Source organism: Pan paniscus, chromosome 5 (assembly GCF_029289425.2).
Source record: "Pan paniscus chromosome 5, NHGRI_mPanPan1-v2.0_pri, whole genome shotgun sequence".
In the NCBI taxonomy this organism is placed as follows: domain Eukaryota; kingdom Metazoa; phylum Chordata; class Mammalia; order Primates; family Hominidae; genus Pan; species Pan paniscus.
Window position 1 is genome coordinate 56,176,522 of NC_073254.2, and position 492,509 is coordinate 56,669,030.

The 492,509-nt window shown below is 47.9% G+C and overlaps 12 protein-coding genes and 2 non-coding genes across 45 annotated transcripts; 6 read left to right on the forward strand and 8 right to left on the reverse strand.

Annotated features, from left to right (window-relative positions):
* Positions 1-404: 404 nt before the first annotated feature.
* Positions 405-52,122, reverse strand: TFEB (transcription factor EB). 6 transcript variants are annotated; one of them, XM_034962069.4, is made up of 9 exons: positions 51,864-52,122; positions 7,466-7,700; positions 7,128-7,382; positions 6,191-6,271; positions 4,365-4,485; positions 4,210-4,266; positions 3,551-3,626; positions 2,516-2,663; positions 405-1,504 (listed from the first exon to the last, which is right to left on the reverse strand). In XM_034962069.4, exons 2-9 carry the CDS (start codon positions 7,676-7,678, stop codon positions 1,025-1,027), a joined length of 1,431 nt encoding a protein of 476 aa, XP_034817960.1. In that variant the 5' UTR covers positions 7,679-7,700; positions 51,864-52,122; the 3' UTR covers positions 405-1,024. The 6 variants fall into 6 exon arrangements, with proteins under 6 accessions (XP_034817960.1, XP_034817965.1, XP_034817966.1 ...); XM_034962074.3 differs by lacking the exon at positions 51,864-52,122 and adding an exon at positions 51,414-51,548; XM_034962075.3 differs by lacking the exon at positions 51,864-52,122 and adding an exon at positions 50,172-50,797.
* Positions 52,123-53,271: 1,149 nt separating this feature from the next.
* Positions 53,272-63,776, reverse strand: PGC (progastricsin). The gene is made up of 9 exons (XM_057302662.2): positions 63,718-63,776; positions 61,105-61,255; positions 60,844-60,961; positions 59,718-59,836; positions 58,722-58,921; positions 56,917-57,036; positions 56,225-56,372; positions 54,245-54,343; positions 53,272-53,519 (listed from the first exon to the last, which is right to left on the reverse strand). The coding sequence occupies exons 1-9, from the start codon at positions 63,774-63,776 to the stop codon at positions 53,367-53,369; spliced, it is 1,167 nt and encodes a 388-aa protein (XP_057158645.2). The 3' UTR covers positions 53,272-53,366.
* Positions 63,777-86,663: 22,887 nt separating this feature from the next.
* Positions 86,664-102,990, reverse strand: FRS3 (fibroblast growth factor receptor substrate 3). 2 transcript variants are annotated; one of them, XM_034962082.3, is made up of 7 exons: positions 102,968-102,990; positions 94,533-94,676; positions 93,421-93,509; positions 91,919-92,105; positions 89,301-89,462; positions 88,304-88,452; positions 86,664-88,021 (listed from the first exon to the last, which is right to left on the reverse strand). In XM_034962082.3, the coding sequence occupies exons 3-7, from the start codon at positions 93,484-93,486 to the stop codon at positions 87,107-87,109; spliced, it is 1,479 nt and encodes a 492-aa protein (XP_034817973.1). In that variant the 5' UTR covers positions 93,487-93,509; positions 94,533-94,676; positions 102,968-102,990; the 3' UTR covers positions 86,664-87,106. The 2 variants fall into 2 exon arrangements, with proteins under 2 accessions (XP_034817973.1, XP_034817972.1); XM_034962081.2 differs by lacking the exon at positions 102,968-102,990 and adding an exon at positions 96,307-96,449.
* Positions 96,574-103,607, forward strand: PRICKLE4 (prickle planar cell polarity protein 4). 5 transcript variants are annotated; one of them, XM_063604892.1, is made up of 8 exons: positions 96,574-97,323; positions 97,847-98,017; positions 99,949-100,092; positions 100,618-100,725; positions 101,421-101,558; positions 101,818-102,021; positions 102,603-102,807; positions 103,187-103,318. In XM_063604892.1, the coding sequence occupies exons 1-8, from the start codon at positions 97,063-97,065 to the stop codon at positions 103,204-103,206; spliced, it is 1,251 nt and encodes a 416-aa protein (XP_063460962.1). In that variant the 5' UTR covers positions 96,574-97,062; the 3' UTR covers positions 103,207-103,318. The 5 variants fall into 5 exon arrangements, with proteins under 5 accessions (XP_063460962.1, XP_063460960.1, XP_034817978.3 ...); XM_063604890.1 differs by lacking the exon at positions 103,187-103,318 and adding an exon at positions 102,915-103,186; XM_034962087.3 differs by having other exon boundaries at positions 96,668-97,323; positions 103,237-103,607.
* Positions 103,378-187,497, forward strand: TOMM6 (translocase of outer mitochondrial membrane 6). 3 transcript variants are annotated; one of them, XM_034962088.3, is made up of 3 exons: positions 103,378-104,303; positions 105,721-105,825; positions 187,326-187,497. In XM_034962088.3, exons 1-2 carry the CDS (start codon positions 104,176-104,178, stop codon positions 105,815-105,817), a joined length of 225 nt encoding a protein of 74 aa, XP_034817979.2. In that variant the 5' UTR covers positions 103,378-104,175; the 3' UTR covers positions 105,818-105,825; positions 187,326-187,497. The 3 variants fall into 3 exon arrangements, with proteins under 3 accessions (XP_034817979.2, XP_008957058.3, XP_008957059.3); XM_008958810.4 differs by lacking the exon at positions 187,326-187,497 and adding an exon at positions 106,020-106,385; XM_008958811.3 differs by lacking the exon at positions 187,326-187,497 and adding an exon at positions 106,057-106,385.
* On the reverse strand, positions 106,386-213,172 carry USP49 (ubiquitin specific peptidase 49). Of its 8 annotated transcripts, none has more exons than XM_055113594.2 (8): positions 210,362-213,172; positions 206,828-206,909; positions 186,571-186,644; positions 122,084-123,467; positions 120,259-120,463; positions 116,312-116,420; positions 115,373-115,427; positions 106,386-113,222 (listed from the first exon to the last, which is right to left on the reverse strand). In XM_055113594.2, the coding sequence occupies exons 4-8, from the start codon at positions 123,437-123,439 to the stop codon at positions 113,190-113,192; spliced, it is 1,758 nt and encodes a 585-aa protein (XP_054969569.1). In that variant the 5' UTR covers positions 123,440-123,467; positions 186,571-186,644; positions 206,828-206,909; positions 210,362-213,172; the 3' UTR covers positions 106,386-113,189. The 8 variants fall into 8 exon arrangements, with proteins under 8 accessions (XP_054969569.1, XP_014200847.1, XP_008957053.1 ...); XM_014345361.4 differs by having other exon boundaries at positions 115,222-115,427; positions 210,362-210,456; XM_008958805.5 differs by lacking the exon at positions 210,362-213,172 and adding an exon at positions 208,970-210,019.
* On the forward strand, positions 149,347-149,486 carry LOC112440252 (small nucleolar RNA SNORA8). The gene has a single exon (XR_003028427.1). It is a non-coding gene; the product is annotated as a small nucleolar RNA SNORA8 (small nucleolar RNA).
* Positions 213,173-220,402: 7,230 nt separating the features above from the next.
* MED20 (mediator complex subunit 20) lies at positions 220,403-235,896 on the reverse strand. 2 transcript variants are annotated; one of them, XM_003833306.6, is made up of 4 exons: positions 235,766-235,896; positions 231,850-232,004; positions 224,328-224,581; positions 220,403-222,335 (listed from the first exon to the last, which is right to left on the reverse strand). In XM_003833306.6, exons 1-4 carry the CDS (start codon positions 235,777-235,779, stop codon positions 222,120-222,122), a joined length of 639 nt encoding a protein of 212 aa, XP_003833354.1. In that variant the 5' UTR covers positions 235,780-235,896; the 3' UTR covers positions 220,403-222,119. The 2 variants fall into 2 exon arrangements, with proteins under 2 accessions (XP_003833354.1, XP_034817980.1); XM_034962089.3 differs by lacking the exon at positions 231,850-232,004 and having other exon boundaries at positions 235,766-235,892.
* Positions 235,897-236,319: 423 nt separating this feature from the next.
* On the forward strand, positions 236,320-247,881 carry BYSL (bystin like). Its single transcript, XM_003833302.5, has 7 exons — positions 236,320-236,591; positions 242,170-242,332; positions 244,931-245,069; positions 245,434-245,567; positions 246,231-246,391; positions 246,563-246,665; positions 247,196-247,881. Exons 1-7 carry the CDS (start codon positions 236,324-236,326, stop codon positions 247,539-247,541), a joined length of 1,314 nt encoding a protein of 437 aa, XP_003833350.1. The 5' UTR covers positions 236,320-236,323; the 3' UTR covers positions 247,542-247,881.
* A 1,908-nt stretch (positions 247,882-249,789) lies between these two features.
* CCND3 (cyclin D3) lies at positions 249,790-361,462 on the reverse strand. 6 transcript variants are annotated; one of them, XM_063604894.1, is made up of 6 exons: positions 256,296-256,656; positions 255,796-256,005; positions 255,214-255,429; positions 252,078-252,237; positions 251,401-251,537; positions 249,790-250,949 (listed from the first exon to the last, which is right to left on the reverse strand). In XM_063604894.1, the coding sequence occupies exons 1-6, from the start codon at positions 256,491-256,493 to the stop codon at positions 250,782-250,784; spliced, it is 1,089 nt and encodes a 362-aa protein (XP_063460964.1). In that variant the 5' UTR covers positions 256,494-256,656; the 3' UTR covers positions 249,790-250,781. The 6 variants fall into 6 exon arrangements, with proteins under 6 accessions (XP_063460964.1, XP_008957044.1, XP_003833352.1 ...); XM_008958796.4 differs by lacking the exons at positions 255,796-256,005; positions 256,296-256,656 and adding an exon at positions 361,071-361,462; XM_003833304.5 differs by lacking the exon at positions 255,796-256,005 and having other exon boundaries at positions 256,296-257,014.
* Positions 330,997-331,103, reverse strand: LOC112438700 (U6 spliceosomal RNA). Its single transcript, XR_003027075.1, has one exon. It is a non-coding gene; the product is annotated as a U6 spliceosomal RNA (small nuclear RNA).
* A 1,086-nt stretch (positions 361,463-362,548) lies between the features above and the next one.
* Positions 362,549-404,323, forward strand: TAF8 (TATA-box binding protein associated factor 8). 6 transcript variants are annotated; one of them, XM_055113599.2, is made up of 10 exons: positions 362,549-363,158; positions 363,933-364,089; positions 368,104-368,202; positions 368,525-368,587; positions 369,972-370,096; positions 378,922-379,069; positions 380,725-380,867; positions 383,582-383,703; positions 389,329-389,468; positions 403,840-404,323. In XM_055113599.2, exons 1-9 carry the CDS (start codon positions 363,114-363,116, stop codon positions 389,441-389,443), a joined length of 1,017 nt encoding a protein of 338 aa, XP_054969574.2. In that variant the 5' UTR covers positions 362,549-363,113; the 3' UTR covers positions 389,444-389,468; positions 403,840-404,323. The 6 variants fall into 6 exon arrangements, 5 of the variants coding, with proteins under 5 accessions (XP_054969574.2, XP_054969573.2, XP_063460965.1 ...); XM_055113598.2 differs by lacking the exon at positions 403,840-404,323 and adding an exon at positions 389,762-396,428; XR_004671976.3 differs by lacking the exon at positions 383,582-383,703 and having other exon boundaries at positions 362,558-363,158; positions 389,329-389,579.
* An 18,930-nt stretch (positions 404,324-423,253) lies between these two features.
* C5H6orf132 (chromosome 5 C6orf132 homolog) lies at positions 423,254-464,910 on the reverse strand. Its single transcript, XM_034962092.3, has 5 exons — positions 463,257-464,910; positions 449,715-449,821; positions 431,266-431,341; positions 425,492-428,642; positions 423,254-424,907 (listed from the first exon to the last, which is right to left on the reverse strand). Exons 1-5 carry the CDS (start codon positions 463,903-463,905, stop codon positions 424,790-424,792), a joined length of 4,101 nt encoding a protein of 1,366 aa, XP_034817983.3. The 5' UTR covers positions 463,906-464,910; the 3' UTR covers positions 423,254-424,789.
* Positions 464,911-474,735: 9,825 nt separating this feature from the next.
* CIMIP3 (ciliary microtubule inner protein 3) lies at positions 474,736-485,797 on the forward strand. 2 transcript variants are annotated; one of them, XM_008958793.4, is made up of 2 exons: positions 474,736-474,967; positions 482,379-485,797. In XM_008958793.4, the coding sequence occupies exons 1-2, from the start codon at positions 474,959-474,961 to the stop codon at positions 482,706-482,708; spliced, it is 339 nt and encodes a 112-aa protein (XP_008957041.1). In that variant the 5' UTR covers positions 474,736-474,958; the 3' UTR covers positions 482,709-485,797. The 2 variants fall into 2 exon arrangements, with proteins under 2 accessions (XP_008957041.1, XP_034817986.1); XM_034962095.4 differs by having other exon boundaries at positions 474,888-475,075.
* The last annotated feature ends 6,712 nt before the right edge of the window (positions 485,798-492,509 follow it).

Genomic DNA, 492,509 nt, shown 5'->3' on the forward strand with positions numbered 1-492,509 from the left:
CACCCCCAGAACAGGGGTGGGACAGAAGAAGCATGCCCCCCACCCCGGGCCCAGGGTGCCCCAAATAAGCAGCTAAGGGCGGCGCACTTGGGTTTGTGAGCAACCCGCTCGCCACATCAACTAGTCTCGCTCCGGCCGCCGCTGGAGGTGTGGAACCGGCGTGGCCGCAGCGCCACCTCGTGGCCGTGAGGAGGGACCGTGCCCCCATCAGCACCCAAACCCCTCGTCTTCCCCGGGCAGGGCTGAGGCGTGGGGACACCAGGTGACAAGCGTGTTCCCTCTTCCCTGTACCCCCACCCCGACTCCCTTCAGGCAGCATCCGCACTCTGGAGGGGGCCCGCTGGGTTGAATCCTCCCGTTCGCTGTCAGCCCCAGACCCACTCCAAAGAGACAGGACCAGCAAGTACAAAGCACAGTGTTTACTAAAGGCACAAAGTGAGGGGTCGGAGGGCAGCTGCTCTTCCGGCAGTGACCCCTCCCGCTTCTGGCAGCCCCGCGCTCACACCACCTGGTGGAGAGCTGTTAGCACCAAAGTGGGGGGTGCCCACCTGTGGGAGAGCCGAGGACCAGGCTGCGGGGTGGACCTCCTGCCATCTGAGTCCCAAAAAGGCAGGCCTGAGCACCCCCAGGACCAGTTGCCTCAGATGAGGAGCTTCCCGAACCCCTCAAGCATGTCCTTCACTGGTAATGAGGGGCTCGGGCTCAGAAGACAGGGCATCTCCACCAGGCCCTCTTCTCACCGCTAGAACACCCTGCCCCTCCCTGCCCCGCGATTCCATCTCCAGGAGAGGGGCTGAAGGCCTCTTCCCACTGTGCCAGTCAAGAGGGCTGCCCTGGGGGTGCTTCTCCTGACCCCACAGGCTGCCAGACAGGCACTAAGTCCAAACAGGGGCCAACGGGGAGGAGGGAGGCAGGGCAGGTGGCTACTTCACACACAGTGCAGCCTGAAGGGTGGGAGGGAGGTGCCCCCGGCCCTCCCAGCCCCCAGGCCGGCCCCTGTTCCCTGGCACAGGGGCAGCCAGGGTCACAGCACATCGCCCTCCTCCATGCTGAAGCTGCTCCGGCGGCTGCTGGCCTTGGAGGCCTCGGGGGACATGGTGGACAGAAGTGGATCAGAGGCCAGCGGTAGCAGTGAGTTGTCCAGGAGCATGAGGTCCAGATCCTTCTTGGACAGGCTGGGGAATGGGGAGCCATGCCCCGGCGCCAGGGGTTCGGGGTAGCCCGGGGGACCCTCGTCCTCCCTGCCCCCAAAGCTCAGGCTGTGGCTGAAGTCCAGGTGATGGAATGGGGACGGTGGCTGGGTGGGCAGGGGCAGCGGGGCTTGCGGGGGCAGAGCTGGCAGTGGCTCAGGGTCAGGGACCTCAGCCCCCAGCATCAGGGCCTCCCCTGGGCCCTCTTCGCTAGGCAGCTCCTGCTTCACCACCTGCTGGGCCAGCTCAGCCATGTTCATGCCGGACGGGGAGGTGGTAGGGAGGCCGTGCACTCGAGCCTGCATCTCCAGCTCCTGCAGGGGAGCAGACAGAAGGCTGGGGAACACACCTATGGGCACCAGCCACCAGGACCCCTCCCCTGGGCCTCTATCACAGCACTTGCCCCTGCCCTACAGCACCCAAGACCCAAAGTGTTTCCGCTGGAAGAAAGCATAGGGTAGCTCTAGAGTCTAGACCAGTGTTTTTTCAGACTACAAGTCGTAACTCATTAGTGGGTTGTGAAGCCACTGTAGTGAGTCTTGACCAGCTTTCTATTTTTTTAATTGAAATTGACTTGTCTAGACTAGACTAGAATAGAAATTATTAGAATGCATTGCATCTGTTAAGGATGAGAGGAGCGTTACTTCATGAAACTGATTTTTCACTTTGTGCCTGTGTGTGCTAGATTTTAATGTAAATTGTATCATCTACCATAAGAAAGAGAAACAAGGTGCAGTCCAATCGCCCTTTGTGTAAAGGGCCAGCCGCAGGTCTAAAGAGGACAAGAGGCCCTCAACTCAGAGCCAGGACTAGAACTCTCAGTTCCAGCTGGTAGGGCTGACTCTGCCAAGCTCCTGGTTCCTTAGGTTGGCCCTGTGGAGATTCCTAGTGCCACCCACCAAATGATTCCAGCTCTCTACCTTCCAGGCACATGATAGGTTTGCATTTTCCTGCCTCTTGAGGTTAGAGTACTTGTAGAGTGTGCTTGCATTGGCCAAGCCCATTGAACAGAAGTGACATGTGGCACCTTAAGAGTGACAATGGCTTTAAGAGCCAGCTCTAGATGTGCCATCAGAGAGCTGGGTCCCAGCAGCGTGGGTGCCAGAATGAGGGTCTCACAGAACAGAACCTCCAGCTGATATGTGTTGCTTAAGGATGCTGAGGATTGTTTGTTACCAAAGCAAAACATCCTAACTGACACATCCTCCTTCCTAATGGGCATCATTCCTGTGTCTCCAACTTCAGAAGTACAAGTACTGCCCTGTGGGGCCAGGAGCCAGGTTAAGGGTCAGAGTTACCAAAGAAGCCCAAGTTCAGGACCAGACCTGGATACGGAGCCAGAGCTGCTTGTTGGTCATCTCCAGGCGGCGAGAGTGGTTCTCCAGCTCCCTGGACTTTTGCAGGTCCTTCTGCATCCTCCGGATGTAATCCACAGAGGCCTTGAGGATGGTGCCCTTGTTCCAGCGCACGTCCCTGCAGCAGCAGGCCAGGCAAATTAGAGGTGCATGCTCAGAAGAGTGGCCAAATCCTTGCTACTGCTCTGGTTGCAGAGCTTATGTGGCCTGTCCCAGTCTTACCCAGCAACCCCAGACCTGGAGGTGGAGGTGGCTGATCTCAGTTTGCACAGAATGGGCCCTCCCTGGTGACTTCTGTTGCCACTGCCCACCTCATTAATCTCATGAAACCAGGCAATTCAGAGCAGCCTCCTTCCCAAGACTACCAAGACTCCAGCCCAGCCTACCATGGATTCTCAATCCTCCTGCCCTTCAAACACCTGTCTTTTTTTTTTTTTTTTGAGATGGAGTCTCATTCTGTTGCCCAGGCTGGAATGCAGTGCAGTAGCAAGATCTCGGCTCACTGCTACCTCCACCTCTTGAGTTCAATCAATTCTCCTGTCTCAGCCTCCCGAGTAGCTGGCACTGTAGGCACACACCACTGTGCCCAGCTAATTTTTGTATTTTTAGTAGAGATGGGGTTTCGCCATGTTGGCCAGGCTGGTCTTGAACTCATGACCTCAAGTGATCTGCCTGCCTCAGCTTCCCAAAGTGCTGGGATTACAGGCGTGAGCCCGGCCTCTTGTCTGCCAGCCCAATGGCCTTAAGAAAACTTTCTCAGCATGACTGCTCCTCCAAGAAGCCTCCCTTGACCTCAGCCTTACTTCCAGGACAGAAACTCATCTGTCTTGAGCTTTCCTGATTCTTTCCTGATTTGGGAGAGGGAGAGATCTTTTCTCAAATAGATGACCTTCTAGAAGGAATTCTCCTCCCATCCTAGTAACTAGCATGGGGCTGAGGGCAGATAATACTTGTCAGCTGCTGCCCACCCAGACCCATCACCCTCCCCCTCAGAAACCTGCTCACAGGTCATTGGCCTTGGGGATCAGCATTCCCAACTCCTTGATGCGGTCATTGATGTTGAACCTTCGTCTCCTTTCAACTAAAGGTAACAGATTCCAGAAGGAACAATTAGAGGGATGGGGACCCCCCACCCCATGGGGAGAAGTACCCAGCCCAGGGAGGGGTGCTTCAGGGCAACCTGCAGCTTAGATTTAGTTCTTCCAGGAAGTAAGAGGTGACCAACAGATTGGGATTTCTACAGGGATTAGGGGGTCCAGGGCAAAGGCCAGACACAATTAAGAGCACTGAAAGGTAGAATCAGCCATGGTGATGCTGGCAGCACAGCAAAGCTGCCTGGGGTAGGACTCTTCCCTGCTACACAGAACTCTGATGCCCCAGGTTCCATGCCTTAACCCAGAAAACAACCTGATAAACTGGGGGTTTCATGAATATCCCTTACAGGAATCCTTCCTACCCACTCCTAAAGAGGCCTAGTGGAAAGACAGCACTAATAGTCCCAGGCACCACTGAGCGACAGCAATGGGAGGGCTTAAACCATCTGCAAGTGAATTGGCCTTGAGCAGGGAAGCCTTCCACCAGTGCAGGTCAGGGAGTGGCTTTTTAGCCAGCCCAGGTGAGAACAAGGAAGAGGGAGGCAGGGAGAGGGGCGGGGCAGGACTCACTTAAGTTGTGATTGTCTTTCTTCTGCCGCTCCTTGGCCAGGGCTCTGCTCTCAGCATCTGGAGGCCAAAAGAGAAGGAGAGAGGAGCTGGGAGGGAGGGAGAAAAGGAGGGAGGAGTCGGGTATTCAAAGGCACAGGGGTAGAGGGAGGCAGTACCTGTGAGCTCTCGCTTCTGGGTCAGGTCCGCAGGGCAGGAGCTGCTGGTGACACCCACCAGGGAGGCTGTGACCTGGGGGTCGCTGCTGTACACATTCAGGTGGCTGCTGGACAGGGGTAGCTGTGGGGTGGGAGGTGAGGGAGACCCATGAGTATCCCCCTCTCCATGGGGAGCCCCCTCTAGGGCCTATCATCCCAGGAGCAGTCCTTCCTGAGGACACCTGGAGTGTCAAAATTCACCTTGGACCCTTTCACCCAGCAATTCAACCTGAAGGTCTGCAGAGTCCAGATCTATTATAAGATGTAGTCCCTGCCCTCAAGGAGCCCCTGGCCTAGAGTGCCTGAGAGAGTGATCCAACCAATAATATGTGATAGGATTAGGCCCCAGGCATTATGGAAGCCCTGGAGCAGGTCATCTAATCAATTCTAGAGTTTCTGGACGGTTTCCTGGAGGGTGTGGAACTCTGAGTCTTGAGCAGAGATGTGAGGCAAGGCACTCCGGGCAGCCACCAGGGCACAAGCAGACAGGGCAGCTTGGCAGAGCACAATTCCAGCAGCTCAAGGGCAGAAGTGGTGGGGGTGGAGGTGCTGCAGGCAGGGCAGATGTATCTGGATCCCCAGTACAGTGTTTGACTTGCAAGATACTGGAATTTTGGAATGGGCAGCCAAGGGAAGTTTAAGCAGGAGTCTGACAGGGAGAGATCTGAGCTCTGGAAAGATCTGCCACAGAAACATGCAGAACAAATCACAGGACCAGACACCCCACAGTGTACACAGGAACTACTAAAGGGACCAATCACTTGCATCCTCCCTCCCTCCTCAGCCCTCGCTGCCCCTGCTAGCTGTAGGTTTGGACCCAACCAGTCCCGGCCAGCTCCTACTAAGCCACTCAGCGATGTCACCAGGGCAGTGGGGACAGAGGATTGACTCCCCACCACAGGAACTGGGGACTTTCCCTTGGTGGCATGGGCTGGGGCCAGGATCAGGGTGAAAGGCTCATGCCCAAAGGCAGGAGTAAGTAGCTCAGGTTCAGGAGCTCCAAAGAAAAGTGGGTGGGAGGGGCGCTGGCAATCCCACCTGCTCAGCGTACACACCTGCCACCTTTGTAGAGAGCTTGCCCTCAATTTCTTCCCTCATCTAATCTTCCCACAATCCTGTGGGTAGAGAGCATCACCCCCATTTTGCAGCTGAGAAAACTGGGGTTTAGTATGCTTGAGGGATTTCCTAAGGTCACAGCAAAAGCCAGAAGCCAGGCTTCTTGACTCCAAGCCCAGCACCTCCCCACCTGCTACCCCACCTCTGCCAGGAGACGCAGGAAGCTGCCAGAGGGAGTGTTCCTGTGGTTGGGGACAAGGCCAGCCCCAGATCACTTGCCCCATGGAGTAAGAGACACAGACAGGCTTTTGCCTGTTGGGCCCTGGGTTTGGTAAAGGAGGGGAGGCCCAGGTCCCCAAAGGAGCTCATTAGTTCCACACCTTCCTATAGACACACTGCCCCTCCACCCATGCAGTGCTCTCCCTGCCTCCCTCTGCCCCTTCGCCAACCTGGAAAGCTCCCCCCACAGGCCCGCTCTGTGTCCCCAGCCCCTTGTCCCCTCTGAAGCCCCATGGTGCACAGAGGCTGAGGCACATCCTTCTTGCTTCATAATTCCTCTTGGCCCCGGCCCTTGTCACATTATTTAGTGAAAATGACTCATCTCTACAGAAACATGCCAGCTCTGCCCAGTGAGAACCCTGTCTCCACTCTCTCCAGGCTCAGAGCCACGGTGGGTGCCCCCCTCCCTAGAACCCTTCCTTGCACACCCACCCCACCCTAGCCAGGAGTACCGTGTTGGGCATCTGCATTTCAGGATTGATGTAGCCAAGGACATCGTCCAGACGCATAATGTTGTCAATGACATCATCCAACTGGAAAAGAGAAAAGTCCATCTGGGGAGGGCCCACCACGAGGTGGGCAGGGGAAAGAGGCATTGGGACAACCACTGACCTGGAAGGACCTTGGAGCCCACCTCACCCAACCTACTTATCTGGGGAAAGAAGAAATAGGCCCAGAGAAGAGATGAGCTGTCCAGGTCCCACTGGCCCAACATGAAGCTACGGTTCTTGCCAAGGAGGCTACCTGCCCAGGGAGCTTCCTTGATCTCACTTCTGTCTCTGGCTTGGGGAGTGTGCTAGGCTTTCCTGGATAAGTCTTCTGTTTCTCCCTAGCAGAGCTTTCTTTTTTTCTTTTTTTTTCTTTTTTTTTTCCCAAGAAGGAGTCTCACTCTGTCGCCCAGGCTGAAGTGCAGTGGCTCGATCTCAGCTCACTGCAACTTCCGCCTTCCCGATTCAAGTGATTCTCCCGCCTCAGCCTCCCAAGTAGCTGGGATTACAGGCGTGCACCACCACGCCCAGCTAATTTTTGTATTTTAGTAGAGATAGGGTTTCACTATGTTGGCCAGGCTGTTCTCAAACTCCTGACCTCAAGTGATCTGCCTGCCTCAGCCTCCCAAAGTGCTGGGATTACAGGCGTGAGCCATGGCACCTGACTTCCTAGCAGAGCTTTTGAAAGTAAGGATGGCGTTTCCTCTGTGAGGCTCCGAGGGCAGGGCTGTGTCTTCCCCCCTGAGATTGGGGCTCCCTGAGAAGGGCTCTGTCCCCACCTCAGACTGAGTCTCCCTGAAGGTGGCACCCCTGCCTCTGCCATTAGACTGGGAGTCTCAGAAGCACAGCAGTGGGCACGAGCTCTGCAAGCAGCATGGCCACTGGCCAGCTCCTCACTCACCTCCCTCTCAGGGTTGGAGCCAATGTGCAGCATGGCCATGGGGCTATTGGGAGCACTGTTGCCAGCGGAGGAGGACAGCACGTGTCCAGCTCGCACCCCTGGGGAGGCAGCTGGTGGGGGTTTCGGAGAGCCCTGGGCCGGGCTGATGTGGGCAGCAAACTTGTTCCCATAGGTCTCGGACAGGTACTCCCGCACCTTCTGATGCTGCGACTGCTGCAGATGGTAGGATGTGGGATTCTCCAGGTAGGACTGCACCTGGGAGGGGGAAAAGGCAAGGGCTCTAGGGGAGGTTGGGACTAGTGGGGACAGGGTGGGGGGCAGGCCAGAACAGGCCCTACCTTCAACACCTCCCCAGGCACAGGTGGTGGCGACTGGAAGTGGACGGGGGTATTGATGGCCGGGGTGGGCGGCCCTCCGAGCTGCTGCTGTTGCTGCTGCTGCTGTTGCTGCATGTAATGCATGACAGCCTGTTGCTGCATGCGCTCCCGCTGCTCCTCCTGCTGCGCCTGCTCCCGCATGAGCTGCATGCGCAACCCTATGCGTGACGCCATGGTGGCTGCCGGCGCTGGCTCCCTGTGGATGAGAAGGGGCGGCAGGTATATGAGGCACGTGTCCTCCTCAAAGCACAGGGGCTGGCAGGGGGAGGCCAGAATGACTGGGACCGCATCCATTTTAGAGGAGAAGACACCGAGCCCTGAGAGGGGAAGAGATTTGCCCAAGGTCACTGAGCAAGCGGGTGACAGCTGAGACATGAATCCAAGTTTCCTGGTTCCTGGACCAAAACTGAAGGTTCTGTCTTCTTCACTCATTGCAGTTGGTAAATCCCAAACTCTAAGAGTCAACTTCCACTCCTCTCTGTGTCACGCCCACATCCTGATCCTGTTAGATCCGACCTCATATCCATCCTCCTTTGCTGCCACAAGGTGGGCCCAGCCTATCCTGGGTCTTACCTGGAATCCCACAGGAGCAGCCCAGTGTTCAGACTGCCTCATCTGGCTTGCCCTAGGACGTTCTACTGGCAACTCAGTAGAGCAACTCATTTAACTCCTGTTAAATCCTAAGTCAGATCCTGTCTTCCCCTCTGCTCACAACTCCCCATGGTTCCCACCTTCCTCAGGGGAAAAGCTAAAGTCCTTACCATGACTGGAAAGGCCCCCTAGGATCTGGCCCACCTCGTGTTCCCCTTTGACCCCATCTGCCAGCTCTCCCTCTTGTTTTATCTGCTCCGGCTACATCCTCCAGGCACTTTGAAATCCCTGAAACATCCCAGGCATGCCCCCACCTCAGGACCTTTGCACTTGCTGTTCCCTCTGCCTGGAATGCTCTCCCCTCAGATGACATCATGGCTCACTCCTTCACCTCCTCCAAGGCTCAAATGTTACCTTACAGAGACCTTCTAGGACCACCCTATTAAAATTACAAAGCCCTCCACCACCACTCCCTATGCCCCTTCCCTTTTATTTTTATTTTCCTCCATATCACTTATCACCATCTTAAATACGATGCATTTTTGCCTAGCTATTTCATTCATTGTCTGTCTCTTTCTTACTGGGAATGCAAACTTCCCTGAGGGCAGGCATTTTCTGTCTTTTTCACTGCTATACCATGGGACTCTGGCTCAGGACCTGGGACATGGCATATGCTGAATGCATGTGTGAAGAAATGTATCTTATCTGTGAGCCAGGCAATGGGGATACAACTGCAGTTCCTGAGCTCATGGAGCAGTGTAATAAAGAGAAGGGCAAGTCCACAGGCTTAGGAGGGCCTGTATGGGGAGGGCCACTTCCAGGCACCTGGCACTGCCAGGGCCCAGAGAGGACTTCCCACCAGCACATCAGCCCTAATCTTCTACAGGTCTCAGTGGGACAGGTGTGACTTAAGCCCCCCAGCCCAGTCTGGAAGGAAAGACAGGGAAGAATGAGTCCTACAGCTGGGCCCACTCTGTCCCTAGCTCATTGACTGACCCTAGGTAAGTGACCCTGGGTAAGTCCCCTCCCCCTCTGAGCCTCCATCTCTCCATGCACAAAATGAAAGGGTTGGACCCAGTAATTTCTAAGGTCCTCCCCAGCTGAGACAGGCTGAGACTCTGAGAGGTGCAGGGCTCCTGAGTGTGTCCAGACTCCATGAAGGTCCTGGTAGGGGCTGGAGGGTCCCATCTTGGGGATATTGCAAGAGGCAGTATGACTTTGTGGTTGAGCAAGGACTTTTGAACTGAGAAAATATGGGCTTGAATCCTAGTTCTGCCACTTCTTTGCTGTGTGACCTTGGGCAAGTCACTTAACCTCTCTGAGAGTCAATTTCTCATTAGTAAACAGTCTCTGCTTCAGAAGATTGGAGCACTATATGAAATTAATAGGTCTTGCACAGTATGTAGCACCTGGGAGGCTGAGTGCATGAGACATGGATGGGCACATGACTGGCAGGCAAACTGATCAGTGTGGACCAGAAGCCAGAGCTGTGTCTCAAGCTCCTAACAATGAGGCCCAGACCTCAGGGGGTGGCAAAGGGAAGCAGCAAAGGCTGACATGTTCTGGCTAATGCCAGACACTGGACTTAGTCCGCATTAGCAAAAAGAACTGGCAAATATTCAGTGAAAATCACCAGATAATAGAAATAAGAATAACTTGAATTTATTTGAGCATTTACTGTATGTCAGGCAATGTTCCAGACTCCTTCACCTGGAAGAGCCCTATGAAGTAGTTCTGCATATTACTCTCCTTTTATAGATAAGGAGAAACAGAAGCACAGGAGATTAAGTGTCTTTCAGCAGCGAAAGGGACAGAGCTGGAACCCAGCCCCAGGCAGCATGGCCTCTGAGCCCATGCTGGGGAGGAGAGGGTCTCCACACAGAGCGGGGAGGAAGCTTATTGCAGGCTGCCTGGCTGCCAGGCCCAGGAATGGAGCCCATGCCACCTGACTGCCAGCCAGGGCTCCTCCCACCACCACTGTGCCTTCCCAACAAGGTAGGAAGGCAGGCAGTGGCCCTCACCCCACCCTCCTTCCTTCTCTGCCCCTCTACACCATGAATCAGTAAAGGGGCTGTCTCAGCTCCTTGGGTCTCTCCACCCAGCTCCCAACGGGGCAGTCCCCAGAAAGAAAGGAGCAGATGCCCACCACTCCCTTCCCATCCTGCAGCAGGAACACAGCTGCAGCCTCCACCCATGCCTTTGCCCACCCCCTTCCTATGCTGTTACAGAGGGTTATCCCTGTCTTTGTACCCCCACTGCCCACCACACACACACTAGCCCTACAGACCTCATAGGCTCTGACCCCAGCCCAACCCACCCCCTCGCAGCTGTACCCCCTACACACCCACCCACACGGCACTGGCTCACCCCCCCACCCTTGGGGACAATCTGACTTCAGTTGGCCCTGGTGGGGGTGTGGGCACCGGGCCTGGCAGTGCCAGCCGGCACAGGGAGGGCTAGGGGAGAACGATCCCCTTGTTTCTCTGACAAAGAGCTGAGCATCTGGCCTGGCCTCGCGTGGTCTGGAGCTGGCTTTGCTATGAGGAGAGCCTGGGCTGGACCCTGCCTCTCACTGGCTGGTCCAGCCTCAGTTCCCTCATCCGCACAATGGACTTGGGAATCCCTGCCCCACCGCCCCCTGCCAGAATCTGGGTGAGCCTCCTGGGAGAGGACGGTGGAGAAGTGGACACAGCGAGGTGTCTGTGCATCAGTGGGTGTCAGTAGCCTTAGCTACTGTCCCCTGACAGAGGCTGGCAGGGTAGTGAGGCTCCCCAACCCCACCGCTGGAGCTGTCACACCCACAAAGCTTGTCCTCCAGTGAAGCTCCAGCCCTCTCCCCTGGCCCTGGTTGCCAGCCTGGGTTGCTGAGTGTGGTGTAGGTGGGATGGGTATGGGGTAAGGGAGGGACCTGAGGGGATCAGAGAGCGATGGGGGTGGTCCAGGACATGCTAATCTCCCCATCCTTAGCCTCCAAGCATGCCTACTCACTCTAAAATCCTGAGGGTCCACTCACAGCCTCCCCTGACACCCAGTCTAGCCAGGAAGAACTAAGAGGATGGACGTGGGAGAACCAAAATGTCCCTGGCCCCTCACACCATCTGGCCCTTCAGACCCACCATGCCTGGAAAGGGTCCACTGTGCGCAGGTTCAGTAACACTGGGGGCCTGGAGTGCCTACTGCATGTAGACACCAGGGATGGGGTATTTCCCTGGAGAGCCTTCTCCCCTGCCCCTCCCAGGTAACACCCTCCTCCTGAGAGGAAGGGTTTGATGCCCCCAGAGAATCCCTGCCTCTCCCCAATCACGTGGCTGCCCCCATCAACACCCCCAGGACCCTCCAGCTGCCTCCTGCTGCTGTCCACCCATAGCCTCTCAGCTGACTCTGCCTCAAAGCCCAGACTGGGTTCCAGCTTAGTCATGTCCAAAATGAGTTCTGTAATCCCACAGGCTCACTGCCCCTACTGGCTAGGCGACTTCAGAAAGCTATTTCACCTCTCTGTGCTTTGCTGTCTTCCTCTGTAAAACGCAGCACCTGCTAATCACAGCACCTGCCTTTTGGGGCCATTGGGAGGATTCAAGGTAAGTGTGTGGCAGTCGCTTCATAACCAGGGATCCCGGTCTCCTCTGGTCAGGCCAGAGCTGGTTTCATCCAGCCTGTGTGTGGGCCTTGCCTGTCAGTCATTTACACCTTAGTATGAACCAGTCTTCTCAGAGCCGTACCTGAGGGAAGATGTGGACACAGGGAGGAGAAAGACAGGGAGAAATCACTGGTCTCCATGACAGAGGCAATGAGAAAGAGGAGCCCAGAATAGGAAAGTCTCAGATGTAGGAAAGAAGATATCAAAGATACAGCATTGAGTGGAAAAGGTAACCTGCAGAATAAAATGCACAGCTTGAGCCCATGAAGCATGAAATGGTATACGTGTAGACAACAGGAAGATCAGAGTACCAACCGCTAAATGCTTCGTGAATGATTGCCATGGGTCAGGGCTGGTCAATGTGCTTTTCCTAATGTTAATTCTGTTTTTTCTTCCCAACAACCCAATGAGCTGAGTACTAGTATTATCCCCATTTTTCCTGGAGGAAACAGAGGCACAGAGAGGTGCAGGAACTCACTCAAGGTTACACAGCTGATTGAGTAGCAGAATGGAGATTTGATCCAGGCAGGCTGGCTCACAGCCCCCACTCTTTAACTACTATTCTGGGCTCTCCCAGCACCCCAAACTGTTCAGAGTTGTTACCGCTGGGGAGGGGAGTGGGAAGGGGCAATGGAGGGGGAGGGATAAAGAGGGATTTTTATAGTTCTTCGTTCCACTGGAGAAGCACTCAGCTCTTACAGTGGGAATATGTGCGACTTGTGTGATTCTGTTAACAGGAGAAAGGAAGCACAGCAGCTTCTGGGGGTTTATGGGGGGGCCCAACCTGCTTCCAGGGCTTCCAGTCATGTCCAAAGGTGGGTCGCCAAGGGGAAGGAATCCCCCCAGCTCCACCTGGGCTGGCCCAAGCCCTGCCCTGCTCGGTGCAATGGTCATTAGGCCAGCCGCGGTCCCTGGGTGAGGACACTGAGTGGCCAGCAGAGGCACAGAGCCAGGGCCAGCAGCCACCAAGCATTTGGAGCTGGAGGGCCAGGGCCCCACTCAGTTTCTACCACAGCCCCAGACAAGGGCTTCTGAGGGGAGTACCATCTTCATGCAGTGCCCTCAAACTATTGTCAGCTGACGCCAGTCCATTCAGCGGCTTGTGAGGCCTGAACTGCCTTGGGGATTTTTCTGCCCTCTAAATGATCCTTTAAAACTTGGAGCAGGAAGCTGAAAACACACTCCATGACCCATGGACCCCCTCCTATGCATGCCCAACAGAAAAGCATCCACGTGTTCACCAAAGCACATATACTAGAATGTTTGCGTGTATAGGAACCAAAACTGGAAACCACCCAAATGTCCATTAAAGAAAGATAGATAAAGAAGTGGTGGGCCAGGCATGGTGGTTCACACCTGTAATCCCAGCACTTTGGGAGGCTGAGGCGGGCAGATCACTTGAGGTCAGGAGTTCGAAGCCAGCCTGGCCAACGTGGTGAAACCCCATCTCTATTAAAAAATACAAAAATTAGCCAGGTGTGGTGGTGTGCACCTGTAGTCCCAGCTACTCGGGAGGCTGAGACAGAAGAATCGCTTGAACCTGGGAGGCAGAGGTTGCAGTGAGCTGAGATCATGCCACTGCACTCTAGCCTGGGTGACAGAGTGAGACTCCATCTCAAAATAAATAAATAAATAAAATAAATTGAAGTGGTGGTACATCCATACAATCAAATGCTACAAAGCAATGACAGCAAATGCACTGTTGTTACACATGACATAGATGACTCTCGCAGACATAATGTTAACGAAAGAAGCCAGGCACAAAAGTGTATACAGCATGCTCTGCGTATATGAGTTCAAAAAAACACAACATTAATCTACTATGTTAGAACTCAGGATCCTAATTACCCTTGGGGGAGTGCCTGGGAGGGGACACAAGATGGCTTGGTGGGTAAGAGGATTAGGAAAGTTCTGTAATTTGATATGGGTGTTGGTGCCATGAGAGTGTCATATTTACAATAATTTGTACAGCTGCTCCCTTACAATTTATAATTTTCTGTATGTGTGTTGTATTCTCATTTTAAAATCACATAAGAATGAGGGCAGACCAGCCTGGCACAGTGGCTCACGCCTGTAATCCCAGCACTTTGGCAGGCCGAGGCAGCCAGATCACTTGAGGTCAGGAGTTCAAGACCAGCCTGGGCAACACGGTGAAACCCTGTCTCTACTAAAAATACAAAAATTAGCCAGGTGTGGTGGCACATGCCTGTAGGCCCAGCTGCTTGGGAGGCTGAGGCAGGAGAATTGCTTGAACCCGGGAGGCAGAGGTTGCAGTGAGCTGAGATCACACCATTGCACTCCAGCCTGGGCAACAAGAGTGAAACTCCATCTCAAAAAAATAAAAAATAAAAAATAAAAGAATGAGGGCAGACGTTAAATAGTTTAAAAGAAGAGTTAGGGAAACTACCTTCACCAACACCACCCCTTCTCCAAACCCCCCCCCCCCCACTTCCCCAAGTGTGTCTATGACTTTAAAATGCCTTTGGTACAGGCACCTTCAACACAACTGCCAGAGCATACCTTGGTACAACCTCTTTGGAAAAGCAATTTGGCAATATATGTCAAAGCCTTGAAAAATATTCACCAGTCCAAGGAAGTAATCATAGATGCAGAAAAGGATGTTGTGCATAAAGATGCACTTCACATTATACAGAAAAAAGTCAAAACTAACCTCAATGTCCAGTTATAGGATAGTTAAATAAATTACGGTGTGTCCCTCCTGATGGACTGCTATACTTACAATAAATAACATGAGGATATGTCAGGTGACAAAATGTAGGATGTAGGGGGAAATTGTATATAAAATCTGATCATCACAATGTAAAAATATGTATAGAAAAACCTCTTGGGAGGAAATATACAAAATTATTACTGACTTCTTTGGATGATGTAACCATAAGTATTTTGTGTGGTTTTAAAAGCCTTTTGGAATGTTATTCTTTCTCTAGAATGAAGATGTATATCTTTCTAATTGAAAAAAAAATATTTTATGCTAACAGCTAATGCTCATAGAATGCTTACTGTGTGCTAGGTACTGTTCAAAGCACCTTATGTAATTATCATAATTATTTCATGATATGAGTGACGTGGGTACCATTATTGTCCCCATTCAAGGAATGAGGAAACACAGGCTCAGAGAGGTGGTCACTTGCTGAAGGTCACAGAGCTAATGAGTGGCAAGGCTGGACCCTGGCAGTCTGGCTGCACCGCCCCAACCCTGGGGCTGGGAGTTTGGCCTCAGTCCTGCGTTCAGGGTGAGGGCGGCCACGTTTTGTTTTAGGAATTCTCACTGAAGAAGCCTCCCTGCGATCAAAGAGTTTCAGCAGCTGATCTCGTTCATCCAGCCCAGGAGCCAGAGGGTGTCCGGGATGATGGAACAGTCTGGAATCCCCAAACACAGGCAGAAAAAAAATTCTACCCTTCCTCAAAGAGCAGAGATAATTTCCTGTATTCCCAGAAAAACATATGTCTGGCGGCTGAAACAACAAAGTGTGCAAGCCCAGAGGCTGGGAGGCCTGTTTAAGCCATTGATGACGCTCTGCACCTCTGTGGTCGGAAGAAGTTTTCTTCTGATTCAGTCTGTTACACTCTCAGTCGTGGGGGAGCTGCCCGGTCAGTCCTGGGGAAAGAAACTGACCGCTAAACAAAAGCTTCCTGAACAGGTGCGAGATTCCTGGAGGCAAAGGAAGGGCTTTGTGGCCTCCTAGGAACCTTTCAGCCTAGGGAAGGGAAGAGAGAAAAAAATACCAAACTTGGGATTTTTCTCAGCCCCCTCTGGCAGAGGAGGCAGCAGAGGAAGTCCTGATGAACTAGGAAACAGAACAAGGACATCACATAATCCTCATGGACAAAGCCATTCCAAATTACGGAGGTGGTCATGAGTCACTGTAGGGCCTGGGGAGGGGGCATCAGATGGCCCAGACCCAAACAGAGTGAGGGGTGGAAAGGTATCCTATGACTCCCAGGAGCCAGCAGTCCTGCCCATATGATGCTGTGGGAAAGGCCAAGTGCTTGGGTTCAAGTCTTAGCCTTGGGCTGGACTCAATTGTCTGGGCATGGCCTCAGTCTCCCCATCAGTCAAGCAGGGCTTGCCAGCTGGGGCCACGTCTACCTCATAGCAGTTGTGCTCTAAGTGAGGAGGCTGGGTGTGAAAGTTGTCTGCAGGTGTGAATTTGTGGGCAGAGGGGAGGTGTCACCATTCTGGTCACTGTTCAATGTTGCTCCGTCCAGGCCCACTGGGGGCATCCCTGCATAAGTTCCTTTGGGGAAAGTGTCCCATCCATTCATCCATTCATTCACACATACACACACACACACCATCTGAAAGCCCAGACTGGGGCAGAGCAGCCTAGTGGTAACCCCAGCCTCAGTTTCTCCTTACTAGATAGGGGCAGGAAGGCCTCAGGCCAGCTTTTCCTATTACCAGGAGCCCTCTGTTTCCTCTCCAAAAGCCTTGGGTCTTTTAAGATTTTCTTTTCCAGAGCTTGTATATCATGTCATTCACTGCAGGAGATGAGAGAGGCAGGTGAGCAATAACAATGTCCACTCCTTTGGGTTCTAAGGGATAAGTAGTCAGAGTGTTTACCACAGTTCCTGGCACACTGGAGATACTTCATAATATAGCCTTTTATTATATTAGCTGGCAACTTCCAATACAGAAACATAGCAAACCCAAGACACCTGGTAAGTGTGCACTGTTTGATTGAAAGGTCCTTGATATCAGAAGCAGAAATGAGGTCAATGGGACACGCACATGCTTTTAACAGTTTTAATGCCATGTTTTGGTCTTTTTCCCTTTTAGTGAAGTGTAACTTATCCTAGCAAAATGCATAGATTTGTAGTGTACAGCTCAATGAATTTTTACAGGTGTGTGGCCTTGTGTAATCACTGTTTAGATCAAGATGGAGAATGTCACCATCACCCTGGCAGGTTCCCTCCGGGACCCTGTCCTGCATCACCATGGCTGAGTGCTATGGTCTCCAACAGCACACAAAGGCTGTCATGCAGGATGTGGTCTTCAGTATATTTCATGAAATGGAACCGCTCTGCCAAGTGGGGACACTTACTGAGGACTGACCAACCCCTATTTGTGATGAATAAAGATCAAGAAACAAAGAGGCCGGGCGCGGTGGCTCACGCCTGTAATCCCAGCACTTTGGGAGGCTGAGGCGGGCAGATCACAAGGTCAGGAGATGGAGACCATGCTAGCTAACACGGTGAAACCCCGTCTCTACTAAAAATACAAAAAATTAGCCAGGCGTGGTGGCAGGCGCCTGTAGTCCCAGCTACTCAAGAGGCTGAGGTGGGAGAATGGCGTGAACCCGGGAGGCGGAGCTTGCAGTAAGCCGAGATCTCGCCACTGCACTCCAGCCTGGGCGACAGAGCGAGACTCCGTCGCAAAAAAAAAAAAGATCAAGAAACAAAGAATGAATTACATGAGGAAGCAGAGGCTCCAAAAGGGAGATCTGCACAATGCGCTTCAGTGGCAGCAGAGCAAGACCCCAGGTTGCGTTCTGCACCGCCTCTCCCAGACCCCCTGCAGGAATGCGCTGCGGGAGACTGCAGGGCTGGGGGCAGGGGGCAGTCAGGGGCTTGTTTTTAAATCTCTGAGCACCAGCAGGAGGTGGGGAGGAGGGAAAGGAAGGAGAGGAGAGAGGAAGGGCGGTCACACAAGCTCCTGGCCCACTTAATGGCCTCCTGTTCCCACAGCTCAGGCCCATCAGCCCCAAGTTTCAGCTCACATCCCACAGGAAAGGGTGGGAACTGGGGCCTCCTGGCTGGTCAGACTGTTGGCCCAGGACAACAGGGGGAGCAGCTTCAAAGGCCATTGCAGACCAGGGAGTCGCCCTGTCCTGTCCCACTGGGACCAGCTGGGCCCTGGCAAAGAAGACTGCCACTGGGCATGGCAGGACAGGGACGAGGGACATGTAGCTAATAGGAACATGAAAGGAGAAACTAGAAAAGGATTCCACCCCTGTGATATGCACGGACCGGCCCAGCCACCCATGTGGACCCTCTGTCTCTCCGTGTCTGCTTCTCTCTTTCTCTCTTCTCTCTCACACACATGCACGCACACATGCACACATGTCCATGTGCACACACGTATAGCCGCATCCCTCAGGTGCCACTTGCAGTCTAAGGATCCCCTTAGCAGGCAGCCACCTTTCTCCTGGGTTGGGGAGTGGTGGGACTGAACCCCCACCCCTTGTGCCCCTGCACCCGCCTCCTGGGCACTCCATCTACTCCAGCCTCCTGCCTGTGTCTGCCATGCTTTGTTCTCTAGTTGTTTCCTTGCCACCTACCAGTCTCCTCAGCTACAAGGAAGTTTCAGAGAAATCACTTTTCTTCTTCAGAACCTCCACACCATCCCACCCGTCAGACTTTCCAGAAAGAGATGCACGGCCCTCAAGGGCTGCTGGTCCAGTGACCCCCACACACTCAGTTATCACCCACTTGGCAAACGCTCCGAGTCCCTCCCACATTGCACTGCGCAAGGGGCCTCTGTTCAATCACATTCATCCCCACAAACACTTGATGGGATAAACAGCAACACCAGCAGGATAGGAAACCGAGACTCAGAAAGGTTAAGTAGGCCGGGCGCAGTGGCTCATGCCTGTAATCCCAGCACTTTGGGAGGCTGAGGCAGGTGGATCACTTGAGGTCAGGAGTTCGAGACCAGCCTGGCCAACATGGTGAAACCCTGTCTCTACTAAAAATACAAAAATTAGCCAGGCGTGGTGGCACATGCCTGTAGTCCCAGCTACTTGGGAGGCTGAGGCAGGAGAACGGCTTGAACTCAGGAGGCAGAGGTTGTAATGAGCTGAGATCGCACCACTGCACTCCAGCCTGGGCGACAGAGCAAGGCTCCGTCTCAAAAAAAAAAAAAAAAAAAAGAAAGATTAAGCAGCTTGTCAGAAGTCACACTGCAAGAACACAGTGAAGTGGGGGTTCAAGCCCAGGTCTCTCAGGTATGTGACCACCACCAGCTCCAGCCCAGGAGAGGAAACCTGGGGCCCATAGGAAAGGTCTCCCCATGTAGATGGCTTGTTGTCCCCTGCACTCCCAGTCCTGCGCCCCCCTCATCCCATGTCACCCTCAGCGAATCCTACAGAGGTTCCCCAGAGAGGCCTGCATGCTCCTCAGCCCTCCCAGACCCCACCCACAGATACTTTTTGCTAAATAGCCAAGACATCCATGCCCAGGAGGCTCAGAGGGTGACAAATCTGAATCTCACTGAGACAGTTAGCCCACCCGAGAGCCTGGGTCGCAGGGGGCGGAAGGGGAGGCTATATGAGTTGGTCAGACAGAAATGTGATTCCAGGGATCAGAGATCTGGCACCAGACCATAGTGAGGTGAGGGTGGTAAGGGTTGGGGGAGGAGTGGGACTCAGCCATAGATGGCTCCTAGGACAGGAAAGGGGCCTGAGGGCGATAGAGGGGTTTAGAGACTGAAACTCCACTTGCCCCAAGTACCCTCTGGCCCACCCCAGCGAACCTGCTCATTTTCCCTGCAGGAAAGATCAGCTAAAGTTTTCATGGATGCTACGTCAGCCTATGTGGTCAATGAGGTCCCTCCCCAGGGAAGGTGAGGCCTAAGACTCTATCTGATTGGTCAGTTCATGCCATTGTGGACTTGGGGCCCACAAGCTCTGACTCTCTGAGATGAGTCTGTTTTGCAAGGACTCTCTCAGCCTCCATGGGCCCAGCACAAAAGCCTACCTAAGGCCAGAGTGGGACTGGAAGACCTGCATCGGTATGCACCACCCAGCTGCGTGACCTTGGGCAAGTCCTGTCCCCCTCTCTGGGCCTCAAGACCCTCACAAATAACATGCAGAGGCTGTGTGGGACCTCTCATAGGCTCCCCGCCGCCTGCCTGGTGTGCTGATGGTTCTGGCAGCATGGATGTGTGGAGGGCTGGTCTGGTGGAATCGGCCTACAGGGCTGGGAGGGGAAGAGCCAGGCACCGGTTTCACTGTCCCATGTGCTGGCTGCCCCGGCACTGGGGAGCTCCCTCTCCAGAGCCATGGCAGCCTTAGGATCCAGCCTTTGCTTTTCCATCTCCTCAGGAGAAAAGAATCCACACTCCAGCATCTTCTGCTAGCTGCCAGCTGCTTAGGGCAGGGAAGGCTCGTTGACTCCAAGTGTGAGAAGAGGCAGGCACAACAAGCACAGCTGGGCACACAGCGGGCATGCAGAGCAGCTTCTGGCTCCTGGTCCCAAACCCAGCCGCAGGCCCAGGACCCCCTGCATCTGTCCTGAGTTCTAATAATGGCTCTCAGGGTCCCAGTGCCTAAGCCACCCCCGCCTCAGCCCTCCCTGCCCCAGGCCCAAAGTCCTCAGAGCACTCCAACCCCACCAGTGCCTGGCTCCTGCCCCTGCTCCTGGGGCTGCTCCTCCTCCGTCGTCTGCTGCCCCAGCCTCCCCAGCCTCCCCAGCCTCCCTGTGGCTGGTCTGCTGTAAAGAACGACTCCCTGGCTTTGTTTTTGAGAGTCGAACCTGCTTCTGAGTACTTTGGAAACAACCACTGTACAACTGAAGTAGCCAGGTCTTCCTAAACAAAAGAAGACAGTGGAGAGGGGAATGGAGGAAGAAAGGACAAAAACACCTATGAGCATGGACGATTGCATTAAATTCACAGAAGGTGGCCTGTTTTCTCTCAGGTGCAAACCAAGAGGCATTAGTACTATGCACACTGAGTGCGTACTCTGCACCAGGCACTGTTCTGCATTGATATGTGTTACTGATTTAATCCTCACCACAGCTCCATCCACCATGATGGAGGCGTTCACATATCCCCTGTTTTACAGAGGGGGCAACTGAGTCACAGAGAGGCTGAAAACTTGCCCGAGGTCACACAGTTGGTAGGTAGCAGAACTGGGGCACCTGGTCTCCCCACAGTGTGCTGGGTGCCCCTGTGGAGAGTCTGTCTGGAAAGTGCCAGAGGAGGCAGGTAGGGGGTCTTGAGCCCATTAGTGAAGGGGCTCTTGGCTAAGCAGGTGGGTGCAGGACACCAGCCTCCCCTCAGCTCTTGTTTCCTCTAGAACTACTCCCATTCAACCCTCCTTCCCCTCAAGATATCCTTTCCACCCAAAACCACCCAGGACTACCCTTGCAGTTCCCCAACAGAGCCTCTGACCCCGCCTCCGCCTCCTCCGCGTCATCTGTCCTGAGTCCGCCCTCTGGAAGACAGCCGGGCTTAGTGGATCACGAATATGCTCTGGACCCTGACAGACCAGAATTCAAATCTGGCTTTGCCATTTGTCAGCTTTGTGACTGGGGGCAGGTGCTTAACCGCTCAGAGCCTCAGTTTCCCCATCTGTACAACAGGATGGCGGTAATGCCACCTTCCTCAGAGTCAGTGAGGGGGTAAATGGAACTGAAATATGTGATGTGCCTAGCACCTTGGAGGTGGTCTGTGAGTACTAGCTCCCTGCCTGGGTGACCACCAGCCATCTGGCTGGACGGTGAGGGCCTTAGATGGGAGAGGGCCTCTTAAGGCATTGCACGCCCTGTTTGCTGGTTAGAAACAGGCTCTCAGGCCCTGCCCAGACCCACTGAGTCAGAATCTGCATTTTAACAAACTGCCCTGGGAGATGTGTGGGCACATTAAAGACACTTTACTTGTTGCCTTCTGGGGACTTAGTTCCCTGGTTCCAAGCATGAAAATTGGTGGCGGGTGGGAGAACACAGCAGGGAAGCACAGGCCCCTGGTGGAAGCACAGAGCTATTTTAAAGGACAGGCAGGGCCCTTCTGAGCCCCACAGGGAAATTAAGCAGCCTGATTCTCAGGCCCAAGAGCCAAGGTGGAGGCCAGAATGCAAGGCTGCAGGTGGGCTCTGGCTCGCTGGGTGCTGGGGCTCTGGCCCGTGCAGGAGGGGAAAACAATCCAGGTCTATGGGGAAACAGCTTCAAAGCCGAGATGGTTACCAGTGGAAAAGCAACCCAGACAGACCATATGAGACACACCCATTCATGCAAACACCACCTCTCACACATAAGCCACTGTCCACACATACACACTCACCAGCACACACACACTGCACCAGGACTTGCCTGCCTGCCCAAAGAGCGGCTCCAGAAGAGAGCAGACAACCTTTGGGACAGTGTGTGCCTGGGCCTGTGTGCTCCGCAGGAGGCCTGGGAGTGCAGAGGCTCCCACAGCAGGTCTAGGAGCCCACTCTCTCCTCCACACGGCTCTGCCTCTGCCTCCCACCTGCCTAAACCCCAGCTCCATCTGAACAATGAGAAACCTACGTCCTGCTCACCTGGGGTTGGCAAGGACCCAAATTTTAATTGGTCACCTGCCTGCTGACTCCCCTCTCCCCCAGTACACCACCATCCTCCTCACCAGGTTGCTGGGGGGTAATCAGCAGAGTGGAGCTCTGACTTCAGGGTTCCCTGAGAGGCAGCCATACCGCAAGGCCTGTGCCCACTCCCATGTACACTCACACGGGACAGCTGTAAAGTCCACCCTCTTCCCAACGACACAGCTTCTGAAGGGCCAGGGACCCTCATCCACCCTGTCCATGAAGAGGTGACAGCTCTCAACTCCACACCCATTTTCAGCTCAGAAACACACACCCACTGACCTTCTTCACCACCGCAGGCTGGACCTCTTCCACCACCACAGGGCCCCCCAGGCTCAGATGGGCTCCAAAGAAACCCTAAATCATGGGGCCAGAATCCCAAGCAGGCCTAGGATGTCCAAAAAAGAATCATCAACTAGGGAGGGTCAGTCTGGTCGCAGCAGGGTGTGTGATTTCATGGGTTCTGGAAAGGCCCTCGGCCCCAAAATATCTTCCCTCTGGGTCCGGAAATCCCTCCCAACCCTCAGATTCACTGCCGGGAGAGGCTCCCACCTGAAGCTCTCGTCAGCTCACACCCCTGGGAGAGGCAGCTGACAGCTGGCCTGAGAGCGGCCAAAGACGGGCGGGGGAGAGTGGGTGCCAGGCCTGGTGACCGTCATCTCGCCAGGGCCGCCCTGCCCACGAGTTCCCACCAGGAGAGGGCGCTCTTCCTCCCCAACACCAGAGCGCGGGTCCCCAGAATCCAGCACCTCTGGCCAGGGAGAGGGGCCTAGCAAGGACAGGGGCCTCAGCATGGCCTTCCACGTCCATGCCAGGGGAAACCAAGGCCTGCCCCAACTGTCCCCTTGAGGAAGCTGAAGTGCCAGACAGCTGGAGGGGATGGGAGCCCTGAGAGCAGGGAGGTGGGGGGCAGAAGGGGGAATTAACCAGGTTCCAAAATAGCACAGTTGGTTCTGCCTCACTTCACCCTGTGCAGTGTCTGGCAGCTTCTGCTTTCGATCTGAGTCACGCCTGGTGGGGGCAGGACGGGGCAGCCAGTGCTGGCAGAGGCCACTAGACAGCACAGGCAGTGGCCCAGGAACTCAGCGGGGGCTCTTCTCCCCTCACAACACACACCTACACCCACCCCCAACCACCCTTACACCCCCCCCACCCCCATTCTGCCCAAGAGTTGGGGTTCTGGGAAGAGCTAACAGGGGCCCACCCCAGGATTCCCAAATGCTGTCAGCTGCCCTAGACCCTGAATTCAGCTTTGCTCCTGCCCTGTCCATGTGCGCTCCAGCTGGCATTCCCACCCCATCTCTGTCAGGGAGCCACAGGAGGAGACCTGACCTGGAAGCCACCATCTCCCCCCGATAGAGGAGAAATGGCCTCCTATGGCAACATTCCAACAGCCCACCAAGTCACCCACCCACCGGATGGAGTGAGTGAGCTGTCCCCCAACCTGCCCCCATCTCCCCCCGCCCACACCCAGGTATGAAAGGAACAGGAAGCAAAATTCACACACACACACTTCCAGCCCTTTTCCTGTCCTTAAACACCATAAGAAGCACTCTGCCTTTACCAGGACAGAGCAAGGAGTGGGGTGTGTTGAACTCTGCATGTGATGGGGTCGGGGGAGGAGCATTGGGAAGTCTGCTCTCTCATCATCATTCTCTTCCACTCATCTGGGCTCCATGCCCTCCTGCCTGCCCAGCCCCAAGGCTCGGAGCTGCTCTGCTTTCCCCCATAGAGTTGAGACTCAGGCAGCAGCTGCCTTACACCTTCTCCCTGGACCCAAGATGCTTGAGCTCAAACCTGAGACATAAACCCCACCTTCCAATGCCTGAACCGATCCTCTCTGTTCTCCTCCCAACAACACACCTGCCTGGAGTGAGTGCAGCCACCTTGCTATCCAAGAGGCGGAGTGGGGAGATGATAGACTCCGGCTGCCATGGCTGGGCCTGCCCACAGGGTAGGGAATGGCACAGGCAGACACACTCCTACCCCTGCCACCCCAGCACACGCACCCAGAGCAGACCTGGTTTGGAAATGAAACATCAAGGGGAAAGGCTGGGGCTGGTGGCTGGAGGAAGAAGTCAGAGGGGCTGTGACTTGGCGTGCCTGCCTGTGGCCCAGGACCACGTCTCCAGGGGGAGCACACCACCAGGCCCAGCCCCTGCCCCATCCCCATCTCCTGCCCTTCCCCTAGCCCCCACCCCAGAAGGCCTTACCTACACGCCACTTCCCTCTTTTAATTCTTCCCATTCCCTCAGCCCTATAGGGTGCGAGACCTGTAGCCTGAAGCTGGGAGGGCTGGGGATGGGAACAGGTGGAGCCCAGGGGAAGAAGGCTCCTCTCCAAGAAGCAGACATGACAGAGCCTGTGCCAGGGCAAACAGGTATGCCACCGCATGAAATTACTCCCCCACAAAAATGTCCCTGAATTGTATCCTGTTCCTGACAGAGACACAGAGGGAGGCTACTAGGAGGCTCAGTTCCTGGCTGACTAAAAGGCAGCCACGTGGCGGCCATGGGGCTAGGGGAAGAGGCAGGGGCAGTGACAGAAAGGAAAAGGAAGTCAGAAAAACCACTACAATCACAGTCTCAGGATGCTAGAGTTGGGAGGGAAGTGGAAGACGGCTCTAGGCTCTGTGGCGCCCAGCACGTCTGTACCTCCCTCTAGGAGAGGATGCCATGCCACAGGGGCATTGCTGGCCTTGCACAAGGCCTGGGATGGGCGAGCCAGTGTCTGGCACATGGCAGGCGCCTCAGTCGCACAGGTCACTTTCCTCTGCTCTGAGTGCCTGGAGGCATCCTGACAGCTTCCTCTTTTTGTCCATGGCACCTTGTAGATGCTCCCTAAGTATCTGTGAAACACAGTGAGCGTGGAACTGGCGACTGGGGAAGGGTCTGCCTGGGGAAGCCTCTTGGACATAGAAAGGGAGATGTGGGAAGAGGGCTTGGCAGACCCCCAGGGCTGGGCTTGATGAGGTGGCAAAAGCTATCAGGGCCCTAGCCACATGCTCTGGGCCCTCACGATGTCAAAAGTGCCCACCTGAAGATTTCCAGGTGCCAGCACCTGAATTGGTGCCTGAACCAATGAAGTTAGCTCCCTCCCTTCCCCACCACCTCTTAGCCAAAGACACCTATCACTTGACTGGGGAACTCTAAAGCATATTCTGCAGAGGCCTCCAATGGCAGTGAGCCTCAGATGCCCACAGTCACCTTGCTCCTTCACACACATTTTATCAGCTTCCTTGCCTTCCTGTCTCATGAATCCTACTCTACCACTGGTGCTCCCTGGGGGAGCCTCCCAAATAAACTGTTTGCACTCATAACCTTGCCTCACCCAATGGGCCCTGAGGAGGCAGTTATGACCTGATACTGAATAGCTAACTCTAAAGCTTAGAAATAGGGGCCAATAAAAGGGTCAGAGTAATGCAAGCTAGCCCACCCTACAGGGAAGGAGAGAGGCAGGTGTGAGCTAGGGGAAGACCAGTCACTGGGGAGACTGGTCAAGCTGGATGCAATGGCCAAATGTGTACTTGGAACTTCCCCACTTGGCGGAAGGTTAAGACTGCCCTCAGAAGGAGAGCTGGGATGGTAGAGAGAAGAAAACAGGACTTGCCAGAGTTGCAAGTTGCATGGAGAAGAAACCTCCATACCGGGGGTAGTGATGGCAACATTAGGTTGCTGGTAGCAAATGCCAATAGGACTAGAAGCCCAGCATTGCCTTCTGCCCCCAGGCTGCTCCTAGGATAGAGCTATAGAGCTCCAGCATTCCAGAACCTTGGCATGCCCGTTCATTCAATAACACAGCTATTATGTTCCACACTTAGAACTAGGCACTGGTGACACCAACAGAGGCCATTTGATTAAACACTAAGAGTGTGGGTTTTGAACCTAGTCAAGCTGAATCCCAGATCTGTCACTTTCTAGCTGTGTGACCTTCATCAACTTACTTAAATTCCCAGGGTCTCAGTATCCTCATGTGTAAAATTAGGACAATATCCATCCTGGAGAATTTCTGTAAGGATTAAACATAAAGTATCTAATGCAGTACCTGGCACAGGATAGGTGCTCAATAAATATTAGATGGATGCATGTATATAATGGATGGATGGACATAATGGATGCATGCCTAAATGGACGGGTGCACAGATGAAAAGGTGGATATAATGGATAGATGTATGCATGGATAGATGGATGGATGTTTAAAAGGAGATGAAAAAGGCACTAGTTGTCTGCATTGTTCCCATCTGGTTCAATATCCCTTTCCATTAAATTTATTTTTTATTTTTATTTTTGAGACAGGGTCTCACTCTGTCATCCAGGCTGGAGTGCAGTGGCGCAACCACATCTCACTGCAGCTTCACCCTTCCAGGCTCAAACAATCCTCCCACCTCAGCCTCCCAAGTAGTTGAGACCACAAGTGTGTGCCACTATGCCCCCACTAATTTGTTTATTTTTTGTAGAGATGGGGGTCTCATTATGTTGCCCAGGCTAGTCTTGAACTCCTGGCCTCAAGCGATTCTCCTGCCTCGGCCTCCCAAAGTGCTGATCTTTCCACTAAATTTATAAACGAGAAAATAAGATTCCATCACTCCCTAATTTATCTATTTTGGAAATCTACATTTTCATTAAACAGGTTGATAAATATAAAGTAAGATCCTTCTAATGGGCCTTAGCCACATAACTGGGGCAGAGTCATTCCCTGAAGGATGTATAGAGTTACGTCAGAATACAGGATATCCTCCTGGCTCAGTTGCCTTCATACCAGCTCCCACCATGTGGTCATGCCATGCCAGTACCCATCTCTCAGCAAGTCCAACTCCACCCAACTCCTATTCCAGAGAAGGTGGGTCAGGGACCAGATAAAGGAAGGGGAAGCCAGGTAAAAGCACAGCAGGGACAACAGGCCAGGATGGCCAAGGAGAAGAAGCCAAGAACAGAACGCAGGGATTTGGGACAGGGGTGACTAGGGATCAGAAAGAAGAGGCTGAAGAGCAGAGAGGATTTATTGTCTTTGGAGAAATGAAGAAAGAAAATATTCCTCAGAGAACAAGGGAGCAAAAACAAAATGAAACAGATGGAGCAACATAGAAAGACCATTTTTTTCCTGCTCCATCACCCCCAATTGCTCTCCACTACCTACCAGATAAAGTCCAAGCGCTCTAGTTGGGCCTCCAAAGCATGCAGGATCCCTCTCCCTAAACAAACACTGGGTGCAGCCAAGGGGACCTCCTTGCTCTCTCACCCCAACCCAATCTGGGCCCCCAGACCCTCCCCCAGTTCCTCTCCCACAGATTATCCAACTTCTCCTCCTCTCTGGAAGCCCTGCTCCAGGGTCTCCTCCTCCTCCAGACAGCACACCCTGACTTCACCCACCTCTAATCACCATTTGGGCACAATTACTTACTCTGTTCCAAGCCTGGTTCTGTGTCTGAAACAGGAATACAAGGATGAATAAGACAGCCCTTGCCCTATGGTTCTTACAATCCAGCTTGGAAAAAACATCATTACCTGATAGCATATATTGTATTTCTTCTACCACTATGGATACTACTAAAACTTGTATTGAGTTGTAAAACCATCTATCAAGGATGGCTTCTAAAGCCATGATAGAGCCAGTGCCTGGCCCTTGGCTTTATCATGTATTAATTCATTTGGCCTTCCCAATGACACTAGGAAGTAGGAAATACTACTGTACTCATTTTACAAATGAGAAACAGGTACAAAGAAGTCACCTCTCTGGTTTTCTCAGCTGCAGTGTGAACTCCTTGAGGGCTGTCCCTTGGTTTCCTCCTCTCCCACACAGGCTCCAGGTAGAGGACACTCGGACATGGCCCTCTGGGCTCAACGTCCCCACCGCTGTGGCCTTAGGTGAAGGTGTGCTGACTGGTGGGTGGGAATAGTATACATGCAGGAAAATGAGCGCCAGCAGAATGGAGGAGACTGGCCTCCCAGGTGGGGTATGAAAGGACACAGTCTCGGTGTCCCCTTCCAGCATCTCTCTTCCCTGCCTGTCCCCAAGGTCCAGCCCTGGCATTTCACAATCCTGCAGTCACTGCAGAATTCCCTGTCCCTTTGCTAAGAGCGCTGAGGTGGTGTAGAAGGAGGGAGCCAGGCTTCATGCCCAAGACAGACAGGGGAACAAAAGGGTGGGCCGTTGGAGAAGGGAGGAGCCTTTCAGCTCCCCCAAGCCCCAGCGGGTCAAGCCTCTCTGAGTGAATAAGCCTAGCCTGGAAAGTAAAACACAGGGCAGGCCCCAAAAGGGTCATGTCTGGGCACCCTCACCTTGGCAGGGGGGTGGGGGAACATGGGCCTGCGGCAGAGGCAGGGCCCTCATGGCACCGCGCTGGGCTGCCCCCTTGGCAGGCTCACCCAGCTCAGAGGCCTCTTCAGGCTGGGAAAGCTGAGGAGGTGGATGGCTCAGACCCAACTTAGAATAGAACCATCATGGGGCATTGAGCGGGGTTCTGGGTTGGTGAAGGGGGCTTCGCACCAGCCTACAGAGCTCAGCAGTGGGGGTCCAGTCCCCAGCCCCGGCCATACCTCACCTCAATATTTCTATCCCCTCCTAGAAGGCACAGTGGATGTACAGTGCAGGTAGAGCAGGGAAACTGAGGCACAGAGCCTGTCCTCCAGCTCTGGAAACCTGCTCTGCCTGTCTGGCCACCAGCACCATCCTTGAAAATGAACCCCCATGTTTCTCACAAGCACACAGGACTCCAAATCCTACCATTCCAGGGTCCTACAGGACTCCAGATCCTACCGTCCCAGGGTCCTCTTCTACCCTGGGGACATATATTTTCGAGAAAGAGGCTCCCCAAAGTGGGGCTGTGGAAAGAGGGCACCGTGCCTTTTCCTGAGTCCTGGTCTGGGATTGGGTGACGAGACCAGTAAAGGGCTCAGCCACAGCTCTGGGCTCCAACCCTAGCTCTGCTTCTCACTAGCCATGAGGCCTTGGGCAAGTTACTGAAGCCTCTCAGGGCCTCAGTTTCCTCCTCGGGGAACAGGACTAAGTCTCCCTGCTCTTGTCTCTCATAGTTGATAGTATCCAAAAGGTCCTGGTACCCCACCCAGGACTCATACCCTTAATCACTAGTCCTCCCTCTTCCTCCTCACCAGGGGCCCAAGGGCTCAAGCACTGGCAGGGGCTGCTGAGGAGCTGACGGAGCCACTGCTGTTGATAGAGCCGGTGCCAGGCCCTGGGCAGGCACGGGGCCCAGGCACACAATGGGGCTGTGTGTGCACCCAGCGTTACTCTGGAGTGGAGCTGGGCAGGCAGGCTGGCATCTGGGGTCAGGCCAAGAATTCATGTCTCTGGAGAAAGCCTCCCCACCCCCTCCCAGGCAGCACAGCTCTTTCCAGGGGTGAGCAAGCACCACCCACTCCCCCACCCGGCCTAGGAAGGGAATGGGAACTTGCCCTGGTGGCAGGTACTGGGGAATGGGGACTCCTGAGTCTAGCCACTGGCTGGGCTGCTCGCTTGCGAGGCATTTTGGACCTATTACGTAATCTGGGGTTGCAGCCTCCTCTTTGGCCAGAGGGAGGGTGAAGTCTGCGGGGGCCAGGAGAAGGAGCAAGAGAAGTCTGGCTGCGACCCCCATCCCATACAGAGGGCCTCAGTCCTCCCTCCCCAGCTTACCAGGGCCCTGGGCTCAGCACAGGTTTTCTGAGGCACCCAGGACTCCTGGCCACCCAGGCTGCACCAGGGTGCTGGGGTACCCCAGGAGAGGAGCTGGCTCACTCCCCAGGAGAATGAGTCACCAGCTGGCTGCAGCCAGGATGGCGAGGCGGGTGGTGGGCAGGTGGAGCTTGTCCTCTCCTGTCCCTGGCAGGTCTTCTCAAGCTGGAAAGCCACTCAGCTGGTATCAGTGCTGACCACAGCATCCCAGCCCAGGCCTCATTGGGCCGCTTCTTCTGGTGCAGGGACCGTCTGGCCGCAGGATTCAGAGAGACTTGATCCCCTCCGGTCCCTACGCTGACTCACTCTTATAGCTGTAGGCATGGGCAGCCTACTCCTCTAATTGTCTCTGAGAGGGTGTCAGGCTGCAGGGAAGGGCAGCCACCTACCCCCAGGGAGAAACGCAGTCTGAGGCGAGGAAGGAGGGGAGAACTCAGGCACCTGGTGGGCAGCAGGGAAAGGCAGACAGCCAGGCCACCTTACTCCTCAGGCTGTGGCCAAAACAGGGAGGGCCCCTTTGCATGAATCATTTTCTATTCTCCCCAGAGCCAGGAGGCACCCAGGAACAGGAGCTAACTGGCCCTGCTCCCTGGCTGGCTAGACATGTGGCACCCTCCCTCACGCCCAGTCATAACGACACAGATAGGCGTCCTGATGCATGCCACCCACACTCCCTGAAGGTCATACACAAAGTCACAGTGGCGGCCCAGCCCAGTGGACACAGTTGGATGGCCACCCATCCCCTGACACCCACAGGAACCCCCCAGCCTGAGCTAGAGTGGGCCACACCACATCCTGTAGGCCCCAAACAGTGCTGAGTCTGGGAGCACCTCAGCTCCGAGGGCTCCTTCCTGGTCAGAGGGCAAGGACCTTTCCCAGCCAAGACCACTGCACTGAGTCCCGTGTGTGCGTGTGTGTGTGCACGTGTGTGTGTGCGTGTGCATGTGTGCGTGTGTGCGCATGTGCATGCATGTGCGTGCATGTGCGTGCGTGTCTGTGTGTGTGCGTGTGTGTATGCATGTGCTTCTACCACCCCTACCCTGAGAAATCACTCCCATCCCCTGAGAAAAGAGACGGTGAGAACCAAAGGGCCTTCGGAACCTGAGCCCATCGTGTTTGTTTTCCAGATGAACAAACTGTAACTTACATTGGGGAAGTGTCTTTGTTCTAGACTATGAATAAGGCTGAACCTGGAACCCAGGCTGGGGTAGCTTATGGCTAGTCAGACAAAGCAGAGGATGGGGAAGAGGGAGCAGGGGCGAGAAGGAAGAAAAGGGAGGCGAGGGAAAATTCACCACCACATCAGAGGTGCGGCCTTGATGGTATCATTCCATTCATTCATTTCAAATATTTCTTGAGCACTTACTACATGCCAGCACTCTGGCAGGGCCTTTCTGCCCATATCACCCCTCTCTCCTGTGAGACACTGCTTCTGAGACGGACTATTGTCTTCAGGGGACCCCCATCCCGAGGGTGCAGGGAGACTGGGGCAGCGCTGGAAGCTCTACCCTTGAGTGGCGGCCCGGCCCCAGAGAGGCCCTGGAGGCAGCCTCCTCTGCCCTCCACACCTCAAGGGACTCCAGCCCTCAGGGAATCCAGTGACCACAGCACTCCAGACCCTGATATACAGGTTGGCACTCCTCCGGGAGTCCATGCCAAGTCAGAGGGCACAAAATGTCAGACGACAAGGAGCCTGGGAGTCACCTACCAGAAAGTCCCAGGTTGATTTTAGCAGCAACACTCCCATTTTCAGACAAAGTCGGCCTGGACCCTTGATATGTAAAACATGAGGATGAAGCAGCTCCATGGAGCACCAGGAGTCAGTATGAGGAGCAGGAGAGCAGCATGGGGAGTGGGAGGACCACCCCACCTGGCCTCCAACCAGGGCCTCCCCCACGCTCCCAGACAGTACCCAAGGCACCTTCTGGGACTGTGACGAAGAATCTGAAAACCACAGTTTTCTCTGGCCTCTCCATGTTGCGGAAGTCTGGAGGAAGCAGGGAGTATGTGCGGACCACACAGCTTAGGGAGAGCTAGGACCACAGCCCTGGCCCTCCCAACTTCCAGGCCAAGCTGTTTCCCAAGACTCTCAAGACAACAGGACCCCATCCTCCACATGGGAAAGGGACACAGCAACACCCCCACTCCCAAAAAAGTCTCATGAGCCGGGCGCAGTGGCTGACACCTGTCATCCTAGCACTTTGGGAGGCTGAGGCGGGTGGATCACCTGAGGTCGGGAGTTCGAGACCAGCTTGACCAACATGGTGAAACCCCATCTCTACTAAAAATACAAAAATTAGCCGGGTGTGGTGGTGCATGCCTGTAATCCCAGCTACTCAGGAGACTGAGGCAGGAGAATCACTTGAACCCAGGAGGCGGAGCTTGCAGTGAGCTGAGATCACGCCACTGCACTCCAGCCTGGGCGACAGAGCGAGAATCTGTCTCAATTAAGAAAAAAAAAAAAAAAAGTCTCACGGATTCAGGTCCTCCCATGCTCTCAGTACAGGGCAAAAAGCTCCACGTACATCATGCCTATGACCCAGGTATTATCATTTCTTTCTTGTATATAAAGAAATGGGCGTTCAGGAAGATTAAGTGACTCATCCAAGGTCACCCAACCTGTGAGTGGCAAAGCCCAGATTCCAACCCAGCACATAGCTCTTGACCCCCGCTGCAGCCTTGCAGACATCACCACTGTCGTGGTGCCTGGCTATAACAACTTCATCTGAGCCCCACTGCAAGCCTCATCTCACTCAAAGAAAAGCTGAGAGGTCTCCTACCCAACTCACCCCAACAGGATGTCACATACGGAGCTTCTCAGTAATATAGCACTACCACTGCTACTAATACCACCACCTCTCTATTATACAGCACTTTCTATTTAGGCAGTTCATACAGTATTATCTTACTTAATCCTCACAACACTACACTCCCATCTCCATCTCACAGAGGAGGAAACTGAGGCATACAGAGGTTGATGAGTTGCCCAAGTTTACACAGCTAGGAAAGAGCCGAGCTAGGATTCAACCCCAGGCAGTCTCACCCCAGTGGTACACCCCCTCCCTGTAATGTCTGCTGGCTCCTCCTTCAGTGGTAGCTGTCACAGGCACCCTAGTTTGGGGCTTGCCTCCCTCCTCTGAGGCCTCTCTGCAGGGGTCTGAGGCCAACTGGACACCTGAGGGGTGGATGTGGGAAAGCCTATCTGATGAGCACCTTCAGCTCATCCTCTCCAGCCGTGGTAACACCATCCCCACCACCCACCCACTCACAGGAGCTAGAGCTGGAAGGATGAGATCCTGGGAGAGCAATCAACGCACAAGCATGAATAGGACACCTACTGCATGCCAAGCTTCAAGCTGTGGCAGGTGCAGGAAGTAGAAGATTCTGTCCTTGCTCTCCTGCCAGAGGCTCCAGTCCCCAGAAATGTCCAAAGGAGTAGCCCCTGCCACCCCCACCCCCTTTAGTGCTGGCTGCACCAGATGTTGGCAACACTTAGAAACAGGGCTAAAAATAGACTCTATAATGAGTCTGTGCTAAGAATAACTTGGGCAAACAGCCCTCCAGGAGAGGACACTCTCTGACAGGGAGCCACCACCTCCTCCCACCTCACAACCCAGCCTGGCCTACCCCCTGGCCCATCACTCAGAGTCCCCCACAGCTAGCAGAGGACCTGGAGCATTTCGACCCTAACTGCTGTGTTGATGGAGGCATCGGCATGCCCGCGTGCACCCTACATCACAAGCCAGGTGACCAGCCACCCTCCATGAAGGGTGGGGGCATCAAAGGACTGGGCAGAAGCTGGTGGGAACTCCCTGCTCCAGGCAGAGCTGTACTGAGGCACCAAGTCACTTGAGTTGTTTCCCCACTCTAACACCAACTCCCAGCAGGAAACTAGGAAAATAGGGCCCCCCAGCTCGAAAATCGTGCTTCATTTCATGTCTCACCTGTGACATGGGTCCCTCGAGTCAGCTAGACTGGCCCACTTCAGACATGTTCAGGGGAACTGAGAGCAGAGAGAGGCAGCAGTACACTGAAAAGCAGACACCAACTGTGGCCGGGGGAGGGGATCAGAACTTTAGGGCCCCAACCATGCTAGCTCCCACAGCCAGGGCCTCGTTTTCCCATGTCCTCACTGCCCCCAGAAATTATAAGAACTGTCCGACTCATGGATATCTGCATATGGATTGAAAATTAGTAGAGCACGTTCATGTATGATATCAGAGCTGAACTTCTCAAAAACTCCAGAAGACAGACAAGATGATGAGTTTCATTACACAGTTGAGGAGAATGAGGCTCAGGAAATGGAATTAACTTGCTAGGGGCCCTGCAGCTGGGATGAAGCCTTATTGCCATCTATTAGTCTGAGAAGGATCTCCCAGCAGCCATAAACTAGGCATAGCTCCATCTCATAGCAATGCCCAGAAGGAAACAGACACCCTCTAATGCTGGGAGCCAGCAGGAGGGGGCCAGAAAAAGGTAAGGAGCTCTCAGGAGGAAAGAGCAGCACACACAACACTTCTCTGAGGACAAAGGAAGAAGGAAGAGGAAGAGGTATCCTGGGCAGAGCACTGGCCGTGGAGTCAGGAGCAAGGAGTCTGGCCCTAGCTCTGTAACAGGTAACTGCATAACCTGGGAAAATCCCTTCCTAAGTTTCATTCCAGGTCTTAGTTTCTCTATCTGGAAAATGGGGCTTTAAACACCAGGCCTTTGAGATACCCTAGAGTATATATCATGACCACATATTGGAGATGTACAACAAAAATTAGCATATCACAGGCTCTGACAAGCCCTACAGCAAAGAAAACCATTTGCGGTTTTGTGTAGTTGTATATATTTATGGAGTACAAGGTGATGCTATGATTTATGAGCACCATGTGGAATAATTAAATCAAGTTAATTAACATATACATCACCTCAAATACTTGTCATTTTGGGTGGTAAGAACATTTGAATTTTGGGGGTGTTTTTTTTGTTGTTGTTTTATTTTGTTTGTTTGTTTGTTTGTTTGTTTTTGGAGACAGGGTCTCGCTCTGTCACCCAGGCTAGAGTGCAGTGGAATGATCACAGCTCACTGCAGCCTCAACCTCCCAGGTTCAATTGATCATCCCACCTCAGCCTCTCCCATAGCTGGGACTACAGGCATGCATCATCACACCCGGCTAATTTTTGTATTTTTTTGTTTGTAGTAACAGGTTTCACCATGTTGCCCAGGCTGGTCTTGAACTCCTAGGCTGAAGTCTCCCGCCTCAGTCTCCCAAAGTGTTGGTATTACAAGCATGAGCCACCACACCCAGCCTAGAACATTTAAAATTAACTCTTAAATGATTTTGAAATATACAATAATTACTATTTACTATATTCACCATGCCGTACAATATATCTCAAGGAAAAAACTTATTCCCCCTGTTTGAGGTTTTGTAACCTTTGACTATCATCTCCCCATTCCCCCAACCCCTATTTTTCTTTTTTTTTTTTTCTTTGACTTACAGTCTCCTGTGCCTGCTTGACCTCTAAACCTTTCCACAGAAAACATCTTGGGAAACCCTGGAATAGATTTGGAGCCACCAACTCAAATGCCTGCAGGGGCCAACAGGAAACATGAAAGCCTGAAGCAGGCCCAAACACAATCCGTTGGGACCTGCAGTTAGCTGCAAACCCTAAAGAATTCCTGACAGCTCTGGAGATTCAAGTAGTCTAGCACAGGGGTCCCCAATCCCCAGGCCATAGACCCATACTAATCCATGGCCGGTTAGGAACCAGACCACACAGCAGGAGGTGAGTGGTGGGCAGGCAGGCAGGTGAGCGAAGCTTCATCTATATTTGCAGCCACTCCCCATTGCTCACATTACCACCTGAGCTCCACCTCCTGTCAGATCAGCAGTGGCACTGGATTCTCATAGGAGTGCAAACCCTCTTGTGCATTGTGCATGTGAGGGATCTAGGTTGCATGCTCCTTAGGAGAATCTAGTGCCTGATGACGTGTCACTGTCTCCCATCACCCCCAGATGGGACCGTCTAGTGGCAGGAAAACAAGCTCAGGGCTCCCACCAATTGTACATTATGGTGAGTTGTATAATTATTTCATCATATATTACAATGTAATAATAATAGAAATAAAGTGCACAATAAATGTAATGCTCTTGAATGATCCTGAAACCCTCCCCTGCCATCCATCCATGGAAAAACTGTCTTCCACGAAACCAGTCCCTGGTGCCAAAAAGGTTGGGGACCGCTGGTCTACCACTTCTATTTCACTGAAGGTCTCCTTCAGGACCCATCCAACATCCTCAACAACCCTATTGAGAGGAGCAAGGAAGGGGTCAGTGCCCTGTGTCACACAACTGAGGAGACTGAGACCTAGGAGGCCAGACACCCGGCCCAGGGTCACACGGCAGTTACTGGCATGCAGGTCATGCAGCAGGTCCCATTTATTCGGCCCTTATTGTGTACTATGTACTTCTCAGTCTTCATCTCACATAGCTCTCACAACAACCCTTTGAGGAAGGCACAGAGGAAGAAACCAATGGTCAGAGAGATTCAGTCACTGTTTGAGGACCCACAGCTAGAAAGTGGCACTACCCAGATTTGAACTCTAGTATCCCGAATCCAGAACTCAGGCCCTCAGGCCAGCTCTCCCATTTACTAGCTAGGTAACCTTGGGTGAGAGATTTAACCTCTCTGGGCCTCAGCTTCCTGAGGCCCATTTTATTATCCCTGTAAAATGGGATAATAAAAAGACCTGCATTTGGTTGTTGTATAAAGTTTGCAAATATATAAAAGTGCTTAGCACAGCGCTGGCACACAGGAGTGCCAATATATGTGACCTGTCATTAAACACCACATTCTACTGTGGGAGCTCATGCCTGAGCCTCTGGGCTCTGTGCTCAGTGGGTTGGAAGCCACCCACAGCCTCCTGGAAACTGGCCCCTGCCAATCAGTCCTAGGTTACTGCCTCTCCACCTGCCACCACAGCCCCTCAAGCTGGGACTCCTGGGGTACTCAATGAAGAGTGGAGCTTTAGAGGTTGGGGGTTCCCAGATTTAGGCCAGATCTGGGTCTCATCATCTGAGACCCCTACTGGGCTGCCTGCACTCAAAGCTGGGGATATCCCCAGCCTGCCATGGGTCACAGGCTTCTCCTCCCACTGCCCTAGGTCACAGGGTAGGGAGGCCAGGGGCTCTCCAGACAGGCAGCTGATGTCCTCATGACCTTCCCCAATCCTCCCAGCCTTAAAGACGACAATCATAACCCACCCAGAGCTCTTCACACTTCCTGCAGCCGGTTCATCCACAATAGGTCACAAGATGGGCATCACCACCCAGGAGGCTGGCTGCTCAGGGGACAGTGTGCCTCCTTTACAGATGGAGAAACTGAGGTCCTGACTAGGCCAAGCACTTGCCAGGGCAGGGATCTAAATAGTGGGAAGTCTTCTGGCTTCTGGATAGGGCTCAAGCTGAGAGCCAGGTTGCAGGCCAGGCCCACGTGGGTCTCACCCATAGTGACTACAGATCCTGCAAGCTGGGGGAGGGGGCATCAGTAAGGCCGAGTCCTTCTCTACCCCACCCCACCCCAGCCAGGGAGACTGGCACAGCCCTCACCCATATATAATTATTCCATCATATATTACAATGTAATAATCATAGAAATAAAGTACACAATAAATGTAATGTTCTTGAATAATCCTGAGCCCCCAACCTCCACCCAACCCCCTGCTCCAGCGAGCATGGGCAGCTCCTGCCAGGCCTGACCCTGCAGCCTTCCACTGACGGCAGCCTCCCACCTTTTCAGGTAGCTCTCCAGCCCCCAGCCCCAGCCCCCAGGACCCAGGCCAACCATTCACCCCAGGCATCACCCCCTCTCATCGTCCCCACCTGACACAGGGTCATCACCCAGGAATCCCTCTCTGACCACTCTGCTCCCTCCCCTGCTGACCCACAGTCTTGGTAACCACCTTGCTAAGAACTGGGCCCTGATTCTCCAGTCAGACCATGAGGTTTGCTGAGGACAGGCACCCTGGCCATAGCACTGCTGCTGCGCCTTATATTCAGTAGGTGCTCTATAAACATGGCACAGGAGGGACAGAATCTCTAATGCAGTGGCGCCAAAGTTTTGGACCATGGCTCACAGAAAAATATACTTTATTTGACACTAGGCACACATACACACAAACACACACACACACAAAACATGTTCTACACAACAATGCTTACTGATACTGAGTAATACACTTGAATATTTTCTAGTCTCTTCTTTTTCATTAAAAAAAAATTCATGGAGACCCACCAAACTGATTTCATGGCTGAATTAGGGTCCAGTTAGTTGCCCTGATCCACAATTTGAAAAACCTCCCTCCAAAAATATCTGTGCAGCCCAACTATCTGCCTGGCGCGTGGCCCTCTCTACAACAGGTGCCTAATAATGGCATCCATCTGTCAGACACTTACTCCAGGCCAGACCTGTGCTAAGCATTTTACTATGGTGTCTTATTTCATCCTCACCATCACCCTAGGAGATAGGAACTGCTATCACCCCCATTTTAAATGTGGTGAAACTGAGGCCTGAGGCCAAACAGTAACTGGCTCAGACAGAGCTGAAAACCAGGCCTGTGTGAATCTGAAGCCAGATTCAGAACCACTGCACCCTCATGCCCACAGATGAGTGGCCTTCAACTGCTCTCTCAAGACTACACACTGGCAGGGAGCTCACTCTCCTAGGAAGTCTCTTCCAACTCCAACTACTAATAAACCGTTCCTTATATTATTATTATTATTATTATTATTATTATTATTAAGGCAGAGTCTCCCTCCGTCGTTCAGGCTGGAGTGCAGTGGTGCAATCTAGGCTCATTGAACCCCTCCGCCTCCTGGGTTCAAGCGATTCTCCTGCTTCAGCCACCCAAGTAGCTGGGATTACAGGCACATGCCACCACGTCCAGCTAATTTTTTGTATTTTAGTACGGACGGGGTTTCACCATGTTGGCCAGGCTGGTCTCAAACTCCTGACCTCAGGGGACCCGCCCACCTTGGCGTCCCAAAGTGCTGGGATTACAGGCGTGAGCCACCGCACCTGGCTCCATTCCCTATATTAATTTAACTCTTTATAGCTGTGGGTTACTTTGATTACTTAATTGGGGATGGCACAGAGAAAAGAAAGGGCTCCCTGGCCAGAGCCCACAGGCTGCAAGGCCAGCCCTCACACCCCTCCCAGCAGACCCTCCATCCTCCTCCTCTCCCATACTTCTATTGGAACCCAGAAAAGGGGCAGGGGTGTGGGTGAGGGGCCCACCTGTGGGCTGAGTGGACCATTCTGCCATTCTCCCTCACTGATGTAGCTGCCCTGGAGCAAGTCACTCTAGCCCCTGGGCCTACATGTCCCCATCTGCAAAATGGGAATGATAGCAGCATCCCCCTCATGGGGTGACTGAGGGTGAAGGGGCTGGTACAGGTGAATCACTGGGCACAGTACCTGACATGGAATAAGGCCAGGTAAACATGAGCTCTTACTATCAATCTCAGTTCCAGCTCAAACTTCCACCATCAAAAATGATCGTCAGGAGCCCTGGGCAGTTTTTTGCCATCTGCACACAAACATGCTATGTCCTGGTGAAGTGTTAACCTGTGCAGGCACTTAGTGGGAGGCTGGCTCTATTCTGAGCACTTTATGTGAGTAAAGTCTTTTACTCTTCAGAACTCACAAGGTGGGCACTATAACTGTCATCTCCATGTTACAGATGAGGAAGCAGAGGAGGGTAACTTGCCAGCATCATGAAACTGCAAAATGACAGGGCCAGGATTCAAGCAGGTGGATGTAGAGCATATGCTCCTAGCCCCTAATGTAAATGGGTATTCACTGTGGCCTGGCCGGTGACATGCTAAGCACATCCTGCCCATGACCTTCTCACTTGACCCTTGAAATAAGCCTGGAGAGATGAGGAAACTGAAGCACAACTCTGGCTGACTCCTGATTTCCCACGCTGTCCAACCTGCACTCCAGAGCTTGGCCACCTTCTTCCCCATTCTTTCCCTCACCCCAGCCTTGGCCATGCTCAGAGACCCCCACCCCTCCCCAAAGACATCCCAATGCCAGTGCAGCCTGAGGGGCCTCATCCCTACCCACCCACCTCCCCAAAGACACCACACGCATGCACATACACTCACACAGATGCACACAGGCTAACACACATGGACACACATTCACACACATGCTCACACACATGCACACACACACACACATGCACGCGTGTGCTCTCATACCTTCGAGAGGGCAGCCCCCTGGAAGGAGGCCCCTGGAATGCTCAGCTCCTCCAGGGGCCGGAGCCCAGGGCCGCACCCCAGCCCCAGGGCCGGGCTCAGTTTCCTCATTTCCCCGGCGGCTGCTGTTTCTCACCCAGCCCCCTGCACCTCAGCCGGAGAGGAAGTTGCACAATCCCCTGGGAGCTGCAAATGCAGCCGAGGATTACTCACAGCACAGAGGGAACTGCGCCCCGACGGCACAGTCACACACCGCAGCCTACCCAACACAGACTGCTTCAATCTCACCCGCCCGGCTCCAGGCGCCCACAGCGCTCCTCGGTCCTCCCACAGGAGGCCTCTCATGGCCGCCCTGACCCCAGCCTGACCTCAGAGGGCCCTAGGCAGATGGAGAGACACAGAGCAGCAAGAATTTCGCCAGAGTCCCAATCCCACCAGGTCCAGGGTGGGCCTAACCCTAACCCCAGCCCTGCTTCCTAGAGACATGTGTCCTTCTAGCCAGAAGCCCCACAGCTCACCATCTTCCTGACTGGCCATACACCTGCAGTCTTGGCCTTGGGCCTTCCCAGGGCCTCCAGACACCCAGGTCGAGGCCGTACTACAGCCCACCTTGAAATGGAGCCTGAGATCAAGCAGAGCCCTGGGCAGCTCTGGGAAGATCCACACCACCGCACACTTTTCACTTGTGCAGAAACTGTTCTTGATACACATGCAAGTTCAATGGTTCCTCAGCCCCCCAGCACTTTTTTAGCAGCCTGCCAAAGAGACCGGGAAGAGATTTCACTTAGTGCTTCTTTCTGGTGGCCAAGGGATTCCCATCTTTGATAAGCAAATACCCTGTATTAAGAAAGGTTAAGCTATTATCGGTCGTCTGCGTCTCAGGGTGGATGAGTTTACTCGGCCCTTTCGTGAGTGCAGGTTTCAGGAAGGAAGCGGGCAGCAGAGAGGAGATGAGGCAGGCCGTGGCTCCTGGAGAAGGCAGGAGATGCCAGCAATGTGAGGGAAGCCCAGAACAGTGAGGCCAGAGAAGCCCAGGGAGGATGGACCCAGACTCTGGTCCAACCCTGGTCCTCCCTGGGCTGGCAAATTCTGGAAGGACACAAAGGATGAGTAGGAGCCAGGCCTGGGTGTGCAGAGCCCCCAGGGAGGACCTCTGGCTCCCACCCCTTGCTGCCCGAGACCTGCAATGGGGCCTCAGATAAGGAACATGATAAATACCTCTTATCGCCCCCACAACCTTGGACTCCCATCCAGCTAAGGACAAAGTTGGAAATGTTTTTGTCCTGGGCCCCAAGGCTCCCAGAGAACCCCTCGTTTCTGCAGCCCTCATCAAAAGGCTGGGGCCCGCAGGGACTGTGGGGGAAGCGCCTCACAGCCCCTGCAGCAGCACGAACCAGGACTGAGGTTCACAGCGGTCACCTGATGCCTCCAGCTTGGTGGACAGGGAACACAGTCAAGGAAGAAGGGCCAGTGCTGAAAAAGCCTGGCTCTACTGGAACGCAACAGCCACAAGGCCCCTTTGCAGGGAAGCCTCCCCCAAAATGCCTGTACATTCACCATCTCCCCCATCCTGACAAGAGCCCCATGAAGGGGAAGGGCAGCAACGCTTGCTACCCATTTTTCAGATTCCAAGGAGGCTGAGGCTCAAATCACTTAAGTAACTTCCTCGAGGCCATGCAGCAAGTTTATGGCAAATCTGTTTCCTGGCTCTTTTCCTAGATCAGAGTTTCTCAACCTCAACACCAGACACTCAGGGCCAGGTAATTAGTTACAGGGGCTGTCCTGTGCATTTTAAGATGTTTAGTGGTATCCCTGGCCAATATCATCAGACATTGGCAAATGTCCCCTAGGGGGACAAAATCACCCCTAGTGGAGAACTACTGCCCTAGAAGCACCTAAAAGATGGGCACCTGCCAATTCCAAATTGAACGGTACACCTGCTGAGGGCTCTAGCCTGAGAGTCTCCCCCTCTCCCCCACCAGATGTGCTAGGCAAGAGGGCCTGAAGGGTGGTGGGTACTCTGTGGTTCAGTACCCTCTGGGAAGAGGCTTCTTAGCCCCAGCAGGCACTGCCACTTAGGGGGTCTCCCCACAAGACCAATATCACCTTCCAACTCCCAAGCTACATGCCAACCCCCTTCCTGGCATTCAATATTACCCTGATCTTTCAACCGTTTTGATCATATATTCCTATCAGTAAAAACTTTTGAGCACTCTCAATATATGCTTCTTTCCTTATAAACTGCTTATATATACCCCAATGCATGAATATATTATAGATGTCAGCAAACATACCCCAAAATTATATATTTTAAAAATGAGAATGAAAATGCAATACACCAGGATGAGACATGTTACACACTCACCATCATGGCAGAAATTAAACTGTCTAACAAGACCAAGTGTTGATAAGGCTAAGGAGTAACAGGAACTCTATGGGCCACTAGCAAGGAGTAAAGTAGTACAACCACTTAATAAAATATTTACTGAAGTTGAAATATACATTAAAGGCCAGGCCTGGTGGCTCACGCCTGCAATCCTGGCACTTTGGGAGGCCGAGGTAGGAGAATCGCTTGAGCTGGGGAGGTGGAGGTTGCAGTGAGCTGAGATTGCGCCACTGCACTCTAGCCTGGGCAACAGAGCAGACTCCATCTCAAAAATAAATAAATAATAAAAAGAAAAGAAAGAAAATTAACAGACTACGGCTATACACAACATAAGTGACTCACAGATACACTGTTGGGTGGGAAAAGCCTGACGTAAAAGAACATGTCCAGCGCCATTCCATCTGTATTAAATTCAGCGTCAGGCAAAACTAAACTCAGCTAAGGGATGCAGACATAGGTGGTTACATGATAAAAGAGGCAAGGAGCTGATTATCGTACAGTCAGGATAGTGATTACCTCTGGGGGTGGAGGGCACATGAGTTGATTTTGGCGTACAAGCTACATTCTGTTGTTTATTCACCTGGGTGATGGTTGCCTAGGGGTTCACTTTTTTTTTCTTTAGATGGAGTCTTGCTCTGTCGCCCAGGCTGGAGTGCATTGATACGATCTTGGCTCACTGCAACCTCCACCTCCCGGGTTCAAGCGATTCTCCTGCCTTAGCCTCCCAAGCTGGAATTACAGGTGCGTGCCACAACACCTGGCTAATTTTTGTATTTTTAGTAGAGACGGGGTTTCACCATGTTGGCCAGGCTGGTCTCAAACCCCTGACCTCGTGATCTGCCTGCCTTAGCCTCACAAAGTGCTGGGATTACAGGCGTGAGCCACCGCAAGCAGCCAGGGGTTCACTTTTATAATTATTTACTACATTATATGTGTATGTTTATGCTTTTTTAAGCAACTATGCTATATTTCACAATTTTAAAAGAAAGAAAAGAATGAGATATAAGTAAATAGATACAGTATTTTCTTCCCATACCTAGTTTTGCAAAACACTATAATTAGATCCAAAGAAGTGGATGACAACCTATAGTTAGGCACAGGTCTGGAGTAGTGATAATGCTTGGGGCTGTCTAGGGAGGGTCCCTTCCCCCAGTTGGCCCAGGCTGCTGGCTGCCCCTCAACCCACAGGAGCCGACTACCATAGCCTCTTTCACCCGCCACCCCGCCCAGGATGTCCCAGCCACCACACACCCCTTCCTGGCCATGGGTAGGGGGTTGCGTCAGGCTGGGCACCTTCGCAGCCACCTCACCCTACCGTGGACCATTCCTCTGGGCCCCTGACAGCAGGACTTGGAGGCTGACTGTGAGAAAGGTACTGGTGGGGCGGGCCCTGGTCATCCTTTGAACACATCAAAAGAAGGAAGGTGGCAGAAAAGGAAATAAAGAGGAAGGAGAGAAGGGGAGACAAAGAGCAGGAGAGAGAGAGATAGTCCAAGGCTGCAGATGCTGTGGAACTAGATGGAGGCTCAGAGGGTGGTGGAGGGTGGAGGGGAGAAAAAAGGCTTGTGGCCAGGCAAGGTGGCTCACGCCTGTAATCTTAACACTTTGGGAGGCCGAGGCGGGTGGATCACTTGAGCCCAGGAGTTTGAGACCAGCCTGGGCAACATGGTGAGACCCCATCTCTACAAAAAATTTTAAAAATTAGCCAGGTGTAGTGGCACGTGCCTGTGGGCCCAGCTACTTGGGAAGCTAAGGTAAGAGGATTGCTTGAGCCCAGAAGGTTGAGGCTATAGTGAGCCATGATTGTGCCACTGCACTCCAGCCTGGGCAACACAGAGAGACCCTGTCTGCAAACAAACAAAAAAGAAGGTTCTGGAGGTGGGAGGAACAGAGGCACTGCCCCCAGGTTCCAGGCCCAAGCATGGAGGCTCAGTCACAGGCAGGTCCAAGAAGGCCTGAGCTGTCGGCCCTGATCCAGCACCACATCTCCCCTTGGCCCCAGAGCTTCCAAGTGGCAGGTGGGTGGCTCAGAGCCTCCTTTCAAAGGCTCCAGCAGCCTCTAGTCCTCCTGGAAGGAAGGACTTGTCCAGAACGGAGCCTGCAGAGGTGACCCCCAGGTGAGAGGGCCCAGGGAGCAGTAGAGTTGCCCTTCCTGGGGCCCAGAGGGTGGAAAGGGCTGAGGGCCTAAACCACGCTGAGTCAAGGTCTCTGTGCCAGCAAGAGGCCCAAGGAGAATGCTCTTCAGGGCAAAGGGCAGGTATCACCGCGCTTATGTTGTTTAGTACATTAGTCTATACTAGCTTCTCGCATTCTGCTCCTCTCTGTCCTCTGTGGTTACTAAGATTCCCTGGCTAGGACATCGGCACCTTGCGGGAGAAGCTGTGATCTTGTTCCCACCCGCCCTGCTTGGCCAGCCCAGTGCCAGGTACCTCTGATGTGCTCAGTACATGCCTGTTGACACTGAAGGCCTTGTGCTGCTGAATCCCTGGGCCTCGATCCCCTCCTCTTGACAACATGGGGGCAGCGCCAGCTGCCCTCTGACACCCCCAGCTCTATGGCTCCAATTAGCCCCAAAGCAAGGCCAGCCAGCGCCGTCCTGGCAAGGCAGCAGAAAGTGCACCTGGCTAGAGCTGGGAGGGGACAAGAGGTGGCAGGGGGTGGACAGTATAGTGTGTCACCTCCTGGCCACTCTGCACCCCTCAGGGACTGTGGGGGGCCGCGGCAGGTGCTGTCCTCAAAGCAATTATAAACAAGGCAAAGGACAGGCTGTGACTTCCCTTGGCAAACAGGAGAAAACAAACCGGAGCCCCACCCCACAGACCCACTGGTAGAACTCGGGGAGGGGGGGTTGGGGGAGGTGCTGGCAGACTCTCTGTGGGGAGGAACAGACTGTGAGCCCCACACCAGAAGGAGGCTGGGCCTGGATCACTGTGCGGGGAGGGAGACAGGGCAGAGGTAGAGGGCTCAGCACCTTGTGGACCTGTGGGCGAGGCCCCTGGGTGTTAGCTGGTGAAGCACCTGCAGGGTAGAGACGGTAGACAGAGCATTTTTTTGGTGTCTGCATTTCTGGGCACACAATGGGGGCTCAATCCCATTCTCTCATCCATTCCACAAAGATTTATTGAGCAGCCACTATATATGAGGCTCTCTTCTAGGTGCTAGGGGTACGGCATGGACCAAAACACACCAAACCCCTGTGCCCAGTCACCTGAGGACTGGCGGGCTCAGACACCAATTTCGCCCCCACTCCCGGCCCCGCCTCGCCTCCCCTGCAGCAGGGCTGTGGGACCTGCCACCTCTTCTCACCTCCTACCAGGCTTCACCCCAACTCCCTCCAGTTTCCACAAACAACTCCACACCCCTGCCCCCAGGGGCCAGCCCCCAGGCTCTCCCAACCATCCACTCTCTCAAGGCCCAGGACCACCTAGAAGATGACAGAGACTCCACTACCTCCAGCAGGGACCCTCCCCCTACCCTCCCTACATCTCTGGTTGGGAGAGGAAAGGAAAAGGGAACAGCTTATTTCTGTGTGTGTCTGTATCATTTTTATTGTTAACAACAACTGCGATTCAAGCTGGAATCAAATACTTGCCCTCCATAGGGTGGGAAAGTGAAATAACAGGAAGTATTTTAAGAGCCTCCCTTCAACAAAGTGAGGGTCCTCTCTGAACACCTCCCCAATTATTGCAATAATGCTACTTTAGCTCCAAGCACCTTCACAGCAGCTTCAGACCCTGACGCATGTTCTGAGGCCCCTCAGCTAGTGCCATCCTTGTTTGTCCGCCTCACCCTGCCTTCATCAACCAGTGCACAGTTTTAAGCACTTGTCCCAGAGAGTGGGACCAAGAGCTGCAAGGCCGAACGGTGGACAGTTTCATGGGAGGTGGGGACAGGTGGAGAAATGGGAAGGACTGACTGTAGAGGGGACACCAAATTTTCTCAGAAGTGGTCCATGCCCCTGGCGACCTGCCTTCAAAAGGGGACAGGCCTACCAGGCCCAAAGTCAGAGACACAGAACCCAGGAGAAGGACGGCTCTCACCTGGGTAGCTGCAAAGTGGCAGGACCCGAAGGCAGTGGTTTTCCAGGTGTACTCTGGGGACCAGCAGCATTAGCATCAATAGAGGACTTGTCAGAAATTCAAATTCTAGACCACATGGAATTTGCAGAAATACCGGGAGGGGCCCAGCATCTGTGTTTAAACAATTCCTCCAGGGAGTTCTCATGCATGCCCAAATTTGAGAACCACTGCCCTAGAGAAAGGGCATCGGAATCATCCCAGAAAAAAAAATATTAAATAAAGATGCCTAGGCCCCTCCCCAAGAGATTCAGATGCAATGGTGTTGTCTAAGAGTTCCGCAGGTGATCATAATACCCAGGCTGCAGTAAGATGGAACAGTGCCCCAGTCTCTCTGAAATGTGTGCCCTGATGGAGGGAAAGATTTGCTTATAGGGAAGGAGCAGGGAAGGAGCAAGAAGGGCTATGAGGAGGGAATATGAGCCATGGGTTTCTGGATGGAGAGTCTGGTGGAATTCCTGGATTAATCCCTACAGCACCACATCTTACTCTGGGACCACCGCTGTATGCATAAGAGCCAACCAGGTGGCCTGCATGGCCTGGCAAGCAGGTGCTGGATCTTATGGGGCCAGGTGGCTCTCCCCATAAGAAAGCTGGACAAAAGATGGGTGGCCAGACCTCATTTTTCCTCCTTAAGCCCACACTTAAGAGCCAGGAAGGAAAGCTGGTGATGACCCTGCCTGTTGCCTCTGCTCCTCTTGGCTCTCACCCATGGCTTTGCCACTTCACAGCAAAGCATTTCCTGTGGGCATGATAAGTCCCAGATCCTACCCTATCACTGCGATTTTATCTCTGCCCCCAGTGACATCACAGCCAAGGGGATCTGTATCTCTGGTGCAGTGTGGAGGAGGGACAGATGATAGGAGAGCAGGGGACAGCCACAGCTAGGAGTGCATGGTCAGTGGCCAGGCCAGATGCTACCCAGGGAAACCCAAGTGGCAGGGCAGGGGTGGTAGAGATGCCTCAGGCATTGCCAAGCCCCCTGTACCGTCTTGTTCAACAAGGAGAGGAGGCTGGTGTGGTGGGACAGAGAGTGGTGGGAAGCCCCACGTAAAGCATTACATCAGAGAACGTTAGACACATGGGGAGGCCTGTTTGCAACCCATAGGTCTTTATTCCTTCCCTAGAGCTCTCCATGCCTCTATTTCCTCACTTAAGAATGAGAAATAAATAACTCACTGAGTCATAACAGTTCATTAGGCTATTCTAAGTACTACATGTGCATCAATATCGGCATACTCAGCCCTCACGACAGCACTAGTAGGTGGGTGCTGCAAGAACCCTCACTTTTTAGGTGTGGAAACTGAGGCACAGTGGGGTTAAGCAGCTTGCCGAGGCTCACACAGTGTTAAGTGGCAGAGCTGTGCAAGCCACATAGCCTGGCCCCAGAGCCCATGTTCTCAACAACCCCCTGACCAGGTGACACTGGTCCAGTGCTCAATATATAGTGGCTTATGGCTGTCCCAAGAAAAACTTCCTGGTTGCTTCACCAGGACCAGTCTTTAGCTAAAGCTCAATTCTGCGGACTGCAGCATCTTCCAAACACCCCTAACAACCCACCCCCACCACCCCTTGCTTTCTCTTCCTTTTTCTTCCTCCCCGGTGCCTTTGGCAAAGATTTGTAGAAGGTTCGCTTTGGAGGGAATCCCACAGATGATCCAGATTCACAGATATGGAAACTGAGGCTGAACAGAGCAGAGACCTGCCCAGCCACACAGCCAGTGAGAGGCACAGTGGGGACTCTCGACTCCTGGTCCAGTGCTCTTATGACTTTACTGCCGTCCCATTCTCACCCAATGATCCCCACAGCCTCTTCTGCACATCTGATTAAACAAGGGCCTGCTGAGGGCTGCACTGTACGTTAATGGACGTGGAGTGCATGGCACAAAGCCGGGCACCTAGAAGGCCATCAGTAAGGATGCCTCCTCCCTTTCTGGGTGTCTGGGGCTTCCAAAGAAGCCCAGGAAGTCTTGCCTGAACCAGTCTCCTTCCCTGGCCAGTCAAGACAGGTTCCAGCCGGAGGTCCTTTGGTCACCCATGCTGGCAGCTCAGAAGAAAGGCCAGGAAACAGGTATGGTGCTCAGACAGGGGCCTCAGCAAGTTCCCACCCTGCTTTTTTATTTTTATTTTTTTCATACAAATTCTTTTTTCAATTGAGTCCAGGTCTCACTATGTTGCCCAGGCTGGTCTCGAACTCCTGAGCTCCAGCAATCCTCCCACCTAGGCCTCCCAAAGATCTGCTTAGAGCAGGAAACCCTGGATAGAGAAAAGAAGGTCCCCAGACCACCACACCCCCACCTTTTAAGAGAGAACTCCTGGGAAACCCCTTGAAGAAGTGGTCTTCTTTAGGGACTGAGAACACAGACTTTGGAGTCAATTGGACCTAGGTTAAAATTCCAATCCTGTCACTTCCAGGCTGTGTGATTTTAAGTGACTTGCTTAACCTCTCTGAGTAAGTAAGTGTAATGCAAACAGTAATTCCCACCTCACTCTAAACACACAATAAATGTTGGCAACTATTGTATAATCAATCTTATTATAATATTGTTCTAGTATAGCATAAAAGAAGAGATGAATATTCTATTAATATAATCTTGTTTTATTGTTACACTCTCATAGACACACATGCACAGTTCATCTCTACCCACATTCCTAGACACTTTAACCACACACACAAACTCACAACCATTACACAAACCCCACACCAACCCAGAAAGCAACATCATGTACTCACCATGTACCAGGCACTGCCGCACCCTTAGTCCTCACAACAGCCTGTGAGGTGGGTGTGTTTTCATCTCCCTCCTCTCAGATGAGGATCCACACTGTACATGCATATATGTTCACTGCATCCTGGGATGTGAACATTTCTGGCAGCTCTGGGAACCCTGAACTCCCGCCCTCCGATCAGAGGAGGCCAACCCAATTTCCATGGTCATCTCCAGGGCAGCCCCAAGCCGGGCCCCAAGTGCTGACTGCCCTCCATCCCCAGGACAAAGGCCCAACCTGGTTTTCATGACAGCTGTGGTTGGGGAAACCCCTGTTGCCTGCAGAAACCGAGTTGACTTTGAAAAGGAAGAGACAGAACCCAGGGGGTGGCTGGGCTACTCCCTGTGGGGGCAGGTGCTAAGTAACTCTATTAACTCTGGCTAATGATGCAATTACAGCCATAAACAGAGCCCCAGGAGGGCTCAGGGCCAAGAGCTAGACCCTCAAAGGGCAGCCAGACTTGAGGGGTGGGAGTCCCCTTCCACCTACTTCTCTGCTTTCCAGAAACAGGCTGAGGAGGCCTGTGACAGCGCACGTGGGACCCTGGAAGGGCTCCTGCCTGCCCTGGCCCACTCCCTGCCCACCTCTGACTGTGAGTCACCAGGCCATTAGCCCGTAAAAGCCCAGTTGGCTCTCCCTAGATTCAGTGCCCACCTAGGGTGTCCCCTGCCCTATCCCCTGAACTCCTTCCAGGGCACCCGGAACCAAGATACCTGGGTCCCCATTTGGCTCCGCCTCCCAGAGCTGAGTTGAGGACAAAATAACCCTGCAGCTGTAACAAGCCTTGTAAATGGTAAGCACCATTGGCTTCCCTCGGGGAGAAGCAGAGCACGGAGTCACCCAAACAGCTCTGCCCTTCATTTACACCCTCTGGCTCCCAGCTCTCCGGGCCCCGCGGCCAGGAGGCAGACGGAAAGAAGGAAGCCAGGCGAGTTGCTCGTGGTCCTGGGGCTGGGGTCACCGGCATGGTGAAAGCATACCGTCAGGTTAGCAGGCAGGGACCTCAAGGCAGCTGACCCTTCCCCTTCCTCTGCCTCTGCCTCTCCTGGCCGGCCAGGAACTATTGCTGGCTGTCCCTCCCCGGACAGTGAGCTCCCTGAGGGGAGGGCCTGAGGACTGTCACCCAGTCGTGGCCCTGGGAACTGCGTTCTAACCGAGCGCATCCGCATCTGTCCACCCAGAAGGAAACCAGAGACCAGCCTCCAACCTCATCCCCAGCTGCCCAACAGTGCCAGGTCTGGGCCAATGGAATCTCGGCCAGGGCGGGTGCAGGGGCCTGAGGCCACACCCCAGAGGTGTCACTGGGGGCCTGCATCCGTCTTGTCCCTTTCCCTGAGGGATGAAGCAGCCCCTCACTCGGGATGGGGGGAGGGCAGGGGATGGGAGCTGGGCAGTAATTAACCTGCACTTCCCCAGCGAGCTCTAAGCCAAAAACTGCGCTCAAGTTGAGTGCAGAAGCTCCGCGCTGAACCCTCCCCAGAACAGACAGGCGAGAGAACGACGGCTGGAGCTGAGGGGGGTTCGGGGGAAGGCGCAGCGGCCAGGGGCTGGCGGAGAGCGGAGGGCGGGGGCCTGGGCCCAGCGGGGTTCGCGCAGACAAGCCCCGCCCCGGGCTCCCTCCCTTCCTCACCCGGGGCGCGGGGCTGGGGTGCGCCAGGCGGCTGCGGCGCGAACCTGCTCGCGCAGCCCGGAGCAGCTCGGGGCAGCCGTGCGTGAAGCCGGAACCCCGCGCGGGGAGGGGGCCGAGCTGGCATCTGCCCGCTCCCTTCCAGGAGGCGAGCGGACGCGCTGGGCCAGAGCTGGTCGGGACAGCCCAGGGGTGGGCGGCACTGACACGGACTCGGGGGATCGGGGTGAAGGGGGCGTGTTTTCCGGGATTCGGGACCGAGACGGGGGGAGGGGGAAACTCGGCGGGCGGGCAGGCAGCTGGGAACCCGGGGGGAGGCAGACAACGGGGCGCACGGAGGGAGCCCTCCGGGGTTGGTGTTCCCCAGGGTCATAGAATAACCCACGGGGAGAAAGAGACTGCCCAGGGACTCGAGGGGACGGGGCCAGGGGCGGCTTCTTCAAGAGACCGAGCTGGAGGAAGGGACGGGAAGGGAGGGAGAGATGGTACTTCCACCCGCCCCCCCATCAGCCCAGCCCCCGGGGCGTGGCGCCGCTCTGGCCCTCCCACTCCCCCGCTGGCCTGGCCAGACTCAGCCCCCGCACACCTCCCCTACCTCCGACCCCCTCTCCGGCATCGCCGGCCCCAGCCGTGTCCGGTGGAGGGGGAGTGGGCGCGGGGCCCGCGCGTCCCTCAAACTTCTTGCGAGTTCACCATCACGCCTCCCGCCCCTTCGACTCCCAGCTCCGGGCCGGGAAGGCCCATGCCCGCCTGGCCCCTCCCGCCCGGTTACATAAGGTCGCGGAGAAGCCGCCCCCGGCCCGCGCCTGAAGGGAGGGGCCGAGGGGGCTCCCGGCTCGGCGGGCAGCGCCGCTCGGGCCACGCGCTGGGCGCCCGGGGGCGGACGGACTGCGGGTGGGTGGCGGCGCGCACGGTCCTGCTTCCCTCTCCTGCCGGCATCCCCCACCCGCCCACCTGTCTCTGGGACCCACGGGATAGGGGCCAGGGAGCCTGGGTCGGGGGTCCCGGGCTCTCCTAGCGCCTCTCGCTCCCCGGTCCCGCTCACCTCGCTCTGAAGGTCAATCTGTCCGCCGCCCGCGCCCCGCGGCTCCGGCAACTTGTCCCAAGTTCGGGTGCCTGGCCCGCAAGCTGTGCCCGCCACCTGCTCCCGGCCTGCTCCGGCCCCGTGCCACCAGGGAGGCCCGCCCCGTCCGCCCTTCCCGCCGCCGTCGGCGCCGCGGCCGCTCCCTGCGTCCCGCCCGGGCCGCCGCCTCCGCTGTCACCGAGCCCCGCGCCCGGCGCCCGGGCTCCGGCTGTCACTCCACGCACACTTCCCTCCGCGCCCGGCAGAGGGCAGCACCCGCCCCGCCTCCCAGCCGCTCTGCCGCGGCGCCCACTGGGAAACGTAGTTCTCGCTGCAGTCCCGCTAGGCACGCCGGGATTTGTAGTCCCGCTCAGCGGACTAAGGCTTACAGGGAAAGAGGCTCTTGACTTGGAACCTCTGATCCACTTCTACCTCTTTGCAAGTTTTCTTTCTCCTCTCAGTAATGTCCCAAACCAGGGCTCACTACGATACATTCTGTAGCCTGTCCGACCCCCTAAAAGGAACCTGCAGCCTGCTGTCCTTCGGCAGTCTAAGAAAGAGAGGGTCCCAGATGGTGTGCTGTTGCCATAGAAACTCCACCTGTGGCAAATTCCAGCTTCTCTTCAGGAGTAGGGTGCAGGACCTGGATCTTGCACTTTTATCCCTGCCCCGATCATAAGGGGCAAGGCCAGGGTGAGCCTGGCGAAGGACAGGGTAAAATATGACGGTAGAAGGCTGCCTGCCCCCATTATGGGTTCTACATTCACGCCCCACTCACCAGCCTGAGCTTGCTGTCATGTTGCTGGACAGAAATTGTCTGAGCTCCTTTCATGTCACCTTCCCTTGTTGGAAGTTCACAGGGTGCGGAGGCATCATTCTCTACTTTCTCCTCTTCCCCGCCCCTTTTTCCCTGTCTCCTCCCCCCAGCCCCTCCCCTGCTTTTCTTCTCCTTCCCCTCCTCTTTTTCTTCCTCTCTCTCCTCCTTCCCCACATACCATGTTGCTCCTGGTTTCTGGATCTTTTGCTAAGAGGCTCCTGAGGAGGACAGGGATGAAGTCCAAAGGGACAAGATCCCTTGCTGAGTTGGTTCGAGCAAATAGGCTCGATTTCTCTGTGACTCAAGTAGGAACACTCTCCCCCGGCCCGCCACCCACCCACCCATGATGGCGCTACCACTGTCTTCCCTTTCCAGGGGAAAAGTATGAACTTTAAGCTCTGAGGGTTACAGAGCCCATCCCAAGCCATGCCTTAGGTCCCATTTCTCTTAAAATCACAGTGACCCACCAGGAAACCTTGTAGCCACTCAGGGAAAACTCCCTTCCAAAAACAACAGGATGACCAACATAAAGAAGAACTATTTATTATTAGAGAAAGTCCAGAGTCCAGAAAAAGAAGGCTGAATCCAGAGTGGAAAGACAGATACAATGCCCTGGGAGGGTGCAGGGTCAAGAGGAAGAGGGGAGCCCACGTGTCGAGGCAGCAAGTCTAGGCGGCAGTGGCAAAGCCTACTCTGTTGTTGCCCAAGTCGTAGACGGAATAGTAGGACCTGAGGAAGACATCCCCGAGGATCCACAGGGGCTGGCCGTTCTGGGAGGACAGGTAGGTGGGCTCGACTCCCACGGTGCAGTAGCCGTCGTTCTGCTCAACACAGAAAGGCAGCACTCATTCATTTGTTCACACATGAGCTGGGCCCTGCTCAGCTCTGAGCCCTGGGCTGGGAGCACAAGTGCAGAGCTGAGGGAGCCAGGGTCTCTGCCTTGAGGGCTCATAGGCCAACTGAGCCACCAGAGCAGAGCGGGTGGGAGGATTTCTGGAACAGGTACATTCAGGCTGCCGTGGTCCTCAGCAGGGTCTCCTCTCCCCATGATGGGAAACTTCTCTTCCCACAGACCTCCCTCCTGCTCCCAATTTGGAGCAGATCAGCCTGGTGGTTAAACCTTGGAGCCAAACCAACTTGGATTCAAACCTTAGCTGTGTCGCCTTGAGTCAGTTACTCAACCTCTCTGAACCTCCAAGTTTTCATTTGTAAAACAGAAATGAGTATCTCCCTCATTAAATACTGTGACAATTAAATGGGATCATGAAGCAAAGTGCTTTGCACAGTGGTCTGCCCTAGTAAGTGCTCAACAAAGAGCCCAGTGCCTCTCCCCACTAATTAATAATAATTGATCATAGATGACAATCTTCTATTTCATAGCCTTGTTCCAGAGAAGGGGGTTTAGAATCAATGAGTGGGGAAGGTAAATGAGTACAAGTGCGGAGTCGGAAAATGGCACAAGGCAGGAGACTCAGCATTTCTGGCTCCCCAGCCCTTCCTCCCAACCCCAATCATGGTGGCTCAGCCTGCAGGGACCAGGACTTACACTGAGGATGTAGGAGGAAGGTGGCAGAGGGAACTCCACACCATTGATGATGAAGGTCAAGGTGGGCAGATTCTGAATGCTGTTACAGTTCACGAGAAACTGCAAGAGGGATAGGTCCCTGGTTAACTCATCCTCCCCCTGATAGCACCCACCAGCCCCATCATCTCAGCCCCTGGATCCCAGGCCTGAGCTCCAGGCCCAAGCCCTAAGCCTGTTTTTGGACTAGAGAATGCAGCTCCAAGGGAAAGTCCTGTGTAGGTAATGCTGGCATTATACCCATGGACTCAGAATGGGTGTGATTTGGAGTGATCCCAGAGCCTCCTAACTCCTCTTGCCTCGATTTCCCATATTAAAGATTGAACCTCTGCTCTTTCTCTGCAAGTGCCTATATATATATATATATATATATATATATATATATATATATATGCACACACACACACACACACACATACATACACATACACAGGCATGAGCCATGATGCCCAGCTTGCAAGTGGCATTTTAAAACACGCAGATCTGGCCGGGCATGGTGGCTCGTGCCTGTAATCCCAATACTTTGGGAGGCCGAGGCAGGCAGATTGCTTGAGTCCAGAAGTTCGAGACCAGCCTGAGTGACATGATGAAACCCCGCCTCCACCAAAAATACAAAAATTATCTGGGCATGATGGCACACACCTGTAGTCCCAGCTACTCAGGAGGCTGAGGTGGGAGGATTGCTTGAGCTCAGGAGGCGGAGCTTGCAGTGAGCTGAGATTGTGTCACTGCACTCCAGCCTGGGTGACAGAGTGAGACTCTGTCTCAAAACAACAATAACAACAACAACAACAACGACAAAAACAACACAGATGGCTGGGCGCGGTGGCTCACACCTGTAATCCCAGCACTTTGGGAGGCCAAGGCAGGCAGATTACTTGAGGTCAGGAGTTCGAGACCAGCCTGGCCAATATGGTGAAACCTCATCTCTATTAAAAATACAAAAAAATTAGCCAGGCGTGGTGACATACACCTGTAGTCCCAGCTACTCAGGAAGCTGAAGCCGGAGAATTGCTTGAACCCAGGAAGTGGAGGTTGCAGTGAGCCAAGATCACGCCATTGCACTCCAGCCTGGGCGACAGAGAGAGACTCCGTCTCAAAAAAACAAAAACAAAAAACAAAAAAAAAAGAAAAACACAGATCTGCATAATGAGTACCCCACTGGTCTCCCAAAATTAAAATTAGTGGTAGTGGGCTTGGGTTAATTAAACAAACCCTTGGCTGGACTCAAGACAGACAAGCGCAGGGGAGCATGGCCCTGTGGAGGTGAGAGAGGTGGGGATAAAGGGTCAGCCCTGGTTGCTCACATACTCAGCCCCACATTCCAGTCATTTTGCTCTTATCCCAAAGTCCAGCAAGCGTTTCCTCTGTTTCTGCTGAGTGACTGCAGCTCAGAAGAAATTCCTGCCTAATAGTAACCTCCCTCTTCCCTTCAGCACAAGCAACTGGCCCCGCCTGAACAAGCCTCCAGGCCCCCATCCTGCACCCAGCCCCAGTCGTCCCAGGTCCCCCTGCCTCCAGTGCCTTGGGCAGATAGAAGCATGGAGGTCAAGAGTTAGGCTTTTTTTTTTTTTTTTTTTTTGAGACAGGGTCTTGCTTTGTCACCCAGGCTGGAGTGCAATAGTGAGATCATGGCTCACTGCAGCCTCCACCTCCTGGGCTCAAACAATCCTCTCACCTCAGCCTACCAAGTAGCTGGAACTACAGGCGCATGCCACCGCACCCAGCTAATTTTTGTATTTCTTGTAGAGACAGAGTCTCGCCATGTTGCCCAGGCTGGTCTCAAACTCCTGAGCTCAAAAGATCTGCCTGCCTTGGCCTCCCAAAGTGTTGGGATTACAGGCATGAGCCACGGCGCCCAGCTGGCTATTGTGTTCCCAGGAGAAATCATGAATGCCTCTGGAGTAGCCTCCTGGGGAAGAGAGACACCCTCACCAGTCACACCTGTCCATACTCATCCTCCTGGGCCCCTGTGGCCTCCAGAAGAGCACTCATGTACTGCTGGGGCACAGTGAGCAGAGAGGTGCCTGTGTCCACGATGGCCTGGCAACCCTCAGAACACCAGCCGGAGGCCTGGCCGCCGATGAGGAACCTGTATGGGGAGAAGACAGGCAGCCTCAGGACTCCCCCAGTTCAGGGCAGCTGGGGCGGGCTTTCCCCACCACTGTGGGACAAAGAGCTACAGCTACTTTCTTGAGGAAAGTGAGGACCCTGCAAAGATCAATCCGGCTATTCCCCTGCATCATGCCATGGGACCTAGTCCTTAAAAGTGTCAAGGAAGTTTCTAAAAACACTGAAAACCAGGTCCACTGATTCATTGTAAGGACTTTGAGCAAATTAGTTGCTAACACACCTTCGTTTCTAATCTGTGAGCCCATGATGGGGCTGGACTGCAGGGTCCCTAATGTTCGGGAGTCCAGGTCCTGCCCCTCCCTATGTTGTCCACATCCACTCTCTTCTCCAGGCTGAGCTGGGCTTTGTCACTCCTGCAGAGGACAGTTGTGGCTTTGTAGGAGTAAGCCTCAGGGGTCCTCTGCCCCATCCCAGAGCAGTGCCAGACTGTGTGTGTGTGTGACATGGCCTGGAAGCCCACTCCAAGGAAGTGCCACATCCCCAGGGCCCCACCGCAGACTCACTCTTCAATGCCAATCTGCCAGTAGAGTTCCTGGGTGACAGGCGCCCAGTAGATCTGCCCCGTGTACAGGCTGCTATCCACACCCCCAAAGACAACCGCTCCCCCGCTGGAGCCCTGCTGGCTGCAGGAGAGAAAGGGAAGGGGAAGTCAGGGAGTGCCATGGAAAAGGACTTCCCTCCTGAGCAGTCACCTCCACAGGGAAACAGAGCTCCTTCCCTGATCCAGACGGGGGCTCCCTGAGGAGAGGACTGAGTCTCCCTTCAGAGTGGGGCTCCCTGAGGACAGGGCTGTATCCCTTAGATTGGGGCTCCCTGAGGACGGGGCTGTGTCCCTTAGACTGGGCCTCCCTGAGGACGAGTCTGTGTCTCCCTCAGACTGGGGCTCCCTGAGGATGGGGCTGTATCCCTTAGATTGGGGCTCCCTGGGGACTGGGATGCGTCCCTTAGACTGGGGCTTTCTGGCCAGGCCTTGGAATTCCCAGCGCCTCAGGCTCCCGAATGATGCTGACCTCTGAGGGGTCCCCTAGTGGTTGGGACCCCCAGCCCACACTCTGCTCTCCTCTCCCCTCCGCTTCCTGCCTCTGGTAGACATGTCACCGGGAGCCCCACCCAGGCCCAGCTTGTTACTTTTCTGCTGAGATTGGAGACAGGTGGGGTCTTGGTGAAGGGGGGTAAGGATATTCCGTGTTTGTTCCAGAGGCTTCTCTGGTAGCTGGAGTGTGGAGCTGGGTGGAGCTGCTCTGTTTACACGCAGAGGAATCATAAACAGAGGTGGAGAGGAAGTTAGCAACATTAGTAACAGGGTGAGGTCCTTGAACTTCAGATTCCCCAGATTAGTCCAATGAAGCTAACTGTCTCTAGAAAGTGGCTGGCTAAGGCTGGGCGCAGTGGCTCACACCTGTAATCCCTACACTTTGGGAGGCCAAGGCGGGTGGATCACCTGAGGTCAGGAGTTTGAGACCAGCCTGGCCAACATGGTGAAACCCCGTCTCTACTAAAAACACAAAAATTAGCCGAACACAGTGGCGCATGCCTGTAATCCCAGCTACTTGGGAGGCTGAGGCTGGAAAATAGCTTGAATCCGGGAGGCAGAAGTTGCAGTGAGCCGAGATTGCGCCACTGCACTCCAGACCGGGTGACAGAGCGAGACCCCATCTCAAAAAAACAAAACAAAACAAAACAAAACAAAAGCAAGTTGCTGGTTAATTCTGAAGAAGAACAAAGAAAAGCAGGCCCCAGGCCGCTCACCCCCACCCACTGCCTGTCTCACTAAATGCCTGCACATGCTTGTGTTGACCGGCAAGGATAACAACCTGCTAGGGGTCAGCAGTGGACCTAGACCAGAAGACTCCAGGACCAGGCTAAAACAATAGATAAAAGGAGATGAAGCAATACATTACTATGCAAAAGAGGGATACAGGTAGAAAACATTCGGTCAGAAGGAAGTGAGCGAACTGCCCCACCCGCTTCTCCACCAGGAAGCCTGTCCAAGGGGTGCTGAGAATCAGAGCAGCAAAACTCAGGGCAAAGTTCAGCTGCTGTGGAAGAGATTCATTCCATCGTGGCCATGGAATGCAAAGACAAGTCGGAGGGGACTGGGGACAGGTGCAGGGATGGGGTGTGGTCGGGTGGCTGGGAGAGGATTCAAGAGGAAGCCCAGGAAGGAAGGCCCTGGAGCAAGACTGACTGGAGCCAGATGCCCGCTGGGATGCCTCCAAACCCCAAAGCATTGAGCACTGAGCCTCAGTCGTCCAGGGCGGCCGGGGGAGCACCCCGGGAGGTGGGGACTGGCCAGCTGGTTGCTCACTTGCTGAGGTAGACGCTGAAGACGGGGCTGGTGAGGGCGCCCTCCTGCACCATGCCCTGCATAGCTGTGGTGGCCTCATCCACGGACAGAGCAGGGTAGGCCAGGCCCATGATGCCATCAAACTGCGCATAGACGAAGTTGGTACCAGGCTCATTCTCACTCAAGCCGAACTCCTGGTTGGGGACCTGGATGCTCTGGACCTAATGGGGACACAAACGAGGGGAGGTGACCAGTCTGACTCCACTCACCTCCTCCAGGTTCCCCTAGAGACTCCTCAAGCCTCTGTTCATCCCTTCCTCACCTCTGCCCCTTCTTTTTTGTTTTGGTTTTCTTGTTTGTTTGTTTGTTTGTTTGCTTGTTTGAGACAGAGTCTCGCCCTGTCACCAGGCTGGAGTGCAGTGGCGCAATCTCAGCTCACAGCAACCTCTGCTCCCCTGGTTCTAGCGATTCTCCTGCCTCAGCCTCCCAAGTAGCTGGGACTGCAGGCACGTGCCACCACGCTCAGCTAATTTTTTGTACTTTTAATAGAGACAGGGTTTCACCATGTTGGCCAGGATGGTCTCGATCTCTTGACCTCATGATCTGCCCGCCTTGGCCTTCCAAAGTGCTGGGATTACAGGAGTGAGCCACCGTAGCCAGCCACCTCTGCCTCTTGACAGGTGTTGCAGGAGCCACCTCTCCTGTGTAGCCTTCCTTGACTGCCACAGCTCACCTCCTCACCCGTCTCCTTCTTCTCTGAGCTCCCCAGGCCTTATGCTTCTTAAGGAAAAGGACCAAAGGACCATGTCCCTCTTGTTCAGTATGGTGCCCCAGTGCCTAGCACATGGTGGCCACCAGTGAGTGTTGGGGGAGTGACTGAATGGGCCTGTCTTGTCCTGCCTTCCTGTCCTGCACACCAGAACACTAGCATTCCACCGTGTTTCAGGAGAGTCCATCTAACTGTCCCCTCCAGCTTATAGCTCACAGCCCCAGCCTCCACTCCCCATGCCCACTCACAGTCAGGGTGTCATAGCCAAAGAAGCCGGTGAGGCTGCCACTGCCATACTGCAGGGAGAAGGTCTGCCCATTGGTGGAGTAGGTGGACGACTCGCTGGGGTTGAAGCGGGAGTGACTGGCTGCAGGGGAGTCAGGGCATGAGGAGTCAGGCCGGCCGGGGCAGGGCTGCTCAGCTCTCAGGCCTGCCGGGTTCCCACCTCAGCCTCTCGCTCAGGCTGCGCTCACATCCTGGGACCCCAGCACCCCTGGTTGCCAAGTCAAGGGGTGGCATTGGAAGGCCCATGGGAGCTGGCCAGCCTTGTCCCCAAAGCCCCTTCTGACTTACAGAATCTTGGGATGCCTCAGGACTGTGGCCTCCTTGTGGACAGGGTTGCAGAGAACCCAGCCCTGAGTCCCTGGTCCCCAGCAAAGCACCTGGCTCACAGCAGTGCTGAGTAATTACTCATCAGATGAAGAAGTGAATGGGCCTGCACCACATCCCAGCATTCCCCCCAGCCCTCCAGGGCATCCCCAAGTGCTCCCCACCTTCACTCATCAAGAAGCCAGTCATAGCATAGGGTGGGGACATCAAGGGACCCCTTGGGCCAAAGGTATCAGGACCCAAACACCAAGGCTTCAGCAGGGACCAAGGCAACCTTAAGAAAGCAAACACTGCCTGTCTCCCAAAACCACTATAGTACGGAGCCAACATCCTATATTGTTCTGTTGTGTGTCTTGGAGACACTCAGTGAGAACTTAGTAAATACTGAGGTGGAGCAGAATAGAATGGAGTAGAATGGAGTAGAATGGAGTGGGATGGAATGGACTGGAAATTAGTCACATGGAATGGAATGGCACTGCCCAGAGTAAACAGAATGGGGAGAGTGGAATAAAAGGGAGTGGGGAGTTAGGGGCTGGCATAAGCAAAGGGATACATATTGGCAGGGAAGGCAAAGGGGCCATCCAGCTGCAGGACCAGCATCTTTCCTCTGGCTTGGGCATGCTGTGTGGCCCTGCACATGTCCCTGGTCCTCCCCAGGACTGAGCTCCCCTCAGTCCTGAGCTCCCTCTGGAAGTTTGGCCCTCCCCAGAGGGTATCAGTGCCTTGCCCTGCCAACCACCCCTCTCTGCCCAGCCCAGCACTCACTGCAGGCCTGGCTCTGGCAGTAGACAGAGGGCACCCACAAGTTGGAGGAGCCGGTGTCAAAAAGGACCAGGAAGTTCTGGGGTGGAGTCCCGATGCTGATCTCACCAAAGTAGGCAGCCTGGGGGCCATGGAGCAAGCTGTTAGTTCCAGAGGGATCCAGGGGCCCCAGGCTTCTCCATGGGCAGAGGAGTGAAGGGACCTGCCCCTTCCCTCCAGCCCACACCAGAGAGAAGGCTACCGCCAGAAAGGGTCAGGACTCACATCCATGTAGGCCATGGGCTCGTAGGTCACGCTGAGGTCACCAAAGCGGTACTTCCAAGCAGGATCATACTTGTGGGTCCTCAGGAACTCCCCCAGCAAGCCCTTCTCCTTCATGGTCTCACGGATAGACTTAAATTTCTTCAGGGGCACTCTACAGAAGGGTTGCATATGAGGCAAGGCCCTCCCTCCTTCCTCTCTTCCCAGTCCTCTCTTTCTCTCTCTCCTTCTCTTAACTGCATGCTTCAACCTCCCTGCCACTCTGTTTGTTCCCCTTGTCTGTGTGTGTCTTTTTCTCTCTCTCAGCCTTTTGCTCTCTGTCTCTGTCTGTCTGTCTCTGTCTCTGTGTGTGTGTGTGTGTGTGTGTGTGTGTGTTTCTTCCTCCCTTTGCCTCTTCCCCTCTTTCTTACAAAGCTCTTCTCAGCACTCGCTCTAAGATTCAGAAAACCATTCATTTCACCATGCATGCACTCCTCACCCCATCTCAAGGGTCCTCCTATCTCCCTGGCCCTTTGCTGTCAAATATCCCGTAGATTCCTCCCCAGGAAAGGAAGAGGGACTTTAGGCATTACCCTTTTCAGGATATGTACTATTTTTTTTTTGAGATGCAGTTTCACTTTTGTCACCCAGGCTAGAGTGCAATGGCACAACCTCCACTCACTGCAACCTCTACCTCCTGGGTTCAGAAGATTCTCCTGCCTCAGCCTCCCGAATAGCTGGAATTACAGGCACCTGTCACCATGCCCGGCTAATTTTTTGTATCTTTAGTAGAGACAGGGTTTCACTATGTTGGCCAGGCTGGTCTCGATCTCCTGACCTCGTGACCCGCCTGCCTAGGCCTCCCAAAGTGCTGGCATTATAGGCGTGAGCCACCGCACCTGGCCCAGGATATGTACTTTTTTTTTGAGACAGAGTTTCGCTCTTGTTGCCCAGGCTGGAGTGCAATGGCTTGATCTCGGCTCACCTCAACTTCCACCTCCCGAGTTCAAGCGATTCTTCTGCCTCAGCCTCCCGGGTAGCTGGGATTACAGGCAAGGGCAACCATGCCCAGCTAATTTTGTATTTTTAGTAGAGATAGGGTTTCTCTATGTTGGTCAGGCTGGTCTCAAACTCCCGACCTCAAATGATCCGCCCGCCTCGGCCTCCCAAAGTGCTAGGATTACAGGCGTGAGCCACTGCGCCCAGCCCAGGAAATGCACATTTTTAACAGAAGATTTCAGGCCAGGCACGGTAGCTCACGCCTGTAATCCCAGCACTTTGGGAGGCCGAGGCGGGTGGATCACTTGAGGTCAGGAGTTCGAGACCAGACTGGCCAAGATGGTGAAACCCCATCTCTACTAAAATTACAAAATTAGCCGGGCATGGTGGCGCACGCCTGTAATCCTAGCTACTCGGGAGGCTGAGGTGGGAGAATCGCTTGAATCTGGGAGGCAGAGGTTTCAGTGAGCTGAGATCGCGCCATTGCACTGCAGCCTGGGCAACAAGAGCGAAGTTCTGTTTCAAAAAAAAAAAAACAAAGAAGATTTCAGAGATGGCAAAGTTCACCCCAGAGTTCCTTTCTACGGCAGCCCTCAGGCACCTGGCACCAGCTGGATATGACAGAGCATGGAGCAAGGGCAACAGCACTAGCTGGGACTCAGGACACAGAGTCCTAGTTCTGTCCCAGCTGCTAATCGCATGGCCTAGGCCCCATCACTGCTCCTCTCAGGACACCAGGACCACGGGAAGTTGGCCTGGGTGGTCTGGAGCACAGATCAGCTCTGGAGTTGGAACTTATAAATCACGGTTTCTGTCCCTTCCTATGGGCTCAGTCACCTCCTCGGCACTCTCCTTCCCAGACTTGCTTGCTGCCATTGCTTGGGAGTCTCTAGGGGTCCACTCTGGCCTTGCTCTAGGCTCCAGAATTCTGCTTAATCCCCATTCCCTGGGGACTCTGCATTCTCCAGAAATTCTCTGCTAAACCCCTTCACCCTGAGCTATGAAGACTAATTAACCACCTCTACCAAATATGCATATTGATAGGAGTTTCTGAGAGGAGCCAGCTCTTGGCCTCAGGAAGTACTCTTGGATAGAGAAATAACAGGCAGGATGGCAGGCTGGGCGCCTTCCTGATGGCCTGTGAGCCATGCCATCTACTCCAGAGTTTTCTCCTGACCCCTCGGGTATAGAGATTTACATTTACTGGTGTTTCTGCTTAGATGATTTTGGCATCTGCCAGTAAATTTTCAGCCTTAAAGCAATTTTTAGAGAGGATAGTGGATAAGATATCCCTTATCCAAAAAGGATTGCTCCCTTCTGTGAGAAGAATCCACACCTGCCATTCAAGGGCTGCTTGGGCAGTAGTCACCCTTACCACCTCTGTTTCAGGTCCATCTTTCCTCATCAGATGGGGGAAGGGATCGTGCTTTTCCCTTTGATAGGAAGGTTCCTGAAGGCAGGGGCTGTGTCTCCTTCCACCCATGTGTCCTGTCTAACATCAGCAAAGGGAGACTCCCCTTCCCCTGGCAGAAGTCCCAGAGCAGAGACAGGCAGGGTGTCCCCTGGCCCAGTTGCCCTTTGCAGGGCTTTAGGCTCCCATCCAGGCTCCCTGCACCAGCAGCCAGGTCCCAGACTCACTTGACCACTGCTGCCTCCAAGAGCTGGAGGCAGACCAAGACCACCACCATCCACTTCATGATGCTGGTCCCCAACTGGCCACAGAGGAAGAGCAACTCTGAGTTCTGCAGTCGCAGTGGAGTGAAGACCTGGGCACTCTTTCCTCTTTTATACGCCCAAGATTAGTCTAGTTGCTGCCTCCCTGCCCTGGGCAGCCATGACCTCAACCCAGGGTGTACCCTGTGCTTCGTGTATCAATTGTTTCTGTGTATTTTTCCTTCTTGAGGGTGGCCGCAATAGACTTTCATCTTATTGACTTTTTAGTTCAAGCATCGGAGGCCAGGAGGTGCAAGCGATAAGAGAGAAAGTTGCCGTAAGATGGAGTGGTGAAGATTACGTCTTGTTCCCAAACCAGAGGCATAATGTGTGCATTTAGGGACGAGGGCCAGAAAAAGGTAGAGGCAGAGTGCTGGGATAGATAGGATCTATAGCCAGGGTTTCGCAACCTCAGTGCTGTCGACATTTTGGAACAAATAGTTCTTTGTTGTGGGCCCCATCCTGTGTACCATAGAATGTTTAGCAGCATCCCTGGCCTCTACCGACTCGATGCCAGGAGCAGTCCACCCATTGTGCCAACCAAATAAATCTCCAGGCACTGCTAAGTGTCTTCTGGATGGGCAAAATCATTGAGAACTGCTTGTCTCTAGGTTATGTACTTGAAGCTTTGACTCAACTCCTAACTCCTAGCACCCTCAAACCCTCAGGGGAGGAGATAGGGGTGTCAGGGGGTCAGGAGGTCAGTAGCTAGTAGCTAGGATGCTGGTTACGATGATGGTGATGGTGAGGGTGGTGCTGATGGCAGTGTTGGGAGTTCTGGTGCTGGTGGTGGGGCTGGGATGACAATGGCTGAAGTCACAGCTATTTGAGCAGCTTCAGAGGCTTTCAAGGTCAAACAGGACATTTGGAGAAATGCTTGTCATAATTCAGCAAATGCTCAGGACACACTCATAGAGTAAGCCACACCAGCTTCTGGTTGTGCCTCTTGTACCAGCCTAGATCAGAGGCCTGGAGCAGGGGCATATGAGGAGGGACAGGCCTGCGCCCTGCTGCTGTTCCTCGTTCTCTCTTCTGCCCCGCTGTGTCCCTGCCTCTGTCTTCAGTTCTCCTAAAGTGCCTATGTCTCCCATGACCCACTCCCAAGCCCTTGTGCAGTCCCCAAGTCTGATTTGTTAGTTCCTCTATCCCTCATCTTAGGCACCGCCTCCCCCACCTCCCCCAACTCCCACCCCACTTCCCAGCTACCAGCTTCCCATTGCCTGAGGTGACCCAGAGCTGGCCCAGTGCCTGCTCACCTGGCCCAGGACAGCTCTCCATTTTGGAGTGAGTGGGAAAAAAATCCCCATGCCAATAGCCTCTCTGCGACCTCGTACCCCACACTCAGGGCTCCAGGCAGATTTGTCAGGTCCTCAGGCCCCAGGCAGAAGGCCAGGACCAGATCTGTAAACACTGATATCATCCAGCTGGTGGGGGATTTTCCACTCTAGCCACTGCTACCCACTGCCCAGCCAGAGCCCTGGAGCTTCCCCCAGCCTTATAATGGGGGAGGGGAAGGAGGACTAGAAGTCAGCTGGGCCTGGCACAGAGAGGGAGGTCCCTACCTGATTGTGTCTCAAGCCAACTCAGCTTCCATTCCTCCCTGCAGTCCCCAGAGGTACATTGGACTATGAGGTGAAAGACAAGATAGGGAGTGCCTTCCCTGGGTTGAGGGGAGTCCCCATATTTGGGAAGCAGGTAAATAAAATTATAGGATCATTGGAATCTTTTTTTTTTTTTTGAGATGGAGTCTTGCTGTGTCACCAGGCTGGAGTGCAGTGGCGCGATCTTGGCTCAATGCAACCTCCACCTCCCGGCTTCAAGCAATTCTCCTGCCTCAGCCTCGCAAGTAGCTGGAACTACAGGTGCGTGCCACCACGCCCAGCTAATTTTCTTATATTTGTAGTAGAGACAGGTTTTCACCATATTGGCCAGGATGGTCTCAATCTCTTGACCTCGTTATCCGCCAGCCTCAGCCTCCCAAAGTGTTGGGATTACAGGCATGAGCCACGCGCCTGGCCCAGGTCATTGGAATCTTGCCAAATCCTTTAATATAGCAGAATTCATGGGATCCCCTAAGTCATGTGAGGCCTCCAGATTCCCCAACAAAAGCTTCAGGGACCCTTTTCTTATCTGGTAGGACTCCAGGAGTCTGGCTGCTGCCAGGCTAACCTTCCGCAAACACCCAAGAAGTCACAACAAATCCCTTCCGAGAGTCCCTGATCGACTGCATCAAGCTAGGGCATCCCTGCTTGGCTGCCAGACCCTGGGGCCTACAGCCCCTGCCTACTCAATTGATCTTCTGACAGCTCGGTCAGATCCCAAGTCCTCTCCTGCCTGTGGTCTGCCCTGTCTGCTGCCCCCCATATCTGAAAAAACCCACATGACTAGAAGCTCCCAGAGAGCAGAGCCCATGGCTTTTGCATCCCTGTGCCTGGCTCAGAGCTCAGGAAATCTCTGAACAATAGATAGAGCTCAGGAGATTGTCTTGCTGGGGCTTAGTTATAGCTCCCACACCCCGTTATCCCAGGGCTCTGATTGTTAGCCTACACCCCCAGGAGATTTTGTCAAATTCTGGGTCCTCAGGTCCCCTCATGGTGGTGGTGCCCAGGCTTTTTCTTATCGCCTTCTAGTCTCATTTCCTTTAAGCATCACTTGCATCAAAACTCATCAGAAGCCCACCGCTAACTAAATAAAACTCAAACTTGTTATCTTGGCATTCAGGACATTCTCCATTTCCTACGTTTCCAAAATCATCTTCTACAACTAACCTACACTTTCCTTTCTCCCCAGGAGGCCTCTTATTTCCTCACCTCCATGCCTTTATCCATGCTATGCCCTCCATGTGAAATACCCTTCCCGAGCATAGTCACCTGTAAAATCTCCTCATCCTTCAAGACCCAGCACGAATGCCACAAAGTCTTCTCTGTTGAGCCCACCTATTCTCAAACTGACTGTTATTGTGGAGAATTTTGCTTTTGTTCCCTTAAGGTATTTATTTCATACCATCTTATATCCCAGTGACTTGCCCAAAATCCTATAGCTTTTAACTGAAAGAGGTTTCTTCCTGCACATGGTACCTTCGGTATCACAAACTCATCTTTCAGAAGATCTACAAAAATGACAAAATGACAATAGGAATGGGAATGTCTTTGGAAGAGGTGGCAACTACATAGCATGCACACTACCACTGCTCGTTCGTCATCATTGGCAGACATCACTAATCAATCATGTCACTTTCCCACAGGGCTCAGACATGGCCTTAGAATCCCTCCCTAGCTAATGTTCCAGGAAGACATGCTCAATGAATCTTGACATGATAATCTCCAAGTCCCTTAATGGAGGATTCTTTTTTTAATTCTGCATACTAGGCTGGGCATGGTGGCTCACGCCTGTAATCCCAGGACTTTGGGAGGCCAAGGCGGGCGGATCATTTGAGTTCAGGAGTTTGAGACCAGCCTAGCCAATATGGTGAAACCCCGTCTCTATTAAAAATACAAAAATTATCCAGGCATGGCGGTGGGTGCCTATAATCCCAGCTACTCGGGAGACTGAGGCACGAGAATCACTTGAGCCCCCAGGAGGCAGAGGTTGCAGTGAGCCGAGATCATGCCACTGCACACCAGCTTGGGCAACAGAGTGAGACTCAGTCTCAAAAAATAAATAAATAAATAAATAAAATTCTGCCTACTAAATTTCATTTAAAATTCTATACATAGATCACTTTTTAAAAAATCAAGGCAACTCAAAATTACAACTATCTGTGGCCTTCTAAATTATCTTCCAGCTCTTATTGTGCACACTGAGATTTGAACATAGCTGTGATCGTTGTGTAAAGGCAACTTCTGTTTTGCCCTTGTCACTTTGGATTACTGCATATACACATTTCTGTGCATTAAGATAGGCCACATTTTTGTCACTTTCAGTGGCCACACAGTGCTCTATCATCTTGGTAGCTAAGATTACCTGGCCCTATTCATTTGGGTTATTTCCAATTTCTCACTGCTATCAATAGCACTTGGGCTCACAAGCTAAAAATCACCCAAAGGAGTACAATAGTGAGCCGTCCATTCTCAGAGTCACTCAAGCAGAGGTCAAAGGACCACCTTTTGAGGAATACTGGTAGTGGGGTCTCTTGCAGAGGGTGTGAGATTGGGCCTCATATCTGAGTTTTCCCTGTATACTCTAACCCCTGAGTTTGTTACCTTAGCTCAGGAGACAAGTGAACTAAAAACCTTAAGTCTTTGGCGGCTGTCTACATAAATTTTTAGGTATAATTTCAGCTATTGCCTTGGTTTTATAGTTTTTTTCCCTTAAATGTTGTATGTGTCTTTTATATTTATACCATTAGTTCAACTGAACCTATTGGGGACATATTGGACCTGAGGTTTGTTTTTCTCAAGTTCAAAAATTTATGCTTTTTAATTTTTATTTTGACAAAATTCTAGACTTAAAGTTATAAACATAGTACGGAGAGTTCCCACACACTTTCCATCCAACATCCCCAATGTCAACATCTTATGTAAATAACCATAACATAATTACCAAACCCAGGAAATTAACCCTGATAGATTACTTTTTTTTTCTGTTAACCAAATACATTCATGAACCCTGATATAATGCTATTAAGTATTCTGTAGGCCTTATTTAAATTTCCCCAGTTTCCCCACTCCTGCCCTCTTTCTGGTCCAGGATCTGGTCTAGGATTCCACATGGCATTTAGTTTTCTTTTTGCTTTCTTTCTTTTATTTATGTATTGCTTTTTGAGTCAGGGTCTTACTCTGTATTCCAGGTTGGAGTACAGTGGCGCAATCATGGTTCACTGCAGCCTTGATCCTGGGTTCAAGTGATCCTCCCATCTTAGTCTCCCAAGTAGCTGGCACAAACCATCATGCCTAGCCCATTAAAAAAAAAAAAAAAAAAAAGGCCCTGTGCAGTGGCTCACACCTGTAATCCCAGCACTTGGGGATGCCAAGGCGGGCGGATCACGAGGTCAGGAGATCGAGACCATCCTGGCTAACATGGTGAAATCCCCTCTCTACTAAAAATACAAAAAAATTAGCCGAGCGTGGTGGCGGGTGCCTGTAGTCCCAGCTGCTGTGGAGGCTGAGGCAGGAGAATGGCGTGAACCCGGGAAGCGGAGCTTGCAGTGAGCCGAGATCGCACTACTGCACTGCAGCCTGGGCAATAGAGCGAGACTCCATCTCAAAAAAAAAAAAAAAATTGCCTGGGCGCGTTGGTGCTCACCTGTAATCCCAGCACTTTGGGAGGCCAAGGCAGGTGGATCACCTGAGGTCAGGAACTCGAGACCAACCTAGCCAACATGGTGAAACCCCATCTCTACTAAAACTAGAAAAAATTAGCTGGGCATGGTGATGCACGCCTGTAATCCCAGCTACTTGGGAGGCTGAGGCAGGAGAATCGCTTGAACCCGGGAGGCAGAGGTTGCAGTGAGCCGAGATGGTGCCATTACACTCCGGCCTGGGCAACAAGAGTGAAACTCTGTCTCAGAAAAAAAAAAAAACAACTTTTTTTTGACTAGGCATGCTGTTTCATGCCTATAATCCCAGTACTTTGGGAGGCTGAGGTGGGAGGATCACTTGAGGCCAGGAGTTTAAGACCATCCTGGGCAACAGAGCAAGACCCTACATCTAAAATTAAATTAAATTAAAGTTTTTTTGTAGAGACGGGGTCTCACTGTGTTGCCCAGGCTAGTCTGAAACTCCTGGCCTCAAGTGATCCTACCACCTCATCCTCCCAAAGTTCTGGAATTACAGGCATGAGTTACATGCCTGTAACTCATAATTACAGAATTACTGTGCCTGGCCTCATCTTGCTACTTTTAAAGAGTATTGATCAGTTATTTTGTAGAATGCCTCTCAATTAGGTTACTCACACGTGTGCTCATATGAGATTAAGGGCATTCATTTTGGGAAGTATGCCACAGAGATGTACCCTTCTCAGTGCACCGTACCAGGACGTACATGATATTGATGTGTCTTATTACTGCTAATTTAACCTGGATCACGTGGTGAGGTGAGGTGAGGTCTACCAGATTTCTCTGCAGTAAAATTACCATTTTTCCATTGGTAATGATTAAGTATCTTCAGGAGAGATACTTTGAGGCTAAGCAAGTATACTGTTTGTCATCATTCTGCCCACTAATTGTAACATCCCTTCATGGTTCATGCCTGCAATAGTTATTACAGTGGTGTTGGTGATTTTTCTATTCCCATCATTCCTTCTATATTTGTTCATTGGGACTCTACTGTAAGGAAGAACTGAACCCAGGGTTTTAAAATGAGCTCTTACTCTCCTGCCAAAATATTCCATCACTGAGGATGTGCCAGGCAGGGTACTTTCTATGGGTTTAATCTTGCAATTCTCACAACGATCACACAACATAGGTTACCTTATCCCCATTCTACCCTGATAGAATACAGAAGAGTCCATTTTATCTGTCTGTATCTCAAACATCTGGAAATAGATCTCTGTATATCTAAATGCATGAATAGACAGATTAACTATTTTTTCTCTGGTCTTTGATTAACATACCTTTGCTTGCAGATGACTGCTTCCTTTCTGGGTTGGTGGAAAGGAGGTTGTATTGGATGGATGAAGGCACATTTCGCAGGGCAGCCCAGCTTCAGGAAGGGGAGGGATAGGGTGGAGCCTTAGGATCAGCTAGAATCTGAGATGCAAATACTACTAGGACCCTTTGTCCATTTCTCATTCCTGCTTCTCTTTGCTTTGCCCTCTCTTCTCTCTCTCTTTCCTCCTGTAGGTTGGCTTTTTCCATCTAACTGACCAACAGTAGCTGAGTCTTACATTTCCAGAGAAATAATTAACCCAAAATTCCCAGGAAAGTTCTCTGATTGGCCCATCCTAGGTCAGGTGTCCTCTCCTGAATCAATCAACTATGGCCAGCAGGTGATCATATAAGAATTTGGTGGCTCCCTCAGGAAGCATTTTGAAGAGTGTGGACAGGAGGAGTTCCCAGAAGAAGTAAGGGATGTTTCTGGGAAAATAATATTGGATATATCCACATAGATTTATTTCTGATGACTTGTGGACTCTATTCAAATTCTTCACTCACTCTTCTTTGCACATATTAAAGAATGTGATGTGTGACATGCAATTGACTTAAAAGGCCAATCTCCACCACCTGTGAATGCTTTGACCCTGACAATTCACTTACCCTTTCTGAGCCTGAGTTTCCTTGACTGTAGAGTGGAATAATACCTACCCTGCAGGCTTGCTATAATGATTCAATAAGGCCCTGGTTATGAATGTGCCAGCACAAAGCTGGCCCTCACTATCAGCTGAGTATGAGTCTTTTTCTTTAAATTGGGTGGGGGACTAGAGGAAGGGCATGAAAAGGAAAAAGGATCTTTGGGGAGCGCTGATAACATTCTGTTTCATGATCTGTGTACCGGTTTTGTGGGTATGTTCAGTTTGTGAGAAGTCAGTGAGCTGTAATCTTGATAGATGCTACTTTCTGTATATCCATTATACTTCAATACAAAAGTTTTATAAAGTCACTTTTTTTTTTTTTTTTTTTCAGGACAGAGTCTTGCTCTCTCACCCAAGCTGGAGTGCAGTGGCATGATCTGGGCTCACTGCAACTTCAGCCTCCCAGCTTCAAACAATTCTCATGCCTCAGCCTCCCGAGTAACTGGGACTACAGGCGCGCACAACCACGCCCAGCTAATTTTTGTATTTTTAGTAGAGATGGGGTTTCACCATGTTGGCCAGGATGGTCTTGAACTCCTGACCTCAAGTGATCTGCCCATCTCCGCCTCCCAAAGTGCTGGGATTACAGGCATGAGCCACCAGGCCCGGCCAAAATCACATTTTATTTTATTTTATATTATTTTATTTTATTTATTTTCTGAGATGGAGACTTGCTCTCTCATCCAGGCTGGAGTGCAGTGGCATGATCTTGGCTCACTGCAACCTCTGCCTCCCAGGTTCAAGCAATTCTCCTGCCTCAGCCTCCCAAGTAGCTGGGATTACAGGCACCCACCACCGCGCCCTGCTAATTTTTGTATTCTTAATAGAGACGGGGTTTCACCATGTTGGCCAGGCTTGTCTCGAACTCCTGACCTTGTGATACGCCCACCTCAGCCTCCCAAAGTGTTGGGATTACAGGCGTGAGCCACCGCATCCAGCCAATCACATTTTAAAAAGAAGATCAGAACGAAGGTCTCTGAGGATAGACAGATATAGATAGATAGATAGACAGACAGACAGACAGATAGAATAAGAAAGAGGAGGAGGAGAAGGGAGAGAAGAAAGGAGACAGAACACTAGTCCTCAGAGAACCCCAATGGCAACGAGGGGAGGCAGTCCTTGCTCTCAGGGAGTCCTGGGCTGCTGGGGAGACTACACATTCATCCATCATAACATAGCCCACAATGGCAAGGATGCAGAGGAGAGTTCAGGTGAAATAGGGATGAGTGACCTCCTTTGAACAGCCACACTTTTATTGTAATAAATTTTAGCAGACATATATAACAGGTGCATTCACCTGTGATTTTATGGACACAATGGGTTAAAACAAAGGGACCTGCCAATAACTCTGGCATTCACAGGGCTCCAGTCGGCCTTGCCTGTGCACAGCTGGCTATTCATGTTCCCAAAGGTGACTTCTCCTGAAGTAACTTCATCCTGTTGGCTATGAAACCAAAGACACAGACTCGGGAAGAGGCAGCTGCAGGGTGATCAGACCCCAGTTTCAGGAACCCATTCTGTGAATCAACCCAGCAGTCCTGGCCCACTTTGTCACCTTCCTGCTTCTCTTGTACCCACACAGTCCCTGGCTGTGGTACTGTGAACAGAAGCTTCTGTTCAGAGATAGATCAACATGGAGGAGAGGAGGAGGAGGCTCCTGGGCAGGGTTCTCTCACCTGCTGAGACAGAAACTGACCACGGCCCTGGAATCAGATTCCACTTAACAAGGCAGTCCATGACTGCAGTGGCCCCAAGTGCAGAGACAGATGGATAGGACAGCCCTATTATCACATCAAAGGGAATGCTTTCGAAGGTGGTGTCCAGCTCCCTCTGGCTTAGGCCGTACTCCTGGTTGGTGATGGCCAAACCCTGTCTGCTCCCCTGAGAGGAGGGGAATCCACTGGGGGTGGCCCTCAGGAGAACCAGGACGTCGGAGCCTCCCTCAGCAGGAAGGAAGCTAGCTGTACTCTCAGCTCACTCGGGCACCGGCTGGCTGCCTGCCCCCACCTATCGTCACAACATCAAAGCCCAGGCCTCTGCCGAGACGGCGGGCAGGGAGAACAGACGGCCCTCCAAGGAGTGCCTGTGCCTGGCTGTTAGGAGCGAAGCATGCACATCAGGACCACACTGCCCCTCCCCTCCCCTCACCCCCACATCAGCGCCATCTGGTCCCAGTGGTGACCTACACCCCACCCTGCACCCTGTGCTCTCCTAAATGGTGAGCCGAATGCCACACTGGCTCCTGTGGCTTCTCCTGCCTGGTGCCCTCACGTTTTTCCTCTGCCACTTCCAATTCTGGTGGCTCTTCCCACCTTGCCTCCTCCATGTAGCCCCTGCCTGAATCCCCAGCCCTCCAAGGGGGCCTCTTTTTTTTTTTTTTTTTTTTTTTTTAGACGGAGTCTTGCTCTGTCACCAGGCTGGAGTGCAGTGGCGCGATCTCGGCTCTCTGAAACCTCCACCTCCCATGTTCAAGCGATTCTCCTGCCTCAGCCTCCCGAGTGGCTGGGACTACAGGCATGAGCCATCAGGCCCAGCTAATTTTTGAATTTTTAGTAGAGATGGGGGTTTCACCATGCTGGCCAGGCTGGTCTCGAACTCCTGACCTCAGGCGATCCACACCCGCTTTGGCCTCCCAGAGTGCTGGGATTACAGGCGTGAGCCACCGTGCCCAGCCGAGGGGCCTCTTTTTGGACTCTATATTGGACATCATGAAACATACGGCCTATAATGTGCACTGCTCATCCCCGCCTGTGCTCCTGGCCTTTCTGGAGAGACTGGAAGCTTCAGGAGGACAAGAACGATGCCTTGTGCCACTCTGGGACTTAACTGCTGCAGCTCACAGGAGGGAGGGACTGTTTCTCCCACAAGCTCTAGGCACCTCCCTCCTGTGGGCTCTAGATGAGCACGCACGACAGCTGGGCATTCACAGAATGACGGCACTGCCAGGTTGGCTGAGTCCATGCCAAAGAGGATCATAAAGCTCTGAGGGTGTCCCCAGCTTGATCTCCCCAGAGTAATACATTTGGGGAGAGAGATTCAGCCACTGAAGGTGAGGTGGGCCCCAGGCCCACAGTGACCCCTAGTCCCACCCTTCAGCAGCTCCCACAGGGGATGACTCTGACCTTGACAGATGACTTCCCCACTGTCTTGAGTCTTTAAGATACCTCCCCTCAGACCGGGGCTCCCTGAGGACAGGGCTGTGTCTCCCCTCAGACTGGGGCTCCCCGAGGATGGGGCTGTGTCTCCCCTCAGAATGGGGCTCCCCGAGGATGGGGCTGTGTCTCCCCTCAGCTGGGGCTCCCCGAGGATGGGGCTGTGTCTCCCCTCAGACTGGGGCTCCCCGAGGATGGGGCTGTGTCTCCCCTCAGACTGGGGCTCCCCGAGGATGGGGCTGTCTCCCTCAGACTGGGGCTCCCCGAGGATGGGGCTGTGTCTCCCCACAGACTGGGGCTTCCTGAGGACAGGGTTGTGTCTCCCCTCAGACTGGGGCTCCCTGAGGATAGGGCTGTGTCCTCTCAGGACTCAGCTTCATTCAGCTTTGGTGACACAGTAAGAAGTGAGTCACCCCTGTGAGGAGGTGGGTGGTGACAGGTGGGTGGGCAGAGCCTGACCCACTCAGGTGTACAGGCAGTCATGTATTACTTAACGACAGGAATGTATTATGAGAGAGGGGTCATTAGGAGACTTCATTTTTGTGTGAACATGATGGAGTGCACTTACAGAAACCTAGGCTGTGTGGTAGGGCCTGTTGCTCCTACCCTGACCCGCACAGCATGTCATGGTCTTGAATACCTTAGGCAACTGTAACACAACGGTAAGCATTTGTGTGTCTAACCTTAGACAAGATACAGTAACAATACAGTATTATTATCTTATGGGACTGCAGTGTATAAGCCTCTGTCATTGATGCCTGACGTAGTTGAGATGTTTGTTGGCAGGGTCAGGCTGGTGTTTCTTCAGGAAGTCTGAGAGTGAGAGCCGCTCCTGCATTTCTTTAGCAGGACCCTGGCAGGTGGGAGTTCAGCTGATTTCACTCATAGCCCAGTTTCTCTTAAGTCCAGCCAACCACAAGTTAAGGCTCTCCAGCCAAGGTTAGCATGAGGCCTGGGGTTGAGATGGGCCACAGTCTCATTGCTTTATTTAATCATCTCTTGCTGCCATCAGTGATGGATTCAGTGGAGAGACAGGGTTGAACGTGACGTACGAGAGCAGGAAATCTAATCTGCTCCAAGAGAAATCTAATCTAATCCCTGGATCCAGGGAAGGAAGGAACTCCTGAACTTTGATGTCTTTCAAGACCCGGCAGGTTAGCCAGGTATGGTGGCATGCGCCCGTAGTCCAAGTTTCTCTGGATGCTGAAGCAGGAGGATTGCTTGAGGCCAGGAGGTTGAGGCTGCAGTGAGCTATGATTGAGCCACTGCACTCCAGCCCAGATGACAGAGCAAGACCCAGTCTCAGAAAAAAAAGACCAGGCCTGGAGGACACTCACACTTGACACCTCTGTCCCCACCCCTGATCACCCCCTGACTCTGTACCAGAGCAGCCCTTCAGAGAAATGGAAGCCAGTGACGGCAAGGAGCAGCCACTTGCTCATGGGCAGCTTCTACCTCTTCACCAAGGCTGGAGGGACAGACCCCACCGTAGCCCAGCCATGAGCTTAGGAAGCAGCAGATCAGGGTAGAGGGGCCTTTATTGAGGAGGAAATGGGAAGGCAGGAGCAGCCCTGAAGAAAGCGGGGGAAAGATCCAGGCAGGGGAGGAGTGTGGGCTGGCGGGGGTCTGGATAGGACTCTTCGTAGGGAGCTCCCAGACCTGTTCCAGAGGCGCCAGGAGGAACCCATGCTCCTATGCCTTGTTCTCCCAGTACCCTGTGGGAGTTGGAGGGGCGGCAGGAGGCAGTGCAGGTAGGAGAGGCCATGAAGGAGGGGTTGTTTGGACTGAGCTGGATGCGGTCCCAGACTAGGTCTCTCTGGGTGGGGTTGAGAATTGGGTGGCAGAAAGGGGAGAGTCCAGTGTCCAGGTTCCGGCACATCAAACGCCAAAGAACGTAATCACCAGGGCCTGGATAAGGAGCAGGAACCGAGCCTAATGCAAAAGTCCCAAACCAAACACTGATAATGGGCTCAGGAAGCTCTAGGCCTGGACCTCACGTCTTCCACCCCGTGGCCCCTAGTCAAGCCTCGTATGGATACGGTTACAGTCCCAGGTCCTTGGAGCCAGCTCAGATCCTGGCCAATCTAGTTTGGGTTCTGGAGAGGTGTGCCTGTGAGCAGCAGTGTGCCACTGGCCACAGCTCTCCCTGTGCTCAGGGACTCCTAGTGTGGGACACCAGGGGCCCATGACGGGGGCTGGGGCTGAGCAGCCTCCAGAGGGATGCCCCTTGGTAGGTATGTATAGCACATCAACTCTTCCCAACATCCCAACATCCAGAGGGACTGGCTCTGTGTGCCCATTGTACAGTGTGGAAAACTGAGAACTAGAGCAGATAGGGGGAACCCCAGCCTCAGGGGGTCTTCATGCACCCCACAGTGATGGGGAAGAGAAAGGATCCAGAGGCCTTAGATGAGCCTTAAAGCCACCTGCATTGACTTCCTGCCTGAAGATCCCCTTTTGCTGATTCTGAGGTTACCTGGGAGGTGTCTGTCTGACTGTGCCTGTTTCCTGCCAAGTCTGGGGACCCTCCCCCAGCCCCGCTCAGATTCCAGGGAGCTGAGTCTCTGATCCTAAAGTTCCAGGAGGATCTCTGAGAATCTCCACTTTTTCCCTTTGTAGGAGAATGTTTTACTGCTGCCTAGTGCTAGGACCGAGGCCCCAGGGGCTTGTCCTCCAGGGAGTCTGTCTCACTTCTGCTGTGCTCTCTCTGCTGACTCCCCAGACCTGCTCTGGACATGAATATGCCCTTCCACCCACAGCACTGCTGCTGCATGTCCCAAAGCCCTGGGTGTGTGGTGGGGCTTGGCATCCAGGTTACACTTGGTCACAGGTCCAGCAGACAGCAGAGACCAAATCACAGGGACAGGAGCAGTGAGGTGGGGCCTCCACAAGGCCTGGCCTTGCCCTCAGGAGTTCGGGGCTGGTGGAGTGCTTGGCGGTGCCTGAAGGACCCTGCTCTGCAATCTCTGGCTCCAGGGATGGGTCACAGTGTCAAGGGAACTGTCCCCCCAGGCTTCCAGCTCAAATCTGCCCCTCTTACCCCCAAATTCCTTTCCCATATTAGTAAAAGTTTTCTCTTCTTCCAGTTGTCAGACCCCAAACCTCAGAGTCCTCCTTAATCCTCTTTTTCCTTTTCCCATATGCTACTTATATTTCGATTGTCAATGCCCTATTGGGTCCACCTTCAGAATACATCCCAAATCTGTCCACCTCTCCCCTTTTCCACTGCCACCACCCAATTCCAAGCCACCATCATCTCCCTCTAGATTATAGCAGTAGCCTCCTATCCTAGTTTGGGCTGCTGTAGCAAATTACCAAGTACTGGAGTGCTTATACGATAAACATTTGGCTGGGCGCGGTGGGTCACACCTATAATCCCAGCACTTTGAGAGGCGGAGGTGGGCGGATCACCTGGGGTCAGGAATTCAGGACCAGCCTGACCAACGTGGAGAAACCCCGTCTCTACTATAAATACAAAATTAGCCAGGCATGGTGGCGCACGCCTGTAATCCCAGCTACTTGGGAGGCTGAGGCAGGAGAATCGCTTGAACCCAGGAGGCGGAGGTTGCGGAGAGCCAAGATCACGCCACTGTACTCCAGCCTGGGTAACAAGAGCAAGACTCTGTCTCAAAAACAAACAAACAAAAACCTAAGCCGGATCTCATCTGCTCAGAACCTTCCAATAGCTTCCTATTGATCTTAAAGTAAAATCTACATGCTTCCCCCAGGTCCTGGTCCTCATGAGGGCATGAATCCTCCTCATGCCCTCATCCCCTACTCACTCCATTTCTTCCCTCGGACAGCTACACTGGCCTCCTTTCACCCTTTTGCTTGTCCTTGAACCCATCCAGCACATTCTCCCTATCGTGCCTTTGCACTTGTCATCCTTCTGCTTGGAATTTCCTTCCCTCGGTTGTTCATTCAGCCTCTGTCTTGCACTCAAATCTCTGCTTCAATGTCACCTCCCCAGAGAAGTCTTCCTTGACATGCCCATTCCCGACACTCAACCACATTACTCCTTGTGCATTTTTCTTTTCTTTTTTCTTTTTATTTTTTGAGACAGGGTTTCCCTCTGTGCCTAGGCTGGAGTGCAGTGGTGTGAACACAGCTCACTGCAGCCTTAATCTCCTGTGCTCAAGCCATCCTCCTGCCTCAGTTTCCTGAGTAGCTGGAACCACAGGAGCATACCACTATGCCCAGCTAATATTTTTTAAAATTTTTAGTAGAGATGAGGTTTTGCTATGTTGCCCAGCCACATTTTGAACTCCTGAGCTCAAGTGATCCTCTTGCTTCAGCCTCCCAAAGTGTTGGGATTACAGGCGTTAGCCACCATGCCCAGCCTCTTTTTTTTTTTTTTTTTAAGATGGAGTCTCGCACTTTCGCCCATGCTGGAGTGCAGTGGCACGATCTTGGCTCACTGCAAGCTCCGCCTCCCGGGTTCACACCATTCTCCTGCCTCAGCCTCCCGAGTAGCTGGGACTACAGGTGCCCACCACCAAGCCTGGCTAATTTTTTGTATTTTTAGTAGAGACGGGGTTTCACCGTGTTAGCCAGGATGGTCTCGATCTCCTGACCTCCTGATCAACCCACCTTAGCCTCCCAAAGTGCTAGGATTAAAGGCATGAGCCACCGCGCCCGGCCCCCAGCCTCTTTTTAAAAAAACATTTTTAGATTTCGGGCATAGTGGCTCATACCTATAATCTCAGCACTTTGGGAGGCTGAGGCAGGTGGATCACTTGAGGTCAGGAGTTCAAGACCAGCCTGGTCAACATGGTGAAACCCCGTCTCTACAAAAAATACAAAAATTAGCCTGGCATCGTGGTGCACACCTGTAACCCCATCTGCTCTGGGGATGAGGCAGAAGAATCACTTGAACCCAGGAAGCAGAGATTGCAGTGAGCTGAGATCCTGCCACTGCTCTCTAGCCTGGGCAACAGAGCGAGACCCTTTCTCAAAAATATATATATATTTTTAGAGATGGGGGTCTCGCTCTGTTGCCCAGGCTGGTCTCGAACTGCTGGCTTCATGTGAGCCTCCCACCTTGGCCTCCCAAGTCACTGGGATCACAAGCAGGAGCCATCACATCTGGCTTCCTTTTAAATTTTCTTTAAAGTTATCTCTTCCCTAAACTTAACGTATGAATACTTGCCAGTTAATTGCCTCACCATCAGAAGAATGTAAGTTCACGTGGGCATGGGCTGTATTTGTCCTCCTTGCTGCTCTGTCCCCAGCACTCAGCACAGTGCCTGGCACATTAGCAGGCTCTCCATAAGTATGTGTTGGTTATGAATAGGAGACAGATTAAGATTTTAAAAAAAGAAAAAATTATGCCAGGTGCGGTGGCTCACGCTTGTAATCCCAGCACTTTGGGAGGCCAAGGTGGGCAGATCACCTGAGGTCAGGAGTTCAAGACCAGCCTGTCCAACATGATGAAACCCTGTCTCTACTAAAAATACAAAAATTAGCTGGGCGTGGTGGCACGTGCCTGTAATCCCAGCTGAAGCAGGAGACTCACTTGAACCTGGGAGGTGGAGGTTGCAGTGAGCTGAGATCGCGCCACTGAGCTCCAGACTGGGCAACAGAGTGAGACTCTGTCTCAAAAACAAAAACAAAAAATTAAACAAAACAAAAATATGTGTTGGATGAGTGGTGAGTGAATGTCCACACCTAGTCTGAGCCACGCTTCCTCATGATCCACAGCCTGGCCCATGCAATCTACATGCAGGCGCACAGCCCACCATTCCATAGCCTGGAAAGTGCAGTCGCCTCCACTTTCCCTGACCACCCTTAACCCAGCCCTCCCACCTCATGGCCCATCTGCTTCTCTCCTCCCAACAGCCCAGTCCTTCCCCTCCCAACTGCCCTCCCGCCAGGCTAATTGCTAAGCCCACACTCCCCTCTTGGTCCCCAAGTCCTCCTCATGCTCGTGGTCCACTTCCTTCAGGAAGCTTCTCCACATCACTCATTACTGTGACAACCATAACAAAGCTAAGCTTGGGCTCTGTGCCAAGTACCCACTGAAAGCTTTATGTGTGTTTTCCTATTGAACTCATAGCAACATTATGGGGTAAGTCATTAGTTCCCTTTAATAGATGAGGAAACAGGTTCAGAGAGGTTGAGTGATCTGCCTGAGGTCACACAGCTACCAAATGGCAGAGGCACGTGTCCCATAATCCTGTCTGGTGTGATCCTCATTCCCCCAACTAGACTGCAAGCTTTGAGGAGTCAGGGCTTTGTCTGGACTCAGCCCACACAACCCAGATTCTGTATCCTGGGCCCATTGTGTCCAGTGTTTGGGAAATCAAAGTCACTAACCTGTGTGACTGTACACTGTGTCTCCCCTCCCCCACCCCCATGAATTAAAAAATTGATATGTTCCTCAGGCTATTTAATCCCAGGGACAGGAGCTCACTGGGGAAAATGGCCAGCACCAGCCCACTGGACCAGAGAGACAAGGAGCCTCAAAGGATCGCTGGTAACTCTTCCCCACCCCACACACCCCTCAGCCTGATGTCCTGCACCCTGCCTGCCACTGCTGCTCCCACCTCCTCCCCAGCAGCTGCCCAGCTCTCTCCAACCCAGGCAGCACACAGTCAAGATGAACAATTTAATTACAATTTACATTTATTTTCCCCCAGAGAGCCAGAGCCCCCAGTTCTCCATCTTGTCACCTCACACACTTTTTCTGGGACGCTATTACCCAGAGGGCAACCAGGCCAGGCTGAAGGGGGGCAGGTGGAGGGAAGCAACAAGGAGGTTCCCCCAAGGGATCATGCCTCTCCAGCTATGGGGGTAAAGTGCAGGGAGAAGGAGACAGCTGTAGATACCCTCCTTCATCAGCAGGGCTAATGGTTCCCTGCCCCCACCCATTAACTCAGTCATTATACTAATGATCCCTTAAAAATGAGCCTAATGGCCAGGGTGAGGTGGCTCATGCCTGTGATCCCAGAACTTTGGGAGGCCGAGGCGGGTGGATCACAAGGTCAGGAGTTCAAGACCAGCCTGGCCAATATGGTGAAACCCTGTCTCTATTAAAAATACAAAAATTAGCCAGGTGTGGTGGTGGGAGCCTGTAATCCCATCTACCCAGGAGGCTGAGGCAGGAGAATTGCTTGAGCCTGGGAGACGGAGCCGAGGTCACACCACTGCACTCCAGCCTGGGCGACAGAGCGAGACTCCATCTCAAAAAAAAAAAAAAAAAAAAAAAAGTGAGCCTAATGACAACCTGCACCTGGAGCACAGGTGATGCTCTCACTTGCCTGTGTCACTCATCCAACTCCTCTCCACAGGCAACTCTGCAAGGAATGACCATCCCTGGAGAAACGGGAGCCCAGAGAGACCCAGAGAGTGACTCACCTGGTGAAGCAAGACAACTGGCGAGGCCGGGCATGGTGGCTCACGCCTTTAATCCCAGCACTTTGGGAGGCCAAGGCGGGTGGATCACCTGAGGTCAGTTCAAGACCAGCCTGGTCAACATGGTGAAACCCTGTCTCTACTAAAAATACAAAAATTAGCTGGGCGTGGTGGTGGGTGCCTATAATCCCAGCTGAAGCAGGAGAATCACTTGAACCCAGGAGGCGGAGGTTGCAGTGAGCCGGTATCATGCCATTGCACTCCAGCCTGGGCGACAGAGCGAGACCGTCTCAAACAAACAAATACACAAACAAACAAAAAACAAGTGGCGAGAAGACCTTCTAGTCGGGGGGCTCACAGAACCAAGTTCCCGGAAGCACTTGGCTGAGAGCTCCAGGTACTCCAGCCTCACCATCCACCCCCAGCGGAGACCCTCCTCCCAGACACTTCTCTCAGACACCCCCAGCCACCCCTCTCTACTCTTCACTTGTCTTAGAGACAATTTAGTACCTCTAAATTCCAGAACAGACTCCAATCATCTAGAAGAAATGTCACCTGAATGAACAGACAGTTAACAAGCCAAGGACTCCAATACAGAAGGGGTTGGGGGTGAGGAATACTGCAGTTGTTTAAGTGGAGACCTGGTGATTTCAGGTCAGGGTCAGCTTTAAGGGCCCGAGAGCCAACAGAGCCAGTAAAGTGCTAACTCAGACATTATACTTATGCTAACTTGGGTACTCAGTTCTGGGTCAAACTAGAACACAAAGCAGTAGACACCTAGCCATGCTGGAAAGAACCATGTTCAAGGCTGGGTGTGGTGGCTCACGCCTGTAATCTCAGCACTTTGGGAGGCCAAGGACAGCAGATCACTTGAGGTCAGGAGTTTGAGACCAGCCTGGCCAACATGGTGAAACCTCATCTCTACTAAAAATAGAAAAATTAGCCGGGTGTGGTGGTGGGCACCTGTAATCCCAGCTACTCAGGAGGCTGAGGCAGGAAAATCGCTTGAACTTGGGAGGCGGAGGTTGCAGTGAGCTGAGATCATGCCACTGCCCTCCAGCCTGGGCTACAGAGTGAGACTCCATCTCAAAAAAAGAAAGAAAGAAAGAGAGAGAAGAGAATAGAAGAAAGAAAGAAAGAAAGAGAGAGAGAGAAAGAAAGAAAGAAAGAAAGAGAAAGAAGGAAGGAAGGAAGGAAAAAAGGAAAGGAAGGAAGGAAGGAAAGAAAGAAAAAAGAAAGAAAGAAAGAAAGAGAAAGAAAGAAGAAAAGAAAGAAAGAGACCATGTTCAGGTAAAAATAACATCTGCCACTTACTGAGCACCTACTATGGGCCAGTCGCCATGCTTCATGCTGGGTAGACATTCTCTTGTTTGACCCTCACAACTGTTATTATCCCTGTGTGACAGATGAGGAAACTGGGGCATGAGTCAAGTTGTTAGTAAGTGGTGACGCCAACTTTCAAAGTTCAGCACCCTTGGCAGAGAGACTAGACTTAGCCATGCTGTGATCCAGGAGCAGAATTAGGACCCAGTGGGAAGAATTGTGGGGACTTCATAATACTTGAGTCAAGGGAGGGCTTGTTAGGTAGTGAGCTCCCTGTCCTGGAAATGTAAGTATCTTCAGGACTCCTGTTGCAGAAATCCCTGGATGGGTCCTAGCTTAGCTGCCCTACAAGCTCTGAGATTCTATCTTGGACCCTGTGAACTATACAGAGCCCTGAAGGGCTCACACAGGCCCTCCCCACCCTTGCCTCCGCCCTCCCTATACCTTTCTGAAAGCCCACGGGTGCCTCATTACAAGACCCCCCACCTGTGAGTAGGACACCCCTTGAAGATATTGGTCAGAGAGCGCCCCAGAGCTCAGGAAGCCTAAGCTCTGAGGGCCTCCCATGAGGCTGATTTGCTCTCTGGAGAGGCAGGCAGGGGCGAGTGAAGTCAAGCCTCTTCTTGCACACCTGCCCTGGCCTCTCCCGTCGACACAACCAGGAGCCATTTCTGAGGAAATGAGAGTAGAGGGGCAGAGTTGGTAGGTGGGCGTAGGGCAGGCCCCAGGGGAGAGCAGGTTCACCCTGTAGTTAACTGGGAAAGGCCTTGGCTTGGATTTCAGGATTCCTGAGTGGGAGCACTGGAATGTGATCCCCTGCTGGGACTCAACCCAGGGAGAAGCACCCAACACAGTCTCCCTGCAGCCCACCTGAGAGAATGAGGCTCCTTCAGGCCAGGCAGGGAGCAGGGGGTGGAGGAGACACACGACAGGCATCCAGCCCTAGCCCAAGCCACCAATTAACTTCACGGCCTGAGGCAAGTTACGTCACCTCTTGGCCTGTTTCCTCCTCTGTACAGTGATGATAACATCCCGCCAGTGAGGCCTGATAGAGATAAATATTCGACAAGGCCCTGTGGAAAGCTGACTGTGTTTATACCCTTGTAAAGTGCTATTATTACCTGGGGGGACCTTGGGAAGGGCCCCTCCTGGTCTGACCTGAAATGTCACTCCCAGACAGGATGCTGGATCCTGTCCTTTCCTGAGGGCAGCCCAGGGGTGGGTAGGGCCTGTTTCTAAAGAAGAGAACCCAGCACTCGGCAAACATGCACTGATGCTGGTGATGATCTTTGGATGATGATGGTGATGGAAACTGATTCCATCTGTGCACCACACCCTGACGGCAGGGCGGGCTCAAACACAGGGGCGGCAGTTACCCTCCTGGGCATCGCTCCCACCCACCCCTTCCCGCCAGGAAAGCTGTCCACTCACACCCTGTCCTTCCCTCGAGAGGAAAATTCCTGTAGTAGACCTCATGGGCCAGAGGCAGTGACCAGGGGAGGGGACAGGAAAGTTTGGGGGCCACACTGAGCTGGAAGTCGACTCCTTCGACACCCCCAAGCCCCACAAAATGATCATCGAAGCAATTATGACTTGCTCTAGGGAGACCCCAGGGGTCAGGCCAGGATCTGGCGACCCAGAGAATGAGAATAACTGCCCCTTCTTGATTTGTTCAGCAAAGCGACAGCCTGGGGGGACTTAAGAGTTGTGACTTCTAAGGGAACAGCTGAGTTAACACAGCTTGCAGGAGTCTTGTCTACTTCCAAAGTGGTGCCATGTTCATCGTTTCATTGGCTACTTCTCATACCAGCTCCATGTCTTCCAGGTACAAAAACCGAGCCCAATTGGGTAACCAAATGCTTAAGGTAGCAGAGATAATGACCCAGTCAGGACAGGTCTCTTAAGCCGGCCTCTGGCTACCCCATCATAGTATCTGTCCATTGATAAGGCGGAGCCTGCACTGACCCATGAGTCACAAACACGGCCAGGACCCCTAAGCCTGGTCCCAGCATAGCCATACCTGCCCCCACATATCCACCCTCCTGTTTGGAGACACCCACCACCCCGATTGTGGAGGTCATGAGTAGTAGCAGGGGTAGTGTATGTGGACATCCAAACAGAATTGAGCTGCTTGGTAAAGCTGCAGAGAGAAGACAGCATTTCCCTACTACAGTGTGGAAAACTGCAATGAATCCAGCCTGCAGCAGGTGACCCCTCTGGTCCAGAGATCAAAAGGATATAAGGGGGAGAAGGGTTTGGTGCCAGCTCTGGGGTTGTGGCAGCTGCCCTCTTGAGCTCTGCTGGGCCCCACTCGAAGGGCCTTTTCACATCCTGTTGTGGCCAGTCGTCACTGCCCATTTCACTGACAGAAAGTGACACCTGAGGTCGGGGGATCTGAAAGCTTCCAGTCCAACCCCCCCTCAGAGGAGGGAGGCTCCAGGAAATGAGGCCCAGGCAGCAGTGTCCTGGACAGTAGGAGGGGGAGGGAACTGGGTGGGGTGTCTCGCCTGGGCTTGTTTCCTTGGTGACGAAGAGGACAGGTCTGCTTGCTCCACAGGACAGGGAGCTGGAGCACAGTGACAAGGCTTTTCCCCAAGTTGCACAAACACAACTCTCATTCTTCACCTGGGCCCTGAGTGGCTTATTACAAAAGCAGCATTTCCTTTAGATGAACCGCACTGGGGTTTCAGACAGAAATGGAGTCTTGGAGGAAAGGAAGCCAGCAAGAGGAGGAGGAGGAGAGAGGCAGCCTCAGGACAGAGAAAGGAGCTCCTGGAACAGATCAGCACTAGGTTGTGTGTGCAGCACAGCCCCGCTGGACCCTGTGCTTCCAGGCAGGTGCTCCAATGTGGCGGCTCTGTTAGCGCCCAGCCTTGTGGCAGGGTAGAGGCATCCTAACAGTCCATTCCTGACGGGACGTTCTCTGGGAAAGACACTTAGCAAGCCAGATTATCTAGTTACACATTACACTGTATTTTTTCATTTTGCTATAATCCTAGGATTTTAGTAAAGTCCTGTTTAAAGGTTTGGTCTTGACTCAGCCATGCTGGGGGCAGCTAAGGAGGATCCAGGATCCATCTCTGGGCCAAGGTGGTAAAGGACAGCAGTGCCCTTCGGGGCCTGCCTATTGGCAGGGGCGTCAGTGAGGGCTCCCCAAGAAGGTGAAGGTGTCTCTTCTGTAGCTGTGCCTGCTCTGCTGCACTCCTCACCTGTTACCAGTCTCAGAGGGCTGGGCTCTACGTCATTAGGGCAGTCCTCACAGGCTCCCCTTTTGGCTTCTAGGACTCCAGCCATCCCACCCTTTTCCTTCAACAGAGCATCCATCCCTGGCAACTGTAGGTTCATGACCAGGGCTTCTTGGAGGAGAAAAATAAATGACTGGCCGGGCGCGGTGGCTCACGCCTGTAATCCCAGCACTTTGGGAGGCTGAGGTGGGTGGATCACCTGAGGTCAGGAGTTCGAGACCAGGCTGGCCAACATGGAGAAGCCCCCCCATCTCTACTAAAAATACAAAAATTAGCTAGGCATGGTGGCAGGCACCTGTAACTCTAGCTACTTGGGAGGCTGAGGCGGGAGAACTGCTTGAGCCCGGGAGGTGGAGACTGCAGTGAGCTGAAATCACGCCACTGCACTCCAGCCTGGGCCACAAGAGCGAAACTCTGTCTCAAAAAAAAAAAAATCATGGACTTGTCACAAAAACCATAACTGACCCAAATTCCCCAGAGTGAAGCCCTTACCTCGATTAGGCCTGCCCTGTGTCCAACCCAGGACCACACCAGAAAAGATTCCCTAAGAAGATGATATCCACTGGGCCAGAATTTAAAAATAATTATATTAATAATAAATATGTTAAATTACATTTAAAACAATAAATAGAAAAATAAACTGATAAATAAAATCAACAGGTACAAAATGTTTCAAAATTCCAACCAAAAAAAACACACACGGACAGTCGGCAGACAAGACAAATGGACAGAACGGGAGGGCGCTAAACGCAATCACAGGAACCCTTCACAGTTGACGTCTCGGCTCCCTCCTCGCCTGGTCACCCTTCTCTCCCCAGCCTGGAGACAGACCAGGAGACTCGGTGGCTGATATCTCTGGGGACTCCAGCCAGCACAGGGAAGCATCTGGTCCCACCTCCATGCCTTCTGCAAAGCAACCCTGAACCCTGGGGAGGGTGGGTTCAGAGGACAGGAGTGTGAGGCAGAGGCTGGATCATGGTGGGGCAGAGGGTGGTGAGGACCGGGACGTCCCTACAGAGGCAGGTCGGTGCTGTTGTGCCGGGTTTTCCTGGCGGTGCCATCGTCTCGGGGCAGAGCTCTCTGCAGGTTGGACATGGCCACGGTCTTTTTGAGGTCAATCACGGCGTAGGAGTCTGAGCTTCGGGCAGGGTGGGTGGTGGGCATGGGGGCTTGGGGGCTCAAGGGGTTCTGGGGCCCCTTAGGGCGGTCTCCACCCCAGCCCTTTAGCTCCACCTGGATGTAGTTAAGCTGCCTTGGGGGCTCGGGCCCCGGCCGGCGGAAATCAAAGTTGAAGACCCTTGGGGAGCCGCGGCGGCGGGTCAGTGGCACAGGAAAGCTGCCGTGGCTGCGGATGGCGGCCCGGGTGCTGGTGGGCTTCTGCAGTGGGGTCTCGTCCTCCTCACCATCAGGGAAGCCATTGGAAGAGGGTGTGAGCCCATCCCTCGAGTCCCCATCATCCCCAGCCTCCCCTCCCAGCTGTTGGGCTTGGCTTTCCCACACAGGGGGCAGTGGGGGCAGGTTCTCATAGTGCAGCAGGGCGGCCCGGCGGTGGGCAAGGCCATTCCAGCCCGGCTCCTCTGGGCTCAGTCTCCAGCCAGCCCCTCGCCGCAGCCCCCCGGTGACGTTCTCGTAGGTGCACTTGGGCTGGGCTGGGCACTCAGAAGGGGCCTCATTGTTATTATTGTGGTGTGGGGGGTCATGCAGGCTGGGACAGAGGCCCTGGCACTTCACCATGTGCCGCCGAGCAGGGGTCGGGCCCAACACAAACTTCACCTGGCCTGGCTGCAAGAACACCTGTGGGTCCCGTTGGTCAGGACCCCGGGCCTGCGGGAGGAAGGGTGCCTGACCCTCAGGCAGGGGCTGCAGGCAGTGGCGGCCCCTGCGGTGGTCATCTTCACTGGCCGGTGTGTTGACATAGGTGTGGGACTGGGGAAAGAGTCCAAGTGAGGCAGGAGTGTCCCAGGGCAGGGAGAAAAGAGAACAGAAGGGACAGGATGAGAGAAAAGAAGCACACAGAAAAAGACCTGGAGTTTCTTCTTCCTTGTCCTCCAACCCTTCTGAGGAAGCTGCTCCCTTTTGGGGACAGGAAGGGACCGTTACAACGTTCTTCCCCTTCCCGTGATCCTTACTGGGAGGAGGTGGCCTTATTTCCTATCCCTCGTCCCCACCCAGACCAACAGGGCAGGGGCTGGCCGGCTGCGTGCTCACCTGCTCATCAGGAGCAATGAGGGCATGGGTGGACTCCTCCCCAAGCGAGGGGTGCCGCAGGCTGCTTGTCGAGAGCCGCCGGGGAGCTGAGAATCGTGGGCCCTCTCCAGGGCAGCCATTGGAAAAGCTGGAGACAGTGTAGCCTAGAGCTGAGCACAGGGGAGACAAGCCCAGGAGAGGGGAACTTAAGCCACCTGACAACCACTTGCAGCTGTGTGTGTGGCATCCTGGGACTCCTCTAATGGAGGACAGATATTCTCAGGGCCTCACAGTGGTTAAACCCCACTGAGCCGCCAGCCCCCCATTATCCTTCATCTTTCCTCTGCTCTTCAAACCTGCCCTTTCCCTCAAGCTCAGCTTGAAGCACCTCACCACTGTCTCCATTATAGCCTCACCCGAAACGCATAAAGCACATCTTGCTGTCACTGGACCGTCCCTTTGCTTCATTCTAGGTCTGCCAGTAAGGTCCAGGGAAGCTCCTCAAAAAAAGGGACTGCGCTTCTATTTCTCCTGTCCCCCATGGGCCAGTCCAAGGAGTGCTGAATACCAAACAGGTGCCTGATCTGAATTCAATGACTGAATAAGCAGAAATTGTAGGACCCTCTCCAGAATACAGTCATGGCCAGAGATGCCTGCACCAGCAGCAAGGAAGGTATATGGGGATGACCCAATAGACAGAGGAAGAAAGCAAAAAAACTCCAGACTGCCAATTCTACGGAAACTCCAGACTGCCAATTCAAAGTCTTCCTGTCTGCTCCCCAACCATCAGTCAATACAAGGCCCAGAACTCAACAACCTCAGTTTGAGTCACCTAGCCCAGCCCAGGACTTACCGATCCTCAAGAATGGTTCTGATCATGGACAACTGTCCTGGAAGGCTGGCTCACCCAGCCTTCTCCCAACCTGCCAGCTTAACTAGTCCCTCAGATTTGTGCTTCCTGGGCCTCTGTGTGTGTGTGTGTGTGTGTGTGTGTGTGTGTACACTGGGGTCTCCTCACCATTGGGCGGCTGGGGGGCTCGAGGGAGGTCAAGCTCAGCAGGGTGGCTATTGCGGGTGATGATGACAGGCTCTTCCATCACATTGATGCTGTTGCACTGCATCAGATCCTGAAGGAGGTTGAAGATTTCCTCAGCCCGGGAACACTTAAATGCAAATATTCCTGGAGAAGGAGAGGAAGAAATGACCCTAGGCAATAGGGAAGGACCAGAGGAGCTCAACAGATGCACAATGTGCAGGAAATGTCCCTGAACTCCAGTCCCAGGCCTGTAGGGGCAGGAGAGCCTCTCCTCATCTTGAGCATTCTTTTTCTTTTCTTTTTTGAGATGGAGTTTTGCTCTTGTTGCCCAGGCTGGAGTGCAATGGTGCGATCTCAGCTCACTGCAACCTCTGTCTCCCAGGTTCAAGCAATTCTCCTGCCTCAGCCTCCCAAGTAGCTGGGATTACAGGCGCCCGCCACTACACCTGGCTAATTTTTTGTATTTTTAGTTGAGACGGGGTTTCACCATGTTGGTCAGGCTGGTCTCAAACTCCTGACCTCAGGTAATCGGCCTGCTGCGGCCTCCCAAAGTGCTGGGATTACAGGCGTGAGCCACCACGCCTGGCCCTGAGCATTCTTTCTAGGTCTGCTCTAGAATCCAAGAGCTACTAGAAAGGCTGGGTCCAAGGTACCCTGCCCCAGCATGCCCACACCACATTGAACACTCCAGCTATATTCCTCTGAAGCGAAATCATTTTCATAAGGATGTGTGTGTTCAGGGGTCACAAGAAGAGAATCAAAACCAAGGTGGAGGCCGGGCATGATGGCTCACGCCTGTAATCCCAGCACTTTGGGAGGCCGAGGAGGGTGGATCACCTGAAGTCAGGAGTTCAAGACCAGCCTGGCCAACATGGTGAAACCCTGTCTCTACTAAAAATACAAAAAATTAGCCAGGCGTGGTGGTGGGCACCTGTAATCCCAACTACTCAGGAGGCTGAGGCAGGAGAATCGCTTGAACCTCGGAGGTGGAGGGTGCAGTGAGCCGAGATTGTGCCACTGCATTTCAGCCTGGGTGACAGAGCGAGACTCTGTCTCAAAAAAAAAGAAAAAAGAAAAGAAAAAAAAACAAAACCAAAAGCCAAGGTGGAAAGGATAGTATTAGATGAGTGAACATTCTTTTTTTTTTTTTTCGGAGACGGAGTCTCACCCTGTTGCCCAGGCTGGAGTGCAGTGGTGCGATCTCAGCTCACTGCAAGCTCCGCCTCCCGGGTTCACACCATTCTCCTGCCTCAGCCTCCCGAGTAGCTGGGACTACAGGTGCCCGCTACCATGCCCAGCTAGTTTTTTGTATTTTTAGTAGAGACGGGGTTTCACCGTGTTAGCCAGGATGGTCTCGATCTCCTGACCTTGTGATCCGCCCACCTCGGCCTCCCAAAGTTCTGGGATTACAGGTGTGAGCCACTGCGCCCAGCCAGGTGAGCGAACACTCTACCTCACATGCTTCCCCCATCTTCCTCTGCCTAACACCCCCTGCTTCCTAGGAAAAAAAGCTCCATCCAGAGCACCAGCCCTCAGATCGCTGATGACAAGAGGGTCTACTCTGTTCCCTGCTTCTTCACTTATTAGCCCAGTGTGTGGCCAGAAAGCAAATGCCTACTGTATATAGGTCCCTGACCTCATAGATTAAACTCTGGCACAGGAAGGAAGAAATCATGGGCAGACTAGCTAAAGGCAAATATGGCAAGGCAATCACAAGGCTCCTCAATGCAGCCAGCCTTATAGCCCTTCAAATTGCAACACTGCAACTCAAGGTCCGAGGAACAGCAGGACTGGGCTGAGTGTCTGTCAATCAGGGGACTCAAAGATGCCCTTGGGGTACTGGGCCAGCATGGACTCCTTTGTAACAGGGGGACCTGGGACCTAGGGGAGGCTACGTGGGGTGTGCCTGTGCATATACCCACAACTAAGACACAATTAGCCTGGGGAATGGGACAACTATGGTTTGCACAAATAGGATGGGGAGGAAACAGGGAAGAAACATAACTACTCTGGCAAAATATGACGAGAAGTAGAAAAGACTGGGAAAGACTGGAGTTGTAGAGAACCCCGTGTTGGGGCCAGGGGTAGCCCCTCTGGGAATCCAAGTGTAGATCAAACATCACTAGGAGCAAGGATGCCTCTGCCCGCTCTGCCTGCTCACCCAGCGCCCCTGCCTCTGCCTCATGAATTCCAAGGGTAAGATGCATGGAGGGAAGTCTCCTCCAGCAAACATGACCTCGGAGGCTATTTTGTTGGCAGCCTCATCAGAGAACCTTGTTCATTCCACCTCTGCACAGTCATAATCCCAAACTGCACTGAACACAATCCCATGCAGGATTCCTTTCGCACAGCTTAAGTCTGGATCCTAAGAGATAAACTCAGACCATGCCACTCCTTCAGAGAGCTGTGGCTGGCTCTAGCCTTGACCTTATGGAATAACCTACCACCCCTGACCTCTGACTGCAGGGAGAATACATCACACTCTACTGCCCACAGGTGATGGGGATAACACTAACCTCTTGAGGGCTAATCTATACATCAGGAACCCTGGAGTCCTGCATAAGCCCCTATCCCAGGGTGGAGCAGGGCCTGGTACTCACCCTGGCCTGTCTGACATCGGCGGCCACTCTCAAAGGAGAAGAGGTTGGAGTCGTAGCCATAGCGCCGCAGGCAGAGGTAAGGCCAGCGGACGGCCTCACGCCGATGCAGGTGCAGCACCAGCTCACTCTGTGTCAGCTCCATCACCCCAGAGCCCAGCTCCACACCCTCATCATCCACATTTGTCACCTGGAGGGGAGAAGACAGAAGGGTCAATGAGTGAGTCCAACAAGTGTTTGCATGGGTCCCTGAGCCACTGGGAGACAATCTGATGCAGGACAAGAGGTGGGGAACCAAAGGTCACATCCGACTATCACAGACTCTACTGAATGCCACATAACTATATGAAGCAGTGCCATGGACCCACGGCAGTTCTCTGGGCAAATCCTACTTCTCTGGTGCTGAGTTTTGTCATATGGACAGTGAGGGAAGAGGTAGGTAGCTGACTTCCAAGGTCGGTTTGTTAGATAACAAATGTTAGACGACCCCAGACAGCCCATGCCTTAGTATCCAAGGGCCAGATGTTAATGGGGAAGGGGTTCAATTGTAAATTCAAAATCTTGAGACTGGGACACCCTGACCTAGGAAAGTCAAGCCCAAGGCAGAACCAATGCATATCTCCTCTACCACCTCCCCAACTGTGTGCCCTTACTGAGGGCTCCCTCTTCTGGTGGGCAGGAGAAACATGTGCTTCAACATGCCCCAGAATGAGGAAGGAGGAGGCTCCCTCTACAGAGAGGTGGGCAGGGGAGAGCACAGGTCGACTTGGGTCTGCCCTCAGCTTCCCACAGCAAACAGCAAACACTGATGTTGTGCTTACTGTGTGCTAAGCACTATTTTATTTATTTATTTATTTATATTTTGAGATGGCATCTCGCTCGGTCACCCAGGCTGAAGTGCGGCGGTGCAATCTCAGCCCACTGCAACCTCCACCTCCCGGGTTCAAGTGATTCTCCTGCCTCAGCCTCCCAAGTAGCTGGGATAACAGGCGTGTGCCACCATACCTGGCTAATTTTTGTATTTTTAGTAGAGACGGGGTTTCGCCATGTTGGCCAGGCTGGTCTCTAACTCCTGACCTCAGGTGATCCGCCTGCCTTGGCCTCCAAAAGTGCTGGTATTACAGGTGTGAGCCACCGTGCCTGGCCACTAAGCACTATTTTAAATACCTTACATATATTAACTCACAAATACAGAATTTTGTTTTCTCTAAAAAAAAGGGGGGGGGGATATATAAAGTTATAAAAATACACTGACAACAGTTCCAAAAGCACCATTATGGCATTTCTTCATTCTTGGTAGTATCAAGAGCCATGAAAATAGCAGTGGTCTGGGCCTCTTTTCCTCAGGCTACTTGAGAGGGTGTGAGCTCAAGAAGTCTCCATAAGCCCACAACCTCAGCCTGGCATTTGATTTGCTGTTAGAGAAGCTGAGGCAACTCCATTAAATTGTGTCTGAGCCCAAGAGGCCATGTTGGGAACACAGGAGAGGAGAGGGCTCTGGGTACCTTGAACTTGGTGGGGTGGTTGTCTGGAACGCTGTCTCTGTTCAGGCAGCTGCAGCAGCTCCCCATGGTGTCAGAGCAGCCAGCCTGCCCTAGGAAAAACATACAGGATATGCAGGTCACCAACTTCAGCTTCAAAAAACCCTGCTCTGGGGAACTTGGGCAGACGCACGTCATTGTGATCACCTACTCTGTCCAAGAGACTGTGTGATACAGACCCTCCCTCAAAGACTTCACATTCTCAATCCAGGGCCAGACACACATTGGATAAGCGTTAATTCAGGTTACAATGTGTTAAGGATGAATGCCGATGGGGGGCTGGAGAGAGCTTCTCAGAGGTAACGTTTGATCCGGGCCTTGAGAAGTATGTAGGATTCTGACCCATGTAATGACAAGGAAGGCAGGGACACAGGCAGGAAGAAAAGTAGGGGTCCAGGAGAAGTGATCTGCAGCAGATGGAGGTGGGTGCCAGCCCGAGCCCCTTATTTGGATTCAGCAAAGAAATTGTCACTTGGGGGTCTCAGACACTTTGGCCTGTACCTGTCTCTTTTTTCCTCCCTTTTTACCTCATCCATTCCACTTCATCCAAGTTCTCTCTTCTCCCTTACTACCATCCCAACATCCAGTGCAAATTTATCTTTCTGATGTCCTCTTCAAATGAGTTGTTACATTGTGATCATAAAGATATATTCAGAAGACTGAACATTTAAAACAGTGCACAGTTTTAATAACCTCAAGTGGATATTTCTTCATTTAAAAAAAATGCTGGGTTTCCTTCCCTTTTTCTGAAGGGGAGACCAGAGGCCTTACTATTTGGCTCTTCCCCCCAGGATTCCAGTACTTGGATTATATGTCACAATAGTCAGGACTGTGCCTAGAATGAAGAGGACACCACCCAGGCTTGAATGACCTAAGGGAACAAGAAATGCATGGACCAATACCAAGCAGAAGTTTTAAGGGGTTGCAACTTGTCACAAGAAATAAGTCTGTAGGATTGGCTATCCTTCTAGAACTCCTGCTGAATGGTAAAGCTTTGAACAACCAGGTGACCTGTACCCTCTATTCCTCCCAACTTGGGAAACGCCATAAAACTGACCCCTATACACAGCTCTTACCTCACCCAGGCCATCGGGGAGCTGACCGTGGGAGGGGCATGGGGAAGGGTTCCCACTTTATTCCCCCCGTCCTTGGTGGGCTGTCATGGCAAACAGTCTGCAGAGAAGTCACCCGGATCCCTCTGGAATACACCTGGGGCTCACCTAGCATAGGAAACAGAGACACTGATTAACAAAACCTTCTATCTTCACCCCCAACTGTTAATGAAAACTGACCTGACAGTCCATCCCACCTGGGTATCTGTTCCAGCCCTAATGGGACAAAAACACCAATGAAGAAAGTAAAATCAAGGGCAAAGGGAGCACAAATCCCAAGCCCCACGGGCCCTGAGAGGGACAGACTCCCAGAACATCAATGAGTTTGAAGTCTAAGACGACCCAAGACCTTTTAAGTCACTTTAGATCTCCCTCTGAGTTCTGTTACAACAAACACCAAAACCATCACCTTACCTTTGCAGAGAACTTTAACTCTACAAAGAGCTTTCTCAAAAGGACACTGTGATATAGTAGAAACAGCACTGGTTTAAGACTCAGGAAACCAATATTTCGGTCAGTTTTGTTGCTACTAAGTATCTGGGAGACTTAAGTCAACGCCCCCTCCAAACTCCCACCTAAGGCCTTAGTTTTTGGGGGGACCATCTATAAACTGGCGAGCTTCTAGCTTAAATAACTTGCAGAGGTAAAAACGTAAGACAAACTTCACTAAAATTGACATGTTCATCTTCCAAGACAGGCTGCTTCAATTTCGCATTTGGAAGCTTGATAGATTTTCTGCTCCCCAAGCTCTGAAAGGCCTAATTTTAACATAAATGTTAACAGTAAGCCAAAATTTCAGGGCATCTGAGCACAAGGTAGACAAGTCAACAAGCCAGGACTCTGCAGACCCTGGACATCCCACATTCCTGCTCTGGAGAAACACTTCCCAGGGCCCCTTGCACCCTGCATCCTTGGACAACTTCCAGGTAAAAGGACCCCATCCCCTTGGTCTGGCTTATTTTCTGGAAGGAAGAAGCAGGCTCAGGGAGGTGTGCACAGACTAAAGACAGGTTGCTGGGAAAATACTGGGGCTTGAGCCACCGACGGGGGCAGGGCGCGGGCACTGAAACGAAGAACTCTAGGGTGCAAGATGGGGGAGGGGTTGCTTTTTCCTATCACCATCTCTTCTCCTTAAGATATCAGGATGTATCAGATAGCCCACTGAGGAGGGACTGCATTGAGTGGAAATGGGGAGAGGCCTCTGGTCTGGGATAGGTATGGATCAGGGGCAGGAGTGAGAGGGGGGTGTGGGGGCTGAAAACGTATGAGGACGTTTGGGGAAACATGAGCAAGAATTTTGGATGTGGGCATTTTGGATACTGCAAGGAGAATGGGGATATGAGGGATCCTAGGAATTTCCGGGCAGTGGAAGCATTTGGGGGCATCCAAGAGAAATGGTGGGTCCGTGGGCATAGCAGGAGATTTGTTGAGTGAGTGAGGGGGTTCTGAGGGCTCCAGGAGATGCGATGATGTGTCCAGGGCGGAGAGGGTAGAGGTGGGTTGGGGGAGCCAGAGGCTGCAGGACAGGCTACAGGACTGTCAAGGGGAATTTCTAGATGCCCGTAAGGAATGAGGAGGTCTGGGTGCGCGCTGTCCCCGGATCCCCGCCCCCAGCCCCGGTGCTCCGCCGCCTGCCCGCCCGCCCGGGGCTTCCTAGGGAGGGAGTGGAGACTGCGGCGCGGCGCGGCGCGGCCTCGGTGAAGCCGCCTCGTCCCCGCCCCGCCGCGCCCCGACTCACATCGCCCCGCGGCCCGGGCGGCGCCGGGCCCCGCTCCCGGGTCCCGCTGCAGCAGCCGCCGCCCGCCCGGAGCTAAGGCCTCCCCGTCCCGCCCCGCGGCCGCGGGGTCGGAGGTCACCGGCAGCACCAACGAGACGCTGCGGGCGGGCGGACCCGAGCGGGGGCGACCGGCACGCAGCCTAGAAGGTCCCTTTGGAGGACTTTGCAGTCGGGAGCAGTGAGCATGCGCAGACGCCAGAGGGCGCTCCTGGCCAGGGGCTGAGCAAGCCCGGAGGGGACAGGGCGGAGCCTGCGGCGGAGGCGGGGCGCGGAGGCGGGGCTGAGGACCCCAAAGTTGGGGGTGCTCCGGGGAGCGGAAAGGGGACGGAGGGTTGGGCGAGAAACGAAGGGAAGGGGAGAGGGTCTGAAGGGACCTGAAAGGAGAAGGGCAAGACGATGGAACCCGGAAGAGGGTTGAGGGGAGGGGAAGGGGCCAGGGGGACCACTGGGGACAAGGGGGAGAGAACTGAAGGGAAACACGCGGAGGAGCGGGGCTGGGAGACCACAGGGAGAGTTTGGGGAGACCTGGGAACTGCGGAGAGACAGGGCTGCGGGCCCGGCGAGGCGTTTCCATTCAGCGAATGGTTGAAAACCCAGCGTAAACGCGGCTCCCGGCGTCTGCTGGATGCCTGCCGGGCGCAGTCCGAGCCAGAGAGCCCTTGCACCTGCATGGCAGAGGCCGTGGAGCCCGCACATTTCCACCCTGAGATCCCATAAATGTGGTTTTGTTTTCCTTTTTTTTTTTCCTCCCCCCAATCTGCAGCTCCAGGCCCCTCCCTGAGCCGCCCCTCTCCACCAGCCGGGGAGGGGCGGGCGGGGGCCGCTGGGGCGTGGGAGAGGCAGGGCCGCGCTATTAGGGCGGGCGAGGGCGGGCGGGGGCGGACGGGGGCGGGCGCTGAAGCCTTGGGGTGGGGACCGGGTGATGGGCCTGACGGCAGAGTCGGTCCAGAACTGCCCGGACAGCGACGCACAGCGAGGGTGAGACCCCAGCGGAGTCCTGGTCCCCTCCCCTAAAATCCCAGCAGCCAGACCGGGAACCCCAGCGGACTCGGGAAACACCGCGTCCCAGCCCCGGAGGCGGGCCCGCCAAGTTCCAGAAAAACTCTGGGGATCTATCGAGAGGGCAGTTGGCGGGACTGGGCACTCCCCTTCCTTCTCCCTCCCACTGTCCCCAGAAATCTTCCCATCCCTCCACCTCCCCAAGCCCTAAGTCCTCTCGGGCTCTGCCCTTCAGGGCAGCGGGTGTTGGGGATGTCCAGCTCCTGAGCCCTCTTGCACGGAGGCTCTGCACGGAGGCAAGACAAGGGGTTCAGCTCTGTCCCTTATCTGAGGTGGGAGGGGGAAGGGAATTATGGAAGGAATCCAGCTGGCCTGTTAGTAAGGGTGTTCCAGTGCTAGGTGGAGGTGGAGTTTGGCTGCCTTTGGGGAGATTGGAAGGGTGAGGAATAGAGGCCTGATTTCTGAGCGTTGTTTCTGTGTTGGACAATTCTATGCAAACTAGAGCCAAAATGGAAGAGGGTGCAAGTCCCCTCCTGGGGCCCCAGATGCCCCCTCCTTTCTTGCTGCCTGGAGCAGGGGCAGTGCTGTTAGTGGCTACTCCTGGTGTGAACAGCCCATCCTGGCCACCTTCCACAGGAAACCTGACCTGAAGGACAGAAGAGGAAGGAAGCAGGTGGGTGTGAAGCCAGGAAGGAGGGAAGGGTGGCACAGGACATTTGAAGTGGGAGTGGAGGGGCGGTGCTGAGGAGGGTTCAGTGCTGGGAAGCAATATTAACTGTTACAGTCCAAACCCTCACCTCAACCCCAGTACGAATCCCTGGTCCAGTCTTAGAGAGGCCAGGGATTTGATGATGACCCTCCTGTGCCCAGCTACTTTCAGAATCTATCCCAGCTCTCAGAAGCCAGGTCCCCCTAAGGCTTCCCTTAGCCTCTGGTATGATCTTGGGCAAGTTAATTAACTTGTTTCAACTGTCAAGTGGAATGAAAGAGATTACCTCATAAGATTATTGTGAGGATGGACTATATTATGTAATATTCTAGAAGAGTCCTTGGCACACAGTAAATATTATTAAAAAGTTTGCTCTGGTTTTTTCTCCAGGGTTTGTGTATGTCTGTCCCGAGCTCTGATCCCATTCTACCTGGTTTCATCTTTGTCTTACCCACTATGAGCTCCTTGAGGGCGGGGCTCATCTCTTCTCTACATTAATAGTCGCTTTTTTTTTTTTTTTTTTTTTTTGAGACGGAGTCTCACTCTGTTGCCCAGGCTGGAGTGCAGTGGCATGATCTCAGCTCACTGCCATCTCTGCCTCCCAGGTAGGTTGGAGCGATTCTCCTGCCTCAGCCTCTGGAGTAGCTGGGATTACAGGCACACATTACCACGCCCAGCTTATTTTTGTATTTGTAGTAGAGATGGGGTTTCCCCACGTTGGGCAGGATGGTCTCGAACCACTGACCTCAGGTGATCTGCCCGCCTCAGCCTCCCAAAGTGCTGGGATTACAGGCATAAGCCACTGTGCCCAGCCAATGGTCACTTCTTTTTTTTTTTTTTTGAGACAGAGTCTTGCTCTGTCGCCCAGGCTGGAGTGCAGTGGCGCGATCTTGGCTCACTGCAAGCTCCACCTCCCGGGTTCACACTATTCTCCTGCCTCAGCCTCTGGAGTAGCTGGGACTACAGGCGCCCGCCACCACGCCTGGCTAATTTTTAAAATATTTTTAGTAGAGACGAGGTTTACACCGTGTTAGCCAGGATGGTCTCGATCTCCTGACTTCGTGATCCGCTTGTCTCGGCCTCCCAGAGTGCTGGGATTACAGGCATGAGCCACCGTGCCCGGCCAATAGTCACTTCTTACCCCCAAGATATTATGGTCGTATCAGGAGCTGCCGAGAGGAAAGCTGAAGAGATGAACTTAGATTATCCAATGCAATTGCTGCTATATATAAAAGTGCAAGGTGTTCCTCTGTCTTTGAGGAACTTATAGACTAGATTAGGAGCCGAGAGAGATGCAGGGAGCAAAGAGAAAAACATTAGGTGCTAAATCTTGGGGCACTGCTTGCTTCAGGAGCTCAGGGAAGGGGGAGCTGGTGTGGTCACAGAGGCTGAGAAGGGCTTCCTGGTAAAGGGATCCTTTAACCAGAGGCCCAAGCCTATATAGCTGGAAAAACTGGGCTCATGTAGGAAGTTGTGAACAAGGAGGCTCACTGGGGCTGTGGGTGCATGGTGAGAAACGGTGGAAGTTAAGGCTGATGAGGTAAGGAGAGAGTGTCCAAAGTCCCACCAGAAAGGCAAAGTGCCCTCTCCTTCTACCATGGGCCTCCTCTTACCTCCATCCCGATCTTGGGAGACCCCAGAATTTGAACTTCAGAAATTCTGGACCAAAAGGCCTGACCTCAAGACCTGGCTCTGCCACTTACTAGCTGTTTGACCTTGGGCATGCTACTCAAGGTCTGATCCTCAGTTGGGCCATCTGTAAGATGGGGATAATGCTACCTAAGTCGTTTGGGTGTTGGGAGGACTAAGGGAAATAATATCTATAAAGCACTTAACACTTCCTAGCACATTGTAACGGCCTAATACATGGAGGTGTTCTTATTGTTTTGGGGTAGGCTTTGCCACAAATGTCAGTGCAGAACTCTGGCTGGCCCCACCAAGAAGACAGCCCCAAGCCCCAGGATCCAGGTCCACCAGCCAACTCAGACAGTGACTCAGGCCACCTGCCGGGGGAGGACCCTGAGGATACCCATGCTCAGGTAGTAGAGTCGTGCCCTTCCTCTGAGACCAACATATCCTCTATCCTGTGGAGTGGCCACCCTTTTCCACCAACCCGGAGGTAGTTTGACTTCGTGCCTAATCTCTTATTGCCTTTTTCTCTTTTCAGGAATTCCTGTCTCTGCACCTGCTTAGAACATGGGGTTTTGACTTTAAACTCATTCACATGAGTATTCATTATCTCTCCTAGGGGGTCTGTATTGTCAAACCAGACTCTAGGGGCTTTGGCCCCAAGGCGTGAAGGGGGTTAAGAAGGGAAAGCATAAGAAGGGAAGCTGTTTTGGGGTGTGGGGCCTCCCCAGCCTCCCTCAAGGAAGACCACACATGCAGGCATCAGTCAGCTATCCTTGCACTCAGTGAGGATCTGCAAGGAGGACCCTCCCAAATGGAGGGCATGCTTAGAAGCTGCTCTAGATTGGAGAAGAGGTGGCAATGATGAGGGGGAAAGGAGGAGAAAGGAAAGAAAAACCTAGTTTCACTCCTCCCCTTCTTCCATGTCTCCTCAGGGTCCTGCAGTTCTGAGCTTGGGTTCCCTTTGCCTGGACACCAACCGAGCCCCCAACTGGACTGGACTTCAGACCCTCCTGCAGCAACTCCCTCCGCAGGACATTGATGTGGGTCTCCTCTCCCCATCTTCCCTCTCTTGCCTTTCCCTCCCTCATCTCTTTTCTTACTGTGGGAAGAACCTCAGTCCAGAAGTTAGGGGATGTGGATTTAATGCCCAGCTATGGCACTGGTTGGGGCATCATTCTCCCCCTGCCTGAGTTTTCACATTGGCAATAACAATAGCAGGTGCAATAACATCTGCTCTGCCCACCACAATGCTTAGTTCAAGAGCAAATGAGAAAATGGACATGAACGACTTTTGAAACGGATAATGGAATGTACAAATGTAGAGAGTATGGTTGTTACGTATTTATTGAGGGTCTACATGTGCCCAGCCTAAAGGCTTACAATTCAATTGGGGAGGCAAGACAGGAGTATATGAAATAATTTGAGGAAATGCAAGAATGGGAAGTGATACTGAGCTCTTAGCTCATTGGGAACAAGGACCTAATGGTGACAGGGCTAAGTGCTGTGGGCCTGTCAGGACCTGATTGATGACATTCCTGGGGGGCAGGGTGAGACTCAGGTGGCTTTCTTGAGCTCCTTTCCTTTTCCATTTCCTCTTCTATGCCATTATCTCTGGCATCTCCCTGAGGTTCTACAACCTTTCTCTGACCCAGCAGCCAAGCCCTTTTTCCTCCAACCAATGCTCAATCTTTTCTGCTGGAGCTCTCCCAGTAATTGTAGAGGACTGTTTCTGCAGGAGCGCTACTGCCTGGCCCTTGGGGAGGAGGAGCGGGCCGAGCTGCGGCTCTTCTGTGCCAGGCGGAAGCAGGAAGCCCTGGGACAGGGGGTAGCCCGCCTGGTACTTCCCAAGCTTGAAGGACACACCTGTGAGAAGGTATGTAGCACCCCTCCCCCCAAATTCCCCTTCCTCTATTCTTTGCCCTCTCATTTCTGCAGAAGGGGCTAGCTTCTGGGATTCTGGTTGGGAAACAGGAAAAACAGAAACCAAGTTTGCGAGCTCTTAGTATAGGTTGCAGTGGATGTGGGCTTGCTAGGGTATGGCGAGAACAGGTTGGGATCGGATTGCAAGAGCAAGGAGGGAAGTTAGGATGGTAGTGCTTACTCCGACCACCTCAGCACCTCCCCTCTGACAGTGTAGGCAGCTGCTGAAGCCAGGGGAGTACGGAGTGTTTGCAGCCCGGGCAGGCGAACAGCGCTGCTGGCACCAGCCTTGCTTTGCCTGCCAGGCCTGTGGCCAGGCCCTGATAAACCTCATCTACTTCTACCATGATGGACAACTCTACTGTGGCCGTCATCATGCAGAGTTGCTGCGCCCGCGCTGCCCGGCTTGTGACCAGGTACAGCCTGGAGGGGAGGAACTGGGGGTCTGCCCAGAGTCCAGAGTGGCAGGATACAAAGGGACACTCTCCTGGGCCACAGTTTCTCCCAGTATCAGGGAGTGGGGAGAAGTTGGAACCAGCCTGGGACTACCAAGTTCCCTGTGTTCTGACTTGAGCTCTGGGCATGTAGGACCCAGTGCCCTTCTCTCTGGCCTCCCCCACTGCAGAGTCCCTCAAATGTTCCTGGACTCATAGAATTTCTCTAGAGCAGGGAGTCTTGGACACATGCTCATCTCAGTAGATGCCAAGTGCCCAGTGCTGTGCCTCATCATGCTAGAAATTCCCTTGATGTCAGCATAAAAGGAAGCCTGGGGCCCTGGGTTGGGAGTCCAGACCCCCAGGTCGCACTTGGGATTGTCCCACTTGCTAGCTGGGATCCTGGCTAAGCCAATCAGTCCTCCCTGCGTCCAAAAGTGGCTGAGTGAATTAAATGGGAATGTGTGCAGACGTGCTTTAGCGTTAACTGGGTAAAAGGCGTGGTTACTGGATGAATGAATGAGTGAATGAAAGAATGAAACGTTCCCCTCTCCCTCTCCCAGCTGATCTTCTCCTGGCGCTGCACCGAGGCAGAGGGACAGCGCTGGCATGAGAACCACTTCTGTTGCCAGGACTGCGCCGGGCCTCTGGGCGGGGGACGTTATGCCCTGCCTGGGGGAAGCCCCTGCTGCCCCAGCTGCTTCGAGAACCGCTACTCGGATGCAGGCTCGAGCTGGGCCGGGGCACTGGAAGGGCAGGCATTCCTTGGTAAGGGAGAGGATGCAGAGCAAAGCGGGAGGGAGCTTGGGCTGGGCTGTGGGGGTTCTCCCGGGCTGGGACCCTCGCCCCAGTCCCACGCCGTCCCGTCCCTCCAGGAGCGCCCCCACCGCACCCCCCAGACCCAAGCCTCGGGGCCCGCAGCTCTCACCGCGCATCCCTGGCCGGAGCGTTCCAAGGGCCGCCCGAACCCACCCCGCGCCGCGGTCGGGGTTGCGGCGCCAGACTCCCTCCCAGGCGCGGGAGGCGGACGCCCTCTGGTGGAGGCGGGGGACCCTGGCGAGGACTCTCGGCGGCGGCGGCGGCGCGCACGGCCCAGGGGCTGGGCGGGGCGGGAGGCTGGGCCTCACCCCCACTAGCTGCGGTGTAGGTCCAGCTCCGCGGCTCTGAGACCAGCGTTTCCGACCCGGCCCGGAACAGGGGAGACTGGACTCGACCGAACTGAAGGAAGGGACCAAGCCTCGGTGAACTCTGCAACCCTCTCCCGAACACTCCTTCTCGCTGCTGCCGGCGGTTCCAGCCTGCAGACTCAGAGGGGGCTGCCTGGATCCAGTCCCCAGCAGGAGAACCGACCTGGGGACAAAGCGGAGGCACCCAAAGGGCAGGAGCAATGCCGCCTGGAGACTATTCGTGATCCCAAGGACACCCCTTTCTCCACCTGCTCCTCCTCCTCTGACTCGGAACCTGAAGGATTTTTCTTAGGCGAGCGCCTTCCCCAGTCCTGGAAGACACCCGGAAGCCTCCAAGCAGAGGACAGCAACGCCTCTAAGACGCACTGCACCATGTGCTAGTGGCGCAGCTCAGAGAGGGGATGTGAGTGGGAGGAAAGGGGTCTGTAAAGCGGGAGAACAAGGCTAGCCTCCCCCTAACAATCCTAGACTGAGACGCAGTCAGGCGCACGCCCGCAAGAGGCGGCGAGGTGACAAGTTTGGAGTGCGCCCCCTTCAGTACTGCGCGTTCTAAGACTTTTGGTGGAGACTTTCTTGGCAAAACCCATTCCCCAAAGCTACGCTTTCCCTGCTGAGATAGCCCCTACCCCCACCTCCACAGGCTGAGACAGCCCCGTCCCCACCACCCTCCTCCCAAGCCAATTAAATGATCACAGCACGCGTGACGGTTACCGGCTGGAGAGCCGGAGGTGGGACCGGGAGCAGGGGACCGTAGAACCGGGCCACGCTCCTCCCCTCCTAGAGTTCGTGGACGCGCAGCAGAGGGCCGTCCCTCTTCCGGATGTCGGACTAAGCGAACAGCGCCCCCTCTGCCGGCCGGTAGCAGCCGGAAGTGCCAGACCGGAGGTGCGTCATTCACCGGCGACGCCGATACGGTTCCTCCACCGAGGCCCATGCGAAGCTTTCCACTATGGCTTCCAGCACTGTCCCGGTGAGCGCTGCTGGCTCGGCTAATGAAACTCCCGAAATACCGGACAACGTGGGAGATTGGCTTCGGGGCGTCTACCGCTTTGCCACTGATAGGAATGACTTCCGGAGGTAACCGAGCCCGAGGAACTTGGTCCTTTTCTGGCCCTTACATCCGTATTTCCCCTTTCTTGCGAGGCTGGCGCCTCAGGGTTTTTTGTTTTTGTTTTTTAACATTACCAGCATTGTGGCGTCTTCGTAGCTCTGGCTGTGCCTCACTGAGATCCCTGGCCAGGAGAGTTCCCGTGTGGCAAAAGCGATCTTTCTGTCATGTGGCTGTATCTGTAATGTCACCCTGATCAAGGGAAGAAGTGCTAGCACGTAAACAGGCTTTTTCGGCCCTGGACTAGTGCTTTAGCTGGGCTTTGCGTTTGATCTTACATTTCTTTTTTCTTTCTTTTTTTTTTTTTTTGAGACGGAGTCTCACTCTGTTGCCCAGGCTGGAGTGCAGTGGCGCGATCTCGGCTCACTGCAAGCTCCGCCTCCCGGGTTCACGCCATTCTCCTGCCTCAGCCTCCCGAGTAGCTGGGACTACGGGCGCCCGCCACCACGCCCGGCTAATTTTTTGTATTTTTAGTAGAGACGGGGTTTCACCGTGTTATCCAGGATGGTCTCGATCTCCTGACCTCGTGATCCGCCCACCTCGGCCTCCCAAAGTGCTGGGATTACAGGCGTGAGCCACCGCGCCCGGCCTTTTTTTTTTTTTTTTTTTTTTTTTTTTTTTATTTGAGACGGAGTCTCACTCTGTCGCCCAGGCTGGAGTGCAGAGGCGCGATCTCGGCTCACTGCCCCTTCTGCCTCCCGGGTTCAAGCGATTCTCCTGCCTCAGCCTCCCCGGTAGCTGGGATTACAAGCGCGCGCCACCACGCCCAGCTAATTTTTGTATTTTTAGTAGAGACGGGGTTTCACCATCTTGGGCAGGCTGGTCTCAAACTCCTGACTTCTCGATCCACCCGCCTCTGCCTCCCAAAGTGCTGGGATTACAGGCGTGAGCCACCGCGCCCGGCCACATTTATTTCTTTTTGAGACAGCCTCGCTCTGTCGCCCAGGCTGGAGTGTAGTGGCGGACCTCAGCTCACTGCAGCCTCCGCCTCCCGGGTTCAAGCGATTTTCCTGCCTCAGCCTCCCCAGTAGCTGGGATTACAGGCGCGCACCACCACGCCCAGCTAATTTTTGTATTTTTAGTAGAGACGGGGTTTCACCATGTTGGCCAGGCTGGTCTCGAGCTCCTGACTTCGTGATCCGCCTGCCTTGGCCTTCCAAAGTGCTGGGATTACAGGCGTGAACCACCGCGCCCAGCCTGACCTTACATTTATTAGGCACAAAAATGAACTCCAAATTCCCACGTGGGTCTTGAGCAACCTGCCGTCACAACCACGTATCAACGCCTCGGGAAGGTGGTGATGGAAGCCTTTCCCCCCAGTACATTTCGTTAACTGTACAACTGACTCAGTGACCACAGGGTTAATAAAACACATTGTTTTTCCAGGAACTTGATGCTAAATTTGGGACTCTTTGCTGCGGGAGTTTGGCTGGCCAGGAACTTGAGTGACATTGACCTCATGGCACCTCAGCCAGGGGTGTAGCCAAGTAGGTAAGCACGGAACCACACCCATGCGTGTCTTAGGAGACCTAGAGACTGGGTGAAGCAATGTTTTCTGTCAAGTATTCATGAAATGTACAAAAGAATGTGATGTAAAACCCTTAACTATTCCTAGTTAAATGTGTTTTCAGATGTTGCAAGGGATTTAAGTATCTCTTACCAGTTTCCCTCCCATACTTTTACAGTTCTAATGCCACCTGTCGTCTTATCATCTGATTGCAGACAAATGGAATCCTGTGCTGAACCCGAATCTTCCAAAAAAACAGCCTACAATCTGTGACCACCACAAGATGTGCCCTGATGGCAGCTGAAGTTTGATTCAGATGGGCACTTTTCTTCCCCTTCCCTGCCTAGTTTCCTTTTGTTCCCTGAGTCCACGCAGAATTCCATTCTCTGGTCAGCAGACAGGCTTAAGCTAAAGTATTGCCTCTATTCTGTAAAGTTCTGTACATAGTTCCCAAGCTTCTGCAGGGGGTGATCTTTGCTCTTGTCCTGAGAAATAACAGTGCTGTTTTAACAAACATTTGAAATAAATACCGCACACAAAGGCAGTCATTTTATTCTTTTAATAAGAAACTTTTGCTTACAAAAACAAGGTGTAAAAAGATTTACAAAAATCATAAAAACATGATTTATATTTCACACTTGAGAGACAAAAACAAGCCCCAAACATGGATTTTAATGGAGGTGGTTTGCTTCATTTTAAAAGGAAAAAAAAAAAAAAAAAAAGGAAGCTGTAACCATACATTGATGTTAACATAGCATGAAGTTTATTCTTGAAGAATTTACATTGTTGAGCAATATTAGGGGAAGAAGCCATTTGGTGTTGCATAGCATTTTAGTGCACCAGATGGGTTTTCCAGACACCAGGGAGGCATCGTTGCTGGAATATTGAGGTTTGGTGGCAGAAAGAGGGCAGTGATGTGTAGGGGAAGGCAAAGTGAAGTAAGCCTGGGCAGTGGTCACTAAAGTGACACTGCTGAGGCAGCTGCTTCCTTCAGAAGGAAATGTTTTGTGACCCTAAAATTCATGGTAGTGCTACTGTCCAGGGTTTGGGGGCTCTTTGGAAATGGAGTATGTACGGAACTGGCATGTATAGACTTATATAGCCATAGGAAGAGGTGGATAGAAACAGGTCCACCATGGCAATATTTTTTTCTGGTCAGTTTACTAGGCATTAAAAAAAATACTGCTTTTATGTGCCAAGTCTCTTATAGAACTAGTATGGGATTAAAGGACGTTAATTGGAAAGGAGGGTCAGTATATATGGACCACAGTGGCCTGTTAAGAATGACAGATGTCTCTAGCAGTTTGTTCACTACTAAAGATAAACAGGACAAAATAGTCTTTCCTGACCTTGCTGGCATAAATATTAAGAAAATTGTTTGAGAATTAGATTTTTTTAGTATGTATATAAAAACAGCACCATTCTTTGTATAAATCAGATAGATCTTATCTGATAGATGAAGCTAAGACCCTTTGAGTCTACACTGGGTTGACTCTGAGAGGTTTATATCTTATTGGGTATTAAGATAAAGAAGGGTCACATGAGAGCAAAGCTTAGCTTTGAAGCCATCACCTCCCAAATGGTGACCAAGGAGGAAACTTTTAAGCCATAGTATAGATGCTAACCCCCATTTAGACCTGCATCAGATCACTTGCTAAGACAAGAAATACCAGCACCTCCTGTTCTTTATAGGAATGAAACTTAGATCCTTAAAGGCTGCTACCTGATATACTCATGACTGGACAGTTTTATTTGATAAAAACTTCCAAAATTGAAAATCAAAATCCAGCAAGAATTAAGACATGGCAGCTTCCAAAAGCATAATTCAAATTTCATTCAAAATTTACTGTTTTGGCTTCAAGTAAGTGTTTACTGTTGGTTGGGTTTTAAAGCCATAATTATGGTTGAGTAAGGATTCATTTATTTATTTATTAAATTTTTATACATTTTTGAAAAGATTTCAAATCTATGTTTCCCAGGCTGGTCTTGAGCTCCTGGCCTCAAGCAATCCTCCCACCTTGGCCTCCCAAAGTGTTGGGATTACAGGTGCTAGCCACTGCATCCAGCCAATGTTTCATTTAAACTGGCTTAAATCTTCAAAGTGATTAAGAATTTAGTAAATAAAACTACTTAATCTACAACTTTCAAAAATTGATGAGTAATCACTAATTCTGTAAATGAAGGAGTTGGACTTCACTATTGCCAAAGCAACATTTTCCCCAAGGAAAGTCAATTTGATATCCTGTCACACTTTTCAGCCCTGGCTAGTTAACACAGTACTATGAAAATCTTTAGCTAGATTTTAAACGAAATATGCCAGCAGAAGTATGGAATGAGTCCACAAAAATGAGTGCCTGCCACAATGCTATAGTAGCTATGGTGTATTTAGTGCAGAGTGTGGGATGAATAAGTACATAGTAATTAAAGTCATAGTCCTGGCCCAACAGAACAGTTACTAAATGTAAGATATAAACTAAACTCACAGTCATATTTAGAAGGCGCTTTTCAGCTTTAGCGCTGACTTAAAAAGTCTGAACCACCAGGAAGATGCGTACTTAACTGGTTAAAAAATTAAGTGGCCCTGGAAAGTTTTACCCCAAAGATACAACCTCTTCACTTATTTAGTTCAGTAATGAGGCTGAGGGACCCAATTTTCAAGTGTGCATTTGAGTGGGAAACTTTTAAACACCATATGTTGAAGTTTCATGAGCTCAGTGGAAACCTTAAGGTCAGAGTAAAAGAAACTGGCTGTAAACAGCCCTGCAGTGAAGAGACTGGGTCTTTTAGCACCTTCCACATTCACTCAGCGCCATCTCAGTCAGCGCCTGCCAGGGAAAGGGCATGGAGAGCTGGGACGGGTGCCTTCTCTTTTGCACCACTCCCTTTGCATATTACACAGTGCACTGGCTTGCCTTACAATCTAAGGTTCACATACAGGGGGTTTTCTATACTGCTTCCGGACATTTTTTGCAAAAGAACATCAAAACCAATGAAGGTACCACTTCAGGAGGAATCATTTTTGTTTGACTTCTGCTATATGTTGCCCAGCATTAGTCATTGTTTTGATAAAGACTAAAAGGCCTTTTCTCAACATTTGTGCTCTCCCAACCACCTGGGAAAGCAACCCTTCCACTCACAAGAGGTAACCTCAGATAGGGATATAGTATACATTTAAGAAGGGGTAGCCCCCCCAGCCTGATTTAAAAAGGCCCAAGTTAATGTATGGAACATGACAAGGGAAGTGAAAAATAATGGAGTACACAGTCTGCCTTGAAAAGCAGCCATTTGATGAACAGTCACAAATACAAAGAATTTGGACATTGTAACATAATTTCAGAACTTGCTGGTAAGAATAATTTGCATTCACACACAAGAGACATGAAATGCTTTTTAAAAGTCTGTGATACCAGATGTCCTTTAAACACTACACAGACCCATTTGCCACTTGAAATGACAAGAAGAAATCCTTTCCCTTAATCTTTTCAATTCCATGCAAACCGTAATTGAGTACAAGGCACCAAATTTTATGAATTGTATAAAATTAGTTCACAAAGCTTTATCAGTAAGTAGAACAAACTCCATTTCTCCCTCCCAGCCAGCCCACCCTCCTCCCACCCACCACCCGCCATCCCCGACCAAGTTTTCATTCTGCACTACTGTCGACCTCTCCAGGGCTTATGCTGGGGCATGCCCCACTGTCAGCCAATCCACCTCATTGGTTCTTCCCTTGTACTTGGATGAAGCTGTAAGCACAGCCAGAGTAGCAAACTCATACAATCATTGACTCTAGAAGCCTTGCCATTAAAAACAAAAATAAACTCTGCTATTGAGTCCATAGGACACATTAACACTTCTACAGTTTCCAATTTTATTCATGACATTTTAAGAGACATCTGGAAATTCTTTTTTTTTTTGTTTTGTTTTTTTTTTTTTTTTGAGACAGAGTCTTGCTCTGTCGCCAGGCTGGAGTGCAGTGGCACGATCTCGGCTCACTGCCCCTTCTGCCTCCTGGGTTCAAGCGATTCTCCTGCCTCAGCCTCCCAAGTAGCTGGGACTACAGGCACGTGCCACCATGCCCAGCTAATTTTTGTATTTTTAGTAGAGACGGAGTTTCACCATGTTGGCCAGGATGATCTCAATCTCTTGACCTTGTGATCCGCCCTCCTCAGCCTCCCAAAGTGCTGGGATTACAGGCATGAGCCACCGCGCCCAGCCTGGAAATTCTTTACAGTGTAGCACTGCCCCCCAACCCTGCCCCATAACTCCGAGACTGAGGGGCTGGATCAAAGCTGGCAAGAGCTCTGTCCACCATTTAATAAGAGCTTCAGTTCTGCCAAGGGCATTCCTAACTATTTTTATACTAGCATGGATGTTCGTCTCAGAGGCAACCACAGATATGAGGGTCAGGCTAGATTGAGGTAAAAAAAAAAATCCTTTTTGAGGGCCTAGGTGCACTCACCTTGGCTGGCTACAGCAGCAAGTAAACATGCCAGCCAACTAACTACAAAGGGTTCCTGGAATGAGACTCTTAACTACTTGCCCTGGGAGAGAAGCAGGCCCATTAAGGTTCGGTTAGGAGACCTTGGGTTTGATTTGGCAGCATCTAGTCAGTTTTTACCTGGTTCTTATTTTCTTCTCTTTAGAATGATTCAATTTCAGATGCAACTGAGACATTCATCTATACCCAGTACGTAAATAAATTAAAGGCAAAGGGACATTTCCCTCACAATAGCCATTGGCTTATGCAGCAGGGAACTCTTCTTTAATAAAAATCTCCTTAAATACTAACGTCCTAAGTGTCTAGTGCTGCCGCCTCTGGGTACCTGAGGTGTCTGTAACTGCAGTGGGCACCTTTCACAAATGTGTAGCTCAGTGGAGACTCTGATGTTAGTTTCTTTTATTACGTTGATATATGCGTGCTCAGCTAAGTTAAGCACTTATTTCACAAGTCCTTAATCTGCTTAATAAATCCTTATAATATTTGGTATAAAACTATTTTTAAAAATTAAATTGGAAGATCTTTGAATTTTCCATTAAATGTTTATTAATAATTATCCCCACTGGACAGCCTGAGGGGTAAAGTAGATGCTCTATTAGTTCTTCTCTATCTTGTAAGTTCTCTTTTTCTAGAATAATAAATATAGGATTCAGTGAAAGATGAGGCACGATTCATAGTTTCCTTTCCTTTTTACTCTCCTTGTTTTTTTTGAGTTAATGGGCTTTTCTATTGCCACAAAAAGTCATTACTAATCATGCCGACTTAAAAACGTGGATCTTGAGAGTACAGCTTCACATCAGAGCCTCTGGCAGCATGGACAGCGGTGACACTTTAAAACAGTGTCCAGGAGAGGGTGAGCCCAGGCAAAGCTTATACAAAGAAGCCTGCAGTAGACAATATAAACCAAACAGCATAAAAAATGCCATACGCTATCGCTTCCAAATAAAAGCTAAATATTACAGAAACCTCACAGTGTTGGAAAAAGCAAGTTTAATTTAAAATATAGTCACTCCTTCCCTCTCAGGGTGAGCCATTTTTTGTCTGAATTTCCTCCATGTCTCAGTGCTGCCTGGCAGGGCCTATGGGAGAGTTCATCTCAAAAGAGGTCAACAGCAAATGCTACAGATCTGTGTGGGAAATGTGGCTCATCAACATTGCTAAAGCTATAACCCTCATTCTTTAGCCTGGCTTTCCCCACTTCCCACTCCTCCCCGAACGCCCTTCCACATCTACTCCCTTCAAGTGACAACTGTACTTCTACCTGAATTCAAACATTAATATGATATACTCAGTCAAAAGATGAGCATTCATAGTGACAGGTTGAGTGAGGCTCACTGCAGTGACCACAGCAACAAAAGTTAGGGTTTGCATTCACTTTCACCAGCAAATCTAAGTGAAGAACTAAGAATGAAGTGGTGCCTGATGGGGACAAGGGTTTTTATCTGGGCAATTTCATTCTGTTTAGAAACTGACCCAATTTAAAAAGGAAGATGTATTTTACTAGCACTGGGGGAAAGGACGGGGCACTCTTGTTTTTTTCTCTGATGGACTGAGTATGGGGGGTAAAGCAACAGTAGGGATTATCAGATTTGGGAGGAAACAGGTCAAGGCCATTGGTAATCAACTCTTCAGATATGTACGAGGTGGACTCCTAAGCAGTTAACATACCCTAGAGAACCAAAAGCTCCCAAACCCTGTGAACATGAATGTTCTAGCTCTCCAGGAGCAAGAAAGAAGCTGCAGGCTAAGAAGCTGCATGCTGCACTGAAGTGAGAACGGGTGACAGGCATTCAATAAGCCCTGGAGCATCAGCTATCTCTGCCCACCCTCAACGGAGTTCTGAGAAAACCTAAGAATCAATTTAAACCAAACCATGTGCTTGCCCTAGACCTGAACCAGGGATCTGCTACAGAACTGGGATAGCCAGGAGTGTCCTTTGGCTCAGCATGGAACATGTGCTAGTCTATTGCTTCTTTATATGACCTGCCCCTTCTTTAGAATGAAGGGGTATTCATGCCAGTCTCAGAAGTATGGAATGATTAAATGACAGCAGCAAGTAGGGAGGGTATGACATATGAAAACCATCCCACTTTGCATGGGGAAATTTGTTCCATGCATCTCACTCCACTCTTCAGCTGCTATCCCCAAAAAAGGAAGTTTGTTTTAAACCCTTGAAGGTTACTTCCTTTGTGGGAATAAACCCTTTAGACTTCATCTCCCATCTTGGAGCCAATCCCATCCAGCAAACTGCTAGCCCAGGGCCCCTCCTCACGTGCTCTGTCCAGGGCTGCTCACATCCGGAGGGTTCTTCTGGTGCTGCAAGGAGGTCCTGATTAGCAGGGGAATCACATCATGGAGAGAAAACATGGCTGCTCTCCTGTGTGGATATGATTGATTTACCCCCCCGCCCCGCTTTCCTCCACCCAGATCCCTCTATATTCAGAAGCAACTGATGAAAGGATCTTCATAGAAGTTACTTCTTTTGTTTTTAGGAAAGGAGGGAACTCCCAAACTCATTCAAAAGAAAGAGACTACAAAATTTATGACAGGACACGAATCACCTGGCACCTTCTACTCTAGACCCAGCAAGGCAAACCTAGTAATCTGTTCCTGCAGTAGCCTTATTTCCTATAAGAGGAAAGATGTATGGACACCAATACACAAAAGCCAGTCTTTGATACATGCCTCCCATTCAGGAAAATGTCTGTGGTCTGCCTTCATCATTGTTGCTGGACTGCACCTGAGCTTGGAGATGGGTTTCTGAGATTCTTGCATTGCCCTGCACTGTTCTTTGAGTGTAAAAAAGGATGTAGGCCTGGGTTTTGCACACTTCCTCGACACTGCATACATTCAGCTTTGAGTCATTGCAGTGGACCCAAAAACCTAGGAAACCAAAGGAGAAAAAGAGAGAAAATGACTACCCAATTCATATTTCCAGTCAGCAGGCAAAATCAGGAGATGAAGAAAGGGACAGAGAAGTTCTGAATAGAGCCAACCCTCGATTATTGGTGGGGAAGGGACAGGTAAATGAAACTGACAGACTTTTGTGTATCCACTGGCTTTAACCCCACCAAGCCCCACGGTACTGCTTATCGACTGACTGCAATTTTTTTTTTTTTTTTTTTTTGAGACAGAGTCTCGCTCTGTCACCCAGGCTGGAGTGCAGTGGTGGGTTCTCGGCTCACTGCAAGCTCCACCTCCCGGGTTCACGCCATTCTCCTGCCATTCTCCTGCCTCAGCCTCTCGAGTAGCTGGGACTACAGGTGCCCACCACCACGCCCGGCTAATTTTTTGTATTTTTAGTAGAGACGGGGCTTCACCATGTTAGCCAGGATGGTCTCGATCTCCTGACCTCGTGATCCGCCCGCCTCGGCCTCCCAGAGTGCTGGGATTACAGGCGTGAGCCACCGCACCCAGCCGACTGACTGCAATTTTTATCTTTGTTTTCTTCAGGCTTTTTCATTGTCCACTAGGGCCTTCTAGAAAGAGCTGCGATACTGCAGGCTAAGCAATGGGGAGATGAGGAGGAAGAGGAGGAGGAGAGGAGAAATGGAAATAGAGGGGAGTGATGAAGGAAAATTTAGAAGGAACAAAAAAGTATTTATTCACAAGCTCTGGCTGCCCCAAGGGCTGTGCAGTTCAAGAAGAGTGAACAGCTGAAAACACATCTGCAGCCCATCAGTCAGTGCAGTAGCTGGAAGACTCCACTCTGGAGGATGAGGACCTAAAGCTCCTCTGGAGGGGCCCTTGCATCCCCACACTTCCCATGGCAGGGGAAGTAGTAAGAACATAGTAAGCGCTCAGTAAATGTTCTCGGCTTTATTATAAGCTGCGGCTAGTGAGATTCATACAATATCTCCTTGAGATTACACAGGTTCTACTGTTTCTGCATAACCAAGAAGGAAACTGGGGTGTGCAGAAGTAGCATTACCACAAAACAGTAATATTATCAATAACCAATACTTTTGATAATACTACAATATCCTCCAACACTGACTGAATAAGCACTATGTGCTAGGCAACTGCTCTTTTTATTTATTTATTTGAGTCAGGATCTCACTCTGTTGCCCAGGCTAGAATGCAGTGGTGAAATCATAGCTCATTGCAACTTCAAACTCCTGGGCTCGAGCAATTCTCCCACCTCAGCCTCCCAAGTAGCTAGGATCACCGGTGCACACCATTACACCTGGATAATTTTTAAATTTTTTGTAGAGATGCAGTCTCGCTATGTTGCCCAGGCTAGTCTTGAACCCTCGGCCTCAAGCAATCCTCCCGCCTCTGCCTCCCAAAGTGTTGGAATTACAGGTGTGAGCCATTGCACAGGGCCTAGGTCCTGTTCTAAGCACTTTTACATGTCAGTTCCTTTTAATTCTTAGAACAACCATATGTTGTTACTTAGTGATATACCCAAAATTTGAATCCAACTTTCATAATTCTTTTTATTTTTTTTGAGATAAGAGTCTTGCTCTGTCACCCAGGCTGAAGTGCAGTGGCATAATCTTGGCTCACTGCAACCTCTGCCTCCCAGGTTCAAGCGATTCTCCTGCCTCAGCCTCTTGAGTACCTGGGATTACCAGTGCCCGCCACCACGCCCGGCTAATTTTTGTACTATTTTAGTAGAGACGGGGTTTAACCATGTTGGCCAGGCTGGTCTCGAACTCCTGACCTCAGGTGATCCACCCACCGCGGCCTCCCAAAGCGCTAGGATTACAGGTGTGAGCCACGGCGCCCAACCCAATTTTCACAATTCTTTCCACTGGATTTTGATGTATGTAATTTCCCTCTAGGTAATCCATGGGATGGAAATAAAAGGAAAACAATAAAATGTGGACAAATCAACCCCTTTCCGTGTCCCCCACCCCACAGAGTAAAGCGCACGCACCTCCCTCTGTGTTGTAGCAATAGGCTGTGTAGTGTCCTGAGCCAAACCCTTTCCCGTGATGCATGACCACTGCGGAGAGATCATAGGCAAAGGTCTCTTTGTCAAGAGAGGAGAGCATGTCCCTGCAGCAGTAAGGTTCCATGGTTAATACCTGGTCAAAGACGACATGGACCCCAATCTTCTCTCGATGATTACGGCCAGACCACCTAGAACATGGATATAAGCTTGTTACTAGTAAAAACTGGCATATATAATCGTAGGTAGAGGTAGGTATTAATAAAACAGGAAACTGAGAAAATTTAACCTTCTGGTTTTGGTTTTCCCATCAATAAAATGGTGGTAATCAATGTTCACACTTATTTATTTATTTATTTATTTTCAGACAGGGTCTCACTCTGTTGTCCAGGCTGCAGTGCAGTGGTGTGATTGATAAAGGCTCACTGCAGCTTCAACCTTCCCGAGCTCAGGTGATCGCCCCACCTCAGCCTCCCGAGTAGGTGGGACTATAGGTGCACACCACCATGCCTGGCTAATTTTTGCATTTTTTGTAGAGACAGGGTTTTAACCATGTTGCCGAGGCTGGTCTCAAACTCCTGAGCTCAAGCAATCTGCCTACCTTGGCCTCCCAAAGTTCTAGGGTTACAGTCATGAGCCACTGCGCCTGGCCCATTTATTTGCTGTTAATGTTCCATGAAGTACTCTAAACCTAGAGATCCCTAAACAAGCAATTCAAGCAACAGTCTTTTTGTAGTTTCCTGCCTGTGCTTCTTTTGCAGATTATTTTATACTTCATCCTGAAGATGAATCTACATAAGTCCAAGCCAGGCTAGAAAATCTTTAAGCACAGACACCCAGTGCAGGCTGGATAATTAATTACACAGGAGCATGAGAGCAAAAGCCCAGTCCTGCTGGGCTCCCACATCAATTTGCCTTAGTGGATGTGAACAGTTTAATCTCCATGGAAAACACGAGGTCTCAAGTGAACAGGCTTCCCCTCCCAACACCATAGAAGACATTTGCCCTCACCAAAGCCTTTGGAGCAGCTATTCCCACAGCTCTCACCCAGCTGGGACTCCCACAGCAAGCTCACCTGAATCTTTTAAGGTGCAGCCGGAGAACCTGAGGTAGTCTGTAGATCATTAACTGCTTTCTAGCTTCACTCAGAACAAGGGGTTTGGGATTGGATTTTCGTCGTTTGCCTATGTGGTTTGGGAAGGTATAAGACATAGGTTGTGAGGAGTTTTTTCTAGCTATGGCAGAGACAGTGACTTGCCATTCAATATGCATTCTCCATATTTCTCAGTATCTGAACCTCAATTTTTTGGGGGGCGCAATGTGACACTCTTTATGACTGCATTTCCCAGCTTCACATGCCTGCATGGTGTGGCCATGGAAGTTCTGGCTAAGATGAAAGGAATGACTGTGTGGGACTCTGCTTAGACAGGGCTGACTCAGTTGTAAGGTGCATCCCTTTGGCCTTCCCACTATCTGAAACCGCTGGAATTCCTCCTGGACCAAAAGGTAAACTTTGAAGACAGAAGTCTTGCAATAGGATAGTAAAACAGAAAACAGAAATAGCTTGGGTCACTGATGACCATGCAGCCACCATGCTGGCCCTGAATGTCCTTCAGACTTGTTTTATGTAACAGAACAATAAAATCTCTCATTTTAAGTCATTGTTATTTGGGTCGACTGTTACAAGCAACTCAAATCTTTCCAATTTTTGCCATCAGCAACTTTGCGTATAATGGAATATAATGGAACGTGCAGCAGCAAGCACATAGAGTAGAAGCATATGTTAAGGTTCCATGTCTTCACAATGGCTTATAACTTCAATTATGATACCCCACAATATGATTTTAAAAAGCTTTTTGTTTGCACTAGGTAAGCCTAATTCTACTTCCGGCTCACAACTAGTTGTGTGCTAATGGATAAGTTATTCAAAACTCTGAACCTCAGTTTCCTCACCAGTAAAATAGGAAATAATGCATATCTTTCAGGCTTAGAAAAAAAAGGATAAGATTACTAAATGATAGAGTATTTAAACACATTTTTTTCTTTAGCATGATTTGCTTATGGCATATTCAAACATTTAGAAAATAAACTTTTATATTTTTATGCTGTGCGTAGTTTTTGAAACATATTTCCTAGATAAAAGCACACTGCTGGACATGCAAGGACAAAGCTGACAGGTAGGCTAAATTCATCTACTCCAAAGCAGAACCAGTGATCAGTCTCTAATTTCGTTTCTAACTGTGGGGGAAATGCATTTCTCGAAGTCCTGGCTTCAAGCAGTCCTCCCACCTTGGCCTCCCAAAGTGTTGGGATTATGGGTGTGAGCCCACTGTGCCCAGCCTTGAGGAAATGCATTTCTAAATTTCAGCAAATAAATAATGGAAATAGAGTTCTCTTAGTTTCTATCAGAAGCCTTTCCTGTAACCATTTACTGATGACTGTTTTGTTATATTAAATTGGTAAATGGATGAGAGTAGAAAATTAGTGGTCTACTGCAGTCCCTGCTAATTGTCTTGGGCTGTTGATATCATGGGCTCAGTGTTTGAAGAGCAACTGGGCATCTGATTCCAAGTCCTGTCTGTACTACTCATGAAAGGTAGCAAATCACAGCCAGATGATGTATCACAGAGCTTTCTGTGACAATAGGATGTGGAGGTGTAACTTCTCATAATAGACTGCATCAGAATGAGTGTGCCATAGGAGAAGCTTTTACCAGGGTGTAGTCGTCACAATACGTGGGGGCATGAACAGAAATGGAATTCACAGAGGGGCTTGGCCTTATTTTATATTCCTATTCACCATTTTTTTGAAAATTACTGCAGCTCTGGCTAGGAATCCTGGCAGTGACTGCCACCTTCAGCAGAGGGAGTATGTGAGCTAAGATGAAGACAATATAGAGTCAGGCTTTGTTTCCCTAAAATGAAATTCACAAAGAAAAAGAAATTACTGATTCAACTGAGATTGATCAGTTCTGTCTCCATTTCATTAAGCTGGCCAGGAAGACAGGTGGAAGACCGACAGTTTTGAAACTTCACAGGCAACAGATCAATGCATCTCATCCCCTCACCATAGGTTTCCTTCTCTGCCATTATTTGTACTTGCCTAGAGAAATCCTGATAAATTGGCATATCTGACAACTAAAGAACAATCCTTTCTTGTAAAGATAAACAAAAGTTATTTCTTGCCTAATCTATCATATCCAAAAATGATGGAGTTAAAGCTGTTAATATTCTTTTGTTCCTTACAAGTAAAAGGTTTCAGGAATCACTGTTTTCTTTTTTTTTAAATATTACTCTAATGAAACAATTTGATTCACCTGACTCTGTATCTCAAAATGGAACAGGATAGGTGAGTCTATAGTTAACCAGGTATAAAATTTCAAATTTTGTTTTGAAATGGCAAAATGATATCGAGCATAACTTTGTGGTTTTTGTTTTTGTTTTTATTTTCCCTAAAAGAGGTCTTGCTATGCCACCAGGCTGGTCTCAAACTCCTGGCTTCAGGCAATCCTCCTGCCTTGGCCTCCCAAAGTGTTGGGATTACAGGTATGAGCCACTACACCTGGCCTCAAGCCTGACTTTTGATTTTTGTTCTGATTCTTCAAAGAGCGGAACAGGTTTCCCACAATTTATTTTATTTTATTTTATTTTATTTTATTTTATTTTATTTTATTTTTTTATTTTTATTTTTATTTTTTTTGAGACAGCATCTCGCTCTGTCACCCAGGCTGGAGTGCAGTGGCGCCCACCTTGGGGTCTCCCAAAGTCCTGGGATTACAGGCATGAGCCACTGCACCTGGCCTAAGATTTTTTTTTTCTTCAAAACTGGTAATCTAAACTATTATGTGACTGAAAATTGATTTCTAGGTCTCTGCACAGTCCATTAACTTTATACTTTTAGTTTCCAAATCTATATATGCCACAAACCCCAAACATAAGCATCCACATATTTGTTCTGCATTTCCTCTGTCCATACTGGATTAGCAGAAGCATTAAGTGTTAGTGTGGCAAGATGGAAGGGCCCTGATAACATGCCTCTGTAACCATATGTAAGAGTTCCATTTTAAAATTACAGACAACACAGAAATACTTCCGTATGACCCTCTCTGAAATGTGAACTTTTCAGGCATGTGAACAATAAAAACAAAATGCAGAAAATATTTCATGAAGCTGCCACTGAGCAACGCACCCTAAGACTTGCTTTCTTGGTTCCACTGTACCAATCTTTAGCATCACTTTTGACAGACATTAAGTCTACCAGTTCAGTACAAAAGCTTGCTTTTCTGATATCGCACCCTTCAGAAAGGCTATACCATCTGGGTTTAGATTAAGTAAGAACTGTCAGACTCTACATTCATGAATTTAAGCAGCAGCCCCACAGCACTAAGAAGCTAAGTACTAACATTCTCAGAGTCCCCATTTCAGGAGCCACAACTTTAAAATCCCTTCCAAGATGACAACTAATGTCAATCAGGAGGTCAATCAACTCCTAGGTCTTTGTTTCATTTTTTGTTGTTGTTGTTGTTGTTGTTGTTGTTTGAAACGGAGTCTCGCTCTGTTGCCCAGGCTGGAGTGCAATGGCGCGATCTTGGCTCACTGCACCCTCCGCTTCCTGGGTTCAACCGATTCTCCTGCCTCAGCCTCCCGAGTAGCTGGGATTACAGGCACCTGCCACTATGCCCAGCTAATTTTTGTATTTTTAGTAGAGACAGGGTTTCACCATGTTGGTCAGGCTGGTCTCAAACTCCTGACCTCAAGTGATCTGTCCGCCTTGGCCTCCCAAAGTGCTGGGATTACAGGCGTGAGCCACCACGCCCAGCCTTGTTTTGTTTTTTAATACATAATTAAAACAAGTCCATGTTTTTTGTTTTTAGAAAAATGGGAGAAAAAGATCTTTAAAAGATGCTTTAGAACCATTCAATATCATTAGTGTTACTTTTGACTAAAGAGGACAAAGCAGCACCTTAAACTGATATTCCAATTATTCTTCCCCACTACGCCCCCTCCTCCACACAGCACTCACTGTTACACTGGTCACAAGCGTAGATTCTCCCTTCCAGGGCCTCTGTCTCTGTGAATTTGGCCAGCATCTCAGTGAGCAAGCACTCTGTTTGATTCAAAGGGACAAACCCCTTTTCTATGCAGTGATAGCGTTCAGGGAATTCCAGGGATAGGTCCCAAAAGGGCTCAATGGTATTGGATTTGTAATTGCATGATATACATGTGACCTAGAATGAAAAGATTGATTTACAGATTATATAACTTCCATGCTTCCTGTGTACAGTTTTACTTGCTTCATAAGACACACTTTATCAAAACTAAGTGTATAATTTTCAAAAAATAGTAATATTAAAATAATAAACATAACTTTAAAAGAATTAGAGTATATTATTTCTGATGTACATTTCTAACTATGGGATGCTAGCTGGAATTTAAAAACCATACTGCATAGAGACTATACTAACCCCCCTTTTCACCTCTCCCAAAATATGCTCTACCATTCAATAGTACAGTAGTACAGACTGCAAGTTATCATGCAGTCACTCAAGGGATCAGTCTGACAGAGATTTGCAGGTCCCTGCCTGCTTCCCTCACCCTGGCATTCCTCCTCGTGACTTCAGACCTTCCATGGGGCCCAGCATGCCTCTCTTTTTGCCTTTGTTACTTGCAGAAGCCCTACACTGAACCCCTCTGTCTGCAGAGCCTCAAAGTGCTGTGATTAGACCTCCATTCCCACTATAACCTTCCCAGGTGCACCTTTCTTCCTAAGGGGAGGGGAGACAGAAGAAGTGCTGATAAATACTCCCCCTTTTACATGCTCAAAAACAAAAGCCTAATTAAACTTTCCCTTTCCATCCCATTCATCATTCTTTCAAAGCCCTAAAAACCAAGACACAAACATAGTGTAGAGGTTTTACCTGAAACTCTTAAGTTGCTCACCAACCCACCCCCCACCATGTTTTTTTGTTTGTTTTTTGGTTTTTTTTGAGACAGAGTCTCCATCTGTCACCCAGGCTGTAGTGCAATGGCACAATCTCGGCTCACCGCAACCTCCGCCTCCTGGGCTTAAGCAATTCTCCTGCCTCAGCCTCCCAAGTAGCTGGGATTACAGGCATGCGCCACCACGCCCGGCTAATTTTGTATTTTTAGTAGAGACAGGGTGTCACCATGTTGGCCAGGCTGGTCTCTAACTCCTGACCTCAGGTGATCCACCCACCTTGGCCTCCTGAAGTGCTGGGATTACAGGCATGAGCCACCGTGCCCGGCACACCTGCCTTTTTTTAACTATAGAAATACTCTTTCTGCATATTCTCGCAAGGCCCTGTCTAAGCATCTTTGCTTAGGTTACATGGCTAAAGATGCAGGAAATAAAAGGTAATGGGGAACAGGAAGGAGGCTTGCACTGGCCTTTAGCATGCTCCCAGCTACCTTCCTTCCCTGTATGTAAAGAAGGGAGATTGCTCTTTCAAACTATTATGGAACCAGGGTTACAAGCAAACTCTGTTCCCTCAAATTGATCAAAGGATGGCACACCAACAATGGGTACTTAATTATAACAATGAGAATATTATATTACCCCTATCTTCAATAACAATTAAAGATATTCACTGAAAATTAAGCGATGTGGCAAGTTAAACTAAAAATCTGGCCGGAAAGACACTAGGCAAGTTTCCCCAAAAGGCCATCATAATGTACAGCAGAATGAAAGGTACAATGGCCACCCTCCAAATTGCATAATCACAGCAAATGTGGGCTACTCTTATTAGCCCAATAACCCGGGGAAGGCACTCACAGGAAGCCCAAGCTAACATACAAGCCTCTCATTGTCATGGTAGGCACACACATACCTGACTGAGCAGCTGCCCATGAAATATGGTATTCACCACCTTTAAGACCTGTTTGGTGAGCTTCCTCTGGGAGAAGGGGATGAGGATCCGGCGTGTGGTGCCCTCAGACTCGAGTTCCTGCTGCACCTTGTGCAGCAGCTCGCAGAGAAATTCCTGCGCGTCCTGTTGGTCGTATCCGCGGAAGGCAGGGATCAGGCTCCACACTGAGTGGAGCATGGCGAAGGGCGACACTAGGGCCCACTTCCCGGACCACATGACTCGGAAGAGGGTGTGCAGTTCACGGCAGAGGGAAATGTGCTTTGAACTCGGCTCCTTGTTCTGGATGAGCTCCAGACTCCGACTAATGGAGGCCCTGCCGTTCCAGCAGAAGCCCTCCCGCTCGCATGCCTCGGCCCTGTCATTTCTCAAGGACAGCTCCGTGGCCGAGCTGTTGGTTGGCTTGCCAGAAAGCTGAGTCTTCCCGTTGGTGGCTTTGGGAAACAGATGTTCCGTTTTAGAAGGGTCAAGGTTGAGGAAACATTCTCGGAACTTCTGGAGGTGGCTGAGCACCTGGAGGATGGAGTTCATGTAGCAGGTGTTGCCCAGGTTGCGCAGGCCCGTGACGCCTGGGGCCATGGCCGGCTGGCGACGCAGCTTGAGTGTGGCGGCGGGCACTCTGCGTGAGGTAGGGAGGGCGGCGGGGCGCGAGGCAGCCGGGCCCGCGTCGCGGGGCGTGTGCAGGAGCAGCCGTGCACTCTTGCGCGGAGGGGTGCTGGCCAGCTCCTCCAGCAGCCGCCGTTTCACCTCGCGCCGCCGCCTCCGCGCCTCCTCCTTCTTGCGCTCCAGGGCCTCCTCCTGCCGCCGCTGCTCCAGCTTCGCCTGGCCCCGGGAGCTCTTCTCGAACCACAGCCGCAGCGTCCTGGCTAGCAGGCGCTGACGCCGGTACCACAGAGCCGTGAGCATCTGCGGCTGTCCCTGAGGAGCGCGCTGCGGCGGGACCACGTCCTCACCCGAAGCCATGGACCGCAGCGTCCGCCCACGTCTCACCGGCGTGTCCTGTTTCTGGCCCCGGACCGCCAGGAGGGAGCTTCTTAGCAGCTTCAGGTCCCCCTCTGGGTTATCATTGAGCACGTAGTCCTTGCACAGGTAACAGAACACGTAGAGATCCCGGACTTCCATGGCTAGCGGGTGTCCCGTCTCCTCAAAGTGTTTCAGGGCGTGGTCCTCAATATAGCGGCCGCAGGCCACGTGGGAGCACTTGAGGCAGGCCCACACGGACTCGGTGGTGGCACACTCTAAGCAGCACCACTTCTGAGGGTTCAGGATGGAGTGGTCCTGGGCGAGCCGTAACCGCCCTACATGTTTGCATCTATCCATGTCTTATAGAAGTCGCCACTTTCTCAACCTGGCACGACAGAGTCCCCAAAAAAGAAAAAGAAAAAGAAAACACTTTTAGAAAAATATTTTCCTTAAAAAAAAAAAAAAGTAAAAGGCTTGCAATTGATATTTCAACTCTAGATTCATTCATTTTCAACTCCAAATTGGTTCCTTTGAAAGTTAAAAAAAAGGCACATTTGGTATAAAGGCAGAGAGTTACAGGACAGTTAAATTACTTAAAAAGGAAGACTCTTACGGAAGGGTTAGCACAAATTTGAAACTTTATGGTGTTTCACATACCAGTGGGAGAGATGAAGAAACTCAAATAAAAAGTCAATTTTAGGTCGATTGCAATGTTTTTCAAAGCAGAGATAACATGATATAAGATAGAAATAAGAAAAAGAAAGTCCTCACCAGTACAAAGTATCATTTTTATGAGACGTAACTAAGGAACATTGTATATGTGTTTTTTTTGTTTTGAGACGGGGTCACTCTGTCGCCCAGACTGGAGTGCAGTGGCGGGATATCAGCTCATTGCAACCTCCACCTCCCGGGCTCAAGCGATTCTCCCACCTCAGCCTCCCGAGTATCTGGGATTACTGACGCCATGCCACCACACCCGGCTAATTTTTGTATTTTTAGTAGAGACGGGGTTTCAACATGTTGGCCAGGTTGGTCTCGAACTCCTGACCTCAGGTGATCTGCCCACCTCGGCATTCCAAAGTGCTGGGAATACAGGCATGAGCCACCGTGCACAGCCGTATATGTGTTTTTTAATTTATTTTTTATTTTTTATGTATTTTTTTTTTTTGAGGTCGAGACTCCCTCTGTCACCCAGGATGGAGTGTAGTGGTACAGTCTCAGCTCACTGAAACTTCTGCCTCCCTGGTTCAAGCGATTCTCCTGCCTCAGCCTCCCAGGAAGCTGGGATTACAGGTGTACGCACCACCACACCCGGCTAATTTTTTTGTATTTTTAGTAGAGACGAGATTTAACCATGTTGGCCAGGCTGGTCTCGAACTAATGACCTAAATGATCTGCCCGCCTCGGCCTCCTAAAGTGCTGGGAATACAGGCACGAGCCACTGCGCCCAGCCAACATCCGTCTTTTTGAAAAGAACATCTGCATCTTGCAGTAAGGGTGGGAAAACTTTTACCTTCTTTACTGAAAGGAAAGGTAAGTAAAGAACTGGACAAATCTGACTTAGGACAAGAGGTGAAGTGGCTACTGGTATAATATTTAACCAAACTACCGAAAGAAAAAAAAGCAGCGAATCTTCCAGCTGATATATATGAAAATGCTTTTTAAAACAGTAGAACATCCTAAGCATGTTTTTTTTCCCCCCTCCCAATAATGCTTCTTCAATTCAATAATCAGAGAAGCCTTGTGGGCAATTTCTCCAAGGGAAAGAAGCTATACAACTTTTTTTTTTTTTTTTTTTTTTTTTTTGAGATGGAGTCTCGCTCTGTCACCAGGCTGGAGTACAGTGGCGTGGTCTCAGCTCACTGCAACCTCCACCTCCCGGGTTCAAGCGATTCTCCTGCCTCAGCCTCCCGAGTAGCTGGGACTAAAGGCGTGCGCCACCACGCCCAGCTAATTTTTTTGTATTTTTAGTAGAGACAGGGTTTCACCATGTTGACCAGGATGGTCCCGATCTCTTGACCTCGTGATCCGCCCACCTCAGCCTCCCAAAGTGCTGCGATTATAGGTGTGAGCCAACACGCCAGGCTGCTATACAACTATTTTAAAAGAAAACTTTTATATCTTTGGAACTTTGAAAGGCGTTTTCCCCTCAACACCAGAACTTAAAATTCCTTAGGCTGGGCACCGGGGCTTGCACACTTCGGGAGGCTGAGGTGGAAGGATTGAGGTCAGGAGTTCAAGACCAGCCTAGCCAACATAGACCTGTCTCTATCTATCTATCTATTTACTTATATATTTATATATTCTGAGAGAGGGTCTCTCACTGTGTCACCCAGCCTGGAGTGCGGTGGTGTGATCTTGGCTCACTGCAGCCACCACTTCCTGGGTTCAAGTGATCCTCCCACCTCAGCCTCTAGAGTAGATGAGATCATAGGTGCATGCCACTATGCCCAGCTAATTTTATTTTTTGTAGAGATGGGGGTCTCACTATGTTGCCCAGGCTGGTCTTAAACTTCTGGGCACAGTGATCCTCCTGCCTTGGCCTCCCAAAGTGTTAGGATTATAGGTGTGAGCCACCACACCTGGCCTAGTCTCTTTAAAATCAAAAAAAAAAAAAAAAAAAAAAGGCCGGGTGCGGTGGCTCACGCCTGTAATCCCAATACTTTGGGAGGCCGAGGCAGGTGGATCACCTGAGGTCAGGAGCTCGAGACCAGACTGACCAACATGGTGAAACCCCATCTCTACTAAAAAAATAAAAAAATTAGCCAGACATGGTGGCAGGCGCCTGTAATCCCAGCTACTCAGGAGGCTGAGGCAGGCGAATCACTAGAACCTAGGAGGTGGAGGTTGCAGTGAGCCAAGATCGCGCCATTGCATTCCAGCCTGGAGGACAGAGTGAGACTCCGTCTCAAAAAGAAAATAATAAAATAGGCCGGGTACGGTGGCTCACACCTGTAATCCTAGCACTTTGGGAGTCCGAGGCGGGAGGATCACAAGGTCAGGAGATCGAGACCATCCTGCCTAACGCGGTGAAACCCCAACTCTACTAAAAATACAAAAAATTAGCCAGGCGTGGTGGTGGGCGCCTGTGGTCCCAACCTACTCAGGAGGCTGAGGCAGGAGAATGGCGTGAACCCGGGAGGTGGAACTTGCAGTGAGCCGAGATTGCGCCACTGCACTCCAGCCTGGGTGACAGAGCGAGACTCTGTCTCAAAAAATAAATAGATAAATAAAAATTAAAAAATAAAGAAAATAGGCCAGGCGCGGTGGCTCACGCCTGTAATCCCAGCATTTTGGGAGGCCGAGGCGGGCAGATCACGAGGTCAGAGGATCGAGACCATCCTGGCTAACACGGTGAAACCCTGTCTCTACTAAAAAATACAAAAAATTAGCTGGGCGCGGTGGCGGGTGCCTGTAGTCCCAGCTGCTCCGGAGGCTGAGGGAGGAGAATGGCACGAACCCGGGAGGTGGAGCTTGCAGTGAGCCGAGATCGCGCCACTGCACTTCAGCCTGGGCGACAGAGCAAGACTCCGTCTCAAAAAATAAATAAATAAAAATAAAAAATAAAGAAAATAATAAAATAGGCCGGGTGCAGTGGCTCACGCCTGTAATCCCAACATTTTGGGAGACCGAGGCAGGCGGATCACCTGAGGTCAGGAGTTCGAGACCAGCCTAGCCAACATGGTGAAACCCCGTCTCTACTAAAAAAAAAAAAAAAACACACACAAAAAATTAGCCAGGTGTGGTGGCAGGCGCCTGTAATCCCAGCTATTCGGGAGGCTGAGGCAGAAGAATTGCTTGAACCTGGAGGTGGAAGTTGCAGTGAGCCGAGATTGTGCCATCGCACTCCAGCCTGGGGGACAAGAGCGAGACTTCGTCTCCAAAAAATAAAAAATAAATAAAAAATAAATAAATAATTCAATTCCCTAAAGATAGTTCCTCTTTTTTTTTTTTTTTTTTTTTTTTTGAGACAGAGCCTCACTCTGTTGCCCAGGCTGGAGTGCACTGGCATGATCTTGGCTCAGTGCAACCTCCATCTCCCAGGTTCAAGCAATCCTCCTGCCTCAGCCTCCCTAGTAGCTGGGATTACAGGCAAGGGCCACCACACCCAGCTAATTTTTGTATTTTTAGTAGATATGGGGTTTCACCATGTTGGCCAGGCTGGTCTTGAACTCCTGACCTCAGGTGATCCTGAGGTCAGGTGACCCGCCTCAGCCTCCCAAAGTGCTGGGATTATAGGTGTGAGCCACCGTGCCCGGCCGGTAGTTCCTCTTTCAAGGTGAATTTCTTTCACCTCCATTTATTCTCTACTTTTCATTTCTGTGAGCAAATGCAGTTTCATGATTATGAGGTCAACCCAGAGAAGTTCTAAATCCAATGTACTGTGAGTAGCCCCTTTAATTTTCCAGATGCCGTTTTTGGCCTAGTCCTATTTATGTGTGCCAAAACCCACAAATAAATAAATATACTGCAGGACCAAATTAGAGATTCTTCCCTTTTTTATTGCCTGTTCCAGATGGCAGAGGCATGTCTTTATATAAGAAACCCTCAAATCATACAAAGGGAACCGACCTAGACTACTCTCAATCAAGCCAGATCATGATTTTCTTATTGCTAAGCACCCTTTACATCATTTTTCTGGATGTGTTTGCCCACTTTCTAACAAGATATACAGTAGCCTCCCTTTATACATGGTTTCACTTTCTGAGGTTTCGGTCACCTGTGGTGCAGTACAGTAAGATACTCCAAGAGACCACATTCACATAATTTTTATTACAGTATATTATTGTAATTGTTCTATTGTATTATGTTATTTATTACTGTGCCTCATTTAAAAACTAAACTTTATAGGTATGTATGTACAGGAAAAAAACATAGTATATATAGGGTTCGATACTATCTGTGGTTTCAGGCATCCACTGGGGGTCTTGAAACATATCCCCTAAGGATAAGGGGGGAATACTGTAATCTTCTTCAGAAAGGAGATTATGTATATTTCTGTTTTTACCCCCTTATAATGCCAAGACTTGTGGGTGCTCAACTTTTAGTGGTCAAAAGTATTCTGTCAGAATTACCCTCTCACACAGTCTGGAATAGTATTGAAATAACCATTTTTGTTGATTTTTCTTAGTGCACAGCCAAATCAAAACACACATACATTAAAAGATGGAATAGTAAATAAATGAATTTTCTTCTTGCTACTTAGTACCAACTAAGGGTACAAATTGGGTACACATTGATGCTTACAACTAATTCCTGGGACACAAAAGAAAGTAATGAAGGAATGAAGGGGAGGGGAAAATATCAAGATGCAGACAATTCCTGTTTCTCACTCTCACTAATTCAATATTCTTTGAAAATGTAGTCCCTGAACTACCTACCAACATCTGAATTCCCCAGGCTACTTGTTATATATACAGATTTCCTGGTTACTACTCCACTCCTGATGAATCTGAACCTGGAGAGGCTTCTAAAATCTCAATGATTCTTTTTTTTTTTTTCAGACGGAGTTTCGCTCTTGTTGCCCAGGCTAGAGTTCAGTGGTGCAATCTAAGCTCACCACAATCTCCGCCTCCCAAGTTCAAGCGATTCTCCTGCCTCAGCCTCCCAAGTAGCTGGGACTACAGGCGCCCGCCACCACACCCGGCTAATTTTGTATTTTTAGTAGAGACGGGGTTTCTCCATATTGGTCAGGCTGGTCTTGAACTCCCGACCTCAGGTGATCCGCCTACCTCGGCCTCCCAAAGTGCTGGGATTACAGGCATGAGCCACTGCGCCCGGCCAGATGATTTTTTTGCACATTAAAACTTTAGTACAGGCCGGGCGCAGTGGCTCACGCCTGCAATCGCAGCACTTTGGGAGGCCGAGACGGGCGGATCACGAGGTCAGGAGATCGAGACCATCCTGGATAACACGGTGAAACCCCGTCTCTACTAAAAATACAAAAAAATAGCCAGGCGTGGTGGCGGGCGCCTGTAGTCCCAGCTACTTGGGAGGCTGAGGCAGGAGAATGGCATGAACCTGGGAGGCGGAGCTTGCAGTGAGCTGAGATCACACCACTGCACTCCAGTCTCTGGGCAACAGAGTGAGACTCCGTCTCAAAAAAAACTTTAGTACATTAATCCAGTAAATTGTATAGGGATAAAAGACTCTTCATAGAAATCAAAGAAAGAATTTTATTTCTCAAATTCTTCCACTTAGACTAATACTGTCCAACAGAACTTTCTGCAATGATATATTCTCTATATATCAATGAGAGGGATATCAATATTTTCTATCTGTATATATTCTCTATGTATCATCAATCATATATATCATTGATATATTGAGACTATAGAGAATATATACAGATAGAGAATTCATTATTATTACACATTATTATTGATAATATTCTCTATCTGAATATATTACAGTGCTGTCCAGTACTATAGTAACTAGTCACACGTGACTACTGAGCACTTGAAATGTGCTAGTGAGACTAAGGGACTGCACTTTTAATTTTAATTAATTTTAAGTCACATGTGGCTAGTGGTTATGGTATTATATTAAGACAGCATAGACTTCAACACACCAGGACACTATCTTTAGCTTGCTCTGCTTTGCTTTTTGTGTCCTTTCCTTCGAAAGATTCGGTACTAGCTAAATCACATCTGAATAGCCTCCTCTTACAACTCAAAACCTGATGCCTGGCAAATCCCCATTTTAGCCTTGATGTGTCTTCAGGAATTTAATTGCTACCAAGATCTTATCATATGAAATACAGCAGAGCTTCAAATCCTACAAAGAGAGAATTATTTCTGTAAATGAATATAGCAACACCACACCCAGAACACTGATGCCTTGCAAAATCAACTCCTCTGCTAAAAAAAATATGCTGGAACAACCAAAAGCCAAAAGAGAAGAACACTAAAAAACCATTCCACATCCTCTCCATGGAGAGCTGTCAAATGAAAAGGGCACTCTGGAAATTCTTTCTTCTGATTTCATTTTCTGATCTATAAATCTGCTGATCACGCACATCCTCTCCTGCACAGCCCTTTTCCCATTACAAATCTGTCGTGGCGACTCACTAACCTGCCATATGGGCAGAGTAAATCCATTCAGGAAAAACACAGGGCTACTTTGCACCTCACCATACTGATTTAAGCTAGGCAGACCAGCTTCTCTAGAGGAAAAACATGTATGATCATGAAATGGAAATCTCCTAAGAGTGACACAAAAGATAAAAGTCACTTTAACCAACAAACAAAATAGAGAATAAAGAGAATACCACCTCAGGTATACTCGGGTCAAGAAAGAAGATGTGTTTAACTCACCTCTCACACATACTCTGACCACTTTATTTCAGAATAGGGCCTAGCACCCATTTGGCAAAAAGAGGAATTCTATTTTATATTTTTCTGATGTGTACAGGTTTCCCTTCATATTCTCAAAGGCCATCATTCTAACATTTCCACTTAAAATGTACATCATCCAGTGTGACAGGCACCTAGTACCCAAAACTGATAAACTTACAGTGTAATTGGGAAAGAACATGATGTGTCTGAATACTTCTACATCAGCAAGTTTTAAATAGATCAGCAGCTTTAAATAAATGTCCTGCACACCCTTGGTCGATCTGCATATGAGGAAAGTAAACCTGACAAAATATCAGCTTTTGCCTTTTTAATTACCATAGTAGTTTTATTTTAAAAATCTGAATCAACTGGAGCTAAGAACCATAATCAATATTTAAAAGCATTCTATAAATATCACTAAGTATTAAATGAAAAGAAAATTAAATCTTTTCAACATTTATCTTTTGTTCTGATGAAAAACTTCTAGATTTATCATATAATTTTTTTAAAAACTCTCCATATGAGAGATGACAACATTAGGATTCTAAATATTTCAAAAAATCTATAGCTTGAAAATATGATGCCTTTTAATTGGAGTATTTCAATTATTCTCAAATAGCAAATTTCTCAGCAGGTCTTAACTGTATAACTACATCACCAGAAATAAAATTTCTGGGGGTTGAAGGGGAATCAAGAAAAACAAAATAGGGGGAAAAAAAGAGGGTAAATCTACTTTAGAGAGAATTCCATTTCTTCTCGCTCTCTCATCATATTGATTTCTCCTCAGTTGTTAACTAAGGACCGTAGAATAGTCCTGCTTGGTCTTGGTGAGACCAAGTGGCATAAATTCCAGCTTCAGAGAGTAGACACTATGGTAACATGCTGACAGCCTTCATTTACATAAAAGAATACTAATTACGTGGTATCATCAACATCTGTGATTCTGCTCACTGCCATATGCGACAGCGCTGGGTATTTTAACCCTTTAACTTACTAAGTGTACCTAGAATTACATCTACCACAAAACCTGCACAGACTGCTTAAAGAGACACAGTGAATACACATTTACAAATAATAAATGTTAAAAATGAATTTCATTTTCTGCCAGCATTTCCAAGAAGTATGGGAAAACATAATCTAATATCAATATATAGTTAAGAAAAAGATTTAAAAATCAAGATAGAAATCAAAACAAAAACAAAAAGGGGGCCAGGCATGGTGGCTCACACCTGTAATCCCAGCACTTTGGGAGGCCGAGACGGGAGGATCATGAGGTCAGCAGATTGAGACCATCCTGGCTAAAACCCCATTTCTACTAAAAAATACAAAAAATTAGCCGGGCATGGTGGCGGGTGCCTGTAGTCCCAGCTACTAGGGAGGCTGAGGCAGGAGAATGGCGTGAACCTGGGAGGCGGAGCTTCCAGTGAGCCAAGACTGCGCCACTGCACTCCAGCCTGGGCGACAGAGCGAGACTCCGTCTCAAAAAAAAAAAAAAAAAAAGAGGTGGGGGCAGAGACTGAGAAGGGTAGGGTTAGAGAAACTGTTCAGAAGTCCTTTACTAAGGGACAGTGGGTGGGGGAAGAGATTGCTGAATGGGCAGTGTCCTCACAGGCTGCTGCATTTTCCCATTTTCCCTATCAGTGCCATTGTCTCTGAATAGGGGGTGGATGAGGGGTAACCTATAAGTCATAGTGCAGCTCAAAGACCCCCTGGAGAGGCTGAATTCTCTAAGAAGGGTTCGGAAGCTCTGACAAAATGTGTTCTTAGCTCTCTGACCCAAGAGCTGGAATGTCCACTTACGCAGCAGCTCTTGGCCACAGTCAACAAGACCTGACATGCTAGGTGTGCCAGAGCCCTTGTGAGGTGTGCTATCACTCATTTGTCACCAGTAATCAAGTGCTGATGTTCAAGAATGAGTGTCTAATCATAGGTTACAGCAGATGTAAGGTTATGCCAGCATGATAATAGCTCACTTGCATTAGGATCTGCTTTCTTCAATGAAAAAGGAGTAGAGTTCATCTAGGGAACTGGGCCTGGCATACAACACTGGTTTGCCCATGGAAAGGGGCTATCTCTGCGGCCATGCAGGGAAATGACAAAGGCAGAACACCTGACGTGGCACAAATGCTTTGTTCCATACCCTCCGTACCTTCATCCTCTGCTCTCTTTTGTTTGCTTCCTTCCTCTTGCTACAAATATTCTCAAGTGTCTTCTGTCTAAAAAGAGAGAGAGACACACAGACAGACAGACAAAAGTTTGCCCTGCCTCTAGACTATCCTTGACACTATTTTTAGATTCTTTCTCCTTCTGGCAAGAGTAATGTGCAGGTTCATCCTCCTCACAATTCACTCCTTAACACCTCCTTTTTGTAGAAACTGTTTTCTCAAAGGTCACTAGTAGTTTCCTTATAGCTAAATTCATTAACCTTTTCTCAGTCCCCATCCACATTTTTTCTACACTTAACACTGCACAAACATTCTCTTGAATTTTAGACAACTGTTCTTATCTGGTTTGCTTCCTGTGTCTGTAATTACATCTCTGTTTTCAGGTCTCCCTTCCTTGAAATTTAGGGTTTCCTTAAGGCTCCGTCCTCAGCTCTCTTCTCAATTTTATCTATTTCCTAAAACTTTAAGCATCATTTAAATACAGGATTATATATTTTGATACGTTTTAAAAACTAAAAATTATTGATAGTTTACATGCCATAAAATTCACTCATGTAAAGTAAAAACCTGATAATTTTTAGTGTACTCACACAGAGTTCCACACTCTATTATTATTATTATTATTATTATTTTATTTTTTAAATTGAGACAGGGTCTTAGTCACCCAGGCTGGAGTGCAATGGCATGATCTCAGCTCACCACAGCCTTTGCCTCCTGGGCTCAAGTGATCCTCCCAAGTAGCTGGAAGCACAGGCGCGCACCACCATGCCCAGCTAATTTTTTGTATTTTTGGTGGAGATGAGGTTTTGCCATGTTGCCCAGGCTGATCTCAAATTCCTGAGCTGAAGTGATCTGCCCACCTTGGCCTCCCAAAGTGTTGTGATTACAGGCATGAGCCACTGCACCTGGCTATTATTATTATTATTTTAGAGACAGAATCTCGCTATACTGCCTAGGCTGGACTCAAACTCCTGGGCTCAAGTGATCCTCCTGCCTCAGCTCCCCGAGTAGCTGGGATTATGGCACATGCCACCACGCCTGGCTCCCACGCATGCTTTTTTTTTTTTTTTTTTTTGAGACAGAGTCTCGCTCTGTTGCCAGGCTGGAGTGCAGTGGCGCGATCTCACTTACTGCAACCTCCGCCTCCCGGGTTCAAACGATTCTCCTGCCTCAGCCTCCCGAGTAGCTGGGACTACAGGCACACACCACCATGCCCAGCTAATTTTTGTATTTTGAGTAGTGACTGGGTTTCACCATGTTGGCCAGAATGGTCTCAATCTCTTGACCTCATGATCCACCCGACTCGGCCTCCCAAAGTGCTGGGATTACAGGCATGAGCCACCACGCTCGGCCTTTCTTTTTTTTTTTTTTTTTTGAGATGGAGTCTTGCTCTGTCGCCCAGGCTGCAATGAAGTGGCGCAATCTTGGCTAACTGCAACCTCCGCCCACTGGGTTCAAGTGATTCTCCTGCCTCAGCCTCCCGAGTAGCTGGGATTACAGGCGCCCACCACCATTTTTCTTTTTTCTTTTTTTTTTTTTTTGAGATGGAATCTCGCTGTGTCATCTAGGCTGGAGTGCAGTGGCGCTATCTCAGCTCACTGCAACCTCTGCCCCCCAGGTTCAAGCAATTCTCCTGCCTCAGCCTCCCGAGTAGCTGGGACTACAGGTGTGCACCACAATGCCCAACTAATTTTTGTATTTTTCGTAGAGACAGGGTTTCACTGTGTTAGCCAGACTGGTCTCGAACTCCTGACCTAAAGTGATCCACCCACCTAGGTCTCCCAAAGTACTGGGATTACAGGCATGAGCCACTTCACCGGGCCACTCCCACACATACTTTTGAATCTCAGGTTGAATTTCACATAATAATATCTGCTTTATGGTATACTACTATTAATGATATTTTCAGGATGAAACTACTGAACATGTTTTGTACTTTTTTGTTTGGTAGCAGTGATAATCCTATACTGAGCTATATATATAGTTTCATCCAGATCTCCTGGTGATCAAGATCTGTAAGATGACTGATGGGTGTTAAGGAGATGCCACCTGTGGTACAAAGCTAATAAGCAAGCTGGCCCTGAAGGGATCAGACTTTTTGATTAATTAACTTAACATTCTTGCTATAAGAGTTCTGTACCTAAAACCTAACCCCTTTTCCAGGAGGATAGCTGACTGGAGGCAAGATGGCAAAAGAAAACTGGTCATATTAAATTCAAGGATTCTGAATACACTGGGAGAACACGTGTACACACACACACGCGCGCACACACACATGCACAGTCTTAGAAATGTTATCCTCGACTCTCTGCAGAGGAGAAGTGGCAGCCAAAAGTGGATGAGAACCAGATTGGCTGGGTAAGGATTAAGCTTCAGAGCTTAGTAGTTTGTGCTGCCTCCAGATCAAAGGGGCCTACTTGCTACAACCTGGTGAGGCCATTCATACGGCTGATGTTAAACAAGCATGACATGCATTTTGAGCCACCCCAGGATCCTGTCCCCAGTTTGTCCCACTGCTTAGGCCCTGCTCAATAACAGTTCCCTCACTAACCTGGGGAATCAGCTCTGTCCGCACCTTGGTCAGCTAACCCAACTTCCCTATGAATCCCAACACATGAATGTTCCAACCAATGGAAGAAAGATGTCACTCACAGGCCAGAATTTTTCTTAAGCCAAGAAAGGATTATCCTGTGCAACAGAACCCCTGATCTCATTTGCTAACTCTTCCTTTTACTGAAGATAAGCATTATACTCTGTCTTTAGCCATACTGTATATGTGATCCAATGGCACATAGATCAGCTCCATTAAGTGCAGCACATGTACAATGAGACTTACACAATGCAAACTACTTCCTGTGTGTCATTCTGCTTGGGATTACCACATTAGTATTAAGAGTCTCCCTAAAGGAAAGTGGGGATAAAAGTCTGTACAGAAATGAAAAGATTTCTCTTTTTAAAATATTTGTTGAGATTTTGTGCTTTTGAAATGGAACAGGAAATCAGTTGGGGTGAAGAGCCAGATACAAGGTCGGGTTCGGATAAATAAACCCCCAAACAGCATGTGGATATCTGCAAGCAGGTATTTAGAATATCTATACAATAAAACCTGTAAGGGGAAACCCAAAAGCCACTCAAAGTCTTTTGTTTTGTTTTGTTTTGTTTTAGCATGATCTCCCTGACAAGCTAGTGATAAAACAAGGTCCGAACTAATGGCTCCCTGTTCTCTACTGCCACATGGGAAAATTTTATCCCGACCACTGAGAGAATCAGGATTTACCCTTCTAAAAGCTGACCAAAGGAATCATGGTTCATCCCTGTACTATGCCTCTCTAACGCCATGTTCTCTACAGCAGCTAGACAGGCAATCATTAAAAAAATACATATATATATACATATCAAAGTGTATATATGTATATATGTCAGACTTTCTTGAATTGTACCCTTGACATATGTGTGGTTTATGAAAATTATACCTCAGTACAGTTGTCAAGCATTATTCAAACACGTACACAGATCTGAGTAATTTACTCCTAATAAAATAGGGGATGTAGGCAGTGGCTTCTTAAAAGTATTAGGTGAAAACTGACAGGAAATGTTATAATAGATGGATAAGGCTGACAATACCTAACTCTACTGATCAATTTTGCATGAAACTAGGGCAACTAGACCTCCCTGATTCAATGCCATGAAAGGTTCATAGCAGCATTACCTATTATAAAATACTCTTGCTAAAAGAACTGAGCCTGAGTCCAAGGAAGCCTTTGGATCTAACTACCAGGTTATAGGAAACATAGGAGCCAAGAATATACTATCACAGGCTGCAATTAGCCAAATCACCAAATCGAAATGTGGCAAATGCTACAGGATCAGTCAGTCATATGGGTTCTTTAACAAATAAATGGCATGAAAAAAAGGCAAGTGGGAGTGGATTTGCTCCAGATTATCAGAAACCTAAAGACACAGCAATCAAATGCAATCTGTGGTTCTTATTTAGATCCATACTTGAACAAACCAACCATAAAAAGATATTTTTGAGATAACTGGGGAAAAATGTTTTAAAATACTGTCTGTATCTAGCTACATCATTAGTTTTTTTTTTTTAAAGTTTTATTGAGGTATAATTGACATACAGTGAGCTGCACATATTTAGTTTATAATTTGGTAAGTTTTAATATATGATATAGTTGTGAAACCACTGCAATTAAAACAATAAACACATCAGTCACCCCTAAAAGTTACCTTGTGCCCCTTTGTAACCCCTTCTTCCAGCTTCCCTCCCTACCACCACCCTTAGTCCACAACTAGAGAAACTGAACATGGACTAAGTATTAAATGACACCAAGTAATTATTAATTTGATGTGATAATGGTGCTGTGGTTCCATTTTTAATCTTTGTATGTAGAAATACCTCTGATATATTTATAGGTGAAATATTAATATTATGATTGATATATGGAATTTGCTTTGAAGTACTCCAGGAAAAAAAAAATAGTAGAAGGACAGAAAAAACAAGATTGTCAAAATGTCTATAATTGTTGAGGCTGGTTGACAGGTACATGGAATTCATTATACTATTCTCTTTATTTTGGGGTATGCTTGAAATATAACATAAAAATATTTTTAGGCCAGCATGGTAGCTCACACCTGTAATCACAGCACTTTGGGAAGCCAAGGCGGGCAGATCGCTTCAGCCCAGGAGTTCAAGACCAGCCTGGACAATATGGTGAGACCCCATCTCTACAAAAACTACAAAAAATTATCTGGGTGTAGTGGCATGTGCCTGTAGTCCTAGCTACTCGGGAGACTGACAATGGGAGGATTGATTGAGCCCGAGAGGTTGAGGCTGCAGTGAGCTGTGATTGTGCCACTGCACTCTAGGCCTGGGCAAGAGAACAAGACCCTGTCTCAAAATAAATAAATAAGTAAATAAATAAATAAAATACTTTCAAAGACAAAAAAAGCAAGCAATATATCAGTAGTGAGAGAAAACCTTGAGATACAAGCTATTCACAAATTAGATAGGTTATGAGATACTCTTCATTTTTACCATCATTTCTAGTTTTACTTTGAAATGTACCCTTTGAAAAACACCTCCCACCTGATCCCCCACACCAAATCAAAGTGGTGCAGTTTTTCTCAGTAGTGTTAGTCACAGAGATTGCCTGCATCAGCCTTTCTGTCTGGGCCTCAAGTTGCCCCCAACCCCACCACCCTACCAAATCTCTTTCAGTAACCTCATCAGATTTTTATCCACAATTTGTCCACAAAATTTCCTGATTATCTCTGTCTTTGGAGGGCATGAAGCCACTTTAGTCAGTCTGTTGAAATGCCCTTGCTTAGCCAAATGTTGTTCTCTCTTTCTGAAACTTCCCCTTTACTGGGAAAGAAAAGTCCAAGGCCGGGCATGGTAGCTCACACCTGTAATCCTAGTACTTTGGGAGGCTGAGGTGGGTAGATCATTTGAGGTCAGGAGTTCAGGATCAGCCTGGCTAACATGGTGAAACCCTATCTCTTTTAAAAAATACAAAACTTAGCTGGGTGTGGTGGTGGGCACCTGTAATCCCAGCTACTCTGGAGGCTGAGGCAGGAGAATTGCTTGAGCCTGGGAGGTGGAGGTTGCAGTGAGCCGAGATCGCACCACTGCACTCCTGATTTTTTAACAATTCTGCTCCTTCCTCATGGACTCCAATTATCCAGATGGAAAGAAGCTCATCCTATACATTTATAAGTCTCACTGTAGTCTCAGCAACAACAGCACAAAAATTATATATTTAAAAATCCAATATTTTTGTTTTTCTGACCCCAGTCACATAAAGGTTACCCCCAGTCTACATGACACTGGTTTTACGAAGCAAAATCTGGCCACACAGATCCAGCACAGTATTCACAAACACCAACCAACAGGTCGGTTTTCAATCATAGAAACAATGTGAAAAATAGCACTTGGTCTAGTTTAAAAAGCCTATTGAATCCATAATGTATGTATAGTAGAGTAATAGAATACTAGTGCTACCACTATAACAGTTAACTACCAAAAGTATTTTCTCTGAGAAAATTATTTCACACTTGCAACTTGAGACGCCAAGAATTGCTTTCCCAGCTGCAGCTCAAGCAGTGAAATTGGGAATCTCCCTCCTCCCACTTTCTCCACATGGCTGAAGAGGGCTTTCCACACATGGTCATTTGTATGGCAGACACATATACATTAGGAACTGTCTGCAGAGAAAAAAAGGAACAATTTCTGTGAATAGAAAATAAATCTGACTGGAATTTACAAATGGATCCTCAAGATTAGATGCTGGTGTCGGTTATTTTGGTGGTTGTTCTAAGAAATGGGAACCCGTCTTCCTGATGTCCTGCTGCTTAAACGACAGCAGTCCATTTAGTTCTGTGCCTCTCCTGCAACATACCAAAGCATATCTGTCAGGAAGGAGGCCTATCATATTTTGCATGAATGAAGACAACTTTTAGGCCAGGCACGGTGGCTCATGCCTGTAATCCCAGCACTTTGGGAGGCCGACGTGGGCGGATCACAAGGTCAAGAAATCAAGACCATCCTGTCCAACATGGTAAAACCCCATCTCTACTAAAAATACAAATTTAGCTGGGCGTAGTGGCGCGCGCCTGTCGTCTCAGCTACTCAGGAGGCTGAGGCAGGAGAATCGCTTGAGCCGAGATCACACCACTGCACTCAAGCCTGGCGACAGAGTGAGACTCCATCTCAAAAAAAAAAAAAAGACAACTTTTAAGTACTTGGTTTCAAGAGAAAAGATGACAAATATCCAAAGAAAAGGAGTCAAATACACAGGAGTATTTGTTAAATAAATACAGAAGGAGAACATTGGAAGCTACAAAGAGATCATTCATCATTCATGTACTTTAATAGGGGATAGGTTAAATGAATTATAAATCAGCCATACATGGAAACCACCAGTTATTTTTAAAAAACGAAAAAAGGGGCAGGGCTATATGTACAACCACTCAAAATATAGTATGTGAAAAAAGCAAAGAGGCAGAACAATGTGTATAATATATCATGAATATACATACAAGCATACATATACACACTCATGCAAATAAGAGGATAAACAAGCTGGTGACAGCACATGCTTTGTGGGATGGAGATGGAAAGGAGACTCAGTGGTCAATCTTTGTACCTTTTGGGGAAAAAAATCACATTACCTATTTTAAAAAAGGACATGGCACTGAGAAGATTCAGTGTTTCAGTAATCTTAAAAATTGAGGCATCAGCAAGATTACTGAAGATAAGCACAGAGCTAAAATGGTTTACTATGTTTTCCTTAGGAAGTAAGATTTAGAGATAGGCAATCTGGTATCTATGGTATATAGAGTACCTAAGGAATTCTAGTTAGTAGCACTAGCCATTACAAAAAGAGTCCCCTCCCCACATCTTTTCCATAAGCCGATGACTGCAAAATGCAGGCTATGAAGAGTCTGTACTCTGCAGAGTGGCAATATAGCAGAGCCTCAGTCAGTCAAATGTCAATCATTTGACATTTCTGATCAACCAAGGTACCAAGGTAATTTCTAGTCTTCTTCCCCAGGGGCCACCACCAAAAACTGTCCATAGAAGTGAATTTGTGGGCAGACTCTCTTTTCCCCAACTCTCAAGAGATCTTCCTTCCCCTCATGGAACAGCTCCTAACATTATTGCAGTGTACTGGTAATCTCTCTCAATATCCAACCAACCTCTCTGAAGTGGGCAGTGGAGGTGGTGGGGGGGTCGGGAGAGAGGGAGAGAGAGAGTGTGTGTGAGTGTGTGTGGGGGGTGGACAGTGAAGGGAATCGGCTGAATAGTGAAGCACTCCTCCTCCATACCATTCTAAATTTAAAAGGTGCACTATAAGCCTCAGTTTCTTAGTGCCTAAAGTTGGAGAGCACTAATACCTACACTTCAGAGAGCTGTTCCGAGGGAGGCTCAAATGAGATAGCCACGTACTCTGAAAGTAGTTAAACCTAATCAAAATACTGGCTGACTTGGCCAGCCTTGTTACTCATCCCCAGGCCAGTTATTTTTGCCTCCACAGAGCCTAAAGTCAGGCTGGTTTTCAGCATCTTACGGTAACTGAGTCTCTAGTTTTGATTTTATCCAGGAAATTTCATCTAATAAGGTGTTCATAATAAGTTATTCTTAAACAAGAAAATGGAGGACACTTTTATATTAAAAACAAGAAAAATCACTATCTTTTTAAAGCAAATTTGAGGGTTTTTCTAATATCCATTTCCTTAAATCTTGAAAAATTGTTTAATAGCAACACAGTGCAAGGATAATAAAAGTCCAATTTAGATGTTTAAAAAAAAAAAAAAAAAAACATAGCATCGCCGGGCACAGTGGCTCATGCCTGTAATCTCAGCACTTTGGGAGGCCGAGGCGGGCAGATCACCTGAGGTCGGGAGTTCAAGACCAGCCTGACCAACATGGAGAAACCCCGTCTCTATTAAAAAATACAAAATTAGCGTGGTGGTACATGCCTGTAATCCCAGCTACTCGGGAGACTAAGGAAGGAGAATCGCTTGAACCTGGGAAGCAGAGGTTGTGGTGAGCCGAGATCACGCCATTGCACTCCAGCCTGGGCAACAAGAGCAAAACTCTGTCTCCAAAACAAAAAACAAAAACAAGCCCATAGCATCACAAAATGCAGTCAAATTAAAGAAAGCAGAATCAGCCTTAGCTCACTCTCCCGTGGGGGTATGCCCATTGAATACTTACAGGTCCAAGAGAATGTGCTGCATGGCAAAAATATAAAGGGGGCCTTCTTTCAGATAAGGCATAGAAGGCATTTCAAAGACGTGAACTGTGCATGAACCCTCATCTCTTGTACAAGAATAAAGCAGACGTACTTCTGGGAACTCAACTATAGTGAGCAGGCACAAGAGGTGAGAGGACTGGGCCCTAATTGTACAAGAATCAAACAGGCTGACCACAAAAAGAGGGCCAGTGCATATCCAGGCAATGAACTTACTACAGTTTAAGTCCCACAAATCTTAGCTACCTCTGCCCTGTTTTAAAATATCAACCTCCTGGTGTGCCAGTAAGTCTCACCATTTGAATTAAGACATCAAAGTCCCTATTAAAGGCAAATATTTTAAGGGAAACACCCTAAGCCAATCAACTACCAATAACTAAGTGCAGGTTAATTTACTGTAGCAGGAGATGGAAAGCAGAGCTCAGGCGTATGATACTGCCTAAGTAAATGTTGACAGAAAGAAACTGAAGAGGAAGGGAAAAGCATGAATCATTGCCTGAGATCCCACAGAAGGAAGTTCCGAGCCTTAAGGTTGTAATGGACACCAACAAGAGAGGTCACTTAAAAGAAAAAAAAAAAAAGATATGAGAACACGAAAAATAAGTCTCACTGACCTCATAATTTTTTCCAGCATCTCTCCTATGTTGCCTGTGGTAAATGTGCTGAACACTGTACATACCCATGAAATTATTATATCAGTGAGGTATATCCTTAGCAAATATTCAATAATAAAACAAAGTATATATGTAATTTATTAAGTTTTTAAGAGATACAAATAACTAGAAAAGTAATTATTCTAAACTAACCTTTAGAATAATAACCTTTAGTTTATGAACAAGGTGTTGTGTGAGCCTGATTTCTCAGTAAATTTTAAAATTATTTTTGTCTTTTTTCCTTCAAGACAGCCTACCATTGAATGTTTATTATTTTTAAGTTAGTGATCACAGACAGCCTATAGCCAAGGGTAAATAAAGAATAGCCTTTTTGAAGACAGGACAACAGTCTCATCAAACCACCTAATTTAGCTACAATTAACTTATCAAAATATGTATCATCACTATACCTACCATTCACACAGAAACTTAACAGAACTAATAAGAACTAAACTGGGCCAGGTGCAGTGGCTCATGCCTATAATCCCGGCACTTTGGGAGACCGAGGCAGGTGGATCGCTTGAGTCCAGGAGTTCAAGACCAGCCTGGGCAAAATGGTGAAACCCCATCTCTACAAAAAATACAAAAAGTTATCTGGGCATGGTGGCATGCACCTGTAGTCCCAGCTACTCAGGAGGCTGAGGTGGGAAGATCAATTGAGCCCAGGAGGCATAGAGGCTGCAGTGAGCTGAGATCGCGCAACTGCACTCCAGCCTGGGTGACAGAGCAAGTGAGACCCCATCTCAAAAGAAAGAAAGAAAGAAAAGAACTAAACTGCTTTGAAGGAACTATGAATAAGAAACATCCTATCTAATACTGGCAGAAGCAAAATACAAAATAATACATATTACGCATTCCAAGAGACCAAACAATAGATCTCTAAGGGACCATTTAATGCATTACTAATTCTAAGAAGCCAACATATATAAGTCTGCTGACAAAGAAAATATGCCATAGAATTGTTCCAGACATGATTTGCTCCTTAATGGGAAGGTGGGAGCAGGACTGTTGAGGTGATGATGTCATTGAGCAGGTTCAAGAAATAAGGAATTGTCACATGACAATGATATAAAATGTCTCCAAAACAGCAATTAAGGTTTTATCTTCTGAGGTTGAAGTTAGAAAAAAAAAAAATACAGTGGACACAATAATCCATCTGCTAAAAATACTAAAACCCTGAGGTTTGAGTGACTGCAGAGTTCTGGGGCCCCCCAAACCCAATCAAAGTGACAGATACAACCTCACAGAGCCAAAGAGAGTATGACTGTGGAGGACTGTGGAGGACTGCCTGACCACAAATTGAAGGTCAGCAGTAAGAGGGGAGCATCCTCTGACCAATGGTTAGGCAGTGTTCTTCCTTCAGCTAAAGACAGCAAGTCCCCCAACTAAAAAATACAACTACTCAAGCCTGTTGATATCATATAAGGGCCTGATACCAACAGTCACTAAAACCATCCAGCAGACTCCCTCTGCACTGATTCCTTGCACAGAAAACCAAAATTGATTTTCCACATACCTCGGCTACAGGGAGAGAATGTAATAACAACCAAACTCAAATACTAGTTGGCTTAACAGTTCTATTTCTCACTGAAAATGAATCTTCACTCCAATGATGTTGATCATATAAGTCAGTTCCCAAGAAACTGGGCATCATACGTTATTCTCACAAACTTGAGGCTGAGAACCTTTAGAGATAAGGTCTAGACCCTAGTTATGACTTCACCAAGGTAATGCCACCTGGGAGGGCTCTGAGTAAGAAGCTAGCTAGCTGGCATTTTCAGAGGTAGGTTACTCCCCATTTATTTAAGATTTCTCCAAGTAGAATATAGTCAGGCCGGGCACAGTGGCTCACGCCTGTAATCCCAGGACTTTGGGAGGCCGAGGCGGATGGATCACTTGAGGTCAGGAGTTTGAGACCAGCCTGGACAACATGGTGAAACCCCGTCTCTACTAAAAATACAAAAATTAGCCAGGAGTGGTGGTGGGCACCTGTAGTCCCAGCTACTTGGGAGGCTGAGGTAGGAGAATTGCTTGAACCCAGAAGGCAGAAGTTGCAGTGAGCCAAGATTGCACCACTACCCTCCAGCCTGGGCAATAGAGCAAGGGGCAATAGAGCAAGACTCTGTCTCCAAAAAAAAAAAAAAAAAAAAAAAAAAAAAAAAAAAAAAAAATTTGCCTGGGTCCGGATACTTTTTGGTATTTTGATAATTAAGTTGCATTACAAATAATTAAATCAGCTATCATTTATTGAACACTTACTACATCCAGGCACTGTTCTGAAACTTAATATATGTCATTTATTTTTCTCAACAATCTAATGAGGCAATAATTTTAACCCCATTTTAAACAAAATAAACAGGCTCAGAGAAGTAAAGAAACTTCTCCAAGGTTGCACTGCTGGTACATGGCTGAGCTGTGAGATGAATTACAAAGCTGGCTTACTCAAATTTGATTGACCACTCTCAGAATTTAAAATTTTTTAAATTTACATTTTCTAAATTACTAAAGTAAAATTGAACATTCTTTCATATATCTATTGGCTATTTTTTCTCTACTGTCAGCTGACAAAACATATAATCACCACTAAAGCTACCACTCACATAAGAACTTACCAAAACTAATAAGAACTAAGCTGCGGCTGGGCGTGGTGGCTCACACCTGTAATCCCAGCACTTTGGGAGGCCGAGGCGGGCAGATCACAAGGTCAGGAGATCGAGACCAGCCTAGCCAACATGGGGAAACCCCATCTCTACTAAAAATACAAAAAAAAAAATTAGCCAGGCATGGTGGTATGTGCCTGTAGTCCCAGCTACTTGGGAGGCTGAGGCAGGAGAATTGCTTGAACCCGGGAGGCGGAGGTTGCAGTGAGCCAAGATGGCACCACTGCACTCCAGCCTGGGAGACAGAGCAAGACTCTGTCTCAAAAAACTAAGCTGCTTTGAAGGTGCTATCAATAGAAACATCATATTTAATACTGGCAGAAACAAAATAATAGGCATTACATATTCCAAGAGATCAAGCTTTGCCTATTTTTTGATTAGGCTGTTTTATATTTTTCATATTAAATGATTAGAGTTCTTTATATATTCTGAATACAAGGCCTCTGGCAGTCAGATGTGTTGTAAATATCCTCTGTCTGCAATTTGTCGTTTGTTTAAGGCATCTTTTGTCATACATAAGATTTATAGTTAATACAATCATATGACGCATCTTATAATTTCATCTTTTGTTTATGAAATCCTTTCTTATGCCAAGGTAATAAAGGTACTTGCCAACAGTTTCTTCTAAAAGTTTGAAGTTTACACTTAGGTTGTCAATACATCTGGATTTTTTCCTCCTAGCCTCACCCTTAATCATTTGAAATTTTGATTGGCATTTATTGAATTTATAAACTTATTTAGGGAAAAGTACCTCTTTATTATATGAAGTCCTCCCATCCATGAACATGCTATCTCTCTGTTTATCCAGGTCTTTTGATTATGTTTTCTCCCCAAGATATATATTTCTTATTTAGATATTTCCTGGATACTTTATAGTTTTTTTGTGGCTACTGTGAATAGAATCTTTAAAAAAGTATACATTTACTAAATGATTATTGCTGGTAGACAGGAATGTGATTGATTTCTGTATTAGGTTTAATCATATGAAACTGCAAATAAATATTTAACGACCATTTTGACCTACATAAATTATAATTTTGTATGGTTGAATCAAAAGGTTGCTGATCTGAAACTCAGCAACTTTGCAGAACTATTATTATTAGTTCTAATAATTTGTGGATTCTCTTGAATTTTTTTTTTTTTTTTTAAGATGGTGTTTCGCTCTTGTTGCCCAGGCTGGAGTGCAATGGCACGATCTTGGCTCACTGCAACCTCGCCTCCCGGGTTCAAGCGATTCTCCTGCTTCAGCCTCCCAAGTAGCTGGGATTACAGGCATGCAACACAATGCCCGGCTAATTTTGTATTTTTAGTAGAGATGGGGTTTCTCCATGTTGGTCAGGCTGGTCTCGAACTCCTGACCTCAGGTGATCTGCCCACCTCAGCCTTCCAAAGTGCTGAGATTACAGGCGTGAGCCACCGCGCCTGGCGGATTCTCTTGAATTTTCTATGGATGTCTACATAGTCTTCAAATATAGACAGCTTGGTCCTCTCTTTCTTGTCTTCTGGAATTAACCAGGAAGTTCAGTTGATTAGTAAATATTAAGGCTGATAGTGGGCACCATGTACTGTTCTTAACTTGAGAGGGAACAGGTCTGTAGTTTTACTGTTAAGTGTGATGTCTACCAAAGGAAGTTTTGGTTAACTTTAGGTTAAGAAAGTTTTTTATTTCTAGCTTTGTGAAAAAAATTTAATCAGACTAAATATTAAAGTTCATATAATGTTTTCTTCTGAACCTATTAAGAAAATAAGAAGAACTTCCCCTTTTAAAAATTAATATGTTGGATGATATCAGTGATGTATTTTCTGATATGAAACCATCCTTGCATATAATAATTTAAACAAACTATTTGGTCTTGATGTTTTGTTTTTTAATACAATAATACATTCAATTTGCTAGTACTGTTTAGATGTTTCAAATCCATTTTTAGAAGATTAGCCTTTCATTTTCTTATAATATACTGACCTTCCCTGTTTTGTACCAAGATTATACTAACCTCAAAACCTGAGATAGCAGCTTTCCCACTTTATCTCTTCTCTAAAACAGTTTAATTCTTCTATGGTTTATCTGTTCCATGAAGGTCTGATAAAACTTACCTGTAAACCTGTCTCATCTAGGCATTTTGTAGGATTGTTTCAATGTTTAATATAGCTAAGTTCAGATGAAGATCCAAAAATCCTCCCAGTGATCACAGGTCTCCAAGTCTTGGGAAATTATGCCTTGGTAACCTAGTGTCTACTTTAACCCCTACAGAAATTCCATATAAGTTTATACTTTTGAAAATAAATAAATAGTATGTTAATGACAGACAATGATGGAGCAAACGAAACAGATTTGCAACCAATTCAAATTTAGGAAAGCAGGCCAGGCGTGGTCGTGGTGGCTCACACCTGTAATCTCAGTATTTTGGAAGGCCAAGCCAGTGGATCACCTGAGGTTAACCAGTTCGAGACCAGCCTGGCCAACATGGTGAAACCCCATCTGTACTAAAAATACAAAAATTAGCTGGGCATGGTGGTGCGTACCTGTAATCCCAGCTACTCAGGAGGCTGAAGCAAGAGAATCACTTGAACCTGGGAGGTGGCGGTTGCAGTGAGCCAAGATAGCACCACTGCACTCCAGCCTGGGCAACAGAGCAAGACTCCGTCTCAAGAAAAAAAAAAAATTTAGGAAAGCAGCATGAAGCACCAGTGCTGACTGGCCAAGAGATTGTTATACACTGGTGCTACCTGTACAGGCTGATTGATAGGAACCTCCACACAAGATAACCTGCATTGTCACTATAAAAGGCAGAGCTATCGACTGGGATTGGTGACTCATGCCTGTAATCCCAGCACTTTGGGAGGCAGAGGTGGGCAGATCACCTGAGGTCAGGAGTTCAAGACCAGCCTGGCTAACATGGTGAAACCCCGTTTCTACTAAAAATACAAAAAATTGCCAGGCGCAGTGGCTCACGCCTGTAATCCCAGCACTTTGGGAGGCTGAGGCGGGCAGATCACGAAGTCAGGAGTTTAAGACCAGCCTAACCAACATAGTGAAACCCCGTCTCTACTAAAAATACAAAAATTAGCCGGGCGTGGTGGCATGCACCTGTAACCCCAGCTACTCAGGAGGCTGAGGCAGGAGAATCGCTTGAACCCAGGGGGTGGAGGTTGCAGTGAGCCGAGATTGTGCCGCTGCACTCCAGCCTGGGCAACAGAGCGAGACTCCGTCTCAAAACAGAAATAAAAATAAAAATAAATAAAAATACAAAAAATTAGCCAGGCGTGGTGGTGCGCACCTGTAATCCCAGCTACTCGGGAGTCTGAAGCAGGAGAATTGCTTGAACCCAGGAGGCAGAGGTTGCAGTGAGCCGAGACCGTAACATTGCACTCCAGCTTTTGGGCACCAAGAGCAAAACTCCATCTCAAAAAAAAAAAAAAAAAAGTAGAGCTACCATTTTTGAAATAAACTAATCATTTTTCTTCACCACTAACTCTCCTGAGCTTCTAAATCCATACTGCACATTAAACATTACTCCAAACTAAAATTAAAACCACCACCACAACAACCCATAACCTCCGCTTTTAATGGGCTGTCTGTATGATAAAGTCCAAGTTCCTCAGACAGACCTTCAAAAGTATCACATACAATCTGACCCCAAACAAGCTTCTCATATTATCTCCCACCCTTTCTTTGTGTCCAAACAACCAGATGGACTGGTCTACTCACTATTTCTTCAGACGTCCCAAGAACAGTCAATTCCTTGAGATGCTATCCTTCCTCTTCTGTACTAACCCTCAAAAGCCAGCTTAGGTCCTGTCCTTTTTTAAAGGCTTTTCCTGACCATTCTACTACCCAGTGAATCTCTCCCTCAAAGAACACCTCATTGTTCACAATCCTCAGTTGTTTTATCTGGTTTACTAACCATAGTCCAAACTCCTTAAGGCAAAGTCTGTACTGTTTTTTTTTTTTTACCATTCACCCCCTGCACAAGGCTCTTGATATAAAGAACTAAGAACTTGACCCCAAATCTTTCCTGGGCATCTTTTACTCATGTTACCTGATAGTCTTGATTTGTAATTCTAGGTGGAGCTGCTTCCCTTTGATAAATTAACTGAACAGAGACAATTATCTTCTGAAATTCTGTGATGATAGCTCATTTAACCTATTTTCTCCCAGTTGTAGCTCCTTTGCAGGGCACTATGTAAGACTATCATGCTTTCCTAGCTACATATGTATGTACTGGCAAATGCCTAAGTCCTAGTATAAACAAAATTGGGTATGTGCAGGCAAAAAAGTCAAATGTTTAAAAAGACTTGGCTTTCAATAAACAGCTCACACACATGGTGTGTTGCTTGCAAAGAGAAAAAACAAGCACGGTAAAGATGCCATTTTTAATGGCTCCCAAAAATATGACATACTTAAACGTGTTTTTTTCCAACTAGAAACCTGGTGTTATTATGAGGACTGGGTTGTTCAAGGATACCAGCTTCCATGAAAGGGTATTTTTGGCAAGCACTTTATCACTAGAAATTAGTCAAAAAAAAATTTTCTGAGCACTCGCCTACAATATACCAAACACTATGCTTTAGGTGTAGAAATCAGCCAAAACAAGATTAGGCAACATTACAAAAATATCAACTAACTAAAATGATTGACTAACTGGATGTCTTAAATCTTAAAACACTAGAATAATTTAATTGCATTGCCATGGTATCTGCACTCAGTAGTTTATTCCTGCTGGGTGTCCAAAGATCAGTGCCATAGAAATTCAGTATCTAGCATCACTGATTTTCTTGGCTTTGTGCTTGTTAAAACTTGGTATTTCTATTGACACAGTATTTCTTTTTTTCTTTCTTTCTTTTTTCTTTTTTTTTTTTTTGAGACAGAGTCTCGCATTGTTGCCCAGGCTGGAGTGCAGTGGTGCGTCCCCGGCTCACTGCAACCTCCACCTCCCGGGTTTACACCATTCTCCTGCCTCAGCCTCCCGAGTAGCTGGGACTACAGGTGCCCGCCACCATGCCCGGCGAATTTTTTGTATTTTTAGTAGAGACGGGGTTTCACCGTGTTAGCCAGGATGGTCTCGATCTCCTGACCTCATGATCCGCCCGCCTCGGCCTCTCAAAATGCTGGGATTACAGGTGTGAGCCACCATGCCCGGCCTTGACACAGTATTTCTGTAGTTCTATAGTTTCCTCATACTGTTCAGATTCATATAGTCTTCAATAGCAGCTAGAAAAAACTCACTAAGAATAAATATAATCAAATATTTCTTTTATTCTTTTGCTTCTCAGTAAATGTTTTCTCATTAATTCTCAGTAGAAATAATTTCAGAATTATAATAATAAAGTATTTAAGCACTGACGGGAAACACTACTCCAATAACTTCTTCCATACTCGAACAATTTTTGAAAGATTTTAGAAAAGTGATTCTAATTTGAAATTCAAATAGTGCAAATAAATCCATGTAAAATAACTATACCAAACCTTCTCTCTCAGTAGTTCTTATTGGTATGGGTAAAAATATAGGTTAAAATAAGGCAAAGGTGGACAAGATTATCACAGCATGTGTGTAAGATTTCTGAAATGTAAGAAGTAGTAGCAAGATTTCTGGACCCTAGAAAGGGCCAAATGATGAGGTTTGGGGTGATAGTACATTTGGAAAACCCTATTTATTAACCTAGTCCACACTATTCGGCATGTGATTTCAAATCTGTCTTGGCAGTTTATCTACGAAGCTGTTGCTGAATTCTGCCCTTATGGCAAAACACTGCCAATGTTGGTAAAGTGAGCACAAAACTAGAAAACATGTTGAGTATATTAAGTGGGTCCACTTTAAAACTTTAAACAAAGCTTTCACCTGTACACATATTTGAATAGCTAAGAACATTGAAACATGCACGCCCATTACTAGGAAGAAATCAAAGTAGGCAACTAAAGGAAATTTGTCCTATTTAAAGTTCTCATGAGTTCTTCTGCAGTATGGGGCATTCTTGGGTCTCTGATGTCCTTGAGATGTCTGACCTATGATTCTCTAGTTAATAACTACCAATTCCATTCCTATGATACCCATACTTTACCTCACTCTATCATAACATCGAGCACTGAGCACTATCTAAAAAGTCTCTCATGCTGTTGAGAAAATGGAAACAATGATTATACAATAATAACAGCAATAAAAATTAGTAAAGAACATCAAGTATCAGGTATTTTTCATATCTTCTCTAGTCCTAAAATGCCCAGACACTATTATCCCAATTTTATATATGAGGATCTTGAATATCAGAGAGGGTAAATGATATGGTTTGGATCTGTGTCCCCACCAAATCTCATGTTGAATTGTAATCCCCAGTGTTGGAGGTGGGGCCTGGTGGGAGGTGACTGGATCATGGGGGCAGTTTCTCATGAATGATTTGGCACCATCCTCTTGAAGCTGTTCCTGTGATAGCGTGTTCTCACGAGATCCAGTTGTTTAAAAGTGTGTAGCACCTCAACATTCTCTATTTTGCTCCTGCTCCACCCATGTAAGATGTGCCTGCTTCCCCTTCACCTTCCGCCATGATTGTAGTTTCCTGAGGCCTCCCCAGAAGCAGATGCCACTATGCTTCCTGCAGAATCATGAGCTGATTAAACCTCTTTTCTTTGTAAATTACCCAGTCTCAGGTATTTCTTTATAGCAATGTGAGAATGGACTAATACAGTAAGTATTCTCAAGAACACTCACATAGAAAATAGCTGAGTCAAGGTTCCAGCTCAGTACTGCCTATCTTCAGTTTTTATAATATATGATTGTATTCAAGAAATAGGAAAGAAAAAAATAATGTTAAGAGTAGAAGTGGAGAGATGGTAATAAGGAAAGAAGACTGATGATTCTTAAGGAGATGAATCACTCTAAGCCCAAACCACCACTAGTCTTCAATATGGGTCTCTACCCACCATCAAAGGGGCAATCATTAGGTTAGAGAACACAGCTTGCTTACCACTGGGTGCCGTGTCTTATATTTGCTTGGTATATCCCAGAGGGGAAAAGACTTAATAATGACTTTTGGATGGGTGGATGAGATGGAAGGATGACAAACGCACATTTAGCATGCAAAGGAGGCTTTAGCCAACTTAAACGAATGCTCATGCCATTAACATTTCCATTACAAGATTCTGAAATGCAGTCATGAAAGCCAATTTAATTGCAATTTAGATTTGCTAGGTTAGTCAAGTATGGAAAATGGAAGGAATTGGGAAGTAAACACAACTGTTATTTTAAGAACTGGAAAATCTGGCCGGGTGCAGTGGCTCACGCCTGTAATCCCAGCACTTTGGGAGGCCGAGGTGGGTGGATCACGAGGTCAAGAGATGAAGACCATCCTGGCCAACATGGTGAAACCCCGTCTCTACAAAAAATACAAAAAATTAGCCAGGCATGTTGGCAGGCACCTGTAGTCCCAGCTACTTGGGAGGCTGAGGCAGGAGAATCACTTGAACCCGGGAGGCGGAGGTTGCAGTGACCCGAGATTGCGCCACTGCACTCCAGCCTGGTGACAGAGCGAGACTCTAAAAACAAAAAACAAAAACAAAAAACACCAGAAAATCCAAGCTAACAAAAGGTAGGTAAAGTAAAATTTATGAAATGATATAAACTGGCTGGGCACAGTAGCTCATGCCTGTAATCCTAGCACTTTGGGAGGTCAAGGTGGGAGGATTGCTTGAGTCCAGAAGTTCAAGATCAGCCTGAGGAAGATGGTGAGACCATCTCTACAAAAATAAAAAATAAAAAAATTAGCTGGGCATGCTAATGTGTGCCTGTAGTCCTAGCTACTCAGGAGGCTGAGGTGAGAGGAGCACTTGAGCCCAGGAGTTCCAGGCTGTTGTGAGTTATGATCATACCACTGCACTCCAGCCTGGGTGACAGAGTGGCACTCTGTATACAAAATAAATAAATACAATACAAATTGAGTAAGAAAACAGTTAACAGACATAGGTAGAGTAAGCTGGAAGGGAGTTGAAAAAGAAGGGGGTTTTTTGGCTCATAGAGAACACTAGGTCTTTCTTCACAAAGCAGTACCCAAAGGCTCTGAAATAGGACACCCTGACCACATAAAGAAAACTAAAAATAAAAACCACATGATCATCTCCATAGATGCAGAAAAGACTTCTGATAAAATTCAACATTGCTTCATGTTGAAAATCCTCAACAAACTAGGCACTGAAAGAACGTATCTCAAAATAATAACAGCCATCTATGACAAACCCACAGCCAACATCATACGGTATGGGTAAAAGTTAGAAGCATTCTACCTGAGAACTGGAACAAGATAAGAATGCTCACTCTCACGGCTCCTACTCAGCGTAGTACTGGAATTCCTAACCAGAACAATCAGGCAAGAAAAAGAAGTAAAAGGCATCCAAATAGGAAGAGAAGAAGTCAAACTATATTTGCAGATGATATAATGTTATAACTAGATCTTGGACAAGGTAGCATAAGAAAAAGTAAATTGATAAATAAAAATACAAAATACAAAATAATTTTATACCTAGAAAACCCCATAGTATCTGGCCAAAAGATCCTAGATCTTATAAACAACTTCAGTAAAGTTTCAGGGTGCAAAATCAATGTACAAATATCAGTAGCATTTCTATACACCAACAGTATCCAAACTGAGTGCCAAATGAAGAGTATGATCTCATTCAGAACAGACACACACACGCGCACACACACACACACACACAAACAAAATACCTAGGAATACAGCTAATCAGGGAGGTGAAAGATCTCTACAGCGAGAATTACAACACTGCTCAAAGAAATCAGAGATAACACAAATGGAAAAATACTCTATGCTCATGGATAAGAAGAATCAATATTGTTTAAATGGTCATACTGCCCAAAGCAATCTACAGATTCAGTGCTATCCCTATCAAACTACCAATGACATTCTTCTCAGAATTAGAAAAAAACTATTCTAAAATTCATATGGAACCAAAAAAGAGCCTGAATAGCCAACGCAATCATAAGCAAAAGAACAAAGCTGGAGGCATCACTGTTACCCAACTTCAAACTATACTTTAAGGCTACAGTCACCAGAACAGCATGGTACTGATATAAAAACAGACACATAGTCCAATGGAACAGAATAGAGAGCTCAGAAATAAAAACGTACACCTACATCCATCTGATACTCAACAAAGTTGACAAAAGCAATGGGGAAAGGACTCCCTATTCAATAAATGGCACTGGAATAACTGGCAAGCCATATGCAGAAGATTGAAGCTGGACTTCTTCCTTACACCATCTACAAAAATCAACTCAACATGGGTTAAAGACTTAAAAGTAAAACCTAAAACTATAAAACCTCTAGAAAACCTAGGAAATACCATTCTGGACACAGGCCCTGGCAAAGATTTCACGACGAAGACCCCAAAAGCAATTGCAGCAAAAGCAAAAATTGACAAATGGCACCTAATTAAAGAGCATAGCAAAGAACAACAACAACAACAAAACCTATCAGCAGAGTGAACAGACAACCCACAGAATGGGAGAAAATATTTGCAAGCTATGCATCTGTCAAAGGTCTAATATCCAGAAGCTATAAGGAACTTAAATTAACAAGCAAAAAACAAACAGCCCCATTAGAAAGTGGGCAAAGGACATGAACATACATTTTTCAAAAGAAGACATATGGTGGCCAACAAGCATATGAAAAGAATGCTCAGCATCACTAATCATTAGAGCAATGCAAATAACCACAATGAGATACCGTCTCACAGCAGTTAGAATGCTATTATTTAAAAGTCAAAAACATCACAGATGATGGCAAAGATGTGGAGAAAAGGGACCACTTATACAATACTAGTGGGAATGTAAATTAGTTCAGCCACTGTGGAAAGCAGTTTGGTGATTTCTCAAAGAACTTAAAACAGAACTACTATTTAACCCAGCAATCCCATTATTGGTTATATACCCAAAGGAATATAAATCACTCTACCATAAAGACACATGCATGCATATGTTCACTGCAGCAGTAATCACAATAGTAAAGACATAGAACCAATCTAAATGCCCATCAATGGCAGACTGGGTAATTCCACTGCCTGCAACATCCTGGCTAACCAGAGGTCCTGCGTCTATCCACATGACAGTTTCGCTGCTAGCATAACCAGCATTTGAGAGAGCCAGCCCACCAAACATATCTGCAACCAAGGACTCTCACGGAGTGTACTTCACTCCCTTGTCACCTCCACCAGAGCAGGTGCTATTATCCATGGCTGGGAGACCTGAAGAGGAATCCATCACAGGACTCTTTGCAGATATTCCCCAGAACCAGCCCAGGGCCTGGTAGCTCCACTGGGTAGCTAGACCCAAAAGAGCAGTAATTATCACTGCAGTCCAGCTCTAAGGAAGCCCTATCCCTAGGGGAAGGGGGAGAGCACCACATCAAGGGATCACTCTGTGGTATAAATAAATCTGAACATCAGGCTTTGAGTTCCAGATTTTTCCACTGAAATAGTCTACCCAAATGAGAAGGAATCAGAAAAGTAATTTTGCTAATATGACAAAACTAGGTTCTATAACACCCTCAAAAGACCACACTAGCTCCCCAACAATGGATCCAAACCACTGCAGAATATACATTCTTTTATCAGCACATGGAACATTCTCCAAGATAGACCACATGATAGGTCACAAAACAAGTCTCAATAAATTTAGGAAAATGAAAATTATATCAAGTATCCTCTCAGACCACAGTGGAATAAAACTGGAAATTAACTCCAAAAGGAACGCTCGAAACTATGGACATTAAATAATCTGGTCTTGAATAATCTTTGGGTCAACAATGAAATCAAGATGGAAATTTAAAAAATTCTTGGAACTAAACGATAATAGTGACACAATTTATTAAACCCCTGGGACATAGCAAAAGTGGTGCTAAGAGAAAAGTTCATAGCATTTAATGTCTACATCAAAAAGTCTGAAAGAGTCCTGGTGTGGTGGTTCATGCCTATAATCCTAGCACTTTGGAAGGCTGAGACAGGTGGCTTGCTTGAGCTTAGGAGTGTGAGACCAGCCTGGGCAACATGGCAAACTCTGTCTCTACAAAAAATACAAAAATTAGCTGGGTGTGGTGGCATATGCCTGTAGTCCTAGCCACTTGGGAGGCTGAGGTGGGAAGATAGCTTGAGCCCAGGAGGCGGAGGTTGCAATGAGCCAAGATTGTGCCACTGCACTCCAGTCTGGACAATAGAGCCAGGCCTTGTCTCAAAAAAAAAAAAAAAAAAAGTCTGCAAGAGCATAAATAGACAATCTAAGGCCACACCTCAAGGAACTAGAGAAATAACAAACCAAACCCAAACACAGCAGAAGAAAAGAGTAACGAAGATCAGAACAGACCTAAAATAAATTGAAACAAAAAAAAAATACAAAAGATAAATGAAACAAAAATGCCTATCAACCAACGAGTGGATAAAGAAAATGTGGAATATATATACCATGGACTACTACTCAGTCATAAAAAGGAATGAAATAATGGCATTCGCAGCAACCTGGGTGGAGGTGGAGACCATTACTCTTAAGTGAAGTAACTCGGGAATGGAAAACCAAATATTGTATGTTCTCATAAGTGGGAGCTAAGCTATGAGGATGCAAAGACATAGGAATGATATAATGGATTTGGGGGGCTTGGGGGTTAGGGTGGGAGGGGGTAAGGGATAAAAGAATACACAGTAGGTACAGTGAATACTGCTTAGGTGATGGGTGCACCAAAATCTCAGAAATTGCCACTAAAGAACTTATCCATGTAACCAAAAATCATGTTCCTAAAAACTATTGAAATAAAAGAGAACTCTGCAATACCTTCTGTAGTTTGTCTCAGCAAATACCACAATGTAAATATCAGTATAATGAATTGATTATTAACATTTAAAAAAAAATAGGCCGGGCACGGTGGCTCATGCCTGTAATCCCAGCACTTTGGGAGGCCGAGGTGGGCGGATCGTGAGGTCAGGAGAACAAGACTATCCTGGCTAACACGGTGAAACCCTGTCTCTACTAAAAATACAAAAAATTAGCCATGCATGGTGGCGGGCGCCTGTAATCCCAGCTACTCGGGAGGCTGAGGCAGGAGAATGGCGTCAACCCGGGAGGCGGAGCTTGCAGTGAGCCGAGATTACGCCACTGCACTCCAGCCTGGGCGACAGAGCAAAACTCCGTCTCAAAAAAAAAAAAAAAAAAAAAAAAAAAAAAAAATTTTTAAATAAGAAGTGCTATAATAGAGATTTTGGAAGAACACAATAATGGTATTTATTGAGACCTTGGGTCAGTGAAGTTCTCTTAGAGAAGTTGGCACATAAAAGGAGTTTTGAAGAACCAACAGTAGTGGCTGACTCCACGGAAATGGGAAAGAGGAGGAAGTGAGCAACTGGATGAATCTCAAGGTTCTTTCTTTTATAATTTATAGGGTTAGGCTTGACTTAATCTGGTCTTTTTCTAAACTTGCTTTTTTAAAGACATGTATAAACTATTGCTATTTTTGTTCTTTTCATTTTGTAACACTGTGGATGGATTTATAATATAATTTGTCAAAGTCTTAGCCCAACCTCCTATTTTTCTTCAGTTAATTGAAATAGTGGGTTCTGAATTTGTAATGTCTAATTTTTAAAAAACATTTTTAATTAAATAAAATTCTGCTACTATGAAGTCTGGAAAAAAAATTAAATATTGGCCTGGCAGAGTGGTGCATACCTGTAGTCCTAGCTATGCAGGATGACTGTTTGAGCCAAGGAGGTCGAGGTTGGAGTGAGCTATGATTTTGCCACTGCGCTCCAGCCTGGGTGACAGAGCAAGATCCTTGTAGACCTTGTTTCAAAAAACAAACAAACAAACAAAAAAACCTTTTTACTATCTGGCCCCTGTCATCCTCTCCAACTATTTCTGAGTATTTCCCATAGGCCCCATAGGCTCCTTACAATGTAGACAAACTAAATTACTCATTGTCTGTCTCCCAAACTAACCACACTCTTGCCTTCTCACCTTTGTTCATACTATCCCCCCCAACCCAGAAGGGTCTCTTGTACTTCCCTTCTGCTTATCCATTTGTTCAGTAAATAATTTGGGTATCTATTAGGCATTCTGTGGGCCCTAGAAATATTATAGTTAAAAAAAAAGACACAGTCCCTGCCTTCAAGGAGCTTACCATCCAGAGAAGCTTATTCTTTCTTCGATTCTAGGTTGAAGGCCCATCTACTTGTGAAGTCCTACTCTGAGCTCTTATTGCATTATAGGTTGCTCACATACCAGTGCTAATCATAATCCCTAAAAACACAATCTCAAATGCCATAATCCTGAAAGATCAAAATCTCTAAAGTCTAAAAATCCCTAATATCTAAATCCTGAAAATCACAATCCTGGAAGATTAAAATTCAGCATGTTGAAATCCTGAAAGCTGAATTCTGGGGAAGTTCATTTTTTATTGTAAGCAGGGTAGCTGTAGCATGTTACTTGTATCATATTAGGTGGACCTATTCCCATCCTATTTTTATTTGCATTTGGCAGAAAATTCAGATGAGTAGATTAGTCACATGATACAACAACAACGCACAGTTCCGTTTAAAAATGCATCATTTGGCCGGGCGCAGTGGCTCACTCCTATAATCCCAGCACTTCAGGAGGCCAAAGGGGGTGGATTACCTGAGGTCAGGAGTTCAAGACCAGCCTGGCCAACATGGCAAAACCCTGTCTCTACCACAAATACAAAAATTAGCCGGGTGTGGTGGCACCCGCCTGTAATCCCAGCTACTCAGGAGGCTGAGGCAGGAAAATCACTTGAACCTGGGAGGCAGAGGTTGCCGTGAGCTGAGATTGTGTCACTGCACTCCAGCCTGGGTGACAGAGCAAGACCGTGTCTCTAATAAGAAAATAAAAATGCATCACTTGTCTGCACTGGCATTCCTTCCAGCTGATGAAATTCCAGGAGCTTTTAATGAATTAAAGCCACATTTGCCTTAAAAAACTAGCAAAATTACTGACTGGTTCAAAAATAATTATGTGCATGGTAGGATAAGAAGACACATACTTAGCTGGGTGTGGTGGCTCACACCTATAGTCCCAGCTACTTGGGAGGCTGAGGCAGGAGAATCACTTGAACCCAGGAGGTGGAGGTTGCAGTGAGCCGAGATCATGCCACTGCACTCCAGCCTGGGTGACAGAGTAAGACTGTCTCAAAAACAAAACAAAACAAAAAAACACATACACAATGGTGTTGCTGTTCAATCACCAGTATTATTTGTGCCAAACCTGTGGTCTGTATATGATTTCACGTGGAATGGATTTCTGTGTACCCAAAACAACATAGAAGTATGGCACAAAAGATGGGCAAATTTAATAGGAAATGCTCATGTCTGTGTATATCATGTCAGTATATGTCAAATGTGAATGTATTCTACAAGGAGAGCCATGCCCTAAAAGAAAAAAAAACCTATTTTTCATTTTAATCACAGCTATTAATTGTGAGGTAAGACTTCAAAATACAGTTAAATTACTGCAAAAGTCAGCCAGGTCTTATGGACAACCTCTGTGCAACTAACTGCCCAGAATTTATTCCTGTAATACATTTTTCATAAGTTAAATTTGATTTTTAGTTTTTGTGTTTTTTCTTAAGTTTTTTATTCCACTATTTAGTCAGCTTATTCACATATATAAATACTATATATATGAAAACTATATATTATATATAAATACTATATATACATGAATATGTTATATATATATGATGGAGTCTTGCTGTGTTGCCCAAGCCACAGTGCAGTGGCTATTCACAGACACAAGCATAGTGTATTACAGCCTCAAACTCCTGGGTTCAACTGATCCTTCTGCCTCTGTCTCAACCAGCTAGAACTACAGGTATGTGCCACTGCACCCAGCCATCTTGGCTCACTGCAACCTCCACCTCTTGGGTTCAAGTGATTCTCCTGCCTCAGCCTCCTGAGTAGCTGGGGCTACAGGCGTAGGCCACCACGCCTGGCTAAGTATGTGTCTTCTTATCCTACCATGCACAGTAATTACTTTCGAACCAGTCAGTAACTTTGCTAGCACTATTTTTTACAATTCACTGTGCTATATATTTCATCTTTGCATCATTTCCAGTATTAAAAGTATAAATTAAATTATATACTTTTACGGAGTTATAATTTGTTTTATGTATTTTGTAAATATGACTCCAAAAAAGTGCATCGTCACGTTGGCTTTGTGTATAAGCATTGCGTATGTCGGAAAAAAAGGTCGAAACTTCCTCAATAAATGAAGAGATGTCTTTTTTGTATACCTGCATTTGTGGAACATAGAATTTTTCAGCTGGGTGCAATGTCACGTGCCTGTAGTCTCAACCACTTGGGAGGCTGAGCTGGGAGGATCGTTTGAGCCCAGGAGTTCAGGCCCAACCTGGGTAACAAAGCAAAACAGTATCTTTAAAAGAAATAGGCTGAGTGCTGTGGCTCACACCTGTAATCCTAGCAGTATGGGAGGCCAAGGCGGGCGGAGTTCCTGAGCTCAGGAGTTCCAGACAAGCCTGGGCAACATGGCAAAACCCTGTCTCTAATAAAAATACAAAAAATCGGCCGGGTGTGGTGGCTCATGCCTGTAATCTCAGCACTTTGGGAAGCTGCGGCGGGCAGATCACCTGAGGTCACGAGTTCAAGACCAGCCTGGCCAACATAGTGAAACCCGGTCTCTACTAAAAATACAAAAATTAGCCATGCCTGGTGGCGGGTGCGTGTAATCCCAGTTACTCAGGAGGCTGAGGCAGGGGAATTGCTTGAACCCAGGAGGTGGAGGTGGCAGTGAGCCAAGATTGCACCATTGCCCTCCAGCCTGGGCAACAAGAGCAAAACTCCATCTCAAAAAAAAAAGGTAAATAAGCTGGGCATGGTGGTATGTGCCTGTAGTCCCAGCTACTTGGGAGGCAGAGTCAGGAGGCTCATTTGAGCCCAGGAGTTTGGGGCTGTAGTGCATTATGATCACACCTGAGAATAGCCACTGCATTCTAGCCTGGGCAACACAGTGAGACCCTGTCTCTAAAAATAAAATAAACAAAAAGTAAGTAAATGTCCTTTAAATAATTTTTTAAATATTTTTTTTTCCAGAACTACATTTTCAGGATTTTTATCTTTCAAGATTGTGATTTTGGGGATTTTAGACTTTAGGGGATTTTGATCTTTTGAGATTTTAACATGCAGGATTGTTTCTTTGGGGATTATGGCATAAACCCCTCACTTATTATAGTCTACCAAATATTGATAGTTTTAATTTATAAATCTTGTCTTCGCAGCCAAAAGGTAAGTTATTTCAGGGCAGCTACCATTTCCTCATATCTCCAATGCTTAATAAAATGCTTTAAAAATAAAAATCATGGCCAGGCATGGTGGCTCACACCTGTAATCCCAGCACTTTGGGAGGCCAAGGCAGGTGGATCACTTGAGGTCAGGAGGTCGAGAGCAGCCGGACCAACATGGTGAAACCCCTCCTTTACTAAAAATACAAAAATCATCCAGGCATGGTAGCCTGCGCCTGTTAATCCCAGCTACTTGGGAGGCTGAGGCAGGAGAAGCACTTGAACCTGGGAGGTGGAGGTTGCAGTGAGCCAAGATCGCACCACTGCACTCCAGCCTGGGTGACAGAGTGAGACTCTGTCTGAAAAAAATAATAAAAATAAAATGAAAATCATTAGAGGAGTGATATCAACAAGATGGTAGACTAGGAAGCAACAGATCCTTCCCCAACAGAGACACAGAGAAGTCAGGTACTGTGCATTTTTCACTATATTTCCAGAGCCAACAATATGGCCAAATAGATATTCAGATTATTTACTGAACAAATGAATGAGTGAGAGGCAGTGTGGAGGCCCTTCCTAGAGAGGAACAATATGAGCAAAGTCAAGAGAGCAAGAGTGTGTTTAGTGTGTTAACAACAATATATGGACCAGAATACCTTTGTGAGAGCTCTGAAGAAGAGCTGAGAAGCTACAGCACCAGGCCACTGTAAAACCAAAAGGAGATTACAGCAAAAGGGGTAGGAAATTTCAGTGTTTGGCATGTCCTTTCATGTCCTTCTTCCTATGTAGCATAGCACAGAGTAAGTTGGAGGAAACCCCCCCATACTGGGTCTACTCCTTCTGGACAGAAACAAAAGAGTTGACCGTGTGTCCAACATTCTGGCTTGTCTGGGGCTTCCTGAGAGACTGATTTCTATCTCATATGACTCAGAATACTGACTGGACAGGTTCCAGAGTACAGAAGACACTGAAAACAGAGGAGAGGCAGGATGTTAGCACTGAAGTTCCATAGGCAGACATCAGGGGGAGCAAGAGGTCAGAAAAAGGTTGAGAGATCCTGGAAACAACAGCCAGGATAATTGGTAAAGGTCTTCCTCTGCAAAGTCACTAGACAAAGACTTGGACAGATGGTTGTTTGTTTTAAGTGCTTAAAGCCCAGCAAGAGATTATAAGGCATACAAATAAACAGGGCAATATGGCTGAATTAAAGGAATAAAATATAACTCCAGAAACAGGCCCTAAAGAAATGCAGATCTGTGAGCTGCCTGACAAAGAATTTAAAATAACTGTTATAGATGCTCAATGAGCTAGAACACAGATACAAAACTAAATGAAATGAAGAAAACAATCCATGACCAAAAAGATAAACAATGAAAAAGATCCAAACAGAAATTCTGGACCTTGAAAAATTCAATAACTGAACTGAAAAATTTATTAGAGGGGTTCAATAGCAGGTTTAATCAGGCAAAAGAAAGTAGAGTCAGCCGGGTGCAGTGGCTCACACCTGTAATCTAGCACTTTAGGAGGCCGAGGCAGGTGGATCACGAGGTCAAGAGGTTGAGACCATCCTGGCCAAAATGGTGAAACCCCGTTTCTACTAAAAATACAAAAATTAGCTGGGCATGGTGGTGAGCACCTGTAGTCCCAGCTACTCAGGAGGCTGAGGCAGGAGGATCACTTGAACCCAGGAGGCGGAGGTTGCAGTGAGCCAAGATCGTGCCACTACACTCCAGCCTGGCAACAGAGCAAGACTCTGTCTCAAAAAAAAAAAAGTAGAGTCACAGGAGCAAAAAGGAAACAGATTGGCAAAGAGCACATAAAGAACTTATAGGGCACGATCAGCACAACACATTCTGAAATGCACATTATGAAAACTCAGAAGAAGAGGGAGAGACAAAGTGGCAGAGAGCTTCTTTGAAGAAATAACAGCTGCAAGCTTCCCAAATCTAAGGAGATAAATGGATATGCACATTAAAGAACCTCAAAGGACTTCAACAAGGATAAATCTAGAGAGGATCATAAAGACACATTATAATTAAATTATCTAAAGTCAAAGACAGAGAACATATTCAAAGCAGCAAAAGAAAATCGATTCATCACATACAAGGGAGTTTCCATTCCCAGATTTACCAGCAGAAACTCCAAAGAAGTAGTTTTCTGTATGTGAATGAAGTTTTTAACAATTTAAAACAGAATGCTGTAACTTTAAAGATGATTTATGCAATCACAACAATAAACACAAATAAAGTATCTATAGAATATATATAATAGGAAATGAGAAGAGAATCAACATACATAGCTACAAAAAAAATCAACAAAACACGAAAAAGGCAGTAAAAAAGAAGGGACAAAAAAGCTACAAAATATACCAAAAACAATTAACGAAATGGCAATAGTAAATCCTTCCCTCCCTATTGGTAGCCTATGTTTTGTTTTAGATAGGCTCGCACGCTGTTACCCAGGCTACAGTGCAGTGGCACTATCATGGTTCAGTGCAGCCTCGACCTCCTGGGCTCAAGCAATCCTCCTCCCTCAGCCTCCTGGGTAGCTGGGACTACGGGTGCATGCCGCAACATCTGGCTAATTAAAAAAATATATATATTTTTTGGAGAAATAGGGTCTTCCCTGGCCGGGTGCAGTGGCTCACACCTGTAATCCCCGCACTTTGGGAGGCCAAGGCACACGGATCATAAGGTCAGGAGATTGACACCATCCTGGCTAACATGAAACCCCATCTCTACTAAAAATACAAAAAATTAGCCAGGTGCAGTGGCAGGCACCTGTAGTCCCAGCTACTTGGGAGGCTGAGGCAGGAGAATGGCGTGAACCCGGGAGGCAGAGCTTGCATTGAGCCAAGATCGCGCCACTGCACTCCAGCCTGGACAACACCAGACGGTGTCTCACCGTCTAAAAAAAAAAAAAATGAGAGAGAGAGAAATGGGTTCTTCCCTATGTTGCCCAGGCTGGTTTCTAACTCCTGGCCTCAAGTGATCTTCTTGTCTTGGCCTGCCAAAGTGTTGGAATTACAGGCAGGAGCCACCATGCTGGGCCAGTAATTAACTTTAAATGTAAAGTCATATATTGACTGGAGTTAAAAAAGGATCCAACTATATGCTGTCTACAAGAGACTCACTTTAGCTCTAAGGACACATAGATTGAAAAGTCTGGAAAAAGATATTCCATGCAAATGGTAACCAGAAGAGAGCAGGAGTGGCTATATTAATGTCAGACAAAATAGATTTTAAATAAAAAACTCTCATAAAAGATAAAAAAATGACATGATAAAAGGGTAAACCAGGAAGATATACAATAATAAATATTTATGCTCCAAACATCAGAGCTTCTAAATATATGAAATAAACTTAGACAGAATTGAAGGGTAAAAGAGCAACACAATTACAGTAGAGAACTTCAAAACTCCACTTTCAATAATGGACAGAACAACCAGACAGAAGGTCAACATGAAAAGAGAGGACCTGAACAACATTATACACCAAATGGACCTAATAGACATATATAGAGAACTCTACCCAACAACAGCAGAATATACATTCTTCTCAAGTGCACATGGAACATCTCTAGGAAAGACCAATGTTAGGCCACGAAACAAATCTTAACAAATTCAAGAAGACTAAAATCACACAAAGTATCTTTCCTTTTTTTTTTTTTTTTTTTTGGAGACTGAGTGTTGCTCTGTTGCCAGGCTGGAGTGCAGTGGCATGATCTCAGCTCACTGCAACCTCTGCCTTCCGGGTTCAAGTGATTCCCCTGCCTCAGCCTCCCAAGTAGCTGGGATTACAGGCACGCGCCACCACGCCCAGCTAATTTTTTGTATTTTAGTAGAGACAAGGTTTTACCATGTTGGCCAATATGGTCTTGATCTCCTGACCTCATGATCCACCGCTTCGACCTCCCAAAGTGCTGGGATTACAGGCATGAGCCACTGTGCCCGGCACAAAGTATCTTTTCTAATGACAATGAAATGAAACTAGAAATCAATGGCACAAGGAAAACTGGAAAATCCACAAATATGTGGAAATTAAACAATCCACTCTTAAATAGCCACAGGATCAAACAAGTCACAAGAGAAGTTAGAAAATACCTTGAGACAAATAAAAATGAAAATGTATCAAAACATATGGGATACAAGAAAAGCAGTGTTAAGAGGTCAATTTATGGTTGTAAAAGCATACATTAAAAAAGAAGAAAGGTCCAGGTGCGGTGGCTCATGCCCGTAATCTCAGCACTTTGGGAGGCCAAGGTGGGCGGATCACCTGAGATCAGGAGTTCAAGACCAGCCTGGCCAACATGGTGAAACCCCATCTCTACTAAAAATACAAAAATTAGCCAGACAAGGTGGCGCACGCCTCTAGTCCCAACTATTCGGGAGGCTGAGGCAGGAGAATCGCTTGAACCTGGGAGGCAGAGGTTGCAGTGAGCTGAGATCGTGCCACTACACTCCAGCCTGGGCAACAGAGTGAGACTCAGCCTCTAAGGAAAGAAAAAAAAAATACATAAATAAATAAATAATATAAAATAAAATCAGAAATGAAAGGGGAAATTGTAACCGATGTCACAGAAATAAAAAGGATTATAAGAGACTACTATAAACAATTGCACACCAACAAACTGGATAACCTAGAATAAATGGATAAATTCTTTTTTTTTTTTTGAGACAGAGTCTCATTCTGTTGCCAGGCTGGAGTGCAGTGGCGCCATCTCGGTTCACTGCAACCTCCGCCTCCTGGGTTCCAGCAATTCTCATGTCTCAGCCTCCTGAGTAGCTGGGACTGCAGGTGCACCACCACGCCCAGCTAATTTTTGTATTTTTAGTAGAGATGGGGTTTCACCATGTTGGCCAGGCTGGTCTCAATCTCTTGACCTCCTGATCCGCCCACCTCGACCTCCCAAAGTGCTAGGATTACAGGCGTAAGCCACCGCGCCTGGCCATGGATAAATTCTTAGAAACACACAACTTACCAAGACTGAATCATGAAGAAATAGAAAAGCTGAAAAAAACCAATGAGTAAGGAGATTAAATCAGTAACCAAAAAACTGCCAACAAAGAAAAGCCCAGGACCAGATGGCTTCACTAGAGAATTCTACCAAACATTAAAAAATAATGAATGCCAAGTTTTCTCAAATTCTTCCAAAAACTGAGGAGGAGGGAACACTTCCAAGCTCATTCTATGATGCCAGCATTACCCTGACACTAAACCAGACACAGACATCAAGAAAAGATAACTACAGATGAATATTCTTTGTGAGTATTGAGGTAAAAACCCTCAACAAAATACTGGAAAATTCAGTAGCATGTTAAAAGAATTACATATTATCAATAAGTAGGACTCATTTCTGGAATGCAAGTATGATTCAACATATGAATATCAATCAATGTAACGCATCACTTTAACAGAATAAGGACAAAAAGATGACCGTCTCAATTGATGCAAAAAAGGCACTGGACAAGATTCAACAAAACACCCTTTTATGACAAAACATCAAACAAAGTATAAATAGAAGGAAACTGCCTCAAAATCATAAAGACCATGTATGAAACCCTCACAGATAATATCATACTCAGTGGTGAAAGAATAAAAGCCTTTTCTCTAAGACAAGGAACAAGCCAAGCATGCACACTCTCACTACTTCTATTCAACATAATGTTGAAAGTGCTAGTCAGTGCAATTAGGCAAATTGGAAAAGAAGTAAATTTAGCTGGGCTGGGCACGGTGGCTCACACCTGTAATCCCAGCACTTTGGGAGGCCAAGGCAGATGGATCACGAGATCAGGAGTTCAAGACCAGCCTGGCCAAGATGGTGAAACCCCATCTCTACTAAAAATACAAAAAAATTAGCCAGGCGTTGCGGCGGGCGCCTGTAATCCCAGCCACTCGGGAGGCTGAGGCAGACAATTGCTTGAACCTGGGAAGCAGAGGCTGCAGTGAGCTGAGATCGCGCCACTGCACTCCAGCCTGGGAGACAGAGCGAGACTCGTCTCAAAAAAAAAAAAAAAGAAAGAAAAGAAGTAAATTTATCTGTTCTCAGATAACATGATCTAATATATAGAAAATCCTGGGCCGGGCACGGTGGCTCACACCTGTGCTGTAATCCCAGCACTTTGGGTGGACGAGGAGGGCGGATCACCTGAAGTCAGGAGTTCAAGACTAGCCTGACCAACATGGTAAAACCCCATCTCTACTAAAAATACAAAATTAGTCGGGTGTGGTGGTACATGCCTGTAATCCAAGCTACTTGGGAGGCTGAGGCAGGAGAATTACTTGAACCCAGGAGGCGGAGGTTGCAGTGAGCTGAGATTGTGCCCCTGCACTCCAGCCTGGGCAACGAGAGTGAAACTCCATCTCAGAAAAGAAAGAAAAAGAAAATCCTAACGAGTTTGCAAAAAAATTGTTAGAATAGACAAATTCAGCAAAGCTGCAGGATTCAAAATCAATATGCAAAAATCTGCTGGATTTATATAAACTAACAATGAACAATTCAAAAGGAAATTTTTTAAAATCTCATTAAGAACAGCATAAAATACACTTAGGAATAAAACTGAGCAAGTGAAAGACTTGGACGATGAAGACTATAAAACATTGTGGAAAGAAATTAAAGACACAAATAAATGGAAAGACATCCACGTTCCTGGATTGGAAGACTTGGTATTGTTAAAATGTTAATCCTACCAAAAGCAATATACAGATTCGATGCAAGTCCTATCAAAATCCCAGCAGCAATTTTCTGAAATACAAAAATTAATTCTAAAACTCATATGAAATTTCAAGAGACCTTGAGATATTTAACACCAATGTTCATAGCAGCACTATTCATAACAGCCAAGAAGTGGAAGCAACCAAAATGTCCATCAATGGATAAACGGATAAACAAAATGTGGTATACACATGAGATGGAATATTATTCAGCCTTAAAAATGAAAGAATTCTGGCCAGGCGCAGTGGCTCACACCTGTAATCCCAGCACTTTGAGAGGCCTAGGCGGACGGATCACCTGAGGTCAGGAGTTCGAAACCAGCCTAACATGGAGAAACCCCATCTCTACTAAAAATACAAAAATTAGCTGGGCGTGGTGGCCTGCGCCTGTAATCCCTGTTACTCGGGAGGCTAAGGCAGGAGAATCGCTTGAACCCAGCAGGTGGAGGTTGCAATGAGCCGAGATGGCGCCATTGCACTCCAGCCTGGGCAACAAGAGCGAAACTCCATCTCAAAAAAAAAGAGCTGGCGGGGAGAATTTTGACACATGCTACAACATAAATGAGCCTTGTGGACTTTAGGCAAAATGAAATATGCCCATCGGAAAAAGACAAATACCGTATGATTCCATTTATATGAGGTATCTAAAGAAGTCAAATTCATAGAGACAAAGTAGAATGGTGGTTGCCAGGGACTGGGGAAGAGGATGGAGGGTTTTTTAATGCGTATAGAGTTTCAGATTTGCAAAATGAAAAACTGTTGCAAAATGAAAAACTTTAGAACTGTTTCACAGCAATGCAAATATACTAAATACTAGTGAACTGTACTCTTGAAAATGAAGGGTTTAAGATGTTAAATTTTATGTTTTTTTACCACACACACAAAAAGATAAGCACTAAAACATTTGTCCAATATAAGATCTCTGACCTCAGAGTTTACAATCTCATATAGAAGATGAGAAATAAGTACAAAGAACCTGGATAGGTAAGGCCATCTCAAGGTACCAAGGCAAACACTAAGAGTCTTACTAAGAAGCAGGGTAGGCCAGGCACAGTGGCTCACGCCTGTAATCCCAGCACTCTGGGAGGCCAAGGCGGGCAGATCACCTGAGGTTGGGAGTTCAAGACCAGCCTGACCAACATGGAGAAAGCCCGTCTCTACTAAAAAAAATACAAAATTAGCCAGGCAAGGTGGTACATGCCTGTAATCTCAGCTACTTGGGAGGCTGAGGCAGGAGAATTGCTTGAACCCGGGAGGCGGAGGTTGAGGTGAGCCAAGATTGCGCCATTGCACTCCAGCCTGGGCAACAACAGCGAGACTCTGTCTCAAAAAAAAAAAAAAAAAAGAAGCAGCGTAGGCCAGGAGGGGTGGCTCATGCCCATAATCCCAGCACTTTGGGAGGCTGAGGCAGGTGGATCACCTGAGGTCAGGAGTTCGAGACCAGCCTGGCCAACATGGTGAAACCCCACCTCTACTAAAAATACAAAAAATACCTGGGTGTGGTGGTGTGCACCTGTAGTCCCAGCTACCCAGGAGGCTGAGGCAGGAGAATCTCTTGAACCCAGGAGGCAGAGGTTGCAGTGAGCCAAGATCCTGCCACTGTACTCCGGGCTGTGCGACAGAGCGAGACTCTGTCTCAAAAAAAAAAAAAAAAAAAAAAAAAAGCAGCAGCATAAACTACAGTTCAACTAAGATTTCCCTGAACATACTTCCAACTAATATGATAAATCACCTGCGATTTCATTCTATCCCAAGGTAATTTATTCTAACCCAAAATAGGATCCTAATCTACCAGTCGAGATGAATGAGTTCCCCAACTACTAATCTTCAGACTAATAATTTCACTCACCAGGGTAAGATTCCTATCTATTTTGTTCTTGGGAAACACTGGTTTCTTTATTAAGAGATTATATGTCTCCAATGTTCTTGGTGTTAAAATATTCTTTCTTGCATGTTGATGATAGCAGATGTTAGTTTAGGTTGGTGTATATATGTGTGTGCATGTATGTGTACACACACGTGTGCATTTTAAAGATCCATTAAATCAAAAAGTCTGAGAAACAATGTTTTAGATAAAATCCTTAGAACAACGCCTTGGAGAGCCTTTTATTTATATTCTGAGACAGGGTCTCACTTTTTCCCCAAGCTGGAGTGCAGTGGTGCAATCTCCGCTCACTGGAACCTCCGCCTACCAGGTTCAAGTGATTCTCGTCCCTCAGCCTCCTAAGTAGCTGGGACTACAGGTGCATACTAACATGCCTGGCTAATTTTTATATTTTTTGGTAGAGATGGGGTTTCGCTACATTGGCCAGGCTGGTCTCGAACTTCTGACCTCAAGTGATCCGCCCACCTTGGCCTCCCAAAGTGCTGGGATTATGGGTGTGAGCCATTGTGCCTGGCAGGAGAGCCTTTTAATCTTATAATTCTATTATTTAAATGTCACAATTTTCTAGGGAAGAGCTTCTCAAGGAAATAACCAGTGCTGATGTTGAGCTCTTCTGCTATAGAGACTTTTTTTTGGCATAGTACTGTTTCTTCATTAAAAGTACTTTTATTGGCCAGGCACGGTGGCTCACGCCTGTAATCTCAGCACTTTGGGAGGCCAAGGCAGGCGGCTCAGCTGAGGTCAGGAGTTCAAGGCCTGCCTGACCAACATGGTGAAATCCCGTCTCTACTAAAAATACAAAAATTAGCCAGGAGCGGTGGTGCACACCTGTAATCCCAGCTACCTGAGAGGCTGAGGCACAAGAATCACTTGAACCCAGGAGGCAGAGGTTGCAATGAGCCGAGATCACACCACTGCACTCCAGCCTGGGCAACAGAGTGAGCCTCTCTCTCAAAAAAACCAAACAGACAAACAAAAGAAAAGTACTTTTATTATTTTCTGACCCTTAGCACCCTGCAAAATGGTTAAGGAATAAATTTTTAATCTGTCACTTATAAAACCTAACTGCTTACTGCCACACAATCTGATCCCGCCATTTTAATGCTATAGGTTTATTATTTAAAGCTACCTTTTTTCAGACCCTTTTTTCACTCACACCACTGGAAACTCGACACACTTAAGGCTTTAAAAACTTGTAATATTAGGCCAGGCACTGTGGCTTGTGCCTGTAATCCCAGCACCTTGGGAGGCTGAGGCAGGTGGATCACCTGAGGTCAGGAGTTTGAGACCAGAATGGCCAACATGGCGAAACCCCGTCTCTACTAAAAATACAAAAATTAGCTGAGCATGGTGGTGCATGCCTGTAATCCCAGCTACTAGGGGGGCTGAGGCAGGAGGATCGCTTGAACCCGGGAAGCAGAGGTTGCAGTGAGCTGAGATAGTGCCACTGCATTCCAGCCTAGGCGACAGAGTGAGACTCCATCTCAAAAAAAAAAAGTAAATTAATAAATAAAAGCATGTAATATTAAGGCCGGGCGCGGTGGCTTATGCCTGTAATCCCAGCACTTTGGGAGGCCTAGGTGGGTGGATCACAAGGTCAGCAGATCGAGACCATCCTGGCTAACATGGTGAAACCCTGTCTCTACTAAAAATACAAAAAAAATTAGCCGGGCGTGGTGGCGGGCGCCTGTAGTCCCAGCTACTCGGAAGGCTGAGTCAGGAGAATGGCGTGAACTCGGGAGGCGGAGCTTGCAGTGAGCTGAGATGGCGCCACTGGACTCCAGCCTGGGCAACAGAGCGAGACCCCGTCTCAAAACAAAAAAAAACAAAAAACTTGTAATATTAATAAGCTCCAACATTTCAGCGCTCTCTCAAACCTCAAACATACTTTTTTCCCTTTGCTTTGCATTCCCAAATAGCTGCTGTGTTGTAAGTTGAACAAAGATATGCAGAATTTGCAGAAGAAACACTCCGAAGACAAGCTAACATGCAACTTCAAATGATATAGCACTACTGGGGACTCAGAGAAATCACAGAGGCAGATAAGCCTAGGGGGCATGGACAAGCACCTGATATATTTATTTCTGAAGAGAGGATGCCAGGTGCAAACTGTGCCAAACTCAATGCAGACTCCTCCCTTATCCACAGTTTTGCTTTCTGAGTTTTCAGTTACCTGTGGTCCGAAAATACATGAGTACAAGTACAGTAAGATATTTTGAGAGAGACAGAGAAAGACCACATTCACAAAGCTTTTATCACAGCATATTGTTATAGTTGTTCTATTTTATTATTGTTGTTGTTAATCTCTTACTGTGCCTAATTTATAAATTAAGCTTTATAGGTATGTATATACAGGAAAAACATGGTATATATAGGGTTCACTACTGTCCCGTGGTGCTGGATACCATGGTACTGAAATAGCCATCCACTGGGAGTTTTGGAAATGTATCCCCTGAGGATAAGGGGAGACTATTGTTCATGGAGTTTCCAGCTACAAATCAAGGACCAGTGTGTGCAACTGGTAGGGATCTGCTGGCTATACGGCAACCGCTGGTCAGTGGCTGCCATCTTCAACTACAAAGGCTAAAGTGTGGCTATCAACATCTGCCTTCTTCAACCAGTTATTTATCTTAGTGCTAAAGTGACAGTGGCCTTGAGGCATATTTACTCATCTACCTAAAAAATAAAACTGGAAGTAAAGGGAAGACACACAAAAAGCTTAATAAAATTTGTATTAAGCATGTTATCTCCTTTCAGTGTATTATCTCCTTTTAACCCTCTTTGTATCTTACTATAGAAAGATCTCATCTGGGCGCGGTGGCTCATGCCTATAATCCCAGCACTTTGGGAGGCCGAGGCAGGTGCATCGCTTAAGCTCAGGAGTTCAAGACCAGCCTGGACAACATGGCAAAACCCTATCTCTACAAAAAAATACAAAAATTAGCCAGGCATAGTGGTGCATGCTTGTAGTCCCAGCTCCTTGGGAGGCTGAGGCAGGAGGATCACTTAAGCCTGGGTGGCGGAGGTTGCAGCCACTGCACTTTAGCCTGGGCAACAGAGTGAGACCCAGTCTCAAAAAAATAAAGTTTGTCTAACCTCATCTAGAGTATGAGGAACTCTTCCTTGGTATTCTAATACCTTCTTCACACCCAAGATTATAGCATGCCTAACTGTAATTCCTGTTTTCCTTTATCCACCTGATTAGACTTTGAAGTCCTTAAGACCTGGAATAATGAGCCTGTTATTGTTATCTCTGTAACACAGGCATTACATGCATACTTACATAGTTCATCAGTAAGTGAGGATTCAATGGTAAGTGAGGATTCAATGGATGGATGAATCTCCTGAAACCATGTTAAGTACAGACACAGTCAAAGTGACTTCTCTCTCAGTAGAAGCAGCTGCTATACTATTCAACTATGATAATGTCAACCAGGGATTTAGCAGACATCTTAAAGACTGAGGATACAGACAAAATGCAAATGGGGTGTGTGTGTGTGTAGCATGTGGCATTGTGTATCAGGGAGCACTTTTCAGTATCCTAAGGGCTCCATCCATATTTAGCCTAGCATTGCTGCCCCATCATTCAGGTATCTTCCTGGCTGCTGAACAAAGTCTGTCCCTAATTAGAGACCTACCAAAACCAAAGGAAAACCCATTCTATGGTGAGAGACTTCCCCCTCATCATAATGGGTGTAATAAATATTACCTCTTCCCCAAGGTTGTCATAAAAGAGAGATTTACACAATAATAGGTATCTATGCTTGCCTGCTCCAGCTGCTTTATTCTTTTAAATTAAGTCACAGCGTTCATGTTATGAGAGCACTGTGTTCCCTATCTTAGTGATAGTTCCCTATCTCAAGATTCCTTCCTCCTTCACCACTTCCCATATCCCATCAATTCCCAAATCCTATTAATTCTTCCTTATGAGCTTTGACTATTTCTCTCCATCATATCTTTATAATAACCAATCAGGCCCTAGATGCTAAGACCCCTTTTTCTCTCTGATCTCATTATTCTTCCTCTCACTTACTCCCCATGAGCCACATTGGCCTCCTCACTGTTCTTCCAACACACCAGGCAATCTCTCATCTCAGAACTGTGCAATTCTGTTTTTTATTTTTTCTGCCTAGAATGCTCTTCCCTCAGATATCTACATGGCTTGCCATCCTCACTTCATTCAGATGTGTGCTTAGATGTTTCCTTCTCAGTGAAGCCTTCCCTGGTCACTCTATTATAAAATCATTCCCCACTTAACACTCTCTTATTCCTTTTCCCAATTTGTTTTCCTCCCTAGCAATTATCACTATCTAAACATAGTATGTATTTACTTATGTATAGTCATTCTCCCCACTAGACGATAAGCTCCATGAGGGCAGAGAGTTCTATTTGGGTCACAGCTATATCTCAAGCACTTGGAACAGCACCTAGCAGAAAAAAGATACTAAGTACGTATTTTCTGAAAGAGTGAATAAAACTACCTCCACATCCATTGCCTCGATTCTAATTTAAACTATCATCAGTTCTAGCCCACATTACTGCAACTGCCTTTTAATGGGTCTTCCTGCATTCAGCCTAAAACCCAAATATGTCATTCTCACTGCCTTGGGGAGAAAGTCCAAACTGCTTAACATGGCTTGTCTTTCATAGTCTGATCCTGCATACCTCTCTAGTTCATCCCTCTTTCTCTACCCCATGACTATGCTCCAGCTGTTCTAAAGCATTTTAAGTTCCCCAAAGGAACTATTCTCTCTTACTTCTGGGTCTTCCCATAAGCTGCTCCCTCCCCTAGAACATTTTCATCATTCCCCTGGCTATCCATTCCTTCCTTAGCCTGACTCTTACTTATCCATCACATCTTGGTATAGTCACTCCTTCCTCCAAGAAATCTTCCACTACCCTCCAAGGCTGGGTTAAGCGTACCTTCTATGTGCTCTCCGAGCACATGTGTGTACTTTCCCTTATTCAGCATCTACCATGCTGTACTGTAATTGTCTGTCTGCTTGACTGTGTCCCAACTATAACAAACCTGAAGAAGACATCGTGCCGAGAACAGAGCAGGAACCTAATAAATTTTGTTGAATTAAAGACCGAATGAATAAACAAATAACGTTCTACTTCAGTGTCCTCTTTGGCAAATTATTAATTGCTATGTCTAAGATTCTTTTTACATACAGAGGTGAAAAAATATTCTGACAAAAACTGAGAAAGCTACAGTAATTTTTAAATTAGAGTTCAAAAAATAAGACAATCTTTCTGATCGAAAAGAGTACTTTAAACTACTATGAAAGGGTGCAGGAAGACCCATTAAAAGGCAGTTGCAGTAAAATAAACTAGAATACCAATGGAAATAGTTGCAGACAATATAAAAAGAAAGTGTGTAACCTGTGTCTAAATGTTGTACATCCTAGAATACTTAATATATTGGCAAGAGCTACTAGCTAATAGTCCCATTTACCGAAGACTGTCATGAATTAGCAGACCTAGGCAATGACCATCAATGGCTACTCAACAAAAAGAAAAAGGAGAGACATCTAGATATTAGGTATCTCCTGATGGAAATATACACACTTATTAAGTATTTCTTCCACCAGTGTATCCAATACCACTGGGATACAGTCACCAATATTCAGACTGAGGGGAACTCTACAAGACTTAGACTTAGTTTCTTTAGAGTCACTACAAGACTCTAATGACTTAGTTTCTTTAACATATAGCTTGCAAGGAGAGAGGGAGGGAGGGAGGGAGAGAGAAAGAGAGAGAGAGAAGAGGTGAGGCAGTTGAGAGACAGAGAGAAAAAAAATCAACTAATTGCAACATTTGAACTTTACTGGAATCCTAATTCAAATCAGCAAACAATTTTTTAAATGAGATAAATGAGGAAATTTGAACACTGACTACTATTCCATGATATTAAGAAATTACTATCAGTTTTTATATGCTTGAAAATTCTTGTAGTTTTTATTATTTGTTTATTTATTTATTTATTTATTTTGAGATGGAGTCTTGCTCTGTTGCCAGGCTGGAGTGCAGTGGCATGATCTCGGCTCACTGCAACCTCCACTTCCCGGGTTCAAGTGATTCCCCTGCCTCAGCCTCCTGAGTAGCTGGGACTACAGGCATGCACCATCACACCCAGCTAATTTTTTTTTTGTATTTTAGTAGAGACATAGTTTCACCATGGTGGCCAGGATGGTCTCAATCTCCTGACCTCGTGATCCACCTGCCTCAGCCTCCCAAAGTGCTAGGATTACAGGTGTGAGCCACCGCGCCCGGCAGATTATTATTATTATTTTTTAAAGAACTCATAGGCCGGGCACGGTGGCTGGTGGCCCATGCCTGTAATCCTAGCACTTTGGGAAGCCGAGACAGGCAGATTGTCTAGCTCAGGAGTTCGAGACCAGCCTGGACAAGATAGTGAAACCCCATCTCTACTAAAATATAAAAACTAGCTGGGCATGGTGGCACACGCCTGTAATCCCAGCTACTCGGGAGGCTGAGGCAGGAGAATTGCTTGAACCAGGAGGTGGAGGTTGCAGTGAGCTGAGATTGCACCACTGCACTCCAGGCTGGGCAACACTGAGTGATACTCTTGCCTCAAAACATAACAATAAAAATAAAATAAAACCAGGGCTGGGCACAGTGGCTCACGCCTGTAATCTCAGCACTTTGGGAGGCTGAGGCAGGTGGATCACGAGGTCAGGAGATCAAGACCATCCTGGTTAACATGGTGAAACCCTATCTCTACTAAAAATACAAAAAATTAGCTGGATATGGTGGCAGGCGCCTGTAGTCCCAGCTACTTGGGAGGCTGAGGCAGGAAAATGGCTTGAACCCAGGAGGCAGAGCTTGCAGTGAGCCGAGATCGCGCCACTGCACTCCAGCCTGGGCGACAGAGTGAGACTCAGTCTCAAAACAAATAAATAAATAAATCCAATATAAGTATAGAACATTAAAATTCTATAAGTATTCTCCCGCTGCTTTCTGTCTCCAGTAGCTTCCCTAGAGGTAACTACTGTTAACTGAGCATCCTTCTGGGGCACATTTCCAGGAATATTTTATGCATTTAGAAACATAATGCTTAATGTAAATTGTATCCTGTATGTTATTCTAAATTTTTCCTCTTTTAACTTAATATATCTTATACATTTTCCCATATATCTGGCTTTATGTCACTCTTTTTTTTTTTTTTTTGAGATGGAGTCTCACTCTGTTGCCTAGGCAGGAGTGCAGTGATCTCGGCTCACTGCAACCTCCACCTTCCTGGTTCAAGCAATTCCCCTACCTCAGCCTCCCAAGTAGCTGGGATTACAGGTGCACACCACCATGCCCGGCTAATTTTTTTGTATTTTTAGTAGAGACGGGGTTTCACCATATTGGCCAGACTGGTCTCGAACTCCTGTCCCTCAGGCAATCTGCCCACCTCGGCCTCCCAAAGTGCTGGGATTACAGGCATGAGCCACCGCACCCGGCCACATCACTCTTTTTAAAGACTGTAGCATATGCTATGATAGGAACTGCATAATGCATTTAACTAGCCCCCATGAGAGGAGAATTATGCCATTTTTGGTGTTTCATTATTATAAACAATACACCATAGATATGGTTGGGTATCTATCATGGGACACTTACACAAGTGCATCTATGACATAATTTACAGAAAATGAATTGCTGTGTCAAGGGATATACGCATTTAAATTTTGGATAGAGATCATCAAACTGGCCTCCAAAAGGTTACACTAATTTACGCTATCCCCTAATTACCCACCAGTAGTATTTGAGAATGCATTTCCCTAATACTGGAGACTGATACATCTTTAAATATGTTTCAATAGGACATTTGAAAAATAATATATACATATATTTTGTTTGTACATCTTTAGTTATAGTGAATATTGATCTATTTTTTCTTTTTATGTGAACTGTCAATTCATGTCTTTTCTATTGGGCTCTTAGCCTTGTAAAATTGATTTCTAAAAATATTTTGTGTTCTAATGAAATCAGAGTACATGGTTTCAAAAGGAAAAGATGGTCCTCAAACTACAGATTTAAAAATACTAAAAGATCAGCTTAAAAATAAGAGTACATTAAGGAAACAATGTGATTTAATGAACTCAATTTTTTTAATAGTGTATGATATGTTTACAGCACATTCAGACAAATATCAAAAAACAGAGGAATAGAGAAGACATGTTAGATGTTCATATCTTTAAACAACCATGAAATTCACACTTAATATTTATTTTGTTTGACTTTATTTTGAGACAGAGTCACTCTGTCGCCCAGATTGGAGTGCAATGGTGTGATCTCGGCTCACTGCAACCTCCACCTCCCAGGTTCCAGCAATTTTCATGCCTCAGCCTCCAGAGTAGCTGGGATTACAGGCGTGCACTACCACACCTGGCTAATTTTTTTTGTATTTTATTAGAGATGGGGTTTCGCCAGGTTGGCTGGGCTGGTCTCGAACTCTTAGCCTCAAGCAATCCGCCCATCTCAGCCTCCCAAAATGCTGGGATTACAGATGTGAGCCACCGCACCTGGCCTCTCACACTTAATATTTAAATATACTAACAGCACTTCTTCCTACTTCCTCCAGTTCTAGATATGGCACTCCTATTTACCTGACTTGAAAACCTGACTTTCTCTTTAACTCCTTATTCATGTCACAATCAAGTCAGTTACTAAAGCCTACTAATTTGTATTCAGAAATGGGAGTATTAGATCCTAGTCTAGGCTCTTCATTATGATAGCTCATTGAAGAGTATGAATTCAAATGCCCCCCTTGTTTCTTGACTTCTTGAACCTAGTCACCCTCCCCATTTCCACTGCTATACCCTTGCCCCAAATCTGTCCTTACACTGCATGCCTGCATTATTACTGTTTTAATTGCTAGTGGATCTTGACACCTCCGATCTTTCTGGATCTACTACAGTAAATCTTAAGTATTATCACGGGTATTAAACAAAAACAGCATTTTCATTCTATACTGATTCCCCTGCTTAAAAACCACATCAGCTATCTAATATCCAACAGCCAGGCACTGTATAAGTTAAATTTATTATTTAACTTTCCTGAATTTGTCTTAATGTTCTCACAGAGTTGATGTGATTATATAAAATAATGTATGTGATAGTGCCTAGCACGTGATAGTGCCTAGCATATAGAAGGTGCTCAAAAAATTAGATGAACAACATTAACGCAAATGAATTTTCTAAACCTCAGTATTTATTTATTTTTGATTCACCCTCACCCACTTTGAAGTGCAGTGGCATGATCATAGCTCACTGCAGCCTTGACCTCCTCGGGCTCAGGTGATCACCCCACCTCAGCCCTTGGAGCAGCTGGGATTATAGGCATGTGCCACCACACCTGGCTAATTTTTGTAATTTTTTTTTTTTTTTTTTGGTAGAGACAGTTTCACTGTGTCTCCCAGGCTGATCTCAAATTCCTGGGCTCAACCAATCCTACCACCTCAGCCTCTCAAACTGCTGGGATTTCCTGAGCCACCACACCTGGCCATAAACCTCAACAGAATTTGATGGGATTTTTAAATTAGAGAAAAGACCAAATGTCTAACACAATTCTTAGTATTTTGCATGCACTTGATAACATATGTTAAACCCTGGACTTCCAGTAAAACAAAGCAGAATGAATATATTTACCTCTTTTCCCTCTTAAAATCACAACAAAGGGGTTTTAAAAAGGGCATAAATTCATAAGGACAGAAAAAATAGGGCTGGGTGCAGTGGTTCATGCCTGTAATCCCAGCACTTTGGGAGGCTGAGGCGGGCGGATCACCTGAGGTCAGGAGTTCGAGACCGGCCTGGTCAACATGGTGAAACCCTGTCTCTACTAAAAATACAAAAATTAGCTGGGTGTGGTGGCACATGCCTGTAATTCCAGCTACTCAGGAGGCTGAGGCATGAGAATCACTTGAACCTGGGAGGCGGAGGTTGCCGTGAGCCGAGATTGCGCCACTACACTCCAGCCTCGGCGACAGAGTGAGACTCCGTCTCAAAACAAAACAAAACAAAAAATCTCCTTTCACACCTTCAATGAAGGGAAGGCCAAAATGCCACCCAATTAAAAAAAAAATTCTATTAAAGTATATTTTAAAATTAAAATAATCTTTGGAAAAAAATTTGGGTCATTCACGTTTTAAATGTCAGTTTCTTTTTCCATTAATATTCTAATGGCATTCCAGTTGTCAGTATTTAGAAACGGCTGAAGTTAGTGAGTGATAAGACAGACATCTAGCCAGTGAGCAAAGAGTCTGACAGCCATATTAGTTAACCTTCAAGTCAGTATTAAGTGACTCAATCTAATGAGCCAAGTCATATCTTTTTGTATAAAAGTCTATTAAATAAATTACAGGGTTTGGGGAACAACTCACCAGGCAAAGAAAATCTCACGGATTTAAGAATATTTTTCTTCAAATAATAAAAAACAATTAGAATAAATTTAACATCCTTTGGTATCTCATTTTCTTTTTTTATTTTTATTATTTATTTATTTATTTTTGAGATGGAGTCTTGCTCTGTCGCCCAGGCTGGAGTGCAGTGGTGCAGTCTCGGCTTGTTGCAACCTTTGCCTCCTGGGTTCAGGCAATTCTCCTGCCTCAGTCTCCCGAGTAGCTAGGATTACAGGCACCCGCCATCATGCCCGGCTAATTTTTGTATTTTTTGTAGAGACGGGGTTTCACCATGTTGGCCAGGCTGGTCTTGAATTCCTGACCTCAGGTGATCCACCCAACTTGGCCTCCCAAAGTGCAGGGATTACAGGCATGAGCCACAGCGCCCAGCCCTCATTTTCTTTATTTCTTGACAAAACTAGCACTAACTTTGAAAGCAAAACAAGGTAAAATCAACCAAAAGAACAGTGGGATAGGCCTATCTTTATTGTTACGCTGGGGTTCCACGTAAAATTTGAAAAATCCTAAACCATGTGGTGCCTTTGTTATGTTTTTATTCATTTTTATTTTTGGAGAGCGGGTCATAGTATATTGCCCAGGCTGGTCTCAAACTCCTGGACTCAAGCAATCCTCTGGCTTCTGCCTCCCTAAATACTGGGATTATAGGCATGAGCCACCATGCTCAGCTTGTTTTTTTGTTTTAAGAGACAGGGTCTTGCTCTGTTGCCCAGGCTTGAGTGCAGTGATGTGATTATAGCTCACTGTAACCTCGAACTCCTGAGCTCAAGCCATCCTCCTGCCTCAGCTTCCTGAGTAGCTAGGACTATAGGTGCATGCCACCATGCCTGGCCTTTTTTTTTTTTTTTTTTTTCCCAGAGACTGGGTCTAACTATGTTGCCCAGGCTGGTCTAGAACTCCTGACCTCAAGCAATCCTCCCACCTCAGCCTTCCAAAGCACGGTGCCTTTTTTTTTTTTTTTTTTTTAGACAGAGTCTCCCTCTGTCGCCAGGATGGAGTGCAGTGGCGCGATCTCGGCTCACTGCAACCTCTGCCTCCCGAGTTCAAGCGATTCTCCTCCCTCAGCCTCCCAAGTAGCTGGGACTACAGGCGACCACCACCACATCCCACTAATTTTTGTATTTTTAGTAGAGACAGGGTTTCACCGTGTTAGCCAGGATGGTCTCAACCTTCTGACATCGTGATCCGCCCACCTCGGCCTCCCAAAGTGCTGGTATACAGGCGTTAGCCACTGCACCCGGCCCTGCATGGTGCCTTTTTTAATAATCGAAATTGGCAAAATGTCAAGCCACTCTATCCTCAGCACTCAGCCACTGAGACACACCAGTGCTATCAACTCTGAGATTCGCCTAAAGAGGCAGCTGTGTCTAAGGCAAAGAACTCAAAGGCTAAAATGGAAGCTGTTAATAGCACATAAGCTCCATGATGGTAGAGTTTTTTTTGTTTTTATAGAACAGGGCTAGAACACAGTGGGTGTTCAGTTAATAATGTAAAACAAAAGGCTGAAAGAACATGAAAGGGCCTGTCCAAAGTTGGGAGCAACTCATACAAACAACATTCTGAGTTTGGGGGAGAGACATCATGACTTTCAACCCACACTGGGATCATTACAATGTTCTGAGATAGAAAGAAACCACAGTGCTCATCACAGCAAATCTAATGAGAAGAGTGGCCTTATTTTACATTTTTGTTAATCTTTTAAAGTCTGGATTAAGGAAAACAGCTGTATTCTCATATCTGCTTCTGCGTTCAGTCAACTGCACATTATGTAGCCTCTGGAAGACTTCATTGCACACTCGTAAGAGAACGAGGGTAGAAATTCTAGAATTGTTATGAAAATTGTTTTAACTTCATCAGCCCCTGAAAGGATCTCGAGGGGCCCCAGACCACCCTTTAAGACATTGTTTTAAAAGATATGTGCAATAAGGGCCATAACTTTGATCAATATTCAGAAGAGATTCTCAAACAAGGGAAAGGGGTAAAAAAAGATGGAAAGAAAAAGAGAAAAACATCACTGACTACCTGCAACCACACTTATAGGAGGGCCAAGACATTTTATTAGTGTACTTGTTGTTACTTTAACTGTCGCTTACTCTGTACTTTACCATATTTTAACAAGAAGTGAATTGCTTTTTGAAGAAAAGAAAAGCCAGACCCCAGAACAAAAACCACATACTACAATTCCTCCTAGTTCCTATATAAATGTCAATTGTTAATGCACATTTACTCTTTAGGCCATCACATTCTAATTACACGACCTGTAAGTCACCTTTCTCCTGGCTTTTCTTCTCCTCTACAACTTTCTGCTGACTGTCACTCAAATATTATTTAACAGGATGAAAGAGCAATTTCCAATTATCAATCAGTTCCAAACTGCTGCACAGTTCAATCTTTCTGTCTGCAAGTTTCTATGAATAGCAGCTAAATAGCAATCTACAAATCAACTCTAATCCCTTCTAAACATATGTTCTTCTGGCCGGGTGCGGTGGCTCAAGCCTGTAATCCCAGCACTCTGGGAGGCTGAGGCAGGTGGATCACGAGGTCAGGAGATTGAGACCATCCTGGCTAATATGGTGAAGCCCCGTCTCTACTAAAAATACAAAAAAAAAAAAAAAAAAAAAAAGATAGACGTGGTGGCGAGCGCCTGTAGTCCTAGCTACTCAGGAGGCAGAGGCAGGAGGATGGCATGAACCCAGGAGGCGGAGCTTGCAGTGAGCCAAGATCACGCCACTGCACTCCAGCCTGGGCGACAGAGCAAGACTCCATCTCAAAAAACAAACAAACAAAAACCAAACAAACACACAAACAAAATGTGTTGTTCGTTAGCTAGTTAGGTGATTTCTATCTACTATAAATGATTCATAATGAAGCAAAACAGCAATATTCATTTAAGCATGGTCAAGAAAAATAATTATTTATGAATAATCATCTCATATCATTTTTCCCATACTTAAGATGCATGATTTCAAATTTTCCTTCACACAGGCAAACAAAATCAAATAGTTACAGTGACTTTTTCAGGAGATATTTGGTTTTTATGTCTTATATAAATTCTCACTACCCTAGTAAACCTTTTAAGAGTTATTAACTAGGCCAACACTCCCCTGGTCAATAGCATAGGCCTAGGTTTAAATCCTGAAGCTGCCACTTGCAATGTGACTTTGGGCAAATTACTTAATCTGCACCTCACTTTTCTCAGCTTTAAGGTGAAGACAATAACAGTATCTACCTCATAAGTGACAGGATTAAATGAGATAATGAATAAATGAGTAAAGCACTTAAAACACTGCCTGACACACAATACATACTAGTAAATGTTAACTTCTGTATTTATTTATTTATTTATTTATTTAATTTATTTTTGAGATGGAGTCTCGCTCTGTTGCCAGGCTAGAGTGCAATGGTGCGATCTTGGCTCACTGCAACCTCCGCCTCCCGGGTTCAAGTGATTCTCCTGCTTCAGCCGCCTCAGTAGCTGGGATTACAGGCACACACCACCACACCCATCTAATTTTTGTATTTTTAGTAGAGATGGGGGTTTCACTATGTTGGTCAGGTTGGTCTCGAACTCCTGACCTTGTGATCAGCCCACCTTGGCCTCCCAAAGTGCTGGGAGTACAGGCGTGAGCCACCGCGCCCAGCCAACTTCTGTTTTTTATATTTTAGCCTTCTAAAATAGCCTCACTATCTATAGTCACAGAAGATAGAATAGTCCGTAATAATCTAATCTAATCCAGAGCAATTCAAGAGGGAAATACTAAAAAGAGATTACTGTTTCTCTTTTGTTGTTGTTGTTTTCAGACAGAGTCTTGCTCTGTCGCCCAGGCTGGAGTACAGTGGCGTGATCTCAGCTCACTGCAACCTCTGCCTCCCGGTTTCAAGCAATTCTCCCGTTTCAGCCTCCCGAATAGCTGGGATTACAGGCATGCGCCACCACGTCCGGCTAATTTTTGTATTTTTAGTAGAGATGGGGTTTCACCATATTGATCAGGCTGGTCTTGAACTCCTGACCTCAGGTGATCCACCTGCCTTAGCCTCCCAAAGTGCTGGGATTACAGGCGTTTAAGCCACCGCATCTGGCCTGTTTCTGTTCTTAGTCTTTTTTTTTTTTTTTAATTTTAACACTGAGATAACAGGAAACAATAAAAATAGATTACTGTTTCTAAGTGCTCTTCCTTCTTAAAATAGTTAATTGTCTACACCACCTAAGAAAGTGCTGACAAGCCATACAAACAGTATCAGAGATAATCTTCAAAACTGCTATGACTCTAGCCCAGGTACAGTGGTACCTATAGTCCCAGCTACTCAGGAGGCTCAGACAGGTGGATCACTTGAGTCTAGGAGTTAAAGGCCAGCTGGGTAGCACGGCAAGACTCTGTCTCTTTAAATAAAAAATAAAATAATTACTATGATCCTGTGTGCAAAAAGGAAAAAAAAATACTTCAAGCTGGGTGCAGTGGTTTATGCCTGTAATCCCAACACTTTGGGAGGCCGAGGTGGGTGGATCACTTGAGGCCAGGAGTTCAAGAGAGCCTGGACAACATAGCAAGATCCCATCTCTACTAAAAATACAAAAATTAGCTGAGCATGGTGGCACACGCCTGTAATCCCAGCTAGTCGGGAGGTTGAGGCATGAGAATTGCTTAAACCTGGGAGGTGGAAGTTGCAGTGAACCAAGACTGCACCACTGCACACCAATCTGGGCAACAGAGGAAGATTATCTCAAAAAAAAAAAAATAGAAAAGAAAAAAAACTCAAGAAGGCATGTCCTTCAAAATAGATTGACAGAAACACAAAACAGCATTTGACATAGCTATCTAGAAACAAAAGAATTGTGTATCCTGCTTTACAAGATACTTTTACAGGCAAGATGAACCTATGTTAGGCTGAAGATAGTTGTTTATTCATATATAACTATAAACATCATATACACCCTAAGATATACAGTAAAAGGTAAAGATATAGAACTTTATCCTCACACATAGTCTAGCAGCATACTCAGAGATGAAGTCAAAAGAAAACTTCTCATGAAAAAAACTAAAAAGCTTTTGCCACCATGGTTAACCTTATCTGAGATGGTTTAACTCTTGGAATGTATCAGAGAAAAATTTATGTGTGGATGGCTGGCACATAAAAAGGCTAACTGGGATACATATGAGAATTATAGTTAACATTTACTAAACACTTACTTCATTCCAGACATTATTTCAAGTTTTTTATATGGATTAACTAATCAATTGCTAAGAGATAGCATTTTATTGTCCTCACCTTATATCCAAGGAATTGAGGCACAGAGATAACATGTCCAAATGTCAAGTTAATAGTGACTGGTTAAAAACGGTCTGGCTCCAAATCCATGTTTTTAACCACTAGGCAAAGAAGGTTGCACAAATACATGCCATATACTTATAGACTCTGGGAGGAGGGTAAGATTCAGGTAGAGGATTGTAGTTATCTGTTATTTTTAAATTATTGACATGAATGTATAAACTTGCATAATTAAAAAAACTTTTATATCTCATCAACTTAAAGTCAAACCTTTTACTGAGCTTTCTGTAGAATTCTATTTTTTAAGAAGGTCTTGCTCTGTTGCCCAGGCTGGAGTGCAGTGGAATGATTATAGCTCACTACAGCCTCAATCCCCTGGGCTCAAGCAATCCTGTCACCTTAGCCTCCCGAGTAGCTAGCCACCACACCTGGCTAATTTTTTTTTTTTTTTTTTTTTGGTAGAGATGAGGTCTTGCTATATTGCCCAGGCTGGCTAGAATTCCTGGTCTCAGCCAGGCACAGTGGCTCACGCCTGTAATCCCAGCACTTTGGGAGGCATATCCCAGCACAAGGTGGGCAGATCACTTGAGGTCAGGAGTTTGAGAGCAGCCTGGCCAACATAATGAAACCCCGTTTCTACAAAAATACAAAAATTAGCCAGGTGTCGTGGCGGGTGCCTGTAGTTCCAGCTAGTTGGGAGGCTGAGGCAAGAGAATTGCTTGCATCCGGGAGGCAGAGGTTGCAGTGAGCCACGATCACACCACTGCACTCCAGCCTGGGCAACAGAGCAAGACTCCATCTCAAAACTAAATAAATAAATAAAAGAATTCCGGGCCTCAAGCCATCCTCCCACCTCAACCTCCCAAAGCAGAATTCTATTTGATTACCACCAGACACACATCTGCACTTGCTCAAATGAACGGGATCCTCGTGGTGGGACAAACATCATAGCAACTGACATATTTGGAGAAAAAGAAGGGGTAGATAATTACTCTTGACAGGTCATGACAGATATGATCTCTATCTTACCACCAAGTTTCAAGACCTACCCTAGACTTGTTTCAGTATGGTTGCTGGTCTTTAGGTCCCATTTTAACTTCAAATATGGCTGTGTCCCCTCTTAGCTTAAGTTAATTCGTGGTACTAAAAAATTCACGAGGTTAAGATGAAAGCAAGCGGTGAAAGTTCAGAATGGAGTTAGACAAACAGTAACTGATCAATTACCCTCATAGTATGCCAACCTCAGCCACACATAATACTATTATTATAAATAGCTTTCATTAATAATGTTTTATTACAGTTTTTATTTCTTACCCATTAAACAAGTTTTTTCCATCTTCTTCCATATTATTCCACAGTCATTGGTTAGGTTTCCTCTTCTCTATTACCTACAAGTGGGAAACAATCTGTAAGATTGGGCTAATACATGGCAATAAAGAAGCAATTTCATGAATTGTAATTACAAATTCAAAAAAGGACCAGTAAATTACAATGCATTAAACTCCCTACAAGTCCTTAAAACTGATGTAAGAGTAAAAAAAAAACTGTGATCTTTCTTTTCAGCTAAGAGTAACCAAAGAGTCAGTCACTTATGGGTAGACTGATCTACAAATGGAAGTATTAAAGGTTTACTTCCTGAAAAAAAGCACTTCTGCATTTGTTTTAGGTCTTAAAAATTACACATTATATTTGCATACAATCTGAAACTCAGGAAAAAACACACAAATTCATGGTAACAAAAATACTCGAATATCAAAAGCTAAAATTATTTTTGCGTAAGCAAAATATATAACAAGATGGCATGAGGTGGTGACTCTTTTGTGCTAAGTGGGTTTATGACCTATATGTAAGCGGCATGCTTCTTTAAAAGCGGTATATATTCTGTACACAAGGACAATATATTAGCCAAAGACATCTAGAGTTTATGATTTTGACAAATTATATGTATAAGCATGTTTAAGGTTTCTGACACTTTATCAGGAAGTAGGACTCAGTATTAAGCTTGAGATCAGCAAGCTGGGCCACCACTGTAAGAGGAAAGAAAATTCTCTATTGTGTCATCCTAACAGCTAACACAGAGTTCCTCTTCGAAGAAACTTTAAGAAAATATGTTCCCGGCCGGGCGTCCGCCGCCCCATCTGGGAAGTGAGGAGCCCCTCTGCCTGGCCGCCGCCCCGTCTGGGAAGTGAGGAGTGCCTCTGCGCGACTGCTGTGCAACCATCCAAGTGTGAAGTGACAGCCTTGTGTGTTATCTTTCTGTCCTCCCCAAGTTTGCATTTTCGACATTAAAGTTTACTTTTTAATTAAAAGTTTTAAATTGGAGTACATATATATAAAAAAAAGAAAGAAAGAAGAAAATATGTTCCCGGCCAGGCACGGTGGCTCACATCTGTAATCCCAGCACTTTGGGAGGCCGAGACGGGCGGATCATGAGGTCAGGAGATCGAGACAATCCAGGCTAACATGGTGAAACCCCATCTCTACTAAAAATACAAAAAAAAAAAAAAAAAAAAAAAAATAGCAGGGTGTGGTGGCAGGCGCCTGTAGTCCCAGCTACTCAGGAGGCTGAGGCAGGAGAATGGCGTGAACCCGGGAGACGGAGCTTGCAGTGAGCCGAGATCGCGCCACTGCACTTCAGCCTGGGCGACAGAGAGAGACTCCACCTCAAAAAAAAAAAAAAAGAAAATATGTTCCCATAATGTGGGCTCCCATCACTCATGTCCAGTCCCCTTGGAGTAGGTGGTTTGCTGCAGAATGTCTGGCTGTCAAGATCCTAGAACGGTTGTCAAGAAAGGGAAATTGCTCTGCATTAGACAGGGAGGAATTTGGTTTTATATCGCTGAAAGGAATGGGGAGAAGAATGAGGAGGAGAGGGAAAGAAAAAGAAGAAAAGAATTAGTATAATGGAGCAGAGCTGGGATTAGGTGGGGGTGAAGCTCTTGGGTCAAGGGAGGTCAGAAAACATTTTAAGAACAGGAATGTTTTAGTAGGGAAGTTGTTTGCATTAATGCAAAGGCTCACTCCACCTCTATTTTGCCCCTTTCTTCAGGTAGGTACACAAAATCTGCAAATGCCCTGTGTGAATAGGGCCTTTCTGAAAATCAGAGGGAGCCAAGTTTCACATGTGGGTGCACTATGGTGCAAATCAGTGGCACGAGGCCAGAAAGTAGGTCCCAGGAGGCAGAAGAGGTTACAAGATCATGAAACCTAGCAAAAACACAAATATTTTTAGGGAGAGCTTACAACTTCTAGTTCTAGGTTCGGGGATCTGAGGCAACCGTATCCATGAAAAGCTAAGCTGACACTTTATGGACAGGGGTTTCACATCCACAAAATGTCCCCCAAATGACCCTACTTCCAATATAAGAACACCAAAAAATTTAAAGTTAACTTAATTACATTTAAATCCAAGTTATTCTAATTAATTTGGGATGCTCCCCAAAAGCTGACTATAATAATCAGTTCTACACTAAGCAGCACCTAGGACACGTATGTAACCATATGGAGTTTAGGCTTAAAGCCCTAGGAAAGTTATATTAATAAATGTGAAGGGTAACAACTTCAATAATTACGATGGTGATCTTGAAAACTGGGAAATTATAATAAATCAGCTCAATGCTGAAAACTATTAATAAGATTCTATACATTCAAATATTTTCTATCCAGGTCCCACTTATATCATTTACACTACTGCAATATACTTTTAAATGGGTGGGAAGTGAAATTACAGATATATAAAACAAATCACTACAGTAGGAACTAACTAAAAATGTGGAAGACGTCCCTTTAAATGGTCATTAGAAAGGCAGTTCCCAAAGTCAGGAGGCCATATTCCAAGCTTACCTGTTACTGAAACATGCTAAACTCTCAGGGGCTGTCTGGCTCATGCAAGAAAAGAGCACATGATGTGGAGTAACAGAGACCAGTCATCATCATGGTGTCCATTTATTACAAGACCTTCCTTAACTTCTCCGAGCCTGTTTTCTAATCTACTTCACAGCACTGGTGTAGGGATTAAACGAGAACGCAAGTAAAACACCAGTGCACTGCCTGGCACATAGCTGATGATCAACAAAGGTTTAATTTCCTTCCTTTATCTACCTTTAGTTTAGAGCAATTTTCAGGGCTTGAAAAGGAGAAAATCCATTCTTGAAACCTTACCCAATTTACTCTTATTCTGCCAAACAATAACAATGATGATGATGATGGTGATTGATTATGCTGATAGCCAGCAACACTGATAACAGTGTTTAATGTGTGCCAGAAACGCAGTTAAATGCTGTTACATATATTAACAAATTCAATCCTCACAACAGCTGTGAGGTAGATATTTTTTATTCCAATTTGACAGATGAGGAAACTGTGACACACCTAAGTTCCACAGCTAGTTAAGTGGCAAGGCAAGGATTCAAACCCAGGTTTCTGCTCTTCGGAAATATACCAGGCTGGGAGCAGTAGCTTACGTCTGTAATCCCAGCACTTTGGGAGGCCAAGACAGGAGGATTACTTGAGCCCAGGAGTTTGAGACCAGCCTAGGCAACAAAGGGAGACCCTACCTCTACAAAAAATAATTTGCTGTGTGTTTTGGCACAAATCTGTAGTCCCAGCTACTTGGGAAGCTAAGACAGGAAGATCACTTGAGGCCACGAGGTCAAGGCTGCAGTGAGCTGTGCGTGATTGCACCACTGCACTCCAGCCTGAGTGACAGAGTGACACCTTGTCTAAAAAAAGAAAGAGAGAGAGAGAGAAAGAAAGAGAGAGAGAGAAAGAAAGACAAACACCAAAAACTAACTTCTGGGTGATGTCACAGCAGCAATGCCCATTCTTTGATAGCTCCCTAATATTAATGTAGTAAGGTAGGGAATGTTCAGATGACTTACAAAGTAGAATAGATCTGTTATCTTAAAAATACATATAAATATACTATCTATATATATTTTAAGATGTAGTTACATATTTTAAAATATATTTTATATCTCAAAATATTTTAATGTATATTTTATATGTTTTAAAGTTTAAAAAGTGGACCAAGAGAATATTAATACATTTAAGCCAGTAAATAACTTAACCAAGATTATATCTTTTTCAGCAAGCTCAATAAGGTGGCACATTCCAAACTACAAACATTTATTAACTTATGCTGTATCTCATCTGTAAGTGCCTTGCCCTGTAAGCTCCTGGAGGAGAGAAATAGCATCTTTGTCTTACTTATTGTGATAGTAAATAATATCTTTTATGTCTGAAAAAGTACCTCGTCCTTAGTAGGTGCTTCAATAAATACTGACCAAAGAATGGAGAGGCTGGATATGCAACACAGACAAAACTTTCTAGTCTGCCTATTATTTCCCTTTACATTCTAAGGCACTAGCACACTATCCTTATTTTCCACTACCCATCCACTCCATTATTTTACTATCAGCAAGGCCTTGATGGACTTAAGTGTTTTCCTTGACCCAGTCACATTTTTGGCCTATCCAAATCCATTTCATTTTTTTTTAATTTTTGAGACAGAGTCTCAGACAGCCTGTCGCCCAGGCTGGAGTGCAGTGGTGCCATCTTGGCTCACTGCAACCTCCGCCTCCCGGGTTCAAGTGATTCTCCTGCCTCAGCCTCCTGAGTAGCTGGGATTACAGGCACGCACCACCACACCCGGCTAATTTTTGTATTTTTAGTAGAGATGGGGTTTCACCATGTTGGTCAGGCTGGTCTCGAACTCCTGACCTTGTGATCCACCTGCCTCGGCCTCCCAAAGTGCTGGGATTACAGGTGTGAGCCACCATGCTCAGCCCTAAATCTATTTCAATCTATAAGCTCACATAGCAAAATGTCTTACGACAAAAAGTCTCAAATATACAATTAGAAGATTCATGAATGAAAGCAAAACATATTGTTATGTCACTTTATGTTTTTTCAAAGTGTTTCCACGCACATCCCCTCAGTGCCTCAAGATAGCTGTGAAAGCAGGCAAGGCAGTCATAATAATCTAGGAAGCTGCATCTAATCCTGTTTTGGAGTGGAAACATATCTTCATTGTCACTGCCAATGAATCAATGGCTCAAAACCTGAGTTAGATACTTTCTCTGCATTTTGGTACAAAGTCTATAAGAATGACATATTTTTAAGTCAATGTCATAAATGACTTTTTAAATCATAAATGATCAGCCATCTAATTAAACTTTTTTTTTTTTTTTAAATTAAGACAGAGCTTCACTCTGTTGCCCAGGCTAGAGTGCAGTGGCACAATCTCGGCTCACTGCAACCTGCGCCTCCTGGGTTCAAGTGATTCTGCCTCAGCCTTCCAAGTAGCTGGGACTACAGGTGCGTGCCACCACACCTGATTAATTTTTGTATTTTTAGTAAAGAGGGGGTTTCACCATGTTGGCCAGGATGGTCTCAAACTCCTAACCTCGTGATCCGCCAGCCTCGGCCTCCCAAAGTGTTGAGATTACAGGCGTGAGCCACCGCAACCGGCCGTAATCGAAGTTAAAACAGCCCAAATGCCTTGGAAGATACAAGGCAGAGGAAATTCACACAACTAAATAAAGAAAAAATTTACATGCATTTACAGCTAAATAAAGAAAACTTTAAAGTTTTAAGGAGACCACAATCAGCAATTACAATTAAATCTCCCTTGGCTGCTAAATTAGGAAGCCCAGCATAGGATAGCGGGAAGAGAACTAAATAAACTAGGTATCAGGAAGCCTGGGTTTCAGTCCACACTCTGCCACTGATTAATTATGTTATCTCCAGTCCCACTCAAATTTAAAATTCTAAAATTTTGTACATATCGCCCAGAGTAAATAAGAAACATATAACATTTCACATTTCAGTGCACCACATAGAAAGCATGAACAAAAGGCTCAAGGTCTGCTGACTTTACTAACATTCAAAAGTATTAGTTTGCCATGGGTTTTGTCCATTTATGACTCTCAATAATGGTTTAAGTTTAAATTCAAGGCCTCTGCACAGAAAACTGCAAAACAGAGATTTTTGAATTATTGTGAAATACAAAGGGTAGCAGGATTGCATTTACACATTTTGACTACGATTCAGAATAATCTAGGTGGTAAAAATGCTGTTCATTTGCCACATTAATTGACTTCTTAGAAGTTATTTATTAAAATGCTTCCTCACCATTAAACAGAAATGCAGTCCACAAAGCTGTATTTACAGTATACATGGAATGGCAATCTAGACTGTGAGCAGACTGGGAGAAAGGGTTATTTATCATCCATTATTGTGTCCTGTTGACACAGCATAGTACATGGTACAAAGAACATATTAATATATACTGCTGGTCTAATGAATCACTCATATGGGATCCCATTTTTTTTTTTTTTTTTTTGAGACAGTCTCGCTCTGTTGCCCAGGCTAGAGGGTAGTGGCATGATCTTAGCTCACTGCAACCTCTGCCTCCCAGGTAAGCAATTCTCATGCCTCAGCCTCCCAAGTAACTGGGATTACAGGTTTGCACCACCACATCCAGGTAATTTTTGTATTTTTAGTAGAAATGGGGTTTCACCATGTTGTCCAGGCTGGTCTTGAACTCCTGGCCTCAAGTGATCTGCCCACCTTGGCCTACAAAAGTGCTGGGATTATAGGCGTGGGCCACCACCACGCTGGGCTGAGGACCCCATTTTTTACATTTATCTTAAATTTTACTTCCTAGGCAATATGCTGCCTAACATTTATAAAATTCTTTTTTTAGAGACAGAGTCTCACTATGTTGCCCAGGCTGGCCTTGAACTCCAGGCTCCAGGGCTCAAGCGACCCTCCCACCTCAGCCTCCCAAGTAGCTGGGATGCTCATTTGTAAAGGATGTAACATCAGCTCTACTTTCTTCCAAAAGAGCTGCAAAGATCAAATAAGAAAATGTGTGTAAGTGCATTATAAACTGGCAAGAGCTGTATATATGTTAGGTATTCTTTCTTTGCTACCAAAGAAAGCAAAGACTTTAGGTCATTATTCTAGCAAAAAGAAACACTGATATTCAAACATCCCAGGTGTTCTGGGGCAGGCTGGGATAAAAGAGCTTCATCATTCAGGTAGAATTCAAGAATCCTAAAATGTGTTGGGTATCTGGGTCTTTATAATTTTAACTGACAGCTTAATAAGAACTAAAGGACATACGATCTTAGCCAGATTGGGAATTCCTTCTCACCAAAAAATGTGACCTGAGAGCAAAGGAATGTGCTTGCATTCTCCTCAGTCATCCAAGATAAATGCAAATAAAAACAATACCAAATCCCATTTAGTTTGTAGAGCAGCAGCAGCAGCCACAAAAATCACCTTCTATATAGCATATACCAGAGTTGCTACTTCATCACTCTGCTTAAATCTAATCCTGCTTCTTATATGTCCCACATGTAATAAATACTAATTGGTAAAGTTCAGTCTGCCAGCATACATTAAAATCATTAATTGTCATTATCAAGCACTTCTTATAAATACTATATAGCAATTTTGTCAGCAAAGCAATAATTTTAATGAGAAAACATTTATGAATATTTATTATACTTCCTCCTAGATACCATATTGTGTGAGGTGTTTTCATGTACACTTGCTCAGTTAATTCTCACAATGAGGTGGGTGTCAGCAGGATTTTACAGCATGAAGCACAGAGGGCCCAATTTCATTAGGAAATGACCCAGGATCACAAAGCAAGGAAGCAGCAACACATAGGCCCAAGATAATTGCTTTGAATTGCTGCAATTCTAGTAACCGTAAATCGGTGGCAAGGAACATAAAATTTATTTAAGTAGGTTTTTTGCCTGTGGTAAAACTTAGTTGGAAGTTAGCCTTGTTTGAGAAGTTACTCAACTATGAATCTGCACTCATTCTACAAAAATGCTTTCTAACTTTAAACATAGGTCAGAGAGGTATGGTGGCTTATGCCTATAATCCCAGCACTTTCAGAGGCCAGAGTGGGAGGACTGCTTGAGGCCAGCAGTTTGAGACCAGCCTGGCCAACATAACGAGACTCTGCCTCTATGTTTTGTTTGTTTTTGAAACAGGGTCTTCCTCTGTCGCCCAGGCTGGAGTGCAGTGGCGCAATCACGGCTCACTGCAGCCTCAAACTCCAGAGTGCAAGCTATCTTTTCACCTCAGCCTCCCAAGTAGCTGGGACCACAGGTGCATGCCACCACACCTGGTTAATTTTTTTTTTTTTTTAGTTTTATGTAGAGACGGAGGGTCTCTCTATATTAAGGGGAAGCCCAAATCAAACTGAATTGTGCTAAGACAAACCAGAAAAACTCAAAGTGCCTCTGAAAGTGGGGATAGCAGACAAAGCTAAAAAAAGGAGAATGGAGTAAAAGTTCTACCCCTAGATTGCTGCCCTGTCTCCAAGCAGCTGCTGGGCAGAGGATGGGAGGTTTGTTCTCTGGAAAGATTACTAGAGAGACTCTGGACTAGGCACAACTAGGGGCAGGCCCACCAGTCTAAAAAAGATGGTGATTAAGAGAAAGTTGATATCGTGAAAGGTGAAACATCCCTAGCCATTTTCCCCACTCAGCTTCCCAAATGATACAGCCAGGTTTGTAAGCCCTAAGCAGATAACAGGAACATTCTTTCTGGGGATGAACCTGGTCAAGAGAAAAGCACAAATACTGACTGCTAGAGGTGTCCTCTCCAAGAATAAACCACCAGTTAACTTTCAGAAGCTGACACTTGGGCAAATCCAGCTTTCAGTTTTTTTGTGGCTCACTCCTGAATATGAGTAAAACAGCCAAAGCTATACTTTTAAGGAAATTCCCTAAATGAAAGATCAAAATAAATGAAATGAACAAGTAATGTATTTTAAGGAAACACAGATTTTACAGAAAGCTGAGGAAAGAACATGTTCAGAGAAGAGCTAGTCCATCTGAAACAAAAATAGATAACTATTAAAAAGCAACATTCACAGAAAAAAAACTTAAAAATTAAAAATATGACAGCATAAATATAAAACTAATTAGAAAGGTCTTAAGATGAAGTTCAAGACACCCCCCAGAAAGTAGAATAAAGAGACAAAAAGATGGGAAATAGGAAAGGAAAATTAAAGGACTCATCAGTCTAGAAATTCCAACACAAGTATTGAGAGTTTGAGAGGAAGAACAGAGAAAACTAGGGGCAAGGCGGAAAAGGAAGAGATTGGTTAGAATTTAAAAATTCAAGAAAATTTCCCAGAACTGAAAAGTGTTACCAAATTGAAAAGGCCCTCCAAGCGTCCAGCATAACAGACAAAACAAGGCCTAGAATGAGGCTAATTATATTAAAATTTCAGAACATTTCCAGGGAGGAAAAAAATAACCAAGAATCAGAACATCATCAGACTTCTCGTCAGCAGCAACAGAAGCTAGAAGCCAATAGAGTGATGCCTGATAAACTCAGAGAAAATATTCTCTTATCTAGAATTCTATACCCAGGTAAACTATAAATCAAGTATAAAAGAAAATAAAGATATTTTCATATATGCAGATTCCCAAACAAATTTACATCTCATGCACCTTTTTCTCAGGAGCTTCTGGGGGACATGCTCCACACAAATTAAAATATAAACAATAAAGGAGAAAGATATCAAGTCCAGGAAAACAGGGGGTTCTCCGTAAGAAGGCAAAGGAAATACCCAGGATATGAGGGGAAGTAGATCCCAGGATAGAAGCTGGGCAGGTCTAGAAAAGAACCTACACAGATTTTTATTTATTTTATTTATTTTTTATTCTTTTATTTTGAGATGGAGCCTCGCTCTGTTGCCCAGGCTGGAGTGCAGTGGTGTGGTCTTGGCTCATTGCAACCTCTGTCTTCCGGATTCCACCAATTCTCCTGCCTCAGCCTCCCGAGTAGCTGGGATTACAGGCATATGCCACCACACCTGGATAATTTTTTGTATTTTTAGTAGAGATGGGGTTTCACCATGTTGGCCAGGCTGATTTCAAACTCCTGACCTCGTGATCCACCCACCTTGGCCTCCCAAAGTGCTGAGATTACAGGCATGAGCCACCCTGCCCGGCCCCTACGCAGATTTTTGTAAGCATAAGCCTACTGTTCAGAAATATGGCATTAAATACCAAAAAAAAAAAAAAAAAAAAAAGCCCAGCTAGAAGAATAGAAAACAGAGGTCCTTAGAGAGGCAAAATGTTGGGAAGGGGAAAGGCAGGTAATATTCTTTTTATGCTATATATAGTCTTAACATAAATAAAAACTAAATTCAAAAAGATTCTTGGGAAGGTTAAAATAAATGTTTTAAAATCACATCTAAAAATATGATTTTTCCAATCAAGATTTCTAAGGGGAAAAAGAAACTAAAGGAAAAAAAAGTCTAAGTTTCAAGGCAAAACAAAATCAAAGTATTTGGAAAACTCAAATAGTAGGCGTGGCTTTGTTTGAAAAACATTAAGGGCAGGAAATAATGTTTTTGCTCATAGATATTCAAAAGTCATAGTCATAAAACCAGCAAAGAGAAAAAGAAGAATGATTAACATATTATGATGTCATTGGAGAAGGTTCATTATACTTTATGCTTCTGCATAAAGTATAGTTTTCCTTCCTTTTCAAACTTTGAGAAAATACACTATTCTCTTACAAAACATAATACATACCCAATAGTTCCTCCAGTTAAATAATAATAAAATAAAATACTATGTTCATTCTTTCATACTCATGGATATACTGACTTAACTTTGTAAAAAGATGCCAAAGCTTGGTAAATTAATCTAAATCAAATTATAATCTCAATCTTAATCAAAATTATAACAGGACATTTTGGGGAGGGAGGAAACTAGATAAACTAAATCTAAATATTTAAAAAAAAGATCCACAGATAGTTATATCAATTTTGAAAAAAAAAGCAAACACAGGGAATCCATCCTGCCATATCTTAAGAAATACTAGAAAGGAACAGTAATAAACATGATATGGTACAGGATCTCATCAAGGGTGTGTCTGGAAATGCATGGGCCATCATGGATGTCACAATGACAGGGCAACACTACTGACATTGAGTGGACAGGCCCAGCAGTGCTAAACATACCTACTCTACTAACTGTGCCCCCTTTAAGAAACTTCGAGATAAATACACCAATGAGATAGAATAGAAAGGCGAGAAACTTGATTTACAATAAGGGTGTTACTACAAATCAACTGGAAAGTTCAGCTAGTTTAGTGGATGGTATTGGGAAATAAAAAAATAATAAGGCTGGATCCAACCTATACCACATCCAAAGATTGCTCCATATACATTAAAAACTTAAGGGGAAATGTAAAGCCATAAAGCTAAAAGAAATTTAGGGAGACAATCTGGATGATCTAAGTCCAAGAAGCAGTAATAAGGCAAATACAGTAGGCTAAAAAATGATGGATGTGACTACATCAAAATCAAGAATTTCCATTCGGTAAAGAACAACAAGGCAGCCACGCGCAGTGGCTCACGCCTGTAATCCCAGCACTTTGGGAGGCCGAGGCGGGCACATCATGAGGTCAGGAGATCAAAGCCATCCTGGCTAACACGGTGAAACCTCGTCTCTACTAAAAATACAAAAAATTAGCCAGGCATGGTGGCACGCGTCTGTAGTCCCAGCTACTCGGGAAGCTGACGCAGGAGAATTGCTTTAACCCAGGAGGCAGAGGTTGCAGTAAGCCGAGATCGCACCACTGTACTCCAGCCTGGGCAACAGAGCAAGATTCTGTCTCAAAAAAAAAAAAAACAAAAAACAAAAAACACCTAGGCAAAGTTAACAGATGACCCCAGAAGATGATATTTATATGGTCCAAAACCAACCAGGGATTTAAGAAATATTATATATATTAAGGAGTTCTATAAATCAACAAGAAAAATACAGGAAACAAAGGATATGAAGAGGCAAAGGAAAATGGCTAACTAGTATATGAAGAAATGATTAAACTCACTGGTAACTAGAAATAAAAATTAAACAGCCTAGCCAACATGGCAAAATCCTGCCTCTACTAAAAATACAAAAAAATTAGCTAGGTGTGGTGGCACACGCCTGTAATCCCAGCTACTCGGGAGGCTGAGGCAGGAGAATTGCTTGAACCCAGGAGATGGAGGTTGAAGTGAGCCAAGATTGTGCCACTGCACTCCAGCCTGGGAGACAGAGTGAGACTCTGTCTCAAAAAAAAAAAAAAAAAAAAAAAAAAGGCCAAGCACAGTGGCTCACGCTTGTAATCCCAGCACTTTGGGAGGCCGAGGCAGGTGGATCATTTGAGGTCAGGAGTTCGAAACCAGCCTGGCCAACATGGTGAAACCCCATCTCTACTAAAATTAGCCGGGTGTGGTGGTACATGCCTGTAATCCCAGCTACACGGGAGGCTGAGGCAGGAGAATAGCTGGAACCCAGGAGGCAGAGGTTGCAGTGAGCCAAGATCGTGCCACTGCATTCCAGCCTGAGCGACAGAGTGAGACTCCGTCTCAAAATAAATAAATAAATAAATAAAATAAAAATTAAAATGAGACATTACTAAAAGGCCAAAATTAGAAATGTGGATAATACCAAGTGTTGGGAGGGGTGGTTATAGGAACACAATGCTTATGGGTATAAGGTTATACAACCATTCAACAGCCTCATAGTACTTATGCTGCAATGCCACTCCTGGGTCTGTGCCCCTGAGAATTCTCAAACATGTCCACTCCTGGGTCTGTGTCCCTGAGAATTCTCAAACATGTCCATAATGGACATGTGCAAGACTGTTACTGGTATCATTGTTTATGGTAGCCTAGGTGCCCATCACTATGGGAATGGATGCACACCACAGAATACTATGCTGCAGCTCGAAGCAGTTAGCTAAATCTACACCCACATGAACAGATCTTTTTTTTTTTTTTTTTTAGATGGAGTCTCACCCTGTCACTCAGACTGGAGTGCAGTGGCGCAATCTTGGCTCATTGCAACCTCCACCTGCTGGGTTCAAGCAATTCTCCTGCCTCAGCCTCCCGAATAGCTGGGACCACAGGTGCGCACCACCACACCCAGCTAATTTTTTGTATTTTTGGTAGAGACAGGGTTTCACCATGCTGGCCAGGCTGGTTTCGAACTCCTGACCTCGTGATCTGCCCGCCTCGGCCTCCCAAAGTGCTGGGATTACAGGCGTGAGCCACCGCGCCCGGCCCATAACATAGATCTTAAAACATAGTGCTCACTGAAAAAAGTAAAAACCAGAGTAAGATCTACAGCATTTCTACAAGGAGAATTCTATAGCCAAATTCTACAACAGTGTGGTATAATGAGCAATTTTGTAATTAAAAATACATACACCAAAAGAATCAGTAAGTATTTTACAAAGATGCACATAGAATCAAGGACATATCAAACACATTAGAGAGTGTGCCTGTGAGGTGGGGAGGAAAATAGACATGGGAATGAGGGCTGAACAGAAGGCCTTTGTACACCAAAGCTATACTGTACCCAAATTATGGGAGTAGGAAGTCCAAATTCAGAATAATATTTTTCATTCATGCATACATTAATTTATTCCATAAAAACTTATTGAACACCTCTTAAGTGCCAAGAACTCTGCTTAAATAGAAACTTTTCTTATTTCTGCTGAAGGTATTTTTTTAAGTCAGATATGTTTTAATTGGAAGTGGAAGGGAAAAATAATTTACAGTAGCATATAATATATACTAAAAAATGAGAAACCATCCTTAAAATAAATGTTTTACAAAACTTTTTTCATCAAATGGAAATGTACCTTGAAGTTCTTTAAATGACAAAGTTAAATGAAAAATCAAAACACAAAAAGAACTCTGTAAGTCCTACATAAATTAGACAGCCACATCTCAATCCACAGATAAAACGTCTTAAAGTCTCATGGCTTTCAGTGGTGAAACAACTACTTTTTGGAGGATAAATTTTTTCTACTTTATTTGTTCTATGCAACGCCCTCCCTCTGCACCCAACAATACTTCAACTGCTCAGGAACACTTCTCACCAGATTTCTGTTTTCTAAAAGATTTCACAAGCACACTGCTGGCTGCCAACGTAGGTGTTGTAGTTAATATACTGATTATGCCATGCTGCTAACAAAAACTGATTAACGCATTCAGTGCAGAGTGACATGTCTATTCCATATTCCCTGGGCACAGAGAATAACATTTTCAAACAAACAAAAAAAATTACCCGTTCACCCCTTTTTAGATGTCTCCTAATGAAAGGCCACAAATTCCAAATGTTAACTAGTATACATGATAATACTGGTAAAGGAAAATAATAGCAACCTGTAGTAGGACAACAGCTGCCTATAAGGCTCTAAAATTGCAGTACTTCAGTATCTCAGATTTAGATTACTGAGTGTCAGCACACAATCATACCTCACTGTAACCCTGAACTCCTGGGCTCAAGCAATCCTCCCGCTCAAGTGGATCACTTGAGGTCAGGAGTTCGAGACCAGCCTGGCCAACATGTCGAAACCTTGTCTCTACTAAAAATAGAAAAATTAGCCAGACATGGTGGCACGCACCTGTAGTCCCAGCTACTCAGGAGGCTGAGGCAGAATGGCTTGAAGCCGGGAGGTGGATGCTGCAGTGAGCCGAGATCATGCTACTGCACTCCAGCCTGGGGGACAGAGTGAGACTCTGTCTCAGGAAAAAAAAAAAAAAAGAGAGAATCTCCCACCTTGGCCTCCCAATGTGCTGGGATAACAAGGTAAACTACACACTGGGCCCAATTTGGGATTTTCAGCATGGAGCAGACAATGAAGCCACTCACAGATGAGACTGACGTCTTCATTAAAGCACACTTACCTTTCACTTGAAATGCATTGTTATAAGCTCTTCAAGTTATGTCACACATTTCTAAAATATTTCTTTTAAGAGTATATTCAATTCCACGGTGATGTATTTGCTTTCTCATCTTTACTTATAAGACCCTTCTAATCAGTTGACCATATTTAACTTTTTTATATGCAATGTTTATTAACCTGACCTTTGACCTCTTTTAGATACAAGCATGCAATCAGTGTATAGCCGTAAGCATCCAATTGATATAGGTGGTTGTATTAGAACATAAAAAAGGAGAGTTAAAGATGTAAATGTTAGCAATGACCATCTATAGGGATATTCTTGGCATTCTGGTTTATAAAAACATAACATTAATATAGTCCCACATACTCTATGAATGCTTACATAAATGAGATGACCTCTGTTCATAAATGCTGATTCGCTGTCAAGGGCTAGATGTCTATGATCATAAAGCTATTAGCAATGATGGCCGAATTGAGCAATTCATACATTTTCTTACTTGATTTTCTTTGTTGCTACCTCCAATTTTTGTCAAGGAGAATCTAATTAGCTCTAACAGGGACTTTGACCTTATTGTCCTGATAGGTTAATATCCATAACTGCAAAAATAAGTACCATAAATTACCTGGCATTCTAGAAAGGTCTGGGCTCAAAACTGATATATCAAAGCCAGCCGTGGTGGCTCACGCCTGTAATCCCAACACTTTGGGAGGCCGAGGCGGGCAGATCACCTGAGGTCAGGAGTTTGAGACCAACCTGGCCAACATGGCGAAACCCCATCTCCACCTAACAATACAAAAAATTAGTCGGCGTGGTGGTGCATGCCTGTAGTCCTGGCTACTCTAGGGGCTGAGACAGGAGAATCACTTGAACCTGGGAGACAGAGGTTGCAGTGAGTCAAGATCGCACCACTGCACTCCAGCCTGGGCGACAGAGTGAGACTCTGTCTCAAAAAAAGTTGATAAATCAGTAAACCCCTATCTACTCTTCCTTTCATTTTCAACTACAATGTATATCTACAAAACAAATTGATCCTTAAAGACTTTATTTCAAAGTCAAAGTTCTTGCTATTTTAATGCACCCACATGGTCCATCCAAGTGAGCATATGACATATCCTACACATCTTCTTTCCCATGTCAGAGACTGAAAGAGAGAGCAGGAGGCAGGAAAGAGCAGGACACCAATGTGACAAAATGCTAAAGCCAAGCTATAAATTACCTTTTGGCCATTCTCTGCTGCATTTTGAAAAAGCTAACACAACAGTAGAGCCCATCCTTCCCTTGGATAGATACAAGCATCATACAAAAGTATCCTCCTAACTCACTAGCAACAGTGCTGCCCTCCCATCTTTCACACAATTTGCCCAGCAAAAGAAGCACTGCTGGGTTCTAAAGGCAATGACTGAAAGCTCTGTATTCTGATGATGGGAGGGAGCAGTGAAGACCAGCTTCCTGGGCTCTAAACTATGCCAGACTGCCGTGCTAATCCTCCCCAAATCCCACGACACAACGTTTCGGTGGGGGTGGGGAACAGGATAGAAAACAATCCAAAACTGAATCAAGAACAGTAGCTCTAGGTTACGGAGGTCATAACATTCCTATTTGAATGAGGGTAGGGAATAATGGAGTGGGGCAAAGACACAGACAAAAGCCTTTAAAACATATCTTTAAAAACACAAAAGAAAAATAAATTTTATCCCTGATCCTTCTGATGTGCTAACCAACATCTGCCCCCAATCATTTGCCAGCCCTGGCTGCATAGAAGGCACGGAGTAGCAGACATTTTCACACAGTAAAGCTGGAAGAGATGCTACTAGAGTGTAAATCACTAATTAGCTCAATAAAAGACAAAGAGAGAAAATACCTGTCACAGAATGCTGTTTACAACTTGACATATAATAAAAAACCCTGAAAATTTCAGGAGAATGCCTTACTTTCCAGACTTCTATTAACATGTGAATGGAAAAGGGATAGTATTATAGTCTTTAAAAATAGCCCATGTCTCCGAAACAACAACACATGACTAGAAAGAATGCTTTCCAAACAATTTGTAATTTTTTCATCCTTATGAAAGGGGAGTGTTTTTAATTATCACAATCAGCTTTTTTTTTTTTTTTTTTTTTTTTGAGATGCAGTGTCAGTCTGTCGTCCAGGCTGGAATGGAGTGGCACAATCTCAGCTCACTGCAACCTCTGCCTCCCAGGTTCAAGCAAATCTTGTTCCTCAACCACCCAAGTAGCTGGGGTTACGGGCATGCACCATCATGCCCAGCTAATTTTTGTATTTTTACTAGAGACAGGGTTTCACTATGTTGGCTAGCCTGGTCTCGAACTCCTGGCCTCAAGTGATCCACCTGCCTCGGCCTCCCAAAGTGCTGGGATTAACAGGTGTGAGCCACTGTGCCTGGCCTACAATCAGCTTTAACAAGGAGCTATATTTCACAGCTTTGATAATTGCTTAAAGAGTGGGGAAAAAAGGAAAAGAAGCCCACAAGTGCTGTTTTTTTGTTTGTTTTGTTTTGAGACAGAGTTTCACTCTTGTTGCCCAGGCTGGAGTACAACAGCACGATCTCAGCTCACTGCAACCTCTGCCTCCCGGATTCAAGAGATTCTCCAGCTTCAGCCTCCCGAGTAGCTGGGATTACAGGCATGCGCCACCACACCTGTCTAATTTTGTATTTTTAGTAGAGACGGGGTTTCTCCATGCTAGTCAGGCTGATCTCGAACTCCTGACCTCAAGTGATCCACCCGCCTCAGCCTCCCAAAGGGCTGGGATTACAGGTGTGAGCCACCGCACCCAGCCACAAGTGCCGTATTTTACATTTGTCAGAATACAGTTAATATTCCTTCCAGTTAAACTGAGAGGACCTCCTTCAGGTCACGAGTTTATCAAATGGACAGGCCATCATTTTAATGAAGATTAAATGATGGGAAGGGAGTCAGTTTAATTTCCATATGTCACAACAACAGAAAAGACCCCCAAAATTTAGGTTTATTTGAGGGGAAGGTAATATAATATTAAGATATTTCCATTCATCCCCCTCATAATATGGCAAACTTATTTGTATTAATCCCAATCAATTTTTTTTTTTTTTTTGAGACAGAGTCTCGCTCTGTTGACGAGGCTGGAGTGCAGTGGCTTGATCTCGGCTCACTGCAACCTCTGTCTCCCAGGTTCAAGCAATTTTCCTGCCTCAGTCTCCAGAGTAGCTGGGATTACCGGCACGTGCCACCATGTGTGGCTAATTTTTGTATTTTTAGTAGAGGTGGGGTTTTACCATGTTGGCCAGGCTGGTCTCAAACTCCTGGCACCAAGGGATCCACCTGCCTCAGCCTCCCAATGTGCTAGGATTACAGGTATGAGCCACCTCACGCAGCCAACCAATATTCTTAAAGCAATACATTTTGTACTTTGATCTTTTCCAGCTCCTTGAAGCTACGTAAGAGTCTTTAAAATATGTATTTCACCTAACTATTTCTTGGTTGTGGTTTTGAAAGGCCCCATGGCTCCTGTTTCTCACAATAATCACCCATACCTCCATAGCTAGCATGTCCTGAGGACACATCCATGCATGAGCACACCATGCCACATGCTAGGGAGGTTCCCAACACACGGGTACACTATGACACAGTTTTTTCTAATGGGAGAGACCTACAAACCCATCATTCACAAGTGAAAGAATCTCAGAATGTACTGGAGACAAGACCATAAAAACACAAAATCCACTCTAAACCCAATCTTGAGATTCCTTTGCTTCAAGTATTTGACTAAAATTAAACACAAACTAAACTTTTTGAAATACTCAAAACATTCTCCCCTTTTCTTCTTTAAAATTAAGGTCTTCATATGCATTTTCTTCAATTTGACTTGTTTAAAAATACTCAAGTGAGAGAAAATGATAAAGCAAATGGGGCAAAATGAAAAAAATTGGTGAAACTGAGTAAGGGTATACAGAATTTCTTATATCATTTTTGCAACTTTTCCATATGTTTAAAAAATTGCAATAAAATCAAGAGTCACCAAAAAATAGAGTATTAACAACAGAAGTTCTCTCATAGGGCTGTTTCAAGTTTCAAACAATTCACATACTCAGTTAATGCTGGACACCTAGTAAACACTCAGTAATTGTTAATTATTTTTTTTAAATGAGTGGATCAGCTGGGCACGGTGGCTCACGCCTGTAATCCTAACACTTTGGAGATCACTTGAGGTCAGGAGTTCGAGACCAGCCTGGCCAACAAGGTGAAATCCCGTCTCTACTAAAAATACAAAACCTTGGCTGGATGTGGTGGTGGGTGCCTGTAATCCCAGCTACTAGGGAGGCTGAGGCAGGAGAATCGCTTGAACCTGGGAGGCGGAGGTTGTAGTGAGCCAAGATCGTGCCACTGCACTCCAGCCTAAGCTACAGAGCAGTACTCCATCTCAAAAAAAAAAAAAAACGAGTGGATCAATTTACTTAACCAATTAAAGTATTAGGAGGCCAGGCGCGGTGGCTCACATCTGTAATACCAGCACTTCGGGAGGTTAAGGTGGGCAGATTTTTTGAGCCCAGGAGTTCGAGACAAGCCTGGGCAACATGGTGAAACCTTGTCTCTACAAAAAATACAAAAATTAACCAGGTGTGATGGCACACATCTGTAGTCCCAGAGAGGTCCAGGCTGCAGTGAGCTGACATGGCGCCACTGCATTCGCCTGGGCAAAAGAGCAAGATTCTGTCTCAATAATAATCATAATAATCATAATAATAATATATGGGGAAATTGGTATATCACTTAGGCACACATAAAGAGAAAATACTAAAAAATTAGTGAGGGTATAAACAGATTTTGCTTATGGATATTTGCACTGAAATCTGAAATCAGAAAAAATCCATTTTTCTTCAAACAGCAATAATCTTTCAACTATAAACGTGTCATAGTATATAACAAGTCCAGGGCAGTTTTCTAGCTAAAAAGGTGGATGGGTAATCTGCAATGCAATAAGGCATTTTTTACTGGTTTGGGTTTGTTTTGTAAATACAATTTTGGAATGAAAAAATAGAAGCATGCAACAACACTGATGTAATCTTTACATTATACATAATCGTTACGGTGTTTACCCCAGGTTCCTCATCTAGAAAGGAACTGGATAAAAGGTTAGTAACAGGACTACAGGGATAATTTTTAAAGATTGGCAAACAAGACTTGTTAAGTGTTGAATCTGAAGAACTTGGTGAGGGAGAACTTCACAACAGGCAAGCCAGAGGCAAAACCAGAGCACAGACTCTGCTGGCAAAATGCAAAGGCTGGAATCCCATCCCACCACTTGGTAGAATTCTAGCTTTTGAACTAAAATAAAGATCAAATGTATCACTGGGTTACAAAACATAGTATTATTTGTAATATAAGATAATTACCAAATAAATAGTTGTAGGAATGTCTGAGTATAACCTTGGGCAAATCATTTAATCTCAAGGACCCTCTATTTCATCACCTGTAAAATGAGAATAGTAATAGTACCTACCTCACAGGATTGCCATTGAGGAGTAAACAAGTTACAATTTGCAGTGCTTACAGAAGTATCTGGCACAAAAGCATTATATGTGTGTTGGCTACTATTATTAAGTTTATGAAGAACTAAGGTCTTATAAATACAAAAGTACACAGATATTTTTTACTCAAAAATTGAGAATGGGGCAAGAGGAAACAAACACATATATAGCATTAAGCATGTGCTGGTTGGTGAGAAGGCAGACTCTCCTGATAGAGAAATTATTAAATGCTTGCAAAGATTATCTACAGAGGTTACCACATTACTGCTGAAGATTTGTTTTAAAAAATAGGATAAATTTTTATCTACCTGGAATGATTTAAGTAGGATATTGACTGGAGTTGCAGGATAAACTAGAGGTCCTTTCAAGGTCTCTTCCCATCCAAAGAATCTACGGTTAACCAGGAAAACATTTAATTATGTACAGCCTAATAAATCTAAAAATATAAACTTAAAAGCTTTTGCTTAGCAAATAAGATTATAACCAAAATAAAGTTAAATTGGGTAGAACTGTACTTGATGAACAAATGAAAATAAAGCTTAAATTTATCATTGGAGTCCTTATTGATAAACAGTATTATCTCAATTTTTAAAAATCCATTTTCAGTTTTAGAAATAGCGACTGAGAAATAACCATTGACAATGAGACTCAGTGGTTTAGCGTACTAAGGCCGTTGCATACAGAAACAAAAGGCAGGACTCACTCTTTCCCTTGGCTGATCTTACAGTTTATATTTTCTTCTTTACCAATATCAAATAAGTCTATAATCACTTATATAAAGATATCGAGCATTAAACAATTACAATTACATTATAAACATGGCAATACCATACAGAGTACGTCCTACTACTAACACCAGCCCAAACACATCTATAAAAAGAATATGCACACACATCTCACTGAAACAAGTGCCTCATATCAAAGTTATTCTTCATCTTGAAAGTCAACATTATCAAACTAATCCTTTTAAAATGTAGTGGCAAAAATAGTAATTTTTACCAAGATCCTCTGTTAAATTGCTAAATACATCTAGTAACCTTGAACACTTGCTTAATACAATCCAGGAAACAAACCATAAACTAAATACTATGCCACTAACACAGTAGCTGAATGCAGAAAGAGTTTTCTAAATTATTCATATACATTAACCATTGTTGCTCAAATCCACAAATCAAAATCTAATCTTTGTTAACTATTACAAAAGTCATAAACCTAATCTTTGTTATTTATACAAACACCAGCAAAAGTGTCAATCCAAAATTTACCCAACTTTGAAAAAAAAAGTATCTTTGTGCATCTGAGTGTACACAATGAAATAACCCCAAACAAGATTCTCAACAATTGTTTGAATTTTTCCCTAAGTAAATCATATGCTATCCTTTGGCACCATCAAATGCAAAACAAATATTCATTCATATTCTTAGCTAAATGTAAAAGCTTCTGAAAAAAATCATTAAAACAAAATTCTAAGTAAGAATAACCAAATTTTGCCCCAAATTTATCTTCCTTTTCATTTCTAAAGGTGTCTTAAAAATCAAAAGCTTCTTGAAAATTAGTATTAATCTGGCCTTCTTTATTCACAACCATAAAACATGAAAGGCAGTGGAGCTGTCCAAAGACCAAGCTTGCTGCAGTATTATCTTACAGAGATGTTTTTCCATCAAAATTACTCATAAATTTATTTGCCCTAAAAAATAAGTCTGCTACTCTAAAATCCTCCACTACTCTACAATTCTCCCTTTCTTTATGCCATTTTGTTAAATGGGTGAGTTACCAACTACAGCATGAAACGTCCCGCACAAAGCTAAAGGCAGCTCAGGAACTCAAAGCCCTCAGCTCTGATTTAATCTCTCCCCCAGTAAACTTCCTTGGTTGGTTATCTGCCTTTCTCTGAAATGATTTCTTAACATTCTCCAGCAACTGAAAACAATAAGCAGAAACCTGGTTGATTAATCAAAAGAAACAGATTCTCATCTTTCTCTATCCCAACAACAGTGCGTTCTCCATTGAAAATGAAAATGCTGTCCATAAAACACAGCCCAGCACTTGTCAGGTGCAACACTCCTACAACACTAAAACTATCACATCACACGAGTACACCCTAAATAAGCACACCCTTTCCCCGAATTATCACAACACTAGTGAAATGCAGAGGTTTTCAACACCCAGAGTTTATGCTTTATCATCCATACAAGAAAAAAATCAAATCAAAATGAGTCTCATTTCTTCAAAGTGGACAGGAAAGTCAAATCAAAAGCAATGAAGGGTGGAAGCAGATTCAAGATTTCTTGAGAGAAAGAGGTTTCTGGAATTTCCTACTTTTAGGGACAAAAGGATTCACAGTTTCAACACACAGTTCTCTCCTCAACAAAGAATTCCTTTCCTGCACCCCCCACCTCTGCCCTTACTTTTTAGTCTTTACCCCTGTCTCTAGGTCCCCTTTCACTCACCATGGTTCCTCGTCTTCTGCACCAAAGGCTCTCTTAAACTTGATCTTTCACTACAGCATTTCTGCCCTGACCCTTGCAGACCTTCTGGAGCAACTCCCCATAACACGCACATTCGATTCCCACCCCCATGCAGTCTACCCCAGTTCTACATCCATCAGGACTCCCCCGGCTTCTCTTAGCCCCCTCTCTTCCCTTACTCCCCATCTCATCCTTTAAATTCTGGGGCCCATCTCTTCCTGCTCCTCTCACCATTTGCTTTTAGCCCTGTCTCTTTACCTCACTGTTTTCACCTTGGATCTTGCTGAACCTCTTCAATTAACGTAATTACCCAGTTATCCTTGTCCCAGATGGCCATCACTTCTTACACCCTAACTCTAGTCTCCTTTCAGCTCTTCTGGTCCCAGAATCGTCCTACAGACACCCATCTCTTATCTGTTTCCTTTCGCCCTTCCACCACACTCTTATTCCTGACTCCACCTGGTTCCAGTCCAGGTCTCATTTGCCCTCCCTCACTTTACAGAATTTACATCCATCGCCCACCCACTAACCCATTCCTTTCTCAGAACCTCGCCAGCAGTTCCCACCACACCGTTGGTCCCAGTCCTTCAGCTCATCTCGCTCCGCACTAGTTCACACCCTCGTCACGTCTGGCTCTTAATCACTCTCTCTTTCCTACTCCCAACTATTACCCCAGCTCTGCCCCTCCTTGTCTTCCACTTCCAACACTTACCCCGGTACCCCTCACCCCAACACCACCCGCTACGAAGATTTCCCCTTCAAACCCCTGCTCTTACACCTAACCCCAGGATCCCTTTCCCCCAGCCCTAACCTCATTCCCTGCCCGGCTTCCTTAACGCCCACCCTGGCTTTTGCCTCCTTCCTATCTCCTTGGTTGGCTTTTTCTCACTCCTCCTCTCCCTGGCTTCTAACCCTTTCTCCCCTTAATCCTCCTCATCTCATTCTCAACCCGGTTCCCCTCATCGCCTCCAAGCCTTCCTTTCCCTCTCCCTTCAACGCTTTTGCCCCAACCCAGCCGTCGCCCACCCCGCCAAAATAAGGCGCCCGCGCGCCCCGACTCCCGGCTCTCGCCTCCCGCCGCCCCCGCCCCGGGCGCCCCCAGCCCGCCGGCGCCGCGGTCCCGCCCCCTGCCGCCGCTCCTCCCGCCCGCGAGGCGCGCGCTGCCTTTGTCGCCCCTCACCCGGTGTGTGAGGATTTTGCTTCTTTAAAGGGGAGGGCTAGTGAGCCGGAGACTCCTATCCCCGCCTCCGAGTCTTAGAATGGGCTCCCTGGCCGTCGCGGCCTCCCCGGCCCCCGTTCCCCCTACCCCCTGGAGCTACCCACTTTGCTGCCTCCCCACCTCCTCCGTCCCCTCCCCCGGCCCCCTCTATTTACCGCCATCATCAGCACGCGCGAGCTGTCACCAGGGCGCGAGACAACCGAACACGGCCCCGCCCCCTGCCCGTCTATTGGCCCGCCCGCTGGAGCCCCGCCCCTCAGGCCCTGCATTGCGCCAACGGCGCAGCGCTGGGCCGCGACCCCGGCACCGGCACCCGTTTCGAGGGTTCGCGCCGCAGGCGCAAAGTTTAGGGTCAGCCACAAACGCGCGGCCGCTTTGAGCCTGGCGTAAGGGGCGGCGGCGTAGGGGGACGTTGTGAATAGCTGGTCGAAGTTTGGTTGAAGCACAGGAGGGTAAATAAGGTTTCCAGACAAAGAGACTCTTAAAGGTACAGACTCTTATGTCTGTCCCTCCTCCTTAAAGGGCCAGAGACGCTCCCGAGCCCATCTCCGCCCCCTTCTTCCCGGGGAACTGTAAAGGTATTTTACATGAGTTTCCCATACTCTTTTCGGTTCACCTTTAACACCTCTCCCCACTGCGAAGGACAAAGGCTTTCTCACTATCCCGTCCGTATGTTTTGTTTTATTCTGTTAAAAGACGTTATTTCTGTGTTGTTCCTAAAGCAGCAGCCCTCAAACCGTGGGGTTTCCGGAGGCAGCGTTTGCAAAAGTCACTATTGGCTCCCAGGCGGGCGAGCACGTGTCTGGCTTTTGCCACTGATGACCCAAGAGAGATTCAGCTGTTTTATGGAAATCCCCCGCAAGTTAGAGGATCGCTGCCGGAACTGAAGAAGTTCAGCAGATTGTAAGGCTTGGGAAATAAACCAGACTGACTTGGTAGTGGTCCATTGGGAAACAGAACAGCACCTAAGCTACAAAAGGCTTAGGTTAAGCAGTCTCCTAGTTGCACTGTCTTGAAACTACTTGCGGGGTGGTAGTGGGGGGAGGGGATGGGAGTCTCCCAAAATAAGATCAACAATTTCAACACCCAACACATAGCTAAGGCAGATAAAGACTTACATTTAAATATAAGGACAAGTAAAAGAAACAGACATTAGCTATAGTAGTGGCTCAAGTTACACACCTGTAAACAGAACTAGGTAAGCACAAAAAAAAAAAGAACACCACACACAATAGGAAGGGGGAAACTACAATGCCTGGACCAAGCGCTGTGTAGGCAATTTATTAACAACTTGCACTTTTAAAAGAGGTTTGATAGAAGGAGAGGAAGTGGAGTGTTTCAATTTGGTTTGGTCGGGATTTATTATGAGGTTCAAGACCTCAGATTTAGATTCAGAATTTAGCTCTCCCTTTGTCGTCCATCACAGTTAACATAATTCTTTTTAAGGAATTCTTAACATTATAACTCTAATTATATGCCTTATTCCCTTACTCAGCAATCCCCAAGAAAATTCTTGGAGAAGAAAGATTGTTACTTATTCAATGTTAGTTCCATAACAAGGTGCTTTTGCTGAGTGAAGAATTTGGGAGCCACTTAAAACTTCCAATGGAAGGGATGCTCCCAGAATAGCAATACAGGAGGAAAAGTTTCTCAGTGGTGTGAGCATGTATTAGATCAGTGTTCTCAAAAGTGTGGCCTGGAGGCCGGGCACAGTGGCTCACGCCTGTAATCCCAGCACTTTGGGAGGCCAAGGCAGGTGGATCATGAGGTCAGGAGATCAAGACCAGCCTGGCCAACATGGTGAAACTCCGTCTCTACTAAAAATACAAAAATTATCCAGACGTGGTGGCGTGTGCCTGTAATCCCAGCTACTCAGGAGGCTGAGGCAGGAGAATTGCTTGAACCAGGGAGTTGGAGGTTGCAGTGAGCTGAGATCGTGCCACAGCACTCCAGCCTGGCAACGGAGACTCCATCTCAAAAAAAAAAAAAAAAAAAAAAAAAAAGTGTCGCCTGGAAAGGCCTAGGGATCTCTGAGACCCTTTGGGCTGGGGGGATAGTGGGGTGCCTGAGATCAAAACGATTTTCCTAATAATACTGAGACATTATCTGCATTGTCACTGTGATGACATTTGCACAATGATACAAAAGTAGCAATGGGTAAAACTGCTGCCTTAGCACAAATCAAGGCAACTGCACCAAGTTGTGCTAGAGGTCAAGGTATTCTTCACTGCTACAGTAAAAAAACACCTGTTTCAGGCCGGATGGGTGCAGTGGCTCACACCTGTAATCCCAACACTTTGGGAGGCCAAGGCAGGTGGATCACTTGAGGTTAGGAATTCGAGACCAGCCTGGCCAACATGGTGAAACCCCCCTCTCTACTAAAAATACAGAAATTAGCTGGGCGTGGTGGCACGCACCTGTAATCCCAGCTACTCGGGAGGCTGAGGCAGGAGAATCACTTGAACCTGGGAGGCAGAGGTTTCAGTGAGCCGAGATCGCACCACTGCACTCCAGCCTAGGCAACAGAGTGCGACACTGTCTCAAAAAAAAAAAAAAAAAAAAAAACACCTGTTTCATTTAAGAGGTCTTTGATGAAGACAATAAAAATTGTTTTATTTAAGTACACGTTTATGTGATTAAATGCATGTATGTATGCATCAAGCACTTTTAAGTACAACATTTGTCTTGAGGAAAAGCACTCTTGCAGTTTGAGTTTGGAGCTGAATTAATAGCTTTCTTCATGGAACACCATTTTTATTTGAAAGAACAGCTAACAGACTAGTTGTTCACTGGATATTTGGCAGACATGTTCTTAAAAATAAAGTAGAGCCTGATAGCATTGTCGGTTATGATAAAACTCAAGCCTTTATTTTTATTTTTGGAGACGGAGTCTCACTCTGTTACCCAGGCTGGAGTGGAGTGGCGTGATCTCAGCTCACTGCAACCTCTGCCTCCCAGGTTCAAGCAATTCTCCTGCCTCAGCCTCCTGAGTAGCTGGGACCACAGGCACACGCCACTAACGCCCAGCTAATTTTTTGTATTTTAGTAGAGACAGGGTTTCGCCGTGTTGCCCAGGCTGGTCTTGAACTCCTGAGCTCAGGCAGTCTGCCCGCCTCAGCCTCCCAAAGTGCTAGGATTACAGGCGTGAGCCACCGCGCCCGGCCTGATAAAACTCAAGCATTTAAGTCAAACGGAATTTCTAACAACTGACTTGTATCTCCCAATGTAAGTTTGATAGCTTCCCATGACTTTTTCTAATAAGACTGGTAGTGGGCCAGGCACGGTGGCTCATGCCTGTAATCCCAACACTTCGGGAGGTCAAGGTGGGCAAATCATTTCAGGCCAGGAGTTCAAGACCAGTCTGGCCAACATGGCGAAACCCCATCTCTACTAAAAATAAAAAAATTAGCTGGGCATGGTGGCGCATGCCTGTAATACCAGCTACTCAGGAGGCTGAGACACAAGAATTGCTTGAACCAGGGAGGCAGAGGTTGCAGTGAGCCGAGATCATGGCACTGCCCTCCAGCCTGGGCAACAGAGCAAGACTCTGTCTCACAAAACTAAAATAAGTCCGGGCACGGTGGCTCATGCCTGTAATCCTGGCACTTTGGGAGGCCGAGGTGAGTGGATTGCCTGAGCTCAGGAGTTCAAGACCAGCCTGGGCAACACAGTGAAACCCCATCTCTACTCAAAATACAAAAAAAATTAGCTGGGTATGGTGGCGTGTGCCTTAGTCCCAGCTACTCGGGAGGCTGAGGCAGGAGAATTGCTTGAACCTGGGAGGCGGAGCTTGCAGTGAGCTGAGATGGTGCCACTGCACTCCAGCCTGGGCGACAGAACGAGACTCTATCTCAAAAAATAAAATAAAATAAAATAAAATAAAAAATAAAAATAAATAAATATGATTTTTTGATATTGTATAATGTGTCAACATTTAGGAGATGTGCAGTGTTTTCCAAATGACCAATGCATGACACTACAAAATCACACATTAGTAAAAGATCCATTCAAAGTGCAAAATAAGGCCAGGTGCAGTGGCTCACGCCTGTAATCCTGGCACTTTGAAAGGCTGAGGCAGGTGGATCACTTGAGCCCAGGAGTTTGAGACTAGCCTGGGCAATATAGCGAGACCCCCATCCCTAAAAAGAAAAAAAAAGTGCAAAATAAACCAATAAATATTAATGGAATATAAAAAGTTCACTAATATACTTTGAGGTTCCACATTGCAACTAACCTTTAGCAGAGTTTTGATAGCATCAAAGAATATCCACAATTATCTGAAAAAGTTATGAATATATTTCTCCCTTTTTCCAAATACACATCTGTGGGAGGTTGAATTTTCTTCATATTCTTCAACCAAAATAACATTGAAACAGACTGAATGCAAAAGCAGATATGAGTATTTCACAGTCTTCTGTTATGCCAGACATTCAAAAGATTTATGAAAATTAAAAACAATGCTACTCTTCTCAAGAAATTTTGTTTGGAAAAATAATTACTTTTCCTTAAAAATATTTTATCAGCCAGGCACAGTGGCTCATGCCTGTTATCCCAGCACTTTGGGAAGCCAAGGTGGGAAGATCGCTTGAGCTTAGGAAGTTTGAGACCAAGCCTGGACAACATAGCAACACCTCATCTCTACTAAAAATAAATTAGCCAGATATGGCAGTGGGCACAGGTAGTTCCAGCTACTCAGGAGGATGAGGTGGGAGGACTGCTTGAGCCTGGGAGATGGAGGCTGTAGTGAGCTATGATCATGCCACTGCATTCCAGCCTGGGCAACAGACCAAGACCCCATCTCAAAAAAAAAAAAAATTAAATAAATAAATAAATATATATATTTTGGCCAGGAGCAGTGGCTCACGCCTGTAATCCCTGCACTTTGGGAGGCCATGGTGGGTAGAACACCTGAGGTCATATGGTGGCGGGCACCTGTAATCCCAGCTACTTGGGAGGCTGAGGCACAAGAATTGCTTGAACCTGGGAGCCAGAGGTTGCAGTGAGCCGAGATTGTACCACTGTACTCCAGCCTAGGCCATAGAGTGAGACTCTGTCTCAAAAAAAAAAAAAAAAAAAAAAAAAAATTATTTATGTTAACATGTGATGGGCTTACTGTTACCTTTAAGCAAATTAATAAATATTTAGGCCACGCATGGTGGCTCACACCTATGATCCCAACACTGGGAGGCCGAGGATCACTTTAGCCCAGGAGTTTGAGACCAGCCTGGGAAACACAGTGTGACTCTGTCTTAAAGGATAAAAAATTATAGAAAATTAAAAGACATGAGAGCAGAGATGGCATCTTCTTGCCTACAAAACATTCTTCATATGTATTTTCCTTTGAGCCTCTCAACAACTCTATGAAATATGGAAAGCAGGCATCATTATTCCCACTGTACAGATGAGACTCAGAGACAACAGCTTGATTGAAGTTACGTGGCAAGTTAGGGCCAGTGCTATGGCTAGCACTCAGCCATCTGTCTCTTAAAGACGCATTCTCTTCCCTTGAGCAGGCCACCCCAGAATACCCGTCACCTTCACATTCACAGCCTTGCCTTTCCTACATGACAAAAGACTTCTACTCTTGAATTCTGACTTCAGGACAATCTAGGCTACATAAATGTGGTCCCTAAACTCTCTTTTTAAAAGTCTCCAAAGAAAATTCAGTTGAATTCATATTAATCTTAAAAATTAATCTGTGCTATCTGATGGTGGGGCAGGGGTCTATGTTGGGAAATGAAACAGAGAATGCAAGAGAATTAGGAAACTTTGCCCTAATCATTTCAATAATTTTTTAACTTGATAATTTCATCACAGAGGAAAGGAACTATTTCTCTGCCTCATCAATCACGTTTTTCTGAAAAATGAAGAAGTATATGCATTATGCCAAATTCCATTACAACAGAATACTTGTCAGACCCCATGGAGTGTCATAACAGAAGAGTAACTCTGAAGCCACAGAGGTAGCTATCAAGATTGCTTCATATATATTTACTCCTGCCTATTTTCAAAAGAAAAAGGGGAAACATAGGAAGATAGCAAAAACTCAGTCCATCTTCCCAGAAACTGTCTGAAAGGCCCAAAGGATTGGCTATAAAATGAAGAAGGAAAATCCTCTGGCTTGACACCCAGATGTAAGGTCCAGAAGGCAGGGAAAGATCCTGCTCACAAAAGCTGGCTGGACCAGTCTCAAACCTGCTTAACTTTGTCCTCATGCTGTTTCCATTTCAGGATTTGCTCTCCCTTTAGAGACTCTTTTTTGGATCACAGATTTTCTTTTTTTTTTTGAGACAGAGTCTCACTCTGTCACCCAGGCTGGAGTACAGTGGCAAGATCTCATCTCACTGCAACCTCCACCTCCCAGGTTCAAGTGATTCATTCTTCTGCCACAGCCTCCCAAGTAGCTGGGATTACAGGAATGCGCCACCACGCCCAGCTAATTTTGTATTTTTAGTAGAGATGGGGTTTCAGCATGTTAGTCAAGCTGGTTTTGAACTCCTGACCTCAGGTGATCTGTCCACCTCAGCTTCCCAAAGTGCTGGTATTACAGGTGTGAGCGACCACACCTGGCCGAGATGTGAGTATTGAATGATGGTCAAGCTAGGTGATTTAAAGAGTTGTTCTAACCAAAAAGACTGATTTGGGAATGCTCTACACAATCATAGTGACTCATCTTGGAGAGATCCCACCCCCAAGAAGTGAGTACTCACAAGCCAAAGACACCAAATTCTCAGGGGAGGCCCAAACTTGTAATGCAATTGGGTTCAGCCATTCCCCATGCAATAGTAAGTGGGGTCTGTGGCCTAAGACACCCAGGCAGTAACAGAAATGGAGAGGGAGGGTGTGGCAAGAGAAAGGCAATGTTGGGAGTTAAAGGTATGGGGTTGGAGACCACAAGGCCATATATCAGTCCTGCCTGTCAATTTTTGACACCTGGAGCACATGCTTAGGTGGGGAACTTCTAACCACAACCCTTACCTTCTAGGATTTGGAGAGAAAAATTTCACTAACTGCCTTACCCTGAAGCCTCAGAACACACTGGGTTGGGTAGATCTGGTGGAGGGGAGGAGTGGTCAGTCCCTAGGTGTTTTCTTCAGTGAAGAAGCGACACCAATGCATGGTAGGGGAAATGTGACTACTTGGTCCTTGATATCTGAGGAAAGCCAGCAGGAGGCAGTGTGGGAGCAGGGTACAGAGAATCCAGCATCAAAGAGAGACAACAGGAAAGCACAGCCAGGGCAGGAACCATCAATGGATGTAGGAAATAGACTAGACACAAAGTAGATTACAGTGGTTCCCAAGATCCAGTAGTTGCCTTCCCCTTCCACAGGTTTTGAGGTTTGCATGTATCCCCTGTACTGTAACTTAATAGATCATTTGAAAAGACTCTTCCAGGCTGGGCAACAGGATGAGACCTCCATCTCTACTGATAAATAAATAAATAAACAAACAAACTCTTAAAAACACCCCCATCCTAAGGAATAAAGTACTAGTTATATTTTTCTCTTAATATAAATTAGAATAAGACAGAAGTACTAGTATTAAAATGTTTCCACATTCCACCTAAAATCATTTGGCACCTCAGGGAGGTCCAGCTGCTGTACTTTGGCACATGCTGGTAGCCAGGAGTCCTGGGCCTGAAATTTGGTCCTGACTCCACCCTCATCTCTCTGCATGACTTCTCTGGGAGCTACAGCCTCTCCATTTTACACTGAGAGAACTAAATGAGCTCTAAAGCTGCCCTGACAGCTGACAGTCAAGGTTAGCATATTTCTGTGTGGCTCTGGCAAAAGTACCCCAAGATGACATTGGCAAGGCCCTAGAAGTTTCCCAGTTTCTGCTCTTTTGGGGTAGCTACAGATGGGAAAAGGGCTAAAGCATCTGGCAACAGAGGAAGGAGTGGTAGGAACATAGTCTAGAGGGGCAAGAAGAACATCAGATGTGAACCAAAAAAATATGGCATCTCCATTTACTGGCTGAGTGTAAGATTTATTTATAAAATGGGAATAATCACGTCCTTTTCCCCTTAATTTATAAAAATAGCCCTCAACTTTCACTTTCATACACAAACATTTATATCCTAAAGTACTCCTGAAAGCCCCACTCAGAAATGCACACAAGAGCTGGATAACATATGGGTCCTTCCCACAAGTCATCAATTTATTTTTGGCAACTTTGCTAGTGGAGCCGTATTTCTTAAATTATTTAAGAAATGTAGGCTGGGCACGGTGGCTCATGCCTGTAGTCCCAGCACTTTGGGAGGCTGAGGCAGGCAGATCATGAGGTCAAGAGATTGAGACCATCCTGGCCAACATGGTGAGACCCCATTTCTACTAAAAATACAAAAATTAGGCCGGGCGCGGTGGCTCATGCCTGTAATCCCAGCACTTTGGGAGGCTGAGGCGGGCAGATCACAAGCTCAGGAGATCGAGAACATCCTGGCTAACACGCTGAAACCGTCTTTACTAAAAACACAAAAAATTAGCCGGGCGTGGTGGCAGGCACCTGTAGTCCCAGCTACTCGGGAGGCTGAGACAGGAGAATGGCTAAACCCGGGAGGCAGAGCTTGCAGTGAGCCGAGATCATGCCACTGCACTCCAGCTTGGGCGACAGAGCGAGACTCCGTCTCAAAAAATAAAAAAATAAAAATACAAAAAATGCTAGGCGCGGTGGCTCACGCCTATAATCCCAGCACTTTGGGAGGCCGAGGCGGGCGGATCATGAGGTCAGGAGATCGAGACCATCCTGGCTAACACAGTGAAACCCCGTCTCTACTAAAAATACAAGAAAAAATTAGCCAGGCGTGATGGCACGCGCCTGTAGTCCCAGCTACTCAGGAGGCTGACGCAGGAGAATGGTGTGAACCCGGGAGGCCGAGCTTGCAGTAACCCGAGATCGCGCCACTGCACTCCAGCCTGGGTGACAGAGCGAGACTCTGTCTCAAAAAAAAAAAAGAAAATGGAAAAATACAAAAATTAGCTGGGTGTGGTGGCGTGCACCTGTAGTCCCGGCTACTCGGGAGGCCGAGGGAGAAGAATCACTTGAACCTGGGAGGAGGAGGCTGCAGTGAGCTGAGATCGAGCCACTGCACTCCAGCCTGGTGACAGAGCAAGACTGTCTCAAAAAAAAAAAAAAAAAAAAAAGAAATGTATTACATTACCTGCTTCTTTTAGTGACACATTTCCTTTAATTGACACAAAGGAAAAAGTACCCAAGTGGCAGTTCTTAAATCTGGTGTTCTCTAGACTGAAAGCTGGTCGAATGTGTGCTTAAATGTGAAGGAAAAGAACAAAAGTGAAAAACGCTGGAAATTTAGGCCAAGACTGTGCCTAAAAGGCAAAGTGGGCCGGGCACAGTGGCTCACGCTTGTAATCCCAGTACTTTGGGAGACTGAGGCAGGTGGATCACGTGAGGTCAGGAGTTTGAGACCAGCCTGGCCAACATGACGAAACCCCATCTCTACTGAAAATACAAAAAATTAGCCGGGTGTGGTGGTGGGCGCCTCTAATCCCAGCTATTCGGGAGGCTGAGGCATGAGAATTGCTTGAATCCGGGAAGCGGAGTTCGCAGTGAGCCGAGATTGCGCCGCTGCGCTCCAGCCTAGGTAACAAGAATGAAACTCCATCGCAAAAAAATAAAATAAAATAAGGGCCGGGCATGGTGGCTCACGCCTGTAATCCCAGCACTTTGGGAGGCTGAAGCGGGTGGATCACCTGAGGTCAGGAGTTCGAGACCAGCCTGACCAACATGGAGAAAGCCCATCTCTACTAAAAGTACAAAATTAACTGCGCATGCCTGTAATCCCAGCTACTCAGGAGGCTGAGGCAGGAGAATCGCTTGAACCCGGGAAGCGGAGGTTGTGGTGAGCCGAGATTGTACCATTGCACTCTAGCCTGGGCAACAAGAGCAAAACTCCATCTCAAAAAGTAATAATAATAAAAAAACAAAATAAAAGCCAAGTGTAGTTAGGGATTTTATACTGCTTTTTAGCTTTTAGGGAACAGAGTCCCTCCTTATGATGCACAAGTCTAGAGAGTCTCCATTTACCACAATCAACTTCTGGAGATTTTCAGGAAATGCATTGTGTTCAAAATGCTGCCTATGCATTGTTTCATTCCATAAAAGCTGCAGCCTACAGAAAAATACAAATAAATAAACCTGGACGAGAGCAAATGTAAATCAGGAGGCCAAAAAGGTAAGATCTGTGCATTTTATTTTTGTAAACAATATCTAAAACATACCTCAATATAAAAAACCAGAAACAAAATAACAAAAACAGGGGGTGAGAACAAAAAATACAGATGACAGGTTCTGTAGTTATGGTACTGAATTGAGCTTCCTGTCAGCCAAAACTAGAAGGGAAACATGACCACCACCTGACTTGTTGCAGAGGCTTTAGATCTGAGCACTTGGATCTGAAAACAGTTTCTCTTTAGATGCCTTCAAATAAGGGACAGTATCCTTGATGACAATACAGTACATACATTCACAATTCTCCAAGACCATCTCTGTGTATATCAAGGTTAACCTGGATGAATATTTCTGCAGCAGGCATGGGGTAGGCAGGCAATATGACCAAATATGTAGTTTGGAGGCTCAAATGAAACAGGAGAAAGAGCTCAGGCAACCATGAAGCATGGTGCAGGTATCAGGGTCAAGTATTCTAACCCTAAGATCAGGGTGCATGAGAACTGGAGAGGCCTCAATACTGAGACTTAGACGAAAGGTGTGGAATTAACTTCCTAGTGTGACTAATCCAACTTAGCTCAAAGTGGCTCTGAGATCAGCCCTTCTCTCAAGTCAACTCATAAACAAATGCTTTAGTTACAGGAGGTATTAACTGCAAAATAACAGCCAAAAGCATTCCTGGGCACGTCCATTGAGCTCCATGTAACAGAAGCCATTAACTGCGTCTCAGCAACCAAATTCTCTTTCATCTTGTAGTCACAGAATCCCTGAGTTTTAACTCAGCACATGACTGCCCAGATAAGAGGTTCTATGTCCCAGCATCTCTTTCAGCAAAGTGTGGCCACAGTGATTTGAGCAATGCTCAGTCATATCTTTTTTTTAAAAACTGCTCTTTTCTCTCTTTCCCCAGTGGAATGCAGATATGGAGCTGATGAGTCTGCTTTGATCTTATGGGTAAGAAAACATACTGGGAATGGCTGAATAAGACAGAAGGAAACAAAGTTCCTGATAACCTTGTAGAGTTAAATCTGCCCTAGACCATCTGATTACCTCTCTATTATTAGGTGAGAAAAAAACAAACTTCGATCTTATAGCAGTTTAGCCTGTGGCTTAACATATTTCACAACAGAAGGGAAAGATGTCAGAAGGAGATTTCAAAGGACTCAGGCAACACCCTAGGAAAGTCAATTCGCAAATCACTTCAGCAAACAGGTCAGAAAATAGTAACTATCAAACCAGTTGTGCCTTCTACTCCATCTCTAGGATAGAAGCCCAGCCACATCCTCTGAGGGAAGGAAGAGGCTCTTATTACAGCACAATCCAAACATAAAATGCAGCATGTTCACCATCGGCCTGGGACAAATCCTTAATAGTTGGGGATACGGACTATTTCCCCCACCAGTACCAGGCAGGGACATTCCTGTCCTACCTTTCCCCTAAAGGAGGCAGGGTCCAAACTTCTCCACTCTTCATAATTACCATTCTTGAGGACAGGCCAAATCCAGTAAGGCACGGAGTAAAACAGCTGATGGGGGGCTATGTGTGAGAGTCAGGGGGTTGGGGAGGGGACTCAGCCCCAGAACAAAAGCCACAGCTGGGAACCAGAGAAGGAGAGTAGAGTCCATGTCTACCCTGGGTTTCTGGGGTCCAGGGACCTGAAAGTCAGCACCTGCTCCTCCTGTGGAGTACCCCTGGTGACAGAGCTCAGCTGGCAGCTGCTCATCACTAACGAATCCCAGCCACCGGCACCTGCTGCTGCTTGCGGATCTTGTTGAAGAGTTCCATGTACTGGACCATGGTATCTGCTGGGCCGTAGACCGCATCATGTCTGTTCCCAAACACTGCGGGAGCCCCTGGTGTGTGGCTGCCTAGAAAACTCTGTAGGAACTCGAGCAGCAGACTCCAGCAGTCACTAGCTACCACACAGGGGCCATACTCCACCTGGGAACCAAAAGCACAGAGAATGAGGGTGAATGAAGGCTAAGACAAGGTCTGCTTCTCTTGTACCTCCTGCCTCCTGCTCCCATCTTCCCCAACCCCGAGCTAAAGACACACACCTCCTAGCACAGTATTGGTCCACAGGAAACATTCAACCTAAACACTGGGCTCAATACCCAGCATCTTTAGGCATCTTTGACCTTCTCATCCTGGAGCTGTGCCAACCCGCAGCCCTCCCAGAGGACCCAGAAGCAGATCTGGGCCCCTTTTGATGATCTCAGGACTGGGTTGTCCCTGCTATGCTGGGTAAAGATTCAAGGAGAGCTCAAGAAAATTCTAAGAGACACAACAAAGAGAAAGAGAAGGAAAATGTGTGTGGGGGTGGTAAGTAGAGAGTAGAGTGGACACATATGCTCATGAGTTTTTTTCAAGACCAAATTTTACTCCCTAGGTAGAACCAACCTGGGTTCTGACCCTAAGAAAGAATTTCCCAAATAGTGTGTCATGGGCCAAAAAATATACATCTTAGGTTTTCTCCTTCTGCTCTCTTAATTTTTTACTGGAGAGATGGCAGGGCAAAATTACTGGCAACCCTAAGGAGAAATAAGTAAAGAAACAGGTGGAGTGTGTTTCTACTACAAGATTAGAAATGTGGAGGATAAACAGCGGGTCCTCAGTGGGTCTCAGCAAATCCAAGGTCTATCACAAGCCGAAAGGGTTAGGAAGTCTTGGTCCTAGAGGTTGCTGAGCAGAAACTACCACTAATGCCCTTTTCTCCAACTGGGATTCTTCCTAGACTTATCTATCCCCATGTCTCTACATTTTAAATCCCTACATAAATGTTGATCCTCAGGAAGCATCACAACCAAAGTCAGCAGTGTTCACACTGGCCTGAATTCCCAGAGCCAACTGCCTCTTTTATAGCATTTTCAGACTAACTTCAAAAAGAGTTTGTGTGTTTCAGCCTCACTCTTAATAAATAAATCACAAATTTTCAAAGGGTAGACCTGCAAGCTTACTTGTTTTCTTATCTCAGTGCTGGGCACATTATAGGTTGTGAACTTTCCCTGGTCCCAAAGAAGCCAGCCACTGCTACACTGCCACTCTCACTCCTTGTCACTATATATGTGTATGTATACACAGACACACACACACACTCTGTGTCACAGATGAAGTGATCTCACACACAAACACTCTTTCTACCATGAAAGAAAGCAGACAGCATGTCAAAAGGAAAAGCACATTTTTGCTTCCCAACCTATCTTAAAGCATACTGAGGAAAGGTATATGGGCATATGTGATTTAGGGCCCACCGCCAGAAAATTGTTCTAAGAGTTGTCCTGGTCTGCTCCAGAATTTCTTGTCATGGGCGACCGTCCCTCCATATCATAACTCACCTGCCTTCCTTGACTATCTTTTCCCTTCTCCAGCAAGCCACCTTTCCTAATGAAGCTTTCTGCTTGCTTTGAACCCAGCTTCCCGCTTCCTACTTCCCAGCTGTGTTAGAGAGTCTCTGAATAATTAAAGAAAGGACAAAAGATTCACGAAGAGGAAGCATAGATGCCTTGGAGTCAGGGATCAGGTAGGCATAAATATCTGTTTAAATTGAGGACTGGAGGCCAGGTGTGTTGGCTCATACCTGTAACCCCAGCACTTTGGGGGGCTGAGATGGGAGGATCAATTGATCCCAGGAGTCTGAGATCAGCCTGGGCAACATAGGGCAACATAGTAAGACCTCATTTCTACTAAAAAAAAAAAAAATTTAATTCGGTGGGTGTAGTCCCAGGTACTTGGGAGACTGAGGCGGAAGGATCACTTGAGCCCTGGAGGTCGAGGCTACAGTGTGCCAAGATTGTGCCATTGCATTCCAGCCTGGGTGACAGAACAAGACTCTGTCTCAAAAAAAAAAAAAAGAGAAGAACTGGAAAATCTTCAGAGCCCTTTGCTAAGCAGCCCCCTCAGAACATCCTGCTCCTATTTTCACCAAGGTCTTACCTCCACAGAGATGCCCCGGGCACTGGGCCCCATTGTGACCGTGCCCACCTTCACCAGGAAGTCACAGTACTGGTACCGGGTGCCCCGGGTCTCAATCTTGCTGGCCTTAGCACTCTGGAAAAAGCCCTTGAGCTTCACCATAAGCACATCAAAGTTGGTGTCAGCAATAAGGCAAGGGCCATTCTCAAAGAGGGCGAAACAGCTCAATGGGTACTCTGAGTTGTGCATCACATACATCAGCTTCCCGGTCTGACCTGCAAGGGACAGAGATCCTATTCATCATCAAGACTTTCACTGGCAAACCCCAGAGTAGAGTCAAATGACTCCCCCCGGAATGAGGCCAGACAGCAATCTGGCACTACCTCAGCAGTTCTTGGTTGGGGGTGAGGGGAATCCTCTCACTGACAGCCTTTTCTAGAAAGGTAGGGGGAAATAGCAGGAGAGGCAGCATGTGGTAAAACCACCCTGCTCTACAGAAAACAGTGAGGGGCACACAGGGAACTTTAATAGTGTTGATCATGTTTTAATTCTTAAGTTGAGTGGTGGGCTCACAGATGGTCTATATGTAAAGTCTAACTCCCACAGACTTTACATATAATCTTTTGTATATTATCATATATTACATAAGTAAAATGAAAGTAACAGCATTTGGGCATGCCAAAGGAAGTAGCTGCTCCCTTCTTCTGCACACTCCTCCTCACCTTAGCCTCCTCCCTCTTTGAGATCTAGTAAATGGTCCTATGGAAGCAGCAAAGGGGAGTGTCTGAGCATAAGCAGGGAAAGGTAGATGGGATCCAAGCTGTGATAGGTCTTATCTACCATGCCTCAAGAAGTTTAGACTGTATCCTGAAACCAATGGCAAACCGTTGGAGAATTTTTAGAAGTCTAGCCAACTTGGGAAGCAAGCAGCACACTACAGCAGAGAGACCTCAGGATCTGGATTAGAAGATCAACTTTCAAGCCCCAGCTCACCCCTTCCAGTCTCTAAAATATGAGTTTTCTCATTTATTTCCATAGGCTATTTGCAATAAAAATGGAAAGCTATACACATTTAGTTAAGTAGAAAACAGAAGAAGGCAGGGCTGGGCACAGTGGCTCCCACCCATAATCCCAACACTTTGGGAGGCTGAGGCGGGTGGATCACTTGAGGTCAGGAGTTCCAGACCGGCCTGACCAACATGGTGAAAACATGTCTCTACTAAAAATACAAAAATTTTCTGGGTGTGGCGGTGCACGCCTGTAATCCCAGCTACTGGGGAGGCTGAGGCACGAGAATCACCTGAACCCAGGAGGCAGAGGTTGCAGTGAGTTGAGATCGTGTCACTGCACTCCAGCCTGGGCAACAGAGCAATACTCTATCTCCAAAAAAAAAAAAGAAAAAAAAAGGTAAAAACTGGAAAGCAAGATTCCTCTTTCATATGCTACAAGAATTAATGGATAGACTGCCACAATCCCACATGCTTATTACATACATAAGCCATTCCCAACACTTTTCGTAGGGCTTAAGAGATGTACAAGCAGAGGACTTAGCCCCTGACTTCAAGAAGCTGACAATCAGGCTGGGCGCAGTGGCTCACACCTGTAATCCCAGCACTTTGGGAGGCCAAGGTGGGTGGATCACTTGAGGTCAGGAGTTCGAGACCAGTCTGGCCAACATGGTAAAACCTCGTCTCTACTAAAAACACAGAAATTAGCCAGGCATGGTGGCATGCGCCTGTAATCCCAGCTACTCGAGAGGCTGAGGCAGAAGAAGCGCTTGAACCCAAGAGGCAGAGGTTGCAGTGAGCCGAGATCGTGCCACTGCACTCCAGCCTGGGTGACAGCGAGACTCCATCTCAAAAAAAAAAAAAAAAGCTGACAATCTCATGAGAGAGATAGGCTAAAAACTTTTTTTTTTTTTGAGACAGAGTCTCACTCTGTCGCCCAGGCTGTAGTGCAATGGCACAATCTTGGCTCACTGCAACCTCCACCTCTTAGGTTCAAGTGATTCTCTTGCCTCAGCCTCCTGAGTAGCTGGGATTATAGGTGTGCGCCACCACACCTGGCTAATTTTTGTATTTTTAGTAGAGACGGGGTTTCACCATGTTGGCCAGGCTGGTCTTGAACTCCTGACCTCAGGTGATCTGCCCGCCTCCGCCTCCGAAAGGGCTGGGATTCCAGGCATGAGCCGCCACGCCCAGCTGAGATAGGCTAAAAACTTTTTGAAAGACCACAAAATAAAACAAGTTATTACCGAGGAAAGACCACACGTCTTTCGGAAAAAGGAAAGACTTCAGGATAGGAAAAGATTAAAATGAACAAGTCAGCAGGAAAAAAAAGTAGGATTTGTACTGCAATATGAAGAGAAGGTAGGATCCAGCCACACAAAGGAAAGAAGACATTCTAGACAGGGGTAAGAGTGTGCGACTGAAAAGGGTGCAAGGGCGGCGAGAGCAGAGGTCATATGGCTTCCCTATACAGGCTGCTGTGCGTGAACACAGCAGGCTCTGCACAGATCCTCCAGGCCACATCCCTCCTCCTGACTGCTTGCTGACAATTCACACCTGTCACCTCATTCTAAATCCAGTTCCAAACTTCTCGACTCTGAAGAAAAAAATCCATCCAAAGCCGACCTCGTCATTCTGTTCTGTCTACTCACTGTAATTGCATACTTTATTCATACTATATGAGTCTACAAGTGTTACTGCCTTGGAAATATCTTAAAAGTCAACTAAGGGGTGTGTGTGTGCGCTTAATGAAGAAGGCACTTCTAGTTGTTATAGACAATAACATTTTCCTTTTCTTCTTTTTTTTTTTTGAGACACGGTGTTGCTCTGTCACCTAGGCTGGAGTGTAGTGGCATGAACACAGCTCACTGAAGCCTCAACCTCCTGAGCCCAAGCAATCCTTCTGCCTCAGCATCCCATGTAGCTGGGACCACCATGCCCACTTTTTTTTTTTTTTTTTTTTTTTTTTTGTAAAGATGAGGCCTTACCATCTTGCCTAGGCTGGTCTCAAACTCCTAGGCTCAAGCAATCCTCTCACCTCTACCTCCCAAAGTGCTGGGATTCACAGGTATGAGCCACTACACTCAGCTGACCATAGTACTTTTTTTTTTTTTTTTTTTTGGAGATGGAGTCTAGCTCTGTTGTCCGGGCTGGAGTGCAATGGCATGATCTGGGCTCACTGCAGCCTCTGCCTCCCAAGTTCAAACGATTCTCCTGCCTCAGACTCCTGAGTAGCTGGGATTACAGGTGCCTGCCACCATGCCTGGCTAATATTTGTATTTTTAGTAGAGACAGGGTTTCCCCATGTTGACCAGGCTGGTCTCAAGCTCCTGACCTCAGGTGATCTGCCCGCCTCGGCCTCCCAAAATGCTGGGATTCCAGGCATGAGCCACCGCGCCCAGCTGACAATCGTATTTTCTATCACAGCAAAATCCTTTCATGTCTGTACCACCTTGTGAAGCAAGCAGAACCAGGTTTATTATCCCCTTTCTAAAGATGAGGAAAATGAAGCTAATTGGATCCCAGAGCAGCAGCAGTAGCAGAACCACCTGGGAACTTATTAGAAATGCAAATTACAGCCAGGGCGCTCATGCCTGTAATCTCAACACTTCAGGAGGCCAAGGCGGGGAAGATCGCTTGAGCCCAGGAGTTTGAGACCAGCCTGGGCAACATAGGGAGACCTTGACTCTACAAAAAAAATCAAAAAGTTAGCCAGGTATAGTGGCACACACCTCTGGCCCCAGCTATTTAGGATGCTGGGGCTGAAGGATCACTTGAGCCCGGCAGGTCGAGGCAATAGTGAGCTATGATCATGCCATTTCACTCCAGCCTGGGTGACAGAAAGAGACCCTGTCTCAAAAAAAAAAAAAAAGGTGGGGGGAAATGCAAATTATTGTCTACTCTCCTCCAAACTACTAAGTCAGAAACTTTGGCGTGGGGTCTAGCAATCTGTGTGGTAACAAGCCTTTCAGATGATGCTAATGCTGGTCAAGTGTGAGAATCACTGATCTAAAGGCACAGAGCCAGTAACCAGCAAAACTGAAGCTCCAATCCAGGCATGCTCACCCCAAGTTTATTGCTCTTTCCTGCCTGCCATGAAGGTGTTCTGTCTCCCCAGCTAGACTGTGGCTTCTTGAAAGTGAGGGCCTGCTCAGCCCACACCAGGTAGTTTCACTAGAAGTCATATGCCATCTCATATCTATATCCAAATGTTTTATTACCCAAATGCTTTTGTAATTATCTCTTGATTCTTACTTCCTTCATATTGAAGGTAACACAAATGGTAACTTCAATTTTATCAACGATGATAAAAGAGCTCAGTACAACTCTTAGCTACTTAAATATTACTTTAAATATTACATGACAGGCTGGGTGCAGTGGCTCATGCCTGTAATCCCAGCACTTTGGGAGGCCAAGGTGGGTGGATCACAAGGTCAGGAGTTCAAGACCAGCCTGGCCAACATGGTGAAACCCCATCTCTACTAAAAATACAAAAATGAGCCAGGCGTGGTGGAGCGCACCTGTAGTCCCAGCTACTCGGGAGGCTGAGGCAGGAGAATTGCTTGAACTTGGGAGGTGGAGGTTGCAGTGAGATGAGACTGTGCCATTGCACTCCAGCCTGGGCAACAAGAACAAAACTCCGTCTCAAAAAAAAAATTACATGACAATCTCAGTTCTAAATGCTTTGCATGTATTAACTTACTTAGCACAACATGAGGAGAGAAGTACTATGATTATCTTCATTTTATAGATGAGAGAACTGTACTGGGAAGAGTCCAAAAAGAGCCCATGTCAGATAGTTTTGGTACAAGAAATGTATACGGGGAACAAATACACGGGTTGGAAGAAAGGCAAAACCAAACAGGATGGTGGGACAACCCAAAGATTAGCAACACAGGAAAATACTACCATCCCTAGGGCTAGAGGGAAAAGAAAATATGTGCTGTTGTCGGAGGCAGGAATGAGGGCTGCCTAGCAGAAGCTAGAACCAAGGAGGTGAAGACACAGCCATGGCTAGAGACACTGCCCAGAGCAGAGGGAGAGGAACACTGTGGGCTTCCTTTCTCCCATCCTCTAATCTTCTCCGGTGCCTCTCAATAACCAAAGCTAACTAGTAGAGAGCCTGGAAAATACAGCTTACAGGGCAACTGCAGGAAATGGATCTAAGGGAAACAGGTACATGAGTGGCATGGAAACAGCAACAGGTAGGTTGTGGGAGTTACCTACAGGTACACAGAATGTGGCAAAGCCAGGACTCAGGACTCTGGCTCCCCAGTGATAAACACTGTGCTATGGAACTGTTCAAGGTTAAGTTACTGCAGAGCCAAGACTAAGAGAAACAAGTTCCCTAACTCATATCCAAAGAGTCTCTCTCATTGCCTAAGGCCAGGAGTTAGAGTTTGCAGTGAGCTATGATCATGCTACTGTACAGCCGGGCAACGAAGTGAGACTCTCACTCTAAAAAGAAAAAAAAAAATCCTCTCTCCCTCTCAGCCATCATCCCCCATCATCCACACCCCATCTCATCACTCAATACACTAAAAAGAACAATTGATTTATGCTAATGAGGAGGTCAAGGCCAATGGTTAGGTGTAAGAAAACGGGAACTCTATAAACACAAACTTCTAGAAACCCTAAAGCTCTAAAAGAATCATAAACAAAGACTTCTGGGCCTAAAACAAGTCTTTCTCAAATTTCAGAGTGCATAAGGATTGTCTGGATTGTTAAATGTAGATTATGTGGCCTACAGCAGCAGTCAATCAGTAAACAGGGCCAGGAAATCTGCAACTCTAACAAGTATCCCAGGTGATTCTGACATGGTTAGTCAGTGATTAACCCTGAGAAACACTGCTTTTAGAAACTGCACAAAACAAAAAGCACTCAAAGAACACAAGGGCCAGGTATGGTGGCTCATGCCTGTCATCTCAGCACTTTGGGAGGCCTATGTTGGCAGATCCCTTGAGCTCAGGAGTTTGACACCAGCTACTTGAGAGGCTGAGGTGGGAGGATGGCTTGTGGCTAGGAGTTTGAGATCAATTTGGGCAGCATAGTAAGACACTCCCATGACCACACCCAAAAGTAAAAAAATCAGCCAGGCATGGTGGCACATGCCTGTAGTTTCATCTACTCAGGAGGCTAAGGTGGGAGGATCAACTGACCCCAGGAATTTGAGGCTGCAGTGAGCTATGAGACACCAAAGCACTTCAGCCTGGGCAACAGAGCAAGACTCTATCTCTTAAAAACACACACACACGCCGGGCGCAGTGGCTCACGCCTATAATCCCAGCACTTCGGGAGGCCGAGGCGGGTGGATCACAAGGTCAGGAGATCAAGACCATCCTGGCTAACACGGTGAAACCCCGTCTCTACTAAAAATACAAAAAATTAGCCCAGCGTAGTGGCGGGTGCCTGTAGTCCCAGCTACTTGGGAGACTGAGGCAGGAGAATGGCGTGAACCCTGGAGGCGGAGCTTGCAGTGAGCCGAGATTGCGCCACTGCACTCCAGCCTGGGCGACAGAGCCAGACTCCGTCTCAAAACACACACACACACACACACACACACACACATAAATACTCACAAAGAAATTTTGGGTTGTAATGGATATGTTTAGTACCTTGGTTTTGGTGATAGTATTATAGGTGTATGCATATATCCAAACTCATTAAGATGTGTGCATTAGATGTGTACAACTACTTGTGTATCAACTATACCTCAATAAAGCTTTAGCCAGGAGTGGTGGCTCATACCTATAATCCCAGTACTTTGGGAAGCTGAGGCCAGATAATCCCTTGAGGCCAGGAATTCAAAACCAGCCTGGTCAACATAGGGAGACCCTGTCTCTACAAAAAATTTAAAATATTAGCCAGGCGTGGTGGCTCATGCCTGTGGTCTCAGCTACTCAGGAGGCCAAGGTGGAAGGATCACTTGAGCCCAAGGGTCGAGGCTGCAGTCAGTGAGCTGTGATCATGCCACTGCACTCCAGCCTGGGAGACTGAGCAAAACCCTATCTCAAAAAAATAAATAAAATAAAATAAAATAAAGTGGCCGGGCACGGTGGCTCACGCCTGTAATCCCAGCACTTTGGGAGGCCGAGGTGGGCAGATCACCTGAGGTCGGGAGTTCGAGATCAGCCTGACCCACACAGAGAAACCCCATATCTACCAAAAATACAAAATTAGCTGGGCTTGGTGGCGCATACCTATAATCCCAGCTACCTGGGAAGGCTGAGGCAGGAGAATCACTTGAACCTGGGAGGTGGAGGTTGCAGTGAGCTGAGATTGCACCATTGCACTCCAGCCTGGGCAACAAGAGCAAAGCTCCATCTCAAAAAAATAAAATAAAATAAAATAAAATAAAGCTTTCAAAGGCCCTATTCTAAGAGATAAAGAACCAAGAATTAATGACGTCAAAAACACATCTCGCCACATGTTTAAGAATACCACCCTTAGCAGAAAAGCAGAAAGACTTCAATTAACTCAAATGTCTATTAACTCCAAGCCTGGTTCCAGCCATCCTACAGACCCATCTCACTGACCTTGGCTGCCAAGGGTAGAGGCGGCCGTATGGTAAGTCTCACAGTCCACACAAAATGTTCCTTGCTTCTCTGCCCCAAGCATCTCCAATTTCCGGGTAAGGAGCTCTACGGTTTGCTGAACACTCTTGCCCTCGGCCACAGGCATCTGGGACACACTGGAAAGGAGAGCACCAAATCATCAGTTATCCAGAGACACATGTGTGCTCACTGAGCCATTCACTCGCCCACAGCATCACAGCTCATCAGGGCCAAAAGTTATCTTGGAAATTACCTACTCTGACCGTCTCCCAATCCCTGCAACTTTATTATTTTTTTTAATTAAAAAAAAAATTTTTTGGCCAGGCGTGGTGGCTCATGCCTGTAATACCAGCACTTTGGGAGGTCAAGGCGGGTGGATCACGAAGTCAGGAGTTCAAGACAAGCCTGGCCAACATGATGAAACCCCGTCTCTACTAAAAATACAAAAATTAGCTGGGCGTGGTAGCGGACGCCTGTAATCCCAACTACGTGGGAGGCTCAGGCAGGAGAATCATTTGAACCCGGGAGGCCGAGACTGCAGTAAGCCGAGATTGCGCCCTTGCACTCCAGCCTGGGCGACAGGGCGAGACGCCATCTTAAAAAAAAAAAAAAATTTAAGACCAGTCAAGTGCAGTAGTTAGAGTGAGGAAGAGTAGAACAAGGAGTCCAATCTGTAACTGAACGTGAACAATCAATTAAGATAACTCATTACACTTGGACCAGTCCCCCATTGTAAAGACAAGGAATAGAGGACCACAGTCCCTGAGAGCCCCTCTAAGAACTGGAGCACAGTTCTCAGGATTCTCGCACCAGGGCAATGAACTTCCTATCACAGGGCGTTCTCAAGTGTGGCATGCCAAAGATTCTAGATGACACACAGACTGAGAATTCAATAATGCTGAGTCATATAATGAAAAAGGGATTCCTTTTGCAACTCTTTCAGTTCTGACTACATCAAGGGAAAAGTCTCCGTTTGGGTTAACATGTTTTTACCAACTCTGTGAACTTGAGCTGTTCAGCACAGTAGCCCAGAGCCACAGGTGGCTGGGACTAGTGTATTGGACACTGTTGTTAGAGAACATTTCCATCATCACAGAAAGTGCTATTCAACAGCCCTAGGAACAAAAAAAGAAAAGCAGTCTTCAAGTTTATAATCTTTGGGAATGAGAGGCAACAGTATTCACAAAAATTGAATCAAAAGAATGGAACAAAACAAAAAAAAAACGTTATTTCTAAGGTTTCCTCCTATGGTGAGTGAACCTCTTATGGTGGCTTCCCCTTTAGAGTGGTAGGTAACCAACTGCCAACCAACAACGTGCCAGACTGCATCCTAAGGCCTTTAGATGAATTAACTCTCCAAATCCTCACGATAGTCCTATGAAGGTGTGTTATTTATCAACTTATTACAAATGAGGAAACTGCCAGGCGTGGTGGCTCACGCCTGTAATCCCAGCACTTTGGGAGGCCGAGGTGGGCGGATCACTTGAGGTCAGGAGTTCGAGACCAGCCTAGCCAACATGGTGAAACCCTGTCTCTACCAAAAATACAAAACTTAGCCAGGCATGGTGGTGTGCACCTGTAATCCCAGCTACATGGGAGGCTGAGGCAGGAGAATCACTTGAAACCAGGAGGCGGAGGTTGCAGTGAGCCAAGATCGCACCACTGCCCTCCAGCCTGGACAACAAGAGCGAAACTCCATCTCAAAAAGAAAAAAAAAAAGAGGAAACTTGGCCAGGCACGGTGGCTCACGCCTGTAATCCCAGCACTTTGGGAGGCCAAGGTGGGCAGATCACGAGGTCAGGAGATCAAGACCATCCTGGCTAACACGGTGAAACCCCGTCTCTACCAAAAATACAAAAAAATTAGCCAGGCATGGTGGTGGGCGCCTGTAGTCCCAGCTACTCGGGAGGCTGAGGCAGGAGAATGGCATGAACCCGGGAGGCGGAGCTTGCAGTGAGCCGAGATCACGCCACTGCACTCCAGCCTGGGCAACAGAGTGAGACTCTGCCTCAAAAAAAAAAAAAAGAGGAAACTTAAGTACAGCACAAAGAGGTTAAATAACTTGCACTAGGTCACACAGTTAATGGGTGGTACACTCAAGACTCAAAGCCCAGCAACCTGGCTTGATGTCCATGCTCTTAACCACTAACTAGACTGCCTGTATAAGGATGTAGTGCCTGTTAAAACATTAAGGAAAAGATCAATTAAAAAATTAATAAACAATAGTACAAGCAGTACTTAGCTATATAGAAATCAAGAAACCAGTCATAGATGACATTGCTTTATGATCAACTAAATGAATCTATTAAGGTAGAGTCCTTCTGTTGCTAAAAATTGTCACTACTCTATCAGAAAAAACACTGATAAACGATGTTGCTAATGTGCCTTATTTTGAAATACAAAAGAATCCCTAAACTGACGCTACAAGTGACAGAAGTCCTAGGATTCTGAAAACGTTGATAAGGGGGCCAACAGAGAGCCCTTTTCCTGGAGCTGCCTTCTCCATTTAAAGAGCAGGGGTGGCTGGGCACGGTGGCTCATGTCTATAACGCCAATACTTTGGGAGACCAAAGCAGGAGGCTCGCTTGAGTTCAGGAATTCAAGACCTGCATGTACAAAACAGCAAGACCCCATTTCTATTTCTTTAAAAAAAAGAAAGAGCAAGGGTTCCAGGGTTCTACGCTGCATCCTTTCCATTTCCATTCCTCACATATCTTGCTTCCATTAAGGAACACAGGAGGATCGTGTCAATCGTAGGAAGCAAGAGTGTAATCACTGAGAAACCTGCAAGAACCTGGGCTACCAGGAGGAAAAGTATTTCCCCTACACATGCTTTTGTATGAGAAGCCTATATCCACTGGCTTCAAATATCCTGGCCTCCGGGTTTCTCCCACGGGAAAAATGCTCACATCTACTGAGATAAGAAAAAAATGTTCTGGGACCTGGCACCTTACAACTAACGCCTCCACGAGCACTGGACCCATACCTTTCCCTGCCACCTCATCTTCTTTCAACTGAGACTTAAAACATATGAAAGATAAAAACTCCATTGAAACTAGACCAACCATGGAATTAAACATAGTGGGAAACGGGTCCTAAAGAGATAAAGTGCCTGGAACCATGATCTCCTTATTATCAATACCCTCTTTTTTCCTCTAGACCCAAGATCTTAAAATGAGCAAATTAGAAACAGACACAAGCGGGTCTAACTGTATTTGATGGCTGAGGGAAGAGCAGGCGAAAATCTTAAAAAATACTATCTCCTGATTGCTTATGGCCCACTCCCTCCAACCCTGTCTGCAGGTGGGTCATAGTCCAAAGACCCTATTTCCAACCCTGAGGTCCCACTGCAGGCAGTACTGTGGCCTCACGGGAAGGAAGATGTATCCAGAAGAGAATGAGGTATACAACCATTGATAGGTTCCTGGGATAAAAAGTTTGCTTTGTCGACACCAGCGTGGCCAATATGGTGAAACCCCATTTCTACTAAAAATACAAAAAGTAACCGGGCGTGGTGGCGGGCGCCTGTAGTCCCAGCTACTCGGGACTACAGGAGAATCGCTTGAACCCAAGAGGCGGAGTGTTGCAGTGAGCCAAGATCGTTCCACTGCACTCCAGTCTGGCGACAGGGCGAGACTCCGTCTTAAAAAACAAAACAAAACAAAACAAAACAAAACAACAACAAAAAAAAACCTTTGCTTTCCCGCCTTCCAAGAGGAAGGGGCGCATCTCTGAGGAAACAAGCCCGGGGAACCCGCAGCCCGCACGGCATCCTCTCATCCACACAACCCGAGGATATCTCCCTCAGCTCCCAGAGGACGGCGGACCATGGTCAAGGTCCTCTTTCCGGCCTTTCACAACTCCAAGCCCCGCCCCACAAAACCCCCTGCAGTCCTACCAAGTCACTCCCATGGCGTCGGGCCAGGAAGGTGGCAGAATCACACAGTAGAAACGCAGGGTTCCCTGTCCGCCCACAGAAACTGCTTCAGTTCCCCAACACAACCTTCTGTCTCAGAAGGGACTCCGGAAATACGTAAAAACAGAGCGCCGGGTTCACGCCTTCCCCAAGGAATGGGGCGTGTCTCGGCACCCCTCGGTGACGCCTCCACTGACATCATCTGCGGATTCCCGCCCCGAGGTTTCTAAATCCAGACATTCCCGTTTGGCTGAGCACTCTAGGCCTACATCCATGAAGCTAGGAGAGCGACACTCAAAGACTGCACTATTGAGAGAAGCTAACGTTAAAGGCAGTGAATATATTCGGGAGTCCAGCTCCGGAAAACGGGAGCTCTTTTAGTGGGAGGGGCGGCGCTGATGGCGCTTCTGGCCTCCGAATGCTAGGGGGCACTGTGATCGCCGGGCGGCCTCTTGGGCGCTGGGAGTCCACCGCGCAAGCGCATCCTGGCCTTTCTTCAGTCCCCACGTGCGATCCTTCCCGGCAACTTTTTCGAGAAAAATGCCCAAATTCAAGGCGGCCCGTGGGGTCGGGGGTCAGGAAAAACATGCGCCCCTGGCCGATCAGATCCTGGCTGGGAATGCGGTGCGGGCGGGGGTCCGGGAGAAGCGGCGGGGTCGCGGGACCGGAGAAGCGGAGGAAGAGTATGTGGGGCCCCGGCTGAGCCGACGGATTTTGCAGCAAGCACGGCAGCAACAGGAGGAACTCGAGGCCGAGCATGGGACTGGGGACAAGCCCGCGGCGCCGCGGGAACGCACCACGCGGCTGGGTGAGTGTCTGGAATGAGGTCCGAGGAAGACAGTGGCCAGTAGTGGGGCGGGGTGGACAGCTAAAAAGTGTCTGGCAGGGGAATTGCTTCGAGTCAACAAAGGGTTCCGTATTACACTTGCAAAGGAGACTGAACCCTGTCTAGAGCCCTCCGCGCCCACTCCTAGTTTTAGGCACTCCCTTCTAGACACGCCCGAAGTTAGGCCAACAGTAATCGATCGCGCCACTAAGTGCTCCTAGCATGTATCCATTGGTTTTGTAAATATTTATGGGATACCCACTACGAGCTTTGCGCTATGCTCGGAATTCTATCGAATGTTTGGGTACAGAAGTAAACAACACAGGCACGTCTAACTTAAGGACCTTACAGTCAAGCCCAGCAGAGAGGCAATTAAATAGACTCTTAGAATAATATATTTCCATGATAAAGTATCGTTTCCCTGGTAACAATAGCATTGGTCTTGAGAAGCTTCTCCGATTGCAGCAGGACCTTTAAGCTGAGAACTGAAAAACGAATGGGAAGTGTTATGAGCAGAAAACACATTGTTTAGCAGCCAAAGAGCGAGAGAGATGAATTGAAAGACGTCTGATGTTTTCTCACTAGGGAGGGAGTGTTGACCTCTGAGGTGCTTCATCCGTTTCTCAGATCTCATCTAAAGCAATATTTGACACAATTGAATAGTGGCCTTCTGGCCACAGTATCCTTACTTGGGTTCTAAGACATCAACACTCCTGTTTTACTGCCACCTCACTTCTCAGTATCCTTGGCTGACTCTTATTGCAACCTCTTCTCCTCAGTCCTCTGACCTCTTCAAATATTCTCTGGTGCTGGCAAGTTTCATGGTTTAAATACCATCCTTGAGTGACTACTCCTAACTTTATAGTCTAGCCCTGATCTCTTCCATGAAATCCAGATTCTTATATTCAACTGCCTATTTGGCATCTCCAATTTGAAATCTAACAGACAGCTCAAATTTAACATGTACAAAACAGAAATCCTGACCTTCCCTCCAAACCTCCTTCTCTCACCATTGCCTTCCCTGTCTCAGTTAGTAGCATATTCTTTCATTTGCTCAAGATAAACTTTAGACTCCTCTCTCTCCCTGCCCCCACCATCTCCTCTCTCTGTCTCTCCCTCCCCACATCTGATCTGTAAGGAAATTCTGATGACTTTGCCTTCAAAGTGTATCCAAAATGAGACCACTTTTCACCGCTTTGGAACACCATCCTGTCGTAGCCACCACAATCTCTCACCTGGATTATCACAGTAGCCTCCTCTTTAGTATCTCATATTCTCCGTTTTTTCTTTTTTTCTTTTTTTTTGAGACAGAGTCTCTCGCTCTGTCACCCAGGATAGAGTGCGGTGGCACAATCATAGCTAACTGCAGCCTCAATCTCCTGGGCTCCAGCCGTCTTTCCACCTCAGCCTCCCACATAGCTGGGACCACAGGTGTGTGCCACCATGTCCAACTAATTCTTTTTTTTTTTTTTTTTTTTTTGAGACGGAGTCGTTCTGTCGCCCAGGCTGTAGTGCAGTGGTGCAATCTTGGCTCACTGCAACCTCTGCCACCTAGGTCCAAGCAATTCTTCTGCCTCAGCCTTCTGAGTAGCTGAGATTACAGGCGTGAGCCATCACATCCAGTTAATTTTTGTATTTTCAGTAGAGATGGGGTTTCACCATGTTGGCCAGGCTAGTCTTGAACTCCTGACTTCAGGTCATCGTCCACCTCTGCCTCCCAAAATGCTGGGATTACAGGCGTGAGCCACCGCACCCGGCCGCTAATTATTTAATTATTTGTAGAGATGAGGTCTCACAGTGGTGCCCAGTTTGGTCTCAAACTCCTGGGCTCAAACGACCCTCCCTGCCTTGGCCTCCCAAAGTGCTGGGATTACAGGTGTGAGCTACTGCACCCTGCCGTGTCTCGTACTCTCTACAAAGCACTCACAGGTGGGGGATTACAATGGTCTACAATGCACTATATGATCTGCCTCCTTTGCCAGTCTGACCTCTTCTACTGCTTTCCTCTTTGCCCATTTCACTCCACCTATTTAGGCTTCATTGTGCCTTAAACGTGGGAAATTAGGGGGTTTGGCCTGGTTGTTCCTTCTCTCTGGGATAGTTTGTTCTCATACACTTGTAGGGTTACTTTCTCAGAGAGGCCTGTCCACTCCATTTAACATTGCAGCACTCTACTCCATCTCCATACTCCCAGCATTTCTGCCCTATCTTTTTTTCATAGTACTTATCTTTTTTTTTTTTTGAGACAGAGTCTCGCTCCGTCACCCAGGCTGAGTGCAATACCACGATCTCGGCTCACTGCAACCTCCACCTCCCGGGTTCAAGCGATTCTCCTGCCTCAGCCTCCCAAGTAGCTGGGATTACAGGCGCCCGCCACCACACCCAGCTAATTTTTTTTTTTTTTTTTTTTTTTGTATTTTTAGTAGAGATGGGGATTTCGCTATGTTGGCCAGCCTGGTCTCAAACTCCTGACCTCAGGTGATCCACCCGCCTCAGCCTCCCGAAGTGCTGGGATTACAGGCATGAGCCACTGCACCCAGCCCATAGTACTTATCTTTTAACCCAATATATTTATATGTTTATTTATGTCGGTCTCTTCCATTTAGACAGGATTGGGTGCGTTCAGGGTGGTATGGTCGTAGACTGTCTCCTCCAATTAGAATGTAAGCTGTATAGAACAAAGTCTTTTGGTTTCTGTTGTTCGTGGATGTATTGCCAGCACCCCGAACAGTGCCTCACATATAGTAGGTGCTTGGTGTTTGCTGAATGACTGGGTTAATCGGTAATGAATGATGGTCAGGTAGGTGGGAGCCAAGCCTACAAAAGATTTTAAAACCATCCTAACAGCAGTGGGAAGAATGGGAAGCTACTGGAGAATTTTAAGGACAGGGCTGATCAAATCAAATATGTGTTTCTGGAAGGTGACCGTCTGCAGAGTGGAAGATGAGTTGGAGGGAAGCAAGGTCAGAAACATAGAGACCAGTGGGCGACTGTTGAATAAATCCAGGCAAGAGATGATGCTGATCTAGGCTTAGATGGGGCTGTGAAGCATGTGAGAGACAGTCTATGAGGTAAAATTGAATATGATTTAGTAATTGATTGGGTGTTGAGGGTGAGGGCAGGGAATGAGGCAAGAGTACCTCCCAGGCTTAGCATTGGGTGGACGATGGTGCCGTTTACTGAGCTGTGGGTGGTTAGCAGTGTAGACCTAGGAGGGAAAGAAAATTAGTTTAGTTGATAACTGGTGAGATTTGAGGTGCCTGTGAGTCATCCAAGAGCAGCTTACAGGAGACACCTGGAGTTAGGGTCTGGCGCTAAGGAGAACCACCTACAAAGTACAAATTTGGGGGACCTTTGGAACGTGGAGACAAAATGTCTGTTCCCCCTTATTTAGTGTTTATCACACACTGCCTTTGTTGTTAATGACCTATTGATACGTAGCATTATAGCTCCCCACTTGGATTATTAGACCCCTTTCCAGATGCCCAGACATGTAGCCTTCCAAAAACGGAAGTTATTTAAATGGACTAACTTCATTTTTTTTTTTTTTTTTTTTTTTTTAAGACGGAGTCTCGCTCTGTCGCCCAGGCTGGAGTGCAGTGGCGCAATCTTGGCTCACTGCAAGCTCCGCCTTCCGGGTTCACACCATTCTCCTGCCTCAGCCTCCCGAGTAGCTGGGACTACAGGCGCCCGCCACCACACCCGGCTAATTTTTTGTATTTTTAGTAGAGACGGGGTTTCACCGTGTTAGCCAGGATGGTCTCAGTCTCCTGACCTCGTGATCCGCCCGCCTTGGTCTCTCTAAGTGCTGGGATTACAGGCGTGAGCCACCGCGCCCGGCCTATTTATTTTTATTTATTTATTTATTTATTTTTTTGAGACAGAGTTTTGCTGTTGTTGCCCAGGCTGGAGTGCAGTGGCGCGATCTCAGCTCACCTCACCTCAACCTCCGCCTCCCGGGTTCAAGCGATTCTCATGCCTCAGCCTTCCCAAGTAGCTGGGATTATAGGCATGCGCCACCAAGCCCGGCTAATTTTGTATTTTTAGTAGAGACGGGGCTTATCCCTGTTAGTCAGGCTGGTCTCGAACTCCCAATCTCATGATCCACCCGCCTTGGTCTCCCAAAATGGTGGGATTACAGGCGTGAGCCACCACGCCCAGCCAACTTCATGTATTTAAATGGACTGGTGGATTGAAATCTGAACTCTACTGCCTGAATTTAAAGGCCCTCCAGTGTGGCTTCACCTTTCCCACATACCTAGCATTATTTATTGCTATTGCCTAGGAGACTCTTATATCCAAGCCTTATTTTCTCCACGTCTGGAACACACTCCTTCTGCTCCCAAACTGCCCATCCAGCGCCTAACTGTCCTCACCACTCATCCTTTAAGTGCATATGTTGTCTCTACTACTCATTGTGGCATATAATCAAACCCGAATATGTGTAGAATAGTGGTGAAGAATGCAGTCTAGACCCAGACTACCTGTCTTGGGCAAATTACCCAGCTTCTCAGTGCTTCAATGTCCTCGTTTGAAACTGGGTGTAGTAATAGTATCCACTTCTTGGGTTTATTCTTATTTATTTATTTATTTGCCATTGTTCCATAAGAAGGTTTATTTTATTTTTTTTAATTTTATATATATTTTTTGAGACGGAGTCTCGCTTTGTCGCCAGGCTGGAGTGCAGTGGCGTGACCTTGGCTCACTGCAACCTCCACCTCCTGGGTTCAAGTGATTCTCCTGCCTCAGCCTTCCAGATAGCTGGGACTACAGGCGCCCACCACCACGCCCAGCTAATTTTTGTATTTTTAGTAGAGATGGGGTTTCACCATGTTGACCAGGGTGGTTTCGATCTCTTGACCTCGTGATCTGCCTGCCTCGGCCTCCCAAAGTGCTGGGATTACAGGCGTGAGCCACCGTGCCCGGCCACTTCTTGGGTTTATAAGGATTAAACAGTTAACATGGGTATAGTGTTTAGAAGTTCCTTCTACAGGCCGGGAACAGTGGCTCACGCCCTGTAATCCCAGCATTTTGGGAGGCCAAGGCGGGCGGATCACGAGGTCAAGAGATCGAGACCATTCTGGTCAACATGGTGAAACCCCAACTCTACTAAAAATACAAAAAATTAGCCGGGCTGGTGGCTTATGCCTGTAGTCCCAGCTGCTTGGGAGGCTGAGGCAGGAGAATGGCATGAACCCGGGAGGCGGAGCTTGCAGTGAGCTGAGATCGAGCCACTGCACTCCAGTGTGGGTGACAGAGCAAGACTCCATTTCAAAAAAAAAAAAAAAAGTTCCTTCTACATAACTGAGTATGGTATGTTAACTATTATTTATGGCCATTGCTTTTCTTATTGTTTCCTGTGTATACATTTTGTTTCTCAAGCATGATTGCAAGCCCCTGGGGACAGGGAGCTAATGCATGCCTCATTTGTTTCACTGCACATACCTGCGTCTATCACAACCACATGTGAGGCCTGTACTACGTAATGGCTAAAGTTAAACTGACGAAATCCCTCAGCTACCTTTTGCTGTGCTCATCTATTTAGTCTCCCCTCTTCTAGGTCCAAGAATGCCTCAGGATGGATCAGATGACGAGGACGAGGAGTGGCCCACCCTGGAGAAGGCTGCCACAATGACAGCAGCGGGCCACCATGCAGAGGTGGTTGTGGACCCTGAGGATGAGCGTGCCATAGAGATGTTCATGAACAAGAACCCTCCTGCCAGGTAGGCCTGGGGATTTGGGATAATGAGTCCTTGTAGAAAGTTCCCACAGGAAAACAAGTTCCCTGGCAGACTTATGATTCCCTACCTTTGGAAAGGGCCCTGGAGTTGCTAGTTGTAGGGGACCACCTTGACAAAACTGGCCCATCCTCAAAGGACCACTGTGAGTAGGAATGACCCAGCCTCAAAAAACATTGTGTCCTTCTGTCCATTTGTTGTACAACTGCCCAATTGCCAGGGAAACAGTTCCAGGCCCCTTTTACACCTCTGGGGAGAGCCATCCTATTGCATTTGGTTTTGGTATTCTTAGTTTTTTTAGCGGTAAGCTCAACTTCCTTGGACAAGTCTTCATATCCTAAGCTTCATTTAAGCCAAGGTTTTTCAACCTCAGCATTATTGACATTTTGGGCTGGGTAATTTTGTGTGTGTGTGGAGGCTGTCCTGTGCAGTGTAGGAGGTTTAGTAGATATCTCTGATCTCTACTTCTAGACTCCAGTAGCAACCTTCCCCCAGTTGTGAAAACCAAAAATGACATCAGACATTGCCAAATGTCCTCTGGGAGACAAGACTGCCCCTAGTTAGGACCACTAATTTATTCCCATCTATAATAAATGCTAGCTCCAAAACATGCAGGCATTTAGACTGCCTGTGGTCAAACTCCTGAGCCCATAAATTTTGGCCCTTGGGAGTGGAGTCTAGGATAAGGGTCCTCAACCAGTTCATTCTGACCCTGTGATATTAACATAATGGTGTCCCTGATACTTTAGGCTGTTTTGGGCTAATGCATCTCATTGCTAATCATACTATAAAAGGACAGGGAGGCTGATAAATTCTGTGGCAGCTTATTTGAAAATGCAGAATGAAGAAATGAAAATGAGCCCCTCTCCCAGATTGATGCCTAACAGTTGAAATACATGTCATAAAGTATGTACTTGGGCTTGTCCCCCCAGAAAGCCTCTCAGGTTCTCACTCAGCACCTCATAACTCCTACTTCACTGATAATGCTGACCAATTTAGCAGAATGCTTTTCCAGCTTGTAGTAAATAGAGTAGACAAGCTCCTTGAAGTACTCAGAACTCCTGGCAGTCATAAAAAATGATAGCTGGCATCTTCAGAAAGCAAGCCTAGATCCACATGAATTCAACAATCAGAGGCCATTTAGTTTGGGGGCACATTATAAGGTACTATAAAGCACCTTAACTTAAGACTTTCAAAAACCTGAGTTTGACTCTTACCCCCCACCTGACAGCTGTGAGGCCTTGGGTGAGTTATTAACCTGAGGCCCAGTTCCCATGTCTGCATAAGTTTCCGTGTCCTATAAGTGTTGCGCTGACTCTAGGACTGAAAAGTCCCAAACTCAGTGCCTGGCATTGAGTAGGACCTCAGAAAAGAGGAGCAGTTTGTTTTTGGTTTTGTTTTGTGACAGGATCTCACTCTGTCACCCACGCTGGAGGGCAGTGGCATGATCTCAGCTCACTGCAACCTCAGCCTCTCGAGTAGCTGGGATTACAGGCACGTACCACCACGCCTGGCTAATTTTTGTTTTATTAGTAGAGACAGGGTTTCACCATGTTGGCCAGGCTGGTCTCAAACTCCTGACCTCACGTGATCCACCTCCCTCAGCCTCCCAAAGTACTGGGATTACAAGCATGAGCCACTGCGCCCAACTGAGAAGCAGCTTTAAATACATTTCAGTCTGGGCATGGTAGCCCAGACCTGTAATCTTAGCACTTTGGGACGCCAAGGCAGGAGCCCAGGAGTGTGAGACCAGCCTGGGCAACATGGGGAGACCCCATCTCTACAGAAGAATAAAAAACTAGCTGGGCCTTGTACTATGTTCCTGTGGTCCCAGCTACTCGAGAGACTGAGGCGGGAAGATCGCTTGAGCCAGAGAGATAGAGGCTGCAGTGAGCCATGATGGTGCCACTGCATGCCAACCTGGGCAACAGAGCTAGACTCTCTCTCAAAAAAAATAAATAAATACACTTCAGCAGCCTCTGAAGATGCTAGTATTATATGACAGCTCAAGGCGATGGTAATTCTGAATCATTAAGATAAGATTATGTTTGATACACCCAACAATACTCTGTTTAAGGAGGCTGAAAAGAATATAATCAGTCTTAGAAATATTTCCATAGATAACGCTTACTGTGTACTGACCATTCCAAGTAATGAACAGACATTAACTTATTTAATCCTTCCATTAATCTTTTAAGGTGGGTACCGTTATTATCCCTATTTTACAAATGAGGAAACAGAGGCATAGAGAGGTAAAGTAACATGCCCAAGATCATACCAGGGAGTGGGTGAGCCAGGATTTGAACCTGGGCAGACTGACTTCAGAGTTGAGGTTCATAATAACCTCCATACAACTGCTAGCTTTGTCCTAAATGGAATGACTTTCAATTCCTTTGCACCCTGCAGTGATTCTGTCTGTGGTGGATGAATGGGCACAGAGAGAGAACTCTAAGCTGCATATCCCAGCAGGATCGCAGTATGGCGGTGCTCACAGGGGACTGTGGGGAGTCTGGAGCTTCCTGGACAGTGACCACAGTGCTCCTTGCCTCCTCTCTCCCCTCCCCTTGGCACTTCCCCTCTTAGGCGCACCCTGGCTGACATCATCATGGAGAAGCTGACTGAGAAGCAGACAGAGGTTGAGACAGTCATGTCAGAGGTGTCGGGCTTCCCTATGCCCCAGCTGGACCCCCGGGTCCTAGAAGTGTACAGGGGGGTCCGGGAGGTAAGAGCTGAGAGGGGAGCCATGGTGGAAGACCCCTTTGGGGGCTGTGGGCTCCTGCCACAGGCTTTTTTGCCTTTTGCCTGCATCGCATACTAAAGAAGTCATGGGAGTAGAAAACAGACCTAAGAGGCAGAGTGTGTGGGTTCAGATTCCTGCTCTGCTTGTAAATGACTTGGCATCCTTGGGTCGGTTACTGGAACTCTCACTGGTCATCTGTAAAATGAGCATAATAATGGCACCTCCTTATAGGTTATTGTGGGGATGCAATGAGTTAATATATTAAAAGCACCCAGACAAGTTCCTAGCCCACAGCAAGCTTGCCATATGTGGATGACAATGATTGTTTTACCTCCCTCATCCCTAGGTATTATCTAAGTACCGCAGTGGAAAACTGCCCAAGGCATTTAAGATCATCCCTGCACTCTCCAACTGGGAGCAAATCCTCTACGTCACAGAGCCGGAGGCCTGGACTGCAGCCGCCATGTACCAGGCCACCAGGTAGAGTAGCTGGGGGTTCGGGGGCCTTGGGTTTATAGGTGCAGGCTGAGTTTGGGACGGACAGGCTTTCCTTGCCTCTGGCCCCAGGGCATTTGAGCTTTGCCCCAGGGCCCTCTCTGTGCTACTTTATAGCATCATTTTTCTAGCTTTTCCTGTGTCATTTTTTGGGGCCAAGACCCAGTGAGCCAGTTAGGAACCCTCCATGATGAATTTCTAGGGGAGAGGCTTTTATAGCTACTGGGATACAACTCTCTGTGATGAATTTCTACGGGAGAGGCTTTTATAGCCACTGGGATACAACCCTGTAGCAGGACCCTCAGAAGTCTGTGACTGCCCAGGCATGCTCAGGGCCCTAGTGATAGCAGAATCGAGAGGAGTCGTGATAGCAAGAGGAAGGAGAGTAGCTGAGTAGCCATCAGTTTGCACGAGCTCTGGCTCTCCCACAGACAAACGGCGCTCCCCATTTGGGTATATCTCATTGCCCCTCCTATTCTCTAAGCTGATGGGTGTTGCATGCACACAGCTCCCACACATCCCCCACTGAAAGAAAGGTCCCATATTTTACTTTAAAACCTCTTGTATGCACTATCCATGGTGATATTTAATGGGCCGGGTCCAGACTGTCGTGTGAGTTGGAAACTTCCCCCGCTTAACTCCCACTAGGATTTTTGCCTCTAACCTGAAGGAACGCATGGCCCAGCGCTTCTACAACCTTGTCCTGCTCCCTCGAGTACGAGATGACGTTGCTGAATACAAACGACTCAACTTCCATCTCTACATGGCTCTCAAGAAGGCCCTTTTCAAACCTGGAGCCTGGTTCAAAGGTGGGATCCCAGAGGCACGGAAGAAAGGGAAGGGCTGGAGCTTCTATGGGGAACACAGCAGGCCTGGTGTGGGAAATTGCTAGCTGTCCCTGGGCTGGGTGGGAATGCTTCCTGCTGTAACTCCTTTTTCTCATCCTGGGCTCACAGTGGCTGCCCTTTGACTCTCCCTAGGGATCCTGATTCCACTGTGCGAGTCTGGCACTTGTACCCTCCGGGAAGCCATCATTGTGGGTAGCATCATCACCAAGTGCTCCATCCCTGTGTTGCACTCCAGGTAGTATTGCTGGGGGTGGAAGGGGGCTGGTCAGTGGATATCCAGATAGTGGAACTGCCAGGACTTGGGAATGGGCAGAGTGGAGAAGGAGCTAAGGAAAGCCTTGGGTTTGTGCTTGTTTGAGCCAGTGAGTAGGTGTATCATTATCCCCCTAAATGTAAGTTGTGCAACAACAGGGCCCGAGTGCCTGGTATAAAGTAAGTTCTCAGTAAATAGATAAACAAATGAGTAGGAAACACAGGAAGAAAGTAGTTAGGGTGGAGACGTTGAGATATTTGGACCATACTCTAGTTGGGTACTGAAACAAGCAGTCTATGCTAGAGATAGAGATTTGGGTGGATCCCTGTAGAGATGGTGACTGAGGTCAAGGGAGTATAATATGATTGGGTAGGTGAGAAGGTCCCTGGGGAATACCATAGTGTAAGGGCCAGCAGAGGGGAAGAAAAAAAGGGGAAAGCATAGAGGGAGAAGTAGGATCCTTCTTCCAATGTTTTCCCTGCTAACTCTACCCCACCTCCCTTTCCCACTAGTGCGGCCATGCTGAAAATTGCTGAGATGGAATACAGCGGTGCCAACAGCATCTTCCTGCGACTGCTGCTGGATAAGAAGTATGCACTGCCTTACCGGGTGCTGGATGCCCTAGTCTTCCACTTCCTGGGGTTCCGGACAGAGAAGCGTGAACTGCCTGTGCTGTGGCACCAGTGCCTCCTGACTTTGGTCCAGCGCTACAAGGCCGACTTGGCCACAGACCAGAAAGAGGCCCTCTTAGAACTGCTCCGGCTGCAGCCCCATCCACAGCTATCGCCCGAAATCAGGCGTGAGCTTCAGAGTGCAGTCCCCCGCGATGTGGAAGATGTTCCCATCACCATGGAGTGAGGAAAACAGTCAGCTGTCCTGGCCAAAGGGGTTTGGAAGGACACCAAGACCCCCTTTGGTGACTGAAGATGACACTGAGCCTTAATGGCTGAAGACCCAGATCAGGGCAGTGACAGATCACAGGGACATCTGTGGCTCCCAGTCCAGGACAGGAAGGACTGAGGGTCTGGCTGGTTCCCTCTTCCATTCTAGGCCCTTATCCCTGTTTAGTTCTGAGAGCCAACTTGAGATACCATACGCTAGCATTCCCAGTCCCCAGCTGGGGCTTGGTGTGAGTACTTTTTCTATGGCTATTGTGTCAGGTCACTGTGGATAAAGGCAAAGGCAGATATTTATTGAACCTCTGTGTTTGGTGTAGTCAATGGAGGTAGGCATTACTCCTGTTAGTATCTGGAGGACGGAGGACATTCTTGTCCTGTTTATATAGGACCCACCTCCCTTGATCTCCAAGCTTGTTTCTCCAGGCTGCACTCACCTTGTTAGCCCCCAGGGGACACATCCTCTGCCTTCCCCCATCACAGGCTACAGCAGCCAGGAGCAGGTTGTCCAAAGATGGTCGTGTCTCAGCAGTGGATGAAAGGACTGCAAGAGAAAACTCCTTGGGGAAAGCAGAGATAGAGTCAAGAAAGGCCAGAGAGGCTGTGCTTGGTGGCTCACGCCTGTAATCCCAGCACTTTGGGAGGCTGAGGTGGGTGGATTACCTGAGTTCAGGAGTTCGAGACCAGCCTGGCCAACATGGTGAAACCCCTTCTCTACTAAAAATAACAAAAATTAGCTGGGTGTGGTGGCGTGTGCTTGTAATCCCAGCTACTTGGGAGGCTGAGGCAGGAGAATCGCTTCAACCTGGGAGGTGGAGGTTGCAGTGATCCAGGATTGGGGCCACTACACTCCAGCCTGGGCCACGGAGCAAGACTGTCTCAAAAAAAAAAAAAAAAAAAGGCCAGAGAATAAGGCTGGGCCCAAGAATGGTTAGATCAGAGCTAGCATCAAACAGGCTCCCTTTCTGGCTTTTCAGCCAATGAAAGCTTTAGACTAGTGACTAGTAAACTAGGGCCAAGTGCCCCTTTTTTTGTTGATTTGTTTTTTGAGACGGAGTCTCGCTCTGTCGCCCAGGCTGGAGTACAGTGGCATGATCTCGGCTCGCTGCAACCTCCGCCTCCATGGTTCAAGAGATTCTCCTGCCTCAGCCTCCTGAGTAGCTGGGACTACAGGTGCGTGCCACCACGCCTGGCTAATTTTTGTATTTTTAGTAGAGACAGGGTGGAGAAGGGGTTTCACCAGGTTGGCCAGGCTGGTCTCAAACTCCTGACCTCAGGCGATCCACCCGCCTCGGCCTCCCAAAGTGCTGGGATTACAGGCATGAGCCACTGCACCCAGCCCAAGTGCCCATTTTTGTGTGGCCCATGAGCTAAGAATGATTTTTCCATTTTTAAATGGGGAAAAAATTAAAACAGTATTTTGTGATAGGTAGGAATTACATGAAATTCCAGTTTCAGCATCCATAAATAGTTTTGTTGGAACAGCCATGCTCACCCATTTACATGTTTTCTGTGGCTGCTTTTGTGCTACAACAGCAGAGTTTAAGTATAATCCTGCTATAACCCTTGTTATTTGCTTTCGAAATTGCGCATTTGTTCCAACCCATTTAATATATTTGGGAACAGTTTGATCATAACGCAAACTTCATGTTTGCTTGTGTGTGATTTCATCCTCGAGAAATAGTAGGTGAATATGGGAAACTGTACCTAGCTGAACCAAGCCTAAGTAGTACACAAAACTCACACCTAAACATGTACCAGCTACCTCACTCATCTCCCCACCTGTGTTGAGCAACCCTTCCGACGTCCACTTCCAAAAGCAAAGTGCATGTCTTCAAGATAAAAGGCCGTATTTATTGTGATATAATTTCTCAACCATTTGACATATGTAAAAACCAAGCTATCCTTTTTTTTTAAATGTGTCACTCATTTGAGTGTTGTGCTTCAAGCCCCATTTTTCCCATGAGACCTGTGGTTTTTATTGTGCAATTTTGCATGGCATAGTGATTTTTAGGAACGCATAGGTCACATTATAAAGCAGAACTGACTATATTTGGGTCAGAGACCATGTACCCCACAAAGCCTAAATATCCAGCCCTTTACAGAAAAGGCTCAATGATCCCTGCTTTAGACCATTGACTTCCACCTCCTTACCTCATACAGTGCAGAAATAGACTTACCCACACACCAATCCAAGAAGCCAAAGCCAGTTTTATTTCACAATCATCTTTATTACAGTAGGATGATGGTCCTGGGCCACCAGCCTGAACCTTGCGGCCTTAGGAAAGACCTGTGTCAACAGGGCTTGCCTCCCTCTCTAGACAGGGGCTCAGCCACCTCCAGGGCATCCCTGCTGCATTTTCCCTGCTGGAGGATGGGGCAGAGGGACAATGGGAGAGGAGGGCATGACCCCACCCCAGGCTGTAGCAGCTCCTTGGCCACAAAGATCCTTTTGCCAGTAGCAGAAGGGAGGAAAACAGCAACCACCAGGGTTACCACCACTTGTGGGATGGCCAGGACCCCATTACGTCCTCTTAAAGTTGTGCTCAAAGCAATTAATAAATTAAAATGAGCCTTCAGCAGCAAAGCTGTCAATCACACAGGAGAAGCTGAGCAGAAAGCAAAGCAAAGAGGAATTTATAGCTTCTCTGACTGAGGCCTAGGCCCCTCCCTCTAGGAGCAGCTGTCAGCACGGATTATATAGGGGCCTCCAAAGTACTGAGAGGAGCCATCTAGACTATTCCCCCTCATAGGTGTCTATCATGCATTAAATTTTAGAGTGACCCCAATCCAAATGCAATAACCCTAGAAGGGACAACACCTTTAGAAGGCACTAGAGCATTTTGGCAGTTGAAAACATGAGAGCCCCCGGGGGGGGGGGGTGGGGGGCGTTCAAAAGGAATGCTGGTGTATGTATCCAATTCTGTCCCATCAGCCTGGCCCACCCCCAGCTAGAGTTGGGAAAGGCGCTGCTGGTCAGATGCAGGGAGGAGGAGCTTGACTAGCCACCGAAATGCAGACATGGCTGGCCAGGCCCCTTAGTGCACACTGCGGGGATGGGTAGGACCAGACCCCTTGGGCTTTGTGAAGGGGGAACAGACACCCCTTCAGGCTTAGATGTGGTGTGGTTCCTGGAGGCAGGGAGGTGGGTGGCAGCGGCCCCTCCTCTGCTTAGTGGCCACTCCAGAGGGCCTCTCCAGGGCTACAGGTGTATGGCTGTGACATCTGTAGGAGTGCTGGTCTGGCTGGGCCCTTGGCTGCTGGAGCCCCGGGGGGCTTTGGGCACTGGGCTGGAGCTGGTCTGAGCGGCTTCCCTGAGGCTCTCCCTGAGTGCAGCTTCGATCTGCTCCTGACAGGCCCGCAGGCAGTCCTGGGAACATGGGAGAAGAGTGAGGAGCAAACACTCCCCCCATAGCATCTGGCAGCAGGTGCAGGAGAAGGACAGCTCCCAACACATGGGGAAGTCTGGGGAGGTTAGGCCACAGCCCGGCCCCAGGAATCGCTCTTTAGTTCTCAGAAACTAGCAAGAGGATGTGGCAAGGGAGTGTGAGAGCAGCCCTGCATCTGACACCAAACCCCCCACCCCCACTCCAGCACACCACTTGGCAAGAAAAGAACCCCTAGGGCCAGTGCCCTTCACCCCACCCAAGATACTTGCTCTTCCCCAGACCAAGGCAGGAGATAAAAAGCCACAAAGCCCCAAGGTTGTGAAACCAGGACTTGGGACCAGGTTGGGGTTGGAGGTTTCCCTCTACTGGAGGCTCAGGGCATAGCACTACTTTATGAATGAAGAGGCTGCTGCCCAGCTGCCCAGCACTCACCACTTCAGTGCCAGTGATCCCTGCCAGCAGCTCTGTGAGCTCATCCCCGGACATGGAGCAGGCACCCAGGCCTTGCACTGCAGCCCCAATGCTGCCCGTGGCGATCATGGATGGCGGGTACATGGCAAAGGTATAATCTTGGAGAGGAGGAAAGGGAACCATGAGAGAAGGAAACCTGAAGGATAACGGCCAGCATGGACTTCCGACTCCTTGGAAAGTGCCAGGCAGCATGAGTAGAGCAGAGGACATGCTGGAAAACTCCAGCAGTGGGTGGGGCAAGATATCAGCAAGGGAGGAAGACAGGAAAGAGTATCTTTCCTAGAGATCAGGACCAACTGCCAGTTTCCATAGGTCCCGGGAATAGACAAGACACTCCCTAGTGTGGGAACACAACTAGGGCCAAGAGACTGGGGTTCTGTTCCCAACCTGTTCACTGTGAGACCTTGGGCAAGTCACTTCTCTCTATACCCTCAGTGTCCCCCCTACAAACTGGAGGGGTCTGAGATCCCATATAGCTGATTATAACCTGCTTTTCTGCATTGAGACTGGGGGCTCAGAGGGGGTGTAATTTTCACAAAGGAATTTTGACAGTATAAACCAGAATCTTCTAGTTACCTCTCACCCTTATAAGTCTTCTGATTTTTCCAATTTGGCAAAAATGTGCATAGGGCTCTTACCTGTAGCACAGAGGGCCAAAAAGGTCTGGGCATGCTTTTTGACCAAGGCCTGTCGGTCACGGGGCAGAGAGAGCCGGTGCAGAATGAGGGCCAGGAAATCATGTGCAATCACAGCAGCCAGGTCCCACTTGAGCTTCCCTAGGACCAGCACCTCCCAGTCCTGAAAAAGCGGGGAAAGGGTGGGGTCAGTGGCTGGAGAAGAGAAGAGGAGGGAGCAAAGCAGAAGTCTCAAAGTCTCAGGCAGGGAAGCCCATCAAACTTTTAAAGCCCAAGACCCCAGTTCTGTTTCTGATTTTAAGGCCGGGCACCATGGAGTTCAAGGCAGGGAAGAGGAGGAGGCATGTGCTTTGAGCACTTACTGATCATTTACTAGGTGCCAGGACAACATGCTTTACATGGATTATCCCTTTTAATCCTGTCTGGTTATGTTTAAGGGGCCAATAATCCAGGCCTTCTCCTGACTTCATTCAGGGCTCTGAGGATTTCTCCAGCCAGGGCTGAAAGACGGAAGCAGCAGATACCACAGCATCACCATGAACTGGGCTCTCTTCTGGGATGAAGCGGAAAGACTCTCTCAACCCCAAGGATTTGTGAAAGGGGAGATCACCACTAGCTTCCCCTGCAACTCTGCATCCCAGCCAAGTCCACACTTCTTGAATCAACAGAAGGGAGTATGACTCCTCCAATGACAGCCACAGAGCCTTTTCTCAGGTTCCTCAAAGGGGAGATTGCCCAACCCAAGCCACATCCCCTTGGTAGGATATCAGGGATGGGTCCTGAGGTATAGCACCCCACCCCACCCCCTTTAGCTGGAACCCGTAGTGCCCCATGCCACTTGACTTTCAGGAGGATAGGTAGAGGCCAAGCCAGACAGGATGGCTCCAAATGATTCCGGAGGGATCAAGCCCTATCCTCACCTACCCAAGCCTACCTGCCAGTACTAGGTCTCGGGAGAAGGCTGGGAGCTCCACCCCAGTCCACTCGTCATGGGTTCCCAGACCTGGCCCCATTTCTGAGTTGCACACATGAGGATTTCTTCATTGTTTTATCTCAGGAAGGAACTTGTGGGTTTGACTCCTTATTGAGGCAGAAATGGCAACCCCACCCAACCTCTTCCAGGCCCCAGCCACAGCTGTCTCTCTCTTGGCCCCAGCTTAGGTGTCAGCCTCTCAAATCAACCCCTACCCTCACAGAGCCCCAGAGAAAAGAGCCTGGCCTGGAGCCAGAAGTGAGACAGATAAATTACAACGCTACCCCTAGTGCACGTCCCAGGAGCCAACTCCTAACTCAGCAGTAAACAGAAGGGACCCAGCTTCTAAGGAAGCATCTGGAAGGCAACTGGGAGTGGGACTCTCCCTATGGGGAGGCAAGGGGTTGTGTTTGAGGGAAAGTGGCCACCCTTCCCCATATCCAGGCAACCAGAGAATCCCAGTGTTAACTGGTGGAGAACACACCCCTGGGAGTGCTTAGCTTCAGTAGGTGGCAGCGGCCATCACATTCCTGACTTTTAAGGCAACCTGGTCTAGCTAGAAGACCCAGGTTCTACACTCATCTGCTCAGTGCGATGCTGAGGCAGGACCTTTCCCTCCTTCCTTGGGCCTCAGCCTCCTCTGCTGCACACGGATTTGGACCAACTGGAGTTCTCAGAGGTCCCTTCCAACCTTGACCTTCTAGGAAGTCTTTTGGGCACTCCACCCCCAGCTCAGGCAGAGGAAAGAGTACTTTTTGCCTGTACTGAAAAACCCTCATACGTGGGCACACAAACCACCTCCATCTTTTCACAAAAAGGAAGTTCCCCTTCTACCTTCCAGCCCCAACCCCTCCAAAAACATCTTGCTCTCTGGCCCTGGAAACTAGCTCCACCTTCAGACTTGCCAAAAACTACCAGATTCATCACAAAGAGCTGTGGCGCCTCCTGGATTCCCAACTCTGGCCTCCTACTCCCATCTCTGAGCTACTTGGCAGGAAGAGGAATCCTGTTCCTCGACTCACAGCAGTCGGGGGCCCCAGTACCCTGGCTTCCCTGCCAGCCAATCACAGCAGCCTGCTTGCTGCCCTCCTCCCTGGGAGACGGGGCCCAGAGACTCCTCTCAGGGTCAGCAGAAGACTTGGCCCGCCACAGAGCAAGGTGGAGGAAGGTGCCAGCTCACCCACCCTCTCCCCCAGCCTCCCTAGGAGACAATCTGCATGTCCTAAATAACCTCTTCCAGATCCAGCAGCTCCCCCGCCTCCTCCCCAGGCTCCTTCTGAGGCGGGACAGAACCGGTGACTTTCCTGCCCGGCCTGAGCCCAGCCCAAGTTTCCAGCAAGAGGCCCAGGGAGCCACTTCCCAAACCACAGGAGTGACAGCAGCTCCCCACAGGGTTATGAAAGACCTTGGTCAGAGAGGGCGGGCCGGGGGAGGGGGCACCATTATCACATCGGAAGCAGATGCAGCTCACCTCCCTGTCTGTCCCTCAGCTTGGGCCTTGGGCTAAGGGGGGAAGAGGGAGCTGTTTCCACCAGGCCCAAAGCAGCTGCTCCAGTTCCTCAGAATGAGGACGAGGAAGGATTAGGAAGAAGCTGTTTCTTCCGGGATATAAGAGGAAGCAAAGAAGGTGGGATGAAATACATCAGCCCTTCCTTAAAGCAATCAGGGCCTGGCTTTAATTGGCTCTGGGAGGCTTTTCTATCACAAAGTCCACATGAGGATAAAGACTCAACCAAGGCAAAACCCCCTTCCCCCACATGAAGCGCATTCCACTCCCCTACTCCAGTGGGGGTGTGCAGGCATGCCCTTCTGCTGCCAATAAATAACTCATGGTGGCTGCGTAAACCCAGAGGCAAAGTACTAGTGAGTGTAGACATGCAGTTTGACTTGTTGCTATCTGGGGGAAAGACCAGGAAGGAGTGGCATCTCCTGGAGGTCAGGAGGAGGGGGTTTAATGCCTGCCTGCAGCTCAAGCCTGGGCGGGAGTGATACTAACCATCACACCACAATGCCCCATCGTTTGTTCCACCCCAATTCCTTTCCCAAAGGTCCTGATCGCCTTGCTTCCTCTCCAGGGGGCAGAAAGCCTCTGATAGCTCAAGCTTTCCTTTTCCTGGAAAGTGGGGAGACAATACGTGTCGGGGGTGGGGGGAGTTACACACGCACCCGCAACTGGCGGGGAGAGACAGCGTGGTCGGTGTAGATGCACAGTTTTTCGATGGTCAGGGGCGTGGTCTCGCGCAGCTTGGAGGCCAGCAGCATGCAGACCGCACCCAGGAGCTGCAACTGCGCCTTTCGGGTGGGGACGCAAGACAGGTAGCGATCCAGGTAGTTCATGGCCAGGGGGAAGACTTCCTCCTCACAGCGCTGCTCCTCACATACCTGGGGGAGGGCGCACAGTCACTGCTGGGGCTGGAGCGTGGGGAACACAGCAGCGGGGGGGTGGGAGCGCTGAAGTGAGGTGGGATAGGGAGCAAAAACGGCAGAGAGGGTAAGCTACTTAGAGAGACAAGGACCAATAGAGGAGGAGGATGCGCCCTCCCCAAGGTGACGCCCCCCACTTCCTCTGCGCGGCCTCCTCCCCTCTCCCCTTGACGGGGGGGTGGTAAAGCCAAGGAGCCCTTGCTCACGGAGGATTCCAAACGGAGACTCCCCTCCCCCACAGCGAGGGGAAGTGGGACGCAAGGGTCACCCATGGTAGCCAGAGAGCTGGGACCTCACCCCCATCACCGCCACCACTGCACACACCCGAGGGGAAGGGAGGAGGCTCCTGCCGCTGCCTCCCGCACTTTTCATTTCCCTGTCGGCCGGAACAGGGCGCGCGCCACCCCCATCGCCTTCCCCGCCAGAACCCCGCGAAAGACACAGGAACCGGCTCCCGGGCGGGGGCGGCCGAGCCCAGGGTTTTCCAGGCGCGCTCTCCGGAGAAGGCCGGGAGGCGGAGGGAAGCGGGAGACGCTGTGAGAAGCCGAAGGGGAGAGAGTGTCCTTGGTCCCGTTTTCTCGGCCCGAAGAGAGGCACAGTTAGGGTGCCAAGTGACTGGCAGTCACTGTCGGGAGGAGCCGATTAGGGCTCGGGAAAGCAAGGGAGGCAGCTGGCGTGGGCGCCCTAGTGAAAGGCCAGGCCCCGGGAGTCTTAGCCTCGGAGCATCCTGCAGATTGCTGTGGGGACCGGGATGTCCCGACAGGGCGGCCCCGGTGTGTCCAGACCCGGGAGCGGTGGGGGAGGGGGACGCGTCCGGGCGGTACCTCCAGCATCCAGTAAGCCAGCATCTTCCGCATGTGCGGCTTGATCTCCCGCTGCACGCACTGGAAGTAGGAGGCGCGGGGTACGTAGCGCTCCTCCAGGCGGAGCAGGCTCTGCAGGACACGCTGGTCCCCCAGCAGCCGCGGGTCCGGCCCGGCCCGGGGCGCGTGCCGGGTGCCTTCGCAACACAGCAGCTCCATACTCGGGCAGCGAACAGGCAGGGCGGGAGTGCGGGCTCGCGAGTCCCAAGGCAGGCGACGGGCCGGAGAGCGCGGGGCGCGGGTCTGGCGCTGGCGCTGGCACTGCGCGGCGGATCCCCAGCCCGCCCGCCGCCCGCGCGCGCGCCGCTTCCCTGACAGGCGCCCCGCCCCTCGCGACGATGTAGCAACCGTGGAATGCTCGGACGTCGCAACGCTCCGAGGGGCGGGGCTGCGGCGCCCCGGACGGAAAGGGTTGGCTGAGCGCTCTCCCCTCCCTCCCGCGGCCCCATTGGGCCGCTGAGCGCAAGCCGGCCGGCTTCCGGGCACTCCACGCACTCTGGACCACCGGGTGCAGAGAACTTTCTAGGAGGTGGGCCTCCTACCCATCCACGGGCCCTCCCATTTTGCTTCTCGGACTCTAGTCACCCAGGAAAGAATTTTTCTCCAAAGGTCATTCATTCACTTATTCATTCGTCAAACCCTACTTCACCGGCTGCTTGCTCTAAGGAATGCGATAAATAATGTCAGAGCTAGTTCTTAGTGAACGCTGCTCGAAAGCCTCACGATGTAATGACTCACTACATCTTCACGAAAACTCGGAAACCGAGGCAACTGTCATTCAGTTGGTCCGTGGCAGCGCTAGGATTGGGAAGCTGGCCTTCTTGCTGCAGATTCTGTGTTCTACACCATTGCTAGTTAAACTGTGATCCCAGACCTGTCCCGTGCGTGGTCATCGCCTGGGAGCTGGTTAGAAATGCAGACTCTCAGGTCCACCCCTAACCTGAATCAGAATCTGCATTTTAACTAGAATTCTGTGCACTTTAAAGTATGAGAGCTTTAGTCTAAGTCAGCATATAACAGAACGGAAAGGCCATGGAGTCATGGCCTCACCTTGTTAAGTTGCTTGCCTAGGTTTGGACAAGCCCCTAAAGTCGGCCTTAGTTTCTGTTTGGAGAAACTGTGGACAAAGAAACTAGATTCTCATTGAATCAGTTTCTTGCACAGACTCTGTGAGATCTACCGGTTGCATTTCTTCCACCTCCCAAACTTTTGGTTACTTTGTAGTTTTACCAGAAGCTGGATTCCACTTGACGAAGAGGCCGAAAAAGACCTCCAATAATGCTCCAAATGGGATGAGGCCATGAGGATCCCTGCCCTGCTGGGGTCCTCCTGACTTAGGAGACACTAAGGAAGTGTCTAACCATTTTCTGTTAATTATTCTTTTTTTTTTTTTTTTTTTTTTTTTTTGAGACGAAGTCTCACTCTGTTGCTCAAGCCGGAGTGCAGTGGTGCGATCTGGGCTCACTGCAACCTCCACCTCCCGGGTTCAAGCAATTCCCGAGTAGCTGGGACTACAGGCACGCACCACCATGCCTGACTAATTTTTGTATTTTTCGTAGAGATGGGTTTTCACTATGTTGGCCAGGCTAGTCTTGAACCCCTGACCTCGTGATCCGCCGGTCTCGGCCTCCAAAAGTGCTGGGATTACAGGCGTGAGCCACCGTTCCCGGCCGAATTATTCTTTCTTATATTATAAATTGTATTGTAGTTTTCATATCATAAAATATTCTTTTACATTGTAGAAAACTTCAAAAATACAAATAAGCCACAAAAAAAGGAAATAATCATTTGCAATTTGCCATGAAATAACCCTTTAATATATCAATGTTTATTTTTCTAATCTTTGTTCTATGAATAAACACACATTTTAAATGGAATCATCACAAACTGTTTTGTAAGCTTTTTTCATTAAAAAAATACTGTTAACACTTTTCCATGCTATTAAATATTCTAGGACATAATTTGTAATAGGGACATAGTATACCATTAGGTGAATGTACAAAATGTATTTTGGCAAACCTGTATTGGTGGAAATTTAAATTATTTCTAGTTCTTCTCTATTAGACATAATACTGTAAAATATTTTTGTGGTAATATCTTTGTGCACACTCATGATTATTTCTAGAAGTGAATTAATTTCTAGAAGTGGAATTTCCCAATCTAAGGTTATGAAACATTCTAAGGCTTTTGATACACTTCTAATTGCCAAATTTTCCTGCTGAATAGTTAAACCAATCTTCTCCACCATCATTACATATCTATTTTTCAAAACAACTCTGCCAACTAGAGAGTGAAAGTGGCTTATTAGTAATAATAAATCTATTTTGGCATATTACTAGACATTTACATTTCTTATATACATTACCCATTCATGTCCTTAGCTTATTCATTTATAGGGATGTTTGTTTTCTCTTATTGACTTATAAGTTCTCATCACCTCTCAAAGATATTAACCCTTTTCATATTTTTTGTTTGGTTTTTTAACTTTGGTTATAAAAATTCTTGACATAAATTAATTTTTAAAATCAGTATTTTTAAAACTTCTCATTTATAGTAACATGGCACTATGTATAAAAATGTCCCATCAGCCCAGCACTTTGGGAGGCTGAGGCAGGAGGATCACTGGAAGCCAGGAGTTGAAGACCAGCCTGGACAACAAAGCAAGACTCCTATCTCTACAAAAAAAAAAAAAAAAAGATAAGCTGGGTGCGGTGGCACAAGCCTGTAGTCCCAGCTACTAGGGAGACCGATGCAGGAGGATCGCTTGAGCCCAGGAGTTCAAGGCTGCAGTGAACCATAACGGCACATGACCTTCCTTAACATTTTGTTATCATACATTTTGCAAAAACAAAATTTTAGTTCATTGTTTTTACTAATTTTTGGTTCACGGATTTTTTTTTTTTTTTTTAACAAATAGAAGGGTTTTTTGTGTTTTTCTTTGTTTTTTGGTTTTGTTTCTTTGTTTTTTTGACACAAAGTTTTGCTCTTGTCACCAGGCTGGAGTGCAGCTTACTGCAACCTCTGCCTCCCGGTTTCAAGTGATTCTCCTGCCTCAGCTTCCTGAGTAGCTGGGATTACGGGTGCATACCACCATGCCCGGCTAATTCTTGTATTTTCAGTAGAGACGGGATTTCACCATGTTGGCCAGGCTGGTCTCGAACTCCTGACCTCAAGTGATCTGCCTGCCTCAGCCTCCTAAAGTGCTGGGATTACAGGCACAAACCACCGCACCTGGCCAATTAGTTGCTGATTTATTAATTGAGGGAGGGCCACATAGACTGACTAGTCCTGAAAGCTGGATGTGAACCTGCAGTATGGGGACGGGAGCTCCTGGTGAGCAGGACTTTAGGAGAGATACTTCTGCCTCACCCCTGGATGGAACAGCCATGCCTAGAGCTAGATCATCCCTGACTTTCAGGGCCAAGGACTGGCCACTGGGGAGGCAGGTGAGCTCAATGTAGGACCAGCACAAGTTCACCAGTTACCTCCACCTCAAAGAAATAGAGGCTCCTCTTGTTTTTCTTGTTTTTGTTTTTCTAAAAGGAAAACTAAAGACAAAGCAATGACCAGGGCCAATAGTATGAGGAGTTTCTACCCAGGTACATCCAGTTAGAAAAAGTCAATAAAATGGCAAATTGGAGGAGGGGTGGGAATGGAATGTCACAGGCCAAATAAGAAACCCCAAGGAGGAAAGATACATTTTCTTTCTCTTCCTCTTCATCATCAAAATACCCCCATCTGGGCCAGGCACGGTGGCTCACGCCTGTAATCCCAGCACTTTGGGATGCCAAGACGGGTGGATCACCTGAAGTCAGGAGTTCGAGACCAGCCTGGCCAACATGGTAAAACCTTGTCTCTACTAAAAATACAAAAAATTAGCCGGGTGTGGTGGTGGATGCCTGTAATTCCAGCTACTCTGGAGGCTGAGCAGGAGAATCACTTGAACCCTGGAGCCAGAGGCTGCAGTGAGCCGAGATCGTGCCATTGCACTCCAGCCAGGGCAACAAGAGCGAAACTCTGTCTCCAAAAAAAAAAGTCCGCATCTGAGAAGTGAGAGGCTGAACAAGGTGATGGGTGAGGCCCATCACCCCACAGTCCACATGCCATGGCTTAGTTACCTTCAGACCCATTGAGATGCTGGGGAGAGCCAAGCGAGCCATGGGGCTGAGAACAGGGGTGCTAAACAGGGTTCTGGAGTCAGAGACTGCTTTCAGTTCAATCCTGGCTCCACAGCTTATGACTTTGAGAGAATTACTGGAACCTCTCTGCTTCCTCTTTTATCCAGTGGGGATAATATAATAGCCCTATAATGATGTTCTGAAAACTAAACGAGCAGAAAATGTCTTACCTGTGCCTGGCACAAAGCAAGCATTCAGAGATAGTAGTTTCTGAAATGATTATTATTATTCCCTTTCTCAAGGAGTACCCTTTCTGTTATGAACATGCATCCATAACCCCTCTAAGAAAAGCAAAAGTTTGAGCAGCAAGAGCCCTACTCCTAGAATTGCATCTCTAGCAAATCCTGAAGACCTGGCTTCTAACGGTAAACGCATGGTCTAGCGTATGGAGAGGACCCTCCAGGGCCTGGAGCCACACCCCTCTGCCACTCCACTCCCTCACTGTGTGAATTTGGCTAAGTTAAACCACCTCTCTGTGCCTCAGTTTCCTTTTCTAAAAATGGTGATAACAGTAGTACCCCCCCACAGAGTGGTTGTGAGGAAGAAATGGGTTGATTTGTTTAAAATACATAGAAGAGTGGCTGGCACGTGGTGAACCCTTTTTTAAAAAGTTAGTTGTGATTGCGGGACTTAAAAGCACAAAGTTGGCCGGGCACGGTGGCTCACACCTGTAATCCTAGCACGTTGGGAGGCAGGGGCAGGCAGATCACTTGAGGCCAGGAGTTTGAGACCGCCTGGCCAACACAGTAAAACCCCATCTCTACCAAAAAAAAATATAAAAATTAGCCGAACGCAGTGGCGCACGCCTGTAGTCCCAGCTACTCAGGAGGCTGAGGCAGGAGAATTGTTTGAGCCTGGGAGATGGAGATTGCAGTGAGCCCAGATCGCACTACTGCACTCCACCCTGGGCAACAGAGATCTGTCTAAAAAAAAAAAAAAAAAAAAAAAGCATTAAACCAAACTGCATATAATTTAGTTTTTTTCTTTGAGAATCAAGGAGCTATCTCGGTGCTTACAGTATTCCAGGTCACTATTATGAGCATCTGTAATATTTGTACAATATTTCACATTAATCTTTAAAACTCTTTGCTTGTCCATTCCTATCAGTAAAAATTGAGCACTCTTCGGCTGGGCGCGGTGGCTCACACCTGTAATCCCAGCACTTTGGGAGGCCGAGGTGGGCGGATCACCTGAAGTCAGGAGTTCAAGACCAGCCTGGCCAACATGGCAAAACCCCATCTCTACTAAAAATACAAAAATTGGCTGGGTGCAGTGGCTCACACCTGTAATCCCAGCACTTTGGGAGGCCGAGGCGGGCAGATCACGAGGTCAGGAGATCAAGACCAGCCTAACCAACATGGTGAAACCCCATCTCTACTAAAAATACAAAAAAAATTAGCTGGGCATGGTGGCGCATGCCTGTAATCCCAGCTACTCAGGAGGCTGACGAAGGAGAATCGCTTGAACCCACGAGGTAGAGGTTGCAGTGAGCTGAGATCGCGCCACTGCACTCCAGCCTGGGCAACAGAGCAAGACTCCGTCTCAAAAAAAAAAAAAAAAAGAAAGAAAAGAAACAGCATGGATGGGCATTTAAAATCCCGACACAGCACTTTAGGCAGCACTACCAAATCAGAGCTGGTGTGAACTGACCTGTTCTTAGTTTCCATTTTATACTGGAGGCTGCCTTCTTGGCAACACCACAAGGATGTCCAATAGGCCAGTTAAACTCACCTTCTCCAAAACTGATATCCTAATCTTTCCCCAAAAAACCTGCTCTTCCTACAGGCTCATCTCAGAAAATGGCAACTCCATCCTTCCAATGGCTCAGGCCAAACACTTGGTGTCATTCCTGACTCCTCTTTCTCAAATCCCACACAATCCCCACACTCTGATCAGCAGATCACAGAGGAGCTATTAATAATTTCAAAATATTTCCAAAATCTACTCTTTTTTTCCTCCTCTGTTACTTCCTCTGTCCAAACTCAGTTCTTCCTTGACCTTACTGGTCCCCCACATCCAACCTGCGACCCACTTCTGGTTGATTCTACATCAAAAATACGTCTCCAATCCCCTTCTTTTCTCGATTTCCACTGCTACCCACCGGTCCGAGTTGCATCATCTCTTACCTGGATTACAGTAGTAGCCTCCTGCCGGGTCTCCCTGACCCACCCTTGGCCCTCCAGTCTAGTCTCAACCCATCACTCTCAGAGGCTCCCCATTTCATTTGGAGTGACTGCCAAAGACCCTGCAGCATCTATACTCCCACCCCATTTCCCACTACTCTCCCTCACTCTGCTCTGGCCACACGGTTCATGGAACACACCAGGCATACATGTTCTCTTTGCACGTGCTGTTCCATCTGCCTGGAATGTTCTGCCTCCGGATATCCACATGGCCCACTCCCTCACTTCCTTCAGGAAGTCCAAAAGTTGCATTCCTCTTACAGCCTTTCCTGGCCATCCTACCTAAATTTTTAATGCCAGCTCCCCAGCCCTGACACTTCTTATGCTCTTTCCCTGCTTTATTTTTCTGCTTACCACTGATCACTAGTATAGCATATACTTTGCTTGCATATTCTGTTTACAGCTTGTCTACTCCCACACCACACCACCAAAACAGGATGTATCCAGTTCATAGTAGATGTTCAGTAAGTTTTTTGTTTGTTTGTTTTTTTGAGACAGGGTCTCACTCTGTCACCCAGGCTGGAAGCAGTGGCATGATAACGACTCACTGCAGCCTCTATCTCCCAGGCTCAAGTGGTCTTCCCACCTCAGCTTCCCAAGTAGCTGGGACTATAGGCATGCACTACCACGTCTGGCTCAATAAATCTTTTTTGAGTTAATGAATAAAACAAACTGGATATAAGAAAAACACCAGGCCGGGCGCGGTGGCTCACGCCTGTAATCCCAGCACTTTGGGAGGCCGAGGTGGGTGGATCACGAAGTCAAGAGATCGAGACCAACCTGGCCAATATGGTGAAACCCCGTCTGTACTAAATATACAAAAAATTAGCCGGGCATGGTAGCAGGCGCCTGTAGTCCCAGCTACTCGGGAGGCTGAGGCAGGAGAATGGCGTGAACCCGGGAGGCAGAGCTTGCAGTGAGCTGAGATTGTGCCACTGCACTCCAGCCTGGGTGACAGACAAAAAAAAAAAAAAAAAAAAGATTAAGTGGGAGTAAGAAGAGAGAAGCAGGAAGAAGAGGGCATCCAAAGAAAGTTTAGGTGGGGGGTCAGGAGTAGTATGTCCCCAATGTGGCACAACACCCCTGATAGCACACCAGAGCAATAATAGTAATAATACTATTAGGTAGTAATAATAGATCCCACTTATTTTTTATTTTTTTTATTTTCTGAGACAGAGTCTCGCTCTGTTGCCCAGGCTGGAGTGCAGTGGTGTGATCTCAGCTTACTGCAACCTCTGCCTCCCGGGTTCTAGCAATTCTCCTGCCTCAGCCTCCTAAGTAGCGGGGATTACAGGTGCTCGCCACCACACTCAGCTAATTTTTTTTGTATTTTTAGTAGAGACGCGGTTTCACCATGTTGGCCAGGCTGGTCTTGAACTCCTGACCTCAGGTGATCCACCCGCCTCGGCCTCCCAACGTGCTGGGATTACAGGCATGAGCCACCACGCCCAGCCTAGATCCCACTTGTTAAGTGCTTTCTCCTAGCCAGGCACTGAGAGCTGTACCACACCTGTACTGTGAGGTAGAGGTGCTATTATCCTCCTTCCATTACAGACAGGAAAAAGAGAGATACAAAGGGGTTAGGCAACACCCAGTGCCAGCCATACAGCTAGCAAAAGTCTGTCTCAATTTGGGCTTCCCAGAAGCAGACCTTGAGACAAGGATTCAAGTGAAATAATTTACCTGAGAGGCGATTCCATGAAGCAGCTAAAGCGGGTGGAGAAATGAGCAGGGAAGGGACAGAGGCCAGTGAAGACTGCGTTATTGTTAACCATGGTGGACAAATGGAGCTCAGTCCTGCCTTGGAACTGGGAGACAATCAAAAGTGCGTGCTTGACAGCTATTGTACCTGAGGCGTGAGGGAGCAGGGAGATTTGTCTACCAATTCCCAACAGCCATTGTATGAGGGCTGCTTGGGGATGGAGGAGGAGTGGAATTAATTCCCCAGTACTTCCAGCCTTTTTGTGGGAGGGCGCGATGGACTCTGATAGTCAGAAGAAGCCCTCAAGCAAAGTGACAGTGCCAGCACTTGGAAGTGAGGCTGGTGCACTCTCGAATGGTAAGTGCCATGGACACCTGGGTGGAGACCAACTGCATGTGCTACAGTGGCAGAGCTGGGACTCCAACCAAGGCAATCAAATGCCAGAGCCCACGTTCTAAGCCCAAATAAATACACTGTGCTCATTTTAAAGTAGTGAGTGTGAGTGTGTGTGTGTGTGTGTGTGACATGAAACGTGGGATTTCATCAAGTTTCTTCTTAATGAATAATTGTTAATATAATATTACATAGACAATAGCAGAAGGGGCACAAGGATGTGGCAGTTGTCAGGGTGGCCAATGACAGGCATTGGGAATTGATGGAAGACAAATAAAACTGCAAAACAGGGGGTGCTGTGGCTTATGCCTGTAATCCCAGCACTTTGGGAGGCCGAGCCAGGCAGATCACCTGAGGTCGGGAGTTTAAGACCAGCCTGGCCAATATGGTGAAACCCCGTCTCTACTAAAAATACAAAAATTCGCCGGGTGTGATGGCTGTAATCCCAGCTACTTGGGAGGCTGAGGCAGGAGAATTGCTTGAACCCAGGAGGCGGAGGTTGCAGTGAGCCGAGATCGCGCCACTGCACTCCAGCCTGGGTGACAGAGTGAGACTCCCTCTCAAAAAAAAAAAAAAAGGTGCAAAACATTGAGTCTGAAGACTTCGACTTGAGTCCCAGGACCTGGCTCTGTCCCAACTATATATACACAACTGGGCAAGTGCCTTGACTCTGGGAGCTTTTCTCAGCCTGTCAAAGGGGGATAACAAGACTACTTAGAGGGTGGCTCTAGGACTGGATGAGATAATGCATGAGTTAAAAAGCACTAAGTAAACTGCAGTAGTAGGTAAATCCAAGGGGTAATTATTTCAGTGCCCAAGGAATCTCATGGAGAACCAGTAAGAATGGGGATTCCCATTTTGCCCTTCCTTGTGTGACCCAACAGACCCCTCCCATCTTCACCACTCCAGCCTCTCTGTTGTGAACAGAACCCAGGTTTTGTTGAGCTATCCGGTGGTCTTGTGTTTCAGGGGAGGTCAGGGACTCCCTGGTCTTGGAGGTTGAATCCAAGTTACTCCAAACCAAATCACGGTAATTCCACAAGTGGTTTAGGAATGGGCACTTGCTGTAATTCTGACCAATCAAATGTGGAGGTGAGTCAGCTAAAGGACTTCCATCAGTGAGGCACGGGAGGAAAACAGCTTCTTTCCTGCTTTGTGTGAGAATGGAGGAAGACATGCGCACATTATTGAATACTTACTATGTGCCAGGCACTATTTTAAGAGTTTGAAAAAAAAAAACTCATTTAAAAAAAATTTTTGTTGGCCGGGGGCAGTGGCTCACGCCTTTAATCCCAGCACTTTGGGAGGCCAAGGCTGGTGGATCACTTGAGGCCAGGAGTTTGAGACCAGCCTGGCCAACATGGCAAAACCCCATCTCCACTAAAAATACAAAAATTAGCCCAGTGTGGTGGTGTGCACCTATAGTCCCAGCTACTCCAGAGGCTGAGGCAGGAGAATCACTTGAACCTGGGAGGCGGAGGTTGTGGTAAGCTGAGATTGCACCGCTGCACTCCAACCTGGGGTACAGAGCAAGATTCTGCCTTAAAAAAAAAAAAAAAAAAAGGTGTGGTGGCTCATACCTGTAATCCCAGCACTTTGGGAGGCTGAGACAGGCGAATCATGAGGTCAGGAGTTCAGACCAGCCTGGCCAACATGGTGAAACCCCATCTCTACTAAAAATACAAAAATTTAGCCGGGTGTTGTGGCGTGCACCTGTAATCCCAGCCACTCGGGAGGCTGAGGCAGGAGAATTACTTGAACCCTGGAGGCGGAGGTTACGGTGAGCAGAGAATAGCGCCATGGCACTCCAGCCTGGGTGACAGAGCAAGACTCTGTCTCAAAAAAAAAAAAAAAAAAAAAATTTTTGTTTAGAGATGGAGGGGGCTTTACTGTGTTGCCCAGGCTGGTCTTGAACTCCTGGCCTCCAGTGATCCTTCTGCTTCCACCTCCCAAAGTGCTAGGATTACAGATGTGTGCCATCGTGCCTAGCCTCATTCATTTAATCCACATAATATCAAACTTCTGAATTAAAGTATTATTATCCCATTTTACAGAGAGGTTAAGCAATTTACTCAATTGTCCTACAGTGATGGGCTTTGGAGCCAGGTTTGGCATGTAGAATCAACATGCTTAACCACTGTGCTGTGATGCCTGGAGCAGCTGCAGCCATCTTGCAATAATGAAAGAAGGAGCTGGCACCTGAGAATGACTGGAATGAATTTTCCTCCCTGATGATGTTATTAAGCTGCTGAATTAACCAATCCTGAACCACCTACCTCTGGACTTTTTGTGATGTGTGAAATATATAAAATTTTCCTTATTGTTTAAGCTATGTTTACCCCTCAAGTTAAATATCTTTACTATCTCTACTTTCTCTACTAACACCCACCTGATGGGGCAACCTTCAATAGCAAACAGGCAGCATTCTCCTATTCAAGAAAGAAGTAAATTCAATCTTACACAAATGTTTTCAGAGAATATAAAGAGAGGTTCACTTCAAATCATTTTTAATATAATGATTCCAAAACCCAACAAGAACAATATGTGAAAAAAAATTACACTTATGAACATGGATGCAAAATCCTAAGCAAAATATTAGCAAACTGATTCCAGCCAATATGTAAAAAGGGTAATATGTTGTGATTAAGTTGACTGTATACCAAAGTGCATGGTTAGTTTATTATTTTGAAAAAAAACCAATATAATTGATCACACTAACAGATTAAAGAGGGAAAATCATATGACTACATCAACAGATACCAAAAAAGTGTTTGATAAAAGTCAACATCCATTGATAAGAAAAAACTCTTGGCAAAGCAGGGATAAGTGGGAACTTCCCTAGTCTTACATAGGATAGCTACTGAAACCCCACAGCAAACATCTTAGTGGTGACACATTAAAAGTAAACCAGGCAAGCCGGCGTGGTGACCCTATCTCTACCAAAAAAAAAAAAAGAAAAATTAGCCAAACTGTAATCCCAGCACTTTGGGAGACTAAGGAGGCAGGAGGATTGCTTGAGGCCAGGAGTTTGAAACCAGCCGGGGCAACAAAGTAAGACCCTGTTTCTACAAAAAAAATTAATTAATTAAAAATTAGCCAGGTATGGTGGTACATGCCTGCAGTCCCAGCTACATGGGGGGCTGAGGCAGGAAAATTGCTTATGCCTAGGAGGTCAAGGCTGCAGTGAGGTGTGATTGCATCTGGGCAGCAGAGCGAAACCGTATCTCAGAAGAAAATAAAAAATTCAACTTGAGAAAGCTGATCGAATAAAAATTTTAAATATGTATATATTTAAATGTAGGGCCGGGCGTGGTGGCTCACGCCTATAATCCCAGCACTTTGGAAGGCCGAGGTGGGTGGATCACAAAGTCAGGAGTTCAAGACCAGCCTGGCCAACATGGTGAAACCCTGTCTCTACTAAAAATACAAAAATTAGCCGGGTGTGGTGGTGGGCCCCTGTAATCCTAGCTACTTGGGAAGTTGAGGCAGGAGAATCACTTGAACCCGGGAGGCGGAGGTTGCAGTGAGCCAAGATTGTGCCACTGCACTCCAGCCTGGGCGACAGAGCGAGACTCCTTCTCAAAAATAAAATAAAATAAAATAAATAAATAAACATAAACCAGGAAAGTGCCAAACATGCCAGTTCAGTGGGCAGAACTAGGGCCTTTAGAAAGGGCTGGGAAAGACCATGAGGTGCTGGCTCCGCCTCCATTACCAACCTGGCCAGAATTTTCCTAGTACTAAGCAAGGCTGATCCTCAACATTCTAAAGGTAGGCCATCATATTCCCACCCTGTTTATGTATGGCACCATCTTTCTTTAGTCCTCAGATTTTAAACCCTTTACAGCAAAGAAGAATGGATTTCTCTGAGGAATCTGATAGCATGATCTAAATCTCATTGCCCTCTGCAAAACTGAAATTTATTTGAAGTCTAAATATTCTGCCTTAGAAACCTATATACATCTTGGATTCCGGCCCATAAGATAGCCCTAATTGTTGTAATATAAAACAATGGTGGCCAGGCGCGGTGGCTCAAGCCTGTAATCCCAGCACTTTGGGAGGCTGAGGCGGGCGGATCACGAGGTCGGGAGATCGAGACCATCCTGGCTAACACAGTGAAACCCCGCCTCTACTAAAAATACAAAAAAAAATTAGCCGGGTGTGGTGGCAGGCGCCTGTATTCCCAGCTGCTGGGGAGGCTGAGGCAGGAGAATGGCATGAACCCGGGAGGCGGAACTTGCAGTGAGCCAAGATCGTACCACTGCACTCCAGCCTGGGCAACAGAATGAGACTCCGTCTCAAAACAAACAAACAAACAAACAAAAAACAATGGTTTAAGTTACTAAAGGAAAAGTTAACTCCACACAAACAACTGGCAGAAGGAGTTTTCCTAGGGGTTTTCAAATCCTCCGTTGAAAGGCTGGGCCTATATTACTGTTGCAAAAGCCTCCCAGAGAGCCTCATCTTCACATTGCTTCCAGATAGATCCAAATCAATGGCCCAAGGCCATCTGATTAATCTCTCACAGACACTCCTTTCATCTTCAGTCCAAGGACCTGCTTATCAGGTTAAATTTAAAAGACAACCAGCCTGGTTTTCAAAATTGCCTTCAAGAAGAGGCCCCAGCAGCCCTAACCAATTTTATCTCAGCCCTAGCACTCCAGCCCACCTCTGGGCCTTATCACCCACCGCTGGCATCCTGCTCCTTTCTCCAAATCCAGCCTCTTCCCTTAAGGCCTAGCTCCTGGCCCATCTGTTCCATGAAGCTCGCAGGGTGTGGAATTGAAAGATCACAGAAATTTAGGGCCAGAAGGATCAATGACGCTTAAGGGCACACATCCACTTAATGGTTGTTGTAAAGTATTCTCCTTGTTTCCTGTGAATAAATCTTGTTTTCTCCCAAAAGAATGGAAATTCCTGAGGGTAGGCACCACATCTTTGTAGTTCCAAAGGTTAACCTGCTGGAAGAGGTACCCTGCATGAAGATGTGTGCTTTGATTCCTGCCTCTCTGCTCAGGCAATTCCCCTGTTTGGATAGTCTTTCCCAACCTGTTGTCAGCCATTCACAGTTCCAGATTCCTCTCATTGTAGGTTATTTGCTTTTTTCATTTCTATTTATTTTTGTTTTTTAAAATTTTTTGCAGAGATGGAGTGAGTATATGTTGTCCAAGCTGGTCTCGAACTCCTGGCCTCAAGCAATCCTCCTACCTCGGCTTCCCAAAGTGCTGGGATTACAGGTATGAGCCACCAAGCTTTACCTTACTTTATCTTTATCTTTTTTTTTTTTTTTTTTGAGACAGAATCTCTCTGTCACCCAGAAAGACAGACAGACCAGTGATGCAATCTCAGCTCACTGCAACCTCCACCTCCTGGGTTCAAGTGATTCCCTGCCTCAGCCTCCTGAGTAGCTAGGACTACAGTTGCACGCCACCATGCCCAGCTAATTTCTGTATTTTTAGTAGAGACGAGTTTTCACCATGTTGGCCAGGCTGGTCTTGAACTCCTGATTCCAAGTGATTCGCCCACCTTGGCCTCCCGAATTGCTGGGATTACAGGTGTGAGCCACCATGCCTGGCCTACTTTTTCATTTTTAAATTGTCGTTAGGGTTGTTACAGCATGGAGCAAAAAATATATATTTACATTTTTAGCAAAAAGCCATACTTCCCCCAAACTCGAAAACCCCTGCTAGGTGAGTCATTCTATTCTGTACAGTAGAATTTGTATTATTCATTCACTTGGTCCACAGAACTTTATTGAGACCCTATCAAACACAAGATATACCTGGGGCCACAAACAATACAAAGACAAATAAAACAGTTCTTTTCTCTTAAAGAGAATACAGTCTCCTGGGGGAATTTAGATGTGCTTTGCTTTCCTTCTTAATAATTTACCTTTACTTGATTATTTAATTGACTCAAGTATGTGGGTTTGGGGCTTTGACTCATCATGTGGCCAGAAAGTTCCCTGAAATCAGGAATTGAATCTTCTAATTTTTTGGTATGTAGGTAGGGTAAGAATATGTTCCAGTTAATGTCAGTCTTATTGGCATATTTCTTAATGGTGCACCCTTTCACTCTCAGAAGCGTCTCAGTTCGGAAACAAGTGTTAGTCACAATGTGGAGAAACTAGAACATTCACACACTGCTGGTAAAAATGTAAAATGGTATCACTACTTCAGAAAACAGTTCTGCAGTTCCTCAAAATGTTCAGTAGAGTTACCACCTAACCTAGCAATTCCACTTCTAGGTATACACCATGAAAAATAAAAACATACATCCACACAAAAACTTGTATACAAATGTCAGAGGATCGGCCGGGTGTGGTGGCTCACGCCTGTAATCCCAGCATTTTGGGAGGCCGAGGCTGGTGGATCACCTGAGGTCAGGAGTTCGAGACCAGCCTGACCAACATGGAGAAACCCCATCTCTACTAAAAATACGAAATTAGCTGGGAGTGATAGCGCATACCTGTAATCCCAGCTATTCAGGAGGCTGAGGCAGGAGAATGGCTTGAAATCAGGAGGCGGAGGTTGCGGTGAGCCGAGATTGCCTCATTGCACTCCAGCCTGGGCAACAAGAGCAAAACTCCATCTCAAAATAAACAAAAAGCAAAACAAAACCAAACAAACAAATGTCAGAGGGTCATTATTCATAATGGCCAAAAATGGAAACAACCCAGGCCAGGCGCAGTGGCTCACGCCTGTAATCCCGGCACTTTGGGAAGCCGAGGTGGGCAGATCACAAGGTCAGGAGATCGAGACCATCCTGGCCAACATGGTGAAACCCCGTCTCTACTAAAAATACAAAAAATTAGCTGGGCGTGGTGGTGTGTGCCTGTAATCCCAGCTACTCGGGAGGGGGGCTGAGGCAGGAGAATCACTTAAACCAGGGAGTCAGAGGTTGCAGTGAGCCGAGATTGCGCCACTGCACTCCAGCCTGGCAACACAGCAAGACTCCGTTTCAAAAAAAAAAAAAAAATCAGGCCAGGCGCGGTGGCTCACACCTGTAGTCCCAGCGCTTTGGGAGCCTGACCACGAGGTCAGGAGCTCGAGATCAGCCTGGTCAATATGGTGAAACCCCATCTCTACTAAAAATACAAAAATTAGCTGGGCATGGTGGCACGTGCCTGTAGTCCCAGCTGCTTGGGAGGCTGAGGCAGGAGAATCGCTTGAACCTAGGAGGCAGAGGTTGCAGGGAGCTGAGATCGCGACATTGCACTCCAACCTGGGCAACAGAGCAAGACTCCGTCTCAAAAAAAAAAAAAAATGGAAACAACCCAACATTTGTGGACATATGAATAAATGAAATAACATGGCATATGCATACAGTGGAATATCATTTAGCCATAAAAAGGAGTGCAGTATTGATGCATGCTACAACACAGATGAGTCCTGAAACCATCACGGTAAAAGTGAAAGAAGCCACGTACAAAAGACCACATATTAATATGATTCCACTTATTTGGAACATCCAGAACAGGCAAATCTATAGAGACAGAAAGCAGATTCATGGTTGCCAGTGACTGGGTGGTGGTGATAATGGAGAGTGACTGCTAATGGGTCCCAAGTGTCTATTTTGGGGAGGATGAAAGTGTTCTAAAATTAGATTATGGTAGTAGCTGCATAGCTCTGTAAGCATGCTAAAAACTAAAAAGATTGTACTTTCGATAGGTGAATGCTATGGTATGTAAATTATAACTCAATAAAACTTTTTTATAAAGGATTCCAGTTTGAATAATAAATTACATGGTCATCTTCTCTCCAGGGAGGCCTCTAACACGAGTGACTGAGAGCACGGGGGCTTTGAAGTTGACAAACCTGGGTGTGAATCCCACCTCTACCACTTGTGTGTGACCAGGGGAAATTATCTGATTCCTCATCTGCAAAATAGGGGAGTACTATCTACCTCAGAGGGCATGAAAAGTGCAAGGAGACCCCCAACCTCCATGTTGAAAGTGCTTAACTTTTAGTAGATATTTACATTGGCAAAAATCTGGTACATAGTGGATGGATGGACAGAGGGATGGATGGTGTAAGCTTGAAGCAACTCAAGATTCAGAGAGCAAATTATACCCATTCCTTCAAACAAGATGTTCTCCTTGAAAGGGTGGCCTCAACGTCCAAGCAAAGCAGGGGACCAAGATCACCACTGCCACCCATTCTGTTCAGTCATTCAATCCCCTTGCTAGTGTTCTGTGCCTCACAGGGCACAGCTCTAGGCTAAGCTTCCTGGAAAATAATGGGGGAGAACTCAGGATCTCCACTTTCAGGAGTTTTCCCCTCAGCAGAGGGAAGCTGGTCATGTGCAGGGGAAGAAGACAGTACACACAAAGGCCAAGGAAAGAAGCACAGGCTGAGCAGAAGCAACCCTCGTTTCTGAGCAAACAATCCAGGGGAGGTCAACTCTGCTGTCCCCATGAGATGTGGGGACATCGGATGCTGAGCCCTGTCAAACAATCCCAGCAATGCCTTCATCGAAACAATCCTTGTGGCCGAGCGTGGTGGCTCACGCCTGTAATCCCAGCACTTTGGGAGGCCGAGGTGGGTGGATCATCTGAGGTCAGGAGTTCAAGACCAGCATGGCCAACAAAGCGTGGTGTCTCACACCTGTAATCCCAGCACTTTGGGAGGGTGAGGCAGGCGGATCACAAGGTCAGCAGTTTGAGACCAGCCTGGCCATCATGGTGAAACCTTATCTCTACTAAAAATACAAAAATTAGCTGGGCATGGTGGCAGGCGCCTGTAATCCCAGCTACTCGTGAGGCTTAGATGGGAGAATCGCTTGAAGCCAGGAGGCAGAGGTTGCAGTGAGCCGAGATAGCACCACTGCACTCCAGCCTGGGTGACAGAGTGAGACTCTGTCTCAAAAAACAACAACAACAAAAACAACAACAACTAACAGTCCTCGCTTACGTTAGCCTTCCGAACTGCTCCTCCACAGCTCCTTCATTGCCTCCCTCTAGATAAGCCAAGTCCCTGTCTGCTCATACACCTCCTCTATTCCTTCAGCCTCAGCTTTGACATTGCTCCAGCTCTACCCTCCACCCCAAACTCCCAGCCCACATCCCCACCTGGATGTCACACCCGGTACCTCAAACTCAAGATGCTCAAATCCTGTCCCTGTCCCTTCTCTTGTGTATTGTGTGTCAGTTCACAGTGATCTGCTGAGTCACCCAAGCTGAAAATGCTGACATCATTCTTTCTCAGCTCCTCCTGCTCCTACAGTTTCCACATCAACCTGTAAGCAGGACCTGTCATCAATACTTCCAAAATGTCTCTGGAATCTGGTCCTTCCACTCAGTGCTCAGGTGCTCCCATCTAATACTTGGACTCCTGCAATAGCCTCTCTTCCACCAGTTACCATCTCTAACCTGCGCTCCCCACAACTGCCCAAGCAGTCTTTCTTTTTTTCTTTTGAGTTGGAGTTTCACTCTAGTCGCCCAGGCTGGAGTGTAGTGGCACGATATCGGCTCACTGCAACCTCCGCCTCCCAGGTTCAAGCGATTCTTCTGCCTCAGCCTCCCCAGTAGCTGGGATTACAGGCGCGTGCCACCACCCTGGCTAATTTTTGTATTTTTAGTAGAGACAGGGTTTCACCATGTTGACCAGGCTGGTCTTGAACTCCTGACCTCAGGTGATCCACCTGCCTCGGCCTCGCAAAGTGTTGGGATTACAGGCATGAGCCACTGCGCCTGGCTGCCCAAGCAGTCTTTCAAAGACTTCAGGAATGCACATGTGCTTCTTTTGCTCCCCAAAACCTTAAAACCAGACTAGGCACAGTGGCTTACACCTGTAATCCCAGCACTTTGCAAGGCCAAGACAGGAGGATCGCTTGAGGCCAGGAGTTTGAGATCAGACTGCACAACCTAGCAAGACCCCGTCTCTACAAAAAAATTAAAAATTACCTAAATGTGGTGTGCACCTGTAGTCCTATTTACTGAGGAGGCTTAGGTGGGAAGATTACTTGAGCCTGGGAGGCTGAGGTTGCAGTGAGCTGTGATCATGCTACTGCCCGCCAGCCTGCGTGACAAGAGTGAGAGCCTGTCTCAAAAAAATAATTTTTTTTTTGAGACGGAGTCTTACTCTGTTGTCCAGGCTGGAGCGCCATGGCGCAATCTTGGCTCACCACAACCTCCACCTCCCGGGTTCAAGCGATTCTCCTGTCTCAGCCTCCCAAGTAGCTGGGACTACAGGCGCGTGCCACCATATGCCCAGCTAATTTTTGTATTTTTAGTAGAGACGGGGTTTCACCATGTTGGCCAGGATGGTCTCAATCTCTTGACCTCGTGATCTGCCCGCCTCGGCCTCCCAAAGTGCTGGGATTACAGGCATGAGCCACCATGCCTGGCCAAAAATAATTTTTTTAAAGGCTGCCATGACATGACCTAAATTCTCCGTCCAGTCTTATCTTTGCTTCCCCAACACACAGGCATCTACTCTCCAGGTCCCTGAGTGGCCCAGCATTGATGCTTTTGCTCAGCTCACACACTTCTTTCTGCCTAAAATCCTTCCCCAATCTCCACCTCTTGAAATGCTCCATGTCCTTCAAGGCCAACTCAAATATCACCTCTGCAAAGAGCCCCAGAGGTGGCTTGAAGGAAGCTCTTGAAGGAGCTTGAAGGAAGGTGTGATGTGAGACACACAGGTTGCCCACAGAGGCTACCCTAATTGCTGACTAGTAAAGGGGAATTTGCCTTGGCCAAGTCACACTATTTCAGGGTCTGGGTCTCAGCTTTACATAAGGAAAAGTGTGCTTTATTGAAGCTGCCTGAAGAGTACACACAATCTCACTGTCTCTAATACAGACCACAGAAATGAATACACAAAGCAGAAAAGCAGAGGCAACAAGTGAAGCTGGATACCAAGGCAGGCAATCAGCCATGCTGTCCTTGACACAGGAGGCCAAACTCCAATCAGAGGGGGAGGTGGTGAACGTGGAACCACCTGCTAAGGCAGCTACTGTGTCCCACAAAACATGGTAAAGAGGCATGGTTCAAGAGGTATGAGTCAAGAGTTACAGAACCTGGGTTTGAAACCTAGCTCTGCCACTTAGTCTGTGACTCTGGATAACTTACCTGGACTCCATCAAATGGAGGAAGAAACCATCAAATAGTCCCCTTTGAGCTGGCTGTTCCCTCTGCTTGGACCACTCTTTCCCTAGATCTCCACATAGCTCCTTTCCTCACTTCCCTCAAGTCTCTGCTCCATTTTCACCTTTCCTGATCTTCTGAGATAAAACAGGGACTCTTCCCCCCACCTCTAGCACTGTCCATCATCTTTACCCTGCCATATCCCCAGAGCCTGGACCAGGGCCTAGCCAGAGGGAAGTAATCAATAAATATTAGTAGAATGGATGAATAAAGTATACCCACCCCACAGAGTTGTGAAGATGTTTTGAACTGAGCTTGACCCACAGTAAAGCTCCGTAAATGTTAAACCTTATTAGAAGAGCCTCCTGCTGAGAGCATGCCACATACCAGGCACCCAGAGATGCCCAAGAGGTATTGGGGGGTTAAGGGTTTCCCAGTCTTGTTGGAAAGACAGAAGCTTCAGGAGAGGAGCACTTGCTCCAGTGTGTGTATGTGTGAGTGTGTGTGTGAGTATGTGTGAATGTGTGTGAGTCTGTGTGTGTGAATGTGTGTGTGAATGTGTGTGTCTGTGTGCGTATGTGTGAATGTGTGTGTGTGTGTGAGTCTGTGTGCATGTGTGAATGTGTCTGTGTGTGTGTGTGAATGTGTGTCTGTGTGTATGTGTGAATGTGTGAGTCTGTGTGTGAATGTGTGTGTGAGTGTGTGTGTGAATGTGTGTGAGTGTGTGTGTGAGTGTGTATGTGTGTGCGTGCACATGCACACAGTCTTCTTCCAGGGAAGACAGCGATGCTGCTTACTGCTGCTTGAGCTGCATCCTGAGTGGGAACTAACTAGGTGAGGAGAGAGCATCTGGCCTATGTGGTTCAGCACTGCCAGCAGACCCAGCAGGTTGGGTGCATGACAGCAGGGTGGCAGGAGTCTGCAAGAGACCTGGACTTGTCCCCTAAAGGGAGCAGAGGGCTGTTACAGGGTTTCATCTGAACCACACCCTGAGTGCTAAGCAATTAAGGTTTGGGAACCAGTAAGTAGAGAGCAGTTAAGAGGTTCTTGCAAGAACCTAGTGAGAAGTTCCAAGGGCAGCTTGTGAGAATAAAAGAAATGCAGGAGACAGAAATCACTGGAACTCAGTGCCCCCTTTGTTGGTAGTGGAGGGATAGTCCAGGATGACTCTAGGATTTCTGGTTCTGGCAATTTCATGGAAGGTGTTTCTATTTCCTCTGATAGGAATCCAAGTGGAAGAACAGATTTGGGGAAAATGTTCTCTATTTCACGTTGCTTTTTTTTTTTTTGACAGAGTTTCGCTCTTAGTTGCCCAGGCTGGCGTGCAGTGGCACAATCTCAGCTCACTGCAACTTCCGCCTCCTGGGTTCAAGCAATTCTCCTGTCTCAGCCTCCCGAGTAGCTGGGATTACAAGCACCCACCATCACGCCTGGCTAATTTTTGTATTTTTAGTAGAGACGGGGTTTCACCATGTTGGTCAGGCTGGTCTCGAACTCCTGACCTCGTGATCCGCCTGCCCCGGCCTCCCAAAGTGCTGGGATTACAAGCGTGAGCCACCACGCCCAGCAATAATAGGTAGCTTCTAAGACCCATAGCCAGTAAGACGCCCAGCTAGGATGTGAACTCCAGTCCTGTCTGAGAACACCTCTCCCACTCCCCTGGATTGCCTTGATGCCTTGAGTCAGGACCTCAGGAGTGCACGCCTCTGGAAGTCCTTAGCACAGGCAGCTGTGCCCCGAAGTGGATGCAGTCATCCTGGGAATACGGGGAGAGTGGAATGCAAGGAACATCCACATTTAAGGGGTAGGTGGAGAAACGGAAGGAAACAGAACAGCCAGGAAGGTCAGGAGAAACCAGAAGCCACGGGAAAGAGTTAATACCAGATCACAATGCTGCCAGGGCCAGGAACCCTCTCTCAGCTCACAAAGTATCAGACTAACTGGCCCAAGCGCCCTCCCACCCCAAAGGACACATTCTTCCTTTTGATATGTTAATCGATGCCGTAGGGTTAAGGTCGAACTTTCACTAGCTCGGAGCCTTTGTGTCTCTTTAAATCCGCTTGCATATCTTTGTCTGACCCATTATGTACAGATTTTACAGTTTACATCTGAGTTAATTATCTTAATTTAAATTTCTGGGAAGATTCTTCCAGGCTGACCTCCTGCTGTATGGGATATGGCAAAATAACTTAGGCCTTTAGACTGAGAGCTTAATTAAAATATGGGCTGTGCTGTGTGACCTTGGCCAAATTACTTAAACCTCAGTGTTCCTGCCTGTAAAATGGGGATAATATAAATTGCATTTAGGGATGGTTATGAGAATAAGAGAAAATACCTAAGATGTCCAGTTTATAGTATGTGCTGTTATTATTATGTTTAGTGCTTGGCTTCAGGTCCTGATCACCTGGTAAGCTTGTTAATTCTGATGGCCACCTTCTGGGCAACACAGAGATATCCGAGCTCCACAAAAACTAAAAAATCAGCCAGATATGGTGATGCATGCCTGTAGTCCCAGTTATAGGCTGAGGTGGGAGGATCCCTGGAGCCCAGGAGGTCGAGGCTGCAATGAGCCATAATTGCCACCACTACACTCTAGCCTGGGCGACAGTGAAACCCTGTCTCAAAAAAAAGAGAATTCTGATGGCCCTGTTATACTCCCAGAACTGAAAATCAGAATCTTAGGCATGGAGCCCAGGTTCTATATGTTTATCTCCAGGTGATTCCGAAACACATACAGGGCTGAGAACCACAAGCACACCCTCCCCTCCCCACCCAACCAGGAATTATGTTCTCCTTCTGTTGTCTGTATATCTCCATACAGAATTTACCACAGTCTATCAGTTAGGCAGGTCTGTCTATCCCATAGCTGGAAATTCTGAGTGTCAGCTCCCTTCTAGACTGGATGTGGTTATTCCCAAATCAACCATCTACTGAGTCATGCCTCTTCATCCATTACAATAATCTCATTTTAGAGGGGAACCCAAGCTTTTTGATTTATTAATTTATTCACTCATTTGCAGTTGACCCCTTAAGCCCTCTACAGCATGAATAATTGAGAATTCACACAAATTCTGGGGTGAGACTAGAACAAATGGAAAGAGAAGTTTAACACAAGTTGACCCAAGTCTCTAGGTATTAATAACTGCTCCATAATTAATAATAATATAACAATAGTTATATAGCATGCTTTGTGTCAGGCCTTGTTTTAAGTGCCGGCTAACCATAGGTCGAAGGCTTCCTGGATTCCCTAGCAGAGGAATGAATGACATGAAAGGAAATTCCTCTAGGAAAAAAACAAAACAAAACATTTTTGAGGTTTTCTTTGTCTCATCTCTGGTTTCAGACCCATGGTTCCTTTGCTGAGTCATGGAGAACGGCATTTTGAAAGGGGGAAGGCGGAGGAGTAAGTGTCACCTTCCTATTCCCAGGGCAGCAGAGTCACCAAGGCTAGACAGCCACATTTTCATCCTACCCTAAGTCTCTTCAATGAATACATAATAATATTAATGAATGCTTGAATGAAAAATTAATAAGTAATTCAACAAGCACTTACTGATTCCCTCTGAAAGCTTTGGAATCAAATATCCCTGGATTTGATTCCTACCTCTGTCACTTATGACACTGGGCAAGTGACTAAGCCTCGATTTCTTCATCTATAAAATGAGCTGGGCCAGGACATATCAGCAAGTTCCTTCTCAAGTCGCTAGTCCAGGCTTCTTAGACAATAACCTGCACATGAATCATTTGGAACTTTGGTAAATGCAGATGCTAATTCAACGCTTCCGGGTAGAGCCCAGGAATCTGCATTTCTATCCATCTCCCGCAGCAGCTGCTGGGACACACCTTGAGTAGTGAAGATCACACTTGGAGTCCACACTGAGGCAATTTTTAGCTGTTCTCACTCACAGACTTTCTTATCCATTGTATCAATTTTAGTGCGTCAAAGTGACTTGCAGAACCTGTTAACTATGCAGCTGCATGATTCTTTCCCCAGTCCCCAGAATCAAAGTCTCAGACACACCCTGGTGGTTCTAACCGCCACTAATGTCCACATCCTTCAAGGTGGTTATTTATTTGCCTTCTCCAGCCTTCCCTTGAGTAGGCCAAATCATTCTAAATGCTTCAAATGTTTTTGCACCCAGGATTTTGTAATGAATTCCCTTTAAAAGGTCAGACATTTATGAGAAGGGAGTTTAATTATTAGTCTTTTCTGAATGTAAACCATCTTCATTCCAACTAAAGTGGTAGGAGAGGAGAAGCAGTATGGGGAAAGAGTAGAATTTCCTGCTGATTTGACACAAAATGCTGATATCAATGAAGATAACATTTAGCTGACAGCAAATGGGGTATAAAGTGTCATCAATTCAATGAATCACTGTGCACTGGAAAAAAATGCCCTAAAATCTCACAGCTCATATATGGAAGAAACTTTGATGTCCCAAATTTGACACTAATCCTAATATCTTTATGACATTACCAGTAATGACTTCTGAAGCTGAAATAAGCTTTTCTGGACTATCAATAATAGAAAAAGTTTATAATCAATCATGCTAGAGGAATACTGGTTTTTTTAATTCTATGGAAAATATTACAAAATTATTATGATATGAAGATGCAGCCAAGAAGGATGCAGCCAAAAAACCTAGGAAAATCGGGCCTGTAATCCCAGTTACTTGGGATGCTAAGGCAGGAGGATTGTTGAGCCCAGAAGTCCAAGCTATGATTACACCATGGTACTACAGCCTGGGTGACAAAGCAAGACTCCATCTCTAAAAAACAAACAACAACAACAAAGACATAGGAAAAAAAGGTATTATAGAGGAGTGTCAAAGAGTTAACACAAGGCCGGGCGCGGTGGCTCACGCCTGTAATCCCAGCACTCTGGGAGGCTGAGGCGGGTGGATCACGAGGTCAGGAGATCGAGACCATCTTGGCTAACACGGTGAAACCCCATCTCTACTAAAAATACAAAAAATTAGCCGGGTGCAGTGGCAGGCGCCTGTAGTCCCAGCTACTCGGGAGGCTGAGGCAGGAGAATGGCATGAACCCGGGAGGTGGAGCTCGCAGTGAGCTGAGATCGCGCCACTGCACTCCAGCCTGGGCGACAGAGCAAGACTCTGTCTCAAAAAAAAAAAAAAGAAAAAAAAAAAAGAGTTAACACAAATAGTATGTTACCTTTCTGGATTTTGAGATGTTTGTGATCTTGATGTTTCAGCTCTTTTTTCTAATACGTTGTGATTTCATTTCAAAATCTAAATATTCACTTTTGTATCTTTTATATCTGTGATTTTGTAATGTTTCTGTATTGGTTTGTGTTTGTTTGTTTGTTTGTTTTGACATGGAGTCTCACTCTGTCACCCAGGCTGGAGTGCAGTGGTGCGATCTCTGCTCACTGCAACCTCCACCTCCTGGGTTCAAGCGATTCTCCTGCCTCAGCCTCCTGAGTAGCTGGGATCACAAGGGTGCCCAGCTAATTTTTGTATTTTTAGTAGAAACGGGGTTTTGCCCTGTTGGCCAGGCTGGTCTCAAACTCCTGACCTAAAGTGATCTGCCCGCCTCGGCCCCTCAAAGTGCTGGGATTACAGGTGTGAGCCACCATGCCCGGCCTCTGTATTGTTGTTTAAAGATGGCTCCCCAGATTACATAAGCTTTAGACCCCATAAAACTAGAATCTTCACGCCTGTAATCCCAGCACTTTGGGAGGCTGAGGTGAGTGGATCACGAGGTCAAGAGATCAAGACTGGGCCAGGCACAGTGGCTTACGCCTGCAATCCCAGCACTTTGGGAGGCCCAGGCAGGCAGATCACGAGGTCAAGAGATCGAGACCATCCTGGCCAACCAACATGGTGCAACCCCATCTCTACTAAAAATACAAAAATTAGCTGGGCATAGTGGCGCACGCCTGTAATCCCAGCTACTCGGGAGGCTGAGGTGGGAGAATGGCTTGAACCTGGGAGATAGAGGTTGAATTGAGCCAAGATTGTGCCACTGCACTCCAGCCCGGGTGACAGAGTGAGACTCGGTCTCAAAAAAAAACAAAAAACAAAAAACAAAAAAAAGCAAGAGATCAAGACCATCCTGGCCAACACGGTGAAACCCCGTCTCCACTAAAAATACAAAAATTAGCTGGGCGTGGTGGCATGCACCTGTAGTCCCAGTTACTAGGGAGGCTGAGGCAGGAGAATCGCTTGAACCTGGGAGGTGGAGGTTGCAGTGAGCCGAGATGGCACCACTGCACTCCTGCCTAGTGACTGAGTGAGACTCCATCTCAAAAAACAAACAAACAAACAAAAAAAGCAAAACAGAATTTACCCTGGGTATACTTGAAAGCATATGAACTTTGGTGTCACATCTGGGCTTAAATCACAGATCTACCACTTGCTTCTTGTGTGCTGTGTGGCCTGAGAAAAGTTACTTAATCTCCCTGAACCTCAGTTGTTTGCTCTAAAATGGAATGGTGAGCTGGGCATGGTGGTGAACGCCTGTAGTCCTAGCTACTTGGGCGGCTTAGCTGGAACTGCTTAAGCCCAGGAGTTCAAGTCCAGCCTAAGCAACATAGCAGGACCTCGTATCTAAGAAAAATAAAATAAAATAGGCCAGGCGCGGTGGCTCACTCCTGTAATCTCAGCATTTTGGGAGACCAAGGCGGGTGGATCACGAGGTCAAGAGATTGAGACCATCTTGGCCAACATGGTGAAACCCCATCTCTACAAAAAATACAAAATTTAGCTGGGCGTGGTGGCACGTGCCTGTAGTCCCAGCTGCTTGGGAGGCTGAGGCAGGAGAATCGCTTGAACCCAGGAGGCGGAGGTTGGAGTGAGCCAAGATCGCGCCACTGCACTCCAGCCTGGTGACAGAGCGAGACTCCGTCTCAAAAATAAAAATAAAATAAAATAAATAAAATAAAAATAAAAAACAAAATGGGATGGTAATATCTATCTTGCAGGCTTGTCTTGAGAATTAAATAAGATGCTGAATGCAAAGTGCCAATTTTGTGGCCATCTTAATAAGCCTGTGGTAAGAAGACAATTGAGACAGTGAGAGGTTCATTTGAGGTCACATAGCAGAGTGAATGTCCTTTAGAAAGAATCTGGATTTGAAGTTTATATTAACAACCTCACTTCCTCTCAATCTCCCATCCCTTTCAAAACAGGAAGTAAAAAGCAAGCCTGTATTATGGAAGTAAATCTAACCCATCCTTCCCTCTTCACCAAAGACAAGTCATAGAGACGTCCCCACACACTACACCCATGTGCTTCCACGTGGGGAAAGTCGAATGGGTGCCCAACTGACAGTGCCTGTGAGAAATAATGAATCAGATGAAATTGAGAAATACTTGGCCTTTTGGTTTTCTTTTGAAATCATCTATTTGGTTACCAGTTTTGTGTTCTGTTTTTTTTTCCACCAACTCAACCCCAAAATTCTCTTTTTTCCACAAACTTGCTCCAGTTTCTTTTTTTTTTTTTCCCCCTTGAGACAGAGTCTTGCTCTGTCACCAAGGCTGGAGTGCAGTGGCGCGATCTTGGCTTACTGCAACCACCACCTCACAGGTTCAAACGATTCTCCTGCCACAGCCTCCCGAGTAGCTGGGATTACAGGTGCACGCCACCATGCCCAGCTAATTTTCGTATTTTTAGTAAAGACAGGGTTTCACCATGTTGGCCAGGCTGGTCTCGAACTCCTGACCTCAGGTGATCCACCAGCCTCGGCGTCCCAAAGTGTTGGGATTACAGGCATGAGCCATCGCGCCCAGCCTCCAGTTTCTTTAGAAGCATTATTTCATTTCATTCTCACAGTGGCTCTAGATGATAAGTATTTAGTTTTTCAGTTTTGTTTTGCTTTTAGAGACAGGGTGTAACTACGTTGCCTAGACTGGACTTGAACTCCTGGGCTCAAGTGATCCTCCCATCCTCCCGCCTCAGCCTCTGAGTAGCTGGGACTACAGGTACCTGCCACTGAGCCTGGCTCCAAGATGATAATTATGTATTTATAATCCCCATTTTGTGGATAAGGAAACAGAGGCTGAGAGAGGTGGAGTACCTTACCTGGATATGAATCCAGGTCTGCCTGGTGTCAGAACCCAGGTTCTTTTTTTTTTTGAGATAGAGTCTCGTTCTGTCGCCAGGCTGGAGTTCAGTGGCATGATCTTGGCTCACTGCAACCTCCACCTCCCAGGTTCAAGCAATTCTCCTGCCTCAGCCTCTCGAGTAGCTGCAACTATAGGCGCTCCACCACGCCCAGCTAATTTTTGTATTTCTAATAGAGACGGGGTTTCGCCGTGTTGGCCAAGATGGTCTCGATCTCTTGACCTCATGATCCGCCCGCCTCGGCCTCCCAAAGTGCTGGGATTACAGGTGTGAGCCACCGCACCCGGCCTTCCTTTTTCTTTATTTTTGGTGTGATCACACATTGCATTTACTTGTCGTATCTCCTTAGTCTCATTTGCCCCAATTTTAAAATAAGGTAGAAAAGAGATACTTCTGGCCGGGCGCAGTGGCTCACGCCTGTAATCCCAGCACTTTGGGAGGCCAAGACGGGCGGATCACGAGGTCAGGAGATCGAGACCATCCTGGCTAACATGGTGAAACCCCGTCTCTACTAAAAAAATACAAAAAAATTAGCTGGGCGTGGTGGCGGGCGCCTATACTCCCAGCCATGCGGGAGGCTGAGGCAGGAGAATGGCGTGAACCTGGGAGGTGGAGCTTGCAGTGAGCCAAGATCGCGCCACTGCACTCCAGCCTGGGCAACAGAGCGAGACTCCATCTCAAAAAAAAAAAAAAAAAAGAAAAGAAAAGAGATACTTCCAGAATCCTTTGCAGTTCTGACATTCTGTAAGTGAGCCCATTCTGTATACACATAATTCAGCTAACTGAATGTGTTCTTGCTGATTTTTCTGAAGATTTTCCCCTAGAGCTACAACGTCCTCTGCTTATACTACATCATGAAGGCTGCAAAGAATATGTGGTGGTAAACATGATGTGGCCATGGAGTTTAGATAGCCTTGGCTCTGAATCCCAGCTCCATCAAGCCCCGGTTATGTGACCTTGGACACATAACCAGGCTTCACCTCTTAAAGCCTCCTTTTCCTCCTTTATAAAATGGTGGTTGCATAAAGGTTCCCATCACCTAAAGCTGTTGTGACAGAGATGGCACCTGGAAAGTGCACAGTACTGTGCTGAGGACTCAGCATTACTACGTTTGATAGCCTCACGCCTCCTTGTCTGTTTTGGGTCTGAATGTAGAATTTGAGGGGGTAACATCAAAGGGAGACTGAGGTGCAGTGGCTCATGGCTGTAATCCTAGCCCTTTGGAAGGCTGAGATGGGAGGCTCGCTTGATCTCAGAAGTTCAAGACCAGCCTGGGCAACAGAGTGAAACCCCATCTCTACAAAAAATTTACATATATATATATTTAAAAATCAAAAATATATATATATATGACTGAGTTGGAGAGGGGCAGAAGGGGCAAGGGACATGGGATGGCCAGATGGTGTGATTCCAGATGAATGCACATGGCTAAGCTGGGGAAGAGAACAGCTTTCCTCTCTGCCCAACCCCACCCATGTGTTTCTGGGTAATGTCAATGAGATGTTGGGCTGGAAAATGGTAGAGAACACTAAAATATCCAAAGGGGGAATTACAGTTATTTCTGAAATGCATCCCCAAATTTTCTGTCTCAGCAGGCAATGACAAATCCCTGGGGTAAAACACAGTCTGTTCTTCCCTTCTCTCTAACACCGGCACAATTCCTAATCAGAATTTCATTCTCCACTTAAGCAGTCAATCCAAAGCCTCCAATTCTTCCAGCTTCTGAAAGTTCAGCTCATCTGCCCTAAATCCTTTAAAATAAACAAACTGATAAGCCAAACAACATTCCTGCCATTTCTCTTTTTTAAAATCTTAGCATTTTATAATAGTTTAAAAATGGAAACAATCAAAATATCCAACCATAGAGGATTCATTAAATAATTATAACCCTATAATAGAATATTGCTCTATAATAGAAAATTGTACTATGTTATATAGACTACTGTACTATAATGTTCCATATTATGATTGAATATTAAAAGCAACCGTGGATGTAGAATGGAGTAGTGGTTATCACTGTAAATCCTGGAGTTGGACTGACCTGGGTTTGATTCCCAGATCCACCACGTACCAGCTGCATGACCTTGACAAGTCTTGCTCCGCCTTAGTTGTGCATTGGAAAAATGACAATAATAATAAAAAGCCCTGATTTCACTGTCAGATTTTCTGTCTGGTTTAAATCCTGGTTCGGTCACTTTCTAATAGCTGTACAATCATGGACAGTTAATTAGGCTTTCTGTTGCTCAGTCTTCTCATGTATAAACAGGATATACCACACAGGGTTTTCTCCTGGGTGAGAATTAAAAGAGATAACACAAGTAAAACCCTTAAAACAGTGCCTAGTGGGCGGGCGCAGTGGCTCACGCCTGTAATCCCAACACTTTGGGAGGCTGAGGTGGGTGGATCACCTGAGGTCAAGACTTCGAGACCATCCTGGCCAACATGGCAAAAACCCATCTCTACTAAAAATTCCAAAATTAGCCGGGTGTGGTGGTGTGCACCTGTAGTCCCAGCTACTCGGGAGGCTGAGGCAGGGGAATCGCTTGAACCCGGGAGGTGGAGGTTGCAGTGAGCTGAGACTGTGCCATTGCACTCTAGCCTGGGTAACAGAGCAAGACTCTGTCTCGAAAAAACAAAACAAAACAAAACAAGAACAGTGCCTAGCACAACTCATGTGATACTATCATTCGTGCACCCACACCCCACTTCCAACTCCACAAGTGATTTCTAAATATAAACACACATCCAAGTCACTTAGAGTGCACCATCTTGAAAAGGAACACCTGTGCTACACCAGATGTATAACATCAGCATGCATCCATCTCAGGTGGGCTTTCTGGCAGGGGGTATCATCATCATCATTAAGAACTGGGTAACCAGGTGCCAGCCCTCTCCCCTCTGATAGGAGTAGCTGGGGGTTGCTAGGGCTCACTCAGTGTACAGTGAGCCCCGTGATGGTGCATTCTGCCTTTGAACTTGACTGGAAACCCACAGCTGTCTGCAGAGGGCTCCTGATGGAGGGTCCCAAGTGCCCACGCTATTACTCAACAACAGCTCAACTTAGCCGGGTCACAGAGAGGCAGCCACCTGTTGAACCCACAGCACCGTTCAGTTCCCATCTTAGTTCTTCCTCTGGGTAAACTCTGACACTATTATCAATTTAACCCCAAAAGGGGGATGGGGCGGGTGGCCAATCTGGTATTTCTCTTAAGCCTAACTGTCAATTCCCCACAGTTGTTGTTTTTTTTTTTTTTTTTTTTGAGACGGAGTCTAGCCCTGTTGCCCAGGCTGGAGTACAATGGTGAGATCTCAGCTCGCTGCAACCTCCACCTCCCAGGTTCAAGCGATTCTCCTGCCTCAGCCTCCCGAGTAGCTGGGATTACAGGTGCCTGCCACCACGCCCAGCTAATTTTTGTATTTTTTAGTAGAGACAGGGTTTCACTGTGTTGGCCAGGCTCGTCTCAAACTCCTGACCTCGTGATCCACCTGCCTCGGCCTCCCAAAGTGCTGGGATTACAAGCGTGAGCCACCGTGCCTGGCCCCCACAGTTCTTGGCTTCCAACAGAATTAGGGTAATTCATATGGTACATTATACTTTTCAAAGAGTTTATACATACATGAATGTCATAATTTACATGTATATAATGCTTAACTATTTTAGAAAGCACTTTCTCTTCCACTAACTGATTCATCTTCACAAGAACACTGTGAGCTTCGAGTTGGAGAAACTCAAGCAAGGGAGAGGTGAAACCGTGGAGATGGGTGTTGCCTATGGAGGTTGGCTCTGTGGCCACATGGGTGGTGCGACCCAAGCGCGGGTATCTCATTCCTAGGCCCACCTCCTCAGCCTCACAGGCTCCAAAATATAAGCTGGCAATACATCCAGAGTGGCCCCTACTCCCAGGCTGGACTCATGGTAACCAGCACCCTAAGACAGTGGCACACCCCCACGGCCACATCTAAACAGATGGTGGTAAACAGAGGTGCTGGGGGCCTCGGCTGGCACATTATCTTACTGTAGGATCTTCCCCAGGGGTAGTCAGTGGGGAATCCCAAGGGGACTTACTTGGTGGGTGATGGAGAATTAAGGGAGGCAGCCAAAGGGTTCCAGGGACTCACTGGGAGTAGTGAAAATTTCCAGGCCACGCCAGGCTACCTCTCCACTCACTGACTTCTTGCTTGCTCGACTTTTTTTTTTTTTTTAAGTATCGAGGGCTAATGAACCTTTCTTCCTAGATATGTGAATTTTGTGGGCTAGTGACAACCAAGCCTTGATTGGAAGCCATTCTGTTTTTGTCTGTTTTTTTTGAGACAGGGTTTTGCTTTATCACTGAGGCTGGAGTGTGGTGGCCCGATCACGGCTCACTGCAGCCTCAAACTCTCAGGCTCAAGCAGTCCTCCCAGATCCTCAGAGGGTTGAGGCAGGAGGATCACTTGAGCCCAAAAGTTCAAGACCAAGCCTGGGCAACATACCAAGACTCTGTTTCTATTTAAAAAAATTTTAAATTAGCTGGGTCTGGCCGGGCGCTGTGGCTCACACCTGTAATCCCAGCACTTCGGGAGGCTGAGGTGGGCAGATCACCTGAGGTCAGGAGTTAAAGACCAGCCTGGCCAACATGGTGAAACCATGTCTCCACTAAAAATACAAAAATTAGCTGGGCATGGTGGCACACGCCTGTAGTCCCAGCTACTCAGGAGGCTGAGGCAGAAGAATCGCTTGAACCTGGGAGGTGGAGGTTGCAGCGAGCTGAGATCTCACCACTGCACTCCAGCCTGGGCGACAGAGCAAGACTCTGTCAAAAAAAGAAAAAAAAAATTAGCTGGGTGTGATAACACACACCTGTTATTCCAGATACTCTGGGGCTTGAGATAGGAGGATGGCTTGAGCCCAGGAGTGTGTTGCAAGCCTGTGCAACACAGCGAGACCACCATCTCCATGAAAACTTCAAAAATTAGCCAGGTGTGGTGGCACACACCTGTAGTCTCAGAAACTTGGGGACTTGAAGCGGGAGGATTGCTTGAGCTGAGGAGGTCAAGGCTACCGTGAGCCGTGATTGAGCCAGTCTGGGTGACAGAGGGAGACCCCCATCTCTAAAAATAAAAACGGTCTCAGTCACTCACCCATGCTGGACTCAAACTCCTGAGCTTAAGCCTCTCTAGTAGCCAGGACTACAGGCATGCGCCACTGCGCCCAGCTCATCCATTCTGTTTTGATTACATTGTCTACCTCTCAGAGTCTGGTTCTTTCCAGCTCAGGTAGAAGTAAGGGAGGGAGGGAGAGATGCATCTCTGTGGCTTTTAGATGCATTATTCTTATTCCCATTTTATATATGAAGAAATTGAGGCTTTGATAAGTTGTGATAACAAAACTGTCTTTGATATATGAAGGATATCAGACTATAAGCTCCTGGGGGCTAGATACCCCCAGACTCACCTCAATGATGCCTCCTGGCCCACAGCACACAGCACAGAGCTTTCCCATCAGCGTACACTTGCTAATTTGAATGGAAGGATGCTTGAGGCTGCTGTTTGTTCAGGGTCATAGGGCAGCAGTCCCTAAACCAGACTGACTCACTGCCAGGAGTGTATATGCAAAGAACTGTACAACAGTTGTAGCAGCAGAGCTGTGCTGATCCGCCTACATCTTTTACCCACTCTCCTATCCAAAAGCTTGCGTTTGTTGAATGACTCATTGGCATAAGGAATCCAGCCTGCAGCCCTGAGAGAATCTCAGGGTCAGAAAGGGGTCTCAGAGGCACCTAATTCAACCTAACCAAAATATTCATTTTCCCCACAACCATACTTCCCAGAAATTTACATTTCAAAGACCAATAAAATTTCCCCCAAAATTTTGAGACCAAAAAGTAAGGTTGTTGCCAAGTAAGGTTATGAGAGAAAAAACCCATAGTCTATATATACTGCATTTCATAAAATAAAGAATGCCTGAACACCAAACCCTTGAGGAAGGCTCAGAACAAATAACTGTACTTTATTTTTTTCTTTTTTGAGACAGAGTCTGGCTCTGTTGCCCAGGCTAGAATGCAATGGTGCTATCTCGTCTCACTACAACCTCCACCTCCCAGGTTCAGGCGATTCTCCTGCCTCAGCCTCCAAAGTAGCTGGGATTACAGGCACCTGCCACGACGCCCAGCTAATTTTTGTATTTTTAGTAGAGACAGGGTTTCACCAGGTTGGCCAGGCTGGTCTCAAACTCCTGACCTCAGGTGGTCCACCCACCTCGGCCTCCCAAAGTGTTAGGATTACAGGCGCGAACCACCATGCCCAGCCAACTGTACTTTAAATGGAATGCATTTTCTTATATGAAAAATTCAGTGCATTATCTGGTGGACACTAATTTGGAACCACAGTCCTTTACCAGCCTCCCGAATCGACCATGAAGCCCTTGTTTGAACTTCTTCAATGATGGAGAGCTGAAGGTTTTTGAAACAGCCCAATTATTTTCAAAAACTCTAACCTCCCAGCCTGGCCAACATTGTGAAACCACATCTTTACTAAAAGTACAAAGATTAGCTGGGCATGGCGGCACCAGCCTGTAGTCCCAGCTACTTGGGAGGCTGAGGTGGGAGGATCACTTGAGCTCAGGAGGCAGAGGTTGCAGCAAGCCGAGCTTATGCCACTGCACTCTAGCCTGGGTGACAAAGTGAGACCCTGTCTCAAAAAAAGAAAAAAACTCTAACCATTCAGATTTTTTTTGACCGGGCGTGGTGGCTCATGCCTGTAATCCCAGCACTTTGGGAGGCCGAGACGGGTGGATCACAAGGTCAGGAGATCGAGACCATCCTGGCTACCATGGTGAAACCCCATCTCTACCAAAAATATAAAAAATTAGCCAGGCACGGTGGCGGGCACCTGTAGTCCCAGCTACTCGGGAGGCTGAGGCAGGAGGATGGCATGAACCCGGGAGGTGGAGCTTGCAGTGAACTGAGATGGCCACTGCATTCCAGCCTGGGCAACAGAGCGAGACTCCATCTCAAAAAAAAAAAAAAAAAAATTAGCCAGGCGTGGTGGCGCATCCCCGTAATCCCAGCTACTTGGGAAGCTGAGGCAGGAGAATCGCTTCAACCCAGGAGGTGGAGGTTGCAGTGAGCCGAGAGTGTGCCACTGCACTCCAGCCTGGGTGACAAGAGCGAAACTTAGTCTCAACAATAACAACAACAACAAACCCCTCAAAACTACCTGAGTTGAAAAGAGGATTCCTACCACATTAAAATACAAAACATGGGTGGGGAGGTGTTGGGGGAAGTGTGGTGCTGATGTGTTCTATCTACTGATCTGGCGTCCTGTGCGTCTTTCATGAAAGCTATGACTTGTGCCCCTGTTTTACACCCAGAGAGAAATACTCTAAATATTACTATTGGTCATTTCTATATAGGTGGTTAGGGGTGATTTAAAATCCTTTCTTTAAAAATGTTATTTATTTTCTACAATGACATGTTGCATTTCTATACTTAGGAAAAAAGTGAAAAAAATTTAAATCTCACTCCTACTACATATGATCCTGGCTGGGCGAGGTGGCTCACGCCTTTAATCCCAGCACTTTGGGAGGTAGGCGGATTACCTGAGGTCAGGAGTTCAAGACCAATTTGACCAACATGGAGAAACCCTGTCTCTATTAAAAACACAAAATTAGCTGGGTGTGGTAGTGCATGCCTGTAATCCAAGCTACTTGGGAGGCTGAGGCAGGAGAATCGCTTGAACCCAGGAGTTGGAGGTTTCAGTGAGCCGAGATCACACCATTGCACTTCAGCCTGGGCAGTAAGAGCAAAACTCTGTCTCAAAAAAAAAAAAAAAAAAAAAAAATCCTGACTTGTTCTTTTGGAAAGTAACTTATCAAGGCTTTTAAAAATATTCAAAATAACGGCCGGGCACAGTGGCTCACGCCTGTAATCCCAGCACTTTGGGAGGCCAAGGCGGGTGGATCACGAGGTCAGGAGATCGAGACCATCCTGGCTAACACGGTGAAACCCCATCTCTATTAAAAAATACAAAACATTAGTCTGGTGTGGTGGCAGGCACCTGTAGTCCCAGCTACTCGGGAGGCTGAGGCAGGAGAATGGCATGAACCTGGGAGGCGGAGCTTGCAGTGAGCTGAGATTGTGCCACTGCACTCCAGCCTGGGTGACAGAGTGAGACTCCATCTCAAAAAAAAAAAAAAAGAAAAAATATATATATATTCAATATATTCAAAATACCTTCCATTGTCAGACAAGGAAAAAATCTCTCTCTCTCTCTCTCTCTCTCTCTCTCTCTATATATATATATATATATATGGATCTATTTATCTATCTCTCTTCAAACCAGGCATAGGAAATGTTTGAAAAAAATTCCTTAGCAAATCCTTAACAGTGATCACTCCTGTGGAGTCTGTCTGGGGAAGGTGGGTGTTGAGAAACTTTTATTTTTTTTTTGTTTTTTAATAGAGACTGGGTCTTGCCATGTTACCCAGCCTGGCCACCAACTCCTGGTCTCAAGTGATCCCCCTGCCTCGGCCCCCTAGAGTGCTGGCATTACAGGTGTGAGCCACTGTGCCCAGCCAACTTTCACTTCTTTACTTGGTATATTTCTACATGGTTTGTTTATTTAACAATGAACATATGCTGCTTTCAAAATCACACACACACACACACACACACACACACACACACAATCAAACCTTTGACCAGAATCCTCTAATCCTCTATCTATCTTAAAAAACAAATCTTAAAAACAGGAAGTATCAGGCTCAGATAGGTTTACTGGAATTTTTTTTTTTTTTTTTTTTTTTTTTTTTTTGAGACAGAGTCTTGTTCTGTTGCTCAGACTGGAGTGCAGTGGCACAATCTTGGCTCGCTGCAACCTCTGCCTTCCAGGTTCAAGTGATCCTCCTGCCTCAGCCTCCTGAATAGCTGGGACTACAGGCACCTGCCACCACTCCTGGCTAATTTTTGTATTTTTAGTTGAGACGGGGTTTTACCATGTTGGCCAGGCTGGTCTCGAACTACTGACCTCAGGCGATTGTCCAACCTCAGCCTCCCGAAGTACTGGGATTACAGGAGTAAGCCACTGCACCTGGCCTTACTGGAAAATTCTAGCAAACATTTAAGGAAGAAATTATACAAATTCTCTACAAACTCTTTCAGAAGACAGAGGCAGAGGAAATCCTTCTTAACTCATTTTATAAGGCCAGCATTATCCTAATATCAACAGCAGACACAAATGTTAGAAGAAAACTATAGACCAATATCTCCTATAAACACAGATACAAGAATCCTCAACAAAATATAAGCAAATTTAATCTTACTATGTATAAAAAGAATTATACATTATGAGCAAGTGGAATATAGCTCAGGTATGCAAAACTGGTTCAACATTTGAAAATCAATTAATGTAATCCACCACATCAATAGGCTAAAAAAAGAAAAATCACATGATCTCGTCAAGAGATGCAGAAAAAACACTGATGAAATCGAACATCCATTCATGATAAAAACTCACCAAATTAGGAATAGAGGGGAACTTTCTCAACTTGATAAAGAACATCTGCAAAAAACCCTACAACTAACATCACACTCAATGGTGGGAAACTAGAAGCTTTCCCACAAAGACCAGGAACAAGGGAAGGATGTTTTCTCTCACCACTTTCTTTCAACATTGTACTGGAAGTCCTAGCTAATGCAATAAGAAAAGAAAATAAAAAGCATAAGATGGGGAGGGAAGAAATAAAATTATCTTTGTTTGAAGATAAAATTATTATTTATGTAGAAAATCCAAAAGAATTGACCAAAAAAAATCCTTCTGGGACTAATAAGCAATTATAGCAAGTTGCAGGATATAAAAATATTTATTTATTTATTTTTATTTACTTTTTTGAGATGGAGTCTCCCTCTGTCACTGAGGCTGGAGTGCATCGGTGTGATCTCTGCTCACTGCAACCTCCGCCTCCCCAGTTCAAGCAATTCTCTCCCTCAGCCTCCTGAGTAGCTGGGATTATAGGCACCCACCACCATCCCTGGCTAATTTTTGTACTTTTAGTAGAGACAGGGTTTCACTATGTTGGCCAGGCTGGTCTGGAGCTCCTGACCTCGTGATCCACCTGCCTCGGCCTCTGGAAGTGCTGGGATTATAGGCTTGAGCCACCACACCCGGCCATGAGCCACCACGCCCAGCCTATTTATTTATTTATTTATTGAGACAGGGTCTGCTCTTTCACCCAGGCTGGCGTGCAGTGGCGTGTTCTCGGCTTACTGCAACCTCTGCCTCTGGAGTTCATGAGATTCTTGTGCCCCAGCCTCCTGAGTAGCTGAGATTACAGGCATGTGCCACCACACCTAGCCAATTTTTGTATTTTTAGTAGAGATGGGGTATCACCATGTTGCCCAGGCTGGTCTCAAACTCCTGAGCTCAGGCAATCCGCCCACCTCAGCCTCCCAAAGTGCTGGGATTACAGGCCTGAGCCACTGTGCCCAGCCAAGGATATAAAGTTAATATACAAAAGTCAAAGCCAGGCACAGTAGCACACACCTGTAGTCCCAGCTACCCAAAAGGCTGAGGCAGGAGGATTGCTTCAGCCCAGAAGGTTGAGGTCAGCCTGGACAGCATAGTGAGACCCTATCTCTTTAAAAAAGTCAATCATGGCCGGGCACGGTGGCTTATGCCTGCAATCCCAGCACTTTGGGAGGCTGAGGCGGGCGGATCACCTGAGGTCAGGAGTTCGAGACCAACCTGACCAACACTGAGAAACCCTGTCTCTACTAAAAATACAAAAATTAGCTGGGGGTGGTGGTGGGTGCCTGTAGTCCCAGCTGCTTGGGATGCTGAGGCAGGAGAATCGCTTGAGCCCGGGAGGCTGAGGTTGCAGTGAGCAGAGATTGTGCCATTATACTTACTCCAGCCTGGGCAACAGAGTGAGACTCCATCTCAAAAAAAAAAAAAAAAAGTTCATCATTTCCTATATACTAGCAATGAACAAGTGGAATTTGAAATGAAAAACACATTACCATGTACATTAGAACCCCTAAAATGAAATAAGTTTAAAACTAACAAAATATGTACAAGGTCTATATGTGGAAAACTAGAAAACTCTGATGAAAGATATCAAAGCAGAACTCAATCAATAGAGAAGACTCAATGGTGTCAAAATGTCCATTCTTCCCAACCTGATTTAGAGATTCAATGCAATCTCACTTAAAACCTCAGCAATTGATTTTGCAGGTAGTGACAAACTGATTGTAAAGTTTATATTGAGAGGCAAAAGACCCAGAGTAGCCAACATAATATTAAAGGAAAAGAACAAAGACAGAGGGCTGACACTACCTGACTTCAAGACTTAATATAAAGCAACAGTAATCACGACAGTGTGGTATTGGCAAAAGACTCGACAAATAGATCAATGGAACCGAACTGAGCACCCAGGAATAGACCCATAGAAATACAGTCAACTGATCTTTGACAAAGGAGCAAAGGCAATACAATGAAGTGAAGATAGCCTTTTCAACAAATGGCACTGGAACAACTGGACATCCACATGCAAAAAAAAAAAAAAAAAAAAGAATCTAGATACAGATCTTACGCTCTACACTAAGGTCAACTAAAAATGGATCATAGACCTAAATGTAAAATACAAAACCATAAAACTCCTAAAAGATAGCACAGATAAAAATCTAGATGACCTTGGGTAGAGTGATGACTTTTCATCACTCAGCTTTACTGAGGTATAATTGACAAATAAAAAGTTATATGTTGGCCAGGTGCAGTGGCTTACCCCAGTAATGCTAGCACTTTGGGAGGCCAAGGCAGTCTGATCACCTGAGGTCAGGAGTTCAAGACCAGCCTGGCCAACATGGCGAAACCCTGTCTGTACTAAAAATACAAAAATTAGCCGGGCATGCTGGCGGGCGCCTGTAATCCCAGCTACTCGGGAGGCTGAGGTAGGAGAATCGCTTGAGCCCAGGAGGTTGCACTGAGTCGAGATCGTGCCATTGCACTCCAACCTGGGCAACAGTGAGACTCTGTCTCAAAAAAAAAAAAAAAGGTGTATGTTAGTGGTATATATATAATGAAATTATTACTACTATCATGCTAATTAACATATCCATAACATATAGTTATAATTTTTTGTGGTAAAACCATTCCTGAGTTATACTCTTAGCAATTTTCAAGTATACAAATATCATCATTATTAACTATAATCACCATGTGGCCAGGTGAGGTGGCTCAAACCTGTAATCCCAGAACTTTGGGAGGCCAAGGCAGACAGATTAGATTGCTTGAGCCTAGGAATTCAAGACCCGCCTGGGCAACATGGTGAAACCTCATTTCTACAAAAAATACAAAAATTAGCTGGGTATGGTGGTGCCTGCCTGTGGTCCCAGCTAGGAAGCTGCGGGAAGCTCAGGTAGGAGGATCGCTTGAGCCTGGGAGGTTAAGGCTACATGAGCTGAGATCACACCACTGTACTCCAGCCTGGGTAACAAAGTGAGACTCCGTCTCAAAAAATAAAAATTAAAAATAAGCAAACCACCATGCTGTACAATAGATCTCTGAATCTATTTATCCTATCAAACTGAAACTGTACCCTTCGACCAACATTCCCCATTCTCCCCTCCCACCAATCCCCTGGCAACCACCATTCCACTCTCTACTCCCAAGAGTTTGACTTTTTAAAATTTCACATATAAGTGAATTATGAAATATTGATTTTTCTGTGCCTGACATTTCATTTAGCATAATGTCCTCAATATTCATCCATATTATCACAAATGGCAGGATTTCTTTCTTTTTTAAGGCTGAATATTATTCCATTGCATATATAAATCACATTTTCTTTATTGATCATTCAATGGATATTTAGGTTGATTGTATATCTTGGCAATTGGGAATAACACTGCTATGAACATAGAAGTACAAATATCTCTTGGACATACGGATTTGATTTCCTCTGGATATACACCCAGAAGTTGGAGTGCTGGATCATATGGTAGTTCTGTTTGTTTGTTTGTTTGTTTGAGACGCAGTTTCGCTCTTGTTGCCCAGGCTGGAGTGCAATGGCACAATCTCTGCTCACTGCAACCTCCGCCCCCCAGGTTCAAGTGATTCTCCTGTCTCAGCCTCCTGAGTAGCTGGGATTACAGGCGCCTGCCACTACACCCGGCTAATTTTTTGTATTTTTAGTAGAGATGGGGTTTCACCATGTTGGCCAGGCTGGTCTCGAACTCCTGACCTCAAGTGATCCGCTGGCCTCAAGTGATACACCTGCCTCGGCCTCCCAAAGTGTTGGGATTACAGGCATGAGCCACCACTCTCGGCGGGTAGTTGCTGTTTTTAAGTTTTCAAGGAATCACCATACTTTCCTTTATAGTAGCTATACTAATTTACATTCCCACCAACGGGAATGTGTGCAAGCATTCCCTTTTCTCCACACCCTTGTCAATGTTTATCTTTTGTCTGTTTGATAGTAGTCATTCTAACAGGTGTGAGGCGATACCTCATTGTGATGTTAATTTGCATTTCTCTGATGATTAATGATGTTAAGTACCTTTTCATGCACAGATCAGCCATGCACATACCTTCTTTTGAGAAAGGTCTATTAAAGTCTTTTACTCATATTGTTTTTCTCTTCCTCTCTCAACTGACCTTTGCTCATTTTTAAATCAGGTTATTTGTTTTCTTGCTATTGAGTTATATAAGTTCCTTATATATTTTGAATATTAATTTCTTATGAAATGTGTGGTTTGCAAATATTTTCTCACATTCTGTAGGTTGTCTCTTCACTCTGTTGATTATTTTCTTTGCTATACAGAGTTTTAGTTTGATGCAATCCCATTTATCCATTTTTGCTTTTGTTGCCTGTCCTATGTCATTATGGGGCCATATCCAAAAAAATCTTTGCCCAGGCCAATGTCAAGAAGCTTTCTCCCTAAGTTTTCTTCCAGTAGTTTTACAGTTTCAGGTCTCAGTTCAAGTCTTTTTTTTTTTTTTTTTTTTGAGATGGAGTTTCGTTCTTGTTGCCCAGGCTGGAGTGCAATGGCTTGATCTCGGCTCACTGCAACCTCCGCCTCCCGGGTTCAAGAGATTCTCCTACCTCAGCCTTCCGAGCAGCTGGAATTACAGGCGTCCACCACCACGCCTGGCTAATTTTGTGTATTTTTAATAGAGACGGGGTTTCACCATGTTGGCCAGGCTGATCTCGGACTCCTGACCTTAGGTAATCCACCCGCCTCGGCCTCCCAGAGTGCTGGGATTACAGGCGTGAGCCACCATGCCTGGCCAGTTTAAGTCTTTAATCTATTTTGAGGTGGTCTAAGATAAAGGTCCGATTTCATTCTTCTGCATGTGGATATGCAGTTTTCCCAAAATCATTTATTGAAGAGATTGTCCTATCCCCAGTGTGCATACATGCCACCTCTGTTTAAGATTAATTGACCATAAACGTGTGGACTTATTTCTGGGTTCCCTATTCTGTTCCGTTGGTCTATATGTCTATTGTTATGCCAGTGCCATGCTATTTTGATTGCCATAGCTTTACAGTATATTTGGAATTTAGGTAGTGAGATGCCTCCAGCTTTGTTCTTTTTCCTCAAGATTGTTTTGGCTATTCATGATCTTTTGTGGTTTCATATGAATTTCAGGATTGTTTTTTCTATTTCTGTAAAAAATGTCATTAGAATTTTGATGGAGATTGCATTGCTCTGTAGGTAACGTCAGGTAATAATTAAACATATTAATTCTTCCAATTCATGAACACAGAATATCATTCCATTTATTTGTGTCTTCTTTAATTTATTTCATCAATATTTTATAGTTTTCTATGTACAAGTGCTTTACCTCCTTGATTAAATTTATTCCTAAGTATGTTATTTTTGTCGATGCTATTATAAATGGGATTATTGTTTTGATTTCTTTGGGGGATAGTTTGTTGTTAGTGTATAGAAATGTTACTACTTTTGGTATGATGATTTTGTATTCCATAATTTAACTAAATTTATTAGTTCTAACAGCTTTTTGGTGGAGTCTTTGGGGTTTCTTTTAATATATGATCATGTCATCTGCAGAGACGATGTTACTTCTTCTTTTCCAATTTGGATGCCATTTATTTGTCTTACCCAATTGCTCTAGCAAGGACCTCCAATACTATATTGAATAAAAGTGGTGAGAATGGGCATCCTTGTCTTGTTCCTTGTCACGGATCTATTTCTGAGGATTTTCACTTTGGAAATGTTCTCCATAAGAATCAGGCCCATACTTGCATGATTAATGCAATCCTGATAGCCACTGCATTGTAGAGATTCATCTTCATAGTATAATATGCTACCTTCACAATTAGTTGATAAAGTCGTCTGCCTAAATAACTACCCCGTTTTTGAATAGTCATTACTATTCTGTGTAAATTCCTAATGTATGCCAGAACATGTCAATATCCTGTAAACCAGCTCTGGATATTAATTAACTCTGGATTAATGGGATGGACTTTCTATTTTTACGGTAGGAAGAAAATGGCAAAAACATATTGTCAATTACATTTCGCACTCATTCCTCTCTTTTGAGCTCCTCACTTTAACTTTAACTCACTGATTGGTTCTGGTGCCTGTAACATTGGCTCCAAAGGCTTGTGGCATTGTCCTAATACTTCAGTGATACCTTGGAAGGACCCCAATATTGCTTCCTATTGAGAGGTAGCAGCACTTCAGAAAAGACTGGGTGCTTATACAAGCTAGCCAATTGGTAAGGCTTATGGAGTACTTCTGCTTAACTTTAGATCTTTGGTATATTAAAAGCTTTGCCTTCTGTAACCACAACTCCCATGGACCAGGCTTTTCTCTCTCTCTCTCTCTCTCTCTCTCTCTCTCTCTCTCTGTGGTGTGTGTGTGTGTGTGTGTGTGTGTTTTAGAGACAGAGTCTTGTTCTGTCGTTCAGGCTGCCAGTGGCTCAAGTGATCCTCCAGCCTCAGTCTCCCAAGTAGCTGGGACTACAGGTGTGTACCACCATACTCAGCTAATTTTTTTTTTTTTTAATAGAGAGGGGGTCTTGCTATGTTGCCCAGACTGGTCTCGAACTCTTGGGCTCAAGTGATCTTCCTGCCTTGGCCTCCCAAAGTGCTGGGATTACAGGTGTGAGCTAGCATGCCTGGCCACGGAATTGTTTTCTGAATGGTGAATTATATACACCTGGAATCTGCTTTGTGCTGAGGAGAAAATGCATCTTTTACACTTAGTGATCTCTTTTCTTCACTTCCTTTTTGAGCTTAGCTTTGTTCTTTTCTCTCTTTTTTATCTCTGCAAACTCCTCTAGTGCCTCCCTAAATTGCATCACTGGTTCCTCAAACCATTCTCAGGTACTCCTTCAGATAAAAATAATTAAAACAGACCAGGCACGGTGGCTTATGCCTGTAATCCCAGCACTTTGAGAGGCCAAGGCAGGCGGATCACCTGAGGTCAGGAGTTCGAGACCAACCTGACCAACATGGAGAAACCCTGTCTCTACTAAAATAGCCAGGCATGGTGGTGCATGCCTGTAATCCCAGCTACTCGGGAGGCTGAGGCAGGAGAATTGCTTGAACCCGGGAGGCAGAGGTTGTGGTGAGCTGAGATCGTGCCATTGCACTCCAGCCTGGGTGGGCAACAAGAGTGAAACTCTGTCTCAAAACATAATAATAATAAAAATGAAAACAGTATTTCTCATTCTTACAGCCCCTCGCCATCTTCTCTCAATCCTGATAGCCACTGCATTACAGAGATTCATCTTCACAGTATAATATGCTACCTTCACAATTAGTTGATAATGTTGCCTGCCTAAATAACTACCCCATTTTTGAATAGTTATTACAATTCTTTTAAATGCCTAATGTATGCCTGAACATGTCAATATCCTGTAAACCAGCTCTGAATTTTAACTGCTGGATCATTTTCCTTTTTTTCTAAATGTATTCACAATACTGTTCCTAAAGGAGTACGGATTTCCTACAACTGATGGCCAGCCTTGCAGCTGGGCTAACATGGCCATGGCCTCTTGGCCTCATGGGGGATGGCTTTTTAGATATAATGCCAAAGGCATGATTTATGAAAAAATAATTGATAAGCTGAATTTCTTTTTTTTTTTTTTTTTTTTTTGAGACGGAGTCTGGCTCTGTCGCCCAGGCTGGAGTGCAGTGGCGCGATGTCGGCTCACTGCAAGCTCCGCCTCCCGGGTTCACGCCATTCTCCTGCCTGAGCCTCCCGAATAGCTGGGACTACAGGCGCCTGCCACCGCGCCCAGCTAATTTTTTTTGTATTTTTAGCAGAGACGGGGTTTCACTGTGTTAGCCAGGATGGTCTCGATCTCCTGACCTCGTGATCCGCCCGCCTCAGCCTCCCAAAGTGCTGGGATTACAGGCGTGAGCCACCTCGCCCGGCCGATAAGCTGAACTTCATTAAAATTTAAAACCTCCGCTCCACAAAAGGCAATGTCAAAAGAATGAGAAGACAAGCCACAGACTAGGGGGAAATAATTGCAAAGAACACATTTGATAAAGGATTGTTATTTGCAATATGCAAAAAAAAACTCTTAAAATCTCAACAATAAGAAAACAAACAACCTGGGCACTGTGGCTCATGCCTGTAATCCCAAGACTTTGGGAGGCTAAGGCGGGTGGATCACCTGAGGTGAGGAGTTCGAGATCGGCCTGGCCAATATGGTGAAACCCCATCTCTACTAAAAATACAAAAATTAGCTGGGTGTGGTCTTTGGTATATTAAAAGCTACTCGGGAGACTGAGGCAGGAGAATCGCTTGAACCTGGGAGATGGAGGTTGCAGTGAGCAAGATTGCGCCATTGTACTCTAGCCTGGGTGACGAGTGAAACTCTGTCTCAAAAAAAAAAAAAAAAAACAGAAAAGAAAACAACAATCTGATTACAAAGTGGGCAGAAGAACCAAGCTGATATCTTACCAAACATCTACAGATAGCAAATAAGCATATGTAAAGGTGTTCTAAATCATATGTCATTAGAAAATTGCAAATTAAAACAATAATGATGTACCACTATGCACCTATTAGAATGACTGAGATACCAAACATTGGCATATCAAGTGCTGGTGAGAATGTGAAGCAACAAAAACTCTCATTCATTGCTGGTGGGAATGCAAAATGGTATATTCACTTTGGAAGACAATTTAACAGTTTCTTATATGACTAAAAGTACTATTATATAACCCGGCAGTTATACTCCTTGGTATCTGCCCAAATGAACTGAAAACTTACATGCACACAAAAACCTGCACACAGATGTTGATAGTGGCTTTATTCATAATTGTCAAAACTCTGAGGCCCAAGTTGTCCTTCAGTAAGTGAATGGATACCAAAGCCAGAGCAATTAGGCAAGAGAAAAAAAATAAAGGACTTATAAATTGGAAAAGAAGGAAGTCAAATTGTTCCAGTTTGCAGATGACATAATCCTATACATAGAAAAAGCTAAAGACTACCAAAAAACTGATAAACAAATTCAGTAAAGTTGCAGGATACAAAATCAACATACAAAAATCAGTAGTGTTTCTATACATGAACAATGAACTAATCGAAAAAGAAATCAAGAATGCAATTCCATTATAATAGCTCTAAAAAAAAAAACCTACAAATAAATTTTACCAAGGAGGTGAAAGACTTCTACAAGGAAAACTACAAAACACTGATGAAAGAAATTGAAGTTGAAGATGATACAAATGGAAAGACAGCCCATGTTCATGGATTGGAAGAATTAATATTGTTAAAATGATCGTATTACCAAAAGCAATCTACAGATTCACTGTACTATCTATCAACATGTCAGTATATTCTTCATAGAAATAGAAAAAAAAATCCTAAAATTCATAAGAAATCACAAAAGACCCCAAATAGGCAAAGCAATCCTGAGCAAAAAGAACAAAGCTGAAGGCACTACACTACCAGTCTTCAAAATATACCACAAAGCTGTAGTAACTAAAATAGCATGGTAGTGACATAAAAATAGACACATAAACCAATGGAAAATAATAGAAAACCCAGAAATTAGTCCATGAATCTATAACCAACCGATTTTTTTTGAGATGGAGTCTTGCTCTGTCACCCAGGCTGGAGTGCAGTGGCAAAGTGGCAAGATCTCAGCTCCCTGCACATCTGCCTCCGGAGTTCAAGCGATTATCCTGCCTCAGCCTCCAGGGTAGCTGGGACTACAGGCACCTGCCACCATGTCTGGCTAATTTTTGCATTTTTAGTAGAGTCGGAGTTTCACCATGTTGGCCAGACTGGTTTTGAACCCCTGACCTAAGGTGATCTGCCCACCTCAGCCGCCCAAAGTGCTGGGATTACAGGTGTGCGCCACTGCCCCTGGCTTAGCCAACTGATTTTTGACAAAGGTGCCAAGAACACTCACTGGGGAAAGGATAGTCTCTTCAAGAAATGGTGCTGGGAAAACTTTTTTTTTTTTTTTGAAGACGGAGTTTCGCTCTTGTTGCCCAGACTGGAGTGCAATGGCGTGATCTCAGCTCACTGCAACCTCTGCCTCCCGGGTTCAAGCGATTCTTCTGCCTCAGCCTCCCAAGTAGCTGGGGCTACAGGCATGTGGCACCACACCCAGCTAATTTTTGTATTTTTAGTAGAGACAAGGTTTCACATGTTGGCCAGGCTGGTCTCAAACTCCTGACCTCAGGTGATCCACCCGCCTCGGTCTCCCAAAGTGCTGGGATTATAGGCGTGAGCCACTATGCCCAGCCCTGCTCAGGTACATAGCTCAGCTGATAGCTCATTTCTTTTTACCACAGAATAATACTCCATTGTCTGGATGCACCAGTTTGTTTCTTTTTAATTTAGTATAACTGTATTTTTTAATTGATACATAATAATTGTACATATTTATGGGGTACATAGTGACGTTTCAATACATATAATGTACAGTGATCAGAGTAATTAGCATATCCATCATCTCAAACATTTGTCATTTTGTTTGTTTTGGGAGTATTCAGTATCCTCCACCTAGCTGTTTGAAACTATTATTATTATTCTTAACTGTAGTCATCCAACAGTGGCATAGAACACTGGAACTTATTCCTCCTATGTAGCTGTAATTTTGTAACCTTTAACAAATCTCTCCCTATGCTTCCTTTCCCCTCCCCTTTCCATCCTCTAGTATTTTCTGTGCTACTTTTTCCTTCTATGACATCAGCTTTTTAAAGCTTCCACGTGTGAGTGAGAACATGCGGTGTTTAACTTTCTATTCCTGGTTTATCTGACTTCACATAATGTCCTCAGTTTCATCCACGGTGACATAAATGACAGGATTTCATTCTTTTTTATGGCTGAAAAGAATTCCATTGTGTATGTGCCACATTTTCTTCATCCATTCATCAGCTGTTGGACACCAAGGTTGATTCGATATCTTGATTGTTGTCAATAGCGCTGCAGTAAATATGGAGGTGTGGATGTCTCATCAATATACTGATTTCCTTTCCTTTGGATAAATGCTCAGTCGTGGGATTGCTGGGTCATAGGGTAGTTTGATTTGTAGTTTTTTTGTTTTATTTATTTTTTATTTTTTGAGAAGAAGTCTCACGCTGTCGCCCAGGCTGGAGTGCAGTGGCACGATCTCAGCTCATTGCAACCTCCACCTCCTGGGTTCAAGAGATTCTCCTGCCTCAGCCTCCCAAGTAGCTGGGATTACAGGTGCCTGCCACCATGCCCGGCTAATTTTTGCATTTTTAGTAGAGACGTGGTTTTACCATGTTGGGCAGGCTGGTCTCAAACCCCTGACCTCAAGTAATCCGCCTGCCTCAGCCCCCAAAGTGCTGGGATTACAGGCATGAGCCACCACACCCAGCCGGTTTTTTTTTTTTTTTTTTTTTTAGATGGAGTCTTGCTCTGTGCCAGCCTGGAGTGCAGTGGCTCACTGCAACCTCCACCTCCCGGGTTCAAACAATTCTCCTGCCTCAGCCTCCTGAGTAGCTGGGATTACAGGCATGTGCCACCACGCCCAGCTAATTTTTGTATTTTTAGTACAGACGGGGTTTCACCATGTTGGCCAGGCTGGTCTCGAACTCCTGACCTTGTGATACACTGGTCTCGGCCTCCCAAAGTGCTGGGATTACAGGTGTGAGCCACAACGCCCAGCAATATTTTATCTATCTTGGGACAGGGTCTCGCTCTGTCACCTAAGCTAGAGTACGGTTCCACTCTCATGGCTCACTGCAATCTCGTCCTCCCAGGCTCAAGCAATCCTCCTGTCTCAGCCTCCCAAAGTGCTGAGGTTACAAGCATGAGCCTCTGTGCCTGACCTTGTTTTTATTTTTGTTTTTAAAGATGGGGTCTCACTCTTTCATCCAGGCTGGAGTGCAGTTGTACAATCATAGCTCTCTGTAGCCTTGAACTCCTGGGCTCAGGCAATCCTCATACCTAAGCCCCTAAGTAACAAGACTATAGGCACACTATATCATGCCTGGCTTAAAAATGTTTTGTAGAGACAGGGTCTTGATGTGTTGCTTAAAATGGTCTTGCACTCCTGGCTCCAAGTGATCTCCCCACCTTGGCCTCCCAAAGCTCTGGGATTATAGGTGGAAACCACCATACCTGGTCCGATTTACAGTTTTTTGAGGAAACTCCATAATGTTTGCTATAGTGGCTGCAATAGTTTATATTCCCACCAACAGTCTATGAGATCCCTTTTCTCCTCATCCTCACAGCATAGATGATACTTCATTGTGGTTTTACTTGGATTTCCCTGATGATTAATGATGTTGAACATTTTTCCATATATCCATATATTTGTTAAGCTCATGTCTTCTTTTTTTTTTTTTTTTTTTTTTTTGAGATGGAGTCTTGCTCTGTCGCCCAGGCTGGAGTGCAGTGGTACCATCTCAACTCACTGCAGGCTCTGCCTCCTGGGTTCAAGGAGTTCTCCTGCCTCAGCCTCTGGAGTGACTGGATTACAGGCATGCGCCACCACCCCCAGCTAATTTTTGTATTTTCAATACAGATGGGGTTTCACGATTTGGCCAGGCTGGTCTTGAACTTCTGACCTCAGATGATCCGCCCACCTAGGCCTCCAAAAAAAAAGCTGGCTGGGCGCAGTGGTTCACTATCACGAGATCAGGAGTTTGAGACCAGCCTGGCCAACATACTGAAACCTGTCTCTACTAAAAATACAAAAAATTAGCTGGGCATGGTGGTGGGTACCCATAATCCCAGCTACTTGGGAGGCTGAGGCAGGAGAATAGCTTGAACCCGGGAGGTGGAGGTTGTAGTCAACCAAGATCACACCACTGCACTCCAGCCTGGGTGACAGAGAGAGAGAGACTCTTGTCTTAAAAAAAAAAAAAAAAAAAAGAAAGAGCTATCAAGCCATGAAAAGACATAGAGAAAACCTAAGTGGATATTGCTTAGTGAAGAATGCCAATCTGAAAAAGCTTCATACTAGATGACTCCAAATACAGTCATATGCCACACAGTTTTCGGTCAACAATGGACTGCATATATGACGGTGGTCCCATGAGGTTATAATATCTTATTGTTACTCTACCTTTTCCACCTCTAGATAGACAAAATACTTGCCATTGTGTTACAGGTGCCTACAGAATTCAGTACAGTAACCTGCTATACAGGTTTGTAGCTTAGGAGCAATAGGCTATCCCATATAGTCAAGGGGTATAGGAGGCTATTCCATCTAGGTTTGTGTAAGTACACTCGATGATGTTCACACAATGACAACATCACCTGACAACTCGTTTATCAGAACATACCCCCCTCATTAAGTGATGCATGATTGTAGATGACATTCTGGAAAAGGCCAAACTATGGAGGGAGCAAAAAGACCAGTGCTTCCCAGGAATTGGGGGAAAGCATGAGACAAACAAACAGAGCACAGAGGATTTTTAGGGTAGTGAAAGTATTCTGTATATTACTACAATGGTGGATACATGTCATATGTTTGTCAAAAACCAAAGAATGGACACCAAAAGTGAACCCTAAGGTAAATGCTGGTCTTTCGGTGATAATATATCAACGTAGGTTCATCACCTGTAACAAATACATCACTAGGGTGCAGGGTGTCAGTAGTGAGGGAGGCTGTGCATGTATGGGGTAGGAATTATATGGGAACTCTGTACTTTTGCAGCTCAATTTTGCTGTGAACCCAAATCTACTCTAAAAAATAAAGTATAGGCCGGGCGCGGTGGCTTATGCTTGTAATCTCAGCACTTTGGGAGTCCGAGGTGGGCAGATCACGAGGTCAGGAGTTCCAGACCAGGCTGGCCAACATGGTGAAACCCCGTCTCTACTAAAAATACAAAAATTAGCCAGGCGTGGTGGCAGCTGCCTGTAATCCCAGCTACTGGGGAGGCTGAGGCCGGAGAATCACTTGAACCCAGGAGGCGGAGGTTGCAGTCAGCCGAGATCGTGCCATTGCATTCCAGCCTGGGCGACAGAGTGAGACTCCGTCTCAAAAATAGATAAACAAAAATAAATAAATAAATAAAGTATATTAGTTAAAATTTTTATTTATGCATAAGAACATACAAATGGTTATTTATTATAGCAAAAAATTTGTAAACAACCTTACAGTCCAATGGGAGGGAAATGGCTATATAAACTACATCCCACAACCACTCAGTTATATGTATGAGGTTTTTCTTTTTTGTGGGGGGTGGGGTGCAGTCTTGCTCTGTCGCCCAGGCTGGAGTGCAGTGGTGCGATCTCAGCGCACTGCCACCTCCACCTCCAGGGTTCAAGCAATTCTCCTGCCTCAGCCTCCCAAGTAGCTTGGACTACAGGCACCCACCACCACACCCGGCTAATTTTAGTACTTTTAGTAGAGACGGGGTTTCACTATATTCGCCAGCCTGGTCTCAAACTCCTGATCTTGTGATCTGCCTGCCTTGGCCTCCCAAAGTGCTGGGATTACAGGTGTGAGCCACTGCACATGCCCGAAGTATTTCTAATCAACAGGACAAATGCTGAGAAATTGAAAAAAGCAGTATAAACAATTGTATAAATGGAATGATAAAATTGTGTATTGCAAAAAGACTAGGAAGACAATATGCTAAAATGTTAGCACTGAGTTGTCTTTGGGCATTAAATTTTGTTTTTATAAATGTGTGCTCTTTTTATTCTAAAACACATGAGAGATAAAAATACATAAATGATCTGGGCACAGTGGCTCATGCCTGCAATCCTAACACTTTGGGAGGCCGAGGCAGGAGGATTGTTTGAGGCCAGGAGTTCAAGACCAACCTGGCCAACACAGAGAGACCCTGTCTCTATTTCTTTTTAATAATACTAAAAATTTTAAGTTATAAATTTTAAAATGTTAATAAAATTTTTTTTAAATACATAAATGTACAGAGAACAGAAATCACCCCAAATCCTATCATCTGGAGATAATACAAGTTGCCCTGAATAGGAAGACGGTAGAGGATTTTCTTTTCTTTCTGTATTCTATTATTTGTAGTTTCTAGTATTAGTAGAGAATCTGCTCTCATATATATATATATATATATATATATTTTTTTTTTTTTTTTTTTTTTTTTCTGACATGGACTTTCACTCTTGTCACCCAGGCTAGAGTGCACTGGCATGATCTTGGCTCACTGGAACCTCCGCCTCCAGGGTTCAAGTGATTCTCCAGCCTCAGCCTCCTGAGTAGCTGGGATTACAGGCACACGCCACCATGTCCGGCTAATTTTCGTATTTTCAGTAGAGATGGGGTTTCACCATGTTGGCCAGGCTGGTCTTGAACTCCTGACCTCAAGTGATCCGCTCTCCTCGGCCTCCCAAAGTGCTGGGATTACAGGTGTAAGCCACCGCGCCCAGCCTGATATATTTATATTTTGTAAAAATCTTCCTCATATGTGGATCTAAGGCCACCATCAGCCTTTCTATGAAGCCTTTCAAAACTTCCAGTTTGAATAGACTGCTCACCTTTATCTACAGTCTCACTTATGTCTCTTCTAGCATTTATCATAGTTTATAGTGTATTTATTACCAGTGTAGTTAACATTTCCCTCAATCCTTGAAGGTAGGGAAAAATCTTACCTTTTTTTTTTTTTTTGAGACGGAGTCTTGCCCTGTTGCCAGGCTGGAGTGCAGCGGCACGATCTCAGCTCACTGCAACCTCCACCTCCCAGGTTCAAGCGACTCTCCTGCCTCAGCCTCCCAAGTAGCTGGGACTGCAGGTGTGTGCCACCATGTCCAGCTAATTTTTGTATTTTTAGTAGAGACAGGATTTCACCATGTTGGCCAGGCTGGTCTCTATTTCTTGACCTCGTGATCCTCCCGCCTTGGCCTCCCAAAGTGCTGGGATTACAGGCGTGAGCCACAGCACCTGGCCATCTTACCCATTTTTATATCCTGCTGCCCACCCCCTCCAGCAACTAGGCCTGCACCTAGAAAGATATTATCAAATGTCCCTGCCACATCCCTGCCAGTATCCCTGTCTGTCCCCAGCCAGCCCACACAACGGATGCACAGAAAGGACCTGTCTTCTTTGACAAAGGAGGCTGATGATCTAATACTCTCTTCTGACTTCCTAGCTTGAATGCTGTTCCATCTCTTCCTCCCACAGACCAGGACTCAAAGGGCAGGGCATTTTCTCTGGAAGGACCCATGTCATAATGCACCTTTGTATGAAGCAGCAACCTTTGCACTGTCTCCAGTTAGTACTTTCAGAGGAATTAGCTTATCAGAGTAACTAGGTGGCACCTTAACAGGCATGCAGAATCTGACTCAGGAACAGAGACTCAAGAGAACTAAGGTGCAGTAGGAAGCAGGTGGCAGAGTGAAGATGTGAGTAGTGGGAAATAGTGTGAGTTCTCTGGGGTAGAAAAGGTAGATTGGGAGCAAAACCGGCAAGGGGACAAGGGCTGGGTAATGGGTAAATTACAATGGCCTCTTCCTCATTTAAGAGGCCATTACAATAAATTTTACCTACTTTACCAAACAGCTTAAAGCCAAAGTGGGAGCTCAAAACCAGGAAGGAGCCAGGCACAGTGGCATATGCCTGTGGTCTCAGCTACTCAGGAGGCCAAGATAAGAGGATCACTTGAGCCCAGGAGTTTGAGACCAGCCCCGGCAACACAGTGAGACCTCAAAAACAACCCAGTTATGGCATGAGAATCTGGCTGGATGTGCTTCACCACCATCCAGAAGAGCCCCATGGGGATGTAGAGATTAAATCCAATCATCTCTAAGGTCCATTCCCAACGGGAATTTTAGAATTTCAGGTAACAGCCAGGCACAATGGCTCATGTCTGTAATCCCAGCACTTTGGGAGGCTGAGGCGGGTGGATCACCTGAGGTCAGGAGTTCAAGATCAGCTGGCCAACATGGCAAAACCCAGTATCTACTAAAAAAAAAAAAAAAAAAAAAAATTACAAAAATTATCTGGGCGTGGTGGCGCTCCTATAATCCCAGCATTTTGGGAGGCCAAGGCAAGCAGATCACTTGAGGTCAGGAGTTCAAGACCAGCCTGGCCAACATGGTGAAACCCCATCTCTACTAAAAATACAAAATAAACTGGATGTGGTGGCATATGGCTGTAATCCCAGGTATTCGGGAAGCTGAGGCATGAGAATCACTTGAACCTGGGAGGCGGAGGTTGCAGAAAGCTGAGATCGCACCACTGTACTCCAGCTTGGGCAGCAGAGCGAGACTCCACCTCAAAAAAAAAAAAAAAAAAGAATTTCAGGTGACCATTTTCTTTTCCTTAATGTGACAATATCCAATTTTTTTTTTTTTTTTTGAGACGAAGTCTTGCTTTTGTCCCCCAGGCTGGAGTGCGATGGTGCAATCTCAGCTCACTGCAACCTCCACCTCCCGGGTTCAAGTGATTCTCTTGCCTCAGCCTCCTGAGTAGCTGGGATTACAGGTGCCAACCACCATGCCTGGCCAACGGGGTTTCACCATGTTGGCCAGGCTGGTCTCGAACTCCTGACCTCAGGTGATCCGCCTGCCTTGGTCTCCTAAAGTGCTGGGATTACAGGCGTGAGCCACCGTGCCCAGCTGATACCCAAAATTTTATAGCACTTACATCATGCCAGTCCCTGGTCTATGCATTTTTTTTTTTTTTTTTTTGAGACAGAGTTTCGCTCTTGTTGTCCAGGCTGGGGTGCAATGGTGCGATCTTGCCTCACCGCAACCTCTGTCTCCGGAGTTCAAGTGATTCTCCTGCTTCAGCCTCCCGAGTAGCTGGGATTATAGGCATGTGCCACCACACCTGGTTAATTTTGTATTTTTAGTAGAGACGGAGTTTCTCCATGTTGGTCAGGCTGGTCTCAAACTCCCAACCTCAGGTGATCCGCCCACCTCGGCCTCCCCAAGTGCCGGGATTACAGGTGTGAGCCACCGCGCCTGGCTGGTCTATGCTTTTTATTATATTAACTTCCTTAATCTAAAACCCAGAGAGGTATTACTATCCTTATATTACTGATGAGAAAACTGACATGAAAAGATTAAGTAACTTGCCCAAGGTCCCACAGCTAGAAGTGGCCAACATAGGATGTAAACCCATCAGAATTTGTGCTGTGGCTGGGCATGGTGGCTGAGATAGCGCCATTGCGCTTCAGCCTAGGCAACAAGAGCAAAACTCTGTCTCGAAAAAAAAAAATTATAGAACTATAGACTTAAGATCTGTGTATTTTGCCAGATGGAGTTTCACTCTTGCTGCCCAGGCTGGAGTGCAATGGCGCAATCTCGGCTCACTGCAACCTCCGCCTCCTGGGTTCAAGTGATTCTCCTGCCTCAGCCTCCCAAGTAGCTGGGATAACAGGCACCCACCACCACGCCCGGCTAATTTTTGTATTTTCAGTAGAGATGGGTGATCCACCTGCCTCGGCCTCCCAAAGTGCTGGGATTACAGGCATGAGACACCGTGCCTGGCCGATAATTATTCTAAATTTTGATACAATAATAATTTGTTTCCTATAATAATATAATAATTATAAATTTCCATCTCGCAAATAACAAAGGTACAAAATACATAAAGCTAAACTTGGTGGCTCATGGCTCACACCTATAATCCCAGCACTTAGGGAAGCCAAGGCTGGAGGATCACTTGAGCCCAGGAGTTTGAGATCAGCCTGGCAACATAGTGAGACGTCATCTCTACAAAAAATTTAAAAGGCCGGACATGGTGGTGTGCACCTACAGTCCCAGCTTCTTTGGAGGCTGAGGCAGGAGGATTCTTCGAGCCTAGAAGTTTGAGTTTGCAGTGAGCTATGATCGTGCCACTGCACTCCAGCCTGGGAGACAGAATGAGACCCTGTCACTAAAATAAAATAAAATAAATCCACCATCGGAGTAGGATATTTTAATACATCTTTTGCAGTAATTGATAGAGAGGGCACACAAAATTCGGTAGGGATTTAGATGATTTCACCATAAGCTTGATCAAAGTGATGTAGATATATTTATATAGGCCTGTGTATGTGTGTGTGCATATGTGTATTGGAGAATACACATTCTTTTCAGGGTACAAATTTACTACATACTAGGTCATAAAGCAGGTCTCAAAAACATTTCAAAAAAAATCAGTATTATAGAGATTATATTAAAGGACCCAAATCCAAGAAAGTTAGAAATCATCAAGTCTCGTGGAAATTTGAAAACATACTTTTTTTTTTTTTTTTTTTTTTTTGAGACAGAGTCTCTGTCGCCCAGGTTGGAGTTCAGTGGCGCGATCTCGGCTCACTGCAAGCTCCGCCTCTCGGGTTCACGCCATTCTCCTGCCTCAGCCTCTCCGAGTAGCTGGGACTACAGGCGCCCGACACCACACCCGGCTAATTTTTTGTATTTTTAGTAGAGACAGGGTTTCATCGTGGTCTCGATCTCCTGACCTCGTGATCCGCCTGCCTCGGCCTCCCAAAGTGCTGGGATTATAAGCGTGAGCCACCGCGCTCGGCCTGAAAACATACTTTCTAATAACTGGGTGAAACGAATCTTTTTTTTTTTTTTTTTTTTTTCTTCTGAGACGGAGTTTCACTCTTGTTGCCCAGGCTGGAGCGCAATGGCGCAATCTCGGCTCACCACAACCTCTGCCTCCCAGGTTCAAGCGATTCCCCTGCCTCAGCCTCCCTAGTAGCTGGGATTACAGGCATGTGCCACCATGCCCAGCTAATTTTGTATTTTTAGTAGAGACGGGGTTTCTCCATGTTGGTCAGGCTGGTCTCGAACTCCCGACCTCAGGTGATCCGCCTGCCTCGGCCTCCCAAAGTGCTGGGATTACAGGCATGCCACCACGCCTGGCCATGAAACAAATCTTTAATGGAAACTTTTCAAGAACTAAAACTTAAATGATAATGAAAATATCACATATTAAAACTTATAGGACATCTATAGGTCGGGCACGGTGGCTCATGCCTGTATCCCAGCACTTTGGGAGGCCGAGGCGGGCGGATCGCCTGGGGTCAGAAGTTCAAGACCAGCCTGGCCAACATGGTGAAACCCCATCTCTACTAAAAATACAAAAATTTAGCCAGGCATGGTGGTGCATCTGTAGTCCCAGCTACTGGGGAGGCTGAGGCACAAGAATTGCTTGAACCTAGGAGGTGGAGGTTGCAGTGAGCCCAGATCATGCCACTGCACTCCAGCCTGGGCGACAGAGCAAGACCCCATCTCAAAAAAAAAAAAAAAAAAAAAAAAGCTTATAGGTACCTCCCCAGAAGAAATGAAAACGTATGTCTACAAAAGACTTGCTCAAGGATATACATAGGTGCTAATAGTCAAAAGCTAGAAACATCCCAAATGTCTATCAACAAGAGAATGGATAAACAAATAGTGCATATACATCCATACAATGCAATACAAGTTAGCAATAAAAAGGAACAGGTTGCTAACACATACCACATATACTAAGTGAAAGAAGCCAGGCACAAAGAGAACTGATACTGCATGATTCTTTTTAGATGAGGTTCTATACATGTATAGTCTTAACAGGGGTAAACTCTGGTGATAAAAAGGAGACTGAACCAAAATGGGCCCCATGGGCAGGGAGCAGTGATGTACATCTGTAATCGCAGCTACTGGGTGGCTGAGGTAGAAGGATCACTTGAGCTCAGGAATTCAAGGATAGCCTGAGCAGCACAGCAAGACTCCATCTCAAAAAAAGCGGGGTGGGGGACGGAGTGTGCCTGAAACTTTCTAGGATAATAGAACTGTCCCATATTTTGATTCAGATGATGGCAACATGGATGTGGATGTTTACATTTGTCAAAATTCATAGGGCCGGGCACGGTAGCTCATGCCTATAATCCCAGAACTTTGGGAGGCCGAGGTGGGTGGATCACCTGAGGTCAGGAGTTCAAGACCAGCCTGGCTAACATGGTGAAACCCCTTCCTTATGAAAAATACAAAAATTAACCAGTCGTGGTGGTGCATGCTTGTAATTCCAGCTAGTTGGGAGGCTGAGGCAGGGGAATCGCTTGAATCTGGGAGACAGAGGTTGCAGTGAGCTGAGAAAGCGCCATTGTACTCCAGCCTGGGTGAGAAGAGCAAAACTTTCTTTAAAAAAAAAAAAAATTCATAGAACTGTAGACTTAAGATCTGTATATTTTGGCCAGGCATGGTGGCTCACACCTGTAATCACAGCACTTTGGGAGGCTGAGGTGGGCGGATCACTTGAGGTCAGAAGTTCGAGACCAGCCTGGCCAACATAGTAAAATCCTGTCTCTACTGAAAATACAAAAATTAGCTGGGTGTGGTGGTGCATGCCTGTAGTTCAAGCTGCTCAGGAGGCTGAGGCAGGAGAATCGCTTGAACTTGGGAGGCTACAGTGAGCCAAGATTGTGCCACTGCACTCCAGCCTGGGCAACAGAACAAGACTCCATCTCAAAAAAAAAAAAAAAAAAAAATCTATGTATTTATTTTATGATATGTACATTCAATAAAGAAAGCAAACTTATACAATGCAGCTAAAACAACACTTACAGGGAAATATATAGCCTTAAGTGCATGTATTAGAAAAGAGAGGGCTGGGCACGGTGGCTCACGCCTGTAATCCCAGCATTTTGGGAGGCCGAGGCGGGTGGATCACAAGATCAGGAGATTGAGACCATCCTGGCTAACGTGGTGAAATACCATGTCTACTAAAAAAACACAAAAATTAGCCTGGTGTGGTGGCGGGCACCTGTGGTCCCAGCTACTCGGGAGGCTGAGGCAGGACAATGGCATGAACCCGGGAGGCGGAGCTTGCAGTGAGCCAAGGTCATGATACTGCACTCCAGCCTGGGCAACAGAGCTAGACTCCATCTCAAAAAAACAAAAAAGAAAGAAAAGAGAGGCCGGGCGGGGTGGCTCATGCCTGTAAACCCAGCACTTTGGGAGGCCAAGCCAGGCAGATCACCTGAGGTTGGGAGTTTGAGACCGGCCTGACCAACATGGAGAAACCCTGTGTCTACTAAAAATACAATATTAGCTGGGTGTGGTGGCACATGCCTGTAATCCCAGCTACTTGGGAAGCTGAGGCAGGAGAATCACTTGAACCTGGGAGGCAGAGGTTGAGGTGAGCCAAGATCGCGCCACTGCACTCCAGCCTGGACAACAAGAGTGAAACAACGTGTCAAAAAAAAAAAAAAAAAAGAGAAATATTCAAAATTGATAAACCAAGCACAGAACTTAAGAAGTTAAAAAAAAAAGAACAGCAGAGGCCAGGAGCGGTGGCTCACACCTGTAATCCCAGCACTTTGGGAAGCCAAGACAGGTGGATTACCTGAGGTCAGGAGTTTGAGACAAGCCTGACCAACATGGAGAAACCTTATCTCTACTAAAAATACAAAATTAGCCGAGCGTGGTGGAGCATACCTGTAATCCTAGCTACTCGGGAGGCTGAGGCAGGAGAATCACTTGAACCCCGGAGGTGGAGGCTGCAGTGAGCTGATATCCAGCCATTGCACTCCAGCCTGGGCAACCAGAGTGAGACTCTGTCTCAAAAAAAAACAAAAAAACAAAAAAAAAGAACAGCAGAATAAGTCTTAAGGAGAAGAAAACAATAAAAGCAGAAGAATAATGAGACAGAAAATAAACAGTAGAAAAGGTCAGTAAAGTTAAAAGTTTAACATTGTGGTTCAGGCCTGTAATCTCAGCACTTTGGGAAGCTGAGGCAGGCAGATCACTTGAGATCAGGAGTTTGAGACCAGCCTGGGCAACATGGTGAAACTCCATCTCTACAAAAAACACAAAAATTAGCTGGGCTTGGTGGTGGCATGTGACTGTAGTCCCAGTTACTAAGGAGGCTGAGGTGGGATGATCACTTGAGCCTGGGAGGTTGAGGCTGTAGTAAACCATCATGCCACTGCATTCCAGCCTGGGCGACAGAGTGAGACCCTATCTCAAAAAAAAAAAAAAAAGTTTAACATCAAAAAGACTAACAAAACAAACAAAACTTAGGTAATATGATCAATAAAAAGAAGATTCAGATCAATGACATTAGAGACCTTAAAAGTTATATATATATGTATGTGTGTGTGTGTGTGTGTGTGTGTGTGTGTGTATATGTATTTTTTTTTTTTTTTTTCCTGAGACAGAGTCTCACTATGTAGCCCAGGCTGGAGTGCAATGGTGGGATCTTGGCTCACTGCAACCTCCACCTCCCAGGTTCAAGCGCTTCTCATCCCTCACTCAGCCTCTCCAGTAGCTGGGATTACAGGCGTGAGCCACAGTTCCTGGTCCAAAGTGATATGTTTAAATCTATGGCAGAGGGTTAAAAGATGAGAAAACTATAAGCAACTTAGTGCCAATAAATTTGATACAGACAAATTAGATGATATTATAGAAAAACATAATTTACCAAAAACTACCTCAAGAAGAAAGAAAAAACCTCAATAGTCCTATATATATAGAATAACTCTATTTATGGCCGGGCATGGTGGCTCATGCCTGTAATCCCAGCACTTTGGGAGGCCCAGGCGGGTGGATTACGAGGTCAGGAGTTCAAGACCAGCCTGGCCAAGATGGTGAAACGCTGTCTTTACTAAAAATACAAAAAAATAGCCAGGTGTGGTGGTGGGCACCTGTAATCCCAGCTACTCGGAGGCTGAGGCAGAGAACTGCTTGAACCCGGGAGGCAGAAGTTGCAGTGACCTGAGACTGCACCACTGCACTCCTTCTTGGGCAACAGAGTGAGACTCCATTTCAGGAAAAAAAAAAGAAAAAGAAAGAATAACTATTTATTATTATCCAAACCAGTATATCTTTTAAAGTGAAAGGGAGTACCATTTATAAATATGCCAGGATAACAGCTATAACCTGGCACTAGCCCAAGCAAACAAGGACATATGGTCTATTTATCTATAGTCATAAACACAAATTAAATCAGTAATTTAAAATCTTCTTACAAAGAAAACAGACTCAGAATGTTTTACAGGAATATTCTATCAAACATTAAAGAAAGCATCAATTCCAATTTTATGTTGACTTTCACAGGTATTAAAAAAGAAATACTGCCAACTCAGTCAGTGAGGTTAGTAAAATCTTAATTCCAAACCAGCCAAACATAGTATGAGAAAGAAAAATTAAAGGTTAATGTCACTAATGAGCATATATGCTGACACCTTGCTCAAAATATAAGCAAACCAAACCCAGCAGTATATAAACAAGATAATGTATCATGTCCTAATTGGATTTATCCCAGAAATGCCAAGAAAATTTAACATAAAAAATTACTGGGGCGAGGTGTGGTGGCTCAGGCCTGCAATCCCAGAATTTTGGGAAGCCAGGGCAGGTGGATAATTTGAGGTCTGGAGTTCGAAACCAGCCTGAGCAGCATGGTGAAACCCTGCCTCTACTAAAAATACAAAAATTAGTTGGGTGTGGTGGTGCACGCCTGTAGTCCTAGCCACTTGGAGGCCGAGGCATGAGAATCGCTTAAACCTGGGAGGCGGAGGTTGCTATGAGCTGAGATCGTGCCACTGCCCTCCAGCCTGGGAGACAGAGTGAACCCTGTCTCAAAAAAAAAAAAAAAAGAATTAATGTAGGCCAATTGCATTGGCTCATTCCTGTAATCTCAGAACTTCAGGAGGACAAGGTAGGAGAATCACTTGAGCCAGGAATTTTGATAATCCTCGGCAACATGGTGAGGCCCCATTTCTTATTTTTTTGAGATAGAGTTTTGCTCGTTGCCCAGGCTGGAGTGCAAAGGCGCAATCTCAGCTCACTGCAACGTCCACCTCCCAGATTCAGGCGATTCTCATGCCTCAGCCTCGCAAGCAGCCGGGATTACAGGCACCTGCCACCATGCCTGGCAAATTTTTTGTATTTTTAGTAGAGACGGGGTTTCACCATGTTGGCCAGGCTAGTCGAACTCCTGACCTCAGGTGACCACCCGCCTCAGCCTCCCAAAGTGTTGGGATTACAGGTATGAGCAACCGCGCCCAGCCTGAGACCGCATTTCTACACACAAAATTTTTTTTAATTAGCAGGGTGTGGTGTTGTGTGCCTGTGGTCCCAGCTACTTGGGAGGCTGAGGGGGTAGGATTCCTTGTGCACCAGAGCTCAAGGCTACAGTGAGCTATGATTGCACCGTGGCACTACAGCCTGAGTGCAGACCAAGACCCTGTCTTAAAATAATAATAATAATTATTATTAATGTAATTTATAACACTCATAGATGAAAAACAAAAACTCACATCATCTCATCTCAATAGATGTAGAAAAAGCATGTGATAAGATTTAACAACATTAAGGTAGATTTAGAGGTTTAAAAAAAAAAGATTTAACAACAAACTAGAAATAAAGGAAACTTCCTTTATCTATTAAAGAGCACCTACCCTAAACCTACAGCAATCATTATTATGAGTGGGAAGCCATTAGAAGCATTATCCTTTAAGTTCAGGAGTAGGACAAGGATGCCTGCTGTCCTTGCTTCTAGCTGGCATTAAATTGGAGGCTCTAGCAAAACACAAAACAAAGGAAAATAAATGAAAGGTATAGAATTGAAAAAAAACAACTTCATTATTAATAGATGATATGACTGTCTACATGGAATCTCTTCAAGTCCACAAATTATTAAAATTAATTAGGCGGCCAGGCGCGGTGGCTCATGCCTGTAATCCCAGCACTTTGGGAGGCTGAGTCCGGTGGGTCACGAGGTCAGGAGATCAAGACCATCCTGGCTAACACGGTGAAACCCCATCTCTACTAAAAATACAAAAAATTAGCTGGGCGTGGTGGCGGGCGCCTGTAGTCCCAGCTACTCGGGAGGCTGAGGCAGGAGAATGGTGTGAACCCGGGGGGCAGAGCTTGCAGTGAGCCGAGATCGCTCCACTGCACTGCAGCCTAGGCGACAGAGCAAGACTCTGTCTCAAAAAAAAGAAAAAAGAAAAATTAATTAGGCGAATGATAAAATGAACACAATTCATAGTATCTCAATGAGATTTGTTAGAGGGATGGCACAGAAAAGGGAACACAGGAAGCTCCTATATAACTGGTGACATATTTCTCAAGTTGCAGGGTATGTTTAGTTTTATTATACTACTTCATAATATACATACACACATGTATATATACACCTACATACATATATACGCACTTATATTCTTTTGTGTATATATGCTTCATAAGTCAATTTTAACATTTGAAACAACGTGTTTTTACTTTCTATATTGTACACTTATTGGTTGTTTCATTGTTTTACAACAAAAATGTAAAAAGGTCTGTGTTTTTAAAAATGGTTAAAGAAAGAAAAAGAACAAAAGGAAATGAAGGGAGGCTGGAATTTCACCAACAGCTTGATAGATGGGCGGGTGGATGGCCATGAGGGTGGCTAGTAAGGCCAAGTCCAATTGAAGTCAGGACAAGGGCTTAGTCAAGGACTGAGCAGAGGCTGGTAGAATTGGAGGGAAGTCTGATAGCACTGACCTTTAAATGGGCAATTTTTAAAGACTGGCAGAAGGCGGAGCCCAAATGCAGGGGGTTAAATGGTGAATGAATAAATAGCAAAAAATTGGAAACTACCCAAGGGCCTAACAATCAGGGCCTGGCTAAGCAACCATAGTACCATTCATAGAAAAAATGATGCTGTGTCCATACATAGGCGGGCTTATAAAATTAGGTGACGTAAAAAATTTCAGGACACAAAATAGCATTTGTGCAGATTACAATTATGAAAGGACATGCGTGTGCTGCGAGAGCCAGAAAGGGCTGGACAGGATCGAGAGCAGCTCACGGATGCTGCTTTAAAGTCTATGGGATTTTCTTTTTTTTTTGGAATGCTGGCGATCCACAAACAAAAGCACATAATGTTGCTTTAAAATAAAAAGAGTGGCTGTTGAAGAAATGGAGACAGCAGGTGAAGGCCACTCAGTGAAGAAACCTGACGGTGACAGGAAGAAATGAGCCGGCAGAGCAGCTGGCGGGGTGTGAAGGCTGGGGACAGCAGCTGGCGGGGGAGCCGGGGGCTGGGGGAAGTGGGGAGAGGAAGAAAGGAGGCTGTTCTGTTTCCTTTATTGCCTATAGCTCTACCTTATTTTTTAATATAAAAAATAGTAGTATCTCTTGGCTAGGCGCGGTGGCTCACACCTGTAATCTCAGCACTTTGGGAGGTCGAGGTGGGCAGATCACCTCAGGTCAGGGGTTCGAGATCAGCCTGGCCAACATGGCAAAACCCCATCCCTACTAAAAATACAAAAATTAGCTGGGTGTGGCGGGCACCTGTAATCCCAGCTACTCGGGAGGCTGAGGTAAGAGAATCACTTAAACCCAGGAGGCAGAGGTTGCAGTGAGCTGAGATCATGCTACTGCACTCCAGCCTGGGCAACAAGAGCGAAACTCTGTCTCAAAAAAAAGAAAAAGAAAAGTACCTCTTGAGACAAATTCAAACAGTCCAGAGTGTGTATGTATAAAGTGACAGAACCCTCAGCCTCACCCCCTAGTCCCCACTGTCAACAGCTTAGTGTGCAGCTTTCCAGAGCTGCACCATTTTCTTTTACTTGCAGTGCATTCATTTTTAATTACAAAGTAAGATAGGCTGGTTTTTAATTACAAAGTAAGATGGGCTTGTTAAAATGTAGGATTAGAGAAAATAAAGAGTGAAATATTCTATCCTGCTGAAATCTCCCAACAGAGCTGACTGCTGTTGATTGGTCTGGAAAGGGTCTATGTGCATGTAAATACTTATGTATATATTCGTTTATGGTTTTATGGTTGGTTGTTTTTACAGAAGCAGGAACATTTCCTACCTATAGTTGAGCAGTTTCATGCTACATCATGGTGGATCCCTCCCAAGTCACCACTGCCTAACATTCCACAGAATATAGTTGAAAGGTAAACTTCAGGGAACACAGGGGCATCTCTTTCCCTATAATTGGCAGGAAAGGAGCTCTAGAAACAAAAGGTTCAAGATGGAAGGAGGTATTGCTTGGAGGGGGGCTGCCCGTGGGGATAGGGAACATGCAGACAGAGAGGGTCTTCTTTCCGCCTTCTTCTCTTAAGCCAGAGTCCCATCCAAATGTAGCTAAGGTATACAGAAGTGTATGGGGGAAGGGTTGTGATTAGAGCCTGAGTGATAAGGGTCACTACTGGGGGCTCAACTTCCTTCAGTGGACTGCTCTTCCCTCAACTGTGCCTAGGTCAGGCCTACTTATCAGAAACCTTAAGGGGAGGCTGGGTGTGGTGGCTCATGCCTATAACCCCAGCACTTTGGGAGGCCGAGGCAGTTGGATTGCCTGAGCCCAGGAGTTCAAGACCAGCCTGGGCAACATGGTGAAACCCCGTCTTTACAAAAAATACAAAAATTGGGCCAGAAGCGGTGGCTCACGCCTGTAATCCCAGGGCTTTGGGAGGCCGAGGCGGGCGGGTCACCTGAGGTCAGGAGTTCAAGACCAGCCTGGCCAACATGGTGAAACCCTGTCTCTACTAAAAATACAAAAATTAGCCAGGTGTGGTGGCAGATGCCTGTAATCCCAGCTACTCAGGAGGCTGAGGCAAGAGAATCACTTGAATCTGGGAGGCGGAGGTTGCAGTGAGCCAAGATTGCGCCATTCCACTCCAGTCTGGGCAACAAGACCGAAACTCCGTTTCAAAACAAAAAAACAAAACAAAACAAAACAAAAATACAAAAAACAAAAATTAGCTGGGGGTGGTGGCGCACGCCCATAGTCCCAGCTACTCGGGAGGCTAAGGTGGGCAGGTCGCTTGAACCCAGGAGGTGGAGGTTGCAGTGGGCCAAGATTGTGCCACTGAACTCCAGCCTAGGTGATAGAGCGAGACCCTGTCTCAAAACAAACAAACAAACAAAAACCTTAAGGGGAGCCCTAGAATAGTGATTCTCAAAGTGTGGTCCCTATACCAGGAGAAGCAGCATCAACAACTTAGAAATGCAGATTACTGGGCCCCACTCAGTCCTACTGAATCAGAATCTCTCAGCAATCAGTGTTTAACAGGCCCTCCAAGGAATGCAGGCTAAGCGTGGAGAACCTTTGTTCTAGAATGTGGATTTGGGTGTGATTTCTTCATCCCTCAGGCACCCCCATGTTCATTCTCCTAGAGGACAAGCAGGAGTCAGCCCTGAAGGGGATGGGTTATCAACTTCATAAGTGGTTTCTTCTGTGAGCTTAGAGGTTGCAGGCAAAGTCAGTGACCTAGGTAGTACCTGGGAGAGCTCTCCCTCTCTTCTCATGACAACACTTCCATCTCTTCACACGACCCCCAAATAAAACAGAAAGGGAGAGGGGCAGTGGAAACCTACTGCCTTCCACTTTCCTGTAACTGTGTCCCCTGCCCTGGGGCACTGCCCTCTGCAGCATGGAGGACAGAGTAGGGAGTGAAGCTTTTGAATGAGGGGGAGGAAATGGGATGTGGCTTCATGTAGCTGGGTTGGGGGAGGGAGTTGGAAGGAGAGGAGGGAAGGAGAGGAAGAATGTCCTCATTTCACCCAGCTGCCTGGGGCTGCACCTGTTCAGATGAGGCCCAAGGAAAGACACCAAGCCCGATAGTAAATGAAACACGGCCCCACCCCATCTAGCGGGGCCCCTTCCCACACTGCAGCAGGGCTGGGTTAACTGACAGGAAAACTGAATGATTTCAGGTGGCTGAATGAGGGGCTGGGGAAACAGCTGTGCTCCTCTGCGGGGTGGAGCAACTGTCTTCTGTCACCCCCAGGCTCTCAGAGCCTCGGCAAGGTCAGCAGGAGTCAGATAGGTTGGGACCTGCTCAGACACCTTCTCCTACTGAAAGTGACATCACTGCCATCAGCACTGAGGAGGTTCCGGGTGGTTAAGCCCTATAACATTCCACAACATTCTTTAGTTCCTCTATAGGCAACTATCTTCTTCTTTTTTTCTAAATAGACTGTTTTTTAGCGCAGTTTTAGTTTCACAGGAAAATTGAGAGGAAATATTAAGTTTCCTCTTGGTCTGTCCTCCATAGAAACACTTCAGGAGTTCGTCCAAGCAGTCAATCGGTCATTTCACAAGGATCCAATTAAGGCTTTCAAAAGTGATTCTCGAATCTGTAAGAATAACTGGTAGTGAATGAATGAATGAATGAATGAATGGATTTTTCATTGACTGATTGATTGACTGAGACAGAATCTCACTCTGTCACCCAGGCTGGAGTATGTTGGTGCAATCACAGCTCACTGCAGCCTCAAACTCCTGGGCTCAAGCAATTCTCCTGCCTCAGCCTGCCAAGTAGCTAGGACCACAGCAAGTACCTAGGCCACCATGCCTGGCTAATTTAAAAAATTTATTTGTAGAGACGGGATCTAACTTTGTTGCCCAGGCTGGTCTCAAACTCCTGGCCTCCAGCAATCCTCCTGCCCCAGCCTCCCAAAATGCTGAGATTATAGGCACGAGCCACCAAGGCTGACTAACTGGGAATTTATTAAAGAGGCAAGCCCTGGTCACTCCACCAGAGATTTTGATTCAGGAGGTCTGGAGTGGGGTCCGGGATTATGTATTTTTGACACAGTCTTTAGGAGATGATACATTTGACATAATGGGCCCTAACTGGAGAAACTCAGGCATGGTGTGAGATACAAAGGGTTAGTAAATTGCTCTGGTGGGAAGGAAGGAAGCAGTGAACATTAAGGACCAAAATCCTCCTACCTCCACCACCCCAGAATTGAAGATGCAGAGTACTGAGCCCTCCACCTGCAAATGCAGACAGCCATGAACAGATGGGTGTAAACTGAGGCAGTGGAGGGAGAGGGGTACTCCCAAGCCCTGAAAATCTCAGAGTAAGAGGCCACCGACGACAGCGCTCGCCGGCGCTGAGCTCCCTTCTACAGAAACCTGCAAAGACTCAGCGAGGAGGAAATACACCAGGAAAATGTCACAGGATCATCTCGAGGTAAGGTCCTGAGCAAGGTAGCCTTTCCATGCCTGCATTTCCTCATCTGTCAAATTCGGAGCATGATGGGCTCTGTCAAACAGGGTTACAGGCATTGAGCCACCATGCCCAGCTGCATTAGCTCATTTTTTGACTTTGCTTAAGAGTTCCTTGCCCACTCTTCAAAAATGTTGATGTCATGGAAGACAAAAACTAAGGAATCATTTCAGGTTAAACAAAACTTGGGGAGACAGGACAACTGAATATAATCCATGATCTGGGACTTTGTTTTCATTTCTGTAAAGCATAACATTGGAGACCAGGCTGGCCAATATGGCAAAACCCCATCTCTACTAAAAATAGAAACATTAGCTGGGCGTGGTGGCAGGCGCCTCTAATCCCAGCTACTTGGGAGGCTGAAGCAGGAGAATCACTTGAACCTGGGGTGGGATGGGGGCGGGGAGTGGAGGTTGCAGTGAGCCAAGATCACACCACTTCACTCCAGCCTGGGCGAAAGAAACTCTATCTCAACAATAAAATAAAAATAAAAAACAAAAACAAAAAAATTAGCCGGGCGTGATGGTACGTGCCTGTAATCCCAGCTCTCGGGAGGCTGAGGCAGGAGAATCACTTGAACCTGGGAGGTGGAGGTTGTAGTGAGCAGAGATGGTGCCACTGTACTCCAGCCTGGGAGACAGAGTGAGACTCCTCTCAAATAAATAAATAAATAAAATAAAATGATGAGTGAAGGAGTTCTGAGAACTTGTGATTTCTACATGCTGGAATTCTGCTTATGCCCTTGGTGGTTGTTGGCTATTAAAATGTGGGTAGTGTGGAATTATGTACATTACAAGATCTTTGCAGAAAATCCTTTTTTCTTCTCATGCATAGTATGACCTGGAACTAAAAGGAGCTGCACATATAAATTGATCCAAGCTTCTACCAGATCCATTATATGCTATCCTGACACAGATGAATCCAGGCTCTTCTTATATACTTCTGGAGATGGGAAAGTCACCCCCTCTCACAGCCTGTTCTATTACTGGTCAGTTCTGACCACTAGAACATTCCTTGACCTACTGAGCTGAAACCTTCCTTCCTGGAGCCTCTACCCACTGGTCCGGTCCTGTTTTCTGGGTAGTGGGGCCTCTACCCGCTGATCCTGGTCCTATTGCCTGTTTAGGGGCAATACAGGACCCCTAATGATCTTAGTCATCCTTTCCTAAATAAGTTCCAGTTCATCAGTGTCTCTCTAGAGTGTAAATGCAGTGCCCCAGGATCCAACTTGATAATCAGATAGCAGAGGGAACATGATCTCCCAAGTGCTGGACATTCCATTCACACAGCCTAAGGTAGAGTTGGGCTGTTTTCAAAATTGAATCACACAGTTGATTCATGAGTTTAGAGCCAACTTAAACCACGGTTTTCTCTTGTGAACCATGGTTAACTGCCGTTGGTCTCAGCAGTTTTCACTATGAGACATCCCATTGTATGTTCGTTTGCTTATTGTCTGTCTCTAGATATTGCTAGAATGTAAGCTATAGGAGGGCAGGGTTGTTGGCTTGTTCTGAATCCCCAACACCTAGAACAAACAAGTCTTGGCACATAGTAGACATTCAATAAATACATGTTGAGCAAATAAATAACTGTTAAGCCACATCTCACTTATCCTGTATTTCTATAATTTATTTGTAATTCACACCCAGTCGTCTAACAAGAGAGGTTTGAGGTGATTGCTTTGCAGAATCCTTTTGTTAACTTCAGAATAAACTTTGTTCTTGTTGAATTTTATATTGTTAAATTTTCATCATTAGTTCAGCCTATTGAGATCTAATTTCTGGCTCTCTCAATCTACATTTCAGCAGTCCCTTCCAGCTCCAAGCCATTCATTCAAGAATGACTCAGGGCCGGGCGTGGTGGCTCACGCCTGTAATCCCAGCACTTTGGGAGGCCGAGGCAGGCGGATCACGAGGTCAAGAGACTGAGATCATCCTGGCTAACATGGTAAAACTCCATTTCCACGAAAAATACAAAAATTAGCTGGGCATGGTGGTGTGCACCTGTAGTCCCAGCTACCAGGGAGGCTGAGGCAGGAGAATGGCGTGAACCCGGGAGGCGGAGGTTGCAGTGAGCCGAGATCGTGCCACTGCACTCCAGCCTGACAACAGAGGGAGACTCCATCTCAAAAAACAAACAAGGCCGGGCGCAGTGGCTCACGCCTGTAATCCCAGCACTTTGGGAGGCCGAGGCGGGCGGATTACGAGGTCAGGAGATCGAGACCATCCTGGCTAACACGGTGAAACCCCGTCTCTACTAAAAATAAAAAAAAATTAGCTGGGCGAGGTGGTGGGCGCCTTAGTCCCAGCTACTGGGAGGGCTGAGGCAGGAGAATGGCGTGAACCCCGGGGGGCGGAGCCTGCAGTGAGCCGAGATGGCGCCACTGCACTCCAGCCTGGGCAACAGCGAGACTCTGTCTCAAACAAAACAAAACAAAATGCCTCCCTATCTCCAGAATGGCAACAATATATTAACTCCCTTAGTGTATAGTCTTTCAATCAGTAAACAAAACAAAATGCCATTAACAACTCTATTTCAAAGAATATATTAATGGCATTGGAAAATGCTCATCCTATATACATACCAGGTCATTGGGGGATACAAAACTGTAACACAGCACATGATCCCAGTTACAGGAAAATAGTTGTCTACATAGAAATAAGATGGGAAGGAGCTGGGCATGGTGGCTCATGCCTGTAATCCCAGCACTGGGAGGCTGAGGTTGGGGGATGGCTTGAGCCCCGGAGTTCGAGGCTTCATTGAGCTATGATCAAGCCACTGCACTTCAGCTTGGGTGACAGACTAGAAGGAAATATACCAAAATGTTAACAGTGATTATTTCTGAGTAGTGGTTCATTTTCATTTTATTCATTATATTTTTCAAAATCTCTTTTTATAATAAGCAAGTATTTCCAACATATATACTTGTTATCCTTGTTATTATACCATCATCTGGATCACTCAGCCATACATATCTTCACTAAGGCAGTGAGAACCCAGGTGACACCTTCCTGAAATTGATCCTGCCCTCAAAAAGTTTCTAGTCAATATCAATAGCAAATATACATGTACATGCACAAACACACACGTATTCATTTTAATCCTACAACAATCCTTCCATTTTTATCTTCATATTCTAGATGAAGAAACTGAGGCTCAAAGAGGTTAAAAGAACTTGCTCAAGGTCATACATCTAGCATGAATCTGGGCCAGGATTTTAAACCCAGGCAGTCCAGCTCCAGAATGGACACCCTTAACCACTCTGCCATGCATGTCAACTCAAAGTAGCGCCACCCAAGGATTGATGATTCTGAGTGAGTGGTGGGGGCTGTAACAGGAGGCAGGGGAGTCGACATTAGCTGAATGAGGACTATGTGACAAGTGCTTGATATACATTACCTCATTCAGGTCCTGCAACTACCCTTGCAAAAAAATATTTTATTTTTAAAAAAAGTTACGGCCAGGCACAGTGGCTCATGCCTGTAATCCCTGCACTTTGGGAGGCCGAGGTAGGAGGATCATAGAGACCAGCCTGGCCAATATGGTGAAACCCCGTCTCTACTAAAAAATACAAAAATTAGTGGGGCATGGTTACACGTGTCCTGTAGTCCCAGCTACTCGGGAGGCTGAGGCAGGAGAATCACTTGAACTCTGGAGTTGGAGGTTGCAGTGAGCCTAAATCGCGCCACTGCACTCCCACCTGGGCGACAGAGGAAGACTCCATCTCAAAAAAAAAAAAGTTGGGTGGGCGCAGTGGTTCATGCCTGTAATCCCAGCACTTTGGGAAGCTGAGGCGGGCAGATCACAAGGTCAGGAGATGGAGGTCATCCTGGCTAACACGGTGAAATCTCGTCTCTACTAAAAATTTAAAAAATTAGCCAGGCATGGTGGCATGCACCTGTAGTCCCAGCTATTCCGGAGGCTGAGGCAGGAGAATGGCATGAACCCGGGAGGCGGAGCTTGCAGTGAGCGGAGATCACGCCACTGCACTCCGGCCTGGGCAACAGAGCAAGTCTCCATCTCAAAAAATAAAAAAAAAAGTTGTGTCTTTTTAAATTGACAAATAAAAATTGTACATATTTATTGTGTACAATGTGATATTTTGAAATATATATATATTGTGGAATGGCTAAATCAAGCTAATTAACATATGCATTGCCTCACATTTTTTTGTGTGCGTGGTGAGAACATAAGCACTGCTCTCTTAGCAGTTTTCACGTATACAATACGTTTTTATTTTATTTATTTTTTATTATTATTTTTTTTTGAGATGGAGTCTCACTCTGTTGCCCAGGCTGGAGTGCAGTGGTGTGATTTCAGCTCACTGCAGCCTCTGCCTCCCAGGTTCAAGCAATTCTGCCTCAGCCTCCTGAGTAGCTGGGATTACAGCTGTGTGCCACCACCCCCAGCCAATTTTTGTATTTTAGTAGAGAAGAGGTTTCACCATGTTGACCTGGCTGGTCTTGAACTCCTGACCTCAGGTGATCCACCTGCCTCGGCCTCCCAAAGTGCCAGGATTACAGGCGCGAGCCACTGCGCCCAGCCACAGTATGTTTTTTACTAACCATAGTCACCATGTTGTACGATACGTCTCTTGAACTTATTCTTCCCATCTAGCTGAATTTTTGTATCTTTTGGCCAACATAAAAAGATATCATTTTCATCTTTGTGTTATAAATGAGGAAATTGAGATTCAGACAGAGGTTTGAATCTCTGCTGTGATAATTCAAGTTTACTAATATCTCTGTCCTTCAGTTTCCTCCTCTACAACGTGGGATAATAATAACTCCTACCTCACTGACAGTTGGGAAGTATTAAGTGAGAAAGTAGACTCACAACACTCAACACGGTGCCTAGCATATGGTAAATGCTTGATAAATGTTAGCTGCTATTACTATCTATTACTTTTTTTTTTTTTTTTTTTTGAGACGGAGTTATTGCCCAGGCTGGAGTGCACTGGCGCCATCTCGGCTCACCGCAACCTCCAGCTCCCAGGTTCAAGCAATCTCCCACCTCAGCCTCCCGAGTAGCTGGGATTACAGGCACCCGCCATCATGCCCGGCTAATTTTTGTATTTTTAGTAGAGACAGGGTTTTACCATGTTGGCTAGGCTGGTCTTGAACTCCTGACCTCAAGTTATCCAACCACCATGGCCTTCCAAAGTGCTGGGATTACAGGTGTGAGCCACCACACCCAGTCTATTACTATTCTTGATTCCAAAGTTCACACTCTCAACTACAACATAATGACCTGCTAAGTGGGCAAAGGAGAAAAATTAATTCTGAATGATGCCATGGGGAAACGTTAGATAAATGAGTGGAGTCACAGAGGAGTGACGTCTGAAGGGGCCTTGATAGAGCAGCATCTCACCCGGCAGAGGAGGGCAGGGGCATGTCCTGGAAGTACAGAGGGACAAGGTCTGTTTCTGTCCCTTGCCCTGGCCCTCCCCCACACAGCATCCTGCAGGTCTCCACCTCTGTCCCTCACTGTGCCCTGCCAGTACTCCCGCCTGCAGTGCCCATGGTCCCCTGCCTCAGCTGTCTCCCTAATCAGGGGCCCACAGCCTCTCCAGCAGGGAGTGGGAGCCCCTGGCACTTGGGGCCTGGGAGGGCCCCTGATAAACAGCTGGAGCTCTTGTTCACAGAATCTGTCATCTCTAAAGGAAAAGCAGAAACAAACCACAGAACCAGGGGAGCTGGCTGATAATGAGTCACATTGCTGCTGGCAGTTCTCCACTCAGTCCTCTGGCCTCTGCATCTGGGACTTCTTGCTTGTCCTTCAAGATCCACTGCAAAAATGTCTTGTCTCCACAAAGGCTTCCTTGACTGCATCCCCAGCCACCCCACACCCTGCAAGCTTCCATTGCATCCAGCACAAGATCCACTACTGCCATGTATTGCACTAAGTGGAAACTGGTCAGGTTGTGGGGTACCAATCAGCCTGTGAGCTTCAGAAGGCAGGCATTGTGTCTCATGGACCTAGCCCAAAACAGAAGCGTCTATGGAAATAGTGCGATGACCTGAGTAAAATATGGGTGGAATGTGACATAGGCATTTAAGAAATCTATATATTGACATACAAAAAACAGTTTATTAAAAGGTTGTGTAGGTAGAAGGCAAAGGCTGGAAATTTTAACTTTTTCCAAAATAATAATTAACATTTTATATTTTAGCAACAAAATGTGGCCGGGTGTGGTGGCTCACGCCTGTAATCCCGGCACTTTGGGAGGCCGAGGCAGGCAGATCACAAGGTCAGGAGATCAACACCATCCTGGCCACCCTGGTGAAACCCCATCTCTACTAAAAATACAAAAATTAGCCGGGCATGGTGGCACATGCCTGTAGTCCCAGCTACTCAGGAGGCTGAGGCAGGAGAATCCCTTGAACCTGGGAGGTGGAGGTTGCAGTGAGCCGAGATCGCACCACTGCACTCCAGCCTGGGTGATAGAATGAGACTCCGTCTCAAAATAAATAATAAATAAAAGTAAAATGTCCACCTGAGAAGCCTTTATTTATTTGTTTGTTTGTTTGAGACAGAGTCTTGCTCTGTCACCCAGGCTGGAGTGCAGTGGCACAATCTCGGCTCACTGCAAGCTCCGCCTCCCGGGTTCACACCATTCTCCTGCCTCAGCCTCCCCAGTAGCTGGGACTACAGGCGCCTGCCACCATGCCCGGCTAATTTTTTTGTATTTTTAGTGGAGACGGGATTTCACCGTGTTAGCCAGGAAAAAATACGGAACGCTTCACGAATTTGCATGTCATCCCTGCGCAGGGGCCATGCTAATCTTCTCTGTATCGTTCCAATTTTAGTATATGTGCTGCGAAAGTGAGCACCTGAGAGGCCATTTTTATTTCACTTGAGAGATCTCAGAAAAATGCCTTTTCCTTTAGTTTTATATACCTGACACAAAATTGAAAAAGCTATCTCCAGTCGGGCCTGGTGGCTCACTCCTGTAATCCCAGCACTTTGGGAGGCTGAGGCAGGCAGATCACCTGAGGTCGGGAGTTCGAGACCAGCCTGACCAACATGGAGAAACCCCATCTCTACTAAAAATACAAAATTAACCAGGTGTGGTGGTGCATGCCTGTAATCCCAGCTACTCAGGAGGCTGAGGCAGGAGAATCACTTGAACCCAGGAGGCAGAGGTTGTGGTGAGCCGAGATCGTGCCATTGCACTCCAGCCTGGGCAGCAAGAGCGAAACTCCATGTTAAAAAAAAAAAAAGAAGAAAAAGAAAAAGATATCTCCCACTACTTTTTAAATACTGTAACTAAATATTAAATGTTAAGGTTTTCAACTCATTTTGATTAATCAATGGAACATTTCAGTCATGTTCTAAAATACACAAATTAGATATTCTTGTGTTTTGGGGCAAACTACTCCATATTTTCTATCAGTTGTTATAAAATTGCAATCTATAAATAAGTATATCATCAATGGTATGGATTCAGTTTGTATAATGTCAGATACTTAAGTAAATTCACATAGCATAAAAAATGTAAAACAAAAAGGAAATGTAGGCCTGGAGCAGTGGCTCCCACCTGTAATCCCAGCACTTTGGGAAGCCAAGGCAGGCAGATCACTTGAGGTGAGGAGTTCGAGGCCAGCCTGACCAACAAGGTGAAACCCTGTCTCTACTAAAAATACAAAAAATTAGCCGGGTGTGGTGGTGTGCACCTGTAGTCCCAGCTACTTGGGAGGCTGAGGCAGGAGAATTGCTTGAACCCGGGAGATGGAGGTTGCAGTGAGCCGAGATCGCACCACTGCACTCCAGCCTGGGTGACAGAGCGAGACTCTGTCTCAAAAAAAAAAAAAAAAAAAAAAAAGGAAAGGAAATATAACACCAGGCATGCAAAATGGTCCTAACTTTGTAAAAAGAGAAATGATTGCATGTGAGCAGTATTCTATGATCCTATTTTAAAAGAATGAAACTATCAGTGAGTTTGTAGGCACAGAAAAAAAGGTTCAGAAGGACATCTAGTAACCCTTAACACTGATTTTCCCTGAGGGATAGGACTTAATGATTGGGGTGGAATTTAAACTTTTATTTTCTTCCTATTTGTAATGTGTTTTTACAATAAGGAAGTTTGTTTTATATTTATAATTACAATTTTTACTATTTAGTTTAAAAGTTAAATCTAAAAATTAATAATTTTTAAATTAATAAAGATGTAAGACTAGAAGGAAATCACAAAATGTAAACCAGGGCTGTCTTTGGGTGATAAGAACTATGGGTGATTTTTCTAACTTTTTCCTATTTTCCATATTGTCCAAATTCCTAAAAATAATCATCTTATAATTTTTTTAAAAACCTTGCCGGGAGCGGTGGCTCACGCCTGTAATCCCAGCACTTTGGGAGGCCGAGGCGGGCGGATCACAAGGTCAGGAGATCGAGACCATCCTGGCTAACAAGGTGAAATCCCGTCTCTACAAAAAATGCAAAAAAATTAGCCGAGCATGGTGGCCGGCGCCCGTAGTCCCAGCTACTCAGGAGGCTGAGGCAGGAGAATGGCACGAACCCAGGAGGTGGAGCTTGCAGTGAGCAGAGATCGTGCCACTGCACTCCAGCCTGGGCGGCAGAGCGAGACTCTGTCTCAAAAAAAAAGAAAAGAAAAAAGAAAAACCTTAAGAACAAAGTCTTAATAAATGAATGCACGTTTCCCTAGCCCTTCTTGGCGCCTGCAACTGACCCAACATGCAGAAGGTTCTTGGCTCTCTCTCTGTCCTCCCTTGCTCCACTGTGTTGATCAGGTCCCCGGAAGGACTCTGTATGGTTCCAGCCTTCATCCACATGCCCTCCCCAGATCTAGACACTTGGGATGATGGTGAGGGGCTGAAGCAAGAATCCCTGGCCTTGCCAGGATGGTCATGGCTCCCACCCTGCCCTTGCCTTGCATCCCAGCCCTCCAAACTCTACCAGTTAACCTCTAAAGACCACTCGGCTCTCCGGGAAGCCTTCCCCTCACCCGTAGCCTCCCCTACTCCCCTTCTCTCAGAATTCCCACAGCACAGAGAGCCTGCACTCCAAGACTTCATGAGCAGCCACTCCCTTTATCCAGTTTCACTTTATTTATTTATTTATTGAGACGGAGTTTCGCTCTTATTGCCCAGGCTGGAGCGCAATGGCATGATCTCAGCTCACCGCAACCTCTGCCTTCCGGGTTCAAGTGATTCTCCCGACTCAGCCTCCCGAGTAGCTGGGATTACAGGCACGTGCCACCATGCCCGGCTAATTTTTGTGTTTTTAGTAGAGACAGGGTTTCTCCATGTTGGCCAGGCTGGCCTCAAACTCTTGACCTCAGGTGATCCGCATGCCTCGGCCTCCCAAAGTGCTGGGATTATAGGCGTGAGCCACCGTGCCCAGCCTCAGTTTCACTATCTTTGGTTTTAGTTACCCATCGTGCAGTACAAAAAGATATTTTGAGAGAGAGAAACAGACCACATTCACACAACTTTTATTACAATATATAACTGTTCTGTTTTATTATTAGTCATTGTGGTTAATCTCTTACTGTACGTAATTTATACATTAAACTTTATCATTGGTATGTACGTATAGGAAGAAACATAATATACAGAGAGTCTGGTACTATCCGCTGTTCCAGGCATCCACTAGGGATCTGTGAATAAGGGGGACTAGTATTTGCCACCTTCTGTTCTGTTTCCCCTCACTCATTTGTTGGACCAACTTTTCCTAAGAGAATATCCTACAGAGTGATGGGCACTGTTGGAGAAACATGGACGGGCCCAAAGGCACAGAGCAGTCATCCTTCACATGTGCTGAATGAATGAGAGAAGGGTGGAAACCAATGAGACACAGAGCCTGTCCTCAAAGAGCTCCTAGTCTAGTAAGGACAATAATAGGTGTTGTTATCCACACATAATACACACTAGGAAACACCACCCAGGAGGCAGGGTATGTGGGAGGAGGAACTGGGTGGATTTAAACTGGGCTTTGAAAACTGGTCAAGTTTGGATGGAGAGAGGAGGATAAAGGGCATTCCAGGAAGGGGGACAGTGTGCACAAAGCAATGGAAGCAGGAACACCGCAGGATCTATCAGATCTAGCTAGCAGGGAGAGGGTTATAAAGATTCACTGTGGGTAAAGGCCTGGAAAGGTGAGTTGAGCCCAGATCCTAGGAGAACAGAACACCAACAGAAGGTGAATTTGATTTTGCAGGCCCTGGGAAGCCTCTAACAGTCTCTGAGCTTTAGAAATGTACAGTAATCCAGGTGGGTGCCCATAAAGGGCTGAAGGAGGCTGGCAGCCACAGGGAAGAGAGACGGAGGGGAAATTCCAAGCTTTGTTACCACCTTGCTAGCTTAAAGGAAGCAAGCATCACATATTAAGTGCTGACCATGGGGAAATCACTGCTCTGTCTTTAATCCTTGAAACAGTCGTGTGAGATGAGACAGTATGATCTCAATTTGCAGATTGAGTTCCACAAGGCTGAAGTTTGCCCATGATTCTGCTGGGAGAGATCCATGATCATCTTGCCAGGAAACAGTTCCAAGGATCCGAATCCAAGTTGGCCTGAATCCACAGGCCAAAGCACCCTCACTTTCTCCTATAATGTCTTTCATGTTTACCAGTATCTAGCACTATGATGGTTCAGTACACACTGGAATGAGTGAATGAAGAAATGAATGAACAAATGATTGGATCCCAGGTTGGTAAAGAAAACCTCTCAGCACACACAAAAAGGGTGGAGGATGGAGGCGGGGAGGAGATGTAAGAATAAATGGAAAATAAAACAAACAATCGTTGTATTACCACTTCCTCTGGGGCTGGGTCATGGTTTTTAACGGTGTGCAGCGGGCACATCCAGTGTGGTACAGGCACATCCACAAAGAGAAACAAAGAGCTATTTATTTACTTCCTTTGAGGGGTAAATAAAGATCAGGTCAAAACAGGCTCCCCCCAACCGCCAGGGGGTCTTCCCCAGGTGTTGATGCAGCACTTGGCCTGGAGCACTCACAGGTGGCCTTTGCTTGTGTGTCATCCCACCTTCCTTTACACATGCGTGGGTCTGGCTCGCAAGGGAGGCCCCATGTGCAGTGGGGAAGTAGCGTAAGGGGAAAGGTGGCAGGGCAGGGCTTCCTCACCCCTCTGCCAGTGCAGCCAGGGCAGCAACATTTATACCACCAGGAGAGAGATGGGAGAGTCAACAAGTGGGATGGCGCTGGCCTAAGAGCTGGCTCGGGGTGCTGGAGGCCCCATGCTGGGCCAAGCAGTAGATATGCAGATGGCTGCATCTTGTGGGGATAGGACTAAGAGGGGGACCATGTACGGGTACAGCCAATCCCCATTATTCATGGAGTCTGTATTTGTGAATTTGCCTCCTTGCTAAAATTTGTGACCCCGAAATCAATACTTGAGGTGCTTTGTCATCTTTCACAGACATGCGCAAAGCCATGAAAAATTTGAGTCACCCAACATGCATGTTCCTGGCTGAGGTGGGACAGGGCAGTGCTCTGCCTGTTTCAGCTCTCGTAATGTAAACAAGTGTCCTTGTCACAGTCTACTTAGTGCCACCTTTTCTGCATTGCTGGGTTTTTTGTTGATTTCGCTGTTTGAAATGGCCCCCGAGCCTAGGGCTGACGTGCTGGCGAATGTTTCCAAGTACAAGATGACTGTATGCGCCTTACAGAGAAAATACATTAGATCAGGTTTGTTTGGGCATGAATTATCGTGCTGTGGGGCAAGAGTTCAATGTTAATGAGTTAACTATATATTCAATAAGGTGTCTTCAAACAGAAACACACAGAAAACAAAGTTATGTATTGATTAGTTGATGAAAGTCTTGTGACCAGTGGCTCACAGAAACCTAACCCTGTATTTCCCCTAGGAGCAATGGGCCAGTGTTCACCAGTTTGGTGTTCGTGGTGACTGTACAGAATATAACTGGTGAGAATAGCGAGAACTGGTAGTATTTAAATATTATAATAACTAGGGTAGCCGTATCCTTTGGGTACCTGTGAATGCCAGTCTGTATCTACTCATCCATCCGCCATCTATCATCTATTAAACACCCACTAAGTACAAAATCCAACACTAAAAGCAAAAAATACAGGATGCAAGCAGGGTCCTGACCCTGTCACTGACCATCTTAACTGTACAATAGGGGAATCTGTACGTTAAGACTGACTCTGAAGGTTTTATTATTTTATTTGGCTTAGATCCCTAGGTTGATATACTAGCATTGGGGCCTAAAAGTTTTGCCAGTGTTTACATCAGGCAAACACCTGTGTCACAATAACAGCCTAATACATACACTTATTAGGGCCAGGCACTGTTCTGAGTGCTGTACGTGCATAAAGCCTCCTAACAACTCATGTAATCCTCCTAATAGCCCTGTAAGGTGGATACTATTATTATCTCCAACTTACAGATAAGGGCACTGAGGCACAGAGAGGTTAAGAATGCACCCCATGGCTGGGTGCGGTGGCTCACACCTGTAATCCCAGCACTTTGGGAGGCCGAGGCGGGTGGATCACGAGGTCAGGAGATCGAGACCATCCTGGCTAACATGGTGAAATCCCATCCCTACTAAATATACAAAAAATTAGCCAGGCATGTTGGCGGGCACCTGTAGTCCCAGCTACTTGGGAGGCTAAGGCAGGAGAATGGCATGAACCCAGGAGGCGGAGCTTGTAGTGAGCGGAGATCGCGCCACTGCATTGCAGCCTGGGTGACAGAGCAAGACTCAGTCTCAAAAAAAAAAAAAAAAAAAAAGAATTCACCCTGATAACACAGCTGGTGTGTGGAAGAGGCAGAGGGGTTTATGCGCCTCCAGTGACATGGAAGGAGAACCTGCATCTTGTGAGGATCTCAGTCCACCCTCAATGATGAGGAGGGTCCCTCTCCTTAGCCATGCCACTGGCACTGTTCAGTAGCAGGAAAGCATGAAGTGACATTGCGAGGCTGGGGCCACTCAGAAGTCCAGGCAAGCAGGGCAGGCATGGTGGCTCACGCTTGTAATTCCACCATTTTGGGAGGCTGAGACAGGTGAATCACCTGAGGGTAGGAGTTTGACACCAGCCTGGCCAACATGGTGAAACCCTGTCTCTACTAAAAATACAAAATTAAGGGGCTGGGCGCAGTGGCTCATGCCTGTAATCCTAGCACTTTGGGAGGCTGAGGAGGGCAGATCACCTGAGGTCAGGAGTTCAAGACCAGCCTGACTAATAGGGAGAAACCCCGTCTCTCCTAAAAATACAAAATTAGCCCAGTGTGGTGGTGCACACCTGTAATCCTAGCTACGTGGGAGGCTGAGGCAGGAGAATCGCTCGAACCCAGGAGGTGGAGGTTGCAGTGAGACGAGATCACACCACTGCACTCCAGCTTGGGTGACAAAGTGAGACTCCATCTCAAAGAATAAAGTCAAATAAAATAAAATAAAAAAGAAATCCAGGGAGGAAAGCAGAGCCTGCATGAGGCCATGCCTTGGGGAATAAAGTGAGAGTGACCCATGCATGCAGGCAGACAGAAGGTCTGGGATCTAACTGTGAGAGGAAACAGGGAGCCTGACAGCTCTCCGAGCAGGCCAGGGCAGGGGGGCCTCTCTTCCAGCAAGGCCAAGAGGGGCCCAGGAAGCCAAGCCCCAGGGAGAAGTCTGAGAGACCAAGGCCTCACAGAGGAAGTGTCTCCACAGAGATTTCCAATTGCCACACCACCTTCTTTCCTGGAGCAAAGAGGTGCAGTTGGTGAACTAGGGCCACGGGTAATGGGAAGAATGGGAAGGAGAGATCCCATCCAACCTGGAACACTGGAGGGACAGCTAGAGTTGGAGGAGGGGTGAGTGAGGACATCTCCCCTCAGCTCAAAGAAGAAGTCACACACCTCACCAACTGAGAAAAATCAGATTCCACGCCTGGTGTGAGAGGGAAGTGAAACCGCACCTCCAATGCTCCACTGCCCTCCCCTCCGGCACTCTGGCCCATCCTGCACCCCGGCCGCCCCACGATGGCGGGCTCAGAGGTGAGGGCCTATCAGATGCATTCATGGGCTCCCTTAGGGCCTTTTGGGCTCTGAGTCACAAGGGTGGCTCTCTCAGAGCTGTGATGGCCTGGACTCTCCTCCCCAGGGAGGCAGAAAGGGAACCAGGGAAAACAAGGCTTATAAGCTACAGAGGTAAGGGACTGTGCCCATCTTGTTCTTTCCTTTTTCACACACACGGAACATGGTACCCGGTGTATCCATGGTAAGCACTTAATAAACAGACACTGAGCGGATGAGTGAATTAATGAGTGAGTGAATGAATGAGTTAGCACTGGACCCACAAGGCTGCCTGTCAGCCTCTAGCCACATGGAGATTCCCACCTCCAGAGAAGAGCTCTACTACGTATGTTCCCCAAACTCCCTGTCAGCTAAATGTGACCTGTGACCAACTGGTGATCAAAGGGATAAGCTATCTGTCAATTGTTAGGTCTTGTTCGAAAATAAACCTCTTTTTCCCCTATTTTTGACAAACCTTGACCTCCCTGCCTCGACCCTGCTCACATTACATTTGACCTTCTCAACGACCTCTCTAAGGGATGGAGACATGACCCTCCTCTACCTCATCAGAGAACAGCGCAGACCCTCTCCCCCCGCCGCCCCCCTGCCAAGGGGAAAATATGGGGCTCCTCAATGAACCTCACCCTGATCCTACAGGGTGCTCCTGGAAGAAGGGCTCCATGATGACCTCCAAGGGCCCTCTGGTCAAGGCGAGGGAGAATCAGACCTTCCACCTTTGACCAGAGGGGAGGGAGTCCAGTGTGAGGGCATTAGCCAAGGGGGTTCTGGTCCCTCTGCTCTAGGCCCCTCACAAAAAGAAGTCCAGCTGGGAACATTTTTCTCCCAGCAGGTCCCCATAGGAAAGCCATCCTCACCCACATGACACAGGCTCCCCATACCCTTCTCATCTAGATCTCATGGCAAAGACTGCCAACTGTCCCCTAAAATCCACTTTCCCGTCTTGTACCTTTGGTACTAGAAGCTCCACTATGTATGTTCCCCAAACTCCCTGTCAGCTAAGTGTGGCATGTGATCAGCTGGTGACCAAAGGGATGTCATCTGGCAACTTTGAGGTCATGCTCTGAAAAGGAAGGGCAGTGCCTTTTCTTTCTCATCACTTTCCTCCCTCCCCACTGGCTGGCTGACGGACCCAGCAGCCATGGTGGGATGCCATTTCCCACACACAAGGGCACAGGAGGGGGGCTTGGGCCCTCAACACCACCAAGGGGTCAGATCACCCACCCAGATCTGTATGGGAGAAATTTCCATTTTGCTAAGCCACTCTTGTTGGAGTCTGTGTTACAGCAGCCTAACCTCCCCTAGTGCCTATCCCAGCCCATTCTTTGGTGCCAAGATGCTGATGGGTAAAGGCGTGAAAAAGGGGCCTTGTCCTCATCCATGTCTCCAGCCCTTCACCTCCATCAGGCCAGCTTCCCAAGTGTCTGAGTGCCTTCCAGGTGGTTAAGACACCACTAGGCCGGGCGCGATGGCTCATGCCTGTAATCCCAGCACTTTGGGAGGCCGAGACGGGCAGATCACGAGGTCAGGGGATCGAGACCATCCTGGCTAACACGGTGAAACCCCGTCTCTACTAAAAATACAAAAAAATTAGGCAGGCTTGGTGGCAGGCGCCTATAGTCCCAGCTACTCGGGAGGCTGAGGCAGGAGAATGGCGTGAACGCGGGAGGCAGAGCTTGCAGTGAGCCGAGATCGCGCCACTGCACTCCAGCCTGGGTGAGAGAGCGAGGCTCCATCTCAAAAAAAAAAAAAAAAAAGACACCCCTGACTCCACCCCCACCTAATGCCAAATGAGGTTGGAGGTGAATGTCTCTCTCACCATACCCAATTTATTCCTCCCTCGAACTGACCATTTCTCAATTGCGTATCTCCTTCCCTGCTCAGGAAACCACTGTACTCAGGCCAACCCATCCTATGGGGAAGGTGGTAAGGAGGGCAGAAAGTGTGTGGGCTTAACACCAGAGCCCAAATCTCCTCCTCACTGCTCACCAGTTGTGTAACCCTGGACAGATCTCTTAGCCTCTCTAAGCCTCAGTGTTTTGTTTTGTTTTGTTTTGTTTTTTGAGACAGAGTTTTGCTCTTGTTGTCCAGGCTGGAGGGCAATGGCGCAATCTCAGCTCACGGCAACCTCCGCCTCCTGGGTTCAAGCAATTCTCCTGCCTCAGCCTCCCAAGTAGCTGGGATTACAGGCTCCTGCCACCACACCCGGCTAATTTTGTACTTTTAGTAGAGACGGGGTTTCTCCATGTTGGTCAGGCTGGTCTCAAACTCCCGACCTCAGGTGATCTGCCCGCCTTGGCCTCCCAAAGTGCTGGGATTACAGGCGTGAGACACCACGCCCGGCCGCCCGTTATGAAATGGGGGTAAAAATTGCTTACAGGTTTGTGGAGAGAAGATTACAAACTTGTAAAGTCCCTAGCACTGTGCCTAGCATGTGGTAGGTGCTCACTAAATCGTGGCTGCTCTTACTATGATGCTAAGTATGGGAATACTGAGGACACAGCTGGAGAGGAGACCTGATGACCTCCCTGGTGGAGGGTGGCCAGGGAAGGAGTGGAAGACAGAGCTGGGGAGAGGAAACTGTGGCCATAAAGAGGAAGAGAGAGGCAGAGCTGGAGGTGACATCAGGGGAGAGAGAGGAGTGGGTTCGGCGATGGCCATGCTGGGCGAGGTGTGGAGAGCACAGCTGTGCTATCTATCAGCTGCCTCCAGCTCAGACAATTCCTGTGCCCATCTCATTTTTGTCTGCCCATCGCCTCTGCCGGGTTGGACACCCTTACCACCACGGTCACCGTTGCCACACTGTCGGCTGCTATTTCTTGCCTCATCTTCCTTCCTGCTCATGATATGGCAGAAGGTGGCAAGGGAAGCAGCTGCCCTCCGCCAGCAGCCTCCCTGCCACTGAAGGCTGAAGCTGTCCACAGGCATGGGTAAAGAGCTCAGGCTCCAAAGACAGATGAGCTGGGTTCCGTTCCCAGCTCTAGCACTTAGGAGCAGGATGACCTCAGCAAGGGAGATGACTCAGCTAAAGCTTCAGTTTCCTTATCTGCACAGTAGGGATAACAGGGCTGTTGAGAAGAAGGAATGAGATTATGCGTGGTAAGCATCCAGCCCAGCACAATATCTGGCACACAGCAAGTGTTCAATACATGTTCGTGTTCGCTGTTATCAAGGCCAAATAGGTATGTGACCTGTGCAGCCACACAGGGTCCCATGCTCAGGAGGGGTCCCAAACTTGGTTAATGCTCTGTCACCACCATCTTGAAACTGTTTTTTTTTTTTTTTTCTAAGAGACAGGGTCTCACTCTGTTGCCAAGACTGTAGGATTGCAGTGGCATGATCATAGCTCACTGCAGCCTTGAACTCCTGAGTTCAAGTGATTGTCTCACCTCAGCCTGCTGAGTAGCTAGGAATACAAGCAGGCACCACCAGCTATTTTGTTTTTTAATTTAATTTTATTTTATTTTTTATTTTTTAGAGACAGGGTCTCACTATGTTGCCCAGGCTGGTCTCGAGCTCCTGGCCTGAAGAGATCCTCCCGCCTTTGCCTCCTAAAATGTTGGGATTACAGACATGAGCCACTGCATGCAGCCTTGAAATTCTTAATAGTTTTTGAACAAGGGCTCTGCAAACTATGTAGCTAGTCCTGGCTATTATTAACATATATTTATTGAGTCTGCTGGCTGGCAGTGGCTATAGAAGGGGATACCTGTCCAGTAGTTTGTTAAAGATGTGGGACATTAGAGGGCCTTGGGAGCCTCAAAGGAGGGATTTAAATACAGTGATGTGGCACCATGCCAGGTTGCCAGCAATTAGAGACTAAGAGGGCAGTGAGACCCCCACACATACTCTCATTGGGGCCTGGCACAGTGGCTCATGCCTGTAATCCCAGCACTTTGGGAGGCCGAGATGAGCAGATCACCTGAGGTCAGGAGTTTGAGACCAGCCTGACCAACTTGGTGAAACCCCGTCTCTATTAAAAATACAAAATTAGCCAGGCATGATGGTGCATGCCTGTAATCCCAGCTACTTGGGAGGCTGAGGCAAGAAAATCACTTGAACCTCGGAGGTGGAGGTTGCAGTGAGTCAAGATCACAACATTGCACTCCAGCCTGGGCGACAAGAGTGAAACTCTGTCTCAAAAAAAAAAAAAAAAAAAAAATTCCTCTCACTGGGCACTGGGGATGGATGGGGGTGCCCTCCCTGCAGACAGCCAGGACAATGGGCAGCCTCTGGAATGCACCATGCCTCCCTATTTCAACCATTCTCCCACCAAGGGCAAAGATGTCCAATGTACCTGAGGCAAACACTCACCCATCTGCCCTGTGGGTCCAATCCTCTGTGCACCCAGGACAGAGGCCATGCAAAGCTCAGGAATACAGGTGTGTCCACGGAGGCCTACATCTTCAGGATATGGAGGGACACGTGGTAAACCAGTGCTGCCCCAAAGCCCCTAGGTGCCCATGTCCATCTGGGTCTTGCCGCTCAGGTTGGAGCTGGTATGGGGGTAGCACAGAAGAAGGGGTGCTCATTATACTTGTGGTGGCCTGAGGAATTGGTCCAGCTCCAGGAGACAGAAATATCTGCTCCTTCTCTTAAATTTTAAATCCCAGGGTAGTATGTCTAGAAAGTAATATGGGGTGTTTGGGGCAGTGACTTGAACCCTCAGGAAATATGGAGCCTTCTGGTGGTTCTCTGGAGCTGGGGATACCCCTAGACACTATGATGAGGCTATGATGAGGCATGACCTCCCAGAGCTGTGCAGAGACCACCTCAGGAGGCACATCTGGTACCTGCTGTCTGTCTCCCCTACTGGACTGTGGGCTCCTGGAGGGCAAGGCCCACCCACAGTGAGGCTGACCAGATGTGCACAGACTCGGCCTCCAGGACCACTCCACTGTCTCCTCTCTATGCCCCAGGTCCTGCCTCGCCTTCCCCAGACTCACTACCACAGTCTGGCCCTCTTGTGTTCCCAGGCCTTCCTGGAGTGGCCCAGGGGAGAGTCTGAGGGTGGCCCAGCCCGGCAGGTGGAGTCCAGCCTGGAAGAGGCCCCTTTCCATCTGCCTCCGGCCACCTGTCCTGAGTACTCACTCCTTCCAGACAGCTGGAGAGCGGCCCCAGAGCCTCTGGTTCAGGGGACTGGGGGAAGGAAGGCAGCTCTAAGGGAGCTGAGCCAAGGCTGGAGGGGAGGCCCCTGGAGCGGGTAGGAACACTGAGTGTGCGTGGATGGGGGTGGGGTGCAGGAAGGCACTTGGGAGAAGTGGGAATTGGGGGTGGGGTCAAAGAGTGGAATGTGGAGCTCATTCTCCTGGGGGCACAGCTGTTTATTCTGATCTCCCTCTTCAGCTGCTGCATGTTCCTTATCTTGGGGCTCAATCCAGACTCCACCTCCTCCTCTGTTGCTGAGCTGGGGAGGCAGACTCTATGGGAGACTTCCTGCTCTGGCCACCTTAGTTCCCCGCTACAGCCTGCTAAAAGGGACAAGGGGGAAAAGCAGGCCTCAAAAAGAAATGTGTGCTCCACTTCAGACCCACTCTGTGCCCATCCGTAGGTTATTGGGGCTTGAAGCTGAGTCATCTGCCCCTCACCTGACTTCACCCACCCCTAACTGCCATGACAACGGGAGCCAGTCACCCCAGAGTCACCTGGATACTTCACAACTTTACTGGTGGCCCAGGACTTGCAGGGCTGGCAGATAGTGCAGGCTTATTGGAAACGTGGGGCGGAGGCGGCTGTGACCTCACAGGGTACTTCTCTGGGCCTTCACACTGTACTCCTTCCTGCCAACTTTACTCTCGGCACCTACTGTCCCCTGTGAGATGCTATTAAAGTAAGAAGACTAATTTTCCAAATACTTATGGAAACACAACTCATGACATGTTTTTGATTTTTCATGAACATTTCAAAAAGTGAAAAAAGCACTAGAAAAACAAAACTCTTTTAGTTCTGCTCCCCCAAGAAATAACCACTGTTAACACTGTGGTATATTTCCTTCAAGTCTTTGTGTGTGTGTGTCTAAAATACAGAGTTGTAAATATATGTACAATTTTGCATCCTGATTTTTCTCTTAACGTTACCATATAATTTTCATGTTACCACATATATTTTGCAACTGACTCTTTTTTTTTTTTTTTTTTTTGAGACAGAGTGCAACGGCGCGATCTCAGCTCACTGCAACTTCCACCTCCTGGGTTCAAGCGATTCTCCTGCCCCAGCCTCCCAAATAGCTAGGATTACAGGCACGCATCATCACACCCGTCTAATTTTTTGTATTTTTAATAGAGACGGGGTTTCACCATGTTGGTCAGGCTGGTCTCAAACTCCTGACCTCAGGTGATCCACCTGCCTTGGCCTCCCAAAGTGCTGGGATTACAGGCGTGAGTCGCTGCACCTGGCCGACTCTTTTTTAAGAGACGAGGTCTTGCCCTGTCACACAGGCTGCAATGCAGTGGTGCCATCACAGTTCACTGAAGCCTCAAACTCCTGGGCTCAAGCGATTCTTTTGCCTCAGCCTCCTGGGTAGCTAGGACTGCAGACACATGCCACCACACCTGACTACTCTTTTTTATTTCTTGTACAGATGGGGCCTTGCTATGTTGTCCAGGCTGGCCTTGAACTCCTGGCCTGAAGCGATTATCCTGCCTTGGCCTCCCAAACTTCTAGGGGTTACACACGTGAGCCACCACACCCAGCTGACAAGGTTTTTTCTGCATTTAGAATTATTTAATTAGGACAGAGGCTGGAAAGTGGAATTACCAAGGCAGAGGCCTGGGATCTTTTGCAGGCATTTGATTTCAATACCTATGGCCAATTGGTTTCTGAAGGTAGAATTTAGCACATGAGAAGGCCACAAGCCGGGCACGGGCACGCCCGCCTAGACTGCCATGTTAAGTATACCACTCACAGTGAGGTATCTTTTTAATGTGCCCATGTCCTGTTACCTTTGGTAGACTTTATTCTTCTCTGGCTGCTGGGTGTCCAGCCCCCTCCCCAACAGCACAGCCACTTCCCTCTGGGAGTTCCATTTCCCCTATTGTAAATCCAGGAGCCAGGCTGCCTGATGTGCACCACAGAAACCTACCCATTTCCACCATGTGCAGACTGGCAGAGGTAACAGCCAGCTGCCCTCATCTTCCTGTAGTTCTCTCTTTCGAGCCCCTGACACTTTGTCCATTTCCAAGCCTGGTTCTGCAGCTTTCCTAGTGAGTCTATGAGTTTCTGACCTTCTTCCAATACATTCCCTTTGCCTTATATTAGTCAGTCCACTTCTGCTGATAATAGAACTTTGAGAGTGATGCCTCCCCAACTTAGTGCTTTTTAAATGGCAAGTCATTTTACTGTTCATGAAGTCATGAAGCTAATCATGACCAGCATGTTTTAAAAATGAAACAGCAAAATAGAATTTTAAAACATCAAAAGTATATCAACTGTGGCCAGGGTAAGTATTGTTCAGTGAGTCTTGTTTTATAATATATTGGCCAGGCATGGTGGCTCACGCCTGTAATTCCAGCACTTTGGGAGGCCGAGGCAAGTGGATCACCTGAGGTCAGGAGTTCAAGACCAGCCTTGTCAATGTGGTGAAACCTCCTCTCTAAAAAAACACAAAGTTAGCCAGGTGTGATGGTGCACACCTGTAATCCCAGCTACTCGGAAGGCTAAGGCGGGAGAATCACTTGAACCCGGGAGGCAGAGTTTGCATTGAGCTGAGATCACACCATTGCACTCCAGCCTGTGTGACAAAGCGAGACTCCATCTAAAAAAAAATATATATATATATGTGTGTATATATATGCACACATACACACACACACACACGCACACATAGATGTGTGTTTGTATGCATGTGTATAAAATGGGTTAAAATTAAAACATTTCAGCTGGGTGCAGTGGCTAACACCTGTAATCCCAGCACTTTGGGAGGCTGAGGCGGGCAGATCACCTGAGATCGGGAGGTCGAGACCAGCCTGACCAACATGGAGAAACCCCGTCTCTACTAAAAATACAAAATAATTAGCTGGCCATGGTGGTGCATACTGTAATCCCAGCTACTTGGGAGGCTGAGGCAGGTGAATCACTTGAAAACAGGAGGTGCAGGTTTGGAGGTGAGCTGAGATTGCGCCATTGCACTCCAGTCTGGGCAACAAGAGCGAAACTCCGTCTCAAAAAAAAAAAAAATTAAAAAATTAAAATTAAAATTTAAATTTAATTTTAATGCCTATAATCCCAGCACTTTGGGAGGCCAAGGCTAGAGGATCACTTGAGGTCAGGATTTTGAGACCAGCCTGGGCAACATAGCAGAAACGCTGTTGCTACCAAAAGAATTTTTAAGTTATCCAAGTATGGTGGCATGCACTTGTAGTCTTAGTTACTGGGGAGGCTAAGGTGGGAGGATCATTTGAGCCCAAGGCTGTGGTGAGCTACGATTGCACTACTGCACCCCAGCCTGGACTACAGAGCAAGACCCTGTCTTTTTTTTTTTTTTTTTTTTTGAGATGGAGGCTCGCTCTTGTTGCCCAGGCTGGAGTGCAGTGGTGCGATCTCGGCTCACTGCAACCTCTGCCTCCTGGGTTCAAGCAATTCTCCTGTCTCAGCCTCCCTAGTAGCTGGGATTACAGGTGCCCGCCACCACACCTGGCTAATTTTTGTATTTTTAGTAGAGACAGGGTTTTGCCATGTTGGCCAGGCTGGTCTCGAACTCCTCACCTCAGGTGATCCACCCGCTCCGGCCTCCCAAAGTGCTGGGATTATGGGATTACAGGCGTGAGCCACCGTGCCTGGCCTACCCTGTCACTCTCTTTTTTTTTTTTTTTTTTTTGAGATGGAGTCTTGCTCTGTTGCCAGGCTGGAGTGCAGTGGTGCGATCTCGGCTCACTGTAACCTCCGCCTCCCGGGTTCAAGCAATTCCCCTGCCTCAGCCTCCCGAGTAGCTGGGACTACAGGCTCGTGCCACCATGCCCGGCTATTTGTGTGTGTATTTCAGTAGAGATGGGGTTTCACCGTCTTGGCCAGGATGGTCTCAATCTCCTGACCTAGTGATCCGGCCGCCTCGGCCTCCCAAAGTGCTGGAATTACTGGCTTGAGCCATTGCGCCTGGCCGACTCTGTCTCTTAAACAAATTTTTTTTCTAGTTTTGAAAAACATTGCCCTAACTGAACTTAAGTTACTTGAGAATAAAGAACAGAGCAATCCTTCCTAGATGTTTTTTATATTTCTCCTCAAATCTTTAGTACCTAGAAAAATACACTTCCTTGCCAAGAGTGCTATATTTCAAGGTCCACCCATTATTTTCCCCCATTCATAGCCTGACACCTTTCCCTATTCTTCAGTTAATGATGGTAAATGGTAATGGCCATCTTTTCCTCCTGGTTTAAAACTTGTTAATGCAACCAATATTCTGCCAGTCATCCAGGCTGAAAGTTCAAGGGTAGTCCCTGATTCTTCTCATTCATGCTCTTCCTGGAGCACAGGGCCTATTAGGAGAGAAGGAATGCCAGCAGCAAACTACAGCGCAGGGCAACCTACTCCCTTGCGGAAGCATGCATGGTGCCTCACGGGGAAGGGCAGAGGACTCTTCAGATCTTCCTACCAAATAATTACTAATTTCCATTGCTTCTACTTTCAAAATAGTTTCCCAGATCACCCCCTTGTTTTCATTTCTACTGGCGTCACCCTAGTTTCTTTTCTTTTTCTTTTTTCTTTTTTTGAGACGGAGTCTCACACTGTCGCCCAGGCTGGAGTGCAGTGGCTTGATCTCGGCTCACTGCAAGCTCTGCCTCCTGGGTTCATGCCATTCTCCTGCCTCAGCCTCTCGAGTAGCTGGGACTATAGGTGCCCACTACCACGTCTGGCTAATTTTTTGTATTTTCAGTAGAGACGGGGTTTCACTGTGTTAGCCAGGATGGTCTCGATCTCCTGACCTCGTGATCCGCCCACCTCAGCCTCCCAAAGTGCTAGGATTACAGGTGTTAGCCACCGCGCCCAGCTAGTTTCTTTTCTTTTTTTTTTTTGAGCCGGAGTCTCACTCTGTCTCCCAGGCCAGAGTACAGTAGCGCGATCTCGGCTCACTGCAACCTCCACCTCCAGGGTTCAAGCAATTCTCCTGCCTCAGCCTCCCAAGTAGCTGGGATTACAGACACCCGCCACAACACCCGGCTAATTTTTGTATTTTTAGTAGAGACGGGGTTTCACCATGTTGGCCAGGCTGGTCTTGAACTCCTGACTTTGTGATCCCCCCACCTCGGCCTCCCAAAGTGCTGGGATTATAGGCGTGAGCCATCACGCCCGGCCTAAAAATTATTATTATTATTTTGTTTTTTTTTTGAGACAGAGTCTTGCTCTGTCACCCAGGCTGGAGTGCATTGGCCCAATGTTAGCTCACTGCGCAACCTCTGCCTCTCGGGTTCAAGCGATTCTGCTGCCTCCACCTCCCAAGTAGTTGGGATTATAGGCATGTGCCACCATGCCCAGCTAATTCTTGTATTTTCAGTAGACATGTGGTTTCACCATGTTGGCCAGGCTAGTCCTGAACTCCTGACCTCAAGTGATCCATCTGCCTTGGCCTCCCAAAGTGCTGGGATTACAGGTGTGAGCCACCATGCCTGGCCTAAAAATTATTATTTATATATATATATAAAATATATATATGGAGCCTTGCTCTTGTTGCCCAGGCTGGAGTGCATATATATATATATATATATTTTTTTTTTTTTTTTTTTTTTTTGACACAGGGTCTCCCTCTGTCACCCAGGCTGGAGTGCAGTGGCACAATCACTACTCACTGCAGCCTCTACCTCCCAGGTTCAAGCAATCCTCCCACCTCAGCCTCCTCCTGGTCTACAGGCGCACACCACCAAGCCCGGCTAAGTTTTGGGTCTTTTGTAGAGACAAAATTTTGCAATGTTTTCCAGGCTGGTCTCCAACTCCTGGGCTCAAGTTATCTGCCCGCCTTGGCCTCCCAAAGTGCTGAGATTACAGGCATGAGCCACTGTGCCTGGCCAGTCCTCTCTTTTCTAATGAGATACCTGCCTGAGGCCAAATTTTCTTCATATACATCAATGAAAACATACTGCAACAGATTAAATCAGAAACTGATGAAAATCCAGCTGTCTTCTATGAAGTCAGGCATTAACGAGATTTGCAAAAATGTAAAACAAGGCTATACTTCTCATTATTTTTGTTTTGGAAAATAGTTTTCATTTAAAAAAAATACAATGCTTATGGGTTTTTTGTTTTGTTTTGTTTTTTTGAGACAGAGTCTTGCTCTGTCGCCCAGGCTGGAATGCAGTGGCGTGATCTCAGCTCACTGCAAGCTCTGCCTCTCGGGTTCACGCCATTCTCCTGCCTCAGCCTCCCAAGTAGCTGGGACTAAAGGCGCCCGCCACCACACCTGGCTAATTTTTCTGTATTTTTCAGTAGAGACAGGGTTTCACCGTGTTAGCTAGGATGGTCTCGATCTCCTGACCTCATGATCCACCCACCTTGGCCTCCCAAAGTGCTGGGATTACAGGCGTGAGCCACTGCGCCCGGCCATTTTGTTTTTTTTTTAAGACAGAGTCTCGCTTTGCCACCAGGCTGGAGTGCAGTGGCACGATCTCGGCTCACTGCAACCTCCGACTCCCTGGTTCAAGCGATTCTCCTGCCTCAGCCTCCCAAGTAGCTGGGACTACAGGCATGCACCACCATGCCCAGCTAATTTTTGTATTTTTAGTAGAGACGGTTTTCAACATATAGGCCAGGATGGTCTCAATCTCCCGACCTTGTGATCCGCCCGCCTCGGCCTCCCAAAGTGCTGGGATTACAGGCATGAGCCACCGTGCCTGGCCAAAAATAAATTACAATGCTTATGTTAACATGCAATGAGTTTCTTATTGTTACTTTAAATAAATTAATATTTAAAATTTCTCATATCAAATTTTTTATCAGAAACAAAATATCAACAGGTATAGGGAGGGACAAGTCAAAAGCTTATAGTATTTATTCCAGGGAATGCCATATCGGGTGCACCGATTATTAGGTATAGCCTAAAAAACAAAAGTTCTGGCCAGGCATAGTGGCATGCGCCTGTAATCACAGCACTTTGGGAGGCCGAGGCAGACGGATCATGGGGTCAGGAGTTCAAGACTAGTCTGACCAAAATGGTGAAACCCTGTCTCTAATAAAAATACAAAAATTAGCCGGGTGTGGTCGCACATGCCTGTAATCCCAGCTACTCAGGAGGCTGAGGCACGAGAATCGCTTGAACCCGGGAGGCGGAGGTTGCAGTGAGCCGAGATTGCGCCATTGCACTCCACCCTGGGCGACAGAGTGAGATTCGGTCTCAAAAAAAAAAAAAAAAAAGTTCTTTGGGATCCTCAATAATTTTTCAGAATGTAAAGTGGTCCTGAGATCAGAAGGCTTAAAAATTGCTGCAGTAGACCTAATATGTCAGTCTATAAAATGCCCAATTCCAAGCCTGGTTATCTAGTTCTTGGTATTCTTTACCCTTATTCACATTTTTACCTCTTGGCCCCATTGTGCTGCTGGATTTTTTTTAACTATATTAGGGCAGGGTGCAGTGGCTCACATCTGTAATACCAGCACTTTGGGTGGCCAAGGTGGGCAGATCGCTTGAGCCCAGGAGTTCAAGACCAGCCTGTGCAACATGGCAAAACCCTGTCTCCACCAAAAATACAAAAAATTAACTGGGCGTGGTGGCTTGTGCCTGTGGTCCCAGTTACTTGGGAGGTTGAGGCAGGAGAACTGCTTGATCCCAGGAGGCAGGAGCTGCAGTGAGCTGAGACTGTGCCACTACACTCTAGCCTGGGTGACAGAGTGAGACCCCATCTCAACTTAAAAAAAAAAAAAAAAAAAAAAAAAGCAAGAAGTGGGCATATCAAAAATAATTATTGTTCTACAAATAATAGTGATTATAGAAATAACCACCAGTTCTTTTAGAAATAAGAAATAATCAGTAATACTATAGAAAAAGAATAAGAAATAAGCCTAATAATTGCCATAGAAATAACATAAAAATTATTTCTATAATATGGCCTTCAGTAAAAAACTCAGAACATTCGGAAGAGTAAAAAGACCCAAAAGCAACCACCATTTAAAACTGCTCCGGAATAATTTCTCATCTAATCCATTCTTCTTTTATCTCCTCAAATGGCACCTTTGAGAAGAAATTCCTGGTTAACTCATGCAAAAGCAACCACTCCTTCCTCCAGATTCCCACAGCACTGTAGTTGAAACCTTTCTTGAGGCCCAGCTAGACCATAAAAGTATGCATACTGAATTCCTAAATGTGCATATTTAACGGTCATAAATTCAGTTATATCTACTGGAAGAGACACCAACCAACCACAGAAACCTATGTACTATTTATATGATGTGATCCCTTCACCCAGGCTTAACATAATGCTTAACCAAAGACCAGAGCCTGTGTTCCAACAAAAACTGGCCATGCTGAGGAATCTTAGAAATGGAAGAGAATGTCCAAATCATGTATCCTGTGTTTTATGAGCAGTCTCTTTAAAATAGAGACTTTAATAGTAACTTTGATGTGTGTCTTGTTTTTACACTGACTTTGAACCCAACACTGCGTCAAATGTGGCTCCACTACATGAAGAATGGACAAGTGAATGGTTCCAAGACCTCTGAGACTTACAGATGTTGGATGAATATACTAGGTGACTGAGCCCAGGAGTCCTCGACCCATGTAGTCCTGTCCTCTGGACAGGGTATGTGGCATCCCCTCTAGGCCAGGGCTGCCACCCATTGCTGGGTGAAGGTCTCAGGTGTCACTTGAAGGCCAAGGTGAGAGGTCCTGCACTAGGACCCAGCTGAACCACCCCCTCCAGACTTACGCTCTCAGCTGCTGGCCTAATCGCACACTCCTCCCAAAGCCTGAGTCTCATACAAGAGCGAGGAAAGGAAAATGAGCATTGGAGGGGCAGCTGGAGGAAAAGCTTGTTTGCACCATTGCCGCAGTTGGGGTGGCTGTGGTTGGGCTGATTCAACCAGAGCTCCCCAGATAGGTTAGGGCCCAGCCCCACCTAGCAGAGCTCACATTCACCACCACCCACTCCTGCTTCCGGGGCTGTGTGTGACACCTGACCTTCCTGCTGTGGCAGGGCTGGGGCACCCTTGCTCCTTCCCTTCCACCTTCTTGGCTTAGTGGACAATCCTAAAGCACTGGCCAGAAGGCACTGGGGGATCCAGGATGCTCTGGGCTTGCCCGGGGGGATTCGTGTCAACACCATCACATCTCCATGCATCCCTGCATGTCACGCACACAGGCAGTCAGGGGCCTACCAGCCTGCTCTACTAGTCCTGAGACTGTGTACGTGACAATGTCTCAACAGGGAACCCAGTGTAATCTCACACTTGCCCTGGTAGGTGGATACACATGTGCACACACACGTGTGTGGTGCACACAGTATGCATGAAAAGTCTGAACCGGGCACAGTGGCTCACGCCTGTAATCCCAGCACTTTGGGAGGCTGAGGCGGGTGGATCACCTGAAGTCAGGAGTTCAAGACCAGCCTGGACAACATGACGAAACCCTGTATCTACTAAAAATACAAAAATTAGCTGGGCATGGTGGTGGGAGCCTGTAATCCCAGCTACTTACGAGACTGAGGTAGGAGAATCACTTGAACCTAGGAGGTGGAGGTTGCAGTGAGCTGAGATCGTGCCATTGCACTCCAGCCTGGGCAACAGAGCGAGACTCTGTCTCAAAACAAAAACAAAAACAACAAAAAAGAAAAGTCTGACTGAGGTCAGAGTTATTTCAGCCACCAGGCTCTCAATACAACCAGCTATATGACTTTGGACTAGATACTTAACCTCTGTGCCTCAGGGGCTTTATCTGCGAAATAAAAAACCTCGGCCAGGCACAGTGTCTCATGCCTGTAATTCCAGCACTTTGGGAGGCTGAGGTGGGTGGATCACAAGGTCAGGAGTTCCAGACCAGACTGGCCAACATGGTGAAACCCAGTCTCTACTGAAAATACAAAATTTAGCTGGGTGTGGTGGTGGGTGCCTGTAATCCCAGCTACTAGGGAGGCTGAGGCAGAGAACTGCTTGAACCCAGGAGGCAGAGGTTGCAGTGAGCCGAGATCGTGCCACTGCACTCCAGCCTGGGTGACAGAGCAAGACTCCATCTCAAAAACAAACAAACAAACAAACAAAAACCTCATAGGATATGTTTGTGAGGAATAGCTGAGAAATGGGTTAATAAATATCCATACTTATTATAAACTGACTTATGTACAAATGGCATACAGGATATGGCAGCACTTACAACAGCCCCTGGCACATGGAAGTGTTGTATGAAGATGCACTATTATTATCACCAACATCTTGAGTGCCATGTGTCTGGGAACACATGAGGATTCAGAGAAAAGCCACACAACAGATTCCCACAAGAAGCACCAAAAATGACTTCTAGAACCTGTGTCAGAGGAAAGGCAGAGAAGAAACAGGTGGGAGGAAAAACTTTCTGAGGACCACCCAGGAGGCACCCAGCTCAAGTCCAGTGACAGTAAAAAGTTTTAAGAACCCAAAAGGCTGGGCCCAGGCCGGAAAAGGCTGTACCCTCGGAGATCAAGGGATATGAGAGAAAAACTCAGTTGGGTCCTAGAGGTAGAATTCAAAGAAAAGATGGGAGTTCCCCCAGGACCAGCAGGTACCAGCTGACTGGAAAGAAGGAAGAGAAGGCCTGGAGAAAACTAGCATGTTCTATGCCCTGGCCTACGCTCAGTCACTCAGTACATCTGAGGGCTTGTAACCCCAGGATGAAAATAGATGCCACATTTGAAGAGTCTCCAAGTTTGTGGTTCTATAGCAGACACCGCTTACAGAAAAGACAATGGAGCTGGGAGGAAAGGAAAAGGCAGCCTTGCATCCTAGGGGCCCGCTGCTGGGAGGAAACAGCACTCCTCCCCTCTATAACCCAAAGACAGCTTTGTGATAGCCATTTGCCAGAGTAGAATAAACCTCCCCTGGGCCTTATTCCCAGTGGATTCCACAGCACCCAGCATGGCAAAGCTTAACAAACCAGAGCTTAAGACTTTGCGAATAATAAACAGACGTCTTCCCAGGGACAGGCGGACTGGGGGCCCTCTGCGCCTCATGCTCCTGCCCCTGGCTGGTCCTCCCTCCTCCATCTGGAGCCCAAATTGGAGCTCAAGGTCTGCCTCTGTCTGAGGCCCCTGCTCCGGCTTCCTTTCCCAGAACTCAGGGACCTCAGGGGAGGTGGCAGGGAGGAACAGCAGAGAAGGAAGAGAACAGAGAACAAGAGGGAGGGTGAGTTGGAGCAGCAAAAGCTGGGGCCAGAACTGGGAGTTTCTGGGACAGCCCCAGCTTCAAATATTCTGTCCAACTGTCTGACCACAGGCCAGAACTTGTGGACCGATTTTTATTTTAGAAAAGAGGGTAACATGAAGCCATAGGTGGGATGGTGAGGAAAGAAACCAGGGCTGTCTCTTTGGATCTAGATGGCCCCATATCCACCCCGAGGACCTCTGTCTGGGAGACGATGATGCCCATGATATGGTGATAATGACAGCAGCTATCACTCAAAGGACGTATGGCCTGCCCACCACTCAGCAGGGCTTTGTGTGTACTGCCTCATAATCCTAGGGAAGTGTAGGCTCGGAAGTGGGTTTTTTTTTTTTGAGACAGAGTTCCGTTCTTCTTGCCCAGACTGGAGTGCAATGGCGCGATCTCGGCTCACCGCAACCTCTGCCTCCTGGGTTCAAGCGATTCTTCTGCCTCAGCCTCCCGAGTAGCCAGGATTACAGGCATGCACCACCACACCCAGCTAATTTTGTATTTTTAGTAGAGACGGGGTTTCTCCATGTCGGTCAGGGTGGTCTCGAACTCCTGGCCTCAGGTGATCCACCCGCCTCAGCCTTCCAAAGTGCTGGGATTACATGAATGAGCAACTGCGCCCGGCCGGAAGTCTTAATCCTGCAGTCTCTCTGCCTCCCCTGTGCCTCAGTTTCCTTATGTATAAAAAGCAGAATAATAATGCCTCCCTCATGGTCTGCTGTGAGGATGCAAAAAAGATACCTGACATATAGTAGGCATTCAACTAATATTGGTTATTATTAATTCTCGCCATTACCCAGAGAGGTGGGGTCTATAGTTATGCCCATTTTACAGACAAAGAAACTTTCACACAGCCAGAAAGGAGCTGAGCTAGGACTCGAAGTGGGGTCGTTTGTCTATAGAGGCTCTCTCGACCACTCCATGAGAGATGGCACAGATTAGTGGTTACATGCACAAATGTTACAGCCAAATGGCTGAGTCAGACTTCCAGCTCAGCCACAGATGGGCTGTGTGTACGGAAGCAAGCTGCTAGACCTCTCAGTACCTTGGTTTGCTCACCTGCAAAATGGGTGTCTCTGGCCAGGCACAGTGGCCCATGCCTGTAATTTCAGCACTTTGGGAGGCCGAGGCAGGAGGACTGCTTGGGTCCAGGAGCTCAAGACCAGCCTGGGCAACAGGGTGAAACTGCAACACTATCTCTACAAAAAACTGGCTGAGTATGCTGGGCGCGGTGGCTTACACCTGTAATCCCAGCACTTCGGGAGGCCGAGGCGGATGGATCATGAGGTCAGGAATTCGAGACCATCCTGGCCAACATGATGAAACCCCGTCAAAGATACAAAAAGTTAGCTGGGTGTGGTGGCAGGTGCCTGTAATCCTAGCTACTTGGGAGGCTGAAGCAGGAGAATCACTTGAATCTGGGAGGCGGAGGTTGCAGTGGGCCAAGATCGTGCCAATGCACTCCAGCCGGGGCGACAGAGTGAGACTCCATTTCAAAAAAATAATAAAAAATTAGCTGAGCATGGTGGCGCCACACCTGTGGTCCCAGCTACTCAGGAGGCTGAGATGGGGAGATCAACTCTGCCTGGGAAGTCGAGGCTGCAGTGAGCCGAGATCACGCCACTGCACTCTAGCCTGGGCGACAGAGTGAGACCCTGTCTCAAAAAAATCAGGGTGTCCTTGCTCATTCTGGGCTCTGCCTCTGTGTCCCTGGAGGCCCAGTGGCTCTGTGCCTCTCTAAAGGTCTGAGCGGGCAGCAAGCAGATCTGGGCCAACGATGGAGGTACCAGCAACCCTCTCCTTCCAGAGATAACCCCTCAGCCCTCACCTCAGGAACGACTGTCCTGGGGAATTTCACCCAGGGTGGGAGAACTGGTCAGGCCACTGAGTGCAAATAGTTTCAGAGAGGTGGGGCTCCTGAGGCCCCTTCCGGGAGATGACACAGGTGTCATGCCCTTTGAAGGGCATAAAAGGCCATGCCACATTAGCTACCCTGCTGGCTCGCAGGGCCGTTGGTCCTGCCCTCTGCTCTGGACACACAGGTCCCTCTCTCTCAAAGGGAAAGGACAGTCAGGAAGGGGAAAGAGAAGATGTGGAAGAAATCCCTGACCTGGGGACGGGTGTATGCCGCAGAGGCGGAGGCCTGCACATTCTGGCCAGAGCCTGGACAAGACAGAAGAGCACCTTTTATGGGGGCTTTGCTGGATCAAAAGCAGTTCTCTGGGCCCCGGTGTGTAAACAGCTGGTGATGGGCTGGGAGCAGAGGCCCCTTGAAACCAGTCAGCGCCTGAAGAACCCGGCAACACTCTTCACCCAATCCAGTCACCCCAGGGTGACACACTGGGCAACAGCTCCACCTGGTGGACGATCAGGGACTACCATGGGCCAGGGAGTATGGGAGAGCAAAGAATGACATAGAAGAGGAAAGCAGGGGGAAAATCACATCAGGGGTTTACAGGCGAAGGGGCTTTGAGGTCGTCTTGCTGGCAGAGGCCCCTCTTACAGCAAGAGCTCTAAGCCCCATTTGTTAGAAAGTTCTACGTTTTTTGAAAATCTGCCTCCACTAGTCCCACTAACCCCCTGCTTCAAGGTTTGCCAGGGCAAACTTTTAAATATTTGCATACAGCTATAGTATTCCTCCTAAATCTTCCCCTTTGCTGCAATCTTCCAGAATTTGACCTGACCTCTCACCTCCTGCATCTTTTTTTAACTTGGCTATCTTTTCTTTCTTTCCTTTTAATTATTTATTTATTTATTTATTTGAGACGGAGTCTCACTCTGTTGCCCAGGCTGGAGTGCGATGGCGTGATCTTGGCTCACTGCAACCTCTGCCTCCCGGGTTCAAGTGATTCTCCCGCCTCAGCCTCCTGAGTAGCTGGGATTACAGGCCCGTGCCACCACGCCCGGCTAACTTTTTTTTTTTTTTTTTTGTATTTTTAGTAGAGATGAGATTTCACCATGTTGGTCAGGCTGGTCTCGAACTGCTGACCTCGTGATCCACCCACCTTGGCCTCCCAAAGTGCTGAGATTACAGGCGTGAGCCACCGTGCCCAGTGGCTATCCTTTCTTAAATACATTAACTTCCAAGGAATCCCTTCCAATTCTATCCCTCTCCCATACTAGCAGCAGCATTTTTAAAAATCCCTTTATATTTCAGCCTCCCTGTCTCAGTGTTTGATATATTAGGAAAGTCAATGCTCAGACTGAGAGTTAATTCACGAGTAAAGAGCCTAGACTTTGAAATCAGATAGATCCTTGTTCAACTCCAAGCTCTGCCACTTACTAGCTAAATTACTTTGAGCAAGTTTGCCTTTCTGAGCCTGTTTCCTATCTGTAAATTGGAGATAGAGGTGTTTACTACCTAGAGTTGTGGTGAATAAATATTAAATGAGACAGTACAGGTAAAAACTTAGGGACAGCTCCCACAACACCATTCAGCTCCTAAGTGGCAATTACAGCCACATTCCTCTGAGTTTAAAGGTTGTAGGAAATGCTTTGGGGAAGAGAAAAGTGAAGGGGCCAAAGAAGAGACTTTCTGGAATTAGCCTTTCTCAACCTGCACGAATCCCAGGTGAATTCCAACAGATGGGTAACTTGTTCCAATGCCATTTCTAGCAGTGTCTGTTGCCACCCCTAGAAAGGGGCAGGCCTTGACAGCTCTTTGAAACTTGAGGATTTAAAATTTAAATGTCTTTGAGGGCAAGATAAACACATCTACTGCTCAGCAGGGAAAGGGAAACTTGGCAGGGGCCCCAGAACTTTCCCCACCCCCAGCCCTCCCTAAACTTCCTCTTGTGGTTTTTCAAGAGTACAACCTGTTCTCCACAGCCAAGCCAGTGCCTGGGGCAGGGGGCCAGGGCGTGCCAAGGGCTCCGCTGCACCCCACCCTACCAGCGAGTGAGGGAGGAAGGTGCGTGCGTGGGAGAAGAGCAGCTTGGAGGTTTATAGTTCTTAAGGTTCACATCCTGCTTACCCGTTTTCTCAGTGCAGCCACCCTCCACCCAGTTCCCACCCTCGACTCCCAGCATCAATACCCATGCCCCCAACACACATCCCTTTCTCAAAGACAGATGCACGAAGTGCTTTGACTGCAGGCAGAGAGGGACCGCCTCAAGGCCTCCCCAAACCTGTGGGGAGGGCCCTTGTAAGAAATTTAAAAGCGTTTCAGAAAGGAGGTGGAAAAGGGGCTGGAATCCATGGAAACTGTCCTGTGCTCTCGCTTGCTTCACCAGCATTATCCCAGCCTGTCTGGAGGGACTGGGTAGGATATACAGATGCAGCTTTGGAAGCAGGAGCTGTGGGAAAGAGAGGTGTGAGCATCTTAAGCCTGGACCCACTCCTTGGCCATCTTCCTTACTCATCTACCAAGCTGGAATGCACATCTAGAATGTGAGCATCTCTGCTATTCTTAATTCCCAACAAAAGAGGTGTCTTGGTTTCCCAAATCCCCAGATTCTGGCACATCACGTCCAAGTTGAGAAGTTCTTTCTTGGATATAATCTTAGTTCATTCCTCCCGGTTTATTCATATTCCCCCTTTCCCTTTGAGTGAGGCTTACACAGGGGAAAACATTCATACGTTTGTGTGCACGCACACACGCGCACGCACGCACACACGCGCACGCACGCACACACACACACAGCCATCAGGAAAGGATACCAGCTCTGTGCAGTTCCCACAACCCTATTCCAGGCCTGCTGGGCTCACTGTAAACAGTACCAGCCTATGGCTCAGCTAACAGATGGCTGTATCATCCAAGATACAGGACCACAGACTCCCTTTAGGAAACTCCTAAGTTCCTGGCTCAAGTGCACATTTTTTGTGGTCAGCGAAGGAGGCAGGCTAGCCTAACGGTTAAGAATAAAGCCTCCCAAATCAAGTGACCTAGGTTTAAATCCCAGCTCTGCCATTTGTTTCTTGTGTCTGAAGGAAGATTACTTATCTCCAGTGCCTGCGTTTCCTCGTCTATAAAATGGAGAGAATCCTAATGCCTACCTCATAGGACTATATTAGGAGGTTTAAATGAGATATGATCTCTAAGCCACTTAGAAGAGTACCTGACAGTGTTATGTAACTGTTAGCTAGTATTCTAAGCCCTTGAGGGAAGGGGAAGCCGGAAGGAGAAGATGTTTGGGACCATGGAGGTCATGATCTCAATAACTGGCATAGACTAGGACTCTGCTACAATTATCAGAGGCTTTCAGTGTTAAGTTCCAGGGGAAGAAACTCTGATTTGATTACCATGACATCCCCAACAGCTGTGGGAATAGCCTGTGCAGATGGAGTATGGCCATAGCAAATAGGTGCTGAATGAATTCATAAATTGCTGTGTCAGTCATTTCCCGAAGGAGCCCCAGAATTGAACGGCCAGAAGAATCTGTGAGGAAGCAAAGGGAGATCCACTTCTCTATCCACGTCTGGTCCCAAAGAGAAATGAGGTGGTAGGCAGAGGGCAAGGACTCATCAGAGGAAACAGTCTCAGAGTCCAGGGATGAGGAGGGGGTGCCCAGGATTGTGTGGACCGTCACATCACCCCCAGGTGGACCCTCCCAGCTGTACCCAGCTGGGAATTCCTGGGTTCTTGGGACCCAGCCCAGAAAACTGCCTTTTCTGGGATTCATCCTGTTCATTCCCTTGATGGTTAGACAGTGGATTAAAGGGAGCAGGAATTGTTTCTGGGTCACCCCTATATTCCAGTGTCCAACACCACAGCTGGGGTTCAATCCAGTTCTGTGGAATAAGTGCCCCCAAAGACTTCCATGCTTTTCATCCTTCTGAACCCAACTCAAATGTCCTTTTCTCTCTGAAGCCTTCCCAGCCACCCCAGCCAGTGTACTTGGCGTCTATGTCTATTGTTTTGTGATCCATATTAGCTGTGGATGAATAACATCATTGCACCCTCAGCATTCCATATAATGCCAGGCACATAGTAGGTGTTCAATCAATGCAAATGAGTAACTTAATGCTCCCTTAGTAACAGCAACCAATTTATTCAGTTATTCCTCTTGTTGGCACTTCAAGAGACACAGAAGAAGCTAAGATCATCATCTATGTATCAATCAGACACCACTGAGGGGTCCCTCCCTCCAGTTTCATCCCGGTGCACTTGCCAGAGCACTCACAGACTCCCCATCCACACTGGTCTGCCCTCCTACTGGCCTTCCACCCCATCTTTGAGGCATGAGAAGACCAACAGCCCGGTAAAGCCACGGGGCTTCCAGATCAGCTGGAGGGGGTTGTGCCGATGTGTGTACATACAGAGGGCTCAGGGCCTTTGGGGGTTTCTCTGCCCTTCAATTCTGTGCAGAACACCTCACTCAGTGGGAAAGTGAGCCAAGCTTTCGGTGCCAACTGGGAAGTGATGAGGATGCGGCGACCCCATTGACCCACCCAGCGCCGATCCCCAACGCATGGTCTCCAGCCTGAGCTGACATCCCATCTACCCCGGTTTCTCCAGCACCCAAGCCTACCTCCTCGCCAGGTGACCTCCCCGGAGCACCGACTGGGGTCGCAGGCGCTCTGTCCCGCCGCCTCCGGAGCCTGCCTTTGGGGAGTGGGGGTGGTCGCAACCACCAGCCGCGAGGAGAGGATTGCACCTCTCCCCCCCGGCCGGCATCCGAACAGAGCCAGTCTCCACCCCTGCAGTGGCGAAGTGTTTACAAAGTCCGCGCCGCGCCGCCGATCCAGAGCTGGGCAGGAAGTGGGGAAGAGGGGGCGGAGGAGACAAAGGGGCTGGTGCTCTGCTCAGCCAAGTTTCGGTCCCCGGCCTGACTCTCCCACCCCCTGTACACCCTCGGCGAGGCCAGGAGGCTCATCCGGCGCCGCGCACCCCCGCTCGCAGCCCCCGCCCCCCGCGGCATAGGTGCGGGGACGGGGCACCACGGAGGCTCAGGTGTGGGCGGCGGGGCCGGGGCAGCACGGGTTCCCGGACCGCTGCCTCCCGGCGTTGGCAACTCCTCCACGTGCTATCCAGGAAGTAAACAACATCATGAGGAGCGACTTCTTTTTCTTTTTTTTTGAGACGGAGTCTCCCTCTGTCGCCCAGGCTGGAGTGCAGTGGCGCGATCTCGGCTCACTGCAACCTCCGCCTCCCGGATTCAAGCTATTCTCCTGCCTCAGCCTCCCGAGTAGCTAGGACTACAGGCGCACGCCGCCACGCCCGGCTAATTTTGTGTATTTTTAGTAGACACGGGGTTTCACCATGTTGGTCAGGCTGGTCTCGAACTCCTGACCTGAGGTGATCCACCCGCCTCGGCCTCTCAAAGTGCTGGGATTACAGGCGAGTGCCACCGCGCCCGGCCGATTTCTTGAGTTTTACTACACGTCAGGCACTGTGACAGACTCTTTCTGTGTATCATCTCATCTTTCCCCCAGTTTTACAGAAGAGGAAACTGAGACACACTGAGGATTAAGGTCAAGTGCCCGCAGTACCATAGCTGGCTAGTGTTAGGATCCAAGCCCAGAATCTGCGTCCTGCCAGGCACCTGCAAATGGGGACGAACACGGCGCAGCCAGAGGGGCTGACAGGCTAGGGAGAAAACCACTGGCAGCCGCGGGCACCCCACGCCCTGGGAGTGAGGCGACAAGGGACAAGTCTCCCGCCCCCTAGACTTGCCTCGCAAATATTTGCGGGTCGAGGGCGCGAAGGCAGCAGGATGCAGCGATAGACTTGGACTAGGTGGTCCAGGCTCTACTTCCAAGTGGGCCATTGACAGGTGGGGCGGCCCTCAGCACAAAATCACCAGGCTGGATGCTCCAGGGTTTCCCAACATTACTCGCTCAGAAGAATCATCTGGGGAGCTCCTTAATGAGAAAGATTCCCAAGCCCCTCTTCCAGAGAGTGAAGTCACTGGGATTGGGCTGGGCCCAGCCAGGTGTTACTAATAATAAGACAAGTTTGGAAAACCCTGCGAGTGTAGATGACCTCCTGGTATGCTCTTTATAAGAACCGATTTTCATATTAAAATAGGTTTCTTTTAACTCAGTGAAACCGGGCGCGTTTTCCTGGCCCACAACCAAGCCACTGAAGGCCCCAGAACACTTCACTCTCAAAAGGTCACGTGAGGCTGGCGCGGTAGCTCACGCCTGTAATCCCAGCACGTTGTGAGGCCGAGGCCGCGGATTGCTTGAGCTCAGGTGTTCGAGACCAGCCTGGCCAACATGGCGAAACTCGGTCTCTACTAAAAATACAAAAACTAGCGGGGCGTGGTGGTGCCCGCCTGTAATCCCAGCTACTCCGGAGGCTGAGGTGGGAGGATCGCTTTAGCCTGGGAGGTGGAGGTTGCAGTGAACCGAGATCGCGCCATTGCACTCTAGCCTGGGAAACGGAGCAAGACTCTATCCAAAAAAAAAAAAAAAAGTCACGTGAGCCGGGGTCACCGGAGGCGTCCCCCAACCGACTGGGCTTCGGAAAACCAAGGGGCGCACGCCGCCCCGCCCCGCCCCGCCCCGCCCCGCCCCGCGACTACAAGTCCCATCGCGCCCCGCGCTCGCGCACACTACGCCAGAGCAAGATGGCCGACGCGGCGGCCACAGCTGGGGCCGGTGGCTCCGGAACGGTAAGGGCAGGAAGCGCGGGCTCGGAGCCGAGAGAGTTTGGCTATCCTGCAACTTTCCCCTCGACTGAGCAACAAGATAATGCCCAGAAATTCAGCCGCATCATGAGCTCCGACTGGCGGAGGGTGTTTTCAGGCCGTAGGCGCCCCCTCCTTGGGACTTGGCTGCGGCCTCCGGAGTTGGCGGACCTGTGTCTTGATTGGCTCGTTCGCTGTTGGGGGTTGGGAGCCCGGAACACCCCCTGATTGGTCTGAAGATGCCGTTTTCGCCTTCTTATTGGCCGGCCAAAGTTGAAAGGCATTCCCGTTTCAAAATATTTAGCTTTCTTACTTTTTTGTGCTTTTATCTTTTTGCCCTCGTCTCCTCGCGGTCACCTCTTGTTACTGTTTTCATTTTCCCTTTCAATGAAATGGTGTGAAGATGGGAGGCACAAGAGAGGGATCCTGTTTTTTTCTGGGGGACACGTCTTAATCCCATCATGCGTGTTTCTTCAGCTATGTATTCTAATAATCTGCTAAAGTAGAAAGTAAAAGACCTGCTATTTTATCTCATTGGGACCGTACGTTTTAGGTAAGCGGAAAAGTGGTCTCTGTATTTAAAGCACCTTGGGTGCTCAATTTTTACTCAGTTGGCCAAGATCCGTAAATCGTAAACATTAAGCACTGATTTTTAAAATAAAATTATTTAGTAAAATAACTTTGCTTGCCGTTGACCACGTATGAACTATGTGATTGCATCCTTCTCCTGTGGGTGAAAATCTCTCTGCTGATTCACAGAGATCGGGAAGTAAACAGTCCACTAACCCTGCCGATAACTATCATCTGGCCCGGAGGAGAACTCTGCAGGTGGTTGTGAGCTCCTTGCTGACAGAGGCAGGGTTTGAGAGTGCCGAGAAAGCATCCGTGGAAACGCTGACAGAGATGCTGCAGAGCTGTGAGTACATGGAAACACTTGGCCTTGGAGTCAACCCCAACATCAGTTCTGTGCCCTGCTTTGTGATAGTGTTTGAGAGGGTTTAAGAAACAAACTTTTTTCTTAAGAGGGGAGAAAAAAATTTTTTTTTAATGTAAAAAGTTGAGAAAAGAAAACAGCACAATGGGCCGAGCGTGGTGGCTCACGCCTGTAATCCCAGTACTTTAGGAGGCCGAGGCGGGTGGATCACCTGAAGTCAGGAGTTCAAGACCAGCCTGGCCAACGTGGCGAAACCCCGTCTCTACTAAAAAACACACAAAAAAAATTAGCTGGGCGTGGTGGCAGGTGTCTATAATCCCAGCCACTCGGGAGACTGAGGCAGGAGAATCGCTTGAATCTGGGAGGCAGAGGTTACAGTGAACTGAGATCGCACCACTGCACTCCAGCCTGTGAGGCTCCATCTCCAACAACAACAACAACAACAAAAACAGAAAAGAGCATAATGAAGTGACTTACAGGCTTTAGAATCAGATAGACTTGGTGTACATCATCACTCTGTCACTTAATAGCTTGGGCAAGCCACTGAATCTCCTGAACCTCAATTTCCTCATTTCTGAAATGGGATAACAGTTTCTACCTCATGGAGTTGTGAGTGTAAGTGAGATGTATATATAAAACATTCAGTGCTGGGGAGATTTTAAGCTCTTGGTGAGTTATGGGTGCCCTTAAGGACTTTTGTTGGGGAGTCAGGACTAATTCCCCATGCAATAGATATCATCACATTATGTAATGAAATGCTAGATTGTGTGATACAAAGAATGAAGGGGAAAAGCCCCCCCCCCTTTTTTTTTTGAGACAGAGTCTCACTGTGTTGCCCAGGCTGGGGTGCAGTGGCACAATCTCAGCTCACTGCAGCCTCCGCCTCCCAGGTTCAAGCAATTCTCCTGCCACAGCCTCCCAAGTAGCTGGGATCATAGGTGTGCACCACCACGCCTGGCTAATTTTTGTATTTTTAGTAGAGACAGGGTTTCACCATGTTGGCCAGGCTGGTCTTGAACTCCTGACCTCAGGTGATCCACCCACCTTGGCCTCTCAAAGTGCTGGGATTACAGGCATGAGCCACTACACCCAGCTGAAAAGCTACTTTTAAAAGGAAATGTGTTGAGATTTAGAAGCCCGGGTGTGGTCTTACAGAGGCTTTTCTGCATGTACAACATATTTCCCTGTTTTGAACTTTTGGGGGATGGGATGGGATGAGGGATGGAAGTATTTACGGTGTTTCTTAGGGATCAACAACTATGAAAGGAAGTAGGAGAAAGGTTTGGGCAGAGGGAAATGTGGAGTGCAATGCAGGCCCAATAAAGAAGTGGACAACTTAGCCAGGACCCCTGGAGCATTATTGCCCATCAAGCTGAAAAGGCCCTGCCTTTATACTCAGGTCTTGATCAAACAGTAGATGTGGGCTACCCCAGGAAGGGTGATCTTGGGCAAGGTGGCTCTCTGCAGCTGATGTTTGGCACTTTTAAATACCAAATGTTTTCCTAAAGCAGTGATCTCAATCATTGTGGCTTCAGAACTCCTATATTTATTTATTCTTATTAATTAGAGATGGGGTCTTGCTGTGTTGCCCAGGCTGGCCTCAAACTTCTGGACCCAAGCCTCCCACATAGCTGGGACTACAGGCATGTGCCACCACACCCAGCTCTTAGAATACCTTTATATTAATAAACATTGAGGACCCCAAGTAGCTTTTGTATATGTGTATTTGCCACGTTAGAAAAAACAAATTTTGGGGCTAGGTATGGTGGCTCACGCCTGTAATCCCAGCACTTTGGGAGGCCGAGGTGGGTATATCGCCTGAGGTCAGGAGTTTCAAGACCAACCTTGCCAACATACTGAAACCCTGTCTCTACTAAAAATACAAAAAATTAGCTGGGTGTGGTGGCGGGCGCCTGTAATTACAGCTACTCAGGAGGCTGAGGCAGGAGAATCGCTTGAACCCAGGTGGCGGAGATTGCATTGAGCCAAGATCACACCATTGTACTCCAGCCTGGGCAACAAGAGCGAAACTCCGTCTCAAAAAAAAAAAAAGAAAAAGGAAAAAAAAGAAATTTTGAAAATAAGAATGTACACTCACATATTCTGTTATTCATCAGACCCATGATGTCATCAAAAGTCACATAGACTCAGGAAAACTACCTGAGAGAATGAGAGTGAAAAAGTCAAATAATGACTTAATTTTATTATGAAAATAGTTTTGACCTGTGGACTTTAGAAAAGATTTTGGGGCCTGCCACAGGTTCCCAGGCTACTACTTTTTGAACTTTGTCCTAAAGGAATGAATTAATAGTTCCCAAGAGATAAGAATGCAGTTCTTGAAACAATCTTGGAATTTAGAGTTTAAAAGTCATGTCTAGAGGCTGGTATTAGTGACTTGCTCAGTGTAGCAGGGGAGTTGGTGGTAGGTGGTAGGTCTCTTGTTAGACACCCTTCCCTGTCAAGTACCACTTGCTTTTATTTTCTGAGCCACTGGGCCCCTAAAGTAGGAGTTCTTTACCTTTTGAGACCCCTTTGTACATTTGATAAAATCTGTGGACCCATTCCCCAAAAAATGCTTTTTTTGTGTTTAAAATTCAGCACAGCTTCAGAGTATTCATGAAACCTCCCGTCCACCTTGGAAGCTCATTCACAGAGCCGAGCTTCAAAAACTCCATCTTAGAAACCTTCCCCCTTTCCCCAAAAGACTTTAATGTGACTCTTAAATAGAGGTTCAGCTTCAGGCAGAAGAAAGAAAAATTGCCCATCAGAGAATAAGACCTTTTTGTGTGTGTGGTAGTGAGATATACATAAAAAAATTTATCATTTTAACCATTTTTAAGTGTACAATTCAGTGGTATTAAGTACATTCACAATGTTGTGCAGCCATTTACATTATTTCCAGAACTTTTTCATCATTCTAAACAGAAACTCTGTACCCATAAACAATAACTCCCCATTCTCCCTCCCCCTCCATCCCCTGGTAACTTCTAATCTACTTTCCATCTCTAGATACCTCATATAAGTAGAATCTTTATTTGTCTTTTTATGTCTACCTTATTTCACTTAGCATAATGTTTTCTTTTTTCTTTTCTTTTTTTTTGAGATGGAGTCTCGCTGTGTCTCCCAGGCTGGAGTGCAGTGGTGCCATCTCGGCTCACTGCAACCACCTCCACCTCCCAGGTTCAAGCGATTTTCAGCCTCCTGAGTAGCTGGGATTACAGGTGTGTGCCACCTCACCTGGCTAATTTTTTATATTTGTGGTAGAGTTGGGGTTTTGCCATGTTGGCCAGGCTAGTCTCGAACTCCTGACCTCAAGTGATCCACCTGCCTCAGCCTCCCAAGTGCTGGGATTACAGGCATGAGCCGCCACACCTGGCCTTAGCATAATGTTTTCTTTTTCTTTTCTTTTTTTGAGAAGGAGTTCTCACTCTGTCGCCCAGGCTGGAGTGCAATGGCACAATCTCTGCTCACTGCAACCTCCTCCTTCCAGGTTCAAGCTATTTCTCAGCCTCCCAAGTGGCTAGGATTACAGGCGCCTACCACCAGGCCTGGCTAATTTTTGTATTTTTAGTAGAGAAGGGGTTTCGCCATGTTGGTCAGGTTGGTCTCAAACTCCTGACCTCAGGTGATCCACTGGCCTTGGCCTCCCAAAGTGCTGGGATTACAGGCCTGCGCCACCACACCTGGTCTAGCATAATGTTTTCAAAGTTCATCTATGCTATGACATTACCAGAATTTCCTTCCTTTTAAAGGCTGAATAATATTCCATTGTATGTATACAGCACATTTTGTTTGTTCATTCACCTGTTGTTTCTACCTTTTGGCTACTGTGAATCATGCTGCTGTGAACATTGGTGTACTAGTAGCTTTTCGAATCCCTGCTTTCAGTTCATTTATGTATATACCTAGGAGTGGAGTTGTTGGCTCATCTGGTAATTCTATGTTTAACTTTCTGAGGAACTGAGAATAAGTTTTATGCCTTTAATCCCCTCTTAGACATTTCAGAAATTGGGAGAAGTGCCAAGTCTTACTGTGAGCACACAGCCAGGACCCAGCCCACACTGTCAGATATCGTGGTCACACTTGTTGAGATGGGTGAGTATACCTTCAGTTTCCAGTTCTTCGATGCAACTGGGAGAGGAGTCCTTAGGAATCAGGCATGTCTGCTAAGTGTTCTTGGTTTCCCTCATGGTTCTCTTGATTTGCTTTGAGCTTGAGAGAGTTATCAAGAGAGATTCCTCTGAACACATCTAAGAGGCCTCATAATTCCCTGTTAGGGAATTCTGCCAGAGCTTCTTTTGCGTGGCTGCAAGGTCACTGAGTTCAGAGTTTAAGCCATTTGTCCATACTACTACTATTCTTTCTGTATTCAATATCCAGTGGTCTGGGCAGTGATTTTTGTTTTCCTGTCTCTTAGGTTTCAATGTGGACACTCTCCCTGCTTATGCAAAACGGTCTCAGAGGATGGTCATCACTGCTCGTAAGTGACTTTGAACTGAGGTACTTAGCAATTTTTCAATTAATGCTTGTGGAATGAAGTAATTGAATATGGTAGGGATTGGATTAGTAGCTACTTCCTTGTTATGGGCTCTCTTCCAATGTTTGGGGCTACCTACAATATAATCTTTATTTGGGCTAGTCTGATTAGCATGTGAAATTCAGTCACCAAAAGGTAAACCATCTTTGAGATATTGCTGTGTTTCTTGTGTTCTAGCCCCAGAAGGGCAAATGATGCTGCTTGGAAAAATGAAAGTTCTTATTCTTCTTAGATTAAGGGTTGGTAAATTGTGGCCTATGGGCCAAATGCAGCCTGCCTCCTGTTTTTGTAAATAAAGTCTTATCGGAATGCAGCCATATTTACTTATTATCTGTGGTGGTTTTCATGCTATAATGGCATAGTTTAGTTGTGGTAGAGACTGTACCACATGCAAAACCTAAAGTATTTATTATATGGCCCTTTACACAAACTTTGATGACCTCTACTTTAAGTAAACCTGGGTGCCATAAGCTGAGTAGAGAGTAACCAGTTTGGGCTTGTAGGACCTGGAGAGAGTTAACTGGATTTTTTTCTTTTCTTTCTTTTTTTTTTTTTTTTTGAGATGGAGTCTTGCTCTGTTGCCCAGGCTGGAGTGCAGTGGCACAATCTTGGCTGACTACTGCAACCTCTGCCTCCGAGGTTCAAGCTATTCTCCTGCCTCAGCCTCCCAAGTATCTGGGATTACAGGCACCCGCCACCACACCCGGCTAACTTTTATATTTTTAGTAGAGACAGGGTTTTACCATGTTGGCCAAGCTGGTCTCGAACTCCTGACCTCGAGTGATCCGCCTGCCTCGGCCTCTCAAAGTGCTGGGATTACAGGCGTGAGCCACTGCACTCGGCCTGGATTTCTTCTTTAAAGTCACTTTTTTCTTGTTGGCATTTTTTTAAAAACTCCCTCTCAACATAGCAGTGGAAGGTGCCATTTTCAATCCCCTCTTGTAATGATTAAGCTCACACTTAATTTCCCCAGTTCGTTGTTCCTTTTTGTTATCCAAGGTCTCTGAAAAGAGAACCAGCAGCCCATGTAACCTGCGTAGCTCCTCAGCATGCTGTTTTACGTAGTTACTGTGGCCACAGCCACCCACCTCTACCTAAGAGGCTTGTGGGCAGATTGTTGTGAAAGGGAACGTCAACCAAGATTAGCCAGCAGGGCTGGGCATTGTAAGCCATCAAAGACCTTTTATCGATTGAAATACAAAATGCAACTTGTTTAGAAAATTGAGGTCTGGCATTTTTTTGAGAAAAGGAGGCTTTGGGGAGAGACCATAATCTGTAGAAATCAGGGTCTTGGGTGGAGGGGTAATCAGTTGTGACTCTGTTGCAGCTCCGGTGACCAATCAGCCAGTGACCCCCAAGGCCCTCACTGCAGGGCAGAACCGACCCCACCCGCCGCACATCCCCAGCCATTTTCCTGAGTTCCCTGATCCCCACACCTACATCAAAACTCCGGTGAGTGATGAAGCACTGGGACTGTGCGTGGTGTAAAGCACGGAGTCAGTTCCTACTGACTGTCACGTGGCAGAGTCCAGTCCAAAAGCTTGTTGATGAAAGAGTGGTTCAAAACTCAGAATGTGGCCGGGCACATTGGCTCACACCTGTAATCCCAGCATTTTAGGAGGCCGAGGCAGGAGGATCACTTGAGCCCGGGAGTTCAAGACCAGCCTGGGCAGCAGAGCAAGACCCTGTCTCATTTGAAAAATAAAGAAAGAAAGAAAAAAAAAAATAATTCAGATTATCTTTCCTCATTGAGAAACAATTTGGCAAATGAGAATTATGTTCTCAAGTTTGCCAGCTAAAGTATAATTAACAAAGAAATTGAAGCTGGCCCCAGTATTGCCTGTCCTACTAAAACACAAAAGTACATAGCCACATAGGAACAAGACTGAAAAGGTATTCCACTAAATGTTCATAGTAATTTTGGGTTGAGATTATAGGTCATTTTGTTTTGTGTTTACTTTTCTGAGTTTTCCAAATTTTCCATAATAGGAAAATTATTTTTTCAATTGGGGGAAAAGTTACTTTAAAAATATTTAGTAATGGCCGGGAGCGGTGGCTCATACCTTTAATCCCAACACTTTGGAAGGCTGCGGCAGATGGATCACCTGAGGTCAGGAATTCAAGACCAGCCTGGCCAACACAGTGAAACCCCATCTCTACTAAAATTACAAAAATTAGCTGTGCGTGGTGGCACATACCTGTAGTTCCAGCTACTCAGGAGGCTGAGGCAGGAGAATCTAACATGGGAGACAGAGGTTGCAGTGAGCTGAGATTGCACCACTGCACTCCAGCCTAGGCGACAGAGCAAGACTCTGTCTCAAAAAGAAAGAAAGAAAAATTAGTAATGATAATGAAATGGAACTTATCACTCTGAGCTCTAGGTCTGAATGAGGAGAAGATGAATTATCCTCTGTGGTTTGAATGTGTTCTAATTTGCCTGAATGGCAGTTTTACCTTCCGTTGGGAAGGTGCCCTCCCACGCTTCCTTTGCTTCTGCCTGCATACCATATAGTGATGGCCATATAGTGCATCACTGCATACCATATAGTGATGGCAAGCCCTCACGTCCTCTGGGCATTTTTCCATACCTTAGGGTGGGGGAGAGGGAATAGTAGCTGCCCAGCTAATGCAACATAGCCCTTGCCCTTGCCCTTGGTCAGATCTCTCTATTAGTTTCCTGGGCTGCTGTAACAAAATGCCACAAACCAGGTGACTTAGAACAACAGAAATTTATTGTCTCACAGTTCTGGAGGCTAGAAGTCTAAAATCAAGGTGTCATGCTCCCTCTGAAACCTGTAGGGGAGTCCCTCCTTGCCTCTTCCTAGCTTCTGGTGGTTGGCCAGCATTCTTTGGCATTTCTTGGCTCATAGATGCATCACTCCAGCTTTCTGTCTTCACATGGCATTCTTTTTTGTGTGTGGTCGGGGGGCAGAGGGGGAGACTGGAGTTTTATTATTACTCAAATCAGTCTTCCCCAGCATTCGGGGAGCAGAGTTTTTAAGGATAATGTGGTAGGTCAGGGGAAGCCAGTGAGCCAGGAGTGCTGATTGGTCAGAGATGAAACCATAGGGACTCAGGGCTGGGCAAGGTGGCTCACGCCTGTAATCCCAGCACTTTGGGAGGCCGAGGTGGGGGGATCATGAGGTCAGGAGATTGAGACCATCCTGGCCAACATGGTGAAACCCCGTCTTTACTAAAAATACAAAAAATCAGCCGGGCATGGTGGCGGGCACCTGTAGTCCTAGCTACTCGGGAGGCTGAGGCAGGAGAATAGTGTGAACCCGGGAGGCACAGCTTGCAGTGAGCTGTGATTGCACCATTGCACTCCAGCCTGGGCGACAGAGCGAGACTTTGTCTCAAGAAAAAAAAAAAAGAAAAAGAAATAATAGGGACTCAGAGCTGTCTTCTTGCACTGAGTCAGTTCCTGGGTGGGGGCCACAAGATCAGATGAGCCAGTTTATTGATCTGGGTGGTGCCAGCTGATCCATCAGGTGCAAGGTGTCTGAACACTGATCTCAGGAACAGTATAGGGAGGGTCAGAATCTTGTAGCCTCCAGCTGCATGACTTCTAAACCATAATTTCCAATCTTGTGGCTAATGTTAGTCCTACAAAGGCAATCTAGTCTCCAGGCAAGATGGAGGTCTTCTTTGGGAAAAGGAGTGTCACTGTCTTTGTTTAAACTCTAAACTAAGTTTCTCCCAAAGTTAGTTTAGCCTACGCCCAGGAATGAACAAGGACAGCTTAGAGGTTAGAAGCAAGATGGAGTCAGTTAAGTTAGATCTCTTTCACCGTCTCAGTCATAATTTTGCAAACGTGGTTTCAGTCCTTCCCTTTGGGTTTTATAACACCTTAATCTTAAGGTGTAGGCTGTGAAGATGGGAAAAGGCCATCAATTGCTCTGGCTTCTTCCTGCTGACAGGGCACATTATGGGAATGGGAGTGAACCCCAAGGTGAGAAGAGTGGAACTGGTTTGCAGCTGTCTGAGTGTACTCATGCAGGCCTGGCTGGGCGTTCATGGCTTGCATGGCACAAACATTAGTACTCTGTAGTTTTACTACAGTGTTTAAGTGAAACAGCCCGCTATAAGGTAAATAACGAGTCCTAGGATGAGGAGTACAATTCCCAATTTTAAAAGCAAAGATTTGGAAACACTAGTTTGGGGACTTCTAACCCACAAAGACTTTAGAATTTAGTCTAAACTGCAGAAAAAACCTCAAGAACAGCTAACAACAGTGTACTATAGTTTTTCTTTTGAAGCATAATTTTTCTGTCTCCAGTCCCCATTTTTATTAAAAACAAATCATGATACAACTGATTTGTTTACAAAATAAACTTTAGTCTTACTGTGCTTGGCCCGATTATTTGCATAAAGTGCAGCAAGAATAATTATTTTTCACTTAGACTTTTTAAATTGGCTTTGATAGAACTCTGTTCCATGAAGAATCTCAGATAAGACTTTTTAAAAGCCGAGCCCAGCCATGGGTTTGTACCCTCAAATACCTATGAGTTGGGCAAATTTGTCTCCTCTTGAGGTCCCAAGATAGCTTGGGGTTCCTGAGCCTGTTTGAAAGTGACATTCTTTACTTACCACAGGTCAGGAACCTTGTACAGAGACTCTGTGTATAAGGACGGGGTATAAGGCCAGATTCCCCAGCGGGCTTTAATTGGCTATATAAGTCAACTTTGATTCTTTAAAAAAAAGCATGCCATTCCAGTCAAAGCCTTGGTAAAATAACCAATTTCTCCAACTGTGGCCTGTTACAAAAGAAAACAGATTCTTGTTGCACTTATGCAATTAGCTATACTGCCATAAATTGAGAATATTCACAAATAGTTTCCAAATTCTGGGGAAATCAGGTAGAGAGGAACAATATGCTGTAAATTTTGTTCACAGGAGTTTATTTTACTCACATGATAAAAGTTGCAAATAGTTCTAAAGAAATAATTTCTCTTGACTCTGAAAACAAAAGGTTTAGCAATGTTTAACACATTAGCTCTCCGTGAGAGTCCTAGAAGTTTGTTTTTTTCCTCTATTCCAATAGCACAGTTCTTAAAGTTATCTGAGACCTGCACTTAGAGTCCTATATTTGATTATAAACTGCATTTTGAAAAGGACCAAAGCAAGATAAAATGTCTGTGGATGACAAAAGTCTATAGCCACTATTAAAGCTACAATTGACTAGGAATTTTGGTTACTTCTGTGGCATACAACAATTTTACATAACAATTATAATTATTGATGTACACTAAATTATATCAACATTATAGAAGTTTCCCATAATTTTGGACACATACTAATAATATATTTATACAAATACAGTCTAAAGTAAACCAAACACAATTCACTCTTCTATTTGAAAGTTTTTCCTCTATTCTAATGTCACAATCTCCAGAGTTATTAATCAGAAACCTGCATTTATTAGCACCTGTTAAATTTTATAGCTGATTATAAAACCATCTTTTAAAGAGGACCAAAATGAGACAAGTGTATGACAAAAACATTTTAGGGCAGCCACAGTTAAAGGCACAATTGGCAAGGAAATTTGTTACCTCTGTGGCACACAGTCTGTTAACATAATCATTATAATTATTACTGATAACATACACTAAGTCATATTAGAATTATACAAGTTTTATGTAATTTTGGAACATATACCAATAACATTTATACAAATATAGACCAAAGAAAGCCAAACACCATTTCATATTTGACAATGCCTCCTGTATGATTTTGTATCAGATAAGCCAAATGTCATTTTTGGGCTTTAGAGGACCTAATATCTAAAATGTTAGGTTAGAAAGAGACATAATTTTTAATTGGATTTTGGAAAGTTTGTCAAATATCAAAGGTTTAAAACACTGGATATCACAAAATAGAATCCCAGGTCACCATAAGTCATTCGTTTAGCCAAAATGATAACTCCAATACATTTTTTTATAAAGAAAAACTTTTACTCTGTTAGAGGAGACTTAGCTTTCCAAACAAGACTCGATGAAGATAGCACGAGGCCAACTGAATCTGTCTCTTCTCTCCCTCTCCTCTTTTTTTTCCCTGCCATTCACCCAAAGGAGAAAAGAAAACCCTTTCATTATCTTTTAACATTACATAAAAATCATCTTCAGAAGAGAAAAACAAATTTCATATTTGCACTAGCGCATCTTTAATGTTAAAGCTAGTTTTTTAAATAAAATTTTACCAGTTTTAATTAGTTTGACCATATGGTAAGATTTTCATAAACTTTTTAGAACCCTTTACAATTTTCCACCAAACAGTAGGTCAATTTTCTAAGAAAACCCTGTTATTCAGACACATGGGTCCAGATTCTGGCCCCACATCAGTATGATTTTAATGTTTTAGCCTACAGAAAAAGCTAAATAATTTCTTTTAAATCTTAGCCAACTTGTTGATACCCACAGAATTTTTACACGATCAACCCTTTACAAACCTTTTTCACTTTGCTTAAATCTTCAGTTTCGATTCTGTTACTCTTTTAGGTTAAGACAATCTTTTTTTTTTTTTTTTTTTTTTTGAGACAGAGTCTTGCTCTGTTGCCAGGCTGGAGTGCAGTGGCGCGATCTCAGCTCACTGCAACCTCCACCACCTCCCGGGTTCAAGTGATTCTCCTGCCTCAGCCTCCCAAGTGGCTGGGACTACAAGCGCCTGCCACCAAGCCTGGCTAATTTTTTTTTTTTTCTTAAGTAGAGACGGGGTTTCACCATATTGACCAGGCTGGTCTCGAACTCCTGACCTTGTGATCCACCTACCTTGGCCTCCCAAAGTTTTGGGATTACAGGCATGAGCCACCGTGTCTGGCCAAGACAATCTTTAAAACCCTCTGAACTAGACAAAATTACATTCCCTTTAACAAAAGCTATGGCTAAAGCTATGCCAAGTTCACATGGCATTCTCTATCTCTGTCTTCCTGTGGCCAGCTTCTTAGGAGGACACTAGTCATATTGCACTAGGGACCTACCTTACCTTAGTAAGACCTCATCTTCACTGTGCTTACATCTGCAGTGACCCTATTTCCAAATAAGGTCATATTGTGAGGTACTAGGACATATCAAAAATGTTTTTTGTGGGGACACAGTTCAACCCATAACATTCTTTAACTCTTTTATATAGTGTATCCCTATCTGTAACATTTTTTTTTGAAACAGGGTCTCACTTCGTTACCCAGGCTGGTGGAGTGCAATGGGGCGATCTCAGCTCACCACAGCCTCGACCTCCTAGGCTCAAGTGATCCTCCCACCTCAACCTCCCGAGTAGCTGGGACTACAGGGGTGCACCACCATGCCCAGCTAATTTTTGTATCTTCTGTAGAGACAGGATATCACCATGTTGCCCAGGCTGGTCTCAAACTCCTGGGCGCAAGCAGTTCACCCAGGCATGGGTACATACTCCAGTATGTGTTTGCTTATTTATGTGAATATTATAATGTAACATTGTACAAAATAATGTACATTAAAAGATAATCTTACCCTTTTAAAATGTTCAGGAAACCTATAACCTTTTCTAGCGGGAGCAATTGCCTCTGCTTTTTATTTTTTGAAATCATAGGGTTTTTGTTTGTTTTGTTGTTCTTGTTTGTTTTGTTGTTGTTGTTATTTTATAGAGATGGGGACAGGTTTTTTGTCTTTCTGTGGTGCTCAAGCTGGTCTTGAACTCCTAGCCTTAAGTAGTCTTTGCACCTTGGCCTCCCAGAGTGCTGGGATTACAGGCATGCACCACTGTGCTCAGTCTTTTTTTAGAGGTGGAGTTCTCGCTCTGTTGCCCAGGCTGGAGTGCAGTGGTGTAATCATGGCACTACAGCTTTGAACTCCCGGGCTCAAGCAGTCCTCCCACCTCAGCCTGCAGAGTAGCTAGGACCACAAGCACACGCTACCATGCCAGCCTAGAAATCTTGGTTTAATACTTGATGGAATAGTAAGTTGGAGGTCAGAATCTAAGATTAGTTTATTTTGATACTTTAATGGCTCTCATAGTTGAAAATGGTACATCACAAACATATGTAACATCATTGGCTGCTCTTAATAAATCATAAAACTAATTTTTTTCATCCTCATTTACTCATTATCCAAAGAATTTGGTTGAAAATTTTCTATTAAGTTTCTAATTTATTGAGCGCCAAAAGTTGTCTTAGGAATCATTACAAGATTTTGCATTTTAATGTTTTTAACAAGTACAATATGTTCAAAATCCACTCATTTTATTATTGGGAAGTTTTGGGGTTTTTTTGTGGGGGGTGGACAGAGTCTCGCTCAGTCCCCCAGGCTGGAGTGCAGTGGTGTGATCTCGGCTCACTTCAACCTCTGTCTCCCAGGTTCAAGCGATTCTCATGTCTCAGCCTCCCCCAAGTAGCTGGGATTACAGGTGCCCACCACCACGCCTGGCTAATTTTTGTATTTTTAGTAGAGACCGGGTGTTACCATGTTGACCAGGCTAGTCTCAAACTCCTGACCTCAGGTAATCTATCCGCCTCGGCCTCCCAAAGTGCTGGGATTACAGGTGTGAGCCACCACACCCAGCCTTTTGGGAAGATTTTTAACATGTCAGAAAATTCTGTTCCTTTGTTTAAGTACAGATGTGAGAACTGTATAGGTGACACACTTGAACTGATGGTGACAACAAAGAAACATTTCCAGGTGCCTTCTTTAAAAATGCTATCTCAGCCTGTAATCTCAGCACTTTGGGAGGCTGAGGCGGGCGGATCACAAGGTCAGGAGATCGAGACCATCCTGGCAAACACAGTGAAACCCGTCTCTGCTAAAAATACAAAAAAATTAGCCAGGAGTGGTGGCAGGCGTCTGTAGTCCCAGCTACTCGGGAGGCTGAGGCAGGAGAATGGCATGAACCCGGGGGGCGGAGCTTGCAGTGAGCAGAGATCCCGCCACTGCACTCCAGCCTGGGTGACAGAGCAAGACTCTGTCTCAAAAAAAAATGGTATCTCAATATCATGAAGAGTAGTTACTTTATTGGTCGTTGTTAAAATGTCACTGTTGTCATTACCAATTAAAATGTTTTCCGGCTGGGCGCGGTGACTCACACCTGTAATCCCAGCACTTTGGGAGGCCAAGGTGGGTGGATCGTCTGAGGTCAGGAGTTCAAGACCAGCCTGGCCAACATGATGAAACCCCATCTCTACTAAAAATACAAAAATTAGCTGGGCATGGTGGCACGTGCCTGTAGTCCCAGCTACTCAGGAGTCTGAGGCAGGAGAATCGCTTGAACCCAGGAGGTGGAGGTTGCAGTGAGCTGAGATGGCGCCACTGCACTCCAGCCTGGGTGACAGAGCAAGACTCTGTCTCCAAAAAATAAAAATAATAAAATAAACAGTTTTGGCTCATTTCTCATTCTGATCTCAATCATTTTCACTCCATAACTTGATTGCCAGCAAGCTCATAATTAGGAGGAAGAGTAGCAGCCTGCCGTTTTCTTGGTCACTTGCACGTATAATAAGATCTTCAGCCTCTCTTTCTTTGAGGGAATCTTTTTGGAACAATGTATCCATATTGTGAGGATTGATTTAATAAGATGGGATGGTATAATCCACAAGTCCACATAGGCAGCCACTCCCATACTGCAGGAGGTCACATTGCGCTGATGGAACCTGTGGTCCCCGTCAGGGCTTCCCTTGGGGCACTCCCACTCTTTCTTCAGGATGCGTCTCTTAGACCCGAGACCATCTGTCATGGGAGCTGAATGAAGGCTCCAAGACAATCTCTACAGTAAATATTTGTACATTTCTTAATTTTTAATTAGAAATGAATATTAATGTAGTTACATTGTTTTTCCACCTTTCTACTGTGCTTTGGTGATCTTGGCTCTAACTAATAGTATTGGGTCATTTAATTTAATTTAATTAATTTATTTATTTTTTGAGACAGAGTCTCACTCCTGCTGCACAGGCTGGAGTGCAATGATGCAGTCTCGGCTCACTGCAACCTCCGCCTCCTGGGTTCAAGCGATTCTCCTGCCTCAGCCTCCCAAGTAGCTGGGATTACTGGTGCCCACCACCACACCCAGCTAATTTTTGTATTTTTGGTAGAGACGGGGTTTCGTTATGTTGGCCAGGCTGGTCTCAAACTCCTGATCTCAGGTGATCCACCAGCCTTGGCCTCCCAAAGTGCTGGGATTACAGGCGTGAGCCACTGTGCCTGGCCTGGTATTGGGTCATTTTAGAGAATAGGGCATAGCAACAGCAAGCCAGGGAGCTGATGAAAGCAGAATGATACTTCGGCATCACCCCAGTGTCTTTGCTGTTCTCTTCGTAGACGTACCGTGAGCCCGTGTCAGACTACCAGGTCCTGCGGGAGAAGGCTGCATCCCAGAGGCGCGATGTGGAGCGGGCACTTACCCGTTTCATGGCCAAGACAGGCGAGACTCAGAGTCTTTTCAAAGATGACGTCAGCACATTTCCATGTGAGAGTTGCCCCACTGTGTGGACCCTGTCTTATTTGAAACACTCACATTATCTTTTCTTTCTCTCAGCATGGTAGGAAGAAACAAATAAGCTTTTGTCCTTCCCTTGGGTACAGCTTGCCTCTCAGATTTCTGGCTCCCTTCCCCAAGTCTTAAGAGTCTGTCCTTAACTGACGACTCCAAAACAGTAATGGTCTCTGTTAGGACTGGCCGCTTGAGGTCCATAGAGTTACCTTGAGGGTAGCCTAGGCCTAGGCATCAGAGACACTTGGTGGCAGCCCAGGTAGTAGAAGAACACTGGCATCAGGGGCCAGTTGCCCATCGTGATGTTCCCTCGTAGGTCCCACCTCATTTAACTTGGCATCTCAGCACTATTTGGCCATGTTGACCAAGCTACTTCATTTCCAAAGACCTCAGTTTTTACAAATGTGAGTGAGGGAGGTTGGTTTGGGTGATTCATTCATTCAGCAAGCTCCTGTGGAACGCCTGCTGTGTGCCTGGCTCTGGAATAACAGCAGCTGCCGGTTGTTAAGTGCCAGATACTGTGCTCATCACTTCCCATACATTATCTCATTAAATCCTCTTGTGAGCCTCTGAGTTGGGAACTGATATATCACTACCTTCATAGGAACCCTTCAATGAGGCACAAGAGAAGAGAAATGAAGTCACTTCCTCAAGGAACATGGCTAGTAGACATCATTCAAACCTAGCTCTTACTGCAGGACCCCACATCTGACCCACAGCAAAAATAATTCTGGAGTTTTTGTGGGTTTTTTTGAGACAGAGTCTTGCTTTGTCATCCAGCCTGGAATACAGTGGCGCAATCTCTGCTCACTGCAACCTTCGCCTCCCGGGTTCCAGCGATTCTTCTGCTTCAGCAAGTAGCTGGGACTACAGGCAGGAGCCACCACACCCAGCTAATTTTTTGTATTTTTAGTAGAGACGGGGTTTCACCCAGTTGGCCAGGTTGGTCTTGAACGCCTGAGCTCAAGTGATCTGCCTGCCTCAGCCTCCCAAAGTGCTGGGATTATAGGCATGAGCCACCACACCCGGCCTTCTTTCTTTTAATGTTATTTTTTAATCAATTTCTTCCTCTCATCCTCATTGCTTTTTGGAAGAGCTAGAACTCTCGTTGACCAGAGTGTCTTACAGCTCAGTGGACATGCATATATGCAGAGTGCTCAAATCCAGCCTTTGGACTTGAGTCCTTCAGGGTAAAAGAATCAATATTCCTGCTCTGGAAGTGAAGCTTAGAGGGGTTTAACTGACCTTGGGTGCAAGATCTCAAAACTTATGTGTTGCTAGGATTCTATCTATAGCCTCATTTCCATCTTATCTCAGTTGTACTTGGCAAAAAGTAGATTCTGAAGTCATGCTGCCTGAGTTAGAATCCCATTCTGCCATTTTTAGCATGCTTGGGAAAGTCATTTCACCTCTCTGTGCCTAATCGTACTTAATAGGATGGGAGCAAGGATGAAAGATAACATGAGTAAAGCCCGTAGAACATTGCCTGGCCTGTTGCATAAGTACTTGGAGCGAGTTAGCTAGTATTATCTTCTGGTGCTGCTCACTGATTTGTTGTGAGGCTCTAGGACTCTAAGCCAGCTGCGAGGTCTCTGTGACAGTGGACTCATGCCTCTCTTCCAATTCACCAGTGATTGCTGCCAGACCTTTCACCATCCCCTACCTGACAGCTCTTCTTCCGTCTGAACTGGAGATGCAACAAATGGAAGAGACAGATTCCTCGGAGCAGGATGAACAGACAGACACAGAGAACCTTGCTCTTCATATCAGCATGGTGGGTTCCACCTTCTGCCTACCTCAGAGTATCCCCCAAACTGTCACACCCTGCCCTCAGTCTGTCACCCTGGGACCTGGACATGATCGACCTCAGGTCTCTTTGGCTTTCTGTTAGGGGCCTGCATAAGGGCTTGCGTGATGATCCAGATGTGACCCAATCTCCTGCTTAGAGACACACCTGTGTCCTGGGGATTCACTCGTTCATTCAACAAATACAGTTCCAGGTGCTGGGGTATTAGTAGGAAGCCAAATAAACAAAATTCCCTGTCCTCATGGGGCTAATGAAAAATAATAAATGAGGAGATAGGAAGTGGGGATGGGAATGGGAGGGATGCAGTATTAGGTAGAGTGACCAAGAAGGGGGCATTTGAGTAAAGACCGGAAGGGAACAAGGCATGGACATGTCTGGGGGTGGAGCCGTTCTAGGCAGCAGGGGCAGCAGATGCAAAGGCCCTGAGGCAGGAGCTCCCCTGTTGTATTGAAGAACAGCAAGGACATCAGGGTGGTCAGAGTGGAGTGAACAAGGAGGAGAACAGTAGGGGATGAGGTCCGAGAGGGCCCACGGGGAGTCAGATCTTATAGGGTCTTAAAGGTTAGATTAGACACTTTGCCATTTACTCAGTAAGGTGGACCCACTGGAGATGTTGAGCAGAGGAGGGTCAGGATCCTAGGTAGGTTTGCTAACAGGGTCAGTCAGGTTGCTGTGCTGAGGATGGGCTATAGAGGGCAGGCAGAAGCAGGGAGACCAATTAGGATGCTGTCACAGTAAACTGAGAGATGGTAGGAGGAGCAAAAATAAGGAGATGTGGTCACCTAGATTATTTGGTCAGATTCTAGATCACTTTCAGAGCAGAGCCAGTTGATAGAGTAGACATGAGAGTTAAAGAAAACGGTAAGGTTTTTTGCCTGAACAATAGGAAAGATGGAATTGCCTTCAGCCAAGATAGGAACAACCACCGGGTAGAACAGGTGTGTGGGGGAAGTCAGGAGTTGATGTTCGTGTCTTAAACATAGATGTGTTAAGTTTGAGATGCTTGTTAGACATCAGGCGGTGATGTCAGGTGAAGAATTGGATATATAATTGGAGTTTGAGGAGCAGTTAGGGCAGGAGATGCATATTTGGGAGCCAGCAGCCTGTAGGTCGTGTCTAAAAACATGAGCGTGGATGAGCTCTTCCAGGGATGAGTGAGGATAAGAAGAGGAGGCACATTGAGTCCTGGAGCTGTTGCTATGTGTAGAGCTTGAAGAGATGAGGAAGAACCAGCATGGAGGTGGGAGAACTGGAAGAGGGCTGTGTCCTGGAGGCCAAGGGAAGTAAGTGTTTCAGGGAGAAAAGAGCAATTAGCTGTGTCCAAAGCTGTGGGTGGCTCCAATGGTAGGCGGACTGAGAATTCAACCATTAGATCTGGCAGTGTGGATGTCATTTGTGACCTTGATGAGAGCCATTTCAGTAAGAATGAGAGCGAAGACCTGGAGTAAATTCAGAGAGAATGGGAGGAGAGAAGAGGAGTCAGTGAGTATAGACTTGTGCTGTCCATTACAGCAGCCACTAGCCACATGTAGGTATTTAAATTTAAATTAATGAAATAAAACTAAAGGCCGGGCGCGGTGGCTCACGTCTGTAATCCCAGCACTTTGGGAGGCTGAGGCGGGCAGATCACAAGGTCAGGAGATCGAGACCATCCTGGCTAACACGGTGAAACCCGATCTCTACTAAAAATACAAAAAAAAATTAGCCAGGCATGGTGGCAGGCACCTGTAGTCCCAGCTATTTGGGAGCCCGGGGCAGGAGAATGGCGTGAACCTGGGAGATGGAGCTTGCAGTGAGCCGAGATCGCGCCACTGCACTCCAGCCTAGGCGACGCAGCAAGACTCTGTCTCAAAAAAAAGAACTAAAAATCAGTTTCTTAATCTCACTAGCCACATTCATTTCAAGTGTCTGATAGCCACATATAGCCAGTGGCTGCTCTACTAGGCAGTGCAAATATTGAACATTTCCATTGGCACAGAAAGTCGTGTGGTGTTCCTGCAGTACAGGGAGGGAGAGTGATGCAGTGGTAACTAAAAGGGGGAAAATGAAGGAATTAAGAGAGGTGTTTTGTGTTTTTATTTTTTAAGATAAAAGAAATAACGTGTTTGTATGCTGTTGGGAATGATCTGGTCAAAAGGGAAAATGGATACAGGAGAGAAAGAAAAGTCTGGGAATGATGTCATTTGGTAGACGAGAGGGGATGGGCCCGTGACCAAATGGAGGGACTAGCCTTCTTCTGGACATTTCATACCCAGGATAGGAGACAACATGTGGGTTCAGAGACAAAGGTGGGCAAGGAGGTGTTCTAGTCCTAGTTTGTTTTAGGGTATACTTTCTTTTCTGCTCACCGGTGTGTCATACTCAGCGAGTGAAAGGATAAGAGCCCCCTCTCGTTCCTGCACCCTTGGAGAAAGTGCCAAGTACAATCACAGAACCGCCAGAAGCTGGAATGCCCTCAAGGCTAATAGGGTTATATAGTCAGGTTACCATATTCAACCATCCTTTAAAATCAGCACTAGTTTGGATGCCTTAGTGGCTGTAGTTAGACTGAGCATCCCTTATTGTTCTCTAAGATGTGATACACCAAATGGCAGCCAGCCACTCTGGTTTGCTAGTGGAATATGCCTGTGCCATCTCTATTTGCTGAAGGTCTTATTTGCCTGGACATATTTTTTTTTTAGATGGAGTCTCGCTCTGTCACCCAGGCTGGAGTGCAGTGGCAAGATCTTGGCTCAGTGCAACCTCCGCCTCCCGGGTTCAAGCGATTCTCCAGCCTCAGCCTCCTGAGTAGCTGGAATTACAGGTACGCACCACCATGCCCGGCTAATTTTTGTATTTTTAGTAGAGACGGGGTTTCACCATGTTGGTCACGCTGGTCTTGAACTCCTGAGCTCATGATCCACCCTCCTTGGCCTCCCAAAGTGCTGGGATTACAGGCGTGAGCCACCACACCCGGCCTGGATATACTTTTTTTTTTTTTTAATATTGAATTATTCCTTTCAGAATTAGGGCTGGGAGACCATGGCTTTAAATAAAGCAGAGGAAATTGTTATTGTACGCTTCTGTTAATTTGGGCTGAGATATGGTGATTGGGTCATGGACTAAGTTGAGGTTCACCTTATGAGAAAGAGGAATCATGTAAACAAACGTCATCATACCTTTGTAAGTACAATATAGTTAAAGGGCTTGGACATGCATTCACTGACGGTCCCGTAGTGATGTGAGGTCATGGTGGTAATTGAACCTAAAGAGTGTCAGCAACTGCCTGAGGACTCTTGAATACCATGAGGCCAAGCCAGGGTTGCAGACAGCAGGAGTGTAGGAAGGCCTGAGTCTTAGAGTCACACTTGCCTAGCTTCAAATCCAGGCTGTGCTGCTTGCCACATGTGTGACCGTGATTGTGTTACTTTACGCCTTAGTCTATTTTCTTGTAAGGAGAAATGGAAACACCTACCTCAAGGGACGGGGGGAGCCTGAGATAGAGCTGGTATCTATCAGGTGCCTGGCATGTGGCAGCTCCTAGCACACACTGCTCCCTCCCCTGCTGTTTTAGGCTATCTAACCATATGCCCTTCTGTGAAAAATAAAATAAAATGACTCCAAGACAAAGATTCTAGTGACAATTTACTGCAGTCAGTTGGACCTAATGTTATTTTGTTAGACTAGGAAATACAATCATATGTTTCAAAATGCAGAGTGTGCAAAAAGATGTATGATGACAATGCCTCCCATCCTGTTCCCTGTTACCCACTTTCCCTCCCACAGAGCAACTGTCTCACCAGCCTCTTATGTAGCCTTCTAGAGACATTTTTTTTAATTGTTATTTTGAACTGAAACAGCCGATCACAAACTGTTCTCTTCTTGCTTTTTTCCTGGCTGTATCTTGGCGGTCATTCCACATCTGTAAGGGAGGAGCCGCATCGTTCCTCACAGCTACTTTATCTTCCATTGTATGGATGTAACCATTTAATTTATCTAGTCCCCCATGAACACTTAGGTTGTTTTCTGTCTTTACCATTTACAGACATTGTTATAGCAAAGTAAATAACTGGTTTTTTTTTTTTTTGAGACTGAGTCTCGCTCTGTCACCCAGGCTGGAGTGCAGTGGCGCGATCTCGGCTCACTGCAAGCTCCGCCTCCCGGGTTCACGCCATTCTCCTGCCTCAGCCTCCCCAGCAGCTGGGACTACAGGCGCCCGCCACCACGCCCGACCAATTTTTTTGTATTTTTAGTAGAGACAGGGTTTCACCGTGTTAGCCAGGATGGTCTCGATCTCCTGACCTCGTCATCTGCCTGCCTCAGCCTCCCAAAGTGCTGGGATTACAGGCGTGAGCCACCACGCCCAGCCAATAACTGGTATTTTAAATTATTATTTTATCTCTTGATGACAGTGCACCTCTCAAGGTCTGTTGTTAGGCAGTACATTATTTAACCTGGTTCTAGTTTCTCCATGTACTTGAACATAAAGGAGCTATTCATTTTAAATTCATGTATAATTTAAATTCATGTATAATAGATTCTTTTCTCACACATTTGAACCAGCTGCTTTCTGCAGCCAACCCAGATATCTAAGCTTTTACTCTTTTATGAAAAATATACCAGTCACTCACTCAACCAGTGTTTATTTAGCACCTAGTATGTGCCAGATATTGTTCTGGCTGCTTGGGATAAAGCAGTGAGAAAAACAAAGAAAACCTCTGCCTTTTAGGAGCCTATGTTTGGCTGTGGGAGAATGATACTAAACATAATATATTAATAAATCGTTGCATAGTATATCAGAAATGAAAGTGCCATGCAGGGGAAAAACAGTAGGGGAAGATCCGGGGTGAGGAGGAGTCTTCAGTTTTTAAGTGGGGTGCTCGGAGTAGGCATTACTGAGAAGGGGATATCTGAGCAGGGGCTTGAAATGGGTGAGGGAGTGAGCCATGTGGATATCTGGGGAAGAGTGTTCTGGCAGAGGGAATGGGCAGTGCAAAGGCCCTGTGGAATAGTGAGTGGCTTGTGGGAGGGAGGGTCAGATTGGGTAGGGCCTTGTAGGCTGTTTTAAGAGCTGGCTTTTAACTAAGTGAGATGGGAGTTGTGGGAGGGCGTGGAGCAGAGGAGGGACGTTTCTGAGCTTCTTAAAGCATCACTCTGATGGCTCGGTAAGAATGGACTAGAGAGATCAGTCAGGAAGCTGTCGCTATAGCCTAGGCGAGAGGCAGTGGTAGGCCCAAGTAGAGTGGTTGCCACAGAGGTGGTGGAAGTGGTCAGTGCCTGCCTGAATTTTGAAGGTAAGTCCAAGAGGCTGTGCTAACAGATTGGGTGTGGGATGTCAGTGAAGGAAAAGGAGTGTGCCAGGTGTGGTGGTGCATGCCCATAGTTGCAGTCACTTGGGAAGCTGAGGCAGGAAGATTGAGCCCAGGAATTTGAGTCCAGTTTTGGGCAACATAGTGAGACCCTGTTTAAAAATAAAAGAAAGAAAACAAGCAAGAATGACCACAGAGTTTGTGACTTGAGCCATTAGAAGGATGGAGTTGCCATCACTTGTGATGGGAGGGACTGAGAAGCGCCGTTTACACCACAGGGGAAGGTCCCCAATTCAGACTTAGGTGCCTGAAGTCTGAACTGCCTACCTGATACCCCAGTGGAAATGCTGAGTGAGCAGCTGGCTGCATGAGCCTGGAAGTCGGGAGAGGTTAGGGCTGGCATTTTACTCCAGGGAGCTGTTGGCGTGGAGATGGCACTGAGAGCTGGGAGACTGGATGCAGTCACCACAGAGGGTGTAGGCCTTGCTAGAGCTCACAGGCAATTCAGGGAGCTCCTGACAGACCATTCTGCTCCCACTTTTTTTTACAAATCTCTGGGTCAGTTTGACACTTTACTTTTTTGTTTTTTTGAGACGGAGTCCCGCTCTGTCGTCTAGGCTGGAGTGCAGTGGCACAATCTCGGCTCACTGCAACCTCCAACCTCTGGGTTCAAGCGACTGTCTTGCCTCAGCCTCCCAAGTAGCTGGGATTATAGGCGCCTACCACCATGCCCGGCTAATTTTTTTGTATTTTTAGTAGAGGCAGGGTTTCACCATGTTGGCCAGGCTGATCTCGAACTCTTCACCTCAGGTGATCCACCTGCCTTGGCCTCCCAAAGTGCTAGATTACAGGCGTGAGCCACCACGCCTGGCCTACTTTTTTTTTTTTTTTTTTAACTGACTGACTTCCCCACCCCTAACCATCGCAATGCTGCCTGTCCCTGAAGGGGACATTTCTATGAGGCCTGCTTGGGAGAAGGAAGCCTGTCGTCCAGCTCTCGTGAGCCATGGTGGGCCGAATAGAGGGAGCCTTTTTACCCTCCAGCAGTGTCTTGAGGCTGGCGTTTTCAGCACCTCTAACAGTGTTACCTCCATGTGTATCTCAGAAAACATTGAAGGCACGGTTGAAGTGAGCTTCCAGTAACTTTGAAGATAGGCTGTCTACTGTAGAGAAATGATAGGATGGACGGAGCGAGGAGATACTACTCATTTGTACCATTAGGAACTTCAGAAAGGTTGGATGCCAGATACCCAAGGGAGGTCTGGTTGTGGGCAGACCTTTTTTCCAGCACCTGGTCTGGCCTGAACTAGGTTGGTCCTGCAGCACTTGCTTTCAAGAGTCTCTGGAAGGCCCCAGTGGCTCTGGGTCACCTTGTGGTCCCACTGGATTGGGTGCTGGAGAGAGAAAACACACAGGCCCTGATACTGGGCCAATGGAGCTGAGTCTTTGAAGAGAACAATTGATAGGACAGAGAGAGGGCACGCAGGGGAACCTAGATGTGATCTGGTTTCTTCCGGCTCATTAAACCTGAGACTGGTGTCCATGCCCTAGGCCAGCTGTCCTGTCAGGGGAACCTGCTATTCATTTCATGCCATCCGGTCATGGCGTCCTCTGTCTGTTTTGACAGCAGCCTCTCCTGCTTGAGGTCAGTGAGGGCCTCTTTAGCCTCAAGTTGCAGAACAGGAATCTCAATGACTTCTTCCCCGTGGAAGGACTTCTTCCCCTTGGCCCATCACCAGGGGGCGCAGCCCGACCAAACGTGGAAAATAAAGGAGGCTGTGAATAACGACAGGATAACTGACTGCTCATACTTCCAGAACAGTTTTTAAAATGTCAGCATATTACCTTTTTTTCTGTGTCTATACACAACTGTGACTTTTTAAGAATTTTGATCATACTGATTACATGTGAACTTACAAACTTTTCTGAAAAAACACATTTTTCTCAAAAAATGAACAGTAAAGCGGCCGGGCGCGGTGGCTCACGCCTGTAATCCCAGCACTTTGGGAAGCCAAGGCTGGCAGATCATGAGGTCAGGAGATCGAGACCATCCTGGCTAACATGGTGAAACCCCGTCTCTACTAAAAATAAAAAACTTAGCGGGATGTGGTGGCAGGCACCTGTACTCCCAGCTACTTGGGAGGCTGAGGCAGGAGAATCTCTTGAACCCAGAGGCGGAGCTTGCAGTGAGCTGAGATCACACCACTGCACTCCAGCCTGGGTAACAGAAGAAGACTGCATCTCAAAAAAAAAAAAAAATGAACAGTAAAAACCCCTGCCTCGGAGTTCGAGACTAGCCTGGCCAACTGGTAAAACCCTGTCTCTACTAAAAATACAAAAATTAGCCGGGCGTCATGGCACATGCCTGCAATCCCAGCTACTTGGGAGGCTGAAGCAGGAGAATTGCTTGAACCCGGGAGACGGAGGCTGCAGTGAGCCGACATCACGCCACTGCACTCCAGCCTGGGTGACACAGGGAGACTCCATCTCAAACAGGCAAACAAACAAACCCTGCCTCATAGGTTGCAGATAGGCATTACCAATGATGTGCATGTGCTGGTACCTGCTGGCTCTGTGTCCCTTAGTGGAACCCTCAAGGCTCAAGAAGTTTCTAGCCTATGCTGGGATGTGATTGTTGGTACCATGTTGCAAGTACCAGAAATGTGAGGATTTGAGGGAGAAATCTGTTCTGACTTAGTCTATCTAGCTTGGCCAGGAGATGCGCTATGCAGATGATGTGTTCTGATCCTGTATCTCCCAGTCGTGCAGGGCACCCAGGATCACTTTTCTTCTTCATCTCCCCACCTGGCCGGGCATCCTCCCTGAGGCATCTGAATTTGATTCCTGTCCCTCCCAGGTGTCTGTTCTTTCTAACCCCTGTCCCTGCCTTCTCCAGAGGTTCAAAACTCTGGACTCTGTTGTGTGCTCTCTTGGGTCAAGGCTGTTAGTCTTGCCTTCCCTTCATAGCCAGCCCCTGCCTGGTCCTCGCTTCATCGGGGCAGAGATAGGAATGTTGGAAAGAAGGTGCTTCCCAGGTTCTAATTTCTCAATTAGAGGATGCTAATGGTCATTCCAATTATGGGCATGATCTCTTTCCTTATGCTGTTGATGTTGTGCTTTATTTTGGCTTTTGCTCAAAGGAGGATTCTGGAGCCGAGAAGGAGAACACCTCTGTCCTGCAGCAGAACCCCTCCTTGTCGGGTAGCCGGAATGGGGAGGAGAACATCATCGATAACCCTTATCTGCGGCCGGTGAAGAAGCCCAAGATCCGCAGGAAGAAGTGAGTCGGAGGCTGGGGTCCAGAGAGCCTTCACTGTCCTACCGAGGTGGTCTTCTCTGCTTCTTGGAAGAGTCTCCTCAGTGGGGCTGAGCCTTGGGGAAAGCCGCTCTGGTGAGAGGGAATAGTCTCCCTTTTCCTGTCCTTACTTGGCTCCCGTACATAGCTCTTGTTCCTTAGTGGTTGAGTGTCCTGCAGTCTAGGGACCAACCCTCACAGCACTGGAGCTGTTTTCCCCTAGAAGGAGAGCAGACAGGGCCCACACCAGGAGGCTCCATGGTTCCTCTTCTTTCTAGGTCCCTCTCCTGAGCTGAGAAGGAAACCTGGCTTGTACAGGGGCGCAGATTCCACCCTCCCGGGGAGTTAAAGCCACTCAAGGGAAGAAGAGGGTGACCTCCTCATGGCCAAGCCGAGGCTGCAGGGTGTGATCGGACATGATTTTCATGGCAAACCGTCTATTAAGATGACCTATTTTCACTGGATGTTTGGGTTGAGGAAGATATGAACAGAATAATGGGAATTTTTTTTTTTATTTTGAGATGGAGTCTTACTCTATCACCCAGGCTGGAATGCAGTGGTGTGATCTCAGCTCACTGCAGTCTTAGCAACCCTGAGTCCAAGTGATTCTCCTGCCTTGGCCTCCCGAGTAGCTGGGACTAGAGGCAAGCGCCACCATGCTGGCTAATTTTTGTATTTTGAGTAGAGATAGGGTTTCGCCATGTTGGCCAGGCTGGTCTTGAACTCCTGACCTCAAGTGATCCACCAGCATTGGCCTCCCAAAGCATTGAGATTACAGGTGTGAGCCACCACGCCCAGCTAATTTTTGTATTTTTAATAGAGATAAGGTTTCGCCATGTTGGCCAGGCTGGTCTTGAACTCCTGACCTCAAGTGATAACCCGCCTCGGCCTCCCAAAGTGCTGAGATTACAGGCGTGAGCCACCGCACCTCGCCAGAGACTTTCTTAATCAATCAGGCTATGTGGTGGGGCATAGCAGCAGCCAGTGACTTCGTTCATTATCACAGGATTTGATTCCTTTGAAACTCAAGAGACCAGGGAAAGTGACAGGAAGGAAAGGGCTCTTTGCTGCTGCGCTTATTACAAAGAAGACTGTCCAGCATGTATTTCAGGATATCTGGATCCCTTTTATTGACTCACAATTTGTGGCACCACTTTCTCATCCCAGAACTTCATTCTTATTTCTCTCCTCATCTGGGCTCCCAAGTGCTCTGTTGAGCTGATGAAAAGTTCTTTGTACTCCCTCAACGTGTTGGAAACGGGAGGCCACACAGCACAGCTTTGTTTGGGGTGGGCAGGAGTCAGGAGTCTTGAGCAGATGCATCACTGTGAAGAAGAACGACATGTCGGGGCTGCACCTCTCCTCCCGTCGGCATTTGACGAAAGCTCCCTGAAGCGGGGCAGCACTCTCCTTCTGAGAGATTTACCATTTATTGCCCCTCTGAGGAACGTGTGCTTGGGAACTGCCAAGTCTTACCCCTTCTGGAAGAAGAGGTTTTCTCTGACAAGAGCCTAGAGCGTCGGCTCCATTATGCTGGGACTTGATAGAGGAGCCATGGGGTTTAAACAGTAGGAAAGAGGGGCCACGCGCAATGGCTTACGCCTGTAATCCCAGCACTTTGGGAGGTGAAGGCAGGTGGATCACTTGAGGTCAGGAGTTTGAGACCAGCCTGGCCAACATAGTGAAGCCCTGTCTCTACTAAAAATACAAAAATTAGCCAGGTGTGGTTACTCAAGCCTGTAATCCCAGCTACTCAGGAGGCTGAGGCAGGAGAATCACTTGAACCTGGGAGGCGGAGGTTGCAGTGAGCCGAGATCGTGCCACTGCACTCCATCCTGGGTGACAGAGCGAGACTCCGTTTCAAAAAAATAAAAAAAGGATAAAGTAAACAATAGGAAAGGATTTGGTGGGGTGAGGGTGGGGTGTTGAGGGCTTGGCCTCATCTTGTATTCTGAAAGCTGAGAAACGGCTGGTCAGCTGGAAGGCTGGTGGATGGGCAGGAGTGAGCCAAGCTGAGGCATTCTCCAAGAAGCAGGTCTGAGTCTGTCCAACCACTTTGTATCCTGTGGGGAGAACAACTTCATTCTTAACATACCCTACAAACCAGAAAACAAGTTTTTAAGGAAGATGCTGGGCATGCTGATATCTTTTCTGGTCTCCTAAGGAAGAGTTTTTAAAACTAAATCCAAGGAAGAAAAATGCAACAACACGTGGAAGTGAACACTGGATGAATAAGCTGTTTCCCAAGTTAGAATCCTAACGTCCATATTTAGCTTCATGTATTCCCCTTTGGCTTCCACAGTTCAACTCCTTTTATTTTGAGACAGGGTCTCACTGTGTCGCCCCAGCTGGAGTATAGTGGCACTACCTCGGCTCACTGCAACCTCCACTCCCCGGGTTCAAGCAATTCTCAGAGTAGCTGGGATTACAGATGCCTGCCACCACACCTGGCTAATTTTTTTTTTTTTTTGTATTTTTAGTAGACATGGGATTTTGCTATGTTGCCCAGGCTGGTCTTGAACTCCTGGCCTCAAGTGATCCACCCGCCTCGGCCTTCCAAAATGTCGAGATTACAGGCGTGAGCCACGGTGCCCAGCCCATCTCTTAGTCTTCCATTCCCTTGGTGAATTTGGAAACTTGAAAAACTTGGGGACTTGACAGCAGGCTCCATGTTCTTCTGGCCTCACTGTACTGTGTAAGGAAAGAGCTGCTTGTCAGGAACGGAAGAGGGGACGCTAGTAAAAAAAAAATTGGATTCCCCAACTGGACTAAATAGGAGTTTTTCAGGTTTGTAGTAACGTGAAACTCTCCTAGATCGAAGCAGTTAGACTGGCCTATGTGGCCTTCTCAGGGTTTGTGATTCAGTCCTTAGCGATTCTTGGCCTGATAAGTTTATGAACACAGCCCCACATTCAAGCCGTGGCCAATCCCAGCTGTTCTCACTGCTCTTGGGAGGTGTTGTCCCAGTCAGTGTCTCTGCAGCTCCCATTTGTTGTTGTTATCCAGTGTAAGCACCTGTTGAATGCAGATGTGCTGAGTTATAGGTGGGATTTGGAAAAGGGCTGCTATTTCTGCTGTTGAGATTTCAGAGGCTATACTCTTTTTTTTTTCTTTTCTTTTCTTTTTTTTTTTTGAGACGGCATCTCACTCTTATTGCCCAGGCTGGAGTGCAATGGCGTGATCTCGGCTCACTGCAACCTCCACCTCCTGGGTTCAAGGGATTCTCCTGCCTCAGCCTCCCGAGTAGCTGGGATTACAGGCACCTACCACAATTCTCGGCTAATTTTTTTTGTATTTTTGGTAGAGACGGGGTTTCACCAGGTTGGCCAGGGTGGTCTCGAACACCTGACCTCAGATGATCCACCCACCTCGGCCTCCCAGTGTGGGTGGGATTACAGGCATGAGCCACCGCGCCTGGCCTCAGAGGCTATACTCATAATTTTGTTCTGAGGGGAGACAGGGAAAGGGTTAGACAACTTGAAACATTGACCCTGTATAAAAATGCATAATTCTCAATGTGTATTTATAAATTTCTATTTTTTATAACTTTATGGGACTTCTTAGAGGCAAAAAGTAGTAAACATGCAGATTAAAAATGTTTATGAAAATCTCAATAAAAATTCATAATAAAAACTTTGTAAATAAATAGAACTGTAAGCTTTGAACTTAATTTGTGTTCAAAAGTTAACAGCAATGTGGACAAATAAGTCAGGCTTAGCCCTTGTGTTGGCCTAAGCACACCTGGGAACTTAGTAAAACTTTTATTTTGGAAATTTTCAAATACAAAATTAGAGAGCAAAATATATGAACCCCTGTATATGCCTCATCAAGCTTCCACACTTGTCAATAGCTTGTTGATTCTGTTTCATCTGTTTCTCCCACTTTTTGTCCTTTATTTTCTTTCCTCCTGGAGTGTGTGTGTGTGTGTGTGTGCGCGCGTGTGAGAGAGTTTCGCGCTGGAGTGCAATGGTGCAATCTTGGCTCACTGCAACTTCTGCCTCCCGGGTTCAAATGATTCTACTGCCTCAGCTTCCTGAGTAGCTGGGATTATAGGTATCTACCACCACCACGCCTGGCTAATTTTTTTTTTTTTTTGGAGACGGAGTCTCACTCTGTCGCCCAGGCTACATTGCAGTGGATTGTCAAGATTGCAGTGGTGCAATCTCAGCTCACTGCAAGCTCCGCCACCTGGGTTCACGCCATTCTCCTGCCTCAGCCTCCCAAGTAGCTGGGACTACAGGCGCCTGCTACCACGCCCAGCTAATTTTTTGTATTTTTCAGTAGAGACAGAGTTTCACTGCGTTAGCCAGGATGGTCTCGATCTCCTGACCTCATGATCCGTCCGCCTCGGCCTCCCAAAATGCTGGGATTACAGGCATGAGCCACCGCACCTGGCCTAATTTTTTGTAGGTTTAGTAGAGATGGGGTTTCACCATGTTGGCCAGACTGGTCTCCAACTCCTGACCTCAGGTGATCACCTGCCTCAGCCTCCTAAAGTGCTGAGGTTACAGGCGTTAGCCACCGCGCCTGGCTCTTATGGAGTATTTTTAAATGCAAACCCCAGACCTGTGTCATTTAATCTAAATGTGTCTATATGTATCTCTGATTGATCTTTCTTTAAATTTTAATTTTGGAATAATTATAGATTCACAAGATGTTGCAAAAAATGTTGAGAGAGATCCTATGTACCCATCACCCACTTTCTCCCAGTGGTAGCCTCTTGCATAACTGTAGTGCAATATCAAAACCCTTGCATTCAGTTTCAGTGTGCAATGTAGATTTTATATTAGTACAATCCATAGAGCTTAGTTTTCACCATGTGCACGTGTGTGTTATGTGTGTGTTGTTCCGTGCAGTTTCATCGTGTAGATTTGTGTAACCACCACCACACAAATGGTGAAGACACAGAACCATTGCATCAGTACAGTTCTCCCTCATGCTGTCTCTTTGCAATCACATCCACCTCTCTGCTCTTCCACTTCTTTCCTGGCAGCCACTACTCTGTTCTCTATCTCTAATGTTACTGAAAGAATGTTATAAATTGAATCATAAAGTATGTGACTTTTTTCTTTTTGAGACAGAGTCTTGCTCTATCGCCTAGGCTGGATGGAGTGCAGTGGAGCGATCCCAGCTCACTGCAACTCCTCCACCTCCCAGGTTCAAGAGATTCTCCTGCCTCAGCCTCCCAAGTAGCTGGGATTACAGGCATGTGCCACCACACCCAGCTAACTTTTGTATTTTTAGTAGAGATGGGGTTTCACCATGTTGGCCAGGTTGGTCTCCAACTCCTGACCTCAAGTGATCCGCCCACCTCAGCCTCCCACAGTGCTAGGATTACAGGTATGACCCACCGCACCTGACCGAGTATGGGACTTTTTGACGTTGGCTTTTTCAGTTCTGCATAATTCTCTTGAGGTCCATCTAGGTGGTTGTGTGTGTCAGTAGTTCCTTTCTTTTTATTGCTGAGTAGCATGGAGGCACCATAGTTTAACACAGCTTCTTTAACCATTCACGCATTGAGAGACATCTGGCCTGTTTCCAATTTGGGGCTACTGTGAACAAAGCTGCTATAACACTTGTGTACAGGTTTTTTGTGTAAACAAGTTTTAGTTTCTCTGCAATAAATACCTAAGAATGCAATTGCTGGGTCCTATGGTAACTGCGTATTTAATTTTGTAAGAAACTGACAAAACTATTTCCCAGAGCCGGTGTACTATATGTGTGTATATATATGTGTGTGTGTGTATGTGTATATATATATAATGTGTGTGTGTGTGTATATATATGTATGTGTGTATATATATATATGTGTGTGTGTGTGTGTGTGTATATATATATATATTTTTTTTAGACAGCCTCAGTCTGTTGCCAGGCTGGAGTGCAGTGATGCAATCTTGGCTCACTGCAACCACCACCTCCCAGTTCAAGTGATTCTCCTGCCTCAACCTCCCAAATAGCTGGGACTACAGGTGCATGCCACCATGCCCGGCTAATTTTTGTATTTTTAGTAGAGGTGGGGTTTCACCATGTTGTCCAGGGTGGTCTTGAACTCCTGACCAGGCAGGAGCCACTATGCCCAGCCAGCTGTACCATTTTTTTTATTCTCCCTAGCGATGTTGAGTGATCCAGTGTCTCTACATCCTCACAAGTATTCAGTATTATTTTTTATTTTAGCCATTCTGATGGGTGTGTTGTAATAGCTTATATTAATTTGCATTTCCTTAACGTCTAACCTCCCCCTCTGCATCACAGCCCCAGTTCTGGCTTTGGAGTGAGGATTCTCAGCAAGCCCCTTTCCTCTGTTTCTGACCAGGAGGCAGTTAAGTGGTGACTGGCAGGTTATTCTGAGAGACCAGTAGCAACACTGGCTGGCTTTCAGGGAAACAAGTGTGAAAGATGTACCTGAGTGGGGCCGGGCGCGGTGGCTCACGCCTGTAATCCCAGCACTTTGGGAGGCTGAGGCGGGTACATCATGAGGTCAGGAGTTCAAGAGCAGCTTGGCCAACATGGTGAAACCCTGTCTCTACTAAAATTACAAAAATTAGCTGGGCATGGTGGTGGGCACCTGTAATCCCAGCTACTCAGGAGGCTGAGGCAGAGAATTGCTTGAACTCAGTAGGCAGAGGTTGCAGTGAGCCAAGATCGCACCACTGCACTCCAGCCTGGGCTACAGAGCGAGACTCCGTCTCAAAAAAAAAAAAAAAAAGATGAACCTGAGCTTTGTTTTTCTGGCATCTTGAAGTCACTCTACTTCGATTCATGTGGCTCAGTAAAATAAGGCTTGGTGACATTTGTATGCATTGTCCACCACTTAACCATCTGTGGATCTGGGGCAAATCACTAAACTTCCAAATCAGTTTCTACAGAACGGGATCATTAGGATACCTTGTTGAAGGGATTTCATGGAATGTCTTTATCATTAAAATAAAGTATGGCCATGCTTTATACATGAGTGTTATTCCATTACCAGACCCTTCTTTTCTTTCCATTGCTTTTAAAATTATAAAAGCGGCTGGGCACAGTGGCTCACGCCTGTAATCCCAGCACTTTGGGAGGCCGAGGTGGGCGGATCACCTAAGGTTGTGAGTTCAAGACCAGCCTGACCAACAGGAAGAACCCCATCTCTACTGAAAATACAAAATTAGCAGGGTGTGGTGGCGCATGCCTGTAATCCCAGCTACTTGGGAGGCTGAGGCAGGAGAATTGCTTGAACCCTGGCGGTGGAGGTTGCAGTGAGCCGAGATTGTGCCATTGTACTCCAGCCTGGGCAACAAGAGTGAAACTCCGCCTCAAAAAATAAATAAAATTATAAAAGCTTGCTTGCCTCATGACAATATGAAAAAAAATATATAAAAGCTAATACTAATGGAGAACTGAACTCTTGTCAGTCACTGTTCTAAGCGTTTTACACATACGGACTCATTTGATCCTCACAATTACCCTGAAAGCTAATGTTTTGACCGTTCCTGTTTGCAGTCGAGGACATGGAGGCCTGGAGAGATCGGTGACAAGTCAGCCCACCTGGCTGCTGAGTAGTTCAGCTGCCGTCTGCACCCAGGCATTCTGCTCCAGAGCTGATTGACGCTGTTGCCTCACAACTGTTCCTGTTTTGAGGCTTAGTGACACTGAGCACTGCTGTGTGCACCACCCACCCATGCATTCAACTGGCCTGTAGGTGGGAGGAGAAAGGAAGCTAGAAATGGGACCAGTTAAGAGAGGTGATGTGGCTGGGCACGGTGGCTCACCCCTGTAATCCTAGCACTTTGGGAGGCCGAGGAGGGCAGATCATGAGGTCAGGAGTTGGAGACCAGCCTGGCCAACATGGTAAAACCCCGTCTCTACTAAAAATACAAAAATTAGCCAGGCATGGTGGTGCGCGCCTGTAGTCCCAGCTACTTGGGAGACTGAGGCAGGAGAATCGCTTGAACCCGGGAGGTGGAGGTTGCAGTGAGCCAAGGTTGCGCCACTGCACTCCAGCCTGGGCGACAGAGCGGGACCCCGTCTCAAAAAAAAAAAAAATAAAGAGGGGTGATGTGAGGCAGGCTGAGGGCACTGATCACAGCTCATGTTCATTCCTTGATTAAGTAGATAGGGAGAAAAAAAGCTTTCATTAAGGATTTTTTATTTATTTATTTATTTATTTGTTTTAGAGACAGGGTCCTGCTCTCAGGCTGGAGTATACAGGCACTATCATAACTCACTGTAACCTAGAATTCCTGGGCTCAAGTGATCCTCCCACCTCAGCCTTCCCAGTAGCTGGGATTACAGGTACACGGCACCATGCCCAGCTAATTTTAAATTTTTTGTAGGGATGGGGTCTCCCTATGTGGCCAGGCTGGTCTTTAACTCCTGGCCTCAAGGGATCATACCGCCTCAGCCTGCTGAAGTGCTGGGATCACAGTTGTGAGCCACTTTGCCCAGTCTTATGAAAGGTTTTGATCTGTTTATGAATGACGGCTTTGTAACAGTGTTAAGGAGACTAAGGATTTCCTGGTAGGTGAAGAGTGAGGATCTTGTCAAGGGAGATGCCGGTGACCTCCCTCACTACCCCTGGGGCTCCTAGCAGAGATGAGCTGAGCAACTTTTGGTCTGATCTAAGGTGGCATTTCTGCTGGATTAAAGCTTGTGTTCCCATGTGAGTTAGGCTGCCCTAACAAAAAGTCCCCAAAATCAAGTGGCTTAAGTCAGAGGCATATGGCTTCTGTGAAAGCTGGGTGAGTGGTCCAGGCCGTCTGGGTGACTTGGTGGTGTCAAGGTCCCTTCTGCCTCTTGACTCCTCTGTCACTTTGGGTGCTGCTTGCAGGACGGAGTATGGTGGCCACCCCATCTGCTGGGCCCAGATTCCAGCGTTGGGGGAGAAGGGAGGTGTATGAGGGCAAACTTTCACCTTGCTCCTAAGCAGGACCTGGAAGCTGCACCCTCCTAGTAATACGAACCCACCTGGCTGCAAGGGAAGCAAGGAAATGTGGTCTTTACCTGGGTGGCTCTGTCTAGGTAAAATTTGGGAGCTTTGTCACCATGGGAAGAAGGAAAAAGTGGATTTGTGGGAGAGTTGGCAGTCTCTGTCATAAATGAGGTTTGAGTGTGTATGCCCAGGAATGTCTTGTTGGGACAGGCAGCAAGCCCTCTACTAACAATGCACCCTCTGCCTTGCACCATTAGCTCTCCCAGCCCATCCCAGAGGCCAGCAGGTAGGTGCTCCTCCAGGATGGGGGCCCCTCAGTGGGGTCCAGCCCGCTTCTTTTGCTTCTGGCATGTGACTGTGCTGGCTGCCCCTTCCTTCTTCCACATTGTTCCTTTGACTTCCATGACACTGCCCCACTTTCCTTGTTATTCTTGGCCTTCCTTTTCTTTCCTGGCTCTTCCCTCCAGTCCTCTTAGCCGTGGATGGTCACAAACACTCAACCGCTGTGTATGCATGGAGATGGCTCGTCTGCTTCTCCACCTCCAGCCATCATCTCTCCAGGATGCCTCGGCATCCAGCTGTCTGATGATACTTTGATTTCAACATGGCCAGAGTTGATCTCCCCTTTCCCAAAAACCACTTCCAATCCAAAGCTTTCCCACTTCAGACAGAGGTTAGAAACAGTGAGGATAACGGCAGCTAACCGTCGAGTGCTTACCTTGGCCTGGGACCTCAGGCTGGATGGCACGATCTCATTTTCCCAGCCCCCCGCTTGGTCCCCTGGACCAAGACACTGAAATCAGTGACAAGACAGTCACTGAATTTTGCCCCTTCTTCCTTCCTGGCCTGTCTGATGCTGCCTCCCCACATGGCTGAGCAGGTACCCTGCTCTTCCCCAGCCTCCATCCCTGCCAGGGCCGTCTTCCCATAAGCCCTCACCTTGTCTTCTCTCCCCTGCAGTAGGACTTGCAGTTCCTCCCTCCTGCTTTTCACTCCAAGTCCAAATGGCCCAACCAGGCTTCTGAGGTCCTCTGCCAATTCATTGTTTCTTTTGGATAATTCATTTTTCTTTTCATTTATTAAATATCAGTCTATCAATCTGGGCATGCCAGGCGCTGTGCCAGTTCTGAAGATAGCATGACAAACAAGACAGACATGGGTCCTGCCTGCAGGGAATTCATTCCAGTGGGAAGACATACAAAGAAAACAAACCCAAAATTATGACAGACAGTGGAGGGGTGCTAAGAAGGACATAAGCGAGGGTCTTCACGCCCTGAGAGGAGGCCATTTTCATCACTGCTGTATCCCCTGCCTTTGTTAGAGCTCTTCCTCCCCATCACCTCCTAAAATCTTGCCTGACTTTCCAGCCTCTGTAGCCTTTCCAGATTACGTTGATCCTCCCCTTGTTCAGTCACTCATTAAACAATTTTTTTTTGAGACAGTGTCTCTGTCGCCCAGGCTGCAGTGCAGTGGTATAATCTCATCTCATTGCAACCTCCGCCTCTGAGGTTCAAGTGATTCTTCTGCCTCATCCTCCTGAGTAGCTGGGATTACACATATGCACTGCCACGCCCAGCTAATGTTTGTATTTTTAATAGAGTTGGGGGGGGTTCCCCCATGTTGGCCAGGCTGGCCTCGAACTCCTAACCTCAAGTGATCTGCCCATCTCAGCCTCCCAAAGTGCTGGGATTACAGGCATGAGCCATGGCTTCCAGCTCTAACATTCAACAAACACTTATCGAGCTTCTGCTACACACAGTGTTGATACAGATGTTGGGATACAGCAGCGACTAAAACAAGGTTTCCCCTCCTGTGAGCTTGTGGGCTAGCTGGGGGACAGACAGCTCACCAACAGCATGTAGCAGGATGAGCCGCAGACAAAACTCCTCAGACACCGAGTTAAAGAAGGAAGAGGTTTATTCGGCCGGGAGCATCGGCAAGACTCCTGTCTCAAGAGCTGATCTCCTTGAATGAGCAATTCCTGTCCCTTTTAAGGGCTCACAACTCTAAGGGGGTCCACGTGAGAGGGTCGTGATCGATTGAGCGAGCAGGGGTACGTGACTGGGGGCTGCATGCACCGGTAATCAGAACAAAACAGAACAGGACAGGGATTTTTACAATGCTCTTCCATACAATGTCTGGAATCTATAGATAACATAACCAGTTAGGTCAGGGGTCGATCTTTAACTACCAGGCTTAGGTCAGGCAGGCCCAGGCCTGGTTTCGGGTCTGGTTCCTAGGCACCGGGCTACCTGCATTTAGTTTCACTTATTTTTCCTTTTCTGAGTATAAAACAATATAAGAGGGTCTGTCTCTCTTCTCTCAAACAGACCTGTCGTGTCAGATGGTGAATTTAGGGTCCTGGAAGGAAGGTGACAGTGTGCCTGGGTTGGATGTTTGAGGAAGGTTTAATGAAGGGATTGCTTCCAAAGGTGCAGACAAGGTCCAGGGGAAGCACAAGGGTTGATGTAGCACGCGGGCTGGGAACAGGGAAGGGGAGGGACAGCTAGAACCTGGGGAGAAGCCCATGGGAGAGGCTTCTGCAAGAGCCCAGGCCTCAGGTCCAGGAGCCCTGCCAGCACACAGAGCCCTGCAGGGAAAGAGCCAACCCGGCTTCTGTGAAAGCTCACCTCACTCTCCTTCCCTCCTCCCACACTGTCCTGCTGGCTCTCTGCTGAATGGAAGCCAGGGGGGACGGGGTCTGCTGATGTGGGCCATACCAGCGCCAGCCTGCCAGGGCCTAGGAGGGTGCATCCGGAGGGGCGGATGAAAGAAATGATTGCCACACAATAGGGCAGCAGGGGAAGGAGCACTTGCTGCAGGGGTTGCTGTTTTGGGAGGGGTGGGAAGGAAATTTCTCTTTGAACAGAGCCCTGAATGCTTTGAGGGGCTGGCCACATGGAGAAGCATTCCAGGGAAAGGGGACAGCAGGCATACTGCTCTGAGGCAGGAGTGTGTGTGACTTCACCACAGGAGGCCGGGTGTCTGGAGCAGAAGGAGCAGGAGAGGAGTGGGGCAGGGGTCGGGGAGGAGCTGGGCCGCACCTGCAAAGCCTCATGGGCTTGATGTTATTCAGATGGAGACAGATAGAAAGGGAGTGACAGGAGCTGACTTAGGATCATTCTGGCTGGAGCAGGTATGGGGGATAGTATTTCTCTTACAGTCAGGTCCACATAGTTTGGCATTTGCCAAACACGATTCAGTAAGGGGACAGCTAGCCACCCTAAGACCCGGGGGAGGTTAGTCCTGGCCCCAAGAGAGCCGGCCAGCCTGTCAGCAAGGCCAAGTGTGACTCCTCACCATAGCCTGAGCCTGTACCAAGGGAGAGGGAGGAAATATAAACCCGCAGATGACTCCCCTCCCCCAGGGAGTTAGCAGTGTAGTCAGGGAGACAGGCAAACACACAGGAACCTGTTTTAACTCCATTCACCAAGACAGAGGAGAACAACTGTCATTGGAAGTTTGGACTTTAGGACTTAAGTACTGAGGCCGGGCACAGTGGCTCATGCCTGTAATCCCAGCACTTTGGGAGGCCTAGGCGGGCGGATCACGAGGTCAGGAGTTCGAGACCAGCCTGGCCAACATACTGAAACCTGGTCTCTACTAAAAATACAAAAAAATTAGCTGGGCGTGGTAGCAGGCGCCTGTAATCCCAGCTACTCCGGAGGTTGAGGGAGGAGAATTGCTTGAACCCAGAAGGTGGAGGTTGTAGCGAGCTGAGATCGCACCACTGTACTCCAGCCCAAGCAACAATGTGAGACTCCGTCTAAAAAAAAAAAAAAAAAAAGGACTTAAGGGCTGAAGCCTGTGCCAAGTTCCGAATGGGGTGGGGTTAGCAAGTGAAGCTTCAGGAAGAGGTGAGTAAGGAGCGGGAGGGCGGAGATGGCATGGGGGAAGGTGGGAGGGCAGGTGAGGGGGGTATTGTCTCACCCAGCCTGCGGGGACTCAGCCACTGAACTGGGGTGTCTGGGGTGCCCCAGCACAGCTCCTGAGGCTTCCGAGTCCCTCTTGTAATATCTGTTTTGAGAGTGTCAGCTGAAACCAGCCTTCTCCCTTGTAAAGCCAGCAGAGGCTCCCTCAGCAGCATTGGCCCTCAGATTGTCCCTCCCCCAGGCAGGTTCAGTTTGGGAATGCCAGCTCCGAATCAGGGTTGCCCCCCGGAAGGAGTCACTGGAACTGGTGGGTCCTCCTGTAGGTTTCTCTGGAGGGTCTTTCCCATCATGGTCGTCTGGGGTCCAGGGTTGGAAAGGGCCCCGCGCCAGCTCCTTTACCCAGTGAGTTCTTGATGATCTTCAGAGGCTCTTAAATAGACGGTCAGTGCAAAGCCATAAAAAAGATTAGAATCATGTCCTTTACAGCCACATGGATGGAACTAGAGGCCATAATCCTAAGCGAATTAACACAGGAACCCAGAAAACCAAATACTGCATGTTCTGTCACTTGTAAGTGGGAGCTAAACATTGAGCACCCATGGACATAAACATGGGAACAGTAAACGCTGCGGACCACGAGAGGAGGGAGGGAGGGAGGGAGGGAGGAAAGGGCCTCGGTAGGAAACCTCCCTGTTGGGTACTATGCTTACTACCTGGGTGCAATATGACCGTGTAGCCAACCTGTACATGTATCCCCCATATCTAAAATAAAAGTTGAAAAAAGCAAGATTTATAAACAGAGATGTGCATCATAGCTTTATTTATAAGAGCAAAAGACTGGAAATTAGCTAAATGTCCCGCAATAGAGAATTATTTTGTTTGTTTGTTTTTTGAGACAGTCTCGCTCTGCTACCCAGGCCGGAATGCAGTGGGACAATCTCAGCTCACTGCAACCTCCGTCTCCTGGATTCAAGCGATTCTCCTGCCTTAGCCTCCCGAGTAGCTGGGATTACAGACACCTGCCACCAACCCGGTGAATTTTTGTATTTTTAGTAGAGATGGGGTTTTGCCATGTTGGCCAGGCTGGTCTCGAACTCCTGACCTCAAGTGATCCGCTGGCCTTGACCTCCCAAAGTGCTGGGATTACAAGCGTGTGCCACCATGCCCAGCCCCCAACAATGGATATTTATTAATAAACCATTACATATCCGTAAGTTTCAATAATGTGGAACCATTAAAAATTATGTTTTGGAAGAGTACTTAATGAAATGGAAAAATGTCAATTGTATATTAAATGAAAATATCAGGATGTAAAAATAATGTGTATACTATGATTAAAATATATTGTACATAAATTCATATACTAAATAAATAATAAATAGACGGTCAGGGGCTTCAGAGGCTCTTACAAGTAGCTTTGTGGGTACAAGAAGAACACCCTGAGCCTTGTCAGTTTTTGCCACAATATGAAAGACTCCTGGGGCCACACATTCTATTTCTTTTGAACTTTGTGATGCATTCATTTATGAGTTTTCCTCAGCTACTGATAGTGGGTTTCTCATCCTTCTGTTTTACTTAGGCGCATACTGAAAAAAGTTCTTAATTCTGCGAACATCAACTTCCCGTGCCCAGGTGCAAGTGCGGGGGCAGCTGGCCCAGGGTAGAGCTTTGCCATGGACCCTGGCGCTCCTGGAAAAAAATTCAAGGTATTTTTCCTCCTCTTGGAGCTTGTGGCCTACCTCATCTCCATTTGATTACTAGCTTTTCTTTTTCTCCTTTGTTAAACAGTTATTTAATTTTGAAGAGATAATATATGTATACAGTATAAAATTTAAAAGACAGAAAAAGATATAAGTGATAACAAAATATCTTCCTCCTCCCCTGTTTCCCAGAGGCTCAGACCTCATCCCTGGCAGCTGCTATTATGTTACTGTCAATATGACCTTATGTATTCTTCCAGAAGTATTCTGTGCATCAAATGCAAATACTTATATTTTCTACTTCTCAGTGTATTTTTTGGTGATGTTCCATGTCAGTAATAAACAGCTTCTCTGTTTCGTGGCTGTATGTTTGTTGTATAGTTCTACCATAACTTATTTCCCAGCCCCCAGCTGATGGGCATTTAGGTGGTTTCCAGCCCTCTGTTCTTTCAAGCATTGATGCAACAAGCAGCTTTCTGCCTGTGGCGTTTTGTTATGGGTGTCCATTGAACGTGGACAGATGTCGCCCAGCCCTCAGAATGTGTACCAGTTGGCTATCCTGCATGAGTGCCTGCCTCCTTGCCACCTCAGTGTAGAACTCCTTAAACTTTGCTACTCTGATAGATAGAACGCTGTGTCTTATTGCGGTTTTATTTGAGTTGGAGTTGAATTTTTTTCCCCCTGGATTCCTTCTATTTTAACAAACAAGTGTGTGTGTATCAGCTGGAACCAGGAACATAGTCACCGTTCTGTGTGATGATGCCCCACAGAGGGGCACCCGGGGACTCTGCCATCACAGAGGAGGGAACACAATCTCTTTCTGGGCTGGGACTTCAGGAAGAGCGTCCCAGGACTGGTGACATTTAAGCTGGACTTTTACCAAGACAAGCAAAGGAAGGAAGGACATTCTAGGCAGAGTGAACAGAGGACATAGGATACAAGGGAGTGGCAAGGGCTGAGTGTGGCAGTGAAGGTTAAAGATGGACCTGCCGGGCACGGTGGCTCACGCCTGTAATCCCAGCACTTTGGGAGGCAGAGGCGGGCGGATCACGAGGTCAGGAGATTGAGACCATCCTGGCTAACACAGTGAAACCCCGTCTCTACTAAAAATACAAAAAATTAGCCGGGCATGGTGGCGGGTGCCTGTAGTCCCAGCTACTCGGGAGGCTGAGGCAGGAGAATGGCCTGAACCCGGGAGGCGGAGCTTGCAGTGAGCCGAGATTGTGCCACTGCACTCCAGCCTGGGCGACAGAGCGAGATTCTGTCTCAAAAAAAAAAAAAAAAAAAAAGATGGACCCTAAGGGCCTCATTAGCCTGGTAGAGGAGTTTCCATTTTGATCCCATAGGGGTCAGAAGTGCAGAGGAGAAAACACGGTGTATTTGGAACAAATTCATTTGCTGAGCACCTCCTATATGCCAGGCACGGTGCTAAGCACTTCACATAAATTAACTGTTCATCCTCATGATATCCTAATGAGGTTGGGAAAATTATTATCCCCACTTACACATGTATCAACTTATTTATTTATTTATTTTTATTTTTTTGAGACGGAATCTCACCCTGTCCCCAGGCTGGAGTCTCGCTCAGTCACCAGGCTGGAGGGCAGTGGTGCGATCTCGGCTCACTGCAACCTCCGCCTCCTGGGTTCAAGCGATTCTCCTGCCTCAGCCTCCCGAGTAGCTGGGATTACAGGCACATGCCACCGCACCTGGCTGATTTTTGTATTTTTAGTAGAGATGGGGTTTCACCATGTCGACCAGGCTGGTCTTGAACTCCTGACCTCAGGTGATCCACCTGCCTCAGCCTCCCAAAGTGCTGGGATTACAGGCATGAGCTACTGCACCTGGCCTCATTTATTAATAGTAGTATTATTTTTGCTGTTTAAAAGAAGAGGAAACAGAGACTTAGAGGCTAAGTACGTTGTGTGAGGTCACCAAGCCACTACATGGCATGACCCTGCCCTGCTCTCTCCTAACCATGTGGCTACCCATCGCATCTGGAGAGCAGCAGAGTGGGCTCCTTTCTTGGATGAGTTGGGGGGTATTGCCTCTCTCCAGACTAAAGGAGATGGAGACTTCCATAAGAGCAAAAGCTGTTCTGAGATTCCACGTCCCCTTGAAATATGCAACCAGTGATACCAGTTTCTGAAGCATCCTCTAGAGGCAGTCTGTGCATATCCAGCAAATACGGACACATTTTTCCCTTTTTTTATACATGAATGGTAGCATACTGCATAAGCTCTTCTGCACTTGCTTCTTTCCCCACTTACTATCTCTTGGAGGTCACTCCTGATATGTAAAGAACTTCCTCATTTGTTTTCATGGCTGCAGAGTGTTCCATTGTATGTCTTATCCTAACTTATGACCGGTTTTCTATTTAGAGAAATTGAGACTATTTCCAGCAAACAATGCTGCGCTGACATGATGCTCGTTCGTTGGGGTATCTGCAGGCCAACTTCCTAGAAGCAGAATTCCCAGCCTGTGTTGGTAGCTGCTATGGTCTGAATGTTTGTGTCCCCCCAACATTTATGTTAAAATCCCCGAGGTGATAATGTTAGGAGGTGGGGCCTTTGAGGAGGTAATTAAGTCATGAGAGTAGAGCCTTTGTGAATGGGATTGGTGCCTCTAGGCCAGGCGCGGTGGCTTATGCCTGCAATCCCAGTGCTTTGGGAGGCTGAGGCAGGAGGATCACTTGAGCTTAGGAGTTTGAGATCAGCCTGAGCAACATGGCAAGACCCCTATCTCCATAAAAATTAAAAATCAATTAATTAGTTTAAAAGCCCCCAGAGAGGCCAGGCACGGTGGCTCACGCCTGTAATCCCAGCACTTTGGGAGGCTGAGGTGGGTGGATCACTTGAGGTCAGGAGTTCAAGACCAGCCTGGCCAACATGGTGAGACCCCTTCTCTACTAAAAATACAAAAATTAGCCGGGCATGGTGGCGGATGCCTGTAATCCCAGCTACTCGGGAGGCTGAGGCAGGAGAATTGCTCGAACCTGGGAGGCGGAGGTTGCAGTGAGCCAAGATCGCACCATGGCCCTCCAGCCTGGTGACAGAGCGAGACTCCATCACAAAAAGAAAAGAGAGAGCTGCCTCTCCCCTTCCACCATGTGAGGACACAGTGAGGAGACACTATCTGAGAGCCAGACGCCGAATCAGCCTTGATCTTGGGCTTCCTAGTGTCCAGCACTGTGAGAAATACATTTCTGTTGTTCATAAGCCACCCGGTTTCTAGTACTTTGTTGGAGCAGCCTGAGCAGACTAGGACAGCAGCTATTGCCAAATGCTCTCCATAGAGGCCATGCCAATGTCACCTTCCTCCGGAAAAACAGCCCATTTCCCTACACCCTAGCCAACGCCATGTGTTTTACACTTTTGCCAATCTGATAAGTGAAAAATGCTTTTTCGGAATAGCCTTCGCTTGAATTTCTGTTATTATGATTGAGGTGAGCTTTTCCATATTGTGCTTTTGAAATACGGTGTCCTCATCGGTAAGTGTGGCTGAGGAGAGAGCCAAGAAGTTCTGAACAGAATGTGGTTTTCTCTCCTGTGCTGGGAGCACCGTGGCCACCACGTGTTTTCAGTTCAGGGATTGTCCTCCAGTGGTGCACATGTGTGAGGTTAGCAACTGCTTCAGGAACTCTGAGTTCTCCTGGGGAGAAACAAACCTTTTAAATCATCACAAGCAGCTCCCCTGATCTGCGGCACCCCCTCTCCAGTGCCAGAAGCTGCCCCCTCTTCCACCACCCTCTCCTGACAATCCAAATAGAATGAGCAAAGCGGTTTTTTTCACCCTACGTTCCTCAGGCCGGATACATTCTAGAGAATTGTGAGACTTTGCCCTAAGCTGCCAAGTGCTCCCCAAGGAGATCGGTCACCAGGAGAGCAGCCACAAAGGTCAAGAAAGACACACACGGAAGCAAACCCAGGCTCTGTGCTCCTTCCAGCCCTTGCTGGTGCAGGTGCTACCCCACAAGCTTGTCAGATCGCCCAGCTGACGGGCCAGGCGCAGCCATCGGGAAGGTCATTCAGCCAACCCAGAGGATGTAGACCCTGTCCTCAAGAAGTGCAGGGCGAGTTCTGCCGTGCCCTCTGAAATACTCTCCCTCCTCTCAGAGCCCTCCCTCGAGAGCCTGAGTGCACCATGTCTTGTGGCCTCGCCTGAAGCCTTCCTCTGGCTTCACAGAATGCTCTGGAACTCTGGGGTCTGGTCAGGGAGTGTGTCCTCAGCTTGTCTGGAGGAGGCCTGCATCCCTCCTGAGCTCTTGGAGGTGCCCAGGAACCCTGCTTCTCCTCACAGGGCCTGGCCATATAGCCAGCTCCAACCCAAAGCCCTGCACAGTGCCTCACCCACTCCCTTCTCCGGTCTCTCCTCAAAAGAATTTTACATGATTTTAAAATAATAATAGCTTGCATTTACATAGTGCTTACATTTATATAGCACTTACTATGTGCGATGTACTAATTTAAGTACTTTATATTAACTCATATAATAAATGGACACAACACAAAACTCAAAAGGTACAAAAGAATAAAACAGTTAAAAACTACGCCTTCTTCCTTCTCATTCCATTTCTTCAGTCACCCCATTCCCCACTCCAGAAACAGCTACTATCACTGGTCTTACGTGCTCCTTCAAAGCCATTCTAGGAATATATAAGCACACAGGTATCTATTCTTTCGTTATTACACAAGGGGTGGCTTATGAAATGCATGTTCCGTGTCCTTGTTTAAGTTTTCCTGGTTTTCTTTTTCACTCCCCTGAAATTCTTACCCCCTTTCCCACCCCTAAACTCTGAGCACGGTGACAGGGAGGAAAGATGCCTGGCAGGTCTGTGGCCAGTCCCTACCTGACAGCTCAGTTAGCTGCAAGTGACCAAATTGCTCTGAGTCTCACCTTCCTCATCGATAAAGCAGGCTCATAATGCCTCAAAGGTGTCATGGAGAGATGTGGTATTAGAGATGACAAGTGTGGGCTGGGCGCAGTGGCTCAAGCCTGTAATCCCAGCACTTTGGGAGGCAGAGGCAGGTGGATCACAAGGTCAAGAGATAGAGATCATCCTGGCCAACATGGTGAAACCCCATCTCTACTAAAAATACAAAAATTAGCTGGGATTGGTGGCTTGTGCCTGTAGTCCCAGTTACTCAGGAGGCTGAGGCAGGAGAATCGCTTGAACTCAGGAGGCAGAAGTTGCAGTGAACCAAGATCGCGCCACTGCATTCCAATCTGGCGACAGAGCAAGACTCCATCTCAAAAAAAAAAAAAGAAGAAGAGATGACAAGCGTGATCCTTGTGGAAGAATTAATTGACATTCTTCCCAGGCGAGCTTCCTCCCTCCCCAGAGATGTGGTCACCTGATGGGTGGGCAGGGGCTGGGCTATGGACCAAGCACACCCTCCTGAGAGTGCAAGTGACATGCAGGAATGGGAAGTGTTGCACTGTGGTTCATAGGTGCCTCAGCGGGGAGGGAGAGAAGGTGACCTAGGAGGGCTGCATTCTTGGCCTGTGATTCAGATGTTGGCACTGATGAGTTGGTAGCTCTGCCCTCTTTTGGAAGATTGGATGGGCACCCTCCCCACCTCCAGGAAAGCCCTGCCCCAGAAATAGCCTGGGCCCTCCAGCCCCCTTCACTGCAGAGCTTTCTACGGCACAGAAGAGATCCAAGCCTGAGCAGGCCCCAGCTCTGGGTCCTCCCAGGAGCACCAACCCCCTGAGGCCTCCTTGCCTCAGCCCATGCCCTGCCAGGGCATCCGCCAGCCACCCAATGCAATTGCCAGCTGTCCAGCCCCAGTCCCACTCTCACCACCATCTTCTTTCTTTTTCTTTTCTTTTTTTCTTTTTTTGAGACGGAGTTTTGCTCTTGCTGCCCAGGCTGGAGTGCAGTGGCACGATCTCGGCTCACTGCAACCTCCGCCTCCTGGGTTCAAGCGATTCTCCTGCCTCAGCTGCCCGAGTAGCTGGGATTATAGGCATGTGCCACCATGAACAGCTAGTTTTGTATTTTTAGTAGAGACAGGGTTTCTCCATGTTTGTCAGGCTGGTCTCGAACTCCCAACCTCAGGTGATCTGCCCGCCTCGGCCTCCCAAAGTACTGGGATTACAGACGTGAGCCACCGTGCCCGGACACCATCTTCTTTCTTCTTCCATCTGATTGTGTTCAGAAGTGTAAGGCCCATGGTTACATTCAGCCTGGTGGGAACTAAGCTTAAAAACCCAAACCCAGCCAGGCACGGTGGCTCACGCCTGTAATCCCAGCATTTTGGAAGGCCGAGGTGCATGGATCACCTGAAGTCAGGAGTTCAAGACCAGCCTGGCCAACATGGTGAAACCCCATCTCTACTAAAAATACAAAAGTTAGCCAGAGGTGGTGGCGGGTGCCTGTAATCCCGTCTGCTCGGGAGGCTGAGGCAGGAGAACCACCTGAACCCAGGAGGCAGAAGTTGCAGTGAGCTGAGATGGCACCACTGCATTCCAGCCTGGGAGACAGAGTGAGACTCCGTCTCAACAAACAAACGAACAAAACCCCAAACCTTTTAGGAAACTCAGGCCAAACTACAATGGAGGGACCTGCCCAAGGTCACTGAGCTACTGTAATAGGTGCCAGAGCTGGGACTAGAACTCAAGACTCCGGCGAGGCCCTACACAGATCCAGCCAATTCACTTGCCCAAAGGAAAGGATGTTTCCAGTCCCTCCTGGCCAACTCCCAACCGTGGGTGAAGGTCCCTGAGGCGCGGGTGGACAGGGAGCCCCGGGACTCCACATCAGTAGCATTTTACATGGAACACATTATTGGTGGGGTTATTTTTACTGGAAAATTTTGAGGAGAAGTTTTATAATTGAATACATGTAAATATATTAGGAAATATAGTGTAGAATGCCCATGAAAAGTAAAGTCTCAAGGACATTTTGCTTTTTTAGTGGCAGCTTCAGGCTTCTCTCCTAAAGCTCGAGGGGGTGGGAGGGCATGTCTATTTGCTCCTTTTTTTGTTTGTTTTGGCAATCTGGGAGGAAAAATATTAGAAGCACTGGTCTAATTAATGGTTCTGCCTTAAGCCGGGTGATAATGATCTGGTTCCTTTGTTACGTATCTTTTTATTCCATAATGGATTAGAAACAGCTTATAACAAAAACAATAAATAACAACAATCTATGAAATTAAAAAGCAGGCCGGGCGCAGTGGCTTACGCCTGTAATCCCAGCACTTTGGGAGGCTGAGGCGGGCGGATCACGAAGTCAGGAGTTTGAGACCAGCCTGGCCAACATAGTGATACCCCGTCTCTACTAAAAATACAGAAAAATTAGCCAGGCATGGTGGCACGTGCCTGTAGTCCCAGCTACTCGGGAGGCTGAGGCAGTAGAATCGTGTGAACCCAGGAAGTGGAGGTTGCAGTGAGCCGAGATCGCGCCACTGCACTCCAGCTTGGGCAACAGAGTGAGACTTCATCTGGGGAAAAAAGAAAAAGAAAGAAATTAAAAAGCAGAACCAGTGGAAAATGGACTTTAGATAAGTCAATTTGGGCGTGAGGAGGAAGAGGGCCAGGAATAAACAAATAAATATACATAAGATGGCAATAAATGCTGAGGGAAAAAATTAAGCAGGGTAACGAGAATAGAGGGTGTGGAGGAGGAAGGGCATTGCCATTTATTTATTTATTTAATTAGAGACAGGGTCTCGCTGTGTCACCCAGGCTGGAGTGCAGTGGCGTGATCTCAGCTCACTCAGTTGCCCTGGCTCAATCAGTCTTCCCACCTCAGCCCCCCAAGTAGCTGCGACTACAGGCGCACGCCACCATGCCCTGCTAATTTTTTTATTTTTAGTAGCGACGAGGTTTCACCATGTTGCCCAGGCTGGTCTCAAACTCCTGGTCTCAAGCCATTCACCCACCTCAGCCTCCCAAAGTGCTGGGATTACAGGCATGAGCCACCGTGCCCAGCCTGGGGTATGGCCCTTTAATGGAGTGATTACGGAAGTCCTCTCCTCTCCAAGAGGGTGACATTTGAATTGAGACCAATGGAAAAGAGCATTGGGTGACACAGGAATAGCCAGTGCAAAGGCCCTGAGGCAAGAGTGGGCTTAGCGTATTTAAGGAGTTCAGTGTGGCCAGCATGGAGTGGTAAGGGGCAGGAGTAAGAGAGCGTTGGAGCATGTGGGGTCTTGTGGGCATCCTAATGATAACAGTGTTTACCATGAAGGGATGGGCCAAACAGAGGAGTGAGATCACCTGACTTAGGTTTAACAAGCTCATCCTGGACGCTGTGTTAAGAATTGACTTCCATCATAAATGTAGCAGCAGGAAGACCAGGCAGAAGGCAAAAAAATGATAGTGGCTTGGACTAAGTGTGTGACAGTTGAGGAGGTAAGAGATAATCAGGGGCCAGGTGTGGTGGTTCACGCCTGTAATCCCAGCAGTTTGGGAGACCAAAGTGGGAGGATCGCTTGAGCCCAGGAGTTCAAGACCAGCTCGGGCAACATAGGGAGACCCCCATCTCTACAAAAAATTAACAATAAAAAAAATTAGCCAGGCATGGTGGTGTGTGCCTCTGGTACCAGCTACTTGGGAGGCTAAGGTAGGAGGATCACTTGTGCCCAGGAGGTCAAGGCTGCAGTGAGCTATTATTGCATCACGGAACTCCAGTGAGACCCTGTCTCAAAAAAACACAAAAAACAAAAAACAAAACAAAACAAAAAAAAGAAAAGAAAAAAAAATCAGAAATGGTGGGTGTATCTTAAAGTTAAACTGACAAGATTTGCCAAGGGATTGGAAGTGGTGTGTGAAGAGTGGTCAGGGAAGAATGCGGCTCCGTGCCCTGAGGTGGAGAAGGCTCTGGGTGTGGGAGGCCAGGCGGGACTCAGGTGCTCACTCAGCTGTGCACCTGTTAAGTGCGAGATGCCATTAGGCAGCCAAGTGGAAACACTGAGTTGGTAGCTGGCTCCATGAGTGGCATTCGGGGGAGGGCTGGAAGTCTTCAGGGTGGGTGAGAGTTGAGGACGTCATGTCTGTTATCCCAGGCTTACCTCTCGATAGATCCAAGGAAAGAACCCATCTAGAATACTTGGAAGGATTGTTGGGCTGCAGTTCCCTGCCTTCCCGAACAGCTTGATCCCATCTGGTGGTTGTGTTCTCTTTGTTTTTGTCATATTGTTTTATTTTGTTTTGTTCCGCAGTGGGCCAGTATTCCCTGCCCCCTCTTAGCTTCCCTAGACAAATGTACCATGTGGTAGGGAAGTAGTGAACTGACTGTTTAAGGTGGTATTCCTTGGTAAGGCCTGGGCATGCAGGGGCTCAGAACACTCACCTCTAGCCATGCTGTGTAGACATAGAATAAGATTTATTAGAGAAACTTGTGGGCAGAAAAACAGCAAAGTGACTGGGTTCTCTGAACCCTCCTTATCTCATAGAGGTGGAATTGGCCAGACTGAGCTGGAAGCACCAAGATAAGCGCTTAGGGAGAAGGATCCCCCACAACCCCCTGCCCATTCTAGATATTTAATTTTTTTTTCTTTTTTTTTTTTAGAGACAGTATCTCGCTCTGTCACCCAGGCTGGAGTGCAGTGGTGTGATCTCGGCTGCAACCTCCACCTCCCGAGTTCAAACGATTCTCCTGCCTCAGCCTCCCCAGTAGCTGGGATTACAGGCGTGCACAACCACAGCTGGCTAATTTTTGTATTTTTAGTAGAGACAGGGTTTTGCCATGTTGGTGAGGCCGGTCTCCAACTCCTGGCCTCAAGTGATTCGCCTGCCTCAGCCTCCCACAGTGCTGGGATTACAGGTGTGAGCTACTGTGCCCGGCCATCAGTGTACACGTTTACAGGGGAGTTGGGAGGAGGGTAGGAAATGCCTGGTCCACTACATTACCCTAGGAGCTTCCTGGTCGAGGAAAAGGGGTGCCTTCAGAGCTCAGCCACTGCTATTAACCAGAAGCTCTGTGTGATCTTCCCTTGAACTAACTTGGGATAATATTTGTCCTTCAAGGATCATGAAATCCTTGGAGGTTTGCCCTCCAAACCTCTCCACTCCCATGCTCAAGTATCTGTCACCACCTTCACCAAAGTCCACTCCCAAGCAGTCATCACACTGGGACTCCTTCAGGGTAAAACCAGCCAGGAGACCAGGCTTCCAGCTAGAGCACAGGGTTTCTCAACCTCAGTACTACCAACATTTAGCTAGATTTGTTGTGGGAGGCTGCCCTGTACATTGTAGGACACTTAGTAGCACCCTTGGCCTCTACCTGCTGAATGCCCTTACTATCCCCCTAGGATGTCAATGAAAAAATGTCTCCAGATCTTCCAGATATTACCAAATATCCTCTGGGAAGCAAAATTGGCCCTGGATAAGAACCATTAAAGTAAACTAAGACACCAGGGGGCTGCATATTCAGAAACTAAAGCGAGACTGGTAGAAAACTGGGGCAACAGAGATTTTTTTTTTTTTTTTGAGACGGAGTCTTGTTCTGTCCCCTAGGCTGGAGTGCAGTGTCGCGATCTCGACTCACTGCAACCTCTGTGTCCTGGGTTCAAGCGATTCTCCTGCCTCAGCCTCCTGAGTAGCTGGGATTACAGGCACCCACCACCACACGCGGCTAATTTTTTTTTTTTTTTTTTTTTTTGTATTTTTAGTAGAAATGGGGCTGGTTTCTACTCCTGACTTCAAATGATCCACCTGCCTCAACTTCCCAAAGTGCTGGGATTATAGGCATGAGCCACCGTGCCCGGCTGAGATTTATTCCCCCCTCAAATCAGAATACATCTTCACTGTTTCTTCTGTCTAATTTCCTCAAGCTAGACTATAGGAATTAAGACAGTGTTGTAACATTTCAGAGCCCCGGAGCCCAACTCCCTGCATAACAACCCTGGCTCTCTGGCTTGCTAGCTCTGTGACCTTGGACAAGTTACATAGCCTTTGATAATAAAAGTGCCTGCCTCTTGGGGTTGTTGGGAGGATAGTATGAAATAATATGCATAAAGTGCCTAGGATCGTGCCTGGTACCTAATAAGCTGTTGCAGGACAGGCTCCCCAGGAGACTGAGGTTTGTGTGCAGCAAGTTTGCTGGGAGTGCCCTCAAGACGCACACCGGCATGGGAGAGGGAGAAGTGAGCACAGGGAAAAGCTGGGCTGCCTGCACTTGCAATGGAGGGGCGCCCTGGTCTGCAAGGACCTTCAGAGTTGTCCTGCATTGAGGGGAGGGACTTAGTGAATGTGAGCTGCCTCTAGGGTGTGGGCGTGACCTTGGGTGAGGTGGCTCTCCCGGGAAGGACAGTTCCTGGGGAGGGACTGCCAGCTGCTGGCTGGGGGTGTGAAAGCTTCAGTCCTGGAAAGGGAGAGAGTCAGGGAGACAGTGTAGCACCCATTGTGAGTGCTTGCTGACCAGTATCATGAGGCTTGATTGAAACAGAAGCAAGCCTGAGCAACACAGCGACACCCCATCTTTTTTTTTTTTTTTTTTTTGAGATGGAGTCTCACTCTGTCGCCAGGCTGGAGTGCAGTGGCGCAATCTCGGCTTACTGAAACCTCCGCCTCCTGGGTTCAAGTGATTCTCCTGCCTCAGCCTCCCGAGTAGCTGAGACTACAGGTGCGCGTGACCACGCCCAGCTAATTTTTGTATTTTCAGTAGAGATGGGGTTTCACCATGTTGGCCAGGCTGGTCTCGATCTCTTGACCTCGTAATCTGCCCACCTCAACCTCTCAAAGTGCTGGGATTACAGGCGTGAGCCACCGTGCCCGGCCTACACCCCATCTTTAAAAAAAAACATGTTTTTAATTAGTGAGGCATGGTGGTGTGCACCTGTAGTCCCAGCTACTCAGGAGGCTGAGGTGGGAGGATCACTTGAGTCCAGGAGTTCAAGGATTCAGTGAGCCATGGTCATGCCACTGCACACCAGCCTGGGCAACACAGTAAGACCCGGTCTCTAAGATAGATAGATAGATAGATAGATAGATAGATAGATAGATAGATAGAAGCAAAAGTATCTTATTTTTATTTTTAAATATTTTTTGAGATGAGGTCTCACTATGTTGCCTAGGCCAGTCTCAAACTCCTGGGCTCAAGCAAGCCTCTCAAGTAGCTGGGGCTACAGGCATGCACCACTGTGCCTTGCTGAAAGTGTCTTTAAAACATTATGGCCACCCAAGGAATGACTGTTAGCCTAACAGTGACTCTATGACCACCTCCCAGTACTGCTTACCCCAAGCCTGCCCTCTCTACTTACTGCCCTCTCTGGAACAAAAATTTGGAGAGATGCTGTCACACCCACCCCAGCCACATTGCCCTGGGGGCAAAAGGCAGTGCAGCAGGTGCAGTTTGGCTCCCTAGCACCCTCCAGCTGTGTGGCCTTGGCAAGGTCACTTGGCCTGTGGAGGCTGTAGTTTCTTCTTTGGTAAGCTGGGAGTGGCACTATCTGCCCTAAGGGAGATGAGGTGATGACACATGACACTGCACAGCAGGGGTTCTCAAAGTGCCATCCCTGTACCATCAGGACTTGCAGCCTCATCTGGAAACTTGTTAGAAATGTGAATTCCCAGCCAGGTGTGGTGGCTCACGCTGTAACCCCAGCACTTTGGGAGGCTGAGGTGGGTGGATCACCTGAGGTCAGGAGTTCGAGACCATCCTCACCAACATGATGAAACCCCATTTCTATTAAAAATACAAAAATTAGCCAGGCATGTTGGTGGGTGCTTGTAATCCCAGCTACTCGGGAGGCTGAGGCAGGAGAATTGCTTGAACCCAGGAGACAGAGGTTGCAGTGAACCGAGATTGCACCACTGCACTCCAGCCTGGGAAAGAGAGTGAGACTCCATCTCAAAAAACAACAAAAAAAGAAAGACATGTGAATTCCCCAGCCCCATCCCAAACCCACTGAATCAGGAGCTTTGGAACAAGTCCCACACACCTGTGTTTTGACAAGTGCTTCTGATGCACTTCTGAGTTTTGAGAATGACTGGTGTGCCGGACAGCACTTAGCTTTGTGCCTGGATACTAGGAGAAGCCATGTCAACCTCAGATGGATCTCAGTCTGAACCTGAAGCCCACCAGTCACACAAACTTCAGGCACTTGTGAGCAAAGTGCCACCTGTTGGCTAATGCCCACTCCACATGCACACACGGGGATGCCAGGCTAAGACTGCAGTGCTGGACACCAGGGTAAATTACACAGGTGCCTTCTGGCACTCCCCTCTCCTCTCCCTGGAGAATCCAGTTAAAGTGAATGTCAAGGGCAGCTTTAAATGGCCAAGAGAGGTCACTGAAAGACAACAACTCACTCTGTAGGAAAAATAAGCACACAAAGGGCATCCCTCATTCCTCTGCCCAGCTCATGCACGTGCTCCCACAAGGGTCACAGGCCAGCAAGAGAGGACACCCACAAGGACAACCCAACAGTGCCCCATGTGGTCCCGTGCTCTCTTGGGCCACCGGGCTCTCCTGGGTGGAAGAGCTTTGCATTCTCCTGCTCCATAGTCCAGTTATTTGTGTGTATGTCTGTCTTCCACACTCAACTGTGAGCCTCTTGCGAGGTTCCTTGGCTTGTACTGAGTGGCGCCCCCTCGCAGTGTTGAATTGCATTGGTGGAATTCTGTGCTGCCCTTAGCTATTAGAACAAATGCTGGAAAGTTGTGAACCAAAAGGCAGGAAGATGACAGATGGGGTAGCCCAGAGAGAGACAGAGAAAGTAGGAGCCTACCAAACCCTCTTGAATGGCTCAGAAAATAAACTAAGGCAACAATGAAAAGCGGCAGGAGATGCTTCTCTGCAGTGAGGAAAGCTGAAAGGAGTCAGAAGGCTGAGTCTGTAGAAGACAAGACTGAAAACATTCCATTTTCAAGAATGAGAAGGGAGTATAAGTGCGGTGGCTCTTGCCCGTAATCCCAGCACTTTGGGAGGCTGAGGCAGAAGGATTGCTTGAGCCCAAGAGTTCAAGACCAGCCTGGGCAACCTAACGAGACCGTGTCTCTACAAAAAATAAAGACAAAAATTAGGAAGAGCACGGTGGCTCACGCCTGTAATCCCAGCACTTTGGGAGGCCGAGGCGGGTGGATCACAAGGTCAGGAGTTCAAGACCAGCCTGGCCAAGATGGTGAAATCCTGTTTCTACTAAAAATGCAAAAATTAGCCAGGTGTGGTGGCGGGCGCCTGTAATCCTAGCTACTCAGGAGGCTGAGGCAGAGAATTGCTTGAACATGGGGGGTGGAGGTTGCAGTGAGCCGATCTCACACCACTGCACTCCAGCCTGGGCGACAAGGCAAGACTCCATCTCAAAAAAAAAAAAAAAAATTAGCCAGGCCTGGTGGTGAATGCCTGTAGTCCCAGCTACCAGGAAGGCTGAGGTGGATCACTTGAGCTCTGGAGGCTGTGACCTATGATGGCACTATTGCACTCCAGCCTGGGCGACAGAGCAAGACCCTGCCTCAGGAAAAAAAAAAAAAAAAGAAAGAAAAGAAAATGAGAAGCCAGTGTCCCACTTCTGAGAGTAGCATTAGGGCTAATGATCCTATGCTGAGATGGAAGAGATTCAAAACAGCAAGTCTACTGGGTCCCCACTCTGTGCTTAGACCCCTGCTAGGCCCTGAAAACCTTGTGCAGGGAGCTCACTCCTTAATAAAAACCAAACCTAGAACTGTAAGGCTTTCCTCTTGAAGGTGGGCTCTGCAGGTGGGGAGGGCTGGTGAACAGGTCGGACCTGGCTGGCTTCTGCCACCCTGGCCCCCAGAGGTGCTTTCCTTCTCAATTCTCCGGCCCACATGTAATGGAAACTTTACCCTTGGTCCACAGCTGAGATAGGCTGTGGCACCAAGTAAGTTTGCTGAAGACCAAAGGAGCTCAAAAGGGAAAAAGCAACAGAGTGCAAGTCACTTGGATTGTTGGAGCTGGCCGGCCCTGTGGCTGGCTCACTGGTGGGGTGTAGAGGGCTGCCTGAGATCCTTTGAGGACCAGGACTCCCTCACCTGGTGCCATAACATCCTAGCTCATGTCTCTACTTAGAGGATGCAGTATCTCAGCCCACCAGGCAGGAGCCACTCCAAGGCATCTGGACACCTTTATGATGAGACCTTAGAGACTCATCCCTAAAACTAAACCTTCCCGCAGCCTGATAACCTCAGCATTAGATTAAGTTCCACACTGCAACTTCCACCTCCCAGATTCAAGCGATTCTCCTGCCTCAGCCTCCTGAGTAGCTGGGATTACAGGCGTGTACCACCACGCCTGGCTAATTTTTTTGTATTTTTAGTAGAGACAGGGTTTCACCATGTTGGTCAGGCTGGTCTTGAACTCCTGACCTCGTGATCCATCCCTCTCGACCTTCCCAAAGTGCTGGGATTACAGGTGTCAGCCACCGCGCCCAGCCAAGAAACTTACACAGTGCTTGATGATATTTGATTAAGTACTAACTTGTATTCATCAATAAACTCAATATACTGAGCACCTGCTGGTGCCAGGAGCAGCACCAGATGCTGGGGATACTGTGATGAGTGAGGCGTCCTTACGTTGTGGAGCTTACAAGTTGCTGGGAGAGAGATGTAGACCAAGTAACACTAGGTGGGGGGAGGGAGAGCAGCAGGGACTGTGGGAAGCTTTGCAGGAGCTGCTGTGGCCTAGCAGGTGAGGGATGTCTGAGCTGAAGCCTGAGGATAAAGAAGAGCCTGCCACAGAAGTGGGAGAGGTAGGTATGGAGGAGGAAGAGGTCTCCGAGCAGAGCAGGGCTGGGGAAGGCTTCCTGTAGGAGCTCCGATCCAAGCTGGGCCTTGAGTGTGAGCTGGCCTAGGGGAAGCCAAGGGGGCCCAAGCAGTGAGGCGGGGATGAGTATTTGGGGGTAGTTTGGAGCCATTGGTCCGGCTACTGTGGCCACACAATTGTGTGAGAAGGAAGTAGGGGAGAATCATTCCTTTTGGAGAGGCTGGATTTGAGTGGATGGCCAGGCAACCACATGGACATGTCCAGGAGGCACTTCCAAAGTTAGAAATATGGACCCCTGGTACAGGTGAGCATGAGGGGCGACACTGTCTTCTGAGGAAGAAACTACAGAAGGAGGACAGGAGAGCCGACGACAGGGTGGACAGGGAGACAGTTGGGGGGAGGAAAGGAGCCAGTGTGCAAGATAGAGGATCGGAGCACCTTGTTCTGCACAGGCTCAGAGAACGATTCTCAAGGGGAAGGAGGGAGGAGTGGCTCATCTGTGCCAAATGTGAATGAAGTTTCCAGAGGTGCGGGAACTGGGCAGAGGAGCACAGGATTATCCATGCAACGGGGAGCATTCATAATAAATTGCCTGGGTCTCTTCCTCTCTCCCAGAAGAGCACCTTTTCTCACATTGCTGGCAAAAAGCATCCCAGAGGCCCCAACAGCAGGGCTCAGACTCTGGCCATCCCTGGGGCTTCGGAGGGAGGGGGCCCAGGCTCTCTGATGGGTGCCAGTGTCCACCCTTCCCGTACAGCTGACTGATGATGGGGCATGAGCATGGCCTTTGAGCTGCTGAAAGGGAAGTGGCCACAGTCTGCCTGGGTAGGCAGGTGGGTGAGCAGGTGGGGGCAGGCCTGCCTGACAGCTCAGCAGCGAGGTGGCCTCTGCCTCACCCCTCCAGGTTCTGGAGTCACCTCTGTCCTACAGCTGTGCATAGAAGGGCTCACCTGGAGTGAGGGGAAGCCTCTCTCCTTGAACAAGCCTGGCCGTGACAAAAGCTGAGCTTGACCTTTTTCACGACAGGCCCCTTTATATATTGCTGGCGCCAGGCCCCAGGCTTCCAGCTCAGCTTTTCCCGGGACCTGTCCTAGCTGTTGCTTTCGGCCAGGCTGGGCTTCACAAGAGAGGTGGGGTGGAGTTCTGGCCCAGGGAACAGTGAAACGGCTTCAGAAACCAAGGTGTGGCTAATCTGATCCAGGAACATCTGCCCCACCCATGCCCATTAACCTTTTTTGGCGCCAGGGTAGCTTTAGCCTACTCAGCCTCTTCTCCACCACTCTAATAGAGGTAAAGTTTGGGGAGTACAACCGGGAGAGGATAAGTGGGTGGGGAGAGTGGTTACAGCTATAAGGGAGGCAGCTGTGATGATTCACGCAGAAAGAACAGGGTTTCCAGTCAGAGGGGCCATTCTGAGCAACTCACGTCTCTTCCCGGGGCCTTCATTTCCTCAACAACAAAATCCAATTAGGAGTATTACACGGCTGGCACGTTTTAGAGGACTGTCACAGGTAAACGAGAGAGAGAAGGAACTTTGCAAACTGTCAAGGTTAAATAAGTGTTGGTGGGTACCTTGACCACTGTCACTTAAGGAGTTTTCAACATGAAGCCTGTGGAGCCTGAATCTGGGGGATCGGTGGGGTGCCTGAAATAGTGTGTAAAATGCACTTGCGGCCTCTTGAGAAGCACACATCAGTTTCTCAAAGAGGTCAGGGACCCAACAAAGTTTAATATCCAGACACGGCCCAAGTCCGTCCTCCTCACTTCTCCGATGAGTCAGCTGATACCCAAGGTCACACAGCTTGTCAGAGGCAGAGCCAGGATGTGGGGCCCTTGTTCTCTGCCCTCCCTCCTGGGTTAACCATTGCCCCTTCCATGTCAGATGAGGGAGAAAATGTTAGAAGGGAGCAAGTGTGGGGAGAAAAGCCAGACGAAGGGCCCAAGCCACTGTCCCCGCTCGGGGTTTCCAGAATGAGGACATCATGGTAGAGGTGGGGGGACAGTGAGAGACAGGAGAATGAGGAGGCTCCAACGATGGGAGAGGCCCTTCCTGGAAGCCCAGATTTCAGAGTAAGTGAGTCATCCTCCCTTTCCCATAAAGCCCCCACAAAAGACTCAGAGGAGGAAACACAACGCTTTCTCTAACACTGTCTTGAGATGACTTTTCTGGTTGTTTACTTTTTTGGAAAAAAAAAAATGGGGGCCGGGTGCGGTGGCTCACGCCCACCCAGCACTTTGGGAGGCCGAAGCGGGTGGATCATGAGGTCAGGAGTTCAAGAACAGCCTGGCCAACACAGTAAAACCCCATCGCTACTAAAAAATACAAAAATTAGCTGGGTGTGGTGGCACGTGCCTGTAGTCCCAGCTACTCAGGAGGCTGAGGCAGGGAATCGCTTGAACCTGGGAGGCAGAGGTTGCAGTGAGCCAAGATCATGCCACTCCACTCCAGCTTGGTGAAAGAGCAAGATTCCATCTAAAATAAAAATAATAATAAAATATTCTAAAAGTATGACGTCAAGATGGCCTTAAAAAAAAAAGCTTTATGGAAAACTGTGACAGGCCATATACAAATGTGAGGTATTCATCACCCAAAGATGCCATTTGCTGAGCAACTACTAAGCGCTAGGCATGTGCTGGATGCTTTGCCTAAATCAGTATGTCACCACCACAAGAGGCCTTCCCTGACTACCCTGTTAAAGTAAATCCACTCCTCTCCCCACTGGCTAGTTATTCTCTCACGTTCCCTGTTTTTTCCTTCTTACTACTCCTTGTAATTGATGTTTTTGTGTGCTTTTTCAATCCTCTTCCACCAGACAGACTATTAGCTTGCCATGAACAGGAGTCATGTGGGTGAGCTGATGGCAGTCTATCCATACTAAGCACAGTGGCTTGTATCCAGTAGTTACCCAAATCCTTGTTAGACAAACACAGCCACGGAGCTGGAGGCCAGTCCAAACTGGCCTGTTTATCTTCCAAGTCAAGTGAGACTCAGCCTTCCCTGCCCACCCCAGAGCAATATACAGCTGAGAGTCTACGCCCCACCCCTCAAGCCTTAACATAGCAGATAAATTAATGATCTCTTTTATAAAACATTGTACAGGGAAAATACATACATAGAGAGAGAGCTAGTGCTGGGGCTGGGGTGGGATTTGCTTCTTGAACACAGATAACCAGACCCTACCCCATCAGGGTGGCTGGCCTTGGTAATCTGGGCATCCACCCACCCCTGCACTTTCTTCCCTAAAGTGGCTCACCTGCTGTCCTGACAACCAGCCTCGGCTGGTTACCACAAATAATAAAGGTCCAACATCTTCCCCCCAGAGGGAACTACTTTCTGGCTGGCCCCCACCAGCCTGCTCCTCTGAAATGGGCACTCTCCAGTCCTTCCTTCTTACTGAGGCAGCCCACCTTGACCTGGTCCCAGGAATTTGGCCCACCAGTACCTGAAGATAGGGAAGCAAGACCAAGGAATATTGTTTCCTGATATGTTTGGTGATCACAGCATCTAAACCAGGACTTTTTTGAAAAGTGGAAGGGGGTCTAATTCACTGGAAAACAAGCATAAACCTGGACTGCCCAGGCAAAGGACACATGGTCACCCTACTGATAGGTCTCCCCTGCTATTTTGTTTTTTTTTTTTTTGAGACGAGTCTCGCTCTGTCGCCAGGCTGGAGTACAATTGTGCAATCTCGGCTCACTGCAACCTCCACCTCCCGGGTTCGAGCGATTCTCCTGCCTCAGCGCCCCGAGTAGCTGGGACTACAGGCGCCCACGACCATGCCCAGGTCATTTTTTTATTTTTAGTAGAGACAGGGTTTCGCCATGTAGGCCAGGATGGTCTTAATCTCTTGACCTCATGATCCACCCGCCTCAGCCTCCCAAAGTGCTAGAATTACAGGTGTGAGCCACCATGCCCAGCCAGGTCTCCCCTGCTCTTAACTGGCCCAATCCTAGCACTCTTTTTTTTTTTTTTTCCCCGTATTTTTAGTAGAGATGGGGTTTCACCATTTGGGCAGGCTGGTCTCGAACTTCTGACCTCAAGTGATCCACCGGCCTCGGCCTCCCAAAGTGCTGGGATTACAGGTGTGAGCCACCGCGCCCAGCCAACCAATCCTACCACTCTTGACTTTCCCAAACACATTCCCCAACAGCAGCAAGCTTCTTCAGACCTCCATTCCCATCTCTGCTGCCTCCACTCTCCAAGGCTTTCTAGCATCTTAAGGCATCAAGAGTATTGGTGACTTGTAGTATCAGTGTTAGGAAAAATGCCTTCTCCAAATCCCATATGAGACCTGGCCATGTAAGGCCCCTAGTGTCAAGCCTGAGACTCATGGCTCCTTGGGCCCAGTCCCCAAAATCAGGGCTGCACGGGTCTGAATAGCAAAGCCAGGCTTAACCCTGTTTCCCATCCTAAACTTGCCAAGTGTCCTCTCTCTAGGCCTCCCTGTAGCTAAGGGCTAGGGCCAAGGAAAAATGAACCATCAATCTCCCACCTCTGCCCTTGGCCAATGCAAAGGGCTTCCATTCCACATGTGGGAGCTTCACTCCCCACCCCACACATGGTCCTTCTCCACATGTTATACATACACATTCCTGGTCCCACCTCAATGCGGCTAGGAACCCCAGGTGTCCACTCTTGCTTGGGATGGCAGGTGATGGAGGCTACAGATCTCCCTTCGGTGCCCTGCACACCCACCAGGACAGAGCTGGGCCTCAGCCCTTTGCAAGGGCCAGACAGGCAATCACAGCTATCTCGATGGGTTCCAGTTCAGTCAGTGCCCCACCCCTTGCTTTCAGAACCTGCTCAGTAGGCCGTGCTTGTAAAACTGTTTTAAATAACTCTTGCTAAAGCAGATAGTACCAGAGAGCGGAAACTCAGCGCCCAGGTCCTTAATGGTTCCTTCTCTCTACCCTCCTTCCCCTCCCACCCCCCACGTGTAAACAGTCCACAGTCACACCAGCGCTTTGGGAAACAGAAGCCCACTCTTGGTCTTCCTGGGCCACTGCTTCTCATCGTTGGTCTTTGGGGATCAAAGACTCCTCTTTGTCTGAGTCAGGTCGCCCAACACCTGCTGTGTACCTCCCACCCCCAACAAGAAACAAGTGCCCAGATCCTTAAAGACACAGTTTGTTGGAGTAGAGCTAAGAGAACCCCTGGCTCAGGAGGTGGCTTTCCGATGGGCCCCTGAGCAGGCATAGGAGATGGGATGGCGGGTCCCAGGCCTCACGGTGAACGTGTTGATGGGGCTTCCATAGCGGGTGGTGGTGTGGGGAGACCTGGGGGAGAGCAAGAGATGTGAGGTGAATATCTGCAGCTGGTTAGCCAACACGTCTCTCATCTCCCCCAGGGACCGAGAGGAAAAGATGCTGCTCATACTTCTGTATTTGCCCCCACAAGCCCTGGGCTTATCGACCCCAGGGAGGGACCGCAGACCATCACAAACAGGGCTCCCATTCTGGTCTGGGCCCTGCTGGCCGGAGAACATGCCTAACAGCCTTTCACTCAGAACTCTTTCACTCCTGGCCTGTGTCGGGATCCAACTCTGTGTTGGGAAATCCCTCCACCCAAGGAGCACTCAGATCTCTCCCCGCCCCACACTTAGCCTGACCTCTGGGATCTAGCGGGCGGGAGAGAGACGAGAGGAGCTGGTGGGGAAAGAGAACAAGGGAGGTCAGCAAGCAGGTCAGGAAGGCGCCAACAGCGCCCTCTCCCGGTAAGTGGGCCTCCCTCCCCCGTTCTACCTGCAAGGCCGAAGGGAGAAAACCAAATGTTTTCTCTTGACGGATGGCCAGGCCTCCTTGGCCCTCGCCTGGCTTTCCACCCCTCCTGGCTTCCCGCACCAGCCGGGCCCGCAGCTCACCTGCCGGCAGCTGGGGCGAAGCCGTAGTCGGCGCTGCCGGGCGCTTTGTGCTTGGCCTCCGCGGCGCCCCGGGCGACGCCCTCCAGGGACAGCCTCGGCGCGTGCAGGCCTCCGGGGGGCGCGCGACCCGCCGAGTTCACGCGCCGCATCTCGGGGCCTCCGGGCTGCGGCCCGAAGCAGTTGGGAGAGCTCAGGCTGCGGCCGGTGCCACCGTGGGGTAGCCCTGGGCCTCGGTGCGGCTCCCCGACGTACAGGCGCTTCTTTATGAGCGAGCGGCCCCCTCCCGAGAAGCGCTCCAGGCCCCCAGCCCCGGCGTAGCGCGCGCCCGCGGGAAAGCGCGAGAAGCCGAGAGCCGGGGGCGCCCCGGGGCCAGCGTTCGGGAGCTGCCTCAAGTCTGAGTAGTTGTTCCGGGGAGGGGAGCTCTGGCGGCCCAGATACTGGAGGGTCGGGGCCGGGGGCTCAGGGTCATTGCTGAACTCTGGCGGCGGTGGGATGACCTCGAAGTTGAACTCCTCCTCCTCCTCCTCCCTCTTGTTCGAAGGAGAAGGTGGGGAGGAGAAGGACTTGGGCAGCGGGTGGCCCTGGGGGAGGTTGGAGGGAGCTGCTCTTTCCCAGGCCACAGGGGCCTGGGGCTCTGGCTTTGTCCAGTTGTGCCTGCGGCTCAGCTCTGTGCCCTCTGCGTCTCTTCCCAGCCGCGGCCCCCACTTATTGGGCATTTCGGTCGTCAGCGGGGAGTCCTTCTCAGCCTCCTTGGGTAACTTGGGCACCACAGTGAAAGAGTTGGGCGTGCCCTGGCTGTGGAAGATGCTGTCAGAGCTGGCCTCGGCTTGGTGGCTGTGGTCACGGAGACTTCCTGGCAGAGAGGACCGACCCAGGGCAGCCCCTCCAGACCTCCCGTTCTGTGCCCTCTGCCTGGCCGCCAGGAGCAGGGCCATCGGCGAGCCCCGCTCCACCACCTCCCCAGTCACCGGGTGCCTGAGGAGTTCATCAGTGGGCTGGGCCGAGGCAGGAGGCTTGGCTGGCAGCCCTGGGGGCTCCTTTACCTCCACGGGCTCCCCTGGCCCTGCAGCCCCTCCTCTGGCCAGGGTGGGCATCACCACAGCAACCTCACGGCTGAGGCTGCTCTGGTGGCAGTGGGGCTTGTAGAGACATGGCACCTCTCCTCCACCAGGAGATGTCTTTGGTGGGAGGGCTGCAGATGAGCGGGCTCCCTGTGTGGGCAGCCTAGTCACCTCTGAGGGGGACCCCTCTCCCCTTGCCTGGGAGGGAGTGGAAACTTCTTGAGATGCTGGCTTCTCTGAATGGCCAGCTGGGCCTGAGTCCTTCTCTGCCATCAGTTGGGATGTGGTGGTGGGCAGAGTTGTGGCTGTAGATGCTATGGCAGGGCCAGATGTGGCCTTGAGTGGTGTGGCTGGCCCAGATGTGGCCTTGAGTGGTGTGGCTGGCCCAGATGTGGCCTTGAGTGGTGTGGCTGGCCCAAGTGTGGCCTTGGGTGGTGTGGCTGGCCAAAGTGTAGCCTTGGGTGGTATGGCTGGCTCAGGTGTGGCCTTGGGTGGTATGGCTGGTCCCAACATAGCCTTGGGCTGGAGTGATGTAGTTGGCAGCAGGGTGGTGGATTGAGGTGGCAGATTCTTGGCCACAGGCTTGGAGAGTTTGTCATTATCAGCCCCGTTTTCACAAATTCTTCCCCCTTCTAGCCGAGGCTTAGGGGGCAGAGATCCTATGCTGGGCTTAGCCTCCTTCTGTGCTGATGAGGAGAGCCGGGCCTCCAGCTCATTCCGGATCTGCCGCACACTGGGAGTTGGAGAGTCTTGGGGAATGTAGTCCACAGGGGGCAGGGTCAGGCTGGGGGCAGCCTCTGTCTCTGTCAGGCTGCTGCCGCCAAGACTCTTCTCAGGAACACCTGGGGGAGTGTCCTTTGCTGGCAGGCTCAGGGGAGTCTCCTTCTCAGGCAGGCGGGGGCCCTTCTTGCCCTCCTTGCTCTGAGGGGCCACTGTTGGGCCTGGCCTGTGACTGAGGAATCGGTCCTCTCTCCTGGAGCCACAGAGATAGGCTGCCAGCTCGTTCCGCAGCTTTTCCATCTGGCTGGGGTCCCTCCAGTCCACAGGTGCTGAAGAGGCTGTGTTCTCTGGGCTGTGGGGGTTGGGTTTGGGTTTGAGAGCAGGAGAGCCGGATTTAGGGGTTTTTGTAAACCCAGCAGGTGGATGGGCTGCCTTCTGAGCACAGGGCAAAGGAGGTGCAGCTGGGGGAAGTGGGGGTGCTGGGGGAGGGAGGGGGGGTGCAGGAGGGGGCAGGGGAGGGGCTGGAGGCGGAGTCCCAGCTCGTTCATCTGCTTGGGACTGGGACTGGCCAAGCCTTGGGCTGGCTGGTGCTGCGGCCTTGAGCTCCCCAGGGCAGTCTGGCTCGGGGGCCCTGTCTGGGTAGACCTGGGAGGCGGGGCGGATGTGGAAGCTGGGAGGCAGTGGGAGTCGGCTGGGAGCCTTCTTGGTGGCCCCCTCTTCCTTTCGGGGAGCCTCTTGTGCTTCCTGAACTGGGATGGACGAAGTCCTGACTGGGGTTGGGGGAGGCACTTTGAAAGAACGGGGGAAGGTGAGATGGGGCTCTGGGTTAGGTCCCAGGGCGCTCCCCTTTGGCTCAGCAGGGCTTCTCGGGGGGCTGGCTCTGGTGGCCTCTGCCCGCCTGCCATTCAGTGCTACATCTGATTTCCACTTGGTGACACCCCCAGGGGGAAAGAGACGAGTCCCCACTGTGTGAGGAGATGCTGGAGCTGGGGGTGCTGGGGCTGGCACAGGAGGCGGTGGGGGGGCTAGAAAGGCCAAGGGTGGGGCAGGGGGAATGAAGTCAGGAGGGGTGGGTATGGATGGGGAGGAAAGAGTGTGTGGTGGGGATAGGGCCTCCAATACTGGGGGTGGAGGTGGGGCCATGCTGGGCGGGGGTGGGGGTTCCAGCAGCAGGGGAGGTGGTGGGGGTGCTGTGGAAGGTGGAGATGGCAGTGGCGACCCCCCTGGAGGTTCTGAAATGTCCTGAGGGGGCCCTGGGGCTGGGCCTGGGGGAGGTGGGGGGATGAGTAGATCCTGGCCATATTGTCCAGGCCTCAGGTCACCCACAGAGCTGTACAGTCGGAGGTTGCCATTGACTAGTGAGCTGGTACCTGAAAGAAGGAGAGGCAAAGATGGGGGGCAGGAACAAGGCAGACTAGCCCTGCCAATTTCTGTTTACCCAGGGCAGGGGCAGGGGTGGGCACCCAAGAGAATGACTGGATCATTTTCTCCTGAACACCAAGAGAGGGAGCAGCCCTGTGTCCAGTCTCCTGAGCTGTCCTGGGGGTGTCCCCCCTTCTTTCTAGGGAGTGTCTCCTGCCTGTCCCTGGCACAGCCTTTGAAGCCTGTATGGAATTACCTCCATTTGCCTCCCCAGAGTCACCCTCTAACCTGTGCCGGGACTCTATTGGCCCCTGAGATGGGGGGTGGGGACAAGAGGGCCAGGGCACTGATTCCTCTGGCTGCCTCCTGGCTGCGTCACAGGTTGGCAGCAGCTGTCTTTCCTGCCCCGCAGACACAGGTCCTGTCGGGGTGTCCCTCTCCCACTATGTTCAGTCCCTGGGTGTCACTGTCCCCAGGAGACAAGAGTCGCCTAACCAAGCTCACACTCTGGTATACCGTCCCTTTACTCAACTCTCTTCAGTTATCCCCTTTGAGTGCGCCATCTGTTTCTTGCTGGGACCTTGACCTTGGCCAAGCCAGAAAGTCCAGGGTTCAAATCCCAGCTCTACCACTTATTAGATGAGTGACCTTGAACACACTAATTAACCTTGCTGAGCCTCAGTTTCCTCATCTGTCAAAGGGGCATGATGTCAGTGCTCGCTTCTTACAGCTGTTGTGAGGATTAAATGAGAGAATCCATGCAAATACACAGAAAGGGCTTGTCATGGTGCCAGGCCTCCAGTAGGCAGTTAATAAAATGGAACCACTTTGATTCCTACCATCTGTGCTTAACTTTTCAGACTGTGTGAGACAGGGAAGGTGGGAAAGAGATAGGAAGTCATGGGGCAGGGGCGAGAGACCTCCTCAGTGAGGAAGGCTGGGTGAGAGACCCGCAGGAGGGAGCAATTTGCACAAACTACTCCTGCTTTCTAAAGACCCTGAAACTATTAAGAACCCAGCTGTCCACTTCATAGAGAATGGAGGCAGATTCTGGACTGCAGAATAGAACAGGGGTGTGCAGAAGGAAGGTGGCCTGGACAATCTGGGTGCTAAAGAGATGCTGAGAGCCCCTGGCCCCAGCAGCACACATCCCTCTCTTGTCCTCGGACCAGGTCCCCAGCCCCTCTCCCAGAGTCTACTTCCTTCTTAGGGGCACCCATCCTTTGCTCCCCTCCTCTCAGTCCCTAACAGTGTGGCGAACCTGGGGAGTGTGCGGCTCTGAAGGGCTCCTCCCAGCTGCCTGACTTCAAACTGAAGAAACCAAGAGTGGGGAAGGGGAAAACTAACATTCACTGAGCACCCAACTGTCAGGCAGGAGTTAGCAGCTGGGGTACAGCAGCAAAAAAACCAACAAAACAAAAAACAGACAAACACTGGTCCTCCTAGGGAGCTTACGCTTGAACGGGACAATGAACATAATGTGTGAGTACATTATTATCACATTAGAGGATGAGTGCGATGGGAAAAAACACCAGCAGGGGAGGGGTGCAGCAGGTGCAATTTAAATAGGGCAGTCCGGCCGGGTGCGGTGGCTCACACCTGTAATCCGAGCACTTTAGGAGGCTGAGGCAGGTGGATCACGAGGTCAAGAGATAGAGACCATCCTGGCCAACATGGTGAAACCCTGTCTCTACTAAAAATACAAAAATTAGCTGGGCATGGTGGTGTGCACCTATAGTCCCAGCTACTCAGGAGACTGAGGTGGGAGAACTGCTTGAACCCGGGAGGCAGAGGTTGCAGTGAGCTGAGATCACGCCACTGCCCTCCAGCCTGGCAACAGAGCGAGACTCCATCTCAAATAAATAAATAAATAAAGCAGTCTGAGAAGGCCTCGCAGAGATGGTGACATTTGAGCAAAGAAGGGAGGAGTGAGGGAGACGGCCACACAGATGCCTCACAGAAGAGCATTCTAACCTGAGAGGTCTGCAGTGCAAAGACCCCAAGGCGGAAATGTGCCTGGGGTATTTCAGGAGCAACAGGAGATGCTGTGGCCGGGGCAGTGTGGGAGGGGAAAGCAAGCAAGCAAAGTGGCCAGACTCCGGTCAGACTCCAGCAGTCCTTGCAAGAACCTTTTCTCTGAGTGACACGGGAAGCCATTAGCGAGTTTGAAGCACCTCTGAGAGGTGTGACAGACGTGACATACATCCCATCCACCACTTCATTTACTCCTCCAAACTGAACTGTTGTTCCCATCGTTCGTTGGAAGATACAGAGGTAGGAGGGGTGAAGTGTCTTGCCCAAGGGAGCAAAGTGAATATGTGGGGAGCTGGGATTCAAAGCCAGGCCCTTCTCCCACTTTATGCTGCACTTGTTCCTGCTCTGGCCTTGTCCCCTTGCCATCCTTCCCCCGCCAGAAAGGGGCCTTCGCTGACCCTGGCTCTCCTCAACTCCCAGCCCCACTGCCCCAGCCCACTGCAGCCAGTTCAAGATGACTGAGGATGGCGAGAGTGGCTGTGCCTGAGGACTCTGGCTTTGTCACCAGCTGTGAAGATGAGCAGATGCTTAGCTTTTGAACTCAGGGCCCTAGGAGGAAAGAAAGATGGACAAGCCCCAAGCCCAGGGTTCACTTACCTGTCACTTCTTTGTCTGCAAAATCTTCTGGAACCGAGGGGGTGGGCACAGCCAGCCCATGGTTTTCCTGGGCATTCTGAAAGAGACCAGAAAGAAATCAGGGGACAGGGAAAGATGGACAGATAATTCTCAAACTGCTGCTCTTTGAGGCCATTTTACTGCTTGAAAATCTGCAGTGACGGTCATGGTTGCATAACCTTGTGCATATACCAAAATATAAAAGGCTGATTTTAAAAAGTGAATCTTGTGGTACAGTCAACCAATCATCACTATTTGTCATAGTTATGTTCTATAAAGTTGCAATGAACATAGTATTAGTAAATACTGACCCGTTGCTCCTAGGGGAAATACAGGGTTAGGTTCCTATGAGCCTCTGGTCACAAGATTTTTGTCAACTGATCAATACATAACCATAACCTTGTTTTAGCTGTGTTTCTGCTTAAAGACATTTTAATATATTTTGTTGGTTGGTTAAGATTGAACTCATGGCCGATAGCACTATAACACATGACACTAAACAGAAAAAGACACTTGTTTTTGTATGACAGCTAAAACAAGAAGGCATAGAATCCTCTTGTTCAGCTGGGAACATGTGCATTGAGCAACTCAAAATTTTCACTGCTCTGTGCATGTCTGTAAATGACCACAGAAGCAACACAAGCATTGATTCTGGGGTTACAAATACGTTTTAGCCACTAAGCAAATTTGCAAATACAGAATCCACAAATAGGGAGGATTGACTGTATATGAATTCCATCTCAATGAAAAAGACAAAGCAAAACAAACAAATAGAATCTGCATTGACTCTCCATGGAGGTCCACAGGTGAAAAGCCAAACTCCTCAGCCTGGCCTCCTGTGTGTTCTTAGTTTTCATTAGGTGTTTACAGAAAAATAAAAAGTGATGAACTTGAATTTTTTTTTTTTTTAATTGAGACAGGGTTTTATTCTGTCACCTAAGCTGGAGTGCAGTGGTGCAATCATGGCTCACTGCAGCCTCCATCTCGTGGCTCAAGCAATCTTCCCATCTGTAGCTGGGACTACAGATGTGTGCCACCATTCCTGGCTAATTTTTTTTTTTTTTTTTTTTTTTTTGAGATGGAGTCTTGCTCTGTCACCCAGGCTGGAGTGCAATGGCATGATCTCTGCTCACCACAACCTCTGCCTCCTGGGTTCAAGCAATTCTCCTGCCTCAGCCTTCCGAGTAGCTGGGATTACAGGGGCGTGCGCCACCATGCCCAGCTAATTTTTTGTATTTTTAGTAGAGACGGGGTTTCACCATGTTGGCCAGGCTGGTCTTGAACTCCTGACCTCGTGATCTGCCCACCTCTGCCTCCCAAAGTGCTGGGATTACAGGTGTGAGCCACCACGCCCAGCCCTGGCTAATTTTTTGTATATGTTTTAGAGAATGTGGTTTCGTCATGTCTCCCAGGCTGGTCTTGAACTCCTGGGCTCAAGTAATCCGCCCACCTTGGCCTCCCAAAGTGTGGGGATTACAGGTATGAGCCACTGTTCCCAGCCTGAACTTGAATATTTATAGCTCTACAGATGCCCTTCTGATCGCTAAGCTTAAGAGGCTATAATATGTTTACACAGCTGTCAGTTTGTACATACTATTTTGCATTCTATTTTTTTTTCCAAACACACATTTCCATATGTCAACAAAGTCCACACACCTGCTGTTTTGAAGAGCTGTAGAGCATTTTAGGATAGTTTTCAAGGTCCTCAATGACCTGGCCTCATGCTTCCCAGCCAACTGTTATTTCCCACTCACCTATTACACCCATCCCACATTGTAGCTTCACCGACTCCCTCCCTGCCACCTTTTCAACCACCCCATATAGTCCGTGTTCATCCATGATGCTGGGCATTGGTCAGCTGTACCTGTCATTCCCACTCTCCATTTATAACAATAATCATAATCATAATACTCCTTGCACTGTGCTCTAACTAAACACATTATCTCAGTCACACCACTCTGTATAGAAGAGGATGTCATCATTTACCAGATGAAGAAACTGAGGCTCAAAGACCTTTGGTAAGTTGTCTAAAGTCACACAACCAGTACTACCAAACCCAGGTCTGTGGAGCTCCCACTCCTTAGTATTTTGCCTCCCTAAAATCCCTTATCCTTCAAGGATTAGCTGAGCCCCTCTAGGATGATGGAACAGGGGTAGGGGATAAGAGCATTGGCTCTGGCTTTCCAGCCTGTCTGGATTTGAATCTCAGCTCTGCTACCTATTAGGTGTATGACTGTGCAAGTTACTTAATCTCCCTGTGCTTCAGTTTCCCCATCTGGGAAATGGTGATAACAATAGAATTACCCATTGTAGGGAAGCTGTGAGGACTAAATGATGCAATGCACAAAAAGCACTTGGGAGCCATCCCCTGTCCGCACCACACTGACCCACTGCTACCCAGAGCAACCCACAGCCAAGCTCCCAAAAGAGGGGAGACACTTGTTTGCACTCCAGATTGTCCTCTAGTTCCTTCAGTGAGATCTGGGAGCTCCTTGGAGCCCAGGGACCATGTCTTATGGTATCCCCCAAAGCTGGATGCATAGTGAGCCCAGTTGTTAGTGATGGGCTGATGGTACTAACCCTCTGGACTTAATATACAAGAAGGGCACTCAAGGTCGATGTTACAGAAATATCTATGAGACCCTGGGTTACCAAGGGCCATCTCAGAATTACTCTGGTCACTTGGGATCAGCAAAACACTCATCTTGTTCTTGAAGAATTCTGAAGCTGGAATGGCCTTGAGCCATCAACTTGTCTTTTTTTTTTTTCCTGCCTTTACTTGATTTGCATGGCCAACAACATACCTGTTCTCAACTTTTCTCAAACCCAGTGATTGGGAACCAGGGGCAGGTACAGGGACCCAGCCCATCAGAAGTGTGTCTCCCGTGACATCCTGAGATGTGCCACACACACATGCAAATCACTGACGGTCTAATAACCTCCATCAAGTACACACACTCTGATTTTGATGAGATGGAGGCCAGGCCTTCAAAAGCCAGGGTTGAGATCTCTGATTAATTTCAACATAATTGAAAAGCGGAAAGGCTGGGGACTTAGCATCAAAAGTCTTGGGTTCCATTCATGCTCAGGCTTGCCAGCAGTGTAGCCTTGGATGAGCAGTGGAGATGTGGGATGGGGACAGTGACGTTGAGCCATTGTCCAGGCTCCTCCTGTGCAATAGCCCTATACTAAGAGTGTGACCGGTGTCACCTCAAATCCCTTCACAGAGCCAGGGTGCAAACCTAGGCTTTCCACCTTACCTTTTCTACAGATCACTGAGACCCATTTTCTTCACTTAGAAAACCAAGGCAGCCGGGCATGGTGGCTCACGCCTGTAATCCCAGCACTTTGGGAGGCCAAGGCAGGAGGATCACCTGAGGTCAGGAGTTCAAGACCAGCCTGGCCAACATGGCGAAACCCCATCTCTACTAAAAATACAAAAATTAGCCAGGCATGGTGGCAGGTGCCTGTAATCCCAGCTATTCAGGAGGCTAAGGCAGGGAGAATTGCTTGAACCAGGGAGGCAGAGGTTGCAGTGACCTGAGATCATGCCACTGCACTCCAGCCTGGGCGATAGAGCAAGACTGTCTCAAAAAAAGAAAAGAAAAAAAAGAAAGAAAAAAAAAGAAGAAAATTGAGCCAATAGTTCCTACTTTGCAGGGCTATTATGAGAATCAAATGAGATAATATCCCTAACCCAGGAAACCAATGCTAGTTGAAGGATTATATCTTGTAATCCTCTCTTCCAGAAAAGTGAAAAAATCGTGAACAATCAAAGCTAAGCTCCCTGTAAGTCTAGTAGCACCTTCTGGGTTACCCTGAATGCTTAATGGTGTGTGTGGGAGGAAGACGGATAGACTTTATAGGCCTAAGGTAATATTACTCACTATGCCCTTTGATCTAAAAGCACTTAGAAAACACATTAGACTCCCAAGACCACACGGCAAAAATCCATCTCTGGAGCGGCTTGTAACAACAGCTCAGTCCAAGCCCTGGCTTCTTAGGTCCCTCTTCTGACACAAGGGGATCCCACAGCACCCCCACCACCTCACCACCATGCTTGCGGTGCTGTGACACACCATGGTCTGCCCTTGGAGCAAGTCCCAAAGGCCAGCCTCATCCCTTCAGAAGCTTCCAGTATTGAACTGAACATAGTCTCTCTGGCTCTCCAAGCCCCTGTCTGGCCCTTTTCTTTCCCACTTGGGCCCACATGGGCCCACATGGGCTCCTGTGGCTTACTTAGCTGTCCCTTTCACTGATGTTTTTTCAGGGAAGGCAAATGCAAACTCATTTTAATCTTAGTCCCATAAAAACAGACTCAGAAGGTAAATTGCTTCCCACCCAGGCAGCTGGCATCAAGTGCACTGGCGTGGATGGTGACATATTTCAGTGTGCAAATGCACAGGTGTGGACAGCATCCATCTCCATGGGTGCTGAATTTCCTAACCTGCCTCTCTTCACCTCAGAGAACAAAGGAAAAGCCTCCTTAAGAAGAGGGCTTGAGGCAGGGCACAGTGGCTCACACTTGTAATCCCAGCACTTTGGGAGGCTGAGACAGGCGGGTCACTGGAGGTCAGGAGTTTGAGACCAGCCTGCCCAATGTGTTGAAACATTGTCTCTACTGAAAATACAAAAATTAGCCAGGCGTGGTGGCAAGCGACTGTAATCCCAGCTACTCGGGAGGCTAAGACAGGGAGAATTGCTTGAACCCAGGAGACAGAGGTTGCAGTGAGCCAAGATTGTGCCACTGCACTCCAGCCTGGGTGACAGAGAGAGACTCTGTCTCAAAAAAAAAAAAAAAAAGAGCCGGGCATGGTGGCTCACACCTGTAATCCCAGAACTTTGGGAGGCTGAGGTGGGCAGATCACGAGGTCAGGAGTTGGAGACCAGCCTGACCAACATGGTGAAACCCCATCTGTACTAAAAATACAAAAATTAGCCGGGCATGGTGGCAGGCGCCTGTAATCCCAGCTACTCAGGAGGCTGAGGCAGGGGAATCACTTGAACCCGGGAGGCAGAGGTTGCAGTGAGCCAAGATCGCACCATTGCACTCCAGTCTGGGCGACAGAGTGAGACTCCATCTCAAAAAAAAAAAAAAAAAAAAAAAAGAAAAGAAAAAGTTATGTACTTAATGCCACTGAATTGTACATTTTAAAGCGGTTAAAAGGCCGGACGCAGTGGCTCATGCCTGTAATCCCAGCACTTTGGGAGGCCGAGGCGGGCGGATCATGAGGTCAGGAGATTGAGACCATCCTGGCTAACACGGCGAAACCCCGCCTCTACTAAAAACACAAAATATTAGCCGGGCATGGTGGCAGGCGCCTGTAGTCCCAGCTACTCGGGAGGCTGAGGCAGGAGAATGGCGTGAACCCGGGAGGCGGAGCTTGCAGTGAGCCGAGATGGAGGCACTGCGCTCCAGCCTGGGCGACAGAGCGAGACTCCGTCTCAAAAAAATAAAATAAAATAAATAAATAAATAAATAAATAAATAAATAAAACGGTAAATTTTATCTTATGTATATCATAATAAAAAAGTTAAACAAAACAGAAGACAAGAAATCAAAAGAAAAAGTGTTGGGGGCAACTTAGAATGTGTGTAACCTCTAGACATCACCTCTTTCTCCCATCCCCTAAACTCCCAATCTTAACAGTAGGAACAACAGCTGCTACTTGGCCAGCACTTATTCTGTATCAGGTACTCTTTCAGCACTTTCTTTTTTTTTTTTTTCTTTTTCTTTTTTTCTTTTTTTTTTGAGATGGTCTCGCTGTGTCGCCCAGGCTGGAGTGCAGTGGCAAGATCTCGGCTCACTGCAACCTTTGACTCCCGGGTTCCAGTGATTCTCCTGACTCAGCCTCCCAAGTAGCTGGGAGTACAGGGACCTGCCACCACACCCGGCTAATTTTTGTATTTTTGGTGGAGATGGGGTTTCACTATGTTGGCCAGGCTGGTCTTGAACTCCTGAGCTTGTGATCCGCCCGCCTTGGCCTCCCAAAGTGCTGGGATTACAGGCATGAGCCACTGTGCCCAGCCTCTTTCAGCACTTTCTATCACTTAACTCATTTGCTTTTCACAACAGCCCAATGAGACAGGTGCTGTCATTGCTACCGCCATTTTCCAGATGAGGAAATGGAGGCTCAGAGAGATTCAGTGACATGCCCAAGGTCCCACAGCAAGTTATGGATCACTGTCTTTTCGGGCACCTTGCAAACCCAGCTGGTCATCCAGTTCTGCCCATCACTTCCTGAATCCTTCCTTCCTGCTGCCCCTCCACCTCAGCCCTTCCTCAGTCCTCACCATCCCTCACCCAGATGAACAGACTCCCTTTGATGCCAGATACTTTCCCAGTCTCTGCCTCACTCCATTCTCCAAAGCTGCCACAGGGATATTCTTTCTCAAAAGTATCTCAGAGCAGGTTACTTTCTGGCTCAGAATCCTTCCATTGGTCCAGAGGAAGAAATTCAAACACCTTCACATGGCCTGTGAGAACTTTCATAAGTTGGACCTCTGCAGCTCCTACCATCTTCTCCCCACCTACTCCACAAACCCTGGGCTCCCACTGGTGGTTCTTGTCTTTTTCCTACCCCACTGTAGCTGGGGGAACCTGACCGACTCATGAACAAGTGTGCTCCCTGCAGCAGGGGTCTTCAGTGGGGCACAAAAACCACCCGTTGGAGGAATTGTGCAGAGGTTTCAGAGGTCCCAGGGGCGGATGGGTAGCTTGAAAAGCCCTCTAGATGATCCAGCTACATCTGCCTCTCCCAACCCCCGAAAGTCACTGCTCCCGCTTGCAACCCATTTCCACATCTCAAGCTTCCACAGCCTTGTTCTTGTTCTTACTCTGCCTAGGATTCTCTTCTTTTCCTGGCAAACTCCTAGGTATCCTTTAAGCCCCAGATTAAATGCCCTTCCTCTGTGAAGTCCTTCTTGGCAACCCCAGCCAGAGTTAATTCTCCTCCCTGTGTGATCCTCAGGCTCTGTGTGCATTATTATTGCAGCTGACATTTATTAGGCATCTACTAGGTGCAAGGCACTGTTCTGAGTACTTCACATATAGCAACCCAGTCTTACTGTTAGTTTTCACAGTAACCCTAAGAGACAAGTTATTATTTTTATTTTATAGATGAGAAAACTGAAGCACAGAGAGGCTAAGTACATTGCCCAAGGTCACACAGCTAGTAAGTGCCAGGGCCAATATTGGGACCTGACAGCCTGCTTCCTTTGCCAGTACAGTGTTTGCTCTCATACTTTCCCTCTAACACAACTCTATGTCCATAGACATAGAGTTGATGATTGTAGTCACTGCTGCCCAGCCCAGTCTACTTGAGGGCTCGGTGATGGCTGCTTCTTTGTATGTGCCTGACACAGACCGGGCAGTTAAACAAATGTTTGTTGAATGAATACGTTCCTGGATGAGTGAATGAGTGGCAGAAAGAATATGGGACAAGTGCCGGGCATGGTGGCTCACGCCTGTAATCCCAGCACTTTGGGAGCCCAAGGTAGGTGGATCATCTGAGGTCAAGAGTTCGAGACCAGCCTGACCAACATGGTGAAACCCCATCTCTACTAACAATACAAAAAAATTAGCCGGGTGTGGTGGTGGGCACCTGTAATCCCAGCTACTTGGGAGGCTGAGGCAGGAGAATCACTTGAACCCAGGAGGTGGAGATTGCAGTGAGCCAAGATTGTGCCACTGCACTCCAGCCTGAGTGACAGAGCAAAACCCTGTCTCAAAAAAAAAAAAAAAGAATATGGGACAAAAAGGCAGAAAACCTGTGTTATGGCTCTAGCTCTGCTACCAATTAACTTGGAGCAAAGTAACTTCTCACTCTGGTCTCAGTTTTCTGCCCCTTCTGTAAATACTCTCCAAGGATCACTTTGACTACAGCGTTCTGTCAGTCCATAAAGTGTCCCTTCTGTGAGTCACCTCACCTGCGTCGTGTGGGCAGTGACCTGGACACTCAGGGTCACCCCTCGATGGCAGGGTGTTGGGACAGACAACTGTATTGCCTCAAGGTTGTCCTCTGACTCCAGAGATGCCAAAGGGGCAGCAGGGTAGAGGCAGGAGTAGCTGGGAGGGAGAGTTCTCAAAGTTCTTTTCCAGGAGCCCCAGACGAGGCAGGCAGGGCTGGGCTTGAGGTCACTGCTGGCCTCAGACACGGGGCTCTGACTGCTGCAGTCAGCTGGGGAGCCTGCTGTGTCCCAACCTTACACTGCTCCACCCTTTGCATCAGGAAAATGACAGACTTAGGAGCCCAGGGTGCTGCCAGCAGGGGTTGCCATGTGTCTCAAACATTCTCAGGGGAGTGGAGTGCATGGCCCTCCGAGTGTGGCAGCCCACATCGAAAGGGGCAGACCAACCTGTGTACAGTGAAGCAAAGAACATGCAAAAGAGCATCTGAGCGTGCTCCTGGTGGGCCTGGCTGCAGCACCTCCCTCTTTGGGCCAGCCTGGGCAGCTGGCCACAGCCACTCCCTGCACTGTGGCTGCCTGGGGCAGAGTCCAGCCCTGGCTCTACCAGCTTGGGAACTCCACGAAACTGGGCCTCAGCACTTCCTCGTCCTCACACCCAGACAACACCCAGAAGCTAAGACCATCGGTCACTTCACTTACTTCACAGAGGTGTACAAGCCAGCAACTCAGTTCAGTTGAAACAGCACTTTAATTTTTTTTTTTTTTTTTTTTTTAGAGATAGGATCTCACTGTCACCCAAGCTGCAATGCAGTGGCAAGATCATAGCTCACCGCAGCCTCGAATTCCTGAGCTCCTGTAATCCCAGCACTTTGGGAGGCCAAGGCAGGTGGATCTTAGGTCAGGAGTTTGAGACCAGCCTGGCCAACATGGTGAAACCCTGTCTCTACAAAAAAAAAAAAAAAAAAAAAAAGGGCAGGTGTGGGGCAGGCGCCTGTAATCCCAGCTACTCGGGAGGCTGAGGCAGGAGAATCGCTATCACTTGAACCCAGGGGGCAGAAGTTGCAGTGAGCTGAGATTGCGCCACGTCACTCCAGCCTGGGCACAAGAGTGAGACTCTGTCTCAAAAAAAAAAAAAGGGAGAATTCCTGGCCTCCCAAAGTTTGGGACTACAGGTGCAAGCCACCATGCCCAGCTTTCCAGCTTTTTTTTTTTTTTTTTTTTTTGAGACAGAGTCTCACTCTGTTGCCCCGGCTGGAGTTCAGTGGTGCAATTTCGGCTCACTGCAAACTCTGCCTCCCGGGTTCAAGCAATTCTTCTGCCTCAGCCTCCCAAGTAGCTGGGACCACAGGCGCGCATCACCACACCTGGCTAATTTTTTTGTATTTTAAATACAGATGGGTTTTTGCTATGTTGGCTAGGCTGCTCTCGAACTCCTGGCCTCCAGTGATCCACCCACCTCGGCCTCCCAAAGTGCTGAGATTACAGGCGTGAGCCACTGCACCCAGCCTGTCCAGCTTGTTTTTATATTTTTTGTGGGACAGGGTCTTGCTATGTTGGCCAGGCTGGTCTCGAACTCCAAGGCTCAAGTGATCCTCCTCAGCTTCCCAAAGTGCTGGGATTACAGATGTGAGCCACCTCACCTGGCCAAAGCAGCCCTTTAAAAACCATCACAGTGGCCAGGGGCGGTGGCTCATGCCTGTAATCCCAGCACTTTGGGAGGCCAAGGTAGGCGGATCACCTGAGGTTAGGAGTTCAAGACCAACCTGACCAACATGGAGAAACTTGGCTCTACTAAAAATACAAAATTAGCCGGGCGTGGTGGCACATGCCTGTAATCCCAGCTACTCAGGAGGCTGAGGCAGGAGAATCGCTTGAACCTGGGAGGCAGAGGTTGCGGTGAGCCAAGATCATGCTATTGCACCCCAGCCTGGGCAACAAGAGCGAAACTCCACCTCGAAAAAAAAAACAAAACAAAAAAACCCCATCATCACAGCCTAGTATATTGGAAAGTTCCCAGCAATGATTAGGGAGGAAGCATGGGTGGAGGGAACTACCATTCCAAGAATATTTATATGTATTTCCTTCCTTGTCTTTATTGCAAGATTCTTTTTTTTTTTTTTCTTGAGACGGAGTCTTGCTCTGTTGCCCAGGCTGGAGTGCAGTGGCGCGATCTCAGCTCACTGCAAGCTCCGCCTCCCGGGGGTTCATGCCATTCTCCTGTCTCAGCCTCCCGAGTAGCTGGGACTACAGGCACCCACCACCACGCCCAATTAATTTTTTGTATTTTTAGTAGAGACGGGGTTTCACCGTGTTAGCCAGGATGGTCTCGATCTCCTGACCTTGTGACCCGCCCGCCTAGGCCTCCCAAAGTGCTGGGATTACAGGCTTGAGCCACGGTGCCCAGCCTGAGGTTCTTAACAATGAACTTTTGTTTCCTTTATAATTAAAAAAAAAATACCCAATACAATAATAGTGTGTTTTTTTGGGTTTTTTTGTTTTTGTTTTTGTTTTTGTTTTTTGAGGCGGAGTCTCGCTCTGTCACCCAGGCTGGAGTGCACGATCTTGGCTCACTGCAACCTCCACCTCCCGGGTTCAAGCGATTCTGCGGCCTCAGACACCTGAATACTTAGGACTACAGGTGCATGCCACCATGCCCGGCTAATTTTTTGTATGTTTAGTAGAGACGGGGTTTCATCATATTGGCCAGGCTGATCTCAAACTCCTGACCTTGTGATCCTCCCGCCTCGGGCTCCCAAAGTGCTGGGATTACAGGCATGAGCCACCGCGCCTGGCCTAGTTTTCTTTTTAATTATTGTGATTGAGTGGAAAAAACATCAACTTAGGAGTCAGGCAGACCAGATTTGCAATCTTAACTGACTTATCTAAAAGGAGTCAGAGATAGCAGCTGACATATAGATGGTGCTCAAGAAGTGTGTCCCTTTCTTGCCTTCTGAGGCTCAGCTTTCTCATCTGTAAAATGGGAATAATCCCACCTCCCTTAGGTTTGCTGTGATACCAGAGGCCACTGCACACCTTAAGAGGTCCTGCAGAGTAGTGCTGAAGAAAGTTTATTTCCCCTGGATTCTAATCAAGGACTTGGGCCACTGCTCCGGGCACAGCCTTCAGGGTGTGTCTCTCTGGTTGCATCTGAGGAAATGGGTTCTTCCCCATGGTCAGGGACAGGTCACCAGGAATCCCCTATTGCCCTCTTGACTGCTAACATTTCAGAGTTGAGAAGGAGGAAGAAAGGGAGGGAAGAAGGCAGGGAAGAAAACACTCGCTATTCAAGGATGAGGCTAGTTTCCCTTTGAAGTTTTGTGGGGGCTGGGGCCCACTGCTCACCTGTTGCACCCCTGAGAGTTCAGGAGGGCAGGACTCACCCACTGATGGCCCCAGTCCACCCCACTGGCCTCCTCATGCCTGGGACACACACATCCTCATGCCTGGGATTCCTCAGAGCTCAGCCAAGTCTCAAGGGTGGGTCACCAGGGGCTGGGCCAGTGGGCAATGCATGGTTGACCCTGGGTAGCAGCCAGCTCGGAGTCTTAGCTACGCATTGTGGAATGCAGACTTCCTCACCAGACTCCTCCTGGAGCCTGGTCTGGGGCACTGGCCCTGTGGGGCGGGGTGTGGAGTTGCAGAGTGGGAGGGAGATGACCCTGAACCTGAGTTAGAGGCAGGCATGGTTGGGGGCACCACTGCAGGCTGTGAGAGAGGGAAGCTGGGAGCCCCCACCCCTGCCCTAGAGCAAGAGCTACACAGAAACCCCTCCAGGCACCCAACATACCCAACTAGATGAAGCCCAGCCAGTTGTTTTCCTGGCTTAGGGGTGCAGTATGGGGGTGCTGGCCTGGTGGACGTGGTAGAGGATCAAGGATGGAGAAAGGCTGTGTGTATCCTGCAGAGCAGCTGTGAAGTTGGGAGCCAGTGAACAGTTTATAAAGGAGATGGATGGTTTCCCCAACACAGCCCCACACTGTGCCACAGCTCAGACCCCTCCTGGGGGCCAGAAAAGAGTGTCCACCCATGAACCATCTTCCTCTGGACCTATCTACCATCTGAGAACCACCCTTAGACCCAGGTTACCACAGCTTCTGCCCTCCACCAGGTATTATGGAGGGCCCAGGTCTGCTCTCTCTCTGGGGCAAGAAGTCAGTAGGATCAAGGGGACATGCCCTCAGAGGGCGCACCATGTCCCTGGAGACCCTGCCTAAATGGCCCTGAGCCCACTTCAAGGGCTTCTTCTCTGGCCAGTCTTCCTGAGGGGGCACACATCTGTGAGTCCATGGGGACAAAGGGGGGGCTGTTTATGGGCCAGGATGAAGGATGGAGGTTTATGGGCCTAGATGGAGCTTTGGAGGTTCAGGCTGAGGTCCTTACTGAGAGGGAAGGAGCCAGGTGGGTAAAGAAGGGGGTGTGGAGCTCCAGTTGCACTCTCGTGGCAGGCCTAACACCCCACACCCCACAACCCTTTGGCCTAACATCATCCACACAAACCAGCTAAAAGCCAATCATGGCTGCCTTGCCTGGCTCACCCTACAGAGCTCAGATTCCAGCCCCAAAAGGTGCCTAGGCCTTGAGTTCAGACAAAAGCTCCTGCAGCAGCGGGGTGGGTGGAAAGGAGAGATGGGGCTGACTCCAGCTGCCTCTTCAGCAGCAAGGACTAAGGGAGGGGTGCAGGGCAGGCGAGGCCTCCTGCCTGAGCCTAGGGATGCCTCCTCTGGCAGAGCCAGGCCTGTCTGACTCAGAGGGTGGGGTGACCCAGGCAGCTCTCACCGCCCAGGGCACCCCTGGGGACCTGTTGGGCCAGTTTTCCCATACTTGCCACACTGGCATTTAATTTTTAATTCCTCATATGCATCACCCTGGCGATGGCTTGATTCAGACTGGGGAGGGCAAGAGAGAACCCCAGAAAATACAACCTTGCTGCCACCCACTGTTCTATGGACCCAGCTCTCAGACGCAGAGGGACAGGCCGGGCGCGGTGGCTCACGCCCGTAATCCCAGAACTTTGGCAGGCCACGGTGGGCAGATCATGAGGTCAGGAGATCGAGAGACCATCCTGGCTAACACAGTGAAAACCTGTCTCTACTAAAAATACAAAAAATTAGCCGGGCATGGTGGCAGATGCCTGTAGTCTCAGCTACTCGGGAGGCTGAGGCAGGAGAATGGCTTGAACCCAGGAGGCGGAGCTTGCAGTGAGCCGAGATCGCACCACTGCACTCCAGCCTGGGTGACAGAGACAGACTCCATCTCAAAAAAAAAAACAAAACAACGAAGAAGAAGAAGAAAGAAGAAAGGAGAAGGAGGAGAAGAAGGAGAAGGAGAAGAAGAAGAAGAAGAAGAAGAAAGAAGAAGGAGGAGAAGGAGGAGGAGGAGGAGGAGGAGGAGGAGAAGGAGAAGGAGAGGAAGAGGAAGAGAAGAAGAAGAAGAAGAAAGAAGGAAGAAGAAGAAGAAACAGAGGGACAGGCTCCGGCTTGCTCTCTGGGCCCAGTCTTCCCTGAGAAGGAGGGAGAAAGGATCACCCCTCACTCAGCGAGGCCTCCGATGTTGTACCCGGGACCAGCCTGGGGAGAAGGCCTGGCTCCTATCCCTGCTTCTATCGAGCCCAGTGGCCTGGACAGGGCCCTCCCCTCCCCAGGCCTCAGTATTCTCATCTTGACAACTGCTGTAGTCCTACCCCCTCTGAAGTTTGGTGGCTCAAATCCAGCTCCTCACAGCTCCCCAAGCTGGAAGGTGGGGTTGCGCCAGTAGCTGGAAAACCTCCCTTTCCAGAGGCAGAAGCAGAGCTCAAGGAGGGGTCCATGTGTCATTAGGGCCTGGCTTCTCCGGTGGCCCTCCAGGGAGCTGACCACACCATCTACCCTTCCGTTAGGAAGTCATTTTAACACAGAAAGTCGTGGCTGGGGAGACCCTTGAGGACTATGCAGTGTGACCCCCACTGTTGGGTGAGGAGCCAGAGGCCCAGGGAGAGGAAGGGACTGGCCTGCAGCCACCCCGCATCCCAGCAGCAGAGCTGGGACTGGTGTCAGCTGCTGGAGTATTAGCCCCTGGTCCCATCCCAGCCACTGAGGATCCCGAGGTCCTTTTCCTAGCTGGCCTTTGGCTGCTGGATGCCTGATAAACACTTCGTAATTCCCAGCACCCACAGCACACAGAATGAGGGAGCTCTGGGGAAGGGGGCAGAAGCGCCTGTTGCTGCCTTGTCTCCTTCTCTCTAGCTCTGTCCCCTGGCAGGCTCCTGTAGGGCACTGACAGGGAGGGTAGGCTCAGAAGATGGCCCAGGCCTGGAGAGAGCTCACAGGCCCTCGAGGGGCCTGTCACCTGACTTCTTGGGCACTGCTACCTCGTACCTCCCCTACCCACTGGGCAGCCTGGCCTGGGAGGTGCCTCTGAATGTGGGAAGGGAGGAGAGGGAGGGGTGGAGGCCTGGCCGGCTGGGACAGTGTCAGGCAGGGCTAGGCACCGGCCCAGCTCCCCACCCACCCTGACTTGGTGGGGCTGGGGGACGCGGTGTGTGCGTGTGCATGTGTGTGTGAGCCCACACCCACACAGAGCTTGTCCTCCCTCTTCTCCCCATCCTCCTGGCCTTCTGTCCCTGCTGAAAGAAAGCAAAGGACCTGGCTAGAGCCTACAGGAGAGGAGTCAGAAGCTCAGACAGGAGAGAATCAAGCCGCCAGCCAGATTCCCCTCCACCCGGGAGCAAGCGACGAACGACATGGAAGCTGCCCTATCTTGTGACCTGAGTGAGGAGCACAGAAGAGTCCCTGTGATGTGGGCCACTGGGCCAAGGGTTCCTAATCTAAAGGCATATCATGGGTGGGCTTCAGGCCCCTGCTGAAATTGTAAGCAAAACTAGATGTATGTGGCTCACAGCCTCATCATGGCGTCAAAAGCATCTATGAGCCAAAAGTGGCAAGAGGCCTGGTGCCCAGCAGGCCCAGGCTGCTGGACAGGGATTCAGAGAGGCAGGCAAGGGAGGTGGAAGTGGTTTTGCCGCCTGGTCCTGGAAGGAGAAGGAAAAAGCTTCTATGTAGCAGGTGGAGGGAGACTAGAACGGTCTGAATAGAACTTGGACCCTGGAGCCTGGCTTCAGGGATTCCAGTCGCGGCTCTGCCACTTAGCCGCAATACCTTAAGCAAGTTACTCCACCCTGTGCCTCAGTTTCCCTGCCTGTAACATGGGGATTAATGACAGCACCTTGATCGGAGGGTGGCTTTGTTAACACACATGGTCCACGTGGAATGGTGCCTGGCACACAGTGAGTGCTCAGCATACGGTGGCCACAATCACAGGCCGTGCCACTGGATGGGGTTGGCAAGTGGCTCCATCTGCCTTTCCCCGGTTAGCCAGCACCGAGGGAACGAGTGAACTTCCCCTTCCTGGTTCAGTTCCTGCCTCTGTAAAATGAGGCCCCTTTCAGCCGTCAGTTCACCATGTGTCCATTCTTTTACCCTCACCAGTGAGGGGGTGTGAGTTTTTAGGGAGAAGCCCCCATTTCCTGGGACTGGTTCTGAGGCTTGCCCAAAAGAACTGCTCCCAGGAAGCATTTCCCCAGGACAGCCTGGAACTCAGGCCTGACCAGCCAGCCCAGCCCACTCCAGGGGCCCCAGAGCCTTTGGCCAGGTCTGCCTGGGGTCTATGCAGCCCCTGAGTCATGTTCTGCCCAGACCAGATCCAAACCAGAGCCAGAGAGGGCTGGAAAGTGAGGATTTGCTCTGGTCTTTGAGGGGCCCATAGCAGATAGCTGGGGGGAGATAAGGATGCCCACCAATCAGAACGAACTCAGCTGGGCCCACATTAACTTTTTAGTTGCTGCTTTTGGGGGTGGTCCAGATCTAGGCGAGGGGCAGGACAGCAGGAGCCACTCCAGGGGCAACATCCGTTTCTACTGTGTAGAGAAGTATTTCTGTTTTTTTTTTGTTTTTTGTTTTTTTTTGAGATGGAGTCTCGCTCTGTCGTCCAGGCTGGAGTGCAGTGGTGCGATCTTGGCTCACTGCAACCTCCGCCTCCAGGTTCAAGCAATTCTCCTGCCTCAGCCTCCTGAGTAGCTGGGATTACAGGTGTGTGCCACCACACTCGGCTAATTTTTGTATTTTTAGTAGAGACGGGGTTTCACCATGTTGGCCAGGCTGGTCTTGAACTCCTGACCTCGTGATCCACCCACCTTGGCCCCCAAAGTGCTGGGATTACAGGCATGAGCCACCACACCTGGCTGTATTTCAGTATTTTATTTGTTTTTTTTTTTTTAATTCCCATTTTACAGATGAATGTTTTAGTATTTTACCGACTGGTAGAGGTGTGTCAACTCTGGGCCCACAGTGCTATGAATCTGGGTATGTGTGTTGAGGGTAAGTGATAGGAGAGAATCTAATTAACCTCCCAATATAGAGTATTTCAGGCTGGGCGCGGTAGCTCACGCCTGTAATCCCAGCACTTTGGGAGGCTGAGGTTTGTGGATCACCTGAGGTCAGGAGTTCGAGACCAGCCTGGCCAAAATGGTGAAACCCTGTCTCTACTAAAAATACAAAAAATTTGCCGGGCGTGGTGGTGGGCGCCTGTAATCCCAGCTACTTGGGAGGCTGAGGCAGGAGAATCGCTTGAACCCAGGAGGTGGAGGTTGCAGGGAGCCGAGATCACGCCATTGTACCACTCCAGCCTGGGCAACAAGAATGAAACTCAGTCTGCAAAAAAAAAAAAAAAAGAATATTTCAAACGATTTTATCTGCATTTATGGGTGCAATCACTTCTATCAGAGTTTTATGCATTCTCTGGAAACCAAGTTAGGGGCTGACTCATTTGTTTTTTTTCTTTAAGACAGGGTCTCACTCTGTCACCCAGGCTGAAGTGCAGTAGTGCAATCATAGCTAACTGCAGCCTCAACCTCCTGAGCTCAAGCAATCCTCCTGCCTCAGCCTCCCAAGTAGCTGGGACTATAGGCACACACCACCACACCTCACTAATTTTTAAATTTTTTGTAGAGATGGGGTTGGGCTATATTGCCCAGGCTAGTCTTGAACTCCTGGCCTCAAGTGATCCTCCCACCTTGGCCTCCCAAAGTGCTAGGATTCCAAGCTGACTTATTTGATTTATACCTTGTTGGTGGTGGTGTTGCACTTTCTATATTTATCTATAATATCCACAAATTGCTTTTATAAGCAGAAAATTAATTATTTAAAGTTGTATTCCCAGAGAGCTGTGTGCTCAGCCCTCCACAGAGAGGACTTAGAGATGCACCAAGGAGAATGTAAGACTGCCTCTGTCCCATCTAGAATCTTAGGTCTGATTGTTGAAGTTGGACATAGCAGAAAAAAACCAGTGATGGGGAGAGGAAGGTGGTTGTGCCAGGCAGGCAGAGCTAGGCAGCAGGTATGGGGACCCAGGACCAATGTGTGGGGTGCCATGAAGTCTAACAGGCCCCTGAGAGCTCAGACCAGGGCAAGGGGCCTTTCAGTCCAGGCAATACTAAACCCTCATGGAGGCAAGAGGATGCCGTGACCCCAGTGACAGCATTGTGCCACCCATGACCCAGCTCCGACAGACAGGAGTGAGCCTTAAATCTAGGAGCCTGGCTGTTTAGGCCTGGGCTGTCTAGTACAGCAGCCACTGGCCACAAGCAGCCATTGAGCACTTAAAATGTCTCAGTCTGTCAGAAGCGGGATGTGCTATATAAGTAGTACACCAGATTTTTAAGACTTAGCATGAAAAAAAAGAATGTAAAATAGCCCATTAGTATTTTTTATATTGATTAAATGTTGCAATGACACTCTTTTTTTTTTTTTTTTTTTTGAGACGGAGTCTTGCTCTGTCACCCAGGCTGGAGGGCAGTGGCGCCATCTTGGTTCACTGCAAGCTCCGCCTCCTGGGTTCACGCCATTCTCCTGCCTCAGCCTCCCGAGTAGCTGGGACTACAGGTGCTTGCCACCACACCGGCTATTTTTTTTTTTTATATTTAGTAGAGACAGGGTTTCACCGTGTTAGCCAGGATGGTCTTGATCTCCTGACCTCGTGATCTGCCCCCCCTTGGCCTCCCAAAATGCTGGGATTACAGGCGTGAGCCACCGCACTGGCCACAATGACACTCTTTTGAATATACCGGGTTAAGCAAAATATATTTGTCTCCTGCAGTGGGCAGGGAGCTCCTTGAGAACAGCAAGGCTGGCCCAGTCATCTCTGTATACAGCACCTAATGCAGGGCCTGGCACAAAGCAGACAGTCATCTGTGACTGTGGAAAATGAACCCTGCTTGGCTGAGGGTACCCACTGCTGTATCACTCCTGTACACAAGTTCTCCATAACTTCTCCTTGGGCTTGGCCCTGAACAAGCTGGCATTCCTAATCCTAGACTTCCTACCGTGAGCCTCGGCCATGCCTCCTTCCAGTAGCCCCCCTTCCCGCTGGGTCAGCATCAGGAAGGAAGGGGTGGACAGAGGGTGCAGCTGATGTCCACTCGGGCTAGGGCAGCCTTGGTGTCCCCAGCCAGAGCAGACTCTCCAACCTCAGAGCAGAACCGTACTCACCAGCGGAAGGAAGGTCAGCAGGGGCCGGACTCTTGGCCGAGCTTTCAGCGTGGCTGTTCCTGACTCGCTCACTGTGTTAAACCGATTGTCTCCATAATAGATGCCATCTAGAGAACACAAGTGAGGGGACACCATAAGCTGGAGATCCAAGGCATCCGGCCACCCAAGTTTAATCTGCCCTTCAGCTCCCAGTGAGGAAAGCCAGGGCCTGCGTGTCTCCCAGTGTTGGACTCAGCTAAGCGCCTCTAACATAATCAGATCTTATGGATGAGATGTGCACTAATGGGGCCAGCTGAGGTGGTGCTGGGTGAGGGACTCGGTGTTCCTGGGGCTTTCAGCCCCCTGCAGCCATCTCTCTCCCAATCCATAACCACCACCCTGTACCGTCCTGAGCCTTCTCTCCCACAGCAATGGTCCCTTGTTTTTGGAGCCCAGGAAGCCCGGCTAAGGGCCCAGCTGAAGCTTATCTCAGAGACGGAGGAAAACAAGCTGGCTTTTCCCTCGAGTGTTTGAATTTCTAATCTGAAACATGCAGAGCAGATGAGGCCACCTGCCGTCCGCAGTGGCCAATATCCCATCATCTGGACTCCCTAACTCAAGATTTCCCTGACCACCAAACCACAGATGGTTATGTACGTGGCTTGCTTTAATGCACCCTTGAGGGCAGAGCAGAAAAAACGGGACAGTAGGGTCAGTATGACCTGGTTAAAAAATCCCAGCTCTGCCACTGAGTGCCCATGTGGCTTAACCTCTCTGGGCCTCAGTTTTTCCCATCCGTACAGTGGGAGTGATGATAGTGCCATATAGCACTATTGTGAGGAGTGAGTGTGGCCAGGGCATAGTAAGTGCTCAGCAAACATGGTTGCTTCCCCTGTAGGAAGATGATATGAAGGACCTTCCTCTTCCTCCAGTTACTGAGTCTGTGCTCCATGCTGCTCTATGGCAGTGGGAGGATGTGAGGGGCCACTCACATCACATCACATCCCTTTCTCAACTCCCTCATGACCCTTGATACACACTGACAAGAAATTCACACTCCCTTGGCAGGGATCGCTGTGGCCCTCCTGCTATGTGGCTCATGAGCAAAGAGGGCTTTCTTCCATTTAACGAAGTGTGGAGGACTTTCCTCGATAGCCAAAGAGGAGAGAAGAAAGGTTAGAATCCCAGTTAGCCAGAAGTCTACTAACTGGGACATTGAGCTAATCATGATTACCCTTCTCCTTGTACATGACTTTAGGAGAAAATTGCAAGAAAGCCAAATGATTTATTCAAGAGACTGGGCTTGTCAGGAAGATCCTGGGATCAGACTACATCCATCCCAAATCCCCACACCGATAGCCGCAGCACCCCATGTGAGCATCTGGGCTTTGGATGTGACAGGGAGGCTCCTGGGAGCGCCCCAGCAGCTGGAGGTGGTGTCCTCCGTGTGCTGCCCTCCCAAGGCAGGAAGCTGGCTGGGACACTCAAGCTTCTCCACGTCTCAAAAGGGGCCCGAACGTCGGGTTCTCCGTGTGCTCCGCACGTCCCTGGAAACTCCAGTTCCCAGCACTGCCCTGCCCCATGCACTCTGGGCAAATATGATTTTCCAGTCCCAGTTGCCAGGCTCCATGCCTGAGGCTGCAGACCAAGATCAGACAGGGCATGGGGGAGGGGAGCTGTAAGATCTGACCCAATGGGAAACAACAAAAGTAGCTCACACCCAACAGCCACCACGAAAGCCCCCAATTCCCTCACTTCCGAGAGTCTGCGTGTTGACACTAGGATCTCCTGGGGCATTCTCTAGAGAGTGCTGTGTGGATGCCAAGGCCCTAGACCTGACGTGATGTGGCTACCTGGACCCTTAACAGGACTGGGGTGGGGCGGGGATTGCCACAGGGACTGCATGAGAGCCACGCTCCTAGGCAAGGCCCTAATCATTTCATCTCTGCACCGATGTTGGGATCTAGGGAGCCTCCTTCCTACAGTTGTTATTGTCATATTAATGGCTACTCTTATTGGGTGCCTAGGAGCTTTAGAAGTGTTATACCTGAGCAACTTGGCAAGCATGATAACTGTAATAGTAATAATAATAAAAGGTAAAAACTTACTGAGCATCTTTTTTTATCTTTTTTTTTTTGAGATGGAGTCTTTTTTTTTGGTTATATAGATGAGAGGTTTCTATGTTGCCCAGGCTGTCCTCAAAAGCCTTGTCTCGTCTCTTTATGTGCCAGGACAACAGGCCTGAGCCATTGTGGATCCCTGTGCTCTGTCGCTGAGGCTGGAGTACAGTGGCATGATCTCGGCTCAGTGCAACCTGTGCTTCCCAGGTTCAAGCAATTCTCCTGCCTCAGCCTCCGAAGTGGTTAGGATTACAGGTGTGCACCACCACGCCCAGCTAATTTTTGTATTTTTAGTAGAGACGGGGTTTCACCATGTTGGCCAGGCCTGTCTCAAATTCCTGAACTCAGGTGATCTACCCACCTTGGCCTCCCAAAGTGCTGGGATTACAGGTGTGGGCCACCACACCCAGCTAATTTTTGTATTTTTAGTAGAGATGGTGTTTCACCATGTTGGCCAGGCTGATCTCAAACTGCTGAACTCAGGTGATCTACACACCTCAGCATCCCAAAGTGCTGGGATTACAGGTGTGCACCACGCGCCCAGCCTACTGAGCACCTTTAATGGTCTGGGCACTGTTCCGAGCATCTTACACATTATTAATTCATTTAATTCTCAAAACAGCCCCATGCAAATTGGTAGTCATTATCCCTGTTTTACAGATGAGGAAACTGAGGCACAAGGAGGTCAAATAACTTGCCCAAAGCCTCACAGTAAGTGTTGAAGCCAGGGTCTCCCTAAAGGGCCTGACTTCTAAACCACCATACATACACCCCTAAAGGGAAGAGCCATAATCCCACCATGTACGGGGGTGAGGAAGGCTCGGCTCGGCTCTGGCCAAGGAGCAGCTCTGGGAAGCAACAGGAGGTTAGGCAGCTTGTTCGAAGCCTGCTGGTCAGGATGGAGTCGGATCTGAACTGTGGCCGTCTGACCCCCAAGCAGGCGCTCTAACTGCCTCACAGATCCCATGACTCAGCCCTGACTCTGAGCCATTGTTGTTTTGCTTGCTTTGTGGTTGTTTTAAGCAGTGAAATCCTTTCTAAGAACATAATTGTTCTCTGTAAAACATATAGAAGGGTAGTGGCTGTAGTTGAGGCCGGGTTGGAAGGCCCAGGTGGCTCCTCTCGCTACCAGGCACCTCTGGAAAATCGGATTTGATTTCCCAGTCTGAAGAGGAGTGGGTAGGGGTCAGAGAGGGAAACGTGATACGGGAGCAGAGGTGGGGTGATGCGCTGTGAGAGGGGCTCGGCTGCCATGGCTGGCTTTGAAGATGGAAGGAGGCTACTGGCCAAGGACTGTGGGCTGCCTCTAGCAGCCAGAACAGGCAAGGAAACAGACTCTCCTGGAGCCTCCAGAGGAACAAAGTCTTGCCAACAACTTAATTGAGCCCACAGAGACCTGTGTCAGAGTTCTGACATGCAGAATTGTAAGATAGTAAATTTGTTATCAAAATAAAAAAAGGGGCTGGGTGCGGGGGCTCACGCCTGTAATCCCAGCACTTTGGGAGGCCGAGGCGGGCGGATCACAAGGTCAGGAGATCGAGACCATCCTGGCTAACATGGTGAAACCCCGTCTCTACTAAAAATACAAAAAATTTGCTGGGTGTGGTAGCACACACCTGTAGTCCCAGCTACTCAGGAGGCTGAGGCAGGAGAATCACTTGAACCAGGGAGGCGGAGGTTGCAGTGAGCCGAGATTGCGCCACTGCACTTCAGCCTGGGGGACAGAGTAAGACTTTGTCTCAAAAAAAAAAAAAAAATAATAATAAGAAAATAAGAAAAGGAGGTGTGGGGCCGGGCGCGGTGGCTCACACCTATAATCCCAGCACTTTGGGAGGCCGAGGTGGGTGGATCATGAAGTCAGGAGTTCAAGACCAGCCTGGCCAATATGGTGAAACCCTGTCTCTACTAAAAATACAAAAATTAGCCGGATGTGGTGGTGGGCACCTGTAATCCCAGCTACTCAGGATACTCAGGAGGCTGAGGCAGGAGAACCGCTTAAACCCGGGAAGCAGAGGTTGTAGTGAGCTGAGATTGTGCCAGTACACTCCAGCCTGGGTGACAGAGAGAGACTCTGTCTCAAAAAAAAAAAAAAAAAGAAAAGAAAAGGAGGTGTGGCTGCAATCAGGCCAACTCTCTGGGTCCCTCAGACCTGGCCCAGCTCCTGCTGGGTGGAGGCACAGCATGAGGTGAGGCGCGTGTGTCTATCTCCATCAGCTAGATCCTCAAAGCATTCAAGGTCAGAACTGGGGTCTTCCCAGCCTCAAGGTCAAGGCCCAAAACTAAACAAAGACAACAGAGCTCAACCTTGGGGAATTTCCTATTGTAAGTGATGAACTTTGCTCAGATCACAGGTCAGGGATGCTGAGGCCTTCCTGAGAAGCAGCTCACTCCTCAGTCGAGGAGCTAAAGGAGGGCTAGGAACATCCTGGTGTCCCTTGAGGAAGGAGGGGCGAGGAGGAGGTGAAGGGGGTGCCTGGAGAGGAGGCTGGATGATTTGCTCTCGGAACAAGACTGCAATGAGAAAGAGGGGCACAGCCCCGTGTCTCATCCACTCTGAAACTTGCAAACTCCCTTGGTGTCTGGCTTTTTCTGGAAAGGTCCTTCGGGATCTCAGAGGTTTTATGCTTGCCACATGCACGGACCACAGAGGCAGCATTGGAACATCCAGGTGGGATTCAGAAAGGTGGAAAAGGAAGGGAGATGCCCCTGGAACCAGGAGCTTCCAGAGAAAGAGAGTCCTGGGGCAATTCCAGCAGCCAGGAAGCCTTGTGAGACCCCAGCAGCAGGTTCTGAGCAAGGCCTGAGCCCCAGATGGACCACAGTCCTGTCAAGATACAAACTTCTGACAAACTCACATGCAAATAATGCAGTGATAAAATAGGGGTAAATCCAGGTCTGCCTCCATTGACCCAAACCTGATCTTTAAATGAACCAAATTTCCCCCCAAATGGAATCCTATTTATGACAAGATTATGCATAGGATTACTTTAGAGTTTCTCCCTAACAATTTCTCCCTCATAGAAGGATGGGAAATGAAGGTAGGGCTTTGCTTTCATTTACACTCCCTCTAGGATTTGAGTTGACATAAATATTAATACCATCTAACATCCAAAAACCTGTTCCAAAAACAATTCCTGGTGCCAAGCAGGAGACTTCACCCCAGATTTCAACCTGGGTACAGGCAGCTCCCCTCCTGCCCTTCTCCCTCCGGAGAACCTGGCTCTGCCATGGGCCAGAGGGCAGCAGAGTTGTGGCTGAGGCTGCCTGGGCTGTGAGGAGACCATGGCTGAGGTTCTGCCCTGGCCGGAAACACCCAGTAGTCGAACAGCTCCTGGCTGGGACGGGAGGCAGGACCTTATGGGGTCAAGGCTATGGGTTTAGAGCCCAGCTGAACTTGGGTTCCAGTTCCGGCTCCAACACTTAACTGTGGGATCCTGGGAGCCGCATTGGTCTCTCTGAGGCTGTCTCTTTATCTTTGTACATGTGAACAGTGGTCCCTGCTGGGCAGGCTGATGTGAGGTTGAGTGAGAGAAAGTGTGCAAAAGTCATCAGCACAGTGCCTAGCAGATATTTATGCTCAATAATTGGGAGGGTTGGCTGGGAGTGGTGGCTCACGTCTGTAATCTCTGCATTTTGGGAGGCTGAGGCAGGAGGATTACTTGAGGTCAGGAGCTCAAGATCAGCCTGGCGGCCGGGCACAGTAGCTCACGCCTGTAATCCCAGCACTTTGGGAGGCCAAGGCGGGTGGATCACCTGAGGTCAAGAGTTCAAGACCAGCCTGGCCAACACGGTGAAACCCCGTCTCCACTAAAAATACAAAAATTAGCTGAGCGTGGTGGTGGGTGCCTATAACCCCAGCTACTCGAGAGGCTGAGGCAGGAGAATTGCTTGAACCGGGGAGGCAGAGGTTGCAGTGAGCCGAGATTGAGCCATTGCACTCCAGCCTGGGTGACAAGAGCGAAACTCCATCTCAAAAAAAAAAAAAAAAGACCAGCCTGGCCAACATGGTGAAACCCCATCTCTACTAAAAATACAAAAATTAGCCAGGCGTGGTGGTGGGCGCCTGTAATTCCAGCTACTCAGGATACTCGGGAGCCTGAGGCAGGAGAATCACTTGAACCTGGGAGGCAGAGGTCGTAGTGAGCTGAGATTGCGCCACTGCACTCCAGCCTGGGCAACAGAGTGAGACTCTGTCTCAAAAAAATAATAATGATAATTGGGAGGGCTGGTTATTGTTGTGATCGTCATTTTCTCTCTGCTCCACCTTACTTCCCTCCACCAAGAGTTTGGGCTGTGAGCTTGAGCTGGGCTGTGTCACTTGCAAATCATGGTGACACCTGTCCCCATTGGGGAGAGCCACCGGGAGGCAGGCGGCCCTTTGGGCCCTTTGCTTTCTTGTTCGGGTTCACTCTGAGTCCTGATGCCTGAACTTTGCAGCAACCCAGAGTGGGAGGGGCTGGATCAAGGTTGCCAAGCAGGGGTCAAACATGGCCCCTGACTTGCACTGCCTTACGCATGGCAGGGCACGTGGCTCCCTGCCTCTCCCCAACAGGCAGACCTGGCTCTCTCAGCCTGGGCTGGGGTACGTGTTAAATGTGGCAGGTGGGCCAGCTCCGGGCGAGCTGAGAGCTAGGTACACGCTGCCACAGGACGCCCAGCCCTTCTTTTCTTCCTTGCTCCCCGAGCGGAGGAGCCTCACTGAGTCTTCTGCATTTCTTTGCTCACAGAGTTCAGGGTTGGAAGGAATGTTCTTCCTCCCTCAGCCCCAAAGCTGCTCATGGATCTCCATGGAAGCTGAGGTCAGAAAGATTCTGGGACAGTTATTTAGTTCTTTCCCCACATTCTAGCTAGGTCCAAACTAGAGAGAAAATTAATTTGATTAATTAAATACTTAAATGTCTAACATCTATTAAGCCTGTGTTATGAGCAAGGCACTATTCTAAGCCCTCACCACCCCATGGGGGAAGTACCCTTATTATTCCCAATTTGCAGGTGAGGAAACTGAGGCTCAGAGAGGTTAAGTCCCTTGCCCAAGTTCCCACAGCTGGTGAGTCAAAGGGGCCGGGATTCCAGCCCAGGCAACATGACTCTAGACTCTGATTCCCTCATGTCATAGCCAGCATGGCAGGGAAGGAATGTAGGGATTCAGCGTCTCTCCCCTCCATCTCTTGTTTTTCCTGAATGAGACTTGAAAGTTGGTAAGGCCTAATGGGTGCAGCACACCAGCATGGCACATGTATACATATGTAACTAACCTGCACATTGTGCACATGTACCCTAAAACTTAAAGTATAATAATAAAAAAAAACTTACCTGTAAGCCATCCAAAAAAAAAAAAGAAAGTTGGTAAGGCCTGGAGGGGAGGAAATGGGCCTAGGAATCATATCTGGATTCACATCCATATAATACCTGAGGACACTGAACACTTTGTCGGGCTGTTTCCCCACCTGTAAAATGAGGATGATACTTTTCCGGAAGCCTCCCAAAATCAGGAGAGGGAAGGAAGCTAGCCGGAGTGAGAGGAGGGCTGGGGCCCCAAATTGCCAGGAGCCCCTAAATGACTTCAGGAGCACTGGCTACAGATCTAATTGGATTCCTGGGGCTTAGGAGGATTCGGGCCTTAGCTTGGGGAGTTTTTGCCTTGACTAAGAGTAACCCAGAATCCCAAAACAGACCTCTTTCTACTTCTCCCTCTCCGTAGATATAGAATGGGGGTGCTGGACAGTGAAGTATGAAGTGTGGCATCCAATCATCGGCCACTAGGGGACCCCCTGCCTTTCAGGGAAGCAGCGGGGGCGGCCCCATGTGAATGTAACTCACAAATGGCGTTAATGAGGCCTTTCCTTGCTAATTAGCAAGTCCACAGGACAGGAGCCTAAAAAGGCCAGTCTTTCCCAGCAAGTCCCAGCAGGCCTGACCTGAGGACCAGAGAGAGGCCTTTGTCCAAGGGCAGAGGGGATGCTGAAGATTTGACTGGGGTGGAGGGGAGGAGGGGCAGGGAGCCACAAAGTAGAGGAGGACGGAACAGAAACGGAACAGAATGGCGCTGCCCCCCCAGCCCTGCAGGTGGGACTAAGGGGGAGGAGCAGAGTGAACAGGGCCCTTGGCTTCCAAGCTAGGACTCGCCACTCAGTGTGCAGACCCCAGAACTTGTGAGAAATGCTGACTCTCCCTTCATCCCGAAACTACCGAAACAAATCTAATCTTAACAAGATTCCAGATGACTGGGTGCACTTTGATGTTTGAGCTACCCCGGACTGGAATGGCTGAGTCATTTCACCTATCTGAGCCTTCCTTCTGAGTCTGTTTCCTCAATTGAGAAGACATACAAAGCTTTTAGTCCAGAGCCTGGTGATAATAATTACATTACTGTCATTACTCTATTGGCTAGGAGAGAAGGGGCACCTTGTAGCTGGTCTGTAGGGGTCAAGGGCAGGCCTGGCTTTCTGGAGTTGAACTAGTGACAAGAGAAGCTTATATAATGGGGCGGCAGAGGGTGTATATGTGTGCACTGGACTGCCGGCAAACCACAGCACACCTCCAGGGAACAGGAGTAAACAAAAGTTGGTAGGCTGGTGCCAGCCTGGCCCTGGTTGGAAATATATGCTCAGCTCCTGACTCCCGGGGTAGGAGGTGGGAGTTTCCCACTCTTTAGCCGGGCCTGAAACAAAGGGTCAGGAGACCCAGGGAACAGGAACACCAGAACCTGCAGCCACACCAGAGGGCACTAGGGTCCTCCTGATAAGGAGCTGGTGACATTCTTTCCATATTTATGTAGAACCTACCATGTGCCCTGCAGGGAGTCCTAAAGGGAAAGAGAATAGCCTTGCTCCATGTGGGGAAGGAAATACCAGGATTCTCATATCTTCCTGCACAAAACAATTCCCCTGGAGCTGGTTAAAAACCCAGAGCCCAAAGGCTGGGCGCGGTGGCTCACGCCTGTAAATCCCAGCACTTTGGGAGGCTGAGGCAGGGGCGGGGGCGGGGCGGGGCGGGGCGGGGGAGGTGGATCACGAGGTCAGGAGATCGAGACCATCCTGGCCAACATGGTGAAACCGCGTCTCTACTAAAAATACAAAAATAGCCATGTGTGGTGGCGCAGGCCGGGGAGGCTGAGGCAGCAGAATCGCTTGAACCCGGGAGGTAGAAGGTTGCAGTGAGCCGAGATCGTGCCACTGCACTCCAGCCTGGCAACGGATCGAGACTCCGTCTCAAAAAACCCTCAGAGCCCAGACCCTAGCCCAGAGATTCTGACTTCCTGTGCCTGAGGTGGGACCCTAGGAATCTGAAATTAATTAAATTAATTTTTTTGGGTGGGGGAGGACAGGATCTTGCTCTGTCACCCAGGCTGGAGTGCAGTGGTGCCATCATAGCTGACTGCAGCCTCTATCTCCCAGGCTCAAGCAATCCTCCTGCCTTGGCTTCCCAAAGTGCTGGGGTTGTTTTTGTTTTTGTTTTTTGTTTTGAAACAGGGTCTCCCTCTGCCACCAAGGCTGGAGTGCAGTGGCGCAATCTTGGCTTTCTGCAACCTCTGCCTCCTGAACTCGAGCAGTCCTCCCGCCTCAGCCTCCTGAGTAGCTGCAGCTACAGGTGCATGCCACCAAGCCTGGCAAATTTTTGTATTTTTAGTAGAGACAACAGGATCTTGCCATGTTGCCCAGGCTGCTCTCAAACTCCCGAGCTCACATGATCCACCTGCCTCAGTCTCCCAAAGCACTGGGATTACAGGCGTGAGCCACCGCCCAGCCCAGAATCTGCATTTCAAATAAATGTCTGAGGTAGCTGTGAGCTGTCCCATTTAGAGGAACGGGGTAGGAAAGAGAGTCCTCTAGCAAACAAGGGTGTCCCATTGCTGGTGGCGGGTGCAGCGGTGGTAGATAAAGAATCTTGGCTCAGTTAATCCAAGATGCAAGGGAGGAGTCCTGAGTGACTGGCAGCTTTGTCTCCAGATTTGCGAAGATCCACATCTCTGCTTTCTCATGCATTTAAACACACACACACACACACACACACACACACACACTCGTGTGGCCTTGCTTGGGCTGGGAGAGGGCAGAAGACTTTGTTAGGATTGCAAATGCATTCAGTGAAGCCCTCCTAATTGCTGGAATACATATTAGAGAAATTCTGTAAAGAAAAATTTTTTGCTCATCACCACTCTCACATGACTGTTTGCATTTACCCGCTGTACCCAGCCTACCCTTGTGCAAACAGATTTTTACATGGCTGCAACCACAGAGCAAACAGTTGATTACTCCTTAATTCCCTTACACATCCCTACATTGATTTTCCTCCCTTCCATTCCACCGCCTGTTCTCTAAGGGCTGGATATCGCCAGCATCTCACCCCAGGCTTGAGGGGAATGTCACAGACTCAGGGGCCCTATGGAACTCTAATCCCACTCTCTCTGAGACTTTGAAATAGTCTTTTCATGGCTCAGTTTCCTCTATTCTACAGCAGTGTTAGGAAGAGGAGCTGAAGCAGGCAGGGGCAGGAAGTGCTCCATGCTGGGAATGATCCAACAATAATAAATCATGCCTTAGAGGAGGGGCCAGTAAACTTTTTCTGTACAGGGCCAGATAGTAAATATGTTAGCCTTTGCAGGCCATAAGGTCTCTTTTGTAGCTACTCAACTCTAGCCATAGACCGTATGTAAATGAGGGGCATAGTTGGTTATGTTCTAATAAAACTTTATTCCTCAAAGCAGGCCATGGGCCAGAATGGAGCCAGGACTGTAGTTTGCCAATCCTTGCTTTAGAGCAAGCTTGTCCAACCCATGGCCCAACACAAATTAGTGAACTTTCTTAAAATATTATGAGGGGTTTTTTTTTTGCGTTTTTTTTTGTTTTGTTTTTTAGCTCATCAGCTATTGTTAGTGTCAGTGTATTTTATGTGTGGCCCAAGACAATTCTTCTTCCAATGTGACCCAGGGAAGCCAAAAGATTGGACACCCTGTTTAGAGCTTTTTGTTTTAATGCTCTTCAAAGCACTACCATAAATACCGCTTCAGGCAGTTACCCTGCAGGCAGCCTGGACACTATCCCCTTTAACAGAAGAAAAAATTGAGGCCCAGAGAGTGCTTAGCCCTATGTATTGACAGAGACAGGATGCCAAGGCAGGGCTGCACCTGCATCCCATCACAGAATCCCCAACACTGGTCCCTCCTCTCCCTAACTCCAAGCAGAGCAGGGAGGACTTCTGCCACGCCCAGTGGCACCCCAGGGAACACCCCGGAAACACTGAGGCGCTGTTCTGCTGGGTGCATGATGTTTTCCACGGCTCCTTGTGCAGGCAAGACCAAGCTGAGTCAGCTGGAGGCCCAGCCCTGCCTTGAGGAACGGGAGGAGCTGTCCTTTGGGCTCTAGCTCTGCCCAGTCTGATGAGGGCAGCAGCTGGCTGGAGATGACAGGGCACCAGGCCCTCTTCCCTCACCAGAGGTGCTGATGCCCACTAGCAGCCTGCACAGCCTAGGCAAAATGCAGAAGTGGCTGAGAGGCATGGCTGAGGTCTCCCCTTGAGGGAGGAAGGGTGTGTGTGTGTGTGTGTGTGTGTGTGTGTGTGGTATTTTCCAGGCAGATGCCCCTCAAGTAAACTTGGATCGCCTTCCTCTGCAGAGTTAATTCAGCAAACCCGCTAAGAGTGTGATCTCTGGAGCCTGACTGCCTGGATTCAAATACTAGTTCTGCCTCACAAGGGAGATTTTGGAGGTCATCGAAATGTTCTAAAACCAGATGGTGGTGATAGTGGCACAACTCTGTGTAAATGGTCTACTAAAAATCATTGAATTGTGGACTTAGAAAAATGCTGCCTCCAGCATTGAAAGCTGTATGATCTTGGGCATATTACTTAAGCTCCCTGTGCCTCAGTCTCCTCATCTGTCAAACAGGAATGATAATAATAGTGCCTGACTCTAGATGAGATTTCAATGAATCAGTAACACAAAGATTTTAGAATGGCATCTTGCACCTAAGAAGGGATTAAGAAATGGTCTTTCCATGGTGCCTCCGTTGAGAGGGAAAGAAGTGTCCTGGCTCACAGGCACTTGCCCGCACACCTGTGTCTGGGAGTGCCTACACCATGCCTCCACTTGCCCTGCTCCTCCTGGTCTTTGCTTCTACTGTTTGTTTTGCCAGGAATGCCCTCTCCTGTCAGCTGGAATGCTAGTTCCACTCAGAGGTCATCTCTCTTCTCTGCTTTTATGCTTAATAATCATTTATAGCAAAGGCTCAGAAAGGGCTAAATGGCATATGGTTAGTTCTGTTCAGCCCCTGATCTGATATCTTTGTGCCAGGAAGAGGCAACACTTTGTCCGTCCCACTCCTATCCATGGTGCCTTGTGTCCTGGCTGTGGCAACCTGCATGCTGAACTGAGTCCAACAGCAGGCACCAAGGCTATGACATCCACTGTGGGTCCCAGCACAGTGGCTATAAAGATCAGTGAAGATAATATGGTGAGAATGAAGGCAGGCAAGCTAAAGCAGTGATGGGTGACCTTCCTTGGGCCCAGAAGCCCCCTGCCCCCCCAACCTGGGCGTTCCAGAGCCACATGTCATACACAAGAAATGGATTTCTGTCTCCAGCCGCTGGCTTCCCCTAGTTATAGAGAATACAAATTGCAAAACGATGCAATGATAAGATGACCCACAGCCAGAGCCTGGGGATGAGCCAAGGCGGTGCTTTTAGAGGCCTGCAGAGACACACCAGTCTGATTCCAGGGTCAGCGGCAGCTGGCAGTCAGGGAGAGGGTTCCTTGGCCTCCACTGTCCCATTTCTGGCTCCTCGGTCTTAGCCCAGAGACAGCCCAGGTCCCAGGTTGACCTGGCAGGAGCCTGTGGCCCCAATAAGTGACTTGGTGTCACAAACAGGCTGGTAACCTGGTAGCAGCTGCGCCTGTTGTTTTTTCCTGGGCCTCACCTAGCCAGAGCCAAGTTTGTGAGCACCCAGATAGCAGGCCCCTCTCTGCCACGTGGGCTTGGGAAACAGGGAGTGCAAAGGGTGAGGGAGGAGTTCTTAGCCCCTTAGCCCCCAGTTCTTCAGGAACACTTTTGCTTCAGCCAGAATGGGGGTGTAGCGGTGGGGGTCGGGGGAGATATCGCAAACCTCCGGAAGCCTTTCCGCTAACAGTAACACAAGCATAGGATTCGCCAAGAGGGGGAATGAAACACCTCCGAAGAAGGCCTGGGGTCAGAGGTGGGGGCGGCAAAGTTCTCCCACCTCCCCGTGGTTGGGGGGGGGGTCCCCTCGTTCCCCACACCTCTCTCACCGCACAGCCCTTCCCAGACACCCCGGTGCGGTGCCTTCTCCCCTGCCCGGCGGCTGCTCTCGGCCAGTCCGCAGGTTCCAACGTGTCCCTCCCCTCCGCGCCTCCAGGAGACAGCACCGCCGGCCCTGCCCCAGCGCCCTCCGTCCCCGCCCCAGCGCCCTCCGTCCCCGGAGTACTCACCGAAGCCCCCGGTCCCCTCCTCCGGGGCCTCCTGGGTGAAGATCCAGGGCGGGTTGGTGGCGTAGAGGGAGGTGCTGGGGGTCGTGGTGTGCTTCTTCCCGAAGAGTTTGCTGAAGGTGCCCTGCACCGTCTGGTTCTTTTTCATGCTGCCGCAGCCCGCGCGGGCGCCAGGGAAGGACCTTCCCTCCCTCGCCCTGCCCTGCCCCGGACTGAACTCAGCACGGTCTCCCCAGGGGACTCTACCAGGCCATGTCCCCCGCCGTCCTCCCCGCCCGCGCACCGGGCAACAGGTGCTGCGGGCGCCGCCGCTTGCCGGGAAATGAGAGCTACCTGGCCAGGTAAAAGGCAGCCGCTCGGCCGGGCCCCGCCCCGCCGCCGCCCAACTCCCCAGGCCGCATTCCTTCCCGCCTCCTTCTACAACAGGCCATTGTTGGCACGGCCCGGTGGGCTGGGGACCTGGCCCGGCCCACGCCCAGCCTGGGAGACGGGCCACCCCCTCCCCCCCGGTTCCTCCCTGCACGCCTCCTTCACCCCACTTCCCCCTAGTCCGGGGAAGGAGGCGGGTGAGTTCCCAGCCTCTCAAGGCGATTCGTGACCAGGTCAGTATGGGTACATCGGGGACAGCTCTAGTGTCCAACACGAGGGACATGGATGGCCAAAGCGAGCACGCCACGGCATCCTATAGCCCCTCAAATATGTGGGGCGTGAGGCTTCGGGGAACATCAGGAAGTGCCTGTAAGAGAAAAGTAAGCTGGGAAAAGCAAGAAAATGACAAACTAGTATACCAATCTGATGACGAGGGTGGAAAAATATCCTCACTGACAGGGCTCCGAAGAGAATGTGGGATGACGAAATCTTGGCCTTCTGTGTCTGTACATCACATTGTTTTTCTTTTTCTTTTCTTTTCTTTTTTTTTTTTTTTTCCTTTGGACGGAGTCTCGCTCTGTTGCCCAGGCTGGAGTGCAGTGGCGCCATCTCGGCTCACCGAAACCTCCCGGTCTCGGATTCAAGCGATTCTCCTGCCTCAGCCTCCCGAGTAGCTGTGATTACAGGCACGCACCACCACGCCCGGCTAATTTTTGTATTTTTAGTAGAGACAGGTTTTCACCATGTTAGCCAGGCTGGTCTGGAACTCCTGACCTCGTGATCCGCCGGCTTCGGCCTCCCAAAGTGCTGGGATTACAGGCGTCGGCCACCGCGCCTGGCCCACATTCTTTTTTTTCTGTGAAGTTAAGTGAATATAATTTTTGAAAACCTAAAGTGGGTAGAGCCCACTTAGGGTTGGGTTCACTCTCCAGGGAGACAAACAGTGGTACTTTAAGGCACTTAGGGTAACATCCTAGCCAAGCCAGGGGTGGCTATCCATGGGGGAAATTTCCTCCGATGAGGATGGGGAGAACCTGCGTGAAGATGCTGAGAGCAGAGGTGCAGGCCAAGTGGGTGGAGTTTGATGTTTTCTGGGCAGCAGGGGGCATAGGCTGGTGCAAGTTGCCATTTCTGCTGAGCTTCCTGGGGACAGAGCCCACTGCCACATTTCCCCTCAGTTTCCCCCATATCTTACACCAAAGGCGTTTTCCCTCAACTTTTCATTCTGAAACATTTCAAACCTTCAGAGAACTTAAAAGAATTGTACAATGACCACCTGTGTACCCTTCTCCCTGGATTCACCAATTGTTAACTCATTGCTAAATTCATCCCTCTCTCTCTCTCTCTCTCTCTCTGTCTCCCGGATTCTTTTCCTTTTCATTTTGCTGAAGCTTGGAAGTTGTAGATACCGTGGCCCATTTCTTAGCCTCCCCCAGTACTTCAGCATCGATGTCTAAGAGTAGGAACATTCTCCTACATGGCCACAATACAACTGTCACACTCAGGAGATCTAACATTGCCAGGCACGGTGGCTCACGCCTGTAATCCTAGCACGTTGGGAGGCCAAGGCAGGTGGATTACTTGAGGTCAGGAGTTTGAGACCAGCCTGGCCAACATGGTGAAACTCCGTCTCTACCAAAAATATTTAAAAAATCAGCTGGGCATGCAAGTGTGTGCCTGTAATCCCAGCTACTAGGGAGGCTGAGGCAGAAGAATCGCTTGAACCCGGGAGGCAGAGGTTGCAGTGAGCCAAGATCATGCCATTGTACTCCAGCCTGGGCAACAAGAGTGAAACTCCGTCTCAAAAAAATTAAAAAACAGGCCAGGTGCGGTGGCTCATGCCTGTAATCCCAGTTACTCGGGATGCTGAGGCAGGAGAATCGCTTGAACCCAGGAGGTAGAAGTTGCAGTGAGCCGAGATCGCACCATTGCACTCCAGCCTGGAGGACAAGAGTGAGACTTTGTCTCAAAAAAAAAAGAAAGAAAGAAAGAAAGAAAGAAAGAAAGAAAAAGCCAGCTGGGGCTGGGTGCAGTGGCTCACACCTGTAATCCCAGCACTTTGGGAGGTTGAGGCAGGTGGATAACGAGGCCAAGAGATCGAGACCATCCTGACCATCCTGGCCAACATGGTAAAACCCTGTCTCTACTAAAATTACAAAAAGATGGGCATGGTGGCGTGTGCCTGTAGTCCTAGCTACTCGGGAGGCTGAGGCAGGAGGATTGCTTGAACCTGGGAAGTGGAGGTTTTGCAGTGAGCCGAGATCACACCACTGCACTCCAGCCTGGCGACAGAGCGAGACTCCGTCCAAAAAAAGAAAGAAAGAAAGAAAAAAAAAGGCTAGCTGGAAAAATGGGAATTAACTAAATGTCCACCAAGAGGTGAATTGTTAAATTTAAATAAACTATAGCCGGCTGGGTGCCACGGTGCATGCCTGTCATCCCAGCGCTTTGGGAGGCTGAGGTAGGCTAATCACTTTAGGCCAGGAGTTCGAGACCAGCCTGGCCAACGTGGCAAAATCCCATCTCTACCAAAAAAAAAAAAAAAAATTAGTCGGGTGTGGTAGTGCATGCCTGTGGTCCCAGCTACTTGGGAGGTTAAGGTGGGAGAATCGCTTGAGCCCAGGAGGCAGAGGTTGCAGTGAGCCTAGATCATGCCACTGCCCTCCAGCCTGGGTGAGAATGAAACCCTGTCTCAAAAATAAATAAATAAACAAATAAACCATGGCACATCCTATCCACACAATGGAATAAAAAGGCAACCCTCGCCAGGCGTGGTGGCTCACGCCTGTAATCCTAGCACTTTGAGAGGCTGAGGGAGGTGGATTGCCTGAGCTCAGGAGTTCGAGACCAGCCTGGGCAATACGGTGAAACACCATCTCTACTAAAATACAAAAAATTAGCCAGGCGTGGTGGCACGTGCCTGTAGTCCCAGCTACTCGGGAGGCTGAGGCAGAAGAATTACTTAAACCTGGGAGGCGGAGGTTGCACACTGAGCTGAGATCACACCACTTCATTCCAGGCTGGGCGACAGAGTGAGACTCCGTTTCAAAAAAAAAAAATTATCATAACGCAACCCTAAATACAAGTGAGTCAGCTAGCTGCTAGCTGTGTCCAGTTATCTCTAAGATAACCTGATAAACTTAGCCAGATGGTAAGTGATCCGCCCGCCTCAACCTCCCAAAGTGCTGAGATTGCAGGTGTGAGCCACTGCGCCAAACGGTATAGTGTGCTACCATTTGTCAAGGGCAGGAGGTAGGGCAGAGTAAACATGATCTTATTTGTTTCTTTTGGCACAGAGAAACCTCAGAAAGTTACATAAAAAAACTAATAAAAGTAGTGGCTGGGCGTGGTGGGTCATCCCTGTAATCCCAGCACTTTGGGATGCTGAGGAGGGTGGATCGCCTGGGGTTAGGAGTTCCAGACCAGCCTGGCCAACATAGTGAAACCCCGTCTCTACCAAAAATACAAAAAATTAGCTGGGTGTGGTGACGGGCGCCTGTAATCCCAGCTACTAGGGAGGCTGAGACAGGAGAATCGCTTCAACCCAGGAGGGTAAGGTTGCAGTGAGCCGGGATCACACCACTGCACTCTAGCCTGGGTGACAGAGTGAGACTCCACCTCAAAAAAAAAAAAAAAAAAAAAAGAAAGAAGAAAAAAAAAAAGGCCGAGCACGGTGGCTCACGCCTGTAATCCCAGCACTTTGGAAGGCTGAGGCAGGCAGATCACCTGAGGTGAGGTCAGGAGTTTGAGACCAGCCTGACCAACATGGAGAAACCCCGTCTCTACTAAAAATACAAAATTAGCCGGGTGTGATGGTGGGTGCCTGTAATCCCAGCTACTTGGGAGGCTGAGGTGGGAGACTAGCTTGAACCCAGGAGGCAGAGGTTGCGGTGAACTGAGATCGCACCATTGCACTCCAGCCTGGGCAACAAGAGGAAACTCTCTCTCAAAAAAAAAGAAAAAAGAAAAAAGAAAAGAAAAGGCTTGGCATATAGGGGGAGAGCTTCTGCGTCAGCTTCTTTATCTACAGCATGAGAGCAATAACACTGTCCCCTCTTGGGCTTGTTCATAGGGGTGGGAGGAGGAGTCTTTAGAAGGTCTAGGTTCAGCAGTGAGCAGTCCCACCAAACCTGCCAGTTTCATCTCATCAGCCTGGCAGCTTTTGACGCTGAGCTCCCTGGGGCAGGGGCAGGGCCTCATCCTCTGTCCAACTCAGCACTCTGTACTGTTGATACTCAGCCTCCACTCCGTCATCTAATAACCACACCTCACACCTGTCCCCCAGGAACAGAAGCAGCCAAATAACAGGCTCCCCTCGAAACAGACAAAAGCCCAATCCTATCATTACATTTCTGCGCAGCGATTACTCAGTAACCTCCTGAGAGCCAACTTTCCTGGGCAGTTCTGGAATGCAGGGTGGGATTGGGGGCCCGCAGTTGCAGTCTCCCCAGAGACCCAATCAGGTCTTTGTCAAGTCTGTTGTCTTTTTTTTTTTTTTTGAGACAGAGTTTCGCTCTTGTTGCCCAGGCTGGAGTGCAATGGCGCGATCTCGGCTCACCACAACTTCTGCCTCCTGGGTGCAAGTGATCCTCCTGCCTCAGCCTCCCTAGTAGCTGGGATTATAGGCATATACCACCATGCCCAGCTAATTTTGTATTTTTAGTAGAGGTGGGGTTTCTCCATTTTGGTCAGTCTGGTCTCAAACTCCCAACCTCAGGTGATCCGCCTGCCTTTGCCTCCCAAAGTGTTGGGTTTACAGATGTGAGCCACCCTGCCTGGCCAAGTCTGTGGCCTTTCCTCCCACACCGCCAAGGGGTCCAGGCTGGGGAGTATACTCTTGAGTAAGGGAAGGACAGGCCAAAACGTCCAGAGAGTCAACTTAGTCCCCACCCTGGGTCTCTGCGGCTAGCTCTTCAGAAACTCAATCAGAATTCTCAAATCCCAGATAATGAGGGGATGCAGATCATCCTGCCAGGCCTTTTGTTTCCGGGCAGCAGACACCTTATTGCAGATCAGCTCCTGAGGCTCTTTCTTTAGGCCTTCACAGTAGGGTGGGCTTCAATCCCAGCTACCTCTGTTTTCCTCTGGGCTGGCTGCATTCAAGGAGAGGGGCTCAGGCTGAGGGGCTCTGGACGGCTAGACTCCTACACATCCCGAGATGGGGCTTGGAGATTCTCGTGTAGCTGGCGCCTGAGGTGTAGGGATCTGAGGTCTGCCCTGTTTGTTCAGGGAGTGCTGGGAAGGGACTCATTTTCCTTTTCATCCGTGGGCTGTTTGGTGGGATTATGATACTGTGGGGAAGATCCTTGACTGCAGACTAGGTCTGAATCCTGGCTCTGCTACTTCTCAAGGGAGTGAACTTGCAGAGTTACCGTCTCTCTTGAGTCTCAGTTGGTTCATCTGTAAAAGACATGGTTGTTATGAGATTCAATGAAAGAGTGGGTTAAGGTGCTCAGCAGAGGGTCCAGCTCATGGTAGATACTCAGTACCTGTGTGCTCCCTCCCCCTACCTTGTAGGTAGCCAAAGCTCCCTACCCTGCTTTGGGCATGGAGATGCTAAACAGAGAACAGCAAAAACACAACAGAGACCATGAGAGGCTGCAGAAGAGCAGTGTCAATTCAACAAAGAACCTCAAGAAGGAAAATTCCACTGAGATCCGGGAGACAGGGTGGGGCAGGTGTCTACAAGGTCACCTTGCAGGCCAGGTAAAAACATCCCGTGGTAAAACACATCCCACAATCTGAAACAATGTGTCTGTGCACAAGGGCATGTGTCTACATTTTAAAAAATGGATTGGCCGGGCGCAGTGGCTCATGTCTGTAATCCCAACACTTTTGGAGGCCGAGGTGGGCGGATCATGAGGTCAGGAGATCGAGACCATCCTGGCTAACATGGTGAAACCCTGTCTCTACTGAAAATACAAAAAATTAGCCAGGCGTGGTGGCGGGCGCCTGTAGTCCCAGCTACTCAGGAGGCTGAGGCAGGAGAATGGTGTGAACCCAGGAGGCAGAGCTTGCAGTGAGCCGAGATTGGGCCACTGCACTCCAGCCTGGTGATACAGCAACACTCTGTCTCAAAAAATAAAAAATAAAAAATAAAAAATGGATTAAGTACAAAAAGCAAAAATAAAATAAAATTAAAATTATTTGTAGATTATAACCATAAATATATATTTGTGAATGGCCAGGGATTGGAAGGGAACAGAACTGTGAAGATGGTCCAGCTAGAATGTCAGGATTACATATGGATTTTTGGGGTTTTTTCGTTTATTTGTTTTTTTGAGACAGAATCTCGCTCTGTCGCCTGGGCTGGAGTGCAGTGATGCAATCTCGGCTCACTGCAACCTCTGCCTCTTGTGTTCAAGCAATTCCCTTGCCTCAGTCTCCCAAGTAGCTGGGACTCCAGGTGCGTGCCACCGCACCTAGCTAATTTTTGTATTTTTTAGCAGAGATGAGGTTTCGCCATGTTACCCAGGCTGGTCTTGAACTCCTGGCCTCAAGTGATCCTCCCACCTCAGCCTCCCAAAATGCTGGGATTACAGGCTTGATCCACTGCGACCGGCCACATATGAGTTTTTAAAAACTTTTTAGTGATGTGCCCTGTTGCTCTATCATTTGTTTTAAGTTAAAAACTCAACAAATAAAAATAACATAATTTAATATGGAACGGATTTTTGTTTGTTTGTTTGTCTGTTTGTTTTTGAGACAGAGTCTCACTCTATCACCCAGGCTGGAGTGCAGTGGCACAATCTTGGCTCACTGCAACCTCCGCCTCCTGGGTTCAAGCAATTCTCGTGCTTCAGCCTCCCGAGTAGCTGGTATTACAGGCACCCACATCATGCCTGGCTAATTTTTATATTTTTAATAGAGACGGGGTTTCCCCATGTTGGCCAGGCTGGTCTCAAACTCCTGACCTCAGGTGATCCACCCGGCTCGGCCTCCCAAAGTGCTGGGATTACAGGTGTGAGCCATGGTGCCCGGCCCATTTTGTTTTTTTAAAAAGCCCTAGAGCAGGGGGCAGGAGGCCTGGAGATGTGGATTCTAGTGCCACCTCTGCCACTAACCTCCTGTGAGACCATGAGCCTTCCTGTGCCTCAGTTTCTCCATCTGTAAAATGGGATGGTGGGATCTAATACTCAGGTGTGGTTTCACATCTGTTTAAAATGCTTGTTGGCTGATAGGGCAGAGGAAGAACAGCAAATGAGGGTCTTTTCCTTCCTGTGTGAGGAGGCTACTTCCAGCTCTGAGGAAAGAGGGGTCAGAAATGGGAGAAATGTTTCAAGGGAGGGTGGCGAGCCTGTCTTGGGCACAGCATCTCCTCTGTGTCAGGCTCTGTGCTCAGGCTGTGGGAGGTCCTACCATTCAGCTATGTAGAGCCTCAGGGAATCACACAGCCCCACACCTGTCTCACATGTTCTGGAGACCAAAGTTTGAACTGGGATTTAAGGCCTGGGTAAATTCAGAGCTCAAAGTTCCAATTCAAGATGTGGGACATTGGCCGGGCGCAGTGGCTCAGGCCAGGTGCGGTGGCTCATGCTTGTAATCGCAGAACTTTGGTAGGCCAAGGCAGGCGGATCACAAGGTCAGGAGTTTGAGACCATCCTGGCCAACACAGTGAAACCACGTCTCTACTAAAAATACAAATATTAGCTGGGCGTGGTGGTGCACGCCGGTAATCCCAGCTACTCAGGATGTTGAGGCAGGAGAATCGCTTGAATCCGGGAGATGGAGGTTGCGGTGAGCCAAGATTGTGCCACTGCACTCCAGCCTGGGCGACAGAGAAAGACCTCATCTCAAAAAAAAAAAAAAAAAAAAAAAGATGTGGAGGTCAGCTTGCCCGAGAAGCAGCTTGTCTCCCTCTCTCTCTGGTACCTGGAGGGACCAGCAGCTACACCTGTCATTGTGTCATTGGCTGGGCTTTTCCTCTGCGTCAGTCACAGAGCCCACTACAGCCATATGAGCCCTGTGAGGGAGAGGCCCGTATGTTCATTTTATGGATGGAGAAAAGAAGACTTCAAATGATGCTTACTCAGACTCCATGACCAATCAATTCCGCTCTTAGGAATGTGCCCCAAAGAATCTTTCACCCAGGTCTGGAAAGGGACGTGCATGTGACGTCATTGAAGTGTTGTTTGGGGATGGGGAGCCGGAGGCAGTTGGGGATCCACATCCAGGGGAGTAGAGAGGTAAAATGGGGTGGGTGCACTCCGAGGAGGACGACGCAGCAGCTGGAAGCGAGGAAGCAGATGCTTATGTGGCAACACAGAGGGTCTCATCAACAGCAGGGAGTCCCACAAGTAAATAACAGAATGAGACCCAAAACACACAATACCACTTATGCAAATGAAAACCACCTGCATAAAAACAACAATATATATTTTGCAATAACACATATGAACAAGTAGATACTCATTAAGCAGATTCAGATGGTTGCCTTTGGCTGGGGTGGGTGGGAAGTGTGGTCGGAAAATGGAGATAAGGAGAAAAATTAACACAAGAAGAGAGGAGGAACAGTGATGATAATGCATCGCTAAGCAAGGAATGTGAATAACTCAGCCCTGTGTACTTGAGGTCCAACAAAGGAAAAACAAGTAAAGATCAGAGAGGTTAAGTAATTTGTCCAAATTACACAGCAGGTAAGAAGGGGTGGAGAGAATGTCCAGATAACCAGGCCTACTTAGGGCAAGGCAATAGCAGGACACTTAAAAACCATTAACCTGCACCTTAAGAGCAGAGAAGGCAGGAAAGGAGGCTGTGTGTGTGCAAGGTGTGGGGGTGGTTAGAGGATCCTTCTGTGCTCCAAGTCAGCCCTGAGTCTCCATGACTCTTCTCTTTCTTCCCAAACACCCACTGAGCACTGTGGGGTATTGACCGCAGCCCTTACCTTCCAGGGACTTTGATGATGCATAAAATGAGGTCATCCCTGGAGTTGGCAGGAAAGTCAGAGAAGGAGGTGCTCCAGGAGGCAGGATTAAATCAGGAGTTATCAGGGTTTAGAAATTATAACATAAATCACAGCATCTACCACGTAGTAGGCACTGCTCTAAGCTCACAAAGTCCCCATAAGCCTTCAAGATAAATTCTATTATCATCCTCATTTTGCAGATTAGGAATTGAGGCACAGAGAGGTTAGGTAATTTGTGCAAGTCACACAGCTGAGAAATGGCAGAACTGGGATTTGAAACCCAGGCAGAGTGGGTCTGGATGTCATGATCTTAACCATTATGAAATTTACCAATGAAATAAGGCAGATATGGCTCATCTGGCCAGGACTTCCTAAAGGCGATCTCCCCAGCCACTGCCTCCTCTTGAGCTCCCCATAGTGAGGCTGACATGGCCTGGGCTGGGTACACTGCTGGCAGGGGCCTACCACCAGATGTCAATGCCTCCTGCCCCACACAAGTTCTCCCCACCTTGGACATCAAGTATCCAAGGTGGAGGGACACAATGTCCTCATGATACACATAAGACACTGAGCCTGGAGAGGGGACAGGACTTGTCTCAGGTCACCCAGTTCTCCTGGTTATCAGCCCAGCACCTCACCCCGCTTTGGCTGAGACGAAGTACAATGTGTGCTAAGCCGTGGCTCCCCCAAACCCACACCCAGACACCTGGGCTCCCTCCCGAAAGCTCCTTCAGGCCATTTTCCCCCAGATGCAGAGATGCTGGCCACTCTGTCCAGAATGCCATGTCCCCAGCCTCCCTTTCAAACAAGACTCCACCCTCCCCAGAGCGCTTGGAGATTGCCGGTCAGAGGCTGTGGCAGGGGAAGCCCGATTAATGCTCCGCTGCTCCTTCTCTTTCTCTCCTGGTCCCTCCCAGCCTCCTTAGAAATTAGGGGTCATTACCATCAGGGTGTGAGATCTAGGGACAGCACACAAGTCATCAACACCCCAATTTCCAGTCTGCCTTCGGCCCCAAAGTCCATCTTGTCAGCGTTGACTCAGGGCCAGGAAGAAAACAAATAATTCCGGGCCCAGCCCAAGCTGGTGTGGCAGGAAGGCACCCAATAGCTCTATCTACCTCCCCCTGGAACTCTCTCCTTCCCCTCAACCAAGGGAGAAGCCCATGTCATTCCTACATGTGGGATTTCTGACATTACTCCTGGGAGCTGCCTACCAAGTGTGGTATTGGGGAGACAGGACCCTAGGGAGGTAGGGGAGCTGATTTTTGAAGATGGGGACAGGACAGCCCATTCAACCACCCACCCATCAATCTAATTACCCACCCACACATAGTCATAGCTGATGTTTACTCAATGCTTACTCTGTACCAGGCACTGTCCTAAGTGCTTTGCCCAACTCTATTAGGTAGGGACTTTACCCATTTTACAGATGAGAAAACAGAAGCATAGAGATGTCAATTAATTTTCCCAAAGTTACACACTAGTAAAATAGTACAGCCAGAATTCAAGCTCAGGCGTTCTAACTCCCAGACCTGCAATCCTCTATACCACAGCCATCACCATCTGTCCATTTACTGACCATCCATCCATCCACTCACACATGGTCACTCCTATTCAGCCATCTGTCTATCCACCTGTTCATCCATCCCTTTATCTCCCAACCCCCTGTTCAAAGCAATCCATGAGAAGGAATGGCATATGTAGAGGCTCAGAGGGGAGAGAGTGGGGCATGTCTAAGAAACTAGCTACTGCATAGAGAACAAGGGAAAGATAGCAAGAGATGAGGCTAAGGAGATGAGCAGGGCTCAAATCACAAGGGTTGGCCCATCCACCATCTATCTGCCAACCCAGTCCATCCACCTGTCCATCCACCCTCCCACTCATGTCCACCCATCCATTCATCCACTCATCTCTGTAATTTGGAAGGCAGACAGATGATAGATAGATGATAAATAGATGATTGATAGGTGGTAGATGATAGATAGATAGATAGTTAAATAAATAGATAGATTAGATAGATAGATGATAGATAGATAGAATGAAGAGTGGCCAAGGTACATTTCCTTCCTGACAGTGATATTGGGACATGGGGGAATATTAGGACTTCTGGAGGCACCTTGATAATTAGGATGATCTCTCTCCATTCACCTCCTGCCCACAGTTTTAGGGTTCTATGGGTTTGTGGGAAGAGGGAATAGCATAGTGGGCCAGTGTCAAGGTTAAAAGACCCTTCCAGGCCCTGAAACATCAGTCCCCAGCCCTGGCCTCATGTCTCCTTGGGAAGACAGAAGGAATTGTGTTGTAAAGAGGTGTCACAATGCCCCCTGCCCCATACAAGTTCTCCCCACCTTGGCACTCTCAGTATCCTGCCAAGAGTCCTCCCTGACCACCAGAAGTTCCACCTCACCATCAAGAAAGGCCCTGGTCCAGGATGTGCAAGGTGTGATGAAATCACAGGGCTGGGGAAGGTCAGCTCGGGGTCACAAGAAGCCTGATGGGCAGGAAAGAGCATGAAAGCCCCAGCCAGCCTCACCTGTGCGGCTGGGAGGTGGGTGCTCTTACAAAAGGCTTAGTTGGGTGCTGGTGCTGCTGCCTGCCTTGTACTCCCCAGCTGTCGGACCTCTGCGATCTCTCTGGGGAGATGGAGAGAGGGAACAGGACACCCTCCATCTTGCTTCCCCTGCCCCTTCACTGCTGTAAAGTGTGTCCTGGACTGTTTGGTTCGTGTTACACCATCTCCAAGGCAAACTTGAGATAAATAATAATTGTAGCTAAAGTTTGAGTGCTTAAGAGGTCTAGGCACCTTACATGGACTAGCTCATTAAGTCCTCACATGAACCCTATGAGGTAGAGCTCTTGTTATTCCCACATTATACTTGGGAAAATTGAGTACGGAGATTATAATTTGCCTAAGGATCAGGCAGCTAGTGAGTGAGAGGGCTGGAATTTTATTTATTTATTTTTTTGAGACTCGCTTTGTTGCCCAGGCTGGAGTGCAGTGGCACAATCTCAGCTAAGTGCAACCTCCGCCTCCTGTGTTCAAATGATTCCCCCACCTCAGCCTCCCAGGTGGCTGGGATTACAGGCACCTGCCACCACGCCCGGCTAATATTTTTGTATTTTTAGTAGAGACGGGGTTTCACCATGTTGACCAGGCTGGTCCCGAACTCCTGACCTCAAGTGATTCTCCTGCCTCGGCCTCCCAAAGTGCTGGGATTACAGGCATGAGCCACTGTGCTCAGCCATTTTTTTTTCTTTTTTTTTTTTCACTTTTTTATAAAATAGAGATGAGGTCTCTCAATGTTGCCCAGGCTGGTCTTGAACTTTTGAGCTCAAGCAATCCTCCCACTTCAACCTCCCGCTGAATTACAGGTGTGAGCCACCGGGCCCTGCAGGGAACTGGAATTTGAACTGGGGTAGCTGGCTCCAGGCTCTCATGCTACCCAGTCACATGAGGAAGCTGAGGCCTACCCCCGGCTTCCCTAACCACTCCCTTCAAAGCCCCTGTGCTCCCCCAAAGGGAAACGTGCTCTCCTATAGGTTCAGACAGGTATGTGTGTGAAACCACGGTGTAACTGCCCGAGAGGCTGAGAGTAATGACTATTTGCACTGTGCCTTTACCGTTCCCAGCACTCATGGCACCCCACCACAAGCTGGTGAATTAGATAGCCTTATTATCCCCATTTTGCAGATGAGGCCCCTGAAGCTCAAAGAGGCTCAGCCACTTGCCCAAGGTCGCCTGACCTGTAAGAACAGGGTCAGGCCCAGAGCTCAGACCTTCAAACACCAAAGCCAAGGCACATTCAACAGCACCACGTGCCTCTGGGGGCCCTCACCAGCCTTCACACCCAAGTGCTATTTGCATTTCAATAAGGCACAAGGCCTTCCCCCAGAGTGAGGAGGCTACAGGTGGAATTTCTCACTGGGCAAGGCCATGTGCCTATGGCCCTGGGGTATTTGAGAGGACAGGGTGCCTTCCTAGAAAACCTGTAGTAATATCACAGATGAGATCTTCTTGCCCTACTCAGAAAGCCCCACTCTTGAGTCATGCACTTCCTCACTCTAAACCCCGGCATAAGGGACAAACACATATTAGTATATATGTACATATTAATACATGTGTACTGTGCATCTGAAAGGCCTTTGTGGGGTCCGCCTGTGGGGATGGGGGTTATGAAGGATATTTCTTTTTTCTGAGACAAGGTCTCACTCTGTCACTTAGGCTGGAGTGCATTGGCTGATCTCAGCTCCCCGTAACCTCCTCCTCCCTGTAACCTCCTCCTCTCTGATTCAAGTGATTCTCCTGCCTCAGCCTCCCTAGTAGCTGGGATTACAGGCGTGCACCATCACACCCAGCTAATGTTTTGTATTTTTAGTAGAGATGGGGTTTTGCCACGTTGCCAAGGCTGGTCTCAAACTCCTGGGCTCAAATGATCTGCCCACCTCAGCCTCCCAATGTGCTGGGATTACAGGCGTGAGCCATGGTGCCGGCTCTTTTTTCTTTTTTTTTTTTTAATAGAGATGGGGTCTCACTATGTTGGCCAGGTTGATCTTGAACTCTTGGCCTCAAGCAATCCTCCTGCCTTGGCCTCCCAAAGTGCTAGGATTATAGGCATGAGCCACCACGCTGGCCCAGTGAGGGATAATTCTACCTAGATTCCTTCTTTTGGCTTTAGCTTAGAACCCAAATGAAAATAGGATCATGGGATTCCCAAGGGAGGGGCTGGTGAGAATCTCTACTTGTCCTGTAACTTCATCACTCCCTGTAGAATGGAAATGAGGGAAGCAGTAGGGGAGATGGGGCTTCTTCCTCAACCCTCTAAACCAGGGTTTCTCAACCTTGGTACTTTTGACATTGGACGCTGATGATTCTTTGTTGCGGGAGCTGTCCATTGTAGGATACATAGCGGCATCCCTGGCTCCTACCCACTGGAAGGCACTAGCACCTACCCCACACTGTGTGACAACCCAAAATGTCTCCAAACATGCCAAATGTCCTCTGGAGGAAGAATCAGCCCTGGCTGAGAACCAATGATCTAAAGTCACATACACAGTGTGCGCACACCCAGCACACTTGACGAGAAGCATGTGAGCAAAGAAGAGCCAGTTAAAAGAAACCAGATGTTAACCTGGAAAGTATGCAGTCAGGCCCCACCTTCAGCCAGAGCTGGCTCTGCTAGGCCCTGGGGGAGGTAAAGGGGTGTCCTCAGCCCTCTGAGGTTAGTCACTTGGAGGCTGGCTTGGCCCCTAGAAAGGGCAGGGGAGGGCTAGTGCTGCCTGACTCCCTCTTCCTCCTCTTCCACCTCTTCCCCTGGACTGTCTGTGTCCCAGTTTTTGTGAGGGCTTCATCCCTGGATGTTCCGGGGACCCTGGCTGTCCCCTACCCCTGCTGCCCCCAGAGTCCTGTATGTTGCAGCAGCAGCATCCTAAACACAGCCGAGGTGTGGACCCAGGGCAGGTGGGCCCAAGCCAGGGCCTGGGCTAGGGCAGAAAGGGAGGAGAGAGTTTGAATCCTGGTTCCCACACTAACCAGTTGTGGGACTTCTGCAAGTTACTTACATGCTATTCTACAAACTGTGAACTCAGAAAAATGCTTCGATGCCTCCGAGCCTCCGTTTCCTTATCTGAAAAATGGAGGCAACGTCTCAAATGGCTCTTAGGAGCTTTTGCAGAGCTGAGTGGCTAATGCCTGACATTTGGCAGATCCTCAATCCTGCGAGTAAAGAGTGCCACCCTTCCATCTGTGGGCTGCTCTCTTCAGTTCCCCAGCCATTCTAAAAGCACCTGCCTCTGTCACCACTGGCCCCAACCCCATGAGCCCAAGATGGCCAAGAGGCTGATGCAGCCTTGGGGCTGAAGGGTTAGTGGGGAGCAGGGATGGGGGGTGGGGTATCTGCAGCTCCCTCATCTTCATGGCCCTTCTATGGTGTCAGGAGGACAAAACCCACATGCTTAGACTCATCCTTAACACAAAGAAACCTAAGCCACTTCTTGCAGCCCAGGAAAGGAAGCATTCTCCAGGCCAGGATGTCAGCCTCTACCAAGGATAAAGAGATTGCCATGGGTCCTATAGCACTGATTGTCACTGCCCTCAGGGGACATTGGGCGATGACTGGAGACATTTTTGTTGTCACGACTGGGAGAAGGTGCTACTGGCATCTGGTGGGTAGAAGCCACCACTGTAATTCTGCAAGACACAAGACAACCCCTCTAACAAAGATTGTCCAGCCCAAAGAGTCAGAGGTACCAAGGCTGAGCCACTGTACTCCACAGGGACCCTCTTGTGCTCAGGCGTGGTGTCTTTGTCACCTTCACACCAAGAGCCTGGCATCCAAGAGGTGCCCAGGAATGGTTGCGAATGAACGAATGAAGCAACTCATGTCCTATCCTCAGCTCTGCTAAGAGATGGTGATTCATGGCGTAGACCTCACACTTCCCAGTGAGTTGTTCTGTCCATGCAGGTTCCAAGAACCCAGAGCCCAAATCCAGCAGTCAAAACCCCACAGTGTTCTTGCCAGACTGGGAAATCTGGCTGCCCCGCCCTCCAGTGAGCTGGAAGCTGTGCAGGGCAGCCTTGGCTAATCACCTGCCACCCAGCACACCTGGCAGGAGCTCAGTGGGTTGACGGAATGAGGACAGAAAGAAATAGAAGATGCACAGGCCCCTGGCAGGCCCTGCTCACATACCGCAGTGGGCACAAGACACGTCATGGAGCACAGGGTGTGGAAAGACCTGGGTTCAAATCCCAGCCTTGCTCCTCACCAGTCATGTGACCCTGGACATGGGACTGACCTCTTCAGTTTTTTTCAATTACAAGTGGGGCTAATAATAGTAACACCTTCCTCAAAGGGTTAATGTGAGGATTGGAAGAGGTAATCCACTGACAGGGTTTGGTGTGGTGCTACAAACTGAAGTGGAAAAGAATCCTTTGTTTTTTTTGAGATGGGGTCACGCTCTGTCACCCAGGCTGGAGTGCAGTGGTGTGATCACAGCTCACTGCAGCCTCGACCTCCTGGGTTCAAGCCATCCTCCTGCCTCAACCTCCTGAGTGACTAGGACCATAGGTGCACGCCACCATGCCTGGCTAATTTTTAATTTTTTTTTTTATAGAGACAAGGTCTCCCCATGTTGCCCAGGCTGGTCTTGAACTCCGGGCCTCAAGTGATCCTCCCACTTCAGCCTCTCAAAGTGTTGGGATTACAGGTGTGATCCACTGCACCTGGCTAGAAAACAATCTTTGATGACCACTATCACAGTTAATTTCCAGTGCTTGCCCCTCTGCCTATAAGCCCCTGTGCCCTGGGGCTGAGCCTGGAAGAGTCTGGGAAGGCTGTAGAACGCTTGCTCATTTCTTGTGGCTGTGCACCAGCACTGGGGTAGGCTCTAGGGAAAAAGAGATGCATAGAACGCAGTCCTGACTGCTGGAGCTGTTTACAGCCTGTTGGGACTTTAGCAAAGGACTATATTGGGACTAAGATGAGACAAGACTGCAGCAAGTGGTCCCAGTGCACTTGTAGGACTCTGAATGACAACTTCTTCAAAATGTGTGTGCCTGACTCACCTTAGTCCCTCCAGCGAAGGAGCACATCCTGAGCGGGGTCCAGAAGGCACAGAAGAGGACAAGATGGGACAGGGGCTGCAGGAGTCTTCAGTGGTTCCTGGAGAAGGTTTCAAGTCTGCTGCTGAACTTGGAAGAATAGGAAGAATTTCGAAAACTGCAAATTTGCAAAACTGAGGGCACATTTATACCTGGGTAGGAACCAATAGGAACAAAGCCTGCTTTGGAGGAAAGCCCTGGACAAGTTTGGGCTGGGCAGATAGTTTGTAAATTAAACCCAGAGGAGGCCGGGTGAAGTGGCTCATGCCTGTAATCCCAGCACTTTGGGAGGCTGAGGCGGGCGGATCACCTGAGGTCGGGAGTTTGAGACCATCCTGACAAATGTGGAGAAAACCCATCTCTACTGAAAATACAAAATTAGCCTGGTGTGGTGGCGCATGCCTGTAATCCCACCTACTCGGGAGGGTGAGGCAGGAGAATTGCTTGAACCCAGGAGGTGGGGATTGCAGTGAGCTGAGATTGCATCCTTGCACTTCAGCCTGGGTAACAAGAGCGAAACTCCATCTCAAAAAACAAAAAACAAAACAAAACACAGAGGAAATACATCATGATTTGAGCAAAGGAGACTTCTTTTGTAAGAGGGCGGGAGCTCAACTTCCACTAACCCTGTACCTAGGGGTTCTCTCACAGTGCCTAGAGGCTGGAGGGCTGTGAGGCTGGGGGAGAGGAAATGGATTCCCCTGACCGCTGAAGCCTGGGGGAGCAGAATAGATCCAGCCTGACACACACGCAGGATGGATGATTGCCTACAGATGCTTCATCCTTTGGTGGTGCTGTCACGGTGAGGACAGTCCCTAGTAAAATGTACAGCTGGTACCTGAAACATGGTGTGGGGATTTGAAGGTGAACAGGATAGCTTGGTCACAGGAAGGGTAGTGACAGAGGAATAAATAAATGTCAATGTGAGGTGCTAAATGTGTCAATGGGGGCCTCCTAGAGATTGAGTAGACCCCAATAAGTAATCAACCAAGAGTGGTGGTTAGGACGAGGTAGGTATGGGTGAGTAGGAGACACATTTGGTAACAATGAGATATGTTATAAAATAGAATGGACTGGCTGGCTGGAAAGTAAGCGGGTACCCCTTACTAGAATTCAGTTCAATTGATCCAACATTTATCAACCTTTCTCTAAATGCATTCGTCTGGAGTAAAACAGTAAATAGGATTTTGGAGGCTGTTATGTCAAGGGTAAGAGTATGAGATAGTTGCCCTCAAGGAGCTGAAACTCTAATGGGAAAGACAGAATTTCCCTAGTGCACAGGAGGGAGAGCACGCAAGCCTGGGGAACACCTGAGCCAAGGTACAGGCTCTGGAAGTACCGGATGTGAGCAGGGAACAAGAGGTAGACTGTGTGGCTGAAATGCTGGGTAGGTGGAGGGATGGAGGGACTGGAGAGTGGAAGCCACATTCTTTTTTTTTTTTTTTTTTTTTTTTGAGACACAGTAGGCTGGACACAGTGGCTCACGCCTGTTATCCCAGCACTTTGGGAGGCCGAGGCGGGTGAATCACCTGAGGTCAGGAGTTTGAGACCAGCCTGGCCAACATGGTGAAACCCCATCTGTACTAAAAATACAAAAATTAGCCGGGCGTGGTGGCGGGTGCCTGTAATCCCAGCTTACTCAGGAGGCTGAGGCAGAAGAATCGCTTGAACCCAGGAGGCGGAGGTTGCAGTGAGCCGAGATCGTGCCATCGTACTCCAGCCTGGGCAACAAGAGCGAAACTCTTTTTTTTTTTTTTTTGAGATGGAGTCTCGCTCTGTGAGTGTGAAGCACAGCATGACCAAGCAGGAGGGTGGAAGACAGGAAGCCCTGGTGGAGGGCAAGCTGGAGGGGCCCCACAGGATAGAGAGGTCGAAGGCCTGACGGAGCAGTGGCAGAGAAGAGGGAGGGGAGGGCCACACAGGAGCCATGCGAAGGACACGGACAGACGATTGGATGCAGGGAAGGGGGTTGGGGAGGGACTGAAGATAATCCCCAGGTTCCTAGCCTCTGGGAGCTGGCAGTTGCCTCTGGTAGGTAGGCAGAGTTCTGCAGCAGCAGGGGGCCAGGTCCGGGGACCCTGATGGCTCTCCCCTGCTCTGGAGGTCCCTGGCTCCATGGTCAGCACAGCAGTGCTCCAGAGTGGCTCTGGGGGCTTCTGAGCAGTGGCTCTTTCTCCTCCCTTCTGCCCCTGGCATAGCAGTTGAAGTCCCAGTATCCAATGCCTCAGCTCTCCCCTTCTTTCCCCGCTCCCAGGACTCACAGAAACCCTCTGTACCCAGTCATGGGCCAAAGACACCGTCATGCAAGGGGGTGAAGGCTCCACACTCGTCCCGGCCCCGGGCGTGGAAGCAGGACCTCGAGCAGTCTCTGGCAGCAGCCTATGTGCCGGTCTTGGTGGACTCTAAGGGGCAGAATCCGGACAAGCTCAGGTTCAATTTCTACACCTCCCAGTACTCCAACTCCCTGAACCCCTTCTACACTTTGCAGAAGCCTACCTGTGGCTACCTGTACCGCCGGGACACTGACCACACCCGCAAGTGCTTTGATGTGCCTCCTGCCAACTTGGTCTCGTGGCGCTCCTAGGCCTGAGCCAAACGGAAGCCCCCGACCCTTCACCCTCACCCCTGTGACCTCAGGTCCCCAAGGGGAAGGGCTGCTCACTGCAGGAGGAGTGACCTATATTCGGGCTAAGACAGCTGTGCCATGCCCACCTATTGACAATGATAAAGGGAGGTCTCTCTTCTCAGCAGCAGTTAAAGTTTGTCCTTCCTTTCCCTGGCATCTGAATGGGTGGCTGTGGGTAGGTAAACAGGCCATGGGGATGTTATACAGTAAGGTTATGTCCAGAGGTTTCTGAAGACTTGGAAGGACTTGATTCTCAGTTCCCTAACCCCAAAAGTAACCTCAACCCTTCTCCAGAGCCTGAGTCCCAAGCAAAGCCCATCCTAGCTCCAGCCTCCCGATGGTCCAGGCTCAGACCCCTCCAAGGAAGAGAGGGTGGGTGTGGTGGCTCACACCTGTAATCCCAGCACTTCAGGAGGCCAAGGTGGGCAGATCACCTGAGGTCAGGAGTTCAAGACCAGCCTGGCCAACATGGTGAAACCCCGTCTCTACAAAAATTAGCCAGGCATGATGGCAGGTGCCTATAATCCCAGCTACTCGGGAGGCTAAGGAATGAGAGTCCCTTGAAGCCGGGAGGCAGAGGTTGCAGTGAGCCGAAATCATGCCATTGCACTCCAGCCTGGGTGACAGAGTAAGACTCCGTCAAAAAAAAAAATTAATTAAAAAAAAGGAAGAGATCCATCAACTGGCCATGACTCCTGCTCTCTTACAAGGTCATCTTACCCTGGTTGGAGCTGCTGCTGCAGAATGAGGAAGAATGCAGGGAATGAACACAGACTCTAGGTCCCCTCCCAGACCCAGTTTTACATAAAGCTGCTGCTTCTGACTTGTAGTTTGTTGGTGGGGGAAGGATTTCTCATCCTTGCCGTCTCCTCTGGTCTAGAAGAGCTGGCTCTGAGGCTAGTTGAGCTCATGGGTCATGGGGCATGGAAGAGGGGCATGGAGGCAGAGGGCACTGGATTCACAGCAGGGGCCTGAGTGAGTTCCCAGTCACTGCCATTCAGAGGGTACCCCAGTGGTGTGCTGGAGCCAGCTCGTACTGACTTGTAAGAGCTGGTTGTGCCCATGTCTTCCCTACTCCACAATCAGTGATTTCCTTTTTTTTTTTTGAGACGGAGTCTCGCTCTGTCGCCCGGGCTGGAGTGCAGTGGCGTGATCTCAGCTCAGTGCAAGCTCCGCTTCCCGGGTTCACGCCATTCTCCTGCCTCAGCCTCCTGAGTAGCTGGGACTACAGGTGCTTGCCACCACACCCGGCTATTTTTTTTTTTTTTTTTTTTTTGTATATTTAGTAGAGATGGGGTTTCACCATGTTAGCCAGGATGGTCTTGATCTCCTGACCTTGTGATCTGCCCACCTCGGCCTCCCAAAGTGCTGGGATTACAGGTGTGAGCCACCGCACCCAGCCCACAATCAGTGACTTCCTGTTGGCAGTTTGAAATCAGCTGTGGTGGGAGCATTTACACCACAGAAGTGAGCAAATGCCTACAAATTGGAGTTTCTTTTTTCCAGAGAGCTCATCATTAAACATTTACCAGCACACCACAGGGTGAATTCAGCTGGTTTCATTCCTAGGAGTCTCGTCCCTCTGTAGGTATGGTGGTGTATTCTGTGGGGCATAATTCCTGTGCAGGAGAGGTTGGGGTTGGTGTGGGAAGGAGAGACAGGTGTCCAGAGACCCCGACAAGCAGCCCACAACAAGGCCAGGCTGTCCTGTGGGTCTTTCTTTGAGAAGATGGTAAGCAGTGTGGAGGGAAGTGGAGACCCCTCGAGGCGACCCTAACAGCATAGAATCCGCATTTTCCTCTTGGCTTGCTGTAGGCTCTCTTTTGAGTTAGGGGTTTTCCTCAAATGCCTGATGAGCCTTGGCTGGCCTCAGACCATCTGGCATCTGCACCAGGTCTCTCCTTCTGCTTGGTCATCAGTGTTCAAGGAGCCAGCCACGGGAATGAGCTGGGGTGGTGGAAGGCGCATGGTGGTTTTCTCACTGTCCATATGTAGACTTTCTTTTAACGCTCCATTTATAGAATGGCACATGTCTCTTCCTGAGGCTGTGCCTAGAGACTAGCGGCTCTCTGGCCCAGATCTCCAGAAGAACCTTCAATCAGGGTCAGGAGGGGACTGATGCCGGGAGATGCCTGTTCTGCTGCCTTGCGGAGGGCATCGGAGAAGCTAAGTGTTCCTTATGCAAACTTTGGCCAGTCCTATTTTCTGCTCCACCTGTGCTGCATCCCAGCCTTCAGGGGCACCTGGTATCTCTGCCTCCCTATTCCTGCAGCAGGAATAGGTTTGTCCCAAGCTCCGCAGGCTCCTCCTCTTTGAAAGCATTTAGGTTTCGACTTTCTCCACTCTCATAAGAAAGACAGTTACCACTTGTCCATCTGTCTTGTTTTCCAAAATTTTATTAGAACCCCTGTATCTGCTGTCTTTTTTCCTCTTTTCTTTTCTTTCTTTCTTTCTTTCTTTTCTTTTTTCTTTTTTTGAGATAGAGTTTCACTCTTGTTGCCCAGTCTGGAGTGCAATGGCGGGATCTCAGCTCACCACAACTTCTGCCTCCCGGGTTCAAGCGATTCTCCTGCCTCAAACTCCCGAGGAGCTGGGATTACAGGCATGTGCCACCATGCCCTGCTAATTTTGTATTTTTAGTAGAGACGGGGTTTCTCCATGTTGGTCAGGCTGGTCTTGAACTCCTGACCTCAGGTGATCCACCTGCCTCGGCCTCCCAAAGTGCTGGGATTACAGGCGTGAGCCACTGTGCCCAGCCCCTTTTTCCTTTTTTGAGACGGAGTTTTGCTCTTGTTGCCCAGGCTGGAGTGCAGTGGTGCAATCTTGGCTCACCATAACCTCCTCCTCCCAGGTTCAAGCGATTCTCCTGCCTCAGCCTCCCGGGTAGCTGGGATTACGGGAATGTACCACCATGCCCGGCTAATTTTTGTATTTTTAGTAGAGACGGGGTTTCTCCATGTTGGACAGGCTGGTCTTGAACTCCCGACCTCAGGTGATCCGCCCGCCTCGGCCTCACAAAGCGCTGGGATTACAGGCGTTAGCCACTGCGCCCGGCCTCCTTTTGTCTTTAAAACATGCATTTATTCATATTTTAGTGGGATTTTGAAAAGAAGCAGAGATAAGTGGAAGTTTTCAGTCTATGTATAACTAGAAGTCTTGCTCATTCAATCAGTCAGTCACCCAACAGACCCTGTGGGCTGTGTCCTTAAGATGCAAAGATATTAACAGGAACCGTCCCTTCCCTTCCAGATCCTATAGCCTGTGTAGGGTGAGGGGCAGGGTCCCCATGAGGCGTCTTCACTCCCACAACAAACGCCTCCTCCCCTACCCTGGAGAATGGGCTCCCTCTTGAGGTTCACCTTGGTAATGCAGCCTCCATGGACGCCCTTAGAAACCCTTTAAAGAAACTGGCCAAGGTACCACCTTGTTTTGACTGAGATAGGCCCAGGAGGCAACTGAACCTGTGCTCAGGATCCCTCTGTGTTTCTGTGGAGTGGAGGGGCAAGCAGGCAGCCTTAGGGGGGGATTAGTCTGACCTGGATCACTGCCCCTCCTGTCTCTTCCTGGTTTGTCTTCCTACCTCTCTGCAGCTGCCCCATCCTCCCTCCCCTCGGCCCCATTCCGCCAGGTGGAGCCTCTTCCTCTGATCTGGCTTCTGTCCCAGGAGGGATTCCTGCAGGCAGAGCAGCCAGGGAAGGCGGGAATCCTCCCTGTGTATGCTGTGTGACCTGTACTCTGGCCCTCTGTGCCCTAACGCATACCTTGTGCATACTGCTTCCCTGGGGCCTTGGTGTTGATCTCAGTCCTCCTTGCCTTGGCATCCCTGTCTCAGGGGATTCCATTCCCACCCTGGGCTGGAGACAAGGGGTGGGGGCCCTCCTCCCTCAAAGGGAGCAAGCTCTCTGTCAATGGAATTGTTGGGCAGAGGGCCACAAGGGGAGGACTGAGGGAGATGGCGCTGGAGTGAGGGGCTCGTGGGGTCCCCCTGGCTCTATCCAGCCCTTCTGCAGGGTGTGAAGGCTTAGGAGAAAAGCATGATGATGAGGTGGGAAAACTTTGGTACCACCACTAAAATGCTCGTGAACCTGAGCAGGTGATTTAAATTTTCTGCCCCAAGCCCCTTTTGTCTCACATGGCAATAATAATACCCACCCCACAGGGCTTGTGCACCTATTCAACAAGCATAGTTTCATCCAATTTTAGCTTTTTAAGAATTCTTTCTTTCTTTCTTTTTTGAGACAGTCTTGCTCTGTCGCCCAGGCTGGAGTGCAGTGGTGCGATCTTGGCTCACTGCAAGCTCCGCCTCCTGGGTTCACGTCATCCTCCTGCCTCAGCCTCCTGAGTAGCTGGGACTACGCCCCCAAGCCTCGCTAATTTTTTTTTTTTTTTTTTTTTTTTGTATTTTTAGTAGAGACGGGGTTTCACCATGTTAGCCAGGATGGTCTCGATCTCCTGACCTTGTGATCCACCCACCTCGGCCTCCCAAAGTGCTGGGATTACAGGCATGAGCCACCATACCTGGCAAGAATTTTTTTTGATTTAGAGCTTCACTCTTGTCACCCAGGCTGGAGTGCAATGGCACGATCTCGTCTCACTGCAACCTCTGCTTCCCAGGTTCAAGTGATTCTTCTGCCTCAGCCTCCAGAGTAGCTGGGACCACAGGCGTGCACCACTATGCCCGGCTTATTTTTGTATTTTTAGTAGAGACAGGGTTTCAACATGTTGGCCAGGCTAGTCTCGAACTCCTGACCTCAGATGATCCACCCGCCTCCGCCTCCCAAAGTGCTGGGATTACAGGTGTGAGCCACCCTGCCCGGCCTAAGAATTCTTTTCTTTTCTCTTTTATTTTCTTTTCTTTGACGAAGTTTCGCTCTTGTTGCCCAGACTGGAGCACAATGGCGCGATCTCAGCTCACTGCAGCCTCCGACTCCCAGGTTCAAACAATTCTCCTGCCTCAGCCTCTGGAGTAGCTGGGATTACAGGCACCCGCCACCACACCCGGCTAATTTTTGTATATTTAGTAGAGACGGGGTTTCACCATGTTGACCAGGCTCGTCTTGAACCCCCGACCTCAGATGATCCACCCTCCTCAGCCTCCCAAAGTGCTGGGATTACAGGCGTGAGCCACCGCGCCCGGCCCCAAGAATTCTTTCTTTAATCATATGTGCATGCATGCACGCACTCAATATTTTACTGGGCTCAAGCCCGTCAGTCGAATATTACTCTCAAAAAGGTAATTTAGGAGAGTTGATGTGGGGACTATTAACAGAGAGCTGGGCATAGTTAAGGGAATGGTGATGTACCCAGACAGTAGCGAGAGGGAAGCCCTTATCATGCCTGGCGGGGCAAAGGGAGGGAGCCATGATTACAGGAGCCCAGAGAGCTATGGCAGGAGCGGTGATTGAAGGTGGAAGGAAATAACCGCTGCCCCAACCCTGAGCTGGCAGGGAGGAGTGAGGACAACAAACGTCCCAGCTCTTCTCCCTCTCCACCCTCCAGTCTTCCTCCAGCTTCTCAGCAGATGAAACCAGCCTGAAACAAGAGGGCAGCAGAGTCTGGGTGATGCAGTCTGTAGGGTCAGTCTTTGGGCTCAGAGCTGGAGGAGAAAGGAGGAGAATGAGTGGGGGCCGGGCAAACAGAACAACTAGCGCACGACTATGTGGAATGTGTGGTGCCAGGAGCAGGGGGCAGGCGAGACACAAATAACACAATGGTCTCCACCCTCTGTGAGCTTGCTGGGTTCCTTAGAGCAGGCTGGCAAGAAAGAGTTGCCTATATAATACTTCCGGAAAGAAATGAATGCTATGTCTGTGTTATTGTAGAAGAGTGAATGTCATAATAGACCCTAAGGTGACCCCAGTGATTTCTACCTCCTGTTGTTCCTGCCTTTGTAAAATTCTCTCCCTTTGAGTGTGGGTGAGGCCCGTAACTTGATTCTAACCCACAGAATATAGCAAAGGTGATGGGACGTCTCTCTGTGGATTATGTTAGGTTATATAGACTTTAGCAGATTGCAGAGAGACTCTTCTCGCTGACTTGATGAAATAAGCAGCGTGGTGAGGAAGCTGGTGTAACAAGGAACAGAGGGCAGCCTCTATGACCTGAGTGTGTCCGCCAGGCAATGTCAAGTGAAAAGCCAGCTCCCTTGTCACATAGCCACAACAAAATGAGTTCTGCCAACAACCTGAATAAGTTGGAAGTGGATTCTTCCCCAGTTGAGCCTCCAGATGAAAATACAGCCCAGGTGACACCCTGAGAGCAGCCTTGTGAGACCCTAGGCAGAGGACCAGCTAAGCTGTGCCTGGACTCCTGGCCCATAGAAGCTGTGAGATAATAAATGTGTGGCCAGGCACGGTGGCTCATGCCTGTAATCGCAGCACTTTGGGAGGCTGAGGCAGGTGGATCACCTGAGGTTGGAAGTTTGAGACCAGCCTGAACAACATGGAGAAACCCCGTCTCTACTAAAAATACAAAATTAGCGGGGCATGGTGGTGCATGCCTGTAATCCCAGCTACTCGGGAGTGTGAGGCGGGAGAATTGCTTGAACCTGGGAGGCAGGAGGTTGTGCTGAGCCGAGATCGTGTCATTGTACTCTAGCCTGGGCAACAAGAGTGAAACTCCATCTCAAAATAATAATAATAATAATAATAATAATAATAAATGCATGTAGTTTTAAAACTGCTGACTTTGTGGTTATTTGTTATGCAACATAGAAAACTAATATAACACACACATTAGCCAGAGTTCTTCAGAGAGACAGAGCCAATAGGATTATATATAGAGGTGTGAGAGAGGATTTATTAGGGTGATTGGCTCACATGTTTATGGAGGCTGAGAAGTCCCACAATATGCCATCTGCAAGATGGAGAACCAGGGAAGCCAGTAGCATGGCTCAGTTCAAGCCCAAAGGGTTCAGAGCCAAGGAAACTGATGGTGTAACTCTGGGTCTGAAGCTGAAGGACTGAGAACGTGAGAGCGGGGAGGGGTTGCTACTGGTGCAAGTCCTGGAGTCCAAGGGCAGGAGAAGAGTGTCCCAGCTCCAGGAAAGAGAGAGAGAGAGGGAGAGAATTCACCTTTCCCCTGCCTTTTTCTTCTGTCCAGGCCTAAGCCAATTGGATGGTGCCCACTCACATAGGCTGAAGGCAGATTCTCCTTACTTAGTCCATGAATTCAAATGCCAGTCTCTTTGGCAAGCACCCTCACAGAAACACCCAGAAATAAAGCTTTAACAGCTTGCTGGGTATCCCTTCATCCAATCCTAAAATTAACTGTCACAACACATAAGCAAAATGTCAGTATGCTGCGGGAGGAAGATATTTGAGAGAGATTTGGGAAGGCTTCACAGAGGAGGTGCCATTTGTACTCACACATGAAGAGTGAGAGGGATTTAAATAGAAAGGGAAAGATGAGCGGCTGCCTTGTCCCCAACCTCTTCATTTCCCAATCTTGGGCCTGAGAGTCCTCGGCAAGGACACATTTTCCAGCTGGGCCCCAAGCAAGTTCACAGAAGGAGTCCTTCTCTCCCCGTCCCTTAACTTGTTGTGGAGAAGCTGACTGAAGCAGGGAGAACCCAGCTCCCCACCCCCATATACCTTCTGTCAATCAATTCATGTGGAGTAGAGGTAAAACAGTCCCAGTTTGTCTCTTTTTCAAAAATAACTATCCTCTTTGATTTTGTGAGCAACATATGTTCATTATGAACAATTTTTTTTTTTTTTTTTTTTTTGAGATGGAGTCTCTCTCTGTCACCCAGGCTGGAGTGCAATGGCGTAGTCTTGGCTCACTGCAACCTCCGCCTCCCAGGTTGAAGTGATTCTCCTGCCTCGGCCTCCCAAGTAGCTGGAATTACAGGCGCCCACCACCATGCCTGGCTAATTTTTGTATTTTTAGTAGAGATGGGGTTTTACCATGTTGGCCAGGCTGGTCTCGAACTCCTGACCTTGTGATCCACCCGCCTCAGCCTCCCAAAGTGCCGGGATTACAGGCGTGAGCCTGGATCTGGTAAGGCTTTAACAAAGGCCTCCACCTTCCCTAGGGCCTGACTACAGCTGGTAGGTGGCCTGTGTGAGGCAGGTTGGATGTCTGTTCCTACACATAGCCCTTCTGGCCGTCCAGGGCCCAGAGTGAATGGGGCTAAAGGGACAAGAGCACGATTGGCTCTAACCCAGGGATGCTGCTGTGTCCAAGATGCAGTATAAGTGCACCTAGATTGTAGTGAACAGCACATCAGATATGCTGCTGTAATAGATACAAAATCATAACATCATAGCCAAGATTTATGGGGCACTTACTCTGGGGCAGACCTTGTTCTAAATGCTTTTCTTATATTAACTCAGATACTCTTTTTTTTTTTTTTTTTTTTTGAGATAGGGTCTCGCTTTGTCATTCAGGCTGGAGTGCAGTGGTGCGATCTTGGCTCACTGCAACCTCCGCCTCCTGGGTTCAAGCGATTCTCCTGCCTCAGCCTCCCAAGTAGCTGGGATTACAGGAGTGTGCACCATCACGCCTGGCTAATTTATGTATTTTTAATAGAGACGAGGTTTCACCATGTTGGCCAGGCTGGTCTCGTACTCCTGGCCTCAAGTGATCCACCCGCCTCGGCCTCCCAAAATGTTGGGATTACAGGTGTGAGCCACCGTGCCCAGCCCCACTTACTCCCCTTAACAGCCCTATCAGACGGGCACCATTATTCCTATTTTAAGAATGAGGAAACTGGGGCCCAGAGAGGTTAAGTTACTTGCTCAAGGTCACCCAGCCAGTAATGTAAACAAGAAACAAGCTTGTGTTGTTTTCAGCCACTGAGATTTTAGAGTGGTTTGTTACTGTAGCATAACCTAGCCCATTCTGAGATATGTATGCACATATATTTGATATGTTATATATTGTATAAATTGTATATTTATATAAATCTATTTACATGTAATTATATATTATTTATATAAATCATATAAATTGTGTATCAGTGCACAACTTGACCAAGTGTCCAAGGCCCTGGTGGGGAAAGCAGAAATATGGGCAGTGGTTCCCTCTAGATGAGTTAGGAGACCTGGGTGTGCCCCATATGTAAAGGAGGAAGGCAAACAAGAGAAAAAGACAGGGCAGGGCAAGCGCTGGCTTTAAGCTTTCCTGGCAGCATCCAGGTTAAGTGCACCTGCACCCAAATGCTGGTTCCATAAATGAGCCAGCTTTTAAGTGTGTGGCTAGGGAGTACGCATCCCACCAGGCATCAGAGAAAGCTGTTGCTGCATAGACAGGCCCCCAGGCTTGGCCTGGGAGCTTTCCAGGACCAGCAGGTAGCAGCTCACCCATGCACCTGTGTGTTTGCACTCTCACACTCACACATACCCCAGGGCACCAGGCGCACACTCCATGTCCCCCGCCCTGTGCCCCTAGTAGGTGATGGTGATGATGTGATGGAAGGATGAATTCAGGGCTCTCAAGATGGGAGAGATGCAACCTTCAGGAACATGAGAGTGTGGCCAGAACAGGACCAGTGTGTATGAGTGTGTGTATGTGTGTGCACATCTCTGTGTACTGGTGCAGGCTAATGTAGGAGGGGGTTCTCTCTGGCTGTTCAAGGCTTATCTTGGAAGCCCACAGACTCTGCATCCACCCAGGTGCCCTCAAATGTTAGCACACCCATGGTATGATTAGACCCCCTCAGTTGTGATGGCCAAGTGCAGTGCACAGCCTGGATAACTGTACACAGCAGCCCTGTCAAGAGCCCACAGTTGGCCATCTCTGGACAAGAAGCCAGCT

Coding starts and splice junctions, on each gene's coding strand:
- TFEB (XM_034962069.4), bottom strand. CDS start 7,678: ATGGCGTCACGCATAGGGTTGCGCATGCAGCTCATGCGGGAGCAGGCG. Junction 4,267..4,364: donor CCAGAAGCGAGAGCTCACAG/GTACTGCCTCCC, acceptor TTTGGCCTCCAG/ATGCTGAGAGCAGAGCCCTG. Junction 1,505..2,515: donor AGCTCTGGCTCCGTATCCAG/GTCTGGTCCTGA, acceptor GCTCCCCTGCAG/GAGCTGGAGATGCAGGCTCG.
- PGC (XM_057302662.2), bottom strand. CDS start 63,776: ATGAAGTGGATGGTGGTGGTCTTGGTCTGCCTCCAGCTCTTGGAGGCA. Junction 59,837..60,843: donor CTGCCAGAGCCAGGCCTGCA/GTGAGTGCTGGG, acceptor ACTCCCCTGCAG/CCAGTCACTCCCGCTTCAAC. Junction 56,373..56,916: donor TGGCAGATTGGCATTGAAGA/GTGAGTCTGCGG, acceptor CTCCCCATACAG/GTTCCTCATCGGCGGCCAGG.
- FRS3 (XM_034962082.3), bottom strand. CDS start 93,486: ATGGGGAGCTGCTGCAGCTGCCTGAACAGAGACAGCGTTCCAGACAAC. Junction 92,106..93,420: donor ACCACCCCACCAAGTTCAAG/GTACCCAGAGCC, acceptor TCTCCCCTCCAG/GTGACAAATGTGGATGATGA. Junction 88,453..89,300: donor AGCCCCCCAGCCGCCCAATG/GTGAGGAGACCC, acceptor CCCTGTGCTCAG/CTCTAGGCTACACTGTCTCC.
- PRICKLE4 (XM_034962087.3), top strand. CDS start 97,063: ATGTGGTTTTGTTTTCCTTTTTTTTTTTCCTCCCCCCAATCTGCAGCT. Junction 100,093..100,617: donor CTGAGGATACCCATGCTCAG/GTAGTAGAGTCG, acceptor ATGTCTCCTCAG/GGTCCTGCAGTTCTGAGCTT. Junction 102,808..103,236: donor GGAAGGGCAGGCATTCCTTG/GTAAGGGAGAGG, acceptor GGCCCGGAACAG/GGGAGACTGGACTCGACCGA.
- TOMM6 (XM_034962088.3), top strand. CDS start 104,176: ATGGCTTCCAGCACTGTCCCGGTGAGCGCTGCTGGCTCGGCTAATGAA. Junction 104,304..105,720: donor GATAGGAATGACTTCCGGAG/GTAACCGAGCCC, acceptor TTGTTTTTCCAG/GAACTTGATGCTAAATTTGG.
- USP49 (XM_014345361.4), bottom strand. CDS start 123,439: ATGGATAGATGCAAACATGTAGGGCGGTTACGGCTCGCCCAGGACCAC. Junction 116,421..120,258: donor CGCTTGTGACCAGTGTAACA/GTGAGTGCTGTG, acceptor CAAACCACATAG/GCAAACGACGAAAATCCAAT. Junction 113,223..115,221: donor TTGCTACAACACAGAGGGAG/GTGCGTGCGCTT, acceptor TTGGTTTCCTAG/GTTTTTGGGTCCACTGCAAT.
- MED20 (XM_003833306.6), bottom strand. Junction 224,582..231,849: donor CTCTACCCTTGGCAGCCAAG/GTCAGTGAGATG, acceptor TGTCCCTTGCAG/GTCAGACCGGGAAGCTGATG. Junction 222,336..224,327: donor CCCGGGGCATCTCTGTGGAG/GTAAGACCTTGG, acceptor TTTGGTTCCCAG/GTGGAGTATGGCCCCTGTGT.
- BYSL (XM_003833302.5), top strand. CDS start 236,324: ATGCCCAAATTCAAGGCGGCCCGTGGGGTCGGGGGTCAGGAAAAACAT. Junction 236,592..242,169: donor GGAACGCACCACGCGGCTGG/GTGAGTGTCTGG, acceptor CCCCTCTTCTAG/GTCCAAGAATGCCTCAGGAT. Junction 245,568..246,230: donor GCCATGTACCAGGCCACCAG/GTAGAGTAGCTG, acceptor AACTCCCACTAG/GATTTTTGCCTCTAACCTGA.
- CCND3 (XM_063604894.1), bottom strand. CDS start 256,493: ATGGAGCTGCTGTGTTGCGAAGGCACCCGGCACGCGCCCCGGGCCGGG. Junction 252,238..255,213: donor TCTCTCCCCGCCAGTTGCGG/GTGCGTGTGTAA, acceptor CCGCTTTTTCAG/GACTGGGAGGTGCTGGTCCT. Junction 251,538..252,077: donor TTTGGCCCTCTGTGCTACAG/GTAAGAGCCCTA, acceptor CTCCTCTCCAAG/ATTATACCTTTGCCATGTAC.
- TAF8 (XM_055113599.2), top strand. CDS start 363,114: ATGGCCGACGCGGCGGCCACAGCTGGGGCCGGTGGCTCCGGAACG. Junction 368,588..369,971: donor GAGGATGGTCATCACTGCTC/GTAAGTGACTTT, acceptor ACTCTGTTGCAG/CTCCGGTGACCAATCAGCCA. Junction 379,070..380,724: donor TGACGTCAGCACATTTCCAT/GTGAGAGTTGCC, acceptor CCAATTCACCAG/TGATTGCTGCCAGACCTTTC.
- C5H6orf132 (XM_034962092.3), bottom strand. CDS start 463,905: ATGTCCCTCGTGTTGGACACTAGAGCTGTCCCCGATGTACCCATACTG. Junction 431,342..449,714: donor TGCTGACCTTCCTTCCGCTG/GTGAGTACGGTT, acceptor GGTCTCTTTCAG/AATGCCCAGGAAAACCATGG. Junction 428,643..431,265: donor TGCAGACAAAGAAGTGACAG/GTAAGTGAACCC, acceptor TCCTTCTTTCAG/GTACCAGCTCACTAGTCAAT.
- CIMIP3 (XM_034962095.4), top strand. CDS start 475,022: ATGGGCAGGAAAGAGCATGAAAGCCCCAGCCAGCCTCACCTGTGCGGC. Junction 475,076..482,378: donor CTCACCTGTGCGGCTGGGAG/GTGGGTGCTCTT, acceptor CCCCGCTCCCAG/GACTCACAGAAACCCTCTGT.